Source organism: Ovis aries, chromosome 4 (genome assembly GCF_016772045.2).
Source record: "Ovis aries strain OAR_USU_Benz2616 breed Rambouillet chromosome 4, ARS-UI_Ramb_v3.0, whole genome shotgun sequence".
In the NCBI taxonomy this organism is placed as follows: domain Eukaryota; kingdom Metazoa; phylum Chordata; class Mammalia; order Artiodactyla; family Bovidae; genus Ovis; species Ovis aries.
Window position 1 is genome coordinate 68,119,124 of NC_056057.1, and position 455,028 is coordinate 68,574,151.

Consider the following 455,028-nt stretch of genomic DNA (forward strand, 5'->3'; position numbering starts at 1 on the left):
CTATAGTTTTTCTAGTAGTCATGTATGACTTGGAGAAGGAAAGGGCCACCCACTCCAGTATTCTTGCCTAGAGAATTCCATGGACAGAGGAGCCTGGCAGGCTATAGTCCATAGTGTCTCAAAGAGTCAGACACGACTGAGTGACTATCACTCACTCACTCACTCGTGTACAAATGTGAGAGTTGGTCCATAAGGAAGGCTAAGCCCCAGAGATTTGATGTTTTCAAACTGTGGTGCTAGAGAAGACTCTTGAGAGTCCCTCGGACTGCAAGAAGATCAAACCAGTCAATCATAAAGAAAATCAACTCTGAATATTCATTGAAAGAACTGATGCTGAAGCAGAAGCTTCAATACTTTGGCCACCTGATGCAAAGAGCCTGGTCTTTTCATTGGAAAAGACCCTAATGCTGGGAAAGGTTGAAGGCAAAAGGAGAAGAGGGCAGTAGAGGATGAGATGGTTAGCATTACTGACTCAATAGACATGAGTTTAAGCAAACTCCGGGAGATACTGAAGAATAGGGAAGCCTGGATACAGCAGTCCATGGGGTCGCAGAGTCGTACAGGACTTAGCGACTGAAAAGCAAGTTTCTATTTCACTATAAGAAAATTGTGCGTGGCAAGCTGAGTTCTAGAGATATTTTAGGAACCAGACTGGACTTCCCTCGTGGTCCATTTGTTAAGACTTCATGCTCCTGATGCAGGGGTTGTGGGTTTAATCCCTGGTCGGGTAACTAAGATCAGGCCTGCTCCATGGTGCAGCCAAAAAGCAAAAAACAAAAACAAAACCTGCTGCCTCTCATTCAAAGCAGCTACCCCATGACCCACTGGCCACCCTTGCATCTCCTGCACTGAAGATTACAGATTACAACTTTTTTTTTAAAATAATTATCAAATAAAATCAGAAAATGTTTATTAAGTAATTACTATAAGACTGATTTCTTTTGCTCTGGGTGTCTAGATATTTTATTGTTTGTGTTTTTTTATAAGCTATTCAACACTCTTTGTAAAACAAAATAAGGTAGAAATAAACTATTAGCTTAATCAACATCGTGGCATTTCTATGTATTAGTTTAGCTAGCATTTAGTATCTGTTTATATTTAACTGTGACTAAGTTTTATTTGTTTGTTTTTTTAAGGTGCAAAATCTTCTAAGTAAACTTTAATCTGCTATGTAAAGCATTATGTTTCTTTTTATTAGATTTTATACTATCTCCTATATATATCAAAAATTGGCAAAGCAAATCAGATTTTCCTATTAGCATACATTATAAAGTCAAGTCATTTTTATTTGTTTGTAAATTAATCTTCAATTTGGAGCTTCATTATTGTCATTTTGGGAACTCCTCCCTTTCATCTTTTCTACATCTATAAACACCATGGTAGTTCTGAATTCAATAATATTTTTGGCAAATCTTTTAGTAGAGAATTTTGGTAATAAAAAATAACTTCTGTCCCTAAGTCATCTGTTCTGTTCTTTTCAAACTTTTCTTAACTTACAGTTTATTATATTGGGATATACCAAGAAATATAAGTTTTTGATAAATAATGTTTTCCTGAAAATCTTGAAATACAGAGGTTGAGATTTCACCGTAGAAATATTTTAATTACTTAGAATGCCAGGTTGGAGAAGGCAATGGCACCCCACTCCAGTACTCTTGTCTGGAAAATCCCATGGATGGAGGAGCCTGGAAGGCTGCAGTCCATAGGGTTGCTGAGGGTCAGACACGACTGAGTGACTTCACTTTCACTTTTCATTTTCATGCATTGGAGAAGGAAATGGCAACCCACTTCAGTGTTCTTGCCTGGAGAATCACAGGAACAGGGAAGCCTGGTGGGCTCCCGTCTATGGGGTCGAACGGAGTCAGACACAACTGAAGTGACTTAGCAGCAGAATGCCAGGTATGTAAGATCAAGACCACAGGCCATGTAACTTTACTTCATGGAATTGAACTAATAAAAAACAAAATTTTTGTTAATATTCAATGTGCAATGTTTGTTGTGAAATAAACTAAGTTTTATATAGAAGTAGAGTTTTATGACATTTTTATCTTTTTTTTTTCTGCACTGTACGGCATGTGGGTTTTATTTCTCAGTCTATGGATCAAGCCCAGGCCCTTGACAGTGAGAGTGCAGTGCTCTAACCACTGGACTACCAGGGAATTCCCTTATCTTTTAATTTTGCTAATTAGGAAAAACAAAAACAAAAACAAAAAAACCCAAACTGTGGCATTCACTGTGAATCTAAAATCTATAATTCCTCCCAGAATCTACCCAGAGGGAAAATTAATATTTCTTTCACGTTTTAATTCCCACTGAAAGAAAATTATTTGTCTTAAGTATATTTCTAGAATTAGTCCGAAGAAAATGAAATCTTGCTAAATGATTAAGCTAATCTTTTTCTGCTTCAGCTAGTCAGTATTTTAAGTTGAGTCCCTTAGTGATCTTGTATTATCTTAAAACATAATCATAATTAGCTTGCCTCTCCCAACTTTATAGAAGAGGGAACAATTCTTATTATAAGACCTTTGCCATTCAATACTGTGTTCAAAGTTAGAGAATTAGGAAAGATAAGAATGCCTATTACAAGCTGTTTATCAACTAAGAATGTATTTTTTTCTTGGTATCGTCAAGGAGTAGTTAAAGTTTAAATGATTTGTTTACGGAAAGAATTTTTTAAATGCATAGAGTAATATTTGATCTTTATTATATGAATCAAGAGTGTGAGAACTTCCAGTCATGTTTTTGCTCATCCTCAAGAACATCACTGAATTTGATGGGAAAAGTCACTAGTACATCCATGTATACATGTATACTGCTAAGTCACTTCAGTCGTGTCCGACTGTGCAACCCCATAGATGGCAGCCCACCTGGCTCCGCCATCCTTGGGATTCTCCAGGCAAGAACCCTGGAGTGGGTTGCCATTTCCTTCTCCAGTGCATGAAAGTGAAACGTGAAAGTCAAGTCGCTCAGTTGTGTCCGACTCTTAGTGACCCCATGGACTGTAGCCCACCAGGCTCCTCCATCCATGGGATTTTCCAGGCAAGAGTACTGGAGTAGGGTGCCGTTGCCTTCTCCAATATACATGTATACTAAGTATTTATATTTTTATTACATGTTATCTTACAATAAAATGCCCAAGAGATGGAATTGTGTTTTGCTTTGAGTTTTATTATAATATATGTGCTCAGAAATATTAAATTTTGGTGAAGAAAATAAGAATATTAAATAATTAAAATTACTATGTGTTGCTATCAAGCAGACATTATGCTTAGCATTTTATGTAAATCACAACTTTATTTAGTCATGATGATGATGATAATGATGATAATGACAATAGATATTGTTTGTTACGTAGCCCTTATGTGCCACTACCTGTGAGGCACCTAAGATATAACAGTGTACATGGGAGGCATGATCCCTGACCTTAAGAGATTAAGATTAGTGACGAGATGTAAACAGATCAACAGTTATGATATAGCGTGGTGAGGGCTGTGTGGCAGAAGTATGTGTGTTATAGAAACACACTGGAAGGATGTCTGACCCAGGTTTTATTGAGGCATAAAGAGAAGGTATGTGTCACCCAAGACTCTCTGGATGAACTGACATCAAAACAGATATAAAAAGATGAACTGACCACACACATACACACACACACACAAATTCAACAGTATTCCCAGAAGAAAAGTGAGCTGAAGAAATATCCAGAGGGTGGAGTATGCATGGTGCTTCCAAAAGGACTGACAATTTTTCAGCGTTGCAGGAGCAGAGAGTATGAACATGGACGAAAGAAAGCACAAGCTTGGCAGGAAAGTTTGAGCTGCCATGAAAGCCACATTGAGGAACTGAAATGTGTAGATGGATGATGGGAGCAGGCAAGACCATTGGCAATCAAATGAGTTAGAAAGCTTGCAGTCATTTGGCAAAAATGAACGCAAAAAATGATTAATACTAGCAGAGTGATAATGTGAATGAATAAAACGTGATTTGAATTGAGAAACATTTAGGATGTAGATTTGATAGGTCTCAAAGGAGGGAGATTGAGGAGAAAGATTTGGGGGAGATGCAGTTGACATTTAATGAAATTAGGAACAAAGGAGTGGGAGCAGGTTTTGGAGTGGGGGAAAAGAGAGTACTTACTTTTGATGGGCTGAGTTTTAGGTGGCTATTGAATATTCAAGTAAATCCAGAATTTACATATGAGGAAGTGAAACTGAATGAAGTTAACAACTTGTTCAAGATCACACAGCAGAATTTGAGCCCATGACAGTGTAAGCTCCAAATTCTGTTAAGCATGCTTTTGTACTACACTCCTCAAATCTTTGTGCAAAACTCTTCTCTAGAGATATGGATTTTGACAGTTTGGACTCTTAGTGCTTCCAATTTAATCCTATATGACAGTGTCAGGATACTGGTTTCTAATTCAGCTGTTCCACTCACTTCTTGACTCTGGGAAAATTATTAATCTTCCAGAGTTACTGTCTTTAAAAGGAAGGAGGTGGACCAGATTGGTATTTTTCAAAGAGCCTTTGGAAGTAGGAGTGGAAGGAGCTTAGAAAAGAAGAGCAAGAACAAACATGTATCCTGAGAAAAGCTATCATCTGGAAGCGTTCCTCAAACCATAGACTCTACCTAGGTCCTTCTCCTCCCTCTTATTCTGACATTCCTGCCAGCAAAAGGCATCCCATCCAGTTGAGATCTGTAACTTTGGCTTTTTCTGTCTCCTTCAGATACACTCAGAGAAAAAAGATTGATAACCCCCAGATTAGATCTCAAAATCCTTCATGTACTCTTGGATATTTCAACGGTCTATTATTGCAAATCAACTTCTTTAAAATATACAAGAGAATGGTGTTTTGCTTGTTTTTTTTTGCTACATCTTCTTTCATCCGCCATCTGTTTACTGCATACTGACTATGGGTCAGATCAGGCACGAAGACACTCAGGATAAAAAGCCTCTTGATGAAAGTGAAAGAGGAGAGTGAAAAAGTTGGCTTAAAGCTCAACATTCAGAAAACTAAGATCATGGCATCTGGTCCCATCACTTCATGGGAAATAGATGGGGAAACAGTGGAAACAGTGTCAGACTTTATTTTTTTGGGCTCCAAAATCACTGCAGATGGTGACAGCAGCCATGAAATTAAAAGACACTTACTCCTTGGAAGGAATATTATGACCAACCTAGATAGCATATTAAAAAGCAGAGATATTACTTTGCCAACAAAGGTCCATCTAGTGAAGGCTATGGTTTTTCAGTGGTCATGTATGGATGTGAGAGTTGGACTGTGAGTGCCAAGCTGAGTGCCAAAGAATCGATGCTTTTGAACTGTGGTGTTGGAGAAGACTCTTGAGAGTCCCTTGAACTGCAAGGAGATCCAACCAGTCCATCCTAAAGGAGATCAGTCCTGGGTGTTCATTGGAAGGACTGACGCCGAGGCTGAAACTCCAATACTTTGGCCACCTCATATGAAGAGTTAACTCATTGGAAAAGACCTTGATGCTGGGAGGGATTGGGGGCAGAAGGAGAAGGGGACGACAGTGGATGAGATGGCTGGATGGCATCATTGGCTCGACGGATATGAGTTTGGGTAAACTCCAGGAGTTGGTGATGGACAGGGAGGCCTGGCGTGCTGCAATTAATGGGGTCGCAAAGAGTTGGACATGACTGAGCGACTGAACTGAACTGAAGACAAAGTCCTATACTTAGGACACTTGCATCCTGGTAGGGAGGGACAGATAATGAACTTTGAACAACACAAGTTTGAATTGTGTAGGTCCATTTATATGCAGGCAGGAAGAGAAGGGGACGACAGAGAATGAGATGGTTGGATGGCATCACCAACTCAATGGGCATGAGTTTGAGTAAGCTCTGGGAGTTGGTGATAGACAGGGAGGCTTGGCATGCTGCAGTCCATTGGGTCGTAAAGAGTGGGACACGACTGAATCACTGAACTGAACTGATTTATATGCAGATTTTAAAAAACACATTACCTGTATTTTCATTTTAAAGATCTTTAACTAAGTGTGGGGAAAGTTTGCATTCAGTAAGAGATCACAATATGTGGAATCAAAAAAACCAGGGTTTGAGTCCTGATTCTATCTGAACTATTTTGGCTTCCTGCCGTTGGGTGAGTCATTTATCTATTCTTTTGTTTTTTGAGGCAGAGATAGGAGTACTCAGATTTTTACTCAGTGGGGTGTCAGTGACTCTAACCCCCACATTGTTCTAGAGTAACTATACACAGAAAATCATCAAAATGATAGAAGTCATAAATAACACTCTCAAGCGCTTGATTGAACTGAAATATCTTCATTTTCAGTCTCTACCTCTCTACCTAACAACAGGAGAACACACATTCTTTTCAAGTGTACACAGAACATTCACCCAAAAAAGACAATACTCCGGGCTGTAAAGCAAACCTTTGTTATTATTTAGTCGCTAAGTCACGTCTGACTATTTTGTGACCCCATGGACTAACCCACCAGTCTTCTCTGTCCATGGGGTTTTCCAGGCAAGAATACTGGAGTGGGTTGCCATTTCCTCCTCCAGGGATCTTCCCAACTTAGGGATCTAACTCGTGTCTCCTGCATTGCCGGTAGATTCTTTACCATCTGAGCCACTGGGAAAGCCCAAAGTAACACACTTTCAAATGAACTGAAATCAGGACTAAGATAAAATTAAACTAAAATGTAATAGTAATCTAGAAAATCCCCCCATATTTAGAAATTAAACAACAACAATATTTAGAAATATTGTGAATATTCCATGGGACAAAAAAAATCTCAAAGGAAGTTAGAAAATATTTTGAACTGAATGGCAAGAAAAATGTAGCATATCAAAATTTTGACAATGAAGTTAAAAGAGTTTTTAGAGAGAAATTTGTAGCAATAACTGTTATATTGGGAGGGGGACATCTCAAATCAGTAATCTTCAGTAATAAGCAAAAGCAGAGCAAGCTAAGCCCAAAGCAAAGAAAGAAAAAGATAAAGATGAGAAGAGAAATCAAGAAAACTGAATACACAAAAACAATGGAGGAAGTCAGTATAACCAAAAACTGGCTCTTTTAAAAGATCAATATAATTGATAAAGTTGTAGCAAGAATGGCCAAGAAAAACAGAGAGAAGACACAAAGTATTATTCCAAAAGCAAAAATTGGACAAAGAAGGGGTGAACATTAAATGGATAATCAGGAAATACTGTAACAACGTTATGCTCATAAATTCAACAACTTAAATGAAAAGGACCAGTTCCTTGAGAGACAAACTATCAGAGCTCATATACAAAAAAATTAGGTATTCTGACTAGTCATATATCTATTAAAGAAATTAAATTTGTAGTTAAAAACCTCCCAACAAAGACAACTCAAGACTCAGATGGCTTGTTGGTGGATTCTACCAAAAATTTAAGGAAGAAGTAATACTAATTCTACAAATGCTCTTCTAGGAAAATCGAAAAGGAGAGAGTATTTCTCTACTCATTTTATGAGGTCCATATTTCTCTGATACCAAAACCAGCAAAGACATAAGAAAAAACTATAGACCAACAATTCTCATGAATATATTCAAAAATTCTAAAAAATTTTTTAGTAAGTTAAACCTAGCAACACATGCAAAAGACAGCATCATGAGAAAATGGGGTGAAGGCCAAGAAGGCAGGCTACTTCAACATTCCAAAATTAATGTGGATTACATTAACTAAAGAAGACTGAAAAAGGAAAACTACACAATTTTTTCAATTTATATAGAAAAAATCATGTGACAAAATTATATTTATGATAGAAACTCTCAACAAACTAGGATTAGCAGGGACTTTTCTCAATATGATAAAAAGCATCTCCTAAAACTTAAAGCTAAATGATACATAATTAGATATTATAAATTATGTGTTGTAAATTATATATAATGGTGAAGAATAATACTTTTGCATTCATACTGGAACAATATTCAAGACTGAAACAAGATTCTCACCTTTCCTATCTAGAAGCATATTAGAAGTTCTAGTCAGTGCAATAAGGCAAGGAAAAGTAAAAGTTACTCAAGATCACTTACTATGGCCCCCAAAATGAAATATTTAAGTGTAAATAACAAATATTGGCAGAATTTGCATGCTTAAAGACTACAAAATACAGATGAAAAAAATTAAAAAAGAACTAAATTTATTGTGTTTGTGTACTGAAACACTGTTAAGAGAATGAAAGACAGGATACAGACTGGGAGAAAATATCTGCAAATCATATATCTGACAAAAGAATTATATCTACAATATATAAACAGTTTTTATAACTCAACAACAACAACAAAAATCCCTAAAAACATAGTAAATAAACACAAAATATGATGCTCAACATTATTGGTCATTAGGGAAATGCAAAATAAAACCACAATGCGATACCTTCACATACCTTTTTAAATGTGTAATATGAAAACAAAAACAGAGTACCAAGTCCTGATAATAATGTGGAGTGCATGAAACTCCCATATACTACTGATGGGAATAAAAATGGTACAGCTATTTTGGAAAACAGTTTATCAGTTTCTTGTAAAGTTAAACTTATATTTGCCATATAAATGTAGCAAGCTTACCCCTATGTATTAACCTTAGAGAAATTAAAATGTAGGTTTACACAAAAACCTATATTCAAATAATTGTAGCAGTGCTATTCATAATTACAAAAACCTGCAGCAACTGAAATTTGGGCAATGGATAAAGTGGTACATCCATTAAGTGAAATACGACTTAGGAATTAAAAGGAATGAACTATTAATATTCTCAAAATCATTGATACCTTATGTTTATCAAATATGCTATGTAAAATGAAAGAAACAAAGCTCAAAAAGTTACATATTGCATGATTCCACTATATGAAAATCTGGGAAAAAAATAACACTGCAGGAATAGAAATAAGATCAAAAGTTATTTACTGTGATTTAAGGGTGTGTTTGTGGCAGGGAGTGGTTTTTAAAACAATGGTTTGTTTTTGACAGCTCATGGGCTTGCTCTAGCTGTGGTGAGCCTGGGCGGCTCTCTAGTTGCAGCGCGCGGGCTGCTCACTGCGGTGGCTTCTCTTGCTGAAGAGCACAGGTTCTAGAGTGTGCAGGCTTCAGTTGTGTCAGATGAGCTTAGTTGCCCCACGGCACATGGAATCTTCCCAGACCAGGACACCTGTGTCCCTTGCTTTGGCAGGGAAACAAAGGAAGTAACCCAGAATGCCCATTGGACCAGCAGGGAAGTCTGGGGAGTCGGTTTGACTATAAAGTTGCAGCATGGGCGAATTTTTGGAGTGAAGGAACTGTCTGTATTCCTGACTGTGATGGTTGTTACACCATGCTATAATTTTTCAAAACTCATGGAATGAAAATTTAAAATAATTAAAAAAATAGAAATCACAAAAGAAAAAAATGGAACTGATTCTAAAAATACTTAAATCTTTGTCTATGTAAATATAATTCTAAATAAAATTCCTAACTAAAAAACACAGAGAAAATTTTAAAAAGTGGGTGAGGAGTTTACAAGCTGAGAGATCTTTAGGGGAACACAACTGGTGGCGACCACTAGAGGCAGTACAGAGATGTCTAAAGCACCGTGTGTGCGTTCTCAGTCCTGTCCAACTCTTTGCAACCCCATGGACTGTAGCCCACGAGGCTCCTCTGTCTATGGGGTTTCCCAGGCAAGAATACTGGAGTGGGTGGTCATGTCCTCCTCCAGGGGATCTTCCCGACCCAGGGATTGAACCCACAGAAGATGAAATGGCATATTAATCACAACCTTCTTCCCGCCTTTGGAATTTTTCAGAGGGCCCACTTAGCCATTCTGGGTTACTTCCTTTGTTTCCCTCACTCGTGTTGTGGGCGACAGAAAGAGTGGGCTGCTGTGACCTCAGAAGCATTCCAAGCGAGTGCTTGTAGATTTGGAATGCCCTGCCTGGAGACCCGGGATGCCCCAGTCCCCAGATGGTGGAATGGCTAAGAGTGACTGATGGGATGGATGGTGGAGGGGAGCTTTCAGGGTGAACATGTCTCTGCTCAGGCTTCTAGCCCACCCACTGGTGCCTGTAGATTGGAAACCAGAAACGCAGGACGGGACAAAAAAATGTAAAGAGTATAAAAAGGAACTTGCTTAGTGAGGCCAAATGCCTGAGGGGCTGGGAGAGGCTGAGGGAGAAGAGAAGGGACACCCTGTGGAGAAAGATGAGGACCCAGAAAAAGGTCAAATGTCTGAGCAGATGCCAACCCACCCTTACCGCTTTTTCTTTTTTTTGTTTCATTTTTTTCCTCTTTTCCTCCTTCCCTCTCTCTTCTCTTTTCATCCTCCCCCCTGACACCCAGCCCCATATATACCCTCCTCTCTTGCGCTTCTGTATCTCCTTCATTACTGCCTCTCTTCTCACCATCAGTCAGCTGAATAGCATGTATTTAGGGGACTTGGCAGAGACTGGACAAAAGGTGTGAAGGGCTGTTAGTTTCTGGTGGCTGCCATAACAAACTACCATCAACTTGGTGGCTTAAAACAACATAGACGTAATCTGGAGGCCGAAAGTCTGAAATCAAGGCGTTGGCAGGGCTTCAACCCTCTAAGGGCTGTAGGGTAGGGTAACTACATTCAGTAAGCCAAGTAGTTACTGATGATGAATTATTACTTGGACTCATACTGAAATAGAGCAATTAAGAAGTAAATGCAATTCATAAGTCCTGTACTTAGAGAATCAACAGTGTGGTAGGAAATGTACAATATCTCCTCTCCCTAAACCCTACATATAAAATAGAACACAAGAAAGTCAAAGAACACAATAGTTTAATAATGTCATGGAAAATGTAATTGAGAACAGTCTGGTTAGTCAAGACTAGCATATATCTCATGATTAAAGAACAAACTAATAACATAATAGAAAAACGGATAAAGGATGTGAACAGAGAGTTCATATAAAAGACAGAAATTAAATGTTCCAAAAGATGCTTAAGCTTATTTATAAGAAAAGAAATGCAAACTAAAACTGCTTTCAATATATACTTTTTCTTATCTATTTTATAGTTAAAATCCAAAAATTTGGTAATATTCTCTTGGTGAGGCTATGGAGAGAGTCATTCTTACACATTGCTGGTGAAGTATAAATTGGCACAACCCTGACAGTGGCAATTTGACAATATCTCTAAAATTTACCTATAAGAATGTGAAGGATATATTGTTTGATCCAGAATGCCTACTTCAAAGATTTGACTTTACAAAGAAATTTACTCAGGTGCAAAATGGTCTGTATACAAAATATCTATATAGCATTATCTGAAAGAGCAAAATATTGGAAATAAGCCTGAGATTTTGCAATAGCAGACTGGGAGATATGACTGTTAAAACAGGTACCTGGGAAGTCCTTATGGGGGGTGGTGGTGTCCCATGACTCAAGCCTCTCTTTTTGGCCCTTTATTTCATTCTTCTCAAATAGCAATCATCTTTCATTTCAGTGAGGGTTTCTCTGCAGCTTTGCTTTCTTTCTGACCTCTATTCAGCATTTCAAGAAAGGGTTTCAGAAATATTCTCTTTGAGGTCCACAGCAGGAGCGTATTGAAGCTCATTGTCATTTTTATCCAGAGGCTAGTCCAGTCACACTGACATAAGTATGTAGGGCCTGGATCTGTCACAGCCAATGAAACTATTCATTTGGAATAAAATACCTGATAAATCCTGGGTCTGTACCCTTCAGAGGAAATGCAGGTACATGTGCACACAGGCACACATGCTCATAATACACACTCATCCACCCTAAAGTCCAGCCAGCAAAAGGATCATAAATTGGCCTACATCAATGTGTTTATATCTATGGACTCCAAGTCCATCTTTTATGGTGTAAAATCAGAGGACAAGGGAGAAAGCTAAGATTTGAATTCAGAAGATGCAGTGTTTTAGTACTCACTCACCATAGAACCTTGAGCGATCACTTGATTTGAGATTCCATTTCTTATCAACAAAATGGGAATCAGAGTAATATCTGTGACATTACTTAGCTTTGGCTGCCCAACACACCATCCAAAATGTGGTGGCTTAAAGCAATGAATTTTGCCCGCAGTTCTGCGGGTCACATTTGATCTGGCTTAGCTAGGTGCTTCTGTCTCATCTAGGCCATCTCCTGCTTCTGCAGTTGGTCTCTCTCTGGTAGTCTCAGGGAGACAGCTTATCCCTGCTCCTTGAAGTCTCTTCTCTCCAGTTGACTAGCCTGGGCTTGTCTTAAGTTGTAGACAATTTCTGAGAGATAATCAAAGCTCACAAGGCCCCCTGGGACTTAGTCCTGGAGCTGTGGATTGTGTCCCCCCTCAAATTCATATTTTGAAGCCCCAGTCACCAATTTGACTATGTTTGGGGATAGGGCCTATAAGGAAGTAATAAAGAATCAAGTCATAAAGTCATAAAGGTAAGGCCTTAATCTACTAGGACTAGTGTCCTTATAAGACATCAGAGATCTCTCTCTCTATTCACAAGCACAGAGGAAAGGCTGTGTGAGGATAAGATGAGAAGGGCTGCAAGCCAGAAGGAGAGGTCTCACCACACACCAAACGGGACAGCACCTTGATCTTGAACTTCTAGCCTCCAGAACTGTGAGCAAGTACATTTCTGTTGCTGAAGCCACCGAGTCGGTGTGTTTGGATATGACAGCCTGAGCAGACTAATATACCTGGCGGTGGCCTAATACCACCTCTCACGTGTGCTTGGTTGCTAAGTCAAGATTGGGGCGACCCCATGGCTGGAGCCCACCAGGATCCTCTGTCCATGGGACTCTTCAGGCAAGAACACTGGAGTGGGTTGCCATTTCCTCCTCCAGGGGAGCTTCTTGACCCCAGGGATCAAACCTGCATCTCCTGAGTCTCCTGCCTTGGCAGGTGGGTTCTATACCACTGAGCCTCCTGGGAAGCTCAATATCACTTCTATCCCATTCTGTTGGCCAAAGCAAGACACTAGAAATGAGCCCAAAGACAAAGGGTTAGGAAATAGATATAACATTAAAAAAATATATATTTATTTATTTGGCTGCGCCGGGTCTTAGTTTTGGCATGTGAGATCCAGCTTCCTGACCAGGGATTGAACCCTGGCTCCTTGCATTGGGAGCGTGGAGTCTTAGCCACTGGACCACCAGGGAAGTGCCTAGACTCCACATCTTGACGGGAGGAGCTGCAAAGTCCCCTACTGAAGGAGCATGGCCACAGAAATAATAATGTAAAGCATCTGCTACACACAGGTTTTGTATGGATCACATGCAATTATGGCTATGACAGTACTTGCTCAGTTATAAAGCCCTATAATGCTACAGTCCATGGTGCTGCAGAGTCAGACGCAACTTAGCGACTAAACAACAATAGCAACGGCAAAACAGTGTTAACTACGATATGCCGCCTGCTGCATTTTGTAGTGGTTGTGGCTGTTTCTTAAGTACCAGGTGATATGGTTGTACAGATGTGTCTGGATCATACATTGTTCTCAGGGAGTCAGTAAAATTTGTTGAGTAATGAATGAAGTTCTATAACTCTTTCTTTGAAAATTTTGTGGATTTATTTTTGTCCTTTCTGAAGTCCTATAAGTCTTGTAATTAACCAGAGAGGATGGTTTAGGAAAGCAAAACTGCATTCTCATAGCTAGAAAAGTCTGAAAATAAATATTTGAATGAGTGTCCCACTCAAAATGTTCGGGAACAGGAAGTCTGAAGCTAGATGAATAGTAGAAAAGAAGGATGCAAATCAGGTTGGGTTTAGTGAATGTAGTCACCCATGCTCACCGTTTCCCTGAGAGACTGAGGGAAAGACAAGGCTGCTGAGTCAAGGAGGCAGCCCCCCAGGAAGGAACGTGTGTGGCTACCGCATTGGACTCTTTTCTCATTGAAAAACCTGTCCATGAGTCCTAAAGACGGTGTGCAGGTTCACAAACCTTTCTCCACATAAGTATCTGTAGGTCTGTTTCTGTTTTGTAAGTTCATTTGTGTATATTATTACATCAGATTCCATGTGTGAAAAAAAAAAAAAAAAGAGTGCTTTAATCACCCTGCTGGTGGTGCTCCGCCGTCTGCCCACTTCTCCAGCTCGCTCTCTCTCCCTGCTGTCCCTTCAAACACTCTCCATTCCAGAAAAGCAGGCTCATTTCAATGCATTGACCACCATCCTCTCTTCTCCCTCCAGGTCTTACCATATATTCTCCCCTCTGCCTAGGAGATCAGGTTTTCCAAGGTCTCAAGAGCTTGATGAGCCTCTTTAGATGGACACTTTCTTTGCAGATCATCTCCTGTCCTTGCGCAGAACTACAAGCAGAAATCCTACCGACAGTTGTAATAAAGAGAGGCGATTCTGTCGAAATGTAGTCTGGCCAGTTGGTGATTTTGCTTCAACTGCAAACAGGTTAAATTATACAGCATAGCACATTTCATCCATCTTGGTGCTCTGATGCTATGATGGAGGCATAGTGGTTCTGGGGAAGTGGATCTATGTATTTGAAAAGTCAAAGAGTTGAGAGGATAAAGGAACAGTTTTTCTCTTGCTGAAGAGAAGAAGTGAGTTTGACTCTTGGACCTTCAGGGGTATTCCTGCTCCTAGCAAAGGCAGCTTCAGGCTCTGGTACTCTGTGAACACGAGGAGTTTAGAGGCAGAATCTCATACTCTGCTGGTGGTCTCTCCTATGTATTCACTCGAGTAGGCAGGTATGCTGCTCCAGAAACAAAGGGCGTGATTTGTCGGGTTGGGAGCATGTTTAACACCTTCAGCTTACTCACAAAGTAATTAATTCATCAAAACGTCTTGAAAGGTTCCTGAATGATCCAATATCAGTCTCTAAACTATCATTGTTTGTGTTACACCATATTGCAGTAAGATTATAAGTAGGTATAGGTTAAAATCTTCCTTTCTCCTACATCTGTAGTTTAGTTCATTGCCTGGTACCTAACTGGCACACCGAATAAACAAAAGAATGAATGATTTCAACAAAACTTTGTTCAATAAATTGATAAATCAATAAAAATGAAGGACACAGTCAAGGTTTAAATTTATGAAATATGTGAAGAACTAAAATATCCGTATCTACTTTATTTTTTGCCCCAAAGCCCTTGTACTATGTACTCAATAAGTGTTGATTTGTGCTGAAGTTATCTAGCCCCCAAATTAAATATTACATTACAGATATAAGACAGCTAAGTGTCCCCACAAATAAAAATTACAGTGGGAAAAATTCTACCTTTCATTCCTAAAAACCGTAGCTCTATGCCCCTGTAGACTGGAAAGAGTGATCTTCTTCACTCCAAAAAATTCCTAGTTGCCTGTAGCCTTGGCTATGTCAGGGTCAGGGGCATCTACAAATCCCCACATTCTCATTACAATCAACAGCGGGGTGACAGGGAGCTTTCTTTTAAAACTCAGGTCTATTGGAACCCTCACTAGGTTACATTTCCAATTCCTGAGAATTGGCTTCAGTGTAAAAGAACCTTAGTATATGTCCAAGGATGAAGACGTGAACAACCACCTTCAATCAAAACACATACTTCAGCAAACTCAGACTGAGAGATTTCTTTCTAAAAGTAGTCTGTCAAGGCTTATAGGTGTTGACATATTCCATGGAACTGACAATGAGTTACCTAAGGTTGCCTTGATTTTCCAAAAGTTTTCTCATGTAAAGTCGCCATGTGCAATAATACAGCAGTGGACAAGTTGAGGAAAGCGTGTGAATCATCAGAATGAAGCTGCTTCCTAGTTTTCCACCATATCTAGGGTCAGAAATGCAGGGAGGATGGTCCCTCCCAGGGCTTTAGAGGTTTTATTGTTGACAGTGTGGTATCTCCATAAATACCTTAAGCCATTCCCTAGGCATTCCTGAAACTTCCCATTGCATTTCCCCACTAAGCTAACTGCCTTCTTCACTTCCTGATTTTATCTCCCTTTTGGGGGATCTGGCAACACTTTAAATGCATTCATTATCTAACCCCAGGTCCAAGGTATGTTCTTAAACATATAGATGACAACACAGAATCCAGTTATTTTTATTTGTCATCCCTGGACCTGTGGTTCTCTCCTTTTCTCCAAGATGTCTCCCATCATTGAATTTTTGAAATAAGAACATAATTCTAGTTTTCCAAAAGGCACACCCCTTGGCTTTCTCCTAGGAAATGGAGCCTCCACATTCCAGAGAGTGTTTAAAGGAAACTGCTTGAATATTTCCTTCAGGCCAGTCTCAACCCATCACTCAGGAGTATGAATAGACAGCTGATATTACCTAATGCTTCCCTGGGCTATGCAGTTTATCTCTAAGAGATATGCTTTTATATGTGCTTTGGTTCAGTTCAGTTCAGTCGCTCGGCCTGTCCATCACCAACTCCCGGTTAGTTCAAGCAAAACACCATGATGTGATATTCGCCATTTGCATTTATTCACAAGGAAACCTGAGGTAGAGAAGGTAGTCTTCCAATCCAGTTCCATTCCATGGGGCTGTTCAAGGAGCAGAAATATCTTCAAAAGCACCAAAAGTCTGCAAAGAAAGGGTCTAACTAAAGAGGCTCATCAAGCTCTTGAGACCTTGGAAAACCAAGGCAGAGGGGAGAGCATATGGTAAGACCGGGAGGGAGAAGAGAGGATGGTGGTCAATGCATTGAAATGAGCCTTTCTTGGAATGGAGAGTGTTTGAAGGGATGGCAGGGAGAGAGAGAGCTGGGGAAGTGGGCAGAGGATGGACCCAGCAAGGTGATTTTGCTGTCTAGTCGCTCAGGCATGTCCGACTATTTGCAACCCCATGGACTGCAGCACGCCAGGCTTCACTGTCCTTCACAATCTCCTGCAGTTTGCTCAGACTCATGTCCATTGAGTGGGTGATGCCATACAAGCATCTCATCCTGTGTCATCCCCTTTTCCTCCTGTCTTCAATGTTTCCCAGCATCAGGGTCTTTTCCAATGAGGCAGTTCTTCACATCAGGTGGCCAAAGTATCGGAGTTTCAGCTTCACCATCAGTCCTTCCAATGAATATTCAGGACTGATTTCCTTTAGGATGGACTGGTTGGATCTCCTTGCTGTTCAAGGGATTCTCCAGCACCACATTTTGAAGGTATCGATTCTTCGACACTCAGCCTTTTTTATTGTCCGGCTCTCACATCCATAATGATTACTGGAAAAGCCATAGCTTTGACTATACAGATCTTTCTTGGCAAAGTAATGTCTCTGCTTTTTAATACACTGTCTAGGTTTGTCATAGCTTTTCTTCCAAGGAGCAAGCATCTTTTAATTTCATGGCTGCAGTCATCATCCACAGTGATTTTGGAGCCCAAAAAAATAAAATCTGTTTCTGTTGCCATCGTTTCCTCATCTGTTTACCATGAAGTGATGCGACTGGATGCCATGCTCTTAGTTTTCTGAATGTTGAGTTTTAAGCCAGCTTTTTCATTCTCCTCTTTCACCTTCATCAAGAGGCTCTTTAGTTCCTCTTCACTTTCTGCCGTTAGGGTGGTGTCATCTGCATATCTGAGGTTGTTGACATTTCTCCTGGCAATCTTGATTCCAGCTTGTGCTTTATCCAGCCTGGCATTTTGCTTGATATACTCTGCATATAAGTTAAATAAGCAGGGTGACAATATACAGCCTTGACAAACTCCTTTCCCAATTTGGAACCAGTCTGTTGTTTTCTGTCCTGTTCTAACTGTTGCTTCTTGACCCACATACAGGTTTCTCAGGAGACAGGTAAGGTGGTCTGGTATTCCCATCTCTTTAAGAATATTCCACTGTTTGTTGTGATCCACACAGTCAAAAGCTTTAGCGTTGCTGATGAAGTAGAAGTAGATGTTTTTCTGGAATTCTCTTGCTTTTTCTATGATCCAGCTGATGTTGACAATTTGATCTCTGGTTCGTCTGCCTTTTCTAAATCCAGCTTGTACATCTGAAAGTTCTTGGTTCACATCCTACTGAAGCCTAGCTTGAAGGATTTTAAGCATTATCTTGCTAGCATGTAAATCACCATATGGTCAATACTGAAATGAGTGCAATTATGAGGTAGTTTAAGCATTCCTTGGCATTGCCTTTCTTTGGAATTGGAATGAAAACTGACCTTTTCCAGGGGCCATTGCTGAGTTTTTCAAATTTGCTGGCATATTAAGTGCAGCACTTTAACAGCATCACCTTTTAGGATTTGAAATAGCTCAGCTGGAATTCCATCATCTCCACTAGCTTTGTTCATAGTGATTATTCCTAAGGCCCACTTGACTCTGCCCTCATGGATGTGTGGCTCTAGGTGAGGGCTCACACCATCGTGGTTATCTGGGTCATTAATACTTTTTAAATATAGTTCTTCTGTGTATTCTTGCCATCTCTTAATATCTTTTGCTTCTGTTAGGTCCATACCATTTCTATCCTTTATTGTGCCCATCTTTGCTTGAAATGTTCCCTTGGTATCTCTGATATTCTTGAAAAGATCTCTAGTTGTTCCCATTTTATTGTTTCCCTCTATTTCTTTGCATTGATCACTTAGGAAGTCTTTCTTATCTATCTCTCCTTGCTATTCTTTGGAACTCTGCATTCAGATGGGCATATCTTTCCTTTTCTCCTTTGCCTTTTGCTTCTCTTCTTTTCTCAGCTATTTGTAAGGCCTCCTTAGACAACCATTTTGCCTTTTTGCATTTCTTTTTCTTGGGAAGAAAGGCTTTGGTCTTCCCTGGTGGCTCATATGGTAAAGAATCCACCTGCAGAATGGGAGACCTGGGTTCAATCCCTGGGTTGGAAAGATTTCCTGGAGAAAGGAATGCCTACGTACTCCAGTATTTTGGCCTGGAGAATTCCATGGAGTGTATAGTCCATGGGGCCACAAGGAGTTGGATATGACTGAGAGACTTTCACTTCACTTTCTGTGCAATGTTATGAACCTCCATCCTTTGTTCCCCAGGCACTCTATCAAATCCAATCCCTTGGATCTATTTGTAACTTCCACTGTATAATAGTAAGGAATTTGATATAGGTCATATCTGAATGGCCTACTGGCTTTCACTTTTCCTTACTTTCTTCAATTTAAGTCTGCATTTTGCAATAAGGTGTTCATGATCTGAACCACAGTCAGCTCCTGGTCTTTTTTTTTTTTTTTTTTTGCTGACTGTAAAGAGCTTCTTTATCTTTGGCTGCAAAGAATATAATCAATCTGGTTTCAGTATTGACCATACGGTGATTTATGTGTTGAGTCATCTCTTGTGTTGTTGGAAGAGAACGTTTGCTATGACCAGTGCATTCTTTTGACAAAACTCTATTAGCCTTCGCCCTCGTTCATATTGTATTCCAAGGCCAAACTTGCCTGTTAATCCAGGTATCCCGTGACTTCTTACTATTGCATTCCAGTCTCCTATGATGAAAAGGACATTTTTTTTTTTTGGTGTTAGTTCTAGAAGGTCTTGTTCAGTTCAGTTCAGTTCAGTCCAGTCGCTCAGTCCCATCTGACTCTTTGTTACCCCATGAATCACAGCACGCCAGGCCTCCCTGTCCATCACCAACTCCTGGAGTTCACTCAAACTCATGTCCATAGAGTCGGTGATGCCATCTAGCCATCTCGTCCTCTGTCGACCTCTTCTCCTCCTGCCCCCAGTCCCTCCCAGCATCAGGGTCTTTTCCAATGAGTCAACTCTTCGCATGAGGTGGCCAAAGTACTGGAGTTTCAGCTTCAGCATCATTCCTTCCAGGACTGATCTCTTTTAGAATGGACTGGTTGGATCTCCTTGCAGTTCAAGGGACTCTCAAGAGTCTTCTCCAACACTACGGTTCAAAAGCATCAATTCTTTGGCGCTCAGCTTTCTTCACAGTCCAACTATCACATCCATACATGACCACTGGAAAAGCCATAGCCTTGACTAGACAGACCTTTGTTGGCAAAGTAATATCTCTGCTTTTCAATATACTATCTAGGTTGGTCATAACTTTTCTTCCAAGGAGTAAGAGTCTTTTAATTTCATGGCTGCAATCACCATCTGCAGTGATTTTGGAGCCCAAAAAAATACAGTCTGATACTGTTTCCACTGTTTCCCCATCTATTTCCCATGAAGTGATGGGATCAGCAGATGCCATGATCTTCATTTTCTGAATGTTGAGCTTTAAGCCAACTTTTTCACTCTCTTCTTCTACTTTCATCAAGAGGCTTCTTAGTTCCTCTTCACTTTCTGCCATAAGGGTGGTATCATCTACATATCTGAGGTGATTGATATTTCTCTCGGCAGTCTTGATTCTAGCTTGTGCTTCTTCCAGCCCAGCGTTTCTCATGATGTACTCTGCATATAAGTTAAATAAGCAGGGTGACAGTATACAGCCTTGACATACTCCTTTTCCTATTTGGAACCAGTCTGTTGTTCCATGTCCAATTCTAACTGCTGCTTCCTGACGTGCATATAGGTTTCTCAAGAAGCAGGTCAGGTGGTCTGGTATTCCCATCTCTTTCAGAAGGTCTTGCAGGTATTTGTAAAACCGTTCAACTTCAACTTCTTCAGCATTAGTGGTTGGGGCACAGACTTGGATTACTGTGATATTGAATGGTTTGCCTTGGAAACAAACCAAGATCATGTGTCATTTTTGAGATTGTACCCCAGTACTGCATTTTGGACTGTTTTTTTGACTATAAGGGCTGCTGCATTTCTTCTAAAGGATTCTTGCCCATCAGTAGTAGATATAATGGTCATCTGAATTAAATTCACCCATCCCAATCCATTTTAATTTACTGATTCATAAAATGTCAGTGTTCACTCTTGCCATCTCCTGTTTGACTACTTTCAATTTACCTTGATTCATGGTTCCTGTGCAATATTGTTCTTTACAGCATCTGACTTTACTTTAACCACAAGACACATCCACAAACTGGATGTTGTTTCTACTTTGGCTCATCCTCTTCATTTCTGGAGTAGGATGATTAAAACACTTATTTATTTTTTCGTATGTGGAATCTGCTTTAACAACAGATATAAATGGACTTATTTACAAAACAGAAACAGACTTATAGATACTGGAAACAAATTTATGGATACCAAAGGAGAAATGTGGGGGAGGGATAAATCAGGAGCTTGGGATTAACATACACACACTATTGTATTTAAGATAGATTGCCAGCAAGACCCTTGTATATAGCATAGGGAACTCTCCTCAATATTCTTTGAAAACATATATAAGAAAAGAATCTGAAAAAAAGAGGAGTATTTGTATATGTATTACTGAATCACTTTGCTATACACTGGAAACTAAGACAACATTTTAAATCAACTATAATCCAATAAAAAAAATAAAGCCATGCACCTATGGTCAATAAATCTATGACAAAGGAGGGAAGAATATCAATAGAGAAAAGACAGTTTTCATTAAATGGTGCTGGGAAAACTACATGTAAAAGAATGAAAATAGAATACACCCTAATACTATACATAAAAAATAAACTCAAAATGGATCAAAGACCTAAATGTAAGGCCAGATACTATAAAACTCTTAGAGAAAAACAGAGCAGTTTTTGATGTACATTGCAGCGGTATCTTTTTTGATCCACTTCCTAGAGTGAGAAAAAGAAAAACAAATAGGACCTAATTAAACTTAAAATCTTAAAGTACTTTTCAGTTCAGTTCAGTTGCTCAGTCGTGTCCAACTCTTTGCGACCCCATGAATTGCAGCACGCCAGGCCTCCCTGTCCATCACCAACTCCCGGAGTTCACTCAGACTCAGGTCCATTGAGTCAGTAATGCCATCCAGCCATCTCATCCTCTGTCGTCCCCTTCTCCTCCTGCCCCCAATCCCTCCCAGCATCAGAGTCTTTTCCAATGAGTCAACTCTTTGCATGAGGTGGCCAAAGTACTGGAGTTTCAGCTTTAGCATCATTCCTTCCAAAGAAATCCCAGGGCTGATCTCCTTCAGAATGGACTGGTTGGATCTCCTTGCAGTCCAAGGGACGCTCAAGAGTCTTCTCCAACACCACAATTCAAAAGCATCAATTCTTCGGCGCTCAGCTTTCTTCACTGTCCGACTCTCACATCTGAGAATTCTATCTGGAAAATATTGCTTCATCAAACATCAGAGAAAGTTAACCAGGGGAAGGAGATACTGGATTAGCTTTCTAGCTTAAAGAGTTTTGAAATCTTACTGTTTACAGAGTTCAGTTCAGTAGTGGGCTGGGGAACAAGTTACAGGAGGGGGCAGGAGTGGACACAGAGAGGTGACCAGAGAGCGGGCCGCTGGGCTGGGCCAGGGGAAGAAGAAACGGTGCCTTCGATTCTGTGTGTGGTGGGAAATGGAGAGAGGTGGACAGATTTGAAAGAGTTTACTAAAAGTACAGAACAGACCGATCGATTCGATGAAGAGAGCCAGTGAGTTAGGAAGAAGGAAGAACCAAGGATGAGTCCTGGTTTTCTGGCCTGAGGAATTACGAATACTGAAGGAAGAACAGCAAGGGCGTGAGAAGAAATTCGGGAGCAGGTTGAGTCATAGCCACTAATAGAAACATTGCAGGTAGGACATTGGTCAACGGGGTTAAGCAATGCAGGGAGGCTTCATAGGGGCTGATCTCAAAAGGAACACAACTAGTATGACAAAATCATTTTAGATCAGTGGTAACGCCTTGTTCTCCACCATTCTTCACCTATTCTGTACTATTCAGAGTTATTAATGTGGGTCAGTGATAGTAAGTGGCTGCAAATGGGGAAAAATTTAAAATAAAACTTTGTCTCAGGATTTTTAAACACACACACAAACTCACACCTATAAGACCTGCACTAAAACTTACTGGAAGAACATACACCCAGAAGTGCTTACTCTGGGTGTATAAGCACTTCTTATAAGAAAGTTTTGTTAAGTATTTTCTAAAGGATTCATGATCAATCTGTATTAACAACATGAAAAGGAAAATATCAGCAAAAATAAAAGCATGACCTGGAAGAGTATAGCAATGACAGTCGCTGACGAGTGGGGACAGCTGTTCTTTCCAGACGAGGAAGGGACCTTACATCTGTGAGTCTTCTAATATGCAGATCATTCTAAACCTGACTGCTATGTCAGACTAGGATCAGCTGACAGAGTGAGCTGGTATGAGCACTTTTGGATTTATAAAATTATAGGAAAGGCTTTGAACTTTTAAACTGCTCCAGTTGTCTTCTTTAAAGTTGTGAAGAACCTGGGACAAGATGCATTTTACCTTCCAACTTCCTTCCATAAATGTTACATGAGTCGAATTGAATATTGGTGACAATAATTAGTAGGCTAATGTTTATTAAGAGTTTCCCATATAAGGAGGTCAGTTCTGTATACTTCCCACGCAACTTTCTAAACGAATCAATGAATTGGGTTCAATCATTCTTGAAGGTAAAGAATGTAAAGTAAAATAAATCACACAGAAAGACAAATACGATAATCTCACTTGTCATTGTTGTCGTTTAGTCTCTAAGTCATGTCTGACTCGCAAACCCATGGACCATAGCCTGCCAGGCTCCTCTGTCCATGGGAGTTATCAGGCAAAAATACTGGAGTGGGTTGTCATTCTCTTCTGTAGATGAAATCTAAAACAAACTGAATAGATTGGCAGAATAGATAGAAGAGATTGGTAGTTGCCACAGAGGGTGAGGAAAATGGAGGAAGGTCGTCAAAAAGGTAAGATGAGTAAGTCCTGGGGCTGTAATGTACAGAATGATGACTGTAGGTAACACCACCACACTGTATCTTTAGAAATTGCTAAGAGAGCAGATCTTAAAAGTTCTCATCACAGGAAAATATTGTAACTATGTGAGATGGTAAATGTTAACTAATGTTATTGTGGTGACCATTTAACAATATATAAATCTATTGAATCATTGTATTGTCCACCTTAAACTAATATAATGTTATATACCAATTATAACTCAATATTGGGATTAAAAAACACAAAACAAAACAAATAACAACAGCAAACATTAAAGCATGGCAGGTTGTATAACTCACATAGGTGCACAAACAGTAAATAGAAAAGCTAGGATTTAAATCCAACTCATCTGACTTCAGAATCCACTGTCTTAACTACTATATTATTTCACTTCTCCAGCAAGAAGCTTGATTTAAGTCCTCATCGGCTTAACAAATATTTAATGAGTGCTACGTGCTAAGCACTGTGCTGGCCACAGCAGAGCCAGCATAAATCAGAGTCCCTCCCTTTTAAGAGTTTCCCATCTGGTGGTGGAGATGGTGAACATACTGTCCTTGGGATGAGACTCTGGCCAGAGTCTGTGTGTCCTCAGCAGGGACACAGATGAGGGTATCTAACTCTATCTTGGGGGCTCTTATTGAAGCAACCAATGTCACTGTTAAGACTTGAAGGAACAGTAGGAATTATATGTCTAGTTATGACATACATGCAGAGGAGGCGGGCTTCCCAAGCGGCGTTTGTGGTAAAGGATCCACCTGCCAATGCAGGAGACACAGTGTCTCGGGTTTGATCCCTGGTGGGGAAGATCCCCTGGAGGAGGACATGGAAACCCACTCTAGTGTTCTGGCCTAGAGAATCCCCATGGACAGAGGAGCCTGGTAGGCTATAGTCCGTGGGGTTGCAAAGAGTGGGACACAACTGAAGCGCCTGAGCATGCATGCATACATGCAAAGGAGGAATTTCAAGTTAGCTGGAAGATCTGGTATTGATAGATCTGATCACAGGCCAGAAAAACATCATGTCAATGGTAAGGGACACAGTGTTGACTGCAACCCTACTTTTGCGTGTCATTGGAGATCTGGTCTGTTTTTAACATCAAAGTAAACACCACTTCTCTTACATAGACGCTATAAGAACAGAAGTTCTTGAAGTATCTTGAACTTGAAGTATCTGAACTTCTTATTTTACAGATAAGAAAATGAAAGCCCAGAGCAATTAAGTGATTTGCCTGAGACCACACAGTTACTGGTTTGAAAAGTGGGTCTAGAACCCGGGTTTCCCTTCAGTCAGGCAGGCCTGTCCTTTACCCAAGCCCATCACCTTCAGAGCATAGTTCCCTCTGTTTATGGATTCACAGCTGCTGTATAAGGCTGTGTAGGTCATTTGCTGGACCAGGGTAGCTGCCACGGAGTGTGACTGGGCCAAAGTCCACCCAGAGGAAATAGAAACTTTTTCTAACTCTGACTAGCACTTTGCCTGCGTGTGTGTGTGCTAAGCCACTTCAGTCGTGTCCGACTCTTTGTGACCCTATGAACTGGTAGCCCTCTAGGCTCTTCTATCCATGGGGATTCTCCAGACAAAAATACTGGAGTGTGTTGCCATGCCCTCCTCCAGGGGATCTTCCTGACCCAGGGATCAAACCTGAGTCTCTTCTTTCTCCTGCATTGGCAGGCAGGTTCTTTACTACTAGGGCCACCTGGGAAGCTTTCATGGGCGCTTTATAGGCAAGGAGTTGCCCTCTTGAAATAAATGTAGCCCAGCCTATAGAAATACCAATTTTGTCATATGCTGTTTTAACACAGTGGTATCACTTATATTTTTACCCATGCTATTCAAAGAATTTAGTGATTAGTGCTTTAGTACCAACTGGCTCACAGAAACCAGTTCTAGCAGGTGGATTTCCAGCAAGTTTCATTGATGTGAGTTCTCTGCCTACTAGTGGGTCCCAGCCATGTCCCTTCCAACAAGGTGTAGGGGTTTGAAGGGAAGAGGGGTTCATCCTTGAGCGCTTCATCTCAGCTCTGGAGTAGTGGCTGCCACTTAGAGTATTCCAGTGTTCTTTCGAGTTTCTGTTACTTCTTTCTTTTTGTGTGTGTCGGGGGTGGGGGGGCGGTAAAGGGGAAGCTGTGCCACACAGTATGTGGGATCTTCCACAACCAGAGACTGAACCCATGCCAGCGCACTGGGAGCATGGAATCTTAACCACGGGCCCACCAGGGAAGTCTAGGTTCCTGTTACTTCTTACCAGTCAATCCCTCTAATGCCAGTCCCTATCACGGATAATAGTTCTGTATAGTAAACACTCCCTGTTCAAATACGCTGTGTAATTTCTCTCTGCTGAAAAGACTCTTACTGATTCACAAGCCCCCAAATTTCACCAGCAGCCAAACACAGCCTGCTTTCCTAGAGGAAAAAAGATTATGGCACTACCAAGAACTACATGCTAGCCGCACGTGCTACCTGGAGGGCCCGTGTCCTTGTAGATTAGCCGGGGGTTAATGAAAGGACATAAAGAATGGACACTGCCCTTTAATTTCCCTGAGTTCCTTGACTTAAAGGGCAATGAGACACATGCATAAAATACGGTCAGTGGGGGTGGGAACACAGACTTAAATGTATTCCTCATAGGTGTTTTCCAACAGAGTGAAGGAGATAACATATCAGTTACATGGGAAGAAACTCTTGGATCTTAAAGGTTGATTGAGGCTTTGCCAGGCAGGTAGTGGGAAAAGAATATGCCAAGCAGAAACATCAGGACAGACAGAAACCTGGCATGACAAGGAATAGCCACTCTCAGAAATTGTCAATAACACAGAACGGCTGGGTAGGGGTGACAGCTCTAGTGAAGGAGTTTGACCTTATCCAATGAGAATGGAAAGAGATGAGTTTAAACAAGAGTACAGTAGCAGGTAGATTGGCAGGACTGGGGGACAGTGAGGGCTAGTTATGAGGAACGGATGAGATAGTAGCTGTGGAAATCACCCATTTTGGATATCTATAACTAGATAGCCTTGCTGCAATTTGGTTCTAAGCATGAAGGATGATTAGAGGCTTTGCTGATGGTTCAGATGGTAAAGAATCTGCCTGCAATGCAGGAGACCTGGGTTCAATATCTGGGTTGGGAAGATTCCCTAGAGAAGAGAATGGCTACCCACTCTAGTATTCTTGTCTAGAGAATTCCATGAACAGGGAAGCCTGGTGGGTTAATAGTCCATGGGGTCACAGTCAGACACGACTGAACGACTTTCACTTTCAGCTGTTTGTTTTTTTTCAATGAGTGATGAGGCTTCATGCTCCTACACAGTAGGACTATTCTGATCGTTGGGCCAGATGACAGTGTGGTGACAGCATCGTATGCTAATGTGGTAGCTTTATTGCAATTTACACTTCTCTACCTCCCTCCCAGCCCCCCACCTGACCATCAGTGCCAGAAAGCTGGTGCCTTTGTGTTTTATACTAAACAATGAGTACTGTATAAATTTGCTTTTACAGCCTGTTGCTCAAAATAGCAGGCTCCTAAAAGAGAGTTTTAAAGTCAGAATATAGACTCCATCTCATCATTTTACAGAAGAGCAAACTGACACCAGCTCATCAAAGACTCATCTAAGAGCAAGTGAGAGAGGGAATTACAATCAGGTGTTTTGGAAGATTTTGCAGGCGCTCTTTGCTGCCGTCTTTGTGCACTGTGCTTAGTTACTCAGTCTTGTCCGACTCTTTTCAACCCTATGGACTGTAGCCCTCCAGGCTCCTCTGCCCATGGAGATTTTCCAGGCAAGAATACTGGAGTGGGTTGTCATGCCCTCCTCCAGGGGATCTTCCCAACCCGGGGATCAAACCCAGGTCTCCCACATTGCAGGTGGATTCTTTACCATCTGAGCCACATGCTTGTTGACCGCCACTAAAAAAACAAAAGAATAATCTAGGGTACTTGTAACTCACGGGATATCCTTTCAGAAAACCACAGGGAGGTCCCAGATGGGCCCGTATTCCTTACTCAATGAGCAGGTCAATCAGCAGTTCCTTTCAAGGGTAGGTAGGAATCTTCATCTTCTTCAACATGAATCTTTCTAGTTTAAGGGCCAGAAATTTTTGTCTTGTGGGTAAGCAGTCTTATTACACATGTCAGCAATAAAGACTCTCCATTTTTTTTTAATTGCATGAGGTTATGTCAGCAACTCTGATACGATAGCTACAAATCCATCACTTTGTCACCTGAAGCACAATTTGGTTTGGAAGAATGGCTGAATTCCTTGTTTTGAATACCTGGAAGTATCACTGATAAACTTTGTCTTTGTTATTTATCATGGTTTCTAGCTACTACTGGGATTCCCAGTTGCCTCTAGTGGTAAACAACTTGCCTGCCAATGCAGGAGACATAAGAGACATGGGTTCCATCCCTGGGTCTGGAAGATCCCCTGGAGGATGGCATGGCAACCCACTCCAGCATTCTTGTCTAGGGAATCCATGGACAGATGAGCTTGGCTGGCTATAGTCCATAGGGTCACAGAGAGTCAGACATGACTGAAGCGATTTAGCATGCACGAATGCTACTACCACGTCTGTACAGGGGTCATCTGTCCTCTGCTAGGGCAAGACCTGTGAAGTTTTCTTAGAACCCTGTCTCCTAAATGATAATCTTCTCTCACCATGAATGCTTTTCATCCTATGTGCAGGGCCATCCTTCAACAAACTGGTTGTTGACCTGCCATGCCTGCAGGAGGCTGAGGGAGGGCCCTGGGCCTCCCAGCAATCCCTCTTCCACATCTCTGAGCCTGATAGGAATGTACTTGCCGTGGCTCCGAGGCAAGGTGAATGGGGCTAGAGAAATAGAAAACAAGTGAGAAGAACAAAGCTGTGATGGGACAGCCAGCTTATCGATGACAAAGTTTGCTCTGGGCTGCACACTTGTTTCTACTCTAAGACACTTATTATACAGATACCCAAGGGTATAAAATATCTCTAGTCTCATTCTCTACTTACCATGGAGATAATAACTCATGCCTATCCCAAGAATCTCTTCCATTTCTGTGTAATTATCATAAAATGCTCCACAGATAAAATAGAGTTTTTAAAGCTTACTTACCCTTATATTATCAAACCAGCTTTCTGTGTTTGGTCTGGTGACTCTTCTCAGCTAAGGAAAAATAATATTCTCTCTTTTCCTCATAAAAGGTGCCTTGTGATCACTGGATATTAACTGCCCCACTTTCCCCTCTTATTCCTTTCTGGTTCACCTTAAAAATAATTATTTATTTATTGTGTGCCTGTGCTGGGTCTTAGTTGTAGCATGTGGAATCTTTTAGTCATGGCATTCGAACTCTTAGCTGTGGCCTGTGGGATCTTATTCCCTGACCCAGGATCAAACCTGGGTACCCTACATTGGGAGGAGGGAGTCTTAGCCACTGGACCACCAAAAAATCCCTCCAGTTAGTCTTTTATTTGAAATCATTTCTGCCCATTATTATTATTTATTTATTTTAAACCACCCAAATTTTCTTCGGTGTATCTCAGGAGAACTATTTCTGACAAAGCTTCAGCCTTCAAACTTACTGTTCATTAAGTTTTTAGTTCCTTTCTAAGGACTCAGCAATGTCAGCATTCTGGGTTTGCATTATATTTCAAAGCAGAAAAAATTATTTCTAAGTGTTAAATAAACCAGAATGTCCTAAGTGTATACAAAACAGAGTCTCTGCTTTTGAAATGCAAGTCACAATGGGATGAACAACAGAAGCACGGACATAAAAGGACATTCAATGACCTGTAATATGAGTTACAGCTTGGCCACTGACTGCAAGGGCAGTCACTGGGGCCAAAACTACCTTGTGTATATATTAATAATTATCATGGTTATGAAAATATTTAGCAAAAACACTGCTAGATTATTGTCCCTTTTTCTACATAATTTGAAAGCATGGCATGAGAATTTCTTTAATTTTTTCCAAACTTGTGAGTGAAATTTCATTTGTTAAGGGCTTTAAGAGAACAAAAGGCTCTAACCTAATTAACTCCAAACTTAAACATTTTCCCTTTATTTAATATAAAATATCTTAAAGTTTATACATTTTCAAAATCTGTATATGTGTTATGGGAATGTAATTAATCATCTGCAGAGCACGTGAATCCCAGCAGACACTTTGTCAAATTATCTCATCTTACTCATGATCTTTGTATCTCACCAGTTTTGCTTGGTTTCTGATTTCTCTGAGTTGGGATTAAATCAGTGAATTCCTCCCACTGCATAATTAAGACTGCTTTAAAACTATGTAATTACAAACCTCAACTGCCGATTGTACATTGCACTCATTGTCGTAACTGCCATTAGCATGGTTTTAAATTCTTTCAGAACTGTGGCGAAAGACGTTCTGTTAGTATGTTCCACTGCTATATGTCTGATATTGATTATCTGCGGCAATTATAGACTCGGGTGGGATCCAAAACTAGACACAGAACCTGGGAAAAGGCCAATGTTTTGTGAATTAAAGGAATTTTTAAGAAAAAAAAGTTCTTTAAAACATTAAAACTGTGGATGAAAGAGTTAGTATAAGATTTTAAAAGTATACAATGGCCAGCTTAATTTTATAAATGTGTACAGATCTAATCTATTTGTCTTCTCAGGAGGGGAAAAGCATTTTGGCTAGTTATCCACTCTAATTTTGATTACTTACAGAAATTAAAATATTTTATGAAGGTGTTTCAAAGCCTGATTTGACAGCTTCTGCTCTGTACACTCCCAATGCTGGTCAGCCCCCAATCTCCTCCCTTACAATGAACTTCTATGAGTCCAAGATCCTGACTCCTTCATCTTCATTAAAGTCTAGAGGCTGTAGGAGTATGTATGGGTGTGTTAGTCGCTCAGTCATGTCCGACTCTTTGCAATGCCATGGGGTATAGCCCGCCAGGCTCCTCCATCCATGGGATTTTCCAGGCAAGAATACTGGAATGGGTAGCCATTTTTTTTTCCCCAGGGTACTCTTGCTGACCAAGGGATCGAACCCAGGTGTTCTGCATTACTGGCACTTTTTACCATCTGAACTACTAGGTAGGCCCACTTAAAATTGTTGTAATGTCCTCCTCATTCAGAAAGCTCACCCTGATGAGACTTTGGTCACGTACCAAATATAAAACCAAAAAAACTACAAGATTAAAAAAAAAGAAAACCACCTCACAAACTCTCTTTTAAGAAGGTAAGGATTTCATAATCCCCATGAAAACAGTTTCTTTTGGAGTAAGTTTTTAGTTATGTGCTCATGTATCAAATGGTACACTATGACTTTGCTGATATCCAAGCTTGATTCACCAATTTAAATCCATTTAAGCCATTTTCATCAAGTTTCTTTGTTAAAGCTCTTTAGACAATCAACATGCTTTGTTATTTTATAAGTTACAAATTTGAGAGAACAAAAAACTATATATAATAAATTCAGAAGATCCAATCAAGCTCTTGTCTCTCATTATCCACATTATGTGTATATTTATATATACACTTTGATCATTATATTTTTCCTGCTATGCATTTCTTGGGGGTGTATGCATGCTCAGTTGTGTCTGACTCTTTACAACCCCATGGACTATTGCCCCCCATGCTTCTATGTCCATGGGATTTTCTGGCAAGAAAACGAGTCGGTTGCCATTCTCTCCTCCAAGGGATCTTCCCAACCCAGGGATCAAATCCTGACTCCAGTGCCTCCTGCATTGGTAGGCAGATTCTTTACCACTGGGTCACCTGGGAAGCCCCCATGCATTTCTAGATGTTTATAAATGAGCTGAATTGTGGTGAGAAAAGGTCCCTGGGGATCTTAACTACAATAATGCTCTTATAATTTGCTGGAAGCTAGTGGTATTCATTTACTCTTTTACTTAAAGTTTGTAACAAAAGCAAACAGGTAGATTTTTGTTAAAAATCTTCAAGTTGGTAGATCTTTAAGGCTTTGCAACTAGACAAATTCATACTTTAGAATAAAGAAATTAGCTTTTAAAGCAAAGTGAGTGGGGAAAAAAGCTGGCTTTGCACAAACTTAGAGTTCAGGCCACCTGTTTGAATAAGTATTTTTAGATAATTGTGAGTCAGGTTAATAACATACTTGAAAGAGCTGTTATTAGCATGGTGACTTATTCTACCTTATGAAGATACACTGGAGTAAAAAAGAAAATTTAGGAATAATGAGTTGACACCTCTCCCTCTTTTCCTCCAATATGGTTGATAAATAGGAATCTTTAGCTAACTGCAATTCCAATTTGGCTGTTGGTAGTTTCTAGACATGTTCTCCTCTCTGCAGTTTTTTGAGAGGAGCTGTCAGGTTATGTGGCAAATGATTAAGTCTGTCACTTTGGGTTTTGCATGCCTGCTTTTAAGTATGATGGGTTTTCAGTCTTGCAATGGAAAAAAATACAAAAGTCACCTTAAGTCTTACAGTGCAACAGTTTTAATAGTCCTCGCTAAAATAGGCAGTACAGTTTAGCAGGTCAACATTAAAAGCAATCTTGCCTTATTTAAAACGCTTCTACTTAAGAATGATTCCTGCTCTCTGCCATCCCTTCACTTAAGGTATAAGGCTGAAGAAATACTCCGAAAGTGCATTTCTTTTATTTCTCATTAAAGAGAGCACTGGGATTTGCTTTCCGATAGCAAGTCCAGAATCAGAGCATGCCAACCTTGTTGGAAGGCTGCACAGTTTCAGTTGAGTTAAGGTCTCTTAGAGAAGTACCTCCTCATTTCCATGGGGGACGCAAAAGCCACGGAAGTTTTTTGGAAAAAAAAAATTTTATACCAGGTTCCTCTGTGGTATCTTCTCTTACCACGAATAAATATTTAATGCATCCTTGAGCCGTGAACTACCGGAACACTCAATTGTCACTTCAGTTTCCAGGACAATAAAATCTGGAGGCCTGGTGCGAATATTCTGAATTAGGTGGGATGAGACTAGAGGGTCAGAATTCTCGGGGTTGGAACTGGGGGCTGAGGAGGTGTGACGGGAAGAGAGTCTTGGAGCTCTCGAGCTATTGCTTGTCGTCGTGGGGGTCACCAGGGAAGATCGCTTCCTCCGAGGACCTGACTCCCTCGGGGAGCAGAGTGGCACGCACTTTTCTCTTCTCCTTAAAGCGGCCTGAGCGCGAGATCTTCAAATTTCGGCGGCTGTTGCCCGATTTCTCCCCGCCCAACTTGTCTAGCTTGTGGGGCTCGCCGGCGCCCCCGAGGAGACTGGGGTGCTGATTCTCCCGGGAACTGCTCGTCCAGTCCTGGACGGGCGGCGCGGGTTCCCCGGGGGCAGGCTGGGCTGGCGGCTGCGCACCCCCGGCGGCCTCCTTGTTTTTCTTCCTGCTGTTCGTTAGCGAATTCCACCAGGAGCCCGAGCTGCCGGTGCCGCCGCCGTCGGCCATGGCAGGCCGGCCGAGGGGCGCTGGATGCGGGGCGCGGGAAAGGGCTTCGGCGGCGGCAGCCGCTCTCGGATCCACCCGACCTGCGCCGGTCTCTCTCGAGCGGGCTGCGGGCTGGGAGCAGAGGCCAGCGGCTTGTGCTGGGGAAGAAAACAAAACTTGGTTACTGGGTTTGTCGAAGTCACGTGCGCCCCAATCCCACTTCCTCTCCAGTGGCCAGCGGGCACAGGATCGGCTGCAGCCCGATGGTCCGCAGCTGCGGGCTTTCAGAGAGCCTCGCCGCGCCCCCCAGAGCGCAGGCGGACGAACCGCCTCCCGGGCGCCGCCTTCTGGTCTGGAGATGGAGTCTTGGCGCTCCCCGGCTTCCAGGATAGGGCAGTGGTCCGCCCAGGCTCGAGGGCCACCCAGGGGTGGGTGCCGGGGCTTCTGGATTAACCAGGCCCCAGAGGGAAAAAGGCCCGTCCTGTCAGCCTGCCCCATTGTAAACGATGCCCAAAGGTGACCCACCGGTCCAGAACAACACGTGGGAGGAGGGCGTCCGGACGCAAGCGCGTCCCCGCGGTACGTGGGCACGAACAGTAGACCGCAGACAGTTCCGAAATTTCCCTCAAAGGTTTTTGCTCCCTAGACATTGGTCCCGGGATACTTTTTCGCTGTCATTTTTCGGGGGCGGGGGCTGGGGATTTACAGACTAGCAAGAGTGAGAGACAAGCTCGTGGGGTTTTGTTTTGTTTCTTTTACGTTCTGCTTTTGACAAAACGTCTGCCTTGTGACTTTCAGAGAAGCATGTCTAGACTTCCCTTGAAAACCGCCGTCCTGCTCTTCCTTTTATTCTCCAAAGACCATTCTTGCGTCTCTTTGAAGCCACCCCCGGTCGCCAGTTGAGAAGAACCCAAGTACCTCTTTCCTTAGCTCTGTATTAAAATATGCACCGAGTCTGTGTGTACTAGGCAACTCAACTCGGGATTTTTAGTTCAAATGAAAGGCTTCTGTTCTTTTCCTTGCGCAATTCGCTCCTCCAAAGGAGACGGCGCACAACGGAACTCCAATCTGCCCTCCTCCCAGCTTTTAAAACAGCACCCAGCGGAACGAAAAGGCAAAAAGTGTTACTAGCACTTAAGGTGCGAATATCAGAAGCGAGACTTCTCTGCCCACTTTCTGCGCTGGGTCTACACTGCGCTAACTCCACGAATGAGTAGGATTCGCTGGCGCCGCGGCTCATTTCCAGGTTTCCACTGGGCTCCTTCCCATCCCACGCGCGCAACGCTCCTGGGATTCGCCGGCGCTGGAGAGCGAAACTTCCGCGGTGTTTGTGGTTAGAAACTCTCCTCCCAAACCGCTGGGAGAGAGAGAACCCGAACGCCTACGCCAGAGGCCGCCACGGCCTCGGCTGAGCTGGGAGACCTTGGCACCGGCTTCTCCCCAAGACTCCCCGAGGGCACACTCGGGCTGCGACTTGAAAACAATAGAAGGAAAAAATGGCCCAAAGTTCTTTCCCTGCTGAAGGCACCCACACCCTCTGGCACAGTTTGCAATGGTTTGCAAACATCCAGTCTCCCTCCACTTTATAGATCGGAAAAGCACCCCCAAGTTGGTCACTAATGGTGGTGATGGTGATAGTGGTGGCTGTTCTGATGCTGCTTTCTGTCTTCTATCCTACGCTGTCTTCTCCACAATCAACTTTGTATGCACAGAAGGGCTATGCACGTATTTCTCAAGGAAAAGATTGCAAATTACGCAGAGCGCCTGCTTCTAACAACTTCTCCTCGGGAGCTGGGGGAGCTCCCCAGGGTGACACCCTGGAATAAGCTCTGTCTTGGAGGACGGAGAATCACCCCATCGCTCACCTGCTTAGGCTTCCCTGGACCCCGTGGCTCCGCGCCTCTCTCTTCCCGGGCCAAGTCGGGAGCTCTTGCGCTTGGGTTAATCTGGAAGTCCGGGAGCGGCGTTCCTCTGTGCGGTCTTGGAGAGATTGGGCTTCTTTCTGAAAGGTGTGCCAGCCGAAATCGGTGCAGTCCAGCTAAGCCGATTGCTGCGGCTGGTCTCCCCTGGCGCCTCCGATTTCCTGGCGCAGCGGCGACAGTAGCCCGGAGCTCCAAGTGTGGTTGGATACGGCTGGAGGGCCCCGCAGTGAGTGGGCGCCAGGCTCACTGCCCCAGGTGAATGGCCAGGCAAGCTCTCCCGCCTAGTAGTCTTCCATACTCGGACGCGTCCCTTTTCCCTGGTAGCACCGGCCGGGAGCGGCCGGAAGATGGAACCTCAACTGCTCACTATGATGCATTGAACCTTCCTACCGCGTCGGTCCAGCGGGGGAGAAGACATCTGCCCACCTGCTGGTTATTCGCCAAGTGATTCTGGAAACCAGAACTCCGGGGCAGCGGGAAGAAAGGGGGAAAAAAAAAAAAAAAAGAACCCAGGAGGCGGCCACTACAGCCACAGGTGCAGGTAGAAAGTTCGCGTTCCCGCCCTCCAGGGACGAGATTGGACCAGGTCGCATACGTGGCGCGGCCTTGGGATGTCTGATTGGAGAAAGGCTGAGTGTGCGCCGCTCCGGAGCCGGACTCCTGGAAGAAGAAACGGAGGCAGAGAGATCAAGGCTGCAGGTGGGCGCCGGTGGACAAAAGTCGCAGTTCTCCCTCTGTCCCTACCCCAATTTCTTTTTTCCTTTACTCTCCGATTCACCGGCTGTGGCCACTCAGCTCCTGGAATCTCAAGTTTTGTAACTCTCAGGAGCCGTTCCATAACCAGGCAAAATATTGCAGAGCTGCAGGGGCCCTGGGTTGAAAGGCTGTAACATTAACAGGTTCGTTATGTGCTAGCCAGGCGCTGTTCCAAGAGCTTTCTGTGGATTAACTCATTTACTCCTCCTCCCAGCAATCCTAGGAGGTAAGAACTATGATTATCCTCAGTTGACAGGCGAGGAGAACTTAGCTGTGAAAGGTAAACGGTTGCCCAAGGTTACATGGCTGGTACCTGGTAGAGCTGTATTTGTACCCCGGAGATCTGACTCCGGCTCCCCGGGGTTTTATCGGCACCTTATACCACAGCTTGCCCCTCAGTGTGGGGCTCAGCACGACTCAGTGAGCATGGGAATTACCTTTTCTCGGGTCTGGAAGTCCGTGGAGCGCCACTGCACTCGGGGAGTACAAATCCTGCCCAGAACTGGAAGTGAAGTAAGTGAACCTGCCCATTGCCGGTCAAGTTTCAGGAGGCTTTTGTTCCCAGGAACAAATGGGTGGTTTTCGTTACCTGGACAGAAAGGCTTTGACATAGGGAATTTTCACTAATAAAGGCAGAGGTGCAACCGGCTTCATCTTCCAGGATGCATTTCTTTTTCAAAGAACTGTTTTGCTGCTCCCTGAGCTCAGTGTGTAACTTCTCTGAAGGACTGGAGCCACCGACATCCCAGCATGTTGGTTCTGAGGACTTGCCGAAGGGGTGAAAGTAGTGGAAGACACGATACCTAGGTATTCCATAACTTAAATTTTGGAATTAATAGAAATTCTTATAGATCGTTTCAATTTTTGAAATATGGTAAAAATACAAATACTTTATATTTTTAACTTCTTAGTTTAGCATTCTTGGGTTTTTATTTTTTATTTTTATTTTTTTTATTTTTTATTTTTTTAAATTTTAAAATCTTTAATTCTTACATGCGTTCCCAAACATGAACCCCCCTCCCACCTCCCTCCCCACAACATCTCTCTGGGTCATCCCCATGCACCAGCCCCAAGCAGCATTCTTGGGTTTTTAAAATGATAACCACAGCAGCATGTATTTGAAAGTGATGCATTTTCATATATTTATTGGAATTAATTTTAGAGAGAAAACTTACAATCACAGCACGAGAATGGAACAAAGATAAGCCACCAACTGTGAGAGGAGGACAGAACAATTTGTCATAGTCCCATTCTGTTACAGAGAAGACACCGGACCAAGGAGGAAGGCCCAGTCTGAGGAACCCTCCCTGCTGGAAAGTGGTACACCTGGGTTGCTACATTGTTTGTTGATCAAATGGGTGAAGGAAAAAAAAAAATTAGGAAAAGAAAATGAGTCCTGCCAAATGGCTCCTCATCTAGCATGACTGAACAGACTGCTACTGTTAAGTCACTTCAGTTGTGTCCGACTCTGCAACCTCATCGACGGCAGCCCACCAGGCTCCCCCATCCCTGGGATTCTCCAGGCAAGAACACTGGGTTGCCATTTCCTTCTCCAGTGCAGAGGGCCAGCATTTTCTTAATAGATCAACATCCAACTGCTGAAATTAAAAAAGTTCAGTCTCTTACATCACTCCCATTTGTGCTTAACAACTTTTGGAATATTTCTATGTTTCATTGGTTTGATAACACCTTACACATAACCCTTGAGTGCAGTAAAAACATTAAAATGGAGACCTGAGAACTGAGAAGAAATGAGGTAGAAGGGACTAGGGAGATGGAGAATGGAGATGATCACTCCAGTCGGAGGGAAGAGCACACACAAAGACCATGAGCTGTGCAGGAGCTTAGGATTTTTAAGGAGTGAAGAGGCCAGTGTGATCTGAGTGCAAAGTGAGCAACACACTGCAAGAGACAAAGCTAGAAAGGTGGGTGTGAGCAGACCATTCAGGACCTTGTCATTTGTAGGATTTTTGAACGTAATTCATCAAAGGGAAAGTAATATGGTAAGATCTGCATTTAAAATATCACTGAAGCTGTACAGAGTAGATGGAAGAGGGGACTATGGGAAAACCAGGTAGGAACCGCTGGAATATGTCAGGTGGGATATTTTGATGGCTGGTGGGAGAGTGCTGGAAGTGTGGATGGTGAGGAGAATGTGTGCATGCCCAATCACTCTATTTAGTCATGTCCCACTCTCCCCCTCGCCCCGAGGCATTTTATTTGTATGTATTACATCCCTAGAAAAAGAATCCAAGGATTTCCCCTCCTGTATGTTTTCGTCTTGCTTCTTCATGGTCCATGATACCAGCTGAGGTTGTCAGTACAATGAAACCAAACTGACGGGATGGGAGCAGGTTATTCTGCCATTTTTCTAGATCTTTGAGTTGTACATCAAATCTGGGGCTGATCACTCCATGCTTATTTAGCCTGCCTATGAGGGTTCACAACAATTTTCCCAGCCCTGTGATCATCAATGATTTCAAATTCGCCAATGTAACCATGCTTCATCATCACTGTTAGAAACCTGATGATGACTTTGGAGCACGGCCTAATAAGGACCTGGCGTTTGCCTCTCTTCTCGGCATTATTGATACTCTTGAGAGCATCAGCCAGGACATTCATGCGCACCATTATGGCGGCACGGAAAGAGGGCGGGAGGGGCGAGCGCACGGAATTATGGGTCATGTCCCACTCTTTACAACCCCATGGCTCCTCTGTCCATTGAATTCTCCAGGTAACAATACTGGAGTGGGTTGCCATTTCCTCCTCCAGGGGATCATCCCAACCCAGGGAACGAACTCCTATCTCCTGTGTCTCCTGCATTGGCAGGCAGATTCTTTTACCGCTGAGGAGAATGAGATTTATGCCAAAGAGATTTAGGAGGTAAAATCAACAGGACACTCTTTCATTCAGTTCATACAAAAGAGGAGCCTGAGTTTAATTAGAGGCTTAAAGGAGAGATACTTTGACAGACTTCTTTGTAACTAGGAGCACACACATGATCCAGTTCTGACTTCAGGGGCTATAGGAAGACTTCTGGAAATGCTCCTTCCTGAACAGAGGACAGAGCCTTCTGACAGAAGAACATCTTTTGCACTATCCTTCATTCTTATGTTGCAGTGCAGTGTGAGAGTGCAGCTGCCATCATGCAACAGTGAGGCAACAGACATGGGAATAAAGCCCAGCACACTAAGGCTGATGACATGGGAGCGGGACAAATAGAACAAGTATTTTCTGTGACACGGGTGAGCCCCTGAGGAGCGCTGGAATGATCTAGCTCCTGACTACTAATTCAGTGAGATAATATGGATTCCTGTGATTTAACCACAGCTTTACAAACTACAGTTTTCTGTTACTTGCAGCCCAAAACATCCCTCCTTGATATAATGTAGTAGATTATAGAAAAAAAAAAAGATATTTTTCAAAAGGCAAACAGGTAGCGTTGTCACATTTTTTTCTGGCTCAATCTGAACAGTTCTTCCTGGAAAAATGATTTAGTGAAATATTTAAGTAATGGGGAAGTTTTTAGAGGCCAGGGATGCATCTGCAAAAGAAGGCACTCTCATTGAAAAGGCTTGGACTTAAGGAAATGAGTAGATAAAGGTATGTGTACAAACCTGGGTAAATCCAAAATGCTGAGTAAATCCAAAAGATGAGGTGAATCAGACTATCTGAGATATCATGGTAGTTTGACTTTTAAAGACAGAGTTTTAAGTAAAAACAATTAAAACTTATTTTCCTCCATTTTTGAATCTAGAATTGTTTAAATTTATAAAAATTTTCATAACCAATCCCATGCAAAAAAAAAAAAAGAAAAGAAAAGAAAAGAGAGTTAATGTTAATACGGTTTTATTATGTAACTATTGATCTAGGAATCCTGCAGTTTGTTTCTATAAAGAGAACATGGGGGAGGGGGGTGGGTCCTAAACCTCTACATTGGTAAATTATGAATACAGTGTAGATACACTTAAAAGTTGGTTTATCTACCCAGTGAGTAGTCGTGACTTTCAATTTAAATAAGCTTAGATTGGGCAGTACTTACATTTCTTCATAATATTTTTTTCTTGTCATTTAAAATTTTTCAGAAATGTGTTGATGGTTTGAGAAAAGACAGTTTCTTTTTAAAAAAAACTATATTGTTTATTTCTCAGGTGACCTTTAAGTGCAATAAATGATTATATTAAAAGACAACAGAGAATGAATTTCTAGAGAGCAAGGTTTGCATACTAGAAATTAAAAGAGAAACTTTAGAATTTAAACTTGCATTTGCAATTTTAGTAAATCTGGCATTGCATCAGAGGCTGAGAAATTGCTCTCTCTTTAAAGCATTTATGGTGTCAACTAGGGCAAGGAAAACATGCGATGAGAAAATATAAGACATACAGCTAATCAAAATGAAGAAAATACAGATCATTTATATTCTCTTCACCCAGGAATGACCATGGTTGATGTTTCGGTGTTAGTCCTTTTACTCTTTTTGCCCCCTATTTTCACATTTTCTCCATTCACCTTCTCTCTTCTCTTCCCTTCCTTCCCCTCCCTTCCCCCTTCCATCATCCCTTTCTTTTATGGACTCTTCCATTCTTTGAAAATTGGATTTGCTGCTCCCATGGCCTTTTCCTTTATAGTTATCCATGTACTGGTAATTTAATATTTCTTTTCTTGTTTCTGTGTATTCACATCAGTCTTGTTGGATTTAGTTTGTAAACTTTTAAAGAGAGGACATTGCACCCATGCCTGATGGTGGAATCCACTGTTCATAGCATCTCATCCTGTGCCCTGTCAGTTAACGTGAATGCATATCTAGAAGTATAAAAATTATAGTCCCAAAATATTACTAATCATGTCAGTTCCAAACTTGACCTAAGTAAGGCTAGTTTGTACAGTTCAGCCTCTCTCTGAAATTCAGCCATCACCAGCTGACTCTTCCCAACTCTCCTAGCCTCCTCTTTTCTGAATCTGGTTCCTTAGTATTCTTGGATATTATTGTATGCTCCTCATTTTCCTTAAAAAATTATTTGTAGGAAAATTTAAGACCTAATCAAAAGTCACTTTTTCTAGAAATTCTTTTCAAGATCTTAGGGGCCACTGTAGACTAGGTTCATGGCTTAGTATAAGTCATGTTTTGGGATAACCAGAACAAGAGACTGTTAGCCTATAGTCTGGAGAAGGCAATGGCACCGCACTCCAGTACTCTTGCCTGGAAAATCCCATGGACGGAGGAGCCTGGTGGGCTGCAGTCCATGGGATCGCTAAGGGTCGGACACAACTGAGCGACTTCACTTTCATTTTCACTTTCATGCATTGGAGAAGGAAATGGCAACCCACTCCAGTGTTCTAGCCTGGAGAATCCCAGGGATGGGGGACTCTGGTGGGCTGCCGTCTCTGGGGTCGCACAGAGTTGGACACGACTGAAAGTGACTTAGCAGCAGCAGCAGCAGCAGCCCATAGTCACACCTGGGACAAGCCTCCCTACCCTCCCCAGATCTTTTCTGCTCCAAATTAGCTTAACTTTCCATGAAGACCTGTTGGGGGGATAAGCATAGTTTACTTCTGGATTGCTCAAACCCTTTGGGGGTCAATGCTTATCAAGGGAAGGATGTTCTATTAATTGCTCTTTTTTGGATGAGCCCTACACTCACTTAAAATTCTGTCCCTTTTCCTTCAGGAGGAAACCAAAACAATTGGTTTGGTGCCCAATTGTTTCCAACAGGAGAATTTAGCCAAATAACCTGGCGTGCCATTGGCAGGAGTGGGTGTGTTTTCATTTTATTGTAAATTGTTTGCTTGGTGTTTGTCCCCATGACTCGACTGTAATTTTCATATTTATTTATTGTCTGACTCCGTCACTAGAAAGTGAGTTCCAGTGTATTTAGTGATCATTTACAGAACACTTTCTAGGTACTAGGTATAGTTCTAATTGCTTTATAAATACTAAGTTATTTAATCTTCCTAAAAGCCCTTATGAAACAGGCACTATTATTATAGATGAGGTAACTGAGACACTAAGAACTTAAGTTTCTTGCCCAAGGTCACACAGCCAGTAAGTACTAGAGTCAGCATTTGACCCCAGGAAAACTGGCTTCAGAGTCGAGAGACTGACTTAGCACTGTGCTATGCCTTTCCATGAGCACTTGGCATGTGTGTGCTAAGTTGCTTCATTTGTGTCCTTGTGACCCCATGGACTGTAGCCCATCAGGCTGCCTTGTCCAAGGGATTCTCCAGGCAAGGATTACTGGAGTGGATTGCTGTGCCCTCCTCCAGGGGATCTTTCCAACCCAGGGATCGGACTCATGTCTCTTACATCTCCCATATTAGCAGGTGGGTTCTTTGCTACTAGCGCCACCTGGGGAGTACTAGAACAGGTTACTATGAGTCTTTAGGACTTGGCATCTGCCTGACGATAATAGTTTTTAATATTGTTGAATGTGTGACCATCCAATGCATAAATAGGAATGCTTTCTTGGTTATAATATGACTGACTTGTAAAAAGAAATGTTTTAAAAAGTTTTAATTGGTTATTATTCATAAGAATAGCCTGATTTGAGGACTTCCCTGGTGGTCCAGTAGTAAAGAATCCATCTTGCAATGCAGGGACATGGGTTCGATCCCTGGTTAGGGAACTAAGATCCTACATGCCGTGAAGCAACTGAGCCGGTATGCCACAGCTAGAGAGTCTGTGCCGCAGTGAAAGATCCTGCCTGATGCAAGAAAGATTGTGTCTGCTGCCAACTAAGACCCAATGAAACCAAATTAATTAGTTAAAAAAAGTTATATAAAAAAGGAATAGCCTGATTTTCTTTAATTCTGAGGAGTGAAAACAGTAGGTATGCCAAATTACCTGATACATTTTTGTGATTTCCTTAAAACTGGAAGAATACTATCATGTTGCAATACACATTGAAGGAGATGAGGTTAGGGGGTAAGATGTGGATTGTGCAGAACAGTGTAATACCAGAGGATGGCAGCTGATATTTTATTAAATATTGTACTTGAGGAATAAATGAATGATTTAGAGGACATGACATTTCAGAACATGGTTCCACAGCACATCCTGACTCTCTCAGGAAACAAAGATAATGCCACTTTAGTGTTTATCAGAAAATCACTGATGTAAGTAAAAGTTGTGTGTAATGTTCTCTGGCTGGTCACCTGGATCCAGGTCAGGGCCAGGGTAAACTAGATCCTGTAAAAGGTGATTTGCTATCCGTGGTTGTTCGTTTCCCTTTTCAAAGAGTCGATTTGGTTATGCTCCATTTGTCAGATTTTATTTTCTCCTTTGTGCTGTGTTGATGTGTCAGCCCATTAGGTCACATGTGTACAGGCATGAGGTGGATAGCTGATGGGAGGGTAACATGATGCAGGGAGGGAATCTTTTGGTCTCCTCACCTGCTTCAAAGCCAGTGTCAAACTTGAAAGTGAAAGTAGTAGTTGCTCAGTCTTGTCTGATTCTTTGTGACCCCATAGACTGTAGCCCACCAGGCTCTTCTGTCCATAGGATTCTCCAGGCAAGAATACTGGAGTGGGTAGCCATTCCTGTCTCCAGGCAATCTTCCTGACCCACGGATCAAGCCCAGGTCTCCTACACTGTAAACAAATTCTTTACTGTCTGAGTCAGAAGTCTGTAAGAAATAGCTGCTTTTCTATCACAGGCTGTTAGAAAAGATGCATCAAAGTTTTGGGACTCAGCTTTCTGCTCAGTGCCAACACAGGTAAATCTCACACTGTCCACTCTTCAGGAACATTCAGGTTCACCTATTTGACGTAATTTAAGTTACATAGTGGGGGAAACGGCTTCAGATTTTAAATGCTTACTCTGGGCTTTCACTTTGCTGTGTGTTTATCCAAAAGTGGTTACTGTTCTTCCCACTTTTTTTTTTTTTTTTTTTAATGGCAGAGCAACCCTGAGAGAGAGATTACAAGTTCTACGGTTTTATCTTAGAAAGTTGAAGCAGTTTGCTCAAGGTCACAGGAGCATAAGAGGTACAATTATTTTGACTCAGTTTTAATTACTTTTTCCTTAATACAGTGTTCTTCTTCCATTTGACTCTCATATTGCCATTTAGTTAATCATTAGATCAATAAGTGTTTATTGGTATCAAGGCTATTATATCAAAAGAGGTAGTCATACTGAAAATATTCGAATTAGGTCATCATCTTCTAAGTTTCCCACTTAGAACAATGCTAAATCATATGTGGTTGCTTGCATATTAAAGCCCAATGGAATCACAGAGCACTCAAAGCTCAAACTAACACTGGGAATTGTAATTATATACATTTCTTGTGTAAAGACTTGATGGTTGGTTTGAATTACGAACTGTGTGGCTTTGGGGAAATTACTTAATATCTTTAGGCTCTGGTTTCCTTAAATGTAAAGTGGGGATAATAGTACCTACTTCTCTGGATGGTTGCCAAGATTCAAGCAGATGATATATTAAAAAAATTTTTTTTAATTTATTCTTAATTGGAGGATGATTGCTTTACAAAGTTGGGTTGGTTTCTGTCGTACAGCAACATGAGTCAGCCATAAGTATGTACATATCTCCTCCCTCATGAGCTTCCCTGCCCCATCCCACCCCTCTAGGTCGTCACAGAATGTCACAGGGCTCCCTGTGTTATATCACAGCTTCCCACTAGTTATCTTTTTTACACATGGTAGTTATATGGAGAAGGCAATGGCACCCCACTCCAGTACTCTTGCCTGGAAAATCCCATGGGCGGAGGAGGCTGGTAGGCTGCAGTCCATGGGGTCGCAAAGAGTCGGACATGACTGAGCGACTTCACTTTCACTTTTCACTTTCATGCATTGGAGAAGGAAATGGCAACCCACTCCAGTGTTCTTGCCTGGAGAATCCCAGGATGGGGGAGCCTGGTGGGCTGCCGTCTATGGGGTCACAGAGTCGGACACGACTGAAGGGACTTAGCAGCAGCAGTTATGCATGTCAATGGTACTCTCTCAATTCATCCCGTCTTCTCCTTTGCCTGAGACAATACATTTATTAAGTCCCCAGCACAGTGCCGGACATGTAATAGGCACTCAGTAAATGTTAGTTTCTCCTTGACTGACTTCTTTCATTGGCTGTGTAGGAAAGCACTGTGAACAGACTCTAGAAGTCAATCACTTCCAAGTGCTTTTGGAAAATAATGAGTAGAGAGTCTTAAAATTCACTGTCATTATTGTTGGTTGGGGCCCGTTGTTTCCACCCCACTCCCCCAAAGAATATCATGTTAAAAGTTACTGGAGAGTATTTAATATGCAACAATTTGCTCTGAAACTTTTTTTTTTTTTCAGAAACATACCTGATGATTAAATCAAATCAAGCAGAAGTTTTCTGTATGTGATTCAAGAATGCTGTTCATCCTTTCAGCACTGCAAGTGCATTACCTGTTGTGAAAGGAGGAAGTGTGCTCCGTTAAGTTTGAAAGCAAAGTTACCAGAAAAGGATCAGCAAATCACAATGCAGAATCCTTAGCAGTAAGGCCCCTACTGACCTGTGACTGAGGCACAAGCCAAGGAATATGTTTAATGTGTGCTGCCCCATTAGCTCCTGGAATCTTAGTATACAACCCACACCACTGAATCAGACCCACAGGAGGGAAACAACAGGAGCATCATGGCTCTGCTATGCAGACACAGCACTATTGTTTCCAGAAATTAGTTTTTAGTTTATTAAAGTAATATTGGAGAAGACTCTTGAGAGTCCTTTGGACTGCAAGGAGATCCAACCAGTCCATCCTGAAGGAGATCAGTCCTGGGTGTTCATTGGAAGGACTGATGTTGAGGCTGAAACTCCAATACTTTGGCCACTTGATGGGAAGAGCTGACTCACTGGAAAAGACCCTGATGCTGGGAAAGATTGAGGGCAGGAGGAGAAGGGGACCACAGAGGATGAGATGGTTGGATGGCATCATCGACTCGATGGACATGGGTTTGGGCGGACTCTGGGAGTTGGTGATGGACAGGGAGGCCTGGCGTGCTGTGGTTCATGGGGTCGCAAAGAGTCGGACACGACTGAGCGACTGAACTGTGAACTGAACTGAATATATTGCACACCAAGTTCAAAAGTCAAATGTTATTAAAGTGATTATAGTAACTAACAGGGGTTTCTTTTTCTTTTCTTTTTGATGTGGACCATTTTTCAAAGTCTTTATTGAATTTGTTACAATATTGCTTCTGTTTTATGGGTTTTTATGGCTGTGAGGCATGTGGGATCTTAGCTCCTCGACCAGGGATCAAACCTGCACCCCCTTGCCTTAGAAAACAAAGTCTTAACCACTGGACCACGGGGGAAGTCCCCACACGGATTTCTCACCTCATTTCTTCTCTTAGTTCTCTTCCCCAACCGCCTTCAACAATTTTGGCTTTTTACTCGTGGCACATGCACGTCTCTGTATTTCCAAATAATATGTGTTTTATTCTCTCTTTTGATTAATCCGTATTTGACTTCTATTAATTTCCTGTTATGATATTTGAGGATTTTGTTCTCTTATACCATCATGCCTTCTGCTTCCCTTCTCACAGATCCCAGTAGGGTCATATTACAGCTTTTGTTTAATTGACTATTGCATTTTGATATTATTGTGCCTTTGTAGATATTGTTCAGGCTAAGCATTATAATGCACAGATCATTATATTTGCTTCCCAACTTTTTGTCTTTTTCTAAAGTTAATAATGACCTCTCCTTGTCCACTCTCCCTCCACCTCAGTCCTTTCAATCTGCTTGTTTTGGGTCCTATTTCTGATTTTTCCTACACCTCCCAATGGTTTCTTGGTACTTTCTACCAGGTGCTGTCATATCAATACATACATATGTTCCATTTTGTTTTTCCTAAAAATATCCCTCCTGGACACCTCCTTCTGCTTCTGTAGGGACTGACCTGTCTCTGGCATGTTGAGGGGGTGAGGTGGTGTCACAGCAGCCAACAGAGAGGGAGTGTGAGAAAAAGGGAGTGGTCAACTGTGCCTGCAAATGAGAAACCAAGCAAGCAGAGACCCGGAGTCTCAGTGCGGCTGGTGGGGCTCCAGGCAGAGCACCCTGTGGGGAGCGCAAGGGCTGAAGCTGGACCTGCAGGCGAGAAGGTGTGCCACCGCGCCTCCACAGCTGTTCCTGTGCCAGCTGGCTTTAGTGGCAACCCGTGAGGTTGCTGCCTCAGAGAGACAGACAGGCACTAATTTTTAAGTTTCAGAGGGGAGAAAACTGAGGCTCAGAAATGTTGGAAGCCTTGATCTGTGACTGAGCTGGGTCTTGTGGCTCTAAAGCCAGTGCTCCATGAAAAGATGCTCAACATCACTCATCATCAGAGAAATGCAAATCAAAACCACAATGAGGTACCATCTCACGCCAGAGTGGCTGCCTTCAAAAAGTCTACAAACAATACATGCTGGAGAGGGTGTGGAGAAAAGGGAACCCTCTTACACTGTTGGTGGGAATGCAAACTAGTACAGCCACTATGGAGAACAGTGTGGAGATTCCTTAAAAAACTGGAAATAGAACTGCCACATGACCCAGCAATCCCACTGCTGGGCATACACACTGAGGAAACCAGAACTGAAAGAGACACGTGTACCCTAACGTTCATCGCAGCACTGTTTACAATAGCCAGGACATGGAAGCAGCCTAGATGTCCATTGGCAGACAAATGGATAAGAAGGCTGTGGTACATATACACAATGGAGGATTACTCAGCCATTAAAAAGAATGCATTTGAATCAGTTCTAATGAGGTGGATGAAACTGGAGCCTATTATACAGAGTGAAGTGCGCCAGAAACAAAAACACCAATACAATATACTAACACATATATATGGAATTTAGAAAGATGGTAATGATGACCCTGTATGCGAGACAGCAAAAGAGAAATAGATGTAAAGAACAGACTTTTGGACTCTGTGGGAGAGGGCAAAGGTGGGATGATTTGAGAGAATAGCATTGAAACATGCATATTATCATATGTGAAGTAGATTGCCAGTTCAGGTTTGACGCATGAGACAGGGTGCTCAGGGCTGGTGCACTGGGATGACCCTGAGGGGTGGATGGGGAGGGAGGTGGGAGGGGGGTTCAGGATGGGGAACACATGTACGCCCATGGCTGATTCATGTCAATGTGTGGCAAAAACCACTACAAAACTGTAATTCGCCTCCAGTTAAAATTAATAAATAAATTAAAAAAAATAAATCCAGTGCTATCGTAGGGCTCCCATGATACCTTTCCACCATATCACAGCACAAGCAGGTATGGCTTGGTTTTAAAAACTCATTGGGCAGTAAATTGCTAAAATTTCTGTAACTCCAATTTTCTAGGCAACAATGAGTGATGATGTCTCACAGCTGTGAAGGATACGAATGGTATAAGCCTTCTCATAAAAGTCTCCTCCAGCTGTTGAGTTTTTAGATAAACATTTGTCTTACTCTGTGCCCCCAATACTATACTGAGTGCTATATACAGATTATCTTAAGCCTCAACAGTTGTTCCATGGAATCAGTAACAATACAAGTTCACGATAATGACAAGGAAACTGAGGTTTAAGAAGTAGAGTAACTTTCCCTAAATTACACTATCAGAAAGTGTTAAGAGCCAGGATTGAAACAAGGGGGTTGTAACCTGTAACTGACTTGTGTAACAGGTAATTGGGGGCTTCCCAGGTGGCTCATGGTAAGGGATTCACTTGCCAATTCAGGAGGCGTGAAAGACACAGGTTCGATCCCTGGGTCGGGAAGGTCCCCTCGAGGAAGGCATGGCCACCTACTCCAGTATTCTTGCCTGGAGGATCCTCATCGATAGGGGAGCCTGGCGGGCTATAGTCTATGGGGTCACAAAGGGTCGGAGAGGACTGAGGATTGAACACACACACATACAAAAGGCAACTGAACTAGAGACTTAGATCTTCAGAGTCTCCAAACTGAATTATTTTGAGACTTAATCATTCCTTCTGGATGGAAGGAGAAAGAATATGGTAAAGATTAGGTGAGAAATGGATAACTAGTTCCCAGAAAGCTTCAGTACCTTAAGGGTTCAGACCCTGGATCGAATCTAAATGGTGGACAAGAGTCAGTGTGCATTTTCAGAGTCTTCTGCTTCTGCAATCAACCCCTCCTCCATGAAACTGAAATACTACAGGGCATTTGAGTATTTGTAGGACTATGCTATTAACTTAGAAAATGTTTGAGTGCCTACTGTATGCTCGGCCTAGACCAGATTCCTGCTTTCATGAAGCTTACAGGCTGGACAGTGTCATTTTAGAGATTAAGTTGGTTCTGTGGTTATGGAGGTGAGAAGCCTACGGGGACCTTAGACTATGGCAGTGGAGGGTCTTATTCAGCCTCTGAAAGTCTGAACAACCTTCCCAGTGCTACAAAGCTATTTTCCCTTCTCTGTTACTAATTCCCAAGTTTCTTCAGATATCCAAACACCTTGGAGAGAATGGGTTGATTCCCAGTTCAGGTGAAACCCTGATTGCTCTATACCGGTTCTGCTCTAATGCAGACATTGGAATCACCTGGAGGGCTTGTTGAACACGTAAGTGAGGCGTCCTCACATGAGCGACTGTGGTCATGTGAGCACGGTGGCTTCCTCCCGGAGTTGCATGTCACTTCTACGTCTCCCACTGACCTAGGGAGCAGGAGGAAGATGAGGAAACGAGGGCGCCACTGCCAGGTGGCCCCACCACCCCTGCTGCCCCCCAATGGTGCTGCGGCCCTCGGCGTCCCCAGCGGCCTGGCGTGCTGGCTTTCGGTGCTGTTTCTGATGTACGTCCTTGGCTTCAGCAGCATTTTTGGCTGTGATAATCCTGCTGCCCTTCAGACTCAGGTTAAATGGAATATGTGGGTGAGCACCACGAAGTTGATGCTGCTGTATGCCTGGTATTATTGACCCAACGTAGCTTTGTGTTTCTTTGGTGGCTTTTTGATCCACTGAGTATTTGGAATATGATGGGGAGCCATTATTTTTAGTTGCTTTATTTGCATTGGGCAGCTTATTTTGCTCTGGGTGGACTATTTAATGCTTTTTGGCTGATGGAGTTTGGAAAGTTTGTGTTTGGGACTGGTGAGGAGTCCTTAGCACTTGCTCAGAATACGTATGCTGTGAATTGGTTTAAAGGCAGCGAATTAAACTTGGTGTTTGGGCTCCAACTTAGCATGGCTAGAAATGGAAGTACAGTAACCATTAGCCTCATGGGATGGCTGTATTCTAAGGTTGAAGCTTTGTTGGGTTCTGTTGGTCACACAACACTTGAGGTCACACTTATGACTGGGGGTATAACATATATTTTTTTCATTTGTTTATGCCTCGGACTTTGCTTACCTGTATCAGAGAGCAGAAAGAATTCTTCCTGAAGAACAAGGGAAAACAGGTGAGGTTATTAAGTTGCTTGATTTTTCCTTACCTCTGCGGTGGTGCACGTTTATCGACTGTGTTTGCTACTGTGTTGCTGTGTTCCCTTTCACTGAACTTGAGAAAGTTTTTTTTTAACAGAGAAATTTGGATTTTCCTCCCCAAGTAGTGAGTGCTATTAGTAATATTGTATATGTATTAGTAATATCAGCTCCCATGTCACCAGTATTTAAGCTCCTGGTGGGTAAAAAAGGGAAAAAAAATCCTGGGTTCTGTGTGCAATGGTGGCCACTCTTTTCTTTTCCATTCTTGTTTTTTTACCTGAAATATAGTTGATTTATAATGTGTTAATTTCTGCTGCACAGCAAAGCAATTCAGTTACATACACATATATGTATATACATATATATACTTGTGTGTACATATATATATTCTTTTTAATATTCTTTTCATTATGGTTTATCATAGGATATTGAAGATAGTTCTCTGTGCTCTATTGGTTCTTGTTGATAATCCATTTGATATATAAAAGTTTACATCTGTTATACCCAACCTCCCAGTCCATCGCTCCCCCAACCCCCTCCACCTTGGCAACCACCAGCCTGTTCTCTATGCCTGCGCTTCTTTTTTGGTTTCATAGACAGGTTCATTTATGTTATATTTTAGATTCCACATACAAGTGATATCATATGGCTTTTGTCTTTCTAACTTCATGTAGTATGATAATCTCTAGGTTCATTCATGTTGCTACAAATGGTGTTATTTCATTGTTTTTCATGGCTGAGTAGTATTCCATTGTGTCTATGTAGCGTATCTTCTTTATCCCCTTCTCTGTCAGTGGACACTTAAGTTGCTTCCATGTTTTGGCTATTGCCAACAGTGCTGCAATGAACACTGGGACGCATATATCTTCTCTCAGTACATGCCCAGAAGTGGGATTACTGGATTGTATGGTAGTTCCATATTTAGTTTTTTAAGGAGCCTCCATATTGTTTTCCATAATGGTTGTACAAATTTACATTGCTACCAACAGTGAAGGAGGGTTCCTTTTTCTCCATACCCTCTCCAGCATTTGTTATTTGTAGACTTTGGATGTCCATTTTAACCGGTGAGATGGTACCTTATTATAATTTTGATTTGCATTTCTCTAATAATTAGCAATATTGAGCATCATTACATGTGTCTATTGGCCATCTGTAGTTCTTCTTTGGGGAAATGTCTTATTTAGGGCTTCTGCTCTTTGGATTGGGTTGTTTTTGTTGTTGAGTTGTTTGAGCTGTTTGTATATTTTGGAAATTAAGCCCTTGCTGGTTGCATCATTTGCAAATATTTCCCCCCATTCTGTAGGTTGTGTTTTCGTTTTGTTTATGGTTTTCTGTGCTGTGTAGAAGCTTGTAAGTTTGATTAGGTCCCATTTGTTTGTTTTTGTTTTTATTTCTATTGCCTTAGGAGACTGACCTAGCCTCCTAAGGTCAGTCAGTTTATATCATTGGTACAATTTATGTCAGAGAATGTTTTGCCTATGTTCTCTTCTAGGAATTTTATGGTGTCATGTTTTATGTTTAAGTCTTTAAGCCATTTTGAGTTTATTTTTGTATATGATGAGAGGATATGTTCTAACTTAATTGGTTTACATGTGACTGTCCAACTTTCCCAACACCACTTGCTCAAGAGATTTTTTTTTTCCCATTGTATCTTCTTGCCCCCTCTGTTGAAGAGTAATTGACTGTAGGTGTGTGGGTTTGTTTCTGGTCTCTTCTGTTCCATTGATCCATATGTCTGTTTTTAATGCCAATACCACACTGTTTTGATTACAGTAGCTTTGTACTATTGTTGGAAGTCTTGGGGGTTATGCCAGGAATCAAACCCCATCTCCTGCATTGGCAGACTGAATCTTTACCACTGAGCCACCAAGGAAGCCCCCTTCTTGGTTCTTTAATCCAATCTATAACCAAACTTTTACAACTCTGCCTCCTAAATAGAACTCAGTTCTATTTATCTCTGCTTTGCTACCACTTGATCCAGGCTATATCACCTTAGTCCTCTAAATGACAACATCTGAGTGACTCCCTGAGTCTAACCTCACTACATTCATCTGCCCACATATTCTCTGATGGATCCACAGTCAAGTAAGTGATCTTTTAAAAATGTAAGCCCAATTGTGTCATTTGTTTCTTAAAACCCATTAACGCTAAATGCAATGTGGTGACCTAGATTACGTCCTGGAACAGAGAAAGGACATTAGTGGAAAACACATAAAACCTGAATAAAGCCTGGAGTTCAGTTAATAGTAAAGTACTAATGTCCGTTTCTTAGTTTACTGTGGTTATGTAAGATGTTTACATTAGGGGAGTGGGTGAAGAGGGCACAGGGACCCTCTGCAGAAGCGTTGCGACTCTTCTGTAAATATAAGACTACTCCAAAACTAAGTTAATTAAAAAAAAACAAAACAGTAGCACCAGACTTGTTTAGGTTAGAGTCTAAAATCCTTTACATGACCAGTTTTCTCTGTCCAGCCAAACTAAACGTATTGTTTAATTCTTCCAAGTGACATAAGGGCTTCCCGGGTAGCTCAGCTGGTAAAGAATCCGCCTGTAATGCAGGAGACCCTGGTTTGATTCCTGGGTCAGAAGTTCCCCTGGAGAAGGGATAGACTACCCACTCCAGAGTTCTTGGGCTTCCCAGGTGGCTCAGTGGTAAAGAATTTGCCTGTAATGTTGGAGACCTGTGTTCGATTCCCGGGGAGGGGAAATCCCCTGGAGGAGAGCATAGCAACCTACTCCAGTATTCTTGCCTGGAGAATCCCCATGGACAGAGGAGCCTGGTGGGCTACAGTCCATGTGGTCAGAAAGAGTCAGACATGACAGCGAGTTCCCTTGGACTGCAAGGAGATCCAACCAGTCCATTCTGAAGGAGACCAGTCCTGGGATTTCTTTGGAAGGAATGATGCTGAAGCTGAAACTCCAGTACTTTGGCCACCTCATGCGAAGAGTTGACTCATTGGAAAAGGCTCTGATGCTGGGAGGGATTGGGGGCAGGAGGAGAAGGGGGTGACAGAGGATGAGATGGCTGGATGGCATCACTGACTCGATGGACGTGAATCTGAGTGAACTCCAGGAGTTGGTGATGGACAGGGAGGCCTGGTGTGCTGGGATTCATGGGGTCACAGAGTCGGACACGACTGAGTGACTGAACTGAACTGAAGCACAGCAAGTGATGTAAACCTTTTCATTGCCAGTATTCAATGTCTGGCCCATTAATAAGTGCTTGTTAAGTATTCATTGAAAATTGATGAATATCACATTTTTAAAATCAAAAGATTGACTATGGATTTGGGGATTGGTAGATCTTGGGAACTTGTAAGCTACCTGAGTTGGGTTTTCAGTTGCAGGCAGGACGGCCCAGGTAGCACTCCTGTGTGCTATGTTACTTTCCTTAACTCCTCAAATCTCTTCTCCCTTGCTCCTTCCAGGCTGCTGTTCTTGAAATCCTGCACCAGCTCCCTTCCAAGCCTGGAGACCAGGTGCCCATTTGTGTTAATGGGAGAAAGGAAAGGGTCTTTCTCTACCCACCCTGTCCCTGTCCCACCTCTTACAACCCACCTGTGGACAGTTTAACAGTGGGTTCTGGAAACAACACTGCCTCCTTTCAGGTCAAAGTACTAGAGTTATTCCAAGGGCAGGAATTTCAAGCCAGGTAAGAGGAGCCACGTCAGGCTGCCAGATGGTGGGGAAGATAGGCATGAGTGAGCAGGCTTCAGACTAAAGCAAGCTAGAGGGGATCAAGTGTTGTAATCACATTCGAGCAAAGGAGTCAAGTGACCCTCATTACACATTAGAGCCCTGTTATAATAATACCCCTTATGATTACTTGGACTTGGATTTAACCTGGGACAAATTTGTAATTTGTAAACAAATTTAGGTTTACAGTCTTTTGACATTTTCTTTCACGTGTCTTCTTTTCCACCTCATGTTATATCCTTTCCTCGCCTAAGTCATCATTCTTAAAACCCAATCAGAATATTTCCCCCAGTTTTTTAGAGGAGCAAACTCATTCCCAAGGTCATATGCAGCCAATAACAGACAGGCCCTTGGCGGCTCAGATGGTAAAGAACCTGCCTGCAATGCAGAAGACCCAGGTTTGATCCCTGGGTCGGGAAGATCCCCCGGAGAAGGGAATGGCAACCCAATCGTTTTCTTGCCTGGAGAATCCCATGGATAGAGGAGCCTGATGGGCTACTGTCCATGGGGTTGCAAAGAGTTGAACACAACTGAGCGACTAATACTTTCACTTTCTGCTACTCAAACATGAGTCTTTCTGACTCCATTTGTTCTGCCCTCCTGCAGGCAGCCTAGGGTGATCTGCTCTAAAGACCACATAACTCAATGAAGGCCATAAACACAGTGGGTCTTACAGAAAGGGAAGCTCGAGTATTGGAACCTTAATCGCAGGCAGGCTCCCCAGGAGGTAAATGGAGGAGGGAGTGGGACCAGAGGTGGAGACTCCGTGGGATCTTTCTTTTCTTATTGTGTTTTGGCGATGATAGAAACTTTATTGCCTAAACTCCATCTGGGAGCAGTGTTGTGAATATTCTTTCCCTCAACACCAATTTCTTTCATGTCTTCCCAAATGATAGACGGAGAATTTAATACATTTAATGCTTTTCCTTCCATTTACACTATCATAAATTACAAAGTATTGTTCACTTCACAAAATAAAACCATTTCCAGATAATTTTTTGACAGTATCAAGAAGTACATAAGCTACAACAAACAAACCTGTATAGCTGGGAGGAACAATGCTAACAGGGACCAAGCAGAACCATCCTGACCCCCGAGTGCCAGCGAAGGCCTTTCACACGGCCCTCGGGATTTCCAGAACGACAGCTGCACTGCCTTCTCCCCTTTCAGCTCACTTAACACACAGTAATTCTCTTCTGGCCACTCCAAGACAAGACTGGTGAATGACAACACGAATCATCGCAGAGAATCAGAGGAAAAGACACTGCAGTTAGGTTTAAGAAAAACAAATTTAGGTTTACAGTCTTTTGACATTTTAAATATTTTACCTATGTTACAAAATATAGAAATCTTGGTGTGGAAAGCTCATGATAAGATAAATAGAACCAATAAGATAAAACTATAGTCATCAACTCATATTAAATTATCCATCATATTAAATTATCCATGTGCTCTGATGGATACACATATTCATAAAAACCAAACTTATTCATTCTTTAAAAAATAGGCTTGTTTATAAAACAAAAATGAAAAAAATCAACAATGACTCTGCAGGTTCACTTTTCAGAAATACAGACATATGGTGAAAATGCAACTTGCCATTAACAGATGAATTCAGAGTGCTTGCCTGAAATGAAGAGGAAAAGTGCTTTTTACGTGGCCTAGATATAACCAGTGTTTCCAAATCATTTTCTGTAAAATGACCATGTTCTGCATGTTCTGTGATGTATACACATGATATGGAAGAACGATGACCAATTCTGAAACACACTTTGGGATTTCACAAAATTTCTATGGAAAGAAAAGGGTAGATGTGACAGGCCATCCTATAGTTGCTATAAACATGTACTGCACAATGGCGAAATGCCAGTGCTTAACAGCAAAAACTATTAAAAGCAGGGACAGAGGTGGGAGGTGAAATTTCACTGCAAAGCACTGATAGGGACAGAGGTATGTCAAGATAATACTGCATTCATGGGACACTTTTTCAGGGATCACAGCAAGAAGGCAGGACAAGGTATACAGGGTAATAATCAATGCACTGCATTGAGTTCTATTTGCTAAAATAAAGTAACATTCTTGAAGCTAAAATAAAAATACATCTTACAATATAAGTTTCATTTAACATTTAACATATAGAATTGTCTTCTTTTTGTAAGTGGAAAATGTATAACTGTATCAAGTACCTCTATGAATTAAGTTCCCTTTTATTACTGATAAGACAGAAGTTTAAAGGTCTACGCTGTTTTTTTAATAAGTTAAAGAAAGATTTATTAATCACTCTTCCAACAAAACAGACATACGAGGCACGGCAAAGACCCGAGGTGAGGACTTTTTCTTGCCCTCATCCTTGCTGTTCTCCCGTGGAGGGGCCAGTGTCTATGAGACACAGTAGCCAACCTGGCAATCCACTGTGGTCCAGGAAATTCCATCACTTGTTTGGAAAACAAATCAAGTGCAAGAGATGTTTTTATTTCTTTAGCCTTATCAACTTAGATGGGGCTGGGGCCACTCAACTCATTTCCCTGGTGAATTAAAACAAAACATCTTCATTTTCTATTAAGATCTGCACAATCAGCTTTTGGTACCGCATGTCATGGAGGGTGGTGAGGGTGCTGTCCTCAGGAGGTCTCATCAGGGTGGGCCCAAACACGATCCCCAGGTTTTCAGCATTCATGAAATTGTCCTTTTCATTCATAGTCACCCTGCAAGACAAACATATACAGAGAGACATTATACAGAGTCAAGGGTGGATTTGTGTACTGATTATGAGCATAGGCCCCTGAGAGCTTCTCTGGTTTTGGAATTTGCAAAGGAAAATTAAGGACTGGAATTATAGAGAAGTATTTTTTAAAAGGTAATTTTTGGATTTTCTTGAGATCTCTAGTCTTTCCCATTCTATTGTTTTCCTCTATTTCTTTGCATTGATCACTGAGGAAGACTTTCTTATCTCTCCTAGCTATTCCTTGTAACTCTGCATTCAGATTCTTATATCTTTCCTTTTCTCCTTTGCCTTTAGCTTCTCTTTTCTCAGCTATTTGTAAGGCCTCCTCATACAAGCATTTTGCCTTTTTGCATTTCTTTTTCTTGGGGATGGTCTTGATCACTGCCTCCTGTACAATGTCACGAACCTCCATCAATAGTTCTTCAGACACTCTATTATATCTAATCCCTTGAATTTAACAGAAGCAGAAAATATTAAGAAGAGGTGGCAAGCATACACAGAAGAACACACAAAAAAGATCTTCATGACCCAGATAACCATGATGGTGTGATCACTGGACTAGAGGCAGACATCCTGGAATGCAAAGTCAAGTGGGCCTTAGGAAGCATCAATATGAACAAAGCTAGTGGGGGTGATGGAATTCCAGTTGAGCTATTTCAAATCCTAAAAGATGATGCTGTGAAAGTGTTGCACTCAATATGCTAGCAAATTTGGAAAACTCAGCAGTGGCTCAGGGGCTGGAAAAGGTCAGTTTTCATTCTAATTCCAAAGAAAGGCAATGCCAAAGAATGTTCAAACTACCACATAACTGCACTTATCTTTCATGCTAGTAAAGTAATGCTCAAAATTCTCCAAGCCAGAATGACGACCCTGTATGCAAGACAGGGAAAGAGACACAGATGTGTATAACGGACTTTTGGACTCAGAGGGAGAGGGAGAGGGTGGGATGATTTGGGAGAATGACATTCTAACATGTATACTATCATGTGAATTGAATCGCCAGTCTATGTCTGACGCAGGATGCAGCATGCTTGGGGCTGGTGCATGGGGATGACCCAGAAAGTTGTTATGGGGAGGGAGGTGGGAGGGGGGTTCAAGTTTGGGAATGCATGTAAGAATTAAAGATTTTAAAATTTAAAAAATAAAAAACTAAAATTAAAAAAAAAAAAAAATTCTCCAAGCCAGGCTTCAACAGTATGTGAACCATGAACTTTCAGATGTTCAGGCTGGTTTTAGAAAAGGCAGAGGAACCAGAGATCAAATTGCCTACATCTGTTGGATCATAGAAAAGACAAAAGAATTCCAGAAAAACATCTACTTCTGCTTTATCTAGTATGCCAAAGCCTTTGAGTGTGACTGAATCACAACAAACTGTGGAAAATTCTTAAAGAGGTGGGAATTCTAGACCACCTGACCTGCCTCCTGAGAAATCTGCATGCAGGTCAAGAAACAACACTTAGAACCAGACATGGAACAATGGACTAGTTCCAAATTGGGAAAGGAGTATGTTAAGGCTGTATGCTGCTACTGCTAAGTCACTTCAGTTGTGTCCGACTCTGTGCGACCCCATAGACGTCAGCCCACCAGGCTCCCTGTCCCTGGGATTCTCCAGGCAAGAACACTGGAGTGGGTTGTCATTTCCTTCTCCAATGCATGAAAAGTGAAAGGGAAATCGCTCAGTTGTGTCCGACCCTCAGCGATCCCATGGACTGCAGCCTTCCAGGCTCCTCCGTCCATGAGATTTTTCAGGCAAGAATACTGGAGTGGGTTGCCATTGCCTTCTCTAGGGCTGTATATTGTCTGCTTATTTAACTTATATGCAGAGTACATACGTGAAATGCCAGGCTGGATGAAGCACAAGCTGGAATCAAGATTACCAGGAGAAATACCAATAACCTCAGATATGCAGGTGACATGACCTGACCCTTATAGCAGAAAGTGAAGAAGAGCTAAAGAGCCTCTTGCTGAAAGTGAAAGAGGAAAGTGAAAAAGCTGGCTTAAAACTCAACATTCAGAAAACTAAGATCATGGCATTTGGTCCCATCACTTCAGGGCAAATAGATGGCCAAACAATGGAAACAGTGCCAGACTTTATTTTTTGGGGCTCCAAAATCACTCCAGATGGTGACTGCAGTCATGAAATTAAAAGATGTTTGCTCCTTGGAAGAAAAGCTATGACAAGCATAGTCAGCATATTAAAAAGCAGAGACATTACTTTGCCAACAAATGTCTGTCCAGTCAAAGCTATGGTTTTTCCAGTAGTCGTGTATGGATATGAGAGTTGGACTATAAAGAAAGCTGAGCACTGAAAAACTGATGCTTTTGAACTGTGGTGTTGACTCTTGAGAGTCCCTCGGACTGCAAGGAGATCCAACCAGTCAATCCTAAAGACCTGAATAGTCATTGGAAGGACTGATGCTGAAGCTGAAACTTTCAGTACCTTGGTTACCTGATGCTAAGAACTGAATCATTAGAAAAGACCCTGATGCTGGGCAAGATTGAAGGCAGGAGGAGAAGGGGACAACAGAGGATGAGAAAATTGGATGGCATCACTGATTCAATGGATAGGAGTTTGAGCAAGCTCTGGGAGTTTGTGATGGACAGGGAAGCCTGGCAAGCTGCAGTCCATGGGGTCATAAAGAGTCAGACACGACTGAGCGAGTGAACTGAACTAAATTTTCAGATTAATTGTTTAGATTATTGACATTGTCTTCAGCCCACAGAAGTGAACTACTAAGTGAATCTGGTATAGACACACTTTTGAACACTATAAAATCAGTCCTTCTTACTAAATAAACATGGAACTCTCATTGAAGGAACATTGACTTGAAGGGGCAGTAGAGATTATTGAAAAGTGAAGTCGCTCAGTCGTGTCTGACTCTTTGAGACCCCATGGACTATATCCTACCCTACCAGGTTCCTCTGTCCATGGAATTTTCCAGGCAAGAGTACTGGAGTGGGTTGCTGTTTCGTTCTCCAGGGGATCTTCCCAATGCAGGGACTGAACCCGGATCTCCCACACTGCAGGCAGACGCTTTACCCTCTGAGCCACCAGGGAAGCCGATTATACATATAGATTTAGTCTAGACTTGTCTAGACTAAATGCATACAGATTTAGTCTAGACTTGTATGGCTGTCTTCATCTCCCTCTTCTTGCTGTCCACTGGTCTGTATGCTGGAGGCTTGTCTGCTTGTCTTCCCTTCCCTCATCTTGTTGTCCCCACAGGTCTGAATGCTGGAGGCTTGTATGATTGCCTTCATTTCCCTCTTCTTGCTGTCCATTGGTCTGTATGCTGGCAAACCAGGAAGCTGAGGGCAGATTCCCTGCCTGCTGGCAGGGCTACTGCCCAAGGAGAAAGGTCAAGGCATTGTCACGGGACAAGAGAATGGCTGGAATGTGGCCAAGTGGGAACACAGTTAGATATTATTTTTAGTTCCCACGGGATGAGGTCTGGAGCAGTAATTGTTATTGGAATTGAAAATACTCATCTCATCACTAATCATTAGAGAAATGCAAATCAAAAGTATTGTGCGGTATCACCTCACACCAATCAGAATGGCCGTGATCAAAAAATCTAGAAAGAAAAAGTGCTGGAGAGGGTGTGGAGAAAAGGGAATCCTCTTACACTATTGAGGGGATTGTAAACTGGTACAACCATTGTGGAGAACAGTATGGAGGTTCCTTAAAAAACAAATATAGAACTACCATATGACCCAGGAGTCCCACTCTTGGGCGTATAGCTGAAGAAAACTCTAATTTGAAAAGATAAATGCACGCCAGTGTTCACTGCAGCACTATTTACGACCGCCAAGACACGGGAGCAACCTAAACACCCATCCACAGAGGATAAAGGAGATGCAGTACGCATACACAATGGAACAGGTGTATATGTCGCTGTTCCCTTCTCCAGAGGCTCTTCCCAACCCAGGGACTGAGCCTAGCTCTTCTGTATTGCAGGCAGACTCTTTACCATCTGAGCCACCAGGGATCCTAAGGGAATATTACTCAGCTGAAAAGGGAATGAAATAATGCCACTTGCAGAAGCAAGGATGGACCTAGAGACTGTCATACTGAGTAAGTCAGAGGAAGACAAATACCATATGATATCACTTATATATGGAATCTTAAAAAAAAAGCACAAATAAACTTATTTACAAAACAGGGTCACAGATGTAGAAAACAAAATTTACAGTTTTCTGGGGGAAATGGGGGTAGGGAGGGATAAACTGGGAGATTGGGCTTGACATACACATAGGACTATATACAAAATAGCTAAATAATAAGGACCTGCTGTATAGCAGAAGGAAATCTATTCAGCACTCTGTAACGGCCTGTATGGGAAAAGAATCTATAAGAGTGGATATTTGCTTATGTATAACTGATTCACTCTGCTGTACAGCAGAAAGTAACAAAACATAAATCAACTATACTCCAATAAAATAATTTTAAAAACACCCAAGTAAGAACTGCAAAGCCTTTAAACATGAAGTTCAAACTCCAAAGTTGGCTTAAAACCTTCCTATGTAGAATAAAATTATGATCTCTCAGATTCTTGCTTTAAGGAATTAAGGTTTTAGGATGTTCATAATAGATCTAAAAGGGAGTACATTCTTCAAAGAGCAAAATTGGATTGACATATGTTTAAGTTTTTTACAAAAAGCTATCCCTTTGTGTTTATTCTCTTAAAGCTAATTAAGACTAGCTGTGCGTGTATACAGGCCAAGTGGCTTCAGTCATGTCCAACTCTTTGCAACCCCATGGACTATAGCTGTCCAGGCTCCTCTGTCCATGAGATTCTCAAGGCAAGAATACTGGAGTAGGTTGCCATCTTAACTTTGCAATGTGAAGGTAATGAAGCTGAACTGACCTTCCTAAGACTTGCCATCTAGCATTATTTTAGAAAGGTCAACTCAGCTTGCATTACCTCCACATTGCAAAGTTAAGAGGGAGGTAAGAAAGAGGATATTCTTCATTTTCAAACTACTCATAGTTGTCCATCAAGTCAGTCACCACACCTGACCAGATAAGACAGATAGCAACCCCTCCATAGTAAAAATACTAAATAATTGGCATTTAAGACTCAACTGGGATGTGTCAGCATTTTTTACTTTACCTTTCAAAGTATCATAATTGGACACTGAAAGATTTTATCCAAAATTTACTTGTACTCTTAAATTCAATAAATTAATCAAAATGAGACTCTAAGATAACTGTTATATTTCTGATCACCTTGAATATGACCAAGAGTATTTATCTGTTTTAAAGGTAGAAAAATTAAAACCTCAATGCATTAAGTGTTTCTATAGTTTTATCAACTTGTTTCCTTTCATTTACTGAATTGGTCTGTAAATTGGTCAGTATAGATATCTTTTGGTTTATCTAAAAATGGGCTGCTACCATGTATCCCCCCAAAACACAGAGGAAGGCACACGGAAGTACCCTGATCCTGCCAACATCTCAAAGACCAATATATTGACCTCACAAGTAAAGTGAAGGAAAGAGATCTGTGGTTTAGGTAAAACAGTCTGGAACCAGAAACTCCAGTGTACTATAAACAGCCATCTCTGTCTATCTCACATGACCTCACATAAATAACCCAGTGTGTAGCCCCCTGTGGCAGGCAGCCTCTGAGATGGCCCCCAGTGAGCTCTGTCTTCTGGAATCCATACCTTTCTGTAACTTCTTCCCTGAGAGCAGGGGTCCCTGACCTCCAGGATCTAATAATGCTTGATGGTCTGAGGTGGAGCTGATGTAATAATAACAGAAATAAGTGAAAGTGAACGTTGCCCAGTCGTGTCTGACTCTTTGCGACCCCATGGACTATACAGTCCATGGAATTCTCCAGGCCAGAATACTGAAGTGGGTAGCCTTTCCCTTCTCCAGGGGATCTTTCCAACCCAGGGATTGAACCCAAGTCTACCACATTGTAGGTGGATTTTTTACCAGCTGAGCCACAAGGGAAGTCCAAGAATACTGGAGTGGGTAGCCTATATCCCTTCTCCAGTGGATCTTCCTGACCCAGGAATTGACCCGGGCTCTCCTGCATTGCAGGCAGATTCTTTAACGATTGAGCTATCAGAGAAGACCAATAGAAATAAAGTACACAATAAATGTAATCTGCTTGAATCATCCCAAAACCATCCCCCAAACCCTGGTCCATGGAAATACTGTCTTTGATGAAACTGGTCCCTGGTGCCAAAAAGGCTGGTGACTGCTGCCCTAGAGCACAGGCTAGACCTAGTGACTTGCTTCCAACACAGAGAGTAATAGCAAGAGCAGTGGGGTATGGCTTCTGAGATTAGCTTACAGAAAGACTGTCTTCCATTGTGGGTGGCTTGCTTGCTGTTTAAGAGAAGCCAGCTGCCATGTGGGGAGCTGCCTATGGGAAGATCCATATGACAGGAAAGAGGGTTCCTGTTCTGAGAACAGTCAGCAAGTGACACCTGCAGGCTAGTCGCCTCTGAGGAACTGAATCCTGCCAAAGACCATGTGAGTGGGCTTGGAAGTGGACGCTTCCCTACTCGAGCCTTGCAGCCTGGCTGGCAGTTTGACTGCAGCCTCATTATTAACCTTGAACCAAAAGCACCAGCAAAAGCCACCTGGATTCCTGTCCACAGAGACTATGCAATAATAAACACTTACAGTTTCAAGCCACTAAGTTTGGGGGCAACCTGTCAGTGGGAGGAAATGACAACCCATTCCAGTATTCTTGCCTGGAGAATCCTATGGACAGAGGAGCCTGATGGGCTGTCCATAGGGTTGCAGAGATTTGGACATGACTGAGCACACACACATGACAGATAATTAATACATCAGATGAAACAAGAAATTAGGGTGGAAATCTGCTTGCCCAGAAAGAAGGCAGCTCAGGAGTCTGGGTTTAGGGTGAGCAAAAGGAGGAAGGACAGAACAGAGTTCAAGGCTTTGTGGGAGGAGGGTGCAGATGCAGGGGCAGCATAGACACATGGTTAAGACAGATGAAGGGCTTATGGGCCACACTGGGTTTCCATCCTGGCTTTACCTCGCCTCTCTGCGCAGTTGTGTAAAGTCCCGAAGCTTCAGAAGTATTATCTGTAACATGAGGCTCCTAACAGTACCAGCCTCAGAGACAGGACACATCTAAAGTGCAGGGAGCAGCTCCTGCTGTCTCCTAGACACAGAGTGAGTGTCTAGGGTTATCAATGGGGCTGGCCTGGAGAAGGTAACCTAATTCACTGAAAAGGAGGATCTGTCCGCCCAGTGGGTTGGGGAGACTGTGCACTTTTCCTAGTGCATCAGCAGTGCAGGGCAGATAGAGTGTGTGGAGGCAGTGCCAAGGAGGTGTCAGCTTACTTCTTGAGGTGGATCATCAGGTATCGGAGGGTCTCATAGTGGGCAGGAGGAAGCAGCATCAGCACTTCATGGACTGCTTCCAGCCTCTCATCCGCATTGGAGATTTCTGTGAAGATCGCACATAATGAGTATCAGTGCAGTGCTGAAACATCAAAGTTTTCAGAGAAACTACAGGAAGTTTGGTTTGTTCAGGCTACAGATGAAGGGGATGTCTAATAATATTTCACTTAAAGTGATTCATTTGTTCATGTCTTGTCTTATTCCAGAAAGGGTTTGAGGCTGGGAGCCACACGCATATTGAATGTCTGCTGGCTGCGTGGCAGGAGGCTGCCTGTGGTCCTTGCCCTCCAGGAATCTGTAGCCTTGCAGATACTTACTGGTGGCACACGCACAGACTGTGCTTTGCCCATCTTCTGAACACTGGATTTGCTAGAAACTATGACCAGCTTTAATTTAAACTGGACCACACTTGGGAGCTTTCTCTTGAAATGGTCTACCAGATCTTTTCTTGGCAGGCATAACTGAATCCACTTTGTAATGCAAGGGCACTGGCAGGTGAGCCAGCCAATTCAGGCTGCACTGTTGGCACTTTTTGTCAAAATGTTGGCATGGTGAACCCTAGGGTGCTGTCCAGGTTAGGAAGTAGATAGTAGGCATGTTAACAATGGGAGGAAGCATGCATGCCTCTGTTTTCAGGACTCTGATAGGTATTGGCAGCCATTCAAATAAAGCTCTCTGGTCATTCCTCCTGGTACAGAGGGTACCTGCTGTCAGAACCTTCCCCACATGACCACTGGGATCCAGGAAAGAATTCTCTTACCAGGGAGTATAGCCACAGCTCATCTGGAAAGTACACCCTGAGCGATTCCAGTCTGCCCACGTTTCTCCCCATCAGGTATCTTGTTACTATATTTAGCAACATCTACCTTTAAAGATTATAGTTTTTAATAAAAACTTCCTCAAAGTGTGCTTGACTTCTGTGTCATGCATTCTGGCACCTGAATCTCCCCTTCCTCACTACAGTCCTGGACAAAGTGTAATGCAACTCCCCCCACCCCCAACCCACACACACATGCGTGTGCACACGCACACACACACACAGACACACACACACACACAGACACACACACACACACACACACACAGACACACACACACGTCCTCACATCTGATAGCACTGACCCAAATGCCAAACCCTGAAGGAGCAGCTCTGGGCTGATGGAAGACTAATGCTAATGTTCCATTTCTGGACCTATGAGCTCAGCTCTCTAAGCTTAGTTTACCTCCTCTGTAAAATGGGATTACAATATTTGCCTCATCAGCTAGATGAAAAGGTTAAAAAAGGAGATATTGGTGAGAGTTCCTAGGATAGTATTTGATACAGTATCTTCTTGACCTGTTACTAATTTTGAACAGCATCAATGTGCCCTAACATGGGGTATGACTTTAATCAGTTAGCAAGGGGATTCTGCTTACTAGATGAAAGTAGTTAATCTATACAGTCCTCACTGAATAATATCTGATTGCTTACTAGAAAAGCATTTCACTTTCAGCATATAACAGAGTAAGTCTGACTGTGCTGGTTTCCAGCATAGATGAAACAGTGGGGAGAGACAGAACTGCCTGGTACCCAGCATCAGCCGAGTAGAACCGGCTTAGCACTGGTTCCATTCAGCTAGTGTACTATGTCTGGTTCTCTACTAACTGTACCGTTGTGCCCTCACTTGGCAAAGCAAGTCGTCATGCAATAATTTAACCAGGATCTGAGTTTTCATTTTCTTGAAGTCAAAAGCATCACACTTAAAACTTTGGTGCCATTAAAAAATTAGTTCTCAGTACTTACTTGCTGCTTCTATAAATTTGGAGTAGGTATCATAGGTGATGACAGGAATGGGTAAGTCTCTGAAATACAGTTTAAGGGCTCCAGTGATGATGTTTATGTCTGGATAGATGTTGGCAGATATATCTGCCTTTTCACCATCTGAAAAACAATGATCCAATTCCTAATTAGGATCTTATTTCACCAAGTTAAACCATGCCCAGAAAGAGAAGAAAAAAAGATCCAACAATGAATGCTCCCTTACAAGCCTCAGCTGACTCCTTTGGCATCTAATAACATGGAGATGCAGGAAGTAACAAAAAGAAGTTTGGTAAGAGGGATTTTGGGTCTGAGGGTAAGTACAGCCAAAAAAGTAGTGAAATAGACTTAAAATAGTTCTTTGGGTGCCAGCCCCTGGTAATTTGCTAAATAGAAGTCTAGCACAGTAATTTATATTCTAGACACAAAGCTTATAATAGGATAACAATCTAATTTAAAATTATAAAATCAAGAATCTTATATAGTATTGCTTGGATTTGGATTTGAAGATCACATACATAAAATAAGTTGAATATATTCAGGTTTTAATGTTTCTTTCAGGCTTACCAAAGTTTCTTTTCACTTGATTATTCCTTCCTTAATCCCTAAGACTTTAATCTGGGAAACTTAAACCTTCCCTCATGTGTAGGTAATGTTATATTTCTTACTATTTTTTGCAATCTTTCTGAAGACATATTTTGACTTTTTGTTTTTACCATTAGTAGATATCGGTCCAATTTAACTGTCACAATCTATAAAATTTTTTCAATCATATAGGGACTATTAGCATTATCTTTTTTATAGAGAATTGAAAGAAAGAACAAATGTCTCAGTAAATTTGGTTCTGAGGATTAAAAAGCTCTTACTGTACAGAAAACAGAGTATAGCAGATAGGCCATCTGATCGCATTATTTATGTATTTAACAAACAATTACTGAGACTCTACCATGGGCCAGGCACTGTTAAGCCCTAGTGAATTAAAGAAAAGACATAAATTTGTCCCTCAGTATCCATGGGAGATTGGTTCTAGGAACTCCCAGCTGCATGGGTACTAAAATCCAGGGATGCTCAAGTCCCTTATATAAAATGGCTTAGTATGTGCGTATAACCTATGTATAGTCTCCTGTATACTTTAAATCATCTCTATATTATGTATAATACCTAATACAATGTAAATGCTATGTAAATAATATTAATGCAGTGTTAATGCTACATAAATAGTTGCCAGCTTGTGGCAAATTCAAGTGTTGCTTTTTGGAACTTTCTGGAATTAAAAAACATATTTTTGATCCACAATTGGTTGAGTCTACCAATATGGAACCTGCAGATACAGAAGGCCAATGGTACTTTTGTTCAAATAACTCTGGTTAGATTGGAAGTCGGGCATGGAGCTCAACAACTGCAAGGAAATGGGAAGACAGCTCTGCTGGAGAAATGTGGAAACATGGAGGGGGACAGAGGAAAAGGAAATGGAATTCTTAGGTCAGGGTGGGGTGGTCAGGGAAAAGTCATGAAAAGGGAGGACTTAAGCTAACATTAATAAAGCAATTAAGTGTTTGCCAGGCAGAATTGTGAACACATTCCAGATGGAGAGAGCAAGGTGACCCCAGGTGCTTGTTCATGAAGAGAGGTGGGAAGTACTTCAGTATTGCTAGGGTACAAAGTCTATAGAGAGGAGGTTGTGGCTATGAGCATGCAGATAGATCATCAAAGACCTCATCTACTATTCTACAGAGCAGAGGACCTATCTAGGGGGCCAGAGGTTCCATCTCTGATTGGCTGTATCAGAATTATTTGGATCATTCAAAGGAAATACAGATTCTTAGGCTCACTCAGCTTCCTGAATGAGTTCGCAGGGTGGCCCCTGCTGATCTGTATTTTTCATGAGTTCCCTAGTTAGCTCATGATATCTGGCCTAAGCGAGAATATGGCCTGGAGGACAGTATGGCACAGTCATCAAGAAGAAAAGGAGTCACCTCCTAAACTTCTCCTAGTTCAGCGCCAGGGGTACCCCCATCCCTATGCTCTCCTCTTTGGATCTCCGGGAGGAGGAGAGGAGTAAATGGGATCTGCGGTAGAGGATGCAGAAGGTACCAGGTGCCATGTGACAGATCATAAATGTTAGGCAACAAAGTCAAGAAGCTTAAAGGCACCAAAGGCTGCCTGATCATTCAAGTAGCATTTAAAACTCACTTCTCCATGTAGTCACTGTCCAAGACTTTTTAAAAAACACTTTCCCCAGAAAATCAGAGAACTATGAGAGAACGATGGATTATAAAACATTACTTCCTGGCTTCCTAAAGAACAGCTCTCAGTAGCTCTAAAACCCTATTTCCATTATGAATAAAACTGGTTCCAAAAGAGAAGATGCTAAGGAGAAGTCATTTAGCACTCAGTAAAGTGCAAGTCTGGGGCTTCCTTGGTGGCTCAGATGGTAAAGAATCTGCCTGCAATGCAGGAGACCTGGGTTAGGTCCCTGGGTTGGGAAGATCTCCTGGAGAAGGGAACGGCTACCCATTCCAGTATTCTTGCCTAGGAAATCCCATGAACAGAGGAGCCTGGTGAGCTTCAGTCCATGGGGTCTGTGCATGAACAGTCAGACACAGTTGAGCAACTAACACATACGTACATGCAAAGGGCAAGCCTACCTCTGTCAAATGCCATTTTGACATCTTCGATGTGTTCTGTGAACCCGGAGACTCTATAAAGGCCTTCTGACTTTAATCCTGTAAAAAAAAGAGAGAGATTTTAACTGTAGCTTCCTAAAGCACCTAAAAATGAAGATAATTTCCTATCTACACTGCATGCTATCAGGAAATGAGCGAATGTAGTCAGTGCTCTTATTAGGGGCTTCGCCGGTGGCTCAGTGGTAAAGAATCTGCCTGCCAATGTAGGAGACACAGGTTTGATCCCTGGGTCAGGAAGATCCCATGAGGAGGAAATGGCAACCTACTCCAGTGTTCTTGCCTGGGAAATTCCATGGACAGAGGAGCCTGGCAGGCAACAGTCCATGGGGTTACAAAGAGTCGGATACAACTGAGTGACTGAGAAACGAATGCACACAGGCACGCTCTTATATATTACACACTATCACATCAGAACTTGAAATGTCCGTCTCCGTTTCCGTGCATCTGTCTTCATTGCTTGTGTGGCAGTGGAGACCTCAGGGTCTGGTCTTCCTCCTGCCTGGCTCTGCAGAGTGAACCCAAGGTTAAGATTCTCAGCAGTCATGATGTCCTGCTTCCTTTGTTCATCTGACAGTGGATGAGACTTCACTTCAGCAAACTATTTTCTCCCCAGCATCCTCTCTACCCATATGCCTTACTGCATGTAGCACGGTGCTCAGTACACGAGTATGCCTGTGTGTGGTTCATCTTATCCTGAGTTTACTAGAACTATCCAAGTTTTATAGCCTATGTGTTCATCATCATAATGACAGTATGTTAAATGTTTAACTACATATGATTGATTTAATTGGTATAAGTAAGTTAAGTAAAGTCACTCAGTCGTGTCCGACTCTTTGTGACCCCGTGGACTGCAGCCCACCAGGCTCCTCAGTCCATGGGATTCTCCAGGCAAGAATACTGGAGTGGGTTGCCATTTCCTTCTCCAGGGAATCTTCCCGACCCAGGGATCGAACCCGGGTCTCCCACATTGGAGGCAGACGCTTTAACCTCTGAGCCACCAGGGAATACCTTCAAATAAATGATTATACAAATAGATGCAGGAAAATAAAATTCTAATGAATGAGCCTAGAAACTTGATCACTGTATATTTAGGGTAAGAAAAAGATGTGGGTACAGCTCCTAGACCTTATTGATTTGTTAGGACATTTCAAAGTATCAGAAAGGATAGAGGATAAGATTTCAGACATTGTATATCAAAAACCAGCTGCTATCAAACTATAGCTACAGTCATAATAAGCAAATAAAAAGTTTCTACTGCTGCTGCAGTACAGTCTGTCAAGCAATGTAACTAAAGTACATTTCTGTTTTTCATGTATACTATCCGCCATATATAAAAAAGTTGGCACTGGATCTGCTAAAGCTCCTATACTTTGGCCACCTGATGCAAAGAACTGACTCTTTGGAAAAGACCCAAATGCTGGGAAAGACTGAATGCAAAAGAGGGTGGCAGAAGATGAAATGTTTAGATAGCATCACTTACTCAATGGACATGAATTTGAGCAAACTCTGGCAGATAGTGAGGACAAAGGAGCCTGGCCTGTTGAAGTCCATGGGGTCATGAAGAGTTGGACATGACTTAGCAACTGAACAAAAGCAACATTAGGTCTGCATCAGAGACAGCAAATGCATGGCACAGATACTGTCCCTCCTCTCTCCTATGGCCATCAGAGACACTCTTCATTGACCTCAGCTTTCTTTTCCTACTGAGCCCCACTCAGATTCAGAATTTGTTTCAGGACAGTTGTCTAGGGTGCCACTAGTGATCAACTGAATTGGCCCATAGATGAGACTTGGTTCTAGTTGGTGGTGCATTAAGCATGCCTTGGTCCAGTTGTAACCCACCCTGCAACAGAGGTGACTACACACTGGCACTTGGGAGCACAGTGCAGTGGACACTAACCCTGCCTTTTGACAGAAGAGGCTACAGGGAAGGTCTTACTGAGGAACTGTCTTTAAGAAAGTCATGGGACTTCCCTGGCGGTCCAGTGGTTAAGATTCCGCCTTCCAATGCAAGGGGTGTGGGTTTTATCTGTGGTCAGGGAGCTGAGATCCCACATGTCTCGTGGCCAAAAAACCAGAACATAAAACAGAACCAATATTGTAACAAAGTCAATAAAGATGATAAAATGATCCATAGTAACAATAAATAAATAAATAAATGGAGGAAGTCATGAGGGATGGGCTGGACTTTGCCGGAGTTAGCAGAGGCTGCCTCCTCCCTTCTAATATTAATTCTCCCTTCCTCTGCTGTGATGAAGCCTTTGGTTTTTTAGAACAACACTCATTGCAGAGGCCATTAAATCCTGGCCAATGTGAAGAGAGCAGAAGTGATGTGTACAGTGCTGCCCATGGACTTGAAGGGCGTGCCCTCTTGCTCTTGGCCGGAATGCAGATGAGATGGTGATAACCATCTGGGACCATACAGAGGAGGGCAGCACTCAGAGATGATGGGGTAATGAGCTGGGGGCCTGAATTCCTGCCTCTGGGCAGCTGCCCCACCAGCCCTGGACTGCTGCTGGAGAGAGAGAGGTGTCCATCTCGTTGATGTCACTATTAGTTGGGGTCTCTGTGATAGCATGAAAGCATCTGGGTTAAGTACATTGGTCAGACACACAGATTTGGAGGTGGAGTTAAAGGATTGGGTCATACCAGGTAAAAAATAACACAGTTGAGTCTTATATGTTGGGCCCTGTACTGGGCTGGTTATCTGGATCAGCACCTTATGAGGTACAAGCGATTCTGTTCACTTTGAAGATGAAAGAAAAGAAAGTGAAAGTGTTAGTCACTCATTTGTGTCTGACTCCTTGAAACCTCATAGACAGTAGCCTTCCAGGCTCCTCTGTCTGTGGAATTCTCCAGGCAAGAATACAGGAGTGAGTTGCCATTCCCTTCTCCAAGGAATCTTCCCAACCCTGGGATCAAACCCAGGTTTCCTGCATTGCAGGCAGACTCTTTACCATCTGAGTCATCATGGAAGCATGAATCAATCACCTTATGAGCTACAACTGATTCTGTTCGCTTTGAAGATGAGGAGACAGATACTCAAATGGAGTAAGTAACTTGCCCAAGGTCATTCTGTAGCTGATATGAGAGATGGTTGGGAATCTAACTTCAAGTTCATGATCCTTTCACTCTGCCACATTATGCAGAAACAAATGGCCATAAAGGCATCTGGAGAACAATAAGAAATTGACTATGGATTGAAGGTGGGATAAGATGTTGGCAGTGGTGGCAATGAAGCTGGAAATGGAAGCGTCACATGAACTCCTTCCAGCCCCTTCTCTGGATTCTGCTCACATGCATGGGACCCTAATGCCTGTAGCTCCAGCCCCTTTGCTGTGACTAGCACAGATTCCTAACTTGTGCTGTTCTAGCTGTTATACTAGACATGCTTAGTGCCATGCTTTCCATGGACACATTAGCCGTCAGATGTGGTAGTCACTTGTCTCTAGTTGTTGGCAGTCTCTGATGAGGATCACCATGGGGTGATCCCAGCTTCTTCAGAGAAGTGCAGGTCCTGATGGTAAGCTCTGGAGAGGCTGATTATCTGACCCTCTGGGGTAGCAGGACCCTCAAAACAGCAGTACCCAGGGCTGCTCTTCCCAGCTACTCATCCAGAGTCAGGGTACCCCCTCAACTTGTATCAAGAACTCACCAGATCCCAAAGCCCCTACTCAACTCTAACAGACCCAGCAGGCAAAAGGCCGGAGGCATTTCTTACAATCTGAGATGAAATGAGCGAGTCTTAAGGGAACAGATTAGCTGTAGTTTTCAGCCTGCATGGAAGAGGGAATCACTTCCTATCTCTAAAAGCTTTGGGAAAACAAGTTATAATATCATCTTTTGTTTCGGAAAGGATGGGATAGTTGGCAAATGCATAAATACCTGTAGCATATAGTAAGCCAATTTGGACACAACAATGGTACCAGCTATAGTAGGGTACATACATGGCAACACTTGTAAAAGCCTTTCCAATTACTCAAATTACATCCAACAATCCAAATTCTCTCCAGCTACACTATAACCACCATATCATTGAACATTTTGATACTGAAAAGTGGCCAAACAAAGCTCAAATAAAAGAAAGATGACTCAAGCATAATATAAAGAATCTTTTCTTTGAAATGTTCCCACCTTCCTTGTATTCTCAGTTTTTGGTGGATAAATCTTTCAGTCTTTAGCTTTCCTCTTTGAAATAAACAGAATCAATACTAGCAACAAATTTCTATATGGTAGAAAATACATGTGTTGACCAATAACTTTTAAACTTTTTTTTAAAAGAAGCATTTTAAAAGACTCAATTTAGACCTCACCTCTGCCATAAACCCTTTCTGAACTCTCCTCAGATAAGATTAAAATGTCCTTCTTTGTGACTCCATGGTATTTTGAACACATGTACTCACAGCATTTACTTAGCGCACATGCATGTAAGCACTCATAGATTTATTTATTTGCACCCCTGATTCTGTATACTATCCTATGAATTTCTTAAAGGCATAAACTATAACTTTTATGTCCCCAGTGTGCAGTACATAATGAATGCTTGGCAAGCATGTATAAAATGCATGCATGCATGGTTTTTATATGAAACAGAAATTGATGTCATTGGTTGGATTTAGTTTGTGTGTGTGTATTTGTGCATGCAGACCATTTCCCTGAGATCAATAGTGGAGAGTCAATTTAACAATTATAAGAATAAAGTCTCCTTGACAACACTAAAAAGAAAGTCACCATAATAAGTTTTTTTCAAACCTCTTGCTTCAATTTCCCGAATGCAGATGTCTACCACCATGGGTCTCTGCGTGTTGTGAGCCTTCACAAGTGTCGTGAGGTCACAGCAGTACACCTTCTTGATCCTCTTGAGATCAGGCTGGCAGTCATTGGGAACGTGCTTGGAACACTGCTTGTGTACGTTCAATCCACAGTCTGTAAAAAGAGAAGCCATGTGAGTCTTGCCTGGCTGTTTTGTAAAAGTTCAACACAAATTATATGTTACCAAAAATAAAAAAAGGAAAACACTCCCAGGGCTTGTTGTATCTCTCTGGAACATCCATGCCAGTTAGAGGTGATGAGTATGAAATCTATCTGTACTCATGAAACTTAAATAATTCCATTTTTCTCAATATGCCTTCTCTTATTGAGAAGAAAAGAGACATCTCACAGAGACAGTTTTGGTAATTAGGTTGTTTGTATGTTTTTTCCCCTTCTGGGACTGGAACCTTTGCATCTGTTTGAAGGCTTTTGGGTTTAGATTCCCAGAGCAAATCATGTTCCATAAAGGGCACCTAGGACTTCTGCTAGGGTGTTCTCCTTGACTTTGTGACACTCCTTCTGTGGAAGACATGGTTACACTGTCTGTAGGAATCTCTCGTCTTTGGTCTGAGACCCCCTTGACCATTGGCATACTCTTCCGCCTTCTTGGAGAATTGCCCATGCTTTCCACTCCTGTCTTCTATGCTGGGCAGTTTGAGTAGGCCATTGTCCTTTCTACTTGCCTTATTTTGACACCTGTGAGTAGAAATACTGTCTAACTGGACACTGGTGGGAGGACTCAAGAGTTTACAGTTTAGAACAATGCCATGTAATGTGATGATGAGAGTAATTGTTTATAAAGCTCATATCAAGATCCAAAGCAGAAAAGGCGCTTTTAAGTTCAATGCACATATTAAAAGCCTTATTAGCAGGTGGTATCCACTAACGGAATTTCTCTAACAATAACAAGGCACAGTCTACATTCTGGAAAATAAAAATTTAATGCTGAAGATGTTCAAAGTTGACTTGGTGTCTATTCAAAATACCTTCTAATATTGCTTTCATAGGTGTAAAGCATAATAATAAAATCATTTTTATCTTTTATATACATATTATAAACACATGATAATAAATATTATAATTTCACTGTTTTTTAAAAAGCACTTAACCACACCAAGGATTTGAGAGGATATAAACTTTTGCGAAATCATCAATAAATGATTTTTGTCATTATATGCTTTTCATGTCATGTTTTACTGGGTGAGTTCTGTCTATCCCTTTCTAAAAACAAAACCACTTCTAATTATCTTAGCTTTATCAACATGAGAAATTCAACGAAGCTCAAGTAAATGTCAATAACATTTGATCTACTGAATATAAATATTGGTGAACTGAACTAAATAGAGTTGACTGCTTTTCTTGTTTGCACAATGATCTACTCCTAGGGTTATCATGAGGATCAAATAAGTTAATATATGCAAAGTCTGAAGTATGGGGAGTGCTACGTGAGAGTCAAATAGAAGAAACAGCAATATGGTGATGGAAAAGACAAGGATGCCCGCTTAGCCACTTTTACGTGATTTCATTAGTCATTTTTATTAACTGTGAATTCTTACAAATTTCATTTAAAACATTTTTTTAAAATTATGGTAAAATATACATAAAGTTCGCCATTTTAACCATTTAAGTATACAGTTTAGTGGCATTAAGTACCTTCACCTTAGGTACTAACATCACTATCTCCAAACCTTTTTTATCTTTCAAAACAGAAACTCTGTACCCATGAAACAATAACTCCTGGGGCCTTCTTCCTCGTGAGCCTGTCAACCATATTTTTCCTTCTGCATCTATCAATCTGACTACTTTAGATATCTCATATAAGTGGAATCATACAGTATTTGTCCTTTTGTGACTGCCTCATTTCACTTAGTACAATGCCCTGAAGGTTCATTCACATTGTAGTTCATGGTAGAATTTCCTGAAGAACATTGCATTTAAGGCTGAATACTATTCCACTATACATATGTACCACATTTTGTCTATCTGCTCATCCACTGATGGGTACTTGGGTTGTTTCAACCTTTTGGCTATCATGAACAATGTTGTTATCAATATGGGTGTACAAATATTTGTTCAATCCTTTCAGTTCTTTTGGGTACATACCCGGAAGTGGAACTGCTGGATTATATGATAATTCTAGTTTTAATTTCTTTATAAACTTCATTTCAAGCTCTGAAATAACAGTGTTTTTATGTAGAGTTAAATACTGATATTTTATTAAAATAAAGATGTTTTATAACAAATACAGAAATACTCAGTTTTTGCAAACTAATACAATTCTATATGCTATAAAGTCTAGTTAATTTTTAAAACATTTGAAATATGTAAAATAGTGAGAGGCAATGATGGATCTACCAAACATTTAATGGTCAGTTTTCAGCTTTCCTGCTACTCAGAGGAAGTATGAGGTTAAGCTGTGGTCATTGGAGAAGAGTAACATAGCCTTAGAATATGTTTTATTAAAAAAAAAAAAAATCCAAACCCTCTTATCCCAGAGAAAGTTGCTGTTCACAGCTAATCTGAATTCCAAAGTTTTGTTCTCATAATATTGACTTTGGACCAATTTCCTGCTGAAATTGGATAATACAAGCAATTAGGGATATTTTTGGTGGGTATACTCTAAACAGGTTGAATTAATGAACACTGAGTAAAGCAGATATTTGAACACTTTGCTCAGTGGTTGAGATGTAAGATACTCTGTAACTCTTGATGACTAAGCTTTTCATGGTAATCTAGGTCTCTGGAACACTTCTGGAGAGTCTGTCTCCAAACTTATGTTTCCTGCTTGCCTCGTAGATCTGGGGTGGGGGCAGGTAGAGTAACCGGCCTATATGAGCACTCCTGGAACCCATCCAGGTACCACCACCAGTGACTGCTGCCTCTCTACAGAAGCTGAAATAGCCCTTTCCAGGCAGAGGAAGGATTTAAAGTCCCATGATCTTGTGAACCAAAATGGGCAGCATGGAGAAATACATCATCTTTTTTAATTTTTAAAATTTTTATTGCAGTATAGCTGATTTATAATGTGTTAGTTTTAGGTATATGGCAAGGTGATTCAGATATTTTTTTCCAGATTATATATATATATATATATATACACACATACATACATATATATATATATACACACACACACACCCACACACATCTTTTCCAGATTCTTTCCCCATAGAGGTTATTACAGAATACTGAGTGGAGTTCCCTGTGCTATACAGTAGGTCCTTGTTGTTTATTTTATATATAGAAATGTGTATATGTTACTCCCAAATTCCTACTTTATCCCTCTGCTCCCACCTCTCCCCTCTGGCAACCATAAGTTTGTTTTCTATGTCTGTGAGTCTGTTTCTGTTTTGTAAGTAAGTTCAAGTGTGGGAAATAGATCATATTAATGTAATGTCATTCAGTTCAGTTCAGTCGCTCAGTCGTGTCCGACTCTTTGCGGCCCCATGAATCGCAGCACGCCAGGCCTCCCTGTCCATCACCAACTCCCAGAGTTTACCCAAACTCATGTCCATTGAGTCGGTGATGCCATCCAGCCATCTCATCCTCTGTTGTCCCCTTCTCCTCCTGCCCCCAATCCCTCCCAGCATCAGGGTCTTTTCCAATGAGTCAACTCTTCGCATCAGGTGGCCAAAATATTGGAGTTTCAGCTTCAGCATCAGTCCTTCCAATGAACACCCAGGACTGATCTCCTTTAGGATGGACTGGTTGGATCTCTTTGCAGTCCAAGGGACTCTCAAGAGGCTTCTCCAACACCACAGTTCAAAAGCATCAATTCTTCGGCCCTCAGCTTTCTTCACAGTTCAACTCTCACATCCATACATGACTACTGGAAAAACCATAGCCTTGACTAGACGGACCTTTGTTGGCAAAGTAATATCTCTGCTTTTTAATATGCTGTCTAGGTTGGTCATAACTTTCCTTCCAAGGAATAGGCATCTTTCAATTTCATGGCTGCAATCACCATCTGCAGTGATTTTGGAGCCCACTTATTTTATTTTAAATGCTTCACACAAATTGTTTCTTTAAAATCATACTCTAGCAACAAACAAATCAGTTAAGCTATTAGTGGAAACTCAATCAATATATCACAGGAGGCTGTTCTTGCTCCTAGCCAGAAGTGTTTGCCATAAAAAGCCTGGCATGATGAATTAGGAAGCCCGGTTAAACATTAATTTGGCAATTCTTTTCTATGTTGTTATATATATCTTAAGATGTGTTGTGTGCACTTAGCAATGGGTGTATGCATCCAGTTCTAGGTGGAAAAACATCTAGGGTTTCAAAGCATTTTGAAAATATGTGATATGCAATCAACGTGTGTATTTTCACTGCTAATTTGATGGCAGAAAAATACTGGACCTGGGCTCTGGAGTCAAATCAAAGTTCCACCACTTACCGTGTGGCCAAGGGCAATGAACAATCATTAATAAGGCTCAGTTTCTTCATCTATTTAATGGGGAGAATAATTGCATCTCCCACAATGTTTGGGGCTAAAGTCCATGGGGTTGCAAAGAGTTGGACACGACTGAGCGTCTGATCACAACAAGGTTTGTTGGTAAGGCTAAATGATATGATGAATAGAAAGTGTTAGCTCAGTGCTTGGTATGAAGTAATTGTTCACTTACATTATTATTTTTATGCCCTGCTTTGTGTAGTAAAACAGGGATGGGAAAGCACTGAGACTTTTCTACCTATACAATTCCATTGGAATCAAGTTTCTTTTTCTTTTAAGGACACCTACCTATTTTGGGTAGCAGGTAGATGGGTAAGAAAATAGACTCGCTTGGATTTTTTTTTTCTTTTCTTGCATAAATGTGAGATATTCCTTCTCATTCTGGCAAACACCTAGAACAGTTTTTCCATTAAGCACAGAGATGCCTTGAGTCTTCCAGAAAGCTAGACTTCTGAGCTAATAATCTGAGCCTATTTCCCAGCTCTGAAAAGATGCCCTCCATGTAACCATGATGACACTTTATGTAAATGGAAAAGGAGAAAGAAAGTTGCATGTCTACCTGAGCACCGAACCCCTTGGGCAATGAGCCCCCACATGAAGTTGGCACAGTATTCACACCAGTGAGGGCCTCGGAACGTGTGGACCTGTAAGCCAAAACAAAGAAAAGTGTCAGAAAATTCAGTCACTCGGAGGCAGGCGGCCTCGGACATGAATGACACCAAGAAACAAAGGCCTGTGTGGGAGTAAGCATCCCTCACTGGGCTTTTTCTTTCCAGTGATGTTGAGTTGCAAACAGACCTGGAGAAAACAGATGCACTTTGATTTCTGAAAATTCTCCACTGAGCCTCATGCCCCAAGCTAGAGCCAAAAAGGAATGTGGAGAAATGATAAAATTACAGGGCCATGCCATCAGCTATGGAACGAGACACTCACTATCCCTAAAAAAGCACTACATGGACAAATGGCAGATAGCCTGAGCCGGTCGCTATAACCTGCATTTAGTTCAGTAAGTTCTGGAAGGCAGAACTCAGTTACTATGGCATTTTGACCAAAGTTGTCCTATCCAGTGAAGTAGGAAATGGCAACCTACTCCAGTATTCTTGCTTGGAAAATTCCATGGACCAAGGAGCCTGGCAGGCTACCATCCAGTCCAGAGGGTTGCAAAGAGTCAGAAGCGACTTAGCATGCATGCATGCATAGGATAATTACAAGGTTCAAAGGCTTTAAGTCACTTCCAGAAGATGCTTGGATGGCATCACTGACTCAATGGACTTGAGTCTGAGCAAACTCCAGAAGTTAGTGAAGGACAGGGAAGCCTAGTGTGCTGCAGTTCATGAGGTCACAAAGAGTCAGACACAACATAGCAGTTGAACAACAACAACAAGAAAAATCTTTAAAAAAAGGTATAGGAGACTTCCCTGGTGGTTCAGTGGTTATGAGTCTGTGTTTGCAATGCAAGGCGCATAGGTTTGATCCCTGGTCAGGGAACTAAGATCTCGCATGCCACATGGCATGGCTAGAGCAAAACAAAACAAAGGAGGGAGTTGACTCTGAAAATGAAGCCACCCCGTGTAGCTTCTGAGTGTGTAAGTTGAAACTTCCTTCTGATTGGCCAGAGTGCCAGCCTCGCTGGTTGGTGCCCAACTCAGTTGTTAAATATTTTGAAAAAAATCATAATGTAAAGATGGTCTTATTTCTAATTATTTATGTACAACCTCTTGTGACAGGACTATATATTAAGTCATGATTTAAAACAAAAACAGAACAAAACAAAAATAAATGTTCTCTGGCACCAGTAAACATCAAGAAACAGAGTCAGGGGATGCCTTGAAAGCAAATGCGGCTGTGGTTAAGCCAGAAACCATCACAGGCAGTTTATCTGGGGGCACATATATCAATGCGAAGAGGTTTGGAATTTTTACAAAATTAAAATATCATGAGACTATATGGTTTCTATAAGGACTTTCAAAGTTTTAAACATCCGTTAACAGATAAAAGACATGCAGACAATATTATTATTTTTTTTTTTCTAGAGACTGGGAGGCCTGAACAGGCCTATATAGTCAAGATGACAACTACAGTCACAATTTGTGAAGATGCTCATCAGAGCTCTACTTCGGAAAAAAATAGCATCACTTGGAGATCTTCATTTATTTACATATGCTAGTGATTGGGTGTATATAAAGTGACAAACAAAACAGATTTGGTTCCCCCCTAATGGCACTTACAGATTTGTCAGGGCAGAGAAAGTGATCAATTAGCCAATCAAAAAGAGAAACTTCTGACCATAGTTTTATGCAATAAAACTATGTTATAATAGTCTTTTGGTATTGCAGTTTATCACATGCTAACTCTCTCCCATTATACTATTTCTGCTTTGAAACATGATAGGGGAAAAGAAAAACCTCTCAGAATTGTTTTGACTAAAATGGAGAATAGTGCTGCAAGGAAATGACACCAAGATATGACAAAGCACCCCTTGTTGGAATGCAGAGACTCTATCTGAGGGAGCGCTTGCATTCTCTCGGAGCCAAAATACACGATTTAGCGAGAGGCCCACTCACGTGAAACGTGGTTCTAAAAGAATTCCTCAGGAAAGTGTCCTACTGAAAGCTGAACAGTTTACAAATTAAGCAACCAAAGGCTTCTTAATATTTTAGCAGAGATGCTCTAAAGCACCAGTCCTTTTTGGCACCAGGGACCAGTTTCGTAGAAGACAATGTTTCCACAGACTCACAGGGGATGGTTCCAGGATGATTCAAGTGTGTTACATTTATTGTGCACTTTATTTCTATTATTATTATGTCAGCTTCACCTCAGATCATCAGGCATTAGACCCTGGAGGTGAGGGACTCCTGCTGGTTAATTAAAGCAACAACGTTGATCGCACATATACTGTTGAAATTGCAAGGTTGATAAAATAATATGTAAAATAATATATCTCAAAAAGAAAGAAAAGAAAACAAAAGGCGTGGAAAAGAAGGCCCCTGTGTTATCCAAGACAGTCAGGAAGTCCTCTTTTGAAAGGGTGACCTCAAATTGCTTGAAGGAAGGGAAGAAGCCAGTCTGGTGGGGGCTTTGAAGGGAGCATTTCAGGCAGAAGGGGTCTGACTGAAGCACCACTGACTGAATGGACATGAGTTTAAGCTCAGGGAGTTGGTGATGGACAGGGAAGCCTGTTGTGCTGCAGTCAATGGGATTAGAAGAACTAGAAGGTCAGGGTGGCCAGAACACCAGCGTGAAGGGGAGAGGGACTGGGATGAGGTTGAAAGTAAGACAGCACCTTGAAGGCTTTCTTAACAAGTGTGGATTTGGTTGTGATCAAGTACAACAGGAAGTTCCTGGAGGACTTCAAGTAGGATGATGATTTTTAAAAAGAGATGTTCTGACCACTGTGTTGAAAATGGAAGGGAGAGTATTAATAGTAGAAATGATTCAGCCACTAGGTAGTAGTGTTCAGTTGAGAAACGACAGAGGCCATGACCAGGATATTGGAGGCAGAGATGGGAAGCGAATGGATTTGAGATCTATTTTGAAGTTAGCATTTAAAGGACTTGATTGTAGAATAAACGTGGGTCTTTGAAGGAGAGGGTAATCAAGAGTGACTCCTCGATTCTCATTTTAGAAAGCAGGCAGATAGTGATGCCACTTGCTGAGATATGGAAGACATTCTTTTGGGAGAAATTCAAGACTTCAGTTTTGAGCAATGAAAGGTTAAATGCTGCTGAGATTCCAAATGATAGAATTAAGCAGGAATTTACATTGAATTCAATAGCTCACAGGAGGAGGAACTGGAGGTCTACATTTGGCCATCCTTGACAAATATATGGTATGTAAAACTGTGTGAATGGGGAAAATAAAACCTCTTAGAGACAGTAGAAAATAAAGAAAATAGAGCCCAACCCCAACCCACTGATGCACCAGCATTTGGAGAGAACCAAAAGAGTAAAGTGGTTTAGAAGTCAAGAGGTGAAGCGTGTTTCAGGGAAGGAGTGGCCAATTCTAGGTTGAATGCAGGAAAGAGGTCCAGTCAATTGCGGGTTCAGCTGTGACTCAGACACATGGAAGTCACTGGCAACCTTAACAAAAGAAGTCTCTGGATCACTGAGGGCAGAAGTCATTCTTGAGGGAACTGGGAGGATAACTGGGAGGCATGGAAGGAGAGAAATGTAGAGGCAAATTCATCAAGAAGTTTGGCTGTGATGTCCAGCAGAGCAACAAGAGAGCTCCAGGGAGGTAAGGAATGGGCCCTGGGAGGACTTTTTAAAAATAAAAGATGGGAGACGTTCAGTTCAGTTCAGTTCAGTCACTCAGTCATGTCCAGCTCTTTGCAATCCCATTGACTGCAGCACAACAGGCTTCCCTGTCCATCACCAACTCCCTGAGCTTACTTAAACTCATCTCCATTCAGTCAGTGATGCCTCCCAACCATCTCATCCTCTGTTGTCTCTTCCACCTTCTGCCTTCAATCTTTCCCAGCATCAGGGTCTTTTCAAAAGAGTCAGTTCTTCACCTCAGGTCGCCAAAGTATTTGAGTTTCAGCTTCAGCATCAGTTGTTCCAATGAATATTCAGGACTGATTTTCTTTAGGATAGACTGGCTAGATCTCCTTGCTGTCCAAGGGACTCTCAAGAGTCTTCTCCAACACCACAGTTCAAAAGCTTCAGTTCTTTGGTGCTCAGCTTTCTTTATAGTCCAACTCTCACATCCATACATGACTACAGAAAAAACCATAGCTTTGACTAGATGGACCTTTGTTGGCAAAGTAATGTCTCTGCTTTTTAATATGCTGTCTAGGTTGGTCATAACTTTCCTTCCAAGGAGCAAGTGTCTTTTAATTTCATGGCTGCAGTCACCACCTGCAGTGATTTTGGAGCACCCCAAAATAAAGTCTTACACTGTTTCCATTGTTCCCATCTATTTGCCATGAAGTGATGGGACCAGATGCAATGATCTTAATTTTCTGACTGTTGAGTTTTAAGCCAACATTTTCACTCTCCTCTTTCACTTTCATCAAGAGGCTTTTTAGTTCTTCTTCACTTTCTGCCATAAGTGTGGTGTCATCTGCATATCTGAGGTTATTGATATTTTTCCCAGCAATCTTGATTCCAGCTTGTGCTTCATCCAGTCCAGCATTTCTCATGATGTACTCTTCATAAAAGTTAAATAAGCAGAGCAACAAATATACAGCTTTGACATACTCCTTTCCCAATTTGGAACCAATCTGTTGTTCCATGTCCAGTTCTAACTGTTGCTTCTTGACCTGCATACAGATTTCTCAGGAGGCAGGTGAGGTGGTCTGGTATTCCCAACTCTTTAAGAATTTTCCACAGGTTGTTGTGATCCATACAGTTAAAGGCTTTGGCATAGTCAATAAAACAGAAGTAAATGTATTTCTGGAACTCTCTTGCTTTTTCTGATCCACAGATGTAGGCAATTTGATCTCTGGTTCCTTTGGCTTTTCTAAATCCAGCTTGAACATCTGGAAGTTCACGGTTCATGTACTGTTGAAGCCTGGGTTGGAGAATTTTGAGCATTACTTTACTAGTATGTGAGATGAGTGCAATCGTGTGGTAGTTTGAGCATTCTTTGGCATTGCCTTTCTTTGGGATTGCAGTGAAAACTGACCTTTTCCAGTCCTGTGGCCTCTGCTGAGTTTTCCAAATTTGCTGGCATATTGAGTGCAGCACTTTCATAGCATCATCTTTTAGGATTTGAAATAGCTCAACTGGTATTCCATCATCTCCATTCGCTTTGTTCTTAGTGATACTTCCTAAGGCCCACTTGACTTGGGAGACATTTGAATATATTAGTTTGTCAATGAGATTGATATGATAGGTAGAAGAGATTGGAGATGCAGAAAGGAAAGAAGCAAAAGAGGGATGATCCTGAAAAGCTGAGAGATGATGGGATTAAGGGCATATATATAAGCAACATTCAAAAAGAGAAACAGTTGAGATCTTTCCAGAATTCCTAAGAGACACAAAATCTTCAGGTTAAAAAAACCTGAGTCTCAAAACTGATGAATAAAAAATAATTTAGACCTAAACAGATGAGAGTGGAAGTGCAGAACACTAAACAGACAAGCAAAATCCTCAAACAGTTACCTGCGAAAGGACAGTAGTTAGGAGGAAAACAGAATTCTCCTCAGCCAAAAGAGAAAAGTAAATTACAGAGGCATTTCATCAAAGTCCTCAGAGAAAATTATTGTCAACCTAACTTCTATACACAGCCAATCACCATTCAAAAGCAAGGGTGAAAGAAAGATATTTTCAGACAAATGCCAAGAGTTTCCACTCACAGATCCTCAGTCAAAGATATACCTAGGGATTATATTATTCTGTAAGAAGCACATTGAACCTAGTGGGAAAGGACGGGATTCAAGAAGCCACAGTAAGCAAGAAAACTGGGAAACATGGGCCAATATAATCAAGCCTCTCCATAAAAACAATAACCAGATGACTAATTTCAGAGGACTTAAAAACAGGTTGAAAAAAATGACATGGAAGATTCAAATAGTAAAACAAATAAACAAAAAAGGTTATTGTAGAATATAATGAAATAGAATGAAAATTTTTCAAAAGGATTAAAAAAACTAAAAGGTGATTTTTTAAAAAAGTTTTACAAAATAGCCAAACCTTAGAGAATTGATCAAGATAAAAGGCACAAACACTAAAGGGGAGGACATAATTGCTGATGCTGTAATGATGTAAAACAAAACCTTGAGAACTTTCTACCCACAAAATTAAAAGTTATGTGAAATGGATAATTTATTAGAGAATATAAATTATCAAAAATGACTCAAAATAATATAAAAAAACCTAAATTCACTTATGCCTATTAAATAATTAAATCTAATAGCCACTGATTCCAAATAATCTTGTTAGATTTAACCAACTTTTAAAAAAACAATTTCTAGCCAATACAGACTATTACAGAGGAAAAAAAAAAAGTTTCACAGTTCACTTAATGAAGCTAGTCTTGATTCAAAAACCATACAAGAATGACACATAAAAGTAAAATTATACATCTATTCAATTATGAACATAAATGTAAAAATCCTTTAAAAATCCTACTGAATATAGCATTATGTTTAAATGTCATGACCAAGGGAAGGCTTATTTCAGGGATTTAAGGTAGTTGACATTAGAATTCAGAAGAATAACAAGAGAGAGAAAACAAAAAATCATTTAAAAAATTAGAATATCAACAGTTAACAAAATTCAATACCTGTTCATACTAATAGCACTTAGCATACTAGGAAAAGAGGGAACTTCTAAAAATGGTTGATTAAAGATGTCTATGATATGCACATGACAAACATCACATTTAAAGATAAAACATCAGAATAATTTCCTTAAGAGTCAGCAGAAAGATAAGGCTGCATGCTATAGAGGCTTCTCTTGGGCATTATCCTGCTGAGTTTTAGCCAGCGTACTAAAACAAGACAAAGAAATACACCATATGTAATTGGAAGAAAGAACAAAGCTATCAAGTTTACTTAATATAAGAGCAATAACAAGGAATCAGTACATATCAACAGTTTCTCATTTTGTTAAATCATAAAAATTAAAGACTCTATTCACAGCATCAGGAATAATCTAAAATAATTATAAAATAATAAGTAAGGAGACACTTTATATTCACGTATGACAATGCTCAATACTATAAATATATCAATTATTTTCCAAATGAAGCTTTAAATCCAATGCAGTTTCAACAAAGTTTTCATAATGCTCTCCCCCAAATTGATAAGATGACCCTACAACCTACATGGAAGAATAGAACAGAAAGAAACAGCCATGATAATTTTGAATAAGTAAAAGAATGTAAGAAAATATATTCAACTATATTTTGAGACTTCTATAGTTAAAAAAAGTAAAGCATCATGCAGTAAAGACAAACCACTGGAACAGAGAGGAAATGACAGACACCAAATTACACATATATGGAGACTTGGTATTTCTCAGAAATGGCATTACACATTAGTAGGGGAAGGCTGTCAGAGAGAGGAACTATTTCCCAGTTCATCCACCTATTTACCCACTCATTATTCACTCATTTATTTGATACTTAACTGCTGATTGCCTACTTTGAACCTGGTACTCTACTAGTCCTCAGAAATACAAAGTAAAAATAGATCAGAGGAACAGAGACATTCCTGCACTCAAGGGTTTCACCTACCAGAATAATCAGGCAACATAAATAAGTATCTTGCGGTAGTATACTGTGCGAGAGTAATAAATTCTTCCTGAGAAGGCTGGGGAAAATGATACTTGAATCGGATTTTGAAGGATGGATAGGAGTTCACTAGACTGGGCTGATGGGACACTGATGATGTTGACTGGGGAGGCAGATAACTTGGGGAGAGCATTCCAAGAAGAGGAAATGGCACAACTAAAGGCCAGTGAAGGTGTTTGACTTTTTAAAGGCATTCTTTTCTCGTAGGTCATGCAAGAAAAAAAAGGGAGTGAAAAATTCCTATCTGGAACACCTCCCATAGTTGAAGAAATCACATGGGAAATAACTACACACCTTAGGGTAAAAATAAAAATGCAATATTTAGGAACTGGGAGGGTAGCTATTATATAGTGTTTACTATCCATTGATAAGATGGAAACTAGTTGACTGAATGCTTCAGGAAGTCCAGGACATGCTAATTATAGGTTTTCTAAAATTTTTGCCATATTTAAAAAATAATTATTCAACAACATCCTTTCCCATCAATGATGTATCCCCACTGTCTTCTCTCCCATTTCTTCAGCCAACAAATGCAGGCAAGCACTTCTGAATGGCAAATAGCTCTATTTATTGTCCCCACAAATACACATTCCCCAGAAATCGGCAAAATGGCGACAGAAGGGAATGTAAAGTTAGTTAAACATTATTTTAGGCCCACTGCCTAATTTCCTCTTTGTGATGGGCTGTTGTTTATTTTCATGGCAGATAGATTGTTCGGTTTTCTTCTGGGTTCACAAGAACAATCTCTAGAGAGTAGGCTGTATGTAAATGCTGAGAGTACGCTCTCTGGAGTCTTCTAATTTAGGATTGAATTATGATTTTTATTCTCCCATTGAAACGTCCCATATCTTGAAAAGTCAGTGATCAGCTTTTTCCATTCTCTGAACGATATTGATTTTCAAGAATATCTTTTCAGAAAAAAAGAATATTTTGCAAACTTTAGGGCAGTAACTAAAATACCCTAGACAGGAAGAAAATACCCCAGACAGGAAGAATGTCTGTCCAAGACTATTATACTAGGCCTGGTCTGCCTGGAATTCAAAAACCACACCAAACAGAAAAAGATGATATTATAGGAGATAAGGTCTGTTTGACAAATAGCCCAGGAATAGCCACCCAGTAAAAACAAGAGCAAGGAGAGTTGTCAAGAAAAATCTCAGGCGTTTAGTGAGTATCCCCCGACTTGGCTCTTTCTCAATGAGCAGGATGTTATTTGTCTCATATCTGCTGAATCTGGAAAACAGTATTCCCTGGTGATTTCATAACAAGTCTGTTTTGATGGGTCAGTATAGACACCGCCCAAGTGTATAACCAGCTCAGCCCAGTTGTAGACCGTAAGAAACAGAAAGTGCTATTCATGATGTGCTACAGTTGAGAAATTTTGCTTTTCCTTATCAGTACACATCAGAGTCTCTCAACCTTGGCTCTACTGACATTTGGGGCTGGTAAATCTTCATGTACTGTCGGGTGGTCAACAACATCCCCGGCCTTTACCTAACAGATGCCAGTAGCAACCCCTCAGTTGGACCAACCACAGATGTCTCCAGATAGTGCCACATATGCTCTTGGGGACAAAGTAACCATAATAGAGAGTTGTGGGTACAGACTAAAACCATATCAGCTCAGTTTGTCATTTTTCTTACTTATAACTTTATTCTTATACTTTTATTTGAAAAGGACTTATGTATCAAAGGCAGTTTTTTCTTAACTGCTTTATATGCATAGTAGAGGAGGCTGGGAGACTAAAGTCACTTCCGGCTACAAGTAAGTCTCTGGACCTGGGGCTCTTCTAGTTGAGCTTTTGCCCCAGAGTTCCCTGGGGCTGGAGGACAGGCAGCTTGTCCATGGTTACCCAGACAGTCAGCAGCACTTGCCTCCCACTCTCAGCCGAGGGTTTTTCCTATAAACAACTGCATTTCCCATCATCATATGACACTGAACTTATATGAGAAATTAGGTGGAACTTTGGACTTTTCCCTCTTGCACTATCAGATGAAATACTGACCTTGAAGTGAACCTTTTCAGATGCAGGAAAATAGCCAGGGGGAATCACTGGGGCTGTGACCGAAGACTCTGGGTTTTCCTGCAAGGTCAGCTGAGCAGATGCGGGGGGACAGCTGGGTTTCTCCACCACTGAGCCCCCAGATGCATCCATTCAGCAGCTGTTCTAAAACATTTAAAACAGGATTTTCAATTCTAAAACATTGATTGTTGCCACAAAGCTTTTGGGCAGTCTCCCCATTGATATGGTGAGATATCCTCCTCTCGGGTTGATGAAGGCATCTACACCCACATCCTTTGACACTTTTCTGCTCAAAGACTACCAGGCCTCCCATTGTCCACTGCAAGTTTTTTTCAGCCTTGGCACTGCTGACATTGGGGCCAATAACCCTTTGTGGTGGGGACTGTCCTGGCCCTTGTAGGATGTTTAGCAGCATCTCTGGCTTCTGCTAGACTCCAGTCATGAGAATGAGAAATGTCTCCAGACACTGCCAGATGTCCCCTGGGAGCACCACTGCCTTGTTTGAGAACCACCTAGCAAAGAAAGAGCTCACATTCTTATGCCACCACCATCTTTCTGATACCTGGCAGTGCCTGGCACATACTTGGCCCTCAGTCTGTATTTGCTGAATTAAAAAAAAACAGTGTCTAAATAGTTACCTCTTCTTAGAACATTTAGTCATTTAGAATAGTCTCTTTGAATGATACGTTCTTGGCATAAAACAAACTCAATATAAAATGAATAACAACCAAGCATTTTATATGGGCCAGACTTGTTAATAAATAATTTAAAATAGTAGAACATCTTGGCCAAGCCACTTCCCTGGTGTGGGGCCTAACCAAGGAGTCTCTGTTGGGTTTGCTGTCAAAGACTATTTTCTTTGCAGCAGGCTCTGCTGGTTTATAAAGGATTTACAATGACAGTATCCCAATATTTACATAAAATCATGTCAAGGAGGTATAAGATGAGGTTTAAGTTAGACTCTGCCAGTCAGAGAGAGTACTCACCTATGTGAGAACCTTGTCCAAAAACTTTTTCCTCAACTTGGTCAAAATCCCATGAATGAAATTCCACTGGGAAAAGGCATTATGCTGCTGGTCTCAAAAGGACTATTTAAAACATGACTACTGGCACTTTCCTGGTGGTCCAGTGGTTAAGACTTAACCTTCCAATACAACGGGTGCAGGTTCAATACCACACACCTCATAGCCGAAAGTCCAAAACATAAATCAGAAGTAATATTGTAACAAAAATTCAATAAAGACTTTAAAATATATACTTAAAAAATATAAAATAAATAAAAACAGATTACTAGATTAAATAAGCTGTCATTTTCAAGAACAAGCCCTTTTAAAACCAAGCATCTACTACCTGTAAAGTAATAGTAAATCTTGGTGAATCACAGAAGAAAGGGTTTCCATGCAACCTACCAGGTTGGTTTGACAGGTGCTGTTTCATATGAATCATAATGTGTAGCCTATTTGTAGAATGCAAAGCCTGGCGATGAACTGGGGAAGGAGAAGCTAAGATCTAGAAACTAGGGCTGGTAGGTCTTAACAGGGTGGTTCCATGAAGTGACTCGGCAGACAGGAACAACAGGAGGCAGGCAAGAACTAATCCAGGAGTAAAGGGTGGAGTTTGCCAGACACAAACCTCATTTACTTTGCAGGTTCGCTGAAGGCTAGTCCTATTAATAGCTCCAAAATGGCACAAGAGCAATGGGTATACTTTACAAAAGATGGAGCCAAAAGTGTAGGTGACAAGGCTAATTAGTGCTGCAGAGCACCTAGGCTGTCAGACAATAATATTAAATAATAACATCGAGGCTCAGGACAGCTTCATGACTTGTTTCAAGCAGAACCCAATGGAAAGAGTTGGACTGTGTTATGAAACTTGAAGTGGAATTCTTCAAAACAAGGAGGAAAGGATTACAGCTGACATCTCCAGGTCCTCTACCTGGAAGGATTCCTTTCTTTCACACATAACCTGGATACCACCCATCCTCCAGACATCCTGTAGCCCCATTCATGTATTTACACAGGGATGGGGGTTTGACCTCCATGGCCAAAATTATCTGAGCAAAGCAGACACTTGGTCCAAGTCAGGCTAGTCTGATTCTTTCTCTATGGAAAGTTAGGATTGGGATTTTGTGGTTGGTCTTTGTAATACATAAACCAGAGTTATCATCAGCCACACTGTGCAGATCATATAGACTAAGATGCTTTTGTGCAGGGAGAGAATAATGAAGCTGATATCCAGAGAGTAGAAAGCAATGAAGGGATGGGAAGGGAGAAGGAGAGAAAGGAAGGAAGAGAGGGAAGGAGGGGGCAGAGAAACTGAGCCCAGGTATACCCCTAGTTCCTGCTTCCTCCTTGCCTAGTTCTAAACAGTCCCTGGGGCTTGATGAGACTTGCCTATTTCACTTAAGATGGTATCCAGAGGTTCTAAAAATTATAACGGCCAGACAATTGTAGGAAATAGATGGAAAGTAAAAGTCGCTCAGTCATGTCTGACTCTTTGCGACCCCATGGACTACACAGTCCATGGAATTCTCCAGGCCAGAATACTGGAGTGGGTAGCCTTTCCCTTCTCCAGGGGATCTTCCCAACCCAGGAATTGAACCAGGGTCTCCTGCATTGCAGGCGGATTTTTTTACCAGCTGAGCCAAAAAGGAAGTCCAAGAATACTGGAGGGGGTAGCCTATCCCTTCTCTAGGGGATCTTCCTGACCTAGGAATCGAACTGGGGTCTCCTGCATCGCAGGTGAATTCTTTACCAACTGAGCTATCAGGGAAGCCCTAGGAAGTAGTTTAAAATGAGGCCATTTCATAGCCCTCTTGGAGCAGAAGCCATATTTTCTTCATAAAGTCTAGTATTTCCAAGCCTTGTTTTATATTCAAGGTGATGAAGCTTGGCTTCCCTTTGAATTGTTCCTTCCAGACTTGCTTCTGCCAAAACAGCCTTTTCTGATTATACAACAAAAGAAAGAAAACTCACAACTGTTTCTGAAGCCATTGTCTGCCTGTGACAAAGTGCAGGTGCAAAATCCAACAGAAGCGGGACCAGGACAGTCTAAGGGCCCCTGCACACCCATGAGAACACAGGGCAGGCAAAATACTGGGGAGAGAGAGCTGGCACATTTTATGAAGTCAGCAAGGATGAGGAAAAGAGGGGCTTGCATGTGGGAAGCAAAAGTGGCTAATTCCAAAGCAAATGATCACTCCACTGATGAAAATGTGGAAACTGAGGACAGAGATAGAAACCATCAAGGAGCCACAAAACCTAAACAGGGAGGCGGTGATGCTGCCACATCCTAGATGGGTGTCCCAGCCGTGGCACCAGGACACACTCTCAGCCTTCTGACCTTCTCGTCCTGGCGCCCAGAGTCTTGGGAGTGGGAGGTGTGTTTAGAAGGCGTGTGCTGCTTGAGCATGCATATACGCACAGTGTACCATGGGAATAGGGTGCTCGCTGGTGCAGCCTCATCTGTGGAGTGTGGGGACAGGAAAGGGTAAGGCAGACAACTGTTTAACTTAAATCCAGACAAGGCCACTTTTGAGAGGCACCTCACAGGAAGCTGGGACAGCAAGAATAAACCTGGGCACGTGTGCAAGATCGTGGGTAGCTGGCACAGCCAGATCCTCTGACCACATGGGGAGCTGGCCTGACATGCCTGGATCCGGCCTCTGTCTCCCCGGCACAGGTGGTAACCCTGGCATGGACTGCTGCCCACTACCTGAAGGGACTGGAACACAACTAACATGAGTCTTGAATGAAAGCAAACTCTGGGGCAGGAAGTGAGGAAGGAAACTGCAAGCTTAGGTGATCAGTGTGGGGAGATGCCTGCTACACATGCTCTCCACATATTCATTGACAGGCCAGGCCCTGATCAAGACACTGGGGTTTCTGCAGAAAGTAAAACAGACAAAATCTCTGTCTCTACCCCTTTCCCCCGACCCAGGAAGGTGTTTCTCTCTGATAAGCAGAAAACACATCAATACATGTGTACTATGTCAGCTGCTGTTCAGTGATAGGGATGAAAATAAAGTTGGCAGAGGGCTAGGAAAGGGATGGGCAGGGGACACAGGGAATGAAGGGCAGATGGACGGGCAGGACTAGGGGAGGCGGGGGAACGCAGGTGAGGTTGGGGTGGGGTGGTCTGCTCTCCAATGTTTAGAACTCTTTGGACGTCTGCTCTCCATCCATATTCCATATAGGGAGAAAAGATGTCCCCCAAGTGGCCTGGGTGGAGAGAGCTTTCGGAAGGAGTGAGTGATGTGCACACACATGTAGCCTTGGGAGGCCGAGAGCACAAGCCGCCTGAGAGGAAGAGGGCCCATGGATCAGCAGCCTGTGACCATCCAGTCCACCCCAGCTGACTCTCCAGAGGTGCAGCGAGCACTTCTGTCTCCCGGATCCTCTCTTTCCTGCACCCTGTTCACCCCTGGCTCATTTCTGACTCCGAAGTTCTGATTCATGTCTTTGCACTGCTCTTTCAGTTTTTAATTACATCTCAGTGACCAGGGAAAAAGAAAGAGACGGTAAAAAAAAAAAGCAAGAGGGACAAGAAGAAGTGAAGGTAGAAAGTAAGAAATACAGAGCCAGCTACACACCAAAATGAAAGGAAGATGAGAGACGCAAAAAGATGAACAATAAAAGAATAATAGAAGGCAAGCTTACTGGGTGCCAATGACCTTCAGTGATTCACAAGTATTCTTTCTGATTTATTTATTTTAATTGGAGGCTAATTACAATATTGTGGTGGTTTTTGTCATACATTGACATGAATCAGCCATGGGGGTACATATGTCCCCATCCTGAACACCCCTCCCAGTTCCCTTCCCATCCCATCCCTCAGGGTTGTCCCAGTGCACCAGAAGGGCCCTGTTTGAGTACCCTGTTTCATGCATCTTAAACCTTATGGCACTCCCATTTTACAGATGAGGAAACTGAAGCTCAGAGAATTTAGCTACTTGCTAAAGAGAATATTGTGGCCAGTGGCACCAAGCTGGCCACAGCTACCTCATCATTGCGCTAGGTGGGGAAAGAAAGACAGTTATCCAGGCTGATGGGGTTGAGAGGTTCTTGAAGGTTTCAGAGCTCAGCCACAAGGTGTTCTTAGGGCAGACCCTCTAAAACAGAGCTATTCTACCTACTAGAGAGTGCCTCTTTCAGTCCAGAAGATAAACAGAGATGCAGACATAAAACATGTTAAATAACAGAATGCTTTCTCTGTTTATCAGACAGCTTTCATTATAGAGAGGAGCCTATTAATTTCATCATTCCTCCAACAAATACTCTTAGTTTCTAATATGTATAAGTAATCCTGAGAATTTGACATTTAAACCAGCAACAAGTGCATTTGTATACATGTTGAAAAGTATATAATTATTGCATGAAATGAGGACCAACTTTAATTTGCTTCCAAAAGGTTTTGTTTCTAGAGCAGAATTTCAGTTTTCCCCAGACATGCTTTGTTTGGAAATCAAGGGCAGTAGATATGCCCTCAGGAGCACTGATGGGAGTCTTCTCAAAGGACGGAGTGGGAAGGGTTACGACCTCAACCAGGTCAGGAGTATCTAGCCATTGCTGTTTTTTAAAAACTATTATTGAGACTTCCCTGGTGGTACAGTGGCTAAGACTCCATGCTGCCAATGCCGAGGGAGTGGCGGAACTAAGATGCTACATGGCAAGGCCAAAATACAAAAAAAATTGCAATTATTGCATGATTTTTTAAAATTTGAAGTACAGTTGATTTACAAAGATGTCTTAGTTTCAGGTGTATGGCAAAGTGATTTTTTTTCATTATAGGTTAACTATTCATTGCTTGTGATGAAGCTCCTGGGGAGAGTGAGGAAAGGGCTTTTCATTCAAGGAATAGTCCTGATGGGGGTAAAAAAAGTCTTGCTCGGAAGTGAGGCATCAAGATCTGCAGGCAGGTTCAAGACTCTGGTAGAAGGCCTCTCGATGAGAGTGCAGACAGGGCCTAGTAAAGCTTATTTGTTGATAAGCATGAGAATGTGATTACTTGTTCTTTTTAAACATTTACTTTATGCCAGACACATAATATCCTCAAATAATAACCCAACTTACAAATCAAGACAGTTTCAGAACAAAGCCTACTAGAAATGAATATAAATAAAAACTTACTGCAAAATTAAGATATAAAACAGATTCCAGGCAGATGTCAGGGGCCTTTGATAAGCACTTTCTTTCTTTGGTTAGGTCATGTTACTAAAACCTTACTGCTCTATTTATAGCAGGGACCTGCTTTTAGAATGTTCTTCTAAAGACCATGCAGAGTTTCCACTTAAAAGTTGGTTGTGGGTAGGGGTGGGGGGTGAGGAGAGGGCTGAATGAGGATAAAAGGGGCCAGGAGTGACAGAGGGAGCCACCCCCTCCTGCCCCAGCCTCTCATTCTTAAGGACAGTGGCACGAGCAGTACCATTGAAAGCCACAATCAACTGACACAGCACTCAGGGTCTGCTATGTCTCAAAGACGGCTATTTAAAACACGGAAGAGAAACGGTCCTGTCTGGCTTCCATTCCCCCCTGACAACTCATCTGTCCTCTGCTTTCTTTTCTCTCAATAGCAGTAAGTTGGAAAAGATGTTGTCAATAGATACAGACTTTCTAAACAAACATTTAAAAAGCTGTTAGTGTTTTTCAGTAATAATTAACATAGATCATGTTAGCAACAGAACTACTTGAGAAGATAAGGTTCAACTATCCTTTTGGTTTAAATGTTTTTATGTCCTATGCAGAGATCTAAGATGAAAAAAAGACTGAAATTAATTTTGAAGTACCAATCAACTAAATACACTTGTGTGTTCTTCACACAAACTCAGACACAGTATCTATAGAGGAAAGCTATTCCATGCAAACATATATTGCAATAGGGCAAAAGTCCAGCTGGATCTTAAAGCCAAAAGAATCAGAATTTTCAAGAGGGAGGAAAAAAAAAAAAGCAAGTCCAAGATCCATCCTCCCATTCATGGTGGTGCAAATACAGGAGGCAAAGGATCAGGAATTTCTGCCAAAAGTCAGAAAGACACTTTCTTAAAATTAAAAAAAAAAATTAATTAGGGTAAAGATAGAAAAGAGGAAAAAGAAAAAAAACATAAATTAGACCTGTCACTATTCAGTGATGCCCCAAATTAGAATTGTCACTACTCAGTGGTGGGAGAAATAACAAGAGCCTTGGCATGGATAAGGACCTATCTAATGCAATTATTCACTCTCATGCTAAATCCGGAGGGCTGGATAACTCTATGCCTCAGTTCAATTATAGCATGCAAATGTCTGAGCTCCTTGCTTTCTAAAAACAGAAGCAGGGCAAACAGACCAAACGAACACAAATGTATATTTAATAGACACACATCTGTCTGTATGAAGGGTAGGAAAGCAACAGAATGAACTAGGTTTTCCTGGTCACTTCTGACAAATGGTTCTCCAGTTCCAAAAGTTTCTTGGGCTACTGACCCTAAAGGAAAAGAATTTTTAAAAAAGAATACAATTTACATTTAGCTGCTCCTGTCTCTTCTTCCTAGATCCTTCATCTCCATTCTCTCCAGCTTCCACACGGTCAGCCCCTGCGCTGGTGTAAAGCCTCTAACTCTGTCCTGTCTCTCCTGCACTCAAGGGCATCTCAAACCAGGCAATTTGGCATCAGAACCTCCTCCTGGCCCTTCTTGGAAAACACATCGGGTCAAAGGAAACAGGCCATAATTTTCTGATGGCAGGCCGTTTCTCCAAGTGCTAGTCTGAAATGAAGATAGTGGTATTTCCAGTTTATAAATACACATGGGAAAATCCACTCAACCCCCCGCCAGCTCTTTCTATCTTTTTGTTTGGTCTGGTGAGCAAGACCAAGGCTGGGACCAGAAGGAGCTTGGCAAGGCTGCCAGGGCGCCCCCTGCACCTCAAGCACAAACAAAAGCTACTGGATGGTATCTCCCGTCATCATTTGCTTTCACAGCTGTCCACACATAAACCCAAAGAGTTAGCATCCCTGAAAACAAAAGGCAAAACACAAAATGTGAAACGGGCAACTGTTTCCACTTGCTCACAGATAACAATATTCTTTACTGCTACTCCGAGTGGAAAAGTACTGCTTGATATTCCCCAGATGACCTCTAAATGCCAAAGATTGGGCATGCTCTGTTTTTCTTTCACTGGACATGGGAATGCGGAGAGGAAATGGGCCGAATTCATTAGAACTCAGTTAACATACATAGAGGTGTTTCTGAACATTAGCATCAAGCAAACTGCTTTCTGAAACCTCCTGTTTGATTTGATTCAGAGCAAGTAACTCAATGTGGAAAACAAAATCTGCCGTCTCTTGACTTTACCAAAGCCCAGACAGAAACCATGGCCTGGAGCTCTCCACCTGCCCTTTTATAACAGAAGAAAGCATGCAGAGGTTTGCTTACCTTAAAGTTGTGTGTCTTCTCATAGTTGAAGTGGTTGTCGTTGTGTGTGAGGGCGGCCCTTCGGACCAGGGAGGAGATCTGTGGACAGGCAAAGAGTTTGAGAGGGGGCCAGAGAAAGGCGCCTTTGACTCCCACCTTCACCCCAAGTGCCACGGCCAGCAGCTCCTGGCGTTTTCTGCCTGGCTTAGGCTTCCGAACCACAGCACACTTCTTCTCATTCTCCAGCCACAGTTCCTCGGAGAACATAGTGACTGGACCCCAGATCTTTCTGGTTTCCTCTGCGGAGCCTGGGCAGTGCAGCGCCGTCAGATTTTTTGAACTGCGGCTAATGTTAGGCAGCAGATTCGAGGCAGCTGCGTTCTGTCTGCAGAGGCCTGGGGCATGTGACCTGGAAGGGCCCATTTGAGTGATGGAGAGGGCTCTGCATCTGAATAAGGACAGGCCTGTTTTGTTCTGTGTTATTTCTTAAGGCCGACGTGTGCCTGGAACAATAGCACACATTCATGAGCGCAGCACCCCCCAGAAGCTGTATCCAGTCAGCCCCTGAGGAATCAATGGAGGAGGCAGGGGCTGGAGCTTAATTCCTCCTGCCACAGCGCATTGCAAAGGAGAGACCTCAGATACTTGCTAGCATATTTCACACACACACCCCCCCAACCAACCAACTCTGATCTTCAAAGCCTGAGGCTGTATCCAATTATTCTGGGGCTCTGAACCCCATTCTGGGCTGAATTCCAGCAGATTAAACCTTTAAACCCTAATGACTGTTTAATCATATAGGGGATAAAGCCTGCGTCTCTTAAAAAAAAAAAAATCTGCCCCAGCACTTGAAAGCTTAATTTTTATTCTTCTGCTTACATTAAATTAGAACAGTCTGACCACTGAATGGGGCATACAAGAACTGTATATAGTGTTTCAGCTCTGGGATCTACAGTTACAAGTTTAAAATAAGGGAGAGGATGTCTTGCCTCAGGATACCCCCATCAAATTCCCCACGCACCACAAAGAAGGCAGTATTCCTTAACTAAAACTAAAACATCATAGTTTTTTTTTCTTTTAAATAAAACATTTTCAATGTTAATTCTGTTAGTATCCAAGCTAATGCCCTCCTGGCTCATAAAAGCATCATCTGTTTGATGGTCTCTCTCGGGACCCTGGTTTTCTGGTTCCAGGTCTCTGCATTAATAGAAGTGAGGAAATCATTATCTCTTAATGAGTACTCCTAATCTGTTGGCAAAGTTTAATGCAGCTAATGCCAGACAATAAAATCAATGCTTTTGGAACTGGAAAGCAAGAACGTGGATGGCTGGACCATGATGCAGATGGGACTGTCCATGAATTTCATCCCATCCTCTATGTGGCCCCACATTCCAGCCCTTCCAAGCAGCCACGGGGAGAGTAACAAAACATCAATCTTTTCCTTGTATAATTCTTTATTCCTGGCAATTAAATTCCAACTTGGTTCAGATGTCCTGCCTCTCATTTCACCTCCTTTTAACTTCTGATAATAATAACAATCAATTTTTATATTGGGCTTTTGAACACATTAGCTTGTTAAGCCAGACAAGATTCAGAATGTGTTAAGTGCACTGACTCATTTAATCTGCAGCTCATGTATATGCAAAATAAGACTTTTATTTCCATTTTGCGGATGAGGAGATTAAGAGAGATTTCAAAGACATGTAACTAGTTTAGGCAGCAGAGCCAGGACTAGAACCCGAAACATCTGCACCCAGCACCTGTGTTCAGAAGCCCATACCCTAGCACCGAGGTAGGCTGTGCAGTGCTGCGTCACCCACTGAGTCTTGCCAAATGCTTTATCTGAAATATTGGTCAAGTCTGTGCCCTCCTTACCATTCTTGTCCCACAATAACTCAGAGCCTAGATCTCTGTCCAGTCTACCTTCCACACAGCTACCCAACAGGCTTCTTAGTCCACTCCACCTTTGCTCAGAAATGTCAGTGATTCCCCCCGGCTTGACTGCATCCTTGTACTGTGGGTTTTACAAGAGCTCATCTCAACCTATCTATCTTATCTACTTCCCTATACTCCCCACCACAAATCCTACAAAACTTCTCTGACATACTCAACTTTGCACCTTGGTAGCTTGCTCTGTCTTTTAGCATTTTCTAGCACCATTTCCATGTTTACATATCCACCAACCTTCACATTCTAACTCAAATACCTCCCTCTCCAAAAAGACTTCTCCAAACTCCCCATTGGAGGCAAACACTGCTTTGGAATCCATGGTGTTTTTCTCACATTTTTCTTATTGCACTTAATCACTTTCTCTCTTAGAGTGAATTATAACAGGTCTTATAGTCTGCCATATTGAGAATCCACTGTGATACGTTTTATGTCTGGTTCACTTTTTTTTTCCTCCTACAAGAGTGTCTAATGGGATTCCTTTAGTAGGCGTTAAATAAGTTGTCAGAAAGCACCTATACATGTAGGAAACCAGAATAATGGAGGAAGGTGTGCGAAAGTGGCTGCATGGAGTGGGTCTCTTGCCCCATCCATCACCATGCTTTAGCTTCCAAGAGTGTAAACCCCCAGGGGTCTGCCCTCCTGATGGTCTCCACCAGATTCCTTAGCCCTCCTTCCTGTTGCCCAATCCTAGAGGACATCTGCCACACACAGGGATTGAGTGAAGGTCTGGCATGCCTTTAACAGTCTTCTAGTCCTTAGCCTAAAGGCAAAAAGCCAGAGAGGAAGAATAAGGGTCCCTTATTCCCAGCTAGCAAATCAAGACAGAGCTTTTGACAGCAAGTCATTCTGTGTGAGCACATATTCTGTGATCCGAATTAGATTAATTATATGGCGACATGGCTTTAGAATCTGAATAAAATAACTCTTTCAATGGAAAGTGGGCAAAAGGGGTCTCCTTTACCTTTTGGTGTGTGAATGGTTGAATATAAGCTTTAACATTTTTCTCATGTCTGTGCTTTTACTCTTAACAAGTACTTTTTATTTCTATTTGTGACAGGGATTTCTTTTTCAGATATTTGTTCAATAGAATTTACCCAAACACAAGATACATTCAGGCATGTAAACAGACACTGTTCACTTAAGATGCATCTTTATAGGGAACTGTTAAGGTTGGCAGCTGAGCAAACATTATTCTGAGAAGTGTGGATGGCCCCAGGTCACCCTCATATTAAAGGAAAAATGCTTACAAAAGTCACTTGGTAAAAACTTGCCTCTTAAACAGCCCCGCTACACAGAGTTCTTATCCAAGCTCCTCCAGGACCATGGCTGGGTCTCTTCTATACCCCTACAAAGTCTAACACATGTGCTCTAATATACAGAGACAGGCTGGCCGTCTTTTCCTGACAAAAATTTCTATCTGACCTATTTTCATTTACATATTTATAAGAGAAAGTGCATGTGCCTACAACCTCTTTAAACCAGGGATTGTCGGGCTTCCCTGGTGGTCAAGATGCTGCACTTCTGATGCAGGGGACGGGGGTTCAATCCCTATTGTCAGCCTTGGAACCACTGAAATTTGGGGTTGGATAATTCTTTGCTGTGGGAGCTGTCCTGTGCATTGTACAATGTTTAGCGGCATCCCTGGCGCTACCTACTAGATGCCAGCTGCACCCCTCAATTGTGATATCACAAATCTCTCCAGACCACCACACTCCTCCTCTGAGGAAAAACGGCCCCCAGTTGAGAATACAGGGGTTAGATTAATAACAGACATTTACAGCACACTTTCTCTGTGTCAGGTATTTAATAAGCTAAGCACTTTGCATGCGCGCATGCTCAGTTGCTCAGTCATGTCCGACTCTTTGTAATCCCATGGACTGTAGCCTTTCAGGCTCCTCTGTCCATGGGATTCTCCAGACAAGAATACTGGAGTGGATTGCATTTTGTTTCTCCAGGGTATCTTCCCGACCCAGGGGTTGAAGCCACATTCCTGCATTGGCAGGCAGATTCTTTACCACTGAGCCACCTGGGCCCTTCTAAACACTTTGTATAAATTGGCTTAAGTTTTATAACCCTCTGAGGTAGGTACTGTTATAATTACTTCCACTTTACAGATGAGAAAATGGGAACTGAACATTTAAGTGATTTGCTCAAGGTCACATAGCTGATAAGTGGTAAAGCTGAGATTAGAACCTAGGCACAATGCCTAGGTCTATGCTATTTTTTGGTTGTTTTTGTTCCCCAAAATCAGTTTATTTTTTATTGTGATAAAATCAGCATAACAGCAAATCTATCATTTTAACAATTTAAAAGTATAATTCAGCAATTCAGTGGCATTACATACATTCACAATGTCCTGCAAGCATTACCACTGTCTAGTTCCAGATCATTTCCATCATTCAAAATGAAATCTTTTACCCAATTAAGCACTCACAATTCCCTTTTCCCTCCAGCCTCTGGCAACCACTAATCTGCTTTCTCTATGGATCTGCCTATTCTGAATACTTTATATAAATAAAATATGCAATCTGTGGCCTTTTGTGTCTTGACTTCTTACTTTTTATTGCTCAGTAGTAATCCATTGCATACCTTGCTATGGATGGTCCACATATTGTTTATCCCCAGGGGATGTACATGTGGGCTATTTTCACCTTTTGGCTACTGTGACTACTGCTGCTAAGAATATTCTTGAACAGGTTTTTTGTTTGAACACCTGTGCCAGTTCTTTTGGGTGTAACACAAAATCTATGCTTTTAACCATCCTCTAAACTGCCTCTCATCCAAATATTGTTCACATTTTGAAATATTCAGAGGCTAAAATGCCAGAATTACTCTCTTCCCCATAGTTAACTTGTTAACAACTCTCAGGACTGGTGTGGCCTGGTCTGGTTTCACTGAGGAGACTTTTGCGCTCAATGGGGCCTCTGCCAAAGCAGACACGACTTAAGATACTTCTGTTAGTAGGTGGGGCTATAAATAAATGGTGAAATAAGCTCACCACTTCCCTTTTCCTTTTTTATAAATGAGGGCTGGGATTCTATTTTCTGTGTATGGCCTCTCACTGCTTTTTGTCTCCGTGATGAGGATCTTGCACCCAAGGAGGCGTCAGGTAGCCAGAGGCAGTGGAAGTCTGTCAGATGAAGACAAAGAAGAAGAAAGAGGCACTGGGCAGGAAGACAGGGGAACAAAGTGCACTGGGGCGCATGTGCGTACAACATGCTCAGGGATGGCGGGAGAAAGGGGAAGCCTTTCCCTCTGCTCTGACTTTAGTAATGAGCATCGTAAAAACACAGGGACCCCAGAAGCTCATTTAATCAAAGGTCCCTTTCCCTCTGCTCTGACTTTAGTCAGAGCATTGTAAAAACACAGGGATCCCAGAAGCTCATTTAATCAAAGGTCCCTTCTCCACCTGGCTTCAGGCAGACCTGCATCTTGGCCTCTGGGGACCACAACATTCTGCCTTTTTAGTACCAATTTCTAGAAAAGTTGACTTATGTCAATCTGTAGTTCTTCCATAGGTGCTGAGTACATTTCTGTGGTACATTTTAAGGAGGGCTTTTTGAAAATGCCATCATCAGTCCCAAGACAGTCTCTCTGCACCTATTCCAATCCCAGTCCTATTCCTCCTGGGGCCCCTCTCACTTCCATCTCAGGTCTGAGTCCCCCTAAGAGGCTGAAAGCCTGAGCTATACCCCTGTTACACACACTACCCTGTAGATGCAGGCATCTGCTGCCTCATGGTAGTATATGAAATGAAGATCAGTATTACTGATGCTGGTGAGGATATCATGGGGACAGCTCGCTAATAGAATGCTTCTGTTTGTAATAAGTGGCCCATTGCTGGGGAAAAAACTGTCAGTGTATCAAATGCCCCATGTACATTGATCCAATGATTCTATTTCTAGGATTCTCTTAAGGAGGTCTTCAAACAAAGAATTAGTAGATAGATACATATCATAATAATAACAAGAAATAAGAAAAGGCTTAAACATTGAAGGTGGGGTAAGGTTAAATACATTATGGTATAAATATGCAATAGAATATTAGGTAGATATTAACAAAGATGATTAAAATAACTTTGAGTGAAGAAGGGATATTCTCACCTAATATAATGTTAGATGAGAAGCAGGCTCATAAACCTAACATAGTATGACTTCAATCACGCAGAAAATACCAAAAAACACACCAAAATATCTTCAATATACCAAATATTGGCAGTAAGGCAACAGTTATCTCTAAGTAGAGAAATTTTAATTCACATTCATTTTCATCTTTATTCTTTCCTGTATATTTTGAGCTTCCTACAGTGATTGTGTTCTGCTTCCATGATATAAAAATACAAATTTTAAAGTACATTATAAAGACCTCAAATTTATTAGCTTTAGTGTGCACAAAAGATACATTCTTAACATCATAGATAGTCTATGAGCTCATTTAATCCCACCTGCTCTTTTTGCAGCTGGAGAGACTGAGGATCAGGGAAGTTTAATGATTTGTGCCCCCTCCCCCATCAGAGAGCTATTCCACAACCAGGTCTAGACCCAGATCCAAACTCCAGTTTCTCTTGCCTGCAACCTTCGAAAGCGAGCACTTTTTACACTTCTAGGATCCCAGGACCCCCGGAGGTCTGGTTCAAACACAGACTGCTGGGCCCCAAGCTTTCTGGCTCAGTCAGTGTGAGATCAGGCCGAAGAATCTGCATCGCTGACAGGCTCCCAGGTGACGCTGATATTGCTGGTCCAGGGACCACACTTTGAGGATCCCTGTTGCATGCTTTCCTCTGTACCTGTGGGTCTCAACCTTCCCTGACCATTAGAATCACCCAGGGAACACAAATGAACAAACAAGCCGCATTCAAGCTTCACTCAGACCAATGATATCCAAATTTCTGTGGATGGGCCTGGACCTTTAAAAATCCCCCCCGTGGGAATTCTAATGTACTCCTACCATTGGAAACCACTGCACTAATCTGAAACACTTCACTTCAGGGGGATTATTAGAGAAGATGGAAGTATGAATGGATTACATGCTATTGAAAACCACCCCTGCCATAGGAGTCAATACCTTTTCAAACACAGAATGTGAAAATGTTTCTATTCATGCCCACCCCACCCTCACCTCCCGTCATGCCACTTAGAACTCCACAGACTGTCAAAGGCAAAAATCCATATCATGGCCTTTACGGGCCTGTGTGGTGCCACCCTTCCAGCTTCTCCTCCCACCCTTTCTTCTGGCCACCTTAAGACTATATAACCATGAATGAACAGTATGATTTTTAAATTATTACCTATGACCATCCCCCTCCCCCCCAACCAAGACTTCTGGCTTTATGAGATCAGATACTGTGTGTGCTCGGGTCATAAGCAGTGACCCCAGTGTTATACCTCAAACCTGGCACAAAGTAGGTGCTGGATAAATTTTGCTAAATGATTGCTCACAGCTATAAATATCTTGAAGTCAAAGTACCACTGTAGAGGTTTATCATCATCAAAACCTAGTCATCCAGTCAATTTACTCTAGTGAGTCTCTGACATAACACCCAGGGGCCATGCCCTTTGGGGTTTCCTTCTGACCAAGCTATCAGATCTCTGGTGTCATAAGAAGGGGTACTAGAAACAGGGGCACTCTGCCCCATGGTCACGTCCTAAGGGTCACAACCAAATTCAGGACCAGAATAATAAAAGTAACATTGTATATTTGTGGTCTACATTATATTATATGGTATCTCTGTAATCAAGCAGACCCCTAGGGGCCTGAGACAGACACCCTGTCATCCATGTCCTCTGCCTGCCTCTTGTTTGTAGAAAACCTCTAGTCTTCAAGGTGTCCCCTGAGCCACAAAACCCTGGCTGAGGAATTAACGATTGTAAGGATGTGAACATGTAAAAACAAAAATAGCAGTTGGGCCAGAAGCACTGGTAACAATTTAAATGGTAAATCAGCCATATGGCAGTCATAGAATCTTCAGTTCCTCCCATCAATAACAGTATCTAACACACATTTCTGAGTCATTTTGCAGATACTGAAGCAGTTGACTACATGATGCCATAAGCTTGTAGTCCCCAGACTGGCCGGAGGCTAAGGACTGATCTTACTAACCTGTATGACACTGCCCTGATACCTCACGGTCAACCAATCAGAGGACTGTGCATCACATGATCACATACCCTGTGACTCCCCTCCCTCCCCTTGCCTTTAAAAATGCCTCCCTGGAACCTATTGGCGAGTTTGAGCCTTTCAAGAATTAGCTGCCCTGGACTCTGTCTGGTGCCTTACAATAAATGCTGCACTTTCCTTCACCACAACCTGGGATCAGTAGATGGGCTTTACTGCTTGAGGATGAATGAAAGTTTGGTTCAGTAACGTCTCTATTACATGAGGAAGGAAGAGTGGGCATTGTTATTCTCATTTTACAGATGCAAAAACCAAGGTCCTAGTGGAAGTGGGGAATATGTTCAGGTCTCCTGACTTTCTTCTCGTGGAAATCCCTGACCATTGCAGCCCATCAATAGTGGAAACTGCTCACGACTGACTTGGGGCTCCTTTCCTCCTCTCTGTGTCTAGAGGATTTATTACCAGCTTTTAAAATGGGGCCCTCCCCTGAGTTGTTCTACCCAGTATACCTCCAGTGACTAGCATGAGGCCAACACTAGTTCTCATGAAAGTTTTGTTTCACAAAATAAACCTTTTTTTTTTTTTTTGCAGTCTTTCTATTTTTCTTGCCTTCCATCCAAATGACTTCTAATTTTAAAAAGTTGCTCTTATTTTTTTTTTTTTTTTGCTTTGGCCATCAGTGTACTTCCCACACATATGTCTGAGGTTCCGGGGTTGAGTAATGAGTCTGGACTGCACGTTATTTCCCTAAAGTTACAAAATATTAAAGTCAGCCTAGATGCAAAGACACCCAGCAAAATGCTGCAATCATTCATTCAGCCCAGAAGGTTGGTAAGAAATCTGGTTTTTCCTTTGCTATCACTCTCTCTGGGTCACATACATAATTTTAATCGCTGGATAGTTCAGTTCAGTTCAGTTCAGTCACTCAGTCATGTCCGACTCTTTGTGACCCCATGAATCGCAGCACGCCAGGCCTCCCTGTCCATCACCAACTCCCTGAGTTTATCCAAACTCATGTCCATCGAGTCCGTGATGCCATCCAGCCATCTCATCCTCTGGCGTCCCCTTCTCCTCCTGCCCCCAATCCCTCCCAGCATCAGAGTCTTTTCCAATAAGTCAACTCTTCGCATGAGGTGGCCAAAGTACTGGAGCTTCAGCTTTAGCATCATTCCTTCCAAAGAAATCCCAGGGTTGATCTCCTTCAGAATGGACTGGTTGGATCTCCTTGCAGTCCAAGGGACTCTCAAGAGTCTTCTCCTACACCACACCTCAAAAGCATTAATTCTTTGGCACTCAGCTTTCTTCACAGTCCAACTCTCACATCCATACAAGACCACAAAACCATAGCCTTGACTAGACAGAACTTAGTCGGCAAAGTAATGTCTCTGCTTTTGAATATACTATCTAGGTTGGTCATAACTCTCCTTCCAAGGAGTAAGCGTCTTTTAATTTCATGGCTGCAGTCACCATCTGCAGTGATTTGGGAGCCCAAAAAATTAAAGTCTGACACTGTTTCCACTGTTTCCCATCTATTTCCCATAAAGCGATGGGACCAGATGCCATGATCTTCATTTTCTGAATGTTGAGCTTTAAGCCAACTTTTTCATTCTCCTCTTTCACTTTCATCAAGAGGCTTTTTAGTTCCTCTTCACTTTCTGCCATAAGGGTGGTGTCATCTGCATATCTGAGGTTATTGATATTTCTCCAGGCAATCGCTTGTGCTTCTTCCAGTCCAGCGTTTCTCATGGTGTACTCTGCATATAAGTTAAATAAGCAGGGTGACAATATACAGCCTTGACCTACTCCTTTTCCTATTTGGAAGCAGTCTGTTGTTCCATGTCCAGTTCTAACTGTTGCTTCCTGACCTGCATACAGATTTCTCAAGAGGCAGGTGAATTGGTCTGGTATTCCCATGTCTTTCAGAATTTTCCACAGTTTATTGTGATCCACATAGTCAAAGGCTTTGGCATAGTCAATAATGCAGAAATAGATATTTTTCTGGAACTCTCTTGCTTTTTCCATGGTCCAGCGGATGTTGGCAATTTGATCTCTGGTTCCTCTGCCTTTTCTAAAACCAGCTTGAACATCTGGAAGTTCATGGTTCACGTATTGCTGAAGCCTGGCTTGGAGAATTTTGAGCATTACTTTACTAACATGTGAGATGACTGCAATTGTGTGGTAGTTTGAGCATTCTTTGGCATTGCCTTTCTTTGGGATTGGAATGACAACTGCCCTTTACCAGTCCTGTGGCCACTGCTGAGCTTTCCAAATTTGCTGGCACACTGAGTGCAGCACTTTCACAGCATCATCTTTCAGGATTTGAAACAGCTCAACTGGAATTCTATCACCTCCACTAGCTTTGTTCGTAGTGATGCTTTCTAAGGCCCACTTGACTTCACATTCCAAGATGTCTGGCTCTAGATTAGTGATCACATCATCATGATTATCTGGATCGTGAAGATCTTTTTTGTACAGTTCTTCTCTGTATTCTTGCCACCTGTTCTTAATATCTTCTGCTTCTGTTAGGTCCACACTATTTCTGTCCTTTATCGAGCCCATCTTTGCATGAAATGTTTCCTTGGTATCTCTAATTTTCTTAAAGAGATCTCTAGTCTTTCCCGTTCTGTTGTTTTCCTCTATTTCTTTGCACTGATCTCTGAGGAAAGCTTTCTTATCTCTTCTTGCTATTCTTTGGAACTCTGCATTCAGATGCTTATATCTTTCCTTTTCTCCTTTGCTTTTCGCCTCTCTTCTTTTCACAGCTATTTGTAAGGCCTCTCCAGACAGCTATTTTGCTTTTTTGCATTTCTTTTCCATGGCGATGGATACTGGTTTATTAAATGTATGCTTACTACTTATTATTTCAGTATTTAAAATACACACCCGTGTGTGTGTGTGTGTGTGAGAGAGGGGGGGGGGGGGGAGAGAGAGAGAGAGAGAGAGAGAGAGAGAGAGAGAGAGAATGCTTAAGAGAGGACAGATGATTAAGGGCCTGAGAGCTTTTCACTGTGGTCTTTCCTGTGGCGTCCTGCATCTGGTTCTCCATTTCTGATTGAAAGAGAAAACACTACAAATACTGAGTTAAAAAGCCCAAGTTGCTGAATGATAAAACCAGCTCAAACCAGTCAATCCTAAAGGAACTAAAGCCTAAATATTCACTGAAAGGACTGACGCTGAAGCTGAAGCTTCAATTCTTTGGCCACCTGACGCGAAGAGTTGACTCACTGGAAACTACCTGATGCTGGGAAAGCTTGAGGGCAAGAGAAAGGGACGACAGAGGATGAGATAGTTGTGTGGCATCACTGACTCAACAGGCATGAGTTTGAGCAAACGCTGGGAGGTAGTGAAGGACAGGGAAGCCTGGCGTGCTACAGTTTGTAGGGTCCCAAAGAGTCAGACATGACTTAGCAGCTCAGCAACAATAACCCAAGGGGTAGCTTGTTTTATCAACACTCCTAAGCCCAGCCTGCTAGATCCTATGAACTCTGAGCATATCCCCATACTGCCCAATCTCTGTTGCTTTGCCTAAGAACTGCCTGTCAGTGTTTGTTATATTCTTTGCTTGTTTTCAGTCCTGAAAGAGGAGGAAGGCAGCAAAAAGATATGACTAAACTGCAGACTCATTCCCAGGACAGCAAAAGAAGTGAGAGAGACCAGGGTGGGACCCTGCCATCCTTCCAGCCAACATGCTCATTTCAAAGTGGAATAATCCTGGCTTTATTGGAATCTATCAAAGCATCAGGTATCAAGGGCTGACCTGGCTGACTCCTAAAACTCCTGGTGACCTCCAAACCTGCTGTGTCCTGAGCCTTTGATGGCACAACATGCCCAGCTGCTGCTCCAATTGTGCTCCAGGAACAGATGGCCACTCTTAATTCAAGAGACCCAAAAAAGCCGGAGGACCAGTCCTGCTGCCTGTCCTACAATTCATCTCCTTCATCCACAACAGTGTTCATCCCAAACTGAAGGACTGTGGGGTCTCCAAAATGAACCAAAACCACCTTGTTTGGAAGCACATAAATAGTCTGATGCTTCTGGGGTTGACTGATTGTGCAACGTTAACACTGCTGTCCTTCCCACTTTGCTTCTCCACCTGTTTTATTGAGGTTGATGTCAACAATCTTGGCTCACCAATGCTGTTTCTCACAGTCTGCTTAGATGTAGATGCATAAGATACTCCCTGTTACAGACAAAGACCTTTCAGGTGGTGTTAAGCATTTCACACATTTCCATGTGTAGCTGTTTGTGTTTTGGTTTTGTGCACAGTTTTTGAAAGAGGAAAAACAAAGAGGTTTATGTCAGAGAGTAGTAACCCATTTTCTGATGCAAGAACTTTAAAACTGGGAGTCACAGGTCTCAAAAGCTGAGTTTTAGAGAAGATAGCAGGGTTATTTTTGAGAGACTGGAGCATTTGTGGGATCACATTGCTAAAACTGCCTTGCAACACTTTAGGTGACCTTTTATAAAACTCAGACCCAAAACGGGGAATTAAAGTTTTAAGGGAGAAGCAGCTATTACAAAGTCTCCAGCTATTTTCCTTTTGGCCCTATGTGACTCTTTTCTCTTATTCAGTATTTAATGTTCTTTTCTGTGTTGTTTGCTTCCTTTGCACCTTCCCATCTCCCACCAAGGAGGTAGGTACCCGAAATGACTGACTTAGGGATTTTATTACAAAAGTCAGAGATGCTCAGTTTCTGGGTATGGCACTCAACAGTAGAGCAGAACCCAAATGTATTTCTCTCTTTCCCCCTCCCTGGCACTGTTGCTCACTCAGTTGAGCCTGAGAGATCTCAGCCAGAGGCTGTCTGTTTGCAGAATTGCACTTTGTTGTCATACTGCTGTCTATAGGGTCGCACAGAGTCGGACACGACTGAAGCAACTTAACAAGGCATGGCATGGCCCTCCTGCAGTCTGGCAGTTTGCAGGGCAGAGTGGGCCAGGCAGAACCTCAAGCTGCTTTTCTACCAGGTCCTCTGGTCAGCAGTTGGATGAGGATGCATCTTTACCGAAAGGGAAAAACCAAATTAAGCAGCTGTTTTCTGCATGCAAACTGTCCCATGTTATAAATGACAAAGACACCTATTAAACATTTTTTCAAAATTTCACACACACAAAATCTCAAATCCCCTACTGTGCTTTTCACAGTGAGCAATCACCCACACACGAGTCCCCAGGACCATTCACAGCTGATTCTGTGTCATACAGTTCCTGGGGATATTTACCAACTCAGAAGTTCTGAAATAAGGATGCTTGCACTTTCCAGATGTGAATCTCAAATGAGCTCTGGCCTCCTGTGTGAGAGGTGGATGGGGTTTTCGAATTCTGCAGCTGAACCTCCTATCTGTGTGCTGGGAAGACCAGCCTTGTGCCAAGAATATAGCCCTGGAGCCCCTTCCCAGGTGGAATGTCAGGGTATGTGTGATGATGTAGACACTTCTACTAGCCACTGGCCAGCTCTGGGAAAAGACTCTCTCATCCTAGAGTGTCCATGTGCGTACTGCAGAGCGGCAGTTCAGTGTGAAATGACCACATCCAGTTTGATCTTAGCTGTGTTTTAACACAATGAAAGGACTCTATCATGTGTTTCAAATGTAGTTTTTTCCTTCCTTTCTTCCCCCTCCCTGCATTCCCTCCTTTTCTTCCTCATTCTTTCTTCCTCCCTCCCTTTCTTCCTTCAGCAAATATTTACTAAGTATCAATCATATATCAGGCACTGTTTTAGGTCCGTAGAAAATAGCAGTGAACAGCTGACCAAAATCTCTGCACTTAGAGACCAGACAATAAATAAAACTCATATTACATATTGTTCCAAGAAAGCGATAAATGTCACAAAGAAACAAGGATACAGGATAGAGAGTGATGGGGAGTGATGATGCCATTTAAAACAGGATGGCCAGGGGAGGCTTGCTGAGAAGGTGGCACTTGGGCAAAGCCTGGCAGGAGGTGACGGGTGAGCCACGTTGATACCTGGAGGAGCACAGCAGGCGGAGGGGACAGCAAATGTAAAGGCAAGGGTGGGTTTAGGAAACAGCAAACATCACGAGTGGCTAGAGCAGCATGCATGAGAAGTGAGGGCCTGGTGGGAGAGAAAGTACTTCTGCTTTGACTCTCAGTGGCGTGAGCAGTCACTGCAGGGCTCCAAGCAGACGTGCGGTATGATGCTTTAAAAAGCATCGCTCTAAAAAAAAAAAAAAAAAAAAAAAAAAGCATCGCTCTGACTGTTGTGTGGAGGACTTAGGAGGGCAAGGGTGGAGGCAGGAAGGCCAGTTCGAGGCTATTAAGGAAATCCAAGGTGAAGAGAAGACAGTGGTTCGGCTTGGGCTGGGAGCAGGGGTGGTGGTGGGTGGGGGCAGGTTTCTGGATATTGTTTCAAGGTGGAGCCCTCAGGACCAGCTGACAGGTTGGATGCAAGGTGAGAGAGAAGAAAGAGGAAGTGAGACAGTGGGACCCTTGGCTGCAGTGCTTGCATCTGGAAAAATGTCTCCTTGAGCAAGAAAATACAGAGAAACTGTACGGGGCTAAAATAACTGCATGCGTGTGGACTGGGGGCAAATTAGGGACAACGAGGTACAAAAAAGGCAACTGCCACTTCTGAAGAGCCAGGAGCAAAAGCAGGGCACTGGCCGCCCGCACACAGCGCCACCAAAGGCATGGGCAAACCACCTAAGCCAGCCCTCTGGACACACCCCTACCCATACAAGGGACCAGCTTGCCCCCTTGCCCTCAGGGAGCAACCCAGCAAGGCAACCTGCTGAAGCTTCTCACGCCAGTCTGCCACAGCAGGGGTCCCAGTAAAGCTTTGCCTAAATTTCCTGTCTGCCCTCTGATCAGTTTCTGTTGATGAAGGAGGCCAAGAACCCTGTTCAGTAACAGAAGGGCTCCAGGACAATGGCACAGTTCAGGCCCTGAGCAACTAGAGATGAAGCTTCCATTACGAGAGATGAAGACAATGAAAGAGGCAGAGTGCAGGGGAAGGGCAGAACTCGGTGTGGGATGTAGGAACTCTGAGTAGGCGGCTGGACATATAGACCTGGGTTCCAGGGAAAGGTGGGTGCTGGAGACACACCCTGAGAGTTATTGTAATTAAATGGATTTACAGCAGGAGTGCAAGTGGAGACAGAGGACAGCAGAGGCCCCAGGACTGAGCCCTGGGCTACCTGAATAATTATGAGGTCAGGAAATTGAGACAGGCAAAGAGAAAGAGGAGGCAAATCTGATATCCTGAAAGCCCAGGAAAAGATGGCCAACTGGGGCCAGTGCCCCTGACAGGTCAGTTGTGATGGGGACCGAGAAAGGACCAAGGATTCAGCAGCTTTTAGGCAAGCGAGTGATCCCCTTGACAACAGCTGTTTCTGGGGAGTGGTGGGGGAAACCTGACTGCAGACACTTTAGACCGAGAAGGAAGAGGAGAGTACTGGGAGCAGAGATTGTTGTTGAGCCAGGACTGCAGAACTGGGGGGCAGGGGGAGCTGACCAAGGGGGCGGGAGAGGCGGGTCCAGACGGAATGCTTTTTCCTTTAGGAAGGGAAGAAAGCCACTGAGATTCCCTTTTCCATCATAAAACCACAGCCTGTGCAATGAAGATTCTGATTCCAATTTGGGGATTTGAGTGTCAGTCACAAGGCCTTGTGCTACCTCCCTTGGTGCCAGTGGGGATTCAAAACCACAGGAGCCTCCGTGGGTGGGGCTACCTCCTCCAGCCCCACCCCAAGCACCATAAATCCCTAAGCCAGCTATCCCTCGCAGCTCTCTCAGGCCATTTTCAGACTCGCTCTCCCCAGAAAGCCTTACTTTGTGTGAGTAAAAAACTTCATATCCTCTTGGATGGGCATGTGGTACCATTGGTCTCTGCTGCTGCTGCTGCTATCCGACTCTGCGTGACCCCATAGACAGCAGCCCACAGGCTCCTCTGTCCCTGGGATTCTCCAGGCAAGAATACTGGAGTGGGTTGCCATTTCCTTCTCCAACCATTGGTCTCTACATCAAGCCAAATTTTGGGTGGAGGAGGGTCCGTCCACCTCTGTGAAGTGAATGTAACAGCTGTTGAGAACAGAAAAGCACCTTTGATGTGATCCATGACCCTGACCTTCCACCTGCCACTACCCACTCTTCCATATCTGTTCAGGGCCCAGAACCCAGGACCATTCTTTGAACTCATAATGTTCTTTTGTGAAGCCATGCTTCTGTGCGCATGCTCACTGCGGCTTAAAACTTCACAGATATATTAAATTCACATCAGCAACTAAATAGGAAAACATAACCCTAGAAGTTATTGCATACATTGCACCCAGCATATTAACTCATGTAATCTGCATGGCAGCTGTGTGACACAGACACTATTGCCTCCATTTCATAGATGAGGAAACTGAAGCTAAGAGGGCTTTCACTGCTCAGGCTTGCAGAACTAACATGTGGGATTTAAACACAGGATCAGTTCCTTCTGTAGGTCATTCTGTTGCTGTTTTCCAGTTGCTAGCTCGTATCCAGCTCTTCGTGACGCCACAGACTGCAGCACGCCAGGCTTCCCTGTCCCTCACTATCTCCCTGAATTTGCTCAGACTCATGTCCATTGAGTCAGTGATGCCATCCGACCATCTCAACCTCTCCTCCTGCCTTCAATTTTTCCCACCATCAGGGTCTTGGCTCTTCCCATCAGGTGGCCAAAGTATTGGAGCTTCAGCTTCAGCATCAATCCTTCCAATGAATATTCAGGAATGATTTCGTTGAGGATTGACTGGATTTATCTTCTTGCAGTCCAAGTGACTCTCAAGAGTCTTCTCTTTAATATGCTTTAAGATTCTGCAATTCAATTTCTAAGAATCTAGCTTAAGAAAATGATCCTAAATACAAAAGACATTCATGACAGCATTATTTCTCATATTAAATTGGAATGTATTGTGTATGTCCTAACCTTAGGAAATAACTAAATATGAGGCTCATGCAACAATCAAAAATGATGTTTGTAAGGAGTGCACAGCAACATGATTGTAAGATACTACCTGAATAAAGCAGCACACAAAATTACAAATGTACTATGCTTACAAATATATTTTAAAATTCCAATGCATAGGAAATCACTATAAGGAAACAGCCCCATGACTATATGTTCTGTATCTTTCAGAATTTATTGAATTAATTACCTTTATAATTGGAATAAATTAAAAGAAAAAAAGGAAATGCTTTCCACAGAAAAAAAAAAAAAAAACCTTTTCTTCCCTCAGTCTGCATCAGTTTTGTTTTGTACTAGGAGGCCTTTACCTTAAAGGGAAAATTAGGTAAGTTTTAAACATAACTAGAAATCAAATATAAAATATTAGATTTTTCTGTGGTCTGGACCTCACAACTATAATATATTTAAAGAACCTCAGACATGCAAAACAAGTGGTTAAGTAACATTATTAGAGAAGAAAACTCTTATTCTAGCAGCATTAAGATAGGATGTGCCTTCTATGGGGCTTAATACCTTCCATTTTATGACATCATCTTTGGAAATTTCATTTATTTTTAATTGGAGGATAACTGCTTTACAATATTGCATTGGTTTCTGCCATATATCAACATGAATCAGCTATAGGAATACACATTTCCCCTCCCTCTTGAACCTCCCTCCCACCTCCCACCCCATCCCACCCCTCTAGGTTATCACAGAGCCCCAGGTTTGAGCGCCCTGTGTCATACAGCAGGCAACTCTTGATATAAATTAAAATCTTTCCAAAATGCAAGACAGAATACTATTTCTGTAAAAACATGATTTAGGTTAAACCTCTGAAGAGCCAAGAGAAATCTCTCTTGAGCCAAAAGAAATAAATTTTTCAAATAAAAATAGTTTATATCATAAATATTATTGTTTGTAAAAGTCAGGAGCTAAAAGAAGAAGGAATAGATGTCAAGCTTGTATGACACAGATTTTTCTCTAAATAAACTTACTCAAATCCAGAAAATTACATCCTAACATGTATAATATACCTATGAGACTTTAGTTTTTATAATATTTCAGTAACGATTTGGCAACAAGGAGCTTCTATTTTAAATAATTAAAATGTTTTCTGGTTTAATTGTTTTCACTTCAGTCTTCTAATTATAAAAATGAAACATGGTACTGTCTTTAATTTCGATCAACAACAAAGGTTTCTAGTCATTTCCTGAAACGTTGTGTAAGAAATTAACACAGTCACTGGCCTTGTGCTATTTCAGTTGAAAATGCTTTGTGCTTACAAACCCCTTGGTCATAGAAATGGCAATCAAACTCTAGAAATGGAGAAGCCTTTTTGTCTGCCAAGAATCCCTTATTCAGAATAAGTCTCTGGAGCTAAGTTGTTTGTGTTCAAATCCTGCTTCGACACTTCCCAGCTGGGAGACCTCATGCCAAGTTACTTAACCACTGTGCCTCTTTCCCTCAAATGTGAAGTGTGGATAATAACAGTAGCTCTTCACAGATGATTAAATGTACTATTTAAGTTGTGAGTTGTAAATTGCTAAGATCCATGCCTGGCGTCATTTTATATGCATGCATGCATACATAATTTAATGACAAAATTAACTTTAATGACTATGCAGGTGATGCTTTCAAAGTAAGGCCTAATCTTAGGAAGGTGTTGACAATTGAGTTTAAGACTGCCTTTACTTGACTTGATATGGAGAAAAAAAATCTTTTCTGACCTGCCACAATTAAAAACCATATGGTCATTTAAATTCAAGCAGATTCAATAGAGAGTTAAGCATAAAGTTTAAGTATATTGGCCACAGATGGTAGTCGAGGCGTACGGTGGAACACACAGGGGGTTTATATTTACACATTGAATGAGTGGGTGAAAGTCACTCAGTTGTGTCCAACTCTTTGTGACCCCATGGGCTATACAGTCTATGAAATTCTCCAGGCCAGACTGGAGTGAGTAGCCTTCCCCTTCTCCAGGGGATCTTCCCAATCCAGAGATCAAACCCAAGTCTCCCACATTGCAGGTGGATCAGCTGAGCCGCAAGGGAAGCCCACATTTACACACTGAAGATGTGTAAATGCTGCAAAAGTAGGTTTGCCTCCTGAAATATCTTGATGATATCAAGAGGAACAAAGGTAAGAGGGGTGTGTTTTAGGATATGAATTTATAAAGAAACAAACAGAATGAAGGAAGAAATTGGACCTTCTATTGACCTTGGCAAAGGAGAAGCCCCAGCAAGGTGGTAGAAGGGACAAAATCGCATTTAGAATCAAACCCCATACCCACTACAGAAACTTTGTGTGCACCAGGACCCAGAGACCCCACAGAGCCTGAGACAGAACTGTGTTTGGGTATCTCCTGAGGAGGTACGGCTCAGCAGCGGACTGCCGCAGGAAGAGGGGCTCTGGGTGCAGCAGACCTGGGTGTGGCATAAGCCCTCCTGGAGGAGGTCACCATTAACCCACCATAGAGCCACCAGAACTTACACAGGACTGGGGAAACAAACTCTTGGAGGGCACAAACAGAACCGTGTGCACCAGGACCTAGGACAAAGGAGCAGGGACCCCGCATGAGACTGGCCCAGACTTGCCTGTGAGTGTCCAGGAGTCTCTGGCAGAAGCGTGGGTTGGCGGTGGCCTGCTGCAGGGTTGGAGGCACTGAGTGTAGCAGTGCTTGCATGGGACCTTTTAAAGGAGGTGCCAGTATCTTCACTACCTCCACCATAGTTTGGCCTCAGGTCAAATAACAGGGAGGGAACAGCCCTGCCCTTCAACAGAAAATTGGATTAAAGATTTACTGACCATGGCCCTGCCCATCCAAACAAGACCCAGTTTCCCCTTCAGTCAGTCTCTTCCATCAGGAAGCTTCCATAAGCTTCTTATCATCTCTATCAAAGGGCTGCTGCTGCTGCTGCTAAGTTGCTTGAGTCGTCATGTCCGACTCTGTGCGACCTCGTTGACGGCAGCCCACCAGGCTTCCCCATCCCTGGGATTCTCCAGGCAAGAACACTGGAGTGGGTTGCCATTTCCTTCTCCAATGCATGAAAGTGAAAAGTGAAAGTGAAGTCACTCAGTCCTGTCCGACTCTTCGTGACCCCATGGACTGCAGCCTACCAGGCTTCTCTGTTAATGGGATTTTCCAGGCAAGAGTACTGGAGTGGGGTGCCATTGCCTTCTCCGTTATCAAAGGGCAGACAGACTGAAAACCACAATCACAGAAAACTAACCAATCTGATCACATAGACCACAGCCTTGTCTAACTCAGTGAAACTAAGAGCCATGCCATGTAGGGCCATTATATCTACTACTGTGAGCAAGAATCCCTTAGAGGAAATGGAACAGCCATCTTAGTCAACAAAAGAGTCTGAAATGCAGTACTTGGATGCAATCTCAAAAATGAAAGAATGATCTCTCTTCATTTCCAAGGCAAACCATTCAATATCACAGTAATCCAAGTCTATGCCCCAACCAATAATGCTGAAGAAACTGAAGTTGAATGGTTCTATGAAGATCTACAAGACCTTCTAGAACTAACACCCCAAATAGATGTCCTTTTCATTATAGGGGACTGGAATGCAAAAGTAGGTAGTCAAGAAATATCTGGAGTAACAGGCAAATATGGCCTTGGAATATAGAATGAAGGAGGGCAAAGACTAATAGAGTTTTGCCAAGAGAATGCACTGGTCATAGCAAACACACTCTTCCAATGACACAAGAGAAGACTCTACACATGGACATCACCAAATGGTCAATACCGAAATCAGATTGATTATATTCTTTGCAGCCAAAGATGGAGAAGCTCTATACAGTCAACAAAAATAAGACTGGGAGCTGACTGTGGCTCAGATCATGAACTCCTTATTGCCAAATTCAGACTTAAATTGAAGAAAGTAGGGAAAACCACTAGACCATTCAGGTATGACCTAAATCAAATCTCTTATGATTATACAGTGGAAATGAGAAATAGAAACAAGGGATTAGATCTGAAAGACAGAGTGCCTGATGAACTATGGACGGACGTTTGTGACATTGTACAGGAGACAGGGATCAAGACCATCTCCAAAAAAAAGAAATGCAAAAAGGCAAAATGGTTGTTTGAGAAGGCCTTACAAACAGCTATGAAAAGAAGAGAAGTGAAAGGCAAAGGAGAAAAGGAAAGATATACCCATCTGAATGCAGCGTTCCAAAGAATAGCAGGGAGAGATAAGAAAGACTTCCCCAGTGATCAATGCAAAGAAGTAGAGGAAAACAATAGAATGGGAAAGACTAGAGATCTCTTCAAGAAAATTAGAGATACCAAGGGAACTTATCATGCAAAGATGGGTACAATAAAGGGCAGATATGTTATGGACCTAACAGAAGCAGTAGGTATTAAGAAGAGGTGGCAAGAATACACAGAAGAGCTATAAAATAAAAACAAAACTTCATGACCCAGGTAATCACGATGGTTTGATCACTCACCTAGAGCCAGACATCCTGGAATGTGAAGTCAAGTGGGCCTTAGAAAGCATCACTACAAACAAAGCTAGTGGAAGTGATAGAATTCCAGTTGAGCTATTTCAAATCCTAAAAGATGATGCTGTGAAAGTGCCGCACTCTATATGCCAGCAAATTTGGAAAACTCAGCAGTGGCCACAGCACTGGAAAAGGTCAGTTTTCATTCCAATCCCAAAGAAAGGCCATGCCAAAGAATGCTCAAACTACTGCACAATTGTACTCATTTCCCATGCTAGTAAAGTAATGCTCAAAATTTCCAAGCCGGGCTTCAACAGTATGTGAACCATGAACTTCCAAATGTTCAAGCTGGATTGAGAAAACGTAGCGGAACCAGAGATCAAATTGCCAACATCCGTTGGATCATTGAAAAAACAAGAGAGTTCCAGGAAAACATCTACTTCTGCATTATTGACTGTGCCAAAGCTTTTGACTGTGTGGATCACAGCAGACTGTGGAGAATTCTTCAAGAGATGGCAATACCAGACCAATTCACCTGCCTCCTGAGAAATCTGTATGCAGTTCAAGAAGCAACAGTTAGAACTAGACATGGAATAACAGACTGGTTCCAAATCGGGAAAGGAGTACGTCAAGGCTGTATATTTGTTACCCTGATTATTTAACGTATATGCAGAATACATCATAAGAAATGCCGGGCTGGATGAAGCACAAGCTGGAATCAAGATTGCTGGGAGAAATATCAATAACCTCAGATATGCAGATGACACCACACTTATGGGAGAAAGCAAAGAACTAAAGAGCCTCTTGATGAAAGTGAAAGAGGAAAGTGAGTACTCAACATTCAGAAAACTAAGATCATGGCATCTGGTTCCAATACGTCATGGCAAATAGATGGGGAAACAACGGAAACAGTGAGAGACTTTAGAGTTTTGGGCTCCAAAATCAGTGCAGATGATGGCTACAGCTGTGAAATTAAAAGATGCTTACTCCTTGGAAGAAAAGCTATGAGCAATCTAGACAGCAGAGTCGGCTAAAAAGCAGAGACATTACTTTGCCAACAAAGGTCCGTCTAGTCAAAGCTATGGTTTTTCCAGTAGTCATGTAGATATGAGAGTTGGACTATAAAGAAAGCTGAGCACCAAAGAATTAATGCTTTCGAACTGTGGTGTAGGAGAAGACTCTTGAGAGTTCCTTGGACAGCAAGGATATCCAACCAGTTCATCCTAATGGAAATCAGTCCTGGATACTCATTGAAAGGCATGATGCTGAAGCTCCAAATCTTTGGTCACCTGATGCGAAGATCTGACTCATTTGAAAAGATTCTGATATTGGGAAAAATTGAAGGTGGGCAGAGAAGGGGACAACAGAGGATGAGATGGTTGGATGGCATCACCGACTCAATCAACATGCGTTTGAGTATGCTCTTGGAGTTGGTGATGGATGGGGAGGCCTGGTGTGCTGCAGTCCACTGGGTTGCAAAAAGTCAGACATGACTGAGCGACTGAACTGAACTGAATTTATTGACCTTGGGGATTAAAATCTGGCTGGTCACTTTGGTCCTGGGCGCTCAGAAAGAGGTTTTCAGGCTCTTGGGGAATGAGGTGAGCACCACAGGGAGTGGAGGTGGTTCTTTCCCTTCCAAGTGGAGAGTCACTCAGTGCAATATGAGGCAAAGTAAGCCCAGGATGACTGGTCGTAGCTGATGGCTTAAAGTGTACTGCAGGGTGTCGGTTCCTGGTGGGTAGGGCAGAAGCACCATTTCTAGGGGCTCACTCCAAGTTCTGTACACCAGCAAAAATGGGACACAATGTCACTATGGGTTCCTATGGGTCCCTTAAAGCTGCCATGATGACTTACTGGACAGAGCCCAGGGTGTCATCTGAACCCCAGCATTCCACATCTTACCTCTCAGCTCACTGGTGCCAGTTAGTCTGAAGTCCCAAGATCTCTGGGCTCTGATGCAAGGTCCGGGCATCCACCCACCTTGTTTTCAGAGCTCCTTGATGGATACGAAACAGCATCTTAGCCCCAAACAACATGTCCTAAATGATCTGAATCCACAGGAATCTGCCCACTTATCTGCTGCCCTGAATTCTACCAGAAAATCATGGTACTTTTGCAAAACAAAACAACTGGCTGGCAAGGTCAGAAGGAGAAGGAGTGAATGTGCAGAGAAGGCGGAAGCTTGGGCGCTGTCACTGTGCTGGGCACCCTTGCTGGGTTACCAACCAGCACTCTGGGCTCAACTGCTTGGCCTTGGAACATGGGTTCTGCCGCTGAAATACGAAGGTCTCCTGCCATTGGTCCACCAGAAAGCTGGTGCCAAGGGTTTTTCTCTCAAAATTGACATCATCCAAGGTGAGCACTGAATTTAGGAAAGGAGGGAGAGTTTTTTTTGTCACCATGTTGCCAGCACATTCCAGGTAGGAAGGGAGGTTAGAGATCTAATTCTTCCTTCACAAAAAAACGAATAATACATGTCAATAAAAATGAGGCACAAAGGGTGATGAAATGGGTTGGTAAGATTTCCTTCTGTTGGGTCCTACCTAGGGTTCAGTTCCTAAGAACTGGGCATGTAGTATTTTAACAATGGCTGGAAAACTCCTATGAAAAACAAAACATTCTTCCTATCGAGATATGGGCTGGATGTCCCCTTCCAGCAAAGCTGGATGGACTTGTGTCTACTTCAACCGGTAGAATATATGATGGTAGCATGGTATGATTCCCGAAGCTGGGTCATAAAAGGCAATGTGGCTTCTGCCTTGTCCATGGAAACCCATACACTGGAGCTGTGAGCTGTCTTAGAAGAAGTTCAGCTATACTGAGGCTGCCAAGTTTGAGGGAAACACATTTTGTGGAGAGGACTCATGGAGACACTGATCTACACTCCTGCTAAGTACAGTGTTCAAGTCATTTCAACCCAGGGGCCACACATGTGAAGAGAGGAGTTTCCTGACAATTCCAGTCCCCAATCATTACACTCTCCCTGGCCTTTGACCCTTGCCCAACATGAAGCCAGACAGCATGGAGTAGAGGATCCCCCCATACCCTGTTCTAGTCCTGATCCACTGAACCTGTAAATATAACACAACAGATAATTTACACAATTAAGTTTTAAAATGGTTTGTTTCCCAGCAATAGTATCCAAAACAAGGTTTTGGTAACATGGCCTGTGAAAGTCCCTTCCACTCCCAAAGTGAATAAGCCAATGTCCCAGGGGGCCAAGCACATCTGTTTATTCATGTTTATGCCAAATTAGCAAGTCTTGTTTAAAGGATTAATGCTCAGCAGTATTACAAATGGTGGTAGCTTTTATTCAGAATGCATTTATATTTTAGTTTCTCTGCACAAAAAATCATAAGTGCAACACTGGTTATATTTTTTCCATTATGAGGAAAACACTATTTCAAGGACAGGTATCAAAATAGGTTAAATGAGCAGGAATTTATAGACACAACTGTTTTAGTGTTTATGCAAGAGGACAATATAAATATGTAATTTAAAGTTATTATGTCAGACATTGCTCTAGACACGTTATATCCCCCCTGTCCTATCCACCCCAGAGAAAGCAATGGCAACCCACTCCAGTACTCTTGCCTGGGAAATCCCACGGATGGAGGAGCCTGGTAGGCTACAGTCCATGCGGTCGCGAAGAGTCGGATACAACTGAGTGACTTCACTTTCACTTTTCACTTTCAAGCAGTGGAGAAGGAAATGGCAACTCATTCCAGTATTCTTGCCTGGAGAATCCCAGGGGCGGGAGCCTGGTGGGCTGCCGTCTATGGGGTCACACAGAGTCGGACACGACTGACGTGACTTAGCAGCAGCAGCCTATCCACCCATCCACTCATCCATACATTCATCCAGCCAGCCAGCCAACCAACCAATGAACCAACAAACCAACAACTAACATCATCAAGCCGGGTTGTTAGATAATACATATGAAGGCACCAGCGCAAGGCATGACATATAATGGGTACACAATAAATATTGCCTGGATCTGAGTTTGCCCTCAAATTTCTATTGTTACAAAGGGGTGAAGTGCAGCTTGGAGGAAGTAGAGCCTATCACCAAAATCTATTCTGAGGATGTGTGGGGCATGGGCTCCAGGAACTGCCTGGCTAATAATGCAGGGGTTCCCAAACTTTGTTACACATTACAATTGCCTGGGGAACTTCAAAAATCCGGATGTCTGTTTGCCACCCCAGATCAATTAAATCAGGATGGAGGCAGAAGCCAGGTATCAATAGTTTTTCAAGATACCCAGGTGATTCCAATATGCATGAGCTAGAGAAATTTCGCTTCAAAAGAACACAAAGGATCGTGGTGAGATTGTAGCTGCTGGTTTAGAAGAAGGACAGCTGTGCTTTGCCTTGGTGACACAGAGGAGGAGGTAGAGGACAGATGCTGATGTTTGGATGCAGATGGATTGGTTGATTGTATTTTATGTGTTGATGGCTCCTCTCCCTCCTCCTCTATGTTCCTTTTCTCTTGGCCTCTTCCTCTTGCTGCTGCCTGGTTTCTACTGATAGCAGTAAAATCTAAGGACTTTCGAATGCATGGTACACACAAGCTTCTAGAGGCTTCTCCTACACCACTCGTGAGTTTGCTGGTGGTTTGTTCTTGCTTTTCTTGATACCTGGGAGTCTGGCAGGCAGGCAGGGGAGGAGGGTGGGATGGAGCCCTTCTAGGCTGCAGGCTGATGTCACACCTGGCCAGTGAGTGTGCACAGCTTTCCCAGCAGAGGTTCCCACCTGCTACTGCGGGCTGCTCTGTGAGGCTGCATCAGCTCCTGCAATTGGCTGCCTGACCTCAGAAAGGAATTCTTTGTTTCTTTTCCCACTGCATACTTAGTCAGATTTTTTTTTTTTTCTGTCCCAAGGCAACTAGGGCCTCTCTGGCCAGTCCATGGAGATCTCACCTGATGAAGAACTGGGAAGAGAGATGAGCTGGACAAGTTTGATCTGTGTGGGGAGGAGGATTAGTCAGGATGACCTCACCCTGACTTCTCTAGGGCTACCTTCCTCTTTCAGTGGAAAAAGAAAAATTCCAGATTATACGGGAAACCAGATAAGGAGAGGGAGAGTGAGAGAAACAGAATTAGTGCCACGTGAAAAAGAAGCTAGGATTAAAAACACAGGAGGAAAGCAATATGACAATTCTTCCCCTAACCCTGCAAGTCTTTGAAAAGATAGCTGAGAATAAATTTCTAAAAATAATTAAAATATGTGAATGTGAGCCCTTCACAGCCTTCAGAGGGGGAGATTTGTAACCCCCGATCTTCCATGTTCCTGGCAAGGAGCATGGCTATGGGAGAGACGGAGGATTTCTGAGAAAACTTGAGACTACGTGAAAGAGAACAAGAAACTGGTCTCTCCTAGTATTGGTGTAACTTAATTCAAAACCAGGGGAGACTGTTTGTGAAAGAAGCACTGTCAAATTCAAGGCAACAGAGTTCTTAACCGGTTGAATTTCACCAATGTGTCTTCCGGGCATTACATCTGTCGGTTGCTGAATTCTGATACTACATCACACCCTTGGATCATTACACAAAGAACTCTGCTGCTGAGATAGGCAAACGGCAAGGCCAAAGCAAATGTCTTATCTTCTTGGGTGTTTTTGCCACACTGAAAGCACATCCTTTCGAATATCCAACTGATTGAGGGAAACTAAGAATTTTGATCAGAGACATATGATAAATATTTTGATTTGATTAAAAATTCTCTGGCTCATTACACATGCACTTGTATTTTGCATGTTTCATTTTTTTGTTGTTGTTGCAGTTGCTGTTATCTTGGCTAAATCATCTGATGTATTTGGGCCTTGGTTTTCTCTCTGCCCAAGCGAGGTCTCAGTCAGGACCACTTTCCGCCTTCAAATGTTCAATAAACCTTAACTCCCAGCCGTAGGTATACAGATGCTCTTGTGAAGTTAGAAGCTGGGGATGGTGGTCAGCCAACTAACCAGGATAATTATATGATATTAGAGTCACGGGCGAACAGAGATGGGACAGCTAACATTAGAATTCTAGGTCTATTTGTAATAAGTGTATGTGTGTGTGTGTGTGTGTGTGTGTGTGTGTGTGTATTACACAGCTCCTGTAGCATATTTTAGTAAACCAATTATTTGTGTAACTTGGCTCACAGTTTAGAAACTCAAATAGAACTAATACATCCCACTACTTCTAGAATTTTCACCATCTGAAAATAAAGGGAGATTTAGGCTTCAGTTATGGGCTTCCCTGGTGGCTCAGAGGGTAAAGAATCTGTCTGCAATGCAGGAGACACGGATTCGATCTCTGGGTTGGGAAGATACCCTGGAGAAGGCAATGGCTATGCAGTCCGGTATTCTTGCCTGGAGAAGCCCACGGACAGATGAGCCTGGCAGGCTACAGTCCATGGGGTCATAAAGAGTCAGACACGACTGAGCAACTAACACTTTCACATTTATGCTTCAGTTATATAACAAATACCTCTGAATCACAAATTACTGTATCTGCATTCCATTAGAAAAGTTTGAAATTAAGCACTACTGCTTTTGTGACATATAATAAGGGGGACCTGGTCTCTGAAAGATTAACAAGGGATCTATGAATATAAGATACTAAAATTGTTAAAAAAAAAAGAGAGTAGGCAATTGAAATTGTGGCACTACTACTATTTGTAAACTTTAGGTAGAGCAATGTGTAAGATTTGAAAAAATACGTGCTAATTCATAAACAGAGGCTATGAGTCATAGACAAGCAGTGCACGAGCATGACGCCGGCACTGAGGGAAAGGCTGGGTCCCAGCACAGTTGCACAATTCATCAACGTCAGGGTGTCATGCTCCCCGGGCCACCCAGGGCCACCCAGCTGACTTCCCAGCACCAATCTGGAACCATGTACCCGTTGTGTCAGGATGTCAAAGCACTTCAAAAGCTGGCCCTTTCCACACTTGGTTTCTCCTTATAATTACTTCTTATGTGTCCCTCCGGATACTCATTTAAATGCTAAATAAAGGGAGAGAGTTCTCCAAGGCGAGAGACTCTCCTTGTAACCTGATGCTACCTCACAGTGAAAATTAAAATCAATTACACTCCAAGTAAGTATAATTATAGTCACTTGATGAGAGGGAGTCTGAAATGATCGTCTTCTGGGAAACAGCTGTACCCTGTGAGGTGGGTGAGTGTGACATGCAGCGCTTGGCGGCTGCCAGATTAGCTCTAGGGCTCAGTTCGGAGGTGGGCTGGGGTGGGGTCTGGAGGGGTGCGAGATGCCTGGAGAAGGGCGCAGAGGCTGAGGATGCCAGGAACTGGCCTTTTCCAAGGAGGTGACAGCCCTATTGCAGCTCAGCCTCAAAGGCAGAGGCTGTTGTTGGCATGGTGTGCATGGCAGCTCCCGGTGTGTGTGTGTGTGTGTGTGTGTGTGTGTGTGTGTGTGCTCCGGGTGTGTGTGTGTGTGCGCGCACGTGCATGCATGCGTGCGTGTGTATGTGTGTGTGTGTGTGTGTGCGCACACGCACAGGACCTGGCTAGAGGACACCGCTTTGACTGAGGCTGGGGCAGGACAACCTGAAGGAGGCCCAAGCCAGTCTGGGAAGTGCTCTGACAGTGACATTGGCTGCAGCTGTAGCTTTGCTGGAGGTCTTGGAGCCCAGGGTCACAACTCGTGTTCTTGAGTCAGACCATGGCTAGTACCAGGATCCTATGTGGCTATTTCACAGCCCAGAATAAATAATGGACTAGAATTGGAAACGTTCAGATGTGTCCACAATATGCCAAAACTCTGCTACATATTCTGGAACAAGAGGTACAAGAGATCTACCAGTGTCTTGCTGTGTGACCGTGGCCTCAGCCAGTCAGGAAGGGTTCTGGGCGGACTCCCCTACAACCTTCCAGTTCCCTGAGGTTCTGGAGAATTGGTGCAGGTGGTGGAGTGCCCTCTATAGCCTGCTGGATACACTGGACTTGAGTCTGCACTCCCCACCTGGCTCTTGTCTGCCAGGGCCTTGTCTGAAACGGTCTGACCAATGCTTCTCAGAAGTGTCCTGCAGACTGCTGGAGTAGTGTATTTCCAGGAATGTTTGTAACTACACAGATCTCTGCCCTGCCGCCCTTAAAAATGGGAATAAGAGTGAGGGCAGAAAGGCAGGAATCTCCCTTTTAAACAGCTATGCTTTGGTGACTCTCCTGAGCAGTATGGCAGAGACTTGTTGCCCTGAAGTGTACACAGTCATCTGGTAACTCGGGGCATTGAAAGACTTCACTTTTCTCTGAGCTTGCTTTCAGTCCAGAATGCTCCTCCCTCTCTCCCTCTATTCCTCTCGCCTCACTCTCTCTCTTTGGTATCAACCAAGGGTTAGGCCAGGCACTATAGTGGGTTCAGAAAACTAAAAGTAAGACATGGGTCTTGACTTCAAGGGGCAAATATTCAGTCTGGCTGAGGAGACAGACAGCTGAACAAATAATCACAAAACACTGTGATATGAGCCATAGTAAAGTGACACAAAATGTTCCAGGAACAGAGTAGAAGCAATATAAATCTATTGCTAGGTAGGTTGGGAAAGTATTCAAGCTTAGATTAAGGTCAGAAAAGTCTTTAAACAAGAAATGACATTGAAATGGACCCGGAAGGTAAAGCAAGAATTTGTTAGATTGAGAAAGAAGAAAAAGGCATTTGAAGTATATGACCCAAGAGAATCACACAAGCTTGAGATATGTTTGGGAACAAGTCTGGCCTGGTCCCCAATCAGTCAGGATTATGCAGAGTTATTATTATGATTGGTTTTGACTCTACCTTGAGACTTGCAGAATGGACTCATTCTCCCCAAGGACTCTTCTCGGCTGCCTCAAAGTTTGGTTGAGATGGGAAAATGCTTGGTGGTCTGGTTCTAAATACATGGTTGCCATTGATGTGTGGCAGAAAGTGAAGTGGAACTAAAAAGCCTCTTGATGAAAGTGAAAGAGGAGAGTGAAAAAGTTGGCTTAAAGCTCAACATTCAGAAAACGAAGATCATGGTAGCTGGTCCCATCACTTCATGGGAAATAGATGGGGAAACAGTGGAAACAGTGTCAGACTTAATTTTGGGGGGCCCCCAAATCCCTGCAGATGGTGACTGCAGCCATGAAATTAAAAGATGCTTAGTCCTTGGAAGGAAAGTTATGACCAACCTAGATAATATATTCAAAAGCAGGGACGTTACTTTGCCAAGAAAGGTCTGTCTAGTTAAGGCTATGGTTTTCCAGTGGTCATGTATGGATGTGAGAGTTGGACTGTGAAGAAAGCTGAGCGTTGAAGAATTGATGCTTTTGAGGTGTGGAGTTGGAGAAGACTCTTGAGAGTCCCTTGGACTGCAAGGAGATCCAACCAGTCCATTCTAAAGGAGATCAGCCCTGGGTGTTCTTTTGGAAGGAATGATGCTGAAGCTGAAACTCCAGTACTTTGGCCACCTGATGTGAAGAGTTGACTCATTGGAAAAGACTCTGATGCTGGGAGGGATTGGGGGCAGGAGGAGAAGGGGACGACAGAGGATGAGATGGCTGGATGGCATCACCGACTCAATGGACGTGAATCTGAGTTAACTCCAGGAGTTGGTGATGGACAGGGAGGCCTGGGGTGCTGCAATACATGGGGTCGCAAAGAGTCAGACATGACTGAGCGACTGAACTGAACTGAACTGAACTGATGTCTTTAAGGTGGAGTGAGCTGGGAAGTGGGCAGCACAAGGATAGAGAGCCCATGCAAACTGGTTCCAGTTGGGGCTGGGGATGAACCACAGCCTTCAGATAAGCTGCCAGGTTATTCTCTGCTCTCCCAGGGTAAAATGCATTGTTTGGATCAAAGAGCTATCAAGTAACACGTGACACCCCTCCCTACCCCCTGGTCCCTGCCACTTGTTCACCACAGGCACGGCCGAACTGAATGTCCTGACCTCTTAAGAACAATACTTGTAAGATGGATGTAGACTAGGAACAATGGTACACATTCAAAAACTGGAATCCCACAGTTCCTGCAGTGGTGGGGAAAACCACACATAGACATTAAATAGGAAGTCAGGAAACCTGGGCTTTGGTTCCGGTTCTGCCACCAGTTGGCTGGGTGACTTCTGTTGGCTGGGTGACTTCGGGCACAGCTTTTACATTTCTGAGCATCTTCAACTGTCAAGTGACTAGATAATCTCCAAGACGCCATCTAGCTTCACATGTATGATACTGCCATTGTATTTTTTCATAACTGCAGTATCTGGTTGGCATTATTATTACTATTACTAATTTTGCATTACTAGCAAATTGGGAATTCGTACAAGACAATCCTGGGACATTAGGAAGACAGTCATTATCTTGCTGCTTATTGTACTGCGAGATTATAGCATATTTTAATATTTTTAGTGGTATGCTGGGATTGGCTTAACATGTGTGTGTCTCTTCCTAGTTCAATTCAGTGATGTCTTATTGGTAGCTTGAAATCAGCCATTGTAGGGATATTTATACCATGGAAATAGGCAAATACCAGGATTCCCTCCCTCTCCCAGAGAGAAAACATTTCTGGTTGCTAGACATTTATCAGCATACCATAAGTTATGATTTTTAAAAAGGATCCATAAAATTACTCTTTAGGGATCAAATAATATTTTAAGTGGCTGTCTGAATCATGATTTTCATAGCTTTTAAAAGCTGGCTGTTTAAAAAAATGCACCGAAGTGTTTTTTAAAATCAGAATTGTTGGGATATAATTTACATATGGTAAAATCCCCTCATTTTAAGCATAGAGTTCTATGGGTATTAATAAATATACATAGTTAGGTATCCATCACATTGTGGTAGGACTGCACCGCCCTGGTCCCTTTGAAGTTAGGCATGGCCTTGTGACTGCTTTGGCCAATGAAATGGAAATAGTGATAGGTATCACTTTTGGGCAGAAGCTTGAAGCAGCAGGTCAGAGAAAAGGACAGCACTGGGCAAATACTGTGATGGGCATATAATGTGGGTAAGAAATAAATGTTTGATGCCTTAAGTCACAGACATTTTGGGGTTGTTTATACAACCAGTTCATGGGGTTGTGAAGAGTCGGATATGACTGGGAGACTGAACAATAATAACCCAGACCGTCCCCACTGACACACCTAAAATTGTCAATGAATGACAAAGCAAATAGATTAGTTTGCTAAAATGTGCTACAAATAAAAATATCTCCCTTAGCATACTGTTCAAGGGGCTACACACAAAAAGATTTCAAATTACCTCTCCAGTTTCATTTCCAAAACTTTCCTTTCTGTACTTGAGCCACACTGAGTATTTGAATTCTATTGAACATGTAACTGCAACTGCTAGTCCTATTACTATTTAATGGCTACCTCCTATGGGCTTCCCTGGAGGCTCAGAGGATAAAGAATCTGCCTGCAATGCGGGAGACCTGGGTTGGGAAGACCCTCTGGAGGAGGGCATGGCAACCCACTCCAATATTCTTGTCTGGAGAATCCCCATGGATACAGGAGCCTGGTGAGTTACAGTCCATGGGGTTGCAAAGAGTCAGACACAACTGAGCGACTAAGCACAAATACTATGTACCACATACTGTTCTAAACACTTCACAGATATCAGCTCATCTGAAGTACAACACCTTTGCTCTCTGTTTTCTCTACTTTCCATTCCTTTCTCTTCTTTCTTTGTCGTACAATATCCTTTGTGAACCTATGGACTGGAGCCAACCAGGCTCTTCTGTCCCTGGGATTCTCCAGGCAAGAATCCTGGAGCAGGTTGCCATGCCCTCTTCCAGGGGATCTTCCTGACCCAGGGATTGAAACTGTGTCTCTAACTTCTCCTGCATTGCCAGGTGGGTTCTTTACCACTAGCACCACTTGGAAAGCCCACTTAGCCTTTGGGATGCAGTTCAAATGTTATCTCTTTTTTGAAGTGTCCATGACACTCTCTCTGATAAAGCTAACTGCTCTGCTACTAAGCTTTCCTGAGCATGTGTGCAAAACTGATCCTGTGTTTTGATTGTCTACTGCATTTCCCCCCCCACCCTGTCCTCATTCCTGGGTTCTGTACTTGCTGTGGTATTTATAGAGGGGGGATTTCAGGCTGGGGAGGAAAGGATGAGCCAGGGGAGCATGCGGGTGGGTAAGCTCTCAACATCAATCACACAGAAGCAAGAACAAGGCTGGTTAAAGGAATCAACTATAACTGCACTTTAGACTTATAAAGTCCAAGTGAATCTTTTAAAACTGTACAGAATCTTGAGTAACAGATGCATCTGGAGTTAGGATGGGTGAACCTCAATCTCTCGATCAATTCTTAAGCACCACCAAAACACCCTGACATGACCTAGTTTAACACTGGGGTTTTAGCATTGATGTCCTTGGTGCTCCTGAGACAGCAGGGATGTCTGAAAATGCTGGGAGGTGCTCAACCTAGGTGATCTGTTTAAGGAGCCAGGGGGGTGGGATCCTAACTCCCCCTTTCAGCCACAGAGGCTGTGTCCAAGCTTCCTTTCTCCTAGGACAAGCCGTGTCCTCCCTCTAGGGTAATGTTACTTGGGTTCCAAGGTCCCCAGGTGCTGAGAGCTTGATAATTCCTGCAAACAGCTGGCACCCAAATCCAGACTGTCTGGTGCCAGAGTAGCTTCATTATCTCCCTGCCAACAAAACTGCTCTCACACTTGCCCCATGAAAAGGGAGATAAACGGGGGTGGGGGTGGCTTCTTCCTTGGAACATAAATCCATGTAGAAGAGCGTGTAGCCCCAACAGGACTTTTCCATCTTATCTGGCTGACTCTGGCTTTGGAAGTTTCTTTTTCCCTTCAAGAAAGCAACTCCAAGGCCTAGCTCATACTGTTTGATGTTGTGAAATTCACCCTTAACTTTGGGGGGTGGCAGATGGCAACTCAGAATGGAGCCATCCTGCAAAACCACTGCCCTCCAAAAGCTGAGTAATAGTGTCAACAACCAGCTAGCATTTTATAATCTGCAAGGCATGTTCAGACATATCAGTTCATCATCCCATCATAACAATCATGGGAGACAGATACTTTATTATCCCTATTTTATAGGTGAGAAAACAGAGGCTAAGAGGGCACAAAGCCTTGCCCTGGGCCATGCAGCAAGGAAGTAGGGGTCTCAGGATGGACGAAAACCAAGGTTATCTGTCTTCCCATCATACCTCTCTCACTCTCCGGTGATACAAGGAATGTGACCACTAGGGCCACTGACTCTTTCACCCTTCCTATAAAATGTTTCATGGTATTGACAATTCGGCTTTATATCAAATTACATTTACACAATAGAGCATTCACCTGCCAGCATGGCCAGTCTTGCAGAGAAAGAGGAAATATATTTCTCCCTCAACAAAGGCTGAAGAAATAAAGAAGACTTTCAGAAAAAAAAAAAATCTAAGAAAAAGTCAATAGTGTAGATTTCTGCATGCCACCTGATCTGGCTGATAAAACTTCAGTGACTGTAGAGGCACTCACTCTAAAGATAAAGGAAGCAGGAGGGTACAGTGTACGCTAGATGCGGGGCAGCGCAGTACAGGTATGCTGCAGGTGCGGTGCAGAGCAGGGCTTGGGTGAGACGAGTGAGGTGCAAGGTATAAGGGGCACGCACTCACAGGTGCTGACCCTGTGTCTGCACAACCCTAAGAGTAAACACTTCCTCACATTCTGTGTCCACATCTCAAACTTGGTATACCAAGTCGCCTCATCCCAGATTGAATGGTCTGTCAAATCCTGAGTAATGAACGCTGTATCCTTCTGGGGATACAGAAGGAAATGGCAACCCACTCCAGTGTTCTTGCCTGGAGAATCCCAGGGATGGGGGAGCCTGGTGGGCTGCCGTCTATGGGGTCGCACAGAGTCGGCCACAACTGAAGCGACTTAGCAGCAGCAGCAGCAGCAAAAGGCAATTAGAAACAAGCCAGGAATAAAATACAGTTAAATCCAAGTTGTCCTGCCTGGACAGGACTGGCCACATCATTTACAGGGCCCAGGGCAAAATGAAAATGTGTGCTTTTTTTCAAATATTATTAAGAATCTCAAATGAAGGAAGAATATTAGATCAAGCAAGGGCTTTCTAAGCACCAGGCTCCATGAGGCTTCCTGCCCACGAAGCTGGTCTTGCACCCAGGTGTGTCCTAATGGTCCTCTGTCCTCCGTCGGAGTTGCGGCCCTCATGGCCTCTTCCTTTAGCCAGGTTCAGGTTTATAAGCACACTAGAAGTTACCTTCGGGGAAGGCAATGGTACCACCCTCCAGTACTCTTGCCTGGAAAATCCCATGGACGGAGGAGTCTGGTAGGCTGCAGTCCATGGGGTCACGAAGAGTCAGACACGACTGAGCAACTTCACTTTCACTTTTCACTTTCATGCATTGGAGAAGGAAATGGCAACCCACTCCAGTGTTCTTGCCTGGAGAATCCCAGGGATGGGGGAGCCTGGTGGGCTGCCGTCTATGGGGTCGCACAGAGTCGGCCACAACTGAAGCGACTTAGCAGCAGCAGCAGCAGCAAAAGTTACCTAGGAGAGAACCTTTAGGAAGTCCAGGGAGATGTCTCGTCAATGGCCACTGAAATAGCTCTGGGATGGGATTCAGAAGTCAGAATCCTGGATTTGGGTCTGTCTCGGGTGCTGATTAAGTCATTACCACAGAATGGCTTCACACTCTGGTTTCCTTTTTTGGGCTGGTTTACAACTTTGAAACTTTAGCCTATGGAGTCCCACTGGTTCATGTTTACTCGATGTAGTTGGAGAATTATCCTAATTTGGAAAAAATATAGCGATCCTTCCCCCCACCCCAGGTATCTGTCTCTTATATCTATGACCATCTTAAAATGAGAGAAATGTTGGTGCAGTCAGTATGGTAAACAGTATGGAGTTTCTTTAAGAAAACATAAACAGAGTTACCATATGATTCAGCAATTCCACTCTTGGACCTATAATCCAGAAAACATGAAAACTCTAATTCAAAAAGATACATGAACCTCAATGTTCATAGTAGCACTGTTTACAACAGACAAGACATGGAAGCTACCTAAGTGCCCATCCACAGATGAATGGATAAGGCAGCTGTGTTATATATATACAATGGAATATGATGAACCATGAAAAAGAATGAAATAATGCCATTTGCATCAACATGGATGGAACTACAGATTATCAAACTAAGTGAAGTAAGTTAGACAGAGAAGGATAAATATCATATATCACTTATATGTGCAATCTTAAAAAATAGTACAAAGGAACTTATTTACAATACAGAAACAGACTCACAGACATAGAAAATTCAAACTTATAGTTTCTAAAGGGGAAGGAGGGAAGGATCAATTGGGAGTATGGGATTAACAGATATATACTACCATATATAAAACAGATAAAGAACAAGGATTTCCTGTACAGCCTGGGCTTCCCTGATGGCTCAGTGGTAAAGAATCTGCCTGTCATGCAGGAAACGTGGGTTTGATCCCTGGTTCTGGAAGATCCCCTGGAAAAGAAAATGGCAACCCTCTCCAGTATTCTTGCTTGGGAAATCCCATGGACAGAGGAGTCTAGAGGGCTACAGTTCATGGGGTTACAAAGAGTTGGACATAATTTAGTCACTAAACAACAACAACAAAAACAACAGGGAGCTATATTCAACTATGTCTTGTATAATAATAAACTATAATGAAGAATTAAAAAATATATATATACATTCTGAAACTAGCACAATAATGTAAATCAACTATGCTTAGAAACATAAAAGTAAGTAAATATGTTGTGATTAATAAAAGCACAAATTTATTGAAAAACATCATCAAATTTACAGGAGTTTTTTTATCATCTATATTATTTTCTCCATCAGTGATATTTTTAAAAAGCACTAACAAGTACTTCTGGAGGCTTCTGTATTACTGTACTTATCTCACCTTGGACTGATGGCAAATGATCCTCAAAAAGACATCTGTCTACATATCCCTCTCTAATCAGGGCATTAATTTGGGTCCCAGTACAATTTCAAGATTACAGTTAATCCTGAATCTTACCTGCCTTGATTTCATTCATGTGTTCAGTAACTATTTACTGAGGATCTATTCTGATCCAGTTTCTGCTCTCAGCACCAGAGACACAATGAACATAATATATAACAGACTCTGACTTTATGTCAGAGATGATGTCCTCATGTAAGGATTGACATTAAACAAATAAGCAAATATATTTAATAGATGGTATGTCAAGTGGGCCTTAGAAAGCATCACTACAAACAAAGCTAGTGGAGGTGATGGAATTCCAGTTGAGCTATTTCAAATCCTGAAAGATGATGCTGTGAAAGTGCTGCACTCTATATGCCAGCAAATTTGGAAAACTCAGCAGTGGCCACAGGACTGGAAAAGGTCAGTTTTCGTTCCAATCCCAAAGAAAGGCAATGCCAAAGAATGCTCAAACTACCACACAATTGCACTCATCTCACACGCTATAAAGTAATGCTCAAAATTCTCCAAGCCAGGCTTCAGCAATACGTGAACCGTGAACTCCCTGATGTTCAAGCTGGTTTTAGAAAAGGCAGAGGAACCAGAGATCAAATTGCCAACATCCGCTGGATCATGGAAAAAGCAAGAGAGTTCCAGAAAAACATCTATTTCTGCTTTATTGACTGTGCCAAAGCCTTTGACTGTGTGGATCACAATAAACTGTGGAAAATTCTGAAAGAGATGGGAATACCAGACCACCTGACCTGCCTCTTAAGAAACCTATATGCAGGTTAGGAAGCAACAGTTAGAACTGGACATGGAACAACAGACTGGTTCCAAATAGGAAAAGGAGTATGTCAAGGCTGTATATTGTCACCCTGCTTATTTAACTTATATGCAGAGTACATCATGAGAAATGCTGGGCTGGAAGAAGCACAAGCTAGAATCAAGATTGCTGGGAGAAATATCAATAACCTCAGACATGCGGATGACATCACCCTTATGGCAGAAAGTGAAGTGGAACTAAAAAGCCTATTGGTGAAAGTGAAAGAAGAGAGTGAAAAAGTTGGCTTAAAGCTCAACATTCAGAAAATGAAGATCATGGCATCTGGTCCCATCACTTCATGGGAAATAGATGGGGAAACAGTGGAAACAGTGTCAGACTTTAATTTTTTGGGCTCCCAAATCACTGCAGATGGTGACTGCAGCCATGAAATTAAAAGATGTTCACTCCTTGGAAGGAAAGTTATGACCAACCTAGATAGCATATTGAAAAGCAGAGACATTACTTTGCCAAGAAAGGTCCGTCTAGTCAAGGCTATGGTTTTCCATTAGTCATGTATGGATGTGAGAGTTGGACTGTGAAGAAAGCTGAGCGTTGAAGAATTGATGCTTTTGAGGTGTGGTGTTGGAGAAGACTCTTGAGAGTCCCTTGGACTGCAAGGAGATCCAACCAGTCCATCCTAAAGGAGATCAGCCCTGGGATTTCTTTGGAAGGATTGATGCTAAAGCTGAAACTCCAATACTTTGGCCACCTCATGCAAAGAGTTGACTCATTGGAAAAGACTCTGATGCTGGGAGGGATTGGGGGCAGGAGGAGAAGGGGACGACAGAGGATGAGATGGCTGGATGGCATCACTGACTCGATGGACATGAATCTGAGTGAACTCCGGGAGATGGTGATGGACAGGGAGGCCTGGCGTGCTGCGATTCATGGGGTCGCAAAGATTCGGAGACGACTGAGCAACTGAACTGAACTGAACTGATGTCCTATGGAGAAAAATAAAGCAGACAGGGGATATGGCTGAGCCATGTATCTTTTCCCAGTTACCTAAAGCTTCAGTGAGTTTTCCTTTCCAAGTCTCCTAATTCTCCTTTCAACCTCTACAGTCCCCAGTTCAGTAATGAGTACTATATAATATCTGTCCCTACTTGTAAGGATAGAGAAAAAGTGGAGGGGCCTTTTGCTTCTCTGTCTGTTTCTAGTTTATCATTGTATGCAAAGTAAAAAAGCAATGCACACAGTATTCATCAAATCAGTTTTCTATGGCTCTGTAATAAATGACTGCAAACTTGGTGGCTTAAAACAATGCACACTTATTCTCTCACAGTTCTGGAGGCCAGAAGTCAGGAATTGGTTTCTCTGGGCCGAACTCAAGGGCTATGCTGCTTCTGGAGGCGCCAGGAGAGAATCTCTTCCTTGCCTTTCCCAGTCTCTGGTGTCTGCTGAAGTTCTTTGGCTTCTGGCTATATCACTTCATCATCTTCAGATCTCTCGGTGCTCCATCTTGACACTGAGTTTTGCTCTGTGCCTGTCTGTGAAATCTCCTTCTGCCTCTTATAAAGACATTTGTGGCTTTATAAGAAGACTCATTTAAATAATCCAGGATAAGCTCTTCATCGGAAGCCTTAATTTAGGCACACCTTCAAAGATCCCTTTTCAAAAAATGTTTGCAGTCACCAGGGATTAACCTGCTATCTTTGGTGTCATTACTCCACCTACCACAAAATCCAAAGGACCCACTCACTCCCCGCCTCCTGCAGCGCTCCCTCTTGGGTTACTTGGAGCTTCGTGAGGAGAATGATGATGTGTGTGCCCTGCAAACAGATGAAACGAACCTGCCTATTTGCCTTAAAGATATCCATCTGGCGAAAGTAAAATACACACCCTGGACTTCTGAAACCTCTACCACGTCCATTGGGGAAGATCCGAGAAGCCACTTCATGAAACTCAGAATGAAATACTGACTAACCACAAACTGAGTTTGGCCCTCCATCCTTTTTTTCTGGAGGTAGAGAAAAGGAAGTGATACAAATATTCCCCAAGAGTGGTTTTCTTTAGAGCAGTGTAAACACCGGGTTACCACCCACCTGTAGTCTTTTTTTCTTTGCTGTTGCACAAACTGTTCCACAGGCCATGAACATCTGTGTTCCTGCCTTGTGCAGAGGGTCCGCAGCTTTGCCTATAGCCCAGTGTTTGTTCCTCGGTGCCCAGCCACTACACTACCAATCACAGCCAACATTTATTTGCATTAACTATGTGCTCAGTGCAAAAGTAGAGCTCAGTTCAAAAGTAGAGCTCCATCAATGACTTGGAATGAATGTAAGCAGCATCACTCATTCCCAGGCAGAGGGCTAGCCACTGTTAAGTGTCAAAAGTAAATATTTTAGGATTTACAAGCCAAATGTCTCTGTCTTGTTGGGACTACTCAACTCTGCCATTGGAGGACAATAGCTTTAGTCAACACAGAAATAAAACTCTATTCCTCAACAAATGGGAATGGCTGTGTTCCTATAAAGCTTTATTTACAAAATAAAGCTGTTCCAGGGACAAAGGACAGATTCTAAGTTATTCCCCACCATAAGAAGTTTAACTATTTCTGATGATTTAAGTACAACTTCAAATTTACTTTCTGTTATCTCCTCTCCAAATTGAGCTTCCTGACACATACACTATTTTTCTGACACTCATTGGGTTTATATAATCCTACTAAAACTTAATTTTTTTAGAGACTTCCATTTTTCCTATGATTCTCCAGTTGTCTGCTTCTCTCTGTGTGTGAAAAAATGGGAAATCATTTCATTTATCCCCTCTGAGTTTATTCTGCTCAGCTTGAGTGGACAGAAAAAACTTAACTTTGCAAAGTTATCAAGTCTCTCTTGTAGTATGAAGCTCCGATGGCTGAGTTTCAGTGGTAACTTCCTAGGCCTAAACTGATGATTCGCAAATCACAAATGTACTGTAAGTAAATGGTGCCACCCTGCCCTTTATCAATCCTCACATTTCTGATTTATAGATTTATAGCTCACCAGTCTAGGCCCTGTGATGGAAGCTAGGACTGGCTTCTGTCCTCAAGGAGTTTACAGTCAAGTTAATGATAATACAAGTTAACAAGAAATTTTAATATAATTATGTATATAATTCTATATTCACATAATATATTTATATGCTATACTATATAAATATAAATTATATATTACTTATATAATAAAATATAACTGTATGTTGCATAGTTATAATTAATGTCTGTATATAATTTTATAATTAATTGCTTAAATGGGGAGGTAATGTGCTCTAGGAGCACAGAGCCTTCTCTGAAGGATGAGAAGGAGATAGCCACGTAGTGGAGTGAGTCCAGGAGAGTATTCCAGGCAAAGGGAATGGAATTTTCAAGGAGCTGAAAGTGAGTTAGAGGGTGATCCATCATAGAAGTGTGGCTAGAAATAAGAAGGTAAGGAAGTGAGGCAGGCAGGCTTAGCTCATGTAGAATTTTACAGCACATATTAGGGAGACTGGACCATATCTAAGAGCCTGGGGTAGACTGTCTGGGAAGTGACATAGCAGGACGCATAAATGCTAAGGTAGAAACTAATGAAAGAATGAGGATAAGCTGCCATGTACCTCTTCAAGGAGAGTTGAGATGTTCTCTAAGTCCTCTAAACCATCTCTGACCTGCAACACCAACAATGTACTTCTAAGAAGTCACTGCTTGGAGCTAAAACCAAAGGACCCAATTTGAGCATGATTATCACAAAGTCCTGGGAATATCAGAAGCTGTTAATGTTCTAAGAGGGGAAAAAAAATCTAGACAGTTTAAAAAATAAGGAAAAAGGTGTCAAAAATCCATCCTTAAAGTTTTTCTTATTGTATGCCTATAAGGAAAAACAGCAGACACAGGAAACCCAGAACTCAGATGTTAACATTGTGTGTCAAGTGGCCACATCCCTGAAACATAAAGCTACTTATTCAGAATAAAGGTCATTAGCCTCTAGATCAGGTTAATGGGGGAAGTTTCTGAAATTTCCTGCTGGCAATGATTCTCAAAAAAGCTTGCCAATAAGAACTGTCTGCCAGGTTTTAAAAAATATGGATCTTGGGTCCCCTCCCAGGCTAAGTGAACCAGAACCTCTAAGGACACTGCTTTGTATTTTTACAAGTTAACAAGAAATTTGATAATATAAATTAATAAGAAATTTTAATATAATTATGTATATAATTCCATATTCACATATACATCATTCTCATTTGAAGCCATAGTTGAATTATTATTTGTTTGCTTTTTAAAATTGATCAGCTTTTTTGTAATATAACTGACATATAACAGATTGCACAAATTCAAAGCATACAACTTGAAATATTTTCACTTATCACTGACATCACATATCAAACATAATTGCACAGCTGGAGAACTACCACCACATTTAAGAAAATGAATGTATTTGTATCCATCACCCCAGAAAGTTTCTTCATGTTGCTTGACAGACCCTCCTTCTTGTCACTGATTTTGATCCATTTGATTATGCTATTTATTGGTGTAGATTTTGGTGCTTGCTTGGTGTCTGTTGAGATTCTTGGATCCCTGAGTTTACAGTTTTCATCAAATATGGAAAATTTCTGGCCATTATTTCTTCAAAGATTTTTTTCTCTCCCTTCTTTCTTTTTCAGCTCTTTGGGAACTCCAACTATATCAGACCAGCTGAAATTGTCCCATAGCTCATTGAAACTTTTTTCATTAAAAAAATTCTTCTTTGGATAGCTTATATTTCTGTCTTCAATTTTTCTGTTTTCCCTTCTGCCATTTCTAGTCTGCTGATAATACCATCTAGTGTATTTTTCATTTCAAGCATGGTAGTATTCAGGTCTAAAAGTTTGATTTGGATCTTTTATGTGCATATCATGAACTCTTTGAATGTATGGAATACAGTCTGAATACAGTTACAGTGCCCATTTCAGTGACACTGTCTGCTCGTTTAACATCTCTGTCAGTTCTGAATTGATATGTCTCCTCATTATAGGTTGTATTTTTCGTCTCTTCCCATACCTGTGATTTTTCACTGGATGAAAGATATTCTGATTTTTCCCCTGTTGGGTGCTGGGTCTTTTAGTATTCCTGTAAATGTTCCCTAGCTTTCTTCTTGCACACTGTTAAGTTGCCTGAAACCAGTTTAATCCTCTTGTGCCTTGCTTTTAGGATTCGCTAGACAGATCTGGCATGGGGCTCAGTCTAGAGCTAATTTTGCCCCACTGCTGAGGCAGCAATGCCCTGAGGACTCAACTCAATGCCTCATGAATTATGAGATTTTCAAGCCTGGCTGGTGGAAAGAGCCACTGTTCTTGGCCCAGTATGGGCATCTGCAATGTTGCCTTTAACCCTTTGCCTGGCTCCTTCCTGGCTTTGGCTAGTTTCCTCACACCCATGCCCTGCTACCGCTGACTCTGCTGCCCTGAGATCTGCTGATGACGTCAGGAGACCCACTTCAGGAACCCAGATCTCCGGGTGCCTCTTTTTGCGCAGTTCTCCCACCTCCTCACTCGGTCCTGTGAACTCCAGCTGCTTTGGTCCCCCTGGACTCTCTGCCTGAACTTCTCTCCTGACACCACTGCCTGCGCACTTGCTAAGGTAGCAAGCTGGGGCAGTCACAGTGCTCCTCTCATTTGTTTCCAGACACTGTCCTTTGCTGTCTGATGTCCATTGTGCTATTCTAATGGCCATTACATATGTGTAGATATTCATGGAATTCCCTGGTGCTCAGACAGGAAAGAATCTGCCTGCAGTGAAGGGTTTGATTCCTCAGTATTCGTGGTGACAATCTCACTATACAAGACTTCCTTGTTATTCAGTTTCTGCACAACCAAGAAAGTCTCTTTTTTCATACACTGAAATCCAATACAGGTAAACTCCCAAATATGCTTAGTAACATGTTCTTCAGAAATATTAGTTCTTTTCATGCCCAATAATAGATGAATGAGGCAAACGTCACATTCATTAGTTCTCTGCTTTCAGGAAAATAGGTGTCTCTGGTAACAAGGCCAGTCAGTGGATTAACAGAACTGCAATTATAGTGAAACTCTATCTGTTCCTTTCCAAGAGGTGAGGGCAACAAATCAATAGATTTTTCTCTTTTGGCCATGCCATGTGGCATGTGGGGTCTTAGTTCCTCAACCAGGGACAGAACCTACACCCCATGCGTTAGATTCAGGGAGTCTTAACCATTGGACAGTAAGTCCCTCAACAGACATTTTGAATAGTTGTGCACAATTTCTACAATGCCAGTTTCTATTATTACTCCCCTTAAAGGTTGTTCAATCAACCAGTAATGGTCATCTAAAACTTCTGTTTTAGATGCAAAACTTAGATCCCAAAGCAAGATGCAAAGTGTAAAGATATTTCCTCAAAGCAAAACAAAACAAAAATATGATCTTGAAGGGATAATAATTGAGGAAAGAGGTTTACAAAACACTGTCCAGGGGTTTTCCTGGTGGCTCGGTGGTAAAGAATCTGCCTGCCAATGCAGGAGACACGGGTTCCATCCCTGATCAGGGAGGATTCCCACACTCTGCAGAGCACTGGGGCCCTTACACCACAACTACTGAGCCTGTGCCCTGGAGCCTGGGAGCCGCAGCTGCTGAATCCGCGTGCCACAACTACTGAAGACCAAGCCCTGTGAAGCCCGTGCTTGGCACCAAGAGAAGCCACCACAGTGAGAAGCACTGCTGCTGGAGAGGAGCCCCCGCTTTCTGCAACTAGAGGAAAGCTCACGCAGCAATGAAGACCCAGCACAGTCAAAAATAAATATCATTAAAAACAAAGTGCGAAGAAAGTAAACTTATATAGGCTATACATTTCTATCTGTGTGCAAAAATGTAAAGTAGGCACCTGAAATTTAACTTCAAGAAACAGTTAAACCCATTTGCACAGATTTAGCTACAAGAATTTTCATTGCAGAGTTGTTTCTAAAATGGAAAAAAAAAAGAACGGAAACATCTAACCAGAGTGGGTGGTTAAATTAATTACAGTGCATCCATTCAATGGATTGCTATGCAGTCGTTAGAAACGATTTTATTAAGGATTACTTGGTAATCTAGAAAAATGTTCACAATAAATAGTTATGAGAGAAAAAGCAGGCTTGAGTTGTCAGGTAATGAGTGTTAGGGTTACTTGACTGTTAGCACTGAAGTAAAGCGGAGTGAATCTCTTGAATTTGAATGGTATTTATTGCAACCAGCAGGAGATTCAGTGGCCCTTCGAATATTTCTGGGCAGCAGGGAAGAGGGGGTGTTGTGGGGTGTGTCTCTCTATCACTCAGGATCTGATTCTGTTTTTGCTAAAATTACAATTTGTTTTATATCTGCACAGGTTATCCCTTTTCTGCCTACTGTTGTCCTATATTATCCATCACCACATTTCCTTTATTCCCCCATGTTCCACTCTGAAACTATGTGTGTAGCAGATTTTACTAAAGATCCAGGGTAAGGGATGGGGAAGAACAGTGTTTTTAAAGGAACACCTAGAAAACCACTCAAAATTGTTTATCAAAAGTCTGCTCTTTGAAGTTCCTGAACCATTCTCATTGGCCTCGCAAAGCTCTAGCTTCTTGCTCTGATCTCACCTCCTCAACAATTCAGGAGTTTGTGCTCTCTCTCGCTCTCTCTCTCTCTCTCTCTCTCTCTCTCTCTCTCTCTCTCTATATATATATATATATATATATATATATAAAATGATCCAAAACAATTTTATGTATACTATTACTATAAAATTTTATGTACATATAAATTTGAAACATTTAAAGAAAAAGGTGGCTTTCCATTTTTCCTTTTTCTTTTCCAACCCCTTCCTGAGAGCTTTCCATTTCATAAATGACCCGTCATGATATTTTCCTAAACAAAGGTTTATCTACCCAGAGAGATTATGCTAAACTCCTTAGCAGGAAGAAGCCACTGAGGTCTATTATGGTTTTAACTGGCTTAAGTGTTGGGTAGATAAAAACAATACATGTCTCTGCAAGGCCAGGTTAGGGATATACAACAAATGATTTTTAAATGTATGTTTTCTAATTTTATACAATGAAAATGTAATATTTAAATTATATGGTAAGAAAATAAAAAACAAAAATTATTTTTACATTTAAATTAATTTAAAAAATAGGACAAGTACATATTTCTTTATATGCAAATGTTAGGAAGAAATAGAGTAGGGGACAGGAGTTCAGTTAGTTGGTAGAGCATCAGACTTTTAATCTGAAGGTCTAAGTTTCAAGTCCCTGTTCAAACATGCTATCCTCTTTTTTATCTTTAGGGTTTCCCTTGTGGCTCAGATGGTAAAGAACTTTCTATTTAAAAAAAGTTGCAATTGGGGTATAAAAATTTGAAACCCTACAACAAGGGGAATATAGCCAATATTTTATGATAACTATAAATGGAGTATAACCTTTAAAGATTGTGAATCACTATGTTGTATGCCTGTAACTATAATATTATATAGCAACTATACTTTAAGAAGTGTTTGAAACCCTGGAAATTCACTTCAAACGTATTGGGAGTCCCATACATAGGAACTTCCCTATACCTCAGATGGTAAAGATTCTGCCTGTAATGCAGTAGACCCGGGTTCAATCCCTGGGTCAGGAAGATCCCCTGGAGAAGGAAATGGCAATCCACTCCAGTATTCTTGCTGGAGAATCCCATGGACAGAGGAGCCTGGTGGGCTATAATCCATGGGGTCACAAAGAGTTGGATATGACTAAGCGACTAACACACATACATAGGAACCCATTTCACTGCAAATCCACTTGAAATAAAATTGTTTACTCAAATACTCTCCCCCAGTGCATTAAAGAAAGAATCAGAAGTCTTAGGAACCTGGGTTGTACAGATATAGTTGACTAAACAACTCTGGGGACAAATGTTGTTCCTCATAATTTACGGAGAATTTGGACACTTCTTCCTGCTGTTTCACATGGCGAGTCAGCAGGCACAACACTTGTGTTTGCATGAGACCAAACAGCACTAAATGCCAGAAGGTAAGGCTGCCTTAGTTCACCCCAGCATCAGGCTGCTCTTCAGAGAGCCAAGCAGGGGACACTGGGCCTCTCTCATTCGGCATATAGCTGCAATGGAACTCTGAAGTAAAACCCTACCTTCACAAATACTCGTGGATGGTTTAAAAAATGATAGCTTTTTTTCATCAATGTTTAAACATGTTCAATGTTAAACATAATGTCCAAATATTTAGTTTTCAAACAGAGTATTCAAATATAAGTATAGTGGTATGAAAGCTAATTTACCCATTTTAAAAGTGTGGATAAATAATGAGGTCCTTAACATGCTGTCTAGCCATACTGTTTAAAGACAGAGTCAGGGAAGGGGCATCCCAGGACCCAGCAGTTTTAGTTGCTGGTTAGAGAGGTAGAATCTTGGACCTCAGCACAGGCCCACTGAATCCAAATCTTCCCCTTTGGGAAATTCCTGGAACTGGTGGGAATATGAAGGCTAGAGGTTCACGGCTCCAGTATTCAGCGTTCTCCAGCCCAAGGCTTGGCACGCACGCTGCCTTTGACCTTGCAGTACAGATGTCACAACTTTAGGGTGAGCAGAACCTAGTGAGAGGACCACTTCAATCCTGCACCTTAGTGAACAGGCTGGGCTAACTAACTCTATTCTAGAATTAACCAACCCAGTTTTCACCCCTCGCTATGATCCAAAGCGTGAAAAAAAAAGAGTGTGGCAGGCTCTTCCGGTAGGTTAGGATATGGAGAAATGTGCACGTATTTTGTCTCGGCTTAATGATTTCCTTCAGTTCAGTTCAGTTGCTCAGTTGTGTCTGACTCTTTGCGACCCCATGAATCACAGCATGCCAGCCTCCCTGTCCATCATCAACTCCCAGAGTTCACCCAAACTCATGTCCATTGAGTCGGTGATGCCATCCAACCATCTCATTCTCTGTCGTCCCCTACTCCTCCTGCCCTCAATCTTTCCCAGCATCAAGGTCTTTTCAAATGAGTCAGCTCTTCGCATCAGGTGGCCAAAGTATTGGAGTTTCAGCATCAGCATCAGTCCTTCCAATGAACACCCAGGACTGATCTCCTTTAGGATGGACTGATTGGATCTCTTTGCAGTCCAAGGGACTCTCAAGAGTCTTCTCCAACACCACAGTTCAAAAGCATCAATTCTTTGGTGCTCAGCTTTCTTTATAGCTCAACTCTCACATCCTTACATGACCACTGGAAAAACCACAGCCTTGAGATGCTGCACAAAGTCTTATCCATTCCACCTTTGAGGAAGGTGACATTTCTGAATTTCTGGATGAGTGGTTCTTACCCTCTGCCTGCAGGACAGTCACCGGGCTTCAGATACTTACTGCTGGGCCTAACTCCAGAGTATCTAATTCCATAGGTCTGGGCTGGGACCAGACCATCTGCATTTCTAACCTGTTTCCATGCAATGAGGATGCTGTTAGTCCCTGGACCACACACTGAATGTCAGTCTCTTTCCCTCGAGAACTGATTTTTGCTTTCCTTCATTTGGCCCTTTAAAAAAATGGACTGGATAGGATATACTTACCGATTACTCTTGTTTTTCTCTCATTATGGATGGTCTGTTTGTATCTTTTCGGAATACCGTAAATGGCAAGTTTCCCGAGGGAAAGTATTGTGTCTTTAGGTCTATTGTGGATTGAACTGTGTCCCCCACCAAAAAAAGATACGTTCACCCCTTTAACCTGTGTTAGCGACCTTTCTTGAAAATAGGATCTTTGCAAATGTAATCAAGTTAAGAGAAGGCCACACTGGATTAGGGTGGGCCCTTAACCCAATGATCAGTGTCCTTAGCAGAGGAGGGAAATTTGAACAAAGAGATACATTGGGAGAGAGCTGTGTGTGAAGATGGTGGCACAGACTGGAGTGATGTGTCTTATAAGCCTTAACGTTCCACTAAGAGTTGCTGGCAGCCAGCGGAAGCTAGGAAGAAGCAAGGAAAGAACCTTCCCTATAGGCTCCAGAGAGAGCACAGCCTCACACACACTTTGACTTTGGACTTCTAGCCTCCAGAACTGAGAAAATAAATCTCTATTTTTTGAAACCACCCAAGTGTTTTGTTATGGTTGTCCTGGGAAGCCAATACAGGCTTTTGCATTTCCCAGGGCAGAAAATGTGGGTTACAGTCAGTAACCCACTGGGATGTAGAGAAGTCACCTAGATGACCAGAAACATGAGTAACACACAGCTGGCTGGTGTGATGACGCAGGACCAAGAATGAAGATGTTTAAAAAAGAAGGTGAAATGGCATAGACTTTTCTCGTCAGGTATAACATTCTTAACCACTTAATTTATCTTAATACACATTTCATTTTGTCAAGAAAACAAATACCAGATTTGAAAAAGAAAAAAAGCAGAGAAGAAGGAAGATTCTCAGTGATAAATCAATGCTCATTGCACAGGAGGACATGTTACCCAGTTTACCTTTCTGTTGTTGAGATTAGAAGAGAACTGTAAGGCTCCTTAATCAGGTGACCCTAATGCTGGGTTTACTCAGTATGTCTCATTTAACTTTAAAAAGTCTAGGTGCACATCTAATATTCCCCCTAGTACAGATGATTATTTATATAGTCAACTGAGGAAAATAACCTGGAACTTCCTACCTCCATGACTTTGATTCCTGCCAATTCCCTTCAGTCTCATTATCCCAGCTCCACATGTCTTTCAATCTCATTCCCCCCTGCAGGTCTTTCCTTGCTATCCTAAAGGTTCCTCTTAGGCTTCTAAACATGATAATCACATAAAGCATAAGTCAACCATACCCTGAATTTTACTTCGTGTGCGCATCTCTTTTTGCCACTCAAAGTGTACCTGAAAAAAAAAAAAATCTATGCCCACAGTGTTACAATGCATGCATTCAGCCCTCAAGGTGCAGAACAAATATTTTCTGGCATAAACCCTGAATAGAAGAAATAGCACTGAAAAAAGCCACTTCTGCCAGTAAGAGCTGGTTCCTCTGATGGGAAAGTTTTGTGCAAGAACTGCACTTCTCTTTGGTCACCGTGTTCTGGAATGACTTTTTCTGCACCAGTAGTCACAGAGCTGTGAGTCATGACATGCGAGGCATGTCAGAGCTGCAGACTCCCCATTGTCAGCTCTGATTCCACACAAACCTTTTTTCCTTCTGGCTGAAGCAGCCAAATTATAGCTCAAGAGAAAAACAAAATTACATTCCAAAAGACCAGGGATAGCTGTTGAAAATACTCTATGAACAAAACAATAACAGGAAATAAATGAAGATTACCCATGATGCCTGTAGGCTTTCCGTATGGCTCAGTGGTAAAGAACCTGCCTGCCGATGCAGGAGATGTGGGTTTGATCCCTGGGTCAGGAAGATCCCCTGGAGAAGGGAAGGACAACTGACTCCAGTATCCTTGTCTGGGAAATCCCATGGGCAAAGGAGCCTGGCAGACAATAGCTCATGGGGTTGCAAAAGAGTCAGATATAACTTAGTAACTAAACAACAACAACAACCCATGATACATAGCTAATCCAAAATATTCCAGGGACTATTATAAAATGATTTTGCATTTTTTGGTCTTCTGATCTTCACTTAAAAAATGTTAGTTAAATGTCAGGCTGTTTAATTGACAGGTACAGTTCCATCTATTCTATTTCCATATGCATTTACTAATAGTGTTGGTTCCTTCCAGTACAGACACACACCCACACTCCCACACCCATCGTCACACAGATAGCCCTCTCTCTTCCTCTGGTTGGCTCCCCAATACAAGAGCAGAATGAATTCGTCAATGCATGTGTGTATACACAGGGACTTCAGGGAAATTCTTGCTGCACCAGTTGCAATTTGGGTAAGGCCTCAAGTTGTAACTATGCCTCAACTCACTGGTGGCTAGCGTTCCAAGAGTTTCATGTACTCAGAGCACAAAGGAAAAACGAGAGGTGGCAGTTCTGAGCAGTGAGATCACCTATACCTCTGGGGTAGTGGGTGAGTAACACGTAGATTTCTGAGTCGGGATCTTTCAATTGGCTAACTTGAAAAACTTCATTTCTTTCTGGTTTCCTTTGGCCAGCAAACTAGAGACAATGAATTTACAGGGAGAGAGATGTGGTGGTTAGAGTTCACAGCTGACAGGGGGAAGAGGAGCAAGCAGCAGTTGACTAGAATACCAGTTAGCCTGGGGCCACTCACTGAGGGAGTTTGCAGTGCTACAGAACTCCAGTGGCCTTTAGGAACATCGCGTGTTACAGAAAAACACATCAGTCATGCTTCTGGGTCAAGAGGTTATTGCTGAATGTTTGTCCTTAGGAGTAAATACAGAATTAAGACAGAGAGTCAAAGTGAAGTGAAAGTGAAGTCGCTCAGTCGTGTCCAACTCTTTGTGACCCTGTGGACTGTGTACCCCACCAGGCTTCTCCGTCCATGGGATTCTCCAGGCAAGAATACTGCCACAAAGGAACCAGTGAAAACCAGTTCTCGACTCTAAGACGCCCTTCCTTCCCAACACAGAGCAGAATAAGAAAATGGGAGGTTCTTCAACGCTGGGAAAGGATTCAAGAGGAGACTCTTCGGGCTGACTCAGCTGTAAGTCCCAAACCCCTGACTCTTGCAGCAATGGAGGTGTATCTGACTGATGCTGAGGCAACCAGAACAATCTCAAGATGGATCCGAGGGGCTGTGGGCCTGCAGGGTGAGACTGGTGGGCTGCATCTTGGAAGAAATAGCATTTCCATCCAACTCTGGGCAACCATAAGTAAATGCTACCTGAGGACCAGAAGTGGGTCACAGAGCGGAGAGGAAATCTTTCCAATTCAGGCCATCAGGATAACCTGGAACGTTAAAGGAACTTGAAAGGAGAGTTCTTGGTGAAAGGGGAAGCTGGGAAAGCAGGGACTGTGGGGCAGGAGGCCACTGCAGGCGCAGGTGCATTGCCAAGGTGGACCTTTGGCTACTCTCCCTGACAGCTCCAGACCATCGATGGTTCCAGTTCATGACAATTGGTCTGGTTAAATGAATACTCCTCCATCCTCACCCCCTACACTCTCACTTTCACTGCCTAGTTTGGAAGATCAGTTATACGGTCACCTATGTAATACCCACCTCATAAGAACTGCATTCAGAAGGGTCTACATGGGCAACTTCCATAACCCACAAATGTGCTTACCAGGCCCATTGATTGTGAAGCCTTCCTATGATAATACTGGTTATGTAAGAGCTCTCCCCTATCTCTGCATCCTATGCTGTGGGCAGTGAGCTGGGGAACAAGAGTGGGGGAAGAAACAAGCTGATCCAGTCCTTCCAACACAGCAGGCGTCCTTTCTGTCAGCCAGGGCTGGGGGAGAGACACTTGGACTTTCTAGTATGATTCAAGATTGGGAATTCTAATTATTAAAACCAGATTGGAGACTTAAACAAATGGATTAGAAAAGGTCTTGAAATGAATTGATTGGGATATTTCAAAATAGAAACTTGATTAACACACAAATTCAAGTAAATGCTTCCAATCAATAAACAAAAATATATAAGTATGATTTAAAAAAAAAAAAGAAAGAAAACCAGATTGTCAGGACTTCCCTGGAGATCCAGTGGCTAAGACTGCGAGGTCCCAATGCAGGGGATCCCTGGTCAGATAACTAGATCCCACAGGCCACTGCAGGTGAAAATTAAAGAATCTGCATGCTGCAACTGAGATCTGGTGCAGCCAAGTAAATAAATAAATGTGTGCATGCTTAGTTACTTAATCATGTCCGACTTATTGCGACCTTATGGACTGTAGCCCACCAGGCTCTTCTGTTCATGGGATTTCCCAGACAAGAATACTGGAGTGGGTAGGCATTTCCTCCCCCAGGGAATCTTCCTGACCCAGCGATTGAACTCATGTCTCCAGCGTCTCCTGAATTGGCAGGCGGATTCTTTACCACTGAGCCATGAAGGAACCCCAAATAAATAAATAAACATTTTTTTAAAAATAAAAGACAAACAAAAAGCCAGATTGTGCTTTGAGATCGAAAGTGATGGTAGAATTTTCTACTAGCTGCAAGTGACTAGACGAGTCAGGGGGCATGACAGAATTTTTATTCTGGTAGCAGGGGAAAACGTCCCTAACTGCAGGCATTTTATTTATTTATTTATTTTGGTCATGCAGCATGGCATACGGGATCTTAGCCTGACCAAGGATTGAACCCATGCCCCCTTCATTGGGAGCTCAGAGTCTTAACCACTGGACCACCAGGAAGTCCCCTTGTAGGCATTTTAACTGGGCAGCTGTACTCTGCTCATCCTCTCTGAGTTGTGTTTGTTTCACACACAAGGAGCACTTATACTGGTTATCCTCTGGGGCAAATTGTCTTCATTCTTTGCTCACAGCCACTTTTTTGCCAACCCGACCCTTATTTGGTTTGGGCAACAGTATACCCAGATCCAGAGAGAATTGGTCAAGACTGGTCCAAGCCAATTACAGCTCCCTATTCCCTTTTGTCATTGACTGGCGCAGGAAAAGGCCTGGGCCCCATGCTGGTCAGTGTGAGATGATGAAAAGTCTGCTGGGGAGAATTTTCTCCTGTGAAGGGAGCAATGGAGCAGTCCTTGTGTTCTATCACCTCCCCTGCTGCCTGTGCTTTAAACATTGTCATGTGATGCCTGTGATGGAACAATGACCTTGCTGTGTACTGGCTGACCAAACGGAGAGGGAAGGCCATACATGGGGTGGTGGCGTGGGGGTTGGCAGAGGGGGAATAAAAGAGCCTGGGTACATGAAGAAACCACCTACCCTAAACTGTCCTCAAACCACCTACACTGGCCTCTGTTAAGGAAACAAAAAAATGCCCTGAAGATTAAAATCTGTTAGCCAGACTTTGTTATTTACAAAGAACTGTGACCTTTAAACACTAAGAAAATACTAAACTTTATATCCTCGGCAAAGCTTGCTTCTCTTTTAAACACAATAGAAGTGATTTCACAAAGGGAAGACTCATAAGTAGATTGACTTTTTCCTGGGAATGGTGTGCTGATGTTCCTTAGCAAGGTCTTATAAGAAGTATACTGACGTATACTTCCAATAAGCTAGAGCACAAAGAACATATGAAAGCAAAGATGCAGCTACGAATTATTATACAATGTGCAAGTTATACGAGAGGCTCTACCATATGATAAAATTCACATATAGCACAAAAGCATACTGTTACATACACATTTTCACACAATTAGGTAATATAAACATCTAAATTTACTCTAGTCCCTGCAAATTTAAAAATCAAATTTCCACCTTACAATTTTGTGTAAGCCTATACTAGCACCTGGGGCTTCCCAGGTGGCTCAGTGGTAAAGAATCCACCTGCCAAGCAGGAGACGTGAGTTCCATCCCTGGGTCAGGAAGATTCCCTTGGAGAAGGAAATGGCAACCAACTCCAGTATTCTTGCCTGGGAAATCCCATGGACAGAGGAGCCTGGTGGGCTACAGACCATGGGGTCACAAAGAGTTGGACACGACTTAGTGACTAAACAACAGCAAATACTAGTACCCACCCAACTCTTGCTCTCAAAGTTTTAGTGTTCTAGAACTTAATCACAAACTCCAGGCAACTGAACCCTGAGCTAGGGGTCTCCCTCTCTCTCTCTGTAACTCAGGCTTCGTTCCCCAAAGTGTAAGAAGGCTAACTCATGTTGTAGGTGGCCAGAGGTTATCAATTTCTCAATTTACAAAGCAGATTTTGTGAGTGGTATAAGATATCAAAGCAAAAACCAAATCAAACCCACAACAAAACAAAGAACCTCTCAGTCTAGCTCTAGGTATCCCTCACTGTTGGTTTTAAAAGGGATCAGAAATGTTTATAGAACATTTCACTCTTACTATTTAATCACCTGGTTGGGTTTGGTTCTAAAAAAGACTGATATCTTTTCTTTTACTTCTTTGGCTAAATGCTTTGCTATTTCAGATAAGTCTTTGCCAACTTCTAAACTACTAGGGCAAAAAGTAGGCTCATGTTACAATCCCAAAATTCTTTTGAAGTTGTCTGAGTATGTTTAGCCAAATATTATTGCTCTTGGAAAATACTAAACAAGATATGTGTGATACATATGTAGAATAAAACAAACAAACCAAAAACCAAACCAAACAACCCTTGACAATGGTCAAATACAGTAAAGACTGTGTGATGGTGATTAAACCCTTTTCTACTGTCTCTTGTACAAAAGCTTGCAACATTCTCTAGGCTCCCTCTGGTTTGGTGCAGCCATGTGCCTGAGTTTCAGCTAGCGAAGTGTAAGCAGAGGTCACGTGCCGCTTCCAGGACCATAAAAACCTCCTGTCACCATCCTCTAGGTTTGCTCAGCCAGAGGATTGGAAGAATCTCCCAGCATCTGTATCACTGGATCCTCCACTTTTGGTTTTCAGAACCCCTTGACACTCCTAACAATTTTTAGGACTGCAAAATCTTTTTGTTTCTATGGGCTACATCTATTAGGACTTACCAAGAATATTTTCGAATCCTATTTGTGAAAAAAATATAAATATAAATATTATAAACACCATAATCCCTAATTATTAATAAAATAATGCTTTTATAAAAATCAACCCTATGGGCCCAAACAAAAAATATCTAGTGGCAAAAGTGGCATTACTTCACATTTTTTGAAACTCTAATGTTTAACTTAGAAGACAGCTGGATTCTTGCATGTGCTGCTGATGATTATTTTTTGGCTATGGTGGGCCTCTCTTGCCTCACGTGGGCTTTCTCCAATGGTGGTGAGTGGGGCTATTCTCTAGTTGCAGGATGCGGGCGTCTCATTGCAGTGGCTCTTCTTGTTGCGGGGCACAGGCTCCACGTGTGTGGGCTTCAGTATTTGCAATACGCAGGTTCAGCAGTTATGGCTCATAGGCTCTAGAGCTCAGGCTCAGTAGTCGTGGAACATGGGTTTAGTTGCTCCAAGTCATGTGGGATCTTCTCAAACCAGTGTCCCTTGCATTGCAAGGCATATTATTAACCACTGGACCACCAGGGAAGCCTTCACATATGCTTTTTTATTCTACCTGTTTTGTTGTGTTGGTTGAAGAATGTGGAGAAAAAAAATCCAAACCTTTCCAGATGAAAAGCCAGAAAAGGGGGCCTTGTGGAATTAGTCGAAAGGGTCTCAGGGACTTTAGGGTCCTTGGATTATACTCTGAGATCCAGTGATTTAGAGGAAGATGGAACAATAGGATATAGGGAGTCTTGGTTCCTGAATGACCTCATGGAAGGCTATCCACCAAAAACAACCCCATTAAACTGATGCAAATGAGAAATGACCTTTGATTGCATTAAGCCACTAAGATTTGGGGATTTCTGTGTTTTAGCAGCTGCCATTATTCTAATTAAAACATTAACTTATGTAGTGGCAACTCTATACCAGGCACTGTTTAAGTACTTTATACATTCTAACTCATTCAATCTTTTAACAATCCTATGAAGTAGTTGCTTTTATAGTCTCCATTTTAGAGATGAAGGAACTGAGGCACACAGAGGTGAAATGAAATAGTCAAAGTCGTGCAGTGAATAAACAAGTCTAGTTCTGGAGTTCTCGCTCCCAGTCACTTCATCATACTGCCTATTCACCTTTCCTACATATCAGCCAGCACCACCCTATACCTTATACACCAGACAAGCAAAGCAGACATAAATATGTACTTGCACTAATGACTTGCTTGCTTGAAACAGATATATGGGTAGCAACTAGCTTTGGATTCTCCAGAAACGATGAGGGTTGGTGGAAATAAATAGGTGGAAAGGAGTTCCTGAGGGTTCTGGGAGATTAGTGGTACAATGTTGGGGTTTGGGGGCCGGTAGGCAGAATTCTAGGTGGCCCCATGACCTTACCACTTGGTGTTACTTACCTGTTTCTTTACACGTCAGTGAGTTGCATGATTATGTTGTGTGGTAAAAGGGATTTTGCAGCTGTAATTACGGCTACTAATCAATTGATCTTAAGATGGGAAAATTATCTGGGTGGATGATCCTGAGCCTTTCAAAAGTAGAAATTTTATCTGGCTGGCAGCAGAAGGGAAGTCTGGAAGATGTGAAGTATGAGAAGGGCTGGGTGTTGAACTGATGTGAAGATGAAGGGACCATGTGAGAAGTAATGATAGCCTTGAGGAGCCAAGACCAGACCCTACCTGACAGCCAGCAGGGAAATGAGAATTCAAACCTACAGCCTCAGGGATCTGAATTCAGCCAATAGCTTGAATGCTTAGAAGTGAATTTTTCCCCAGGGCCTCGACCTGCCCACACTGTTTTGGGCCTTGCAACACTCTGAGCAGGGACTTGACTGAATCCACCTGGATGTCTGATTTACGGAATTGTGAGTGAGTTGATGAGTGTTCTTTTAAGCTGCTAAATGTATGGCAATTTGTTACATAGCAGTAAAAAACTAACAGAGAGGGTAACTCAAGAGACATATGTCTGTCCCAGGGTACTTGCTCAAGCAAGACTGTCTCTGCTATTTTTTGTCCCTATTCCTGTGACAAATAACCCTAAGGACCAGTAAGTTTTCTTACACACCAAACAAAAATAAATAAAAGAAACCCAAACCACATATTTCCTCATAAATATTTTCAATCTACCACTGGAAACTTTAAAACTAGTAATTCATAATTGTTTGAATTATAAGTTACAGAAACACTAAGAAATTTTTTAAGGTGACATGTTTCATGTACTCTACTAATCTCTCTCACAATCTACTTTTATATCTTAGAAAGTCCTGGAATTAAATACCACACTCAGCACAGACCCTGTAAAATGTGTGTAGCAAATTCTCAGGTTTTATATTTTTTAAGGGATTAAAAAATTTTTTTTCCAACAGACACATACATATATTTGAAAGTAACCTCAGCAACCCACTCCAGTACTCTTGCCTGGAAAAATCCCATGGACGGAGGATCCTGGTAGGCTACCATCCATGGGGTCGCAAAGAATTGGACACAACTGAGCGATTTCACTTCTCTTTCTTTCACTTTCTTTCTTTTCTATGGATATAATTATTTGTTTATTTTTATATCTTGCTCTTTCTTTTTAAAAAAGCCTCTTTAAAATAAGATAAGACATTTTAAAAATATTGAGTTGGGGAAAATTTAGAATATCCACCAAATACCACAAGGTCCTATACTTTGGTAAGAGATGATTTTGAGACTCCTAGATGCTAAAGAAGATTCTTACAGTCCTTAAGATAAGGGAAACTAGTTTCTGAGAAGAAGATTATTTCTAGTTCTCTAAGGGATATCTCTTTTATGGACTGTATCACTCAATATAAGCTAGGGTCTGTTGCAGTAATAAAAAAAAAATTCCTCAAATCTCAGTTACTTGGGTGAACAAAGATCTACTTCTCACTCACGCTACACAGTCTCTGTTGTTTGGCTGAGGACTCTGCTCCATGCCTCTTCTTTCCGGGACACAGGCTGATGGCAGACATCATCTTGGGGGCACCCTGGTTGTCACTGCTGGAGGAAACTGTCTGGAGGATCTTGCACTGGCAGATCATGCCAGGGCCTGGACATCATGTATTTGCATCACAGATTAAATCCTATACATTAATTCCTACCCACCCGACCACATGGGGACCAAGTTGTGCATTCTAGCATTGCCCAGAAAAGACATGAACAACCAGTATCTCACGAAGAGCACCAGCGACGGCCACAGATGTTGTTATAAAGTGTATGATGCGGTGTACCACCTCACAAGTAATACTGAGTGTCCTATGACTGCTTTTTATACAATTCTTTAATAAAGGTGGAAACAAGTGAAAGTGTTAGTTGCTCAGTTGATTCTTTGCAACCCCATGGACTATAGCCCACCCGGTTCCACTGTCCATGGAATCCTCTAGGCAAGAATACTGGAGTGGGTTGCCCTTCCCTTCTCCAGGGGATATTCCCGACCCAGAGATTGAACCAGGGTCTCCTACACTGCAGGCAGATTCTTTACCATTTGAGTCACCATGGGGTAGAAAACGTTATGCCAAAGCACAGTCAGGTAAATACTATACTATGTGGGGACAGTACAATAAGGCCCAGGATACAGCTTTGTTAGTCTTGGTTAATGTGAAGATAAAATCCTGCAGGAACAGGCCTCCAGAGGCCAGGGAGGGAAAGTAGAGGAGAGAAGTTGGGTGGGTGACCTAACTGTAATAAACTGCAAAGCATCTGCCCCATGGGAGTGGGGGTGGCTACTAACTTTCTAGGTTTATTGCTACGTGAGGGGTTTCTCAGGTGGCTCAAGTAGTAGAGAATTCACCTGCCAATGCAGGAGATGCAGGTTTGACCCCTGGGTAGAAAAGATCCCTTGGAAGAGGAAATGGCAACCTGTTCAAGTATTCATGCCTGGAGAATCCCATGGACAGAGAAGCCTGGTGAGCCTGTAAACCTCAAACTACTAGATATTCTGACTTTTAAAAAAAGAAACTGGAAATGTGAGTTTGTTTATAAAATCTCCAAAGTTAGAACTTTTAAAAACAATGTGGAAACCAGTCAAAACGCATCTGTCAGCCAGATGTGGCCTGTGTACTGCCAATTCGTGGAGATATTCTATGTAAGCTGCTGACACCTTACAAAGACATTGGTTGTGACAATCAACTGAGCAGAAGGAGCACTGATGTCCCCTTGGGAGGGGGCCACGGTGTGAGATCCCACATAACCATGACATGGGAAGCAGGGACAAATGCCATCTCACTGGTCACCCTCAATGTTGAAGTCACTGCTGAAGAAGTCTTGGCTTAGTGGGGACCAAATGCCTGCCAAGAAAGCCCAGGGAGGCAGATTCTAAACCCTCTGAGACCGGAGGCCTTCCCTGTGTTTGTTTACTACTGTGTCCTCAGAGTCTCAAAGAATATCCAGCAAATGGAAGATGCTCAATAGATATATGCTAACAGAACATGGGCGACTGCATGGAGCTAATTTAAAATCTATTCCTGCAGAAGGAAAACATATGTGATGGCCTTTTTACACCCAAGGACACCAAAAAATAATTGCTTCTTCAGGACACTCTGCACAACTCTAAATGGTTTACTTTGAACAGAACCTTTAGTGCTAAGGAATGGAATGTTAACGACATGGCACTTTTTATTTTTGAGGTAAGGAAAGTATGTCTGTAATAGAAGATTCAGCAGTTTCATGGTATCTCAAAGTAGCTGGGCATGGATGAAAGGTAAGACAATGGCCTCTCCAATGCAGCAGACACAAAGATGTGGCACTGAGAAGGGGCCAGAAGGGAGAGACCTGGGGGTTGAGCCAAGAAGCAGGTAGCTGCAAATGGGGTATGGACCAGAAACCAGGGAGTGGATAGAACAGTGTCTCATGGATGCTGGCACAGAGAGGCGGTAACTCCTGAAGTCCCATGGAAAGGATGTAACTCAAAAGAAGAGGGCAGGGGAATCCCTGAACTGACAAACACTAAGATACCACTATTAGGCAGCATGGAAGCTTGAGATGGAAGTTACAAAGAAGATAGAGTGGTTACTATCCACCTCTAGTCTGCAGCCTGAGATTTCATTCTCCCTGTAAGATTATCGTGGGTCAAGTTCCATGAGAAGCAGACCCCAAGGTGAGCATAAGGTGCAGGAAGTTTATTAGGGGGCACTCTCAGAATCAGTGCCTAAGGAGGAGGAAAGGAAGCAGGACTGGGGCAGGGGAGATGTTGCTGCTATGATGCAATCTTGACAAAGGCCTCAGCCAACCCAGGGAGTTCTGAAGCACGCCTGGTCCTGACAGTTGTCCTGAACTGGGGCAATGAACTGAGATTTATGTCTCTGTGTTAACTGGCCATTGGATGTGGACTGCCTCTAATAAGGAAGATGTGGCTTTGGGCAAAAGCCCCTTTCTTCAGCAGAGGGCTTCTGTCAGTAGCCCACTCAGGGCTGGGGAAGTGGGTGGTACATTATAAGCTAAGCTAAGTAACATAGTCAGTCATGTGACTCTTTGCAACCCTTTGGACTGTAGCCCACCAGGCTCCTCTGTCCATCGGATTCTCCAGGCAAGAATACTGGAGAGGGTTGTCATGCCCTCCTCCAGGGGATCTTCTCAACCCAAGGATTGAACGCACATCTCCTGTATCTCCTGCACTGCGGGCAGAGTCTTTACCCACTGAGGCATCAAGCACCAATCAGTTACCAAGTGAGATAACTCTGTACAGCGGAGCCATCCCTGAAGCGATGTCTAATAAGCATGAAATAAATGCCAGTATCACTGCTCTCTTCTCTCCACTGTGAGTCCTGTGAAGTCCTGTGATTCAGAGAACACAGGCGTTCCTCTGGAGCTCTTATTTCAGTCCCAAGGTCTTTTCCATTATGTTTATGCTAGGGCCTCATATGGACAGGAACAGTCAAGAACATGGCCTGGAGCAGACTGAAGGAGGAAGTGGAATTAACAAGGCAAATATATAAAATATATAAAAATCATATAAATATAAAAGTATATTAAAAGGCCCATAACAGTGTAAGTTACAAAGCAGATCCTTGAACGAGGAAACTTTCCCTCTATTTTTCATTTCCTTTGGTCCCACTTTTTCCAAGTGTGTTCTCAGAACATCAATCTGAAGGGATGCTCAGCTCTGAAAGGGTTCGATGGACAAATATAGTGGGAACCACTCATCCCTAATTCCTCATGGAGATTCTTATATGACCCTACTGAGAAGTACTGCACAAAAGAAACCTGTTTGTCTTTGTAAAATACAAACAAAACTTGACCACAGGTAATAATAGCCTCAACATCTCATAGAAACATACGTGATTCTCAGGGGATTTATGTGTATAAAGCAAGCAATTTACTATGTGTTTGGTTTTTCTAAATAAATATTCCTTTTTGAAAACATCAGAGGACTTCTCTAGTGGTCCAGTGGCTAAGACACTATGCTCTCAATGCAGGGGGCCCAGGTTTGATTCCTGATCCCACACGCTGCAACTAGAGATTTTCCATGCCACAATGAAAACTGAAGGTTCCTCAAGCTTTAACTAAGAACTGGCACAGCCAAACAAATAAATACATATAAAAAAAGAAAGAAAACATCGGTAACTTTATGTATTTCTTTTTTAATTACTGGAGGAAAATCAGCTGAGGCTATTCCTCTAGAAATGAAGAGACAGCCATATTATAGCAACAGCCAGAGAGATGGGCTATTAGACATGGAAATGACTTTAAAATTTGATCTGAACCACATAGGAAATATCACTCACTAAAGGACTCCAGTTCGATCCCTGGGTTGGGAAGATCCCCTGGAGAAGGGAAAGGCTACCCATTCCAGTATTCTGGCCTGGAGAATTCCATGGACTGTATAGTCCACGGGGTCACAAAGAGTCAGACATGACTGAGCAACTTTCACTTCAAAGTGAAATTCCATATTTTACTAAGTTTCTGGAACTGCTTTCTAAACCTGCAGTATACCAGTGGCTGGAATTCATAGCTCACCTGGCAGGTGGCAGCTGCTGTCCCACAATATACTTCACCAACACTGGGTTACTTAAGAAGACTCTCGGGCTGAAAGATGATAAATGATGTGCCCCAGGCCGCAGAGCTGACCAAAGGGCAGTGTGGTTCCCCAGCCCCTGCTCTCAACTGCACCTCCATCATTCTTTTAAAAATGGATCGATAACAGCAAGGGTTAAAATCATGCTTAAAATAAAACTAACAAAACATATCCCTCAAAGAGAAAAAGACTTAAAAATCCCTCACTTGGGAAACTACTACAGATAGTAAATGAACTTTGACCTTTAATACTTGCTGACTTAAAATTTAACTACCATGTGTAAAAGAGATAGTTAGTGGGGAAGCTGCTAAATAACACAGAGCCCAGCCTGGAGCTCTGTGATGACCTAGAGGCCTGGGATGGGAGTGCAGCAGGGAGGGAGGCTCAATAGGGAGGGGCTATATGTGTGTGTGTGTGTGTGTGTGTGTGTGTGTGTGTTTATTTATTTAGATTCTTTACCATTTGAGATTCTTTACTGGTTGATTCACGTTATTGTATGTTAGAAAACAATACAACATTGTAAAGCAATTATCCTCCAATTAAAAATTTTTAAATTGAGTATAGATATTTCAAAGGAGAACTCTACATATTTTTCTGTCACAGTGAGGAATTTTATGTTCATATGTGGAGTAAATATCCACCACATCCCTGTTCAGTAGTCATCATGTTAATAGTCACTGAACATTTGACTGCAAGTTCTGTGTTCTGCTTCTCTGACAGTGTTTTAATTGTAAAAGCTGTTGACTTTCCTTAAGTCCTTTAGGTCATCCCCCTGAAAGAAAGATCAGAATGCTGGCTGATTTTCAAGGATCTGTGTTCTTTTTAACACGGCCATGGTAAGGACCAGGACTGCTCTCATACAAACCAGGGGCCAAGAATCAGACCCCCTCGGTGACCTTCTCCAGCACCTTCCAAGTGTTCCACTTGCACAGGCAAGTACCTGCCTTCGTAGGTGCTCGCATACATGCTAACAATACACCCCTCTGAGCTTTTTCCACAGTTATTTCTGATTTTTTGGTTCATCTTCTGAGCGAAAATGTCTCTGCCAAAGTAAGTCACTGGACCAGTCTCCACTTTGGAGGAAATAAAGCTGCAGAAGGCATGGTCATTAGGAGCTTCTCATGTCCCCAAAGTTACTTCTGTTCTGTGTGGTTAGGGTGGCAGGAGCATGACGACATGAAGCCCAGTTATTTGAAACTGACGGCCTCAACTTCCTCTGCACAAAACCTATTACCAGCTCTACTTTGATTTTCATGTCCTTCCAGAGCCTTCTTCTCTCTGGTGACCTGTCTCAGAGGCAGTAAAATAAGTCGGAAGGCAGGGGGTCTGCCCTTGAATAGACAGAGGGTCTCCTGAACAGCTCAGCAGTACAGACTTGGCTGTGGCAGAAGGATTCCTGTGCAACAGAAAGGAACCCAGCTGACCTTTGCTGAAAGTACAAGATATAGGACCCATCTGCTTTCCAATATTGAGTGTTATCTGGTGGTAGGTTCAGAACACGGGGCTGGCTAGAGAACAGGGATGCTTATTTCAAACTATCTAGCTAACAAGTAACCAGCAAACCCTCAAAGTGTCTGTCCCTGAATATTGTTTTTACATTCACAAACACACACATACACACACACACGCACAAATGGAGTAATAGTTATCACTTAGAAAATTTAAAAAAAACTGCCACCTAGTGCCAAACCTATATTATTACTCTGATATTATCCTGTGTGGCTCTTCAGAATTCAGGTCTTCAGTCCACCAGCATCTTACTGTCTTATATTTACCATGGTTCAAAAGCACTCTTACTAAATAGGTATTAGTGCGAGCCACATGAAACTGCCTTTCTTGTAGTTAAAACTATCAACTATCAACGGTTTCATATGGTTTAACCTAAATAATTCCTAGGTTTTCTACCTAGTGGATCTTCTCTAGTTTTGAAAGTTGCAGTAAGCATGTTTCACAGACAAATGGCCATTTTGGAAAATTCCTTCCTTCCACCCTTCCTTGCTTCCTTTCACCTCTCACCAAACACTGATCATCTTTCAAGAACACGTCCCTTGGCTGTCAGTCCTGTGAGAGCACAAGATGGAGTAAGACATTGACCTGGGCCACGAGAGGCTCCTAACTAGCAGGGGAGACCAGCCTGAGACAACTCGCAGCAGCACACAGCCGGGCTCTAAGAAAGGTGCAGGTGAGACATATGGGCTGGGGGACAAGCCAGGAAAGGAGGGCTCAGGAGAGCCCCAAGGAGAGTTCCACAGTCTTTGCCTCTGTTGAGAATCAGCTTTGTGGGAAATAAGGCACTGACTATTCAGAGAACACCTAAGATGCAGTTTGCTTATATTCTAGGAAAGTAGGTATAAAAATGCTGGGAATTATTTATATATATATATATATATATATATATATACACACACACACACATATAATTATACACATGTGTGTGTTCAGCCACTCAGCTGTGTCCAACCCTTTTGGACCCCATGGACTGTAACATGCCAGGCTCCTTTGTCCATGGAATGTTCCAGGCAAGAATCCTGGGGTGGGTTGCCATTTCCTCCTCCAGGGGAGCTTCCTGACCCAGGGATCAAACCCACACCTCCTGCATCTCCTGCACTGGCAGGCAGACTCTACCACTGCACCACCTGGGACGCCCAATTATACACACAGTACATATTATAATATTCCACAATTATATTATATCTATAATATAAATATATTAACAGATAATATATAATGTTACATTATACATAATATATATTGTATATACTAGGATCTATAACAGAATGTAATATACATGATAGTTATATATTATATAAGGCAACTCTGGAACTAGGGGAAAATATTAATAGTTTATTAATAATAGATATAATTATATGTGTGTATATATAATGTATAAATATATATGTGATACATAATATAGAAATATACTCTTCATATATTGTAGTTTATACTGTTAACATATTCTTCATATAATATTTGTATATTATATGTAAATAATATATAATAATATAGTGCTATTACTTTGCCGACTAAGGTCTGTTTAGTCAAGGCTATGGTTTTTCCTGTGGTCATGTATGGATGTGAGAGTTGGACTGTGAAGAAGGCTAAGCACCGAAGAATTGATGTGTTTGAACTGTGGTGTTGGAGAAGACTCTTGAGAGTCCCTTGGACTGCAAGGAGATCTAACCAGTCCATTCTGAAGGAGATCAACCCTGGGATTTCTTTGGAAGGAATGATGCTAAAGCTGAAGCTCCGGTACTTTGGACACCTCATGTAAAGAGTTGACTCATTGGAAAAGACTCTGATGCTGGGAGGGATTGTGGGCAGGAGGAGAAGGGGACGACAGAGGATGAGATGGCTGGATGGCATCACGGACTCGATGGATGTGAGTTTTAGTGAACTCCGGGAGTTGGTGATGGACAGGGAGACCTGACGTGCTGCGATTCATGGGGTCGCAAAGAGTCGGACATGACTGAGTGACTGAACTGAACTGAACTGAACTGAAGTGCTATTATATATTAATATATTATTATATTAATGTAATATGTATTATATAATAATATATAATAATTGTATTTATTTTTAATTCTGAAACTATGGAAAACAATAGTTGGTAAATAATAGATACAATCAAGAATATTTGTTCTTTATGTAATATATAATGATTATATATATTACTTATCAAATATAATTTTTCCCAGTTCTAAAGTAAGCTTATACAATTAATAACAGTCCTACTCTACTGACTGGGCTTCCCAGGTGGTGTTAGTGGTAAAGAACCCCCCTGCCAATGCAGGAGATGAAAGAGACATGGGTTCAACCCCTAGGTCGGGAAGATCCCCTGGAGGAGGGCATGACAACCCTCTCCAGTACTCTTGCCTGGAGAATTCCATGGACAGAGGAGCCTGGTGGGCTACAGACCATGGGGTCGCAGGGTCAGACACAAGTGAAGCAGTTTAGCACTCATACACACACTCTACTGACTAGATCTGTGGTTTCAAAGTGTGGTCCCTGGATCAGCAGTTTCTGCATTTTCTGGGAAGCCAGACCTCAGCCCATACCTACTGCATCATCAGTGATGGAGGGGCCTAAAAATCTGTGTAAACAAACATTCTAGACTATTCTCATGTCTGCTAAAGTTTGAGAAACACTGAACTAGAGAAAATGTGATTAGCAGCCAAAACATTGCTGACCTCTTACTATCCCATTCTGAGCTGTTACACATTCACCAAATTGGAAGAAAACCTTTGCTCTCTTAAATAATATGCATTTACATTTTAATATTCTCTAAACTATTTAATTAGTAGGTAAATTTTTTGTAGATGTTAGAGGTTAGGATTTGTGAAGTCCAGGTTAATGAGTATTTTTATTTTCTCACCAAATTCAACATTGATTATTTTTCAAGGCCACAGCTTTTTTAAGAAAGACACGCATTTGATTGCTTTCTTTATCGGTGTGGAAGGGGATGAGGGAAGAATACAAACACATTAATTTAACAGGCACTTATTCTGAGTGTCTGTTTAAAGGACCTTGAGAGAGGGCTTTGGGGAAGAGAAGGTCACGTCCTGAACAGATTAGCCCTCTGGGCTGATGCAGCTTAGTGGGAGCCAGTTCCTGCACAGAAGGGCAGCACTGGGTTTCTAGTCTTCCCCTTGCATCCCAACATTGAAAACCTTGTGAAAAATCACTCACCAAAACTGCACTTTCTGTAACTGGGAAGAGTAGGATGATAACTAGCTTTAGTAATAGTGCCATCACTTAAAAAATGGAAAAGGTGAACTTTAAAAAGTTTGCCAACAGCTATTGGCTTTTGGGAGGGCTTTCCAGGTGGCTCAGCTGTAAAGGATGCAATGGCAATGCAGGAGATACAGGAGACGTGAGTTCGATCCCTGGGTCAGGAAGATCCCCTGGAGAAGGAAATGGCAACCCACTCCAGTATTCTTACCTGGGAAATCCCATGGACAGAGGAGCCTGGCAGGCTACAGTTGAGTGAGGTTGCAAACAGCTGTACATGACATCGCGACTAAACAACAACATGGCTTCTGAAACTGAAAATGTGGCTGCAAGTGTTACTGTGTCTACCTCCTACCCTGCCCTCGTCTCCCTCCGTCCAGTCCGCCTTCTGTGCTGGCATCAACTCATCTTTCTAAAACTTGTATCTCTGGGAGCTCCATGGCCCTTCTCCAGCTCACCCATCTCATCAGCCTCCTCTCCCCTTCCTGACCTTCTTGTCTCCTGGGAGCCTGCTGTTTACAACCCTGTTACCAGGTTCTGCCCACACATCTCCCTTTTCTGGAAGATCCTTTTCTACCAGGCATGGGCCTCTTGCCTTGTAATTCCATTAAAACTCTTTTGACTGTATAAAACAGAAATTCTACCCAAACCAGCACTAGAACAAAAAGAAAGGGAAGTGTGTCAGCTCAGAAACCAAGGCTGCAGCTGCTCAAAAGATCCACTTAAGAGAGAAAGAATCTTGGGATTTCTCTGATGGTCCAGTAGTTAAGACTCCATGCTTCCAATGCAGGGAGCAAGTGTTTGAGCTCTGGTTGAGGAACTAAGATCCCATATGCTGCACAGCGTGCCCTTGCACCCATCCCCCCAGGTCAGTTCAGTCACTCAGTAATGTCAGACTCTTTGCAACTCCAAGGACTGCAGCACACTAGGCCTCCCTGTCCATCACCAACTCCCAGTGTTTATTCAAACTCATGTCAATTCAGTCAGTGATGCCATCTAGCCATCTCATCCTCTGTCATCCCCTTCTCCTCCCACCTTCAATCTTTCCCAGCATCAGGGTTTTTTCAAAAGAGTCAGCTCTTTGCATCAGGTGGCCAAAGTGTTGGAGTTTCAGCTTCAACATCAGTCTTTCCAATGAATATTCAGGACTGATCTCCTTTAGGATGGACTGATTGGATCTCCTTGCAGTCCAAGGGAGGCTCAAGAGTCTTCTCCAATATTATAGTTCAAAAGCATCAATTCTTTGGCGCTCAGCTTTCTTTATAGTCCAGCTCTCACATCCATACATGACTACTGGAAAAACCATAGCTTTGACTAGACGGACCTTTGTTGGCAAAGTAATGTCTCTGCTTTTTAATATGCTATCTAGGTTGGTCGTAACTTTTCTTCCAAGGAGTAAGCGTCTTTTAATTTCATGGCTGCAGTCACCATCTGCAGTGATTTTGGAGCCCCCCCCAAAATAAAGTCTGTCACTGTTTCTGTTTCCCCATCTATTTGCCACGAAGTGATGGGGCCAGATGCCATGATCTTCGTTTTCTGAATGTTGAGCTTTAAGCCAACTTTTTCACTCTTCTCTTTCACTTTCATCAAGAGGCTTTTTAGTTCTTTGCTTTCTGCCATAGTGGTGTCATCTGCATATCTGAGGTTATTGATATTTCTCCTAGAAATCTCGATTTCAGCTTGTGCTTCATTCAGTCCAGTGTTTCTCATGATGTACTCTGCATATAAGTTAAATAAGCAGGGTGACAATATACAGCCTTGATGTACTCCTTTTCCTATTTGGAACCAGTCTGTTGTTCCATGTCCAGTTCTAACTGTTGCTTCCTGACCTGCAGACAAATTTCTCAAAAGGCAAGTCAGGTGGTCTGGTATTTCCATCTCTTTCAGAATTTTCCACAGTTTATTGTGATCCACACAGTCAAAGGCTTTGGCATAGTTGATAAAGCAGAAGTAGACATTTTCTGGAACTCTCTTGCTTTTTCGATAATCCAACAGATATTGGCAATTTGATCTCTGGTTCCTCTGCCTTTTCTAAAACCAGCTTGAACATCCAGAAGTTCAGGGTTCACGTACTGTTGAAGCCTGGCTTGCAGAATTTTGAGCATTACTTTACTAGCATGAAGTTATTGTGTCTGACTCTTTGTGACCCCATGGACTGTAGCTCACCAGGCTCCTCCATCCATGGAATTTTCTAGGCAAGAGTACTGGAGTGGGTTGCCATTTCCTTACTACCATGAAAGATGAGTGCAGTTGTATGGTGTTTTGAGCATTCTTTGGCATTGACTTTCTTTGGGATTGGAATGAAAACTGACCTTTTCCAGTCCTGTGGCCACTGCTGAGTTTTCCAAATTTGCTGGCATATTGAGTGCAGCACTTTCACAGCATCATCTTTCAGGATTTGAAATAGCTCAGCTGGAATTCCATCACCTCCACTAGCTTTGTTCGTAGTGATGCTTTCTAAGGTACACTTGACTTCACATTTCAAGATGTCTGGTTCTAGGTGAGTGATTACACCATCATGATTATCTGGGTCATGAAGATCTTTTTTGTACAGTTCTTCTGTATATTCTTGCTACCTCTTCTTAATATCTTCTGCTTCTGTTAGGTCCATACCATATCTGTCCTTTATTGTGCCCAAGTTTGCATGAAATTTTCCCTTGGTATGTCTAATTTTCTTGAAGAGATCTCTAGTCTTTCCCATTCTATTGTTTTCCTCTATTTCTTTGCACTGATCACTGGGGAAGGCTTTCTTATCTCTCCTTGCTATTCTTTGGAATTCTGCATTCAAATGGGTACATCTTTCCTTTTCTCCTTTGCCTTTCACTTCTCTTCTTTTCACAGATATTTGTAAGGCTTCCTCAGACAGCCATTTTGCTTTTTTGCATTTCTTTTTCTGGGGATGGTCTTGATCCCTGTCTCCTGTATAATGTCACAAACGTCCGTCCATAGTTCATCAGGCACTCTGTCTATCAGATCTAATCCCTTGCATCTATTTCTCACTTCCACTGTATAATCATAAGGGATTTGATTTAGGTCATATCTGAATGGTCTAGTGGTTTTCCCTACTTTCTTCAATTTAAGTCTGCATTTGGCAATAAGGAGTTCATGATCTGAACAACAGTCAGCTCCTGGTCTTGTTTTTGCTGACTGTATAGAGCTTCTCCATATTTGGCTGCAAAGAATATAATCAATCTGATTTCAGTATTGACCATCTGGTGATGTCCATGCGTAGAGTCTTCTCTTGTGTCACTGGAAGAGGGTGTTTGCTATGACCAGTGCGTTCTCTTGGCAAAACTCTATTATTCTTTGCCCTGCTTCCTTCCGTACTCCAAGGCCAGATTTGCCTGTTACTCCAGGTGTTTTCTTGATTTCCTATTTTTGCATTTCAGTCCCCTATAATGAAAAGGATGTCTTTTTGGTGTGATAGTTCTAGAAGGTCTTGTAGGTCTTCATAGAATTGTTCAATTTCAGCTTCTTCAGCATTACTGGTAGGAGCACAGACTTGGCTTACCATGATATTGAATGGCTTGCCTTGGAAATGCACAGAGATCATTCTGTCATTTTTGAGATTGCATCCAAGTACTGCATTTCAGACTGTTCTGTTGACTATGATTGCTACTCCATTTCTTCTAAGGGATTCTTGCCCACAGTAGTAGATATAATGGTCATCTGAGTTAAATTCACCCATTCCAGTCCATTTTAGTTCGCTGATTCCTAGAATGTCGACATTCACTCTTGCCATCTCCTGTTTGACCACTTCCAATTTGCCTTGATTCATGGACCTAACATTCTAGGTTCCTATGCAATATTGCTCTTTACAGCATCGGACCTTCCTTCTCTCACCAGTCACATCCACAACTGGGCACTGTTTTTGCTTTGGCTGCTTCCCTTCATTCTTTCTGGAGTTATTTCTCCACTGATCTCCAGTAGCATATTGGGCACCAACCAACCTGGAGAGTTCATCTTTCAGTATCCTATCTTTTTGCCTTTTCATACTGTTCATGGGGTTCTCAAGGCAAGAATACTGAAGTGGTTTGCCATTCCCTTCTCCAGTAGACCACATATTATCAGAACTCTCCACCATGACCTGTCCGTCTTGACCAACCCCGCCCCCACCACACACACACACACACACACACACACACACACACACACAACAACAACAACAACAACTCCAGAGAAGCAAGAGCCTCTTCCTTAGGTTTTTTTTTTTTTTTTTTTAGCAAAGACCCAGGGGCTCACTTACGGTGCTTATGTCACTTGCGATCCTGAGCTAGGCATTGTAATTGTGCTTTGTCATCCTTGAGAAGAACAGTGTTTGACAGATTAAGTACTCGGTGAATATTTATTTGTTATTGATTATAGATAATTAAGGATGAATGAACAAGCAAACTCTTCAGTGCAGCGCACTAAGTGCATTTAGAGGCATAACTAAGTGACAGTGAGATGGACAAAGGAAAGCACTTCCTGGAAGGCTTGGGTGAGGCATGGGAAGAGGCTTTGTAGGTAGGAAAATGCCTGAGCTTGATCCGCAAAGATAGGTGGCGTTCCCTGGGTCAGGGTCGGGGGCTGGCTGAGTAAGGTGGCACTATAGAAAGGTGGAGGAAACTCAGTAAAGGCTGAGGGGCATGACGCCAGCTGGCGTGTTAATGGTTCACATGTGCTCACCTCATGGATCAGGCTGGGGAGATGAAGTGGATGAGGGCAAAGAGATGTGTGCAGGCTGACTGGCTAAGGGGACAAAGTCATCACAGGCGCTGTGTACCCCCCCAGAGTTCACTTTCAGGTAGCAGGGAGCTCTTGAAGGGGCTTCCACATCAAGAGAGCCAAAGGTTGGGTTCTGGCTCACACACCAGCTGAGTACTCATGAATACATGCGTGCGTGCGTGTCAAGTCACTTCAGCTGTGACTGACTCTTTGTGATACTATGGACTGTAGCCCACCAGGCCCCTCTGTTCATGGGATTCTCCAGACAAAAGTACTGGGGTGGGTTGCCATGCCCTCCTCCAGGGGATCTTCTCAACCCAGAGATCGAACCAGGGTCTCTTACATCTCCTGCATTGGCAGGTGGGTTGTTTACCACTAGCACCACCTAGGAAGCCTGAGGTCATGAATAAGTTACTTCAACCACCCTAGTTCTTCCTCCTCAGAGCCATTATGAGGGCAGAAACCCAAAGCACCCTTTCCAGCACGTTGTACATGATAGAAGCTCAATAAAACCTCAGTAAATGCTAGTGTTTCTTCCTTTTCTTGTTACCTGATTGATTTTTACACGTAATTTACCGGAGGAAGAAAAAATCCAGTAAATTAAAAACTCTATGTATCTCATTTTACAATCTCACAGTTTAGCCAGTGTTTCAAAGCTGGGGGGACTAGGTCAGGCAGTACTTCCTCACGTTCATGAGGGTAGCTATGCCTTCAGTTCCTCTCATTCCAATTTATTCCATCAGAGCTGGAAGGTGTGAGATGCTGGCTTGCTGCTGAAGCATGCATTTCATACTTGTTACTTTGGGATTTAGGGGAGGTCCACATATTGAGCTTGACAATATTGCCAAATCATTTTAAAATTCATAGAGTGTCAGGCTAAAGAGACACAGAGGGATTTTCATTCAGAAATCACAGAGGTAGGCATATTTGTCTATAATGAACACTTGTCTTCTTAAGGAACTCTCTTAGCCAGACATATTTCTTCCTAAGAACAAATTAGTCCAGAGCAGCTGATGATTATAATCACACCACAGAGAGACAGGAGGACTGGTATCTAAAGAGGGAAACAATTCCCAATATAGCGCTTTGTTTAGCAGTTTTCAAATTAGACACAAAGCAAGATAATTTACCTTGTTAGTGTGTAGACTAGACAGGACAGCAGCCTTGAAGTTAGCCAACCTGGGTTCTAATTAATAGTTACTAGTGCTATGACCTGGAGAAGGAAACGGCAGCCCACTCCAGTGTTCTTGCCTGGAGAATCCCAGGGACGGGGGAGCCTAGTGGGCTGACGTCTATGGGGTTGCACAGAGTCGGACACGACTGAAGTGACCTTAGCAGCAGCAGCAGTGCTATGACCTAGAGGTCATCCCTGGGCCTCCCCAACTAGGGGTTTATATATATATAAATATTTTTTTCCCTTTTTTATTGCTAAAGCATAGGAACTCAAAACTTAAAGACTGCTATGAAGCTGAATGAAATCATATAGCTCTATAATGAATTAAAATCTATGCCATGCTTGATAAATTCAAAGTTCTTTTTTGGTAACTATAAATTTCCTACAATCATTCAAGATTAAAAGTATTAGAATTATTTTATATCATGAACTGTTTTACATGGGATTTATATAAACTATGATAAATTATAACTAGCCTGACTCTATTAAAGGATGTGGGGGGTCTTTCTGTATCTTATTTCTGACTCTCAATTTGAGTATTAAAGAAGAATCTGTTACATAAGACAGCCATTTGAATCCTTAATAGTTGTTTTAAGTCACCGAATCACATGAGAGCCATAAAAGCTGTATTTGCAAACTTCATTCTTCTGATGGTTAGACACCATCAGCTTCATAAATAGGGACTAGGTACAAAGTAAATTATTAACTTTGTGGAAACTTCAAAGTGATTATGTGTAAAGAGAGACAAAACCAATGAGGACATTTATAAACTGTTGTCATAAAACCCAGCCAGACATTTCATTGTTGAGGAATGAGGAATGCCAGTTCTGCAACCTGTTCCAGAGGCAACAGACACAAATCACCTAAGAGGTAGCTCTGACAATCTGACTTCCATTAATGTCAGTAGAAATTATCCAGAAAAAAAAAAATCCTTCTTTTTCTCCATGTTCTAGAAAAAATCCTATACATTCTTATAAGCTAAGCTTTTAATTCATAAAGACTCCAGACTGGAATTTTGACCTTTCTTCAGGGTCTGCAGGTTTCCAATTCATATCCTCTGTATTACTGATAACCTCGGAGGTCTCCTGTTCAATAGAGGCTCTTTTTGGCCAGATCCTATGCTACAGATGGGGCCACATTTCTTCCCGTTCTGTTAAAAAAGATTTCCTGGTAAAGCCATGAGCAGATAACAATTTGGTTCATCAGAGTTCACTAGAACTCTTTAACAGATTGCCATAATCTTATTTAAGTGCATGTCTTTATTAAGAAATCTACAGATCCACTTCTTCAGAGCCAAGGGCCAAGAGAAGGAGAGGTGAACTGCAGAGGTGGTTTGGGGGTTATTTCTCATGTCCACCTGGTAATCCAGGTGCTACATTCCTACCCATTTCAGTAAACACAAGATGTCCCTTTTTCTGATTTAGTATCATCGTGGAAAAGAACAGTGAGTATGATTCTGTTAAAATGGACCCTGAGTGTGACTGTCTGAGCTTTCTCGATAACACCAACAAGCAGCGAGTGCAGAATGAGTGTGTGGAGGACAGGGGTGGGGGTGGCGTGAGTTAGAGTGCTCTGGTTATAAATACAGCAGACACCTAAACTCAGCGGAAACATTCCCTTGGCTGGGACTCAGTTTCTTTCTCCTCACTTCCCAGCTCCACTTTCTCTGGCTCTAAGTGATGGTTAGAAGGCTTCAGCCACCCAGACTCTACTTCCTGTTGACTCTAGCTCAAAAGAGGGTAGAAGGGCCTTCTTCAGGGAACTCACAGTGCAAGTTTATTGGTTTTATGGGATGTGAGTTGATCGCATGCCCACTCTTGAACCAACCACAGAAGCCATGGAAATGTGACCCCTTGGATCAGCCTTGAACCACCCACCTAAACTTAGAGTTGCGGGGGTGGGGGGGTTGGCTTGGGGTGCAGTTTTCCAAAAGACAGTGCACAGTGCTAGGTGGCAAAAATGACAGCTCCTCACTGTGGGAGGAGAGGTGGGCAGACCGGTGAGTCCTGACCAGACGGACGCACAGCTGGCGGAAGGAGAGGCGCTGGAGGAGTAAGAAAGAGGGTGACGCCCCGCGCCAGGCCAAGGAAGGAGAATAGTGGGATTCCCCAAGGTGGCATCTCGTCCCACCAGCGCTCGATGTCACCACGTAACCTTGAGACGTGGGCCTCCGTTTCTCATCTGTACAGAGAAGGGGTAAGAGCAGGTGGCTGGTTCCTTGTTGGAATATGCATCAGAATTACCTGGAAAGCTGTTTCCAAGTGACAGAGGCCCAGGCATCAGTTCTGTTGCCCACCCCCAGGGAAGGCACCTAGGAAGAACTCAGAGGTTACAAACAGGGCAAACTCAGCAGTCTCCCTGCCAGGGTGGACAGCAGTCCTGGGTGACAGAAGCTTTCACCCCCATAGTCAAAGGGGATACAAGTGGAACAATCATTCCTCCCAAACACTTCCCTGGAGACGCACAAATAGAAGCTTCTTTAAAACGTGTGTTTTTGTCCATCCAGTGGTTACCCAGAGCAGCGGTTCTCCAAGTGTGGTCCACTGATGTTTGGGTGATCCTCTCTGTCAAAACTATGTTTATTAATTGCCTGTTCCAACTGACTGACATTGTAAGTAACCTTTGAGAAACTACACTTGTTTTGTTCTATTGTTAAAAAAAAAAAAAGAGGTAAAAAAAACCCAAATGTACATGCTGCTATATTTAAAATGGATAACCAACAAGGACCATGTGTACAGCACATGGAACTCTTGCTCAATGTTATGTGGCAGCCTGGATGGGAGGGGAGTTTGGGGGAGAATGCATACATGTATATGTGTGGCTGAGTCCCTTTCTGGTCCACCTGGAACTATGACAACATTGTTAATTGGCTATACACCAATACAAAATAAAAAGTTAAAAAGATTCTTCCTTTTGCCAATGACATATATGTCTGAGGCCAGAGCTTCTTCCTATACTTCAGACAAAGCAATATAAATCACAAGTTGAACACAGAAGCAGATGTGAGAATCAAGATGTTTTCTGTTAGGCCAGACATTTGAGAGATTTACAAATTGTGAAACAAGGACAATATTCTCATTTTCTCTTTTGGGGAATGGTGTTATTCATCACAAAAATACGTTATTTATGCAAACACAGAATGACTTCACTATCGTGACGTTGAAAAGAATTAATTTTTTTCTCGGTTTTACTTTTTAAAGCAGGAAGTACCAGCAGATATAACTCACATAAACAAAAACTCTTTGGGGTCCTCGGTAATTTAAAAAGTACAAAAGGACCCGGAGGTCAAAAAGTTTGAGCACCTTAGACTTCCCTGGTGGCACAATGGATAGGAATCTGCTCGCCAACGCAGGGGACACAGGTTTGATCCTTGGTCCATGCTGTGGAGCAACTAAGTGCATGGGCCACGACTACTGAGCCCACGCTCTAGGGCCCAGGAGCTGCAACTGCTGAAGCCTGTGCACCTAGAACCCTGCTCCGCCCATTGCAGTCAAAAATAAACAAATTTAAAAATTTTTTTCCAGCATCTCTAGACCAGAATCTCAGTGAATAAGATCACTGGGGCTTTTTGTACATCTAAGTGTCCCAGGCTGGCAGGACTGCCTATCTGCTTACACAAAGAATGAGCATAAATCACAAAACAGATACTCCCTAGCCATTGCATAGCCTGATCTATGTCACAAAACCTGAGGAAATGGGGTCAATTCAGCGGATTCACTGCGAAAAATTTGTTCTTGCTCATTACTTCCACATCTGTTTAAGTGTGGTCTTTTGAGATGGCAGCCAGCATGTTACTCTTTTCTGAGCCACTAGATGGCACTGTTTGCATAGACAATATTCCAACAAGGATTGCATTGAGCTCTTTTCTAGAGAGATTTAGGATGGGGATGAATGAGGAGGATTGGGACCATCTTATTCTAACACACACTGAATGTATTAGGATAACTTTTCTTTTTGTTCCTGTAAAGCTCTTACCTTGAGACCACTGATAGCGAGGGGATGGTAAAAAGAAAAAAAAGTAACTCTTTGATAAAAGATAGTAAACCAAACAACCTAACTCAATTTTAGTTATTCCTCTACAGCAGAGATTCTCAGTTTTAGCTGCAGATCAGAATCGCCCGGAGAATCTAAACTCCAGATGCTCAGCTCTTATCCTAAGTAGTTAAATCTGTTTTCTGGGGGTGTGTCCCAGGCATTGGTATTTTTGAAAACTCCCCAGTGGACAGATAAGAATCCTTGTCCTATAAACTTTGTCTTAAGAAAACCACCTACTAGCCCCAAAGAGGACTTCCCCAACGCCGATGGCTCGGTGGGTAAAGAATCTGTCGGCAATGCAGAAGACACAGGAGACTTGGGTTCAATCCCTGGGTTGGTAAGATCCCCTAAAGGGAGAAATGGCAACCCATTTCAGTATTCTCATCTGAAAAATTCAATGGACAGAGGAGCCTGGTGGGCTACAGTCCATGGGGTCACAAAGAGTCAGATGCGACTAAGTACATACACATAGCACCTAAAGAAGAGACACTGACTTTTCTTTGTTTCTTCATTAAATTCTCTTAATCATCCTACATTTAATTTTCCCCATCATTCAAATTTTAGCCAATAATCCGGGGAAAGGACTCAGGGGAAAAGGAACAATGCACAAACCTTTGAACCAAACTGAGTAACCAGAACTGCCAGAGTCTACTCTTAAGAATTTTTACATGGAGGACTTTTTATGCAGAGGTAGAGGTGAGAAAGAATGCCAGTGCCTAAATTATGACAAAAAAAAGAGTCTCAGGAAAAAAAAAAGAGGCATTAGAGAAAGTGGGACAGGTGTCCTTAAAAGAAAATTCTTCCCCAAGTATCTGATAACCTTTACTTCCCCATCTGACCTTTCATCTAACCAAGGGTTGAGAACTTTAGAATTACCTGGAGAACTTTAAAAATAGGCTTGAGCTTCACCAGTAGGGGCTTTAATTCAGTTAAGTCAGGAGGGTAACATGGGTCTTTTCTAAAAAGCTCCCAGGGTGATTCTAACTTGAAGCTGGTTTGAGAACCACTGACCTAGCCAAATCAGCTCTTTTCCAGACTGCGTAAGTTTCACACTGTTCGGAGATTCTGATTTAAAATAACACTCTGGTAAAACCTGGTTTCATGAGCAAATGTAACCCAAGTTCAAATCCATTCATCCTTACAGCATTATATCCCATTCCATTTTATGATGCCGTGTGTGAGAGGAGGAAGATGATCAGAGTCATTACTGCACCTGTCACTTTTACTAGCTAAGTTATGTTCATCTTCATTTATCCTTTCTCCTGAGAAAAGACTGGTTATGCCACTCACATATTTCCAAGGGACCACCTGCAGAGCAGTTCTACAGGTTTTCCAGAGCCTGTCATGTGAACGTCTTTTCCAGCCCCAGGATGCCTTATACGTGAACAATGCAGGCTCTTTCTTTGGCATATGGATGCAGTGTCTCAGCTTGGGGAAGGGCAGTGGGTGACACCATGCTTGAATCAACTGTCCTTGATAAAGTTGCAAAGCCTCTCCACCCTCCAGGACCAAGACCTCTTCCATAAGGGCACAGTGGTGGAGCCCATCCACGTAAAGGGCTACCTCGCAATCTCGCATTAATGCCAACCATGGTTTCTGAACCTGGTCAACCAACATTCTAATGGAATTCGAACAAGGTTAACACACTGCTTGCACAGATTTTATTCTATTCATCACTTTCAGTTGTATTGGTTACTCTCTGCCACATCCCTTGTGTCAAATTCAATCCTGTCCTGCTTCACCTGTGGTGGGGAAATTGATTAACTGTATCCCTGGTTCCTTTATCCTCTGGCTTCCAGTGGGGTTTGTCCAGTGAGAGATACAGGCAGGAGATCGCAGGGTGGGAGGAGAGAGAAGATGAGGTATTTCTTCCACTGCCCCCTCCCTCTTGAGTGGCGCAGCACCCAAGGCTCACACCCTTGCTTGATTGTAGGGGTTTCTCTCTATCGCCCTCCCGTGGGAGCTCTGTTTTTTTATAGGAGCGCCCCCTACAGGAGCCCCGCTCCTGTGCTCCCCGACCCCCACTCCTGTGGCAGCCCCCTCTGGTGGGAGTCTCCGCTCCAGCTCTCATCAGGCTCCAGGAACCCCAGTGCCTTTCCCCAGTCCCTTCAGCAGCTCCCGCCATTGCCAGTCCTTGAGAAGGATTTCTTGTTAATCAACTTCTCTTCAAAACCCCAGTGAATCTGTCTTGTATTTACTGCTGGGCTGTGACACATTTAAGACTGCCTTCTGAATTCATTTTTCACTTATCATTCATTCACTTGGGAGTCCTGTACATATGACTTGTGCTCCTCAAAGATCCTAACTTTAAGAGAACATCTAAGGGGCAGGTTATTTTAAAGCATTCTTTTTTCTCTATCCGAGCCTCTGTGACCTCTAGATGTCTCTGAAATATCCCAGACCAAGGAGCTGGGTGCCTCAGTGTCCTCTTACATAAAACAAAGGGGATGCACGAGGCGGTCTCCAGTTCCCTCCTCCTTCAGGCTCTAGATTCTCACAATGCCCCAGAGGGTCAGGGCTCAGCTCAGGGGCGGCAGGAGCCGCACAGAGAGAACACGGAGGGAGACACACCATCTTGGTGTCCTGAGATGTGCCGCTTCTCAGGGTGAGGGCTCAGAGCCCTTCACTCCAGACAAGGCCACTCTCCTAGTTTCACAGCAACACAAGCAGAAACCAGAGAGCCTTCCTTGCTGCCTAGAATAGTGGGAGGAATCTGGGAGCTGGCCTGGGGCAGCCTGAGAAAGGAGGGTGGGGTGGGCTGAAAAGGCATGTAAAATGGGGGGGGGCTGGGAAGAGCCCCAGGGGAGCACCGCTGAGGGGTCTGTAGGTGGGCAGGGGGCAAGGTCAGGAGGAAGCAATAGTTAACCCATTTCCAGGTATAGTCACGCCACACTCTATTTCGTGATTTAGGTCCTACGCCATAATTACCATCTTCAACCTTCAGTGAAAGGCTGCTAACCACAGACTCTTTGCTAACAATCCAAAAGAGAAATGAAAGAAAAAAAGAGAAAACAAAAAACAAAAAACAACAGCTAACAGGATGGGGCGGAGAAGGCAATGGCAACCCACTCCGGTACTCTTGCTTGGAGAATCCCATGGGTGGAGGAGCCTGGTGGGCTGCAGTCCATGGGGTCGCGAAGAGTCGGACACGACTGAGCGACTTCACTTTCACTTTTCACTTTCATGCACTGGAGAAGGAAATGGCAACCCACTCCAGTGTTCTTGCCTGGAGAATCCCAGGGATGGCAGAGCCTGGTGGGCTGCCATCTATGGGGTCGCACAGAGTCGGACACGACTGAGGCGACTTAGCAGCAGGAGCAGCAACAGGATGGGGAAGGGGACCAGTAAGAAGGGATGGGAAAACAGTCTGGGTCCAGGGACAGGGGGTGGGGTGCGTATGAGTATGAGTATGGTGGATGTTTTACTCAGGGTTTGCTTTAATGTATGTGAATTTAGGACATAATGCATTCTTTTCTTAATTTTCTGAATAGGATTTATCATGGTTCAAAATTCAAAGAGTACAAAATAGTAGCAGGAGTCTCCTTCCCACTCTTATATCTTAGACACCCCCTTCCCACTCCCCACTGGCAGTCCTCATACTAGCTCATCATCCTTCGGGGGGTATTTTATAATTTTCCTAGAAAAAAATATGTAAAATCTTTTTTTCTGGTTTACATAAATAAAACCATACTATGCATACTATATCTGTTTTTGCATTTGATAACCCTGAGTAATTAACTTTCATATTAATCCATATGAGAACATCCTCTTTCTTTTCTGTGGTTGCATGATATTCCTGTATATGGGTGTACCATAATTCATTCTAAGTAATCCCCAGCTGATGGGCATTTAGATCATTTTCTGACATTTGCTATTATAAAAATTAGGGAAATGATTAACTGGTAAACTATATTCTTTAGTGTGCTTGTATTACACCAAGAATACAAATGATTTTTTCTCCAGTAAAGCATAAATACAATTTAACTCAGCAAGTAGCTTTACTTAATACATATGTGTTACTGAAAATATTGGGGTTTCCCTGATGGCTCAGATGGTAATGAATCTGCCTGTAATGTGGGAGACTGGGGTTCGATCCCTGCGTCAGGAAGATGCCCTGGAGAAGGAAATGGCTACCCATTCCAGTATTCTGGCCTAGAGAATTACATGGACAGTGGAGCCTGGTGGGTTACAGTCCATGGGGTCAGACGTGACTGAGTGACTAACAATTTCACTTTCACTTTTCGTTGAAAATATGGTTGTCACATATATTTGATTCAGTCAGGTATCCTTTACAAGGCTTCCCTTGTAGCTCAGCTGGTAAAGAATCCACCTGCAATGTGGGACACCTGGGTTGGGAAGATCCCTTGGAGAAAGGAAAGGCTACCCACTCCAGAATTCTGGCCTGGAGAATTCCATGGACTATATAGCCCATGGGGTCACAAAGAGTCAGACATGACTGAGCAACTTTCACTAATAATAAATTTCATTACAAAACAATTTACTTATTAGAGCTAGTAATAGCAGTGTATTTTCAAAAACGCATGTAAATATTAAGAGATTCTTACCATCAATTGACGCAGGATGGTCAAAAGCAAAGGTCTTTGCTTAAGGCAATAAGAACAGAATGAGGTCCAGCTGCTCCATAGATTTAAGAAGCTTTGAACTTGGAGTTAGGAAGTCTGGGTTTGATTCCTTGTCTTGCCATTGTGACTTTTTCAATAAAATGGGGATAATCATTCCTGCCCTATGTACCTGGCAAAGCTGCTCTGAGGATAAAGTGGAAAATTATTTCACATGCGTGAAATCTGTTTACCAACTACAAAAGTCTGAACTGATGTTGAATCTTGTTGCTACTCTTACATTGCTTATAGCACAGGTTCTGGAGATCAGTAGACAAGCAATCTATGGAATAATCGCTGAAATTAATTTCATAAAAGAAATAATGCTGGGCATGAACATTTTAATTAAATGCACCAAACGGTGGCACTTACATATAGTAACGTTTTAAAAATCAATTAAAGAATCAGAAAGGAAACAGATCCCTGTTGGCTAACCACCACAGTGGTTTTTTTTTGTTTTTTTTTTCATTTGCACCCTCCCCTCTCCCTGCCTCATCTCCAGTTATTAAAATCAAGTTTACCGCTAACCACCTTGACAGGAGGTAAATCTGGAAACCACTCAAATCTGATAGGGTAGGTAATATCTTTTTGCCAATTAACATTGTTAATATTCTCGGATTTACACATATCTCTGGATTCATTAGGAAATGATCAATAAAATAAGTGGGCAGATCAAGTTTAAGTACTCTGGAAAATGAAATGCTGGGCTGTCTGGATTTGAGAAATATTAGGAAGCCTACCCATTTCACTCATTAAATCCCTCAAGACATGCCATTACTGAAGCAGACAGGTGCCCCGGGCATTTCTCAGTCAATCCATTCAAGTTTCTGCCACCTCTTTTTGAGTCACTGCCGCCATGGCAACAGTCCACTGACCTGCCCTTAAGGGAAATAGGATTTCTGGCGAGACTGAGACTTTTAATAATTCCACTTGTCAATAAGGTCAGAAAGAAACAGATGGAGTCGTACGAAGTTACTTCACAATCCACTAACAAAATGAGTGACCCCCAGCAAATGACCAGACCCAGTGCTGGGAGCGTCCTCTAGGAAAGTCAGCCACTGCATCATTAACGTCCAAGAAATCGGCGCCACCATTGCCCATCCATCAAACCTTTCGCTGAGTCTGGACTTCCTCCTTCAATGTTTTCTTTATCTACCTTTTCCTGAAAAAGGTAAAAGTGTACTGGGTGGCTCACTCAAAGTAATTGTTAATCTGATGATTGATTTTCTCTAAAATTTAATTTTAATAAATAAATACAAAATGCTCTACAAGAAAGGACATATTTTTTCATGTAAGCTTCCTTATGGGACTACCATCTAGAAATATCAGTTCCTAGTGACCCAACTTTCCTCTTGAGGGACGACAAAAATCTACGAATATCAATTCCAATACCCAGGATCTAAACTCTCATCCCAAATACACCAGAGTCACTTCCTATTCACTTCTTCTCCTGGAAATGTTCTAATGCATTGTCTGCAGTTGTAACAGATTGCCTTTTGGGTGGCATTTCTCTCCAATTCAGAAATATAAACACCACTTCAGAGATTTATTTTACAATTCATCTTCTGATTTGTCATGGCCGGGAAAGTCGGCTTCTGGATTTTCTATTCTAAATTACTTTCTGAACAGATTTTTGCAAACAGACTAAGGAACAGCTTTTGCTTAGACAGGAACAAACTCCCAGGAAGCTGGGACTCAAGTCCTCTCTCTTCTGTTGAAATGTAAACAATCAGGAACCCTATCATTTCCCAAATCAATTATTTGCCAACGAATAAACAGGTGCTTTGGAGACTCTGGAGTTATAAAATGAAAATGGCAAATGATTTTTTCATGGGCCAGCTGCTCAACTGACGTGATTCTGAGGCAGGTTCTCCTAGGCTCTAAAGCTCAATTAGCAAATCAATTAGGATCACGCCCTGTCTGCCAGCAGGCCCGCCTGCCATCCTCTGCTCTCCTCCTGCTCTCGGTGCTTTCTGTGCTTTCTGGTGCATCCCCGTCACCAAAGCTGAAGCCCGGTCAGTCAACCTGAGGTTCCTCTGCTTTTTGCTCACACTGGACAACAGGGGGAGGAGGGGGGGCTGTTCCGGTTTAATTAAGGATTAACAAACACCAGAAGGAGCCGTGCTCAACCCCGCTCACTTCTATCTGCCCCAGTCCAGGCTCGCCTTAGAAGCTAGGCTCAGCACGGACTCAGGGGGGCTGACTGGCATGGCTGGCTGTCGCTTTGTTTCAGTGGAAAACAGATAGGACCAGTCAAAGCAGATGGTTCCTAAAGGGACACATCCAAAAAATCTGCTAGCAAACTGCGGCGGCGTCTTTCACATAAACAGCAACTTACTGGAGAGGAAAATCAGACCCTCCTCGCCACATCCTGCCATGGTGCCACCAGCTTGAGCATCACCCATTTGGGAGGGTCTCATCCTCAACGAGGCCCAACAACTCCTCCTCTGGGGCAAAGGACAAGCCTCCCAGAGATAGAGCCAGAGATGGGGGCATTAGCATTGATGCTGACTGTATCTTTCCAAGTCTCCTAGAGATATAGCCATCATCACGGCTAATGCCCCCATATCTGTCAATAGAATCTATTATCTAGGTAAGATCACCTTCAAGAGGGATTACTGACCTGTGTGTCACACATGGTCATCAAGTTCTAAGAGAAGCAAATACAAACACTACGTATTTGGCCAGCTGGGTTGAACTGGAGATGGAGCCAGTGACACCGCAAATGGCAACTAAAAATACAAGTGACCATTTTCATCATAAAACACTAATATTTTTTAAGGATTTTTTTTTCTTTCAAACTTCAAATAAACTTACAGACAATTATTAGTGGAAGTCCTGGCCCTGACTTATGAGTTCTGGCAAATCATCGGACATTTTTGACCTCACTGTTTTCATCTGGAAAATGAGGGAGTTGAACTGAAATCAGACTTCCAAGGTCTCTTTTAGCACAAAATGTCTAAGGTTTTTTGGATGGGAGTGGGTTGGTCTCCTGCAACAGTGTGGCAAATCACATACTGAATTAAGCATTCGGGTTTTCAGCATAGATTAGAAACAGAGAGACTGTGTTCGTCCCACACGTGGCTTACCTTTTCGACGGCTGTGTGCTCTTCATTTGTGACGCTGGCTTTTCTTGATTCATTTTTAGACCTGCTTAGCCTTCTGGATACTTTTTCTCTGAGTAGAGTGGCATATCCAATGTGTTCATAGATGGGGTTTGTTGTCATTTTGGAAATGTATTCTGAAGCTTTTGTTTCTATGTACAGCGTTATCAAGCCATCTGTGACCAAATCATGAATTGATTCAAACCTCTTCTCACCCACAAAGTGTTTTCCATCATAGAAGAGCCTGTAGTTTAAGGTCTGGTTTCCAAACCTGCCCATGAGGAAGGAGAGATCACAAGAGTTTTAGAAACCAGGTCAGTGGGTGACAGTGTCAGCTAATACTTCTGCGATCTGTACTGAATGCCAGACACTGGGCTAAGGGCCTGACATGATTTCCCTCCATGAGGTTATCATGGAGACCCTTCAAGACAAGTACAATTATTGTTCTTGTTTGACAGCTGAGAGAATTGAGACTTGAAGAGATGGGGTACCTGCTTGAGGCTATACCCCTGGAAAAGATGCAAAGGTGGGTTTAACCCCAGCCAGTCCTATGACATCATTTGGTCTTAGAAATCACTATGGCCATGGGTCATAGTCTTCCTCATTTTCATAGTCAGGGGGTACTGCCTGATTCACAAACATGTTAAAAATTTCTTAATGGAAGCCAGCCATGCCCCTCCACTCCCTCCCCTCTACCAGGCAATTATCTCTGCAGGGGAAGTTATAACCACTGGCCTTGGGTCCTTTTATTATTATATCTTTGACCATCATCAGGAGCGCACCCATGCCTTCCATCCTAGTTGGTCCAGCAGAAGGGTAACAGGGGAGCTGTGGAGCACACTTTGCTTGAGCATCAGTGACAGCATCACAGAGACTTAATCATTAGGGTTCTCCCGTTAGTGCTGATTGTCCCCTCTTGGCCCTGGTCCTACAGCTCACAGCCGCTTCTGGGTTTCCCACTGGGACTGTCAGCTCCTGCTGAAGGGGATGCCGGTAAGCTGAGAAAACACTTTGCATCCCTAGAGCTCTTGCTATTCTTGAAGTGCTTCATCATGGTGACACCACTGAAGCTATGGCATCCCAAGTGCAGCTGGGAAAGCATCGTTCTACAGTCACAACCGAGATGGCGGGTTGAACACGTCTTTGTGGGTGGACCTGGGAAGTGTTTCATTGACACCATTTTTTTCCACGGAGACAGTGCTTCCTAATTCCAAAGAGTTCACAGATGAACTTTTGGAAGACAATTCGATTTTGGAATTGAAAACTTTCCTCAAATCTTGTAGGACTCTCATGAGGATCGAAGGATATAAAATATTTGATGCAGGTTAGGAAAGTGCAGTAAAGGCAATGCCTTTGGGGTGCTGTGATTTTTAATACTGTGATTTCATGGTAAAGTGCTCATGAGAGCTCTGGTCTGATGGTTTGCTAGCATGAAGTGTCATGACCTCTAGTGGGAGGTCTATGGGTCAATATGATTCCAGAGAGAACCCAGTGGACCAAATGCATGTGTGTTCAGGCACACACCCACAGTGTGAGGTGAAGACTTTTGACAAGGGCTGCACAAGCTGGAATCAAGATTGCTGGGAGAAATATCAATAACCTCAGATATGCAGATGACAGCACCCTTATGGCAAAAAGTGAAGAGGAACTAAAAAGCCTCTTGGTAAAAGTGAAAGAGGAGAGTGAAAACATTGGCTTAAAGCTCAACAGTCAGAAAACGAAGATCATGGCATCCAGTCACATCACTTCATGGGAAATAGATAGGGAAATAGTGGAAACAGTGTCAGACTTTATTTTTTGGGGCTCCAAAATCACTGCAGATGGTGATTGCAGCCATGAAATTAAAAGACGCTTACTCCTTGGAAGGAAAGTTATGACCAACCTAGATGGCATATTCAAAAGCAGAGATATTACTTTGCCAACAAAGGTGCGTCTAGTCAAGGCTATGGTTTCTCCAGTAGTCATGTATGGATGTGAGAGTTGGACTGTGAAGAAAGCTGAGCACCAAAGAATTGATGCTTTTGAACTGTGATGTTGGAAAAGACTCTTGAGAGTCCCTTGGACTACAAGGAGGTCCAACCAGTCCATCCTAAAGGAGATCAGTCCTAGGTGTTCATCGGAAGGACTAATGCTAAAGCTGAAACTCCAGTACTTTGGCCACCTCATGCGAAGAGTTGGCTCATTGGGAAAGACTGATGCTGGGAGGAATTGGGGGCAGGAGGAGAAGGGGATGACAGAGGATGAGATGGCTGGATGGCATCGCTGACTTGGTGGACATGAATTTGAGTGAACTCTGGGAGTTGGTGATGGACAGGGAGGCCTGGCGTGCTGCGATTCATGGGGTCGCAAAGAGTTGGACATGACTGAGTGACTGAACTGAGCTGAACTGAAGGGAGGCAAGCTTTCCAGATGGCTCAGTGGGTAAAGAAGCCTGCTAATGCAGAAAGATGCAGGTTCGATCCCTGGGTCGGGAAGATATCCCCTGGAGGAGGAGATAACAACCCTTTCCAGTATTCTTGTTTGGAAAATCCCATGGACAGAGGAGCCTGGCAGGCCACAGTCCATGGGTTGCAAAGAATCAGACACAACTGAGCACAGAATTTGTGCAGAAAAAGGAGGCAGAGGTATGTCTTAATTCACTGGCTTGATGTTTCAGGCAGAAGCAGCTCTAGAAGCACTAAATTTGCAGATAATTCTCCCGAGAATATTGTGCATGCATAAACAGAGCCTTGGAGTCCATCAACTGACAACATCTGTGACCCAGGACACATGTAAACCTGTAATATGCTGCTGGGCACTTTGTAAATGACATGAAAATAAAAAAAATAATTAGGGGGAAATGGGGAACAACTGATTAATGGAGTTTTAATTTGGGATGATGAAAAAGTTCTGGGAGATGATAGTGGAGATGGCCGCACAACATTGAGAATATACTTAATGCCACCGAATTGCACACTTACAGACAATTAAAATGATACATTATATGTTATGTATGTGCTTGTGCTTAGTCATTCAGTCATGTCCAACTCTTTGCGACTCCATGGACCGTAGCCTGCCAGGCTCCTCTGGTCCATGGGGATTCTCCAGGCAAGGATACTGGAGAGGGTTGCCATGCCCTCCTCCTGGGGATCTTCCCAACTCAGGGATGGAACCCAGGTCTCCCGCATTGTGGGTGGATTCTTTACCATCTGAGCCACCAGGGAAGTCCAAGAATACTGGAGCGGGTAGCCTATCCCTTTTCCAGTGGAACTTCCCGACACAGGAATCGAACCAGGGTCTCCTGCATTGCAGGCGGATTCTTTACCAGCTGAGCCACCAGGAAAGCCCTGTATGTTATGTATATTTTACCACAATTAAAAAAAAGGGAAAAATAAGTAAATCCTTGTAAAGCAGTTGCAACTGTGGATAATCGGGTTTACCTTAGTGCTAACGTGTAGCATCCTGGCTGGCGCTGGCTTTCTCGAAGAATGTAGGCACCCTCTACGCCTCCAAGAAGCTCATCTGCCTTCTCTCGGGAGATGATACCGTGGAACCTGAGAAGAGACAAGAGCATCTTTGTTCTGAACAAACCATACAGCAGGTATGGACCACAAAGAGCTGGTTAAAAGACATGGTGGGACCACCTGGAATTTGCAGCTCCTCACCTTAATGAAGAAGGAAGTGACTAATGTATAATTCCAAATGGGCTTGGACCCACCTCCCAGCATGCACCCAAACAGATAATATGCAAAAGAAAAGGAAGAAGGCCAAGTCCACCTGGCTTTCTGCTATTGTCTTTGCTCACAAGCTGAAAATTAAAGTCAGAACCAAAAGCCAGGTTACGACTCCTCTTTTAACCACGGGGAATAACAAAAGAGTATTTACCAATTTAGCTCTCCGCTCACTATGTATTATCCTGATTGCAAATGAACACATACTGATTATCACCCTGCTTACTTCAGGTGTGGGGTGTTGTTCATTTAAGAGGCTCATTCGCTGGTAAGAATAGCCAGCAGTCATGAGCAGTCTTCCACTTCTTTAAATTTTGAGAGCAATCTCTTAGGGATGTGTTTGGAAAATGTACCTATTTTTCTTTTTTTAAAGATAATGTTTATTTTTTCCCTTGCTATTTAAAAAGTAATATAGATGCATGTAGAAAATGCAGTAGGATTTCAGGCTTAGCCAGAGACTGCTTTGCTCTGGAAGGGATGTCTGAGCCCTAGAGGGTGTATGGTGATGCCAGGGGAGAAGAGAACAGGACAGCAGTTAGGGACAGTCAACCAGCCAGCTCTCTGTCACCCTTAAACAATGACAGCTGCTCAACCCTGTTTTCAGAAATTTGATCATTCTGTGTTACAGAGGAAGGTGGAAGCTGGGTTACAGGGTGAGGTCGGTACCGAGGGGTCCTGGGCTCTTGGGAGAGGGAACAACACTCTCTTTCTAGGATTACCCAATCTTAGAGAATTTGGAAGAATAAATTACAGAAAACAATTTCTGGACAAATAATCCTCTTTTACCTTCCTGGAAGGGAGAGGGGAGGGAGGGAAAATTGGCTACACAAGTTTTTCACCAGGGATGCAAAGATTATTTAGAGGACACATGTACCAGGATAATTTTTTGAAAAAAAAAAATATGCCTATCACAATGGGTGCATGCTAAGTTGCTTCCGTCGTGTCCAACTCTTTGCAACCCTATGGATTATAGCCTGCCAGGTTCCTCTGTCCATGGGATTCTCCAGGCAAGAATACTGGAATGGGTTGCCATGCCCTCTTCCAGGGGATCTTCTCAACTCAGGGATCAAACCCGAGTCTCCTGTGCCCCCTGCACTGCAGGCAGATTCCTTACCACTGAGCCACCAGGGAAGTTCATGTGTCACCATTTTTATGTCCTAATTCCCTTCTATTCTATACTGCTAGATCTTACAAGCTGAAGCTTTAGTCTTAGCGGGGTGAAGTCCCAATGTTCTGGCTTTGAGTTCTCAAATCAACTCTCAAAAGTCTAGAACAGTGACAGCTTGGGAAAAAGAGGGGCTGTAGCTTCTCAAATTTTGGTTTTAAATCTTGAGAGCCAACACATGGAGGTCTTGGAGCAGCGCATTTCTGGGGTGAGGATAAACATACTGTGTGACGTAAGAGTAATCCTCCTGCCCACAACTGCGCAAAAGGAGACCAGTGTCCCCAGTTATTTTGGGAGGGAAATTGGGAGAAATCTGGCCAGAGCCCAGGCTCAGCGGGTCTGAGTTGGGAAGTGGAGAAGCCTCCTTTGACGACGAGCTTGGCGTGTTTAGGGTGGTATGCCCGTAGACTGGAGACCTTCTTTGTAGCAAGAGCTGGAGCTGGAGAAGACTGGACAGATGGTCTGAGCAGGGACCTGAGGGCAGCCTGCAGTTACCAGGCCAGTAAGAGAGAGACAGAGAGACAGACAGACAGACAGACAGACAGACTTGGGGAGGGTAGAAGAGCAGAGGGCACTGGAAAGTTTCCAGTTTCCAGAAAGGGCAGAAGCTGGTGCCACAAGATGTTTAGGCTGGGATGTCCAGGATACAACCGGACAGGGCAGGGCGGGGGGCAGGCGGGGATGACCATAGCAGGAAGAGACACACACAGAGGAGGGCAGAGAAACCGGACACCCCAGGCCCAGACCACTCTCTGGGCGGAGAAGGGCGAAACCATGAGAGGAGGAGCACCCTAAACAGGTGGCTAACCTGGAAGCAGCTTCGTTTAAACGCCCTTGTTTTAGGGATGGCCGGCAACAGATGCCAAGTGTCAAGAACTAAGATAAATTCAATTGTTTGAAAGAAGTAACAATTTTGTGCACCTGAAGACTCAGCATGCAGCTCAGCATCCCCTTTAGGGATAGATTTAAAAGTGTCTGATCCCAACTTTGCAAAAAGAAAGCCTGTACAAAGACTGGAAAGAAAGAGATGAAGGAAAAAAAGTTAATACTTCTCTTTAATAGTGGGTTACGGTATTTTACACATTGTCAATTCCTATATGGGCTTCCCTGGTAGTGCAGTTGGCAAAGAGTCCGCCTGCTATGCAGGAGACCCTAGTTCAATTCCTGGGTCAGGAAGATCCACTGAAGAAAGGATAGGCTATTCACTCCAGTATTCTTGGGCTTCCCTTGTCGCTCAGCTGGTAAAGAATCTGCCTGAAATGCGGGAGACCTGGGTTCGATCCCTGTGCTTTAATTTTCCCCAGTTAATTAGGTATCATTTAACTTTTTAAAAACCAAAGTAATACCTATCCACAGTGGGAAAATTAAAAGGCACAAAGGAAATAAAAATATAAACAGTAGAGAAACACAAATTCCCTTTTCACTAATGACACCCATTGTCCACACTTTATTGTGATTCTTTCTAAGAAAATATGTGTACAAATGTTTCCTGAATAGAGCATATCTTATATTTTGAATGGAATTTTTAAAACCTTTTAGTTTTTTAAAAAGAAAGGGAAACACAGAATCTGAAGTTTTTAAGCTAACTTCCCTCTAATAGGAAATATCCCTTCTTTGGGGTTTCTTTGGTCTCCTCTCACTACACAGTTTATGTGGATGGGGGTTTGAGGATGAGAACTAGGAGGTTATTCAATAAAAGTCTTATGCAAAACAGGAAAAGACAACGAATAGAGTTCCTTATGGAATTCGTGTATAAAAGTGTTCTATTTTAGAAGTATATATTAGGTTTTCATTTTCTTTTTAGATTCTTTTTTTGTTGTTGTTGTTCTACAGCAAAATCCAAAACAGTATACTGAAGAAAGAAAAAGTCATCTTATATCCAGGTTGAATGTTAGGGATGTGGGGGTGGAAGAGAGGAGGCCAGTGGTCCAGGCAGGTACTCCAGAAGCCCTAGCTGAATTTTCAAGGCCCAGTAGGAAGGTTCAGAAATGCAGCCATGGCAATTAGGAAGTAGCTGCTGAACTGGGACAAATAATAGCATCATTAATCACAAGTGTGAAGCTCTGATGGGTAAGGGAATAGAGGAAGGAGGTTTTAGTTTGGTCGGTGGACTTGAAAGAGACTTTGCCTCTGAATGCCTCCAGGTTGGACATGGGAAGAAGAGTGAACTGTGTATCTGCCCTGACTCTGTGCTGGGCGGTTCTGCCTGCTGTGAGCTGTGCACCAGGCCACAGCCCCAGCCTGCTGGTTGTTTTTATGGTAATGCATATTTGCTTTGCAGTAGGTTTCTCAGAAAGTAAAGCAAGAGATGAAATTAAGAGGAAAATGGAGGAAATCATAATTATGGTATTAAGGTAATTTGGCTAACAGATCCACATCAAGAGAAATCATCATTTTGGTTTTATGAGACTGCAAGGAAATGAGATGACTTTCCTGAGTGCTGCACTTGCTGAGGTGTGTAAAAGCCAGGAATTCGGCCTCAGTTTACAGTCTTTGACTCGAGCTGTTTATGTGGTGTCGAGGTAGAAAGTGAAATGAAAGACTAAGAGAGCCACAACTATGGAAAATGCTGCCTTATGCTTCAAATACTTCCAGGCACGCAGTGGCCGCTTTTTGAGAAGAAATGAATGTAGCAGAAGATAGTGTTCCTCCCACATTTGTGAAAGCCAAACACCTGAATATTATAAGAACAATTCAATACAAAAGGATCTGATTGCATTTATCCTTATTATTAAACTCTTGCACAATGGACATTTGATGAAGACTATATATTGGAAATGTTTTAATATTTAATATTTAAATGACATATGAAAATGACTACTTATTATGTTATTAAAACAATGAATAGCAGAATACATACTCTCTTCCATAATATTTTGGTCTGTTTTCCACCTATATTAAAAAAGAAGAAAAGTATTAATAATGCATTTGAATTCAAATCAGATAGATAAAACTACTATTCAAATAAACAGAGCTAGAGTCCTGAAAATAATTTTATTACAGTTTTTATTCCCCAAATCAGAGATCTAAGACATTCTGGAGTTAATCAACACACTCAACTTTCTTGAGTAAAAATGACCTAGAATTGCCATATTTCTCTAATCATTAGGCTCATTCCCACCCAAACTCAAACATCCAATAAAAAAATTTTCAAAGGAAATAAAATGAGACTTATTTTAATATTAAGGAATTGATAACAGTATTACAAGGCTTCATCCTAAAGGACAGAATAAGTACTTCTAGCATGAATAAAACATAAATATTTATTTCAATCTTCCTCTAATTGTTTCATTATATGGTTGTAAGAAAAATGGGGTGTGCATCAGGATTAAAAATAAGCTTAATTTGGTCTCTTTACAGATAAAACCTACAGCCTAACATTATTTTTTCAACAAATGCCTAATGGGCTAAAATTCATTTGACATCAGAGGTATAAAGTTTGGAGGATAACATTTATAAGTTGACTGAAAAGCATAAATATTCCAGAAAAGGTTTTTGAATCATATCTTGAGCCTTGGGGTAATCACACTGGATTTCTACCACATATATGTGATAATCTACTTTCGTACAAACTTTGTTTTCTTATGTTAAAGGTGTTGGAGTTGGTGACAAATTAACATGAATTCCCATGTTCAGCTTTTATTCTTCTAGTCTGATTCCAGGGACACTGAGGATATGTAGAGCTACAAGAAGTTATAGATTTTCACTGATGCTTATAAACAGCAAGTTCATGTTTATTTGCTAAAGTAGAATATGAGCTGGGTGGCTATTTCATTTATAGTCATTTCTGCGTATAGTCAAAAGGGCAGTTTTCTCAGCGGGACAGACTGGTGGTATCTGAAGGCAGTTTCCTAGCTTACCTCTAGCCTCCAAATGATGCAGGCCACCTGATGTGAAGAGCTGACTCATTGGAAAAGACCCTGATGCTGGGAAAGATTGAAGGTGGGAGGAGAAGGGGACGACAGAGGATGAGACGGTTGCATGGCATCACTGACTCAATGGACTTGAGTTTGGGTAAACTCCGGGAGTTGGTGATGGACAGGGAGGCCTGGTGTGCTGCAGTCCATGGGGTCACAGTTGGACACGACTGAGCGACTGAACTGACCTGAAGCGGGCAGTAGGGAGCTACGCACTAGAGGAAAAGTCTCAAAAGGGGGAGCCAGGGGACTGTCTTGACAAGCCTGCCTTGGGCAAGCCTAGCTGGCATAGAACTAATCATCTAGACACTTCTAAATGTGTGTTCACTCTTCTGTGCACTTTACACCCGAAAAGCACTGAACCAAGAGAGGGCATTCATCACTCTTAATCTTCAAGGTTTGAAGCCTGCTAGGTGTCCTTTACAAAGGATGATCTAAATAATAGCATTAAATCGAAGCACAAAGTATGTAAAAAGGCACCTTGTTATCTGATGGGTACCACGACTCTACATACTAGGAAGCTTTTGAATGTGAGTTGCACATTTTGTCATTTACATTGTTCTATTAGCTTTCTCAGTTCTTTCCTACTCTTAGGACACACGTTTACAAAACTAGGTATAGCTCCCAACCTCATTCCCTTCCTCAATCCTCTTATCTTTCCAAAAGGGAAGAGGAATTAACCTAACTTCCCAGATGGACAGCATGGCAGATAGAGCTTACTACTAACTCCTGGCATGCAGGTAAGTTAATTTAATTGCCTCTTAAGACAGCAAACTGCTTTCAGTTCATCTACCACTCATAAAAATACACAGCACACTTACGCTCAGAGCTCTGTGCTCAGCCTGGTCATTGTTCATGAAGTGATGACTTCAGAGATATGAGAGGAAAGATATAAGGAGCTCAGGGGTGTTCTGTACTTGCAGTAGAAGGGAACTTTTGAAAAATCTAACATAGGCCCCCAAATAGGGAAGTCAATATCAAGGGTGCCTTGAGAAATACCAGATAAGATCCTGCCTGAAGGACCCTTTGATCCAATTGAAGAACCAATCTGCATATGAAAACTGCAAGAAAATAAAACAAGAGCACTGACTCGTGTGGGAGAGACTCCACATGGATTACCGTCATGGAATAGGCACCCAGTAGCGCACAAAATGTGTACTAAAATACTATCCTTCATTTGTCTGAAATTCAAATTTTTCTAGACATCCTGTTTTTCTTTCTTTCTTTTTTTTCTTCTAAATCTGGCAGAGCCACACATGGGGGAGAGGAAAGGTGGAAATAAGAGAGAGTGAAGACAGAGGATGTGGACAGACATCCAATCAGGGCTTCCACCGTCCTGGCTGCTTTGATAGTGATCTGATTCAATCTCGCTTCCTGGTGTTGTCTTCTGTAGCTCGTAAAGAAAATATAGCTGTCCTTAGTGTTAAACAGAGAAATAATGACTGGGATAAAAAGCTGTAACAATCACCTCTTCCTTTTCCTAAACTTTTCGCTCACAGGAATCTAAACATGGTCTTTCTCTCCATCTCTTACTGAGCTTTTGATCAGTCAAGAGCTAAATTTAAGTTAAATGATGCCAGAAAAATCATAGAATATCCACATTTTTTTTTAAGATGGGTCATTTTGGATCCTCAGACCCTGACAGTCAGCTGACATCAGGGCTCTGAGGGACAAGGGATCTGGCTATAGTAACGTCTTCCTGGTGACCGAGTACTGCCTTAAAGGAGCCTTACTCTGCCCCAGGCACTGCTTCATATTAAACATTGACGGGATCATGATGTACCTGTGAAGCACAGATTTGTTTTATTAAAGAAGCCATAGCATTGAATTTCAATTTCCAGGTGTATGAGATTCTCTTCAGTGAATGAGACAGAGGACAACTGATAAATAATAAGTAAAGCAGCTCTGAAGTTCCTCCATTTTTCATTGAGAATTGTGTCATTAAAATTAGGCAACTTGAGAAAAATGGAGGGCTAATTTAGGTAGTCACATGGATTCAGGAAGGGACAAAAACACAACATATCCCAACATGAGGGGAAGTCGCCTGCCAGGCCAACAGCTAAAGCTGGACAGCGCATCACATTGGCGAAGCTGGTCACTGTGAGTGTGACTGGCTCTTGGGGTTACTGACCCACTTTCAGAAGTGAAAGAAGTACAGCCTTTTTAGGGAAAAAGTAATAATTTCCGGGCATTTTGCTCCATCTTCCAATGCTGGATCCTTTCATGATCTACTTGGTTCTGAAAGGAGCACCACTCTTTGCAAAAGGAGGATACTAAGCCAACCAGTGAGCACACACACATCCGAAATGGGTACTCCCCAAGACACAAGTGACTTTGGTTATGTGGCATGACTGTGCAAAATGCTGGCTGATTTTTTTTAAATAAGTATAACTGAACATCATTCTCTAAATAAGGACCATCTACAGGAGACTCCCCTTCATGGATCACAGCCTTATCCTGGCGAAAGTGCTTATGTAACTCAAGAAACTCTGAGCCATGCTGTACAGGGCCACACAAGACGGACAGGTCATGATGAAGAGTTCTGACAACACATGGTCCGCTGGAGGAAGGAACGGCAAAACCCTCCAGTATTCTTGCCACCAGAATCCCATGAATAGTATGACAGGGCCAAAAGATATGACACTGGAAGATGAGCCCCCCAGGTTGGAAGGTGTCCAATATGCTACTGGGGAATAGCAGAGGATAGTTACAAATAGCTCCAGAAAGAATGAAGAGGCTGGACCAATGCAGAAAGTTGTGACTATGTCTGGTGGTGAAAGTAAAGTCTGATGCTGTAAAGAACAATATTGCATAGGAACCTGGAATGTTAGGTCCATGAATTGAAGTAAATTGGATGTAGTCAAGCAGGAGATGGAAAAATTGAATATTGACATCTTAGGAATCAGTGAACTAAAAGTGATGTGAAGTGAAAGTCACTCAGTTGTGTCCGACTCTTTGTGACCCCCATGGACTATACCATCAATGAAATTCTCCAGGCCAGAATACTGGAGTGAGCAGTCTTTCCCTTCTCCAGGGGATCTTCCCAACTCAGGGATCAAACCCAGGTCTCCTACATTGCAGGCGGATTCTTTACCAACTGAGCTATTAGGGAAAACCCAAATCCATGCGAATGGGCAAATTTAATTCAGATGACCATTATAACTACTACTGTGGGCAAGAATCACTTAGAAGAAACGGAGTAGCACTCACAGTCAACAAAAGAGTCTGAAACGCAGTACTCGAGTGCAATCTGTAAAATGACAGAATAATCTTGGTTCATTCCCAAGGTAAATCATTCATCACAGTAATCCAAGTCTATGACCCAACCACTGATGCTGAAGAAGCTGAAGTTGACTGGTTCTATGAAGACCTACAACCTCTTCTGCTGCTGCTGCTGCTAAGTCGCTTCAGTCGTGTCCAACTCTGTGCGACCCCATGGACGGCAGCCCACCAGGCTCCCCCATCCTTGGGATTCTCCAGGCAAGAACACTGGAGTGGGTTGCCAGTTCCTTCTCCAATGCATGAAAGTGAGAAGTGAAAGTGAAGCCGCTCAGTCATGTCCGACTCTTCGCAACCCCATGGACTGCAGCCTACCAGGCTCCTCCATCCATGGGATTTTCCAGGCAAGAGTACTGGAGTGGGTTGCCATTGCCTTCTCTGGCAACCTCTTCTAGAACTCACACCAAAGGGGACTGGAATGCAAAAGTAGGCAGTTAAGAGATACTTGGAGTAATAGCCAAGTTTGGCCTTGGAGTACAGAATGAAACAAGGCAAAGGCTAACAGAGTTTTGCCAAGAGAACACGCTGGTCATAGCAAACACCCTCTTCCAATGACACAAGAGATGACTCTACACATGGACATCACCAGATAGTCAATACCAAAATCAGACTGATTATGTTTTTTGCAGCCAAAGATGGGGAAGCACTATACAATCAGTAAAAAAGAAGACCTGGAGCTGACTATGGCTCAGATCATAAACTCCTTCTTGCAAAATTCAGGCTTAAATTGAAGAAAGTATGGGGAACCATTAGGCTGTTCAGGTATGACCTAAATCAAATCCCTTATGATTATACAGTGGAAATGACAAATAGATTCAAAGAGATTATATCTGGTAAACAGAGTGCCTGAAGAACTCTGGAATGGATGAAGTTTGTAACACTGTGCAGGAAGTGGTGACCAAAACCATCCCAAAGGGGAAAAAAATGCAAGAAGTCAAAGTGGTTATCTGAGGAGGCTTTACGAATAGTTGTGAAAGAAGAGAAGCAAAAGGCAAAGGAGAAAGGCAATGATATACCAAACTGTTCATTACTATGAACAAAGCTAATGGAGGTTACAGAATTCCAGCTGAGCTTTTTCAATCCTAAATTATTTCATAATTTCATGATGCTGTTAAAGTACTGCGCTCAATATGTCAGCAAATTTGGAAAACTCAGCAGTGGTTACAAGACTGGAAAAGGTCAGTTTTTATCCCAATCTCAGAGGGCAGTGCCAAAGAATGTTCAAACTACTGTACAGTTGTGTTCTGTTCACATGCTAGCAAGGTTATGCTCAAAATCCTTCAAGCTAGCCTTCAGTAACATACGAACTGAGAAATTCCAGATGTACAAGCTGGGTTCAGAAAAGGCAGAGCAACCAGAAATCAAATTGCCAACATTTGTTAGGTCATGGAGAAAGTAAAGGAGTTCCAAAAAAACATATGCTTTTACTTCATTGCCTACATTAAAGCCTTTGACTCTGTGGATCACAGCAAACTTAAAAATTCTTAAGGAGATGGGAGAACCAGACCACCTTCCCTGTCTCCTGGGAAACCTGTATAATGCAGATCAAGAAGCAAGAGTTAGAACTGGGCATGGACCAATGGACTGGTTCACAGCTGGAAAAGGACTATGACAAGGCTATATATTGTCACCCTGCTTATTTAACTACTGTGCAGAGTACATTATGTGAAATACCACTCTGGGTGAATCATAAGCTGGAGTCAAGATTGCTGGGAGAAATATCAACAACCTCAGATATGTATGATACCACTCTAATGGCAGAGTGAAGAGGAGCTAAAGAACGTCTTGATAAGGGTGAAAGAGGAGATGTAAAAGCTAGCTTAAAACTCAACATTCAAAAAACTAAGATCATGGCATCCAGTCCCATCTTCATGGCAAATAGAAGGGGGAAAAGTAGAAGCAGCAAAAGTAGCAGTGATTTTGGCCTCCAAAATTACTGTGGCCGGTGACTGCAGCCATGAAACTGAAACACACTTGCTCCTTGGAAGGGAAGCTATGACAAACCTAGACAGTGTATTAAAAAGCAGAGACATCACCTTGCTGACAAAAATCTGTCTAGTCAAAGCTATGGTTTTTCCAGTAGTCATCTATGGATGTGAGAGTAGGACCATAACGATGGCTGAATGCCAAAGATGCTTTGGATGCTAAAGAATTGATGCTGGAGAAGACTCTTGAGAGTCCCTTAGATAGCAAGGAGATTAAACCAGTCAATTCTAAAGGAAATCAATCCTGAATATTCACTGGAAGGACTGATGTTGAAGCTGAAGCTCCAATACTTTGGCCACCTGATGTAAAGAGCCAACTCTTTGGAAAAGATCTGATGATGCTGGAAAGATTGAGGGCAGAAGGAGAAGGGGATGCAGAAGCTGAATGGTTGCATAGCATCACAGACTCAATGGACATGAATTTGAACAAATTCCAGGTGACAGTGGAGGACAGAGGAGTCTGGTGTGCTGAAGTCCACGGGTCGTAAAGAGCTGGACGTGACTTACCAACTGAACAACAACAGCTGGGTAATAGTCCCCCTAGGAGGGCAGTATTTGCCACTGACATCACTGTTGATCAGAACACATTTGGAATTCCTTTTCTGGAACTGGCCTTAAGAATTGTTACCCTTCTCTTGAATATCCTAACAGCTTCATCTGTGACCAAGTGTGGTCTGGTCATTCAAAACAGAAATTTTAGGATGCATGTTAAAGACTGCAGATTCTTGATCCCTTTTTAAGAAGAACTGAATCAGAAATACTGAAGGTGGGGCTTTGATGTGCTGTTTAATTAAGTCCCCCTGGATGATATTTAAGCATATACTGAAGTTTCAGAATCACTGGTAAATAGAAACATACACTTGTTTTTTGAGAATGGATTTGAGAGTAGATGTTATTATAACAAACAGGCAAAAGTTATTCAGAGCTAAATTTAGTAGACAGGGTGAGTGATCCAACTAGGAAATCCATTTGAGACAAAAATGAAGCACGGTTTTCTAGTAATAAGATGTGCACTATGACTTGTTCTAAAGGCACTTTAGAAAAGCATTCCCAGGACACTCTGAGCAACGCAAAGCTGGGGGAATAAAGGCACAGCTTCCCAAGATGACTGATAGGAAAGCGACAACACTCATGTAATAGATGGTAGAGTAAACTATTTCATGACTGCATATCATATCTCATGCATCATTAGTGCCATTACTGCGACTGCTGAGACGGGTTTAGTCCTGTCCAGCCCTGTCCACAGGATCCATGCAGTATGTTCCTCTACACGTGAAGCCAATGCAAGTGTCGTAGCTTCCCACCTCATGGCCTCATCAGCCCATAACCACCACAGGCTCCAATCAAAGCAAATCATTCACAGTTCTATAAATGCACCCCTAACACATCCATCAGTTTTTGGTATGCTCTTACTTTAAGATCCTGAACCTCATTTTAGTAAAATAAAGGTGGATCACAAGATGGTTGGAAAGGGCAGGCTCTAGATTCAGACTGCCTGGCTTTAAGGCCATATCAGTGTGTCCATAGCAAGTTACTAACTTCTCTGTACCTCAGTTTCCTCATCTTTAAAATGGGGATGGTAACAAAAGTAGCTGCTTCATTGTTATTGTTGTTTTAATAATTAAATGAGTAAATACATGCAACATGCTTGCAACAGTGCCTGGAGTACCTGGATACACAATGGATATTAGCTATTATTGGTATCCAGAAAGAGCCTCCTGTGTACCAGAGAAAGAGGCAGGCCCATTATTTCCCATGATCTTAAAGCACCTTCTACCTATCTCTGCTGAAAAACTTGACATCCCACCATATTTTAAATCTTAACTTGCTTGTTTCTTCTCTAACTATTCTGTGAGTTTTTTTAAGCAGCTATTTTAGTCTTCATCACCATTGTATTCCTAGAATTTCACCCGAAGTCTGGCACAGAGTGAATGCAGGCACCTCTTGTTATCTGAACCTAATCCATTTCTAAAAATGTGCTGGTCGCTAGAGTTTCAAATAACAAGAGTCTATATCCTACTGTTTTAAATGGAAAAAATAATAATTCATTTGTAAAACATCCAAAAATATCAATGTCCCAGACATTACTAAAATGCTTTAAAATAATTATATAACAATTTAAGAATTTCTGCATAATATGAAATATTTAAACACTAATTATAAAATTGTTTAACACTTCATAACATAATGATTAGGTATGTTTGTGTGCAGTCCATGGTTGAATTGAACAGGAATTTTACTACCCTTCTACACTGAGCATGTTCTATCGTAAACAATGAGACACTACTGCAGATTTGAAAGATACTATCCAAATTAGACCTGAGTTGGTAGTGCCCCAGGGTACCTCGCCTAAACAAATACTGAGGAACTAAACCTTCAGGGGAGAAGTGGGGAGAGTTATGAATATAATGTTCAGTATGTTTAAACAAGGGGGCTTTCCCCATGGCTCAGTGGTAAAGAATCTGCCTACACATGCCGCAGGAGACATGGGTTCGATCCTTGTGTAGGGAAGATTCCCTGGAGGAACACATGGCAACCAACTCCAGGATTCTTATCTGGAGAACCCCCATGGACAGAGAAGCCTGGCGGGCTACAGTCCATGGGGTTGCCAGGGATTGGACACGACTGAAGCGACTTAGCATGCATGTTTAAACAGGAGGCCAATCAGGAGGGCTCTGAGGTCTGAAGGAGCCCCTCTTCCATCATCTAGCTTCCCTGCTGCTCAAAGTGTGACCTGTGGAGCAGCAGCATTGGCATCACCTTGGAGCCCGTGAGAAATGCAGGATGTGCATTTTGAAGGGGAGTCATGTACACGTGCGGAGAAGGCAGTGGCACCCCACTCCAGTACTCTTGCCTGGAAAATCCCATGGATGGAGGAGCCTGGTGGGCTGCCGTCTACGGGGTTGCACAGAGTCGGACACGACTGAAGTGACTTAGCAGCAGCAGCATGGAAGTTTAAGAAGCTGTCCCACATAGGAGAACTTGTGACAGCAGGTTTTTAACTGGGAGACTGATTTTTGGCCAAAAGCTTTTGTGAGTCATTATAGCAAATATTCGGAGAGTGATTGTTCTGAGAGCAAAGGGTGCCTGTACTCATTAAATGTTTGCAGACTGAGACAGAGATTATGAACGCAGAGCCCTGCTGTCAATTCGATTGCTGTGTGACCCTGAGTGGGTTATTAAACTTCTTTGCATCTCATTTCTCTCGATTTTCAATAAAACTAGAGTTATAAAAATATACTATTTTAATAAGGCTGTTCCAAAGATTAGATGAGATAACACATGTGAAAAACAATGGGACTTGGAACATCGTGGTAACAGGATAACGCTCATTGAACGGGCTACTCTTTGCCAGGATTGTTTGGAGTTCAGACACGACTGAATGAATGAACAACAACTCTTTGCCAGGAGCTGTCCTTAGGGTTTCATGTATTTTCTCATTTAAGCCTCCAAACAACCCTGTGAGGGAAGTGAGCACACTTATTTTTTCAGAGAGTCCCTAAACAACTAGCTTGAGGTCACAGATCTAGTAAGTGGCTTAGGACTCAGCACACACACCTTTAACCACTGTACTTCCCATCTTCTCCAGAGCAGATGACAATCGACGTGGATGCCTTCATTGACTAGCAAAGTTCTATAGTCTAGCTTCAGACTAAAGTACCTCAGTTGTCCTTGATTTTTCTTTTGCCAGAACTGAGCACCTTAAATTCCTTTGGAATGAACTGAATTCTGTCAATGAGTTAACAAATGAGAACTTGGAATAAATTTGCCTAGATGTAGTGACATTTTGGGTCTCTCAAAGATTTCCGTGGGGTTTAGAATTAGGTATATTCCAAACTACTTGTTTTGTTTTCCAATTCATTCTTCTAATTTTAAGCAAGAATCTTCAGCATTTTGCAAAGCTTGAAAGAACAGTAGGGTGACAGCTGCATAGTGAGAGACAGGAAGCATAATCCTTAAATGAGTTGGCTTTATAGTCAGATTATCATTGCCTAGATAAACACAAGTTCTTTTATATTTAACACAAAAGCATTTAAAGAATATTGTGAGCCCTCTGTAAACAAGGTTTCCAATTATTGAAAAAAAAAAAAACACAAAGCTTTTATAATCCCCCAGCAGCTGGTATGTGTTAAGTTTTTGCTTAATAGAAATAATTTAAAAACCCAATTTAGCAACCTCCTACACAGGGCCGCTAGACTGCTAGATCAAGTGTGGGAGAAAGGTTTTTGATGGGGGGATTTGTACTGGTGATACTGGGGCAACTTCATTCAGGAAAAAATTAATTTGGGTAATTTCCATCTAACTAGAAATCAAAGATCTCTATGAAAGGGAGAGAAATAAAATGCAGGTACTAAAATTTTATATTCTTTGTGAGAAGATGCTCAACATCAGTAATTATTCAGAGAAATGCAAATCAAAACTGCAATGAGGTATCACCTCGTACCAGTCAGAATGGCCGTCATCAAAAAAATCTACAAACAATAAATGCTGGAAACGGTGTGGAGGAGAGGGAACTCCTTTACACAGGTGGTAGGAATGTTAACTTATACAGCCAGTATGGAAAACAGTATGGAGGTTCCTTAAAAAAGTAAAAATAGAACTACCATATGACCCAGCAATCCTACTCCTAGGCATATACCCACAGAAAACCAAAATAACAAAAGATACTTGTACTCCAGTGTTCCTTGCAGCACTATATAGCCAGGACATGGAAACAACCCAAACATCCACTGGCAGATGAATGGATAAAGATGTGGTTCATACACATGGTGGAACATTACTCAGCCATAAAAAGGAATAAAACCGAGCCGTCTGCAGAGACGTGGAAGGACCTAGAGACTGTCAGACAAAATGAAGTAAGTCAGAGAGAGAAGAATAAAGGTCGTACGCTAATGCATGTATGTAGAAGCTGGAAAAATGGTACAAATGAACCTGTTTGCAAAGCAGAAACAGAGACACAGACGGAGAGAACAAATGTATGGACACCAAGGGGAAAAGAGGGAATGCAATGAATTGGGAGATTGGGATTGACATATATATATATATATGACTACATATAAAATAGATAACTAATGAGAATAGATAACTAATGTTACTGTATAACATGGGGAATTCTACTCAATGCTCTGTGGGGACAAAGAGGGAATATATGTATATGTACAGCTGATTCACTTTGCTATACAGCAGAAACTAACACATTGTAAAGCAACTAAACTTCAATAAAAATTAACTAATTAAAAAAAGAAATTTACATTCGGTGGTCAGATCACATAGTATAGAATGAAAATTGAGTAAACTTGAAATCTCCCTTTCTTTTCTTTAGTTTTCCTCATGGAATTACTTTAAACTCTCCAGGATTTTTATGGGGCACTAATGAGGTGCTTTACTTCCTGTCTTGATTAGAGTGCATTATAAAAAAAGTCTACCAGCCAGTCTTTCTGTAATAAACCTCCTTAAAAGGTTACCAATGGTTTTGCTAAGTTATGTAAGTAACCACAAGTCAGGCTCCTTAGAAACTTGCTATAAACATTCTGCTAACTCGCAGACGCACACAATACCAGGTTGGATGCTCAGGATCAAAGTAGTTCCCATTCATTTGGCTTGTTTTCTGTCTTCTTTCCTTTTTTTCCCTATGTTTTCCCAGGGATTATGATTTTAAAATATGTGTGCATGTGTTCAGTTGCTCAGTTGTGTTCAACTCTTTGAGACTCCATGAACTGTAGCCTGCCAGGCACCTCTGTCCATGGGATTTCCCAGGCAAGAATACTGGAGTAAATTGCCATTCCCTTATCCAAGGGACCTTCCTGACCCAGGGATTGAAGCCATGTCTCCTGCACTGACAGATTCTTTATCACTGAGCTACCTTTTAAAATAAGTGGTAATATTAGAACAAATAAAAAGTAAAAGATTCTTCTTAGACCAGTGGTTCTCAACTGGGAGGGGAAGGTTTTTTATGCCCCAGGGGATATTTGGCCATATCTAGAGACAATTTTGATTGTCAGGACTAGCAGGAGGATGCTACTGGCGTCCAGCAGGTGTAGAGTCTAGGCATCGTGGGAAGCATCCTACAATACACAGGCACACTCAAAACATCTATAATGCTACTTTAAACTAAAAGAACTTTGGACTCGAGTATTCCCAAGGAAGGTTATTAAAACAGTCTTTTAAACTAAAATGCAAATAAGCAACAAATACTTGAAAGACACAAAATGGAGTAAAGCGAAGGTAAGAGGGAATACTTGTTTTTGGTAATACTGATAAGAGTAGCTTTTAAGAAAAGACAGAAATACCTCCAGCTACTCAGGGAAATAGCTCAGATAAATGCAAAACTAAACAGACTAACAACTCAGTACGATTAATAAGGGAACCAACCTCCCTCCACCCTTGGAAAAGTTATAAAAAAATATGAAAAATGGTTTTTCCTGTGGTCATGTATGGATGTGAGAGTTGGACCATGAAGAAGGCTGAGCGCCGAAGAATTGATGAGTTTGAACTGTAGTGTTGGAGAAGACTCTTGAAGGTCCCTTGGACTGCAAGGAGATCCAACCAGTCCATTCTGAAGGAGATCAACCCTGGGATTTCTTTGGAAGGAATGATGCTAAAGCTGAAGCTCCAGTACTTTGAACACCTCATGAGAAGAGTTGACTCATTGGAAAAGACTCTGATGCTGGGAGAGATTGGGGGCAGGAGGAGAAGGGGACAACCGAGGATGAGATGGCTGGATGGCATCACTGACTTGATGGATGTGAGTCTGAGTGAACTCCGGGAGATGGTGTTGGACAGGGAGGCCTGGCGTGCTGCGATTCATGGGGTCGCAAAGAGTCAGACACGACTGAGTGACTGAACTGAACTGAACTGAACGAAAAAAATTTAAGACATACTCAAGAATATCCTGCCTCCTGAGAAACTTGTATGCAGATCACGAAGCAACAGTTAGAACCAGACACAGAACAACGAACTGGTTCAAAATTGGGAAAGGAGTATGTCAAGGCTGTATATTGTCACTCTGATTATTTAACTTACATGAAGACTACATCATGTGATGAAGCACAGGCTGGAATCAAGACTGCCAGGAGAAATATCAGTAATCTCAGATATGCAGATTACACCACCCTAATGGCAAAAAGTGAAGAGGACCAAAGAGTCTCTTGATGAAGGTGAAAGTGGGAAGTGAAAAGGCTGGCTTAAAACTCAACATTCAGAAAACGAAGATCATGGCATCCGGTCCCATCACTTCATGGCAAATAGATGGAGAAAAAATGGAAACAGCGGCAGACTTCATTTTCTTGGGCTCCAAAATCACTGTGGATGGTGATTGTAGCCATAAAATTAAAAGACACTTGCTCCTCGGAAGAAAAGTTATGACAAACCTAGACAGTGTATTAAAAAGCAGAGACATCACTTAGCCGACAAAGGTCCATCCAGTCAAAGCTATGGTTTTTTCCAGTAGTCACATATGGATATTAAGAGTTGGACCATAAAGAAGGCTGAGTGCTGAAGAATTAATGCTTTTGAATTGTGGCACTGGAGATGATTCTCGAGAGTCCCTTGGACTGCAAGGAAATCAAACCAGGCAATCCTAAAGGAAATTAACCCTGAATATTCATTGGAAGGACTGATACTGAAGCTGAAACTCCAATACCTTGGCCACCTGATGCGAAGACCCAACTCACTGGAAAAGACTTTGATGCTGCGAAAGATTAAGGACAAGAGGAGAAGGGGGTGACAGAGGAAGAGATGGTTGGATGGCATCATGACTCAATGGACATGAGTTTGAGCAAGCTCTGGGAGATTGTGAAGGACAGGGAAGCTTGGCATGCTGCCGTTCATGTGGTCACAAAGAGTCAGGCACAACAGAGTGACTGAACAACAAGAATAGCCATCATGATATGCATATGTGAACTAATATCTAAATCCTTTACTCTGTGGGTCTCCACACCTCACAGCATGTTACTTTGAAACTTTGCTCTGACTCCTGAGTTGGAAACAAAACGTCCCCTCCTTCCTCCTTCCCAACCCCAAAGTCATTAAGTCCTGTTCATCGGGTGTAGGTTTTTAACTGCTCTCGAAATGCTCCTGCTTTCTCCCCACGCTCACTGTACTATCTATCCACCTGGACTGCTGAAATCATCTCTTTACAGGTCTTCTTGCCCATACTTTAATCATCCTCCAATTTATCTTTCACAGCGAGGGCAGAAGATATAAATCTCATCACGTTACTGCAAAGTCTTCACTGGCTCTCCACTGCCACATGGTCAGAACCACACAACTTAGTGGGGTCTCCCAGACTATTCTACTTAAGAGTGGAAACTCCTCTCCTTGGCATAACCCATATCTCTGCTCTGGTTCATTTTTTTCCACTACATTTATCATCACCCGAGATACTATATATTTTACTTGTGTGCTTTTTGCCAATCTCTCCCATTCGAATAGAAACTACACAAGGGCAGAGATTTTTGTGCTTTGCTAGTTACTGCTGTTTTAGAGTCTATAAGAAAGCTGGTATACAGCAGTTGCTCAATAAATATTTATTGAATGAATAAATGAATGGTATGCAGAATCTTCCTAACATGGTCTTGCTTGTGTATCTAGAATATGTCCTGTGAACAAAGAATGTCACCTGCCACATCAGTAAGCAAAGAATGTTACTCTGGGCTGGAGGAAGCACAAGCGGGAATCAAGATTGCTGGGAGAAATATCAATAACCTCAGATATGCAGATGACACCACTCTTATGGCAGAAAGTGAAGAAGAACTAAAGAGCCTCTTGCTGAAAGTGAAAGAAGAGAGTGAAAACGTTGGCTTAAAGCTCAACAGTCAGAAAACTAAGATCATGGCAGCCGGTCACATCACTTCATGGCAAATAGATGGGGAAACAGTGGAAACAGTGTCAGACTTTATTTTTCTGGGCTCCAAAATCACTGCAGATGGTGATTGCAGCCACGATATTAAAAGGCGCTTACTCCTTGGAAGGAAAGTTATGACCAACCTAGACAGCATATTAAAAACCAGAGACTTTACTTTGTCAACAAAGGTCCATCTAGTCAAGGATATGGTTTTTCCAGTGGTCATATATGGATGTGAGAGTTGGACTATAAAGAAAGCTGAGCACTAAAGAATTGATGCTTTCAAACTGTGGAATTGGAGAAGACTCTTGAGAGTCCCTTGGACTGCAAGGAGATCCAATCAGTCCATCCTAAAGGAGAGCAGTCCTGGGTGTTCATTAGAAGGACTGATGTTGAAGCTAAAACTCCAACACTATTTGCAATTTTTTAAGGAATCTCCACACTGTTCTCCATAGTGGCTGTACTAGTTTGCATTCCCAATCCCACTGCTGGGCATACACACCGAGGAAACCAGAATTGAAAGAGACACATGTACCCCAATGTTCATTGCAGCACTGTTTATAATAGCCAGGACATGGAAACAACCTAGATGTCCATCAGCAGATGAATGGATAAGAAAGCTGTGGTACATATACACAATGGAGTATTACTCAGCCGTTAAAAAGAATTCATTTGAATCAGTTCTGATGAGATGGATGAAACTGGAGCCGATTATACAGAGTGAAGTAAGCCAGAAAGAAAAACACCAATACAGTATACTAACACATATATATGGAATTTAGGAAGATGGCAATGACGACCCTGTATGCAAGACAGGAAAACAGACACAGATGTGTATAACGGACTTTTGGACTCAGAGGGAGAGGGAGAGGGTGGGATGATTTGGGAGAATGGGAATTCTAACATGTATACTATCATGTAAGAATTGAATCGCCAGTCCATGTCTGACGCAGGATGCAGCATGCTTGGGGCTGGTGCATGGGGATGACCCAGAGAGATGTTGTGGGGAGGGAGGTGGGAGGTGGGGTCATGTTTGGGAACGCATGTAAGAATTAAAGATTTTAAAATTAAAAAAATAAATAAATAAAAAATAAAATAAAAAAAAAAATAAAACTCCAACACTTTGGCCACCTGATGTGAAGAGCTGACTCATTTGAAAAGACCTGGATGCTAGGAAAGATTGAGGGCAGGAGGAGAAGGGGACAACAGAGGATGAGATGTTTGGATGGCATCACTGACTCAATGGACATGGGTTTGGGTGGACTCTGGGAGTTGGTGATGAACAGGGAGGCCTGGCGTGCTGTGGTTCATGGGGTCGAAAAGAGTCAGACACGACTGAGCAACTGAACTGAACTGATGGCCATCAGGTCATCAGCCACTGTAGCCACCCCACTGTGGTACAATCTGAAGAGATTCAGGATGGAAAAAACAGGATACTGGCCCTAAGTAGTTAAGGTGCATCTCAAAGTCTGGGTGCATTGAACCCAGACTCTTGCATCTTCCCATACATAGTAAAGTGCTAGCTTCATTAACTTGAGATGTCTAGTTTTTCTTTAATCTTTTGATGGTCCAACTCTCAGCATTTTTTTTTTTTTGCCCAAACTCCTATATATCCTGGCTCCTCCCTTCTTTACAACAGTCTCTAGAGCTGTTTCAGAGGCTGTCTCCTGGACTTAAGTTCTCAGTGTGTCTGCTGAATAAACATAATCCTCAACTTTTAGGATGTGGATTTTATTTCACTCAACAGTTCTTTGCGCACACGCTCTTGCTCCACCACATCCTCATCCCTCAATTCTTGAAGTTCCTAATATAGAACATGCCTTGTAGTTTCACACATTGGTTGTTCATAGACTTTGGCCTTTCTTTGGTTGGGTTGTTTCCTCTGCCTGGAATTCTAATACTTGTTCGTTAACCTGTCTATGCCTTAACCTGGCACTGATCTTAATAATAAGAGGTAAGATGTTGCCATCTTGGGAAAATCTTTCCTGGCTAACTCACACCAGTTTAGGTATGGTTTCCTAGCCTCTCTATAAAGGCCTGAGTCAGGGCCATGATCTTATTAGGACTGATATTGTTGGCCTTTGCAATCTCTAGATGTGAGCTCCTTGGGGAAAGAGCTCCTGTCTTCTCACCTCTGTTGTCCTAGCAACAAACAGCCTATCTTATATACAGCTCAGCTTCCATCGAAGTAATACATTATTTGAAAGACAGCTCTGCTAATGACCTACATTCCCTTTCTGGACTCACTGAAATCTCAAAAGGGGTCTTCATGGCAACATAGGCAGTATTGATGGCTCACACTTTGGTCCTTTATGCTTCGACACCATAGGACAAAACATGCTCTCCTTCCAGTTTTCTGAATCTCCAAAGAGTAAAGAAATCCAAGGAACAACCATGACTTGTTGTCAGTGATTCTGCTAATCAAGTTCCTGCACATTCTCAGGCCAAGGGGTGAATGTGTGAATCAACATAAGCTGTTCAGATGCTCTGAGCCTGGACCTTGCAAGTTGAGGAGAAACTATTAAGAGAAATGGTTAGAGATGATTCACATGAATGGCAGAGCCTAACAGCTACAACAAAAATATTTGCTAATAGGCATTAAGAACTCACTATGTGCCAAGAATTGTTCTAAGCACTTTCTTCATATATATTAACTCATTCAATGCTCATGACTGCCCCATACATAAAATCCATCACACCCATTTCCAAAGGGCAAACTGAGATACAGAGAAGCAGGATATAAAAGCAGGCTATCATATCTTGGAGCTTGGGCCCCAACTACATACTTCACTGCCCAGAGGTGCATCCATCCTATTTCCTGGGTCCCTGAAGATGTCGTGATTCACAGATCCTTCCCAAAGCCCCTTGTTTAGCTCTTTTTTTCCATTCAGGAAATTTTTCCATATCTTTCCAATCATTTTCTTTACTACCGCTCCTACTTTTTCTCTCTAAATTTAGCCAGTTTTGATTCTGTTGCTCACAACAGAATCCTAAGTGATATTTCCATTAAATCCCAGTCTCACGGGCTGGAGCCAAGGTGGCTGTGAGGTTAACAAAGCTCCACAGGAAATTCTGATACACACCTAGGATGGGAAACAATGACTTTCTCAACGATGTTCCCAAACATGGAAGAAATTAAGACCTTCCTAAGACTTCTACCGGAGAAGGCCATGGCACCCCACTCCAGTACTCTTGCCTGGAGAATCCCATGGATGGAGGAGCCTGGTGGGCTGCAGTCCATGGGGTCGCTAACAGTCAGACACAACTGAGTGACTTCACTTTCACTTTTCACTTTCATGCACTGGAGAAGGAAATGGCAACCCACTCCAGTGCTCTTGCCTGGAGAATCCCAGGGACGGGGGAGCCTAGTAGGCTGCTGTCTATGGGGTCGCACAGAGTCAGACACGACTTAAGCGACTTGGCAGCAGCAGCAGCAATAGGACTTCTACATGGATTTTGATCCACTCTCACAGTAGCCTTCAAAGAGTCCCCAAAGGCTAGCCGTGGCCATTTCTCTCCTCTAACTAGCCCAGATCATCCTCCCAGCAGCTCACTTTGACCCACTCTTCCTTGCTGCTTCTTCTCTGACACTGATTCCCTGGCTCTATGTTCAGCCCTGCTTGTATGGACAATGCTATTGGGTGTATTGCTCTAACTCTGCTCTCTTACCTGGGGCTTGGTACTCATACTCTGCCATCCTGAAGCCACAGCTCCAGGAATAATAACTTTCCTCCCATCAAGCCAAATACCATGGAGGCCACACTGGCCAGGTTGGCTGGCCAGCCTCCAATCTGGGCAAGAAAATAAAATGTAAGGGGTTTACTTGTTTCTCCTCCTGATAACTTCCTACAGACAGGCACTTTATTTTTAAAAATACCATAAAGGTGAGTCAGAGTCTAGGATTCCATCATGGACAGATATTTCATCTTGATATCTAATCTCTTTCCCCTCTTGCTTCAAATACACTCTTCCCCTTCCTTTGGTCTTCAGGGCAGATAAGAACCTGAGAATATTCTCCAAAGGAGCAGGTTTCCACTATTAGAAGCCACCTGATTGCCTGTTCTTCCTCACACTAAATAATCCCTGTTCTTTGAATCTTTCCCAACAGATCCTATTTTCCAATCCTTAATTCATCTTCATTATTCTCCTTGGAACTCTCTTTAAATTCTCCACATACCTCTTAGGCTCAAAAGAGCTTGAAGTATGCAGTTGAACTGAATTAAATCAAGGGAAAACTAATGCTGCTGATAAATTTCTAGGAGGCAAAAAAAGATCGGGTGAGTACGCTCATTTAATTCCTCATTCCTGTTAGCAAATTCCTTCCTTCAAAGCCTAATGGTATTTGGGTTAAGTGGTACTATATGTACTTTGGAAAAGGCAAAGAATGTCCATCAGTCTTATTCTTCTTCCCAGAAGTATTTTTTAAAACTCTGTCCTCCTAGAAATAAAAAATTCAAATGTAAGTATTCAATCCAAGTATTCAATTGAATGTGCTCAAACTGATGGATAAAATTAACCTACCTGCAGAAAAAGGGAACATAATTTGGGAGATGGTAGAAATGAAAGATTATTTGGCAAAACATTCTCAATATTGTTTGTATTATAACCTTCCTTTGAAGCTTTTTTATGCATATTTTCTTTCCTAATCATTCCTTCCCAGCAAAGTTTCAGTACCACAGATAGACTGTATATCTGCTTCTGTTCTATATGTTTACCTGTGCTTCATAGATTGAAACAGTAAAGATTTTTATGTGCTCCCTCAAGAACAAACCCCCACCTTGGGCCTGATACTGGCTCCATTGAGAACTCATTGTCTGGTGACACCCTCATGGCTTTCAGAATGTTTCTGCATTTATTCTCCTACCAGGAAGGTGGCCTATGTATGATGAATCTCTTTGCCTCCGTTTTATAGATGAGAAAGCTGTGGTTTGGAGTGGTAAGTCAATCTGCTCCCAGGGCTTCCCAGGGCTAGCAGCAGATCGCGGTCGTACCCAGCTGCTGCTTTCAGGTCCAATCTTCACTTTGCTGGGTGATCATGCCATAAAATCTAAAAGCCTTTTCTCAATTATTTTAAAAAAGGACTTAATTCAGCACTTCTGAAAAACAGCACTTCTGAAATTTCCCCCAAACAATTCCCAATATAGTAATAAATAAGAGTCGAAAGTGCTTTATTCATGTTTGTCCTTGCTTTCAGATTCTTTTTCTGACAAATTATTCCATGTTAAAAATTCTTGAGCTTACGGTGCTTACAGCAGCTCTGACATTGAGGCACACTCCTGCCTTTCAGGGCTGCGTACCCAAGAGATTGTTTTTGTTCGCTGGGTCAGAGCTTGCCTGGACATTGCTCTTCTTGCACAAATGAACTTAGTTTTTCTTTCTGAAATTTTATTATGAAAATTTTCATATAGACAGAAATGCTGAAAAAAGTTAACAGCCGACACCCATATATGCACAATTTAAATTCAATAATATGTGCTATATATATGTGCTTTATGGTATATCTATCTTTATTCATCCCTATATCCATCCACTAATCCAAATCTGGTGAGGGGGTGTATTTCATAGTAAGTGGCAGACACAGCACTCTCCCCCAAATGGTTTGGGCCTGAAATTAAAGAAGGTAAGCTTAGTTTACATGTTCAGATGGTGTTCCCAAACAAAGAGATTGTACACACCTTTTAAATTTCCTGCTTATGGAGCACTGGGCCACCTTTTTAAACAGGTTACCATTTCTTAACAGGGAAGACGTGGCCGTGAGGAAGCAGGTGAAAGAACAACTTCTTATTGTAACTGCCTGGGCTTCTTTCACCAATATACGAGTGTTAGACATGAAGGTCAAAATGTTTCTCATAATGGCTTGGGGTCAAATCCATCCTAAACTACAGAACTAAAGTTCTTCTTCTGGCTAGCATTTATACAAGTGCTTGGGAAAGGGTAGAAATTAAAGACCAATACTTCCCACAGATAAATGTCACTGTTCTAGTGCTTTGCATGTATTAACTCTTCAAAGTTACTTCTAATACAAGACTAGGGCTCAGGAAACTTTTTCTGGCAAGAGTAAGATAGTAACTACTTTCGGCTTTGAGGACCATACAATCTGTCTCCATTGAGATAATCATATGGTTTTTATTTTCAATTTGTTAATGTGGTGAATTACATTGATTGATTTGCAGATATTGAAGAATCCTTGCATCCCTGGGATAAAGCCCACTTGGTCATGGTGTATGATCTTTTAATGTGTTGTTGGATTCTGATTGCTAGAATTTTGTTGAGGATTTTTGCATCTATGTTCATCAGTGATATTGGCCTGTAGTTTTCTTTTTTGTGACATCTTTGTCAGGTTTTGGTATTAGGGTGATGGTGGCCTCATAGAATGAGTTTGGAAGTTTACCTTCCTCTGCAATTTTCTGGAAGAGTTTGAGGAGGATAGGTGTTAGCTCTTCTCGAAATTTTTTGTAGAATTCAGCTGTGAAGCCATCTGGACCTGGGCTTTTGTTTGCTGGAAGATTTCTGATTACTGTTTCAATTTCCGTGCTTGTGATGGGTCTGTTAAGATTTTCTATTTCTTCCTGGTTCAGTTTTGGAAAATTGTACTTTGCTAAGAATTTGTCCATTTCTTCCACGTTGTCCATTTTATTGGCATACAACTGCTGATAGTAGTCTCTTATGATCCTTTGTATTTCTGTGTTGTCTGTTGTGATCTCTCCATTTTCATTTCTAATTTTATTGATTTGATTTTTCTCTCTTTGCTTCTTGATGAGTCTGGCTAATGGTTTGTCAATTTTATTTATCCTTTCAAAGAACCAGCTTTTGGCTTTGTTGATTTTTGCTATGGTCTCTTTTGTTTCTTTTGCATTTATTTCTGCCCTAATTTTAAGATTTCTTTCCTTCTACTAACTCTGGGGTTCTCCAACTCTTCCTTTTCTAGTTGCTTTAGTTGTAGAGTTAGGTTGTTTATTTGACTTTTTCTTGTTTCTTGAGGTATGCCTGTATTGCTATGAACTTTCCTCTTAGCACTGCTTTTATAGTGTCCCACAGGTTTTGGGTTGTTGTGTTTTCATTTTCATTAGTTTCTATGCATATTTTGATTTCTTTTTTGATTTCTTCTGTGATTTGTTGGTTATTCAGAAGTGTGTTGTTTAACCTCCATATGTTGGAATTTTTAATAGTTTTTCTCCTGTAATTGAGATCTAATCTTAATGCATTATGGTCAAAAAAGATGCTTGGAATGATTTCGATATTTTGAATTTATCAAGTTTAGATTTATGGCCCAGGATGTGATCTATCCTGGAGAAGGTTCCATGAGCACTTGAAAAAAAGGTGAAATTCATTGTTTTGGGGTGAAATGTCCTGTAGATATCAATTAGGCCAGTCAGAATGGCTGCGATCCAAAAATCTGCAAGCAATAAATGCTGGAGAGGGTGTGGAGAAAAGGGAACCCTCCTACACTGTTGGTGGGAATGCAAACTAGTACAGCCACTATGGAGAACAGTGTGGAGATTCCTTAAAAAATTGCAAATAGAGCTACCTTATGACCCAGCAATCCCACTGCTGGGCATACACACCGAGGAAACCAGAACTGAAAGAGACACATGTACCCCAATGTTCATCGCAGCACTGTTTATAATAGCCAGGACATGGAAACAACCTAGATGTCCATCAGCAGATGAATGGATAAGAAAGCTGTGGTACATATACACAATGGAGCATCACTCAGCCGTTAAAAAGAATTCATTTGAATCAGTTCTGATGAGATGGATGAAACTGGAGCCAATTATACAAAGTGAAGTAAGCCAGAAAGAAAAACACCAATACAGTATACTAACACATATATATGGAATTTAGGAAGATGGCTATGACTACCCTGTATGCAAGACAGGAAAAGACACAGATGTGTATAACGGACTTTTGGACTCAGAGGGAGAGGGAGAGGGTGGGATGATTTGGGAGAATGGGAATTCTAACATGTATACTATCATGTAAGAATTGAATCGCCAGTCCATGTCTGACGTAGGGTGCAGCATGCTTGGGGCTGGTGCATGGGGATGACCCAGAGAGATGTTGTGGGGAGGGAGGTGGGAGGGGGGGTCATGTTTGGGAACGCATGTAAGAATTAAAGATTTTAAAATTAAAAAAAATAAAAATAAAAAAAATCTGTCTCCAGGACTCAACATGGAAGCATAAAAACAGTCATAGTTAATACATAAAGGAATGAGCATTGCTGTGTTCTAATAAAACTTTATTTACAAAAATAGCTGGCAGACAATTGTTTGCCAATGGCTATTCTAGACTAACACGCATTGGAGTCCATTCTCAAAAATCATTTTCAGGACATCTTATAGTTAGCTCAAAACTCAGGGCATTTGCCAATGCCTCAAAGGGCCTTTTTATTTAATGGTGGTCAGATCATCTATTTGTGTTCACGTACTGCTGTCTCTTACTGCACAGGGAGGAAAGAATCATTAAGTTTTAATCTATGGTCTACTGATGCCAACTTGAAAAATCAAAGCAAAGGAAGACAGCAAACAGTTGAATTATACTGTTAAACAATCAAAGAATACTGAAACCCTAAGGGACCTGATCTGCATCCTTGAATTGAAAGGTGCTGCTGCACCATCATTAAACACGGTCTTTGAGAAGTCATGGAACTCGGAGGATCACAGCAGAGCAAAGAGACAACCAGAAAAGTGTAATTATAGACGCAGTAGAAATACCCTGGGAGATACAAGAACAGTTCATCAAACAATTGATGTGTAATTACCTAGGAGGACACAAGGTACTGGATGGTAACCAACATGCCTTTGTGGGGCTGTGCCAAGGATATTTAATTTCCTCCCACAGTAGTTGGGGAGATGACACTGGCCCTGTAAACAGGAAGAAGAAAGAGATACTATCACGAAAGCAAAGCTTGCTATTCTTGCCAACAAGACAGGGAGATATGGCATACTGAGAGCTAATCCAAGACTGTGGCTTGTCAGAGGACACAGCCAAAGATGACTGATTGTCATGGCGCGAATCAAGCTGGGAACAACAAAAGGAGTGGTAGACTGAGGCGAGGAGGCACGGCCCAGACAGCATCAGCGCTGGACTGGCTTTCACTGATGAATGAGTTGCCTGCAATTCTGAATTGAGAGCTACTCAATGAGCACACAGCTGATTCACTGAGTGAAGTGACTAGCACTTGGAAAACAGAAATATATTTCAAAGTACTCCTGACATAATGATAATGGATTTATTACTTTTATTAATTCAAAGGTTCATTGAAAGGAAGAGTAAATTTAGCTGGGATTTGTACACATCTACTAGGTAAGCCTTCAACAAAGCCTTTGATTGTGTGGATCACAACAAACTGTGGAAAATTCTTAAAGGCATGGGAATACCAGACCACCTGACCTGCCTCCTGAGACATCTGTATACAGGTCAAGAAACAACAGTTAGGACTGGACATGGAACAACAGACTGGTTCCAAATAGGGAAAAGAGTATGTCAAGGTTGTATCTTGTCACCCTGCTTATTTAACTTATATGCAAAGTACATCATCAGAAACACTGGGCTGGAAGAAACACAAGCTGGACTCAAGATTGCTGGGAGAAATATCAATAACCTCAGATATGCAGATGACACCACCCTTATGACAGAAAGTGAAGAAGAACTAAAAAGCCTCTTGATGAAAGTGAAAGAGGAGAGCTAAAAAATTGGCTTAAATCTCAACATTCAGAAAACAAAGATCATGGCATCTGGTCCCATCACTTCATGGCAAATAGATGGGGAAACAATGGAAACAGTGAGAGACTTTATTTTGGGGGGCTCCAAAGTCACTGCAGATGGTGACTGCAGCCATGAAATTAAAGATGCGTGCTCCTTGGAAGAAAAGCTATGACAGCCAATTAAAAAGCAGAGACATTACTTTGTCAACAAAGGTTCATCTAGTCAAAGCTACAGTTCTTCCAGTAGTCATGGAGTTGCAGAGAGTCAGACACAACTGAGCAACTGAACTGAACGGAACAAGGTAAGGGAAACATCAAAGGAGAACTGGAGTTCATAAGAATGTATACTGAATATGGACGGACACAAGTACAAATCACCTGACTAGAACTGAATTTGAACGTTTTTGTCAATTAGTCATACAAACATAAGACTGAGGAGAATAGCTTTTGGGGAGAGGAGTGGTGGGTGTAGAAAACCAGGTTAAATTAAGCACTGACCATTCCCCTAACAAAGATTCGTACCTGGCCCCGGCAACATATGAGGGCATGGGAAAGCTAGACATAGCAAAGAAGAGAGGCAAAGGCAAAATATTTTTAATGAATGGAAAATAACATCAAGGAGGAAGTACATCTAGAAAAGAAAAGGCAGCCATGGGATGACTTGGCACTGACTTTGAAATTCATGAAAAGTCTAGTTTAGTGCTGGGCAAACAGTAAACATCACTAGGAGAGAAAGCATCTTGATTCTCCTATCTACTCCAGGGTACAGGGAAAGCAGCATGAAACAGAAGTAGAGAGACTCATTTGAAAAATTGCACACACCCCAATATTTCTGGCAGTACTATTTACAATAGCCAACCCATGGGAACAACCTAAATGTCTATTGACAGATGAATGGATAAAGAAGATATGGTACATACTTAAATGGAAGGTACTTAGCCATAAAAACGGAGAAGGCAATGGCACCCCACTCCAGTACTCTTGTCTGGGGAATCCCATGGATGGAGGAGCCTGGTGGGCTACAGTTTATGGGGTCGCTAAGAGTCGGACACAACTGAGCAACTTCACTTTCACTTTTCACTCTCATGCATTGGAGAAGGAAATGGCAACCCACTCCAGTGTTCTTGTCTTGAGAATCCCAGGGACGGGATACACAGGTCCCATAGACAGGGGCTGCTGTCTATGGGGTCGCAGAGTCGGACACGACAGAAGCGACTTAGCAGCAGCAGCAGCAGCCATAAAAAGAATGAAATGATGCCATTGCAGCAGCGGGAATGGACCTAGAGATTATCATGTTAAATACGAAGTGAAGTAAGTCAAAAGATAAAGACAAATACTGTATGGTATTACTTATATATGGAACCTAAAATAATGATAAAGATGAATTTATTTACAAAACAGAAACTGACTCACAGATATAGAAATAAAACTATGGCTACCTAAGGGGAAAGCAAGGGAGGAATAAATTAGAAGCTTGGGATTAACAGAGGCACACTGCTATATATAAAATAGATAAACAACAGGACAAGAACTATATTCAATATCTTTTAATGACCTATAATGGAAAAGACTCTGAAAAAGAATATATATATTACATATTTGTAAAATGGAATAACTTTGCTATACACCAGAAACTAACACAACATTATAAATCAACTATACTTCAATTAAAAACAAAAAAGAAAGTAGAGGAAGTGAGAACAATGGCTCTAGCAGTGGTCCTCACACTTGAGCAAACATCAGGATGACCAGCAGGGTTCGTTAAGACCCAGATCATTGGTCTGGGGTGGGCCAGAAGAATCTGCATTTCTGACAGGTTCCCTGGTGATGCTGCTGCTGCCCCTGGCCTTGGGACCGCACTTTCAGAATCACTGGGTTAGAAGCCAAGTCCTGGATTTGGACCATCTGAGACTGACTGGCTCTGCCCTTCCTGTGCTCTTTGTCTCATTTCCTCTTGTAAAAGGAGACAGATAACAATCGCATGGCACTGTTATGAGAAATTACGTATGTGAGACTCTAACCCAGCGCTCGGTGTACAGTAAGTCACTCATATGTGTTAGCACTCATTACTATGGAAAGATGGACAGCAGTAAATAATTAGGCCATATCTTTTATAGTCACCACAGTTACACCTGCACGGTCTGAGACGGTGCCATCTATGTGTTTTTCTTTTTTCCCAAACATCTCACTGCTTGGTTAGCCAGACCACACTACTCTAGGAAACATGGCTTGCTCGGGGCAAAGTGTAACTGCCTTTATGAGCGTTATTTCTCAGTTAACGTTTAACCAGGTGAGTCAAATGTGAAGCATGTCTTTAGAATCTCACTTGTGCATCCAGTGCTTTGTACCTATCCCAGACAGTCCTGGCCACACCTGAAATTTTGATGGGCCTGACCTCTGAGTCACACAGCACACATACCATCCAGATAGCTATTGGTATGGGGGCATTACCTCATAACCACCATGCCCTCAGTCTGGACCACCCCTCTCCTGCCCCCATCTGTGAGTGATGGTATCTTGGGTCATAGCTATCACAGACGAAGGGAAGATGACAGAATCCATGATGCTGTCAGTTATTCCTTTATAAAAAACCAAAACAAAACACTAACTACACAACGTGGGCTTCCTAGGTGGTGCTAGTGGTAAACGAATCTACCTGCCAATGAAGGAGATAAAAGAGACGCGTGTTTAATCCCTGGGTTGGGAAAATTCCCTGGAGGAGGACGTGGCAAGCCACTCCAGTATCCTTGCCTGGAGAATCCCATGGACAGAGGAGCCTGGTGGGCTACAGTCCATGGGGTCGTAAAGAGTCAGATACCAATGAAGAGACTTAGCATGCATGCACACAATGAATTCATCTCTAGCAGTAGCTTCTCAGGGTTAGCCTGATGGCTCAGCAGTGAAGAATCTGCCTGCAATGCAGAGGCAGGTTTGATCCCTCAGTTGGGAAGATCCCCTGGAGAAGGAAATGGCAATCCACTCCGGTATTCTGGCCTGGGAAATCCCATGGACAGAGCAGCCTGGCCAGTACAGTCCATGGGGTCGCAAAAGAGTTGGACATGACTGGACTAAAACAACTTCTTAAGAATGTTATAAATTATCAATCTCTCCTTCATTTTCCTTATTCTGTTTTAAGGGAAAAAACCTTCCGCTTTTGCCTCAGTTCATACCCACCTTACATGGATGTTCCTTGGCAGCCCTCTCCAGTTTAGTCATCCATCCCCTCAACTCAGAGCTCCTGAGCCTCTAAATTCTATAGCAGCTTGTCCTCAAGGGCCCTTATCCTCTGCTCACGCCATCACCTTGGAAATGAATAAATATTTTCTAGGTGCAAAAGTGCAAAGTCTATGCCCTATTAAAAGAAATTCAAAATATTCCAAAGAGTAAATTTGGAGGGAAGGTCATGTATTTTGGTAGACAGCATTACTTGCTAATAAAAAAGAAGCTTTTTATTTAAAGAAGTGCAAAACTCTTGGTTCTAACTTTAGAAAACAATAAAACTCATATGTCTAAAAAGTTTTTAAACATTAGTTTTATGAGAAGGTTTTCCCCCTTTACAATAGTGGTCTACAAGCCAAGGAAGTCTAGCTCAGGATAAAAATCACATCAAGCAAAAAGCCTTACTGTGTTAGGGAGTGAGATGAAAGTCTGAAAGGAATAATGATGGCAGGAGCCCTTTATTCTAGGTTGTGTCAATATTAAGGAAGAAAAAAGAGACTGGTGGAGAAAGTCTAGGGTGAAAAAAAGAGAAATATTTCTCATCAGGGAAGGAATAGCCTTCTGATTACTACACATAAAGCCAATTAAAAGGTAATGGGATTGGTTTTTGTTTGTGGCTTATAGAATCAATCTCATTACATTAAAGACATAGCTTATCTTGATGTCTTGAATCAGTAGACTTTTCTTGTTCCCTCTGATGCACATTTGCTCAAAAACACTTCTTTTCAATGAATAGAAGAAGAAAGTGAGGAGGATGGTAGAATATTAGAAAATCTCTCTGAGTTTATTTTAAATCTGTGATTTGAAATGTACTGAGTTAGTTGATCAGAGCAGGCAATGGCACCCCACGCCAGTACTCTTTTGCCTGGAAAATCCCATGGACAGAGGAGCCTGGCAGGCTTCAGTCCATGGGGTTGCTAAGAGCCTGACACGACTGAGCGACTTCACTTTCACTTTTCACTTTCCTGCATTGGAGAAGGAAATGGCAACCCACTCCAGTGTCCTTGCCTGGAGAATCTCAGGGATGGGGCAGCCTGGTGGGCTGCCATCTATGAGGCTGCACAGAGTCAGACACGACAGAAGCGACTTAGCAGCAGCAGCAGCAGAGTTAGTTGAGAATGATACAGCCAATCAATATGGCTGGTTAAGATCTTCCAGACATGCCCAGGATAAGATAAATACCTAAAGCTACAAGATTGTGAGACTGTGAAATCTAGGTATGGTGAATCAGACTTTAAAAAGTTTAATGATAAAATGAAATGCTTTTGCAGGCTTAAAACAACAGTTTTTATGAATAAAGTAGAAGAGATTAAATGGGTAGCTATTTATAAACACCAAAAACTAGAGAGCATGTACAGAAAAGGAGAAGGGGCACAAAAGGTAATATTTAAAAAGTGAGTACAAATCACTAGGAGGTCAAATAAGGGATTACTGCTAAAAATTTAAGATAGATCACTATCCTCCATATTTGGCTTAACTTCTGATAATCAAGAAAAAAAAAACTGGTTCTGATCATAAATGCTAGAAAACTCAGTTCTAGAATTCACTGTTGCATTAAAATATTTTTTCCAAAATAGATTATTCTATGGTAAGGGAGAGGAGGAGTAAAGCTGCATAAAATGGAGAACAATTTAAAATGATAGTATGTAATTTATTTCCCTTTTTTGAAACTGCCTTTTAGAATCCCATATTCACTACAGCAATTTCAAAAAAAGAATGACACAAGACACCAAATCATTTACAGTCACAAAAGAATCTCTGCATATTTTGTATTCTTCATTTAATTCTGAGGAACTTGACTTTAGCCATACAAGTAAATCTTAACATTTTGGCCTTTTGGAAAGGTCAAAAAGAAATTTAGAATGTTCCAGGAAAAAGTATTAGTCTGTGCTTACGTAAGAACATTAACAACAGCCAAAAGTCCAACTGACTCCCCTAATAACAGCATTGAGTAAATCTGATATGCTATTAGTAACAGTCTGAGAGTTCAAAATTCCTTAAGATAGCAGTCTCTTTTTTTCATCATTTTACCATATATTTACTGACTGCCCACTGCTGGTTGGCTCTGGGCTCAATACTAGGGAAGTACCCATGATTAAGACTAGTGATGTCCCTGGTGTTTGTATTCTCCTGAGAAAGATGTACAGACAACAAGGAAACAGTTAAATATGATCAAAAGTGTATTAGAGATTGTATTAACTATATAAACAAAACAAACAGGGTGATATGAGAGAGAGGATCTGTAGGTACTAATTTTTCAGGGGTTCAAGAAGGGCTTCAGTTATTAGGTAAAGTTTGATCTGAAATCTGGACATGTAGAAAATTCAAGGACAAGAATTTCAGGCAAAGGGCAAATGCAAAGGCCCTATGGTAGGGGCACTGTGGTCTGTTTGATGGATAGGAGCAAGAACTAATGGGGCTGCATGGCAGTGCACTCAGAGAATCGTGGTACAGACGCGACTGCGAGGAAGGCAGGAGCCACACCAGGGCTCATAGGCAGGGTGAGGTCTTCCTTTTAAGAGAGAAGGGAAGCTATTGGATTTATTGCTAACAGTGATGGTTTGGGCTCCTGCTTGAAGAATGGTGTGTGTGTGTGTGTGTGTGTGTGTGTGTGTCTGTGTGTGTCTGTGTGTCTGTGTGTCTGTGTGTCTGTGTGTCTGTGTATCAGGAAGACTGCCAACAGTGGAAGCAGGGATATGAAACTGGAGGCTGCTGAGTGGCAATAATCCAGGTAAGAGGGATTTCTCTGGTGGTCCAGTGGCTTAGACCCTGTGCTCCCAATGCAGTGGGCTGGGGTCTGATCCCTGGTCAGGGAACTAGATCCCACATGCCACAACCAAGAGTCTGCATACTGCAGCTTAGACCCAGTGCAGCCAAATGAATAGATTTAAAAAATAATCCAGGTAAGAAAGGATGATGAGCCAAACCACAGGGTAGTCCTGGCAACAGAGAATAGTGACAAACACCAAATCTATTTGGAGGCAAAATCGAAGGTTGCTACAAAAAAGGTGAATGTGGGAAAAACAGGCATCCAGGTCTCTGAAGTTAGGTGTCTAATGCAGTGGGGTCCAAGGACAAAGTTGTTTTTGTTCAAAGTTATTCTTTGCCCTTGTTCAAAGTTATCCTTTGAACACTAGACTAGAGATGACCTGTAGGACATTTACCTGAAAAGATCAAGTAGGCAGATTGAGCAAGGTATTTGGAGCTCACGGGAGAGGTCTCAGCTAGAGACACACATTTGAGAGTCAATATTCTGCACAATTTCTGCCAGACTACCCAGGTACCCGTTTGGTAATTAATAAACACTTAGGAGAGGATTGGTTGACAACTGGCAGAAAGGGGAAGTGAAATTTTGCATCCTGGAAGATGTTTTGCATCTCTTGGTATGGAACACTCAGAAAATGCTGGTAGAGAAGGCCAGGTGCTGGGCTGCTCAATAAATATTAATTTACTGCAATAAATCTCAAGAAAGCAACAGACTGTTATTTCAGTAACTAACCTTACCCAACTCAACCGGTGCCGCAGCTGTCGTTCAGCTTGTACTCTGTCCCTCATCCTCAGTATCTTTTTACCTTGAGGCTTAATCCTGACCCAGGCACCTTGCTTTGTTCTTGATCACTGCCTTTCTTGCCTTCACATCCAGCAAATACTGTCCTTGCTCTGACTATGTCCCTAATGATTCTCTCAGAACTTGCTCTTCACAGATTTCTGAATCAGCCATGAGTCAACACTGAGTATTCACAGTGTGCCAGGCACCATTCTAGATGCTTGAGGCATGAGTTCTGAGTTCAGTCACTCAGTTGTGTCTGACTCTTTGCGACCCCATGAATCGCAGCACACCAGGCCTCCCTGTCCATCACCAACTCCTGGAGTTCACTCAATCTCACGTCCATCGAGTCCGTGATGCCATCCAGCCATCTCATCCTCGGTCGTCCCCTTCGCCTCCTGCCCTCAATCCCTCCCAGCATCAGAGTCTTTTCCAATGAGTCAACTCTTCACATGAGGTAGCCAAAGTACTGGAGTTTCAGCTTTAGCATCATTTCTTTCAAAGAAATCCCAGGGTTGATCTCCTTCAGAATGGACTGGTTGGATCTCCTTGCAGTCCAAGGGACTCTCAAGAGTCTTCTCCAACACCACAGTTCAAAAGCATCAATTCTTCGGTGCTCAGCCTTCTTCACAGTCCAACTCTTACATCCATACATGACCACAGGAATAACCATAGCCTTGACTAAACGGACCTTAGTCGGCAAAGTAATGTCTCTGCTTTTGAATATGCTATCTAGGTTGCTCATAACTTTCCTTCCAAGGAGTAAGCGTCTTTTAATTTCATGGCTGCAGTCACCATCTGCAGTGATTTTGGAGCCCCCCAAAATAAAGTCTGACACTGTTTCCACTGTTTCCCCATCTATTTCCTATGAAGTGATGGGACTGGATGCCATGATCTTCATTTTCTGAATGTTGAGATTTAAGCCAACTTTTTCATTCTCCTCTTTCACTTTCATCAAGAGGCTTTTTAGTTCCTCTTCACTTTCTGCCATAAGGGTGGGGTCATCTGCATATCTGAGGTTATTGATATTTCTCCCGGCAATCTTGATCCCAGCTTGTGTTTCTTCCAGTCCAGCGTTTCTCATGAGGTACTCTGCATAGAAGTTAAATAAGCAGGGTGACAGTATATAGCCTTGATGCACTCCTTTCCCTATTTGGAACCAGTCTGTTGTTCCATGTCCAGTTCTAACTGTTGCCTCCTGACCTGCATACAGATTTCTCAAGAGGCAGGTCAGGTGGTCTGGTATTCCCATCTCTCTCAGAATTTCCCACAGTTTATTGTGATCCACACAGTCAAAGGCTTTGGCATAGTCAATAAAGCAGAAATAGATGTTTTTCTGGAACTCTTGCTTTTTGATGATCCAGCGGATGTTGGCAATTTGATCTCTGGTTCCTCTGCCTTTTCTAAAACCAGCTTGAACATCAGGGAGTTCATGGTTCACGTATTGCTGAAGCCTGGCTTGGAGAATTTTGAGAATTACTTTACTAGCGTGTGAGATGAGTGCAATTCTGCGGTAGCTTGAGCATTCTTCGGCATTGCCTTTCTTTGGGATTGGAATGAAAACTGACCTTTTCCAGTCCTGTGGCCACTGCTGAGTTTTCCAAATTTGCTGGCATATTGAGGGCAGCACTTTCACAGCATCATCTTTCAGGATTTGAAATAGCTCCACTGGAATTCCATCACCTCCACTAGCTTTGTTCGTAGTGATGCTTTCTAAGGCCCACTTGACTTCACATTCCAGGATGTCTGGCTCTAGATGAGTGATCACACCATCGTGATTATGGGGGTCATGAAGATAATTTTTGTACAGTTCTCCTGTGTATTCTTGTCACCTCTTCTCTATGCTTGAGGCATAGATCCCACTTATAACACCCTGCAAAGTAGCTGTTTGCCCTGGGGGTAGACCTTAATCCCTCAGAGAGAGTAGGAGCTAGGCTCTAACTCAAGTAGCTAGAAAGTGGTAGAACAAGGATTGCAGACAAGTTCAAGTGACTGTGCAGCCAGGCTCCCCTTCCTGGGTTTGCAAAGCTCATTGGATTTCGCCTGTTGAATCAGTCTATACCCTTGATCTGCTACTTCTCCAACAACGTCCACTAGGTGGTCAGTATTCATCGATAGCCACCAAGCATGCCAGTCAGGTTGGCCTGCGTCTGTGCCCTTGAACAGCAGAGTTCCATGACTTGGTAACTGCAGACTCACTTGGCGCTCCAATGTGGAATTTATCGCATTCAGTGGGAGGACCCAGACCTGAGAGGGGCCCACAGCCTGGGAAGTTATTAGGCATCAGAGAAACTAAAGAGATGGAATGTGTTGGAGCAACACACCCGGGGTGACATGCCAGGGACAAGGTGGCTGATGGGAGAAGGGTTTTCAAAGGAAACAGCTTTTATGGCTTTATGTAAATATGTTAATAAAGTTTCAGTCTCTCTGGCCACACACTCAAGCCGAAAGGCTTTCTGTCTTCATTAGGCACATCCCCTGAGCACACAGGTGTACTACAAGGCACAGAGCTGTCTGCTCAAACATCCTCTGCAGCAGAAGCAATGGCTTCACCAGCATCCAAGAAGGGCCTTCACTAGGAGGAGGCCAAGTCCTGGGAGACTGAGCAATGTGTGCAGGAATTATTTGCACGGAAGGACAAAGGGCCCTGAAGCTACACTGGCACTCATCTCAGCAGCACCTGTCGCTCCAGCACATTCGGCCCTTTATCGCCCGACACCTGCCTGACTGGATGGGCCCCACACCACCTGCTGAGGAAACAGAGCCGATGAACATCCCTTTCGCGTTTGGTTTCCTGCCAGAAATGAGATTTGGAATTCCTAGGGGCAAAGTTACCTAAGACTCCAGCCTCCACCGACATAACTTATTAATGAATCAGATTGATAAGTGTCAAAAGGTGCAAAGCTTGGTTTAGAGGACAAGAGTGAAGGAAGAAGACAGCTGCACATGAGCCATATCCGTCAGCCATAGCAGGTGGCGGTGGCTTGTGGCACACAGCTCTGCTCTGCTAAGGCCTCTGGGGCGCTCCCTTCCGATGCAAGTGTGACATTAAAGAAGCAGGCACTGGCACAAAGACAGACATATAGATCAATGGAACAAAATAGAAAGCCCAGAGATAAATCCACACACATATGGACACCTTATCTTTGACAAAGGAGGCAAGAATATACAATGGAGTAAAGACAATCTCTTTAACAAGAACTATAAAACTCCTAGAGGAGAACATAGGCAAAACACTCTCAGACATAAATCACAGCAGGATCCTCTATGATCCACCTCCCAGAATTCTGGAAATATTAAAAGCTTCTGCACAACAAAGGAAAACTTCTGCAGCTCAACTCCAGAAAATAAACGACCCAATCAAAAATGGGCCAAAGAACTAAATAGACATTTCTCCAAAGAAGACATACGGATGGCTAACAAAACACATGAAAAGATGCTCGCCCTCCTACACTGTTGGTGGGAATGCAAAACTAGTACAGCCACTATGGAAAACAGTGTGGAGATTCCTTAAAAATTGCAAATAGAACTACCTTATGACCCCAGCAATCCCACTTCTGGGGCATACTGAAGTAAGCTACAGTATACTGGAATCCACCCTGTATGCTCGGACTGGATGTCTGAAGAGTTTCAGCGGAACTCTGTGAAGAGCCTTCATGAAGCTAATCTGAATCCACCTATCTCCACTGCTAACATTCTACCTGGCTTACAGGATGATGGACATGATTCCAAGATTTTGAGAAACAAAGAAGAGCTTGGATTCTTTCTTTCTTTCTATTCTCTCTTTCTTTCTCTCTTTTATACCCCCCTACACAGATAATACCTTAAATATGCCTTTAATTGCCTGCAATTAATAAAACACTCAAGATACCAATAGCCAGGTTCTTTGCTGTATTCCCAACACCTAGATGAAAGTCAGAACAGAGTAGGCTCCCTCTATATTATATACAATACACATATATAAAATAAATGAACAAATGAACATTTACTATCTCCTTGGGTTACAAGTTCTGGTGCCAGACTTTGCCAGTAGACTTTTAATTAATAACTCTAGGAAGAGATGTGGGGCTCCCCAGTGGCTCAGTGGGTAAAGAATCTGCCTACAATGCAGGAGACACAGAAGACTAGGGTTCAATCCCTGGGTCAGGAAGATCTCCTAGAGGAGGGCATAGCAACCAATTCCAGTATTCTTGCCTGGAGAATTCCATGGCCAGAGGAACCTAGTGGGTTACAGTCCAAAAGGTCACAAAGAATCGGTGCAACTGAGTGAGGAAGAGACTTCTGTTGAATTCTAAGTCCACAAACATTCTTTTCATAGACATTTAAAGTTCTCTAACTCCCTATACATGGTCATATATTTTTCTGATGGCAAAATACTAAGTATAAAGTATACTTTATACTTTATAAAGTACTTAGTAAAAAGTATACTATAAAGTAGTAGTATCAAGTATGAAGTAGGACTGAAGGAATTTTAAATAACTTGTTTCTTAGTGCCCACCCAAAATACCCTAATTAAAACTTTTCATTAAAAAATTCTGTTATTTATCCCAATCTTCTCTTATTTGGATATTACTGAAAAACCAAGGGACATCAGTCAGCAGGGTAAGTGACAGAAAAGACCATACCACCAAATAAAGATCTGATCTCATTCTGAATTTTTCCTTTCAGATCAAATATTTCCTCCTCCCAAGCGATACTCCTGGGATGAGAGTATTCACTCTATTAAAATTCAGACTACTTGATGAACTTCAGTGCCCTTCCACAGAAGAAAGACTTCCGTAGAAGCATTAATGAAACAGTAGTAAGTTGGCTCTGGTTGCGGGTACATATGTACCTAAGTCTTTGATACAGATTCAAAAGCAGATCTAGTCAGTCTGCCAGAAAGTCCTGATGTCAAGGATGACTCTCAAGGTTATTGGAATTAAGAGTCTTTCCCCCGATCAGGCAGATGTGACGCTTTAAAAGAAATTTGCTACTCTCTATTTAAGCAAAATCATACTAACAGAAACAAGCAAGGACCCATAGACCTTTGTTTGAAGGATTTTAGTCTGGCTATTAAAGCAACTGGTCAGCATAAAACCAGAAAACAGAGCCTTCATCTTGCCTTTCCAATCTGGCTGGCATCCCAGATGATAAGAGAACTGACAAGTAAAGGCGGGCCAGGGAAAGTTCTGTGGCTAGGAAGCATTTTTATGAGTCAATATACTTTTAAGCTTATCTCCAAGAATAAAAACCCAGTCACTCTTCTCATAGGGATATTTTTTTTAATATGACAAAGCATAGAGGTTTGCTAAATATGGGTGTTGAGAGTGTCCAGATATTTATCATTCTCTGCATTTTCTCTGCTGGAAGCATTTCATAATAAAAAAAAAAAGCGATAAAAGTATCAAATTGCAGGAGCAAAGGAAAAACAGAATTCACATTTTGGGGAGTTTACAAAAAGATGCTTAATTACCTTTGCAGTGGTGAAAAATGTAAGACTTCTGATTACAAGTTAGTATTTTTCAAATAACACTTGATTTCAAAATATAGATTATTTAGATGTTAAATCTGATGACACTTAAACATTAATAGAAATCAACTCTCAGTAAATCTGAAGGCTCTCCAATATGAACACAGTGCTGACCATTCATCATATTTAATGAGGTGTATTGGAAATAGCTGAGTACTGACCTCCCCAGGACAAATGATCCTCTTGGGACGAGGGGCCTCTTGTTGTAACTGATACACTGCCAAACAGAAAAAGAGAGAATTATAATTAAAAAAAAAAAAAAAACAACCAGCACATACCAACACGGCTTCAAATAGCTCAACCTAACTACCTTTCAAGAACTGCAAATTTCTCAACCAAAAAACAAAGGAGATACCCATTTTTAGACAGAGTCAAGTCAGATCATTTATATGGAAATGAGTCACAATGAATATAAACTGGCAAAATTGATTTTTTAAAATTCTCATAAGGACAATTTAGTTTCATAATTGTTACTGGCATTGTTCATGTTATAGCTTTCTTGGAAGACTAGATAAGACTAAAATTCTTTTGACAATTTTAAAGATGAAATTCTACTTGTGAGTACCTAAGTAGTAAGATCACATAATAGGATCCCTCCGTCTCAATGCTGATGAGAATACCAGGGAAAGAATGGCCTTAGGAGACAAGTGGCATTCTCTGAAATGTTAGTTATAGACAAAGACACAATTGATTCTGCGAGTGAATGAGGCTCCAAGTCATTTCTTTTTTCATGAGTTCCATTTTTGCCCTGCCCATCACCATGGATGCTTAGCTCCTTAACTATTTTCCAACCATTGTCATTCCTTTTTCTTGCGCCCTTCAGTATCTTAAATAATAACAACTCTCTTATATCCTGTATAAAAGACAGATTTTCCGGCTTGGGCATGGAGGAAAGCAGGTAATTGTATACAGAAATATAATTTATCAGACTATTATTTGTGATTTATTAGACTTTGATGAGTGGCTTTCTGCTGCTTAGCTAGTTTGGTTATTTTTCTTAAGAGGAAAAGCCACCCTGTGCATGTACCTTAAAGTTTTACTTTCATGGAAATGGGAGCCGAAAAAAAACTTACTTGATGTTATCTTCAGAGTAGTGAAGAGGGAATAATTAATGTTAAGTAAATCTATGAATCATATCATAAATACATCTACAAAAGGTAAAAAATTCAATTGTATAAAGTCTTTCTAGAAAATGTAATAAGAGAAGTGAAAATTTCTGGCTTACTCTTGGTCTAAAAATAAAAAAAAAAAATTTTAATTGAAAGGGATAGTCATGTGGAAACAGAGGTAGAAATGATGGAACTTATTTTGTATCGATGGCTCCCCAAAGCATTCAGCTCAAAATGGTTATTTTCTTACCTAATTAGGGGTAGACCACTCAGCTTACTCACAAAGAAGAAATCATCTAACTCTCATATAGGTGTTTTTAACTCATCCCATTTCTAAGCTTAGGTTGCCCATGCTAATGATGGTGCCTGTGACACTTAGGAATAACTGTAGCCATGTGTAAGCGACAGGTCAGAGAAGGCTTCTTGTACAGGAGGAAACATGAGGAAGAACTGGCCAAAGATAGAGAAACAGTTTTGGACACTCTATTGACAATCCCAGTAGAGTCCACACTCTCCTTGAATCATGAGAGAGCCTTCATGGAATCCTTTATTCCTCTCAGATCAACCCCAACACCAACTAGCTGCTTTTCAGCAGGGTTTTGCTGTTAATGAGTGTAAAGGGAACCAAACAGGGCATCTCTTAGAATCACAGAGCTCACGAGCAATCATAGAACCCATGTCCAGAGAATCCTATCTCCTCTTATCCTCCTATCACCAGCGCCCTTTGAAGCCAGCAGTTATATGTGGGGGGCATGGCTGGAACGGTTTTGTGAACACCATTTTTAATGCCTCCCTTGAAGGTAGAAAAGGAAGCACAGCTGTTATAAGAGAAGCACTTTTAGCTATGCGTACCTTTGTAATTCATATCAGCAAACATTTGAACACCGGCTATAAAACAGAGACCACGGTCAGCATTACCTGGAGGCTTTGAGGATGAATGGAGGGGAAGGGAGAAGAGAAGGGAACCAGCATATCAGGTGTCTGTTACATGCCAGGAACAATGTTGTATTGAATCCTCTCCAGAGCTCAGAAGAAAGAACATATCATTCTCAATTTTATATGAAGAAATAAGTGCCTAGAAGGGAAATATCTGCCCCAGGGCATCAAGCTAAAATGGATCCTTTTGACTCCAAAGCCCTGCTTTATTTTTCTGTGCCTCAGGGCCTTTGTACTTGCTACTCCATCCAACTGGATTGCTCTTTCCCAAGATGTTTAGATGGCTTCCTCCCTGCTCCTTCATTCAGGCCTTCCCTGACTTGCTCAGCTTGGAATAAAATTCCACATCATCATCCCACTCTGCTCCCTTTTACACCATTTCATGTTTCTTCACGGTCCTCGTCACCATCAACACACTATTTGTTTACCTCGTGTGCTGTCTCCCTTAACTAAAGCATAAGCTCTTTGGGGGCAGGGACTTGGTTCTGTCCACAGTGGGATGCTCAGTGCTTTGAACTGTGTTTGGCACATGTAAAGTGAAAGTGAAAGTGTTAGCCGCTCAGTCATGTCTGACTCTTTGTGACCCCATGGGCTGTAGCCCACCAGGCTCTCCAGGCTAGGATAATGGAGTGGGTTGCCATTTCCTACTCCAGGGGATCTTCCTGACTCAGTGATCGAACCCACATCTCTTGCATCTCTTGCAATGGCAGGCGGATGCTTTATCCCAATGCCATATGGGAAGCCCAGGGAAACAGAAGATAAGAGTATTTTCACTGTCTGTAAAGGAGGTCTTGAAAGTGTAAGTCAGGACAACACTGGTAGAATGCAGATGAGAAGGGAGTTGACTGCTGAGGAGGACTGGCAGGGCTTGATTGCAAATGGAATGGAGGAAAGGGCAAGATTGAGATGCTATTAACAGTTATAGAGGTTACAGGAGAGGAAATGTAAAGGACAGTTCCTCTCCTGTGTCAACAAACTACAGCCTATAGCTGTACACTCTAGGGATTCTCTGAGTAAAGAGAAGTTTGGTTGCTCACCGTCTTACAAATGGAAATAGCCATTTGTTCTCCTCCAGCCAGGAGTATCTTTGAGTTGGGTCCCTGCAAACTCCTCAAGCCAGAGATGCCACCTCTCCTTGCTGGTCCCTGGGCTGCGCACATCAGAAATCAATCACCATTTCTCAGTGAGCTACAAGATCTACTTGGTGCTGTTCTAAGCAACAGAAACTGACAAAGCCTGTTAGCCATCTGGATTCTATGTCTCTATAAAGATAATTAGATGACAACCAATTGCAATGGCAGCCATAGGGAAAAAAAAATATAGGGCCTTAGACTCTATCTCAGCGTCAGTCCCTGTCCCTCCTTCTCAAGACTGGCTGTAACAAAACAAACATCCGTGAGGCCCATTTAATGTAACTGAAACATGTCACGTAATCTTGAAAATGTAGTTTCTTGAATTTTTTTTTGTTGTTGTTGAACAAACACACGTCACAAGCAGAATGCAGTAATAAATGTCACTTCTTGGGTGATTCTGTGCACTAAGGGGCAAGAAGATGGAATCTGCTTCTACGGCAATGTTTCAAATCAGTCCCAGGCTCTTCCCCGCCCTGGGCCCTTACACACAGAAGAGAATCCTGAGCACTGGAATAGGCTATTTGACTGGGGTGAGGGGATGGTCACTAGGAAACCTGGGGGTAGAGAAGAGGAATCCCTGTTCCTGGAGAAATCTGAAGCAGATTGAGAAATCAAGAGTTCACTGAGAGAACCGTTTTTCTTGAGTAAGAAAGCATGGACTCCCTTGGTAGTCCTATGGTTAAGAATCTGCCTGGCCAATGCAAGGGACTCGGGTTCGATCCTCAGTCCAGGAAAATTCTACGTGCCGTGGGGCAACTCAGCCCATGTGCCACAACTCTAGAGGCTGTGATCTGTAGCAAGAGAAGCCACCTCAATGACAAGCCTGCACACTGCAACTAGAGAGTAGCCCCTGCTTGCCACAACTAGAGAAAACTTCGCGAAGCAATGAAGACCCAGTGCAGCCAAAAAATAATAATTAAAAAAAAAAAACTTGGCTTATCCTCTGGTAACACAATCTTCCCCTAGATGCCAAGTGAAAACCACGGCCTGGGTGATGCGAAGCCCAGTCCAGATCCATCAGCTCTTAACAGACCCTGCAGCAATGTCCTCTAACAGCCTCAAGTCCCTTAAGAAGGCATGTGGACCCAGGAGCCAAACCTGGACACTCAGCTGTGACCCTGAGCCAGTGCCACCCTGTTCACTGCCCATGACTTCGCAGTATTTGTAGGAAAGAACTCACGGGTATGAGTAACCAATGGTGGGGGCTTTGATGGCCTCTTAGTTCAACCCCACCTCCAGGCTGCTGTGTGCAGGCTTTGTCTTTCTAACGAATGTCCAGTCTTGCTTGGGATGAAGGTTTCTCCTCTTGTCCATGGCACACTGAAAAATCTGAGGATGAGGCTGTGGAGACTTGCATCAGGGGGTCTCAGGCCTAAGTGCATGAGGAGCACCTGTGGGGTGTGATAAATTACAGATCCTCCACTCTTCTGATTCAGAAATTTGGGGTCAGGCTGAGGAATAGTTATTATAACTATTCTCAGGTAATTCTCATGCAGGGGGTCTGTGGACCAGAATTTAGAGGTTCTACACTTCTCTTTAGAAAAACAGGCACAAGCTGTGACTGCCTTACCTGCTGCCCAGGGGAGTCTCTGGGGAGAGCTGCTGGCCATGGCATCTGCTGCCTAATTGGCACTTGGCCTCTTAAACAATAAAATCTTTCAGAATATACCCATGGTGGTTGGCTTTTAAACTCGTCTGCTTAGGGCATGCAGTTCATACAGTTCTGGCTGAAAATTTAGAATGTGGCTGTATTTTATTTTTAAATTAAACTTGAAAATAGTCTTTTTTAAAAAAATTGAAACCAAATATTTCTCAGTGACTTTGCCAATGTTTTGGGGTATGGTATTGAGTATGAAGGACTACATGTAGATAGATGATACTTTGAGGCGAGATTATTCTTATGGAAGTAATAGCATTAGCTTCTAAGAAAAATGGGGGAGCAGAAAAGGCAAGAACTTAAGCATGTAGTATCATTGTTCTTTGAGTCAAGATGGAGTTTTCATTCTTGTAGCCCCACAGATCAAAGCACACAGTCTTGTCTAAGGCAAAGACTTAATATGCATTTGTTGAATGAATGAGCAATCTGCTGCTGCTGCTGCTGCTAAGTCACTTCAGTCGTGTCCGACTCTGTGCGACCCCATAGACAGCAGCCCACCAGGCTCCCCCGTCCCTGGGATTCTCCAGGCAAGAACACTGGAGTGGGTTGCCATTTCCTTCTCCCATGCATGAAAGTGAAAAGTGAAAGTGAAGTCGCTCAGTCGTGTCCGACCCTTGGTGACCCCATGGACTGCAGCCTACCAGGCTCCTCCATCCATGGGATTTTCCAGGCAAGAGTACTGGAGTGGGGTTCCATTGCCTTCTCTGAATGAGCAATCTACTTTATATAAAATATTGAGAGAGCTGATTTTAAATCACACATGCATTGGTTGCCTTCTAGGCATCCATTTCCATCTTTCCCACTCCAACCATATTCCAAAGTTTCCAGTCATAGAGATTACATAGGAGTGAACCCTCTTGAGTTCCAGCCTGGTGCCCTGATTGGTTTAGGGCAGTTAGTGTTACTCTCTGACCATAGTCATGTAGCCAGGGTTGGGGACTCACATCAAATAGGGCTGAGACATTTTTTTTTTTTTTGGTAATATTTGTTACTTTATGATTAATAGAAAGCACTGCTCTCCTGGGCACATTGACAATGGTAATCATATTAAATGCCCAGGAAAGCAATTACCAAACAAAATTTAATTGCCTCTAACACCAAAGCTGAATTTGGGTGCAAATAGTCTCTCTTTTTTAAAAAACTGAATTTTGTATTGGATTACAGATGATTAACAATGTTGTGATAGTTTCAGTTGGACAGCAAAGGGACTCAGACTAAAACAAATGCTAATACTTTTGTTTGAAGTAGACTATCTCTTTGCGAGTTGCTTTTGGATGAGAATGTGGTAGCTCTCTGGGGGTTATAAGACAAAAGCCTACTAAATGTGGAGCTAAACCTAGGAAAGCAGAGCCAAGAAAGGAAGACATACGCACTGGGCTCCAATAATGTCTTTGAGTTGCTGGACCAAGGCACGCCTAAAGCCAGTGCCTCTCAACTTTTTGCTTATGTAAATCAATGTGTTTAAGTGGAATATTCTGTTATTTGTATGAAAGAGCATTGCAATTAGCATTAAAACTTAAAAACAGCTTCTTAATGTGGATCATTGTGAAGTAGAAGTAGATTCATTTTCCTTTAGGAATAATGTTATAATTGGGACAAAAGCTTCATAATAAGAATCTAGTATCAAATAATTCAATATTAAAACCAACAATAGATGATGGATGAGAGAAAAGACATACCTATATACTTCTATAATCACTGTAAACAATCAATTTTTAAATCAAGTCCTATAATATGGCAAAAATGAACAGCATCCAGCAAATGTATGAGAAATTTCAAAGTACCAAATAATCACTGGAGTTGAAAAATTAATTGTGTGATGGAAAATTATAGATTCCATAAATGATACATTAAAGAGTTTGAATCAACACCTAAAATTAATCTCTGAAAGGATGGTTTGTGAGTATTCCAAAGAGAAACACTTGGTGTTTACCAATAGGTTATTTAAAGCCAAACAAATTTCATATTCTGATAGGTTTATTGGATTTTCAGATATGGAAAATGCTATTGTTTTAGCATATTTGTATATTAACATGGACCTCATGAAGTTTTGAAGGCCCTCAATTTCTTCTTATTTATCTTTAAAGACCTACGTGCAAATTTATCCTCTTCTAGAAAGTCTTCTGTAATCCCAGGAGGGAGAGGAGTAGTATATTGTTGCTTCAGTCCATTTGCATATTAATTGGTTTACATCTGTCTTTCTAGACTGTAAATTGGAGGAAAGCATAGACCATATTTTTAGCTACTGTTGATTCCTAGTGCTTCTCCTAATGCTTATAATGTATGTTTGCTAAAAGACCAAATGAGTAGCTGATAAACTTGACAATAAGAAGGAGTAGCAGGAGTTGGCAATGTGTGTCAGATGAGCTTATAAGTAGTCCAACATCGAAACTCAAAGAATTAGTGGATTCAGGACAATCAAAGAGAATTCTCAGTAGTACCCATGTTTTTGATGTTGTGGATGGCCCTGCTGATGGCATCCTCCCTTCAGAACTTCAGGGTGCAGTTCTGAATAACTGGAGACTCTCAAATAGAGCCTGGATGACTATTGGCTGAGTATAATAAAGAGGAACTTCATATATGTCATTCAGCTCAGTTCAGTTCAGTTCAGTCGCTCAGTTATGTCCAACTCTTTGCAACCCCATGAATCGCAGCACGCCAGGCCTCCCTGTCCATCACCAATTCCCGGAATTCACTCAGATTCACATCCATTGAGTCAGTGATGCCATCCAGCCATCTCATCCTCTGTTGTCCCCTTCTCCTCCTGCCCCCAATCCCTCCCACCATCAGAGTCTTTTCCAGTGAGTCAACTCTTCGCATGAGGTGGCCAAAGTACTGGAGTTTCAGCTTTAGCATCATTCCTTCCAAAGAAATCCCAGGGCTGATCTCCTTCAGAATGGACTGGTTGGATCTCCTTGCAGTCCAAGGGACTCTCAAGAGTCTTCTCCAACACCACACTTCAAAACCATCTATTCTTCGGCGCTCAGCCTTCTTCACAGTCCAACTCTCACATCCATACATGACCACAGGAAAAACCATAGCTTTGACTAGACGGACTTTTGTTGGCAAAGTAATGTCTCTGCTTTTGAATATGCTGTCTAAGTTGGTCATAACTTTTCTTCCAAGGAGTAAGCATCTTTTAATTTCATGGCTGCAGTCACCATCTGCAGTGACTTTGGAGCCCCCCAAAATAAAGTCTGACACTGTTTCCACTGTTTCCCCATCTATTTCCCATGAAGTGATGCGACCGAATGCCATGATCTTTGTTTTCTGAATGTTGAGCTTTAAGCCAACTTTTTCACTCTCCTCTTTCACTTTCATCAAGAGGCTTTTTAGTTCCTCTTCACTTTCTGCCATAAGGGTGGTGTCATCTGCATATCTGAGGTTATTGATATTTCTCCTGGCAATCTTGATTCCAGCTTGTGCTTCTTCAAGCCCAGCGTTTCTCATGATGTACTGTGCATAGAAGTTAAATAAGCAGGGTGACAGTATACAGCCTTGACGTACTCCTTTTCCTATTTGGAACCAGTCTGTTGTTCCATGTCCAGTTCTAACTGTTGCTTCCTGACCTGCATACAGGTTTTTCAAAAGGCAGGTCAGGTGGTCTGGTATTCCCATCTCTCTCAGAATTTTCCACAGTTTATTGTGATCTACACAGTGAAAGGCTTTGGCATAGTCAATAAAGCAGAAATAGATGTTTTTCTGAAACACTCTTGCTTTTTTGATGATCCAGCGGATGTTGGCAATTTGATCTCTGGTTCCTCTGCCTTTTCTAAAACCAGCTTGAACATCAGGGAGTTCACGGTTCATGTATTGCTGAAGCCTGGCTTGGAGAATTTTGAGCATTACTTTACTAGCATGCGAGATGAGTGCAATTGTGTGGTAGTTTGAGCATTCTTTGGCATTTCCTTTCTTTGGGATTGGAATGAAAACTGACCTTTTCCAGTCCTGTGGCCACTGCTGAGTTTTCCAAATTTGCTGGCATATTGAGGGCAGCACTTTCACAGCATCATCTTTCAGGATTTGAAATAGCTCAACTGGAATTCCATCACCTCCACTAACTTTGTTCGTAGTGATGCTTTCTAAGGCACACTTGACTTCACATTCCAAGATGTCTGGCTCTAGGTGAGTGATCACATCATCGTGATTATCTTGGTGGTGAAGATCTTTTTGTATAGTTCTTCCATGTATTCTTGTCACCTGTTCTTAATATCTTCTGCTTCTGTTAAGTCCATACCATTTCTGTCCTTTATCGAGCCCATCTTTGCATGAAATGTTCCCTTGGTATCTCTAATTTTCTTGAAGAGATGTCTAGTCTTTCCCATTCTGTTGTTTTCCTCTATTTCTTTGCGTTGATCACTGAGGAAGGCTTTCTTATCTCTTCTTGCTATTCTTTGGAACTCTGCATTCAGATGCTTATATCTTTCCTTTTCTCCTTTGCTTTTCACTTCTCTCCTTTTCACAGCTATTTGTAAGGTCTCCCCAGAGAGCCATTTTGCTTTTTGCATTTCTTTTCCATGGGGATGGCCTTGATCCCTGTCTCCTGTACAATGTCACGAACCTCCATCCATAGTTCATCAGGCACTCTGTCTATCAGATCTAGTCCCTTAAATCTATTTCTCACTTCCACTGTATAATCATAAGGGATTTGTATTCATATGTATTTCATATGTCATTAGGTTTGTATTAAATGGCCTCAACTGTCCCTTATGTATATCTAAAGTTTTATGATTATAGAGCAAAGTATACACACACACACACACACACACACACACACACACACAACTTGGTTAGATCCAAAAAATCAAAACCAATACACTCTGGTAAATTTAATAGTATGAACATGTAATAAATAGCACCTTTTCTGGGCTTCCTTAGAACATAAAGGTGGTTTTAAGAGGTACACTGGGTGTCCCAAGGTCTCTTGGAAAAGTGAAATGACTCTGAGCCAGTGCTATCTTCTCGCTTCAGTAAAGCTCTCTGTGGTGGCATTCACTCAACAAATATTTATTGGGTAGTTAACGTATGCAAGGCTGTGTGCAAGAAGGTGAGCAAGGAACAGTAAGTCATGCAACCCTCCCAATGCCTCTCACTACAGATATTTTGTTGATTTACTGTCAGAGCACTTCACACTCCATTAGGAAACAAACAAACAAAAACATCCAATTACTTAGTCATTAGCACTGCCTTTTAAAATAGAAGATCAGAATGCAGAACATTAGAATGGAAGGGCCCTTAGAGACCCAGCACAACCCCTTTATTTCACAGATGGAAGAACAGACTCATGTAATAAAGAATGAGGGGCCTCTCTATATGCTGACGTGGGAAGATCAAAACAAGGTATTTGTGAAGTGAAACAAGCAAGTTTGAAGGACAGTGGGTACAGCACAAACCCATTTTTCACAGAAGGGTTCAACCACAGAAATGCCTTAATATCAGGCATGTGTATTGTAGACACTTGGAAGCATGTGCTTTCCAAAATGGACAGTGGTCAGCGACTGGAAGGGAGAAGTGGAATATGGGGTGGGGATGGTATGTCGTTTATGGGAAATTTTTACTCTCAGCTTTATGTATTTCTCTAATGTTTGTCTTTTATATAGCGTTGTTTTGCTTTTGTTACAGATACATACACACACATGGGTATACGCGGTGTGTGTCTGTGTGTATGTATATACTTCTTTATGTACTTATGTATACAATTTTAAATAGAAAAAAATCATGAAAACTTGCAGGCTGTGAGTCAGGTTTGCTTCTGGGTTCCACTCTGAATGCCACTCTAAGGCTTCCTGTAAAACCTTTGCCAAATTACTGAACCTCTTTGATCTCGGGGTCCTTTGTGTGTGAAATGGGGATAAGAGTGGTACCCGCTGCTGAGGGCTAAGATGGGATTTGGGAATTCAGGCACAGAGCTAGCATGGTGGCTGGTACATGGCAGGTCTCAATGGACAGAAGAAACAAGGGCAACATCAATAATGACAGAAATAATTATCCTTATCACTATTGTCTAGAAGCAAAGCTTGAACAAGAGCCTATTCTCCCGGGGTCTCTCCACACCATACCCCTCCCCTTTCTCACTGGAGAATTACTTAGGCGGGTGATACTAAGGAAAGAGAAAATGAGCTTGAGGTGATGACAAGTGCCTGCCTTCACGAGGGGAGTCAGATTGATGACTGATGATCAGATAATGAACCCTGTTTCTAAGGAGTCACCCTTAGTGACCAAACATTATTCTTCCCTATCTGTTAATTTTTTGGTGGTAAATGTCATATGATATTAAGCTATAGGATAAACAGTCAAGAACATAAATCATGGAAGTCAACATACTTACCCTTGATGACCAGCTGTGGGAAAAAAGGAAGAAAGGAAAGAAGGATGGAAGGAAAGAGGAAAGGAAGGGAGACAAGGAGCACCCTGAAGAAAGTCAGAGTTAGAATATCCATCTTTTTTTTTTGTAAGCATTCCTAAGTGAGTCATGGCACCTGGCTCTCATAGGTCCTGGCCAGGGGAGAGGGCTCTATTTTCTCTGACCAATATATCTCCTTAGTAGAAAAAGGAATTTGGATTTGCAGGGCTGTGATGAGGGAGTTTGTGTGTGCACTAAATCAACAGCAAAAATTGTTCAAAAGGCAGGCCTGCTAAAGACTTCTGAGGAGATTTTCATTTTAGATACTCACAGTATGATTTCCATATTGGAGGCTGGTATTCTTCAGCATCTAGAATAAAAAGAAAGAAATCAATCCATCAGCTTGAATGTCAAACTGCCAACATGTGTCTTCTCTGGGGGAACAATACTGTCAGCAGTCCTTGCCTTCCAGTCCCAAGGGTCCTCTCAGCTCATTTACGGGACAGTTCCAGGCAAGACGGGGGAATTGGGAAAGGCGACCCTTGTGGACCCAACACCGCTTTGTCCAGGTCACTTACCATGACCGAATCAATTGCTTAACTATTTTCATAGAGCCCAGTAAATCAAAAAAGATTTTTAAAGCAATTAACTTGATTGTACCCTCCAGTAATCCTTTCAAACAGTATTTACTTAACTTGGCATAATAAACATATAATTTATCTCACAGATTCCAATCAGACCTTTAGCCCATTTATTTAGACTTGAGGGCAAGATGCACAGTGGCAAGGATGTAATATTAAATCTGGGAAGTTGTACCACTCAGCCAACTGAACTCCTAAAATACTAGGTCTGACAGTAGAGACACTGATGATTCAATTGGAATCTCATCATGTCCTTGAATTTACTCCAGTATGTGACTTAGGAAAGTTCCAGAAAACCTTTCAGCAATCAGAAGTGTCAGAGTGAAAGAGCTGCAACAAAATGGAGAGGACGAAACTGTTATTCATCAGACTAGAAAGCAGACAATGGGAGAAAATCTGCTTGTTCAGTCAGCGCAACAATCCCAATGCTGACAGCTGATTTTATAATTCTGATGGAGTTATTAGAGTCCTCCTGAGCTCATAGCTAAGGTCTTGGTAAAACATACTCCAGCTTAAACAGCCAGAGGGAAAAATCCATTCCCTGACTCACACAATACTGAGCTGGGGAACTTTTAAGAGTTCTTTTAGTTCAGCAGTTTTCAGTGAGGAAACCGTTTTTGTCATCTTGCACGTGTATGGCATCACTCACCCAGCCTAATGTGCCCTTGTCCTTCTTTTGCTGTCACATACTAAAATTTTATGCAAAGGAATAGAAACTTTCTAATCTCATGCAATAAGACAGTTTGAGAAATTTTCCCCTCCTAAGAAACAAACATGCTTACTATACATAAAAAGAAACTGGAGTGGTGAAATTCCCCCAAATCTTACTCAATCACAGTTGTGTAGCTTAAATGAAATTCTTTCACAATTAATTACTTACTCTCTGGGATCCATCCTATCACAGAGGCAACCAAACAGTTTCATACAAAAACATCTGGATAGATAGGCTTACCTAGTCAGGAACCTCTCTATGGATAATCAGCCATATAGACACACACACAAAACAGTGTATTAATAATGGTTTATGTTGTTATGCAAACTTTGTTTGCTAAAAAAAGTGAAGCTCCTAATACCTTAGCCAAGGTGGACAATGTAATAGTGAGCTTTTAACCCAAACAAGCAATTAATTTCATTCTATATGTTGTTGCTTAGTCGCTAAGTCATATCTGACTCTTTTGAGACCCCATGGACTTAACCCTCCTGGCTCTTCTGTTCATGGGATTTTTCAGGCAAGAGCACTGGAGTGGGTTGTCATTTTCTTCTCCAGGGAATCTCGTAGACCCAGGGATTGAACCTGTGTCTTCTGCGTTGCAGGCAGATTCTTCACCACTGAACCACCTGGGAAGCCCATTCTATATGTAACACAGACTAATTTTAATGGATGAATATGGTGTTTGTTTATAAAGAACTCTCAAATAAAACAAATCATATTGCTGAGTTTACAACAAAATTCTAGAACCATTCATACAATACTACCTCACCAGAAAAGCCAGGTCCTGTGTGTTAAAACACTGATGACACCTTCAAAAATCTTTTTCAAAGATATAGAACCAACACACACACATACACATACACATACACCAGACTGCATAGTAGTAGGAATTCATGAGATGTCATCTACCCGAAGATGTCTTTATTATTTTAGATGAGATTTACTCTATAAGCTAAGTAGAACCTCCAGACCAAGAAATAGTCAAGAATATTCAGAACCGAAAAGTGTATCTTTCTATGTGCTGAGGGAAGTTCCCCTCAAAATAAGTAGTCTCCTTAATTCAGGTTTCAGATACACAACTTGAATCTCCTACAGGGCTTCTTATCTGAAGTCAGAAGTTTGGATTAAATGGCCGCTCACTGCTCACTTCAGTCTTGCTCTATGAAAAACCTGGAATTTTCACCTGAAATATTGGCTCCTATCCTTTAAACTTACATTTAGGCTTCCCTACACATAAACGCTTTATCCCTTTTGCATTGCTCCTTGTTGGTAACGTCACATAGAGGTGAAGAAAGCTGTCCATAGAGACTGGATATCATAATGCTGCCTTGTTTAAAAATCCTCCATTGTCTCTCATCTGCATTTGGAATAAAATACAAACATGGGTTTCCGTGATGGCTCAGCTGTTAAGAATCCACATGCAATGCAAGAGATACAGGAGATGTGGGTTCTATCCTTGGGTCAGGAAGATCCCCTGGAGGAGAGCATGGCAATCTACTCCAGTATTCTTGCCCGGAGAATTCCAGAGACAGAGGAGCCTGGCAGGCTATACAGTCCACAGAGTCGCAAAGAGCCTGTCATGACTGAGTGACTGAGCACATACACTGACAAACATTATACTGTGGGCTCCAGTCCTGCCCTCCTCTTCACCCCACTGCAGGCATTTCCCTGCTTCTCACGTATTGTCCAACCATACTGGTCTTCTCTCTTTTCCCAGAACAAGCCAAGCCAAGGCAAGGCCCCTGGCCTTTGCTCCTGTGGGCCCTCCAAGTAAAAATTCTCCTCTAACAGACTTTTGCATGGCTGACTTGCTCTATCATGTGGGGTTCAACTGAAATTTCTCCTCCCAGGGGTCGTCTTTGCCCATCTTATGTAAAACAGCCTTCTCCCACCCCCCAGTCTCCTGCATAGCACTTATTACCATCAGAAATTATTTATTGATTTGTTGGCTTGTTATTACTGGTCTCATATCAGTATTAGCTAAACTCCTCACAAGCAGGAATTTTGCCTCATTCACTTAGGCCTCACTGACCCTTAAGAAGGTTGCATGGCATATAATGGACATTCAAAAAGCATGTGCTAAATAAATGAATGAATTCTCAGGGCTCAGACTGTACCTCTGACAACTACTGACTGAATGACATGAAGCAGGTTACTCGACTTCTTTTCAGTTCAGTTCAGTTGCTCAGTTGTTTCCAACTCTTTGCGACCCCATGGACTGCAGCACGCCAGGCCTCTCTGTCTATCATCAACTCCCAGAGTTTACTCAGACTCATGTCCATTGAGTCAGTGATTCCCTCCAACCATCTCATTCTCTGTCGTCCCCTTTTCCTCCTGCTTCAATTTTTCCCAGCATCAGGGTCTTTTCAAATGAGTCAGTTCTTTGCATTAGGTGGCCAAAGTATTTGAGTTTCAGCTTCAGCATCAGTCCTTCCAACGAATATTCAGGACTGATTTCCTTTAGGATGGACTGGTTGGATCTCCTTGCAGTCCAAGTGACTCTCAAGAGTCTTCTCCAACACCACAATTCAAAAGTATCAATTCTTTGGCACTCAGCTTTCTCTATACTCCAACTCTCACATCCATACATGACTACTAGAAAAACCATAGCTTTGACTAGATGGACCTTTGTTGGTCTCTGCTTTTTAATATGTTGTCTAGGTTGGTCATAACTTTTCTTCCAAGGAGCAAGCGTCTTTTAATTTCATGGCTGCAGTCACCATCTGCAGTGATTTTGGAGCCCAAAACAATAAAGTCTGTCACTGTTTCTACTGTTTCCCCATCTATTTGCCGTGAAGTTATGGGACCAGATGCCATGATCTTAGTTTTCTGAATGTTGAGTTTTAAGCAAATTTCTTTTAAGAGCCTCCAGCACTCATCTTTATTAAACCAAAAAATAAATGTACCTCCCGTATAACTGATTGCTTGTGGTTACTGTGACAATTAAATGAGATAATATATATAAAGTCCTTGGGACAGAGCCTGGTAAACAGCAAGTCCTCCACGAAGCCCCACTAATGCTGTTATGTGGTCATGGTTACATCACCCTGTCCTGATTCTTCCCAGGTAAACTCAGGCTCATGCCTCCTCTCCCTTGGCTACAGCCAGCAACAATCTGTGTTCTTGCCCCCAGATCTGGAGGCTGTAATTAAGCTCCAGTGCTGTTGTCATGGAAGGTTTTTCTTTCTCATAAAAGAATCCAAAGTGAGAGGCCATTTGTCATGCTTCAGTGGAGCAACTATAATTACCTTGGTCTTAGAGATTCATTTCACAAGCCACTAAAGTGCACTGTTAGGAGGTTTTCGTCAAGCAACAAGGCACAGAATATTTTTAATATGTTGTAACAAATCTTTAGCTGCCTTCAACACTGTCCCACCAACATCGCATTTGCCCCAATCTCACACAGTATTTTTTTTTTCAAATCTGCCATATTCTTAAATAGCCTGATACCGTATATTTTTAAAAAACTGAAATAGGTTTTCTAGGTCATTGAGTTCATCTTCCTCATTTGGCAAATGAGGAAAACGAAATGAGAATGATGAAGTGGCTTTCTCAAGGTCATAAAATAAGTCAGAGGAAGCGGTGGGATTAGAGCAGGGAGCTCTGCCCTCCAGCCTCTGACACATTGTCATCCTTGCCAGGAAATCCACCCTAATTTACATAAACTGACAGCAAGAAAAAAAAATTGTATAACAGACTTGATCCTGCAATTCTTGTGAATCTCGGAAGAAAAAATAAAATAGAAAGAAAAGCAGTCATATGAGTCAGACAAAAGACAAATATCATATGATATCATTTACATGTGGAATCTATTAAAATGATACAAATGAACTTATTTACAAAACAGAAACAGACTCACAGACTTACTTAGAAAACAAACTTATGGTTATCAAACGGGAAAGGTGAAGGAGGAGGGATAAATTTTAGGATATTGGAATTCACATACATAGTATGAATTAATATACATACTACTGTACATAAAATAGATAACTGGCAAGAACCAACTGTATAGGACAGAGAACTCTACTCAATACTCTGTAATAACCAATTGGAAAAGAACCTGGAAAAGAGTGGATATATGTATATTATATTACAGGTTTGATCCTACAATTCTTGTGAAGCATATATATGTATCTGTATAACTAAATCACTTTGCTGTACATGTGAAACTAACACAACATTGTAAATCAACTATATGCCAATATAAAATAAAACTGAAAAACAATAAAAAGAAAATTCATATCAAGTCAACGGTGGACATTATTCCATCAATACACAAACCCCATCTTAATAGGGTTTCCCTCGTGGCTCAGTCGGTAAGAAATCCACCTGCAATGCAGGAGACCCAGGTTCGATCCCTGGGTTGGGAAGATCCCCTGGAGATGGAATTGGCAATCCACTCCAATATTCTTGCCTGGAGAATCCCATGGACAGAGGAGCCTGGAAGGCTAATGTCCACTGAGTTGCAAAGAGTTAGACATCACTGAAGCAACTGAGCACACAGCTAATAGTTAAATCCAGGAGATGCAAGATACAGAAAGTACTGAAAACAAAAGCCATTATGTTTTGAGGAAGGGTATCATTTTATTAAACATTTTAGAGAAATAGATATAATGCAGAAGGGAGGAAGCAGAACCAACAAAACTTCCTTGTTCTAAGAAAAAAAACTATTATTGAACCCAGATGGACAGTCAAATTTTTCAAAAGTTATACGTTTTTCAAAAGGTCAGTTCAGTCGCTCAGTCGTGTCCGACTCTTTGCGACCCCATGAATCGCAGCACACCAGGCCTCCCTGTCCATCAGCAATTCCCAGAGTTCACTCAGTCTCATGTCCATCGAGTCAGTGATGCCATCCAGCCATCTCATCAGAGAGGCTTAAAAAACAAATTGCTTAAAAACTCTGACATATAGCTATCTAACTTTAAAAACTGTGTAGCCTTTTGTCCTCAGCAATTCTATTCATGTGAACTCAGCCTAAGGTAGAAACTGAACATGTGTACAAACATAAGTATATGAACAGTGTTCCCTGTGCTTTGGGTACAGCAGTGAGCCTAACAGCCCAGAAAGGAGCGTAAAATGAATGACCACATGCCATAGCCATGAAGCGATGGCGCTGGTCAGAGGCCTGTGACCCACAGCATGGCCTCTAGAGCTAGACAAGGCTCGAAACCCTAACTCGGTTTCTTACTAGCTGTGTGACCTTAAACAAGTTATCTCATCTCTCTGTCCTTTAGTTTTTCAGTCTATAGAATGAGAGTAATAATACTATCCAACACACAGCATGTTGTGAAGACAGGATGGTTTGTCTGGCGTGAGTAAACTCTATCTTTGCTTGCATTATTATCTTTCCTTAATGACACAGAAAAATATTCATGCTATGTTATATACTGAACAAATGAGGTCACAGAATAATTTAATAAATATCCCACTTTAAGAAAAAGATAAGTAATTATATACATCAGTTCAGTTCAGTCACTCAGTCATGTCCGACTCTTTGCGACCCCATGGACTGTAGCACGCCAGGCTTCCCTGTCCATCACCAACTCCTGGAGCCTACTCAAACTCATGTCCATTGCGTTGGTGATGCCATCTAACCATCTCATCCTCTGTTGTCCCCTTCTCCTCCCACCCTCACTCTTTCCCAGCATCAGGGTCTTTTCCAATAAGTTGGTTCTTCGTATCAGGTGGCCAAATCAATTATATACATAAAAATGTTTTACTTATAAGACTATAAACCTGTTAACACAGGGGATTTCTAATTTTCTCTTCTTTTGTCTACCTGTATTTCCTAATTTTATATTCAAATTGCTTGTACAAAAATTAAGACATATGAGAAATAATTGCGAGGTGGTTTCTCTTTTTGAACACGCTCTCTAAATAAATCACCACCTTGAAAATTAAGCACAAGTGAAAAGGCCTCACAAAAAATAATTCCTATAATAACACATGCAGCACGAACGGAATTTATCCAGGAGGAGCTAAGGATGAAGACAAAAGAAAAGTGATCAGGGCTTCTCAAAGGCTAAGCCCCATTCCCTCGGCTCTCTTAAAAATTCTGTGAAATAAGTGTTAATGAGCAATTCTAAGCAAGTTGGCAATATGCTCATTAAAGATGGATGGGAAAGAGAAAAAAGATATAGATACTTAGAAAACTATCAAAACCTTACAAAAATAGGTAAGACCACCACACAAATGAAATAATCTATAAAGACTAAAACATATGAAACAAAAAGGAAAGAAAAGTTGGTTTCAAGGGCCTGGAGATACAGGTTAAAACTTAGAAACAGTCTTAAGAAAACTTTATGTGCCGAAGTAACTAAACCCTGAAAAGACAGAACTGCCATTGTGAACTGTGGGGGAAGATGGGGAATTCTGGGATCAACACGTGACAGGGGCAATAAAGAGTGCCATTAAAAAGTCATCTTTCTAGATCAATAGCATGACAAAAAATAATTTCATATGTCTCTTAAAATACACAGCATGTTGAAAAGCAGAAACCCCAACAATTTTTTAAAATGTGTATTTTAGAAAGTTCCTAACCTCTGAAAAAAAAGCACCATAAATAGACTTCTGTGAATCCTTCCAGATTTTGTCCTGTAAATGGCTAGAATAGAGTTTATAGAAATGGTCTCATATCATATATGGGCTTATCAGGTAGCTCAGTGGGTAAAGAATCCACCTGCAATGCAGGAGACATAGAGACATGAGTTTGATCCCTGGGTTGGGATGATCCCCTCGAGGAGAGCAGAGCAACCCTCTCGAGGACAGCAGAGCAACCCACTCCAGTATTCTTGCCTGGGGAATCCCATGGACAGAGGAGCCTGGTGGGCTACAGTCCACAGGGTCACAAAGAGTCGGACATGTCTGAAGCACCTGGCATGCAGCATATCATATATAGTATCATGCAATCAGTTTTCGCATTTAATGATCTTTCTTAAGCATTTTTTTTCCATGTCAGTACATACAGATCATGGTTTCCTTTTTAAAAGCTGTGGTTTGGTCTTCCACTGTATCTGTGTACCAGAATAATGCACTTCTGTAAACATTTCCAACTGATGGATATTTGAGTTATTGTCAATGTTTTGAAACAATGCTGCAATGATAGGTTGTAGGCATAGTTTAGATTCTGTAAAGTTGAATTTCTGGCTGAAGGGCGTATTTTTGATTTTCAAAGATATTGTGAAAATGGCTTTCAAAAAGGTGTATCAATTAGAATTCTTAGTCAGTTGTGACAAAATGCCTACTGCTCCACACCCTCACCAAACACTGGCTGTTATCAATATATAGTTTAATTTTTGATGCCTTTAGACTTAATTAGGGGGGATTTCCCTGGTGGTTCAGTGGTTAAGACTTCGTCTTCCAAAACTGGGGGTGCAGGTTTGCTCCCTGGTCGGGGAGCCAAGATCCCATATGTGTCGAGGCCAAAAAACCAAAACCTAAAACAGAAGTGATGGTGTAACAAATTCAATACAGACTAAAAACGATCCACATAAAAACATATATCTCAAAAAAAGAGACTCAATTAGAAAAACATACAAATGAAATTAACTCCATTTGCAGAGAAGCAAACACCTGCACGGAATGCTCCTGGGAATGAACCTGTGAAAACATATGGCCGAGCAGTAAGACAAAAACATGCTAATCCCCCACGTTTTTGCTAACCCCCCACATTTTGGTGACTGCAGCTGGAAGGTTATATTCTTCTAAGCATTTCCAGCTCCAGAAATACGTTGGTTTGAGGAGCAAGTGTAAAGGAATTTGGGGACTGATTAATGAAGAAAAATTTGAGAATGCCATGTGCTACACTTGGGTAAGTGACAACTAAAGAGGAAATACCTGTAAACATCCAGGAGAGCCAGATTCTTTTGCTTGGCTCAGTGGAGGATGACTGGACTCACAGAAACACACAAGCAGGGGCTTTGGAAAACAAGAGGAGTGAAAGGTTCACTGGCTTTAAGAATGATCTACCAGGGAGGTTGGAGATGACCCACCCTTCAGAATATGTCAGACAAAGCTGCCTATCCAGCACCAGGGGGATCATTTGGGAAGTAGAGGGTGGAAGAACTGGGTCCCTCCCTCTGCCATCCCCTTGTCCAGAAGAGCCAGGTCTCTGCTGTCACTTTTGATTTATGGATGCACACATTTGCAAATGGGCTGCAGTTCATGGGCTTTTTCCAAGGAAGTTGGGTGGGAACAGGTTTTTCAATCAGCCATGGGACAGCTACACAATGAGATGACAGTTCAGAATTTGTGGGTGATTAGTTTAATGGGCCCAAAATGGATTGGGATCCAAATGAAAGCAAACAAGCACAGCATGAGGAGTATGCTATGTTTCTGCACACGCTGCAACATGTCCTTCACACACACACACACACACACACACACACACACACAATGCCCAAGCTTGGGTCTTGGGAAGTGTGTGAAGGGCCAAAGCATGCAGCCTGTGGCTATGGTCTTGTCAAGCCATTCCAGCCAGTGGTGTCACGGCTGAGTGGTGGGATGACCTGAAGAGCATCCTAACTGCCACCAAACATTGAGATGTCAAGGCTGCTATGGAGCTTCCTTGCTGTCACACTGGCTGAGGAATATACAGAAATGTGTTCTAACACTTGTCACCTGCACAGGCCCCATGCATTCCCCAGAGAAATCAGACATCCATGTATTTGCTTTGAAAAATGCTGCCTGTGGTAAGGAACGAGGGCCTGGTGTGCATCTGTTCCTCTCATTTCAGAGATTTTTGTAACTGATTTAGCCCTACTTGCAGAGAATGGTTAATAAGATATATTCTGGAAATTATTGATGGGCCCACAGGCTGGGCCCCAAGGCCAAGGCTAAGCTGAGATTTTCTGAAGATGATGAAACCATTCACTGAGGGCCTTGGGCTGGAGTTTGTGGTCACTAGAGGGCACTGGGGCCACATGGAGCTTCAGGGCCCCTTCTTATGCAGAGGCAGGAGGAGACGCTCCTGTTCAACAGGTATTTATTGAATAAATACAGTGAGACAAGCCCTGGGTATGCCTCTGTGAACAAGGCAGGTAGGGCTTCGTGCTCTGCGTGATCTGGACCCTGGCCACCTTGCCCTGGTCATCTCGTTTGTCTCCTCTCTTGCCCACTACCCCAGCCACTGTTTTTCATTTCTACAGAAGCATAGTTGATGTACAATGCTGTGTTAGCTACTGCTGTACAGGAAAGTGATTTAGTTATACACAGGCTTCCCTGGTGGCTCAGACAGTAAAGAATCTGCCTACAATGCAGGAGACCAAGGTTTGATCTCTGGGACCAGAAGACTCCCTGGAGTCCCACTCCAGTATTCTTGCCTGTAGAATTCTGTGGACAGAGAAACCTGGTGGGCTACAGTCCATGGGGTCACAAAGAGTCAGACACAATTGTGACTAATGCTTTCATATATCTATATATACTTTTTTAAAGTATACTTTTAATATATATATACACTTCAAAAATATTCATTTTCAATAACGTTTACCATAGGATATTAAAAACAGTTCCCTGCGCTATACAGAAGGACCTCTTTTGATCCTTGAATATCCATCCAGATTGTTCCAGTCTTAGCGATGTTACACATTCTCTTTCCTCTGATTTTCACATGGCCAGCTTCATTATTATTTGGATCTCAGTTTAGATGTTCTGGCTCCTCAGGGACATCTTCCTATACTATTCAACCCAAAGTTGTCTTTTGGATGCCTTTTTTAACTCTTGGCAGAGCCTCTTTATTATCTGATTTTTTAAAATTATGTGCTTATGTATTTCTTTGATTGTATTTGGAGACAAAAGTATAGGCCAGGCTAGACAGAGCTACTTATGAGAGCAAGAACCTCATGTATCTGTGATGCCTCGGTTACCCTCACCTTTGATTAATTTTTAAAAGGCACCCATTTCAGGCAGGTGCATGACTTGTCCTCTGGACAGCATCTGTGTGTGAAGAAGATGCTTCCTCCAGGAGACAGAACCCTGAGTCAGAGCACAGGTCTGGCAAGCGGAGTCCAGGTTTGGTTCTGCCTTCACTCATCCCCTTGACTGGGCACCAACAGCATGACTGGAATGGCCCGACCAGAATGGCCCTGACTGTGGTATCCCAGGATATAGCAGGTGCTCAATAAAGCATTGGTTAAGTGAAAGACAGATTTGTTTCATGACTCGAAACAGGGATACAAAGAAATAAGGAGGCAACCCAACAGCAAGAGAGTATATAAGAGGAGTATGTAGCAGAACTTCCCAAACCTCGGCAGCCTGAATGGGGCCTGGGCCAGTTACATCTGGCCTTGAGCAGCTCTGTACAGGACTCCTAGAGAAGTGGAGTCAAACAGCAAGACCCAGCAAGACTGAGAGAATCATAAGTAACTTCTAGTACATTAAGCCTAGTCAAAGAGGTATGAGATCACCTAGATATCTACTTACAGCACCCATGGCAAGCAGTGCCTTGTGAACAAATGATCATGACTGTTAGACCAAGGTGTGGCCTGTCAAGACCAGAAGCAGGACAGAACATGGCCCTGAGAGCTAGAGCTAGAAGTGGTTCAGACTCCTGGCTGAAACAGAGTGTGTGTGTGTGTGTTTCAGAGAGGCTGGGGATGAAATTAAAGAGGCAAGCAGGGACCAGATAATTAAGGGCTTTTAAAATCATGCTAAGGGCTTGCCCTTGTTCTAGAAGGAAGGGGAAATATAAGCAAGCAGGAGGCAGCGCCCAGTTTGTATTTTAGAAAGATCACTCCAACTGCAGTGTGAAGTCGAATTGGAAGAAGAGAAGATGGGAGGGAGAGAGGTAAGCAGGGTGGAGACCAATCAGGAGCTGGGTCACAACCTAAGCAGGCTGGATGCTAATGGGTGGAATTCTAATGGTGGCAGTGGAGATGGAGAAAATGGAATGGGTTTTGGAAGATGTTGAGGAGACAGAATCTATAGGACTTGGTGATAAAGTGGATGTAAACAGAGAAGGAGAGGAGGAAAAATGACTTCTGATGGAAGAAGATGAATGGTTTTTGGCACAAGGAGCTGGATGGATAGTGATGCCATTCGCAGAAATAGGGCAGACCAGAGGAGAAGCAGGTTTGGCAGATGGCGGTGCACACAGCTTTTCCCTGTTGGAAAGAGACATGTATGGGACAGCCAAGCTAGCCTATCTAAGGGGCCTGGAGTTCAGAAGAGAGATCTGGCCGAGACATCTGGAAACGGAAGCCCCAACATACTGCGTTTTGGCAACGCAGTCACCAAAGTAGTTGACACAACAAGGCCTTTGAGAGAAATCTCCAGGAACATCAACATTTAAGGGTTGAGAAAAAAAAAGAGAGTAAGTAGAGACCCAAGAGATAAGAGAGAAAGCATGAGATGAGGTGACAAAAAACATTTTTAAAAGGAGAAGTGGTCGAATGTACCAGAAGCTGTTCACATGAGATAAGCCTGAGGAGGACTCACTGCTTCAGCAGTAAGCAGTTTATATGACCTCGCAGTGGACTGTGGGCAGAAGCCACAGTTAAGTAAGATGAAGGGTGAATGGAAGTTGAGAAAACTGAACTTGTGAGTATGAACAACTCTTTTTGAGAAGTGTGGCAGTGACATGGGGGCAAAAATATCTTTCCAGTAAAGGGGGATGGTGATCAAGAGAGATAAAGAAGCATTCACCATCTCTCCTGAGACCTGACATATGTTGAACTTATGTTGGGATTTGGCACACAGCATGTTCAACGATGGTTACTCACCTCACACAAGACAGGGAGAAGAAACCTTTGGACACGGAGCAGATGACACCTCTTTCTGTTTTGTAATGTGTCCTGGTGTTACTTTCCGTGTATGTGGTCAGACAGAGCTGTTTATGGTGACCTTAGTGGGGGTGCCTCTTCTGGTGAAGTAGGAGAGAGGGACTTAAAGTGATAAGAAGGAAAATGTGATGTATGTGTCTAGTATGTTCAGTTCAGTTCAGTTTAGTTGCTCAGTCGAGTCCAACTCTTTGCAACCCTGTGGACTGCAGCACACCAGGCTTCCCTGTCCATCACCAACTCCCAGAGCTTGCTCAAACTCATGTCCACTGATGCCACGTGATGCCATCGATGTCAGTAATGCCAACCAACCATCTCATCCTCTGTCATCCCCTTCTCCTGCCTTCAATCTTTCCCAATGAGTTGGTTCTTGGCATCAGGTGGCCAAAGTACTGGAGTTTCAGCTTCAGCATCAGTCCTTCCAATGAATATTCAGGACTGATTTCCTTTAAGATTGACTGGTCAAATCTCCTTGCATTTCAGGGACTCTCAAGAGTCTTCTCCAATACCACAGTTCAAAAGCATCAATTCTCAGTGCTCAGCTTGCTCTATAGTATGTACTATTTTGTTTTTGTTTTGTAAGAAGAGTTGAACTATGTTTCATAACAAGAGTACATGGTGGAACATTTAAAAAAAGAAGAGATGAGAGATACAAGACAAAGGAGCTCTAATTTCGATGTCACTGTCATCACCTCTTGTCCATGTCCCTGGTCTCTCTTTCCTCCAGGGCCTTCTCCCTACTTTCTGAGTTTCTCCAACATTTAAGTTCCTCCCAGCATGACAGAGCTGCTTTCCTCATGGACCATTTCCTTCTTTAACATTCACACGTTTCCTCCTCTGCTATTTCTTCAGAGACAACTCCACACCCACAACTTCCATTCAGCCTGGAAGCCTCTCTTCTCTCCCCACCCACCATCCTCACCCCCCACATCCTCCCTTCCAGCATTCTCCTGCCTCCTTACAAATTTTTTTCATCAGAGGAATGTCTTCCTGGCTTTCCTCCAGAAGCCCTTTTGGGCATTCATTTACTCATCCAACAAATATTTACCTAAAGCTTACAGACTACTTGGCACAAAATATTACACTAGGCACTGATGGAGCTATAAAGGCTGGATACAGAATCTAATCACAAGGAATCAATTAGGAGATGAAATGAAGACATCAGCTCATTCACTCATTCAACAAGCACTGCCTGCTGGGCTTCAGACTCCTGGTCACACACGCATGCAACCGAGACATAAGGTAGAAACGGGTATGTCATATAGAAAGGGTAGACTGAAAGGTGCTGTTACAATGGAGAGGAGAGAGAGGCTATTTTACTCAGTTACTTCTCTTTTTTCAGTAGAAGATGGCTTTTTAAAATCTTTTCTTGGGATTCCCTGGTAGTCCTGTGGTTAGGACTTAGCATTTTCACTGTAATATAGTTGATGTACAATATTATATAAGTTACAGGTATACAACATAAAATTGTACATTTTTAAAGGCTATAATTCATCTATAGTTCTTATAGCTATAGCTATAAACTGGCTATATTCCCTTTGTTGTACAACATATCCTTATAGCTTATTTTTATACATAATAGTTCGCACCTCTTAATCCTCTACCCCTATCTTGCCCTTCCCCCATTCCCTCTCCCACTACTCAGTTATTTCTTGACCTGAAGGAGATGTCTTCTTCCTTAGAGAAGACAACTTAGGGATGCCTTCAGCCAGCCCTCCACTCTTGCCATTCAGAAAAGCCATTTTCTTCTCCTATTATAATAATACCTTCCCTGTATGTCTTGGGGCTTCCCTAATAGCTCAGTTTGTAAAGAATCTGCCTGCAGTGCAAGAGACCCCAGTTCAATTCCTGGGTCGGGAAGATCCCCTGGAGAAGGGATCAGCTACCCACTCCAATATTCTTGGGCTTCCCTTGTGGCTCAGCTGGTAAAGAATCTGCCTGCAATGCAGGAGACCTGGGTTCGATCCCTGGGTTGGGAAGATCCCTGGAGATGGGAAGGGCTACTCACTCCAGTATTCTGGCCTGGAGAATTCCATGGACAGAGTCCATGGGGTCGCAAAGAATTGGACACGACTGAGTGACTTTCACTTTCACCTTTCCCTTCATGTGTCTTGAGCTTACTCTGGGTATTTGTGTCTCCTCAGATACACAGTGGTGGTGGTAGTGATAGACTAAATTCTCACGAGAACAGCTCATAAATCACAGCCCTGGAAATGTTGCTACTGGCAAGGAAAGAAAGATTTTGCCCAGATTATATTCAGAGTCAAAAAGAGGAACTTCAGAGGAAGTGGGGTCTTCTACCGAGAGTGGGAAGGAATTTTAAGCACCCGTAGATTCTAGATTTGGGAGTAGGTCGCTTAAATACATCAAATCTAATCTTCACGATTTTCTTGAATCATCTGTCCACATCCAACCGTCTATCCACTCATCTCCTCTATCCACTTATCCATCCATCAATTAACCCATCCTTCCAGCAAATACTTATGTGCCAGGCACTGCACTGCATGATAAAGATACCCATGAGCAAGGCAAACTCAGTCCCTGATTCCAAAGTGCCTTCAGTCCAGCAATGAAAGCAAACAAACATTTTGTAAAAAATAATTTCAATAAACTAGAAAAACTGTTATGATAGACAAAGTGCTATTTAAGGAAGCATATAGAGGGGTCTTGCAAGGTAAGTATTTTTATCTCCTAGTGATGAGGAAACTGAGACTCAAAAAATTAAGTAATTTCCCCCAAAGTCACTCATTTCATGGAAAACAATTCAAATCCTGGTCTGTTTTGTTTCAGAGCCAACTGACTTTTCTCCCCATCACCCTGGTCCCATAGAGGAATCAGCAGTGCAGAAGCGAAAGTGAAAATTTCAGTTCTTTCTTATTTTTCTTCTGCTTCAGTGATGTAACATGGTTTGAACATTGAAGAAAGCAGCATTAGAGAAGCAAGAATGCTTAGGACATTATTCCATTTTCTGCCATTTAAAAAAAAACCTAAAAGAGTGAAATCTTACTAACTGGAATCTCTCCTCTCTCTCCTTTCTCCTCTCCTCCCCTCCCTTCCTCTCTCCTTTCTTCCTGTCTATTCTCCCACCGTCCACCTCTGCTCTTCTGCCTCAAGGGTGCTCTATGTATCAGGTTCTATGGGTGATTCTTCCTCAGTTTCACCATCAATGGAAATATTAAGCCCATGCCTAGACCCAGCTTATTAGCAACCAGTCTGGCAACAAATGGGCCCTCTGGTTTAACACCGCCACTCTTCATGACTGGTTCAGTTCACACCAATTGGCACGGTTAATATAATTGTAGTAAGTGATGTCAGGAATGGATATGTCAGCAGCCGCCAGCTCTGGCCACGTCTGCCAGGTCATTGTTGGTTTTACAAGCTGAAACAGAATCAACTGCAGTGAAATCTTCCTTTCAGAGGGCCAGTGGCTAGGCAGTCACCTGTGAAGGAGAGAACCAGTCTGGAACATGGAGAATTTAGAGATTTCTCATGATGGGCAGCTCAAAGAAGGGCAGAAAACTATGCTCTTGTTACTGATGGGAGCTTCTCACCCCAGCTCCACTCTCAGCTCACTGGGTGATTTTCCCCTGCCTGCCCAACCCCAACCCAGATGGACAGGGAATGAATGGGCTGGATGCCCAATCTCCTGGTGGGAGGCTCCAGAATTCCTAAAATTATCTGAGTCCTGGAGCAGCTGCAGTCTCCCCACTGCTGAGTATTCTCTGCACAGAGCTGGTCCACGGGGGCCTGGAGGTGAAAAGGCAGCATGCTGACGCCAGTAGCCCTGGTACAGCCGTCCTTCGCCCCATGACGGAACAAGTGAACCCTTCACCCACCATGGAGTAACTGAATAGCCTCACATGTGTGGGGAGAATTAGAGTGAGTGTATGCCGTATGCCCAAATACACAGTGTTGGTGGGGAAGGCTTCCCCACTCCTGTAATGTGAAACGTGCTCAGTAAGTGAACTCCTTCTGGCCTCTATCAGGGCCTATGTTGTGTCCTGGGGGAGATGGATGCCATTTGTCTCCGGGCTTTGTGCCAGCTCCTGGGAGCACTTCACCTGGAGGTGAACGGCTGCCTTCTGCAGTACCTGGGGGATAGGTAAGCCTACGTAATTCTGGGGTTCAATAATGTGCAAGTCCACCGAGCCAGCCACCCTCCAGCCTGCCCTTAGTAACATAGCTGACACTTCAGCCTCTGCCTGCTTTACTTTGCTCGGCTTCTGTTTGTTTAGAACTGCTAAATACTGGGGATTCCCCCAGCAGAAGGAGGCCTCCATTTTCTTAATGAGCAGATCCTCTTCAAAAAGTTTTTGAATATATAAAATTAGACATATCAATGAATTTATCAGATATCTACTGTCTGCTACGCTTAGTCACTCAGTCGTGTCTGACTCTTTCTGACTCCATGGACTTATTCTTTACCAACTGAGCTATCAGGGAAACCCTCATGGAGTCATTAGCCCGCCAGATTCCTCTGTCTATGGGGATTCTACTACTACTATTTAATTCATTAATTCAGTTAGACACATGTACTTAAAACCAAGTATAACGTAATACACCGATTAAGAGATAGTGCTTTCATCTACTCATATTTCATTGGATAACTTTATGTAATCTCTCTATTTAATCTCTCTATGAATTACTTTGTCGCTCAGTCATGTCTGACTCTTTCTGACCCCATGGACTATACAGTCTATGGAGTTCTCCAGCCAGAATACTGGAGTGAGTAGTCTTTCCCTTCTCCAGGGGAATCTTCCTAAAACAGGGACTGAACCCAGGTCTCCTGCATTGCAGGCAGATTCTTTACCAGCTGAGCCACAAGGGAAGCCCAACAATACTGGAGTGGGTAACCTATCCCTTCTCCAGTAGATCTTCCTGACCCAGGAATAGAACTGCATTGCAGGCGGATTCATTACCAACTGAACTATCAGGGAAGCCCACTCTTTATGTATAACTTTGGCACTTTTGATTCATCTAAGACATTTTTTTCCTAAAGTGCATCATATTCTTCCTTAGTCTTTGCGGAGAAAAAAAGCAAAGATCCATGTGATACAATGTGGCTGCTGGATATCTTCTCCAGCCCCCACCACAAAATCACAACTCATGAGAACAGCTGGCTGTTCATTCATCCTATAAGTGGTCTCTACAACATAATGACTGGCTATGTTATTTTTTCAAGCGATTTTTAAAAAGCCTGTTTATGAAAACTATGAAGGTGCTAAGGAATAAGGTGGCTGATGTGAAAAGCTCTCTAAGATGTTAAGTTTTAAAAGGGAGGCACAGCCAGCCCATTGTTTGCAGAGCACAGAATAGCTCTGGAAGATTCTGCCGGGGTTAAAGTTGTCTGAGGAGGAGGAGAGCTGGGGACTGCGGGTCAGAAGATATGGGAGACTTTGGCCATTAAGTAACCTCTTTAAGAAGGCAAAACTATCATCAATTAAGGTAATTTCAGGTTGACTGTGTCTCTTCCAGAAAGTAGTTGAGGGTGCAAAATAAAGCAACTGAGAGAAGACCATCTACATGAGAGATTTTGTATAAATAAAAATTAAAGCAACACTCCCTTTCTGAAAGCTCATCTGGGGCATATATCATAATATAGACACAAGTATTTTGACCTTTTTGAGAGGCTTTCATTACGTGATGTTGTTAGGTGTCTCAGGCGCAGTCTTATTTAATACTCATAACAAGCTTATAAAATATGGATTATCAGTCCCATTGTACAGGTGAGTAAACTGAGGAATAGTGAGGTTGCCCAGAGTCACAGAGTTAATAGGCAACAGGACTAAATATTCAAATGGAGGTCTGTCCAACTCTGAAAATCTGCCTCTCCCACTGAGCCCTGGTACATCATGGGACATCAAATATATATAATCACACAGGATCTTCAAACAGTGCTGTGAGGTGGGTAGTACTATCCCATTTTACAGATAATGGAAGCTGAGGATCCAAGGGGATCACACTCTGCCCAAAGTTGGTCATCTTCTTTGTACCCCATAAAAACTATACTCTGTACACCCAATGGTCATCTTAGGAAGACTAACCTATTATTTTATCACAAGCATTAAACACATTTGCTTCACAAGGTTAAATCTGTTTACTCCGATCTAAGGTTGCATTAATCATGTCTTCATCTACAACCAACCTAAACTTCACCTATTACTGTAAACAATAAAGACAGATGAGGCCCAGCCCGGCTGTCTGGAGGGGCTGTCGTTGGCTCAGATCCTTGCAGCCTCCCGAAAACCAGCGCCGCCAGTGCTGCTCTCCTCCTGGGTTTCAGTGCTCTGCGGTTTCTTATCACTTTGCTTTAAAAATAACTTCTCAACAGAAGTATTTTCTAAAGATCACACGCATGCACACCAGCGACACTTCAGACATCTCACCCACCACACCACAAAGCAACAGAAAGAGCACAGGAAGCGCCACCGAGGGTACAGGAAGGAGAAACAAGAGTCAGAGCAGCCCTTCACAGTCTGCAAGATGCTCACTTAAAGCCCAGGGTTCAACTCAGCATTCGCGTGTCTTTATCACTTGGATGCCGCTCGCTCGAATAAATGTAGGCAGGAAGGAAAGCCTTCCTGTCACCGTGGCAGGGTGGATGACAGCATTGGCAGGTCTATAATTAAAGGGTTAAGAATAAGACAAACAACAGGCAGGCCCAGTGATTGCTGGAAGAGAAAGTATTTACATTACATAACAGAACAAGAAGAATAGACACCTCCCCCCACGCGCCCCCAGCTCCCGCTGTTATTTAGTGTCGCCTGTCTGCACCACACTTGGGACAGCCGTCCGCGTGCTGGCAGCAGAGTCATATCCTCTTGCTGTTTGCACAGTGGCACATTTGTCTTCCTAATCGCAGTATGTGAAAGTTCCTGCCTCCATGACCAGAATCAGAAACCAAGCGTTAAAACAAATCTTTCCCTAACATTATCCTGTCTGAAGATGTTTGTACTTGTGACTTCTGTTTATCTGTGTTTAATGGCACTGGCATAAGGAGAAATAGTGTATTTACACACCTGTGCTGTTATAAAAGATCATTTGTCCAGATAAATATTTACCCGTCATTCTGTTCTTGAGCTCATGTTGGTGCTGGGCACACAGAGGAAGAATTCTTCCCTTCAGGCAGTTCCCACTTCCAGTTCCCACTTCTGAATGGAGTCTATGGCGGGTGTGTGTGCGCAAGTGTCATGCCTCTGGGAGGGGTGAGTGGGAAAGATGAGGAAACCAACACAGAGGAGACTGCATTGGAGCTGGGCACTGAAGGATAAGTAGGAGTTTGCTGGGCTCTGCATTATAGGGAAGAGAAGGAAGGTGGGGGTGAAAGGGAGGATGGGGACACTGGTTTCCCTTGCAGAGTTCTGAGAAGGAAGGAGACTTCTTGTTTGTTCGTTGCGTGTTTCTGACAAAGGAGTATTTTCTCACAAAAGGTGGCTCATCATTTCCACGGAGTCTGGGCCCTAACAAAGCCATCTTTCCCTGCCTATAGTGAATGCAGAGGCAGATACAAGACGGACCAGCAGCCTCTGAATGGAAGGATAGCTTGCATCCTGTCAAGGGGTAAGGAGAGGGTCACACGGAAATTCCTTCAGGGTGACCTGCTGTCTCACCTTCTCTTGTAAGCATGCGGCCTATGAACCCTTGCTGCTCAGGGCAGAGCTCCCTCTATGATTACTCCCAGTGGGTGCCCTGCGGCTTCTGGTGAAATGCAAGTGCAGTGTGAATCCAGTGGAAAGCCACCCTAGTGTCCCCCCAGACCCCAGTGCTCCCCTGCAGCTTTATTCTCTTCAGCACCTCCCAAAGAAGAGCTCTGTTATACACCAGGTGCTCAATAAATGCTTGTTTGTGTCACTGACCAACTGAATGACCACTATCAAAGGGGAGGAAGAAAAACCCAGATCCTTCTTTAGAATGTCTATTGCAGCCATCAGTACTGCCTTTTCAGGACCCCAGGTTCAAGCAAGGCAAGTCCTCTTCACTGCCTATAGTGTCCACAAGGCCAGCCACAAGCTGGCTGATGGGATTAAAAAGAAGAGTGGAGCATATGGGAAGTGTTCTTAAGCTAGGATGTACAGTGTGCCCTACCTGACATGCAAACTCTGATACATACCAATCAATAACTAGTGTGGCCAGGATCTGACTGTCAGAACTCAAAAATGAGAAAAGGAAAAAGCAAACAAAGCAGCCAGAAATGATTAGATCTGGAGAGTCTAAATAAGAGCGAAAGGTCCTTGGTCTCAATGTCAGCGTCCAAGCACTGGGTGGGAGCTTCCCTTGTCTAGGGTTTCCTACCCTCTGGTAGGAAGTGGGTGTTCCTCTGGGCGCTAAGAGAGCACATACCAAACCAGTAACAATTTGCTGGATCAAGAGGCTGAGCCTTCAGCAGCAGCTGTTTGTAGGTTTTTCATATGCAACCTTTAGCTGCTTAGGGGTTGGTTCTCTCTTCCAAGTTCATTTGTTACACTGTAAAAGGCTTTCCTCCAGTCCCCCTCTGAGTGACAGAGGATGCTGGAAGGACTCCACTGTTTCACTTCCATGAGCACCGATGCACTGAATAGAAGGTTCTGGAAAGAAGGCGTACTTGATCTTGACCACCACTGAGACTGTCTATGGAATTCTGGATGGCTTCCTAAATGCATTTTATATCACCAGTATTTTCAAAGCTATTACACTAAAAATATTCTAAATGTATCCACTGATTAGATAACTTATCTCTTACACATAGTAAATGACTCAAGGTATCAATAATAAGGGTACAGTTGTCTTCTCCAAGACATGAGCTTCCTGTATATACCCAGAGGTGTATTTCCGCATTTGACATTTTCCCCCCAGTCTAGTCCTTTGACCCTAATTCTTACAGCTAAGGTACACAGATATGACAAGCATGGAATCTGATGGTCATTTTCTAAACAGAATTTCTTTTAAAATAGAATTATAGGAAGAATGTTTCTAGTCCCTCACCATTGTAGCTTTGTGATGTCAAATTGCCACAATTCTATCAGCCAAATTTTTCTACACTCATCTTGTGTGGTGAATTAGTAATTACAAGGTTGAATTTATTTATCATTTGACTTTTTAAATATATTTTAGTCTTTTCTGATAGCAGGGTGGTCAGATATACAGGTTGTCAAAGGCCAGGTAATCTTCAAAATGTCAAGGGCTGCCAACCTCATAACACAGTGTATTTTTTATTATCTGGACTTTTCTCACCAGCTCACACACTCATCTCATCCCTGACTCATCCATTACTGCTGAAAATCCAGAGATTACGGGTACAAAATATGCTGCCTCTGTACCCACAGGCTTATTCATGGGCTGGGGAGACTGGGGTGGAGGGTGTGGGATAAGGTGCATAAATTGGAAAACCAGAAAGAAGTCCAGGGGTGAAGAAATCAGCCAGAAAAACACTAGTGGAAGAAACAGAGCCGGGTCAAATATGAAACCATGCCATAATTTCTTAGAGCAGAATTTTGCCCCAAATTCCCAAGGCTGCTGGTATTTTCATGTTCATCCAACTTGCTTCCAGTTTTTATTTTTAAAACTACACAAATGTAAGGGAAAGCCAGCTAACTTAAAGGACCAACTGCATCTTTAGATTCTTTTGGGGATCCTTTTCTCCTCAAGAGACCCCAGTATCTTCTTGATCTGCTATTCTCTGTGTGTATGTCTCTCACTCACTCTGCCATCTCTTCTCCCAAGAGTGGTCATTTTCTCTGAGCAGGGACTGTGAATGCTTTTAACAGCAGCTCCAGCATGAAGTGGCGGAGGCTGTGGGCTCAGAAGAGAGTGGGCCAGGACCCAAGGTGTGGGAGGCTGGTGAAGAATGGTTCACGCAGCCCGGGTGGGCCTCCCTGTTTTGCTGTTGCTCTGCATACTCCACCCAGCTTTGACCTGGTGGGAACCTAACACCCATCCTTTCGTCATTTTCTCTGAATCCTACTTCTAAGTCCCATAGACTACCAACATCTGAGAGATAAACAAGGCTTTCAACTCAGCGCTGAAAAGGGAGGAAAGAGTGGGCGTTTCTCAGCCAACTGCAGCTCACACTCCTCTCTTAATAAACATAAAGACCTCATGCTTCATCCTTACCCACATCTGACTCCTGCTGTAGAAGGAAGGACATCTTCCGGGACAGGACCACTGCCAAGACTGAGCCTTCCTCTGTGTGATTCAGGTTAGCAGCTAGCAGTTGTATTTCCTGCTGACTATGTCCTGAGCCAAGAACTTTACAATTATCTTTTCACTTCAGCCTACCCATGGATAGGCATGACCATTATTCTTACTTTTAAAATGGGCAAAAAAAAAAAAAAGACTTTCCCGGTCATCCAGTAGTTAAGAATCCACCTTCCAACACAGGAGACATGGATTTGATCCCTGGTCAGGGAACTAAGATTCTGCATGCCAGGGGGTCAATGAATCCCACATACCACAACTCGAGAGCCTGCACAATGCAACTAGAGAAGCTCAAACAACGAAGACCCAGTGCAGCCAAAGATTAAAATAAATCAATAAATAAAAATAAAATGTGCAAAAAGAGCCTCAGAGAGAAACTGGCCCCAGACAGCCCAACGGGTAAGAGGCCAAGCCGGGGTCACATATGAACAGTTTCACTCCAGGGCAGGTGCTCAGAACCACCTCTCCATGGGGCTGTTTATTTTCTTCTTTTTATGGAGATACATCATATTTTACTATTCATTTTTTTTTTCCAGATCATAGAAGCCAGGTCTCCATCTGAATTCTGATTTCATCCATCGTTTGCATCTCCATCCCATAGCCAATTCAGTCAAAAAAGACTGTGTTGGTAATCCTGAGTATGAAGGGAACAACTGACTCTCTGACAGGAGTAGTCTCTGCTTCTCCCAGGGGTCTCCTCAGTGAGTGTGTGGGTCTGTGTGTGTGTATGTGTGTCTATGTGTGGTACAGAGATTAATATCGCAGAACTATAGTCCTAAGGCTCCCTTGCCTCAGGCTTCAATCGGGTTCAGCCAATGGGAGCCTTGGGCAGGAAAGGGAAGGAGGGAGCAGAGAGTTGCTGAGGTATTTCTTCCTGTTCTCTCTTTGTTCTGGTGTTTCAGTGGACGACCCTCATGACCACCACGGTCCAGGCTCGTCTCCTGTGGCTCTAGCCCTCCCCAGGCTCCAGCAGTAACACAGTTTCTTCCTGTTTCCCTTTCAGACATCGGAGTGTTCATGGCTACCCACCACTGGCAAGCCCTGGGTGCTTCAGAATCTCTGGTTCCCTTCGCCCACTGATGCTTCTTTAAAAAAAAGTCCCTTCATTAACTTCTGTTCAACACCCCAGCTGAGGGTGCCTTCTTCCCCTTCCAGGACCCAACAGAGACCCTTTAACACCCACTAGACCAAAGGAAAGGCAAAAAGAGCCATAAACAAGGCCTGAAGAGGACGAAGGCCATTTAATTTTATAGGGAATTTGGACTCACTTTTTATAAACTGGAATCAAATACTTTGTCCAAAGGTGAGAAGGGGGCCTGGATATACTTCGAGTTTCCCCAGCTGTGCCTTTGTTACAATCTAGGGAGACTTTGAATCCCAGAAGCTGAAACAGGAAACCTCACTGCAGCATTTAAACGTTGGTGGGTTAAATTTGGAATATGAATAAACATTTACCCTTGCTACGTACTGCATAATTTCACATCTGTAATGAACTTCCTGTGCTAAACTACACACCACTTCTAAACTCACTCCTTGCAAAGACACTCTCATCTGCCCTCTGGGTTTTTCTAAAAATAAAAATGATAACAACATTACCAACATGTCCCTATTTTCTCTTGGTGATGTAGTCTGAGCCTAAGCAAGGCCTCCAAGTTTAGTGGGCTATTTTTCTTGTCTTCATATGATACGCATGCCACAAAACCTGCAATTATGGGGTTTCTAAGAATTTAAATGATATGTTCTAGATACTAACTCAATTCCTTTGTTTTTCATACACACAGAAATGCACACACACATAAACAACATCCAGGAACATGAGTGTGTCTCTTGAATGTCAAGCAGTGACCAAAATCAAATTTTATAAACAGGTTTCAGAAAAGCCAACTTCATTAACCCTTTATGAATTATGATAAATAAATGAATATCCATTTATTTATCCAGAAAGGCATTCTCTCTGATGTTCTCCAGTCATGAAAGATTCTTAGAGTCAGTACAATTCTCAATTACACCCACACAGAAATTAATCAGTCTGACTCTATGCACTGTGATTAAGTTCATTCAATGGAGTGACACTGTTTCAAGTCACACTTACTAGGTGTGACACCCAAATAATCTTATACCTCCAGAGCTCAGGATTGCAGACCACTGTGCTGAGGAAGGCCAGGGTCATTTTAGAAGACAGACTGTCAAACACACTATCTTTCCAGATGACCTTGTGATATTAAAATAGAATAAGGTACACTTCACTATTTTAATTTAAAAAATGGGTCAGATCATAAAATGTGATATGTCAGGGGAGTCTGTAATTTCCTCGGTTCTGTCTCACTGCAACAAAAATTTGAAGCGACAGACCAGTGTTACAGCTCTGTGTTACAGCTCAGTTTTATTTGGCAAGTAAAGGAAAATAAAAGCATGAGGGTGGGCCGACCCAAAAGACATGGTGAGAAAAGAAGCACCCCCTAACCCCAGCTCAATTTTTGCTCCTCATGGAGGCTAATTACTTTACAATTTTGTAGTGGTTTTTACCATACATTGACAGGAGTTACCCATGGGTGTACATGTGTCCCGCATCCTGAAGCCCCCTCCTACCTCCCTCCCCATCCCATCCCTCAGGGTCATCCCAGTGCACCAGCCCTGAGCACCCTGTCTCTTGCATCGAACCTGGACTGGTGATCTATCTCACATATGGTAATATACAGGTTTCAATGCTATTCTCTTCAATCATACCACCTTCACCTTCTCTCACAGAGTCCAAAAGTCTGTTCTTTATCTCTGTGTATCTTTTGCTGTCTTGCATATAGGGTCATCATTACCATCTTTCTAAATTCCATATATATGCATTAATATACTGTATTGGCGTTTTTCTTTCTGACCTCTTCATTCTGTATAATAGGCTCCAGTTTCATCCACCTCATTAGAACTGATTCAAATGCATTCTTTTAATAGCTGAGTAATATTCCATTGTGTATATGTACCACAGCTTTCTTATCCATTTGTCTGCCGATGGACATTTAGGTTGCTTCCATGTCCTGGCTATTGTAAACAGTGCTGTGATGAACACTGGGGTACACGTGTCTCTTTCAATTCTGGTTTCCTCAGTGTATATGCCCAGCAGTGGGATTGCTGGGTCGTATGGCAGTTCTATTTCCAGTTTTTTAAGGAATCTCCACACTGTTCCCCATAGTGGCTGTACTAGTTTGCATTCCCACCAACAGTGTAAGAGGGTTCCCTTTTCTCTGCATCCTCTCCAGTATTTATTGTTTCTAGACTTTTTGATAGCAGTCTTTCTGACCAGCATGAGACAGAGCAACCTGGAGCCTGAGCAGTGGCTCCTCACTGTATGTGTTTTTTCTCCTTCCCTAGCCTGCCCTATGTAAATTGAGCTAGCCAGGAGGGCTGTTTATTTTACCTGAGGGCCTCACTTCCATCCTCTGACCTTCCTTTGATCTATTTTCGTGGGATTTTCCCTTCTTTGTCTTTCAGCCACCACCATTCTGGACTACTTTCTCCTATTCTAACTACCTAACATTCCCCCTTCAAGAGATGGGAGGCCCAATTCTTTGGGAATAGGGGCATCGAGGTCTCTCTGGCTACTTCCTGCTGAACTGGAATGGCAAGGGGCATTGGGCCTCCCCCTCTTGCTAGTCTCAAGCCCGAGGGTCCTTATAGTGGTGTCCATCTACGGGTGAGTGATATTTTCCATGGTTGGCTATAGTTTTACATATCCTTGTTGAACTGGCACAGCATGTTGTAGCTTGTTGACCTGGGTAGAGACAGAATGGGTTAGACAATGCAAAGTAAAGTGGGTCTTAGGAAGCATCACTATGAACAAAGCTAATGGAGGTGATGGAATTCCAGTTGAGCTATTTCAAATCCTAAAAGATGATGCTGTGAAAGTGCTGCATTCAATATGCCAGCAAAGTTGGAAAACTCAGCAGTGGCCACAGGAGTGGAAAAGGTCAGTTTTCATTCCAATCCCAAAGAAAGGAAATGCCAAAGAATGCTCAAACTACTGCAAAATTGCACTCATCTCCCATGCTAGCAAAGCAATGCACAAAATTCTCCAAGCCAGGCTTCAACAATCCATGAACCATGAACTTCCAGATGTTCAAGCTGGATTTAGAAAAGGCAGAGGAACCAGAGATCAAATTGCCAACATCAGTTGGATCATCAAAAAAGCAAGAGAGTTCCAGAAAAACATCTACTTCTGCTTTATTGACTATGCCAAAGCCTTTGACCGTGTGGAACACAACAAACTGTGGAAAATTCTTACAGAGTTGGGAATAGCAGACCACCTGACCTGCCTCCTGAGAAATCTGTATGCAGGTCAAGAAGCAACAGTTAGAGCTAGACATGGAACAACAGACTGGTTGCAAATTGGGAAAAGAGTACATCAAGGCTGTATACTGTCAACCTGCTTATTTAACTTATATGCTGAGTACATCATGAGAAATACTGGGCTGGATGAAGCACGAGCTGGAATCAAGATTGCCGGAAGAAACATCAATAACCTCAGATATGCAGATGACACCATCCTTATGGCAGAAAGTGGAGAAGAACTAAAGAGACTTTTGATGAAAGTGAAAGAGGAGAGTGAAAAATTGGCTTAAAACTCAACATTCAGAAAACTAAGATCATGGCATCTAGTCCCATCACTTCATGGCAAATAATTGGGGAAACAATGGAAACAGTGAGAGACTTTATATTTTTGGGCTCCCAAATCACTGCAGATGGTGACTGTAGCCATGAAGTTAAAAGATACTTGCTGTTTGGAAGAAAAGCTATGACAGCATATTTAAAAGCAGAGATATTATGTTGCCAACAAAGGTCCATCTAGTCAGAGCTATGATTTTTCCAGTAGTCATGTATGAATGTGAGACTTGGACTATAAAGAAAGCTGAGTACTGAAGAATTGATGCTTTTGAACTGTGATGCTAGAGAAGACTCTTGAGAGTCCCTTGGACTGCAAGGAGATCCAACCAGTTCATCCTAAAGGAAATCAGTCCTGAATATTCATTGGAAGGATTGATGATGAAGCTGAAACTCCAATACTTTGGCCACCTGATGTGAAGAACTGACTCATTGGAAAAGACACTGATGCTGGGGAAGACTGAAGGCAGGAGGAGAAGGGGACGACAGAGGATGAGATGGTTGGATGGCATCATCAACTCGATGGACATGAGTTTGAGTAAGCTCTGGGAGTTGGTGATGGACAGGGAAGCCTGGCATGCTACAGTCCACCGGATTGCAAAGAGTCAGACATGACTGAGCGACTGAACTGAACTGAAATACAGAAAATCTTGTTACAGCTGCCTGACAACCTACTGATTTAGGCACTTTCAGAAATAAAGAAAGATAAAAGACAATGCTTACCTTCAAGGAGTTTATAATCTGGCTGGGTTAGGACATAAAAAGAGAACTAACAGTATGTGAAAGTAGACACTGAAAGATGAGAAATAAGTAGCTCAGATACTGAAAGTTCTGAGAGGCCAGAAAAGAGAGGAACCAATCCAGATTCCTCAAGAACAACATTCTTTTTTTTTCTCAAAAGAATCTGTTCTCATTTTAAAAATCATAAGAGGAAGCTTTATATTACCTAATTCAATCAAACAACATGTTTCCTTTATTACAGAGGTTTGCCAACTAAATACTGTAATATTAAAATGCTTTGAGATCATCCAAACAATGATTAAAAGCACTTATTTCTTGATAAGCTTCTGCAGATTAAACACACACACTTTACATTAATTATTACCAAGCTGGGCAGGAAGTACACACACTGCAAGAACCCCCGGCTTTCAGAGAAGTGAAGGCAGTGAAATTATATTCTCCTTCCTCACCACATTTCTATTGATCTTCTTAGAGCAATCTCAGAAATGTTGCAAACAAATAATTTACACCCGGTAAGAAAAGACAGGCCCCGAGAAGATAGGTGATCAGAAAAATGAGAAAATATCTCTGGCTGGGCCATTTTCTATTATGAGGGGCAGGCAGTCCCAACAGTGAACCATTTTTCTTGCCTTATCTGAAGGCTTAATGCCAGTGTTGGAAGATGAGGAGGAGTTAAACTCTGCCTTTCTGCTTGCTGTCAAGCCTCATCATTTGCCAGACATGCTACTATTTCATTTCACTGAAGAGCTCGGCAGAGAGTTCTGAAGCGCGTGGGAAGCAGGAGCCACTCCTGGGTTCAGCTAGTGCTTTTCAAGGAAAGGGAGGGCACCGTCTCTCTCCCTCCCTGTTATCCCTTACAGGGAATCCGCTGTCCAATTTACTTCGACTTATTTGGACTTGAAAGGAAACACTCCAGTCTGCAATGAATAACCCCAGACAGTTGTAAAGTTAGACCAACTTCTAAAAGGATTCCACTCGGCTTTTCTAAGTGCAAACACGATTTCCCAGGTAATTCATAATTAGTTAATGGTGCCCTGAATGATTTTTAGCTGTCGTAAGCACCATTACTGTCTTCTGAAAAATTTAGAGATGTTTCTTCAGAAATGACAGCAACTGTTAGCTTTATTGCAAAACTTTTCTTTCCATTAGCAGATGGCTGAATTTCTTTCTTATTTCCAATTATGAAAACATGTCTCAACTTGTTATTTTAGGCTATTGTGAGCATTTGACCTCCAGCATAAGGCATGAGGAGACACAAGCCTGTTTACTTGAGACTTGTTTTATAAAACAGTGAGTTGATTTAGGGTCCTGATGATCCCTATTCTGCTGTTCTTTTTTTTTTTTTTTAATTCAGTAATAGCGAGTGTATAATTTAAAATGTCAGGATACGATAATAGAAGGGTGAAGGTATTTTCTGTGCCCAGTAATTATGCTCAAATATTAAAGTTATAACATCCAAAATAAAAACTACAGTTATCTGGCAGTTAAAAACATTTTCTCCATACCACACTGTTGGCATAAAAGCCCCTTTTATATGCATTATCTTTGCTTATCTATTCACATTTGTATCCACCATGTAAATTCTGCCCTGGTCAACCTCTCAAAAGAAATGATTTTGTTGTGTCTCCATCTGAGTCTTTTTTTGGTTATTCATTTGCTTAAGATGAAGGCGAGGGAAAAAAATCTTTATTCTAGAGTAAAACAAACTAGGCTGTACCCTTATAAATCTAATCTAAAATGACTGTATACATAAGACAGGCAGACTTGCCTAAAAAAGGAAGGGTTTGCCTCAGTTGAATGAAGAATGACCATGTAGAAAATATTATTCAGACTTTTGGGATTCTGAATAGAAAAAGGAGGGTTACTGTTAGAAAGAGGAGCAGACATGAAAAGGTTCATAGAAATCAAAAGATTAACTGTTATTAAATAATCACAGCTTGGAATCTCAAAGAACCAGCATTCCCCCTGGCATCAACTATTAGTATCTCTGCCCCTGCAGTTTCTCACCTTTCAGCCCAAATCATCAAAGAATCTGTTTGACAATCAATCCAGCATCATGCTTTTGAGAGGTTATTTTTCAGAAGGTCCTGATTTTTTTTAATGTTTTCTTTTTTACTCATTTTCTCTGGAAGGTTAAAGGAAGCACATACACATACACACATGATTTGGGGCTAAAGAATGAATAAAAAAATAAGTGCAAATACTTTACAATTCAGAGAAGAAATGTTAAATGCATCAAGTTGCAGGCAACATTTAAGGCCATAAACTGGTTATTATCCTACAGTACTTATAGGTGCCTCTGGGCTCCAGGTGCCTTGCAACTGCTAATTACACATTTCTCTGGCTACCCCAATAGGGAATAGGCTTCATTAACCACATTTTACAGGCAAAGAATCATGAGCTAAGTAATGGGCCTCAGGTTACAGACCAGACAGAAGGTAGGGAAGGAACATGATACTTAGTCTCTCAGTCCAAGCAGACATCTTGTGGAGCATCATCATAAAAAAATCAGAGATAAGTACTGGTGTTGATTTATAACTTTTATTCCAACAGTGAGAAAACCAGAAGCCTCACCACCTTCAGAAGTTGGTCCACAGCGGTGATTCTCAGCATGCATCAGAAACTTCTGGAGGGCTTATTAGCAAGCAGATTTCAAGCCCCATCTCCAGCTTTCTGGATTTAGAAGGTCTGGGATGGGCCTGAGAATCTGTATTTGTGTGAAGTTCTTGGGTGATGCTGACACTGGTAGTCTAGGAACTCACTTCTGTAGAAATGATATTCCACCTCACATCTCAGTCCTTTCTCATACGCCTTGAACCATTCCTCCCTTACCCTCTCTGCAGCTCTTATCTGCAGATGGACATTCCCGATTCCCACTCAGTAAAGTCGCTCAGTCATGTCCAACTCTTTGCGACACCATGGACTGTAGCATGCCAGGCTTCCCTGTCCATCACCAATTCTCAGAGCTTGCTCAAACTCATGTCCATTGAGACAGTGATGCCATCCAACCATCTCATCCTCTGTTGTCCCCTTCTCTGCCTCCCTTCAATCTTTCCCAGCATCAGGGTCTTTTCCAATGAGTCAATTCTTCACGTCAGGTGGCCAAAGTTTTGGAGTTTCAGCTTCATCATCAGTCCTTCCAATGAATATTCAGGACTGATTGATTTCCTTTAGGATGAACTGGTTGGATCTCCTTGCAGTCCAAGGGACTCTCAAGAGTCTTCTCTAGCATCACAGTTCAAAAGCATCAATTCTTCGGTGCTCTGCTTTCCCCATCCCACTGGCCTTGCGCTTCAGCTTCCTCATCCATCTTACTCAGTAGATCCCATAGACAGAAATGAGGCTGTGTAACAAGGGGATTAAGAGCCTTGGTTCTGATATATATATATCAAATTGTCTTACTCCACTCAAGTCTTAATGCCTCCATTGCTACATTTATAAAATGGGGAAATAACAACTACTGGTTAAAGTTTAAGAGTTCATTGAGGTAACCCACTGAAAAGGATGTAATTCACTGAAGCACTGAATGCTTGACATGGAATTAGAGTTCATTTAATGATGATGATTATTATCATTGCATATTATCCAACAGTAGAGAAATGGAGCAGCTCTCCCGAAATGAACCAGGCTTGGGATGTCTTCCATTCAGTGGCACTAGGTTAAGTGTCTGAGGAAGGTCTGATGTTTTAGCCCAGCCATAAGTGAGGAGTTAAGGATGACTTCCTTTAAAACCCACCCTTACCCTGCCCCTGAAACTGCACAGGATGTTAACTTTATAACCCTTCAAAGAGATATTCTAAGAGATATTTGCATCTTAATAAGAGTCACTTAAAGACTAAAAGTAGCATTTCAAAGAATTTGGTGAGGCTCAGAACCAAGGAGATCAAAGAAGGCCTGAGGCAACGGCCTGGCATCCAAGGTGTGATGCCGATGCATGTCAAAAAGAGGCACAATTCCTCTCCCAGTTGCCACTGGCTTCCTTGCCAGGGAGACCAGTCTTTGGATTGCAAATGGGATGGAAGCCTTGATGACAGAGACCTTGGAAGAAGACATGCTCTAAGAGAATGGGACCAGAGCAAGGAATTAGGCAAATGCCTTGATTATTTCAAAGAGAGAGAAGGAAAATTCTCTAAGATATAGGTGGTGGAGCTGGAAATGGATCCCAGAAATTAAAAACGTGATGGACTGGAAAAGAAATTGGTAACAGTGGTGCCATAAAAACCAATCCAGTCTCACTAAGAGCAAGTCAAGTCACAGTGATGCCAATCATTTCTTTCCAGAAAGATTGGCATATCAGAGCAAATGAAGCAGACAAGAAGGTTGTTTGCAAAGCGTTTTGGACAAGGTTACAAAACACAGGACAGGGACCAGTACAACTAGGCAGATTAATAATTTGATGATTGAAACGGAGAAAGGGAACAAATTAGTTGATATAAGAATATTTCTTGGCCTTACCCTAGGCAATATTTTCATGAATATTTTAACCACAAATGAGAGCAGTTTTAATCAAAATTATCCATGTAGGAGATCTAATTAAAGGCCACTATATTTGAAAAAAGCATAAAGTATGTTCTTTATCCTTTTTGGAATAAAGACTCAGAAGCTTGGATTACTGCCTGTAAGGGATAGATAACATGTTAGATTGTAAAATGGGGATTTTTAAAAAATCTGAATAGGCTAGCACCAAATTCACTCAAATTTCATTTAAAAGTAAAATTTCATTTAAATGTAACTTTTGGCCAAGAATTTTTAAAAATCATTGCTAATATTGGGGAGACACAACCTAGCAGGGGGATATACAATGTATAGATGTAAAGATTGTAATTGGTGTAACATCAGTAGCTACTGTAGAGTAACTGAGCAAACTCTGATCTCAGACTGTGCTAAACAGGATGACAAAGTAGCCATCTGCTTCGGTCAGACTGTCTGGAGTGTCACGTGGTTCTGGGGCCACACTCTATGTTAGGGATGGACTAAAACATATCTGAAAGAGAAAGAGCGAAATGAGATGATTCAAAACCCCATCAGGCAAGACGAGGCTGAGGGAGGCTGGGTTAGCAGTGTCTCTGGGTGAGCCTGATGCATGTGTTCAAACAGCTAAAGGGCCAGACGTGGACGTGTTCTGCATAGTCCAGGCATGCAGAGAAGCAGAGTAAACACCAATCCAAGGAAGTACTTTCTAATGGTCTCCAGTGGTGACTTCAGGAGATAGGGAGTTCCCCATTGCAGGAAACAGTCAAGCATGGCCAAAGGGCTTCCCAAATAGAAGTCTTTCCATTCTCTAACTCTAGGCTGTCTGTGACCTGGATGGATAATGCTAACCTGACCATATTTGCCGTAAACACTCTCTTTCTGGAATAAAGCCTTGGGGACTCCCTACTACTGGCTGAAAGACTGACTTCTGTGAGCCACAGAACTGTATCCAAATCCCAATAAAGCCAGTTTAATAATATACTGGGATTATACAGAGCTTTTCATCTATGGAGCTCAGGGCATTTTCATACCAATTACTGCCTTTTATCTTCACAATACTCCCACCAGGTGAGGACCAAGAGGAAGCAAGTTTGATTTTGCCCATTTTGTAGCCAGGGAAGTGTGAGGAGACTTGAGGAAGGTTATTCTGTTTTGATGGGAACCTGGTATTTGGGATCTTGTTTTTTTAGCAATATCTTTTTAAAGGTAGAGCTGCTTTCTATCCTTCTGAAGGACACTGTCTCTGTTACAATGCATTTAGAAGCAACAGTAATCAGGGAAGAATGTTTGGTTGCAGGAAAAGCAGGAACCCACTGGGGGAGAGAGGCAGAGCTGTTAGGAATCAGTGTGAGAAAAGCCATTTGACCCTGATTAGTGGTGAATTACAAGGAAAAATGGCTTGGATAGGACCCTTCTACTCATTTTACTTCATTTTCCTCAATTATCTGAGGGGCTGATAATTCTGTGGGATGGAAGGCAGTTCCCAAAATAGCTTTTTACACCACATGAAAATATCCAGGACTTAAGAGCACCCTAGTCTGTGTTTCTGTGTGGTATTTAACACAGTATGTCTTAAATTAGATTGGCAAATGTTTCCAATGAATCCATAAGATCTGTAAAAGGAATGTTAGGAGAAGAGGGCAGTAGAGGATGAGACAGTTGGATGACATCACTGACTCGACAGACATGAATATGAGCAAACTCCAGGAGAAAATGAAGGAAAGCCTGGCGTGCTGCAGTCCATGGGGTTGCAGAGTCTGACACAACTAAGCAACTGAACAATGAAAAGTCCTCCTTCTCCCTTTGTCAAGAAGTATAGAAGGGAGGATATGAGCACAGTCTCTGAAACCAGACTGCCTAAGTTCAAATCCCATCTCTAACATTCATGAGCTGCGTGACTTTGGGCAAATCAGTTCACTGGGCTGTACTCCGCTTCCTTATCCATAAAACTGGGACTTTTTAGCATACCTCCTCCCTCACAGGAGGTCTGTGAGGAATAGATCCGTGAATCCACGAGTGTCAGGCCCCTGGCATGTGCTTCCCAGGTCAACCTCCATTAGCCCTGCTCTATTTGCAACACAGAGCCCAGCAAATCTTCACCTCAGTGATCAGAACCACTCTACTCTCTCATCACCTGCCTTGAAATCTCAGGCTGTCAACACCACAGGGCAATATTAGGAAAGCAGGTATAAGGAAAAGGCACAGATAATCCAGAAATCTCCTCTCTCTAAAAAACGTCCATTATTTTCACCAAGGAAGCTTTGTACCAGAATTGCTGAAGATCTCCGAAGAAGAGATCAGTTCATTTCAGTTGTTCAGTCATGTCCAACTCTTTGTGACCCTCATGGACTGAAGAATGCCAGGCCTCCCTGTCCATCACCAACTCCCGGAGTTTACCCAAACTCAGGTCCCTTGAGTCGGTGATGCCATCCAACCATCTCATCCTCTGTCGTCCCCTTCTCCTCCCACTTTCAATCTTTCCCAGCATCAGAGTCTTTTCAAATGAATCAGCTCTTCGCATCAGGTGACCAAAGCATTAGAGTTCCAGCTTTAGCATCAGTCCTCCCAATGAATATTTAGGACTGATTTCCCTTAGAATTGACTAGTTGGATCTCCTTTCAGTCCAAAGGACTCTCAAGAGTCTTATCCAACACCACAGTTTAATAGCATCAATTCTTTGGTGCTCAGCTTTCTTCACAGTCCAACTCTCACATCCATACATGACCACTGGAAAAACCATAGCTTTGCCTAGATGGAACTTTGTTGGCAAAGTAATGTCTCTGCTTTTTAATAGGCTATCTAGGTTGGTCATAACTTTTCTTCCAAGGAGCAAGCATCTTTAATTTCATGGCTGCAGTCACCATCTGAAGTGATTTTGGAACCCAAAAAAATAAAGTCTCTCACTGTTTCCATTGTTTCCCCATCTATTTGCCATGAAGTGATGGGACCAGATGCCATGATCTTCGTTTTCTGAATGTTGAGTGTAAGCCAACTTTTTCACTCTCCTCTTTCACTTTCATCAAGAGGCTCTTTGGTACTTCCTCACTTTCTGCCATAAGGGTGGTGTCATCTGCATATCTGAGGTTATTGATGTTTCTTCCGGCAATCTTGATTCCAGCTTGTGCTTCTTTCAGCCCAGTATTTCTCATGATGTACTCTGCATATAAGTTAAATAAGCAGGGTGACAATATACAGCCTTGATGTACTCCTTTCCCGATTTGCAACCAATATGTTGTTCCATGTCTAGTTCTAACTATTGTTTCTTGACCTGCATACAGATTTCTCAGGAGGCAGGTCAGGTGGTCTGGTATTCCCATCTCTTTCAGAATTTTCTACAATTTGTTGTGTTCCACACACTCAAAGGCTTTGGCATAGTCAATAAAGCAAAAGAAGATGTTTTTCTGGAACTCTCATGTTGGCAATTTGATCTCTGGATCCTCTGCCTTTTCTAAATCCAGCTTGAACATCTGAAAGTTCACGGTTCACGTACTCTTGAAGTCTGGCTTGGAGAATTTTGCGCATTACTTTGCTAGCGTGTGAGATGAGTGCAGTTGTGCAGGAGTCTGAGCATTCTTTGGCAGGCATTGCCTTTCTTCATACTGTCTTTCACCATTGTCTCTTCTTCATGCTGTTGAGAACCCCATGAACAGTATGAAGAAGAGATAATGGTGTTATAAAGAAACGTCATTCTAAAATAAGTTTTAAAAGCAGTCACTTTCTCCCATGAGGGAGAAATTTACCTAACTGCTCCCAGCATTGGGTCTAATTTTTTAAGTAATTTACACTGTGGTGTTGGAGAACAAGTAAAGATGGGACCAGTGTGGTCTGTCTGGTTGCAGCAGACACGCCCCTGCAAACAGGGTGTGAAGCAAAAGAAAGGGGGGGGCACTTAGGAGGCTGGAGGGAGAGGGCCAGATGCTGACTGTGGGACAGAACAAGCTCTTCCAAGGCCCAGAAGGAATAACGCGGAGAGACTAGAGGAAAGAGAAAGAGACCCTTCAGGAAGGAAAGACCCCCAAGGAAATGCAATATTTAGGTGCGGCAGGACAGTCTGATTGACAGGTTAACACATGGGAACCATCATTATCATTGCTGTCCCAAGTAGAGTCTGGAGTCCCGCTGGTTGTTAGATGGTAGCAAGGAAAGTTGCCACATCCTAGAAATTGCTCTGTTGGTTTTGATGTTTCTTTAATATTTATTTGACTTTACTTCTTTCAATAAAGAGAATTTTTTATAATAAAGTTGTATAGAAAGGGTACAGTCACAGATCTATGGGTTGCCAGCGCAAAGCCTCACTGGCAAGCCTTTGGGAGGATGCCCTTGTTATGCACAATGGCAGGGTTCTGTCGTCCTGGTTAGCAGTGTTTCTAGGGCACAGGGAAGGGGAATGACAAATACCTATCTTTCCAGAGGCAAAAAGTGCAAAATTTAAAAGCCGCAGTTTGGTGGCTCTGGGACTCCAGTCTCTGGTGTATAAAGTTTGGTGATGGGTGTGGTGGTGAAGAGCCCACTGACACAGGAGGTGTGATTCTCATGCAGTTCTAGCACTTTCTGGCTGTAACTTTAGGGAAATGACTTAATGTCTCTAAATCTCCATTACTTCCTCTTTAATCGAGAAATCTATAGGACCTACCCCCAGAGGCTGGGGAGGGGTCATGAGCCCAGGTCCTCACTAAATACTGATGCCTGTCATTCCACTCATTAATCCTCTACTTTATCCTCTAGTGGAGAGTCACAAAAATACAAAAATAACTGAAAGACTGGGGTTGGGGGAGGGCCAAGGAGGGGCAGCAGAGGGAGGAGAGGCTGCACAAAGGAACTGGACATTCCAACACTGGCTCATTCATCCTGAGAAAGCGAGATGCGATGAAGAGTTTGGTACCACTCGGTTCCAGAGTAAACAAATGCCCAGACGAACTGTGGCCTTGTAAGAAAACCCCACACTCAATATTGTGAACAGACAGCTTTGGGTCCTCATAAGGACTGGAGAGAAAGGCTGAAAATAAAGTCGTTCTGTGGAAATGGAGATGGAATCAGCACCTCTAATGGAGAACTGCAATCTGCCACTGTAGATTTTCCAAAGACTCCTGGGGCTTCTCAGAAGTGAGCACCTTACACCTCAAAGCGAAATCAACAATTTTGGCAGCTCCGTTATACCTGAATTGTGTTCACAGGGATGTTAAACTAGAGGCTGCCTGTGAAGGCACTATACACCATGTCTGGCACTGGGGAGTACAAGGACTACCTTTGTTTTAGTGTGAAAAAAAAGGTAATCAGAGGATTTCTGCACCGATGGGAGGATGCTAGGCTGACTGCCACCTGCGCCCTTTCTCTCCTCCCTGCTTCAACTCAACCTCTGCTCGGAGTCCAGGACTTAACACAATCTGTGTTGTTTATCTAATAAAGATGGGCTAAGAACTGAGGCCTGAGTCATTGACTGTTTGCGGTGATTCCATGTAAAATGTTTCATGCACAGCTCCTGAGCAGTACATAAGAGTTCATGGCGTTGAATGGCTTTTACATTGGCAGACTTCACACACACAGTTCCCTTTTTATGCCCTGAACTACTTCCTGGCTCCAGCAGCATCCTGCTTGCCCTCATAGCTCCCCTCTGTCTGATACACTTCTGTGTATCCGGTGGGGAATAATAGCCTGGTGAAGCACAGACAACATGTCAGCTTGTGGCCATGTCATTTGGGGACCAGATTAAGACAACAGGGCCTTGCGGGAGCTGTGAGCACCTCTGCACAGCCCTGCCAGCCACAGGAGTCAGGCAAGACAGAGTTATAAGGAAATGAAAAATTTCCTTTCTATTTCATGAGATGATGAGATTCTTCTCTGTTATTAGGCCCAAACTATTATGTTCCTTACAGCTTTCATAGCTTCCCTAGTGGCTCAGACGGTAAAGAGTCTGCCTGCAATATGGGAGACCTGGGTTCGATCCCTGGCTCAGGAAGATCCCCTGCAGAAGGAAATGGCAACCCACTCCAGTACTCTTGCCTGGAAAATTCCATGGATGGATGAGCCTGGTAGGCTACAGTCCTTGGGATCACAAAGAGTCGGGCGCGACTGAGCACTTCACTGGTTCACAGCTTTCATAGAAAGGTAAGCATTATTTGTTGCCTTATAGAATCTGCTGAATTATTAGGGTCATAAATTACCTACAGGACAGGTCACTGAACTAATGCAAGTTTCTTGGCTTGATACATTTGCAAGTGCCAAGGCACCCATCACACACACACACACACACACACACACACACACACACACATACTCACACAAATAAAACTGCTAAAAAAAAAGTTATCAAAAAAGAAAGAAAGAAAAAATCTGAAAGGCAGGGGAGCTACCCTGAGTACAAACAGCACCTGAAGCAGTGTCTGTCTCAGGGCTCTGATCCTGCACGCTTTTTTCTCACTGACAACTCCTAGGGTGCTCTTCATCTATGCTCTTGGCTGCTGTGACCTCCACATGGCTGTCTCTAACGCAGACCTCTCCACTGTGCTCCAGAACAGGACTCAGCAAACATTTCCTGTCAAAGGCTTGAGACAAAGTATTTTAGACTTTGGTGCCACTTGGCGTCTGCTCTCTGAGGCACCTACTCAACTCTGCCCTCATAGGGTGGCGAAAGCGGTCATAAACAATGTTTAAACCAATGTGCCTGGTGGTAGGTCAATGAAACTTCGTTTGCAAAAACAAAGAGGAGGCAGGGTTTGGTCTGTGCATTCACAGTTTGCCGACCCCTGCTCTCAACTTCAACTGCCAGTTAATTAGACATTTCCACCTGCAGATTCCACAGGTGCCTCAAAACTCAATGTTTCAAGGCTAGACACAGTCTCTTTCACTTTCAGTTAGCTGTAAACACACCACCAACACTTGTGTGCCCCAGGCTAACCCTGGGGCATAAGCTACATTCCCTACCCTGACAGCCCAGAAGGTGAAGTCACTCAGTTGTATCCGACTCTTTGTGACCCCATGGACTGTAGCCTACGAGGCTTCTCAGTTCATGGGATTTTCCAGGCAAGAGTACTGGAGTGGGTTGCCATTTCCTTCTCCAGGGGATCTTCCTGACCCAGGGGTTGAACCCAGGTCTCCTGCATTGTAGGCAGACGCTTTACCCTCTGAGCCACCAGGGAAGCCCTGTCAACCCCAGAGCCAAGTACAAAGCCTAACTTTTAATTTAATTTGTCTCATTTGTCCCACTCCAATTATGTGTTCCTTGAGTGCTGGGACCATGCATTCCTATTGTCTACTCTCGTTTCTAGCATATGGAAGGGGCTCCCCCGAAATGTTTACTGAAAGAATGAATGAACTGTTAAAACAACTCTAGGGCAGTGCTTCTTAAACTTCAGTGCGCATATATATCACCTGGCAACTTTATTCTGCAGATTCTGATTCAGTAGGTCTAGAATTCTCAGTCTAGAATCGGCCTGAGGTTCTGCATTTCTGTCACTCTCCCAGGATGCTAAATACTGCTGGTCCACGGATCACACTTTGAGTAGCAAGAATCTGGGAAATATCCTTTGGTTCCATTGTGGCATATGCTAAGAGAGTTCTTCCCCATATTAGTGCATGTGTTGATTTCTTTCCATGATCATTTCATTAACTCATTAGCTGCACCTATTCAAAACTCCAGAGAAATTAATAACATAGCTTATGGCACCCAAATGACCTTAAAATTTGCAGAGTTTACACACAATTCCATTTCTATGCCTCAGACTATTTGCTGTTTCAATTACTTCCTCCTTCCCTATTTATTCCTATCCCTTGGTGCCCACTTAATTTAATTTAAACATAACTATTCTCATTATCTGTGTTGTGATTTTTCTACAGATGCTCTGCCAATGCAAGGCTTTCTTATCAAGTTGTGCTACTTATCATGAACAGTGCAAATGTCTGACACAAATTATTATTGTTTAGAAATTCAAAAGAACAGTCTCTTTTCCCAGAACTCCAGTACAATGACCAAATCAAAACCTATTTTGGGGCTACCTACACCCCTTTTTATAGCAACAAAACACTCTTTATCAGCAGGGGAAATAATTGCTTACAGAGCTCCAGGGACTACATGATTCTCCACCTTTCCCAACCTTCCCTAACCCATCAAATTCCTACATACACCAAAAAAAAAAAAAAAAAGAAAAAGAAAAAAGAGAGAGACAGAAGAAGAATATACCAAGTTTATCTAGAGGAACCTTATACTCCATGAAAGCTGAGCTCTTTGTTTAGGCAAGTTAAAAGTGTAATCTTAACATTGTGGCAAAAATCACATTTCTTCGTATGAGTTCAGTAAAGTTAGACACCACACTGAGGGCAGCAGCGCTAGTCAGGCAGCTTTGCCTAGAAACCAGCTTTAGCATAAAGATGCCACAGATCTGTAACAAGTAGGCTGTAGGCTAGTTTATACCAGGTAATCTCAGCATTTCGGATAACTCCATCGCCTCTGACAATTTCTAAGGATATTGAATTGTGTCATAAAATTGGTGTCATAGTGAATATGTGATTCTAACTGGGTTTTTTCACTACTAAATTGTAGTAAAATGCACTATAATCACCTCATTCTACATAAATGGCTCTCCCTCTGTATTTATTTCAATGGAAGGAGTTGAATTGCCTTACCTGAAATTATAGGAAAAAAATGATTACAAAAATATGACAGTTTTATAACTGGTGAACATCTTATAATACCTATGTCTGAGGCCGTTCTGGCAGCTATAACAAAATACCCACGGGATAGCTTATAAAGAACGGAAATTTGTTTCTCACCATTCTGGAGGCTGGAAGACTCAGATCAGGGTGCCAGCCTGGTTGGGTAAGGGCTGTAGACATTTCATTACATCCTCACATGGCAGAAAGGGCTAGGGACCTCTGAGGGCATTAGGCCTATTCAGAAGAGCTCTACCCTCATGCCCTAATTACTTTCCAAAGACCCCACCTCCTAATGCCATCACACTGTGTTAGGATTCCAATATGTGAATTTGGGCAGAACATAAACATTCAGACCACAGCAACCTGATTTCATTATGAAAAGTCCTTGATGCTGGGAAAGTTTGAGGACAGAAGAAGAGGGCATCAGAGGATGAGATGACTGGATGGCATCACCGATGCAATAGACATGAACTTGGGCAAACTTTGGGAGATGGTGAGGGGCAGGGAGGCCTGGCACGCTGCAGTCCATGGGGTTGCAAAGAGTCGGACACAACTGGGCAGCTGAACAACAACAACTATATATGGCAAGAATTCCTATTTATCCAAAATCCAAATGACCAGAAAGTACCAATAAAAATGTGTTTGATAGTAGTTGATTTTCATATTGACAATTCCAGGGAACTGAAAGATCCTGAAGGGTCTTCTACGTTACTAAAGAAACAGTAATACTTACAGAATTTTAGAGCTGAAAGAGATTTGGAGTGAAAATGTCCAAAATGCGCATCTGACAGCTGTGTACTGAGTCCAGAGGAGTGAAAAACTTACTCATGAATGAAAGCAAGGCCTGGAACCCAGCTTCCTCCTATCCCCACACATGGTCTTTGCATTATACTGATTAAATGGTGTTAAATATAGTAATCTTTTATGTGTTCAAATTTTTAGAAATTTCATAATTCATGTATGGTCCACCCTATCTAATATTTTAACACCCACCACTATGTTTCAGAAATCCCTGCCTGCTTTATCTCTTCTCTTTGACATTCTCATAATTAAAATAAAATAAAAAAATCATCTGTCTCCTCAATTTGAAGGTAAGATTAAGGACAAAGATCTTTTATCTTTTCTTCACAGCTATACCACCTAGAATAGTGTCCAGCACAAAGTAAGAAGTAAGTAAATTTGTTAAGAAAAATGAATCATATATGACAACCCTCAAAAATATTACTGCGCTATCAAAATACTGCCTTTTCCTGTCATCTATTTGACATTTTTTTCCAGAATCTCTGATGTGCCAGGCATTGTACAAGGCTGAGGTGAAGTTCAGAGTAATAGGTTTATTTTATTCATTCAGGGAGCTTAATTTAAGGTGATCCTATTATCGTAACCTCCTAATGCAATGTCATCCCTTATCAGCTTAATTCTGCAGACTGGACCTAGACATTACTCCCTGAAGGAATTACTTTCACCTTCAGCCTGAAGTTAGGACTCTTAGGATTCAGCAATCAGCTTCCTAGGATTATACAGGAGGGAAACTGCCGTCTTTATGCTGGCCCGCCAGTGCTGAGAAAGATAGATCAGATCAAAATCAGTATGCCTGGCCAGCAGTTTTGACATATTCCCTCTTTCAGGTTTCCCATCACAAAGGGAAGCACTTTGTCTATGGGAAGATCCTTAAATTAGAAGCATGCATACTTTTTGAGGTAGTCAAAAAAGGTGAAATAAATCTATGGCTTTGTTCTCTATGAATAGGATAAAAATAATTTTGTAAGAATTGAGGAACTCATACAATATTTTCACAATTGAGTGCTAAATTACAGGAAGGTTGGCTCTTTTATATTGAGAAGGCTGGTGTTTAAAACCTCTGAGGGGTTTGATACTTAGAGCTGTCTTGTCCATATAAAGCCCAATGTCGGTTTAATCAAGTGACACTTTACAGAGAGGAGGCCTGGAATTATTCCATCTCAGAACAGTTTATAAGAACTCAGAAAAATAAAGAGCCATAGAGACTTAATAATTCATCCTTTAATACAAGTGGAAGTAATTTTTTTAAAAAAACTGTTTCTATTTGGCTTTAGACTCCCACCTGTTCTTTTCCGTTCATCTTAGGTGATGACCTCAAATGTTCTACCCTGCACCTAATGTAAACTTGCAATCTTGGAATATTTATTCAATTAATATTCTAGGGGCTTCCCTCATGGTCCAGTAGCTGAGACTCCAAGCCCCTAATGTAGGGGGCCTGGGTTCAATCCCTGGTCTGGAAAATAGGTCCCATGTGCCTCAGTGAAGATCGAAGATGCAGTATGTCACAACTAAAACAGATTTCTTAATTTGGTGTAGCCAAATTTAAAAAAAACTCTGTGCATGTCTCATCTCCTGGACCATACCAGCATCTCCTTGGGGTTAAGAACCATGCTGTATTCATGTTAATATCCTTCTTGGCTCTCAGCTCAGGTATACTGTATAGAGTAACTACTAAGAAACATCAGTTGACAGTGAATTATATGAATTTTTGTTATTATCATTAGTGCTGGTGGTGTAACTTTCCAATTCATCTTCCTAGGTTTGTTGCTGTTTAGTCACTAAGATGCATCTGATTCTTTGAAATGAATGTCTCTGATTCTTTGAAATGAGCTCAACCAGCAAATCATCTGCTCCACTTGCTTTGTGAACATCTTCTCACTAGTCCACAGGCTCTCTATTTCCTGGGGATTCTTCCAGTTTGGGTTCACATTCTCAGATAAGAGGCTAGAGTCTTGGGTACTTCTCCTGTAGCCTGCCAAGCTCCTCTCTCCATGGGATTTCCCAGGCAAGAATACTGGAGTGAGCTGTCATTTTCTTCTCCAGGGGATCTTCCCAACCCAGGGACTGAACTCATGTTTCCTCCATCTCAGGCAGATTCTTTACTGCTGAGCCACTGGGCTTTTAAAATTGTATTTTATTTTTAACTGTGTCAAAATACCATAAAATTTGCCATCTCAACCACTCATTAGCATACATTTCAATAATATTAAGTACATTGCACTATTGGGTAACCCATCTCCAGAATTCTTTTTATCTTTGAAAACTAAAACTCTATACCCATTAAACAACAGTTCCTCCTTCCCTCTTTACCCAGCCTCTAGCAATCTCCATTCTGTTCTGTGTATCTGAGAATTAGACTATTTTAGGCATCTCATATAAGTGGAGTCATACAATATTTGTGTTTTGGTGACTGGCTTATTTCACTTAGCATAATATCCTCAAGGTTTATCCATGTTGTAGCATGTGCCAGAAGTCCATTCATTTCTGAGTCTCAATAACATTCCACTGTATGTATATACCACGTTTTGTTTATCCATTCATGCACTGATGGGCACTTGGGCTGTCTCCTCTGTTTGGCTATTGTGAATAATGCTTCTCTAAACATGGGTATACAGATAACTCTTGGAGATCTTCCTTTTAATTCTTTTGGATATATGACCAGAAGTGAAATTGTCCCGGGCTAATGTTAACATTAGTTTATACACTGGCAAGTTCAAGTTTATATATTGAACAGGAGATAAAAAAGAAGGATTCTAAGAAGACACTGGGCAGAAAGACTCTATAATCAAATAGGGAGTGGCACCTCCTCAGACAGAATGTTGAGATTCTGTGACCTTGAGGACCTCTTACATTGAATACAATTTCTAAAAATGATAAACATCCACAGTGAGTTATGTTCCATGGACTACCTTAAGACCCCCTCTGCCCTAGAAGAAGTAAGAGTACGGTCATGAAGAGCCAGAAGGGAGAGGAGGGAGAGATGAAAAGTCAAGGTACCAATAAGAGTTCCTGGGAGAAATTTTCCTAAGTGGAGCATTGTAGGAATCAATGAGTGTTTAGGAAGCTTAATCTTTGCTTTCTGGCGTGGCCAAGTATCACGGTCCTCAAGACAGCACTTCTCTAAATCTGCTGCTTTCCCAGAGCGTGTTGGTCACTTAAATGAGGTGCTGCCCCACCTCATGTTAGCAGTCAGTAGGGTGCTACAGGGAGCCTCTGGTGGGGGCCAGGGGTGCAATGGCATTACCCTGAGACTAAGCTAACATCTCTGGGAGCTCAACCAGCAAATCATGTGCCGCGCCCCCCCCCCCCCCCCCCCCCCCCCCCCCCCCCCCCCCCCCCCCCCCCCCCCCCCCCACCCCCCCCACCACCGATTTGTATTTTCTCATTAGTCCATAGGCCCTCTGTTTCCTGGGGATCCTTCCAGTCTGGGTTCGCATCCACAAATAAGAGGCTAGGGTCTTGGGTATTTCTCCTCCAATCCTTCCTAAACTGTAAAGATTTGTTCCTGGGAGAAGAGAGGAAGCTGAAGGCAAGCATTAACCCAACAACTGCGTATATCTCAGGAAGGTTGAAAAGCACCAGGACTGAGCAAAACGCTTGACCTTGGTGGTGAGCAAGTCTTTGGTGACCTGTGAGCCGATGGAGTGGATGCTCAAGTTCAACTGCAAGTGGACTAACAGAGATACAGGAATACTGACCATATTTTTAGAACAGAACTTGACAAAGTATCTGTGAAAGATAAAGATAACATTCTGGAAATCTGGGCCGTGTGATTGCTCAAGATACAGGGAAAACTACTGATAAGTGCAGAGGCTTTTCTATGGTCACGCTGTGAACCTCTGAATTTAATGTATACTCTAAAGAATGAGTAATTTCCAATCCTGGAGGCTGGAGTGTAGAGAGGGGAAATAAAGAAACAGTATATTCTGGTGGTACATTTTTAACTTAGTGCTTTGCAAGTATAATAGGTTATTTCTATTCCTGTAAGGCTTCATTTGTTTTAAAATAATGCCATTATTTGGGAATAGTCTGAGTTTCTTAATATCTCAATTTCATTTTTTATACATGAGACCCCAGAAAAATACATCCCCTAAGCAGCAAAAACAAATTTTTTATCAGAACTCCCCTCTGTATAAGGTGGTAAATAACACAGTATAGAAGAACTTAACATGATCTTTATTATTTGGTGACAGTAATAAAGGAGAAGAAAAGTAAGTAATTAGGGAGAAGAAAAGTAAGAAGGGGCTGGCAGAGGGTGCAGGAGGAAGAATCCACCTGCCAATTCAGGGGAGGCAGGAGATGTGGGTTTGATCCTTGGACTGGGAAGATTCCCCTTGGAGTAGGAAATGACAACCCACTCTAGTACTCTTCCCTGGAAAATTTCATGGACAGAGGAGCCAGGTGGACTATATAGTCCATGGAGTCACAAAGGGTCAGACACTAGTGAGCAACTGAGCCCTAGAACACATGACTTTAGATAATTAATCCTTTTGAATCTCTGCTTTTTTAATTTTAACTTTTTGGCTGCACCACTCGGCATCAAGATCTTAGTTCTCCGACCAGGGATCGATCCCATGCCCCCTGCATTGGAAGCGCAGAGTCTTAACCACTGGACAGTCAGGGAAGTCCCTCTGCTTTGTCATTAATAAAACAGAAATAAAGTCTACCTCATGAGATTATTCTGACCTCTAGAGCTAGCCTTTCTTCTTTCTTCTGCACCCAAATGAATCTATAGATGCCGATGACACAAATTTTGATCAGATCAATGCCTTGCCATTTTCGCCTAACTTCTTGAAAGAGAAAATCATATTTTCTTCATGAGTTTTGATCAACTGTTCAAAGACGTGTATTTAGGAAGTTAGAGGGAGAAGAAAAGTAAGAAGGGGCTGGCAGAGGGTGCAGGAGGAAGCAGCAAGAGGCTTTGAGATGGTTTTGAGGGGAGAAAAACAGAAAAAAAGTAAAAAGTGTAAGCAAGAAGAACATAAAGAAATGAGAAAAAGATGAGATTTTCAGATATGTACTTAACTTTCAAAAAAAAAGTTTCAAAGCATCAAGATGCATCAGGCAGACACCATGTGACCATCGACAGATCTCTATCACTTGATCAGTTACAGAGCTCTCATGTGACAAAGGAAAGATTTATATTGATTTCCAGCACTGTCATTGCCTCAAATCATCCCCCCAATTTAAAATGTAATGTAGTGAAGCATGGATACAGAAGAAGTAAAAATGTCATGTAAATAACACCTGAATCGTCCACCCAACTTGCCCCTGACATTTTTACTAGAATCTAAGTCACTGCTCTGCTTCCCTCTGAGGGCAGAAATCTTGATGCGCTTTGTTATTTATGTATTTCAGGTGCTTAAAACAATGCCTGGCATATAGCAAAGGCTCAATAAACACATTGTATAAAGAGTCAATATTTACGGTGAGATTGCTTTATACCATCCCAGGCTTGGCATCAAACAAAATAAAGATGCATTTAAAACATGATTCCTCCCCTACAATATGGTGGAAGAAGACAGACATGTGAAAGGTCTCATAAATATGAGAAACAGCAGGACATAAATCTGTTGAGTGTAGAGATGCTGGAGCTGTACTACCTCAGGATGACTCCAGGCTTGTCGGTTTCTACCTGTGGTGCCTTGGACAAGTTACTTAACCTCTCTATGCCTCTGTTTTCTCATTTGTAAAGTGGGGCTATAACCCTCCTGTACATGTTGCAAGGATCACACAAATTACCATAGGGGAAGTGTAAAATACCTGATACAAAGTGTCAAGAAGGGCAATAGAGTGTAAAAATAATAATGATGATAAGGTGATGGGAGGAGACTTTGGGGGGTGATGGATATGACCCTGGCCTTGGTGGTAATGGTTTCAGGGTTGTATATTTATCCCCAAACTCATAAAATTGTACACATCCAACATGCACAGTTTTTCCATGTTAATCATGCCTCAATAAAGTGTTCTTTTTTTTTTTTTTAAAGAAAGAAATGCAGCAGAGATTGAAAGCTTCCATAAGAGAGTTCAGAACAAAGAGCAAGGCACAAAGGAGGGTTGAGTCTGGGAAGAGAAGTGGAGATGGTCAGGAAGGGTCAGAGAATATGTGATCTTTGAGTCTCCTGAGATGGGTCCGCCTTGGTCAGGCTGTCAGGATAGGGTGGCATTACGCAGAACAGTGTGAACCAAGGCCTGGAGGCAAGTCCCATCAGAAGATAACAAATGGCTACACTAAGGCCACGGTGGTGGGAATGGGATGGAGGGTGTGGTGATCAGAGATGGAGCCACTCCAGATGCCAAGCAGGCCTCAGCATTTAGTGTGCACGGGTGGGAGGGAAAGCGAGAGGCAGGGGCTAGGACGAGGCTGGGGAGCAACAGGAAAGCGGAGTTATTGGGCTTTTTCATTGCACTTCAGTGACTTGTTCTTTAAGTCTTCTGTCAATAGCCATTTTTAGAAACAAGGGTTCATTTGGGAACTTAGCCATCTAATTTGTAAAATCACATTTTAGATGTTTATGTCCCTTTACAAAAGAAATGTGTATTTATTACAGAAAAATTTTTAAATACCATTGGGTACTAAGAATAAAAGAAAATTTTATCTATCATCACATTGATGCAACAGCCACCCTATTTCGATCTTCCTTCTTTTTGTTATTTATATATTAAACAATAAAAAAAATTGGAAAAAATGGGATCACATAGTGGCCCTTATTTTATGGCCTGATTTTTAAAAATTAAATGTGAACATGACTGCATGTCATTTAATACTCTTCTACAGGATCAATTTTAATGACTTTCTAGTCTCTCATTATATGGATATACCATAATTCATTTTTATCTACTCCCTTATGTGAATGTTTAAGTTGTTTTCCATTTTTTTCCTATTCCTGATCATCTCTGTTGCTACATCTTTGGACACATCTTTGACTTTCGTGTTTATTTTAACGTACTTCATCCATACAAAAACATCAAAGTGAGGGGAGGAAAGTGAAGTAAATACACATTGTACTCGTCACAGGAATGACTCCGACCACAAGTCCCTGGTCCTCTACCCCGGAAATGCCGTATACCTGCCCTGTGGACGAGAGGAGATGAAAGGAGAGATGGGAGAAACCCATCCATGGTAGGGAGCATCCTGCCTAGCCAGTGATTTCAGGAATCAGCACTCTGGCCCCATCACTCTGCTACATTCCATAAAGCCTGGGCAATCAGGAGCCATGTCAGAGCCAGAGCAGCACAAATGAGCAAGGTAGGGTGGACTTCCTGTGTCCCCATCCAAGAGACAGGCAACAGCTCAGGCTTCCTAGCAAAGCAGCCAACACACCATAGCATCCGTCCTTACAGCTATAGCATCACACTGCAAGAGGGAAGCCCTAGGTTGGGCATTCTGTCTCTTGGACTGTCATATTCTCCTGGTGCATGCTAAGTCAGGAAAGGACAATAGGAAGGGAAAAGAGAAGACAGATTTTAAAAAAGAAAACCTCAGTCATCTGAAATGGCCCGCTTCCATCCCCTAGGCCACTATGAGGATACTGGCAGAGGAGAGGAGGGGAGGAGTAAGTGATTTGGCTTCTGCAAGTAGAGACGGGTGGGGATGGAGTGAATTAGGAGGGTGTCTGAAGGGTCTGAAGCTCACTCAGAAATATAGCGGTAGCTCTGATGCTGGGAGGGATTTGGGGCAGGAGGAGAAGGGGACGACCGAGGATGAGACGGCTGGATGGCATCACGGACTCGATGGACGTGAGTCTGAGTGAACTCCGGGAGATGGTGATGAACGGGGAGGCCTGGCATGTTGCGATTCATGAGGTCGCAAAGAGTCAGACACCCCTGAGCGACTGAACTGAACTGAGTAACCAAAATAAAGACAGCACTAGTCTTCTCCTCTGCAGAACCGAACTTCACCAAAAGAGCAGTGTCATTCCAAACACTTTTCTGAACCCTAGTGCACGGCCTGTGCTGTGCTGTGCTTAGTCGCTCAGTCATGTCCAGCTCTTCACAGTCCCATGGACTGAAGCCCGCCAAGCTCCTCTTACCATGGGGATTCTCCAGGCAAGAATACTGCAGGGGGTTGCCATGCCCTCCTCAACACAAGGTCTACTATTTTTAATTCAAATATTTTGGTGGCTTCTTAAAATTGATTATTATAAAAGAACATGAACTATTCTGTCTTTGCTGCAATAGTGGATATCTTCTAGATAAAGGCTCTGTTTTCTCTTCATCCATTCATTGGGTCATTGGCTCATCCATTCATCACACATTGATTAACCATTATTGATCGGGAAGCTATTCTGCAGGACAATGTTGCCAAGTGCTGTGCATATGGTCGTGACAAAACAAACGATCTCTGTCTTCACATAGCTCTGGGCTTGCGGAAAGAACATAGTTAACAAAGAAGCAAATAAATTATTAAGGATAAAGTATGGTGGAGAAAATAAGGAATCATCACGAGACTAACAAGGCAGACCTGCTTAGGGATGTGATAGGAAGCATCTCTGAGAAGGGGCAGAGCCAGGTGGTGAGTTTTCCATCTGGGCACATAGGCAGACAGCCCACTCCCTTTGCATCTAGGCTGGGTCAAGTGACACTTCTCACTTCCAGGCCTGGCCTGAATAATCTGAATAATTCTCCACAGGTCTTCGATTTCTCACCATGTGAAAGTGGTGAAAGGTGATCCTGCAGAGGATTCCAAGAAGACCAAGGTGTTGGAGAGGCATGCGTGATAGGTTCAGTGGCCATGTGGAACTCAAAGGAGTCCCTGTTCCTTTTTTTTTTTTTTTGGCTGCCCATGTGGCATGCAGGATCCTAGTTCCCCAACCAGGGATCAAACCTGTGCCTCCTACAATGGAAGTGCAGAGTCTTAACCACTGGACTGCCAGGGAAGTCCCATGGGAGTTCCATTCTTATCGCTGATTCCCACACACATCAACTACCCTGGGCTGTGACTCCAAGAACAAATAAATGTTATTGTTTTAAGCCACTGAGATCTGGAGTGATACAAGATAGAGTGTTCTGATAACACAGGAAAGGTTACACTAAGGCCTGAAGGATGAAAAGAAACCAGCTGTAGGGGAATTTGGCAAAAGGCATTCAAGGCAGAGGAAGCAACAAGAACCAAGAACCAAGCACCAGGGCAGGAAGTCTAAGGAGCTGACCACAAGCTGGAGGTGCTGGAGTCAGAACTGCAGAGAAGGAACAGAAGGTAAGGCTGGAGTGCAGGAGGGGCAGATGATGCAGACGCTGAGACAACGGTAAGGAGTCTGGATTTATCCTACTCCCTCTATACTTGTACAACTTCCCTGCACAGTTATCTGAATGCCGTGGTGCTCAGAACATACTGTAACTGGTTTATTTAATGACCAAAATAGCACTGAAACATATACATAATCACAGGTGAAATAGATAGCTTGTGGAAAGAAGCTATATAACACCAGGAGCTCAACCCAGTACTTTGTGATGACCTAGAGAGATGGGATGGGGTAGGGGGTGGGAGGGAAGCTCAAGAGAGAGAGGATGTAAGTGTTCTTATGGCTGATTCAGTGAAGCCTGGTGTGCTGTGGTTCATGGGGTTGGAAAGAGTTGGGCACGACTTAGCAACTGAACAACAACAAATGACTGATTCACATTATTATGTGGCAAAAACCAACATAACATTGTAAAGCAATTATCCTCCATTAAAAATAAATTGTAAAAAGTAAATGAACAAAATCCAGAAAAATACTATACTAAATGCATTAGTTTCTCATTGCTGCTATGACAAATTGCCACAAACTTGATGGCTTAAAACAACACAAATTTATTATCTTATCGTTCTGGAGGCCAGAAGTTCAAAATGTAGGTCTCCTGGGCCAAAATAAAGGTTTTAGCTGGGCTTGGCCTCTTCTGGAGGCTCTAGAGAAGAATCCTTTTCTTTCCTTTTCCAGCTTCAAGAAACTGTCTGCATTCTTTGGCTCTGGCCCCTTCCTCTATCTTCATAACAGCATAGCATCCTCAGATCTCTCTCTGACTGGACCCTCCAGCTTCTCTCTTTCACTTAAAAGGACTCCTGTGATTATATTGGGCCACCCTGATAATTCAGGATAATCTTCCTTCTCAAGGTCAGTTGATCAGCAGCCCTAATTCCATCTTCAATCTTACTTCCCCCTTGCCATGAAACAACACAGTCAGAGGTTCTAGGGGTTAGAACAAAGACATTTGGGGGAGGGCTGTTATTCTATCCACCACATTAGCAACAACACTAGTTGTAAACTGAGGCTGACTAAACCATAGTTACCAACCTTGTAAATCAAAGGTTGGCATTATTTCATTATTTTTTTTCAGTCTGAATGTTTCAAAAGATTTTATTTCCAAAGCAAATCAAACTTATTATATAATTATGTACAGATAGGACTTCCCTGGTGGCTCAGACAGTAAAGCGTCTGTCTACAACACAGGAGACCTGGGTTCAATCCCTAGGTCGGGAAGATCCCCTAGAGAAGGAAATGGCAACCCACTTCAGTATTCTTGCCTGGAGAATCCCATGGACAGAGGCTACAGACCATGGGGTCGCAGAGTCGGACACAACTGAGCGACTTCACTTTCACTCACTTTCTTTTATGTACAGATAACAATTTCCATTTAGATTTTTAAATTGGACTTTTCAAGATGTATATAGCAGGTTGTAGAACTCTAAAAAATATTAAAAATGATCCTGAGTTGGGGGCCATTAGAATGATAGAAAACTAGGCTTTTAAAATATCAACTTCCTAGGTCTGTTCAAAGGATTTAGCTGAAGGGGAAACAATGAACATTGATAGGATGGATCTGCTTACATCCCTCTCCTCTTGTCGGCCAAATGGGGACTTGGGGCAGCTCCCTTGAAAATGGCATCACAATAAAATTATATTCTTAACACTAAAATGGCTTGGACATAGCAAATCACATCTAAAATGAAGAGGCGTAATTAGTAGACACACTTTATACCTCTGGAGGATATGCTTGTTATTGTGCTAGAGGACAGAAAGTTCTGGGAAGTCTGCAGACTGCAAATCACCCAAAACAATACCCTTGAGCTCACCTGATTATATTCTCATGTCATCCCTTAAAGATGCTAACAAAGCTACTGAGACAGGAGGGAGTCTATAGCAATTCTAACCTGTTGGTTATCCTGAATTAAGGGGTCTGCTCAACATTTAAATAATAAACAAAGCATTTGAAAAATCACCTTGGACACTAGATGTTAAGGACTTCTGTTTGCTTTCGGAGGGTGAATTTGTCACAGGTCAAAGATACAGCAGTTCATGAAACATCTGCTGGACCATTTTGTCCTTTCTTGTAGCTCTCCGTATCTCCTTTCCTTGCTATGTGCCTGCACTGATGCAAACCTTCTTGGCAATCAGCACTCTCATTAGTGATACATCATAGAGGGATTTTTGTCTTCCCATCACTATCGCCACTTCTACACTTTTGCTTTGTGGATCCACCTCATTGTTTATTGAACAAGCTACTTAATCTGAACATTCTCCTTTCTTTTACATGATGCCAGTCCTTCCATTTTCAGGAGATGCTAATAATTAACTTCTCAGAAAATGTTTCCATTGACTACAATTTTCAAGCTTGAAACACCCTCCCAGGAAACTGACAGAGCAATACGATGCTTTCAGATCTGTTTAATATGCTGCTAGTTTAGGGACTAAGGATTTCTTGGCTCACACTCTGTGCTACTTAATCAATGAACATACCAGCTTCCAGACAAAAATTCTACCCCACAACGGGATTAAAAGCAAATCACAATACTGGGAACATTCTGAGATATTTGCTTGACAGCCATTCTGCATTTTCCCCTCCTAGATGCGAGCATTCGACATGAAACACAGAAATCTAACATGTAGATAAGATTCAAATAAGTATGTGACTAAAAAGCTGTGGCGAGGTGGGGGGCGTCAAAGAAGAGGGGAGAAAAAGAGAAAAGGAGACAGAGAGAGATTGAGATGGAGAGAGAGAAAGAGAGGGAGAGGGAAAGAAGAAGGGGGAGAGTGAGGGAGGGAGAAAGAGAGGGAGAGGGAGAGAGGGAAGAGGCAGAGAGAGGAGAGAGAGAGAGAGAGGGATCAAGAGAGAGGGGGAAGGGAATTAGAAGAGGAGGAGGAGCGGGAGGAAGAAGAGAGGGAGAGAAGGCAAAGAGATCCACACGGCGTGGGTGTGCTTTTGTACTCAGAAGAATAAAACATGGGTGCGCAGAGTTACTTTCTGGGCAGCTCACGTGGTTTTCTGCACAAGTAAACTTTATCAGACTTTGCATTCTGTGCAATGTAAACCAAATTGCTAAGTCCACAATTGCTTTGATTACTTCATCTCTAAAAATTATCCCGCTATTGACTCAATTTTTCATTTTATTATGTCTCTTAAGCTTTCACAGAGGCAAATTTTTCTTACAAATCACAGGCTTTGTAATAAATTAGAGTAAGTGTCAAAACTAAAAAAAAAAAAGTTATCTCTGTTAGGGAAGAAACTAACCCCATCGAAATGCTGGGTGCTGAATAATTATTTTATGATTTTTAGCATGAAGAATATGAACAGCAGATAAAGGAATGGGAATGTGCTTTCTATGTAATTTCTAGCCCAGCATCTAACAGAGCTGCCTGACATACTAAGAACTTAAAGATATTTGTTGGCTATGGACATTGTATATCTCTTTGAAACCTTAATATATGTAAGTACTATTTTGAACAAGCAAAATTCATGGGCTATAAGCAACATTATTTTTGTCTCCCATCGTCCAAACTTTAAATTTATCCTGGTAAAGTTAACTCTTCCCTGTCCTGAAAGATATTTAGGGCAAATCCCATGTCTTTCAGATGCCTTTTGGATAATAAGAAGTTTGTCAGCAACTCAACTTTCACAACACAAAGTGGAATTATTAACGTGTTTAGTTCAGTGTTGAAGAAGAAAATAGCAACTCACTCCAGTATACTTGCCTAAAGAATTTCATGGACAGCGGAGCCTGGTGGGCTACAGTCCATGAGACTGCAAAGAGTCAGACATGACTGAGCAACTAACACTTACTTTCTTACTTACTCAGTCCAGTGTAATAAAATAAAACAAAATAAAGAATATTCTTCTGGAGTGACTTCATGGGTTCCCCCACAATTAAGGAGGATCTCACACCTGAGGTATCCTGCATGCAGACAAGTGCCTCAGGGCTCCTTCCTCAGCTGCCAAAATCCATCCAGAGGCTCCCTCCCTTGGGTGTGGATCAGGCCTCTTGTTCACTGTGTCCCCCTAAATGTAGAGGACACTTATTAAACCCTGAAAGAGGTCCAGTGGAAGCTGCTATTTCTGTGTATGAAGAAAGAGGCAAGCACACTTCATGCCTTTTTTGGAGGTGGTGATATTTGGAGCATAGCACATGGTTTGCTCCAAAATGCTAACTCTCTATCTTGTCAGTGGAGAAGGGGTCAGGGTCACAAAACCAGAGTGTGTGCGTCCTTCCCAAATTTTGAAATGGCAGGTTTATTCTATTGGGTACCCAGCCAACACCGAAATAAAATAGTTCCATCTTCACATAACACTATATAAGAATATTCCATTTTATCCTAAAATATGAACATCTAGATTTCCAAAGCAGCTTAAGCAAGACAGTTATTGTTCACTTGATCACATTTTACAATTTTTAATGCAATTTGGTTATGAGGTATCATCTCTCTCTACAATTACAGCTTGGCTAAGACTCTCTGAATGTGTTTATTCATTTGCTCCCTCAGTCATTTTTGGTTTCTTAACTCTCAGCTACACTTCACATCCTATAAATCTCTTGGGGATACCAAAGGATCAGGTTTAGTCATCTGCAAATTTGGTTTGGTTCACTAATTTATGTCCTCTGCTCTCCCTGAACTTCTATTAAACCGTGGAGTTGAACCATTAGAGTCAGGAGAATATTTGGAAGCATGCATCCCAGTGGCTCTCTGGGTGTTTTGTGTTTTGCCTTGGTACTCAGTGACCCTTGTTCATTCAATCAGCTACAACCACTGCTTTCATTACTTTAGAGAGAAGGGATGACATAGCACAATGGCAGAAAACAAAGCAATCGATAACCTTTTCTGTTTCTAAACCCTGGGTCCCGCCATGGGCTAAAGATTTGGAAAGATGGTGTCAAGTAAGCAAAGGCTCCGATAAAGTCTCATGGACTCAGGAAGCTAGCAGACCAGTAGAGGTTGGTAGAAAGGTATTAGAGGCTGGCGTGGGGTGGGGGTGCCCTGAGAAGCAATCCTAATCCCCAACCACCTTCAGGCAGAGCCCTGAGAGGAGTGGATAAAGGAACCCTCAGGTAGGGCTGGGGAATATGAGGGCAGGGAGCACTACCCCACCTGTCCCGGTAGATTGAAGGAGGAGGGAGAAGAGCCACATGGAGATGTCTGCATGGTGTGCCTGGGCAAATGACTGAGGCAGCCCCAGATCGGTCCTGAAGCCCCTACACATCATGGGTGAATGATTCCTTGGGGCCCCAGAGGGATAATGTACGTGGAGGCAAGCGTGGCACAGACGGCCAAGAATGAGAAAAATGAAAAGAATGATCTCTATGAATGAAGCGTGTCATGAAAGTAACTGACAGAGAGGCAGACCCTAAGCCACCTTGTGGAGAATATAGGTGAACACATCAATAGCTCTAAGGAAAGGCTGCCTGGAAACAGAGGTCAATGTCAACCAGGAAACAGAGGTCAACATCAGCATACGACGACAAGGAGATGCACTTCCCCGTGGGGAGCAGGGGCAAAGCCAGAGGACCCTCGAGGAAGGGCCAGCCATCCAGGCTGGAAGACCACAGCCCTGAGGACACCCAGCTGGTTCCAGATTGGCGGCTGCTGCCGTCCTTTTCTAGACAGTTTCTACAGAACTACTGCTTAGCAGAGAGTTCTTGTGGATTTTTAGGGGGGTTAAATATACATAACAAATTCACCATCTTTACCAAAAAAGTGAAAAAGTATATAGTTCAGTGATACCAAGTAAATTCATATTGCCATGCAACCATCCATCTCCAGAACTTTTTCATCTTCCCAAACTAAAACTCTGCCCATTAAACACTAACTCCCCTTTTCCCACTCCCTCTGGCCACTGGCAATCATCTTTCTACTTTCCGTCTCTATGAATTTGACTGCTCTAGGTACTTATATGAGTGGAATCACGCAGCATTTGTCTTTTTTGTGTCACTTAGCATAACGTCTTCAAGATTCATCCATGTTGTAGTAGGTGTCAGAATTCTATCCTTTGTAAAGGTGCATAATGTTCCATTTTGTGTATTCATTCACTCACTGATACTGGGCTGCTTCTGCTTTTTGGATATTGTGAATAATGCTGCTATAAACACTGGCGTACAAATAACTTATTCAAATCCTTCCTTTCAAGTCTTTTGGATAACAGAGAGTAATTTTAAAAAACATTCTTTAGAAGAAAACTAGGAACTTCTAGAAAAGCCTAAAACAGTTAAATTTATCTCTTTTTAAGGATTTAAAAGGAAGCTATTGTTAGGGTTTTACAGAGCTGGCATTATAAAAGCTTTTCTTACTATAAGCCTTTTAAGAAAAAAAAATCACAAGTAACTTCTAGACTCTATTTATTAGGAGACTACAAATGGCAGTAATCAAAATAATTAGCAAATTTTACTCTCGCCATTTATATGTTTAATAAAAAATTACAGCTTTAATTTTCCAAAGCTAACAAAAAACGAAAATGTACTCATTAAGTTTCTTAGAGTATTTATGTGATGGTTACTTCATACATATATAAATAAGCATTTTTAAAAATATTGCACAGGCTAAAATGTAGCTCTAGGGGATATCATGCTCTATGTGATAAGCTTGTTCCTGTGTTTTATCAAACACCTACAAATAAATGACATTTTAAATGAGTGAAGACAAGGTCCTAGTATACTATTTAAAGAATCCTGTGAAGGAAAGCTTTTGGAAAAGATTCCTTTTGTTATTCAAATAAGCACCTGCTAATTTATCTGCTTAAGAGTTTCTTGTTTTGGTGTTTTTGAAAAGGAGAAATTCTTCAAGCCTGAAAAATGAATCACTGCTTTCTTTCTTATTAACTCTACCAGTTTGACTCATCGTATTATTTTGTCGGCTCAAAGTACAATGCTGTATCTTTGGCTATTTTTGAGCATACTTAAAAGTAGAAAATAGCATCACACAAAATTGAGAAAGAATGTAAAAGGGCAATATTTTCTCAAGGTTGTCTACTCAGAAACCAGTGCCTAAGGACCAGGAAGATACCACATGTTCTAACGAACCTCCTGACCCCTCCCCCCACCTCCCCTCACCAGTTCACCTTTGTTTCTCATATTTCATCCATGGTCCGTTCCTGTCTCTTCTCCACGCAGGTATTTCTTGCCTCACCCTCCTCTCTATTCTCTCTGAAATGTTCTCGTTCGAGACATCATCAAGCTTTGTTTGATGTATTGCTTCCAGTCTCTCTCATCACTGCTCACCACTGCCTCTATCCTGAAGTCCATACTCCTCCATCTAACATGTAAGGCCTTCTGTAATCTGAGCCCTATCTTTTTTCCTAATCGACGTTGTGCTCTTGTCCCTCTGGTGCGCAGAGTTCTAATGAAATCTACTCCCACTGGGTCCCTCTGTTTTCTTGCCTCTAAGTTGTCACTTCATATAGGCATTGATGCTCTCATCTGTGCTCTCATAAAGAGTTATTCATTTGTCTCTTAAAAATGCTTCTGTCCCAGGTATCAGTTATTTGTGTTTATAGCTCAGTCCTCTGCCTCTTACCTAAAAAGACCAATGAAAATACAAGAATTATCATGGGATACAAGGCAGTATCAATAACCCTGCTTCATAACTGCATTACTCTTATAAAAAGTTAGCATTTTGAGTTATATGTAATATAATAAAATTGTACACTAAATATATTTTGTGGTTTCCAAGTCCATCATCTTTTATTTCAAGATTTCTGGAAGAGCTGACATCTCCATCTTTATCTGACATATGAGCAAAATGAAGCAAAGGGCCAGCAAGAGGAAAAACCTGTATTGGGTGAACAGGAATTTGTGAAAGTGCTAGAAAAACATAAAGCACTTGGAAAAATGAAGTTCAACCTGTGGACTGTGGGCCCTTTGATATGGTCTCCAGACAGCACTACCTATGAGCTCAGGAATGTCCTGACTTACGTGGATCAACACAAACACGCATGATCTACAAGACGACAGATGAAAAGTCATGCTCTCTCATGACAACAGAAATCACCATGGATCACTAGAGTAAGTAATGTTCTTTAGGACACACTCCCCTTCTTAATCCAGCTGTTGCTGCTGCTGCTGCTGCTGCTGCTAAGTCACTTCAGTCGTGTCCGACTCTGTGTGACCCCATACATGGCAGCCCACCAGGCTCCTCCGTCCCTGGGATTCTCCAGGCAAGAACACTGGAGTCAGTTGCCATTTTCTTCTCAGCACCCCGCTCCAGTACTCTTAATCCAGAGGAGTCAGTAATTGGCCATTTCCTGGATTTACCTTGCTCCCAAGCACAAATTTCACCTCCAGCCAGGATCCTGTTGCCATTAGGTAACTTGGGGCACAAAATCAGGCTGGTGGCAAAGTGTTGCAAGGAGTGTTTACCTGTTATAAGTTACTCTGCACCCCTACAAGGCAATTCATAAAACATTCATTAAATATCTGATTTCCACTATGCCTCTTGGATTGCTGAACTGATTTGGACCACTTCATCTCTTTTGTCCCTCACTTTTTTAATGGAGTGTATGTAAGTCATCAGATAAGTACTACTTTTAAATAAGTATACAATGGAGAGGGACCCAGCCCTGTAGCATGCAAACACTGGCAGGCCAGAGCTATCAGAGTCTGTTAGGCAAATGCTCTCTTGGAAGTACGTTTCATCCCAGCTGGAGTGCCCAGCAGCTGGCTGTTGTTTTCTTTACTCCACAGCACTCGGCAAAATTCAAGTTATTTACTCAGCATCATCGGACTCCTTACAAATAGAGCATTTTAGCTTATGCTTAATAAAATATACTTGATATAACTAGATTTTTTTAAGGTGATGAAATAGGAATACTCTTTCCTTTTTTTTTTTTTTTTTGGAGTGATCCTAATTGTGGGTTTCTCAGTGCTAACATATGTTTTTTTCAACATGGACGATTTCCAGCACATGGTGCCCACGGACAGCCCAGCCAAGATCAAGCTGACCTTCCCTCCTCTGGGACCCAATGCCCAATGTCTCAGACATCAGTGAGGCTCCCACAAGACCCTGCTGGCTTTCGGCCCTTGTCTAATTTACCTAATTCTTTCTGCTGGCACAGGCAGTAGTGCCACTGAGGCCAGGTCTGCATGACTCAGTGATCTGCTTCTCAGGTGCTCCCTTCTTCCGGCCTTACTCACAAAATATCAGGAAAGGAGGTGGGAAGGTAGGCTCAGTGACCTTGGGATTCACCTGTGTCACGAGGTGAAAATATTGATAGAAAAGGTGTTGTGTGTGTTAGTTGCTCAGTCATGTCCGACTCTTTGCAACCCCCTGACTGTAGCCTACAGGTTCCTCTGTCCACGGAATTCTTCAGGCAAGAAAACTGGAATGGGTTGCCATTCCCTCCTCCAGGGGATCTTCCCAATCCAGGGATCAAATCCGAGTCTCCTCCATTATAGGCAGATTCCTTACCATCTGAGCCACCAGGGAAGCCCAAGAGAAACCTCAGTAACCCTCAATAACCATGACTGGTTTTGCCTTCCTTTCTTGAATTCTGAGATTGGCATTTGTGTCGATTCTGATTGAAGAACTGGCCTGGTATAAGTGTAGTATCATGCTTAGACCACCAGACTAGCATTTCTGAGAAGCAGTGAGGTTGAAATTTAGCTCTGCCTTGCAGGACATTCTTCTGTAAGTTGTTTAACCTGTTTCTTCCTTTGCCAACAGAACAGCCTCTATCTGTGGATACATTCAAGGGCCTGGGGTCACGCCCATGGTGCTGGGTGAGGTGTACAGTTAAGCCCCGGCCTAAGCAGGAGGCCTTCATGGGGTGAAAGGGGCTTTTCTTCAGAATGTCTAAATAGACACAAAGCAAGAGGAAAAGGAAAATAACCAGTAGGGGGGAATTTATAAGAATGGCATTTATCTACTGAAAAAGGATTTGTGTCCATTTCATCACATTTCTGATTATATTGAATATTTTCACTGTCCAGGGCATTTTGTGTGTGTTGGAAACTCCAGAAAAGTAAAATATAATCCCTGCCCTCAATGTGCTTATATTTGGTGTGTATTTCTCTGTGCGTGTGTGCACGCGCTATACCTATGTACGTGCATGTATATCTATGCCTGTGGGTGTGTGTGTCTGTGCGTGTCTGTGTATCTGTTCAGAGCATAACTGAGGCACACTGTGGCTTGCTGCTCTAGGGAACACAGTCCACAGGGGAAGTCCGTGCTGGCAGGAAGGGATCTGGAAAAGCTACACAGACAAGCCTACATTTGTTCTGGGCCTTGACAGGAAAGGAGCTTCAGTCAGCAGAAACAGAGGAGAAGGGATTTTTGGAGAAAGAAAGAAATACTTGAGAAAAGGCAGAGAGAGGGGATTGAACAGGCATGTGCCTTCCGCTCATGTGAGTGGGGAAGAGGAACTAAAGGGGAAGGCCCGACCTAGGCAGGAGGCATCAGAGACAGGTAGGCAGCTGTATTTTAGGCAGTCTCTTAACCTGCACTTAGACTACGCCTCTGAAGCAAAATAAGGCTCATTAAGGCCAGTTCTCAGCCGCTTCTCTCTGATCCTGCCCCTGTCATTCAATTTGGTCCCCAAATGGCACCTTCTTGTGTTTACAAGACAGACTTTAAAAATATACTTGGAATGTAACGTTCTGAGGAAGTGTTTCTATGTATACAGAAAGGTTGGCAAAATAAGAAAGGCATTCCATCTCCCAAAACAGCCTTGTTTTTCCCAAGCCATATAACTCAAAGAAAACTAGGAATCTGAAACTCCTATTAATGTAAGCTATGAGATCCAAGTGGTTCTACTGAAGTATTTCTCCAAGTACATTACTAACTTACCAAGTACAGTTTTTCTCATTCATTCAGCAAACATTTCTCAGGCACCTCTCAGGCAGGTGACTTCCCAGGCATTGGGAATGTGCTGGAGAACACAACAGCCAGCCAGTCCCCCACAGAGCTTACAGTCCAGTGGGTGGAGACAGACAATAAATGAAGTACATAAAATAGTGCACTAGCTGATATGGGCTGCGGAGAAAAGGGCCTGGGGAACACTGCGGACATTCGAGCCAATGCCCGAAGGAGGAGAAAAGTGGAGACTCATGCAGGTATGGCAGAGCATCTGTGGCAGAAGGAACAGCAGGTGCAAAGGCCCTGAAACACACCTCACGTGGCTGAGGGGTCATAAACAGGCCAGTGTGCCTGGAGCTGGGTGACGGTAGTAACATGCGGGCATCGAGAAGAGCGAGCCGTCAGTAGTCCGAAGCAGGGAGGTGACTAGTAGAGTGGGGACAGTGGGAGCCAGGAGGAGAAACATGCTTCACGGGAGAGGAAGTGAGCGGTCAGTATTAACAAGTGCGGCTCAGCGGCTGGAGCAAGTGAGGACAGAGAGTGGACTCTTGGAGTTAACGCTGTGGAAGCTGTTGGTGACCCCGACTAGAAGGTGATAGGTGGAGGGATGGGGGCAAAAGCCTGACTTCAAGGAATTCAAGGGTGAGTGGGAGGGAAAGACTGGACAACAGAGCAGTTACTGAGAAGGGAGTAGAGAAACGGAGTGGTCATTGGAGGAGGAAAGGAAAGAAAGGTCGTCTTTTATTTAAATAAGGAACGCATACAGCGCAGTAGCAAAAAGGCAAATAAGCTGCTTTAAATACGGGAGCAAAGGACCTGAGAAGACGTTTTTCCAAACAAGAGATGCAAATGGCTAGCAGGTAAATGAAACAGTCCTCCACATCACTGATCACCAGGGAAACACGAGTCAAAGAAAGCCACAGTGAAATATCACCTCACACCTGTCAGAGCGGCTATTATCAAAGAGACACAAGAACAGGTGTTGGGGAGGATGTGGAGAAAAAGGACTCATTGTGCACTGTTGGTGGGAATGTGAACTGGTACCGCCATGATGGAGAACAATATGGACGTTCCTCAAAAAGGTAAAAATTAAATCACCGTAGGATTCAGCAATCCTACTTCTGGGTATATATCTGAAGGATATGAAATCTTGAAGAGATATCTGCACTCCCATGTTCATTTCATTATTCAAATAGTCATGAGAGAGGAACAATGGAAGAGTCCCTCAGGGAATGAACAAATAAAGAAAATGTGATATATATATATATATATATATGCATATATATATGATACAATATTGTTCAGTCACATAAAAGGAAATCCTGCCACTCTTGACAACGTGAATGAAACATTAAGGAGTTATGTTAAGTGAAATAAGTCAGACTGAGAAATAAAAATACTACATGACACTATTTCTATGTGGAATCTAAAAGAGCCAAATTCCTAGAAACATGTACAGCATGGTGACTACAGTTATAGCACTGTATTGCATACCTGAAATTTGCTAAGAGAGTAGATCTTAAATGTTCTCACCACACACCAAAAAAGGTAACTATTTGAGGGTGAGAGATGCGTCAGCTAGCATTTTTGTGGTCATCATTTCATGATATATATGCATATCTAACCATCACATGGTATGATGAAAAGTTACACAATATTCTTTGTCAATTATGGCTAAATAAAGTTGGTGGAGAAGAGGAGAAAGAAAAGAGAGAGAGGGAGGGAGAGAGAAAGAAAGAGAAAGGTTGTTTTTGTTTGATCACTTTTTTGGTCCTATTTTTTAAATGAGAGCAATAACAGACGGTTAATAGGCTATTAGGAATGAATCAGTAAAGGGAAACACAGGTGATGATGAAGAGAGAAGGGGGACTTGTCAGAAGGAGCAGGGGGAAGGGTGGGAGAGGACAGGGTCTAGTGAATAAGAGCATGACAGGCAACAACAGGCACAACCTCTGGTCTGGAAAAGAAGAGAATGGAGAGGACCCGGCACCAAGGTTTGGGTGCAGATGAGCACGGGGGGCTTATGCAGATCCTCTCCAGCTAGCCGTGTCATTTTCTCAGTGGAATAGCTGGGGGGCAGATGGGGGCTATGGTCATAGAGGAAGACTCGGGAGAGCCATGCAGGGGCTGAGGTGCTGACTCTGAGAGAGGAGGGGCTGCAACATGACCTGGCTCACATTTTAGGAGCTCCTCTGGCTTCTGGGAGCAGAACAAGGGGAGGCAAAGGCGGCAGTGGAGTAGCCAGTTGGGTGGTTATTAAAATAATTCAGGATAGAGATGAGATGTTTACGGGTGTTTTAAACGTAGACCAGGGACTACCCCCAGCAGTCCAGTGGTTAACACTTTGCCTTCCAAAGCAGAAGGTGCTGGTTCAACCCCTGGTCCTAAGTCAGAGAACTAAGGTCCCACATGCCTTAGGGTGAGGCCCAAACTTAAAAATAGAACAGAGTTGTACAATTGAAGTGAGAACATGATAAGCTTCTGAATGTATTTGAATTTCGGTAGATATGGATGAGTTAATGAACTTTTCCTCCCAAACTTCGTAGCTCAGATGGTGAAGAATCTGCCTGCAGTGCAGGAGATCCAAGTTCGATCCCTGGGTCAGGAAGATCCCCTGGAGAAGGAAATGGCAACCCACTCGAGGATCCTCGCCTGGAAAATCCCATGGACAGAAGAGCCTGGTGGGCTGCACTCCATGGGGTTGCAAAGAGTCGGGCACAACTGGGCGACTAACACTAACTAACTCCCAAACCAATACAACAAAATCAAGAGAGGTTATTACAGCATTTAAACCAAAAATCAGTAACATGTCAGCTGCTTTTACTGACAACAATCCAGTTTTTAACTCACAAAGACTATTTCAGAACAATATCAATAAGTGACTCCAGTAAATACATAAAAATCCATTGGCATTGTAAAGCATTATAGAAATTGAAGCTGTAGTTAAAAGCAAGGCATCTGTGTCTGTTCCAATAAGCCAATTGTCAAGAGTGAATCAATAAATCACAGAATTAGTGTGGAAAAATATTTCAGGCTTTCCAAGATCAAAGAATGGATAGTAAAATATTAACTTGATGTCCTTTTAACTTTCTTTTCTCAATATTTATTAGTGTTTGACCTCCCTTGAAATGAGAGTTCCATTATAAGCTCTTTTGATAAATGGATTGTGAAGTTACTCAAAGCTCTCCATTCTCACTAAGTATTTTCTATTCTCCACTGAAACACTATTAGTCTGCATTTTATAGTAATTTTCCACAACTACCCTTTCTCTTCCTCTTCTGCCACTTATAACTATAGCTACAGATAATCTCACAGATAAAGTTGGAACGTACAAATTTGCATTGCAAGGTGAAAGTGTCATTGTAAAAACATCCACTCCTGGTCATTCATGAGGCCTATTTTAAATATATTTCCTCTAATATAGGGCTTGGAACAATGAAAATATATGAGGAACCCAGTTCCCTTCCCTTCAAATCTGTAACAGGAAATAATACGCATAAAACTTCCCAGAGAGTAAAGAGTAGAAAACCCTTTTCACTTCTTTCCTTGACTCAGGTTTTGTTTGAGAAATATTAACTGCTAACTTTTGTTGTCACTCAGATGTTCTGTGCTATCCTAACATATTCTGATTCAGTGGACATGAGTTTGAGCAAACTCCAGGAGATACTGAAGGACAGGGAAGCCTGGCATGCTGCAGTCCATGGGTTGCAAAGAATCAGGCAAGATTTAGCAACTGAGCAACAACAATAAAGGGCATATAAGATAGATTCCTAGAAGACTCACAGCGGTTTCTGAAACAAAATCACAGATGCAGAAAACAAATTTATGGTTATCAGGAGGGAAATGGGGGGCAGATAATAAATTGGGAGATTGGGATTGACATATACATACTCCTATATTTAAAACAGATAACTAATAAGGACCTGCTCTGTGGCAAAGGGAACTGTTCTCATACTCTAATGACCTATATGGGGAAAGAATCTAAAAAACAGTGAATATATGTATATGTGTAACTGATTCACTTTGTTGCACAGTAGAGACTAACACATTATAAATCAACAATACTGAAATAAAAATTAAAAAAAGATTGTGGTGGGTTTTTACCACTAACCTTCTAGAATTTAATACTAAATAAACAATTAAAGATGCAATAACATTTAGCTGCAAGGATGTTCATCGTAGCATGATTTATTAGAAAGAAAAACTGTTACTAAATGTGTAACAATAGGTGACTGGTTAAAAAAAAAGTCCCATCCACGCAACTGAACTCTTAGAGTCACTAAAAATGATTTCAAGTACTTAAAGATGTGGAAATATGTTCATGGTGGATTTTGAAATAAAATTAATATGGATGGTCTGATCATATTTTTGTTAAAAGAAAATACATTTTTACATGTATGTATGCATATGGAAGGAGATTAGAGGCATAAACATCAGAAGAGTTATGTGATTATTTCTAAATGAACGATTTTCAGGGAGGTTTTTTTTTTTTTTTTTTGCTCATCTGTGCTTTGTTCTAATTTTCCCGTAAGTATTCTTCTGTTACTCGTGTAATTGGAAACCTGTCAGTAAAAGTGACTAAACATTATCCATGGTGGCACTCCAGACTTACAAGAAGGCTGCCTGGCCAAAGGCCCCCCTGTGGCTCCTGACCTCACTTGGTTTCTAGACATGTGGTTGAGGCAGTGCTTAAGCCCTAATGTGGCCTGGTAATGGCCTTCTTCCATGGATCTGTGACAATCTGCTCAGCAATCAAGCTGACTGGATTCTTCAGGCACCAACTGCCAGAAAATGAGGAGTGCAGCAGAGATTTAAAGACCCACAGAACCACAGAGAAGGAGGCTTTAACCATAAGCTTCAAGTGGGATGCGTCATAGTGTCGGTCGCCTTTGCTTCAAAGCAACAAAATACAGCCAGAGCATGGGGGAGGGAGGGTAGGAGGCAAGCAAAGCCCCAGGAAGAAAATAAGAATCCAGCATACATTTGGTCAAACAGACCTCATGCTATAAAATAGCACAAGCACAGTTAGGGAAATTCTGGCTAATTTCAGGAACAAGATTCAATACAAGGCCCAAGCAGTTTCCAAAGATTCCTTTAAATTAAGAATGAAGTCTCCAAAGACCTAAATCCTGATATCTTGAACTTCAAACAAACTGCTATAAAAGCAACACTAAAAACATCAAACAGAAAGTGGATTAAGTGCATGCTCCATCTGTAAGAGCTTGCTTAAGACAAACTCAATTACTTTTTAAAAAATGAGATACAGGTTTGTTTGGATTTACTGATAGGCTTGTCCTGATAAATGAGAATGACAGATCTAAGGGGAGAAAGCTTCAGTTCTCTTTCTCAGTCACACTCCAAACCAAACCTCCAGGTAAATGTACCAAGTGGTAGCCATGCTTTGCAAAGCAAAATAGGACCACATCTAAGGAAAGCCAAGCCCAGGAGTGACTTTTATCTTCTGTGCCGTCTATTTGAACATAGAAAGCATGGGGGCATACCTGCCTCCGGAAATAGTGAGCTTTTCCCCTCGGGATACTGTTTGTTCCAAATAAGCATCTCCTCTCTGCCACCCGCCACCGCCCCCCCCTCCCAGTTCAGTTTTAGAATTTGCTCTTATGCGAGTTTGGCCTGTTTTTCGGTTCTGAGCAGAGGGCACAGGCATGTGTGCCTTGTTCTACTGTTAGTGCGCTCATGCCTACCCTCAGTCATGCTGGCCTTTGTGAGGTTGCCAGCATCCCCCTCTCGGAGACATCTGTTGCCGTGCTGAAACCAAGAAGCCTCAGAAGCACGTGACGGGGCTGCGTGGCATCAGAGAGTGCCACCTCCAACAAGAGGCGTCTGTCCACCTTGCCTCTCCCCTGCCACTTCCTCCTCTAGCCCGGGCCTCAACAAGTGGTCGAGCCTCACACAAGCTGTCAGGGACAGATGCTATGTGAAAAGAGGAAATTGGACTCAAAGATGCTACAGCTTTTTTAATTAAGTCCAACCTAAAAGCCAAATAGTGAGGCATGAAATGAATACTTGCAAATAAGCGCCACATTTCAAGAACAAATGCATTGTTGTGAGCTAGTTTGCAACTTAGGGGCTTGCTCAAATGTCTCATTGTTCCTCATTCAACGCCTCTTATGGTATTTTCCCTTCTGTGGTGGAAAACGCATTTTGCATTGGTACATCGGTATCCTGAGCCTTCTTTTGTTGTTTCCTTCCTCTGCTGTCCCTGGGCTAGCTGAGTTGGCAGGAGCCAGTGTGTCCACATGCAGCCAAACGCTTGCATCTATTCATCACTCGCCTCCCCACTCCACAAACATCCACCGAGTGCCCGTGACACGTCAGGCCTGCTTTACAGTCTAAGAAAAAGGAAGGCTGATACAGTTCTGGCTTCCCTCTTCCCAGCTCCCTCCGCTAATTCGCCTCATCTGCTTTGTCTGCATGTCTTGGTCTCCATTTTCTCTAGTTTACTATTTGTTTGCTATTCTGGGTACCTTATTGTTCCTCTCTGTGTGCCGCCTGCTCATTAAAGCGGACCAGAGGCCCAGGGCCTCGGCTCCACCTCTCAGCCTAAATGGCCAAGATCCTGCTTCATTACCACGGATGTGCAGGGCTCAGGGAAATGACCACATGGATTTTTAGACAGAAGAAATTAGGGGAAAAAACAAGACAAGACGAAACAAAACCCCTCAAATCCAGATGAATAAACCTTAAACTATATACTACCAATTCTAAGGTAGCTATCACAAAATACAGAGTGGGTCTCATTAAGATTTACTGTTTTTCTCATTTCCTTTTCATCATTTCAATGACAATTAAATCTATTATTTAAGATGCTTAAGAAAGTTTTCATACATTTCAAAATCAATAAGGAAGGAATCTCAGGCATCGCCTTGCCTATTTTACAGGCCAGGAAGCCGAGGAAAATAACATGTCAAAGACCATGGAGCCAGGTAGGTGCTGAAGACAAGGTAAATTCCCAGGTTTTCTGATTTGTTCTCCACTCCCCCCAACCCATGGCCCCAGCCAACTATCTTCTTACACATTCAGACTGTTCTTTTATATCAACATTTAAAAATATTTCATGAATTGGGGATAAAGAAGGTAGAGTATACTCTTGCTGTGAAAAATCTGATGACAATATTTTGAGTTTTCTTAGATAACCATGACATACAGTGTTTTTTAAAGGAAATTCCGAAAAGTGAATTTCAAACAAATGCAATTGAGAACATGGGAAGGCGCAGGAATTAGGCTCTTCTGAGGTCATACTTACCAGTGGGTAACAATCTGACTTTGCTTTGTTTTTATCTTAGTCTCATCAAGGAGGACAAAACTTGAAGTTGAATAAAAATTTGATTTCATTGAATCTACTAGATATGGCTTAATTGACCAAAACCAAAATCCAAATGGGTAATTATAAAAAGCAACTATATTGTTCTTGGAGCTGAAAAATTGAGAGGAGGGTCTGATTTCAGCTGGCTGAACACAGAGCTCAAATAGTGACAAATACAGAGCTCAAATAATGACAAACATCTGTATGGTCCATACCAAACGCAGGGTATTTTCTCAGTATCTCACTTGATTCACCCAATTTTCAAGACAACTCTGTAAGTATTCCCATTTTACAGATAAGGAAAATAGGCATTGAGTCATGAGGGACCCTGCTAGTAAATGGAGTGCCTGCTAAGTCACTTCAGTCCTGCCCAACTCTTTGCCACCCATTGGACTGTTGCCCACCAGGTTCCTCTGTCCATGGGATTCTCCAGGCAAGAACACTGGAGTGGGTTGTCATGCCCTCCTTCAGGGGATCTTCCCAACCCAGGGATCGATCCTGCAATCCTGCATCTCTGCAGCTTCTGCATTGCAGGAGGCTTCTTTACTGCTGAGCCACCAGGGAATTCAAAGGCAAACATTTTGACTTCAGGGTCTAGATTTTAATCAGTGTCTCCTCACGTAATGAGCACTTCCTCCATAGTCCAATTCTGCTCTGTCTTTCAACTCATCCTCCTTTGTGGTGCCATTATCTTTGAGATTCTCTGTTCCTAGAAGCAGATTGCCAAAACAGCTTGAATCTCAGTTCAGTTCAGTTCAGTTCAGTTGCTCAGTCATGTCCAACTCTTTGCCACCCCATGAATTGCAACACGCCAGGCTTCCCTGTCCATCATCAACTCCCAGAGTTCACTCAGATTCACATCCATCGAGTCAGTGATGTCATCCAGCCATCTCATCCTCGGTCATCCCCTTCTCCTCCTGCCCCCAATCCCTCCCAGCATCAGAGTCTTCTCCAATGAGTCAACTCTTCACATGAGGTGGCCAAAGTACTGGAGTTTCAGCTTTAGCATCATTCCTTCCAAAGAAATCCCAGGGCTGATCTCCTTCAGAATGGACTGGTTGGATCTCCTTGCAGTCCAAGGGACTCTCAAGAGTCTTCTCCAACACCACAGTTCAAAAGCATCAATTCTTCGGCGCTCAGCCTTCTTCACAGTCCAACTCTCACATCCATACATGACCACAGGAAAAACCATAGCCTTGACTAGACAGACCTTTGTTGGCAAAGTAATGTCTCTGCTTTTCAATATGCTATCTAAGTTGGTCATAACTTTTCTTCCAAGGAGTAAGCATCTTTTAATTTCATGGCTGCAGTCACCATCAGCAGTGATTTTGGAGCCCCTCAAAATAAAGTCTGACACTGTTTCCAGTGTTTCCCCATCCATTTCCCATGAAGTGATGGGGCCAGATGCCATGATCTTAGTTTTCCTAATGCCGAGCTTTAAGCCAACTTTTTCACTCTCCTCTTTCACTTTCATCAAGAGGCTGTTTAGTTCCTCTTCACTTTCTGCCATAAAGGTGGTGTCATCTGCACATCTTAGGTTATTGATATTTCTCCCAGCAATCTTGATTCCAGCTTGTGCTTCTTCCAGCCCAGCGTTTCTCATGATGCACTCTGCATATAAGTTAAATAAGCAGGGTGACAATATACAGCCTTGACATACTCCTTTTCCTATTTGGAACCAGTCTGTTGTTCCATGTCCAGTTCTAACTGTTGCTTCCAGACCTGCATATAGGTTTCTCAAGAGGCAGGTTGGGTGGTCTGGTATTTCCATCTCTTTCAGAATTTTCCACAGTTTTGACAATTTCAAGTCCAGCAAAAAAGTCTCTTTGGAGACTTTTCCTGGGACTTCTTTTCCAAAAGTCCCAGGTAAAGTCTCCCTACATCTCACTTACTTGAGCCAAACATCAGTTCAGTTCAGTTCAGTTCAGTCACTCAGTCGTGTCCAACTCTTTGCAACTCCATGGACTGCAGCATGCTAGGCCTCCCTGTCCATCACCAACTCCCAGAGTTTACTCAGACTCATGTCCATTGAGTTGGTGATGCCATCCAACCATCTCATCCTCTGCCATCCCATTCTCCTCCTGCCTTCAATCTTTCCCAACATCAGTGTCCTTTAAAACGAGTTGGTTCTTTGCATTGGGTGGCCAAAGTATTGGAGTTTCAGCTTCAACATCAGCACTTCCAATGAATATTCAGGACTGATTTCCTTTAGGGTGGACTGGTTGGATCTCCTTGCAGTCCAGAGAACTCACAAGAGTCTTCTCCAACACCACAGTTCAAAAGCATCAACTCTTCAGGACTCAGCTTTCTTTATAGTTCAACTCTCACATCTATACATGACTACTGAAAAAACCATAGCTTTGACTAGACGGACCTCTGTTGGCAAAGTAATGTCTCTGCTTTTTAATATGCTGTCTAGGTTGGTCATAACTTTTCTTCCAAGGAGCAAGGGTCTTTTAATTTCACGGCTGCAGTCACCATCTGCAGAAGAGTGCTAATGTTTTGATTGGCCAGACGAACCCAGTGATACAGCCCCATGGAGCAGAATGTGGATTCCACCCTACCAGAAACATCTAGATAAAAGGCAGAGGAGGTGAGTAGACCTCCTCCCCAGAGACACTGCAACAGTTGTCAGAGATGGTGACTGAAATACTGGGTAGTAAAAACAACAGTGAATGTTACATGGTAAAATTTCACCACAATAATTAAAATACTTCTTTTACAATGATCTGATAGCAGCTCTTGGTCTTTGGGTATCACAGTCATCCTATGAGAAATGTGGCAACTTTCATTTTTATAAAGGAGAGAGGTATATGAACAAAATGAACCAAGACAGGACAATCATAGTTAATTTTATAATCATGGACTACCTCCACCAAGTCCATCTCTATCAGTTTTATGATTCATCAATGAATTTTAAAATCAGGAATCTTCACTTTAAGGTGGAGATCAGCACTCATCATTCTCTCTAAGATCCTACATGGACCAGAGGCTGTGCCCAGTGGTGCCAAGGCCCATGTCCTACACTAAATTTAGCAGGCTGGTCTGTTTCTCACCTTGCCCTGTGATTGTGTACAGTATGGGTGATAGACAAAGGGCAAAAGGACAGGCCAAAAAAAAAAAAGTTGATGCTGCAGACACTTGCACTTATGCTCTGTGGAAACCGCAGCACCACACTCATCTTACCCACCACCGCACCTCTCTCATCACCCCATGCCCACATGCAGACTTTGCCTCTAACTGCACACATCTCAGCTTGCCCTGATCTTCCTACCAAAGCTACTGCCCTACTTCTTATGGAAACTTAGGATCAGCTCCTACTCTGAAATAAAGATGAACTTTGCCTCAATTTTTAGGCATCCCAAGACCCACCATTATCTTTTCAAGAGTCTTTATCTTTCCTCATGCGAGTCAGAGTGGAAACAAATAAGATGAGAGAGAACAGAGTTGTGGGATGAAACGTTATTCATCTCAGAAGGACCAAACTACAGATGGAAGTTTGGTGGTCAGGCACACCACCTAAAAAAGATGCTATACGGAGCTTGTGAGTGCTCACTAGGAGCTCTTGTGACCTTCTGGTTTGGGAGGTCAGAGAACTAGACTCAACACCCTGTACCTGCACTTCAAGAAATGTTGCATTACGTTTCTGAGGGTACCTTTATGAGCTGGAGGACTGCCAGTAGGTGATACAATGAGTTGGACTGCTAACTGTTGAAAATTCCCAAACACTGGGAGCAGGCCATCAGCATGATGCTGTAGGACCATGACCTCAGCTCTGTTCAGTTCCAAAATTCTGTCAATAACCCCAATGAGGATATTTATGGCATTCTGATCAAATTGAGAGTTGAGGTGATGCTGGGAAGAAGAGTAATATTGTTGGATGACCTAATCAGGATCAAGCAAGATATATTCCAGATCCCTGATGAAACAGAAGAGTGATGCACATTACACCTGTGTTTGGTTTAAAATATGCACACACAAGTCAATTATTACACCTTAGCAGCCACATGTGTGAAAAAGGAGCTTTGGTTGACACCACCCATGGTTTGAGTCAACTCTGCACTGTGGTTGCCAAGAAGCTACTGTGTGGTCTGAAGCTTCATTGATGAAAATAGACCATTTTACTGTGGCTGGTGTGAGGCGAGCTGTAGCTCATGTGAAGCAGACCACACCAGGAGTTCGGTGCTTGGTTCCTGACCTTACTCCAAGATGGAAAGAAAATTTTAGGGGGGCATTCAAACAGAAAGAAGTCAGCAGATGACAAGGGTAAAGGTGTGGTCGAGGGAAGTATAAAGACCAGATGCACTGGTCTTTGGATCAGACCAGTGGTTCTTCAACTGTGTTCCTCAGAATTGCCTCAAGGAAGAGGAGACAGAAGCAGTTGAGGTAGCAGGGCTCCATTGCGGTACAAGTTTCCTGCCCCTGTACCCCATTCTAGGCACAGAAGTTCCCCTGACCGGTTCACACGACAGGCTTCTGCTGTGAAGGAAAGGCTGCTTTAAGCCACAGGACTGGATGATCTCAAAGGTCCCTGTTTAACTTGGAAGTTTGAGCAATCAGTGATTTCTGAGGTATGACTTTTCCTAAGAGGCAGACCAAGAAGTCAGGAAACAGGTGAGCCTGCAGCTAGAATCACAGGGTTCAAATTCCAGCGTATTCATTCTCCACTGCTGTTTAACAAATGAATACAAACTTGGTGCTTCAAACAAGATGCCCTTACCACCTCACCCTCTCTGCAGAATAGGAGTGTAAGCAGGGCTTAACTGGGTTCTCGACCAGGGTCTCACAAGACTGAAACTGCGGTGTCAGCTGGACTGTGTTCCTTCCTGAGCTCAGGGTCTTCTTCCAAACTGGTGGAACTCGTGTCCCTGAAGCTGATGGCTGAGCTCCTCACTTCATTGCTAGTTGCTGGCCAGGGACCACTCTTGGCTTCTAAGGCCACTCACTGGTTCTTGCCATGGACTCCCATCATAGGCTTTCATAACCTGGCTGTGTGCTTCTTTGAGATCATCAGAAGATGCTTTTGCTTTACTTCTCTCTCTCTCTCTCTCTAGGAAAAGGTTGGACCCTCTAACAAAGGGTTTGCCTGATTAGGTCAGGCCCATCCAGCAAAATCTTCCACTTGATTAATTCAAACTCTATTCAGGAGAAACCTTACTTATATCTTCAAAAATCCCTTCCATCTTGCTATTCAATGGAACTCATTCAAGAGACTGAAATCCAATCATGTTTAAAAATCTTGTCTACTTTGAAGGAGAGAGGACTTTCAGGGTCTATGCACTAACAGGAAGGAATCTTGGGAGCCATCACAGAATTCTACCAATCACATGTAGCTTTTCCACTCATGGCTTGTGATCTTGGGCAAGCTGCTCAGCCTCTCTCTGCGACCCAGTTACTTCATCTATAAAGTGGGGATAATGATTCCCCATGGGGTTGCTAGGAAGGTTAAATGAGTTCATATATAAAGCACTTAGAATAGCATCAGGTTCACCCAAGGAAACTTATAAGGTATTGTTGTGTAGAATACTCGGTTTCCTTAGGAAGGACTGGACCCATTGGCAGTCAGATAGCCTATGGCCAATGCGCTCTCAGGCAAGAGCTGCTAAAGTGGGTCAGACCTGCAGCTTCATGGAGAGGTGGCTTCTGTCTCCTCTCCAACGGGCCAGCTCTCCTCTTTGCTGTCACACTCACTATTTGGGTTTAATTTCCTCTGCCACTTCGGATGTCTACCACCTGCTATTCTTCCTCCTCTTCTCCCTGTGTGTGGGGTTTTTTTTCTTCAAACTTTCTCTTCTTTCTCTGTTGCTTCTCTCCATATTCTTTTATTTTTAACACCAGCAAGATCTGCTATCATTATCCCAGCAAATAAGACTATGTCTTTGCTTCAGATCAGCTAGCATTCTGTCTTGTGATCCTTTTTGTTATTATTCACTACTCATCAGATCTTCAATATATTTTTTTGTGTTTGCTATTGTTTTAGATTCCTGAAGTTATTAAATTTTGACTTATTTCCCCTTTAGGTTAAATTTTCTCCTTTACCAAACAGATAAATCAGAAAATAATGTTTCACCTTTCAAAACCATTCAGCATCAGAATTTAGAATTTCCTTTCAATAGAAAACCCCCCAGTACAGTTAAAACATTATTCATTTTATAACAATTCATTTTCAAAAATAAGTTTCAGGAACCCTCCTAATTACACTAAGGGAATCAGCTCTGGTTTACAACCAGTTTGCCAATGAAAATTATAATGAGACGCTAGCAAAGGGAAAAGGCAAAGCAATTTCAGTCTTCCAAAGTCAACGCAAATAGCCAACACAGCTGGAGCTGTCAGCAGTATTTCAAAATACAATACATTGCATCTCTGTGCTCTGCACGTAGTAGGTACTCAGTAGACATTTTCTGAGTTGAATTGAGGAGCTGCCTGGTGTCTCAGATGGTAAAGAGTCTGCCCACAATGAGGGAGATCTGGGTTCAATCCCTGGGTCGGGAAGATCCTCTGAAGAAGCGAATGGCTACCCACTCCAGTATTCTTGCCTTGAGAATTCCATGGACAGAGAAGCCTAGCAGGCTACAGTCCATGGCTTCGCAAAGAGTTGGACATGACTGAGTGACTGATACTAATAGTCAGTAAGAGACTACCACGGATTCACTTAATTAGTGTCCTTTCTTTTCCCTGATACCTAACTCCAACATGAAATAGAGTTTTCAAAACAAACAGAAGAACCAGCAGTAATGAACACAGTTCCACACAGACGGCTTGTATGGACAAATGAGCTGACATGCATTATCAGTTACATCTTCAGCGCTAACCGAAACCGGCTGAGGTCATAGCTCCCATTCTGACCTGTTCTATCATGCTGCTGGGAGTCAACACACTGTCTCTGGGCTGCTTATGTAGGAAGGCAGGAGTGAGTCTGGAGCATCCCTAACAGCCCAGCCACCCCATGCCAGCCACAGAAGCTGTCAGTTGGTGTCCTGATATTCAACACACTCACGCAGAGCATGGGATGTGTCCCAGGAGCTGATGCCCAGGGAGCAGGACTGGCCCCAAGATCATCTGCACTTCAAGGATGATTGGGATGCAGGAATTATCTCCCACACCAAGACACAAGCTGATGAATATCTCCTAGAGGCCACCGATGGACAGACTGCAAGGAACTGCCCCCTTAAGCATAACTGTCACTTTTCACAATGGTTGGCAGAAGGCCAAGGAGCTACTATGTAGGGAAGGAGGGGGATGAGAACCCTGGGAAAATAAGACCCCCTCCTCAGCTCACAAAAGTGTTTAAATCACTACTTTATGATCCTCATAACCAAGGCAGAGCCTGCTGATAACAGCATAACTTGGTAGAACCGTGATGGAAAGAAATTTGTTCTTCACCATCAAAATTATAAATACGCATTCTCTTGGATGTAGCAATCCTGTTCCTAGGGATTTATGCTATAGATATACCTGCACATGTGGAACTGAGACAGCATTGTTTATAATAGCAGAGTACTAGTTGCTCTAGATGTCCAAAACTAGGCGGTTACTTAAGTCAAAATTTTGCTATAGAATGGATATACTTTGTTATGTGAAAAAAGCAAGAGAGAGAATAGTGAATAGCATGCTACCAGTTTTGAAAGAAAAAAAAAAAAGGAAAGAAGATAACTGCATGCATACAGACAGACACACACACACACACACACACACACACACACACACACACACACAATGATAAGTTGTGTGTGCAGAGAACACTCCTGAAAGGGCACACAAGGAAACACTTAATGCTAGTGTCCTCTGGAAAGAGGAACTGAAAACTGGGGACAGGATGAAAGGGAGACTCACTATTTACCCTTTCATGAACTTTGTACCTGAATACATAGCTTATTCAACATACATATTTTTTTAAAGCATCAGGGTTTTCAGTTTATTAGATAAAATGTGTAAGGGTGCTATAACCATAAGCCCTATATATGCCTTAGGTATTCTTCTAGTTCTTAACACCCACTTAAAAAAATTGTAAACTAAAGTTAATTTACAGCATTGTGTTAGTTTCAGGTGTATAGCAATTCTATATATAAATATAGGTTCTTTTTCATATTTTTCCCATTATAGGTTATTACAAGATATTGAGTATAGTTCTTTTTTATGTCTAAGTAATATCCCACTGTATGTATGTATGTACCGCATCTTTATCTATTCATCTGTCAATGGATATTTAGGTTGCTTCTTGGCTGTTCTAAACAGTGCTGTTACGAACACTGGGGTAGTGTATTTTTTGAATTAGTTTTCTCTGGATACACACCCAGAAGTGGGACTGTTGGATTATATGGTAACTCTGAAAAAAAGGCAAAAGTGAAAGTGTTAGTCACTCAGTCGTGTCCAACTCTTTGTGACCCCACAGACTAGCCCGCCAGGCTCCTCTGTCCATGGAACTCTCCGGGCAAGAATATTGGAATGGTAGCTCTAGTTTTAGTTTTTTAACGGACATCCATACTGTTCTCCATAGTGGCTGCACCAATTTGCATCCCCACCGACAGTGTAGGAGCATTCCTTTTTCTACATATCCACATCCACTTTTTCTGAATGAAGACCTTGAGACTGAGGAAGGTAAGCGAATTGCTCACAATCACACAACTAAAAATGACTGGACATTTTCATGAAAACATCTGTTTCCAAGTTTATTCTGAACGTCTGTCTTCTCTTCTAAGCTACAAGCAACAGATCATAGGAACCACATCTATACCCAGTGCCCAGCACTATATACCCTGTATCTGTACCCTATACCCAGTGTCGTGTACTCAGTAGACTATTTGTTCAATTAGTAAATGAAGGAGCAGGTGGATGGAGTTTTATATCCTTAATGGCAGGAGTAATGGCAAATTCCAAGGTATTTAAGACATCCTGAAGCTCACCCAGTGGTACATGTTCGTTCAGTCTCAGGAGTCAATAGGTCCCCTGCTCAATTCAGCACTGCCGAACTCATAACTGGTCCAGAGAGCAGGTCTGCTTTGCTGGCACATCCTTCACTCAGTTCCTTACATACTGGCGTTCCCTGAGATTCTGCTGCAGACCTGTCCTATTCTCTCCCCATCCCGTCTCTTCTCTTCCCTTCTCTTCTCTCTCACACACTCTGGTTAATTCATTCACTGCCACGGATTTAATTACAGCCATGCGTTACTTTTGCCTCCAATCCTCCTCCCTGAGTTTCAGCCCACATGACCTACAGACTAATGGAAACTCAACAGGTCCCAAACTCAACTCCATAATCTCCCCACCCCTCTGAAGCACCAGTCTTTCTTCTATATTTTTAACCATAAAGAACTTCTCACTCATCTTCATTATCCAATCACATCTCTTCAGCGCAATCATACCTTCCTGCTCCTTCCTTTCCCAGCTTCACGTTCTTAGTCGAGAATCTGTTCATTTCTACACCAGCTCCTAATAGGAAACCCCTCCTTCATTCTTTTCCCCTCATCCCAACTCAGGATTGCCACGGCTTACCAGAAGCTCTTCCTAAAACAGAAACTGGCCAGCATTATCTCTCTATTTAAAAGTACTCTATTGGCCCATATTGCCCATTAAAGTTAGAACTGCCAAAAATGGTTTATACATCCCCTGTCCCTTTCTAGTCTCAGCTCCCACCATTCCCCCAGGAACGACACTACAGGCACATAACTGCATCCCATTCCTGCCTTGACACGCTGGGGCCTCTCCCAGGAATGCTTTTCCTCCTGTTCCTGGTGGGGAACTTTATTTAAACAACTGCCTCTCACCCCCAGGGAGAAGCTTTCCCTGTAACCTCAGGCACTGACTCCAGCCTTTCCTCTCACAGAGCTGTGTACACGTCTCCCTTATGGAGCATCTGATATGGTTATAGAGTTATTTGTTTATGTGATGGGCTCTCTCATGAGGACGGGAGCCTTATCCTGTACCCCCCTGACACATGGAACAAATTAGGGTCTCCATAAATGTTTGTGGAACAAATGCATTTCAATGTCTAAACAACTAACTTACAAAGAGACTTTGTGTATATGAACTGTTACTATCTTAGGTGTCACCTATATTAAGAGTTTCCATTCAGTCTGGCATTTTTGTGGTGTCTCTACACCCCATTACCAAGGACAAGCTGACATATGAGGGGAGATAAGGAAAGCAGGCTATTTTTAGGGGGTTGGGGCATAACTCCAATTGCCACAAGCAATTCAGCAGCTTCATTTTCCAGTTGCCCTTTTGACTTTGTAAATAATCACAACCCACAATTTCAGGAATACTCTATTAATATTCCATGAAAGAAAATTAATTGATAGACTGAATTCCTCAGGCGAAAATGATGCTATTACTCAAACTACAAGCACAGGGCAGACGTGGAAGGTCGATTGGAAAGGGAAGGAAGCCGGGGTCTGAGGAGGGGCTGGAGAGCCAGCCCTCCCTAGGAGATGGCTCTGTAAGGAAATGGGTTGGGGGCGCAGAGTGTGGGGCAGAAAGCAAAACATGCTCACAGGGCAGCCCTCCTGTCAGACAGGTGGCAGCTCTGCAGAACCAGTGAATCCTCCTCATTACAGCAGGCCTGGCTGCCAGCCAAGACAAAGGGGGCCAATTTTAACTCCTCATGGGGAAGGGCTAGCAAGACAGAAAGGAGCCCCACCAAATGGGGATGGTTCCTGTCGGGATTTCAGACCTGGGGGGAAGTCGGGTCCTGGACAAAAAGAGACAAATCATAGAAACTGGGCCAATACCACCAATCCCACAAGGAAGCAGGGGACTGAAGGGTACGGGGGTGCCTGGGGTGGCGGGGGAAGATACCACACCACAGATAGATACCTGACCCACAGAAGAAAAATAAACTCTAATCTCACTGGTGATGGGTAGAATCTACTAAGGAACTGCCTGACTTGATTAAGCACTGGCAAGCTGTGGCTCATGGGCCAATTCCGGCCAGCCACCTGTTTTTGTAAATAAAGTTTTACTGGAACACAGCCACGTTCATTTGCTCATGCATTGTCCATCGCTGTTTTTGCTCCATGAAGGCAGAATTGAGTAGTTGTGACATGGACCATATGGCCCTGCAAGGCCTAAAATATGTGCAAGCTGGTCCTCTGAAGAAAAAGTTTGCCAACTTTTGGTTCAGAAAATGCCCAGGATATCCCTCAGACCAACCGAAATCAGAATCTCGGGTGGCAAGAGCCAGGCATGAGTACTTTTTAAAGCTTCCCGGGTGACTTCAGTGTGCAACCAGGGTTGCAAATCACTGGTCCTGCCTAATGAAGCAACTCTGAGAAGCAGCTGAACTCAGGATAGGATTCCACCTCAGTTGAATAAGTCACAGGGAAGGATGGTTTAGAGCTTGAGCTTTAGGGAAAAGAGGACTAATCTGCATCCTCACTCTGCCACTTATCAGCTATCTAACCTAGACAGCTCAACCCTTCAATGCCTCAGTTTCTCCATCTGTAAAATGGGCATAATAACAACACCTACCTCACAGAGTGACTGAGAAGATTCAAGGGGAGAATACCTATAGGGTTTTCAGCAATCAGCCTGGCAGGTGACGTGATAAAAGGAAGCTAAATAGAGATGGGCGAGAGCTGGGCTAAGAGATTGACTCCAACTAGAGTCAGTCTGGAGAAATTCTCAAGGCTGTCACAGGTGGTGCCACAAGAGAGAGGCTCATGTTGGAAGCTGAGTAGCATCTTGAAGATGCTACTGGGAAGGCCATGGGCATGTGCAGTGACCCAGCCTGCACTGAGGGGCATGGTCCAGGAGAGCCTGAGAGACACCATGGCTAAATTCTGCCCACGTCTCCTCCACTCCTGGCGCACCCCATTTTGGGTCCTGGCTCACATTTTGGATGCTAACTGAATCTCCCTGGAAGACTCTGGTAGCTGCTGGTGAAAGCTGTTTTAGAGACCTCAAATACCAAAACCTGAAACCTGCTGCTGGGACTGCACACTGGGCTGTGGGAGGCACCTGACACTTGCCGTGCCAACTCCTGCTTCCTGCCCACCTTTGCCCTGCCTCCATGCCAGTCTGGTTTCAAAACAGTCTGCCGTACTCTGCCAAACTCATATGCAGGGAACACGAGGAGGACTCAGGCCTGCTATGCACAGAAGGCTTCTCTTTTGGGCAGACTATCAGCTTCCTAAAGATATTCCAACAATATGTGTCCTTGACCATTAAATTCATAAGGAAAAGGCATGCATACTGCAAAATTCCTGGGGCTGCTTGCTCAGCTAATGACCTACAATGAGTCAGGAGAGTGATTCCTGCATTTCACAGACAGGCCTGGGTCTTGTTCAGAGTTAGTAACCTCTCCCATCTGGTGTAAAGATGAGAGGTTCCTCAAAGGCATGTCCAGATTCCGTGGGAGCCCTGGCAAGGTTTGGAGACCCATCAACTCAGGAAACAGTAAACCATGACCTTCATCAGCTGAGCCAGGGGCATGACTGTTTGCAATCAGCCATCTCTTTCTGCATATTGGTTTAAAGCCTGGGGTAGAACAAGGTCAAGCTTCGTGGGCCAGTTTCAGAAAAGCCTGACCAATACTATCCTGAATGTAATACCTGTGTAAGGAAGGGTGAAAATGTTACTCGCTCAGTTGTGTCCAGCTCTTTGTAACCCCATGGACTGTCGCCCACCAAGCTCCTCTGCCCATGGGATTCTCCAGGCAAGAATACTGGAGTGTGTTGCCATTCCATTCTCTAGGGGATCTTCCTGACCCAAGGATCAAACTTGGGTCTCCTGCATTGCAGGCAGATTCCTTACTGTGAGCCACCAGGGAAGCCCTGTAAGGGAGGGTAGCTTAATACCATTCCAGGCCCCTATCTACAGGGCCTGTCAAAAAAATAGGCATCATATATGATGATCTAAAATAGCTGGGGGTCAAGCCACGATTAAGGGACAACCCCTCAATACAACTAGAAAATCCAAGAACTAGCCAGTGAGAAGATCTAATTATAATGGTAACAATGATATGAATGGCTTCTTCCATTTATTTGGGGCTAAGTGCCTGGTGATTTATTTATTTATATGCAATCTCTTATTTATTCTTTACAATCATCCTATGAAGACTAGGAGAATTTAAAAAAATTTTTTTTCAAATACTTTTAATTAATTTATTTATGTTGGCTGTGCCGGGTCTTCATTGCTGCGTGGGCTTTCTCTAGTTGCAGTGAGCTGGGGATACTCTAGTTGTGACGCATGGGTTTATCATAGGGATGGCCTCTCTTGAGGAGCAGCACCACTCAGCAGCCGTGGCGGACGGGTTCAGTTGCTCTGTGGCAGGAGGGATCTTCCCATGCACCCAGGCTTTCCAGGCTCTCAGGATCCCTTCAGAACCTGCTTGCAGATTTCTGTTTCAGGTTTCTCCCTGTACTCTCCCACTTGGCTGCTCCTTGGAGAGTTCTTAGAGACTTGCATCTGATCTTCCCTCATCCAAAGGATGGATTCTTGGCACCACCCCTGGGTTATGTCTGGTCAATGATTTACTCACCTAAGCAGCAGCCAGCTCCTCTCCCCAAATAGTTCTGATAAAGCATCATACCTTTCATCTAAAGAGGACAAAAGACCTAATTCACCTTCAGAGCACAACACTAGTCCACTGAGCTCAAACTCGGATGTGTCCCCGTGCACCTCCTGGACACCTGACCCCACTCCTGCACTGCCTAAGGGTGCTGACTAGGGACCCCACCTGCCTGGGATCTTCAGTGGCCCTGGGTAAACAAGCAACTCCACTTTTCTCATCTGCAACCCTAGAGTAATAACAACACCTCTTTCAAGGGGCCATGGTGAGAAGTGAGACAATATATTATATGTACTTAGCTCAGTGCTGGCACAAGATAAATACAACTGTTATTACCAGTTGTGATTATATTGCTGTTTCTCTTCTGGGTGTTACTATATATTCACTTCATCAAAATTAACTGCCCTACTCTTTCAAAACAGCACAGAAAATCACATGTCACTCCTCCAGGACTGGAGTCTTATTCATGGAAAAACACCCAGGTTCAACAACTGTTCTATTAACTTGGCCCCCAAGAAGAGTGCATTACTTTTTATGGCACTTGACAGCTTTGCCAAGATTGGATCATATATTCTCTAAGCTAATCCCCATACCAACCCAATTCTGCAGATGAGAAAACTGAGTTTCAGAGATATCAAATAATAATAATAGTAATAAGATGATGATGCCCCAGTGGCTCAGTGGTAAAGGATATGCCTGCAGTGCAGGAGACTCAGTAGACGTGGGTTCGATCCCTGGGTTGGGAAGATCCCCTGGAGGAAGAAATGGCAACCCACCCCAGTATTCTTGCCTGGAGAATCCCATGGACAGAGGAGCCTGGGGGGCTACGGTCTATAGGGTCGCAGTCAGACATGACTGAACAGCTGAGCACACACACACAATAACGACTAACATTTATCCAGTGCTTCCTATCTTTATACACTGTTTTAAGAAGCATCTAGGTATACAATCTTCCAATTTTCAAAATCACATTATGAAATAGGTGTTATTGCTATACCCATTTTACAGATGGGGAAACTGAGATACCGAGATTAAGGAATCCCCTAATGTGACAAAAATCTCAGAGATCATGGGAACTGGGTCAGTTCAATTCCCTAGTGGTGCCTGAGTTCACAGCAAGGTTTGGTAGAGAACACAGAGAGACAAGACCCATGAGCCTCTGCTACAGTGACACTGTCCCTCCCTCCCTTACATACACACTGCACACACTCATAACATACACACACACACTTCTGCCCTTCCCACTGCATGATCTCCAACTCTCCTCACTACACAACTCTGTGATTGCAACCAAGTCCACAGAGACCATCCTGCTGCCAGTTTTGGAGAGGCCAGAGCACTGATGCGTGTAGTTTTCCCAAAGGAGAGAGAATGGAGCTGAATATTCTCCTAGCCACATTAGGAATGATGTTCCCGCTTTAGAAAAACATAACAATGTGTCTTGTTTTGTCTTTTAACAGCCTTTCTTTGATCTGCAGGTTAGTTGCAGACTGGCTATGTCCACTGCCCTTCCATGGTGGGCCACGTCTGGGTTTGAGCAAAGCAAGATCCGAGTCCTTATAAATCATCACTTTCCATCCATGCTCATGTTGCTGGTGTCACAGCTCTGTCACTGTCTTGATTAGCACAGGGAAAAGGGAGTCACAATTAAGTGAGATAAATCTGTGCTGCCCAGGAAACACCAGATGAGTCGGTAAACTGCCCGGTTATTGGTCACTTGGAAAGCAGATTTCAGTTGCCCCAGGGCCCTGAAACACAAAGCTCAGAGAGGCTGTGGAGCAGCTGCTTCTCTTACAAAGCTTGCAGTAACTGTAAAGAGGAAAAATGTGTGTTGCCCAGACTAAGGGGGCTCATGCATTTGAGGTTCTCATTTTGAAAAGTGTGGAAGAGAGACTGTTTCATACTCTGGATTATCTTTTTTGCCAGTCAATGAGCAACTGAGCCAGACTGCCCAATGGGACATTCACCGTCAATCTTATCCTAGCTTGTCTCTGGGATGCTTTGTGGAATGTTCACAGACACTGTTCAAATGACAAAAGCTTGAAAGCGAATTATCCGCTTGGCTCACCATTACCCACTTTCTGCTAATGCAGAAATGTCATCATGCAAGACGGCCACATGCTAAACACAGGGGAAGGTGTGCTTCTGGGAGCTGGTGCCTAGGGAAGTGGTTCTCAAGGGATGGGCTGGGGAACCCTTGGATATCCTTAAGACCTGGGATCTGAGAGGTCAAAACGACTTTCATAAAAGTACTAAGACATTATTTGCCTTGTTCACTCTCATGCTTTCTCAAGTGTACAGTGGGTTTTCCAGAAGATACATGACATGGAATATGGCGTTGGATCGGACGTATGAGCAAGTAAGAGAATCCCAACAATATCCCACTAGCCCAGACACTACAGAGATTCGCAGCAAAGTAAAACAATGATATTATTCTCACTGATTATTTTCAGAAAAAATGTATATTTAAGGATAAAAAATAATTTATGTTAACATACATCTGGCACATTGTTTGAAATAAATAGACAAATTATTTTGTACATTTCTCAAGTTTTCATTCTGAGTATGGTGAATATTGATTGCTATAGTCCACAAAGTGTTTGGGCCCCTCAGTTTTTGAAAGAATGACAAGATTCTGAGCCTCAAAAGCTGGAGAACCACTGCTTAGGATCACTGATCCGATCATTTTTTCCTCTTGGGGGAAGCAGTCCTTCCCTCTCTGCTCAGCAGTCAAGCATCTGTCTCTGGCTCAGACTCCCCGCTTTCTGGGGTCTTGGGTGCAGGTTGTCTCCCTCCTAGCCTCTACCTTCCTTGCCCCCAAATCCTTACCGTTGACTTGTCTTTCTTCTGCCTACGACACAGGTCTGGGGAGGTCCCAGTTGTTCATCCTCCCTGGCAAGCCTCTGAGCTCTCAATCAGGTGGTGTCCACAAGCATATGAGGACTGTCACTTCTGCCTGGGCTGTCAACCCACAAAAGCCAGAAGGGGGCAGGGGAGACAGGTGCACCTCTATGGTTGACAGTGGGAGGGAGCTGCATCTAGACCCGGGAGGTTGGGATGTTGAGCCTGGACTGCAGAGACTGGGAGGGAGCCCCAGGCCTGTGGTGAGGGGCAGGCAGTACCATACAGATCAAGGGCCCCCTCTATACGTGAAAAACCGTATGACTGATGCCAAAGCCACAGGCAGGGCCATGTTCTCTGCAGGTTCCAGGGACCTCAAAAGCCCTATCTCTCTCTCTCTCCTGCAAATCACAGTAAAATACTCACTTCAGTTAAATCCACCTAAAAACAATCCCTGACCTGGTGTAAAGTACTGGTGGGAGAAGTGCAAAGATTCTTAAGAAATGCTCCATCCCTGCCCTCCAGGAGCAGGACAAATCTGTGGCGGAGATTCAGACCAGCAGCAAAAGGATCAGACTTGAGTTTTTAACTCATGTCTCATATCTTGCCTGTTTACTAGACACTGCACATGGAGAAAAAGCAAAGCCACTAGAGAAAATGGAGAAATAGAAGCCCTAAATAATTCACAAGACTGGATAATCAACATCTGAAATACAAGAACTGATTCTGCAGAAGAAACCACTCTCTCTTTCCTTTCTCTACATGTTATTTCCTAACTTTAAATTCAATTGTTGGCCTGGACAGAAAGACACTGACTTCTGACCAAACCGAAAACTCTCCTGTCTGACCTGGTTATCCTCAGGTCCCCAGGCAGGATTCACCCATGAAGCTCTTTGGAGGCATGCAGCTAGAGAGCCTCCCAGCCAGGTGGGCATCTTAGAAATGGAAGGGAACTTGGAACATTCTAAAATTGCAAAACGCTTCATCTTTAAAGCAGGCTCTAGAATCACTAAGTTCTATGTTACAACGGGCAACCTAATCATTAACTGCTTACTTAACATGGCCAGAAGCAAACAACCAGAGGACTTTCACTAATGCAGACAACAGCCAGCTCCTCGAACTTGTCTGTCTGCTCTCAGCATCAGACAAAGGTAAAGTCCTGCAAAGTCCTCCACTGGATTCCCGAAGAACAAGAAGATGACTGAAAGGAGTGTTGTTCGCAAAAGGATTTTATCAAGCCATTTTTCATCTTAATCGCCCTTTTTATTCCACCTCCTCTTGCCTCTTCCTCCTCCCTCCCCACAACTGTAATCATTTCTCATTCAGCAAAGTTTTGAAATCCTGGGTACTGTCTTACTTTAAGCATCTTCTAATCTTTTGTGAAGATTATCAAGATCATGCACTTTCAAATCTCCTGCTCTCTGAACATCAAAAGCCCATTAACTAATTAATTATATGCTTTCATGGATTATCTGCATGTAAACTATTAGAAAATCACGATTCCTATTACACACATAAAATTCCGTCTTTTTGTCTCCATCATACATTCTCTCTCTCCCTCCCTCCTCTACCTCTACTCTCTACTCTCTGCTCTCTTCTTTCTCTCTCTGTCACTGTCTCTTTCTTCTTCTCCCTCCCTCTTCCTCTCTCCCTCTCTCTCAGCTTAGTAACCACAATTACACCCCGTGCTTTCTGTCCTTATGATGCATTCAAACATTCAAAAAGTGATTCGACTATTGATAAAAGTTTTAATCATCTTAAATGTGTCAAGACTGCAAACAAAGAATGTAACTTCTTCACTTATTAAACAGATTAAAAGGAAGTCCATGGGCTTGTCTAGTGGAGGAGGATGGATCCAGAACCCAGTCTTATGTGAACTGAAGGAATGGGTACTAATCAGCAAGGTTATCATGAGGATTAAATAAAACAAGGCCTGTAAAGTACCTAGCTCAATGCCTGGCATGAAAAATTGCTTAGCAAATGATAGCTATTATTATTATCAGGAAGCCTTTACAATGGAGGCCATCATTCAGAAAAGGAAGAAAATTAGAAAGGCAGAGATCTCGCCTATCAGATTCTGCTTCTTAATCCATCTGTGCATTCTATTTCACTTGGTTTGACAGGGGACAGAGCATTGACATTAACTCCCCTGATCCCCAGAATGAGCCTGTGAAGCTAACGTAGGATTATCCTGTTTGGTAAACCAGGACCTGATGGCCCCCACTCCAGTATCCTTGCCTGGGAAACCCCGCTGACAGAGGAGCCTGGCGGGCTACAGTCCACGGGGTCGCAAAAGAGTCAGACACGACTGAGTGACTAAACAGCAACAACTCATCTTAAGAACTGGTCTCTGAATAATTTAAGACCAAAATGCTGAAGTCAATGCAATAACAAGCTAACCCTAGCTGAGTGAATCAAGATGTTTTCTCCTATCTACCAGGCAAAAGTTACAGGCTGTCTTCCCTTCCAGGAGCAGTGCATCCTGCTTTGGGGGGTGGGGTCCCTGCAGATGGCTGGGAGTGGGGAAGGGGGAGCCAGGCCATGTGCAGGGACTTGAATCCCAGAAGCCCAGCTGCTGTGTTGCCTTCTGTGGCCCCACCGCCAATTTAGCACAAAAGATTACAGGCTGGCAGCTGTCAATTAGCCAAGCCAGATCAACTCCCCATTGGCATTCCACATCTGGAAGAGCCTTCCTTGGGATTCGTACAGAGGCATCCGTGCATTCTCATGTCTATTATTAGCTTCAAAGCTACCTAGAGGTAGGTAGCGTTTTCTAAATGCAAAGACTGAGAAGTAGAAAATGCATGGCAGAGTTAGTAATTTTTATTTGGAAAAACATACCCTGTAGCTAATGTTGGTACACAGGGAAAAACTATTTTTTAAATGGTATGAAATACAAACGACATGAAAAATATCACCCAAAATGATTAACACACAATGAAATAATATTTCCTATGTTATCTAAGATAGGTGACACTTTTGAGCTGATTGCATACACTAAATATGGTAATTGGTTTTCCAAACCTTAATTCCAGAGTTTTAATGAACTAAATAAAATAAAGAAGATGCTCAAAAGGATTTCTGTCTCATAAAATGTATAGGAGAAAAAGGCTGGGTACCGAGAAAACAAAGGTTTCTCTACACAATATTCACCCTTCAATGGAAAAGAACCTTCCAAGGCACAAATCATTGACTTGGGCTGCTTTTCTATTTGCCCTGCCTACCTGGGGTCCTTGCTATAAAATCTGATTACTATTATCAGCAAGAAGCTGATTTGACTGCCCTGCTTCAAAGAAAGTCATCCAAATTACAGATAAGCCAAAATACAAGCAGGGTGGTCCTGGCACACATCGACAGAATGCTCTGAAGCTCCTTCTTGCCCTGTGGCATGGTGAGGATCCTGTGATCTGACTCAGCTTAAACTGCTTTGGGCTTCCCGGGTGGCGCTAGTGGTTGGGAACTCAGCTGCCAGTGCAGAAGATGTAAGAGACATGGGTTTGATCCCTGGGTCAGGAAGATCCCCTGGAGGAGGGCATGGCCATCCACTCCAGTATTCTTGTCTGGAGAATCCTTGGACAAAGGAGCCTGGCGGGCTACGGTCCATAGGGTAGCAAAGAGTTTGACATGGCTGAAGTGACTTAGCACGTGCACAGACTGCTTATGCAGGTGACGAATACCAGGTTCCCAGAACAGGGACACACTGACATCCCCAAGTCATGGAGAACTAGAGGAAATTCAAAGGGGAACCAGGGTTTTGTTCTGGGTGTTAGAATCCACATCCCTGGGGAAAGGTTGCTTGCTTTTAGTATCCTTTTATAAACCATTGAGAGACACGCATTTACTGCCTAATATACCAAAGATTTGGGGATACAGGGAAATGTATCCTGATGACATCCAGGGAGAACTGCAAGTGAGGGCAGAAGGCACTTGGTGAGAAATGCTGAGTGAGCACAAAAGTTTCAAGCTCCCCTGGAGCTGAGGGGCGAGTGGGCCGAGAGACAAATGTGAAAGCATCAAAGGGAGAGGAAGGACTTGACCCATATCAAGCACTTCCATTAAGAGATGGGCAGGACTTAGAACAGAAAATGACTTCAGTTTCTCATTTCAGAAAGACAGAAGCGCCACTACAGTCAGTCTGCTGCTTTTCCCACTCTGATCATTGAGGTCTAGGCTGGATTTGAAGAATGTCACGGTTGAGAGAAATGCGGGCTTACTGAAGGGGATCTGGTTCTTGGTGGTGGTGTGGTCAGCAGTTTGGATAGGAAGGGATGAGAGGAAGAGGAAGGAAGCACAGTGCTCAAAACCAACTTGTCATTCATACAGAAGATGTGCTCGAGTGGAAAGAATCGGGCTTAAAATCCTGCTTCACTCTTCTGACTTGGTAACTCTGGGTAAGTTACAGTCCTCCCCAAACCTTACTTCTCTCAACTGTAAAATGGGGTAAATGCTTGCCATGAAGGCGCTCATTAGCACTAAAGAATGCCTTTAAAACTTGGAGCACAATTATCTTGTACACAAATAGGCAATAAATACTAGATCCCACCTGACTCAACTCATATCGTCTTGCCCCACAATGGAATAACAGATGACTGGGATCACTGGTCATGGATTTTTCCATAAAATGCATAGTTTCAGAACTCTTGCCTTGTTGGTCCCTCTGATAGACAATTAGGTCAATTTGTGATTTAGCAAATATATTCTTTCGATGTGAAAGTTAATAATATTGCCTGTTTAGTATCTTATTGGATCACCTATTCTTTAGATATTCTTAATGTGGGGGAGGGCTTAAAGAATAGAGAGGAGAGGAGAGAGAAGTTAGGGAAAATGGAAATATTTAATGAGTCCTCCTTCTAGTGAGTGCTCAGTGGGATAGCCCTATCAGCGGCCCAGTTTCCTAGGAAACTCTGCTTGGAGATCTCAGGGTGTAAGTGTATCAGCAGTTTACTTTGTAGAAGACAAACACATCTTCACTGTCTTTTGGGCAATATGTCACACAGCCAATGGTATGTGTAATACCTAAATCAGGCCTTTTTGAGATGATACTTCATTCATGTGGCAGTCACAGTTTTACTATTTGAAACAGACTTCATGAGCTGACTCAAAACTTAAGCCTTTTTGAACCCTCCTACACTGTTGGTGGGAATGTAAATTGGTACCGCCACCATGGAAGACAGGTCTGGAGGTTCCTTAAAAAGCTAAAATTAAAGTTACTATATGATTCAGTAATCCCTCTCCTGGGAATATATCTAGAGAAGACAAAATCTAATTTAAAAAGATACATGTACCCCAATGTTCACAGCACTACTATTTACAAAAGCCAAGACAGGGGAGCAAACTAAATGTCCATTGACAGATGAATGGATAAAGAAGATGAAGAACACTATGCAATGAAATATTACTCAGCCATAAAAAAGAATGAAACATTATTATTTGCAGCAACATGGATGGACCTAGAGATTATCATACTAAGTGAAATATCAAGACACAGAAAGACAACTATATGATATCACTTTTATGTGGAATCTACAAAAAATAATACATATTAACTTGTTTGCAAAACAGAAACGACATAGAAAATGAATTATGATTACCAAAGGGGAAAGGGGCGGAGGAGGGACAAATTTCAAGCATGGGATTAATACATACACAGCTACTCTATAGAAATAGATGGGCAACAAGATTTACTATATAGCACATATTTGTTGTTGTTTTTCTGTCGTGTTTAGTCATGTTCAACCCTTTGTGACCCCATGGACTGCAGCCTACCAGACTCCTCAGTCCATTGGATTTCCCAGGGAAGAATACTGGAATGGGTTGCCATTTCCTTTTCCAGGGGATCTTCCCAACCCAAGGATTGAGCTCACATCTCCTGGGTCTCCTGCACTGACAGGTGGATTCTAACAAAAAAGAACCCAAATCTGTATACCTGAAACTAACACACTATTGTAAATCAACTATAGTTTAATACAAAAAAATTGTTTAAGTCATTTTCTTCTCATTACATTCATCCACCCCAGTAAAGAGTATCCTCTGTCCTAACCTCATTGGGATCAAAATTCTCTATTCCTCAGCCATAACTCATTGCCCAGGCTGCAGGATTCTCCTCCCTGAATGCAAGAGGGAGATGAAGTGTCTCTCAGACCCAGAGACAGGAGTCTCCTTGTCTCATTTCTCCCATGAAGCCTCCTCTCAACTCCAGTAAAGTTCTTTGGACTCAGGGTGACAAGGAAGGTATCTCAAACCTAATCAGAGAAGATTTTTATTTAATCATTTCATCTTTGCTCTAGGAGTCCCGACTGCCGACCTGCATATCTTAAGCAGTTTACAAAGCTCTGTTAGGTAATTAATAACTTGGAAGCCAGGATCCTTAAGGTGGCAGAGGTAAAAACTCAGAACAGACCATGGTTTCAAGAGGATTCAGGGCAGTGAGTCTGGTCCGAAGAGCATATGAAAGCTATGCCCTCTTCTTGGCATCAGGCTGTACCTTGTGCTGGCTGTTTCCTCTTCCCAGGATGAAAATGGGTGGTTTCATAAGCATTGTTTTCATTCTTCCCTTGTGTCCTAGCCCTTCACAACTTTTCTCTTTTCATTTTTTTGTTCTCTTTTGCCAAACTGGAATCTCTATTAGTTTCTGAGATACATTTTTTTTGTAACAGCAATACTGTTTTGCAAATCTTTTCATCATGTCTTGACTTAGAGTCCATACTTAATAAACTTTCTCTCAAAGCATCACTGGATGAAAAGGGGAACAACCAATTTATGACTGAAACACTAAGACTCAAAATGAACAGAATAAACACTAACATGTTCTGTGAATGTAAGGCTGGAAGGAAACCCAGGGCCCTAAAGCAGAGCAGCTCTCAAGGAACGACAGTAAGGAAGCCAGGTGGGAGAATGAGTGCCCAGATAAGCAGGGAGACTCCACGGTCGGAGCCCTCAAGAAACCTGAAGCTCAGTAAATAAATGAATGTTCTGTGGAGTTGGGAGAAGTTGAAGACATAGGGGCTGCATCAAGGACTATGCAGGTAAAATATATAGTTGTGACACCTATTAGGAAAAGGGTCGGGGTACAAAGAGCTGGGATTAGGGGAGGGTCTTCGAGGTTCTCAAAAGAAAGTCTGTTTCAAGGTATTTTTTGTGACTCTCTCCAGTGATGTATAGTCAACACACAGGAAATGTTTGCTGAATTGGAAACTCCTAAAACTCAGTGTGATGGGACATAATAAAAGCTCTGGACTCCATCCTAAATATTTATGTGTATTATCTCATTAAATTCTATGGAAAATGAAAGTTGCTCAGTCATGTCCAACTCTTTGCCACCCCATGGACTATACAGTCCATGGAATTCTCCAGGCCAGAATACTGGAGTGGATAGCCTTTCCCTCCTCCAGGGACTCCTCCCAACCCAGGGATCCAACCCAGGTCTCCTGCATTGCAGGCAGCTTCTTTACCATCTGAGCCACCAGGGAAGCCCAGGAATATTGGAGTGGGTAGCCTAACCCTTCTCCAGTGGATCTTTCCGACTCAGGAGTTGAAATTCTATGAGGTTGGGGCCAATATGACAGGTGGAGAAACAGGCATAATCAGTTAAATTAACTTCACACTAATAACTGATGGTGGGGTTTGGATTAAGTCCCAGGTATTGGGACTTCCTGGTGGTCCAGTGGTTAAGAATCCACCGGACGATGCACGGGACATGGTTTGGGCCCTGGACTAGGAAGATCCCATGTCTCGGTGCAACTAAAGCCGCATGCCACAGCTGCTGAGCCTGTGCTCTAGAGCCTGCGAACCACAACTAGCGAAGCTCGAGCATCCCTGGAGCCCGTACTCCACAACAAGGGAAGCCACTGTGATGAGAAGCCCTCGCGGCAACGAAGACCCAGTATAGCCAAAAACACGTAAACATTTTTTAAGGCATTTTTAAGAAAATCCAGATATTCGGGCTCCAGATTCTGTGAATTCAACTACTACACCACACAAAGCATAAGGAGTAAAGTCCCTCTAGGTAATTTCTTCATCATTTTTTAACAATATATCAACCTCAGCTGAAAGTATATCTTCAGGAATCATGCTGGTCCTTACATTACAAGTGTTTTTTTAATCAAATATGTAATTTTAATTTTGTGTCTAAGTAATAAACACTCAAGGAGGAAAAATAAAGTTATGGTCTGTGTTGTGCTTAGTCACTCAGTCATTCCCAACTCTTTGTAACCGAATGGACTGTAGCCCGCCAGGCTCCTCTGTCCACGGGGACTCTCCAGGCAAGAATACTGGAGTGCGTTGCCATGTTCTCCCCCAGGGGATCTTCCCAACCCAGGGATCGAACCCAGGTCTCCTGCACTGCAGGCAGATTCTTTACCATCTGAGTCACCAGGGAAGCCCAAAAGTTATCATCTAATTACCATTAATTGAATCAGACAGAAACAGGCATTTTTCTGACTTTTACCTCTGTGTAATTCTCCATAATAGCTACTTTCTACCTTCACAATTTCACTGTGATTTGAGAGAAATAATTTTGATGTCATCTCTCAAGTATAAATACAATCATTTCTCAATGGACTGAATTTATATTAAGAAACAACAAATCTCTTTTTAAAAGGCCAATGATTCTATTTCACCCAAATCTAGTTGCACTTTTTTGGTTAACAGTCTTTTTTTAATCTTTTATTATTTTAAAAAATTGTGGTAAAATACATATACCGTAAGGTGTGCCATTTTAACCATTTTAAATGTATAAAAGTGGAGTTTAGCATATTTGTTTTTATGTAACCATCCTCACCATCCATCACAAAACTCTTCATTTTGCAAAACTGAAAACTGCATCCATTAAAATCTATTTGGCCTAGTAAAGAGAAAATAGTTTTAAGTATTAACCATGGGGGTTATCTTCATGACTGGCATAAAGCAGGGTTAACACTTTATTTTAAATGTATTAACCTTTGGACCCTAGTCTAAGGATTCAACTGGTCTGAGGTTGAGCCCTGATCATGAGTATTTTTTTAAATTTCCCCAAAGAGACTCACTAGATAGCATTTTCAAAAGCAGAGACATCACTTTGCCAACAAAGGTCCATCTAGTCAAGGCTATGTTTTTTCCAGTAGTCACGTATGGATGTGAGAGTTGGACTGTGAAGAAAGCTGAGCGCCAAAGAATTGACGCTTTTGAACTGTGGTGTTGGAGAAGACTCTTGAGAGTCCCTTGAACTACAAGGAGATCCAACCAGTCCATTCTAAAGGAGATCAGTCCTGGGATTTCTTTGGAGGGAATGATGCTAAAGCTGAAACTCCAATACTTTGGCCACCTCATGCCAAGAGTTGACTCATTGGAAAAGACTCTGATGCTGGGAGGGATTGGAGGCAGGAGGAGAAGGGGATGACAGAGGATGAGATGGCTGGATGGCATCACTGACTCGATGGACATGAGTTTGAGTGAACTCTGGGAGTTGGTGATGGACAGGGAGGCCTGGCATGCTGTAATTCATGGGGTCACAAAGATTCGGACACAACTGAGCGACTGAACTAACTGACTGAAAGAGACTCACACATGGTCAAGGAGGGATCCTAGAGTTAAGGAAGATAAAGCCATGGACCATATATGCAGAAAGAAGTGGGTCTCAGCCTTTTGTTTTTCCTTATATCATAGACAACTTTGAGAATTCAATGTAGTTATGGATCACCTCCTAGAAATTTGTATGCTTACTCACAGGTGCTCACAAAATTTACAACCCGATAGGGGTTCATGGTCCACAAGAAACTCACTTTGCAATGTTGAGTGCAGAACAATAGGCAAGGAGGAAACCCTGGGGAATAACAACAAATAATGAGCTGCTTGAGATAAAGGGGCTAGACCAGGGGCTTAGACGGTACAGCCAGAGAGGTAGGAGGAGAACCAACTAAACCCAAGAAATTGGAGAGTTTCAAGAGAAGACAGTGGTGCAGAGGCAAAGGCTGTGAATGGGTCCAATGATGGAGCAGTAGGTGGCTTAAGAGTAGAGCAGCATGCTCTGCTGGAAGACCAGCCTGGGGGGAGATGCCACAGGAGGGCAGAAAGCCCAGTGGAAGCAGCCATTAGAATGAACCACAAAGAGGTGTCCATGTTGGAGTTTCAAGGCAGTGTTGACTCAGAGGCCAGAATGCAGGGTGGGGAGGGGTGCACTGAGGTTATGAGATTTCAGGCACTATAAGTGCTACTGAGAAGCTGCTGGACCTTCTTCCCACATATACTTATCTGTCTGTGTTTCCTTTTTTTTTCACTGAGGCACACCCTTCTCCTGACATCCAGACTCCAAAGCATCCAGTCAACTCTCTCCCTAATTCTGTAGCTTCATTCAGTTGCCTAGAAAGTATTAGTCACTCAGTCACGCCCAACTCTTTGCAATCCCATGCACTGCAGCCCGCCAGGCTCCTCTGTCCATGGAATTCTCCAGGCAAGCATACTGGAGTGGGTTGCCATGCCCTTCTCCAGGAGATCTTCCCAACCTAGGGATTGAGCCCAGGTCTACTGCATTGCAGGCAGATTCTTTACTATCTGAGCCACCAGGGAAGAATTCAGTTGCCTAGTTCTTATTAATTCTATATCTGGTTTCCATAACTACTTTTTCATATGTTCAGATTCTATCCTTTCTCCCTTGCCCAAGCCTCATCATCCATAAATAACTTTTCTTTAACATCATAGAACTTACACTATGTTTTCTAACTCCACTTACTGTTATATATGGGCCTGGCAAAGATCTTTAGGTCAAGTTGTACTTTGTCAAAAGTTGGCACAATACTTCCCATCCTACACAATCTCCTACAATGTGATATTGACACTCATCCCACAAGAGGTGGGGTCTAGAGTTCGTCCCCTGAATTCAGTCAGAATTCTGACTTGCTTATAACCAAGACTGTGGCTGGATTAACAAATGGGTAGTCATCATCAGAAAAGACCAGATGAGAAAAAGGCAATGCCCAGTGCAATTTCTGTGCTTGGAGCTCTGAGCTGTCATGTAAGAAATCTGACTAATATAAGGCCACCATACTGTGAGGAAGCCCAGTGCCAGTGAGTAAAGATAGCCTAAATGATTCCAGCTGAGCCTTCAAGTCTTCTCAGCTAAGACCCCAAATGTCATGGAATAGAACAAAGTTTTCCCCTCTGTGCTTTTCTGGAATTTCTAATCCACAAATTCTGTGAACCTAATAAAATGGCTGCTGTTTCATACCACTAAATTTGAGAGGTTCTGTGTCAGTAGCTATTATTACACTTCTCTTCTCTTCTCTTCTGGGTTATAAGGTGTCCTGAGGGCGGGGTCTATATCTGATTTTCTGTGAGTAGTACAGTATTGAGACATGACCATAAGGAGACCCTGAAAATGAAGCAACTGTTTTTACAATGAGAAAATATGAGGGAAAGGGTTTTGGTTAGTTTAAATATGTAAACTTTCAAGGCTAAAGATGAAATAGTTAGTTTTAATTTACTTATTTATTTACATTTACATATTCACAGTCACAGATAGCATAAGATGCTACATTTAGAAATATTGCTCGTTTTCATTTCCATATTTTTGAAACAATTTTAATACCTCTTGACACACATCTTTGTCAGCAGCATCTTAGTTATCACTAGAGTCACTTTTTGCATCGTCTAACATATTTCTGGAGTGTGCTATCTTCACATCCATTTACACAGTCTGAGACAAAGCACTTCGGAATCTGTGTACGATGTTGTCACTGGAAATTTTATCCCAGCCACAAAGCCACATTTATGTAACACAAGACTGGTTTTTATTTGATTGTCTGTGGATGTGAATTCATGAGCACCACAAAATTAGTGAAAATCACTTTATTGCTTTTTAAAGCAACCTGAAAAGGCCTGTGTACAATGATATCTAATGTGCACTTATGTGAGGGCAGAGCCTACGAAAAATCACTAAAGCTGTACAAATCTGCTTCCTTTTAAAAGTCATTCCATTAGCTGACCGCTATGAGCACCCAGTACTGGTATTTATTTTAGGTAATTTCAAGCTCATGTGTCTGCTCCAACAATGTTTGTGGTTCCAAGTAAATAACCGAATTTTCATTTTAATGAAAATGGAAGACTTTTAAGGACTCAAATTAAAAACAAAGTCATATGTTTTGAGGAATGATATTTTGAAGAAAAAAAAAATCACCATATATTTGGGGAGGTGTACTGAGTGGAGGAAGGATACTTGCGGCCCTTCAGGGAGACTGAGCTCCAGACGGTAAGTACGATCTCCAGGTTATAAGAGGGAAAGACTGGAGCCTGAGCCCTGTGGAAGGAAGTCACAACACTCCAGGTGAGAGGTAATGAGGGTGATCATAACTGCTCTCAGTGGGTTTGGAAATGATGTGAAAGACACCAGCAAAGTCAGACATGACAGAGCTTGGCCAAGTTAGGGAGGCAGTGAACACAGTGCAAACACCAGCTTCACAGCCTGAGGATCTGAGTTCAACCTCAGGCCTGTCATTACATAGGCTGTGTGATCTTGAGCAAACTATTAAACCTCTCTGAGCCTCAGTTTCCTTCCCCATAAGAAAATAATATTAGATGACATATAAAACAGAAGAAAAGTTAAAAGCCAGCTGTATAGAGCATTCCTGAAGACATTTCATCAAAAACATCTATTATTATGACTGATAACTGCTTGGATGTGGGGGTTTGGAGAGAGTAATCATTATTGCCTACAGAGTTTCTATTAGAATGGGTCATTTCAGATGTCTGCATTAAAAAGTCATATTCTAACTTTCCCCCACCCATAAGATTCAAAGTGTGTTAGAAAGAAAATAAAATATCATTGCAAAGTGGTTTATTAATTGGGTGTTATTTCTAAATGACATTCTTAAAGAGCTGTAAATTACACTGTCAGAATGAAACGTGATGAGTGGAACAAAGGATCTGTTTCCTCCCTCCCTCTGCTATTGAGAGAAACCACCACATACATCAGCAAATAAAACAAGTCTGGTGCTCAAAATTATCAGCCTGCAAACTCATGCCTCTGAATAAATGTTCACCTGAAAAAAAAACTCGAAACTCTTTAAGGTCAAGGGCAATAAGATTGAAATGCTGAGCTTCCCAGGTGGCTCAGTGGTTGCCTGCCAATGCAGAAGAGGCAAAGGTTGCGGGTTTGATACCTGGGGCAGGAAGACCCCCTGGAGGAGGGCACGGCAACCCACTCTAGTATTCTTGCCTGGAGAATCCCATGGACAGAGGAGCCTGGCGGGCTACAGTCCAGGGGGTCGCAGAGAGTCGGGCATGACTTAGCAACTAAGCATGCACACACGCTGAGATACAAAACCAGCAAATGGCTGAGCTTCTTACAAAGAAACTCAGCTGACAAAGCAACATTCAAGGCTGGAGGTTGGGAGTCCTGGGCACCACGATCACATCTGGAGGTCACCCTTTCACCAGGCTTCCCCTCTTGTACCAAAGTGTCTTAACTTGTGGAAGAAAGAGCTTTCTAAAGCATAACTCTTATGTCCCTCCCCGGACAGCTAGAATTCCACAAATCCAAACATGAAAAATATTGCCAATGAGGGAAAGCAAAATTAATTACACTGTATACTATTTTATGAAAGAATTTATGCACTAAATTACTTATAGGTTAAAAGTACTTATAGGCACTTAAAGGGTAGTATATAATAGCCACTCTTCTGTACCTTATACTTTCTGTGTCCTAGGCATCTTTCCATATTCATACATAGACATCTTCCTTTTTTTTTTCCACAGCTCTTCTACTGCATGCTATGTGCTATATCATAGTCTGTTCAGCTAGTTCCCTACTGCTGGGTACTTAGTTGCTTCCAACCTTTTGGGATTACAGTAGTGCCACAAGCAATAACCTTATGCATATGTTATTGTACACTGTGCAGGCAGAAGTGGGAGTGTATTTAAACTTTGGTTCCATAAGGCCACATTCTCCGTTGCAGAGGCTGTACAGTTTTCCATATTCATCAATAAAGTTCTTGCATCCATTTTGAAACTTCTGTCCACTTTTGTTATTTTTTGGGTCTCTCTCTTTTAAGGCAGACACATTTATACTGAGGCTGATCAGAGACTACATCCTCACTACAGAGGAAAAAAGTCAAAACACCTCATTTCATCACTTGTAAGTGTTAGATTAGAAGTACAGACAGTAAGTGTGTGATTTAAGAGGAGCTAGACATCCTCAGGAGATGTAACTAACTTACAAGATTTTATGGAAGAAAAGGGACCCAACTAGGCCCTTAAAGAACATAAAGAAGCTTAGTAAGCAGGGAAAAGTGTTATGGTTCCAAAGCAGAAATATACATGATGTATGCCAAGAAGGATGAGCACATTGGTTGGAGCAAAGTGCTGCGAGAGTTATTAAGGACGGAGCACAAAAATATAATTGGGGGGACTTCCCTGGCAGTTCATTGGTTAAGACACTGAGCTTCCAATGCAGGGGGCTCAGGTTCAATCCCTGGTCTGGAAACTAAGGTCCCATATGCCATGTGGTCAAATAAATAATTTTTTTTTTAAGAAATGCAATTGGGACCTCAATATGGAAAACCCTAAGTTCCAGAGGGAAAATTCTGACCTTTATGATTTATGCTACATGAAATATGACCATATGTCCTGATTTATGTCTGTCTTAGCATTTCTTTCACTCTCAAGTGTCCCAGTGATAATCTTTATAGTCGTCCTAGCAACAGGGACCACCAAAATTTTGTGGACGAGAGAGAGAGATGATGAGAGAAATATCTCAGGAAAATAAATGTGAATGCTGAGTGCACAGAATGGATGAAGGGAAAGAGGCTGGTGGTAGGGGGACCAGGACATCAGCAGGCAGGGTAGCAAGAATATGGGACCAGGAGGAAGGATGCTAGGCTTGACTCTCCTGGTTTGAAACAAAGTAATGTGTGCAACCTCTCTGGACCTGCCATTTCTTCGTTTGTAAACTGAAGATACTGGTTTAGTTGCAAAAGTGCCCTTTCAGATCTAATACTTACGGGTCTAGGAGATTTTTGCTACAATTTAGTAATTGTAGCATGGATATATGGAAGACTGGAAAGGAAAAAAAAAAAGATGAAGCAATGGTGAAGCACAGGGAACAGTCGAAATAGTTGAGCAGAGATGACAAGGAAAGCAGAGTTGTTGCTGCTGACATATAGAAGGTGTGTGGACCATTGAGTCGAATTGTGAGACGGCATATGAGGTTAGCTTCATGCATACTCTATTTGAAATGACAGGAGGCCACTGAAGTGGTGATGTAAAGATATATATCAAAGAGGGCACAGTGATGTAACCAAGCCAAACGGAAACCAGGGCTAGACTGGACCACACTTAAGAGACTTCTAGCAAATGGGCTCAGGGCAGGTTGTTGGTCATCACTCATGATACTCAGGTATGGTCAAAGATGATGAGGTCAAAGACAAGTGAGTAGACAAAGGTTGAGAGTCTAAGTTTCAGGTTAGACTGTCTGGGAAAGCAAGTAGGTTTTAGGCAAGACGAGCTGACAGTCCCAGTCTTTACCTCCAAAGGGTCTGAAGGAAATCTATTGCTTTTACTCAAGATGTATTTAAGGAAAACCCACACCCATAACTGGATGGCTCTGACTCCAAGAAAGTACCACAACTAACTTCTTTGAATTTCCCCAGTAAAAAAAGGGATTCACAGCCAGAACTCCTTATTATTAGAGTATCTTTGGTTAATGGAGGGTCTTACAGGTAGATTTGGCTCAAGGGGATGTCAACTCCTCCTCAAATGTTACAGGATTGGCTCCAGGACTATCCAAGTCCCCTAACCCAGAGCTCACGTGTCCAGGTCTCACAAGATTATCGAAGAGCAGCAGCCTTGCCAGACCAGTCTGATGCAGCTTTAACTTATGTGAAATAGAAAATGAGTTTTAAAATAATTTCTTGAATAAATGATCCATGAGCACCAGCTTTCAAGCAGAAGATATTGGGGAATGAAAAGTTCCCCACCCCCAAGGCTTCCACCACTTCTCTGTGATGAGATCAGAAGCAGATAATTAAATCACCTCAAGGCATACATTCAAAACTGCAAAGTGAGAGTTAAAATATTGCAATTGTGTTCAAGTTGAGAGAATAGGAAATGGCTTTTTCCCTCCTCTTAAATGTTCATGTGCAAACTTTTTGTTCTTCAAAAAGAATATTCTCAATTGAAAAAGAAACGTTAAAATCACGTGGGAAAGAGTCATTAGACTCCAGGTTTATTAGAGATAAAGTGTTCTCACACAATCACATGACTGTGATTCTAAAATAGAGTAAGAAGTCACCTGGGGCATGATAACAGGGCTATGTCTCATTCATGTCATTCATATCTGACACACCCGGGACACTGAAATCAAGGGATCATATAGGATATGGCAGCACCTTTGTGTCTGGAATCAACGATAATCCAGCAGTGAATGCTCACTCTAACATCATACCGAGATGCTAACAGGAAACGAATGAAGAAGAAGCAAGCAAGAAAAGGCACCTATTACAAGCCAAACTGCTGTGTCTGAGAAATATCCACACTGGCTGTCAGGAACTTAAATACCAAAGGAAAGGTAAATTGGATTAGGTTACATTTGGAAGTGAGTTCCAGTAAGATGCTTGGTAACTTCTGATTGCATTTAATGGCATTAAACTGAATCCGTTTCTAGAAACTGGTTTTTACATACTGCGAGTTGCATAGATAGATTTCATCCTTACAGAATGTATACCTGAGTAGAGGACTGATGTGGATGTGGCCTGCAAAGGAAGAAAAGATGTCAGTAAATCAGCCAAGCCTTTCACAAGGCCTACAAAAATAAATAAAGGGAGAGAGGATAAATCATGGTTGTTTTGGGGGGCTTTTTCTCTGTAAAAGATTCTTTCTGAACTTGAATGATCAGATTGCCACATTGATTCTCTACCAGATCAATTCCAGCTAATTACTCAATGGTCCCACCACCTCTGTTACACAGTCTATAAAACATGACACAAATTGAAGACAAAAGGAAATAAGAAAGAAGAGAAAGACTGGAAAAATCACATCTTTAATCAAGTTTTTTGTTTTTTTTTAAGAGATCACTCAGCTCCCTCCTTCCAGTCTCATGCCTGAAAAGCCCTAATAAAAGGTTCTTCTGTGTGGAGGGTGCTCCTGCTCCTTCTTGTCTTCTGATCTGTTCCTTTCCACAGCCTGTGTCTTAGGACTGGCTAGAGGGTCATAAAGCTTGGGTCAGGGAGCCACATTACACAGCTACCCTTCCTTTGTCATCCCTGCTTGGGAATGAATGGGGATGGCTGGGCAGTGAGGTGAGCTTGCCAGCATGAGCCTTCAGGCACAGGTCTCCCTCTGCATACGTTCCACCCACAGATTTCCAGGGACAACTGCTCCCAGTGTTCCTGCTCTCCTGACTCTCTGTGTACCCCCTATCAGCATCCTATTGTGCATTCTTAGCTGCCTTTTGCAGGCTTCTGGGCTACGTGGGCCTGAACTCTTCAATAAGTTCCGCTGGTCTCCCAAAGCCTCCTCCCAGTGGCCATACCCTCCCATGACCTTAGGCAGACAACTGCACGCAGCTGCATAGAGAGACTTTGGTGCTAGACACTGAGCACTAGCTAGCTAAGCACCCTTTACAATCCCCCTTTAGGAAACCTGTTCGGACTACAGAAGTTTGACAGCTGCTGCTGCTGCTGCTGCTGCGTCACTTCAGTTGTGTCCAACTCTGTACGACCCCAGAGACGGCAGCCCACCAGGCTCCCCCATGCCTGGGATTCTCCAGGCAAGAACACTGGAGTGGGTTGCCATTTCCTTCTCCAGTGCATGAAAGTGAAAAGTGAAAGTGAAGTTGCTCAGTCGTGTCCGACCCTTAGCATGGACTGCAGCCTACCAGGCTCCTCCGTCCATGGGATTTTCCAGGCAAGAGTACTGGAGTGGGGTGCCATGGCCTTCTCCGCAAGTTTGACACCTAAAAACTACAATTCCAGTCTCCTTTGCAGTTACAGGTCTACCTGTGACCTGGACTCTGACCAGCAGACACATTCACAAGAGATTTGGAAGGAGCAGGTATAGAGTAGTGGCTGTACTGGGAGATCGGCTCTTCTTACAGATCTGATGAGTGTGATCTGTCTGGGGCAGCTTTGGCAGAGATTCTCAGTTCACTACCTGACAACACCAAGGTTGAGTATGAGCAGTGATGGCAAGGGAGTTATTGCTAGAACAGTTCTGGTTCTTTAAGGTTCTTAATATCCTAGGATAAGTCATTATCTACTTTAATTTGTTAGAGTGGCTTCTATTGTCTGCAACTAACAACACTCATCAAAACAACTTCTTATCCTTAACCTTTCATTCTTTTCCCTTAACGTAGACTGTTACTACCTTACACCAAATGTAGAGTGTTCTACATGCACCAAAACCTCACTTGAGAAACGACAAATCTCAGTTATTTTGAGTAATCTTTACATAGCTGACCCTTGAACGACACAGGGTTAGGGGATGTTGACCTCCTGCAAGGTAAAACATCCAAGCATACCATCTGCCCTCTGTGTAAATGGTTCTATTAAATACATCAATGGATTCAACCAACCACAGGTTATACAGTACTGTAGTATTTACTACTGAAAAAAAATCCGCATATAAATGGACTAGCACAATTCAGAATCATGTTGTTCAAGGGTCAGCTGTATTGGTGGCCCAGTGGCAAAGAATCCACCTGCAATGCAGGAGACACAGGTTTGATCCCTGGGTAGGGAAGACCCCCTAAATGATGAAATGGCAACCCACTCCAGGATTCTTGCCTGAATCATCCCATAGACAGGGAGCTGGTTGGGCTACATTCCATGGGGTCACAAAAAGTCAGATGCAACTGAAGCAACTTAGCACATATTTGCATTAGGACTGGTGCTCTCATCCATTCATTTACTTAACAAAGATCTGTTAAAGAGTGACTACATTCTAGGTACTGAGTTACCAGGTGATCATGTCAGATACCATTCCTGCTTTCAGGGAGCTCATTCTCTAGTGGGAAAATAACAGCTACATTTATTTAGCAAATTAACACTAAATATTTAATTTATATAATCCTCAAAATAACAGTGTAAAGTAGATATTATCATTCCTGTTTTACAGATGAAGGAATTAAGGCTTAGGGAGGATAAATAACTTTCCCACATTCAGGATCATTTTATCTAGTTAGAGCTAGAACTCCACATAGCTGACTCCAGACTCTGCCTCCAGTATAAACTGTAAATGCCTTGAGGGTAGGAAATGATCGCTTAACTGCATCTTTGAAATTCACGCTTGGAAAGAATCATCTAGTCTAACCTCTTACCTCTTCTACAATCACTTTTATGGCTGACTCTGCTAATTAGCTATCCCCAGTCCACGAGTGCATGCTCAGTCACGTCAGTCGTGTCCAATTCTTTGCAACCCTATGGACTGTTGCCCACCAGGATCCTCTGTCTATGGGATTTTCCAGGCAAGAATACTGGAGTGGGTTGCGATGCCCCCCTCCAGGGGACCTTCCCAACCCAGGGATCAAACCTGTCTCCTGCATCGTTGGTGGATTCTTTACTGTTGAGCTACCAGGGAAGACCCCCATGATCCCATGCCTCCTTACAAATAGAATGTTTATTTTGTTCAAAGCAGCACTAAGCCCAGCTAAATGCTAAATTTTCCATACACCCTCACATTTAAGGGAGTTCATGAAACTCAGTTCTAGCCAATGAGAATTAAAGTGTATTGAAAATTTCTGGAAGTTCTGCTTTCTTAACATGGGCTGTCATTTCCTTCTTGACACAGTCTTCTTCCTGTTGGAATGAGTGTGTGAGCTGGAAGCAGGGCAACTGACTTCAGGTAGCAAGGATGAACATGTAAGGAAGGATGGCAGAGCAGGAGAGAAGGATCTTGGGTCCTTGATGGCACCCTGGGGCTTCTTTCCCAATCCAGAGGCATAATCTTGGACATCAAATTATATGAGAGCCTTGTTGGCTAATCCTTATTTGATAAAGCCACTATAATTGGGTTTCTGTTACTTGGACTGAAGTGCAGTTTATAACTTATATACTATACTCCACACTCTGGATCTTAAATCTTTCCCTTAAGGGGAAATTGACTGCCCAGAAGATGTCACTTACATTTTTGTGTGATCCTACAGAAAATAGTTCTCTCTCCCTAAGGTATAATCTCACCCTGTACAAGGGGTAGCTCTTTGCTGCATAAGAACCGAATTTAAGACAAAAAGCATGTATGTACAACTATTTGACATACACGATCATGTGTAATCTTCATGTAGTCTTGTGTGGTGGGTTTTAGTAGGCCCACCTTAAGGACAGAAAATAGCACTTCAGGGCACTTAGCTACACCTCTGATAAGGGGCTCTATCAGTTTCCTTGGCCTGCCGTAACAGCATCATGAATTGGCTGGCTTAGAGCAGGAGAACTTTTCTTTCACAGTTCTGTAAGCCAGAAGTATGAAATTAAGGTGTCAACAGGTCTATGCTCCCTCTGAGAGCTCTAGGTTAAAATCTTCCCTTGCTTCTTCCAGCTCCTGGAGGTTGAGGGCAATCCCTGGTGTAACTTGGCTGTGGCAGCATCACTCCTGTGTCTGCCTCCATCATCACAAGGCTTTCCTTCTGTGTGGCTGTCTGCATCTTCCACTCTTCTTATAAGAATATGAGTCACTTTGGATTTAAGAACCATGCTCATCCAGCATGACCTCATCTTACTACTACTTACATCTGCAAAGAACATATTTCCAAATAAGTTCACATTCTGAGGTTCTAGTTGGACATGAATTGGGGCAGGGTGCAACCATTTGACCTACAACAGTGGCAGGGCCCTGATTCAGGACTTTTCTGAGGCTCTTTAGAGGTTAAAGATAATGCATTTATGTCTAAACCCATATGTACAGCAATAAGATTCTTGCTGCTGCTGCTGCTAAGTCGCTTCAGTCATGTCTGACTCTGTGTGACCCCATAGATGGCAGCCCACCAGGCTCCCCCGTCCCTGGGATTCCCCAGGCAAGAACACTGGAGTGGGCTGCCATTTCCTTCTCCAATGCGTGAAAGTGAAAAGTGAAAGTGAAGTCGCTCAGCAGTGTCCGACTCTTCGAGACCCCATGGACTGCAGCCTACCAGGCTCCTCCATCCATGGGATTTTCCAGGCAAGAGTACTGGAGTGGGGTGCCATTGCCTTCTCCGAAGATTCTTGAGATGTAAAATTTAAAGCACCTTCAAAAAGCTAATCAAACAAACCACTGTCACCTGATTTTAATTGCTTGAATTTTTAAGTGTCACGCACCAAGTCTTATATTGTCTTGAATTGTACATAATTAGCTCTGTTTCTATGATGAAAATCTTCCTAATTCCAAGTTTGGCTTCATGTTCATAGCTGAAAACAAACATTCATAGTTTACACATACTGACACATTTCTCCCCATATGAAGAAGCTTAAACACTGTGTAGAGAAAGAGTGAAATCTCTGTTTATCCAAACATTACTAATGTGTCTGGACGGCTTTAACTCTTTCTCTCTGAAATTCTGCACACGTTACACAGCTTTCTAAAAAATACTACCGCATTTATTCAGCACTCACCATGCCAGGTGCTTTACTACCTCTCAGCTCTATAACAACCCTAAAAAGTGGTCTTATCAGCGGCAAGTACTTTAAGTCCCAGTCCTTTACAAGGTGTCCTGCAGAGTAAATACATAACAACGTTGGTTTGTTAATTTTAGGATTTTCTTTCAATCTTGCCCTCCTTGCCTATGATTAACATGCATTAGAAATATTACTAAATTATAAAGAAATTCCAGCCATGCAAAAAAAGGGAAGAATCTTTATAGCAGGAAGCGTCTTAAGATTTAACAGGAAATCAGAGTCCCTAGTCTAAAATATTTAATTACTTGCAAAGTACTTTTATATCCTTTAATGAGTCGTGCTATAATTCATGCAAGTCACATATCTTTCGTACATTCCTGAATCAGAAATCTCTGTTGGTATTGCCTGGTTTCTTGGGACATGCACTCCTTATACAAGCGAAGCATAACTAGGTTAATCTCCTATCTGTAACATTTAAAAATGAAAAAAGGAAATTTAAGTCTTATAGAATTATCAAAGAAGAGCCTCTTGGTCTTTTAAGGATAAGGAAGAAAGCATTTCTAATCCAATATATCTCCCATCTAATTTTGGTAATGGATATATAATTTCATTTTTGCAATGCAGATAAAAGGATATGAAAAATACGCACACATATCAATAAAGGTGTTGCTGTAACAGCTATGAACAACTGACTCCTGATGTACTCTTTTCATCTCAGAGAATTCCATAAAACTATGCCTGTTAACAGAACGACTTGGTGTTTGTGCTGGTGTAACACAAACAAACACACACAATGTAACAAACAAAAGCAAATGTAACAGGGAAAATGGTCGCAGACAAACCAGCCAATCATAAACATTATGTTATATGTCAGCAAAGTCTTGGCAATACAGATAGTCTCAGCAGCTTTACCCTCTCTTACTAGGCAAGACAGTGAAGAAAACAGTTCTTATACAAAGCGTAACAACTTAAGCTGCTACTTGCTTAAATCCACATTTCCGAAAGTTTTTTTAAAAGGAGTCAATTACAGGTATTCGTGCCACTGTCATTGCTTTTGGTAGGTGTAGAATAGCAGGTAAGTAAATGTAATAACCTTACATTTTTACATGGTTATTCAATTGCATACTATCTTTCACATCTGAGCAGCTATTAAATTTAAGTTCGCTTCCTGGAAGCTGGATACACATGGATGGATAAAATGCCCTTCCCACACTCAAGGAACTTATAATCAAGTAGGTGAAAGACAAACAGCTTAGAATACAAAGGCTACAGGCCCAGCCTACGGGGCAGAAGAAGAAATCATTTTTGACTGCTGGTCTCAGAGAGTGCTTCAAGGAGGAAGTAATGTCTGATCTGGACACTGAAAAACATACAAGATTCTGGTGATGGGAGAGAACACACCAGCACACGGGAACGGTGTGGCCGAGGAGCTGGCTGTCCAACCTGGCCCATCCACAGAGCCACGGGGCCAGAGTTTTAAACACGAAGCATTGATTCCAGCCCCCAATTTACTGCTGTGTGTCCCTCAAGGTGGGGCCTAAAAATACTACATGTTTAACAGTTGATAAACTCTCCTGTTAATTCCCTGGGCAAAGTGATGAGAGTGAGGAGCTACAGGAAATGTTCAGGGTACGAGCAGTGGTCATATTCCTTACAGAGAACGAGACAGGAAGTAGCAGAAGGGGCAAGGCTGACTGAGGCCTCGAAATAGCAGCTTTACTCGGTGGGAACCCCCTGAAGATCTGCAGGGAGGGGAGTAATGTGACCAGAGCCATTTTTCAGGTAAAGACAACTGGTGGTGGTCCAAAAGGCAGACCTGATGGGGAGAGACTCCAGGCCGGGAATGAACTCATCATTGGGTCAATAATGGTAACCTAGAGGAGATATAGGGCCTATATGAAAGTCATGGCCACAGATGCGGAAAGGAAGAAATGGATGCTAGAGACAATTGGAGAAGCTTTGGCTAATGACCTGGAGGCAGAATAGACCTAAAAACTGGCAGGTGAGTAGTCTGAAGGCAGGTATGATGGTGAGGCCCAGTGTCCTAGGTGGTCAATTCAGAGCTCAGGTCTGGGGTCAGATATCAGGTGTTGCTTCTTCCTGATAACACTATTGCCTGCTCTGGTATCGCCTCTCCAGACCCTCCAGACCTCTCCTCCAGCCAGATGTCCTGCCATCACCTGCAACAAAGTCAGACCCAACGGCTGTGCTTGGCTTCAATAGACAGGGTCTGTGTTCCAAGCCCCAGGCACCCAGGTGCCCTTCAGCCCCGAGTCTAACAGCCCCACTAGCTGCCTGGTCTCAGCTCTGCTCTCCCAGGCCGGTGCCTCAATTCATCAGGCACAGAACTTGAACAAGGCAGTACAAACCCAAGGCTCCCCATGCAGTAAGGCTTTTTCTAAAAAAAAAAAAAAAAGAAAAGAAACAATGCCTCCACTTAAAAAACAAAACAAAACACCAAGAACAAAACCAAAATTCAAAACAGCGTAAAGCTGACCACCTGAGGATTAGGAGTTGGGAAGGATTTGGGGCTTGCTAGAGTTTCATTTTGCTTTGTTTTGTTTTTCATTGGAGAGCAAAGCCCTGAAAAGGGAAGGCTGGCCAAGGAAACAATAGAAATCTGTCAGCACTCCTGTCTCAGTAGATCAGCCTGTGATATGATGAAGGTTAAGACTGGCTGGTAAAAGGTCAGGACTTGTGATGCACGGTCAGGGGCAGTAAGGCTTTTGTTTGTTTTGTTTTGTTTGCTGTAACCCAGGGGCTGGCAATCTTTGTAAGGGGGCGGGACAAACAAGTTCTGGCCCCTTCGAGGCCACCGTACAATGCTGGGCCACCGGGGTGGTCTGTGTGCATGGCAGCCCCCGCAGTGGCACATCAGAGCAGCCTGCATCCTTCTGGCAAGCTGAGCTCAGGAAGTAGGGCAGGCTGGTCATGGGTTGAAGGCCGGGGAAGCATGCGGTCACAGGACAAATGAGCACTTGTTCTCTGGAGGGTGTTGGGCAGCCACTTTCATAACTGATGAAGTGGGGAGGAGGCGCCAACAGCATGCCTAGTTGCTTGATGCAGCAGGGAGAAGAGGCATCTTTGGGTGGCTGTGCTATTTGCATAAATATCAGCTATATCTGATGAGCTTCCCAGGTGGCATTAGTGGTAAAGAACCTGCCTGCAAGTGCAGGAGACATAAGGGACATGAGTTAGATCCCTGGGTTGGGAAGATCCCCTGGAGGAGGGCATGGCCATCCACTCCAGTATTCTTGCCTGGAGGATCCCATGGACAGAGGAGCCTGGTGGGCTACCGTACACTGTGTCGCGAAGAGGCGGGCACGACTGAAGCGACTTAGCATGTACACACGCAGCAATGTCTGATACAAAAGATCCAGAATTTGTGGCTCTCACTGGACCTCAGTCCTGCACTCCCCACACTCCAGCTATGCCAACCTGCTCTCTCCACACTTGCTGGTCCCCCTTCCTGAAGTGTCGCTCCCTCACCTCTTGTGAGACTGGTTAAATCCCATCCATCTTTCAAGTTCTGGCAAAGGTATCACCACTTTTATGGACTCTTCTCTTTCACTCTCTAGGCATGACAGATCGCTCCTTCCTGCGGTCTCTAAAGGTATTAGGTGCACACCCATCATGACCCACACATGATGTGTGAGACTGAAGTTATGTGAGCTGCTTTCCGGCTGCAGTTATGCCTTATTAACCTTTGAATCCATAGCTCTGTGAGCTCAAAACACTGAGCCTCTGTGGAAGACAGAGAGACTAACCTCACCACTTACTCACAGGAAGATCAATGAATATAAACTATGCCAAGAGCAGCCTTACATTGACCCTTCACTCCTGAGTGGAGGGAAGAAGCTCTGACATGCTTCCAGAAACCTATTCTGTTGCACAACTCTCAGCAAATCAGTTCCTTCTGAGACTGTCCACTCCTACCCAGTGCCCATCTCCCTCCTCCTCCCCAGCGCTCTGGGCTGTGTGGATCAGGACCAGAAAGAGGACAAGAGAAGTCTGGGAACCTCCCTGCTTCTGCCCGAGGCAAGAAGTAATTCTCTCCATGGAGCATAAATCCCAGACGATGATCTCATCATGGGTGTCACCCTAACCTCTTCTCCTGTAAAGCAGAGAACAGTTGTTTTAATGCTGGGAGTCTTCCTCTGTATGTTATCAAAGTCCTGCCAAGGGCTCCGTAGATGTTTGTTGAAGGGAAAAGAATTCTCTGCTCACTTTGCACGAGATGTTCTTAGAAACTTCATAATGAAAAAAGCGATGAAGTTGGCATGAATGCATTCATTCATTTGACATGTTTGCAGATTCACACATTATCAGGGCCCCAGCTGGAAAATGGAGGCAGGCAACACTTTAAGAGGGAGATATATCTGAGATGCATTTGAAGCACGGAAAACCTTTTCACAAGCTGAGAGCTATGGGAAAGGAGGGTGTTCCAAGTGGCCTGATGAGTGTGAGCAAAGGCCTGAAGATGAGAAAGTAGAGTATTCCCAGGGACTGCCCCTCCTTATCATACGCTCCCCACTGGAGAGGATATATTATAATGAGCAGAAGTGCTAAAGCCAGTCATACCCTTACCAATTATGCGGCCTTGGGCAAGTCCCTTAAACTCTCTGGGTCTTGGCTTCCTCATCAGTAAACTAGAGATAACACCTTGCAAGTTTGTTTTAAGAATTTAGGATAAACGTAAAGGATGTGGTAAAGTATATGCATTGAATAAATGGAAGGGATGGTGATGGTGGTGATGATAATTGATTCACAAGCTCCTTGAAAACACAGACTATTTTTCACTCTCTCTTGTCCCCAGTGAAGCACCTGCCATCCTGTTTTGCTCAAATTCAACAGGTACTAACTTAAATGAATCTCCTTGCCACATTATCTCTATCCTTGTTCCTTAGTTTTTGTTTCCCTCTCTAAAGAAATGTTTACTACAATCTGTTAGCCTGATTTGACAGTAAAGTGAATGAATGAAACACAAATCCTGCCCTCTGTGAATTTCAGGCAGGATATGCAGGCAAGCCAGTTGGAATAAGCTGTTGAATATTAAAGGTCCCATGAGAAAAAAAATGTTCTATGAGGCTCAGGGTCTTAGAAAATGAGCAGGGTTTTGATAATCAAAGAAGAGGGGGAAGGCAGAGGCATGACATTTAGCAACATTACTGTAGAAAAGAGATCAAGACAGTAAAGTATGGAGCATGTTGAAGAAAACATGGATAACTGGCCTGGAACATAAGCGTAGAAAACTGAAGACACTGCCTGAAAAGTAGTATAAGATCAGACTGGAAAAGAGACCTGGAGGCCAAGATGAAAATTCATGAGCAGTGGACAGCACACGTGACCTGGCCTGGGTTCACAAACTCTTAAGACCTGGAAGGTTCGTATAGTCTACTCCCGTCAGAAAGGCCAGGAAAGCAAGTCCAAGGGAAGTTAACTTGCCCAAAGTTACACTGCTCATTAGAGACAGAATTGGGATGAGCATGCTGTTTTCCTAATTATTAATCAGAGCTAGAACACCCACTTCAGGGAGATGATGCAAGACACCTCCTTATCCCTCACCCAAAGCAGACATTTCTAATCGACCAGGGCACTTTTTCCTACTGAGTCCAGACCCAGCCTCACCACTTTCAACACAGCCTTCCAGTCTGCCAGGAGGCTGCACTGCCCCTGGACACAAAACCCACGGGCTCAACCCTGCTGCCTTAATACTATCATGCCTGCTTTGAAATCCTTACAGGGAATAATGGAAATGATTGGGGAGGATTCAATCACTTTACAGGAGTCCCTTGGTTGGGGCATCCCTTCATCTGGGAGGTGAGCTGTGTCCTTCATAGCTTCAGACATTTTGCCCCCAGCCAATGAGGATGGTTAACCACGGCTACCCCTGCTCTCTTTGCCAGCTTCTCTCCCCAGCAGTTTCTCTTCTACATTAAAATCACAACCAAGAAGGAGAAGGGGAAATCCCAGCCTCGGAATCTAGAGCACCAGAGCATAAATAAGTAAACACACCACTTTCGAAATGGCAGGGAAAGGGGAAAGTGGGCGTGGGGGAAGCAAATACTATATAACCCATAGACTTGAAATTAAGCACCATTCAATATTTCCTTTTTAGTTTAGAAACCACTAAATAAAAATGAAAAAAAATCAGGAAGTTCCCTCCTTAGCATTAACAATAGAACAATCCAGTGTGCTGTTACTCAGGGCAACTTCTTTTTAAAAAAGAGGCACTGAATGTTCAGATCCTGCTGAGACTCTGCCTGGTAGTCCCGTCCAACGTGGGTGCACTTTTGGCTTCTAAAAATAGATGTGTGATAGCAGTGGACTGCCATTAACTTCAGGCTTATTTAAATTATGTAATTTTAGATGGAAAAGATATAATGGCAAGCACACCGACAACAAATGTGGGAACTAGGATTTTCTTCCCTCGACAGTCTTGAGACTTGGCAAAATTTTTCTTGGCTCCCTGTTGTCATTTGTTCCAACCCAATGAGTGGTAACACCTATCTGCCCAAATTTCGCAAGCCAACTTCTGGAGTATTTTAAGATCCACAAATTCAGAATCTGTATAACATACACAGAGTAAAACAATGTCATTTATATATACACGCGTGTCTACTTTATGGTAAACTGGTATATTGAAATCTGAATTTTAAAAACGAGGATATTGAGATACTTTCATCTGAAGTGTTTTATTCATTTCCCAAAAGGACTCCCTATAGAACCCCTTTCAAGTGAGGCGCTCTTTCTATCTGAGTGTGTACTGAATGGTTCAACTTAGGAAACTCTGATCTGTATATAACTTCTCAGGATTATGCCTGTGACCCAAAGTGAAATGCACCTACATTAGGTGAACTACAATGGTCTCAAATTGGTGGAAAATGCCAGAAATGGGACTTTTTTTTTTTTCTATGAAAAATGAGACATAAGAACAGAAGGAGCAATTTTTTAAAAGGCTGCTTTTTTGGTTGCTTTTTGCGTGTTTCTTCATGGCACTGAAAAAAAGGTATGCTTTCTGAAAGGTAATTTCCTACCATTGCCGTATTTTAAAAATGTAGTTGTTAACTGATTAGATTACAATGGAATTCTAAGAAAATGAAGCCATCTCAAAGAAGACACAAAATATGTCTGTTTTTACAAATCTCTCAGTGATATTAATTCCCATGCTTGTTTTTTTGATTATGTAAATAATGAAGGCATTAAAGAAATAGATTTGTTTCCCTCCATCTGGGAATACTTTTAACATGTATAGAAGTTTGAAATTTATTTCCAAAAAAAGTTGTCATGCTATAAAAAGACTAGCATTCACCCTGAGAACCACAATTACTGCTTTCCTCATAGAAATTTACCATTTGAATCTTTGCCTTTTTTTTTTTTAAGGAGGAAGGCACTGCAACAGATTTCTCCAGACAACAATCAAAGACTCTCATTTCAAAATTTCAGCATTTAAACTTCTACCTTTCTTTATCCAAGACAGCTCTTAACTAACACACAACACGCATCAAAGAGAAACTGCAGTTCTTTCTGAACATAATGGGTACTTATTCTATTTAAAGAGTTGGCTGCTGCTGCTGCTGCTGCTGCTAAGTCGCTTCAGTTGTGTCTGACTCTGTGCGACCACATAGATGGCAGCCCACCAGGCTCCTCTGTCCCTGGGATTCTCCAGGCAAGAACACTGGAGTGGGTTGCCATTTCCTTCTCCAGTGCATGAAAGTAAAAAGTGAAAGTGAAGTCGCTCAGTTGTGTCCAACTCTTAGTGACCCCATGGACTGCAGGCTACCGGGCTCCTCCGTCAATGGATTTTCCAGGTAAGAGTCTACCACCTGAATTCAGCCCTCCAGAGTTCTTGCCTGGAGAAGGAAATGGCAACCCACTCCAGTATTCTTGCCTTTCACATTTATAATTGTTACTCCCAACAATGCCAAAGAGATGGTTTTATACAAACACAACAGCCCCATTTCTGGTTGCTGGACATCTGCTACCTGCCTTCCAAAGCCTCTGATGAGAAAGACCACGAGGTTGCAGACAGAAGCATTATAAAAAACAGTCAAGAGCAAGGTCTCCAGAGGTAGCCTGCCTGGGTTCCACTCCTGCTTTGTCACTTACAGGCCATAGGACCTTGGACAAGTCACTTAACTACACAGGGATCTACTACATCATAGGGTGGTTTTGAGAATTCAGTGAGTTACAGGAATGCATTACACATAAAGCCCTCGAGACAATGTCTTACAGAGTAAACACCATGTGAGTGTTTGATATTATTATGTTCTATGTCTTATATGAATGGCAGTTCTCAAGGGAATTAATGAAGGTTACATCAAACTTTCTAAGTGGCTTCAGATTGATTGTGGTGCTCCTCTTGGCATAAATTTTGGAAGAAGAAAGAGAATTTTCATTTGCTTGCCTCTCAGTCAAGATTATGCTTGCCATAGCAGCCTTCTAGTGAAGACGGGAACGCACTGAAACCCTCTTTCTTCCTCTTTTTAAAATAATTTTAATTGATTTATTTATTTTTGGCTGTGCTGAGTCTTCCTTGCTACTTGAGAGCTTTCTCCAGTTTTGGGGAGCAGGGACCATCTTCTCATTGTAATTGCTTCTCTGGCTGTGGAGCACGGACTCATGTGGGCTCGGGCTCAGTAGCTGTGGCTCCTGGGCTCAGCTGCCCCACGGCATGTGGAATCCTCCCTGACCAGGGATCAAACCCTCGTCTCCTGCATCGGCAGGTGGATTCTTAACCACAGGACCATCAGGGAAGTGTTCCTTCTTCCTCTTTGACAAAGCCTTTCAGGTCTTGGTCTCCAGCACTCTCTCCTACCCTGCTGTTTCATGCTGAGCTTTGCCCCTTCCTTCACACTTTAAGCTGTCGCAAAGACTACAGTTCTTTAACTTCATGTTATACCATACCTCTGAAACCTTGTACGTGCTGGTCATTTTTCTAGAATGCCTTCTCCAAGTAGTCTACCTGGTAGACTTCTCATTTTTCAAAATTTGACCCAGCCCTCATTACCTCCAAAAAGCCTTTGTGACCCTCCCTCCATCCCTGGTCTTTGCTCTGCGGCATTCCTGCCCTGCCACTCTCCTCACTTTGCTACAGGTTTTTTTTTTTTTCCTTTCATATTTATCTCCTCTACTAGGCTGTGACTCTCTTAGGAGCAGACTGCATTTTAATTTTTTGGTATACACAGCACATAGTGGAAAAAAAAAAAAAACAAAAACTGGCACCTAGCAAGTATTCAATATGTAATTGTTGGAAAAATATATAGTTTCTTCTACCTGCCCTCAGACTAACTTTCTCTCTCAGATTGTCATTCAGCTACTATTTGGCAATCTTTTTTTTTTTTTTTTACCATCAAGTATTCCAGACAGAGGAACTGATTCAGTACTCTCTACCTGTCTCACCTATGAGATGGGATCAATACTCATTCTGCTTTTGAAATGAGATGCAACATCAGGAGGGACAGGGATGAAGGAAACCAGACCATAAAATGTTCTCCAGAGACATGCTGGGGAAAGTATCTTCTCCTTTCCAGAAAAGCAGGCCCTTAAGGAGCAAGGCCCAGGGAACAGGGTTCCTTGGGAACCTCCCAAGGGTGCATAGTTCATGCCCTCTGCCTGCACTGTGGGAAACCAAGCTGGACAATCCAAGTGGTTTTGTCCAGGAGCCAAACCCAACCAGTCAGCCTGTCCAACAGGCTCCTCACTGATGGGCAGGCGGCCTGTGGACTAGATTTGGTCCCCACATATATTCTGCTTGGCCCATACAGTCTTGAAAAAAATGTGTAAGTTAGCTGCCAATGTTTAAAAACAGTTTTAAAATCACAGATTTCTGTCTTGATTTTTGGAAGAACTGGCTACAATGGGTTCCCCTCCCTGGCAGAAGGGCCTTGTGGGAGCTGAATCACGCTGCTGTCCATAGTGAGGTGTGTGCACTCTGCAGTTCATCACACTCCCCACTTCACTCAGTTGTGTTAACCTCCTGGGCACTGAGTTTGGAGTGTATGTCTCTGGAGTGTAACTAAGCTTGCAACCTCAGGGGCTAGGCTCAGCAAGAGAATATAAGCTCTGGTGGAAGGAGATGGGAACTGGAAGAATCAGATCAGAATATAGGAAGAAGTCCAGAACCAAGAGCTTTCTATAAGATCTTCATTACTTAGGCAAAGGTACTGTAGTGAAGAGCAGTGACAAGTGTAGGCTAGAATTAATGGTTTTTAGGAGGTGTGATGGTGGGGACTGAGTTGATGGCTTTATGGTATGTGTGTATGTATAAATATAAATTCCTATCTCCAGCTAGAATCTCTTTTCTGAGTTCCAGACCCATAAATCCAACTGCCTATTTGACATGTCCAATGAGTATATCAAACTGAATATCCAAATTGAACCAGTGATGGTCTCCCCCAAGCCTCTTCTTCCTGCCATCTTTTCCATTCACTCTTCCAGTTGTTCAGGGCAACAACTTTGCTGTCACCCCGACTCCACATTCTTTCATTCCCACGTCTAGTCCATCAGCAAATTCTGTCTAGCTCTATCTTCAAAACATCCCAGGAATTCAACTCTGTGTCACCAGCCCCACTACCATCAAGTCTAGTCCGAGCCATTGTCTCTCTCCTAGATTACTGAAATAGCCTCATTAATGTTACCATTAATTCCGCCCATGCACCCTGCCATTCATTCTCAACACAGAGGTCAGAACAATCTTGTGAAAATAAAAGTCAAGTTGCATGATTGCTCTGCCCAGCACCTGCCAAGGAGATGTACAGAGCTCCTGCTAGGATCTTCAAGATCTGTGAACCACCCTCCACTCACACAGACCGCCTTCATCTCTTACTACCCTCCCTGCCTTGCTCACTCTCTTCCAGCCACAATGGCCATTCTGCTGTTCTTTGAAGCTCCAGGCATATGCCCACCTCAGAGTCTTTGTACTCGCTGTTTCCCTGTCTGGTTCGTTCTTTTCCTCTGATATCCGCTGGCCATCACCCTCAATCCCTTCTGACTTTACAGAAATGCCTCCATCTCAGGAAAGCCCTCTCTGATCACCTGATCTCAGACTCAGCTCTCCTCAATACTGTACATCCCTGTCCATGTCTTATTTCTCCTTCACCAACTTGAACCTATTTTTGTTTGTAGTCTGTCACTCCCAGGTAGAACATAGGCATCTCAAAGACAGGGTTTTGATGTGTTTTGTTAAATACTGTATCATCAGTGCCTCGAAGAATCCTTGGCACATAATTCAACCAAGGTTGGATGATCAATAAATAACTGTTAAACAAAATGTGTGTGTGTCTGTATATATATATATATTCTATATTCTTAAGATCATACTTACATATGATCATTCCCAGTGGAAAAAGCTATTTACTAGTTTGCCTGACAATATTAAGTTTGAGGGTAATATACATATTAGGCCTAATATTAGCTTTAGCTTTAAAGGGGGGAGATGTCAAAGTGCAAGTGACAAAGATTCAAATGATGGAGTAACAGCAACTTAAAACACCATATAGACAATGCTGTGCAATACAAAGCCCAGGCCTGCTCCTTTTAGATCTTGTTCTGGCCCCCCGGAATCATACAGAAGAGATACCATGCAGAGAATGTTTCCTGCACAAGACTGTCCACTCTGCACCACCCTTTACTCAGCCTCTCCTTTGTCCTCCTATTTGCAGCTTTTGCTTGTCTAGCTTTGGGGCCTCTGTCTGGTCCTGAGGCTGCTGGTCCATTACCTAATCTCCTGGCTCAAAGCGGATCTCTGGCCTCCAGGCCTGGCCTTGAGACCTGCTTTTCTCACTGCTTTAGCCTGGAGGGTAGATGTTAGACAGAAAGGAACCCACGGAGGTTTTGGGCAATGGCCTTTTTTCTAGTCAAATGCTCATTTCCCACCTCTCACCCTTCTCTGTCCTCCCAGACTTTTGGAGTTATCCGGGGGGAAAAAAGCAAAGCTTCGTGATGACACCTAACTATGAGAACGGAGAGTTGAAATCTTCATAACAGCTTTAGAATAACATGTGCTGAAAAGGTCTGCATGTCTGTCCAAAAAAACAGTGTGAAGTTCACTCGAAAGGCAATGGGATGAGGACTTACTGAAACAGTCTGGAATCTGATGAGGAATTTACAGACCTGCAAAGGCAAGGCAAACAGCCTGGAAATCTGCTGTTTTCCACCAACTTTCCCCACTGAGCCAAACGTGAGATAAGATATTGCTAATTCTATTCACATTAAAACATTTCATATCACGTTCATTATAATGGGAAATGGAAAACGTCCATCTTGGGGTTATAAAGGCTTGTCTGGCTCCAAAACTGGATGGGGCTGAGGTTTTGGTTTCAAGGCCTTAAGCAAAACATTTTGGTTGTTGGGTGCCAACATCTTCAACACTTTGTGGTAGGCAGAATAATGGCCCCAAGATGTCCACCTTCTAATCCCTGGAACCTATAAAAATGTTACCTTCCATGACCAAAAGGACTTTGCAGAGGTGATTAAGTTAAGGATTCTGAGATGAGATGATTTTCCTAGATTACCAGGGTAGGTTCAACATAATCACAGGAGTCCCTGTAAGAGGGGGTCAGGAGGGTGACACATAGAAAGAGACATGAGAACTGGAGCAAACACCACAGCGACGTGGAACCAGGAGTCCAGAAATGGGGGCAACCTCTAGAGACTGAAAAGGGCAAGAGAATGGATTTCCCTCTGCAACCTTCAAAATGCAGCTCTGCTCACCCATTTGAGAATGATAACCCTCAAGAACTAACTATCAGAAACCAAATGTGTGTTGTTCTAAGCCACTGGATTTGGGGTAATTTGTTGCAGCATCGGGAAACTAATACATGTCTCTTCTCTCACTCCCTCATCCAGTCCTTCAGGAAATCATGGGTGAGAATGTTCTACATGCTCTGGTTCTAGCAACTAAGCTAAAGCAGAGACAGTGAAGTTGTTTGTGAAATCACAGCTCCTTTTGTGGTAGCTCTCAATCATCTTAAAGACTCAGTCTTACAAACAGCCATGACAAGGTCCAGGAGAGCCTGTGGGAAATGCGAGCCTTGCTAATGCGACCTGTGTCCTCCATGAGTCACAGAGATGGGCTTCCAGCCAGGTCTGAGTGGGTCACATCAGCTACCTCTGTCCATCCCACACCCTCTCTGTCACTTACCCACTCTTCACCAGAACTTTTAAAGAACAGTGTGGATCCACTGGAAGAGAGATCCAATATTAGTGAAAGAATTGATGCTTTCAAACTGTGGTGTTGGAGAAGACTCTTGAGAGTTCCCTGGACAGCAAGGAGATCAACCCAGTCAATTCTAAAGAAAATCAACTCTGAATACTCACTAGAAGGACTGATGGTGAAAATGAAACTCCAATAATTTTGGCCACCGGATGTGAAGAGCTGACTCATTGGAAAAGACCCTGATGCTGGGAAAAACTGAAGGCAGAAGAAGAGGGTGGCAGAGGATGAAATGGTTGGATGACATCACCAATTCAATGGACACGAGTTTGAGCAAACTCTGGGAGATGGTGAAGGACAGGGAAGCCTGGCATGCTGCAGTCCATGGAGTTGCAAAGAGTTGGACACAACTTGGTCACTGAACAACAACAACAATGATTAGTCACTGACTCCATGATGCTCTTGTCATTCTTTCTCATCTCCTTACAGAAATCTTACTTTCCCCCCTTTGACTCTTATTGGACTTCTAACCTCTTCTCCTCCTCCAGTGAAAACTTATTTTTTAGACAAGATCTGGTAAACTCAACTCACTGTACAGTGCACAATGGCTGTGACATTTAAACCATACCTCCAAGGAGTATTTTACTTTTTAATGAAGCTCACAAGAAGATTGTAAACTCAAGAACAGAGTCTGTGTGGTTTCTTTGTCATTGGCGTTCCTCATTCCCAGTACCATGCCTGGAATTCAGTTGGTCTTAGATCAAAACTTATTGAATGAATGAATGAAACCATACCAGCACACAGAACACCTATACAATCTCCTATAAATTCCAGCGCTTCCTATAATACAAAGATAAAATATGTTTTCATGACTGCCCCAAAACAAACAAAACCTTGGAATAAGGTATACTAAAGGTATGCTTCATTTTCACCTCCTCCTCATGGAGGAGGGCTTGGCAACCCACTCCAGTATTCTTGTCTGGAGAATCCCCATGGACAGAGGAGCCTGGTGGGCTACAGTCCATGGGGTCGCAAACAGTAGGACATGACTGAGTGACTAAGCACAAGCACAGCACAAAGGTAACCAGCACACAAATGTTACTGTGGCATCCAAATCACCTTTTAAAACAGCAATTTAATGGCTTACGCTATTATGAATCTTTTCTAAAAATGGAGAATATGAGTACAGAAGGATCATGTGACTTGGGGATAATGTTACCACAGTAAACTGAGAAACAGAGAATAAGGTTCTAAACTTTTAACTTTACAGAAAAGATGGCCCAAACGTCTAAATTACCTTGTAGCTTTAATTAGCATTTATAGAGTCTTTAGTGATTCAGAAGAACCTCAAAGTACCAGACAACTCTGACAGTCTAATAGCAAATGCTCCTAGGTCATCATTAAAAACTTGTCACTGGCTGAGTCTTATCAAATTCTGAACAAACCTAGAATTATAACCTGGGGTCAATGGAGGGTTTCCATGTGGTCTGTGGGTCTTGCTAAATTTTATGCAAAACTTTATATTTACTTGCATGTGAGCTGTTTTTTAAAGGAATGATTCTGACCAAGGAATGTTTAGAATCCACTACTTTAAAAAAATGTTTTCAGCCATTATGTCTTCTTACAGGACAAATTCTTGCATTGGTATCCTTTTTTGGTTTCATTGTTTCAAAAAATGCATCTTTTTATTCAGTCAGTGGTCAGTGTATTAATTTTCTATTACTTCTTTAACAAACTACCAGGTACTTGATTGTTTAAACTAACATAAATGTATCATACATTTCATACATTTATATAATATATTTATTATATGACTGTTCTCAGGCCTAAAATGGGTCTTGGTGGGGTCAAATCAAGGCATTGTCAGAGATGTGTTCCTCCTGGAGGCTCAAGGGAAAAGAGAATCCACTGTTTTGCCCTTTCCAGCTTCTGGAGGTTGCCCAGCAGCCCTTCGCTGGTGGTCCCTTGCATCTGCAAAGCTAGCGATAGCTCACTGAGTTTTTCTTACTTCAAATTCCTCTGCCACTGACTCCTTTGTCTACCTCTTCCATATTTAAAGGATCCTTGTGATACACTGGGCCCAGTGGGAAGACCCAGGTACTCTCCCCATCCCAGTCAGCTGACAGCAACCTGAATTGCATCTTCAAAACCTCAAGTTCCCTTGTCATGTAATATAAACACATTCACAGGTTACAAAGAATAGGATGTAGACATTTTGAGGGACCCTTATTCTGCCCACCACAGTTACTTAGTATGTTCCTGAGTATTCATTTTTATTATGAGGTTTTGCAAGGGATTTTGAAGAAAAACAATGTTTCAAATAGTTCTTACTCTTTGGGAGAGAACAAGAAATATGATAACAGCTGCCACTGTTGAGCATTTACCGTATATCAGGCTCCTTTTGAAACACGTAACATGACTTAACTCATTTAATCTCTCAACCACCCCAGGAGTTAGGTAGTATTATTAACACCATTTTAGAGAAAATGAAATTAAGGCACAAAGAGACAATATATCTTGCCCAGGTCACACAACTAGTTTGATGGCAGGGTGGGTTTTAAAAACAGGCACACAGACTCTGGAACCCAAGCTCTGAACCTCTATGACCAGTTTGTTCTTTAATATAGCATTGAGAAAAATTAAAGAAAAGGACACTAGTTGGGCAAATAAAAACAATATGAATTGTAGAAATAACATAAATCTCCCAGCAAAAAGAAACAACAGGACAATGGAAATGAAGTCATATAAGAAACATTATAAAGACCGCTACATGTTATAGATACGTGAGGACCACGGAATGAAAATCATCAATGAATAGCCACTGTCACCACTGTCCCTTTAAAATAATGCTTGTCATAAAAATAACTGAAGTTTTCATGGGGAGTATAAATAACAGTTAGAAGCCTGCAAAATTTAACGGCATCTTGCATTCAACAGACATTCGATAACTCTAAAATATGTGAATGCACACAAAAGGACTCATGGTCAGCTCAGATGGAAAGTGACGGCCTCAGCCAAACCCCAGCACTACAAAAAAAAAAGTGCACCTCTGTTCTTGAATGGAAATATGTATCAGGTCACTCGTTTTGTTTGCAGGCTTGAAGCTACCAGAATGAAATTAAGTCTGCGGAATTCAAGGGTGACTGCTTCTTAGACATGGAAATTGTATCTGTTGAATGTAACTCTACAGGGGAAAAAAAAGAAGAGCTAGAGTATATTGTTTCTCAAAGGGAGAAAGCAGCTGTGATGCTGAGAGAGTGATTTAGGAAGGCTTCCTGGCTGTGCACATAAAAGGATGAGAAGAAATTCTGGTGAGATGAGAATAAGAGCTCGCCACTAAACCAGGGAGAAGGTTAGGAAAACACAAAGGACATTTTTTTTTAAAGTTGCTTTTAAAGGAAGACTGGAAGAAAGGGTAAGAAAAGAGAAATTCCTATTTTAAAGTCCCATCTCACTCTAATTCTGACTATAAAGATGACAGCAAGGTCCTGAATCTATTCTCTCCCCAAAATGTCCTCATAAAATGCCCTAGTTTTACAAATCTGTTTACAAATCTGAGGATGAATGTCCTCACTAGCATCTTTCAGTTCCAGCCTGGGGTCTCATAACCCAAGTGGGCCTTTTCTGCTCCTAACACAATCACCGGGAACTGTATGACTCAGAAACAAATACGCTGAAGGGAAAAGTTGCTGCTGTTTGTGTAAAGAAAAGTGGTTTAGGCTTTGAATGATTGACTAATATTATTAGTAATAAAAATAAGTACTTAAACTGCAATAACCTGAAGCCACACAATGAGAAACTTAATTACTAAGATGATCTGTATGTATAGGAATCATGATCATTTGCCAGGATAAAAGGTGAACAACAGGCAACATACAACCAAAATAGGAAACACTGTTAAATTTAACTACAGATGCAGAATGTTCAAGAAGCAGCCTACATCCCTCCCTGATACACTGCAACCGATCATCTAAAGGGCTAATGATAGAACCAGAGCTACAATTTGGTCCCCAAAGAAACATCTAAAAGGCTAAAGTAAATAAGTTGGAAAATAACCACCCCCAAAGTACAGTAACGATGGTTTTTTCATATTTCCACAGCATTGCCCCTACACGATCTTTGTGCTTGGTTGAGAACGATATGTAACTATTAAGGAGATACCACTTTGTTTCTGTCGCTTCATATTTTCATTAATGACTCAAAGAAGAGTTTCATGTAACATCAAATGATGATGAGAAAAGAGGACAGCAGAGAATATCTTCAAAGATAAGACTCCAAAATCAACGTATTTGGGCAAACTGGACTACTAAATTTAGCACATCAGAACAAACAGTACAGATAGAACAGGGAAGGAGGTGGGCTGGCTCTAGTAATACAGAAAAGATAAGTAGATAATATTGCCCTTTGGACAGAAAGATGACACCATTGAACGTCTTCCTCCCTGCAAAACACACACATTTTCTCCTGCCGGTGATGGATTTTTGCTAATTTAACCACATTCTCCTCCACTGCTTGCTGTGGCCACATAACACTGTGACAATATTTAAACAGCGGACTGCCCCTTACCTGAAAAATGGGCATAGTTAAAACCCTAGCTGACCTCCCAAGATATTTTGAGATGCAAACTGATTATGCGCCTGAATGCACTTTGTAACAGGTAAATATTATCAAAGTAAAATGTCCAATTCTCAGTATAATAAAGAAAAGTCATCAAGGAGAAGGGAAAAGGTTTTGTAAACAAACCACAAAAAAAATTTCAAAATTTTGAAACATTAAAAGGGATAGATTTTATCCTGTGGGTTTTGGGGGGAGAGGGGGAGACAAAAATTAGGCAATTTCTTTAAATATATGAAAAGTTTTCATTGAGCAGCTAAAAGAAAAACAGACGAAGAGGAATTGGATCTACCTTGTGTCATGAAGGTTTTAGGTAAGTTATCTTTGCAAAGAATTTTTGGTTACAAAGAGTTGGTATAGCAATGAGACAACATAGTCTTTACCCTAGGAATAATTACTAACTGGGCAAACACTTTTCTGATACTACAAAAACACAATCAGAAAATAGGCTAATGAATTTAAATTACCTTCTAAAGCAAAGTCAGCAGATTTTCTCTGTAAAACACCAGAGAGCAAATACGTTAGGCTTTATCAACCTTATAGTCACTGCCACAAGCACTCACTTCTGCCAGGGTATACAAAAGAACCACAGATCACACTTAAGTGGATGGGCATGGGTGGGTTCCAATAAACTCAACAACAGGGGAGCTGGATTTGGTCAGGGGACTACAGTTTTCCAATCCCTCATCTAAGGGTTCCTTCCAGTCCTAGGATTCTATCCTAGAAAACACAGCTGTGGCAAACAGTGACCACAGAACCAATGAGAAACACCATCATCACTATTGCCGCTGTGTAGCATGTCACTGAAGCAGGTGACATTCTCTCCATCTTGTTGTTGTTCAGTTGCTAACGCGTGTCCGACTCTTTGGGCCAGGCTTCCCTGTCCTTCACTACATCCCAGAGCTTGCTCAAACTCATGTCCATTGAACAGGTGATGCCATCCAATCACCTCATCCTCTGTCACTCCCTTTTCCTCCTGCCCTCAACCTTTCCCAGCATCAGGGTATTTTCCAATGAGTTGGCTCTTCGCATCAAGTTGCCAAAGTATTGGAGCTTCAGCATCAGTCCTTTCAATGAATGAATATTCAGGGCTGACCTCCTTTAGGACTGACTGGGTTGATCTCCTTGCTATCCAAGGGATTCTCTGCCTAGAACCTGGGAATATCGTTAATTGATCTCAGTAATCAACTCATTAGGATAAATATATTATTGGTGATTTTTTCTCCTTTTAAGCAAAACATAAAAATGTTTACATATGTTTATGGCTGTAATATCCAGACTTTGTAATCCAAGTGTATAATATTACAATCTGGTGCAGTAAGAAGCATGTGCCATATGTTCAGCTTCATCTTTTCTGCCAGTGGGGAGTATTTTTAGACAAGGTAAAGACATGTACCAGAGAAGGCAATGGCACCCCACTCCAGTACTCTTGCCTGGAAAATCCCATGGACAGAGGAGCCTGGAAGGCTGCAGTCCATAGGGTCGCTGAGGGTCGGACATTACTGAGTGACTTCACTTTCACTTTTCTGCATTGGAGAAGGAAATGGCAACCCACTCCAGTGTTCTTGCCTGGAGAAAATCCCAGGGACAGGGGAGCCTGGTGGGCTGCCATCTATGGGGTTGCACAGAGTTGGACACGACTGAAGTGACTTAGCAGTAGCAAAGACATGTACAACCCACTCCAATAATCTTGCCTGGAAAATCCCATGGCTACAGTCCATGGGATCACAAAGAGTCAGACATGACTGAGCGACTTCACTTCACTTCAAAGTCATGTATGGGAATATACTACCTTTGCCCTTTTTCTATCTGCTACTCTTTCATCTCAACTTTCTTCCTCTCCCCCCTTCCTCTTGCAAAGAAGACTGAAACAGCACCCCCAGCCCAGGAAGGAGGTCAAGAGTGCCAGGAGCTGGTAGGACCAAGCAAGTAGGCCTGGGAGCTTTAAGGGTTAAAGTTGGATAGTGACTCCATCCTTGAGTCCATGGGCCAGAAAGGAAAGCATGTCACTATGCCTGGAAACCAGGCCAAACTGGAAGAGAGTGGGAGCAAAAGGAAGAGTAGGCGTGAACCGAGAGTTCAGGAAGGAGAACGGGGCTCCAGTGCCAGAGGCTCATTTATCTGGCACCCTGCCCTGAGCTATGTGGGTGGATTGGCCTCCTTGAAACCTGAGGTCGTAAGGGACAAACAACCCCCCTTTGCTACTGTGCTTGCAGCCAAATCATCTTGGACTTTGATCACAACAAATTCTCTACGTTGGTGTACTTATTTCCTTATATTGCCCAATGAGGAGCTTATTTTCTTTGTAACAAGTTTAATTAAATAGTTGACCTAGACATTATGAAGATGTAATACACATATCTATACTTGTGTTTGTGTATGTGTAAATATATGCATATATACATTTTTGAAGTCAGCTTCTCTACAAATTAGAAGCAATGACTTATAAGCACCCTGTACTTCAAAGTACCCTTTTATCCTGGGATAAAACAAAAGGGTAAAGTTCTCTTGAACTTGGACCATAGGTACCAGGTTTGGATTACTCAAGGTTATTTTTGTTGAGTGGCAGATGATAGAAGCCCCAGTTCCAACTGGTTTGAGATAAAGGAAAAGAAGCTGTGGGAACCAGAAGGCCAGGGGGAGGCCTTAGGCTTCACCTTCACAACCTGGACTCAGGTTCAGACACTGATGCTGGGCCCACCTCTCCATCTCTCAGCTCTGCCCCAAGGTGGCTGCTGTCTCTCAGGTCCCATGTGGATGATTCCAAGGTGACTACCGTTTAAATCTGGTAAGTAAAAGCCAGAGCAAACGGTGGATGGCTCCTGAGTCCTTTCCTACCCAATCCTTGAAGCTCTTTTCTGTGAATCTGGAGTTAAAAGCCACACTCAGACACTCTGAACTTTCATGGAATGAGAGAGTTAGGAAAAATGGGTCACCCATAAGGAAATTGGGAGCTTTGCTTCAAGAAGGGAGAGTAATGCTGGACAGTGGACAGCCCTTATTGAAGAACTTAACCCTTCTGTCTCTAGGGAACAGATAACTTAATGGAGTGCAGGTGGCTAATGGCAGAAAGGAGATCACTGAGTTAGGAAAATCACTCCAAGTCAGAAAAGTATGAAAATGGAAAAGCTGATGGCCTGATGTGGGCTACGGTACCCAGCAAGGCATGAAGACATCTCCTTCAAGAAGCTCCCTGTTGCCAGTGGAATGCTGTTATAGTGGGAGCCAGGGGAAAAGTAGTCTGATTAACTCTGCCAAAACAGTTGTGGCCCGTTGTAAGGCTAAACCAAACAGTGAAGTAGTATAGCCCTAAAATATTCTAACAAATGGCAACATCACATTACGTCTCCCCACAGATCTAATGACTTGAGATCAGGGAACTGCTATTACTCCTTTCATAAGCACAGAATGCCAGGAACTGTGTGTGATTATACATTCCAACTTGCTTCCGAAAACATGAATGCCCTTACATATATCACAGCTCCAGGGAACCTTTTATATTCTCCACTTTGTAGATGGGAAAAGTAAAGACAAGCTTAAGAAATTCATTTTAGGAGGAACAAAGAAAAAACTGGGTCATCAAAATCTATTTTCTGTGCTTATGATAAAAGTTTATTCTATGTGTTAATTATTTGGGGGTATACATTGAGAAAGTTATAAGCCAATTTATGATTCCCAGGATAATTTAAGTGAAAATGTGAACACTCATATCAGAGATAAACAATATGGTTGATTTTTTTTACCTTAATAGTAGAGATTGCTCAACTCTCTACTTTGGTTTGCTTAAGAACATATGACATTTTAGCCAAGATCTTAAAACACAGACCCAAGCTGACACACATGGTCACTGCTGCATTAAAAATAAACAGGATAAAGTTCTTTGAAGTTTCCAAGGAGAAACAAATATAGTAGTTGTCTTCACATCAGGAAATACTGTCTATTTTTCTTTTTTTAAAAATCACACCAAATGTGCTTCTTTTCTAGCTGACTATAAAAATCAGTGACTCATGTTTGCATTTTATGCCACCGTGCTTTGTGGGCTGAACTATTTCAGATTTACCTAAGCTTACATCATGGAAATTTCCCAAAAGTCTAAACACTTTAGGACTTTAGTTCATTTTCTCCCACTCTTAATAGTAGATTTCTGAAAGATCATTTTAAGATGTTAAATTTCCCTTCATTTTTCAAAGCATTTGGAACACTAGGCAATCAATTGAGAAAAGACAGCTCATTGTTCTATGTTTTTTTCCCCACAGAGAATTTATGTCTCAAAAGATATTTTTTTAAAAAGGAAAGTTATTTAATATGTCTCCCTGGTCAACCCAGGATCTGCTATAAATTCAAAATTCATTCTTGTACAATGTTCTTAATTATAAGATAAGTAATCTTTCTGTAGTTTAATTCTGTCCTATTTATCTTCTCGAGTGGAATGACACATTGCAAATACCATTTGGGGAGTTTTATTAATAAAGGCCTAATCCCATGGCTTGTAGGACATGTCTCAGAATAATGTTTTAACTACACAAAAGCTCAGCGACTATAACACCCATTCAATAATTATAACTGTTCACCGTGTTAGGTAAGTTGCCTTTCGCAGTGTGATTAATGGTGATTTCTCAAAACGGGTCTCAAAGAGCTCACAGCAAGTGATCAGTTTCAGTCTCCTGCCTTAGGTAGTAAGGATTACCGTCTTTGCTGTACTCCTTGACTACATTTTCCATGATATGGATTGGATACCAAGAGAGATGCTACACTATACCACTAATGTCCTCTAGAATTTAACTCAGTATCACAAAGAGATTCAATGGAGATTTTGTTTTAAACAGATATGTACATATCTCCATACAGATAGACAGTCAGAAGTCATGTGCACGCGCACACACACACACTGGTTTGGATCCACTGATATGGGAATTTAACTAACCACTGTCTGTAATATTGTCTTTCTTAGATCTCATATGCACATAAAAGCACAACAAATACTTTACATTAGGTTTGCATAATTTGGTAGCTACCATATCTTTCAGGGTTAAATTTGCCATGCCCAGACATAACAAATCAAAGTGATAATTGGGCCCTATTTCCCTCTCTTAATTTAGATAATTTGTAGATTAATTTAAATAATTTGTGAAGTATGTGATGACAATCATGAAAGAAGATCCTATTTTTATTCCATCTGCTTTAAATCTATGAGGAATTTGAAAAGGGCTCAGCTTCAGGGTTTCGGAGCGCTGGCTTTAGCAATTCCCTGCAACTAAAAGCAATCTGGCTGTGACTGAAAATGGAGGTGTCAACTCAAGCAGGCTACAAATTGCCAACAGAGGGAATAGCCATTTTAAATTACTTCCAAAGCCCAAATAAATTCTCCTGAATGGAAATCTGCCTTTATCCTTATTTTCTATCTCCAGGAGATGATCTGTGTTTTACTCATTATGAATCATCTCCTCCATTCCTTTCTTTCTACTAAGGCAGAGGAGAATGAGCAAATGCACCGCTTAGACTGCTCTGTACTGGGCTCTGCTTACAACCCAAGATGTACAACAAATAACATTTTCATAGGAAAAAAATGTGATTTATCGTATGAAAAAACCATACCTTCCATTGGAATAGCATTTTACCCACCATAAGGTTATTTTAAATATAGAAATGAGAATATGTGGAAAATGCTGTGTTGACTTTAAATCTTCATATGGATTCGCTGTTATAGGCATTTCAATTGCTTCTCACAATAATCTTTTGGTAAATAGAGAAGGTATAATGTTCCATAGTTTTTGCAGACACTTGAAACTGAGACAAAAGATATTAACTGACTAGGATCACCAAGTTAGGAACAGCAGAAATGGCTTCTGATTTTCTCTCCTGTGATTTCTCCTTAAGAAAAGCAGGGTTTTAGAAATACACCCAGTTTGTGCCTTCAACAAACAGAAAAAAAGAATGTTTGCACTGTGAGATTTCTTCTCATCATAACTTAGTAACATTACTCACTTATATATGTAACTTAATGAAACTGTGGCATCTGACTATGTTTGTTGGCTGCTTCTGGTACTGCAGGGGTTTTAACAGTCTAGTCAAATTGATTATCTCCAAAAGAAATTTAAGTCAAGAAGAAATGGGATATGAAAGTGGGCTAGATACGGAATTTTCACACACAGATGGAAATATAAACTAGTAAAACCATTTTAGAAAATTATTTGGCAGTATCTTGTAAAACATACCTACATACATACCTCACAGCCTAATAATTCTACATGTAGGTATATACATAATAGGTAATGTACATAGGTGCACAAACAATAATATTCATAGCAGCGTTTTTTGATAGTAGTCTCAAATTAGAAACAACCAAAGAATTCATCAATAGCAGAATACATAAGTACATAGAGATAAACATATAGGAATCGGAATATTCTACAAAAGTGAAAAAGAATGTACCATGGGTAGGCATAATATATGGATGAATCTCAAGATGTAATGTTGAGAATAAAATAGTATATAAGTACATATTATATGATTTTATACAAATAAATTTCAAAAACAAACAAAATTAATCTATGGTAAGAAATCAGAATCGTGGTTAACTTGGGGAATGGCAATAATATCAAATCAGTGTTTCATTGGAAAGCCTGAGTAGATTGACTATATCTACCTGGGTGATATAAGAAGGCTCTAGGTAAAAGGCAAGACTAAACTGATGGAAAATATTTGCAAACAAAGAAACCAACAAGGGATTAATCTCCAAAATATACAAACAGCTCACTTAGCTCTATGTCAAAAAACAGACAACCCAATCAAAAAATGGGCAGAAAATCTAAATAGACATTTTTCCAAAGTCTTGCAGATGGCCAAAAAGTATATGAAAAGATGCTAAACACTGCTACTTATTCAGTTCAGTTCAGTGACTCAGTCGTGTCCGATCCTTTTCAACCCCATAGACTGTAGCACGCCAGGCCTCCCTGTCCATCAACAACTCCCGGAACCTACTCAAACTCATGTCTGTTGAGTCGGTGATGCCATCCAACCATCTCATCCTCTGTCATCCCTTTCTGCCTCCTGCCTTCAATGTTTCCCAGCATCAGGGTCTTTTCAAATGAATCAGTTCTTCACATCAGGTGGCCAAAGTTTTGGAGTTTCAGCTCCAGCTTCAGTCCTTCCAATGAATACTCAGGATTGATATCCTTTAGCATGAACTGGTTGGATCTCCTCGCTGTCCAAGGGACTCTCAAGAGTCTGCTCCAACACCACAGTTCAAATGTATCAATTCTTCAGCACTCAGCTTTCTTTATAGTCCAACTCTCACATCCATATATGACTACTGGAAAAACCATAGCTTTGACTAGATGAACCTTTGTTGGCAAAGTAATGCCTCTGCTTTTTAATATGCTGTCTAGGTTGGTCATAACTTTTCTTCCAAGGAGCAAGGGTCTTTTAATTTCATGGGTGCAGTCACCATCTGCAGTGATTTTGGAGCCCCAAAAATAAAGTCTGCTGCTGTTTCCATTGTTTCCCCATCTATTTGCCATGAAGTGATGGGACCAGAGGCCATGATCTTAGTTTCCTGAATGTTGAGTTTTAAGCCAAACTTTTCACTTTCCTCTTTGACTTTCATCAAGAGGCTCTTTAGTTCTTCTTCACTTTCTGCAACATCTGCATATCTGAGGTTATTGATATTTCTCCCAGCAATCTTGATTCCAGCTTGTGCTTCTTTCAGCCCAGTGTTTCTCATGATGTATTCTGCATATAAGTTAGATAAGCAGGGTGACAATATATAGCCTTGACGTACTCCTTTCCAACTTGGAACCAGTCTGTTGTCTCATGTCCAGTTCTAACTGTTACTTCTTGACCTGCATACTGATTTCTCAGGAGGCATGTCAGGTGGTCTGGTATTTCCATCTGTTTCACAATTTTCCACAGTTTGTTGTGCTCCACACAGTCAATGGTTTTGGCATAGTCAATAAAGCAGAAGTAGACATTTTTCTGGAACTCTCTTGTTTTTTCGATGATTCAACGGATGTTGGCACTTTGATCTCTGGTTCCTCTGCCTTTTCTAAAACCAGCTTGAACATCTGGAAGTTCACGGTTCACGCACTGTTGAAGCCTGGCTTGGAGAATTTTGAGCATTCCTTTGCTAGCGTGTGAGATGAGTGCAATTGTGAGGTAGTTTGATTATTCTTTGGCATTGCCTTTCTTAGGGACTGGAATGAAAACTGACCTTTTCCAGTCCTGTGGCCACTGCTAAGTTTTCCAAATTTGCTGGCATAGAAGAGAAATGGAAATCAAAACTACAATAACACAAATCAGAATGGCCATCATCAAAAAAATCTATAAACAATAAATGCTGGAGAGGGTATGGAGAAAAGAAAACCCTCCTACTGTTGGTGGAAATGCAAATTGGTACAATTACTATGAAGAACAGTGTGGAGGTTCCTTAAAAACTAAAAATAGAACTACCATATGATCCAGCAATCCCATTACTGGGCATATGTCTGGAGAAAATTCTAATTCAAAAAGATAAATGCACCCTCAATGTTCAATGCAGCACTGTTCACAACAACTAATACATGGAAGCAACCTGAATGGCCATCAGCAGAAGGGTGAATAAAGAAGATGTGATGAATATATACAATGGAATATTACTCAGCCATAAAAAGAATGAATAATGCCATTCGCAGCAATATAGATGGACCTAGAAATTATCAGACTAGGTGAAGTCAAAGACAAATATCATAGCACTTACATGAAGAACCTTAAAAAATAATACAAATGAACTTATTTACAAACCAGAAACAGACTCACAGACATAGAAAACAAATGTACAGTTACCAAAGAGGAAAGGGGGCGGACGACAGGGATAAATGAGGAGACTGGAATTAATATACATACACGAGTATATATAAAATAGATAATCAGCAAGAACCTACTATAAAGCACAGACACTAGAGGGTTAAAACTAGAGGTTAAGCCTAGTTTTATTAATAGCTGAACTCCACCAGTCACTTTCAGGTTTTAAATGAAAGTTCAACATCTTCTAATTGCAACTCTAGCTAATCAAGACGATAAGCCATTCAAGGTACCCTGATTAAACTGCTTTAATGCCAGTTCCTTCAAATCCAGGAAGAGACACACACCCTCTCGTGTTCATTCACATTCAGGTTAAGTTATTGCATTCCAATCTGCTGCCCAAGAGATAAAGCTGAGATGGCAAATTATCAGAAATGTATCTTTTATTCAGATATCCTTAGAAGCATGCATACAATCTAAAGGAAATCATTTTTCTGTGCTCCAAGCAACCAAAGGAAGAACCAGAATTAAAAACAGTAAACCCAAAGGACCTTAGGGCCTTAAAGACATCCTGTAACCTATATCCCAACTAAATATTTATATTCAAATGAAAGGCATTGTTAGGACCCTTTGATCTTAAAGATTAATTTTCTCTTTTAATTAAAAATAGCTGAGACATCACAACTTTCCAGGCATTTTTAGCTAATAAAAGTGCCAAATGCTTTTATTTTCCTAATGGCCGTCCGGGTCTATAAAAGTTACCGTGGATCCCAAATTAAGGTATCTTTTCCATTCAAACTGAGAGATTACAGAGCACTTGAGCCGCCTTGGGATAGAGGGCTGCTGAAGTTGAGGAATGTCCCTCATGCAAATAGTTAGTGAAAAACATGCTGAGTCTTACTTAATTACTGTGTTGGAAAAAAGACAAGGGTAGAGCAATAGGTCAGATAACTACTGTGGTCTGTTCTTTGCAAGGCACAGCCCGAGATAATATAAAAATAATTATACATACAAACCAGATTTTCCAAACTGCTTATTTCGTTTTCTAGGTCAGTATAGTTGGTCAAATCCCTCTGAAAGTTACGTTTTTCAGCTGACCACAAATGGTTACTTCACTTAACATTATTTCTGTAAAGTGCTGCATGTACTTAAAAGTTTAAGGGACTCTGATGTTTATTCCTCATTCTCTAGAGAGTTTTTCCTTCTAATAAGAACTGTAAGTAGACTGAAAAAAAAAGGCACAGATCAAAAGCTATGCTACCATGAAAATATAACACCATATTCATTACCACGTAATTAAAATTTCAGGTATTAATACATACAAATAAATTCCAAATGACTTAAAACTGAATCCACTTGAACTCAGTTAGCAGTTGTATGCTAAAGTAAGTACTCTTTTCATAAGTATAGCCAGCTCTATGAGAACATGCTCATTTTCTCTTTGTTCCAATTCATCATGTCCTCAATAATGTGCACCCCAAAATTGCAATGGTGTTGTTTTACCTTTTAGAGGAAAAAGTTGACACATCAGTTGGTTTTGTGATTTCCAGGCCACAGCAGCGGTCTGAGACATGTAAAACATCTACTATCTTAAACCAACACAGATTTGAAGCAACTCACTGAGATGCTGATTGTTAGGGAGAGCGAGCCCCAAGAATACAGTGAACACAACAAAGGGCAGGGGACCAACATTTCAGCCAAATGATGAACTAGCTAAAAGGCGACGTAGAAAGCACTCTAATTTGATAACAGATTTTATTTGAAGTTTTCCCTAAAGAGACAATAGACTGTTTTAGAAAACATGGTTTGTGGGATTCCAAATGGGCACATTTGTCCCATTAAGAACAGTCAACGCTAGATAGTTTTTGGCAGGCATCCAACCTTGTCAATTATCTCAGTCCTAGCACAATCTTCAATCCTGGTGGGATTTCCACCTACCCAAGTGTCCTCTACCAATTTCTCCAATCCTAATTGTCTTTTCCTTTCTCTCGGATATACTGCAGTGTCTCTAGGTCTCTGGAAATTAATCACTATTTGAGGGATTAATTGGAATTTTAACACTGTTAATTGTAATTTCCTCTTCCTCTTGCTTTTTTAATTTTGAGGGGAATCTACAAAGTCTCTCTCAGCAACTAAAATGTCTATTTTTTAAAAAAAAGGATCCAGTCCCCCAAAATAGCGACTTCTCTGACATTTGCCTCTATGGTTTGTCATTCATTATACCTGGAGAATTACTTAGGCTGAGTTACAAGCTCCACCTGGGGATTAAAAATAATTGGTTTGCATAATAAGATTAATTATATATAACCATGAAAGTGTTAAATGATATCTTTTTTTCCATTCTCTAAAAGAACTTTTTCATATTCCGAATCAGTCACTTCAAGAGGAGGAACAAATAATTTAAAACCACAAAAAAAGACAATAGCTGAAAACTTATCCCATGGGTTGTAGTCCTCTGAAAGTTTTCTTTCCCCTGGGTGCTGAATCTGCCTTATGATGCAAAGACATACATGTATCCCCCACATCCCACAAAGACATACACTGACACACAAATATAAACCCAGACAGACAAAGACACACACATGTGCACACATACAGCAACTCACAGACACACCCTGGTACACTCATAAATGCAGACATTCTCTCTCTCTTTCTCTCTCTCTCTCTCTCTCTCTCTCACACACACACACACACACACACACACACACACACACATAAGACATTACTTTCCACCAGAGTAAATCCTTGCCCTGGAAAAACAGCAAGTATTTTTAATTCCTCTTTAACCAGTAGTAAATGTCTCCTGGCAGAGCATAAACACAAAATTGTAACTCAGAAGGAAAAAACAGATTTGTGTGCTAGTTTTAAAAATGCTTTCCTTGTGGTAAGGAGTTATAACTACCGGCCTGCCTTCAGGCTAAACGAGACCCATAATCAGGACATCCGGGAGGCCTCCCAAGACTCTGAGATTTGCAGACCCAGGGAAGATGAGAAGTCTCATCCAGCTAGAACTTCCCTAGAACTACACGGGCAGCAGAGGCAGACAGTGGAGAAAGTGAAGCCCTCCCCTTTTCTTCTTGCTTGCAGTTCCAGAGGCCACACCCATGCCACCGCGTGTAAGAATCACCATGTCAAACTTCTGGCATCTTTAAGAGGGTACTGAAAAACTCAGAAGACTGTGGCCAGGAGAGGTAGCAATATAAGGGAAGAGTTTCACTGCAACTGCAAATATAACTAATGATGACCTTATAAGTTCTACCAAGATGCACCAAGTTCGCATTCCTGACCAAATCTTGGGCTGTAAACTCCTCTGTGATGAGGTGCATATTTCCAGTCATTCAGCCATTCATGCAAAACTGTTCTTAAGAAGCCAATAGAGGATGGCCCTCTGCTAGTAGCTGGTGACCTGAGGGCCCCTGCCTTTATGGAGTGACAATCCACCAGGGACAGATTCTGAACAAGAAGTTACAAAGAGGCTGCTTTCCATCTCTTCGTGTTGCCAAAGCCACACATGGGGCTTGGCACAAGTATGCACTCAGTTTTTATGAAAAAGAGAAGCAGAAAGGTTGGAGAAAGCATGGATGAAAAGAATAAGGCTTGGAGTACGGCCACTTCCCTTGCCAATTTTATAGATATAAAATTTGGGTAATTAATTAGGTAAATAAGGGATACTCAGCACTGGATTAGTACACACCATATACTCAAACATACAAATATTTACTTACCCTTCTCTGAAATTACTATTATATACATTCAGAAATGACGAAGTTTCCAGTAATGTAACCCATATCAAATTAATCAATGAATTAGTGGAGATTAGGGGAGCTACCAGAGGAAAACAAACATCACACCCTACTGAGGATAACGAGATCAAGGGACAGAAGGGTCAAAAAGGGCTCTGTAAGAATAGAGATCAACTTGAAGGCTCCTGCCAGTGTCAATACTGATACAGAAAGCTTCCCATCCTGGTAGAAGTGAGGCTTCTTAGACAAGCCGGATTTTTTTCTTAGTTTATTTATTTGTAATAGCAGGATAATTGCTTTACAGTGTTTTGGTGGTCTCTGTCATACATCAACATGAGTCAGCCATAGCTGTACACATGTTCCCTCCCCTTTCTTGAGCCTCCCTCCCGCCTCCCACCCCATCCCACCCCTCTAGGATGTCACAGAGCACTGGTTTGAACCCCCTGCATCACACAGCGAATTTCCCACTGGCTGTCTAGTTTACATATGGTAATGTACATGTTTCCAGGCCACTCTCTCGATTCCTCCCACCCTCTCCTTCCCCCACTGCATCCACAAGTCTGCTCAATATGTCTGCATCTCCACTGCTACTGCTGAGTCGCTTCAGTCGTGTCCGACTCTGTGTGACCCCATAGACGGCAGCCCACCAGGCTCCCCCGTCCCTGGGATTCTCCAGGCAAAAACACTGGAGTGGGTTGCTATTTCCTTCTCCACTGCTGCCCTGCAAATAGGTTCATCAGTACCATCGTGTTAATATACAATATTTGTTTTTCTTTCTGACTTATTTCACTCTCTGTAACAGGCTCCAGGTTCATCCACTGCATCAGGACTGATTCAAATGTGTTCTTTATACGGCTTCAGTTCAGTTCAGTTCGGTCACTCTGAGCTGAATATTATATGGCTTAGTAATATTCCATTGTTTACATATATTAATAGCCAACTTCTTTATTCATTCATTGGTTGATGGACATCTATTTAGGTATGCTGCTTCCATGTCCTAGCCTCTGTAAATAATGTGCAACGAACATTGGGGTACATGTGTCTCTTTCAATTATGGTTTTCTCAGGGTATATGCCCAGTATTGAGATTACTACTACTACCCATATGACTGGGTCATGTGGCAGTTTTATTCCTAGTTTTTTAAGGAATCTCCATACTGCTCTCCATAGTGGCTGTATCAATTTACATTTCCACCAGCAGTGCAAGAGGGTTCCCTTTTCTCCATATCCTCTCCAGCATTTATTATTCGTACATTTTTTTTGGATGATGGTCATTCTGACTGGTGTGAGGTGATACCTCACTATAGTCTTGGTTTGCATTTCTCTAATAATGAGTGACGTTGAGCATCTTTTCATGTGTTTACTAGCCATCAGTATAGACAAGTCGGGAGAGGGCAATGGCACCCCACTCCAGTACTCTTGCCTGGAAAATCCCATGGACAGAGGAGCCTGGAAGGCTGCAGTCCATGGGGTCGCTGAGGTCGGACATGACTGAGCGACTTCACTTTCACTTTTCACTTTTCTGCATTGGAGAAGGAAATGGCAACCCACTCCAGTGTTCTTGCCTGGAGATTCCCAGGGACGGGGAGCCTGGTGGTCTGCTATCTATGGGGTCACACAGAGTCAGACACAACTGAAGTGACTCAGCAGCAGCAGCAGCATAGACAAGTCAGATTTTTATGATGTTGAAATATTTGGCCAACAGAGCGATGGGTCAAAGGGCCAAGAGAGGCTTCCCCCAGTTCTGACTTTAGAACAGGAAATAAAAACATTAACAGAAGTGTGCCAGCTGCTGTGTGCGGGAAACCATGTCAAGTCCTTGTGTGGTACAGGGGTCATAAGACCCAGGACCGCCTCTCTAGGCTCTCACCGTTGATTAGTCAAAAGTCACAGAAAAGGAGGCCCCACTTAAGAAGAAATGAAAGTATAAAAGGGGAATAGGATTGAAGTGATTCATTTTTGACAGTAAGAAAGTATTTCTTCAACAGGAGCTTGGCAGTGTCCAGAAACACCATCTTCAGCATTAAGAAAGTATGACCACAGCTCCATTTCTTGAAAGTTACTTGCATTTCCCCCCTTAGATGGATGAAGAGACACTGCTGATCAGACTAAACAGGGCGCATTATTGCTGGTGTGCATGTGCCCAGGCATATACTTGCATGTGAATACTAATGCGGCATGTTTTTGCAATGAGTTTTTATCTTTTAAGGTAACAACTAAAATATTTACAGATGAAATAATACCAGGCCTGAGACCTGCTTCAAAGTAATTCAAACTATGGAAGTTGAGTTTAGATGACACTTGGCCATGAGTTTATAATTACTGAAGTTGAGTCACTATACTTTTCTCTTTAAGTATATTTAAAATAATCTGTAGAAAAAGTCATTTTCAAAGGAGAGAGGGAGTAGGGGAGGGACAAATTAGGAGCATAAGATTAACAGATACCACTATACAAAAAATAGATAAGCAACAAGGATTTACCCTATAGCACAGGAAACTATATTCAATAGCTTGTACTGATCTATAATAGAATATAATCAGAAAAAAAACTGAATCACTATGCTGTACATCTGAAACTAACAATATCGTAAATCAACTATATTTCAACAACAAAAAAGTTATTTAAAATCTAAATTGGTAATAAAAGCTTGCTAAATATGCAGGAAAAATGAAACTTTTAAATCAGCATTTAATAGAACAGTGTTATTCAGTTTAGATTCCCAGGTGGTGCCAGTGATAAAGAACCCTCCTGCCAATGCAGGAGATGCAAGAGATGCTGGTTCAATCCTTGGACAGGGAAGATCCTCAGAGGAAGGCATGGCAACCCACTCCAGGATTCTTACCTGAAGAATCCCATGGGCAGAGGGGCCTGGAGGGCTATAATCCATATGGTCACAAAGAACTGAACAAGCAACTTAGCATGCATACATTCGATATAAGTTAAAAAATGAACAAAAGTTCCTTGAAAGCTATTATTGAGTATGAATACAAGGTTCCATAGGGTGCCATGTATACCACAACCATGCCTTGAGCAAGGAAGCTCAGTTCTTTGTGGTTCTAACCCAATTTGTAATCTGTTTTTCAAACTACCCATTGACACCGTATAGTAAAATCAATTTGTGGGCACTGATCAGTTTTTAAAAATTCAAAGGCAATAGAAAAGAAAATAGAGCATGTCACACATGAAGGGGTAAGCACAGTTTACGCCTACACGAAGAGTTCATGTTTAGTCAACTCTCAACAGAACAGCCAGGATGGTTCTTGCTTAAAACCCAAGTCAGATTATGTCACCCTTGTGTGTGTGTGTGTTCAGTTGTATCCGACTCTTTACAATCCCATGGACTGACTGTAGCCTCCCCGGGTCCTCTGTTACTCTTCTGGAACCCTATAGATTATCAAGGGATGATTAACCTCAGTGTAAAAGCCAAATGTCCCTACAATGGTCTACACAGCCCACCATGATCTTCCCCACCCCCACCCCTTCTGCTCAGTCCTATTTACCCCTTATTACCCCAGATCCATGACATTACTCCTGTTCCTGGAACATACCAGGCACATGCTCACAGGTGGGTGTCTGTAGCTGCTGGTCCCTCTGTCTGGAATGCTCCTCCTCCAGATATCTACATGCTGGCTTCCTCACCATCAATGTCATCTTCTCAGTGAGGCCTTCCTTGACCATACAATTTAATAATCAGAGACCCCTCAACTCCCAATATTTCCTATCTCCCTTTCTGCTGTATTTTTCTGCATAGAACTTATCACCTTCTAATATTTTATGTAAATTATAAATTATATGTAATAATGATGCATATATTTTGTAAATATACAGAGTACTTATTATTTCTTTGGTTTACTATTTCTCCATATTCAGAAACTACATAAGCACCAGAATTTTTGTCCCTTTTGTTCACTACTGTAATATTTCTAACACCGAGAACACAGTAAATGCTTGAGAAGTATACACTGAATTATGTATACTTAGCATGGTGTCTGTGTGTGCTGTTATGATGCAATGTAAGAAATTCCCAAAGGTTTGTATAGTACTTCCCTATAGCACACTTGAGATGTCTCTGGGCTTACTTGGAGTAAGGACTGAAAACTAGTTCTTCATATCTTACAGACTGGGTGCCAGGAGCAAATGAGGCCAATGATAACTGCTATGTGAAGTATGTGTGGGAGGAAGGAGGGCTGTTTGGGCATACCACCAAAGCACTGAAAACTGGCAAGAGGAAATCAGCAGAGTCACAAAATCATATAGCTTTCAAGACCTTCAGAGATGATCTGGTCTGACCTCATAATTCAACAGATGAGCATCAAAAAGTTACAAAATGATAATGTAATTGTCCCCAGGCCATATGCAAAGTAAAAGCCAAGACAGAACTAGCATAGATGGGAGTCACATGACTCCTTGTCCAATGATTTTTGCATGCTCTGGCCTGACATAAAAATGAAATATAAGAATCTGCTCTCCAAAAGCCCCTGCCCGTTTTCATTTCTTTGGAAATGACCTGAGATTCTTTCTCCAATTAGGCGCCAGTCATTTATTCCACTCAAGCCTTTACCATTTGTAGGGCTCTCTGTTTTAAAAACAAAGAGCTACTAATGATCACTATTTCTCACAAATCAAAGCTTTAAAAATTCCTCACCATAGCAACCAGGAGTGGGTGAATCATCTACTATTATTCCCTGAATTTCCAATATAACAATTCCAACTTACACCAGACTCAGAGGTGTTAAAGTTGGTCGAGATTCAAAACCTTCCACCATCACTGTCCGACTTTTCATTAGAGCTGAAGAAATCTATACATTTTTTGAATGAATGGCTCAGAACCATAAAATAAGATGTTTCAAACCAGAAAACACTAACAAGTGAAACAATGCATCAGTACAAGCTGTCAGCCACCTTAACTTGGAAGGGAAGCAGATATATACTTTTTCAGGGGAGAAATATTATTACAGAACGGATAGATTCACTAACCGGGTTCTCAACTAGACTATAATTAAGTCCTTTGCCTGGGAAAGGCCAGGTTTCTTAGGACTCTCAGTATTTCTGGATGGCTTTGGAGATTTCAAGGGCTGAGGACATTCATGACATAACTATGGCAGACACCCTGGGTTCCTCCAGCCTCCTTCACAAAAACCTGTTCCATCCAGCTGTCCTCACTTTTCCAGGAGAGGCTGTTCCAGGAAGTGGGAGTCATTACTGGACTGAGTGTACCATGAAATCTTATTCTTGCTAGTAATTGGCTCATATGAGAGCATGTGACACAACTGTGACCAGTGAGACAAGGAAAAGTCTGCTGTTGGGAGGGATGCTTCTGAGACAGGTGTTTTCACTTTCCATCAAACCAGTAGGAAGATGTTACCCTTTTTCTCTTTCTAAATGTGATGCCAGGGACTGCTGCTGTCATCCTGTTATCGAAAGGAGAGTGAAGCTGAGGACAAAGCCCATCCACCAAGAGGGAGCGCCCACAGAACTGCAGAGAAACAGACTTAGTCAGATGTTACAGTGTATACCATGCCTACCTCCCACTTCTTTGGGGGTTTTCTGCAGAAGCATCCTAGTCCATGCAATACTCATACCCTGGAATGGTCTAGTCAGGAAGTGAGGAGGTGTGAATGCATTAGGCATGTTGGGGTCAGCATGAGAAAAGTCACATGCATGGCATGTCCTAGGGACAGTGTGTCTTTTGTTAGAGAAAGCCTGGCCGGTGATATTAGCAAGCTGGAGGACCAAGGTATAAATGCACACCTGGGGTGAGACATGAGGGCAGCTGCAGAGGCCAGCACAAGGCACATACATTGCCCACATTGTTGCAGGGTACCCAGGGAAGCCAAATTTCCCTGAGGGGAGGACACAGAATAACAAATCCACTATAGCCCACACCCACTTCCTCCTCTGGGTGCCAAGAAAATACTGCAAATCAGACCTTAAAAGAAAGAACTAGGGAAGACTTCATTTTGGGATTTGCTTTGCCTCTGAACTCTCATGAATGGCTATTTATTTGAATTTTGTGTGGGGACCCACCTGAGCTGTCCCTTGGGAGAAGAAAGAGGACAGGCCACAAAGGAGAACCGGTTGTCCTACACACGCATACATGCCTTTGGAGAGTGAAGCCTGCCCATGAAAGTGGCCACCCAGGGACTCCGCTCCCCAAAGACACCAGTCTCCATCCCCACAAGCTCCCCAGCAGATCTTCCTCTAACCGACGCAAAGTCTATCTTGCTCTAGGAGTCTCTAAACTTGGGTGAAAAGGAGGATTTCTACAACAACCTGGCACTTAAACCCAGCAGGACTTTTTAAAATGCTCACTGATTGGATTCACTGTATTGAACTATATGTGGTTCTAGAAAATTTAGTATTTGTAATACTCATATTTTAGAGCGAATCAGATCAAACACATTTTCTTCTTGTTCAGTGTGAAAGTAAGCACCATGAGACGATCTGAGACAGCTGTACCTGTGTAATATTTTAGTCTTCTTAACAGTATTTACAGTACAATACTGTGATCTGACATGATCAAAGGGTGTCAGCTCTTTGATTAAAACAACAAAAGAGCCAACAGACGATATCCTTGGAAACACTGGCACAGGCATCCATCTAATGGGGCATGGGAAAGAGGAACAGCAGCGTCACTGCGCTGGTAACACTCAGCAGCACCACATATACAAAGGGAATGTGGGAAACTTGGTTCCCCGATGACCTGCGTTTCAATTGGAGGGCATAAGACTTGTGCCCTGGGCTTGAAAAGCTGCATAAAAATCCAATTAACTAGTCATGAGAAATGCATTAATTGCTTTGTCCAGCATCAGCAGAGACCTGCTGCTGTTCCTCATTTTTCAGCCAGAGGAGAAAGGACACCATGGTCTCCAGGGGGCACAGAGGAAGAAGGCGTCTGCTGCAGCAGGCAGAGCTGACCCTATGAACCAGCCACAGAGAACACAATTCTGTGGAACTTTTTCAGATCGAAGACTGGCAGCAGAAAAAGATGAGTGTGCAAATGAAAACAGGAATAGGAGGGCTATCTCCGTATGTCGTTGAAGATATCAGTAAATAGGGAGTGAACGTTTCCTATCCGATTACAAGCATCCTATCTGGGAATGACTCGATATTTAAGTTTCTTATGGTCTTTTCACCCTATCTTGCCTACTCTATTCATTTTCTGGCCTTTTCAAAATGATGAGTTTATTGAGATATAATTCATTTACCCTACAATCCACCTCTTTAAACGTGTACAATTTAGTGACTTTTCGTGTAATCACACAGGTGCAATCATTATCACAATCAATTTTAGAACAACTTCACTACCCGGAAAAGAAACACATACCTATTAGTAGTCGCTCTGGTTCTCCTCCAATCCCCACACCCAGCCAAAGGAAATAACGAATCGACTTTCTGCCTATGATTTGCCTATTCCAGAGATTTCATTTAAGTGGAATCATACAATACATACGCTTAAAACAAGTTTTTTATTTATTTAATTTTGGCTGTGCGGGGTCATCGTCGCTGGTGCAGGTTTTTCTCTAGTGGCGAGCGGGGGCTACTCTCTAGGTGCAGTGTGCCAGCTTCTCACTGTGTGCTGGCTTCTCTTGTTATGGAACACAGACTCTAGGGTGCAGGCTTCAGTAGTTACAGCACGTGGCTCAGTAATTTGCAGCTCCCGGGCTCTGGAGCCCAGGCTCAATAGCTGTGGCACAGGGGCTTAGCTTAGCTACTCCTCAGCATGTGGGATCTTCCCAGATCAGGGATCTAACCTATGTCTCCTATATTGGCAGGCAGATTCTTTACTGCTGAGCTGCCAGGCAAGCCCAATATGCGGTCTTTTGTAGCTCGATTCTCTCACTTAGTATAATACTATCAAGGTTCATTCTTGTTGTAGCATGTATATTTTATTCTTTAAAAAAATTTCTTTGTAGCTCTCCCTGCTGAACTCAAGCTTCACTACTTACATTCCTTGAGTGTTCCCTATTCATTCCTGAAAAGTGCTTGTGAAATACAAATCAATTTTAAAAAGAAGTCCTGGTTCAGAAATGTCCATGTAATTTTGCTGGGCATCTCCTATTGCAACTAAACTCAAATAATCTATATTAACACTTAAGAAAATACTAATTTTCTAAAAATCACTAAAGGCATGCTGCTAATATGAAACTATGATGAAATTTACATCATTTACAGAGCTTATTTACATACAAGAGATAAAGGAGGGACTACAGCAGCATCCCTTTGATAGACTTGGGACACAGACATATTCATTTACTCAATAACTACTTATGGAGTGCCTAAGAGTGTGTGTGTGTGTGTGTGTGTGTGTGTGTGTGTGTGTGTGTGTGTGTGTGTGTGTGTGTGTACTCAGTCGCTCAGCCTGCTGCATGCCAGACACTGTTCTAGACACTGGGGACAGATTGAACAGAACAGACAAAAAATATCTGCCATCATGGAGCATGTATTTTAGTGATATGGAGTAAGATAATTTGAAGGAAGAAAACCAAGGGAATAAAAAGCAGGAAATTCAAAGTAGTGGTTACTTTGGAGGGAGGGAATGAAAGAAGACAGAGGAGGAAAGGGAGAAGAGCACCAGGAGGATGCAAGGGAATAAAATGTTCCTAAAAGCTCAACATTCAGAAAATGAAGATTGTGGCATCCGGTCCCATCACTTCATGGGAAATAGATGGGAAACAGTGGAAACAGTGTCAGACTTTATTTTTGGGGACTCCAAAATCACTGCTGATGGTGACTGCAGCCATGAAATTAAAAGACGTTTACTCCTTGGAAGAAAAGTTATGACCAACCTAGATAGCATATTCAAAAGCAGAGACATTACTTTGCCGACTAAGATCCATCTAGTCAAGGCTGTGGTTTTTCCAGTAGTCATGTATGGATGTGAGAGTTGGACTGTGAAGAAGGCTGAGGGCCGAAGAATTGATGCTTTTGAACTGTCGTGTTGGAGAAGACTCTTGAGAGTCCCTTGGACTGCAAGGAGATCCAACCAGTCCATTCTGAAGGAGATCAACCCTGGGATTTCTTTGGAAGGAATGATGCTAAAGCTGAAACTCCAGTACTTTGGCCACCTCATGCGACAAGTTGATTCATTGGAAAAGACTCTGATGCTGGGAGGGATTGGGGGCAGGAGGAGAAGGGGATGACCGAAGATGAGATGGCTGGATGGCATCACGGACTCAATGGACATGAGTCTGAGTGAACTCCAGGAGTTGGTGATGGACAGGGAGGCCTGGCGTGCTGCGATTCATGGGGTTGCAAAGAGTCAGACACGACTGAGCGACTGAACTGAACTGAACTGAAAGTTGAGTGGTAGTTTTTTTTTTTTTTTAATGAGAGTTACAGTTGTTGTGCTTTGTAACTTGCATGTCTGTTACAGATATTCATTTGCACATAACTGATTACTACATCAAATTTGATCTGAGTCACTCCTCTAGACTGGAAAGTATAAACAGTGGCATGCCTTTGGATAAGTGATTTGTCCGGGCTAATTTACAATGTCTATAGGAATATGGGATGCACAGTGGAGTCTGACACTGAGTGGAGAAATTCTAAACTTGTGGGATTACGCTGCAAGGTTTTGAAAGGCTTTTGAAGAGAGCAAGATAATATATTTAGAAGAGATTTTTCCAGTTATATTAGATGATCGTGAATTCTGGGTGATCACTTAGCACACAGGAAAGCAATCTATTAGAATGGGAACTTCAAGAAACTAGATGTTTTGTTCACAAATTTTTAATTTTCAAGTTTCTTTCACAGGCATGTTCCCATTTGATTCTACAACAAGTATTATTAGCTCATTTTATGGATGAGAAAATGGAAATTCAAGTTAGCACGGCCAGTGGTGCTAGTGTTTGGGCTGAATCTGCAACTCCAAGGCACGTGATACAAGACACAGAACCCTTGAAGTTCAGGATTTACATGAACCCACATTTATTTACGAAGTCAAGAATAAGCATTAGAAATAAGTCTCAGAGAGTTACATTTAAAGCAATGAAAAGAAATACAAGTCCACTCTGGGAACAGAAATGGATGGAACTCATTACTATAAGAAGAGGCACAAGCTAAAACTACATATGCTCTCAGGAACATGTTTACATGAATTCCTAAATGACAGATTTACACTCAGCTATTTGTGAAAAATAAGATATCTGCAGGGCATCTCTTCCCTGGAAGACTGCTGTGCATTTTTACAAAATACCCCTTACTGTTATTCCTGGGGTTAGAATATAGAACAAAATAAGTATTATGGCAATTATCATGTTATGACAAATTACATTGTCTAGTTCCAAATCATGTCTTCCGCTCATAATTCCCAAGGATTTGTTGTGGTTATGCTCCTAATCTGAATCTGATATTATTTCAAAAGAGTTGACAAAGCCCCTGTCAAATGCTTTTCCCCCTCAAAGAGAACTCACAGTTGATCTTTTTTTTTTCAATTTATTTATTTTTTTAATTTTAAAATCTTTAATTCTTACATACGTTCCCAAACATGACCCCCCCTCCCACCTCCCTCCCCACAACATCTCTCTGGGTCATCCCCATGCACCCGCCCCAAGCATGCTGCATCCTGCGTCAGACATGGACTGGCGATTCAATTCTTACATGATAGTATACATGTTAGAATTCCCATTCTCCCAAATCATCCCACCCTCTCCCTCTCCCTCTGAGAAAAACACCAATACAGTATACTAACACATATATATGGAATTTAGGAAGATGGCAATGACGACCCTGTATGCAAGACAGGAAAAAAGACACAGATGGGTATAACGGACTTTTGGACTCACAGTTGATCTTTAAAAAAAAAAAAAAAAAGCATGTGGGTTAGTTTGCTTAAAACAAACATAGGGCTCTCGCATGGACAAAGTTCAACCCTCAGGCATATGAACATCATATGTAAACAAAACCCTCTGTGCCCAGGTCACTGACAGTACCTTCAACCCCAGATATTGATCACGAGGGAGATAACCAGAGGACACTTGGCTTGAATTAACCAGCCCCCAACCAGAACCTTACAAGCTCATAGAACTTTCTGAAGGAGTCATCACAAGGTTCTCTTTGCATCAGAAAGTCAGCAAAAGAGTATTATTTACCCAATAAACATGCCTTTACGATCTCACTGACTGCAGCGACAAACACTGTAAAACAAAATGGCTCATTTTTCTGTAATAAAATGAATTTGAATGAACAACTTAAATCAACATTAGGCAGCCAAATTATGTGTATTAATATTTGCACATCATTAGCCAAATCCCAAGTGAATTGTTTCATTACTAAAGGTAATGCTAGGTTTGACTTTTCATTTCCATGGATATTAACTTATATATTTGTCTGAAAATAACTTTTGTTTGAAACTCAATCTACTTCTGCTTTCTGTATACACACGCACACACACACATACATCATTATGTACATGTGTATATATATACACACGTGTATACTCATGACAAGAAGCTTCAGGTCAAGACAAAATGTGTTCCTTGTTCTCTCAGTTTCTCTTTTCAACTTCACAGCTTTATCACACTGATGGCTTTGGAAAGAGGGGTATACATAAAACTCACAAATAAATATGTAAAGTCTAGAATCATAGTGAAGCAAAAACCAAAAATAAAAAATAAAGCACAAAACCTATATAAATAAGAAGTGGATGAAAATCTCAACCTGTCCCTCTCAATAGCATTTCATTTCAAAATCACTGTGCGGACCCAGAAAAATGAAGGACACCTTTCAATGTCTGAGACTAAACCAAAATAGGGCGTTGAGAATCAGGGTTGAACTGGACGTCAGGGGAGACAGGGTATGTTTCTGGCCTGGAAAGTGGATAGGATGGCAACTGTGAGAGCCTCTGATCAGTCAATCAGCAGGTTTTGTATGGTAGATTCTGTGACGAAGGCTGAAGTTGTCCAGACCAGTACTGTCTGGTTCAAATATAATATTAGCCACGTATGTAGTTTTAAATATCCTGGCAGCTACATTAAACATTTCAATAAACAGGTAAAATTAATTTTTTAATAAATTTTCTTTAACCTAATATCCAAAAATGTTATCATGTCAACATATAATCAATATAACAAAATTATTCATAAGACATCTTACCTTCTCTTTGTTTTGTAAACTGTTCAACTGTGATGTGTATTTCACTTTCCAGAGCATCTCAGACTAGCCACATTTCAAGGGCTAAATAGCCCAGGTGGCTGCCATATTGGATCCTGCCGGTCTAGGTGGAGAATCAGTCCCTTAGAGGTAGTGTTGCAGCCCTCACCCTCTAGTAGATGCCTCAGATTTACCCTCAAAACCATGCTCCCTGCTTCCTGCTTACTTGCTGTCCCCTAATTGATCTCACTCGGGTTTATTCTTGAGAAGCAAAATTATTTAAGAAAAAGCACTTTATATCATTAGAGCGGCATTCTGTGAAATAACTAGAAAGAGCTAGGTTTCCTTTTCTTGAAGAAGACAGTGCTCAGCCAGGACTGAGGGTACGGAGGGCAGTGACGGGACATGATGAAGTCTAGGTACTGGGTTTCTGATGAGAAAAGAACTAAATAAGGTTATTATCCAAGTGATTCTGTGATTCATATTGCCCAAAATTTGTGATCTGAGTTATGTCAATAAAGAATAAGCCATGCTTGTCACCTGCCTCTGGCTAGTACGGTTTCTGAATCTAGTGGCCGAATCTCAATATCCACCTCTTTCTTGACAGTAGTTTGACATTTTAAAGATAACCCTCCACTTTTCCATTTTTTGGTTGAACTTGAAGATGGTAACAGAAGTTCAAGAAGGGGGGCAGTTTCCTTTCCGTAGGAGCTGTCATGTTCCTGTATCTTATTTGCATACATTTCCCCCCAGTTAGAATAAATTCCAAAAGCTAACTTTATCTTCTAAAAATCAGTGTGTTTTCTTTGCCCTGTATGTGCCTTTTGCAGAAGCAAAACACTTCTAGGCAAATGGTTTACTGTGGGTCAGGGTGGTAGAAAATCTCCTTTAAATAGCATATCTTAAATATGCCACTTAGCAACCTCAGTCCACACATCCACAGTTTTCCTATTTTCTTTATGATTTGGGGGAAGAAACATAATTATAAGATCCAAACTTCTTCTGGATAAAGGCATTTTTTCCTCTTTGAGGATGAAATTACAACTCACTGTGGGTTTATTTCAAAAAGAAGTAGAGTTCCCATTAAGGAAACAACAGGCCATTTTTTAAAAAAGCTTAAATCAAACTTCAGGACTAGTTAGGTTTACAAACATTTTAATTACTTTCCCCAACATCATATTCCATCTGTCATTCCACAGCTTGCCTCAAAGTTATGAAAAAATTACTTTAAAAAAAAAAACCAATTTGCAAAATTAGTAAAATGCAACCAAAGCAGCATAAGAAGCAAACACAAGAACGGAAGAACATTTAATCAAATTTTCTATCCCTAGCTAACTAATTCTACATTAGTAAGGTCCCTGTCTTAGAACTACTGACACCGCTGCCCAACAGAATCTTCTGTATCACCGTGAAAATGTTCCATTTCTGCATGGTCCAATATGGTAGCCACTAGCCATATGTACTACTGAGCACTTGAAATGTCCCTAGGACAACTGGGGAACTGAAATTTTAAAAAAATTTAAACAGCTATATGTGGTTAGTGGTTACCATATTGGACAGCATAACTATACATAGTAAAAGCAGACATCAGACCGCTTAAGTCTCTGCCTCTATGGACACAACAGCCTTGAGTTCTTAGGCCCATTTAAAATACGAAGCACTTGAGGATTTCCTTTTTGAAAAAAATAATTACATAGAATGGCCTTACAACAAAGTCAGATTAAAAAATGTCTGTGAGAAATTCTCTAAGGATGATACTACTCTTTAGGATGAGCCAGTAAGAAGGATGGAGGATGAATGTTCTGGAAATATGGGTCCATACTCTACCACCAACTAGGGGTTCAGCTCTACCACCAACTAGCCGAGTAGCACTGGGCAGGCAGTTCCTAGAGTTACTTAGATCCTGATTCTTCCTTATACAAATGCCAGAATCTTCTAAACAACCAATGTCTGTCTTTGGTCCAAACCTACAATAAAATGTTCAGTCAATCCAGTTCAGGGGGTAAAAAAAAAAAAAAAAAAAAAAATTCTCAGGCAGAAGTTGTATGTGGTCTATCTGAACACCTTCTGTAATTTTAGCTCCTTTATATGTTCACTTACGATATAAACTAAGGGATAGACATTCTGCTGCCTGACGGTTCAGAATCCAGGAGCTTCATGAGTTGATAACGGGCCTTACATCCTTACACAAAAACCATGCTTCTGTAATGCCAGTGAAGAAAACCAACTGAATGCTGAGTAGCACTTTTCCTTTATTTGCACCCTTTTTTTTTTTTTTTTGCATTGAGAAAATTTTCAAACCTTTAGAAAAGTTGCAAAAATAGTACAATGAACACCTAATATACCCTTCACCTTGCAAGACTATTCTCAAGTACAGATACAAGCCCAGTTTCCTAGGTGTTCACTCTACAGAGTACTGACTTGGTAACATCTCTCAGTTCATATTACTCATGAGAATGAGCTTTGGTCAAACTGAGGTGACGGTCTGGATAACTACTGGGGGCAACAAAATAAAGCATAAGAATATAACTATATTTGCTCTGTCAACCATGACATCAAACTCTAACGTCTACAACTTTTGTGAACAGAGACAGAAACAAACCAGTTCCTCATGTTTCAAAAGGGAAGCGCACACTCTTTAAAATGAGCAAGACTTTGCTTCAATCCTATTTATTACCTCAAATCCAAGCCCTGTGCCCTCGCTGAACCTATTTCTCTGTTTACAAAATGGGATATTCCGTCTACCTCAGAGAAATATGTGAGATGATGTACACAGAACGACACATAGCAGCCACTCGGTCATGTCAGTTGCTTTTACAGTTTACTAAGCATTTTCCCAAACAGTCTCAGCAAAGACAGCCCTGTGGGATAAAGTCGTCAGATATCACTGTTTCTGATTTACAGCCAAGAGAACTGGGGCTCAGAGATGTTAAGGGAAGGAGAGAGGAAAGAGAGATACTTGGCCTCTAATAAGCAGGCATGCTGACCAGGTCTGCGGAGGGGATGCTCTCTCACTTCTAGGGATGCTCACCTCAACTCCAGGCAACAGGCTGTCACAACTGCAGTTTGCAGCGAGACATATAAAGCTCGGAGGAGCTAACTTCACCAAAGGCCACATAGCTAGCTGGTGGGTTTGGTTAAATATCTGGCCAAAGTGCCGATGTAAAGGGTTTAGGAGCTTTGTAAAGGGTTCAAGGGTCTTGATTAATGGTTTAAGAGTCCTGGTAAAGGGCTTAACAGTTCTGACAGGATTTAAGAGCCTCGGTTAAGAGGGTAGGTGCCCCAGCTAAAGGCTTAAATGTCCAGAATCTTCTGATTCCACATCTAGGGCTCTTCCTACAACATCTAATGTAGGCATATTTTAGAAGGTGGGATCTCTCTCCAGCTCAAGGGAGCAGATTGTTTCTCCACACCTAGCAGTTCTGCCAGGCCAGTGGCATCCAGCCTCTTTCCTCAGCAAAGCATTCTCCTCCACAGGCCACCAGGGCAAGGGGTGATTGGTGGCCTGCACAGTATGTGAGTAATACATATCTCAATTCCAGGAATATAACAATGTCTCCTCTGATCTGTGGTGATGATGACATTTTAAACAAGGTTAGTAATTGGACACCTTTCTAGAGAATGTCTGTTGGAACTCAGACATTGGGTGATCGAAGATAACACTTTAAACTGCTAAGGTGATTCTGTGAATGGGCTGAAGCTGGGTGACATGGGTGACTGTTGAAGCAAGGCCATACTGTCATAAGGCCACACTGTAAAGACTATATATGAAGACCAGTCCCCACAAAGGTGTTCAACTTCTAGTAACTGAAGGAAGAGGCAGGTTATTTGCACAATCGTCTGGTGAATAGCTCTTCCCCGGTACACACATTCCATCTTCAGACTCAGACCCCAAGTGCCCTGGCAGAGCAGATGGTGTGTGGGTCCAGCACATTCCTACCTGGGTTTCCTCTAACCATGGAGACTTTAAACAAACCTCTGCTTTTGTTAGTAACTTTGAGACACATGAGGAGTGAGCTCTGTCACAGCCCTGAAGCTGCACCACAGATGGACATGTCCATCTTGACCCTGTGACCAGAATCCATGTGATCCAGAAACAGCACAGCAGCTCCTTTCCCCACTGAGCCAGTGGAAAGAGAAGCAGCAAGGTGCCCGGAGGATTCGGGAACCATGAACAGGAAAGTAGACCAAAGGCAGGGTTTCTGAAACATCTCTAAATAGCAATCTGACCAACATAAAAACAGATGAGAAAAGAAAAAGGGAGAAAGAACAAAGAAGAGAAGAAGGGAGGGAAGGAGCCATTCATTTTGAAAATTCAATGACATATTTCAGGAGCCATGAAATGTGAACACATTCATAAAAGATAAATCATGGATGAGTGACAGCTGCGTGCCATTAATCTTAGGTCTATCACTAGGTTCCTTTTGCCTTCTCTATATCTATCTTGGCAGGAATCTTGATCTTCTGGCCCAAAACCTTTCCCCAAACCATACCAAGATGACACTGCTCAGGTCTTCCAATCCCAAAGTCCGGTTATCTTCACCACTGTGTGAAAACAGGCACCCTGCAGGGCAGCAGAAGGCCCTCAGCAGGACAGACACTTGGCCAAGTCCCAGGTGGCAGCGCAAAGGACACTGTCCAGTGAAACCCTGCATAGACTGGCCTGGAAAATACCGGGGGTTTGCATCCCCCCAAAGCTGACCCCCAAAGAGAAGGTCATTCAGAACTCTTCAAGGGATCAGTGGGAGCAGGGGAGGCATCTGGCATTTTAGCAAAAGTACACAGATCAGTGGGCCCTTGTCAAACACTGCAAAAAAGCTGTTATGCCTAGGAAGAGCCGCCTTTCATCTCAGATTCTATATCACTGGTTCATCTCAGGTTGACTTCCCCAGTTGCTCAGATGGTAAAGCGTCTGCCTACAATGCAGGAGACCCAGGTTCGATTCTTGGGTTGGGAAGATCCTCTGGGGAAGGAAATGGCAACCCACTTCAGTACTCTTGCCTGGAAAATCCCATGGACAGAGAAGTGTGGTAGGCTACAGTTCATGGGGTCTCAAAGAGTCAGACGCGGCTGAGCGACTTCACTTTCACTTTCATCTCAGGTACCACAAAGGACAGTGAGACTCTAGTAAGTTAAAATGAGGTGTGGAAAGGTTACCAGAAAAACAGCAAAAAAACAATAGCTTTCATCAGTAAATGATTTCTCTCAGGGGATTAATTATCAGCTTTGCAAATTTGCAATGTTTTTGAAATTGCAATTTTTTTGTGCACGACGATTTAAAATAAAAGTGACCAAATTCTCCTGCCATTCTAGGTAATTGAGATTAAATTACCAGCAATTAACACTAAAACAAAGGTAAAGATATTTGGCTCACACATAATTGAATATTTCTGAAGTTTAAAGGTGTAGAAGACTTCTTAATGTGAACTCTGTTTCAACAAAGACATCCTGTTTTGCAGTATTAGATCCATGGAGTTTCTAATTACACCGATATAAGTCTTGGCAGCATGATTACAGTTCAGTTTTGCCTTCTGAATCTAGGAATGTGAAAGATTTGTATATGCCACTGGTTGTGAGTCATCAATAACAAGTAATGAAAATTCCTATTTATCATTTCTAGGATCAACACCAGTTTGACAGCAGAAAATGGCATTATTTCCTTGGCCCGAATTACTGTTGTAAAGAATCTAGAAAAATAAATCCCTCAGTCCATTCAGGAATGTTCTTTTCCCAATTAAAGTTTCAAAGACTGCACATAACACTGAGTTTTACTTTTTTTCTATTAATAGTTGCATTTTAATTTCAAAAGTCCCTGTCAATTTCATTTCTATAATCCAATCCATTTATTTTCTCAAAATCTTAACTTCTTATCCCAAGAATCCTTTTAATATTTAATATTTTACCTTGTTCAGTTACTGAAAAACATCTCAAAGTTTCTTTATCTATTACTTTACTTGAGTTGATTTTTCTTCTTTTTTTAAAATTTATTTGTTTTTAATTCTTACATGCATTCCCAAACTTGAATTAAAGATTTTAAAATTTAAAAATAAAAACTAAAATTAAAAAAAAAAATAAAGACAGCAGGTTTGGAAAAAAAAAAAATAAATAAAATAAAATTTATTTGTTTTTTAGTTAAAGGATAATTACTTTATAGAATTTTGTTGGTTTCTTCCAAACATCAACATGAATCAGCCATAGGTATACATACAGGGTCACTGTAACAACCTAGAGGGGTGGGGTGGGGTGGGGATGCAGATGAGAGGGAGGTTCAAGAGGGAGGGGACATATGTATATCTATGGTTGATTTTCTTTTCTTTCGTCTGTGAAATTATCCATTTGGTGATCACATAAGTAATACGCAAAAAGTTCTTATTTCAATTATAAAAGCAAATCTGACTCAAGATCATTAAGAAAAGTATTTTGCAAATCAACAATTGTTTATTTCAGAATATAATCAAGTACCACAGGCTAGATTAAAAACTTAAGGATAGGGATTCCGCTCCCCACCCCCCCATTTAAAATAATAAAGGTAATCAAACCTTCCTGCCAATCTAGGTGATTGTGAAATTTAATTACCAGCAGTTATCATTAAAACAAAGGCAAAGCAATTTCTTTTATACATAATTGAATATTCCAGAAGCAAATTTCTAAATATTTCTCAGAAAATGTATTTAAAAATTAATTTTAACTTGATTATTTCATCTGTTGTGTCCCAGCTGGTAATATAGAATAAATGAGATACTTAGGCGATGTGGTCCACCAATTGCAAGCAAGAACACATTTACAGGAAAATCAGATAACGTTAAGCTTAATACTGAGTAAACTGTTAGATTTTTACTCTTCACACAAATCCACCCAAATGTAAACCTCCCACAGCTATTCCTCTAAGAGAAGTTTACCCATGGTATTCTATTCGAGTTCACCTCTCCATAGGCTGGACACTACAGAATCAACTGTTACCTTCTTAGTGCTCAATTGCTCAAATATATCCTGAGGTGTGGAGAGTTGGACCATCAAACCCACTGTTACCTGAACAGAAAGAAATCCTCCCGCAGCAGCAGCCTTGAGTGATCTGGCAGCTCCATGATTGAGGCTGTTGATGGGCCTATAAGCATAACTGTCCAGAGAAGAGGAACCACCAAAAAATAGCCCTCAGAAGTTGAAAATTAGGCTATGAACTTCCCTATCTCCAGGGCTTTGCCTAAGATCATCCCTCTCCCTAAAATGCCTTTCTTGCTCTCTGTTTTCTGAAAACATCCCACTCATCCTTCAAGGCCCAAGTCATAAGTCACCCCTACTGACCCCTCACAACTGAGGTCATCCGTCTCCTCCCTGTACTCTCTTCCCCATAACTCATTTTCTCAAAATAGAGTATAGATTGTTGTTTGTCCATCTCTGCTGCTGGATGGGGAGGGAAAGGGTCTTGATTCATCTTTCTATGCCAAACACTTGGTGATTATGCCTGGAGGCTAAAGAAACTTAATAAATGCTTGTTTAATGGAGCTCAAACCTCAAGACCAAATCTAACATGCAATGCAAGAGGCAGATTTGATATGTGTTGGACTTACTTTGGTACCTACAGTCTGAGCCAGTGAAAGCTTTTTATTTTTTCCTTCCTCCAAGGAACAAACTTTATTCACACTGAGCATTCATTAAGTGCCACACCCTATGCTAAACGCTCTATACACATTACCTCATTTCATCTCCATGACATTCTTATGAAATAGTTCCTATTATTAGCATTAGATGAGGAAACTGAGGTGTGGAGAAGTTAAATAACACACCCCAACTTTTCCACCGGTGGAGCCGAACTCAAGGACAATATCACAAAGCTTCAAAGCGAGAGGGGTATGTGCGTTAGTCACTTAGTAGGGTCCGAATCTTTGAGACTCCATGCACCATAGTCTGCCTGGCTCCTCTGTCCATGGAATTCTCCAGGCAAGAATACTGGAGTGGGTTTCCATTTCCTTCTCCAGGAGATCTTCCTGACAAAGGACTGAACCTGGGTTTCCTCCGTGGCAGGCAGATTCTCTACCTTCTGAGCCACCAGGGAAGCTCTAAAGAATCCTTGAATTATTTTCAACACTTAACCTCCTTGAAGCTGAGGCTGAGGCCAACCTGAGGTCTGGCACATAGTAGGTCCACCTACTATAGAAAAAACGGTGATTAATAGACTGATGAAGTGCCCTCTATTCTCAGACTCTGACCTTTGCCTGAGAACCCAGCTGCCATCACAAACAAGCTCTATTATTTCCTGCCCAACACTTCTCACAGGTGTGAATTGCTTGTGTTTTCTGAATTATTCATGATCCACATGATGGTAAGTGTGCTTAAAAAGAGAATTCTGGTTCTCATATTTTTCAAGACACAGTACCTGATTAATTGGTGAGTTAGCCAATATAAGTTCATGGGCTAGACTGATTCATGGTAAACAACATATCCCGGACCACTTTGTGAATCTCAGCTTTCCTGTTATCTCTCAGTTTTCATTAGGATTTAAAACAGTGGTAACTAAAGCAAAAAATAGAACCTTCACACGCATCTCTATCCTATCTACAAAGCAGTTAACGTCATTTAAAGCTTATACTGTGCTGCTTCAAACCCATGTATTCTTCCTAAGGCTCCTTAAGCTTAAGGAGATATTTCATCAAGATCTGAAAATTCGGATGCCACAGCACCTGTAATTCATACACCAGTAAATCACATGATAAAACCACTTTACTGTCCTTCCTCTTGTCTTCTTTCCCTTCATTCCCACTCTCCCACCAGTTCATCTTGTGGGCCATTTTCAAAGAGGGGTAACCATATGGTAACCATAAGCCAACAGCACTGTATTTTAAATTCAATGTTAGTCAACCAAAATGAATTGAAAAGCAGCATCAGTGGTTTGAGGGTACTAAAAATAAGCTGTAGCATTTGCTGAGTTCTCAGAATTAAAAACCACAGGCGGTCGGTCAACTTGTTGCTGCTCTTAATAAGATATGACTGTTCTGCCCCATTGGCTGCTACTACCAGAAACTTCGACTACCTTGTACACGTAACAACACTGCGCTTTTCATCAGTTGATAATGATCAAAAAAGGAAGTGCCATTTCACTGGAACTAAAACCTGCCAAAAAAGATAATAGATGACTTTCAAGTAATCACCTTGTTCCATGTCACAACTGCACCTTAGTCAAAGCACCTTGCATTCATGATTTAATTAGTCACACATCTAGAGATAGGGTTCCTTATTGCCTGGCTTGCTGTCCAATGCCTCCAATAGAACGTTTCTTTCTCTGAGTTTAATTTTTGGAGTAATAATTTAAAGTGGACACACAATAGAAATTAATACAATATTGATATATTGAGTATTTCCATTAGGACTTCAAGACCTTCTTGACCCTTGAATACTGTAAACTACAGTAAATGTCTTGTCAGCTATCCCTTTAGGGTTTGTCATTAAAGTTTTCAATGACCAGAGCGGTAGAAGCATTCTACCTAATGCATCATCCTGATTAGAAACCTGTCATACTCAGAATCCAGAGGGTCTGCTGCTATTGATTCCTCTCCTTCAGATTCATTAGCGATTTCTTCTCTTCAATTAGACCCGCTGATCAACCATAGAAAAGCTGAAAGAAGCCCTTCCTTTGCTCAGCCACACTTGAAAGAAAAAAAAAAAATGTATGCCGGGAAAGTAAAATTACCAAATGTATTCTAAGAGGCCACAGAGGGAAATCACATACACACATACATACGCACACTTGAAACTGGGCAAGTGGTCAGAGGCTGGGCTTGACCGCCGGTCTCTTAACTTCAACCCTAACCAGAATGACAGAATCCCTGAATTATCCCTATCTCAAGCTCATACACCAAGCGTGCGTCTACACGGAGCTAATTTCTGAAACAAACAAAGAAAATGAAGTATGCGAAGAGCGAGGGTTTGCTCCCCCTTGCCTTGAATCTGGGCATCCAGTGGAATGGGCACCGCACAGCCAGAGGGTCCGGGCGCCCAGCGGCACCCTCACCTTCCCCGACCCGCCAGCCCTGGTTCAGTGGCGCTAGAAAGTGCGAGCCCGCCCTGCTCGCCTCGCTTCTTGCCTGCTGCTCCACAAATCCCCAACACCCCTACTTCTGCACACCAAGGGCGCCCCCGCTCTCCCACCTCTGCGCTGTCAGACTCCAGGCGCGAAGGTGCAGTGGGCGCCCAAGGGTGCCGGCCAGCCAAACAAGTGTCACAGCGGCCCTCACTCCGGGAGAGCGGGCAGAACGGCCACAGGTAGGCTCTCTCCATCCCAGAGTGCGGGGCGCGGGCAGGGGACGAGACACCCAGCGGGGCAGCCGCTCCCGATGGGCTGAAACTCACCGGAGGACACCGAGGAGCCGGACAGGCTGGAGTTGCTGGACGCTGCCATCTCCGTGCGCCCCGCGCGACGCTTCTCGCTCAGCCCCGGAGCGGACGCCGCCGCCGCTGCCCTGGCCCGGCCGCTCGCAGCCTCCGCGGCCCCCAGCCCATGGCAAAGTCCAGGGGACGCGCAGAAAGCACCAGCCTCCGGACTCTGCCTGCACTTCCTGCTCCGCCAGATGACGCGCTGCTGCCGCCGCTATTTATTTGTGGTTTCCGTCCCTCTCGGCGCCTTCGCACGCTGTTCTCCGGGTGTCGGGGGGTAGGTGGGAGCCGAGGGAGGCCGAGGGGCGGCCGGAGCGGACAAATCGTGCCTCCAGCCCAGCCCCAGCTGCGGGCCGCGCTTCCCAGCGCGCGGCTGGAACCCGGGCTCGCGGGCGGCCCACAGCCGCTCCACCAGCTCCCCGCACCCTCCCCGTGGGCTCCCTCCTCCCCGGCCGCACTTCAAGCTGCCCGGGCAAAGGCAGCGGGAGACAGACCGACAGAGCGACCTCCCCCTTCTCCCTCCGCCCCAACTCCTCTCGCGCGCACACAAAGGAAGGAGAGGAGACGCGGGAGCTCCGGGGCTGGCTCAGCGGCTGCGAGCTTGACAGCTCCTGCGACGGGGGCTGCAGGAGACGGCTATGGACTGCTGGGCGGGGGTAACACTGGCCCCAGAAGCCGGACCCAGCGGTGCCAGAGAGGCCGCGGGGGGCCGCGGGGCGAGCGTGGCGGCGGTGCGCAGCGCTGCTCCAAGGGTTTGAGGGCGCCCCGAGTGGGGCGCGGGGGAAGGTGGTGGGTCGCGGCGCCCCTGGCCAGACTAAGGAGCAGCGAGACAGCCCGGGTGGGATGCAGAGGATGAAGGCGGGGTCACTAAGGACACGAAGCTAGGGAGAAGGGGGCCTGGGATGCCAGAGAGGCTGTGGAGCGCTCCTTCCACTCCCCTCGAAATTGTCCTTTGTTGCTCTGGAGCCGAGGATCCCTGCCCTGCAAGAAGGTGCGTTTCCTAAAAGACCCTCAAAACACTCCGCAAGCCAGTCGGGCTGCACTTAAGTACCCCAGCCACCGGACTGCTCGACAGGACCACTGGGCTTTTCAGATGGGCCTTCAAAGAAATAGAGACGTCCCAGATATGTCATCAGGCCCACACAAAGCCAGCAGTCAAACAGAAAGGTTCTCAGCCTGTGTCTTGCAAAGGAGCCTCACAAAAGACCTAAGACTTGGCAGCAGGTCCAACTGTGCGCTAAGCAACTGCTTAGGTGTGTGAGAGAAAGAGGCTCCAGCACAAGGTGTGTACCTTACCCCTGTATTTAAAGCTAAATTAATTTCACTGGGAGGAAATATCATGCCAATTTTTTAAAGTCTATTTCACGCTCCCAGCAGGGTAATCAGTTCTTTCATTCCTGAAGCCACAGAAAACTGTGAAATTTGAACAGAAATTGTTAGATCAAAGGAAAAAGCAAACATTAAAGGGATGAACGTACTCTCATTATGTAGCAAAGTGGAAAGTGTTCACATTGGAGTAGTTCAGTGTTTAAAAACACGGTTAAAAGGACAAGGTCAATTTAAAAATGATCAGGAGTGACACAGGAACAGCAGCCAGTCCTAGGGGGTCCGCCTCAACCAAGCACCTAACACACGGTGAATAAATGTTGAATAATCACCATATGCACCCATGTAACATTTTCTAGTTGATTTAAACTATTTTTTTTTTTTGAATGCCCTCCAGGATACCATCCCAGTGTATGTTCCCAATGGGGCTCAATTTTTTTTTTTTCTTATGGACTTCCCTCATGGCTCAGACAGTAAAGAAATCTGCCCACCATGTGGGAGACCCAGGTTCAATCCCTGGGTAGGGAAGATCCCCTGGAGAAGGAAATGACAACCCACTCCAGTATTCTTGCCTGGAGAATCCCATGGACAAAGGATCCTGGTAGGTTACAGTCCATGAGGTTGCAAAGAGTCGGACACAACTGAGCAACCAACACTAACAGAATACCATCCCAGTGACATTCCCATTAAGGCAGCTTGCTGAATAGTTGACAGCTCTTGAGTACTCTCCAGTCACACAGGACTAAGTCTTCCTGACCCTCATCTACGTGGTACTTGAAACATCCCTGCCTGGTATAAGGAGAGCCAAGCACCCCCTCTCCCTCCCCTCTTCCATTTTTCTTTTTTGTGTGATGCAACCTTGATGCAGTTTACTGTGGTGCTCTTCAAAGACATACGGCCCATCAAAACCTTGACCACTCTATCAGAATGTAACTTCCAGTTATTTTTTCCAGAGTTCTTCTGATCAAAGGCATCATCTTCCTCTCTGACTAGTGATCTGTGTATCCCTCCAGATCTTTAGCTGGTGGACTGTCTAACTTGGCTATGTCACCTAAGTAGGGTTGTCTCTCTCTGGGCTTGGAAGGAGACAACACCTGGACTCAAACTCTGGTTCTGCCACTTATTAGCTATGTGACCTCAAGCGAATGACTCACATTCACTGAGCTTCAGTTTCTCCACCTGCAACCATACTCCTGATAACGTAGGGTGTTGTGAAGATTAAATGAGATATATAAAGCCACAGTACCTGGCCAATAGTCTGTGCTCCATAAGTGATAGTAAATTGTTTACTTGAAAGATTGAATGTATGATTTGAGCAACTTTCGCTTTCTCCATTGCATCTGGAGATAACTGAGGGAACTAATCAGTAGTGGCTTATTCTACCAGGGGAAATGCTCATCTTTGGCCCAAGGTTTGTATCTTTCTTGTCCCACACTGAGCAACATGCAACAGGTTTCATGACTCAGAAGTCTCACAAAGGGATGTCAGATTCTATTTCTGCAGTTGGGATGATAGCATTTACACTCAAAGAGCTTTACAGTCCTTAGTTGGAGAAAGTCAACCATGATTCTGTGAAGTAGGTCATTTTTCTTACTCCCAGTTGACAGGTGAAGGGAGAGCAGGACACCCGTTGTGAAGGCATCACCCCAGGGCTCCACCCTGTGCCGCACAAACGTAGTCTAAGATGGGGAATAACTTTGTCCACTGGGTCCAGAGGTCGGACCAACACATGTGCTTGCTGGGTAGAAATGGGATGACTGGGGAGGCTCAGCTTGATGGTAGGAGATGGATGGAAATTCTGAAGTATATTATTTTGAAGAACAAAAGGAAAGCTCTAAATTTAGAACTAAAATCTGAAAGGCGATCAATAACTTGGATTGTTAAAGTCAGAGCCAACGGAGAAAACTCGGCAGGCACGATCACTATTGTTTTTCTTAGATTCAGAGGCTAATGGCTTGCTGCTACTTGTAAAAATGTTTAATATCAATAGATTAGCAGCAGGTTGCTGAAACAACTTGCCAACCCCCTCCTCAGTTGGCCCAGGAACCTGTTTGTGAACCTTCCAAAGCATTTCTCTAAGTGAAACAATTATTCGTCTGTGTATTTTATTCACTCACATATGGCATTATTTCTAGGTAATGCCTGTTTGCTGGTAAAGAGGGAATATTGGTGCTGCAAAGATCTTAAGTCTGTTTGACAAGCAAGAGTTTTTCAAGACATGTCTACCTTCTTCAAATTGTAAAATACGTATGGGATGAAAGGAGTCTTGTCGATAATGTGGTCTATTACCATTTTGTTTTAACTTCGCTTACATGCTTAGTTTAGCATGTAAAGCCTTCCCACTTTCCCTTTCCAAACACATTTCCTGTTGTCCCCTTCACAAACGTAACCCCACCGCATCACACCCTGTGCCACTTGGGGCTGCCAGCACTGGCCTTTTCCCATCCCTCCCTGCTGGACGTCCTACATACCCTGAAGGTTCAAGAAGAATGTTTCTTCTTGGGGAATCATCCCTGATTCTCATGCCAGAAACCAGCTCTCCTTCTGTTGAATTCCTACAGTCTTTTCTCTCTACCTCTCAAGTGGCGGATGCTCTGTCTTGCCTTGGTCACAATTGTGGAATATACTTGATCTCCCTACTTTAGTAAAAGGCTTCCTAGGGGGTAGGTTTCTTTTCTGGCTGGCCTTTGCATTCTTTACCATGTTTGACACACAATAGGTGTTCAGTGGATATTTGTCGAATATGGGAGTAAACCAAGGAACAAGTGGTTCTCTTGGACACCAATTAATTTTCACATCAGCAGCTGTGACTACTGAGTAACAAGGTGATGAGTGAGGCATCTGGAGCACACACACATAAAATCCTGATGAACGTGTAAGGACACACTTTTGCTGTGAACAAGAGAAACTAAAATGGTGAAAACGAACACATTTTGCTGGATCAAATGTTTGCCATCCCTACCCCCACTCCCATCACAGCTGTTACAACTCGTGTAATTTATTGTTTACAGAGTAGCTCTTATGTTACTGTAATTTGTTTATTTTTGCTTTACTGTTCGTTCCTTTGAAGTTGAAAAGCAGATAGGAAAACACCACAGGGTGAATGTGGCTGCCTTGGCTGGGGCTGGGCTCCCATATTTCAGGCACTCAGGGGTGTTTGTGAAGGTCATTCCTTTTCTCTGTGATAAGCCTAGAATGAAATATTCCTGACTTTCAAGATTAATCCAGTGGCCAGCATTCACTGGAGAACAGCGGAGCTATTTGTCAACTAGCTTTAAATATTTTATGGCAAATACCTTACACAGGAAATGGGTCCTTTTGCCATCAATTTCTCCACATAGAGATACTCTTTGTTGTAGTGAGAAGTATTTCCCTTTGCAGTTTAAACTGTGTTCCTAATACAAAGATGCGTAGTCCTGTTAAAGAGAAAACACTGGCTCCTCGCGGGTAATGTCAAGTGTAACTAGTGACAGACGCTGAGAAACAGTGCATTTCCTCCAAAGAAATGCGCCGGCAGCCCAAGGTGGGGTAACAGAGCAGCCGGCTCAGACGCCGCAGGTAGCAGCCCAGCCTCTGAACAAAAGGAGTCCACACCTGGGGTGCAGACAAAGGAGGCCGCCTCGGCTACCCAATTCCCAGTTCACACTGCCTGCTGCGGGAGACCCCTAGTGGCCACACGCCGCAAGCACAGGTGTTCCTGAATCTCTGAAATGCGGGGGCAAGCACAGGTAGGTGTTTCTGAACCTCCTCTGAGATGCGGAGGGATTCAGGGGCATCACTTTAAGCTTCCCTGTTGGCTGCATAATTTGGGAGTACCAAACACACTTATGACATGGCTGTCAGCTACAACCTCTTTGACTTGAGAGAGAGAGACAAAGGGAGGAAAAGAGAAAGAAAGAGGTACTGAGAGAGAAATTGAGAAATGACTTTTCTTACTATCTAAAGAAAAAAAAAATCAAGAGTTCAGAAACTCAGTGATAGAGTTCCAAAATTTGTTGAATATGCTTTCCTCTGCAGATCACCTCTCTGGTTTTGTTCTCTGACGTTTAAGATAACAAAAATCTTTTCTACCCTCAATGTCCGAAGAGAAATCTAGTGTAAACTAAACTGAAGAGCGTTGTAAGCCTGCTCTGGGTAAACGTGTGTAGGGAGTTTGTTTTTCATGTCTTCTGGGGTAAGTTTGGCTTGATGCTCTTTTACTGTCAAAATCTGCTTTCACAAAAGTATCCTATGGATTTGTTCTCTAACTGTCCATTCATTTGTGTGTTCATTATTTTACCCAATGATGTTTACTAAGCACTCACTGTGTGTCTGGGAGTATGTTAGGCCCCAGGAAGAAAGATAAGAGGAAAACTACATTCTTGCCCGGGGTGTGCTACAGTGTGGCGCCTCCACTCCTCCTTGGAACATTAACATTTTAGCTGGGGCAACGTTTTTTGTATGTGTTTTGTTTTCAAATACTGTACTCTAAATGTACTGTGCCCTCACCTTCCAGAAAAGTTCATTTCATTCCCTGTAGCAGCTACAGATGGAACAATCTTCTTTTTTTTTTTTTAAAGGAGGGAGGGTAAGTGAGCATTGGAAGAAAGCTAATAGATACAATATCTGGCAATTTTCTGATATTAAAAAAACATATTTAGCCTTTTGCAAATATTCCAGATTTTTTGTAAAATGAAGTATGCAATGATTCTGGAAAAGTTTAATGTGTATCTGTGGAGTCAAACCAACCTGAATTTCAGTCCTAATTGGCATTTGTTAACTGTGAGACCTTCGGCAAGTTACGTCTTAATCTCCTGATTTTTAAAAATGAGGTGAACAATTTTGTGAAGCCCAAACAAAACAACAGATATAACACAGCGTCTTCCACACAGAAGCCCAGTTAGGAGTTCTGGGTGTCTGCTCCTTAGAGCAAGATATAGTGTGCTGACACCTGTCTCTCCAGAGCAGTCTGGAAGAAGAATGTCTGGAAGTCGTTTCCCCTCTGCCTACTTTCAGTCACCTGCGTGAGATTCCAGTGAGACAGGTGAGAGAGGCCTGGGCTCTGGAGACTGATCCGGGTGCAAATCCTGGCTCTGCTGTGTCTCACGTGGTAAAGCTGGACAAGGAGCTTAATTCTTCTTATTCTCATTTTTATGTAAAAGGCACTGATGTTAGTGTATGCAGCATTATTTTAGTACTCAGTAGGCAATGGCAACCCACTCGAGTACTCTTGCCTGGAAAATCCCACGGACGGAGGAGCCTGGTAGGCTGCAGTTCGTGGGGTCCCTGAGGGTCGGACATGACTGAGCGACTTCACTTTCCCTTTTCACTTTCATGCATTGGAGAAGGAAATGGCAACCCACTCCAGTCTTCTTGCGTGGAGAACCCCAGGGACGGGGGAGCCTGGTGAGCTGCCGTCTACAGGGTCACACAGAGTCGGACACGACTGAAGCGACTTAGCAGCAGCAATATTAATGTCCAGCAGGGTTTAACCCGTAGTCGCTTCTGGAGAGAGTGATTTTGCTGGAAGAAGAGTGTTTCAGAATCTTCAGAGAGTGGCATGTGTAATATTAAACTGTTTACTCAAGTTTGTTTTTTTTTTTCCCTCTCTCTCTCATACACACACACACACACACACACACACACACACACACACACCCTACACAAGATAGCAGTGCCTCACATTGAGACATTTTCCCACAGCCTCTCTGGATAAGAATCCTGGTAGAATTTGAAAGCAGGGTTCAGTGTAAGAATGTAGACAGATTACTTAACTTTTCTAACAAAACCTGGCCCCTATAAGAAAAAGGAGAGAAAACTAACATTACTGCTGCTAGTGCTGCTACTTTTCTTACCACTCAGAGCATTCCGTGCCGCTGGTGATGCAGAAAATCACCTTCCACTCAATAATCCTTTACTGTGCGCCAAGCCCGTGCTGTTCACGTTGTTCTATACGACAATCCTGAAGTGAAGATCCTGAGCTCCCTTTTCCATCTGGGGAAACTGAGGCCAAAAAGCTACATCACATCTTAATCAAGACAGACGGCGACCCCAGTATTAGGCAGAATCATCTCCTCTTTATCTCGTTAAGAAAACCTAAAGTTAGGGTACATCATTTATCATGCGTATACGCATCAATTTGAACCCAGCTTTGGCTCATTCTTTTCACAATACATGAAAATTCTTTTCAAACACGTAGTTTTTGTTTGAAGAGTCTTTCTGCTTTTTTTTTTTTTCTGTAAACATTTTCCAGTTCAAGCCTTTGTGTAGGTAAGAAAGGAAGTCTTTAAAATACGTTTTCTTTGCTTTACTCACTCGTGTATCCCTATTTGAACCTTGATAGTCCCATCGTCCTTGCCTTTGCAAAGGCTGGGTTCTGGACAGCTCACAGGGTGACCTTGTGATCTGACTCCAAGGGCCTGGGCAGGGACAGGCATTGTGTCAGGGATATGAAAGCATTCACCCACATGGGGGGATTTCAGGGGACTATAAGTGCTCCTGACCAGAAACTCCATCACATCCCAGCTTTCAGATGCTGGAAGTCTCATGATTAGAACTTTTAATACTTTTTTTTCTTCAATAAGAAAATGTTAACTCAAGTATAGTTAATCTACAATTGTGTGTTAGCTTCAGGTAAGGACTTTCACAATCTGACTTAATCAAACAGTGCTGTGAATACCTATTAAAATTCAATCACCTTTGAGGGACCTAAGACATAAAGCAGAACCATTTTCACTTGAGTGAGCTTCCCCTACACCCCCAAGCTGATTTTAATACCCAGGGATTTTATACCAATTTTAATTGATTTTAATACCAATACATAGGATGGGGCTGTGCAACACTGAAAATGCCTCCAGCTTACCTGGGAGTCTCCTTAGAGTGCAGATTCAGATTCAGCAGCTACGGGGTGGGCTCCGACTCTGTACGTCTAACAAGCTCCCAGGTGATGCAGATGGTACATCAGCGCACCCCTTGAGTAACAGGATCCTAGAGTGATGGCTTGCAACTCTAGCTGAATGTCAGAATCACCTAGAAGGCTTTCAGAAATCCCCCACTTGCACCCCAGGACAGTCAAATCGTAAATCTCTGTGGGTGGGAACCAAACATCAGTACTCTTTTTTATAAGTCTTTAGTGATTCCAATGTACTGCTAAGCCAGTTATGGGAAAGATGAGAGTTTTAGAAAAGATATCATATTGTCAAAGGAGTCAGTTGGGAGTGGCAAGGGCAAAGATTGCTTTAATGATACTTTGAGGACTGTCTCTGTTCCCAAAGGAAGAAGAGAGAATCAAGTTCTTGTCAAGACCTTTTATAAGACCACGTGACCCCAGCAATTGTGGTGAAAGAAAACAGAATATGATCTAACATTAGGATAAAATGTCCTCAATCAACATGGGGGCAGTTCTTCTTCGAATTTTAGTTCATGTTGTGATTTTTAAAATATCCTTCTCAATGAATAAACATCGACAATATGCTCTTACCTTGGAGCCACTCCCATAGGGGCCACCAGCTGTCAGGGGGGCAGGTGTCGGCCAGCAAATCCACTCTATCATTTCTCAATCAGAAAGAAGATTAGAGATGGGATTTTCAGGTCAGATGGGGTTGAAGGGGGATGTTTATGCCAGAGAAATACTTCACGCCACAGCCAGAAAAATTGCTTTGGGTAAAAATATAACCCCTCAACTTCCTATGTGCTATGAATATATGAAAACAAAATCCTCCACTTGGACAGAAAGAGGTAGTATCATAGGTGAATGAACCTGACTTCCACTTCTTATGTGGCAATAGCAGAGAGGCAGAAAGTATTTTAGCTAACTCTTCTACCCAAAGAATTTATCCTCACTGAGGTACACTCCCATTTCTCAGAGTTGAAACTGAAAAGGTGACAAGGTAAACCAAAATGTTTACAACAGTTAGTTGAGGTATGATTGCTAATTTCATATGTCAACTTGACTCATGCGATGCCCAGACATTTGGTCAAAAAGTATTCTGGGTGTCTCTGTGAGGCTGTTTTTAGACGAAATTAACATTTAAAACAGTGGACTGAGTAAAGCAGACTGTCCTCCCTAGTGTGGATGGGCCCCATCTAATCAGTTAAAGGCCTGAATAGAACAAAAAGTTGATTCTTCTCTAAGTAACAGAATTTGTCCCCAGAGCCTCAGCTCTTTCTGGGCCTTAAGCCTGACAGTCTTTGGACTAGAAATAAACCATCAGCTCTGCTGGGTCTCCAGTGTGCTCACTGAAGATCTGGAACTACCAAGCTCCATATATAAAGGAATTGGCTTGGCATAAATATATATTTATATTTACATATGAATTCAGTTTATCTGGAGAACTTTGACTAATAATCCACAAGGGCAATTTTCCACCTTTTGTATTTCTCCAGATTTTCAAATGTTTCTATAATGAGATTGTATAATCATTGATTTTTAAATTGTGGGCTATTAAATGGACAACTGGAATGATTATAGGCTCTTACATCACGAGGGTCTATACTTCAGAGCAATGCTGCTTCTCAGACTTTGGAGTCTATGAACACTACCTGCAGAGCTGTTAAAACTGGGTCCCATCTCAGAAATTCTGATTCAGGAGGTCTGGGCAGGGAGGAGGGGCTGAGTGTCTGCATCTCTCACAAGCTCCTGGGAGAGGCTATTCCATGGAGCCTGGTCTGAGTGATGAGGACTACGATCACTGTAATAATGATCACAGTGCCTTTCTGGGAAAGTGTCCTTTAATCTCCACTTCCTGTGTTTATACCACTGTTTCAGCCATTAAAAAAATTCCACGATGATTTGCAGTTTTCTTTCTACCTAGCACGCTCATATGATGGGAAGATTCTGGAGGGCAGCAATGATGTTTTGCCATTTTTTCATCTCTCTTCCCCAATCCAAGAACCTTTCTTATAACAGAATTTGAAAAATGTTTGTAAAATCCTACCAAAATTGGAAGTTTGAAAAATGTTTGTAAAATCCAACTGACTTCATTTGAAAATCTTTGTTCTGGTTTCCCAAGCCATTTAAAGGAGGCAGGCTGATTTTCCAGGCAGTTCTGATTTTCCACACGAAAGGGCAGGAGCAAAATGAACATAATTGGATGCTGTCTGATATTCTCTTCTGCCCTGTCCAAAGAACTTAATCTTCTATAAGCCTAGCTCTAATTCTTTTTGGGACAGTTATATCAAGAACCTTAATGTTCCATAACCTCTTTTGGCATTAAAGGCTTTTCTAATGAACACTAATGATGTTGGGGGATGCAGAATTTACTCAGTTTGCATTTCTAGACGTGTGAGTGTATGGAGTTGTATAAACAAAACGAGTAAAGGTTGAACTGACTTTTTCAATTTTGATCCAAACGTGTAATACTGGGTAAAAATATCCTAGGATTATACATGAGTAGATACATAGATGACACCACCCTGATGGTAGAAAGCGAAGAAGAAATAAAGAGCCTCTTGATGAAAGTGAAAGAGGAGAGTGGAAAAGTTGGCTTAAAATTCAACATTCAGAAAACTAAGATCATGGCATCCTGTCCCATCACTTCATGACAAATAGGTGGGGAAACAATGGAAACAGTGACAGACTTTATTTTGGGGGCTCCAAAATCACTACAGATGGTGACTACAGCCATGAAATTAAAAGACACTTGTTCCTTGGCAGGAAAGCTATGACCAACCTAGACAGCATATTAAAAAGCAGAGATATTACTTTGCCAACAAAGTTTTGTCTAGTCAAAGCTATGGTTTTTCTAGTAATCATGTATGGATGTGAGAGTTGGTCTATAAAGAAAGCTGAGTGATGAAGAATTGATAATTTTAACTGTGGTGTTGGAGAAGACTCTTGAGAGTCCCTTGGACTGCAAGGAGATCCAACCAGTCAATCCTAAAGGAAATCAGTCCTGAATATTCATTGGAAGGACTTATGCTGAAGCTGAAACTCCAATATTTTGGCCTCCTGATGCAAAGAACTGACTCCTTGAAAAAGACCCTGATGCTGGAAAAGATTGAAGGTAGGAGGAAGGGGGACAACAGAGGATGAGATGGTTGGATGGGATCACGACTCAATGAACATGAATTTGAGCAACTCCAGGAGTTGGCAACGGACAGGGAAGCCTTGGTGAGCTGCAGTCCATGGAGTCGTAAAAAGTCAGACATGACTGGATGACTGAACTGACTGATACATGAGTTATATTGACTGAACTTGTCAGTAGCTGAATATGATGATCTAGCAAGACTCAGGGAGAAATCTGAACAAAACTGCAACTTTACACATCTTCATTTTGATCTGAGTCTTCATTTCCCCATTTGGCTATACTCTGTGTGTCATACCACAATGACGAGCTTTTGTCTCTTAATGCAGTTTGTGGTCTCATTTTATTATTGTTAGACAGAATACTGTAGGCTCATACAAGTCTTTTAAGGCATTCAGAATAGAAATCTTCTACCACCTCCAACCTTCCTCTGCCCTCCTAGTTTCCAGGCTCTATCATTACCTTCTCTTCTGCAGAGCATCCTGTCATAGCCCCATAATAGAAGTTCAGCTTGTTTGCACATGCCTTTGCATGTCTTCATTAAGAGGAAGACGGCAAAGTGATTAATGAGCGTTATTTCTCATTTTGTAAAAGGAGTATGTCTATGTTTTTTACATTCTGCATTCAAAGCACCAAAAGAAATAGCTATAACTTAGCTAAACATAAGTCATTTACAGCATTTGTTATTTAAAGTGTTTTTCTTATAAAGCAATCATGCTAACTGTAGATGTGTTAGAAGTAAAAAAAAAGAAATCAAAGAAAAGACAAATTGTCCATATTCCCAACAGCATGAATAAGTATGTTAATACTTTTGTTGTATTTTTCTTCCTTTGGGGATTAGTAGTTTAGCAGTCTGCTCTCTGCAGTTTATGTAGGAATATGAATATACATGTATAAAATGTTCTTTAGGACATTTATAAAAAATGGCTCTCTCTTTGTATGTTGAAATTATTATGACTATTTTAATTTTCTATATCGTGTCATTCAAAATGATTATATTTTACTTTGATATCAGAAACAATAAGAAAGCTCCTTTTGTTTTGGAATAAGGGTGTACAAATATTCTTCATGTCATTACATAGTCAATGTGATTTTTAATGGCTATCTAAAATTCCATTGAATGAGTCTATAATAACCTAATTCATCATTCCTCTATTGATTAACATTTAGATTATTTCTCAGATTTTGCATTTTGTGAATTATAGTGGCATAAAAATCCTTGGAGATAAATCTGTTACTAACTTTCTTGTTTATTTTCTCAAGTCTGGTTGCTGTAAGTTGAGCATGTTAATGGTGGGGCCCCAGAGGCATGACTCTTGAGGGCACCAGACACATTGTGTTCTATATAAATAGTGCAAATTCAGACCACAATGTGAGTTGAGTCTGTTGGAGCAGAGCAATGGCTGAGCATCATCGAAGGTGATAGGAATGTTTAAAGCTATTAATAAAAACTGCCAAATTTCCTTCTGGAAAGATTGTCTCAATTTATATTCATTCCAGGACTCATCACATACATATCAAAAGTAAAAATGAGAACATATTTTACCATTTCAAATTTGCTAGGAAAAAATGATATATCATTGCTGTTTAAATTTTTATCTCTTGATTACTAATGAGATTAAAATTTTTGCCTTTCTACTAGTCACTTGTATTTCTTCTTTTCCAAGTTGCTTATTCATGCCAATATCACAGTAACTACTGAGTTCCAGTAATCACACTAACAGCTGAGCGTGTATGATCTTGCATAAGTGCTACATTGATCCAGGTATGTCCCACTCTTTGCGACCATATGGCCTGTAGCCCACCAGGCTTCTCTGTCCCTGGGATTCTCCAGGCAAAAATAGTGGAGTGGGTTGTTATGCCCCACTCCAGGGGATCTTCCCAACTCAGGGGTTGAATCTGGGTTTCTTACATCTCCTGCATTGGCTCAGGTCTTTACCAGCATCACCACCTGGGAAGCCCCATTTACTCTTCTCAATTACACTGAAGCAATCACTTTTAGTAATTCTGTATCCCACATTAGAATGCTAAGAGGTGCATGAAAGTTAAGGGTCTTGCCCAGGGTTCTTCAGCAAGTGATAGGACTTCAATTTGAACCTAGTTCTAACTCCAGAGTCTGGACTCTTTAACATTGGATTATATGGGAAATAGATGGGGAAACAGTGGAAGCAGTGTCAGACTTTATTTTGGGGGGCTCCAAAATCACTGCAGATGGTGATTGCAGCCATGAAATTAAAAGACGCTTAGTCCTTGGAAGGAAAGTTATGACCAACCTAGATAGCATATTCAAAAGCAGAGACATTACTTTACCAACAAAGGTCCGTCTAGTCAAGGCTATGGTTTTTCCTGTAGTCATGTATGGATGTGAGAGTTGGACTGTAAAGAAAGCTGAGTGCTGGAGAATTGATGCTTTTGAACTGTGGTATTGGAGAAGACTTGAGAGTCCCTTGGACTACAAGGAGATCCAACCAATCCATTCTAAAGGAGATCAGCCCTGGGATTTCTTTGGAAGCAATGATGCTAAAGCTGAACCTCCAGTACTTTGGCCACCTCATGCGAAGAGTTGACTCATTGGAAAAGACTCTGATGCTGGGGGGGATTGGGGCAGGAGGAGAAGGGGACAACAGAGGATGGGATGGCTGGATGGCATCACTGACTTGATGGACGTGAGTTTGAGTGAACTCCAGGAGTTGGTGATGGACAGGGAGGCCTGGCGTGCTGTGGTTCATGGGGTCACAAAGAGTCAGACACGACTGAGTGACTGAACTGAACTGAAAGGGCTCCTTTGTTGCTATGTCGGTGTTCTTATTAGCTTGTAACAACTCTTTATATAGAAATTGTAATAAAGTTTGGTCACAGTTATGCAAATACATTTTTCCTGGCTCACTATTTGCCTTAACTTGATGTACTATAGATTTCAGTCTTTCTTTGTGTTAACCTACCGGACTTCTTTCTATAACAATGGTATTAGCCCTCTGTCACATGTTTTAAATACTTAAAATTTGTTTCAGATACTAAAATGCTTGGTGGGAAATGATATTTTCCTTCCTAAGTGAAAACAAAGCTACTGCAGGAAGAACCAATTGTCGAATACAAAGAATGTAACACATGTCACCACAATATGTGAATATTTGCAAATCAAATAATATACATCATTGGTGAAGGGTCATCTTAATTCTCAGTAGTGTTTCTACCATCTCTAGGGGGAAATAATGAATCAAAAGTATAAGACAAATAACAGATCAATCAAATGTTTAACAATGTAAATTATTCTAATATTTTAAAAATAAGATGGTGATTAGATTAGGTTTGTAATACCTAAGCTAATTTGCTGGAAATAATAAATATATTCTCAAGTGCACTAATTCACTGAAGGTCTAGTATAAGAAAAAAATATACATAATTAACACTGCTGCTGCTACTGCTAAGTCGCTTAGCAGTGGGGATGTCCGACTTCGTGCAACCCCATAGACCGCAGCCCACCAGGCTCCCCCTTCCCTGGGATTCTCCAGGCAAGAACACTGGAGTGGGTTGCCATTTCCTTCTCCAATGCATGAGAGTGAAAAGTGAAAGTGAAGTCGCTCAGTCGTGTCCGACTCTTCTCGATCCCATGGACTGCAGCCTACCAGGCTCCTCCATGGGATTTTCCAGGCAAGAGTACTGGAGTGGGGTGCCATCGCTTTCTCCAAGAAATAGTCCCAATAAATGTTCTGTTCTCAACTGTACTTTGCATTCTTATGATACAGAACAGACAATAAATATTTTGTATTTTGTCATTTGAGAAGTGAATACATAGTAATTATTTCTGGTCCCTCCACTTAAAAGAGGAGAATTTTTATTGACATATATCATAATAATTTTATTTGACAAAAAACGCATATAAACTATTGACATATTAATGTCTGCCTTATTCTTGTTACTGACGGAGACAGTATCAGGGTGAGAATTCTCCCTTCCCACCGCAGGAAGCCTTTGTGTTGAGCCTGGGTTCCTGGGTCCCCCAGTGTCCAAAGGTGGTTAAATAACTCTTAGATGGTATTAATAAAATTTAAGCCTGAGACTTCTGAGCAGAACCTTCAGGAATCCTTTCTCCAGTCAGGCTGATTGAGAAGCTGGAGCTGGGGGGCGGAGAGATGGGAAGCACAGATGTGGTCTTTCTTGGGAGTGAAGAGAGCAAACTTCCTCGTGACCTGGAGTGGGGCTGGTGATTCTCAAGGATGGCAGCCCACACCCCTCATCACACAATGTTCTGTGAGGGGACAGAGCCAGCATGACCTAACACAAAGAAGCCTCATGCCCAGACTTGAAAGCACTGCTTTCAAAGGGACCATGAGGGCTGGAAGTGCGTCAGCACAGATTAGAGAATGGTCTCAATTTTTGACACCCCTGGGGCCTCTGTAACCCTAAGGAGTCAAGAGACCAACTAACAATGACCAAGAGGGTATAAGTTCTTGTTAGCTCTGACAGATGGGGGTCCCGACCAGATTATCTGATTCTTAAACATGAAACGAGGTAACCATTTTTTGCCTCAGGTTGTGGAATTGATTAATGTCAGAGTCATTCAACAAATAATAACTGAGCTCCTGCTTTGTGCCAAGGCATAGTTATGGACTATGAGAGGAGCATCAGTGCACGGCTACAGCGACCTCCTACCCAAAAACTCTCTCAAAAGCACCCAGCGGAGACCATGGAGAGGAGCTTGGGAGTAGGTACAAATCCCCACGTGTCTGGGATCCCCATTTATTCTAGACTGATATAGTAGTGGCTACTCTGCCTTTAGGAATTTTTTTTTCAATGTTTAAATTTCTTCCCCACGCTGTGGCAGGCACCTCTTCCTCCCACGCACTGTCAGAAGTAAAAAAAAAAAAAAAAAAAAAAAAAAAAGCCATGTGCCCTGCATCTCCTAGACGGGGACTTTTCATTCTTTGAGATCCAGTTTCCTGATTGCTGGTGACCTCAGCCCTCTGATGGGTTCAGGAAAGCTAAGATGGATTTTGTACACCATTCAGCATTTTCCTGTTGTTAGGATGGGAGTGACATATTCTCACAGCTTTCCAGATCTCCAACAGAAGCAGAATTCCCATTCTACCCCTAACAGCACTACCTTTCACTTCCCAAGCACTCTGATTTGGAGGATAAATCACTGCATGGCCGCTGAAGATCAGGACAGGAGCACCCGGCAGAGGCCTTCATGGCAATGTCAGCTGCAGGGCTCACTGCCTCTCTGGGTTCCTGCTGTCTTATTTTGCAGGCCTGAGAGGATTTCTCTTATTTTTGTGTAAGCTTAGACGTGCATTTAAAAAGATGTCTTTAAAAAAAATTACCTTATCCAGCATTTTTAGTGACACATAACATAATCTCTTCCAGACAATAAGTCCTATAGCTAGAAGCAGAAGTTGGAAAAAAGTGTTTCATAATGTTAAAATGTTAATAATTCACTTTTTTTCCTTTATTAAGATGAACGGTTCTCCAGATTGTTGATTAGAAGGCTGCGTAAGTCAAAAAGCAATGGTTAAATGTGAAATTAATATTTTAAAAATGGAATCCGTTAATGTGAAAGATTGACTTTACTAAGCTTTTCTTACATACTCTAAAAATTCAATTTATCTAGAAGATGTTAACATGAATAATTTAAAATTCATTTTCCAACTGCAGGAGAAAGAAAATTGATTTTGAGGATTTTCCTGAATCCAAAAGTTTATTAATATATATTTTTTTAATTTGACAAATGATGAATGGATGGTTACATGAAGTCAGAGGATCCTTGGGTCAGAAAGTTGATAAACTAGATACAACAAATAAGATAACAGAAATGAGCTCAGATGCCTATAGCACCTATGCTAACAAGACGGCTGTAGGACTGGATCCTGGAGAGAAGATAATGAGGAGTTTTGATGACCTACAGTAAGACGTTTTACTCAGGGGCTGAATCACTGCATGATTCCCCAAATAAGAAAACTAGTTGCTTCTGAATCACTGCATGATTCCCCAAATAAGAAAGCTAGTTGCTTCTTGGGTTCCATTCAGGAGGTAATGGTATCCCAGTATATTAACATGATCCATCAGACCCTACAGTCTGATTTGGCTGATCTGGCTGGCTGGATGGTCGTCTTCCTCCTTTGTTATTCAGTGAGTTTTCCTCTGTGCACACTGAGTGCTAAATTGAGGAGGACAACCTCTTCAGATAGAACTGATTGTTCTTTACTGTCAAGAATATAGGGCTTCCCTCCAAACAAGCTCTTAAGTTTCATTTGTAGGAACTATATGTGAGGACTTCCCTCCAAACAAGCTCTGAAGTTTCATTTGTAGGAACTATATGTGAGGGCAACTTCCCTGGTGGCTCAGACTGTAAAGCATCTGCCTATAATGCCGGAGACCCAGGTTTGAACCCTGGGTAGGGAAGATCTCGTGGAGAAGGAAATGGCGACCCACTCCAGTATTCTTGCCTGGAGAATCCCATGGACAGAGGAGCCTGCTGGGCTACAGTCCATGGGGTTGAAGAGTCGGACATGACTGAGTGACTTCACTATCTATGTGAGGGCATACTTGAAAGCTTCATTACCATACTTCATTTCTTTAAAATGGTGGGTTTGATAGTTTTTGTCATTTCCCTACCCCTTTTGGGCAGGCCAAATAATGGCCCCACAAAGATGTCTTCACTCTAATCCCTAGAACCTATCAATAAGTTACTTTACATGGCCAAAGGAACTTTGTGGATGTGAGATAATCTGAAAATTAACCTAGATTTTGTACATGCGTGCTTAGTCATTTCAGTTGTGTCCAACTCTTGCAACCCTATGGACTGTAGCCTGCCAGGCTCCTCTGTCCAAGGGATTCTCCAGGCAAGAATACTGGAGTGGGTTGCCACACCCTTCTCCAGGGGATCTTCCTGACCCAGGGACCGAACCTGCATCTCTTGTGTCTCCTACATTGGCAGGCAGGTTCCTTACCACTAGTGTCACCCAATCTAGATTCCAAGTGGGTCCAATTAAATCGAATTGGACAGTAGTTCCTCCCTGCTCCACAGGGATACATTCTAAGACTCCTCAGTGGCTGCCTGAAACTGGAGATAGTGCTGAACCTTCTTCATACATGTTTTGTCCTATACATACATACTTATGATAACATTTAATTTATATAATAGGCACAGCAAGAGATTAACAACAATAACCAATAATAAAATAAAACAACTATGATTGTGGCCATAACTTTGCAGTTTGAGGTTCAACAGCAAAGTTAGCAGAAATTTCTTTTTTCTTCTTTACAATTTCATGGATGAAGATTCATTCTTACCACTGATCTCAGCAACCTCAGCATACAATTTTTCCTTTCCTTATTAATTTGAGAGATTTTACCTTTTCACTTAAAGGAAGCACTGTATAGCTTCTCTTTGGCACATCTGAATTACCAGCATCACTACTCTTGTACTTTGGGGCAATTACTAAGTAAAATAAAAGTGACTTGAACACAAGCTCTGAGATACTGTGACAGTCAATCTGATAACTGCAACAGTGGATCTGATAACTGAGGCAGTTACTAAGTGACTTCCAGGATACACAGACAAAGGGAAGATTCAGATCCTGGGCAGGATGGAGCTGGACAGCTCAAAATTATAGCATGCTACTCAGAATGGTGTGCAACTTAAAACTTATGAATTGTTTACTTCTGGAATTTTCCATTTAATATTTTTCACTGTTATTTGATCTTGGGTAACAACCATAGGCAGTGGAACTGCAAATAAAGGGAGGACTATTGTACTGGCTCAGATGGTAGAGTCCATGCTGGAGACCCAGGTTAGGTGGGGAAGACCTCCTGGAGAAGGGAATGGCTACCCACTCTGGTATTCTTGCCTAGAGGATTCCATGGACAGGGGAGCCTAGCAGGCTACAACCCGTGGCGTTGCATAGGGTTGGACACGACTGATTGACTAACACACTGTACTTAAAGACTGTTTGCCAGCCATGGTCAGAGAAATCCAAGGGAAGAAGAGGCAGGAGAAATTGAAAGCAAGACAGAGACTTGATCCACTTTTGCTGACTCTGAAGATGAGAAAGAGGCCATGAGACAGCAAACCCAGGCAGCCTCTAGACACTCAGAATGACCATGACCAAGAGCCAGCAAGGCAATGAGGACCTCAGGCCTGTGAATACAACTTGTGAATTCTGCCAACACCTGTATGAACAAGGAAACAGACTCTTCCCAGAAGCCTTGAGAAAGAATGCGTCCCTATAGAAATCTTGATTTTCGCCTGGTGAGACTCATTTCAGACTTAGGATCCACAGAATTATGAAATAATATACTTGTGATCCTTAAAGCCACTAGATTTATGGTAATTTGTTACAGCAGCACTAGGAAAATAACAGCCTCCTGTTTTCACGTCTCTCATCACCCACTGTATGCTCTACTCTGTTCTGACTCTACTTGTGTATTCCAGAGCCTTCATGGCTGTTTTGATGGTCCTGGGAGCCCCACTGCAAAACACAGGGCTAAGCACAGCCAATCAAGTCCCTTCTAAGTTCCATTTGGGATTGATAGGGTTGCTGGGAGAGGTAGTATGTTTCTCCTCTTGAGATGACAAACCAAATAGAGGCCATGTAAACGTGGAGATCTCACAAGGATAACTCAAGGAAAAAGCAGCTACAAGATTCTGAAAGCATAGCTCAAGTACCCAGATCTATTTATACCTGAAAGAAAATAACCTCTAGAATTTTAAGTTCAGGTCAGTCATTCAGTCATGTCCCACTCTTTGCAATCCCACAGACTGCAGCATACCAGGCTTCCCTGTCTTTCACCATCTCCCAGAGCTTGCTCAATCTCTTGTCCATTGAGTTGGTGATGCCATCCAACTGTCTCATCCTCTGTCATCCCCTTTTCCTCCTGCCTTCAATCTTTCCCAGCATCAGGGTCTTTTCCAATGAGTTGGCCTACTCATCAAGTGGCCAAAGTATTGGAGCTTCAGTATTAGTCCTTCCAATGAATATTCAGGGTTGATGTCCTTTAGGATTGACTAGTTTGATCTCGTTGCTGTCCAAGGGACTCTCAGCAGCCTTCTCTAACACCACAGTTAAAAAGCATGAATTCTTTGGAGCTCCTCCTTCTTTACGGTCCAACTCTCACATCCATACATGACTACAGGAAAAACCATAGCTTTGACTAGATGGATGTTTGTCAGCAAAGTGTCTCTGCTTTTTAATATGCTGTCTAGGTTTGTCATAGCTTTTCTTCCAAGGAGCAAGCATCTTTTAATTTCATGACTGCAGCCACCATCCATAGAGATTTTGGAGTCCAAGAAAATAAAGTCTGTCACTATTTCCATTGCTTCCCCATCTATTTGCTGAAGTGATGGGACTGATGCCATTATCTTAGATTTTGAATGTTGAGTTTTAAGCCAGCTTTTTCACTGTCCTCTTTCACCTTCATCAAGAAACTCTAAAGTTCCTCTTTGCTTTTCGTCACAAGGGTGGTGTCTTCTGTATATCTGGGGTTATTGATATTTCTCCTGGCAGTCTTGATTCCAATTTGCGCTTCATCCAGCCCAGCATTTCACTCCATCCATAGTTCTTCAGGCACTCTTTCTATCAGATCATATCCCTTGAATCTATTCACCACCTCTACTATATATTCATAAGGGATTTGATTTAGGTTATATCTGAATGATCTAGTGGTTTTCCCTACTCTTTTCAATTTAAGTCTGAATCTTGCAGTAAGGAGTTCTTGACTGAGCCACAGTCAGCTCCCAGTCTTATTTTTGCTGACTGTATAGAGCTTCTCTATCTCCAGGTGCAAAGAATATAATCAATCTGATTTTGGTATTGACCATCTCATGATGTCCATGCGTAGAGTGGTCTCTAGTGTTGTTGGAAGAGGGTGTTTGCTATGACCAGTGTGTTCTCTTGGCAAAAATCTGTTAACCTTTGCCCTGTCTCATTTTGTACTGCAAGGCCACACTTGCTTGTTACTCCAGGTATCTCTTGACTTCCTTCTTTTGCATTGTAGTCCCCAGTGATGAAAAAGATGTCTTTATTTATTTATTTATTTATTTATTTATTTTTGGTGTTAGCTCTAGAAGGTCTTGTAAGTCTTCATTTCAGTTATCTAACTTAAAAAAAAGAAAAAGAGCCCTTTAAGTTTGAGTGTGTTCCCCTTCCATTACAAGAGGCTTGGCAAATGAAAGTACAAAAGTCTGGGTGTCCCTGTATTGCTGGGTGTACTCAATCATGATGGCCTCAGGCACAATTTTTCAGTCCTTCCCAAGGAAAACCTCACATTTCAGACATGCCCTCCCCATTCCCATCTCCAATCTCAAACTCTTAGGACTCTGAAAGGAGACATGGAAACCATGGAAAATCTTACACCCGATAATAATGTGTGTGAATCTTCTCATGAATTAACCTTTCTCACTGGAACTGAAACCTGTGGGGCTCCTGGATGCAGAAACCTTTCCATGTCCCCCATTTCTTGTTTGTAGGGAATAGACTGAAGTCTCCATGACCTGCCCTGAGTTTCAAAGGGCAGACCGCAACAGCTGCTAGTCAGGGAAGAAGGGAGGAGAAGTCAAGAAACGAAAGTGAAGCCTTGCTGCACAGCCTTGGTTCCGCCTCAAGGTATACACAGAACACTATCTTTGAGTTCTTCTATCACTGCAGATGGTGACTGCAGCCATGAAATTAAAAGACACTTGCTCTTTGGGAAAAAAGCTATGACAAACCTAGACAGCATATCAAAAAGCAAAGACATTACTTTGCCTACAAAGGTCCATCTAGTCAAAGCTATGGTTTTTCCAGTAGTCATGTATGAATGTGAGAGTTGGACTATAGAGAAAGCTGAGAGTTGAAGAATTAATATGTTTGAAGTGTGGTCAAATCAGTCCTGAATATTCACTGGAAGCACCGATATGAAGCTCAAGCTCCAATACTTTGGCCAACTGATGCAAAGAACTGACTCATTGGAAGAGACCCTGATGCTGAAAAGATTGAAGGCAGGAGGAGATGGGGATGACAGAGGATGAGATGGTTGGACGGCATCACAACTCGATGGACATGAGTTTGAGGAAGCTCCAGGAGTTGGTGATAGACAGGGAAGCCCACTGTGCTGCAGTCCATGGGGTCACAAAGAGTCGGACAGGACTGAGTGACTGAACTGAACTGATAGAAATAAAATCCCCAAAGAATCAAAGAAAAACTACTTGATGAAGGATTCCTAATTCCAGAGAGAAGGTTATGGTTCCATACCCTTAAAAACCAGATAAGCTCATTAGGAGACCACCTGAAGCCAGTTTAAAGGACTATAGGCCCTGAACACACCCTAATCCTTATTTGCAACACCTCCCTCGAACCATTGCTAGAAAACTCTTCACCAAATCCTCCTGGGTTGGGACACACAATTTTGAGGGACACGATTTCACTTGCTCTCCTTTGCTTGGAAAAGCGATAAAGCTATCCTTTACTACTTCATGGAAAACTCTTGTCTCTCAGATTTGGTTTGGTACCAGTGCACAGAGGTTGAGTTTTCAGCATCAAAACTATTAGAGACTACAATTTGGGAGGTACGCTAGCTCCCAAGAGTGCATAGTGTATTTCAGGCACTGTGATACAGATATGGAGAAAACATTTTGGACTGGCCATTCTTTCATTGGTATCCCTTAAATTATCACTCCATTATGTCTGTATCTGAAAAACTAAAATAAAAAAAAACCCTTAACTAAGACTGGAAAAGGTTCTAGCTAGGTTTTTCACTCTGCATACAGTGTCAGACTTTATTTTTGGGGGCTCCAAAATCACTGCAGATGGTAATTGCAGCCATGAAATTAAAAGATGCTTACTCCTTGGAAGGAAAGTTATGACCAACCTAGATAGCATATTCAAAAGCAGAGACATTACTTGGCCAACAAAGGTACGTCTAGTCAAGGATATGGTTTTTCCAGTAGTCATGTATGGATGTGACAGTTGGACTGTGAAGAAAGCTGAGCGCTGAAGAATTGATGCTTTTGAACTGTGGTGTTGGAGAAGACTCTTGAGAGTCCCTTGGACTTCAAGGAGATACAACCAGTCCATTCTAAAGGAGATCAGTCCTGGGTGTTCTTTGGAAGGACTGATGCTAAAGCTGAAACTCCAATACTTTGGCCACCTCATGCGAAGAGTTGACTCATTGGAAAAGACTCTGATGCTGGGAAGGATTGGGGGCCGGGGGAGAAGGGGACGACAGAGGATGAGATGGCTGCATGGCATCACTGACTCGATGGACGTGAGTCTGAGTGAACTCCGGGAGATGGTGATGGACAGGGAGACCTGGCGTGCTGTGATTCATGGGGTCGCAAAGAGTTGGACATGACTGAGCGACTGAACTGAACTGAACTTTTTGTAGAACCTACTATTTGTCACACTACATACCCTAGAGACAAAGGCCATGTAAGAGAAGGAACCATGTTTATATTTTCCAAATCAGGGAATGGCTACTTTTAAACAACAACATTAGCATTCTAAGTTGGTAATGGCTTGAGATTAGGCCCATTCCTTTTTGGCACGTGCTTATATGGAAAAACAAACATGCATTGTTTGGAGACACACTGGAAGTTTTCTTAATTATTTCACATGCTTGGATTTGGCTGCATTGAGTTCTATGTTCTGAACTGTTTGTCTCTTGGCAGATATTTAGTTTGTGGAATCTGATTAAATAGAATCTCCTTATATTTTAGAGCTTGTCTTCCCTGCTCACATATAAAAGAAATATTAAAATTTTGTCTCTGACCTTATACTCTGTATATAGAAGACTTCTGATAAAAACCTCAGGATCGAATTGAAGAGAATTCTGGGTAAATTCATTTCAGGGCATGGTGCTCTTTCTGGCAAGCTCAGCCTCTGGCTAATGCTGTAAGTTATTCCATTACCTACATATTATGTTGGATGATATCCCCACAGAATAACCAAGCCCAATTAACAGGTTGTTCTTACAGACCTGTGAAACCCCCTGGGTGCTCCTAAGGACTTTTTCATTTCTGGGAGTGTGGCAGAAAGAATGCGGTGGGACGCTTATAAGGTGCTGTCAGCGCCCGTTATTTCCTGTTAAGGAGTAATGCATATGTAAGTAGCATCAGGGCTTTGCAATCAAGTCAGAACTGGGAACTGAGCTGGCAGTTCATTATGTTCAGCCCCTTTCATCTTGATTGACACAGCTGTAAACAGTCACTTTTAATAAGAGAAACGTGAGTTGGTATCCATCAGAGAAATGGATCTGCCGAGTTACAGGGCACTGTAAGTTGTTTTTGCCTGGAGGTTAGGTATTATAGAAAGTCAGAAGGATTCCATGGAGCTTGGGAACAAAGATACTAGAAGACATACATTTGTCATGTAATGATCGGTCATTCTTAAAAATATTCACTAGATATGCAAAAGCCATTATAAAGTAGGGACAGATACAAGTTACTTAAATGAGCCATCAGATCAACCATTGGAGAAAATATGAACAATGTGGGGGATGGGGGGACTAACACAGGATCCAAGTTAATAAAAGAAAGGGCAAACCTCTGGGATCAAATAGAACAAATGTTTTATTAGGGATGCAGATAAAAGAAACATTGGCATGAAGTAAGGTGTGCTGTTTAATTTTATGCATCAATTTGAGTGGGCCATTGGATGCCCAGATTATACATTGTTTTTGGCTCTGCCTGTGAGGTGTTTCCAAATGAGATTAGCATTTGAACTGGTGGACTCAGGAAAGTAGCTTGCCCTCCCCAATGTAATTAGGCATCATTCAATGGGTTAAGGGTCTGAATAGAACAAAAGGTGGAGGAAGGAGGAATTTGCCCCTTTTTTTCCTGCCTCACTGCTTGAACTAGAGCACATCTCACCTCCTGACTTTGGATTGGGATTTACAGTTGGCTTCACTGGTTCCCAGGCCTTTGGACTTGACTTAAGTTACACCACCAGCTTTCTGGGATCTCCAGCTTGCTGAGGGCAGCTTGTGGGGCTTCTCAGCCTCCATAATGGTATGATCCAGTTCTCATTTATTTCTCATAATAAATTTCTTTCCTGTGTGTGTGTGTGTGTGTGTGTGTGTGTGTATAGAGAGAGAGCATGTTGTTTTTCAGTCGTTCAGTCGTATCTGACTCTGTGTGACCCCATGGACTGCAGCATACCAGTCTTCCCTGTCCTTCATCATCTCTTGGAGTTTGATCAAACTCATATCCATTGAGTCGGTGATGCCATCAAACCATCTCATTCTCTGTCGTCCCCTTCTCCTCCTGCTTTCAGGGTCGATTTCCTTTAGGACTGACTAGTTTGATCTCCTTGCAGTCCAAGGGACTCTCAGCAGCCTTCTCTAACACCACAGTTCAAAACTATCAATTATTCGACGCTCAGCCTTCTTTATGTCCCAACTCTCACATCCATAAAGGACTACTGGAAAAATCATAGCTTTAACTATAGGGACCTTTGTCAGCAAAGTGATGTCTCTGCTTTTTAATATGCTGTCTAGGTATGTCATAGCTTTTCTCCCAGAGAGCAACACACACACATACACGCACACATCCTATTGGTTCTGTTTCTTGGGATAACTCTGACTAATACAGAAGGCATATTAAAATCTTGCACTTAAAGATTCTTTGTTCCCTAGAGTTGCTCTAGTAATGAAGATTGGAAGGAAATTTGTCAGCTATTAAAACAAAGGACAGGTTTCGTTAGTATCATTAGCCATCAATTGCTAAACATAAGATGGCCAAGAAAGCACATCAGAACCAGAGCTCAGGGAAGTCCCTCTTCTCTGTGAGACTCCTTAAAGCACAATTCCAGACCACGGGCTTCAGCCGGAAGTCTGGGAGAACTGGGTTAATCAAGAAGGTCAAATACAAGGATCAAAGGGATGCACAATTCTTAACCCTGACAGATGACCGTGGAATAAAGGTAAGGAGAGCCATAGGCAGGCCAACTGTACAAGTAGCAGTCAGAGGGGAAGGAGGGGCATTTTTGGATCAAAGGTATCAAGCAAGCTCCGAGGAAAAGAGACAGCATTGCAATGACGGCCCTACAAAGGACACAAACTGGCAGAAACCAAAGGAGAAAAGGCAGGAAAAGTCAGTGATCCTGTGCTGGTCTTTTCAGTTACTCTTTGATATACTGTTAGCTACTTAATCTGCTCTTCCTCCTTTTTACACTGAAAGATAATATAATAGCAATAAAATAGTTGTATTTAATTTTTCATTAACAGAAAATCATTGTATTTGGACATTTATTTAAAAATATAGACAGAAATCACTAATGGAGTGCTGCATAAAATAACTATTAAATCATTATTTTTGAGAGGTATGCAAATGGAATTGTTAAACTCTGGAGACAAAGTACACTGTGTATGAATAACTGAGAAGAAACAACTTGATTAGATGATACATTGGAAAAGTTCGAATGATAGAATGCTCTTTCTAGATTCTTCTTGAATGGTAATATCAGTATAGTGCCTTTATCCATAGTAGGACCACATATTTTCAGTTAAGTCCAGCGGGTTAAGAATCTGCCTGCAAGGCAGGAGCCACAGGAAGATCCCCTGGAGGAGTTAGTGGGGGAAATCCCACAGACAGAGGAGCTTAGCAGGCTAGAGTCCTGGTCGCAAGGAGTCAAGACACTATCGAGTATGCATACACACACACACACACACACACACACACACACACACACACACACACGCACACACACACGTTATGCACCGAGCCCGTATCTCCGAACCGACCGAGAGAGCAAGTCCACCACAGTAATGCAAAGGCAGGAAGGGAGTTTATTTCTAGCACGCTAGGGCCCAAGTCTCATCCAGCACAGTGGAATCTGACTACAGCCCTGAACAAAGGAGTATGGCGGCTTATATACAGGCAGTTCTTTGTCTCAGTTACAGGAGTAGCTGGCGTTACATGATTGGCCAGGCAGGATGAGTGCATGTCCTGTCTCTTTCTGGTAAACATGACTCAGGTCCTAGAACCCGTCGTTTGGTCCTTAACATTCCCCCCTGTCCTTAGATCATATAGAGGAATCTTCCTCTCGGTCCTGAGACACAGTTTGATATTGTTGCCGAAGCACAAACAGCTGCACTGTATTTATGCGTTCCTTTACAAAGGCTACAAGTCTATTGATAATACATGGGCCAAAGGTAAGCATCAGTAGAAGTACTAGCAGGGGTCCCAGCAAGGTGGAGATTAGGGTGGTCAACCAAGGGGATTATTGAAACCAAGACTCAAACCATCCTTGTTAAGCCTCACGTTCTTGTTTACGTTGGGCTAGTCCCTCTCTTACTTTGGCCATAGATTTTCTAACTATTCTTGTGTGATCAGCATAAAAACAACACTCTTCTCCTAGGGCAGCACAGAGTCCCCCCTGTTGCAGAAAGAGCAGATCTAATCCTCTTTTGTTTTGCAGAACTACTTCAGATAGGGAAGCTAAAGGCGATTTTAAGTGACTAATAGATTGCTCTATATGGGTGATGTCCTCATCTATGGCCGCTCTCAGGGAGTTAAATCCTTGGCTTTGCAGGGACAAAGCTGTTATTCCTGTTCCGGCCCTGGCTATTCCAAGACCGAACATAGTTGCTATGGTTATGGCAGTAAGAGGTTCCCTCTTGACTTTGTAAGTTCTTTCTTGAGGATTTAGGGTCAATTTTTGGGCCCAGTAATCATACATTATTTCTTCTGGTCGGTACAGAATCTTTGGCACGACTGCTACCATAACACAGAATTTTTCTTTGGGATCAAAGATTGAGCTGTGTAAGCATGGAGTCAGCCCCGTGTGTGAACAGACCCACCATCCTCCCATCCGTGGTATTAGCCACCTGGCTATGGGCAAGTCCGTAGGCTCAACGACATGCGCACACAGTGGAGACCTCTTTGATAATACCTTGCCCATACATAACCCTTTTCCCCATACCTCTCTCATTGTAAGGCCTACTTTTTGGTCTCCCCATTGACATTGAGGAGGATCAGTGCCGTTGGCCAGGTCGTAAGAGGCGTTGAGGCCTACTGCCTCTTAATAAGGGGGAATTAAGTTGTAACATAACCAACAGGATTTAGTTGCCTCAGGATGGGTTTGGTTTAATTTACTAATTTCCATAGTGGATCTGTTTGTCTGAGTTTAGCAAGGGGGCCCGCCTCTGGGTCTTTTGTTGGTCCCTGGGATGTAGGTAGGGAGGTTGTCGGGTAGAGAGTTGCATGGACCTGTTCAACGGGGTTTGGACCGATACTATACATTTGTACCGGTTCTAAAACTTGACCCACAACAATGATCCCATTATAATACTCCCAGTATGGGAACCCGTCAGTTCTGGTCTGAAGCCCCCATGATATCCCGTTGACCCAGGCCTTTTTTTGTTTTGTTTTGTCAATGTTAAACCTTATTTTTACCTGGGCAAAGTTATGATCCTTTTCCCAATCGGAATACGGAGGTACGGGTCCTATAAATGAGAAGTTAAGCAAGTCCCGATTTCCTACATCCCACCGTCTATACCCTGGAGTCTCCGACCCATCACTGGAAGTTACGCAGTCCCAAGATTTACAATAAGAGTCCTGTATCCCCCCACAGATCTTCCAGCTATACCTGGGCGCACCTGGACATGCCCAGAATGCATGATTCTGGAGCTTGCCCCTCTTCCAGGGTACATTCACCACCAGCTTAAGGTCAAAGTATAAGTCTGGCCACCAAATATTTGGTGGATGTATTGCAGTGGTGGAGTTAAGCATCTCACGTGTTAGTCCATTTTGCAGTTTCCAGGTGATTCTGATGGGTTGGTGCAGGTTCACACTGGCAGCTTTGGAGCAGAGTAACATGGTCATCCATAAGATGGTCCAGACGAGTTGTCTTGGTCCTGTCAACAATGCCGGAGCTTCAGCCTCAGGGGGTTGGATGGGTGCAGAGACGCTTTCCATTATTTTTTAGCGTCTTCCTGCTCTGCTGAAGTAGCTGGGCGTACGTGGTTGCAATGCACCCAAGGCCCAATACCGTCGACCTTTAGGGCCATTGGGGTGGTAAGAAGAACAACATAAGGACCCTTCCATTTGGGTTCTAGTGCCTTGGTTTGGTGCCTTTTGACCCATACCCAATCTCCTGGGCCAATGTCATGTGAGGGAATAGTTCCCTTATTTTGACCCACATGTATTTCCCGGAGCAGTTTCCAGACACGAGAGTGCATCTTGCTTAAGGCCATCAAGGCCTCTTGGAATTGCCCCAACGTGGGAGGCGGTAGTTTCTTTCCTTCAAATATTGGACATACAGGGGGAGGTCTCCCATACAGAATTTCAAATGGGGTCAGATTAAGTTGATAAGGAGTATTACGCGCACAGAAGAGGGCGAAGAGAAGGAGGGTCACCCAGTCCCCGCCAGTCTCTATAGCCAATTTAGTTAAAGTTTCTTTTAGGGTCCAATTTATTCTTTTTACTTGCCCTGAGCTCTGTGGACTGTATTCACAATGTAACTTCCATTTAGTCCCCAGGGCTAGGGCAAGGCTCTGAACTATTTGACTCACAAAAGCAGGTCCATTATCAGAGCCGATGGTCACTGGCAGGCCAAACCTGGGAACTATTTTTTTTTTAATCCTTTTTGCCACTATCATCGCGGTTTTTCCCTTTGTAGGAAAAGCCTCCACCCACCCTGAGAAGGTATCCACCAACACTAACAAGTACCGGTAACCATACTTGTCTGGCCTTACCTCGGTGAAATCTATTTCCCAGTGTTGCCCTGGTCCTTTTCCCCGATACCTCAGTCCTGCATGTTGTCCTTTTCCTGGCCTCATCTGTTGACACGCCTTACAAGCATGCACTATGTTCTTTACAGTTGTCTGGTGCTGGGGAAATCGCAGGCATGCAGTTTGAAAGAGCATCAGAGTCTTCTTTTCCCCCAGATGAGTAGACAAGTGTAAATGCTCACATAGTTGCTGTCCCAACTGAGCAGGGAGTATCAAGTAGCCGTCTGAGTCTCGGTACCATCCATCTTTATCTTTTTGAAGGTTGTTGTGTTTTTGGATCCAAGCAAAGTCTGTGGATGACTACTCAGGAGTTGGGGGCAGAGTTCGCATACCTGGAGGTAGAAGTCCGATCGCCAACACAGGGGTGATGAAATCTTCATCAGCTACTTTTCGAGCTGCCAGGTCTTCGGCACGATTCCCTCGTGCTGTGGGGCTGTCACCCTTCTGATGTCCAGGTATGTGTACTATTGACACAGCCCGAGGCATCTGTACAGCCTCTAAAAGTCTACGGATTTCAGGCAAGTTTTTTATTTTTTTTCCTTCAGCTGTCAAAAACCCCCGTTCCTGATATATCGGGCCCTGGATGTGTACCGTGCCAAAAGCATAGCGACTGTCAGTGAAAATAGTAATTCTTTTTCCTTTGGCTCTCTCTAATGCTTGAATTAGGGCAATTAACTCTGCCTTTTGTGCTGAGGTATCCAGGGGAAGGGCCTCTGCCCATATCGTCTGTCCAGAGTCATCTACTACTGTGGCTCCCGCCCGTCTCTGTCCATCTTTCACATAACTGCTGCCATCTGTGAACCATTTTAGCTCACTGTTATCCAGTGGAGTATCGGTTAAGTCTTTTTGTATTGCTGTTACCCCAGCCAGTATCTCATCACAATCATGGAGGGGGCTATTTTTCTCCAGATTGGGCAAAAGAGTGGCCGGATTTAGAGTGCAGGGCGTTTGGAAATGAATCCGTGGGGTGTCAAGTAGCAAGGCCTGGTAGGGCGTCAAACGGGCATTAGAAATCCATTTACCTGGGGGTTGCTTTAAAACTCTGTCTATGGCATGAGGAGTGTAGACCAAGAGTCTCTGTCCATAAGTCAGTTTATCAGCATCGTGGACTAAGAGCGCAGTGGCCGCGATGATACGGAGGCAAGGTGGCCATCCAGCTGCCTCTGGGTCCAGTCTCTTGGAAAGGTAAGCTACAGGTCGCTTCCATGGTCCCCATCTCTGTGTTAGTACCCCTTTTCCTATCCCCCACTTTTCATCTACAAATAATTGGAAAGGCTTAGATGGATCAGGGAGGGCAAGGGCAGGAGCTTCTAGCAAGGCTCGCCTGAGCTCTTGAAAGGCCTCTTTTATTGCATCAGTCCATTTCCAGTCCTTGTTTTCTTTGGTCCCTTCATATAGGGGCCTGGCCTTTTCTGCAAACCCCAAGATCCATAACCAGCAATATCCCACAGTCCCCAGAAATTTTCTCACTTGTCTAGGGTTAGCCGGCTTAGGGATCTGGAGGATGGTTTCTTTCATAGCCTGTGTTAGCCACCTCTGGCCCTGTTTTATCTTATAACCGAGGTATGTAACCTCTTGCTTGGCAATCTGGGCCTTTTTGGCACTGGCCCTGTAACCTAAAGTCCCCAAGGTTTGGAGAAGGTCACCTGTTGCCTCTTGGCACTCTTTTTCTGTAGCCGCTGCCAGCATAAGGTCATCAACATATTGTAATAAAACAATGGTAGGGTGTTCAACCCGATACTCACGGAGGTCTTCGTCCAGGGCCTCATTAAATAACGTGGGCGAGTTTTTGAAACCCTGTGGTAAGCGAGTCCATGTCAGCTGCACAGGGGTCTGACCACCGTCTTCCTGCCATTCGAAGGCAAAGATCTCTTGGCTTGCGGGGGCAAGAGGCAAACTGAAAAAGGCATCTTTTAAATCTAAAACAGTGTACCAAATGTAGTTTGGAGGCAAGTTGCTTAGCAATGTATAAGGGTTAGGAACCGTAGGATGAATATCACTCACCCGTTTGTTGACTTCTCGTAGATCTTGAACCGGTCTAAAATCAGTTCCCCCAGGCTTTTTCACAGGCAACAGGGGAGTGTTCCGTGGGGACCAGCACCTTTTCAGGACCCCAGCGTCTATGAGGTGTTGTATATGAGGAGTAATTCCTTGTCGAGCCTCTTGACTCATGGGACACTGCCGTACCCTCACTGGGGAAGCACTGGCTTTCAGTTTCACAGTGATAGGGGGCCTCTGTTTGGCCAGTCCCGTTCCTGCTGTTTCAGCCCAGGCCTGAGGGTATCTTTGAACCCATGGTTGTACTTCGGGGCTTATTGTCGCTGGGGCCTCTGGCAAGTAGAGTCTGTATTCATCTTTTAATGCCAGAGACAGGACCTGAAGTGGATGCCCGGTCCCATCTAAAACCGACACTTGTCTGTGGTCGAAATGAATTTGGGCATTCACTCTAGACAGTAAATCCCTTCCCAACAAGGGCGCTGGACACTCAGGTATCACCAGAAAAGAATGGGTCACTTGGTGGGTCCCCAAGTTCACATGCCGTTTTGTAGTCCATCCATATCGTTTAGTCCCGGTTGCTCCCTGCACCCAGCTACTTTTTTTAGACATGGGTCCATCTTTTTGGTTTAAGACTGAGTATTGGGCTCCCGTGTCCACCATGAAGCCAACCGGTTTCCCCTCCACATTTATAGTTACCCAGGACTAGGGGAGGGGCTTCGAGCCGTGACCCCCCTAGTCGCTATCCTCACTCGTGTAGAGGATATGACTGTCTGGAGAGGGAGTCTCATTCTTGGGGTTCTTGGGCCCCTCTTTTAGATTTTTCTTGGGGCATTTATCTTTCCAATGTCCAAACTCTTTACAAAACACGCATTGGTTTTTCTCAAGCTTACGCCTTGTCATTTTTTTTTCAGTTTTTGAGTCCAGTTTTTTTCCTTTTTGGAACCTGTTTTTGTTTTTAACCCCAGCAAAAAATATCTGGGCCAGCTCTTTTTTATTTTTACGGTTTTCTGCAGCTCTAAATTTTATTTCTTTTCTTCTAATGCAGTCCTCTCTCTCTTCTGGGGTCTATCTATGATTAAAAACTCTCTCGGCTGCCCTCACTAGATCTTGCAAGGATTGTTCACTTAACCTCTCTATCTTTTGTAACTTTTTTTTAATATCGGGGGCTGCTTGATTTACAAATGCTAACATAACTGCCGCTCGTGACTCATCTGCCTGTGGGTCCATAGGGGTATACTGTCTAAAAGCTTCCATTATCCTCTCAAGGAAGGCTGCTCGGCTCTCATTTGGCTCTTGCCTCACTGAATTTATTTTGGCCAAATTAGTTGGCTTCCTGGCGGCCGCTCTAAGGCCGGCTATAAGAGTCTGGCGGTACACTCGGAGACGCTCCCTACCTTCAGCGCGTTCGAAGTCCCAGTTGGGTCGCACCAAGGGGAACCCCTCCTCAATGAGGTTAGGCTGTATTGTGGGCCTCCCATCCACCCCTGGCATTCTTCCGAGCTTCTGACAGGATCTGCTCACGCTCCTCTGTAGTGAAAAGCACCTGTAACAGTTGCTGACAATCATCCCAAGTGGGATTGTGAGTAAAAAGGATGGACTCTAAAAGATCAATAAGACCCTGAGGTTTTTCAGAGAAGGAGGGAGTCTGGGTTTTCCAATTGTACAAATCACTAGTGGAGAAGGGCCAATACTGATATGTCCGCTCTCCACCCTCTCTGGCTGGCCCCGCCTGGCCTGGAAATGCGTGAACGGTGGAGGAGGGGACTTTTGGGTCTTCTTCTTCCCCTATGCTGGCCATTTCCCGTGTTCTTCCCCGAGTTCCCTGGGCGGGGCCCCCTTCTCTGTGAGGAGCTGAAGGCTCGGTTCTCCTCCTGGCTTCTCCCGATGAAACCTGTGGAACCTGTGGAAGCAAGGGTGGATGTGGATCCGCATACGGGGGTGGGAACAATTCAGTCTCCAGATCTATCAGATTAGGATACAGAGAAGATTCCTGGAAGACCAGCTTTGGTCGATTTTCATCCTTTTTTCCTTCTTTTTTTTCAGAAGCCTTCATGACTAGCACCTGCAGGCTTGGCGAGGTTGGAGTTGGGGAAGAGGGACGGGGAGGTTTAGGAAGTTTAGAAGGAGTGAGAACAAAGGGTTTAAGCCATTCTGGCTGGTTTCTCACTAGATCCTGCCAGACCAGAATGTAGGGAGTCTGATCTGGGTGCCCGGCAGGACTAGAAGTAAGCACCCTCTCTTTAACTGCCTGGATAATTTGGGGATTGAAGGTTCCCTCTTGTGGCCATCCGATGTCAAAGGTGGGCCACTCGGTGGAACAGAAAGTCACCAGTTTGCTCTTCTTCACCAGTAACGAAAGATTCTGAGCTCTAGACTTGAAATCAGAGAAATGGTTAATCATAAGAGATAAAGGAGTAGAAGTTGTTTGTCCCATGATCACAGAAAAGTACACTGGGAGCCAACAGAGCAACACAGACACCACAAATAGACAAACAGATAACAAACGCAAGGTGGCCACCAACAATGCACTCAGTCTTACCTGCAGGGTGTTCACAAAGCCAGCCGCCTCCCCAGCACGATACCGGGCCTCGGCCTTACGCCGGACTTAATCTAGTAACCAGAGTCAGCCGCCTCCCCAGCACGATACTGGGCCTCGGCCTTATGCTGGACTTGCCTCTGCACTTTACACCCAGATGCCTCCCCAGTACGATACTGGGCCCCGGACTTAATCTGGGCTTCTGCAACATTAGCACCAGTGCTCAGAGCTCTTATCTCCTAACGAGGTTACTCCCTTCTACCAGGAGAGTTGTCCTCCCCAGTGGGACGGAGATCCCGGACGAGCCCCCAAATGTTATGCACCGAGCCCGTATCTCCAAAGCGACCGAGAGAGCAAGTCCACCACAGTAATGCAAAGGCAGGAAGGGAGTTTACTTCTAGCACGCTAGGGCCCAAGTCTCATCCAGCACAGTGGAATCCGACTAGAGCCCCGAGCAAAGGAGTATGGCGGCTTATATACAGGCAGTTCTTTGTCTCAGTTACCGGAGTAGCTGGCATTACATGATTGGCCAGGCAGGATGAGCGCATGTCCTGTCTTTCTGGTAAACATGACTCAGGTCCTAGAGCCCGTTGTTTGGTCCCTAACAACACACACACACCTCTTTTAAAAAGCAACAGCCCTGAAGATACAATACATAGACTACCTAGAATAGGTGTGGAAAAAATGAAAACTGAAATGAGTAGAATGGAAAATCCCACATTTTGTTCCATGTGAAATAAATTTCTTCTTATACCTATTAGAATAATCAGTGAAAATAAAACTATTACTTGAGTTCATTTTCCTCATGATATCCTAACAATTACTAGGATGTCTACTTTTACCAAATATAATTTATTCTATATTTAATTCTGAATCACATTGGACTGGGCATTATTTTAAACAAGGCAAACAGGAACAGTTCAGGCATTCTAGAAGCTGATTGGTTAAAACAGTGGTAAACACATACACATGTGAAAAACATACAAGCATAAAACACACCTACTAGTAAATATTCAAGCAACATGCTGCTGCTGCTAAGTCGCTTTGGTCGTGTTCTACTCTGTGCGACCCCATGGATTGGAGCCTATCAGGCTCCTCCATCCATGGGATTTTCCAGGCAAGAGTACTGGAGTGGGGTACCATCACCTTCTCCCCAGGCAACACGAGTATATACTAAACTAAATTAGTTCTGGTGCTTTTAGCACAATATAATGGAAAGGATGATGAAATTCACCTGGTTGCCTGAAACACAAATGCTCCTCAGAAGCCCACCACTTTGGTCTGAGGGGAAGGAGGAAATGCCTTAAGCCTCTGCAGGCTGGGAGATGGGAACAGAGTTCACACAAAGCTGAGTCTACAAATAGAAAAGAGATCTTTCTCTTCAGAGATACACAGATGAAGTTATATGATGTCTGGAATTTTCTTCAGAATAATCCACCAGTGAAGGGAACAAGTAACAATTACTGATGAAGCAATATTGGCCTTGAGTCAATAACAAACCTGAATTACGGCTTCATGGGGGTTTATTACACTAATTTCTCCAGTTTTGTATATGTTGAAAATTTTCTAAAATAAAATACTCTTTTTTTTTTTTTAAGAACAATAGGATTAAAAGAAAACCCATAAATTGTGGTAATAAATTTGAAAGAAAACCAACAAAAAGATAATCCAAAATGTTTTAAGAACTCCTATCAATCAATAAAAGAAAGACAAATCAATTGAAAAATAGAAAAGCCATAAACAGACATTTATGAAAGGCCAAAAACTGGCCAACAAAATACCAGAAGATGTTTAGCCTCATCATGTAAGCAGGAAAATGCAAATTAAAACCACAATGAATTTGCTACATCATGATAGGCTGGGTTAGACTGTTGCTGCCAACACTCAAGAATCTTATACTAACAAAATTTTATATCTCACACACACTAGCTATCCATTGTAGGTCAATTGGGAGACATATCCATCATAGTCACTCATGTTCCCAAGGTCACACAGCAGTCACTTCCTGAATACCTCAGGGAGGTATCTGCATTAGCAATTAATTGCTCCAGCCTGGAAGAGGCACACATCTTTTCACAATTCATTGCTCAGTAAAAGTTACTGAACTCACCCAACCACGAGGGGTCAGGAAGCGTAATTCTTCCTTCTACGTGCTTAGAAAGGGAGCTATCTAAAAACATGGTTACAGCAGCATTGTTGACAAACAAACAAATAAAAATCCAGCTGGAGCTAGCTCTCACATCCACAAACTGTAAAATAGATAATTTGGGGAATATTTTTTTATGAGATACCATTCAGTATAGAAAATGAATGAACAAAAGATACACATTTTTATTTGGTTGAATCTCAAAAATGTCAATGGAGAAGGCAACGGCAACCCACTCCAGTACTCTTGCCTGGAAAATCCCATGGACGGAGGAGCCTGGTGAGCTGCAGTCCATGGGGTCGCTAAGAGTCGGACACGACTGAGCAACTTCACTTTGACTTTTCACTTTTCACTTTCATGCATTGGAGAAGGAAATGGCAACCCACTCCAGTGTTCTTGCCTGGAGATTCCCAGGGACGGGGGAGCCTGGTGGGCTGCCGTCTATGGGGTCACACAGAGTCGGACACGACTGAAGTGACTTAGCAGCAGCAACAAAAACATCATAGTGAGTGAAAAATAAAGGTCAAGAATTGTGGTGTTTAAGGAAAGGCTTAAAATAATCAAAAATAATACACTGTTTTAGGAATATAAATAAGGATATATCAATCAATAAATACACCTTAAGGACTGATATTGAAGCTGAAACTCCAATACTTTGGCCACCTGATGCTAAGGGCTGACTCATTTGAAAAGACCCTGATGCTGGGAAAGATTGAGGGCAGGAGGAGAAGGGGACAACAGAGGATGAGATGGTTGGATGGCATCACCGACTCAATGAACATGGGTTTGGTGGACTCCAGGAGTTGGTGATAGACAGGGAAGCCTGGCATGCTGCGGTTCATGGGGTTGCAAAGAGTTGGACACGACTGAGCAACTGAACTGAACTGAACTGAACATAACACAAAATCAAGATAGATATAGCCTTTGAGTGGATTAAGGAAGGGATGTGATCAGGGAGGGACTGATCAGGTGTTGGTAATATTTGTTTTGGAGTAATAAGCTTATTATTATTTTAATAATGGAACTTTAAACATTCACTAACCAGGATTGGGTTGGATGGTCACTTATAGAACAGTCACTGGCAAAGAGGATATGTATTGCCATGACTGACTAAGGTCAAGCATGACTCAAGTCCTAGCACATTGTGGCCCTGCCCTAACTAAATTGAGACAGCAAACAGGAAGGGAAATGACTGATGGATAAGCAAGCAACCTTGTCTGCCCCAGAAAAATACAAAAGAATTGAACAGAGGAATATCAGGGAATTCAGTTCAGTTCAGTTCAGTTGCTCAGTAGTGTCCAGTCGTGTTCAGTTCAGTTCTCTGTCTTTGCAGACTGAAGCACACCAGGCCTCCCTGTCCATCAACAACTCCCGGAGTTCATTCAAACTCATGTCCATTGCATTGGTGATGCCATCCAACCATCTCATCCTTTGTCGTCCCCTTCTCCTCTCGCCTTCATTCCTTCCCAGCATCAGGGTCTTTTCAAATGAGTCAGTTCTTCGAATTAGGCGGCCAAAGTAGAGAAGCTTTAAGGGAGTCTAAAAGAAGAAAAGTTATGACCAACCTAGATAGCATATTCAAAAGCAGAGATATTACTTTGCTGACTAAGGTCGGTTTAGTCAAGGCTATGGTTTTTCCAGTAGTCATGTATGGATGTGAGAGTTGGACTGTGAAGAATGCTGAGCACTGAAGAATTGATTCGTTTGAACTGTGGTGTTGGAGAAGACTCTTGAGAGTCCCTTGGACTGCAAAGAGATCCAACCAGTCCATTCTGAAGGAGATCAGCCCTGGGATTTCTTTGGAAGGAATGATGCTAAAGCTGAAACTCCAATACTTTGGCCACCTCATGCGAAGAGTTGACTCATTGGAGAAGACTCTGATGCTGGGAGGGATTGGGGGCAGGAGGAGAAGGGGACGACAGAGGATGAGATGGCTGGATGGCATCACTGACTCGATGGACGTGAGTCTGAGTGAACTCCGGGAGTTGGTGATGGACAGGGAGGCCTGGCATGCAGCGATTCATGGGGTCGCAAAGAGTCGGGCACGACTGAGTGACTGAACTGAACTGAACTGAACTGAATAAATTCCAGAATGTACTACTCATGTCTGCTCTCAGCACTGAACGTCTGGCACCAAGTACACACGTCATGGATGCTCAGGACACATTTTAGGTTAACTGAATCTAGAAGGTGGCAAATTGAATGGAATTTAAACAAGTAGAAATATTTATGAGGGCTGAAAAATCACAACACTGATATTAAAAAAGTGAGCTATCATTATCAGAAAGCCTAAAAAGCCACAATGTTTATCTTTCAAGAGGGCAAGATAATAATGAAGCCTGGCTCTTCACCATGACTAGCTGCTGATGGACAGGGCATATCCCGGGAGAAGACTGTGACTGCCAATGAGAAGAAGAAAAAGGTGGGCACTGGATTCCCCTGGTGGCCCAGTGGTTAAGAATCCCGTCAATGCAGGGGACACAGGTTTGATCCCTGGTCTGGGAAGATCCCACATGCCGTGGGGCAATTAATGCCACGCAGTACAACTATGAAGCCTGTGCTCTAGAGCCTGCAAGTCACAACTACTGAACCCTGTGTGCCTAGAGCCCAAGCTCTGAAACAAGAGAAGCCACCACAACAAGAAGCACACACACTGCAGCGAGGAGCAGCGCCAGCCCTCGCCACAACTAGAGAAAGCCCACGCGCAGCAACGAAGACCCAGCGCAGCCAAAAATGAATGCATAAATAAATAAATTTTAAAAGGTGGGAACTTTGATAGCTCAAAGAATGCCATTCGAGGACAGCACATTAATTCCTTCCACAATATTTACTGAGACTATATTATACATCAGGTGCTGTTCTGGGTACTTGCAATACATTATTGAACAAAAACAACAAAACAGTCCTACTCCCTTGAACTTATATTCTAGCATAATAAAGAGTGAATTACAGTTAGCAAAGGGAATTAAGATAGCAGGAGATAAGTGCTATGGAAATAAACAGAACAGGGTCAAAGGGGTCAATAATCCTGGGGTGGGCACTATGAGAAGGGATCAACAGGGTGGTCAAGGACATCTCACTGAGAAGGTGACAACTGAGGAAATTCTCCAAGGAGGTGAAAGAGGGCCAAGAGAACTTGTGGGAAGACTGTGTTTAATACTAGATACTCCATTTCTCCACTCTGCTGAGGGACTTTATTATTGGCACCTTCCCTGCCTCCAGCCTTCTAGAACTACGGGGTTCCCAAACCTTCCCTGAGAGATCTCAATCTGCCAGGGAAGTGAGCCACTGCTTCTCCTTGAAACAAAATTGAGAAACTCTGTGTGTCCATCTCAATTTTGTGCACTGATGTGGATTTCATATCTTTTGCCATTTCACATTTAACACCAAGATACAGTGCTTGTGTTTAAGTAAAGACGAATTGCCTTAATTTTAGTGTTGCTTGTCATTATCACATTAACACGTCATTTCCAGTTAATGCTTGCTTGTGAGAACTGTAACCTGGACAACGTCATGGGAATGATTAGTCCTTGAAAAGTAAGCTGAACCAAATGCACTGCATTTAAGATTTGGATAAATTATAAATTCTACCAAAATTTAGAATACATTTGCGAAGCTGTCATGATTCTACCCTGACATTCTCTAAGTGAGACTTTCCAGTTAAGCAGGAAAAAAGAACAGTCTTGTTTTGGAGTGAGTCCTACACTTTTCAGTTGTGTCACTGTTTTTTTAGGTAAACTCAGTGGGCCTCCGAGTCCTTTTCTGTAAAATAAAGAGCTGGATTGGTTGATCTGTGTGATCCCTTCCAGCTCCCAGATCCTTTGACTCTAAATAATCATTTCATCAAACTATGCACAGATTCCACCTTCTGCTTCTTTTAAGGGGCTTCCCTGGTGGCTCAGTGGTAAAGAATCCATATGCAATGCAGGAGACACAGAAGATGTGGGTTCGATACCTGGATCAGGAAAATCCCCTGACGAAGGAAATGGCAACCCCCTCCAATATTCTTGCCTAGAAAATTCCATGGACAGAGGAGCCTAGTGGGCTAGTCCACAGAGTCTCAGAGAGTAGGACTCGACTGAACCCACATGCATGCTTCTTTGAAGGAGACATTTATTTTGGCCAAAACTGCATTTTCAAAAGATTCGAATATAATTTCCAGTTACCTTGCTTGCTTTCCAAACTGTTAGTCTTAAGGTAGTGATCACTAGCAGTTTGTTTATACATAATACAGATTAATTGCGTATCACAACACCATGGGATTCAGGATCAATTCAATGATAGTACATGATATGTTAAAAAATAAAACCCATTTTAAATGCTCTACTTTTTAAAAAGAATAGGGTTTTTTTGTTGTTGTTTTTTTCTTTTTATTCCTTCTGATGCAGCCATCAGCTCAGAGAGTCTTCAAATTCCACCATCCAAAGCACATGCATCTAGAGAAATTCACCCTACGTTCAGGACTAGTGGGCTCTGTGATTTCAGGGTGCTATAGAGATTTGGGAGCCAAACCCCAGTCTTACTCAAACAGCTGTGGATCCTGGAAAAATCATTTAACCTCTTTGCTCAGTTTCCTCTTCCACAGATTGAGGGAGCTGAAGGGGATGATACTTAAGTCCGTTTCAGGTCTAAATTCTGTGATTCCTGAATAAACCACACTCCTGCTTACAGGAATCTGCAGCAGGTTCTTCTCACCTGCTCTGGAAGACGTCCTTACTCCCTGCAGCCCAGAAGAACAACACTCACAAATACTAAAGAGCCATCTAATGACTGTGTGTCTGTGTGTGTGTGCATCCATGTTCAATCGTGCCTGCCTCTTTGCGACCCCATGGACTATACACAGCCCACCAGGCTTCTCTGGCTATGGAATTTTCCAGGCAAGAATACTGGAGTGGGTTGCCATTTCCTTCACCAGGGGATCTTCCCTACCCACGGATCAAACCCATGTCTCCTGCATTGGAAGGCAGATTCTTTCACTACTGCACCACCTGGGAAGCCGACTTAATTTGGGCAGCAAGATTCTGATTTCCTTTTATGGAACATTCCCTGGGGTAAAGTGTACTATCCAGTGGAATAACAGCATAGGATATTTTGATTGCTGGAGGATATTTCATCTGGAAATCAGGCTTCAGTTACATTCCTTTGATAGTTTTCACTTTCAGAACAAAGTGAAAACCCCCAAAGGAATGTTTATACTTAGAGTTTAAATCTATTGGAATATGAAAAGTATCTAAGAGTTAAGCATCTGTAAATATTTAAGACAAGGTGAAATCACAAACACTACTTCTAATAATCTCTTTTAAGTTTGAGTAGAATCCAAAAGGAATGAACAAAATCCTGGGAACACTTTGATGTTAAACTGTTAACTCAAATCATTTCTAATAACTCAAATTGTAACAGAGAGTTGGAGGAAATGCATCAATTGTCCGTACAAATACACAACACTACATATAAGAAAGTGGATCATGTAGAAAAATCAGACTTTCTGCCTGAATTTTCATGATTTAGCTATCCTACCAGGCCTCCCTGGTGGTTGAAACAGTAAAGAAACTGCCTGCAATGCAGGAGGCCCAGGTTTGATCCCTGGGTTGAGAAGATCCCCCAGAGAAGGGAATGGCTAAGCACTCCAGTATTCTTGCCTGGAGAATTCCATGGACAGAGGAGCCTGACAGGCTATAGTCATATCACAGTATACATTTAATCTTCTCAATAGCCCATAAAAGTAATAATTGTTTGCCCTATTACAAGATGGTGGAAACTGAGGTCCCAACAGGTTATATGTATATTGTAAACTGCTTTCCCTTCAAATTCCAAAGAACATAAAGATAGTCCTTGATCATAGTCATTCATTCAGTCATTTATTCATTCAAATAGAAACTCCTATTTCTAACATACACTGCTGTAAGGTAAGCATCCTCTAAACCCACCCACTTCCCTTTTTTGACTCAGTTTTCACTGAATATGGGAACTCAGAGAAATGATTAGCTCTCTTGTATATTTGCCTCCATTATCTGATTACCCCTCTATCTTGCCTTTTCCCAGGATAAATTATAAAATTTCCTTTCTGCTTCTTTTTGGAACCATTTTTCCAAAAGACATCTTCTCTTTTAGGAGCAGAATTGCAAACGAGAAAGAGTAGTTTAGGAGAGAAACGTAAAACAAAAAGATTACCACAGCGTTTTTCCATTAGCACCATGACATTTCTAATAATCTACACAGAAGGATTTTTTTTCAGCATCCTCCTAAGTGCCTCTTGAAAACCTCTGTGACATACACGATAGCTACTGACTAATTTGTTCTGGCAGAAAAATGAGTTCAGTATTACTGAAAATATGTTTCCTATCACTAGATCTTATTCAGGTCATTGAGTGGCTTTTCACTGGTAGAAGGGAGTAGAATTTACCTTTAATGAAATATTATTGAGAAGAGAGGGAAAAATAACATTTTGACCTACTCCAACATTAGCAAAATGCAAATCATAGTCAATTTTCCGGGAGGCGGTATTTCAATAGTTTATATTTCTGTGGTTTTGCATCAATCTGAATATTTTTTTAAAACAAGGTGAATGAAGGGTGGAAACAGACTGTGAATAAACAACTGTGAAAAACTAACTTTAAGCAGCTTTCAGCTTAGTGACTGAGATAATGCCCAATTCTCCAGAGAAGTTCTAAATATGGAGGAATAATGGAGAGCAGTTTACCTCAAGCTGTGTAGCTCCCTAAACCAGCAGGGGCTGGGCATTGACGAGGGGAGGACTGTACAGTCCCCACAGCAATTTCGTATTGATTAAGGATATACTAGAGACAGGTTTCAGTGGGTGTGGTGCGGTGGGGCGTCACATCTCATTCTCCCATTTTTTTTTCTCTTCCTGTGCAGAGGTGTGGGTAGCTACCATGTAAATTGTAGATGTGGGTGATTAGGATGTTAAGTGGAAGAAAGGAGAGCTCTTCATTATTCTTCTTTTGGAAATAAAAAGGGATACAATTCAGCAATCATTTGCCTACAATTTGTCAGCACGGCTAGGATGCCATCTTCCTTTCCGTAGGTGAGATTACTTCCTGCTGACACCAAGAGGAAGCAGGATGGACAAATGCGTGAAAAAGAAAATTAACCTCAAAGGGTAGCTTTTTTTTTGATGGTGGCAAGACGTTTTTTCTTGCATTAAAATTAGATGTATTGATGACTGGCAGTGACAGAATTTTAACACTGAGAATTCAGGGTACACAGATTCTCAGGTGCATAAGACCAGCGTTAGTTTTGAGAGACAGCTCCAACTACTTGGATTTTGTCTTTAGCTATGCAGAACCGAAAAATCTGAACATTTAGCAGAATGCCTTCGGTAAAGTATGCCATGAAGTAAGAGTCACTTCTGTACTCATAAAAAGCTCCACGGTCAAAATCATATCAATAAATGCATGTTTAATTAGAGTTTATAGCTAGAGAAAAAATTCAAAGATTCTTTCCTAGATGACATTTTTAAGAGATGTCTTATTCTAAATGCCTCATGGCAAAATTTCAACCCAAATGAAATAAAATATGAGAGGTGGCTGGTTATTTAGCAAGATCATTGTCATTACACAGAATTGGACTTTTTTTTCAGTTAGAGCTTTATATATATTTTGGAGGTGGTTTACTGATACAGTGGCTTATATTTATAATTTTCTAATTAAAATGTATCATTCATACCAATTTTAGAGAAGTAACCAGCTTAATCCATGGCATTTAATCATTCGGATTTGTTCTGACATTTTTAGAACATGAAACCTAATACAGAGGTATGATTACTTTGCAAAAGATTTGCAAGGAAGGTGACATGCCACATGAGATTTTACAGAGGGAAAATGGACTAGTTTGGTAGGGTAAGAGAAAGAAAAGATCTCAATGTCAATTCTAAGTACATGCGTGATTTTCAAATCACCTCTCTCTGAAGTCTAGGAATAACCTTTTATGTAAACTTTCCTCCATTTTATCACCCTTCACTGTTGAAAAACAAGGTTAAATGTGCAAGTAACTTTGCTAACCAACAGCCAAAGGGTGAATGCTTGATCCACTCAGTAGGAGCGTGTGGGCTCCTCTGGACCCATCACCTCATGGCTTCTTGCCTGACGCTCAGACTCTGACAGGATGCCCTAATACTGTCTCAACACAAACACAGGGTATTTAAGAAGTGTCCTCTCCAGCCGCTCTGTACCTTATAAGAAATTTACCACAAAGAAGAGACTAATACATCTAATTTTAACACAAGAATAAAACGTAAGACAAACATCAAGAAAAAAAAAGAAGTTAACTGGTCCCCTCCAGCCAGACTAACTTTCTGGTCCCAGGTGAGGGAGGGCTGTGTGCTGGTGACTTTGCTAAAGGGACAGGATTTAGAAATAGGGAAGTAAAGCAGGTGAAGTAAATAATCCAATTATTTATTTTAAGCTTCAGAATGGAGGCTACTAGACATAGATGTGAAAAGACAGTATCAGATAGGCCTCAATTTGAATCTTGATTCTGACACTTGACCTTGGAAGAATTATTGAATATCTCTGTTCTGCAGTTAATTCTGTTATAGAACCAAGAATATGATACCTACCTTTTAAGGTTAGTGTGAGGTCTAAATGAGATAATGTGCGTGATATATTAAGCATGGTTTTTGACTGACAGTAAGGGCTCAATATCATTTGGGGTTTTTTAGGGCTCAACCGGAGAAGGCAATGGCAACCCACTCCAGTACTCTTGCCTGGAAAGTCCCATGGACAGAGGAGCCTGCTAGGCTGCAGTCCATGAGGTCGCAAAGAGCGACTTCACTTTCACTTTTCACTTTCATGCATTGGAGAAGGAAATGGCAACCCACTCCAGTGTTCTTGCCTGGAGAATCCCAGGGATGGGGGAGCCTGGCGGGCTGCTGTCTATGGGGCCGCACAGAGTTGGACACGACTGAAGCGACTTAGCAGCAGCAGCAGCAGCGGCAGGGCTCAACACTTTTTTTTTTTGTTTTTGCTTTTAGAGTGCAATACCTTTTAATATTCAAGGACCAGAGGGTCTTTGTCTTCCCTTCTAGCTTTGAAAAGAATTTTTTTTTTCTAATTGCTTTTTTATTTAGGCTGTTAAAATGTATTTGTTTTCTCTGAAATGGTATAAACCAAGTTTAAACGATAATAATAGCACTTTATATGTTGGTCAGATGTGCACTGATTGGTCACACCTGGAGTAGGAGAAATACCCTATGTCTTTATATTGTTGGAAAAGAATCCAGTTTGAGCTTACCCTTGCTGAATTTGAAGAGATGTCCAAAAATGACTGGTTAAAGGGACAGGGAAAAAGGATGGGGAATCTCCTTTTACCCTCCTCCCCCTTAGACTTTAGAACATGCTAGCAGTTATTCCTGGTATATAGAAGGGAAAAGATTAGAATATATAGAAGATAGAATCCTCCGGATTCAGTCTCTCTGGCCCTTGTTCTGTTGGTTACTTGGTAAACCTGACTGGTGCCCCTTCTCCATGTGTCAACATCCTGCCCCAGACAGATTACAGAGATGCCCCAGGGCAGCCCTCACCACGGAACACAGTCACATTCTCAGAGGTTCCCAGCACTCCTTGTTGGGTTTAGCTTGCACTGGCATCCATGCTGCCATTTTTTCACCTGATCAGTTACACCTACAGAGGTTCTGCAACTGAGAAACCCACTATGCTGATGTAATAGCCAGATAAACCGGGCTATGATGGCCCCAAATATTAGTAACTTGAGTCAACAAAGGTTCATTTCTTTCTAAGCCCAAAGTACAGATGGAGGTCCAAGTATTATATGTCTAAGTATTTAAAACTTGTCAACCAAAGTAACAAATGAAGTGTGTTCTATCCTCTGGTATGGCTGTTAGCATAACCAACACCGTCTTGGGCTTGTTCGGTTCCTCCTGTCCTTCCACTAACCCTACCTAGGTCTGTACTGTGTAGTAAATCTCTTCTCTATTGGCAAGGGTTTTGCCCTTAATAGATAGATTTTAGTGTTCATTAGTTGTGGGTGGCCTGTATGCTCTGTTATTCCCCAAACAATGATACTGACACATTTCTGGCAACCACAAAACTAGTCACCCGTCATAAGTCAGATACAGTTATGACATAGGAATACATTCCTTGTCTCTGAGCATGTACCCTCATATCCTAGTTTCAGTTCAGTTCAGTAGTTCAGTTGTTCAGTCGTGTCTGACTCTTTGCCACCCCATGGACTGCAGCATGCCACTCCTCTCTGTCCATCGCCAACTCCCAGAGTCTACTCAAACTCATGTCCATTGAGTCGGTGATGCCATCCAACCATCTCATCCTCTGTTGTCCCCTTTTCCTCCTGCCTTCCATCTGTCCTTGCATCAGAGTCTTTTCCAATGAGTCAGCTCTTCACATCAGGTGGCCAAAGTATTGGAGTTTCAGCTTCAACATCAGTCCTTCTAATGAACATTCAGGACTGATTTCCTTTAGGATGGACTGGTTGGATCTCCTTGCAGTCCAAGGGACTCTCAAGAGTCTTCTCCAACACTAGGGTTCAAAAGCGTTAATGCTTCGACACTCAGCTTTCTTTATAGTCCAACTATCACATTCATACATGACTACTGGAAAAACCGTAGCCTTGACTAGATGGACCTTTGTTGGCAAAGTAATGTCTCTGCTTTTTAATATGCTGTCTAAGTTGGTCATAACTTTTTTTCCAAGGAGTAAGAGTCTTTTAATTTCATGGCTGCAAATCACCATCTGCAGTGATTTTGGAGCCCAGAAAAATAAAGTCTTGCCACTGTTACCACTGTTTCTCCATCTATTTGCCATGAAGTGATGGGACTGAATGCCATGATCTTTGTTTTCTGAATGTTGAGATTTAAGCCAACTTTTTCACTCTCCTCTTTCACTTTCATCAAGAGGCTCTTCAGTTCTTCACTTTCTGCCATAAGGGTGGTGTCAGCTGCATATCTGAGGTTATTGATATTTCTCCTGGCAATCTTGATTCCAGCTTGTGCTTCATCCAGCCCAGTGTTTCTCATGATGTACTTTGCATAGAAGTTAAATAAGCAGGGTGGCAATATACAGCCTTGACGTACTCCTTTTCCTACTTGGAACCAGTCTGTTGTCTCATGTCCAGTTCTAACTGTTTCGTGACCTGCATACAGATTTCTCAAGAGGCAGGTCAGGTGGTCTGGTATTCCCATCTCTTGAAGAATTTTCCACAGTTTATTGTGATCCACACAGTCAAGGCTTTGGCATAGTCAATAAAGCAGAAATAGATGTTTTTCTGGAACTCTCTTGCTTTTTTGATGATCCAGCAGATGTTGGCAACTTTATTGGTGTTCCTCTGCCTTTTCTAAAACCAGCTTGAGCATCAGGAAGTTCATGGTTCACGTATTGCTGAAGCGTGGCTTGGAGAATTTTGAGCATTACTTTACTAGCATGTGAGATGAGTGCAATTGTGTGGTAGTTTGATTATTCTTTGGCATTGCCTTTCTTTGGGATTGGGATGAAAACTGACCTTTTCCAGTCCTATGGCCACTGCTGAGTTTTCCAAATTTGCTGGCATATTGAGTGCAACACTTTAACAGCATCATCTTTTAGGATTTGAAATAGCTCAACTGGAATTCCATCAACTCCACTAGCTTTGTTCATAGTGATGCTTTCTAAGGCCCACTTGACTTCACATTCCAGGATGTCTGGCTCTAGGTGAGTGATCACACCATCTTGATTACCTGGGTCTTGAAAATCTTTTTTGTATAGTTCTGTGTATTCTTGCTACCTCTTCTTAATATCTTCTGCTTCTGTTAGGTCCATACATTTCTATCCTTTATTGAGCCCAACTTTGCATGAAATGTTCCCTTGGTATCTCTAATTTTCTTGAAGAGATCTCTAATCTTTCCTGTTCTATTGTTTTCCTCTATTTCTTTGTATTGATTGCTGAGGAAGGCTTTCTTATCTCTCCTTGCTATTCTTTGGAACTCTGCATTCAAATGGGCATATCTTTCCTTTTCGCCTTTGCTTTGCGCTTCTCTTCTTTTTACAGCTATTTGTAAGGCCTCCTCAGACAACCATTTGGCTTTTCTGTATTTCTTTTTCTTGGGGATGGTCTTGCTCCCTGTCTCCTGTACAGTGTTATGAACCTCCAACCATAGTTCATCAGGCACTCTGACTATCAGATCTAACCCTTTGAATCTATTTGTCACTTTCACTGTTTAATCGTAAGGGATTTGAGTTAGGTCATACCTGAATGGTCTAGTGGTTTTCCCTACTTTCTTCAATTTAAGTCTGAATTTGGCAATAAGGAGTTCATGATCTGAGCCACAGTTAGCTCCCGGTCTTGTTTTTGCTGACTATATACAGTTTCTTCAGCTTTGGCTGCAAAGAATATAATCAATCTGTTTTTGGTGTTGACCATCTGGTGATGTCCATGTGTAGAGTCTTCTCTTGTGTTGTTGGAAGAGGGTGTTTGCTATGACCAGTGCATTATCTTGGCACAACTCTGTTAACCTTTGTCCTGCTTCATTCTGTACTCCAAGGCCAAATATCCTAGTTTAAGTATAGAAATGTCCCAAAGGCCCCTCAGCTGCACAGAGAATTACAGTACAATCAGGGATACTGCTGTCTGTCTAGTTCCACTCCCTATGTAATTCATGCTATAATAAATTGATCCATTGACTATGTGCAACTGCCTACCTTGTTTTTCGGTCTCAAGATACTTTCTTAGTTCAGTGATGGGTACTTTTTGTTCCCTCTGATTTCAGATATTTCTTAACTTAAGAAATATAACTTTACAACAACCTGTAAAACAAGACTTTAATTTAGAGTTCTGAGATGCTTTCTTACAGTTCTGTGTTAGAACTTGGTAGTAAACAGCATGATAGCCTTTTAGCCCGTCCAGCTCCTTTACACCTTATCTTACACATGCAAGATCTGTAAGCGCTCTTTGACATTTCCCAAAGGGAGCATAAAACCAGAAAAGATTAGCATGCAGACTCTGGAATCAGACTTGTAGACTTTTGGGCAAGGAATTCTGAGAGCCCTGTTCTCTAAACCACAGAGGTGAATTTGCAAACATGGAATCCACAAAGAATGAAGAGTGACTATATTTTGATTTGTTTGTGTTCAGAATTTCCTGAGAGAAATGAACAACTGGGTACACAGAAAAAGGCAAGGTGGGATTAGTAACTCTTCTGACCATCCTGGTGCAGGGGAGCCCAGATTTTAATAATCTAGTGTTGAGTTCTTCCGAGAAGGAAAAGGGATCACTTCTTTTCCTTTTTGCTGACAGATCTCTGTGTGGGTGGAGGAGGACCAATTAAGCTCAGGCAGTTTACATCACACTGGTGATCACTGTGCCATCCATGACATGCACTGCACAGTTAATTAGCCCAGCGCATTCTTACTCCCTAGTTCACTTAGTCGTCCATTACCACCCAGTGGGGTAAGCACAGCATGAGGGCAGAAGGAGCCAATGAGCTGTTACAATAGCTGCTTTCAGATGAGGAAACCAGGGTTGAGAGAAAGGCTATAATGTCACTTAATTCTTGAAACTCCTGGAAGTCTTCAAGAGGTTATAGAACCAGAAAGGTAGAGAGTCACTTTTCTAGACCATCTCTGCATTGAATCATGCAATTAATCATAGGCACAATATTTTGTTAGTAAGGAGAGCCTGAACAAATCACTATTGATAATAAAGGAAAATAAAATAAAACCTGAATAAAAGAAAAAGAGGCTACACCACATGCCACTTCACTGATTTGATTTCTTTGATCTCTGATTATCATTTGTAAAACTTGCCTTCAGCAAATGAATGACTTGCTTGCTATGGGTAAGACATTGCACATACTAGCTCTATGTGCAAGTTAGTAAATCCTCAAATCAGCCCTGTAGGGCTCTCCTCTTTCCATATATGAGAAAGTGAAGGCTTAGGGAGGTTAATTAACACAGCAAAGGTCACACTGCTAATAAGCAGCTGAGCTGGGATTCAAATCCCCATCCATCTTCTCTATAAGCTGGGCTGTGCCCTTAATCAGATATTTTAGTGATCATACTGGCAGGTTCATCATAATATCAATATATACCTTGCAGGGCTGGCGTGCAAATTAAAGAGATGATATATACGAAAAGTGTTCAGCAAACCATGAGTCCTTGCAAAGCTTCGCTGTGATTATTTCTCACAGTTTTACACAGAGCCAGCTCTGCTGTCCTTAGTGGCCAAATCTATATTAATCCCATAATTCATGCTTAATCCACCAAAGTCTTGTTTGGCTGGCTTTCTCTATAACCAAAGGGATGTTGAAAGTACGCCTTTTGTAAGAAAGATTTAACACCTGCTGCCAAAAGGAGCTGGATAATCAGAGGAGAATAGATTCACTTACAAAAGATATAGATTAATTTGGACATTATTTTCCTACATAACCAGGCACAAGGAGGCAGACAATCCAGGGAGGGATAATCATTCTGAGAGTGGAAGCACTTATTATAAATAATTACCATGTAATTATCCTCAAGTTCCCTGAGTCTGTAGTATGTTGCTGGTTTTAGGAGGTGGCCCTTCCTTACTAACTGTAAGGAGACAGTTTCCATCAATTTATCAGGGCATGCGTCTGTGCCTTACAGCTGGGTCATCACCACTTGGGCCTACTTCTCAAAGCTGATGGCACAACAGTTGTGGGGTCCCTTCCACTGGATCCATTCTGCTCTTCTCTCGTCATAGCACAGTGACTTTTTTTTAAATTTGCAAGTGTGTGAATGTGACACATCTGACTTCTTTTCTGAAGCAACATGTTTATAGAGCAAGTTCATATCAAACCAGTCCATCCTAAAGGAAATCAACCCTGAATAGTCTTTGGAAGGACCGATGCTGAAGCTGAAGCTCCAATACTTTGGCCACCTGATGCAAAGCACCAACTCACTGATGCTGGGAAAGATTCAGGGCAAGAGGACAAGAGGGCAACAGAGGATGAAATGGTTGGATGGCATCATCGACTCAAAGCACATGAGTCTGAGCAAACTCTGGGAGATGGTGAGGGACAGGGAAGCCTGACGTGCTGCAGTTTATGGGGTCACAAAGAGTCAGACACAACTGAGCAACTGAACAACAACAGCAATACAATGGGTAGACTGTGATGTTCCTGTTTCTGATGCTGCCTCCAAGCTGTGTTCTCAAGCCATGAGGCGCCATAGAAGATACATAACAATACTTAAAAGGAGCAATGGCAGAAGCCGTGAGAAGTGAAGGGAAAGACACAGCCACTTCCAACAGGGACGTGGCTCTGTACAAGGTCAATTCCTCTGATTTTCATTCTAGGTCTGCATTATCTTGGTAGCAGCAGCTACAAATGTGAAAGCCAAGATGACTGGAATTGTATTTATCTGCTTGAGTCGTGGAAATGAGCTATTCTGCGTCTTCTTAGTTGGAAAGTAAGACTGCAAAGCTCTGGTCACAGATCAGTGAGGGACGTGCTTTTCTATGTGTCCAGATACAGTGGGAGACACTGGGCGAGAAGACACAGTTCAGTGTCTGGGGTAACTCAAAGCATGACAGTCACAGGCCTGGAACCTCACAGACTGAATCTCACAGAGTGTCATCATCACTACTGCTATAGCTATGGTTTCTTGGGCCCATTCTATATGACAAGTACTTTATGGACACTCTCTCATTTCACCCTTTTAACAACATGGTTTCTTGGGCCCATTCTATATGACAAGTACTTTATGGACACTCTCATTTCACCCTTTTAACAACACTGTGAGATAGCTAATATTATTATTTACCATGAATGAAAGAAAAAGCTGAGATTAAATAACTTCGTTGAGGTCACCAGATGGCAGGTTCTAGATTTGAACCAGGGTCCAACTCATGCTCTGAACCAACAGGGCTTAACAAACCAGAAGCTCCCCTAGGATGTGCAGATACAGAGAACTCAGGGCTCAGGGGAACCCTGAAGTCATCTGGACCGATCGACTGGCCAATTTAAAGCTGCTCTCAGAAAAGCCAGTCAGTGAGACTTCCCTCTGGATTGTGCTAAAAGATACTGAATTGTGTCTTCTCCCTCAGTGTCTTCCACTGTATCTGGATGCATGGAAAAGCATTTCCCTCATGATGGTGCAGTAGCTAAGACTCCACACTCCCAATATATGGGGCCCAGGTTCAATCCCTGATCAGGGAACTATATCCCACATGCTGAAACTAAGAGTTTGCATGCTGCAGCTAAGACCAAACATCCCTAGTGCCACAACTAAGACCTGGCAGAGCCAAATAAATATATATTACAAAAAAGAAGAAGAAAACTCAATCAAAGAAGCAGCCTTAATCAATCTTTCTACAAAGCCATTCTTTTGCCCATCTTTGAGAACTCCTGATACAAGGAATGGGTTAAAAATATTATTTCTAGCAGTTTGATCCTCCTATGCATGTCATATATTTTGATTTTTCAGCTGTAAAGTTGATTACATTTATGGTCATTTGGAAAAAATGTAAAGAAATACTCTTTAAAGTACTAGAAATATTTGACCAGCTATGCCAAAATAAGCCAGTGAATAGTGTAGAAAAGGAATACATTTGTCCTTAAAGAAAGAAATGCACCAATTCTCTCCCATTTAATTGCTGATTATACCTGTGCAGTCTGGATGCAAGCACAGCCTACAGATGACCTCCTCCACTGAAGTGTGGTTTCCAAACAGAATTTACTCATTGGTTCACTAAATGGGTTATTTCAGAAGCCGCAGGTCACTAGACAATGGATATTAATAAAGAGAGGGAAACTATTATTTCATGAAAATGTATAGATTCATCCTTTTTGCCCATCCCATGGTTAGCCATCCCCAAATCCTCTCAAGGTACCCAAGTATCTTTCCAAGTTGTACCCTCCTTTCCATAGGGACTGTAGTGTGTTGACTAAGGCCTCCCGCCTTAAAATTCATATCCACCCAAAATCTCAGAATGTGACCTTATTTGGAAATAGGGTCTCTGTAGATGGAACGGGCTTCCCTCGTGGCTGAGTAAAGAATCCACCTGCCAATGCAGGAGACTTAGGTTCAATCCCTGGGCTGGGAAAATCCCCTGGAGGAGGGAATGGCAACCCACTGCAGTATTCTTGCCAGGAAAATCCCATGGGCAGAGGAGCCTGTTGGGCTACAGTCCATGGGGTCACAAAAGAGCTGGATACACCTTAGCAATTGAGCACAGTAGACGGAACAAGTTAAGACGATGTCATATTGGATTACAGGGGTCCTATATCCCGTGACTTGTGTCTGCAGAGAAAGAAGAGAAGACATGAGACACACAGAGAAAAAGCCATGCAAATGTGGAGCAGATATTGCAGTGATGCAGTTACAGGGAAGAAGTTTGAGGGATTTCTGGGAGCTGGAGAAGGCAAGGAGGAATCCCTCCCCCAGAGCTTCAGGAGAGAGCTGACCTGCCACCATCTTGATTTTAGACCTCTCCAGAAATGTGAGAATAAATTTCTGTTGTTTTAAAGCACCCAGTTTGTGGTCATTTATTACAGAAGCTCCCCTCATCTTTTGCACGGGATTATTTTTAGTGAATTAATAGCAAGGAAAAATTGGAATCAACCCAAATGACCAAATGTTGGAAAATGGTTGATTAAATCATAGTATACTCATATAATTGAACATTATGTAGCCATTAATATGTTTTTGAATTAACAATGTGTGAAAATAATTGTGATATAATATGCTAACCGCTAAAGAAGAACACATATCTCCGTAAGATTCCAATTTTGTTTTAAACATATGTTTGTTCAGATAAAGATTAGACAAAAATATACCATTTGGTTATCTCTAAGGAGTCACAATGGGATTTTTATCTGATCTTTTAATATAGCCTCACAGTTGTATAAGGATCATGTATTACACTTATAATAAAAAAAAATAAGCGATACAGCTTACTTGAAAAATTTAGAAGACTTTCCAGTTCAGTGGCTTTCAATTTATTTTGACCACATCTTCTAGTAAAAAATATAATTTGCATTATGACTACAATAGGCTGAATAATGCCACTATTTCCAAAGATGTTTGAATCCTAACTTCCAGAACCTGTAAATGTCACTGTTGGAAAAAGAAAAAAAAATTCATTCTAGGTTCTTCTGATTGGTAAGAATTAACCTGACATAAGACAGATTAATAGGAGAAAGTCAAATTTAATCATGTATAGACAGAGGTCCCATAAGAAAAATGGGGTAAATAGACAAGTTAGGTAATTTAAGAGTTACATGCCATCAGAGAAAAGGAGAAGAGAGTAGGAATTTGGGATCTCAAAACAAGGAAAGGAAATTCACAAGGAGATGAAAACAAATGTTCGGTAAACAAATGTTTGCTATGCAAACGTTTGATCTTAAGGCCCTACTTGGTTTCCATACCACCCCTAACGTGTATTCTTTGTAGATATCTCTGGTGATGGTGCTCTTCCTGGACCAGGCCCCTGATCTAAATTCTTTTAGGCAGGTTAAGGAAGAGGTTTGTTTTGTTTTTTTTTTTTTTTTTTTTTAAAGACTTCCAGAGTCTTCTGCTTCTTAAAGACAATCAACCTAAAATAATCCTCATGCCAAAGAAACACAATTTAGGCTGGCAAATCTGGCTTCCTTACAGTTTTGCCTTTGAAACTTCCTCAAGAAGTTTCATAGTCCAGAAGTTCAGTTGGTAGACTGCTCTATCTCGTTGAACCAGTTTCTTAGTACTGACAATAGGTCACTTCAGTTAAACCCACTTCAGGAGATGCTGATTTAGGTGGGCTCCCCAGACTTACAGTGCAAGCAATCAGGTGTTTAACAAGAGGCACCTCTACGGAAACACCTCTACGAAATGGAGGGGCAGATCATCAAGGAGTTTGAATCTGGTCTTTGAGGTCATGACAAAGTCCTATTTGTCAAGGTAGGAAGGTTGAATCTATTTTATTTAATAGTTTGTTAAGGGTGGTCTGACCTTGGTCTTAAAGGAAGAATTTTTTTCCCACCAATGAAATTTTTCTCCAGAAAAAGATAAGTGTGTAGAATTTAGTTCCTTACATAGTGTCAGTTCCATTCAGTCGTTCAGTCGTGTCTGACTTTAAGACCCCATGGACTGCAGCATGCCAGGCCTCTCTGTCCATCACCAACTCCCAGAGTTTACTCAAACTCATGTCCATTGAGTTAGTGATGCCATCCAACCATCTCATCCTCTGTCGTCCCCTTCTCCTCCCACCCTCAATCTTTCCCAGCATCAGGGTCTTTTCCAATGAGTCAGTTATTCGCATCAGGTGGCCAAAGTATTGGAATTTCAGCTTCAACATCAGTCTTTCCTAAAGGACTGACCTCCTTTAGGATGAACTGGTTGGATTTCCTTGCAGTCCAAGGGACTCTCAAGAGTCTTGTCCAACACCATAGTTCAAAAGCATAAGAGATAGTGATGGCCTCAGCACATACTCTGGTACATTACATTTAGTGCCCACCACAACCCAATAAAGTAAGTACTTATGAGAAAACCGAGACTCAGTGACATTAAGCAATTTGTTCCAGATCTGAAAGTTAATGCTACGGTTACCCTTAGCTGCATAACAAACTCTCCCAAACTGAAGTGACTTAAAATAACAGTGAATTTTTTCCCCGATTGGTGGGCTGGCTGGGCTGTTTCACTGCTGACACGTGCAGCTGCATTCTGGCTGAGGGTGGGCTGAGCTGGAAGGTCCCAATGGCTTCTCTCACCAGGCTCCCAGTTGGTGCTCTTGTCCCTGAAATGCCTCGGTTCTCCTGCACCTGACCTCTCACTCTACAGAGCCATACCAGCTTCTGGTCATGGTGGTCCCAAGGAGGCTGTCTCAGGGCAGAAACTGCAAGGCCTTTTGATCCTAGGAAGAAACTGGCACTTGCCCACATTCTAATGGTCAAAACAGGTGCCAAAGCCAGTCCTGATATAAGGGGAGGGAAGGATATTTCACCTCTTGATGGGAGGAATGGCTAAGTCACCTTGCAAAGGAGCATGGTGACCTTGTTTTGGCCATCTTTAAAAACAATGGATCAGAGTTAGTAGCTTTAGAGCAGAGCCAGGATTCAAAGTCAGGTGGCTTGGCTAAGAGGCTTTCATAATTGCCATTTCTGAACCATGGGACATGTCGGGGACATGGAAATGATGACACTCCTGTATTTTTTCTTATCTCTGTGCTCCTGCAATCTCCTTATCTTTTTAGACTTAAGAAAAACAAAATTCAACTGATTAAAGATCTAATTGGTTTTATTAAACGATTCCTGAACTGGGCAGCACCCCATCTAACAAAAAGAAAGGAGTCTCAAAAAGCTGCAGAAAAGCAAAGGTTCTTAAAGGCACAGGAAGGGAGGGACAGGAAGTCATAAATGAAAAAAATGAATTATTTCAGGCAAGGTCGTCTACTTTGGGGGGACAAAAGAGTCTACCAAGTGAATTATC

The 455,028-nt window shown here is 42.3% G+C and overlaps 2 protein-coding genes and 2 pseudogenes across 5 annotated transcripts; 1 reads left to right on the forward strand and 3 right to left on the reverse strand.

Annotated features, from left to right (window-relative positions):
- Positions 1-32,598: 32,598 nt before the first annotated feature.
- Positions 32,599-34,987, reverse strand: PRR15 (proline rich 15). The gene is given in 2 exon segments (NM_001267885.1): positions 32,599-33,124; positions 34,832-34,987. A coding segment is annotated over 1 exon segment (381 nt). The 5' UTR covers positions 32,988-33,124; positions 34,832-34,987; the 3' UTR covers positions 32,599-32,606.
- A 1,774-nt stretch (positions 34,988-36,761) lies between these two features.
- Positions 36,762-49,319, reverse strand: LOC132659693 (small ribosomal subunit protein uS8-like; annotated as a pseudogene).
- LOC132659692 (major facilitator superfamily domain-containing protein 1-like) lies at positions 49,178-52,860 on the forward strand (annotated as a pseudogene).
- Positions 52,861-54,611: 1,751 nt separating this feature from the next.
- Positions 54,612-398,106, reverse strand: CHN2 (chimerin 2). Of its 4 annotated transcripts, none has more exons than XM_004007934.5 (13): positions 397,891-398,106; positions 237,627-237,665; positions 226,279-226,334; positions 188,967-188,998; positions 184,651-184,764; positions 181,217-181,502; positions 96,259-96,336; positions 78,144-78,228; positions 73,072-73,245; positions 68,281-68,358; positions 65,618-65,755; positions 63,775-63,880; positions 54,612-56,421 (listed from the first exon to the last, which is right to left on the reverse strand). In XM_004007934.5, exons 1-13 carry the CDS (start codon positions 397,937-397,939, stop codon positions 56,250-56,252), a joined length of 1,407 nt encoding a protein of 468 aa, XP_004007983.1. In that variant the 5' UTR covers positions 397,940-398,106; the 3' UTR covers positions 54,612-56,249. The 4 variants fall into 4 exon arrangements, with proteins under 4 accessions (XP_004007983.1, XP_060270763.1, XP_042104570.1 ...); XM_060414780.1 differs by lacking the exon at positions 397,891-398,106 and adding an exon at positions 340,305-365,548; XM_042248636.2 differs by lacking the exon at positions 397,891-398,106 and adding an exon at positions 257,484-272,401.
- Between the last annotated feature and the right edge of the window lie 56,922 nt (positions 398,107-455,028).

Bases quoted from the DNA above. Each gene is read 5' to 3' on its own strand.
- CHN2 (XM_060414780.1), bottom strand. From the start codon at position 340,485: ATGTGGCAATCTGATCATTCAAGTTCAGAAAGAATCTTTTACAGAGAA. The intron at 184,765-188,966 runs GTATGTATTCTG...GTCTCTTCTCAG, and splicing joins CCAAAATATTATGGAAGAGA to GTTCCACGGTATCATCTCCC. The intron at 181,503-184,650 runs GTAAACCCGATT...CCTCATGGGCAG, and splicing joins TGCTACACGTTAGCACTAAG to GTTTGGAAACCAGACCTTAA.